The sequence below is a fragment of the Canis aureus genome, chromosome 11 (assembly GCF_053574225.1).
Source record: "Canis aureus isolate CA01 chromosome 11, VMU_Caureus_v.1.0, whole genome shotgun sequence".
In the NCBI taxonomy this organism is placed as follows: Eukaryota; Metazoa; Chordata; class Mammalia; order Carnivora; family Canidae; genus Canis; species Canis aureus.
Window position 1 is genome coordinate 28,823,206 of NC_135621.1, and position 451,054 is coordinate 29,274,259.

General features: G+C 48.5%; 13 protein-coding genes, 5 long non-coding RNA genes and 3 pseudogenes across 73 annotated transcripts; 11 read left to right on the forward strand and 10 right to left on the reverse strand.

Moving 5' to 3' along the window:
* The first annotated feature begins 6,766 nt into the window (after positions 1-6,766).
* SUN2 (Sad1 and UNC84 domain containing 2) lies at positions 6,767-26,197 on the forward strand. Of its 2 annotated transcripts, none has more exons than XM_077914494.1 (18): positions 6,767-6,924; positions 9,905-10,063; positions 10,855-11,045; positions 11,405-11,542; positions 12,285-12,380; positions 12,780-12,873; positions 13,817-13,887; positions 16,117-16,241; positions 19,001-19,255; positions 19,655-19,732; positions 20,150-20,193; positions 20,778-20,943; positions 21,295-21,516; positions 21,828-21,912; positions 22,303-22,418; positions 22,563-22,730; positions 23,021-23,113; positions 24,550-26,197. In XM_077914494.1, the coding sequence occupies exons 2-18, from the start codon at positions 9,942-9,944 to the stop codon at positions 24,661-24,663; spliced, it is 2,178 nt and encodes a 725-aa protein (XP_077770620.1). In that variant the 5' UTR covers positions 6,767-6,924; positions 9,905-9,941; the 3' UTR covers positions 24,664-26,197. The 2 variants fall into 2 exon arrangements, with proteins under 2 accessions (XP_077770620.1, XP_077770621.1); XM_077914495.1 differs by having other exon boundaries at positions 21,831-21,912.
* On the reverse strand, positions 9,444-16,609 carry LOC144323723 (uncharacterized). 4 transcript variants are annotated; one of them, XR_013389094.1, is made up of 3 exons: positions 15,708-16,609; positions 9,936-10,040; positions 9,444-9,670 (listed from the first exon to the last, which is right to left on the reverse strand). It is a non-coding gene; the product is annotated as an uncharacterized LOC144323723 (long non-coding RNA). The 4 variants fall into 4 exon arrangements; XR_013389095.1 differs by lacking the exon at positions 15,708-16,609 and adding an exon at positions 11,926-15,697; XR_013389096.1 differs by lacking the exon at positions 15,708-16,609 and adding an exon at positions 10,765-11,918.
* Positions 24,547-54,783, reverse strand: GTPBP1 (GTP binding protein 1). Of its 8 annotated transcripts, none has more exons than XM_077914497.1 (12): positions 51,461-52,654; positions 48,325-48,436; positions 41,437-41,617; positions 40,496-40,844; positions 37,188-37,311; positions 35,956-36,070; positions 34,302-34,446; positions 33,989-34,171; positions 33,094-33,229; positions 32,299-32,477; positions 30,969-31,169; positions 24,547-26,600 (listed from the first exon to the last, which is right to left on the reverse strand). In XM_077914497.1, exons 1-12 carry the CDS (start codon positions 51,650-51,652, stop codon positions 26,526-26,528), a joined length of 1,992 nt encoding a protein of 663 aa, XP_077770623.1. In that variant the 5' UTR covers positions 51,653-52,654; the 3' UTR covers positions 24,547-26,525. The 8 variants fall into 8 exon arrangements, with proteins under 8 accessions (XP_077770623.1, XP_077770628.1, XP_077770622.1 ...); XM_077914502.1 differs by lacking the exons at positions 24,547-26,600; positions 51,461-52,654 and adding exons at positions 27,323-30,085; positions 54,551-54,783; XM_077914496.1 differs by lacking the exon at positions 24,547-26,600 and adding an exon at positions 27,323-30,085 and having other exon boundaries at positions 51,461-52,653.
* Positions 54,784-55,112: 329 nt separating this feature from the next.
* Positions 55,113-67,009, forward strand: JOSD1 (Josephin domain containing 1). Its single transcript, XM_077914532.1, has 5 exons — positions 55,113-55,242; positions 55,539-56,358; positions 63,890-64,018; positions 64,118-64,312; positions 64,919-67,009. Exons 2-5 carry the CDS (start codon positions 56,174-56,176, stop codon positions 65,016-65,018), a joined length of 609 nt encoding a protein of 202 aa, XP_077770658.1. The 5' UTR covers positions 55,113-55,242; positions 55,539-56,173; the 3' UTR covers positions 65,019-67,009.
* Positions 67,010-67,933: 924 nt separating this feature from the next.
* TOMM22 (translocase of outer mitochondrial membrane 22) lies at positions 67,934-69,985 on the reverse strand. Its single transcript, XM_077914531.1, has 4 exons — positions 69,826-69,985; positions 69,459-69,577; positions 68,875-68,992; positions 67,934-68,640 (listed from the first exon to the last, which is right to left on the reverse strand). The coding sequence occupies exons 1-4, from the start codon at positions 69,940-69,942 to the stop codon at positions 68,566-68,568; spliced, it is 429 nt and encodes a 142-aa protein (XP_077770657.1). The 5' UTR covers positions 69,943-69,985; the 3' UTR covers positions 67,934-68,565.
* A 6,389-nt stretch (positions 69,986-76,374) lies between these two features.
* On the reverse strand, positions 76,375-86,013 carry CBY1 (chibby 1, beta catenin antagonist). 4 transcript variants are annotated; one of them, XM_077914534.1, is made up of 6 exons: positions 85,871-86,013; positions 85,239-85,420; positions 79,517-79,632; positions 78,409-78,514; positions 78,200-78,318; positions 76,375-77,043 (listed from the first exon to the last, which is right to left on the reverse strand). In XM_077914534.1, exons 3-6 carry the CDS (start codon positions 79,592-79,594, stop codon positions 76,963-76,965), a joined length of 384 nt encoding a protein of 127 aa, XP_077770660.1. In that variant the 5' UTR covers positions 79,595-79,632; positions 85,239-85,420; positions 85,871-86,013; the 3' UTR covers positions 76,375-76,962. The 4 variants fall into 4 exon arrangements, with proteins under 4 accessions (XP_077770660.1, XP_077770661.1, XP_077770659.1 ...); XM_077914535.1 differs by having other exon boundaries at positions 85,863-85,995; XM_077914533.1 differs by lacking the exon at positions 85,239-85,420 and having other exon boundaries at positions 85,871-85,968.
* Positions 86,004-183,120, forward strand: FAM227A (family with sequence similarity 227 member A). Of its 18 annotated transcripts, XM_077914508.1 has the most exons (19): positions 86,326-86,464; positions 89,084-89,186; positions 90,757-90,969; positions 92,715-92,785; positions 98,287-98,356; positions 98,939-99,015; positions 100,882-101,028; positions 111,098-111,199; positions 111,706-111,810; positions 113,995-114,118; positions 116,774-116,878; positions 119,025-119,104; positions 128,242-128,329; positions 136,999-137,093; positions 149,898-150,054; positions 152,155-152,308; positions 165,801-165,941; positions 166,922-166,969; positions 174,511-175,870. In XM_077914508.1, the coding sequence occupies exons 3-19, from the start codon at positions 90,828-90,830 to the stop codon at positions 174,575-174,577; spliced, it is 1,773 nt and encodes a 590-aa protein (XP_077770634.1). In that variant the 5' UTR covers positions 86,326-86,464; positions 89,084-89,186; positions 90,757-90,827; the 3' UTR covers positions 174,578-175,870. The 18 variants fall into 18 exon arrangements, 14 of the variants coding, with proteins under 14 accessions (XP_077770640.1, XP_077770645.1, XP_077770646.1 ...); XR_013389087.1 differs by lacking the exons at positions 89,084-89,186; positions 174,511-175,870 and adding an exon at positions 178,034-179,296 and having other exon boundaries at positions 166,830-166,969; XR_013389086.1 differs by lacking the exon at positions 89,084-89,186 and having other exon boundaries at positions 166,830-166,969.
* LOC144323713 (non-POU domain-containing octamer-binding protein pseudogene) lies at positions 152,341-155,296 on the forward strand (annotated as a pseudogene).
* Positions 163,012-163,840, reverse strand: LOC144323717 (ATP synthase peripheral stalk subunit OSCP, mitochondrial pseudogene; annotated as a pseudogene).
* Positions 164,009-164,590, forward strand: LOC144323721 (large ribosomal subunit protein eL37-like; annotated as a pseudogene).
* On the forward strand, positions 181,132-217,801 carry DMC1 (DNA meiotic recombinase 1). Its single transcript, XM_077914526.1, has 14 exons — positions 181,132-181,292; positions 183,065-183,148; positions 183,963-184,007; positions 184,936-185,082; positions 187,234-187,316; positions 192,130-192,182; positions 193,513-193,554; positions 194,630-194,702; positions 199,422-199,513; positions 199,928-200,001; positions 200,131-200,245; positions 200,603-200,663; positions 210,314-210,430; positions 217,156-217,801. The coding sequence occupies exons 2-14, from the start codon at positions 183,098-183,100 to the stop codon at positions 217,223-217,225; spliced, it is 1,023 nt and encodes a 340-aa protein (XP_077770652.1). The 5' UTR covers positions 181,132-181,292; positions 183,065-183,097; the 3' UTR covers positions 217,226-217,801.
* On the reverse strand, positions 217,783-235,377 carry LOC144323722 (uncharacterized). Of its 3 annotated transcripts, none has more exons than XR_013389090.1 (5): positions 233,420-235,377; positions 227,634-227,706; positions 226,789-226,897; positions 219,910-220,083; positions 217,783-219,745 (listed from the first exon to the last, which is right to left on the reverse strand). It is a non-coding gene; the product is annotated as an uncharacterized LOC144323722 (long non-coding RNA). The 3 variants fall into 3 exon arrangements; XR_013389092.1 differs by having other exon boundaries at positions 233,763-235,376; XR_013389091.1 differs by lacking the exon at positions 233,420-235,377 and adding an exon at positions 233,156-233,366.
* Positions 234,902-253,280, forward strand: DDX17 (DEAD-box helicase 17). Of its 2 annotated transcripts, none has more exons than XM_077914505.1 (13): positions 234,902-235,452; positions 240,270-240,420; positions 241,078-241,177; positions 241,721-241,854; positions 242,509-242,574; positions 243,894-244,035; positions 244,766-244,926; positions 245,014-245,186; positions 245,531-245,641; positions 245,894-245,955; positions 247,293-247,352; positions 251,324-251,566; positions 252,541-253,280. In XM_077914505.1, exons 1-13 carry the CDS (start codon positions 235,403-235,405, stop codon positions 253,044-253,046), a joined length of 1,959 nt encoding a protein of 652 aa, XP_077770631.1. In that variant the 5' UTR covers positions 234,902-235,402; the 3' UTR covers positions 253,047-253,280. The 2 variants fall into 2 exon arrangements, with proteins under 2 accessions (XP_077770631.1, XP_077770632.1); XM_077914506.1 differs by having other exon boundaries at positions 234,918-235,452; positions 251,324-251,560.
* Positions 253,198-274,461, reverse strand: KDELR3 (KDEL endoplasmic reticulum protein retention receptor 3). Of its 3 annotated transcripts, XM_077914527.1 has the most exons (8): positions 274,063-274,461; positions 273,067-273,755; positions 268,908-269,052; positions 267,370-267,851; positions 266,769-266,914; positions 266,268-266,357; positions 263,604-263,704; positions 258,570-258,595 (listed from the first exon to the last, which is right to left on the reverse strand). In XM_077914527.1, exons 3-7 carry the CDS (start codon positions 269,000-269,002, stop codon positions 263,606-263,608), a joined length of 912 nt encoding a protein of 303 aa, XP_077770653.1. In that variant the 5' UTR covers positions 269,003-269,052; positions 273,067-273,755; positions 274,063-274,461; the 3' UTR covers positions 258,570-258,595; positions 263,604-263,605. The 3 variants fall into 3 exon arrangements, with proteins under 3 accessions (XP_077770655.1, XP_077770654.1, XP_077770653.1); XM_077914529.1 differs by lacking the exons at positions 266,268-266,357; positions 266,769-266,914; positions 267,370-267,851; positions 274,063-274,461 and adding exons at positions 253,198-256,549; positions 257,327-257,579 and having other exon boundaries at positions 258,437-258,595; positions 263,604-263,655; positions 268,996-269,052; positions 273,067-273,212; XM_077914528.1 differs by lacking the exons at positions 266,268-266,357; positions 266,769-266,914; positions 267,370-267,851; ... (1 more) ...; positions 273,067-273,755; positions 274,063-274,461 and adding exons at positions 253,198-256,549; positions 257,327-257,579; positions 268,329-268,526 and having other exon boundaries at positions 258,437-258,595.
* On the forward strand, positions 273,987-301,522 carry KCNJ4 (potassium inwardly rectifying channel subfamily J member 4). Of its 3 annotated transcripts, XM_077914524.1 has the most exons (3): positions 278,955-279,291; positions 299,085-299,368; positions 299,671-301,522. In XM_077914524.1, exon 3 carries the CDS (start codon positions 299,710-299,712, stop codon positions 301,054-301,056), a length of 1,347 nt encoding a protein of 448 aa, XP_077770650.1. In that variant the 5' UTR covers positions 278,955-279,291; positions 299,085-299,368; positions 299,671-299,709; the 3' UTR covers positions 301,057-301,522. The 3 variants fall into 3 exon arrangements, with proteins under 3 accessions (XP_077770651.1, XP_077770650.1, XP_077770649.1); XM_077914525.1 differs by lacking the exons at positions 278,955-279,291; positions 299,085-299,368 and adding an exon at positions 273,987-274,209; XM_077914523.1 differs by lacking the exon at positions 299,085-299,368.
* A 2,543-nt stretch (positions 301,523-304,065) lies between these two features.
* Positions 304,066-314,124, forward strand: LOC144323725 (uncharacterized). The gene is made up of 2 exons (XR_013389099.1): positions 304,066-309,756; positions 310,424-314,124. It is a non-coding gene; the product is annotated as an uncharacterized LOC144323725 (long non-coding RNA).
* On the reverse strand, positions 305,922-307,430 carry LOC144323724 (uncharacterized). 2 transcript variants are annotated; one of them, XR_013389097.1, is made up of 3 exons: positions 307,247-307,430; positions 306,807-307,065; positions 305,922-306,066 (listed from the first exon to the last, which is right to left on the reverse strand). It is a non-coding gene; the product is annotated as an uncharacterized LOC144323724 (long non-coding RNA). The 2 variants fall into 2 exon arrangements; XR_013389098.1 differs by having other exon boundaries at positions 306,807-307,068.
* Positions 314,125-331,685: 17,561 nt separating the features above from the next.
* CSNK1E (casein kinase 1 epsilon) lies at positions 331,686-365,550 on the forward strand. Of its 10 annotated transcripts, XM_077914539.1 has the most exons (13): positions 331,686-331,786; positions 334,245-334,339; positions 345,688-345,775; positions 353,263-353,373; positions 353,506-353,654; positions 355,370-355,598; positions 356,197-356,367; positions 357,833-357,981; positions 361,186-361,246; positions 362,026-362,218; positions 362,315-362,454; positions 363,195-363,260; positions 364,238-365,550. In XM_077914539.1, exons 3-12 carry the CDS (start codon positions 345,700-345,702, stop codon positions 363,209-363,211), a joined length of 1,296 nt encoding a protein of 431 aa, XP_077770665.1. In that variant the 5' UTR covers positions 331,686-331,786; positions 334,245-334,339; positions 345,688-345,699; the 3' UTR covers positions 363,212-363,260; positions 364,238-365,550. The 10 variants fall into 10 exon arrangements, with proteins under 10 accessions (XP_077770665.1, XP_077770667.1, XP_077770670.1 ...); XM_077914541.1 differs by lacking the exon at positions 334,245-334,339 and having other exon boundaries at positions 331,740-331,786; XM_077914544.1 differs by lacking the exons at positions 331,686-331,786; positions 334,245-334,339 and adding an exon at positions 339,274-339,292.
* Positions 365,551-368,916: 3,366 nt separating this feature from the next.
* On the reverse strand, positions 368,917-369,890 carry LOC144323002 (uncharacterized). Its single transcript, XR_013388554.1, has 2 exons — positions 369,767-369,890; positions 368,917-369,684 (listed from the first exon to the last, which is right to left on the reverse strand). It is a non-coding gene; the product is annotated as an uncharacterized LOC144323002 (long non-coding RNA).
* Positions 369,891-376,597: 6,707 nt separating this feature from the next.
* TMEM184B (transmembrane protein 184B) lies at positions 376,598-426,378 on the forward strand. 2 transcript variants are annotated; one of them, XM_077914548.1, is made up of 10 exons: positions 376,598-376,726; positions 401,079-401,327; positions 402,819-402,984; positions 415,267-415,357; positions 415,829-415,904; positions 419,455-419,546; positions 420,484-420,653; positions 421,010-421,204; positions 423,253-423,273; positions 423,898-426,378. In XM_077914548.1, the coding sequence occupies exons 2-10, from the start codon at positions 401,136-401,138 to the stop codon at positions 424,137-424,139; spliced, it is 1,245 nt and encodes a 414-aa protein (XP_077770674.1). In that variant the 5' UTR covers positions 376,598-376,726; positions 401,079-401,135; the 3' UTR covers positions 424,140-426,378. The 2 variants fall into 2 exon arrangements, with proteins under 2 accessions (XP_077770674.1, XP_077770675.1); XM_077914549.1 differs by lacking the exon at positions 423,253-423,273.
* Positions 426,379-427,990: 1,612 nt separating this feature from the next.
* MAFF (MAF bZIP transcription factor F) lies at positions 427,991-438,720 on the reverse strand. Of its 7 annotated transcripts, none has more exons than XM_077914551.1 (4): positions 438,373-438,572; positions 437,377-437,518; positions 430,368-430,433; positions 427,991-429,822 (listed from the first exon to the last, which is right to left on the reverse strand). In XM_077914551.1, exons 3-4 carry the CDS (start codon positions 430,401-430,403, stop codon positions 429,367-429,369), a joined length of 492 nt encoding a protein of 163 aa, XP_077770677.1. In that variant the 5' UTR covers positions 430,404-430,433; positions 437,377-437,518; positions 438,373-438,572; the 3' UTR covers positions 427,991-429,366. The 7 variants fall into 7 exon arrangements, with proteins under 7 accessions (XP_077770677.1, XP_077770679.1, XP_077770676.1 ...); XM_077914553.1 differs by lacking the exons at positions 437,377-437,518; positions 438,373-438,572 and adding exons at positions 433,358-433,420; positions 433,854-437,334; XM_077914550.1 differs by lacking the exons at positions 437,377-437,518; positions 438,373-438,572 and adding an exon at positions 438,583-438,720.
* Positions 438,721-451,054: the final 12,334 nt, after the last annotated feature.

A 451,054-nucleotide genomic window follows, 5' to 3' on the forward strand; every position in this document is an offset into this window, starting at 1 on the left:
GGATTTCAAACAACCACAGACCCCTTGGCCCAAGAGGAAAGCTGTCCAAATTCCAACCCAGGAGGATGGAGTAACAGAGAAGAGAAGTGGGACGGGGTGTGGGACAGGAAGGCAGGGGAGAAAGCAGGCGAGTTTGGAGCATTCCACACAAAAAGCAGAAAGAGATGTGACCTGTAGGACCCTCGGAGCCCGTGTGGCAAGAGCCCGGGTAGCCAGCCTCTGAGAGAGAGAGGAGGGGCGCTCCCACCCCCACCACACACCCCGCCTGAGCGGTCCCCGTGTGGCAGGCACTGGACCGGGTGCCAGTCCTGGGGGCTGGACGGGTTCGGGCAGGGTGGCAGCTGCCAGCCAGGAGGGGTGAGCCGAAGATGGAGTCTGGAAGGGACGCCTGCTGTGACCACAGGAGCACACGGAGGCTTGCCTGAGGCCATGTCATTCCCAAGTGGCAGCCCAAGACTACTGTCCATGCCGTGTACACACACACACACACACACACACACACACACACACAAGGGCATGTGCACATGCACTCCACACACACTTGCCCCCAGCTGCTAGAGGCAAATCTTCTCTGGGATCCTATCCCTCTCTCTTCCCTCCACCATTCTTCAGCATTAAGAAGCCAGACTTCCTGAGCCCACGCTCCTGAGCACCAGGGAACCGTGGCAGGCGGCGCCTCTGAGCGCAGGTGCCCTGGGCCCAGGCTGCAGGCTGGGCTGGATACGGAGCCCCTGGAGGTGCTGGCGGAGGAGCTCCCTGGCTGGCAGGACTGAACCGGGCAGAGGCCTGCATTTGGCCTCTGCAGTCCTGCCCCGCTGCGCCTGCATGCCACCAAAGCCAGCTAGCCAGCACCCCCCCACACACACACCCTGGGCAAGTACAGACCTCCAGGAAACAGGCACCATGGGGGAGCTGGAGGGGCACAGGAGAGCTGAACCGACTGGGGTCCCCAGACTGCACCGTGGACAGAGGCTCCCAAGTCCCGCACCCTCTCTGGGAAACACCGAGTGACTCACGATGGAATGTTCCTCCCCATGCAGGCTGCTGTGCTGACAGGGTGCCGAGAGAGGAGGGCCCCTCTGAAGTCTGTCCCTATGTGGGAAAGGTATGCTGGCCACCCCAACAATAGCACTGCTGTGAGGACGGCTGCCTCTGTGGTCCCATGGAGGGCAGGGCTGGGCTGCAAGCCCTGCCCAGTGGAGCAGGAGCAGGAGCAGGAGCAGGCAGGCCAGTGCTGCAGCCCTGGAGGACAGCCTGGCCAGTGGCAGAGGATTTGTTGGTGTTGGAGAGGGGCTGGGGTGGTGCTGAGGCATCTCAGGCTAGCCTGGGGGACAAGGATGAAGAGCCAGTGATTGGGTTGGGACAGGCAGTGGCTGTGCCCGTACAACATGCCTGGAGGGTCTGGCCATGTCCCCTGAATTGAGTGCTGTCCCCTCTGTCCCCTGGCTACTCCTCTCGCCCTGTTGCCCTGCTTCAAGGCACTGTCTCTGGCAGCTTCCTGACTCCTCAAATCTGGGTGAGGGGAATCACACCCAGTCCCTTATACATGGCAGGCACAGTGCCAGGCCCCACAACAATTTAGGGCCCACATAAATGTCTTAGTTTTTCAATCAGAAGGGGGGAAAATGAATACAATCCAGCATGGATTATGTTCCCCTTTATACCAACATAGCTACAAAATCAAATTTTTAATATTTTTATAGAGGAAGGGGCACATGAAAATGATACTGAGGCCTTGATCATGGGGGCCCCTGAAGGCCTGTGTCCCTCCTGGGGCCTCACTGTGTGATCTGCTTACTCACCTCCTTCTCCAGCAGGGCCAGGTCCTACTCGCTGGCAAAGCAGGCACACAGTAGGCATTGGGTGAATAAATAAATGCTTGTAAATTAAAATGTAGTTGACATTGATCGAATACTTACTCTGTGCCAGGCACTGGGCTAGGCTTCTATGAAGCAGAGGCATCAATGTTATCCCCATTTTATGGCTGAGGACATTGAGAAAGCCTCAATGATTGGCCTATGTTGTTCACCTGGAGTGTCTGAGTATCAAGCCTATGCTTGGAACCACTGGCCCAACAATACCCCCACAGCAGGTGGAGCAGCCAGTGGGGGCATCAAGGGGCTGAGAGTTTCTAGGAGATACAGCCTCACAATATATTGGGATATTGGGAAAGTCCCTCTACACTTGATCTTAGTCAAAAGACTGAGAAAGCAACTGCACAAGTCCCTCTAGATGAGGCCATGAGTAAGGACTCATAGGCCAGTGCCCTTGGAGGCCCCAGCACCACCCCTGACTTTCCTTCTGACTGCACAGGCCCTGGCAAGCCATTCCTCCATATGTCCAGGTGTTATGGGGAGGGGGGGCAACGAGTGATCACCAAAACTTACACTGAGGGGCATGAGCCCTACTAATGTTCATGCTATCCCTGGGGGGCTTTGGGTGACTGTTATTCCCGTTCCAGAACACAGCATGGAAAGTGCCTGGACAGAGGGGAGGAGGAATGTGGCACCATGCAGTAGCCATCCCTTCTGACTTGGGAACTTGGAAGCAGGGAAACAAGCCTCCATGGGTGAAGTGATATTTGAGCCCATCCTTGAAAGCTTAGTAGAATCTCATCAGGCATTGCAAAGGGCCTTCTAGGCCAGCACACTGCCTGAGCAAAGGTGTGGGAGTGGGAGGGGCCCTGGGTGAGGCCAAGGAGGGCTCAGCTCCCGAGAGTGCAAGTGGGTGCTCAGGGGTCTGCAGCTGCCACATCAGGGAGTGAGGTGTTTGAAGATCGGGAAGCTGCAGTCAGGCAGTTAGCTGATGCATGTTTATTGAGCAGTTATTAGGAGCCTGGTCCTGTAGTAGGCGTAAGGGGACAGAGATGACTAAGGCACAGTCACCCATAAGAGCCGAGCTGGGAATGTCCATCTCAGCCAGGGACCTAAGTTCAGTCCCTGGCGCCTGACTATTCCACTTAGTAACCTGGATCCAGCACCTTTCCTTCCTCGGACTGGCCTTCCTCTTCCATAAAACACCCTTTACTGCGCTTGCCACCAGGTGACAGAGCTCTTTGAGGTCTTGGGATGAAAGATCCCGTAAATATGGAGCCCTGATGCCAGTCAGGGCAGGGTGGAGTAGGGAGCCCACATAAGATCCCCAAGAAGATAGACAAACAACCCCTGAGGGGTGGGAAGACACCAAGATCCTCTGAGGTTATCCCCCTCCATAGCTGCCAAACGTGTTCCTGCTGCCAGGAAGCCTGACATTAAAGTCCTCCCCACCCCGCCCCCAGCAAGTACACTCTGCTTGGGGTGATTAAATGACAGACGCTGACATCGTGGTTGCTGACCCATGCTGACAGCAGGGAGGAAGAGTGGAGGTGGCCTTGGCAGCAGCGAGGTGGCTAGAGGCTTTACTGTCACTCGTATGTTCCTCTGACACCAGTATACTGAGTATTGACTATGGACCAGTGCTTGGCACACAAGTCTGGAGTCGTGGAGAACGCAGACAGGTTCACAGATCATTTCACCTCCATGTGAGAGCCTGGGTCTCTGGAAGCACAGAGAAGCTCCCCGACTTGATTACAAGCCCAGGACAGACCAGCAGCCAACTTCCTCATCTTCCCAAAGATCTCCAGCCTTTGTGTTGAGAAGTTTCTCTCCTCACTTGACCTCACACCTGAGGAAACAAAGGCCAGGGGGCCTTGCTAACTTGTACAAACTCACACAGGACAGTTGTTATTATTCACATGAAGAAAATGACTCATGATATGAAAATAGCCACCCTAGGATCACAAAGCAAGCAAGTGGGCCATCTGCTCTGGAGTCATGGCTACAGGTCCGTGTCTTCTTTGCTTCCTATCACCCCAACACCCATGCGAGACTGCCTATGGCTGCTCTAGGTGAGAGCGGAAGTGTTGTATGGCCCAGGAACCCTAGGTGGGCCCTGTGGCAGGCCGAGGCTGGGACAGAAGCATATTTTGGCTCCCCTGGCTGAGCTATTCCTTAGCATCTCTAGTGTGGGACCAACTTTTCTATTAAGCAGAGCAGCCACAGCACCCAGAGCCCACAGAAATGGTTTCCTTTTTATCCTTTTAACATCAGAAGAAAAATTCCATATAATAATAATAAATATTTACAAGCGAATTAAGCCTAGCTTGCAGTCATCTTTCTGCCAATGTGATTATAATATATAATTTAAGGTTAAGGTGTTTTTGTTCTTTTTTTTTTTTTTTTTTTTTTTTTGAAGGAAAGGGCCACCAAGGCAAAAGTGCCTAATGAAAAGGAAAAGCTTTACGTGGCCCCCACTGCAGTGGTTGCATTGTCAGCCACTGAGACCTTGTTCCAGTGGGTGAAGCTGTCCACCTCCCACCCTGTGACTGTGTGTGAAATGATGAGAAAAGAAAGGAGGAGCAAGAATGAGGCAGAGAACAAGAGAGGAGAACTGGGGGAAGGCTGGCCACATGGATGGCAGCTGAGAAGGGAAAAGCCCCAAACGGCTGAGAGTTGCTAAATGAGCAGACAGCAGACAGCAGACAGACAAGGGGCCCAGAGGGGGAGACGGGTCTGCATGTGATCTTACAAGTCTGATGGGTGGCACTAGTGACTACAGGACAGGTAGTAGGGGCACAGCACAAACATGGGAGACCCCAACAGTAAAGCCAAGAATTCCGCAAGGGCTCTTATTACTTTCCCGTGTCTGCTATAACAAGTCAGCACAAATTTAGTGACTTATAAGCAACAGGAATGCATTCTCTCACAGTTCAGAAGACCAGAAGTCCAAAATCAAAATCACTGGACCAAAATAAAGGTGTCAGCAAAGTCATGCTCCTTCCTGAGGCTCTAGAGGAGAAAGGAGGGTTCCTTGCCTCTTCCAGCTTCCGGGAGCTGCCAGCATTCCTTGTCTTTTGGCAACATCTTCCAATCTCTGCCTCCAGGGTCATGCTGCCTTCTCCTCTCCTCCTCTGCCTCTCTTTTAAAGAACACTTGTAATTACATTTAGGGCCACCTTAATAATGCAAGATACCTATCTCAAAATCCTTCATTTAATGGCGTCTGCAAAGACTTTCCACTTTCGCTAATATTCACAGTCTCTGGGGATTAGGACCTACTCTCCTTGGGGCCATTATTCGCCTCCTGCTGGCCCACGGAGGCAGCAGAGTTTAAGAGGGCCCTGTCTCCAGTGGGCCTGTGGGCATGGCCCCTGCCTGAGATCAGCAGAAGTCAGGGAAAGGGTCCTTCTGCCCGGATCCTGGGAAAGTGAAACAGGCCTGCAGGGGAGGTGGTGAGATGTGGACACTCCACTGCAACTGAATAGGTCAGGATTGGGGTTTTAAGCTCCCAGGTGAGTAGGTGTCAAGAGAGGCCCCTGGAAGCTGGCCCTACGTCTGATTTGAGTTCTCATTTCACTCATTCCATGATCAGCAGATATTCAGCCATGAGCCAGGCGCCCTGAGAGGTCCTGGAGAGCCAGCCTGGTCCTCAGGGGGTTTGCCGCCTAACCCTTCAGGATGCTGGAAGTACAGGTGAGGCTCTTCTTTTCAAAAGGGAGGAAGAAGAGGCCCAGGAAGGGAGGGTTATTTTTGTCTGGAGTCAACTTAGCACAAGGGTTTCGTTCTTCCTCACTCTACCCCCAGCACCTTCCTGTCCTGTCTCAGTGATTTTGTAATTTCTTGTGTCTTCCTCTTGGTGCTTTAAGAGCGAAATAACCACAGTTACCCTTAGAACACCTTACACAGGAAATGACTTCTCCCGAGCTGAGCACTTGCTGCATCTGTAAAGTTGGCCTGCGGCAGGGCTGCTGGTGTCAGGCACCATTTGACTCACTATCTGTCCATCGCACAGATCTGAGTGAGGAAGAGGTAACCAGCCCTGCCTTCTCTCTCCTTAAAGTGGCGAAAAACGTTTGCAGTGAAACTTGGAGGCCCTGGGGGCAGACGGGGAAGTGACAGGCCCTCCTGCCGCGTCTGGAATCCCCCAAATCAACCCTAAAGCGGAAAAATCAGACTCGGCTGTGAAGAGAATCTCCTAATCTCAATTTTGCCTCTTTCTAAGCTGCGACTTTAAGCAGATCACTTAACACCTCTATGAACCTGTTTCCTTATCTCTGAAATGGGCGTAGGAACGCCGGGCTAACCGGACAAAGACGCCGGCGCCAGCAGGCGGTCACGAGCCTTCCCCATCGCCGCCGGGGAGTCCGAGGGCGGACTACTCCCTGCCCCTCCAGCTGGGCCTGAGGCCAGGGGGCTTCGACTCCCCTCGCGCCCCACTTCCCTGGGCCATCGTCAGACGGGCTGTGGCGCCCCAGCCGCCCGCGGCGTTTCAGGCCTCGGGCCCGCGGCTCGCAGTCGGCTCGCGGGGCGCTGGGGCGCCGCGGCCGCAGGGCCACGGGCGGGGCGAGGCGCAGCAGGCAGCGCTCGGAGCCGGATCGGGTGTCCCGAGCCACCAGGCCGAGTCAAGTGCGCAGCCGGCCCGGCCCAGACCCCTCCCGCCGCCGCCGCCGCCGCCGCCGCCGCCGCCCCCGCGCCTCCCACGCGCGGACTCCAGGGAGGCACACCGGGCCCCCCGGGCCCACGCGGCGGGCGGAGCGAACCGGGCCTTTGTGTTCAAACCGCCCAATGGGCGGGGGCGGGGGGCGGTGACGCGGGCGGGGCCCGGCCAATGGGCTGCGGCCTGTCAGCGTTGATTGGCAGGCGCACACATACACACTCGGCCACGCGCGCGCCGGCCGGCCCCACTCGCGCAGCGCGGTTGTGCGCGGGTCGCATTGTCTGCCGCGCCGTCCCGCCCGCTGGCCTCGCCCCGCTCCGCCGCTCCCCGCGCGCCCCGGGCCCCTCGCCGAGCGCGGCTCGCGGGATTCCGACGCGGGAAGGGGGCGCGCCCGGGCGGCGCAGCGGGCCTCGGACGCCCACGGCCCCGCACGGAGCAGCCGCGGCAGCAGGTAACCGCCGGCCGTGGGCCTCTGGCGGGCGGGCGAGCGGGGCAAAGGGTGGTGGGCCGGCCGCGCCCGCCTCTCCGCGGCGCCCGGGCCCAGCCCGACCCCGGGGTCATCGTCGGGCCGCTCCGGCCAGGGCCCAGCTGCCCAGGCCTGGTCCTTCCTCCCCGGGCCAAGCTGGGCCGCGCTCCAGCCCCACCCGGCGCACGCCCCTGGGCCGGTGGGGAAGGGCCAGCGCGGGCCGGGCCGGCCGCCCTGACTCATCCCCGCAGCCCGCCCCCTGGCCGGCCCGCAGGGCGGATGTCTCCAGGCGGGACTTCCCCGGGCACAGCCTCCCGAGAGGAGGGGAGCAGAAGCGGGCTCCCTCCGACCGGCCCAGGGCAGTGCCTGTGTTTTCGTGCCAGGCAGGCGGTTTCCAGGGACAGGCAGTTCTCTGCCTCTGCCCGTCAGACTCTGGGAATAGGAGGAAGGCCCATTTTGTTCCGTTCTTAAAAAAAGAAACCAAACAAATAGGAGGCGGGAGTGTGACTTAGAGCAGAATCGCAGGGAAGGCGCGTGGTTGCTTAAAAAAAAAAAAAAAATCAAAAGTCCCATCTCTGCAGGTTCAGCCCGTTAGGGAAGATGGAGAAGGGAGTTAGCACCTGCAGCGTTTTACAGGCCCCATGAGGGAAAGTAGTGTGAAAACGCCCCGTGGAAGACGCCCAAGATCTGGGTTAAGTCTGAAGACTGGCTGGGTACTGCCGTAGAAGTTTGTGGAGAGGGTGTGGGGAAAGGTGGAGTTGAGAAACGGAAGTGGTTCACCTCAGAAGTGAGGAGGGATACTTAAAGGGTTTCTGAACTGAGTGTGAGTGTGTTGGTGAGGGTGGAGTCTTCTGATATGCAAAAGATCTGAGCTCCCAGAGGCTCTTGTTTTGTTTTGGAGGATTCAGACTTTGACCTTTCTCATCTTCTGAAACCCAGACTCGGTTGCAAACTGTTTCATGATGCGGGGACTACAGGAGAGACTGGGAGGGTGGAGAAGGGTGCCGACTGCTGACAGTTTCCTACCACGCCCCACCCCCCAGACCCCCACCCCATACACCTCCCTCTGAATATTTATATTCTTGCCAACAGCAGCTTGAGTTGGCAGAAACATTGCTTTGTTTCTGCCCCAGGGTGAAGGCTTGCTTCATCCACTTCTGCAGGCAGGGGCAAAGAGGAGGAGCCTATATGGGCATCTGGAGCTTTCAGGTGGGGAGGGCAGTCATGAGGGTGGAATTGCCTTATAAGGAGTGGGATATAGAAAAGGACCCAGGCTAACTTCCTGCTTTGATGACGACCAGTTGGTCCCTTTACCAACACCCGCTAAAAACCACAGGGGGATGCCAGGTGGGCATCTTAGCTGGGAAAACACCAATAAGACCAGGACATGAGGCTGCTTGTTTTTCATAAGAGGACCTTCTAGAATTCTCCAGCTGGACTAACCAGACCTTCTGGTTTCCACAGTCTTGAGTTGTGAAATATTCGAGTCCTTGCCCTCTGCACTACCTAGGGAACTAACAATTTAAATATCCACCAGGAATATTAGACGTGATAAGTCACAAATACTGGGGACTCTTGAGCAGGCCTGAGTATAACAAAGACTTTGTGACCTGGGCAGCAAAGGCACCACGTTGAGACTCCTTACATTGGTAATCTGAGATTCTGAATTTGGGTTTCTTTCTTTCTTTTCTTTCTTTCCTTTCTCTCTCTCTCTTTCTTTCTTTCTTTCTTTCTTTCTTTCTTTCTTTCTTTCTTTCTTTCTTTCTTTCTTTCTTTCTCTTTCTTTCGTTTCTATATCTGAAAGGCTTATTAATCCTCCTCTGGTTGTAGAATGAACGCTGCCTTTGGCCTGGTCTCCTCACCTTGACCTCCTTTGAGTCCTAGATACCAATTCCAGAGCCTTGATTTCTCACCCCACGTGGTGACTTGTTCCCTCCTGCAGAGATTGACTGTAACCCCACACTGCTGCTCCACCTCCCAGTTTTGTTAATTTGTTAACAAGTATCTGTCATGTGACAACTCTGTCTACAGCCTGTTCTGAGCATATTTGAGGCTATTAAAGACTCTCCTTGGGGACATACAACACATTCCTTAAGCAACTTGAAAACTTTATGGTAAAGGGGAAAGACCCAGGCTGTGCCACCTGTCCCATCTGAGCTCAAACCCTGCCTCTGTCATTCATAGGCTGGGTGACTATGGGCATGGTCACCGATCATCTCCGTGTCCCAGGTTCCTCCCTTGCACAATGACAGTAATGGACCTCTTGTGTTCACAAAGATCAGAAATGGGTATAAGGAGCCAGGTACCTAGGAGGCATTTCACACACTATTTTGTCCTCCCTGTCACCATCCTGTCAGGATGCACTGATGTTGCAGTACAGTAACCACTCGGGGGACACAGCCTACACACCTTCAGGATGTATAGGGGGAGCTTACCAAGAGAAGGTTTTTCCCAGTCCGAGTTGGGTTCGTGCCCTGAATCAATGAGTACAAATACAAGGAAAAGAAAGTGTGTCTCCTTTAAGATAAATGACTGGAAAGAGTGCACACAGTTCTAGGGGGAGGGCAGCATGGTAGGATGGCTGGACCGGAGGGTCTGTGCACGGCAGCAGCGATCAAAGGCATTTGGTTAGCATCTATTGCATGCCTATCATGTTCTATGTGCTCTGCTATGTGCCAAAGTTTGCAGAAGGTCGGGTTCTGCGTTTCATGCAGTTCAGCAGTCAGGTAAACTAAAAATTAGAAAAGCTTGTGGGAAGCACCATGAGAGGCCACCCAGGTACTAACTGAGCCCGAGGCAGAGCGGGAGGGTGGGTGCCAGGGGATGCTTAATAAATACTCCATGTCCCCTCCTCTCAGGCTGTTTGGGTTGAATGCACAGGGACCGACTGTTCCCTGGGAAGCAGGTCCCCAGTGGGGAGCTGAGAACAAACTCAGGCCTCACATGTCCTCCTTTCTCTCCTAAGACTCTCTTCAGGGGGAAGGTCCCCATCCTACCTTGTCATGTCTCGCCGAAGCCAGCGCCTCACGCGCTACTCCCAGGGTGATGATGATGGCGGCAGCAGCAGTGGAGGAAGCTCAGTGATGGGGAGCCAGAGCACCCTGTTTAAAGACAGTCCTCTCAGGTAGGGCATTGCCGTCCCCCCACCACCGTGGATCACGCTGACCTGCACAGCATCTCCCTGTTACCACCTCATTAAGTAGAGATCAGATGCCCATGTCTGGTTGAGGGGGAACACTCACACCCTTGAGGATGCCAGGATCCAGCACTGCTGATTTTTCTCCCCTTATTGTAAGCCAGGCTATTGCCCTCACATTCAGAGAACAGGAAGTGGGGAGCTTCAAGAATAAACCAGGCCAGAAACCCCCAAATTGCAAGTGGGGTTCACAGGAACCCGTTCTGCTATGGATGGCTGTGCCCTTCTGACCATCCTCCCCAGACCCATGCTTCAGCAGGGCCAGCGAAGCAACTGGGGAGAGGACCCAGTCTGAGGGGCATGGTAAATGAGCTAAAGCCTGCGTCCGCCTCATCCTGCCCGGCTTGCAGATATGAGGCCCAGATAACAGCTCATGAGGCTGTCGCTAGCCCTCGGAGGCCAGGTTGGGTTGGTCTGGGTTTTTAGCGGGTGGTAGAAGTTGCTAATGCATCAAGAAACATGAGAAGAAACTTCGGCTTTGAAGTTAGAGACCTGGATTTGAATCCTGACTTCATCCCTTAACTGCTGGTGAGATTTAGAGGAAATGGTGAGCAGAGAAAGCCCCTGTGGTTAGCACAGTCAGGAGCTGGGAGCTGCTAGTTGCCTAGCAACAAGGGTGACCCACTCACCAGAAGCAGGCCCAGCGACTTGCTCTCCTGTTCCTGGCTGGGCTCACCTGCCTGTTCCCTGCCTCTCCCCTCCTGGCTGAACTCCCACAGGACCTTGAAGAGGAAATCCAGCAACATGAAGCGCCTCTCCCCAGCGCCACAGCTGGGCCCCTCCTCCGACGCACACACCTCCTACTACAGTGAATCAGTGGTCAGGGAGTCCTACTTTGGCAGTCCCAGGGCCGCCTCCCTTGCCAGGAGTTCCATCCTAGACGATCACCTGCATGGTGACCCCTACTGGAGTGAGTATCGGAAACCTTCCTCCTAGGGCTTTTGCTTCCTTTGCTTCTAGTGGAAACTCAAGGTGGAAAATCTTCCCCTGAGTGGTGTCCTAACTGCTGCTGGGCCGGAGGAGGGGCTCCCTGTCTTCAGAAACCCTTGGAAAGAGGAGCCTGGTACCTGACCTGCTCGGGCTGCTTCAGACAGCAAGGCAGCCATGGAGCTGCTCTGAGCCTGGAGACCCAGGGAACTCGGGAGCAGCTCAGGGCACTTCCGACTGTCCATCACAGATGCTCCTCAGGGTGACCCACGAGGCCCTCCAGAATAGCCCCCTGGGAGCATCCCTCTGCCCCAGGAGAACCCTGCGTTCTTCCCTCCGCAGGTGAGGATTTGCGGGTGAGAAGGAGGAGGGGTACAGGTGGCACGGAGAGTAGCAAACTCAACGGGCTTGCTGAGGACAAGAGCTCTGAGGACTTCCTGGGCTCTTCCTCGGGCTACTCCTCTGAGGATGACTTTGCAGGTAGGTGACGCCTGGGAACCAACACTCCAGCAGGCCCTGGGGACCCTGGGGAGGGGGACTCCTGACAGCCCGAGAGAGCACACAGTATCTGGGCGGCCTCTCCACAGACCAGCTGGGCCTCCCCTCCATGGCACCGTGGCACCCTGAAACTCAGGCCCAGGGTGGCCCTTGACACACTGTGATTGCCCTGTCCCCAGGGTCAGAGCAGCCTACTGTCATCTCCACTTCCAGCAAGTACTTAACATGGGGCTTGACCCCTTTAGTCCAGTTCTGAACGATGGTTTGGAGGATTACAGATGAGGAGAGGGACATAGACAAGAAGCTCAGGGGAAATTATGTGTCAGAAACCTATCACTCTGTTCCTCTGACAGACATTTACTGACCTGCTAGGTGCCAGGCCTGTGCAACACTCGGGGGATGCGAAGGAGAATGATGTGTGGTCTTAGCTCACAGTCTCTAGGAGAAGACAAATAGGATAGTCTCCCTATCCTTGGGCTCTTAAGAGTGAAGACAGGGCAGCCCGGGTGGCTCAGCGGTTTAACGCTGCCTTCAGCCCAGGGCCTGATCCTGGAGACCCGGGATCGAGTCCCACATTGGGCTCCTGCATGGAGCCTGCTTCTCCCTCTGCGTCTCTGCCTCTCTCTCTTTCTCTCTCTGTCATGAATAAATAAATTTTAAAAATCTAAAAAAAAAAAAAAAAAAAAAAGGGACAGACTGAGCTGTGGCCTGTCCATCCCTGCAGGGTACTCGGAGACTGATCATCGTAGTTCGGGTTCACGGTTAAGGAACGCCATCTCTTGGGCAGCCTCTTGTTTCTGGATGGTTGTCACTTCTCCAGGTGGGTGCTGGCTATTCTGTGCATGATTATTTCCATTCTCTATGGCAGTCCCTCCTCCCCCCTTCTCCCTGTGGTTGGGCATTCCACCAAGAGACCATAGGACTGTCAGGGAAAGCTCATTCTGGAATAATCACTGGAAATCAGAAGCCATAGTAACAGTCTAGCGTTCTCTAGTGGAAGGGCAGGAGCAGCCGTGGAGCAGGACGGAGGGTGTTGGCAGACCAGGCAGGTGGAATTGGAGGAGTGGGGTAGCCTCAGACAGGACAGAGGAGCCCTGGCACATCAGTGTGGGGGGAGGGGCATAGAGGGCTGCAGGTGGAGAGACCAGTGCTCTGAAACCATGGACCTGCAGGCCACTGGCTCAGGGTGACACTCAGGCCTTGCTGGTCCCTCTCCTAGGCCGGCTCTTTGGACTCCTCTACTGGTGGGTTGGCACCACTTGGTATCGCCTGACGACAGCCGCCTCTCTTCTCGATGTCTTCGTTTTAACCAGGTAAGCAAGACCCCCACTTTGACAATGAATCCAGAAGCCCTGGGACAGAAGGGACCAAAAAAGCTTCTAAACCCATATATGTCCTTTCCCCGAAGGTCTTTGTCCCAGTCTACTTGAGCATGCATTAGGCTTCCCGGAGCCCCTCTTTGCCTGACAGATGATGGGACTGAGTCAGGTGTTTTCCAAACCAGGAGCTCTTCAGGAAGTATTCTGGAATTACGGTTCCTGTTCTTGGGTACTTCCTGCTAAATGCCAGCCCCATCCCACCACTTCTGAGTTTGGCCTGCCTCCTGCCAGTCAGGTTTTAGGCTCTGGCCAAGAAGTGGTGTTTCCATGGAGGTTCAGCTTCTTTCGTGGCCTCGTGCCAGTCTAGAACCCAGAGTCTCTGCTGTGCGTTCAGAAGTCAGGAATAGGTGCTGCATGAGGATGCTGTGGGTTTATTTCCCAAGTCCCTGACCCAGCAGAGCCAGGAAAGAAAACTAAGCCAGGAAGTCAGGGTCCTTTGGCCGTTAATCCTGGCTGGATGGTTGGCCAGCTGTGCTGAGAAGAGGATCTGTGCCACCAAAAGAAGGTTCCTCATTTTTCTAAAATAGTGTTTAAGGAGTTGTATTTTTTTTTTCTAGAATTGCTTGCTTGGAGGACCTCTATATATGAAAATTTCAGGTTTTTCAAAGACCCCACTCTTTTGTTTTAATAACATCAATAAAATTCACAGTCATAATTCTCCCCATTATTCCAAGACCTGAAGGGAAATCTCCAAAGTGTCCAATCCGGCCCTGGCAAGATGAGACACTCCAAGGCATCCCCCTCCAACTCCAGTTAAGCACTCAGGAAAAGCCTCTGCAGACTCCCTATGGGGCTGCAGAGGCCCAAATGCCCTCTTGACCACCACCCTCATCCTCCCCCACCCCCGCTTTCCCTGCCATCCCCTCCTGTGGTCTAGGCGCTTCTCATCTGTGAAGACATTCCTGTGGTTCCTGTTGCTGTTGCTGCTCATGACTGGCCTGACCTATGGTGAGCTTCCCCAGCATTGCAGGGGAGGGGTAGGATGAGCATGCCAGGCCGAAATGGTGCTGGCTGAGCCCGAGGGGTAGGGCGGGGTGGGTGGGGGCTGGCGCTGAGCAGAGATGGGAAAACCAGAGCGACAGTGATCGCCTACAAGAAAGGGAACGAGGCAAGATGAGTGGGATCAGACTGAGCTGGGGCAGCTCCCAGGCCTTCGGCTCTCCTGGGTCCTCACTGACCCATGCTGCATTCTGAGGGTGTCCCGGGGTGAAAGGGGTATGCCCCAATCCACCACTGATCTTGTCCTGTTTGAGTGGCTGCACTGGATTGCCTGGCCTGTCTAGAGCATTCTTGGAGCCACCTGGGTCAGAACATGCCCTAGTACATGTTTTTACCCCTTTTATTGGGGTAAAAAGCAGAGATCTTGACACTGTTATTAGTAGTCTTTTCCCCTCCATTCCAAATCAGGATGTAGTCTAGGTGAGTGAATTCTTGTTACAATGTCAAATTCAATCTTTATCTTCAGGACCAAAACAAAGTAGTAAAGAGAAGAATGCCTTTTTATAACTAACATAGCTCATTTACAAGTTGCTTGACATTGTTCCAAACTCTATCCTAGGACTTTCATGTGTCTTACGTAGTTGTATTGTTTATATATTTTGTGTTCAGCTTGTAATTCGACATGTCTGTTTCACAGGAGTCTCACAGTTCTGTAGGAGTTGCCTCTATTGCCCCCAGGGTTTTAATGATTTTATCAATCTACAATTTATAGAGACCATAGTTTCTTTTATTTTTTGAGTTGGTTTTATAGGTTTAGCATCTACTCAACTTGTATTTATTAAATAGCAAGGTAGAAACATTTTCCAAGTGTTGATTTCATTTCCTTTTTGTTTCCTGTTACAAGAACAGCTTGTTCATTTCCAGTGGAAACTGGGCATCACTCTAAAAATAATAATGATGCTCTAGGATTGTATAGTGTTTTGTTCATGAGTTACCTCTGTTAATTTGCATTTCACTGTGGGTTTGATGGAGCTGATGTCCTGGCAGCAACATGCTGAGTGTGTGGAGGGTCTGAAAGGCTGGTGGAATGGCCTGCTCAGGGAGTGCATTTAGTGAGGCATGTCCAGAGGGACTGACTAAAAGCCCAATGAGAGGGGGTGCTTCCTGTTGCACTTGCTCACAGTCAATGATCGTGTGACGAGTGTGGTCTTACCGGGATGGAGACCCACTGGCTAATATGGCTTTTTAGGGGCCCTCATTCCTTCTCACACACGCATGTGCATAGCTCAGGAGTGAATACATCACGAGCAGACAGATGACCCCTAAAGCAAGATGCAAGTGTCACTGTGGCTGTAGCCTTGTGCTGGGTCTTGGATCAAAAGCACCTTTTTTTTTTTTTTTTTTTTTTTTCAAAAGCATCCTCTTATTGTCTTGTTTGATTCTCAAGCATTGCAGCCCATTAGAGTTACCTGGGGAGGTGTTTTATTTTTTTTCCCATAGGGTCCACTTTAGTTGGGCTTGAACTCATGGCCCTGACACCAATAGGCAGGCACTTAACCAACTGAGCCACCCAGTGCCCGTCCTGGGGAGCTTTTAAGACTCACCTACAGGAACACTGGGGTGGCTCAGTTGGTTGGGCATCCAACTCTTGGTTTTGGCTTAGGTCATGATTCGGGCTTATGGGATCAAGCCTCACATAGGGCTCTGTGCTTCAGCATGGAGTTTGCTTCTTCCTCTCTCCCCCTCCCCCTACTTGCTCTCTCACAAAATCTTTAAAAAAAAAAAACAAACAAAAAAACAAAAACAAACAAACAAAAGAAACCCCTCACCTAGAGAGGGATTCGTCAGTCCAGTGAATTCAGTGGGGCCAGATATTGGGTATTTTAAAAGTTTCCTGGGTGATTCTAATGGACATTTGGGGCTGAGAACCACCATCAGGGCCTCTGGTTCTACCTCAGGATCATCCCTAGCTTATTATAGCCACATTCTCCAAGTTTTGCTGTCTACAGAAAAATGAGGATTCCTGAGGGATGTGCGAATGCATATACTCTGGGACTGTCAGGTGGATGTTGCTGCCTCAGAGAATCATGGGAACTTCCATCCCCCGTACTGCCTTCCAGCAGCACAGCTCACAGAAATGAGACAAGCTGCTAATAACTTGTGTTCATTAGGCCATCTTCAGCAGCTGTGCCTTCCTGCCTGGCCCGTGGCCTGGATGACCCCCTGTCCTCTGTACAGGTGCTTGGTATTTCTACCCCTATGGGCTGCAGACATTCCACCCGGCTCTGGTTTCCTGGTGGGCAGCAAAGGGCAGCAGCAGGCAGCATGATGTGTGGGAGTCCAGAGATGCATCCCATTTCCAGGTGAGTATCTTACAGCTGTGGGTCTTCACTCTGCCCATTTATAATTCATTTCCCTGCCCTTACACCTTATATATGGGGCTGAGAAGAGGCACGGTCCTTGCTGGTAAACTGTCTTGTCTCCCAGGATACCCCTTTCTCTACTGTTTGTGGTGGAGGTACAGGAGAGTAGTTTGCTTGTGCTTAAATAGGGCTTCAAACTGACCCAAAGTTAGTTGCCATCTTAAGCACAGAAAACAGAAGAGGGATGAGACAAATCATTTTGTCTACTTTGTTCCTTTTCAGTAGTTTCATAAACATTTACTAAGCATCTTCTATGAATAATGTGCTGTTTGGTCAGTTGCCAGTTACAAGTAAATCACCCCTAAAATCAGCACCTTAAAACTACAAGCATTTGATTAGCTCACGGGTCTGGATCATCTGGGTGGCTAGGCTGGGCTCCCCTGCATGTCTGCAGTTGGTTGATGGGTCAGTGGGGGTGGGTTGGGTTAGGCCTGACCCAGCAGGCTGTGTGCCACACGTGTTTTTCTCGTCCAGCAGGATAGCCTGGTCTTGTTCTCATGGCAGCTGACCATGGTTCCATGAGAGCAAAATAAGGCCTAGATTCAGAACTGTCCTTTCCACCACATTCTAAGCCAAAGTTAATCTCAGAGCCAGTCTAGATTCCAAGAGGGGGACATAGACTCCAGCTCTTGATGGGAGTACCTGCAAAGCCACAGGGAGGAAGATAGAACAAGGGCCACTTTTGCAGCCCAGGCTGTGTCCTCAGGGAGCCTGCAGTCCAGTGGGGGTAACAGGTACACAGACAATTTGAATGTGTGCGGGGAAAAATGAAAATTTAATTCTTTACTCCCTAAATATATTTGAATTTTGCTTGTATCTTGCTGAATAGTTAGTTGAATAACACATTTTTCATCATTTATTTTGGTGGATATTACTTTCCTGACCCTCATGTGTTACCATTTCATTAAAATGACCTGTTTTGGCATTATAACTTTCCCTTTTTTATTTTATTTATTTTTTATTTTTATTTATTTTTAATTTTTTTTAAATTTTTATTTATTTATGATAGTCACAGAGAGAGAGAGAGAGAGGCAGAGACATAGGCAGAGGGAGAAGCAGGCTCCATGCACTGGGAGCCTGATGTGGGATTCGATCCCAGGTCTCCAGGATCGCGCCCTGGGCCAAAGGCAGGCGCCAAACCACTGCGCCACCCAGGGATCCCTCCCTTTTTTAATCATTAGTAAAAATGTTAAATACAATTTCGGGACCACCTTTTCTTTTTTTTTTTTTAATTTTTTTTTAATTTATGATAGTCACAGAGAGAGAGAGAGAGAGAGAGAGAGAGAGAGAGAGAGGCAGAGACACAGGCAGAGGGAGAAGCAGGCTCCATGCACCGGGAGCCTGATGTGGGATTCGATCCCAGGTCTCCAGGATCGCGCCCTGGGCCAAAGGCAGGCGCCAAACCGCTGCGCCACCCAGGGATCCCGGGACCACCTTTTCTGAGAAAAGGGAGAGTATATCTTTGTACTCGCTTACACTGACATAAAGACACCAATGAAAATCGTTGTTTGGTTTGGTGGTTGAGGGCACCAGGTAGATAGGGACACAAATTAGGAGAGTGACTTTTTAAAAGATTTTTAGAAGATTTTATTTACGTATGTATGTATGACACAAAGACCTAGGGAGAGGGAGAAGCAGGCTCCCCGCAGGGAGCCTTGATGTGGGATTAGATTCTGGGACCTCGGGATCATGCCCTAAGCCAAAGGCAGATGTTCAACCACTGAGCCACTCGGGTGTCTTTTTTTTTTTTTTTTTTTTCTTTTAAGATTTTATTTATTTGAGAGAAAGAGATAAAGCACAAGCAGGGGGAGCAGCAGAGGCATAGGGAGAAGCAGGCTCCCTGCTGAGCAGGGAGCACAACACAGGCCTCAATCTCAGGACCCCAGGATCATGACCTGAACCAAAGGCAGACATTTAATCAGCTAAGCCATCCAGAGTGACTTCTTAACACTTTGCTTTTTGAGTCCTGCAAATACACAGTCTACTTAAAAAGATTTAAAAAATCAGAAGCAGCTTCTGCACCCAGGAAGTCCCTGTCTCTAATGGACAGTTGACAGATTAGTTTTTCTCTTGGCAAAGATTTTTGTTCTTAAGCTAGCAAGTTTCTCAAACTTCATGGCATGCTGTTAGGAGCAACCCTCAAGTCCAAATGACTTATATTCTCTTTACTCGGTGGGCCCTCCAATTAAAGAGAAGAAAGCAAGCCTTTTCAAACATTTCTGTCTATTAGCCATAGTTCTTTTGGACAAAGTGGGAGCTGCTGAGGTCAGCAGCTGAACCCCCTGACCCCCTGCTTTCCAGCATGTGCACACATGTAGGAGGGGAGAGGGCTGGGGTTAGCTCAGCAGGCCACGCAGCCCCCTGCAGCTCCTTCTGATTCTCTGCTTGGACCTGTCCCTCCATTTGGAGTGTCTCTGGGGAGGGATGTGTGTGCACACACCTGGCCCACACACACTCCTCCTTGGGGATCAAACCCTCCCAGACCACATGTGTCTAGCGTCCTGTACTGCATTGTCGTGTCAGCAGACTTACGGCACCCTACCTTCTGGTGTACTCACCTACCTGCAGGGCACAGACTGTCCTCAGAGCCAGCGTGTGTCACATTTGGGTGTTTCTGGGATTCTCTTCCCTTTCTGTTCAGGAAGCATTGTCGTCCTAGATCACTCACCTTCATGGCTTTTCCCTCCCTACCCCGCCAGACTGAGCAGCGCATCTTGTCCCGGATACACTCCCTGGAGCGGCGCCTGGAAGCTCTCGCTGCTGAATTTTCCTCCAACTGGCAGAAGGAGGCTATGCGGCTGGAACGTCTGGAACTGCGGCAAGGGGCCACTGGTGGAGGAGGCCACGTAGGCCTGAGCCAGGAGGACACCCTGGCACTTCTGGAGGGGTTGGTGAGCCGCCGTGAGGCTGCCCTGAAGGAGGACTTCCGCAGGGACACAGCTGCTCGGATCCAGGTCTCTGAGCGTGAGCGAAGTGGCGTGTGGGTGACACTGTGGGTGTATAGGGGGAGGGAGGAGCCCCTACACACCCTGACATGAAGACAGCAGTGCGTCACTTGGGAGTTACCTCCTTTAAGCCTTAGTTCCCTCATGTAAAATGGAGGCTATGGTGTTTACCCTCGCTCCCCCACCCGATTGTGAGAGCATGAGACTGTAGAGTGCCTGGCACAACAGGTGTGCAGTAGATATCAAAGGAGTCTTGCGTGTTTCCAAGAAGCACTGGAGCATAAAGGCCAGGACCTGAAGTTTACAGTCAGGCCTGGTTCAGATTCCAATCCCACCACTTACTGGTGGTTAAGTTTCTTCTGCCTATAATTCAGTAAAAAACCTCAGACACTCGCCTATGTCTGACAGGAAGAACTGGTCACCCTGAGAGCAGAGCATCAACAAGACTTGGAAGACCTCTTTAAGAAAATTGTCCAGGCCTCCCAGGTTGGTGGGGCCCTGATCCAGTTCAACATCTGCTCTTGGGCTGAGACAGCTTGGCTCTCCCAAAGTGCCTGCTTAGACACCAGATGGGGTGGGGGTATAATCTCCTGACTTCTGCAGGAGCTGAACCCTAGGGCTCTGGAATGCTTTGCAGGGATGCGTTGGAGCATGCTTGATGAAGGGTTGCTTTCAAGAGGTCTGTTGTGTTGGGTATAACATGCCAAATAAATGAGTGAATGAATGAATGTGTAAGTGTGGCAGCAGGGTGGCTCTCCCTAAGGACATTGACTAGGAGGTGTTTAAGGTTTTCCAAGGTGGGGCTGTGATTAAACAGACTCCAAAGGGAACAGATCCTGCTCTGGGAGACCAATTGCTCCGAGTCTGGCATTTATTGTATTTGTCCCTTTTTCCGGCTTACAGGAGTCAGAGGCTCGACTCCAGCAACTGAAGTCTGAGTGGCAAAGGTAATGGGCACTGCCATCTGGCCTAGGCCTGCTCCTCCCCCTGCTCTCCCCGCTGCCAACAGCGAGGCAGGCCTGGGGTGCAGAGCCCCAGAGCAGAGTTCAGATAGTGTTCTAAGCAGAGGGGATGGCCAAAACCTAGCTCAGAAACACCTGCCTAGAGCCTGTCCTTGAAGTAAAAGAGAGGTTGGGAAGGGGGCCACCACAAGAGAATTGGGATTTGTGGGTTCATGTATAGATACACCATCTTTTGTGCACAGGCTCATGCAGACAGCCTTCCCATGCCCCAGACAGCGGTATGTGGGGGTGGGGGTGGGGTGGGAGAGGCCAAGGCAGAGTGAACTATGGATCTGGGTTTAGAAAGGTAACAGGATAAGAATTCATTCTTCAGGATCAGACCAATTGTAGACACTGAGGCTATGTTCTACAGCCAGAGTCCCCAGGTGTAGGGCCTTGCATTCACCTGTCCATGATGGGCACACACTTCTATCAGGAGCCAATTAGGGGATTCTTTTGTGTTCCTCAGCATGGCCTTACCCCTCACCAGAGATCCAAGGCTTACTGTTTTCTCCTCTCTTTGGGAGTAGGATGACCCAAGAATCCTTCCGAGAGAACTCTATGAAGGAGCTGGGGCGGCTGGAGGGTCAGCTGACAGGCCTGCGGCAGGAACTGGCAGCCCTGAGCCTGAAGCAGAGCTCGGTGGCAGACCAAGTGGGCCTCCTGCCCCAGCAGCTGCAGGCTGTGAGGGATGATGTAAGTTGGGACCATCCAAGTCCCCTGCTGAACACCCTGTCCTCTAAGAGTATCTGCCCTAAAAGCCTATGTGGCAAAGAGCCTCTTGCCCCGGTGGCCAGTTAGTCCCCCAGGTCCCTGCTTGGCATTTGGCACAGATGTTGGCTTTCTTTGACAAGAGTTCTTCCTGTTTTGTTTTCAGTAACCTGGAGGGTTGTTCACAACTCTTTCCTCCATGTGGGCTAGCAGGATCTGCTGGCGTGCTCCCTCCTACCTCCTCCACTCAAGCCAGGCACTACCCTGCCCTGGGCCACCACAGCAACACTGTCCCTGTGAGCCTCTCAGAGACCTTTTTTTTTTTTTGGTCCCTAGGTGGAGTCTCAGTTTCCTGCCTGGGTCAGTCAGTTCCTTCTCCGAGGTGGGGGAACCCGCACTGGGCTCCTTCAACGAGAAGAGATGCAAGCTCAGCTGCAGGAGCTGGAGAACAAGATCCTTGCCCACGTGGCCGAGATGCAGGGCAAGTCAGCAAGGGAGGCTGCCGCCAGCCTGGGGCTAACGCTGCAGAAGGAAGGCGTGATTGGGGTGACAGAGGAGGTGAGGACTGTATGGCCCCTGGAACATACCCACCCTGACATAGTGTTCTCCCTGGGAGCCATAGACCTGCACAGTCCCACACTGCCAGCTTCATGGTATGTTATAAGGCCTAAGTGACATGCGAGAGGCTCTGATGTTTGCTTTGGGGCTGGTAGGGGTGGGGTACACCTAGGTATGTGGCCCGTATGGCTGAACACCAGTGTGTGGTACAGGATAGGAGGGGCCTGTTCATGGGTCCCTGGCCCTCAGTAGTAGGGGGCTCAAGGGTGGAAGAGTGTTTCTCATGGCAGCCGCATGGATGCCTGTTTTAGCAGGTGCAGCGCATTGTAAACCAGGCCCTGAAGCGCTACAGTGAGGACCGCATCGGGATGGTGGACTACGCTCTGGAATCAGGAGGTGTGTGTGCACTCTACCCTTTGCCCAGTCCCCATGCTGGCTGGCCCTCTAGCATCTGCCGGGGCGGCCATGGTGCTAGGCCAGTGGGGCTTGAGATCAGCACAAAACACAACAAAGGCAAGTGAATAAGCTTGGAGAAGTCTGGATGAACTGAACACCATTCTTGCCCAGGGAGAAGCTGACATTTACAGTTATTTTGTAGTTGGGTACAGTTGAGGGATACAGACTAGGCCTGGGGCATCTGCCCTCCAGCCTCAGAGAGGACATGACAATAGTCATCCCGCCTAGGTTCCTTGAGCTGGTGAGATGCCCTGGTGTATGGGTCTCTCCCCCTACCCCCCGCTAGGGTTCAGTTCCAGGTGCCCACACTGCCTTGCTTTCCTGACTTAGGGGCTAGTGTTATCAGCACTCGGTGTTCTGAGACCTACGAGACCAAGACGGCCCTCCTCAGCCTCTTCGGCATCCCTCTGTGGTATCACTCCCAGTCGCCCCGAGTCATCCTCCAGGTAGGCACCCAAAGAGGGCAGCAGCAGGGGCCCCAAGCAGAGTCACCTACATAGCTGGGAACTCTCATCCTGGGTCAGCAAAAGCTGTGCCTAGCGTAAGCTTTGTCACCAGCCTTATGCTGACCCAGCTTCCTTCCTCTCCAGCCAGATGTGCATCCAGGCAACTGCTGGGCCTTCCAGGGGCCCCAGGGCTTTGCCGTGGTTCGCCTCTCTGCCCGCATCCGCCCCACTGCTGTCACCTTAGAGCATGTCCCCAAGTCCTTGTCGCCTAACAGCACCATCTCCAGTGCCCCCAAGGACTTCTCCATCTTTGTGAGTCTCTACCAAGGATAAAGCTGGGATTGGTCTTTGGGAGGGAGTACATTAGGAAGAGAGTGCGGCAAGGTGGGAAATGGTTCTCAGTCCCAGTTATCTTAGGCTGTGCTGGAAGAAACTGGGCACAGGGCTTGGGCCCCCCTGCAGTCCTGCCAAGGCTCCTGCCTGACCTGCTCGTGTGGGAGGGAACCAGTGTGGGAGCAGGAAGGGGAAGTGTTCCTCCCTGGGGGACTAGGGCACTTGTTCTAAGAGCAAGATCTTCTCTCCATCCCTTGTTCTCTTCTCAGGGGTTTGATGAAGATCTGCAGCAAGAGGGGACACTTCTTGGCCAGTTCACCTATGACCAGGATGGGGAGCCCATTCAGACCTTCTATTTTCAGGTATGGGACGCTGCTATGCTAACAGAGGTGACATTCACTTTCCCATCCACTCAACGGTTTCTGAACACTTACCCTGGGCCAGGCACCGGGGGCTCAGGGCAAGAAAAAGTATAGCTCCTGCCTTCCCAGAGCTCAAGGTAGGGAACAGACTCCCATGCTCAAGGGGCATGGGAGAGGTACCACATAGATATATGCACAGGGGAGGGCCCATCCCGGTTAGAGCAGTTGTCTGAGGGTGGCCCAGTTGGGCTTCAGGCAGTGCAGCATGGCTAGGGGGCAGAGGGAGGCTGACTGCCTCAGTTTGAGTGGGCATCAGTCTCCCAGGCCCTTGTTAGAAATGGAGATTCCCAGTCTCTACCCCGGGAGATAGGCTCCTAGGTTTTAGGAGCCCTAAGGAATCAATGTTCTAATAAGCAGCCCAGATGTATGCTGAGCAGGGGGCTTAAGCAGTATACCAGGGGTGAAGAATTGGGTGAGATGGTTAAGGGACAGTGGTAGGAAGGGAGGCTATAGAGAGGCAGGCCTAGCCATCAGGCCAAACACTTTTGGCCCTTAGGGCTGGGCACTGCCAGGTTTTAGATAAGTGACAAGGCATTGTAGGAAGATTGCTATGACCGTGTAGAAATGGAAAAGACCAGTCAGGAAGTGGTTGCAGAAAGAGAGTGTGAGGAGGTGGGAGGCCAAGGATCAGGTTGGACAAAAGAGGGGAGGGGGAAGGTGAGGATGGCTCCCAGGTGCCAAGAGGCAGGCTAATGCAGGAGGGGGTTTGGCCACCAAGTCTGAGGCAACTGTGGGACAGTCTAGTGGAGCCATCAGGGGACCCAGATATCACCCTGGAGCTGACAGCTGTCTATATAACTGAGCCAGTGGAGTGCTTGCGACTTCTCACAGCATGTGTGTAGACTGAGCCTTTAGGAGAAGGCAGAGGACAAGAGGCTGTGTGGAAGGCCAGAGGGAGACAGGAAGAATAGGAAAACGCTGTGCCTATTGGCATCAAACCCGGGGAACTTTGCTCCAAAGCTTACTTAAAAAATGTGAGTTTTTGAGCAAAGAGGACAGAGGCCTACTGAGCACTTGAGAAAGAAAAATTCTATTTCAGAGTAAAAGGAAATTCTGTCCACTGACAGTGATAACTCCTGTGAATCTGTCAGTATGGGATGAATCTAGCTGGTCCTCAACTACAAGGCCATTTTTATGTGGCTGTGGGTCAGTGGCCCCTAGAGGACCTCTGAAGCTCCTGGGGCTCCTTGGCTCAGAGGGTGGAAATTCTGCTCCATGGTCTGAAGATAGGGGCTTTGAAGTCTACTTCTCTGTGGAGGCCTATGGGTGGGGGGAGTGCATCTGGCCCTGGGCATGGCTGTCCTCCTTCCTGCCCTCCTGTCAGTGAGGTCTGAGGACTTGGACACTCACTCCTAATCCCTTCTTTCTCTACCCAGGACACTAAAATGGCCACATACCAGGTGGTGGAGCTTCGGATCTTGACTAACTGGGGCCACCCTGAATACACCTGCATCTACCGCTTCCGGGTGCATGGGGAACCCACCTACTAGGCCTTCTCTGCTGTGGCCAGCCAGCTGGGAGGCCAGCCCCTCTCAGCATGTGCCCCCTTCTCTGGGAGTGGGAGAGCAGCACCCTTGCCACTTCCCCACATGCTTGACCAGTGCACTGACTTCCAGGAGCAAGAATCGCTGGCCCAATGGAGCTGAGAAAGAACATGCAGGGCTTTCCTAGCAGCAGGACAGCTCGAGGTGGACAGCAAGTTCCAGCATCCCTTTTCTCTGTCCTCCTTGTGCCAGGCACTGGGTGTCTACTTCCCCTTCTTGGGAGGATGTATATATGTAGCATATTGTGGGGGATTGAGACAGGGAAAGAAGCAATGAGTGGACATGTTCCAGCAAAGGTGGGTGAAACCTGTCTGCCCCTTAACCAAGATGGGGGGCTGGCACCCAGGGAGCTGCTGTTGGTAGGCCTGTGAATGAATCAGGTGCCAAAGCTGGGGATGGGATGAGTGAGGGCCTGGGGCAAGTGAGCTGCCCCCATCCACAGGCAGGGAAATAAGGTCCTCTGGGAAGAAAGTGTTCACGGTACAGGCTGGGATTGAGCCCCTGGCAGGAAACTCCTTGTACAGGACAGCCGGGCTCTTTCAGAAGTCTAGTGCCATCAACTTAAGGGAGCTTGACCTGTGAGGTCCCCAAAAAGCCTCTATACACTGTATTTGTTCTGGGTCAAAGTGGGCCATTGGGCTTCCCATACTCTTGAGGCTCTGGCTCCTGTGAGCGTCTGAGGGGCCAAGGGCCAGCCTGTAGGATTCCCTGTCTGCTGGGACTAGTTGCTTTCTCTCTCCCGATGCTGGGACCTGGGTCCACTTTGCTCCTCATTCCTGCTAGGGCCTGCCTATGCCCCAGAGCAAGCTTGCCATATTCCCCCAGGGTGCAGGGAGCCTAGACTGGTCTTTTGAGGCTATAAGCAGCTAGGGTAAGCTTAAAAGGGTGGGGAGTAGGGTACTCCCCAAGCTCTTGGTAACATTTAAGGTGTCGTGGTAGGAAGAGGTCTGTCTGTACTAGGGGCCCCATCCCAAACAGGTGCCTAACTCTAAGGGCCCTGATCCTCAGCTACCCCCTTGGACTCTTTCAGCTCTTTCTCAGATGGTTTCCTTTCTGGCTCATCTCCTAGGGGGTGCGGCCTTCAGGGGTGGTAGGCTGGGGAAGAGACGGCTTTTAGACCCAGCAGGCCCTGCTGTATTATGTATATATTTTTTCAAGGTCTGTTTTTTTACTGAAAAGCTTTGGGCTTGATTCCTAGCCCCGTTCTGTGGGGGCACTGGCTGATTTCAGTTCCTTGTAACCCGGCTGCTGAGAGGGGCTACTGTGGAGGCTGATCCCCAGATGGGCTCCTAGGGGAGGGAGCTGGAAGGAAGATGAGGCCCAAGGCTACCTGTGGTCCTTGGGCACCAGCCCCAGCCCAGACAACCAGGTTTTGTTTTGCGCTCTCCTGTCACAAATGCTGCACTATTGGTTCTGAATTTTTTATCTCCAGATTCTAATTTATGCCTATGCAAAAAAAATAAATAAATTATGCCCAGGATTCAGGGAATGTGTAGTTTTTATCTGGCATGGCAAGGGAGACGGACTCTGCTCTTAGGAAAACAAGAAAATGAACTCTGCACCAAAACAATGCCTCAAAGACTTATTCCTAAACTTTAGAAACCCAGGCTTCTCCACTATAACCCAGCTGGGATGGGGGACAGGATGGGCTTGAGGCTGGCCCTGCTCTTTGATTCTGGGCTCAGGGGCTAGCAGAAGAAGGGAGGTGGCTTTATTAGCCCTCACGGACATCCCAGTATGAAATGGGTAGCTTTTCCTGCATCTCTTGGTGCCACTTGAGCAGAAGGTAGAAGAATTTACCTGTTTCACTACTGACCACGTCTGCCTTCAGTACGGAACTGGACTCCACCGCGGGAACTGGACATTTGTCCCTTGTACCTGTGCTGGGATGGTACAAGGAGACGGGTTCCCTGAAGAGCCAGAACCTGTCAGCTCAGGGGAACAGGTCCTGGCCCTTCCTGCAAATATGTCCCCAGATTCACTGCCTCTAGTGAGCTGTTTAAAGGGCCAGGGGTGGTTTCACAACCATACTTCCCAACATATTCTGCTCCTGACTATGGCACCTGACCCAGGGCTGGTCCCCATCACAGCTGAGAAAACAGAGGTGGGGACAGGCCAGTAAGGAGGGGTTAAGGATAAACTGCCACAGAAGGGTACCAGGTGTGGTATAAATCCAGCCCTGAGGCCTTGGGCCAGTTAACTTCTCAGCTGTATGTGCCAGGAAAGAGCTGGTCCTATGGCTCACCCCCAGTGACTTCATTTTTCCTACTTCACTCAACACTTGCTCTACATCTAAAACTGCTTCTCAACAAAGGAGATACCCCCAGCTTCACCACTAAACAAGTGCCTGGAATATGGCTGTGCCCTCTGGGCCAGACATGTACCCTCTTCACACCTGCACATGTTCAAATTCTACTGAACCCTCCAGGCACAGCTCTCACACCATTTTCTCCACAGTATGTCCCATGAACCCAAACCTGCACTGTGGCATATTCCTGTGACCTTATTCTGCAACAGGGAGGCCAATAAAACAGAACAGGGGTCCTAACTGAACTAAAGACGCCACAAATGCTAGCTGTACACACAGAAAGGTCAGGATTGGCTATTCGAGATAATCAATTAACAACTTTATTATTAGCTACAAAAGGGCTGGTGTTTTGTTCCAAAGTGAGAGTTGGTGGGGCTGAGACCCGTAGAGGACCTTGGAGTCCCTGTTAATGACAGTAAAACACTGTATTCAGTCAGCCCCTGCTAGCAGGTGTAGGCCTGGTGACCAGAGAGATCAGACCAACCTCCTGTGTGTCTGAGGGCAGAGGCCAGGGGAGATGCCAGAGCTTCCAAATGTAAAAAAAAAAAGGGGTTATTATGCTCTTAGGAGCAAAAGAGTTCAAACCAAACAAGGTCTCACCCTGGTGAAGTCCTGTGGAAACATGCACCCCACAGCACCTGCCACAGGGACAGAGCAGAGGGGTACTCAATGCTGGAGCCTTCCTCTTATGAAGGCACCAGTGTGCAACAATCCCTATAAGCAGAACCAGAGTAAAAAAGCAAGAAGTAAATAGCACACAAAGGAGCAGACGGGGGCCAAAGGACACAGGGCGGAGCGGCTGCCTACCAATGGCTGATGCAGGAACAGACATGCCTACTAGTGGCACTGCTCCTCTGAGATTCTGTTTCCTAACCTAGAAAAATGGAACACCATCTCTCTCCTAGATGGTAGCTTCAAAATCAAAGCACATGAGTGAGGGAGACATCCAGCACAGCATAGCCACAGCAGAGAGACAGGTCAACATATTTCTCCCTTCAAGCCTGCCCACTGCCCCATGGACTCAGGAGCTGGCGCAGCGGGAAGCCACAAGGCACCTCCCACATGCAGGTCACATCAGAGCCTTACCACACAGTTTCTCACTGACCCTCACAACCACCACGACACAGGCATTTGTTTACCTCTCGATCTAGAGGAGGAAACAAGTTCAGGGAAGACTGGCAACTTGTCCTTTGTCACATCTGCCAGAGAGCCTGCATATGCCTGAGAAAAGCTGGGCTCCTCCCAACCCTGCCCTGCTCCGCAGGTGGGGGCTCTAGGGCAGGCACAGCCAGCGCTCCCCACAGCAGCACCTCCACCTGGAGGGCCTGGGCAGGGAACATCACACCATCAACTTGGAACAAACTTTTATTTTTTGTGCTGGTCTGGTCAGTCCATGGCCATGGGTCAGTGGTAACTGGAAATAGGTGGAAGGAGGGGAGGGGAGGGAACCAGCAGTCAAGAAGCAGGAATAATGGAGAAGGGACAGGGATGGGAGGGAGGCAAGGCTGAGGAAGGACCCAGCCAGCTGGGTGTCTGCCCTGGCTAGAAAGAACACATCTCCACCCACCAGTCTACCCTAAACCGAGGGCTTCTGGCCACAGCTCAGGCCAGTCTGGTTTGGACCCCACATTGCCATCTCTGGCCTGAGTGACTCTGACCCCACCCCCACCCCAGGCAGTGAATATTCTAGAGGGCTGAATGATGGTCTGTGCTGGACCTGAAAGAATCTTTCACTACTCCTACCTGCCCTGCCCACACCCCAAATGGGGCTTCCCAAACTGGGGCTCAGGCCCTGCCCTGTTGTGCTCCTATAGCAGCCATGCTGGGTCAACATAGTGGGGCTATAGTGAGGAAGGAGGTGTTCCAGTCCTGGCCTGGCTCAAAGGAACACCTCGCACCCCCACCAATAGGAGGTGCTGGTGAGTGTGACCCAGAGCAAGCCAATCCTAGTCTAGGTCAGCAGTGCCCCAAAACCCAGCAAGATTCGTAGAAAGTTCAAGGGCCAGAGCCTCCAGCTCAGAATCAGCAAAGCAGGAGTTTCCCTGGCCTGGCCAGGCAAACACAGGATTGTCTCCAAGGGGAAAGAAAACCATAAGCTGTCTTTGGGTCAGTGGCAAGGGTCAGAGTTAAGGGCAGGGAGGAGGGTCCTACAATCCAAGTGCCACTCCCCTCCACACATGTACAGGTTACAGCTTAAGAGCTTTTGGCATTACCTGTTTTTGGGCTTAAGGGTGGAAAAAAGGAAGAGAGAGGGGGAAAAAAGGAGGCCACTACTCTCCATTCTGTTGAAAGCCCCCCTAGTCCCAGAAGGCATGCTCCCTGCTCTGGTAGCAGCACTTATGAAGCCCCTAAGCCCCGAGTCCGGCTCTGTGGAGGGCTCTGGGCGCAGAGGAGTGAGCACAGGGGAGGATGGCAAGCACAGGAGACATGGGTGCTCTTTAGCTCCTGAAAGCCCCTAAAAGTTGTCAGACACACAGACAGATGGACAGATGGGCAGGCAGCCAGCTCCTGGAGGCTGGTGGCCAGCTCATAGAGGAAAAAAGGAGAAAGACTGCCAGGGCCCTGACCGGCTGCACTTCTATACCACACACGCGCACACACACACACACACACACACACACGCACACACATGCACGCACGTGCACACACACACTAGAGAGAGAGAGAGAGAAAGAGATAATAAAAAGAATAAAAACTAAGGGCCCAGATGTACAAAAAATGTGAGTAAGGAAGAAGGCAGGGAAGAAGGTGGATGATGGTCAGTCCTCCAGAAGTCTGGCCACCTTCCTCAGCTTATAAATTACAACCCCTCTGGAAAATGGGGGTGGTGGAGGAGTGGGGAATGATGAGGCTCCAGCTGTGGCCTGGGGGAGGGCGGGTGGTGGTCAGAGCTGCTTTGGCTCATCTGGTGAAACAGTGGCCAGAGTACAAGGATCCCTTGGGTGGTGGGGGTGGGCCAGGGGAGATTCAGCAGCCGCTGGCAGGAGTCACGCAGGCCCCCTGGGACTTCACTTTGTGACGCTGGCCCCCCCGTCGCCGGCCCCCGCTGCTGGGCTTGGGCTGAAAGGGAGAAAGAAGGAGCTTGAGAAGTAGTAGCCCACTGGGAGCAGGGCAGGACAGCAGAGGGGCAGGAGAAAAGCGAGCAGGTAGGACGGTCTCAGCTACGCTGAGCAGTAATCTACTACATGACTTGGAGCATGGCACTCCCCCTCTATCAGATGGAGCCGGCACCCAGCCTGCCTTCCTAGCAAGGAAGGCACATGGGACAATGGTTGTGAGATGGAGTCATTCAGAGAAACACAAAGTGAGCAGGAACCAACACCTGCTCCCCCCCATAGGTGCAAAGAGAAAGGCTCAATGTGGGAGAACAGAAAGAACAGGTCCAGACAGAAGTTTCCCTCTCCAAAGAGGGATCAGATGGAGAAGACCCTGGAAGGAGCAATATGAAGGGGTGCCAGGACAGAACCAGGGGATAGAGCTAACAGGAGACGTTGAGTGAGAACCACACTGACATGGGGCCTAAGGCCACCTACCCCCACCCAGAAGGACCCCCTAAGGCAGTGCCTTTCCAACAACCTTCTGGACCACCACACACACATCCCACTCCACACACAGACTGCACACACCCTTATTTGGGGGACAGAAATCCTGGCATTTTCCTATTGTTTCATTAATACCAAATCGTAATCAGGACCAACTAAATCAACTTTATGTAGGCCACATTGCCAAACTGGAAAATACTGCCCTAAAAGATAAATAGTGCACACTTAGCACTTAGGTGCCAAGAGTTGGGGGAGACGCTGTCTATGAACGGCAGACATGGGAGCTAGACACAGGCTGCCTGAAACACTCCTGTTACCTCCACCAACTACAGTAACAGCCACCCTCCCACACCCACCCTGAAGTGGTCAGGGGACCAGACTGGCCCGAGGAGCATACTCACCTGTGGCTGGAGACTGCTGGACAAGGTTGGCTGCACAGCCCCTAGAGAGCAAGCTTCGTCTCCAGGAGGGGGCGCCCCTACTGCTGGCCCTCCAGATGGGCCTCCTTCTTCTCGCTTGGTCGGGGGACCTTTTTTTGTTGACTGCATTTTAATTTGCTGGGGCTTTGAGTTCATCGGGGAGTTGTTGGTGGTCTGGAGGAGCTGGAGGAGCCAAGGAGTTGAGGATGAGGCTGGAGCTGCAGGTAGTGACAATGGCAGGGCAGTCCAGGCCCTACACCCTCCCCAGGACTTCCCACTCCTTGGCCTGGCTGGTCCTGAGCAAGGTGGATAGCAAGGGGGCTAAGACAGGGACAGTGGGATGGACAGATGTTCTCATCCCTGTTCAGTGTCTCAGGGCTGCCTACTGCAGCTGACTCACCTGCCTCAGCCTGGCTCCATCCTAGTCCCTGCTGCAGCTGCTCTTCCCACAGACCACTTGTGCATGTTGGCTATCTCCTACCTAGTCTAGCTCCTAGGCTGGAGTCTAGCCTGCCCAGAACCCTGTAACGAACTTGAGGCTTTCTTGCTATGCTGGCTGAAACTCCTCAGAGTATCAACTGCATCTCTCCTACTGCCCCTAAAATAAGAGTCTGGGGCAAGTTTTAACTTCAGCCCTCCCAAAGAGACCAAATGAATGTTCAGCATCTGGAAACATTTAGAGTGTGGCTATCAGGGATCTTAAGAGCTATCACCCAGGAGGGACTGATTTAGATCATTCCCTTGCAGCCCCAGTTCAATCTCAAAGCAGGGGGAAGGACTGCCGTACCCCCAAGGGTACTACAGCATGTGCCGGCAGCTTCTGCCACTGTCAGCCAGTCTCAGAGGCAAGTGGTCTTCAAGGATGTGATCCACCCACCATACAGCCCTCAGGTCTGCATGAATGGGCCTGAGGAAGACGGTTCTAGAGGCAAGGCCACCCTGAGGCTGATCCTAAAATCTCACACTGGCTGTTTGGAGTATTGGAGTAAGAGTCAAACCATTCTACCAAAAGCCCCCCCGCCCCCCAAGGCTATGGGTGAAGTCTTCAGAGGACATGAAGTGGGCTCCAGGATATAGAAACAGCTCAAGCCCCAAGGGAACCCAAGCCTAAGCCCCCTAGCTATCCCAACATTCAAGGGTGGTACCGAGACCACCCTTCAGCACTCTTCTAGTTCTCGCAAGGCAGAACTAGTGCCTCGGTTCCTGGCAATTAGGGGGATTCTGCAGGCTTCTCCTGTTGTGCTCATAGTCTGAAACTGGAGCGGCCCCCAGTGCTTCCTGGAGCTTGGCAAGGAGGGCTGCCTGGCCGTACCTTGGTGATGGTGCCCACCGCTTTGGTGCGGCCTTCCCGGAACACCAGACGCTGGTCTATGTGCAGGTACTCAGGAGTCTTGATGAAGCGGAAGTGCACAGTGGCCTTGTCCCCGGTGCGCAGACAGTCCTTGTCCATGCTCAGAATGGTAGCCGTCTGCCTGATGCTCCCACAGTGCACTGCCAAAAGAGCCAGGGGATCACAATAGGACTGAGCTGCTCAGTGACCTCCGGGCAGGAGACAGGAGTAAGAGCATAAAATATGCTTGAGCTATGGACAGCTAAAGGCCTCAGGGGGCTACATGTGGCCAAGTGAGTTGGAGGTCTGCTCTGAGGTCTGACCCTGCTGCATACACTCAGTTAGATCCCACCTGTCCCTGGACCCACGGTCCTGGTTCTTTAACACAGGGCACTCTGTTTGCATGTGTGCCTTCTCTAGACTGTTGGCTTCTTAATGGCAAAGCCCTCGCCAAGCATTGTGTCTGTCCCCAGCACCTTGGCAATACCACCTGGCACACAGCAGCATTCAGAGGACATTTGCTGAAGGAAGGTGTGTGAGGTTCTTGAGGGCAAGTCTGGCTCTCCAGAGCCCAGCACAGAGCAAGCATTCAGTTAACATTTGCAGGACTGAATTAACACTGTAGCTTATGGGGAGAACAGAACGGGCATCACTAAACAGGATGGAGACACAACTCTTAGCTGCTGCTAAAACCTTGGGGTTTGGGTAGCTGGAGCACTTTGTTGGGGGAGCGAGAGCAGAGGACTGGCTAGGCTGGCAGCGCTCTCAGACACCTACCCATGGCCTGGTAGCGTGGGCTAATTGTGGTGGGGTGGTGGAGGACAAGGATCTCAGCCTCAAACTCCCAGGAGGCTTGGGGATTCAAGCGTGGGGAAACCATCACCATGCCTTTGCGGATGGATGAGCGCTTGATCTGAAAGAAGAAAGGAATCCCAGATGTCAGGGATAATAATACCCAGGAGTTCTCTTCCCTGGTCTCAGAGGACCAGGAGTTCCTTCTGCGAATGAAGACCACTCCCACTCAGCCTTGCCCTCCCACTGCACTAGACACAGGCCTTCTAGGATGGACAACACAAGGCCGACTTGAGTGCTATCTGGGAAGCCTAAACACTGCTACTAGGGGGCAGGAATTGGCATGGGTAAGAATTAAGTGGTGGAGAAGGCAGGGGTAGGCAAGCTTTCAGGTGGAAGGGACAAGGCAAGCATAATATGACTACTGGAGGGAATTAGGAAAGTCCCACTCTGCCAGTTAATGTGGTTGGGAGGGAAGGTAGGTGTCCTCAGAGTTAGCACTTACCCAAATCCCCCAGGGATAGAAGGCTGACTAGGAGGAGGATTTGGTATGGACCCTAAGGATCCTACATGGACGGACCATCTGCACGAGAGAGAGGTGTATTTCTACCCTTACCACTGAGCTTAGGGCACCCACCTCAGACACTAGGAGGAGGATAAGAGCTTAGGAGGCAGGCACGCCCAGGTTCAAGGTCTGGCTCTAGAACTTACTAGCTGTGGGTTTCTGGCCAAGTCACTTGGACTCTTAGAGCCTGAGTTTTCTCACCTATAAAAGTGAGGTCGGTAATTCATGCCTTACAGAGCAGCCAGGACAACTGGAGATGGTCCAGAGCCTAGTGTAATGAACCCAAGGGGAGTTCTTTTTAGTCTCGGCACTCACCTTCTTCAGTGCAAAGGAGGCTGTCTGGCCACCCCGCACCTCTTTGACAGGCATGCGCTTGCGGTGGATTGATTTGACAGCAATGGACAGGAAGTTACCCAAGGGATCTGGGCCGAGCAGCAGTGTGTCATTCAGCTTGATCAGGCCTCTCAGTGTTGTCCCTGACACCACTGTCCCCACACCCTGCAGAGAAGGCCAGGGTCCAGTAAGTCTATCCCACTCAAGTCCTCCCCACCATATACTTGCTCGGATGCCCCTGCAGGAAGTACCCACCCAGCCTCCCACCCTGTTCAGTCCACCAGAAGCCACTCACTGGCACAGAGTAGGTGTCATCAATCTGAAACTCCGCAGGCTCTTCCTCCCGGTAGCTGGTGCGGGGGGAAAGGAGGTTGAGGAACATCTTCAGCAGATCTAGGTTCTCACCTGTAACGTTGGAAATCTGGAATATCGGGCACATCCTAAGTGGAGGGTGGAGAAAGACAAAGGAGCTCATGTGGCCACCTCCTGTGTGACAGGGTGCGAGCAAGAGAGCTCCTGAGACATGTGCTGCTGCTACAGGCCCTGCTGCCCCCTCACCAGCCTCTATGCCTCTGCCTAGGCCTTCCAACTGCTGCCCAGATCTGCTCCGAGGCTTTCTTTTTTCATTCTGTTTTCTCTATGAAATCTGTCCCCTCATCTCTGGTCCCTCCACCACTGCCCCATTCTGGGCTCTGCCTCTTCCTAAAGCACACTCATCCTTGTTGAAAATTCTTAACCTGCCTTTCCACTGCAGAGAATACAGATGGAATTCCTTCTCCCAACATCTCTGCAGGTTTATTTCTCTCAAATTCTTATCTGCCAGCCAGAGCAGACAACCTGCTTTTCTCCTAAAAGCTTAGTACTTTTTTGCTCCCCATTTATTTCTTCACTCTGATCCTCCTGACTGAACTCTTTCCCTCTTACGACACTAACAAATCCTCTCCTCCTTCAGAGCCCACTTCCAATGCAGATTTTTCCAGGAAACCCTTCCCAAATAGGCACTCCTGACACCTCCCAGCTCTAGAGAGCACTTCTCATGTCTGTTACATGTAGCTAACATCTGATTTTCCCTCAGTCATCACAACAGCCTTTATATTGCCTCTCCAGGGTTAATCACACTCTTCAAGAACAGGAATTATATATTCTCCATAGGTCCTAGAATAGGACTTGCATAGAACAGGCAGGTGGGATGAATGGAAACAGGGCCGGCTGAAACGTACCCCCTCTGGTGGCCACCTAGTGGTACTGAGGACAGCATTAGGACAAAGCCATAGGCCAAAATGCCAGGCTGCTTTTGGGCTGTATACAGACCAAGCCAGGGTCAGATGGCTCCCAAGCAGCCCAAGACTCTGGGAAAAGGACAAACTTAACAGAGTTCACTATTATCAAGAGGGTATCTCTGACCAAGGAAGTGATCACCCTAAGAACAAGGGTTATACTTGTGTCAACTCTGAATCCTCAATGCCTAGATGAAGAGCCTGCTACAGAACATCCAATAAATATTTATGGAATCAAAGTATACATTAATGAGTAAATGCCAAATGCTAATACATGATTGGAGTTTTTGAGAGACAGTAGTATAAAAACTTACTAATAACAGTTATAAAAATGGCTGTGTATGTATCACACAGCAGCCAGACACAGGCAGAGCTGTTGTCCCTGACACCACTGAGAGGCCTGATCAAGAGCTAAGTTCTTTTACATACATCATTTCTAACACTTATGGGGACCCTGTGAGGAAGGGAATATTATTCCCACTTCACAGGTAAGGACACTGATGCCTCAGCTGGGATTCCAACCTCAACAAGTCCTGCACTTCAGAATCTAGGTTGCTTGATACAGCTCCTGGGCAACACAGCCAGCCTGAAAGAGCTTGTACTGAGACCAGAATCTTCTATTCCATCCAATCTCTGTCCCAGCCCAGCAGTGACTGCTCCCTACGCCATTACCTCTCAGAGCTGAAGTTGGAGGCCGTAACGATCACATCATCCTTGCTCTGTACCAACACAGGGATCTTCCGGCAGCCTGGAGACTTCAGCAGGCGCTGTAACAGCTTCAGGGTTTCTTAAAGGTTGAAATGGAACACAATTAGGGGGACACAGCTTTCTCTCTGGCCAGGCTTCCAGGGCAAGACTGGTCCACTCCTTACTGAGAGAAGCAGGAGACAGACGGACGGACCAGTGTTAAATGCCATGCCTGGAGAAGCAAAAGGAGGATCAAAACTTGGGGTGGGTATGTGCTTACTAGAGTAGAAGGAACACAGATAAAGCCTGTCGGGTAAGGTTATGAGTCTGAAACTTGTTGGATTTCTCTAGAGTCTCTAAAAGACTCACATCCTGTGAGCAAGTGACTTGGGCGCCCGTGGGAATGTGGGAAAGGCAATGTTCTTCTTAGAATATTCTGCTTCCTGGATAAAAAAAGTTCATCTGACAAAGGATCTCTAAGACATTTACACATCTGCAGAAGCATTCATGAGGCATTCCAAAAGGACACCTCTCCATTTCTCTTCTACCATCTGCAACCAATGAGGGAGAAATGCAAAGCTATTTTGAAACCTTTGGTAGAAGGCAATCGGACCCTCCAAATGCCTCCATATATATCCATATATATCCTGTTCAGATGGTAAAACCCAAGGCAATCGGACCCTCCAAATGCCTCCATATATATCCATATATATCCTGTTCAGATGGTAAAACCCAACCCCCTGGCCCTGGGGGCATCTGAAAAAAGGTGCCAGATTGGGGATCTCAAGGATCCTATATTTGGAAACAGAAGGAACAATGAGCAGGAGATAATTTTAGGGTGAGCTTAGACCAAGAGCTAAACAAAGGAGGAAGCAGAAGATTTTGGTTTATTTATTTATTTTTTTTTAAGATTTTATTTATTTATTCATGAGAGACACAGAGAGAGAGCGAGAGGCAGAGACACAGGCAGAGGGAGAAGCAGGCTCCATGCAGGGAGCCCGATGTGGGACTCAATCCCGGGACTCCAGGATCACACCCTGGGCCAAAGGCAGGCACTAAACCGCTGAGCCACCCAGGGATCCCCAAGATTTTGGTTTAATGGAAATCCAGACAAAAAAAGCAGAAGGTTCTAGGCTGAAGCTCTGGCAGCACCAAGGAGCCACAGTGGGTGATAGTCCCAAACACAGAGACTGCTACTAGCTGCAGGCTTTACTTACCTTGCAGAATGTTGGCAGGACACATGTCAATCTTGGTGACCACCACAAAGACAGGAACATTGAGTGCCAATGCCAAGCCCAAATGTTCCTTGGTCATCCCCACGATGCCAGCATTGCTGCCCACCTGCCCCAAAAAAGAAAGGACGATCAGGACAAGAGAGACAGAAGTTGCTGCTGGGTGGGCACAGGGGTTCAAAGAAGACTGGGTTAAGAGAGAGTTTTCATCTCTAAGTCCCCCCTCGGAACAGGACACATGGGGCAGAAGTCTTAGGCCAGAAACAAAACAGCTGTAGATGAGGGCGGCCTGGGTGGTTCAGCGGTTTAGCGCCACCTTCAGCCCAGGGCATGATCCTGGAGACGGGGGATCGAGTCCCATGTCGGGCTCCCTGCATGGAGCCTGCTTCTCCCTCTGCCTATGTCTCTGCCTCTCTCTCTCTGTGCCTCTCACGAATAAATAAAGTCTTTCAAAAGAAAGAAAAAAAAATAATAGCTGTGGGGCTGGACACAGATGGCTTTTACCTCTGATTTGATGATGTGGGCTGCCAAAATCTGAGGAGACTTGGAAACAATAAAAAAGACAAATCCAGATAGTCCAGGGAAACAATGGTCTAGTGTCATCAAGATAGATTCAGTTTAACATCATTGGCCCCCAGTTTCCTCATCTATAAAATACCATCCCCTTTAGAGGGTCTCTTGAGGTTTAACTATAATGTATGTCAAAGCTCCCATATACAACTAGCATGAATTAGGTGTTTAGGCAATAGCAGTTCTTGTTACTGTTACTATTCCTTCCTGTAACAATAAATGTTTTAAATTATCACAAGGGCTGGCTAAATAAATGAAGGCACATGTACAAGTGTACAGAACAAAATGTACCAAATGTGCTATAGACAAGAGAAAACTATTATCTACTGATATGGGATAATCTCTAAGGTATGTTTTTAAGAACAGGAAAAAAGCAAGGTGTATACAGCATGCTACCATTACATGGGTGTAGAATGGATCATTGAAAAAAGCAGCTGTCAGAGTTGTTAAGACATTTGGGGAACATCTGAGATCATATAAACTCTTACAGCCTAGGTATTAGAGTGTATTAGCGAGCTTTTGTTCATCTTTCTGGCTGCTGTCACAGCAGGAGACAGTTCTTACTTTTAGGAGCTGTGTGCTGAAGTATTTGGGGGTCAAGAGTCACAATGCCTATAATCTACTTTCAAATGATTCAGCCAAAACAACAAAAATACACATATGCATCCAACACATATACAGATGAACATGGCAAAATGTCATTGACTGTTGAATCTGAGTGGTGGGTTTATGGTATTCATTGTGCTATTCTTTCAAATTTTCTGTTTTGAAACTGGAAGGAAAGAATATATCCACATTTGCTGTTATGATTACAAAATATCTCTGGAGAATACTTAAGAAACTGGAAATACTGGTTGCCCCTGAGACGAAACTGGACAGAAGAGGAAGGGAGACTTTTCACTGTAAGCCCTTTGGTATCTTCTTGTTTTTGTATCACACGAATGAGTGATTTGCTAAAACAAAATTATATTAAAATTGCCACAACACGTTCCAGAAGGGTTTCAAGCAATGCTCTCATTTGATCCCAGTTTGTAGGTGAGCCGCCATCCCGACACAGATGTCCCCTTCTGCCCACACCAAGATACCACCTCTCTCTTCCTTCTAATTCTTCCCATTTCTTCCAATCACCTTTCCTATCCAACACAGACTTGCTTTTGTTCTTCCCAACTGGGATAAGAGAATATTCTATCACTCTGTGGTCTATATATTTTAAAGATTTTTTTTCCTGGAAATTGTCATGGAGTAATAATAATTTCAGTGTTTTCTTTTTTTTTAATTTTTAATTTTTATTTTTTTATTTATGATAGGCACACAGTGAGAGAGAGAGAGAGGCAGAGACATAGGCAGAGGGAGAAGCAGGGAGCCCGACGTGGGATTCGATCCCAGGTCTCCAGGATCGGGCCCTGGGCCAAAGGCAGGCGCTAAACTGCTGCGCCACCCAGGGATCCCTGATTTCAGGGTTTTCTACAGAAAAATTTTAATATCTGGATTATAGCCTAAAAGTCAGGTAATATATAACATTTCATCTAGGGTGAAGGTATTTTCTTTAATTGGCCTTGTTCACTATATAGCTTAGTTTGAAAAATGCTCATTTTAGACTGGTGTTTCTGTACCTTTCTTAATATAAACCCAACTCCCCCAGATATACCCTACAGCTCCTCCTCTGAAATCCCTTCTTGTCAAAAAGCTTTTTTCTTAGCCCAGTAAAGTTGGTAGTGGCCCCTTGAAATGCTGAAAGATATGGGAGCTGAAATCATGCTGAGATCCCAAGAACCTTGGGCAGAGAGCCGATTAGAGTGTTCACACATATGCTCTGCCTCTTTACTCTCCAGTTTGGGGAGAATTTGCCTGAGAACCTGCGTTTGTGGGGCAACTTGATCAATTATGATCTCAACAGATGTCTGTGTTTACTATACTTATTAATACAGGCAGCTGGAGGAACTAGGAAATGGCGAAGGGCTAGAAGAAGGGCTTGCCAAAGGAAAACTTGCTCACTTGTGCTCTCTCTGAAAGCTGTGACGCTGTGTGCAAGGCTGTGGGCTTCAGAGACTCCCACTCTCTGTCCAGGGAACATCAGTGGGACCCAAATGGAAGCTCTGCAACATGATCCAACACAGAAGCCTCTGCTCCCTTTCCTTCTCAGGTGATCTACATGATTTGCTGCTGAAAAATCTCCACTGGTTACACCATAAACTCTATAAGAGCCCAGGGTGGCCCTGCTCACTGCTGTATTTTCAGGTCTAGCACGAGGCCAGACACATAGCAGCCTCTCCACAAGTACCTTGGACTGGCTGACACTCCTCTCAGGCTTTGAAAGAGGCCACCTCTCAGGCCCCTCTCGATTGTTGTCTGCATTCTCCTCCAATTCTTCCCAGCCCTACCCTTGTTTGAGGGTGCCGCCTGGTATCAACTTCACAGAGTAGCCTAACCCCAGGAGAAACATTTCTGAAGGTAGTTAAGTAAGCCCCGGGAGAAACTCTCCTCTGTGCCTCTGAAAAATAAGAGGTCCGCAAATGGCACCAGGAGAGAGATTGAGGTACACACCTTGAGAAGGACATAGTGCTCAAAGGACTAGGCACCCCTGTAAAATTGGTCATCTTACCCAGTGCCAAAGACCCAAACTAACAGGCCTCTGTTGCAGAACGATTTCTAACACTTGCATATAAGCACCCCTCAAATAGCCCAGCTGAAGCCTCCCCTACTCACAAGGGCCTCACACTTACCATGAGCATGCAGAAGTCAGGCAAATGACCTGTCATGCCAAAGACAGTGGTCTTCAGGTATTTCTCATGGCCAGCCAAGTCGATGAAGGTAATCACCTTAGTGGATTTCTCACAAATCTTTGTCCATTCCAGGCTGCCACCATGGCTGTCTGGCTTGTTCACCACATTACCTTCACTGTCAAAGCCCAGAATGTCGTTGCCCACGCTGCTGGTGCGACCAGATTCAATCTCGTGTTTGTGGCGGAAGAGCTTCTGGCGGGCAAAGCCTCGGCCATTGTCCAGCTCCCCGTGTGTCAGAACCCCCAGGAGTGTGCTTTTGCCAGCATCCACGTTGCCTACTACTGCTACCCTGTGTGTACACAAACCCAAACATCCTTGTCAGAGTCAGTGGGGGAGCAAAGTAAACCCCAGTAACTTGATCAGTAAGGACAGACTTGCCCGTGAGCCTCTCTAGCTCACTGCTCCTACCATTCACGGCTGAGCACACTGGGAATGTCCCTGGAGGTACACCCAGAGTAGAAAGAATCATTCAGGAGCAACTCGGCTTCTGTCATGAGGGCCTTCTCTCTTAACTTCCACTAGGCCTCTTCAAAGGTGCCAGACAGGATCCCAAAAGCCAAGAGAAGCACAAAATGTTCTCCAAGACCTTGGGTTTTTTAGCCCCATAGGCCGATAGGCAAGAAAACACAGCCCACACACAATGACCACAAGTGTATGGCTAGCCACCCACTCTTACCAAATGGAAATATTCAGGGATGGGAAAGTACAGAAATAAAAAATGGGGCTATCATGACTCTGGATACTCTTTCTATGCCTCAGAAGGGGAAGGAGCAAAGTTGACATGCCAGGTGCTAACGGCTCAATCACCATTCCCTGCGCAAAACCTCAGACGATAAGGTCATGCTGCAGAGAGCCCCTGAACTGTTCTGAGGCCTCCTCACCTGACCTCCAGGAAGTCATTGTCTCCTACTCGTTTTCGGACCAGGTAATCACGCACACGGCCCCCAGCTTCTTGACGTTCCCGCAGGAGGATGACATCAGCCTCTATCTGTTCGGCCATGCTCTTCACTGTGGCGTAGGAGGCCTCCATGTCAGCTTCACTTAGCCCATACTCAGTTCCATCTGGTGACAAGAGCCCAGACATCAGCCTGCCAACAAGCCAGCCAGTCAACAACCCCTACCCAAAGGCCCCACCCCAGGCACTGGAGAAGAACATGGCTCTCTCTACCTGACGCTTTTCAAAAACTTGGACACACACAGAGTTAATAAACAATAGTTCCATGGGCTTCCCCTTTCAGCAGGGTATTCATTAATTCATTCAACAGTAATCACTAAAACTCTCCAAGGTTTTATGTCAAGTCTCATGCTGGGTACTGGGAACACAGGTGCCCTTGGTGAGCTCATAGCCCAGCGGGAGAGAGAGAAAATTAATTAATTGTAATACAGCTTGAGTGCTTTACTATAGAACTGGACAAAAAGAATGTAAAGCGTGAGCAACTGGCATTGCTTGGGGAAGCTGAGGACAGCTTTGCAGGGCGCTGACTCCAAGTAGGGTCACCAAGTATAAAAAACAGGCCTATAGAGAAAGGAGTAAAAACATCCTAGGCAGAGGAACAAAGCATGGAACATAGCAGATCATAGACATTCAGGGTCCAGTAAGCAGCTCAGTGTGTTGGACAGAAGGATGTCAAGTGGTGAGAGACCATACAAGAAAGAGGTGGGAGCCATTAAGCAGAGTCATCAGAGAGCAGCAAAAACACAATATGTACCAGACAGTAGGAAGCCTGGAGGGGTTTAGGTAGGAGAGTAGCAGGATCAGAACGCTGTGGGTTAGAAAGATGTCTTGAGCAGCAATATAAAGTGTGCACTGCCAAGCGAGAGACCACAAAGGGGGAGCTCGGTTAGAAAATAATTCTAGTAATCCAGGCAACAAATAATGAGGACAGGAATCAAAGGAAAATGGGGAGCAAATTTAAGAATTATTTTAGGGATAGATTCTTTTTTTTTTTTTTAACTGAGGTGGCTCAGATGAAATATCCAGCGAGCAGCTGAAAAACAGCAGCAACAAACCACAAGTCTGAGCTCAGGATAAGGAAAGCGAGTCCAAAGGAAAGACAACAGAACAGTCACCAATCACTAAGTGCCTACTGTAAGGCAATACCCGTAAGGTGCTTTCCACGTGGTGTCACTCAATTCCCACAGCAGCTCCCTCAGCTTTTCCTCCAGCCTCTGGGTCTCACAGAGCACCTCTGCTCCTTCCATAGGATGATCTCCTACCATGCTCCCAGCTCTCTCTTTTGCAGACTCTCAAAGACCTTGCAGTACCTTTTATCACTTTCTCTTCCCTCCCTCCATGCTTCCCCTTACAAATGAGCTCATTCTTAAACCACAAAAAAGGAAACGCACCCCCTCTTGCCATGCCCCTGCATACTAAGCTATCTATCTCCCGTTCCTCCTTTTACCAAGCATCTCAAAAAAGTGATTGCACCTGCTGACTATATTTCTGACGACTCTAGAAGAAATTAGTTTTCAAGATGTTAATGGACTTCAACCACTCATCTAATAATGCTCTTTTCTTGACCCCTACAGCATTTGACACTGTTGGCTGTCCTACCTTTGCTTCTTGAAGCACCTTCCTCCCACTCTGCTTACGTATTGCTTGAACTCTCTTGATTCATCTCTACCCTCTGTCTGGTTTCTTCTTCTCTGTTTCCTCTGCTGGCTCTTCCTGCTTCTGCTTCCTAAATGCCAGTCTTTTCCAATAGTCAATCAGTGGCCCTTTCTTCTAGTTTCCAAACATTCCTCTTGGCCATCTCATTCTATAGCTCTAACTGTCATTTTGTAAACTACAAAAATATTCATTTCTAGCACTGCCCTCTTTGCAGAGCTCCAGACCGAATTTCCAACTGCCTGGATGATAACTCTCAGAAGTCTGACATCTAAATTCAACCACTCTACTGCCCTTTTAAACAACAACACAGGGATGCCTGGGTCTCTCAGTGGTTAAGCGTCTGCCTTCGGCTCAGGGAGTGATCCTGGAGTCCAGGATGGAGTCCCCCATCCCTGCATGGAGCCTGCTTTTTCCTCTGCCTGTGTCTCTGGCCTTTCTCTGTGTCTCTCATGAATAAGTAAATAAAATCATTAAAAAAAAAAAAAAACTCACAAAAACTAACACCACTAACAAAGCATTTTAGGCCTCCCTGCAATCCTAAGGAGTAAGCATTACTGTTCCCATTTAGCAGTGGGATAAACAGAATTTAGAGAGGGCTCAGAGTCAATAGAGGATCAAGGGGCTGTGTGAGCTTGGGTCTTCTGATTCCAAACCTAGAGCCTTTTCCTCTGGCAAGGGCTCCTCTTTGTAACCCACCAGTTCTTCCCTTCCCTTCCCTACTTTTGATGATACCACCATCCTCCCAGTCCCAAGCTTAACACTCATCCCTCCAGTCCTGCTGATTCTAGTTTTAGGCCTCACCCTTCTGTCCTTGTCCCTGCTCTCTTGTTGCCAATTTGGTGCCGCCAGCCTGATTCAGGCCTTGTCCCGGCTCAATCACTCCAAGACCCCTGGCTGGTCTCAGTGTACCCAGGCTCTATTCCCTGCAGCCCATCCTGCATACAAACAAGCTTACGCTCCTAATCCAGGCATAGTTCTGACGTTTTCACTTCCAACCCAAAGCTTTGGAAAGGATCCCCCAGCCCAGCAGCATCCAGTTCCAATTAGTTAAAGGCCTCTTCCATTTATCCCACACCCCCTTCTTTAGTATTGTCCCAGTGCAAGTGACCCAGTCACAATCCCCCATGTTCCCTGCACTTCCTCTACACCTTTGCTTATGTATTTCCTACCCTAGAAAGCCCATCAGCACCACATACTATCCCTTGTGGAACAATGTTTTGGATGCATATATTCCTCCACTATACATAAACATCTTGAGGACAGGGTACAGCTCAAACATTCCCTAGGTGCCCCATGACGGTGGTTTTCCTCCATCAAGTCCTCAAATATTTGCGAAATGCAAAACAAATGAACAAAGAGGGAGCAGTTTGGCTGAAGAGTTTCCAAATGCATGGCCAACTGAGCTCTGGAAATCTTCTAGTTAGAGAAGGGCTTGTGGAAAGTGTTCCTAAGAGACAGTCTGCTCATCTTGCCATTCTTGCCAGACCCCCAAGTTCTAGCCAACTTTCCCTGTTTCTGTTACAACAAAAGGCTTTCAGGTCCTGTTCCAAACAAGGGGGCAATCACGAATGTTGTCTATCCAGAGCTCCTAGAAAATGCTCCCAGTCCTATTACCCTTCTCCAGCAGGCACGGCATTCCTCACTCTGTAGGAGTGGAGACAAAGGCCAAGGAGAAAAGCTGCAGAGGCCCAATTACCTAAGGCCACATATTCAGCCATGTCCAAAGCTAATCAGATTTCTGTCCTGCCATTTGATTTACCTTTTCTGTACATACTCTCCTGCTCAACATGCTTTTAGGATAAAAGTCTTAACTCTTTGATAGGGTATTCAAAAACCATCAAGATCTGGGCTCTGTGATCTGTCCAGCCTACCCTCTTGACACTCCCAACCTCACATTCTATACTCCCACTTTACAGAATCACTTTTAGGGGCACATGGGTGGTTCAGTCAGTTAAGTGTCTGTCCAATTCTTGATTTCAGATCAGGTCATGACCTTGGGGTTGTGAGATCGAGCCCCTGGGTCAGGCTTCACATTCAGCAGCAGTATAATCTTTGAGATTCTCTATCTCCTCTCTCTCCACCTCACCCCTACGTGAACATGCACTCATTCTCTAAGATAAACAACTGTTAAACAATTTGTTAAATCTGTTAAAGACTTAAATAGAACCCCTCTTGGTCCACCAAATATCCCATAATAACCAATGCCTCTGTGCCTTTGTGCATGTGGCTTTCTCTGCTCACTCGTTACCGCCTCCATTTACCTGGAAAACTATTAACCCTTTAGTATCAATTCAAGGGGCACCTCCTTTTTGATGCCCTTCCTGACTCCCCCACAATGATCTAACATACTTCCTATGTTCTCTGAATCTTTAATACAGTAGCTGGCTCTCAGAAAGCCATGACTTAATATGAAAAATGAACAAGGTGGTTCTTGAAAGAAACCTCATGGTAAATCAACTATAACCTGGAATCCTTAAAAAATTATTACTGCAATTACTAACACTAGGTAACGTTTATATGGTTACCGTATATAAAGCATTAATCTTCACCATGACATCATGGGATAAATTCTATTACCTTTTTTTTTTTTAATTTATTTATGATAGTCACAGAGAGAGAGAGAGAGAAAGAGAGAGAGAGAGAGAGGCAGAGACACAGGCAGAGGGAGAAACAGGCTCCATGCAGGAAGCCTGAGGTGGGACTCGAACCCGAGTCTCCAGGATCACGCCCCGGGCTGAAGGCGGCGCTAAACCACTGAGCCACCGGGCTGCCCAGATTCTATTATTAACCCCATTTTAAAACAACAAAAAGAGCCAAGAGGCAAATGCAGACCCACCAGGCTCCAGACCCTGAACTATCAGACCAGACTGCCTTCTTTTAAAATTAGGAATGTATACTTGTTTTTTTTTTTTTTAAAGATTTTATTTATTTATTCATGAGAGACCCACCGAGAGAGAGGCAGAGACACAGGCAGAGGGAGGAGCAGGCTCCATGCAGGGAGCGCGATGCAGGACTTGATCCTGAGACCCCAGGATCACACCCTGAGCCGAAGGCAGATGCTCAACCACTGAGCTACCCAGGCGTCCCTGGAATGTATACTTAATACTCTGCTTAGAATTTTTTTTTTTTTTTTGTGCTTAGAATTTTTTAACACGTAACTTATCCATACAAATCTCTCTGAGGTAAGGTGGGGAAGTAATTATCCCCATTTTACAGATGAAGGAAGTGACAAAGAGGTGAAGCACCTATACAGGAAGTCAGTAATTAAGCTGACCCCTGGGGGCCTTGTGTCTGGTTTAGTCCCTTATTTGATGTTCAACTTGTTTAACTAGTTATGATCTCTTTCTCCCTCTCAAGAATTCCAGCAGGAAGGAGTCACTACGAACGTAATAGTGCCCAATTGGTAGATGCAAAGATAATGCCTGGGTGTGTAGGAAATGTAATAATGAATATATGACATTTTCCTATGCTTTGCCATTGGAGGATTAATTAGTTGTGGGTTGCCAAGGCATGGTAAAATTCGCTAAGAGTCCACATTAAAGAATGAGGGGGAAGAGGTGGGGTCTTAAGAATCTAGATCATCAAAGAACAGTCCCAACACTTGTCAAAACTGATCTAGATATGGTTTCTTCAATTCTACAAGCAAGAAGTGGCCTTGGGGTGGTTCATCCTATTACAGCAGGCCAGATGTGCACCTGAACACAAGCTTTCAAAAGGCTACCAACAATCTTCTAGTCACGTTTTTTTCTGAACCTGACTCTCTTTGCTATCTCTAGCACTTGACTATGCTGACCAATTTCCTCCCTTTCTTGGCAAGGCAACCTCTCAGTTTGCCTATCTCTCTGACCAAGCTTTCTTTAAAGTGATAAGACCCGAAATGGGAAGGTGACAGCAAGGATGGAATGGAAGGGATAGATAGGAGAAGCATTTCAAAGGAAGACATAGCAGTATTTGGACATCAAGCCCTTCTATGTGCCAGTCTTGCAGCATTTCCAAATACTGTTTTCTACTGAAGTTATCTATGTATATGCTATCTTTCTTTCTGGGGCAGAGAATAGATTATAAGTATCCAGAAGTACCTTGCAACAGTATCAAGCCCATAGAAGATAATTTTTTTTTCCCATAGAAGATACTTAATAGATATATGTCAACAGTTAAAGAATGATTTCCAGATTTTCTCCATTTTAGACTAAAAAGAATTATTACCTGCCTTTACAAAACCTATGTTCAGCAAAGAACTATTCCTTTAAAGATGCATCAAGGCCTACCAGGGCTTCCTACAAAGATGACAGAAACAAGTTCTGTTGGTAGCTGAATTCAAAATTGTTAACAAGCCCAGCTGCCATTTCAGCAAAGGTAATGTTATAATGAAGCAAGAGTAAGTAGGCCTTGTATTGAGGACATAAACTAGGAACAACAACAACAACAGCAGCAACAACAACAAAAAACCCAAACCCCCAAAACAAAAGCTCAAGATACAATCTACAGTGAGGACTGCCTTCCTCTAAAACAGTGGGCCCCATTACAACGGAATAAGCATGTTGGAGGACATTAATCAGCCCCTTCCAGAATGATAACAAGGCTACACGTCTGAAAGGATCTCAGAGAGAGAAAAAGAGGACTTCTGTTATCACAGCTATACACATTGAATGGTCACTGTGGTCTAAGGCAAGGTAGCCTTGCTGAAGACAGAAATTTTGTGTGTCCTTTTCCTGTAGACATAAAGAAGAATCACAAAGGTTCTTTGCGAAACAGGCAATATGTAGCAAAGGAATCTGTAAATCAGGCCTAGAGAGGGAAAATTTAGAGCTGTCCAAGGAAGGCTTAATTGTAGACCTAACTGTGACTTGCTCTATTACCTGAGTTAAGAAATTTCCTTGTTCTGTGCAAATGTCCCTTTATGCAAATTCAGACTACTGGAGATAGAAAAGAAGCATCTGTAAAACCGCCTGGAAAGTGAATCTTTGAAGTCAAGCATATCATGACCACTAAGGTGGGAATTAGCATTATCATTTTGTACTTTTATGTCCTCCCAAACAGTTCTGCAGAAACTAAATAATCACTGCAACTGAGACACATGAACAGGAAGTCAATAAAAGAGGGAAAATGTGCTCTAAATAGTTTTTTAAAAATAAAGTGAAAGGAAAACTATGCTCACCTGATCCCTGCCCAATGACATATATGGTCTCTCCGCATCCCTCGTCCATCCTCTCCCACATCTGCCGAAGTAGGCTGTCATACTGCTCTGATGTAGGGCTCACTAGAACCAGCTAGAAGAGAAACCAAAAGCCTTAAGACCACACTTACTAGAAGAGCACCACAGTAGATCCAAAGTAGATCAATAGCCTGACCAAAGACCCTGACCGAATCCCACCACACCTTGATCTAAACTAGCTACACAGCCCCCTCATGCCCTCTCTGCCCCTCCAGAAATAGACTTTGAGCCTAAGCCTTCTATAATTTGAGTTATATGATGTATTAAAATGAGTATGTCTGAACCGCAACCCACAGAAAAGAGGGTGTGAGGAGCCTGCTTCCTGCTGCTTAACATGAGGCACAGGACCCATAATGACTGGGAATCTGGACTGTGGGCAGAAACTGATGAGCACTGCTTTATTACCTACATGTAAAAGTCTTCCACTTTCAGCTTGCAGTTCACAGGACAGAGATCTTATACACTGCCATGCCCTCCCCCTGTGGCCAATTGTTCTTATCATAACCAAAGAATTCTGTTCCATGTTGCCTTCGCTAACTTGATTACTTAGGAATTGGCAGTTAAAGCTGCTGCAAGACTCATTTTCATCAACAAAACACCATTACCGCTAAGATGGGTATTAGCACCATCATTTTGCAAATTTCTGCCAATAATATTAAAATGTGAACTACTTCTTTGGGGAAGCCATTTACTGATAGGTGTGTCATATTCCATCCTCTGACTACTTGTGTGGAGCCTTGGACAAAGAACTTAACCTGAGTCTCAATTTTTCAATCTACAAATAGAGCTTATACTACTTGCGTCCTAAAGACATTGTCCAGGCCAAGTAAGATAACCTGCAATGCGTCTAGTCCACAGCTCAATAAGTGGAAATTAGTTTCCTTCACCCAATCATTCCTAGAAAAACCTTCTTGGATGAAACTAGCCACTAGAGACCACTAATTGTTTCTCCCTTTGAAAGCTCTCAGAACTTTCGGTCTCCATAGCTAATTATAGCAAGTGTATAAACTTACAGCTTCTAGTCTTTTTTTACTCAGGAAGCAATCTATTCAACACACCCCTTCTCCCCCTCCACATCGTCAGTTCTTCTTTTTAATATCATCAAAATTTATATACATATAGCTTCTCAACTTTAAAACCATGAGGAGGACTTCCCCAACTATGTGATGAAGTAACATTTCTCTATCCTGGAACATTAAATAAGTTGGTCAGGAAATGAAGGTACTAATCTCTTTGCATCTCTGCCTTGCAATTTCCCACTGTGTTTTCAGGATTCTTCAGCACCTTGACCATGAATTGACATCCAATTCATTTGCTCTTGAATCAAGTGTGTTTCTTACAGTTTCCTGAGTTGACTCATTAGGGCTTGTACTTGTAACCTAGGTGCTGTCTGTCTGGGTCTTTTGCATCATGTCACATCACCTCACACATTTCCTCTGATCATGCCTCTCTTTGAGGTTGGCCATTCTCATTGTGGCAGTAGAGTTGTCAGACAGGAAAACTGTAATAATGCAGACAGCTGGTTTCTAAGTAGGCAAATGACACTAGAGGGAAAGAAGAGTCAAAACTTGGCCACTCAGGTTGCAAGGCAAGTTCTCTCGTTTGGGTTAAGTTTCTTAAGGCAGTTTTGCCACCAGAGGTGTTGAAAAATCACAAATGTTTTCAATGCTTCACAAACATCTTTTACTGTAACTATCCAACAACAGGTAGGAGGTACCTGTTGGTGTTCTATCTTCTTCCATCAGCTGCTATTTAATCTGCACAGGGAATTATCAGTTATTCAGTTCATTTCAAACATTCACTGAGTAGTATGTATCAGAGCACTGTACTACATGTCTGTTAGAAAACAAAATTCAAGTGGGTACATTTTAGCATCTAATTGGCTTTATTCTAAATTCATCAATCAGGTAGCATCTTATTGAGCAAGGAAAAGGAGTTCCAAGTAGCTATACAAAAATGAAAGACTTTATAGGCAAAAAGGGGGTGAGACAAGGTTATTAGCAAAAGAAAAAAAAAAAGGATAATTTCAGGCAAGGTTACCTTCCCTTTGTGAAAGACAGGAGGGCTTATCCGGCAGACTATCTTACTAGTGCTGACCAAAAACCTTCACTCCTGGGAGAGGGGGAAGCTACGAGGCCTGGTTTGTAATCTAAGGGGCAAATGACCCCATCTTGGGCCTGTTTGGGTTTTGTTTTTCTAAACACGTCATATACATTTAAAAAAAAAAAAAGTTTATCTGTACTTTAAAAATGTTGGAGTTGGGGAACTAAGAGGTTAAGAAACTTTGCCAAGGTCACAGAGCCTTTTTAAGTTTTTAAGTGGCAGGTTAGGGAACCCAGCCCTGTCGGACTCCCAAGTTGGCATTCTTTCCTTTCGCGACGCTTAAGCACCTTCAAGACACCAGCCACATCTTACACTTACTTTGCCATCCTTACAGCGCCAAGCAGAAGCCGAGCCCTTGCTTCCCGCCTACCTTCTCACAAGCTCGGCGGCCCCGATTAAGAGGTCCTTCATTATTTCATTCATACAACATGAGGTTCCACTCCTGCTGTGACGAGATTCTGCGTCCTGCTCGTCTTTCAGTTTTGGTTTGGGAAGGGATTCCTCAGACCCCCTCTCCGGGACTGGCCAACTACTTTCCGGCTCCTCGCCGACACCAGGAAGAGCCCCGCCGCCTTCCTGCTCCCGCCCAGCCTCCTGAGCCGCCGCGGCCAGCGCCGGGAGAGGACCACCCAGGTCTCGGCGCAGGCGGCACGGCCGAGGGCCGGCAGCCGAGCAGGGCGCCGCGGGCGTCGGCGTCGGGCGCCCCGGTTCCACGTGGCGGAGCCGGGGGGCTGTGATCTCGGCGGGAGGCGGACGGCGGGAGGCCGGGTCGGCGCCGCCGGGGGAGGACGCCGGGGCTCGGCCTTCGGGGGCCGCCCCTCGCCGGGAGCCCGGACGCGTCCCGCCACCGGCAGGTGGGCGGGCTCGGCCCCTCCCGCCCCCGCCGGCGCCGTCGCTCTGGAGACGGCTCGGCCCGCCGCCCTGTCCCCTCAGCGCCCGCCCGGTCCCCTCAGCCGCCGGCGGCGGCCGGGCCTACCTTGCTGGTGAGGTCCAGCTCCGGCTCGCCGTTGAGCGCCTCCCCGTCTTCACTGCAGTCCGAGTCGAAGGCGCCGTGGAGCCGGGCAGCAGCCGCCGCGGCCCTGGCCGCCCCCGGGGAGCTGGGCTCGGGGGCGAACATAGAGGCCGGGACCGGCGAGTCCATCGGGGAGCGACTCCGCTCCGCCGCCATCTTTAATAACTTAGGCTAATTCGTAGCCGGCCTCCCCTCCCTCCTCGGCGCATTTGCCTAATCTATGCGCGGCCCCGCCCCGGCCCTCTTCGGATAATTTACGCGAAACTTCTCCAGCCGCGTAGACGATGACACGTATTTCTAGGTAAGAAACAATCGACCAGGCCTCTCAGCCACCAATCACTGCGGCCCTTTCAAGTACCTAATGAATAATTAATGAGGCCCAAACCCCAACAACAAATCTCTGAGACGTCACACGCCTCGTTCTCGCAGCTCGGGAGGGGGCAGCACCGCGGCCACGCTACCTGCCCGGAGCCTTCCAGCCAACGAGAGCTGGGCAGGGTTTGACTGACACGGCAGCCATCCAATGAGTGGGGAAATACACACAACGTTTACCCTCACCGCCCCTTACTTCCCTCCTTTCCATAGGCAGTGTTCAGTTTCCAAATCTTACTGCAAAACAGTCCGCACGGACAGCCTTCCGATGATGGACAGGGGCAAGGCCCAATCTAGTCAGCACACAGGGCCCGCGCCTCGGGCCACCGCCCACCCAGATAGTAAACCGCACAAGGCCCCTCCCACCTCCCTACTCGGTGACTCCCGGCAGTCCCTGGAAGACCGAGGTCCAAAGCGCTGGCAACCTCCACGCAATCTTAATAGAAGGATCGATGCCTGGAGTACTATAGCAGCCAGAGCGAGGGAAATTAAACGCTGACCTTAGGGAGAATTCTCCATTCACTGCCTCTGCAGTGAGAGCAATTACAAGTCCAAAAAGAGGCAACCAGCTAAAATACAAGCCAAAAGTACCTCATCACATTTGTGAACTGCGAAGCTAAGATCTGGGTCTGTTAGGAGAGTTTCCTATGGATGATTTTTACAGAGTATCATCAGTTGTATTAGTCCCAGTCCACAATACCATCAGCACGTTTTAGGTGTCTCTCCCTGTCTCAAAAGTCTGAAAAGCTTGATAAAATGAGGGATTAGGGCAGTCTCGGTGGCTCAGCGGTTTAGCGCCGCCTTCAACCCAGGGCATGACCTTGGAGACCCGGGATCGAGTCCCATATCGGGCTCCCTGCATGGAGCCTGCTTCTCCCTCTGCCTGTGTCTCTGCCTCTCTCTCTGTATCTCTCATGAATAAGTAAATAAAATCTTAAAAATAGTAATAAAAAATAAAAATGAGGGATTAGCAAAAAGTCACATAATGCCGGCCTTGGGCACTCGTCCCAAGCAGCAATCAAGAAAAAGCAGCCATTGGGGCAACCGGGTGGTTCAGTGGTTTAGCGTCTACCTTTGGCTCAGGTCCTGATCTCCAGGTCCTGGGATCAAGTCCAGCTTCCGGCTCCCCGCAGGGAGCCTGCTTCTCCCTCTGCCTATGTCTGTGCTTCTCGCTATCGCTCATGAATAAATGAATTAAATCATTTTTTTTTTTAAAGAGCAGCCATTGAGATGGTAACATATCCAAGAATTAGAGTTTGGAACACAGGATTTGATAAGAGTTAGAGTTCAAAATGGCCTTCAGTTTCAGGGATCCACCTGAAAAAAAAAAAAAAAAAAACTCTGCTTGCTCCTGTTAACAACTACAAATCTCTCTCTCTTTTTTATGATCAAGTCTTATGTACACCAGCACAGCTGGGAATCTGGGACAAAAAGTCATTCAACTCCAAAGGTCTTGATAAGATCTCCTCGAATGCATTTTTTCCCTTTCCTTTTTTTTTTTAAGATTTTATTTATTTATTCATAGAGACACAGAGAGAGAGAGAGAGAGAGAGAGGCAGAGACACAGGCAGAGGGAGAAGCAGGCTCCATGCAGGGAGCCCGACATGGGACTCGATTCCAGGTCTCCAGGATCACACCCTGGGCCGAAGGCGGCGCTAAACCGCTGAGCCACTGGGTCTGCCCCCTTTTCTGACTAAATCGCTCACCACTATCCTATATATCCCTCTATGAGATACTTAAAAAACATTAAAATCTTGATTTGGCAGAAAAGCCAAATATCAAGCTTTAGTCCTCTAGAATAATTGGTATTTACCATATGACCAACTGGCTCTTCCAGAAAGAGCTCAAGTACAGTATGTGCTGACACCTATCGGTAGACTAAAAAACATGTCCTCACTATAGGACTAGTTCACAAAACATACTCTCAAGAGTAGGTACTTCTTGAACAGAGAAATCTTAAAATTACATTTTGAGAAAGAAATTCCCTTCCCATTTTTACAACCTCTTTCCGAAGACAAGTTAGATCTCAGGTTCAAATCCTGAGTCTACTACTTCGTAGCTGTGTGACCTCAAACAAGATAATTAACCACTCTGAGCTTCAGTTGTCTCCTCTGGGGGAAAAAAAAAAGGCAGCAGCTATCTCAAGGCAGTTAGCAGGAAATGAACAGTGTTTGCAAGCCTCCATTAACTAATCTTAGGAAAATATAACCGCAACCTTAGGTGGCTTACAAATTACAAAACTTTAAGATAATTCTAAAGTCTGGATTAGGGCAGGACTCCCAAGCGTGTGGTAAGCACTCAAGAGTGTGTTAAAGTGGTAACTGCGGTAAGTGTAATGGTCTTAGAGTCGAGTCCTAGCAAGGTTAGAGAAATGCCTGAATTATGTAATCTTACTGTTTTTCCTGAACAAAAAATCCCAAAGAAGGGCACCTAGGGTGGATGATGCCTCCCATGTGACCTAGAGGTAGGTAAAAGGGGGGGAAAGTCCCCGCGGGACCGGGTGTTTACCTTCCTGACACCCAAGATACCTTGAGAAAATCCAGAGTAAAGTTCTAAGTCAGCCACCGTGAGACCAGGGCGAGAGGACAGTGGTCTGTGGGTAGTGCACCGAAATTCGACACCAAGGCACTGAGACAGGACTCTCCACTCCGCCTGAAATGTGACTCCAGGCGAGGCACTTACCCTCAGCGCTCCCAGGGAAGTGCGAGGCGGCCGGGCCCGCTAACCAAGGCAGCTTACGCCCGACCGCACCAGTAAGTTTCTCTGAAATCACCTGGTGAACAGCGCGTTAGACAAACATAAAACGGCCAACGCAGGAGTAGCTAGTCCGGGTTCTGCAAAGCGCTCGGCTCGAGAAGCCCGGCCCACAGAAGGGAAAGGGTGGGGAGCCCGGCGAGGGCAGCCGCAGGCCGGGTCGCCGCCCCGGAACGGCGCCGACGCCCGGGGAAGGGTGGGGAGCGGCGGGCGGCGAGGCGAGACTCCCGCAGGCCGCCCCGCCCTACTCACACCCGGAAAGAACCGAACCCAGGAGCCAGGCACCAGCGCCATGGCCGGCTGCCGCCGCTGCGCCTCACGGCCCCACGGCCCCACGGCCGCACGCTCTCTCCGACCCCCGCCCACCAGGCCACCCAGCACCGCCCACACCCACTCAACGGACCCGCGGCAGCCCCGGCCTTAAAGCCGGCGCCGCCTGACGACAGGCTGACGTCATACGTGACGCCGCGGCGGGCGGGAGCGGAGACGGCACGGGAGGGCGTTTCCGGAGCACGCGCCCGGCGAGGGCCGCTGACGTCGGGCTCAGGTGCGCGCGCTTGCCCGCCCGCCCGAGCGCGGCCCAGGTGGCGGCCCGCAGCGCCAGGTGGCGGCCTGCAGAGGTGAGGGGCGACCCGCGGGGCGGGCGCGGGCGCGGGCGCGGGCGCGGGCGCGGCCGGGGGCGGCGGCGGGAGGGCGTGTCGCCTTGCACTCACGTGACGGGCGGGAAGGTTGGGGTGTGGGCGGTGAGGCGAGCGGGGTGGGCCCGACCCCACCCCCGAGGGCCTGCCCGCCGCTGCGGAGGACCTTCCCTCGGGCTGGGGCCGGACCCGCCCCGCCCCGCCACCTACCCCGCCGCCTGGTTGTCCGCGGCGGCCCGCGCGACCGCCGGAGCTGACCGCGGTTGTCTCCTCCGCAGGGCCGCGGCGAGAGGGTGAGAGTCCGCGCGTTCCGAGGGAGCCGTCCCCGCCTTGGCCCGCGCCCCGCGGGGCCCCGCCGCCCCCGAGGGGATGGAGAGCGGTCCCCGAGGCCCCAGCGCTGCCCGCGATCCCACGCTGGCCGGCTCTCGCTAGCTGCTCGAATTGTGCGTTTTCCCACAACCTAGGCCTTGTCTCCTGAGTCAGTGGCGTTGCGATTCGAAAGAAATGGAAGAAAAGGAGCGATGTGAACAATTCTGCTCGGTCCTCCTGCATTGAGGCCTGGTTGGCATTTGCAGAGAGGAAGATACGGGAAGAAAATCGTGGGGTTTTTTTTTTGGCGGGGAGAGTGGGAGAAAGGAAACAAGGTCTTAGATTTTCTATGATTTTTTTTAAAATTCTGCACTTTGACAGTGGTGGCGAAATACACTAATCCAAAAGTGATCTTTCTATTGATGGAGGTGGATTTTTTTTTCCCTTTTGATTCCAACCTTTCTCCCCGTGACAAAGCATAAATCATGGACACCAAAAAATAAGGTGGACCTCAGGAATCCCGAAAGGACTGAGCAGCTTACATTCTTCCTCTGGAGGGAAGGGTGGTGTGTTTTTAGCCATCTCTGGAACCTAAAACGAAAACATGAGTTGCGTGCCATGGAAAGGAGACAAGGCCAAATCTGAATCTTTGGAGCTGCCCCAGGCAGCACCCCCACAAATCTACCATGAGAAACAGCGCAGGGAGCTTTGTGCCCTGCATGCCCTCAATAACGTCTTCCAGGACAGCAATGCCTTCACCCGGGAAACGCTGCAAGAGATTTTCCAGAGGTAGGGGACCCCTTATCCTTGGCATTTTTACACTTTTTGCTATTTCTGAATTCCGGGGGGAGGGGCAATGTCTCCGCTATATAAACCTTTAAACCAACAGGTATTATTAGGTAACTGTTGTTAGCAGGTACAGGGGATACAGAGATGAGAAAAATAATAATCAGTATCGTTGACTGAGCACTTACTATAGGCAAGGCACAGTGCTAAAAACCCTCAGTCGTGTCATCTGGTGTGATCCCCCAACAGTCCCATGGAATATGTGTTGCTTCTTTTCCATTTTATGGACATAGACTTCAGAGAAGCTCAGCAACTTGCTGGAGGCGACATAACAAGAGATAGAGCCAAGTTTTATTTCAGACTTGTATCTGTGCTGTTGACCAGGATGCTGTAATGCCTCTCAAGTCCTACCCCCAAGAGGTTATAGTCTAGAAGGGGAACAAGATCTGTGTACACTGGGTCATCTGTCGTCAGAGGTGGTTTGTTGCAGGTTTTATAAGGAAGGTGTTCAGCTATACATAGTGCTCAGCTTTTCCATAAGGCCATACTCTGGCCTTGGTGCATTTTATACATTATGCTTTGCTTTGTATAGCTTTTTCCAGCAGTTATTTTACCATCTCTATTTTACGGATGGAGCAACAGGCAGAAAAGCCAGATAGTTTGCCCAAATAGCTTTCAAGTAGCCAAGCTATGACTTGAAGCTGACTCTAGACCTCTTTCCCTTTCTACTTCATTCTGGATGGCTTTTTTTTTTTTTTTTTTTTAAACCAACACTTTACTAAATGCTGCCTGACAGGTTAACAGAAGTTCAGTTTTTTCTCTCTCTACTTTGATGTTCTAAAATTCTTTTATCACAGGGTTTAAGAATTAGTTCTTTGGTGTCTGGATGGACATAGCAGCATGAGTGCTACTTCCTGAGTATCAGAAAGGCATGTCAGAGCAATTCTATCATCAGTACCCATTCAGCCTGCTAGTGAGTTGGGCCTGGATCTAAAGATACAGACTGTGGTTATAAGCTGTTTGTGGATAATTGCAAGATTCTTTCAGTTGTGTTTTTCCTGAATGAAAGAATGCTAAATATTTGCTAAACTCTCACATGGAACCAAAGTTCTATTCCTGGCTACTAAAGCTCTAGCAAATTTGTACTACGCTCTCCAGTTTCCTGTCAGCGCAAGGTAAAGGTTCATCTCAAAGTAATAGCAAACCAGTGCATAAGAAAATATCCTCTATTCTCACTCCAGAGGCTGAATTCTATGTATTTTGTATGGAAAGATTCAGCGTGGATAAATGGAAACAAAGAAGTATGAAAGGGATCAGAGGAAAGAGGAAAGGGAGAAGAGGTGAGGAAGAGAAGATGGAATTTTATAAACAAACATTTGCTAGCAGCCTGCTGTGTGCCAAGCCCTGCTAGGCACTGTAGAGAAAACAAGTTGAACAGGACTCAGCCGCTAAGTACATCCCAGAGCTCTACATTGACCAGACCTTGAGAATAAACTTAAGTGAAGTTAGAACCTTAGAATTTAGAGCTGTTTGAAAGGGAAAAGATGATCTCTTTGGATCATAATGGGAAGAATAGTAATGATGGCAGGTTAAACTAGATAATTTTAAATTCTCAGATACAAAGTTTTATGCTTTTTTGAAGATGAGGCTGATGAATGGTAGAAATGGGAGAAAAATTTTGATGAATGCTGTTTGTTGAAAGGAAGCTCATCCTAGCAGTCGAATTTTAGCCAGATTAAAAAGGAGAAATACAAAAGCAGGGTGGAGTTTTCAGTACAGTTGTGGATATGAGATGACTCATGTTTGGAATAGAAATGAGTAGGGATTTAGAAAAAACTAAAACCAATGGCCGGCAGCATGGGGACGGGGAAGAGAGGAATCAAGGTGGCAGAGTCTCAGTCCAAGAGTTGAACATAGTGATAACAACCATAGTGATGGCAGAAGAGGTCACTGGTTTGGAAAGGATCAGTTTTCAACATGTGAAATTGGAGAAAAGCTCAGAATCTGGGCAGGTGTCTTCGTGCACATTATACAGACTCGGATGTCTGATCTCGTACATCTCATCATATAGGAGTCAAATGATGTAGTAGTAGTTTTGCTGAGTTGTTTGGAAAATCCTCAGGCCTCAATCTATTTTCATAGACTCAACTCAATTGTTCAGTGATTAGATGTTCTTGCAGCAAGTATGCATCCCTCCTTCTCCAAAAAATAGCTGTTAAAATCTAAATAGATGAAAAGTAGGTTGGTCCCACTTGAAAAATCTAATGCAAGCTGGAAGAGACAAAGAGATTTTAGATTTTGGTGAACAACCAGCATTCTCTACCACAAAGAAGTCCAGCCTTCCCATTAAAAAGTCCCTGAGCAAGTGGAAGGTGGTGGTAAATTGCTCAAAGAGATGGAGTACTAACCTCTAGAGATTTAAATCATTTTGTCAAGGGCCAGGCAAACACAGCATCATCATTGCCAACACCTACAGAGTACATTGATGTGCCTGACTCTATGATCTGTGCTTTATATATATATATAATATATATATATAATATATATATTAAATATGTATATTATATATATATTTATTTAAAGGTTTTATGTATTTATTCATGAGAGACAGAGAGAGGCAGAGACACAGGCAGAGAGAGAAGCAGGCTCTGTGCAGGGAGCCCGATGTGGGACTCGATCCTGGGACTCCAGGATCACGCCCTGGGCCAAAGGCAGGCGCTCAACCACTGAGCCACCCAGGCATCCCTGTGCTTTATATATTTAATAATATAATGACACATCATGAAGTTCTGAGACATATTTTCTAATGTCATATTTCTTAAGAGCTGATAAAAAGGAAAATAATAATTATGAGAGAAAAGGAACCTTGATGAATGTCCACATCTTCTTTTTGTTAAAATCTGAAATCATCACCTTAGCTAGACCCAGGAATAACCATGAGGGAGGACCAGGAACTCCCCTGAGCGCATTGGCATTAGACCTGGCTAGAGCCCATCTTCTCACCTGGAGATCACTTCAGACCACATGGCTCTAACCTGCAGCCATAGCAACAGAAGGGAGAGGCATGCTTCATAGTTCAGAACTTCTGTCCAAATCATGAAGACCATCTTGAACAGGAGTTTGCCAAGGAGTCCCAAGAAAAGAATCACAGAAGGGGATGGCATGGAATTCGATGTGACCAGTGTGTCCCAACTATAGGGAAGACCATTGAGTTTATTAGGTGTAGGGTTTAGAGCCTACTCTATCATTCACCAGCTGCATAGGACCGTGCAAGTCGCTGTAGCCACAATAAGCTTGCTTATTTACATTGCAGGATTAAGCTCTGTCTCAAGGCGGTTGGAAGGATTAAGAAAGAGAGCTCAAAAGAGTAGCTAACATGGGATCCCTGGGTGGCTCAGTAGTTTGGCGCCTGCTTTCAGCCCAGGGCATAATCCTGGAGACCTGGGATCAAGTCCCGCGTCCAGCTCCTTGCGTGGAGCCTGCTTCTCCCTTTGCCTGTGTCCCTGCACGCCCCCCCCACCTTTCTCATGAATAAATTAATAAAATCTTAAAAAAAGTAGCTAACATGGTAGGCACCTGGTTATTGTTAAGGCAGAAACAAGTACTGGTATCATGGCACACTGGGTAGACTCCACTTACTCAAATGGCCTTTCTAGGAATGAGATGGAGGCCATTCTCTGCATTCCCTAGAGTGGTATCATCTAGGACAACATGTTTATTCAGTTGCCACTGCTTCACTGTGAGGGCAACAGAGTAGAAGAGCCATCCCTTGTGCCTCAGGAGTTTGCTCTCTGGTTGGACACATATAATGGAATTCCTTAATGGTTCTGGAAGATGGGAGTTTTTACCATTGTTAAAGATAAGCCAACAGTCACAGAAATTAAATCTCACAGTTAGCATTGGTGCTGCTTGCTAGGATAACGGGTGGTCCTTCCCATCTCCCTATGTTTTCTACACAGAAGCCAGGAAAGATTCCATGAAAGAGGTAGTATGTGACATTGACCTTAAGGAGCTTTAGGATTGGGCTTGGAACAGGAAACAGGATTGGAGAATAGAGGTGTCTGAAGTACACTAAAAGCCCAAGGAGAGGGGAACGGCAGACCCCAGAGAGCCAGAGGGTTGGTGTTAGCCAGTGGGCAGGTGGCTCTAGTGGCAGTTCTTACAAGAGAGAGTGAAATGATAACTTGGTAAATGTGGCAGGAACTTCTGGGTGACTTGGCGGAAGGAGAGTTTGGAAGCAAGGAGATCAATTTAGAAACCTGTTTGAAAAGCCCATATATGGAGCAAGGAGGCTCCAGTTTGTGGAGGGTGAATGGGATTAGACAGGAGAGGGCTGGAAACTGAGATAAAAAATATGAGACATGGAGAAGAGACCCTAGGAACACTCCTGTAAGGCGTACCTCAAAAAAAATGTCAGATATGTTTGGGAACTGAAAAGTACCCCTCTTCTCAAGCTCGAGGTGAATATTATTAGCATCTTAAGGGGACACCTGGGTAGCTCAGCAGTTGAGCTTCTGCCTTGATACTGGGGTCTGCAATCGAGTCCCACATCCGGCTCTGTGCAGGGGACCTGCCTCTCTCTCAGTCTCTCTCATAAATGAATAAATAAAATCTTTAAAAAAAATTAACATCTTAGGCACTCCACGAATTCCTGCAGGAAACCTTTTTACTTGGTTCATTCAGCCATTAATGTATTGAACACCTGTGATCGTCTGGGAACGCATTTGTGAAAGCGTGGCTCTAAGTTTTGTGCTTGGTGGAGAGTTAAATGGTGAACAAGGTAGAAGACCCAGAAGTTTCTTTGTGGGAGCCTTCATGCATTTCCCAGCTAGAGACCTTACTGGAAGTAAGGAGAAGCTATTGAAAAATTGGTGACAGGGAAGGAACTTGATCTACCTTGAGCTAGGCTTTCCATATGCTTTCTTTTTTTTTTTTTTTTTTAAGAGTTTACATTCAAATGCAACTCTTCCTGACTGACTCCAGAGACTCAACCTTTATTTATTAGTTTTTAAAGATACAGAGAGAGAGAGAGAGAGGCAGAGGGAGAAGCAGGCTCCATGCAGGGAGCCTGATGTGGGACTCGATTCTGGGTCTCCAGGATCACGCCCTGGGCTGAAGGCGGCGCTAAACCGCTGAGCCACTGGGGCTGCCCTCTATATTCTTATTTAATATGCTTATTAAATGCTTTCTTATTTAATACAAGAGCCCACTGAGAGCCTTTGTCCTTTGAAACTCCACTTTAGGCACAGACCCCAGGGAGTCTGCTGGCCTTTCTTCTTCTCACCCCACTACCACCACCCACTCTAGTTCTTGGACCCTGCCATTGAGCACAACATTGGAGTCAGATAAACCTAATATAAATCCTAGTTCTGTCACTTGTGATCATAGGCAAGTTACCATTTTAAATCACCAAACTTCAGTTTGGCCTGTAGCCTCATAGGTTTATTATGGAAACTAAATGAGATATGCATGAAAGCATCTTGCATTGGGTGTAGCATGGGATTTTTCAATAAATAGTTTGTTTCAGTAAAATACATTTTGGTTGCAGAGTGAATAGTGTCCTCAGATCCCATTCTTTGCTAGCTATGGAGACAAGATCACAAGCTCTCTTTATGGGTCTGCTTACCAATGTTTACACAAAGAAAGAGTAACAAAATAAACATGGTGAACATGTTAAATATTTCTTGAGCACCTGTCATGTGCCAGGCACTCTTTACGTCCTGGTGATATAGCTCTGACTGGATGGAGAAGGCCCCTGCTATCATTCTAGTGTGGAAAAACAGACGTGTCAGTTAGTAACAAGGGCTGTAATTAAAGCAGGTGGATTGGGCAGCCTGGGTGGCTCAGTGGTTTAGCGCCACCAGACCGAGGATCAAGTCCCATGTCCATCCCTGCATGGAGCCTGCCTCTCTCTCAGTCTGTGTCTCTCACGAATAAATAAATAAATCTTTAAAAAAATAAATAAAGCAGGTGGATTAAGAGCTGGTGCCTGGAAGAAACCGAAGATTGGGTGGTCAGAAAAGGTCTCTAAGGCACTATCAGTTGAGACCTAAATAAGGAACAAAACAAGTGTACATCTAGAGGAAGGGCATTCCAGACTGCTATAACAGTGCATGCAAAGGCCCTCAGGTGAGAAGGAGTTTTGTGTGTTAAAAGACGTAGGGATTAGGTCAGCAGTGTCCTGAGGGCCTTGGAAGGAGAGGAGGTAATTTAGACTGCATTTAAGTGTTTTGGGAGCCATTGGAGGATTTAAGCAGTGGAAGAAATGTTTTATGTTTGAAAAATATCAGTATGGTTGCTGTGTGTAGAGAAGTTTGAAAAAAACTTTTTATAAGATTTCTTGAGTGTTTAGAGTTGACCTAAAGTCATGATTCTCTTCTGGAGAGGGCCCTTAGCAGCCTTCTGGACGTCCACTCTCTGCTTTTATTCCTGAGAAAACTCACCTCATTTCCCTCTCTCCTCTTCACACCAAGGTGGAAGCAATCTACCCCTTCCTCCACGGGCCTAACAAGCCTGTGAAAGCAAAATCATAGGATTGGAAATGCCTTTAGAGCTACTGCCCTTGTGTTGTGATGGAGTGGCTAATGAGACCTGGCCAAAAATGACTTAAAGCTGGGTGGGCAAGTTGAGTTTTGTTTGGCACAGACATTTTTTTTTTCCCCAGTTGATTCTTTTTTTTTTTAGATTTTATTTATTTATTCATGAGACACAGAGAGAGAGAGAGAGAGAGAGAGAGAGAGAGAGAGAGAGAGAGAGAGAGAGGCAAAGACACAGGCAGAGGGAGAAGCAGGCTTCATGCAGGGAACCCTATGTGAGACTCCATCCCGGGTCTTCAGGATCAGGCCCTGGGCTGAAGGCGGTGCTAAACTGCTGAGCCACCCAGGCTGCCCCAGTTGATTGTTTTTAAAGTATTTTACACATACACACACTTTGGAAGTAACTTTTGCTGGTTTATGCATTTTGTTTCAATATAGGCCTTACTACTTATTGCTTTACATTTGGCCCCAGTTCATACATTTATGTTACCTGCTGGGGCCCCTGGAGGCCTTGGAGTATTTAAGGATTAATGATTACCAAGTGTGCAAGCCTTAAAAAGAAAGCATTTAAACTGTAAAAAAAAAAAAAAGAAAAAGCAACAAATACTACCTATGCAAATGAAATTATCAATTACTATTTTCTAACATTTAAAAAAATGGCTGTATTAAGGCAGGAAGATTAGAGAAGAATGCAGAAATGGATAGGCTGGGGGTTTCATAAATGAGACTCTTTCGTGGCACATGGTTTTTGTCTATTGACTTTCTGAATGACAGCAGATAGGCCCCACCACTACTGAATTAATGTTTTGCATAAAAAGAGAGGTAATCCCTAGGGCAGTAGGATCGCAGACTAAAAAGTACTTCGGTAAAAGTGGTCACCTTGCACTGAATGGGGGAAACGAGCTTCCAGAGGCAGTGGTGGAAGGTGTCTATGGAGTACGGGTCAGGAGGGGTTGGACAGCCCACAAGTCTCAGCCCTCCTCCTTTCACATTTGTAGGTTGTCTCCAAACACCATGGTGACCCCCCATAAGAAGAGCATGCTAGGAAATGGGAACTACGATGTGAACGTCATAATGGCAGCACTTCAAACCAAAGGCTACGAAGCTGTCTGGTGGGACAAGCGCAGGTAATCTGAACCAGGCCTGACTTGAGAAGTGGCACGAGTGGGGAGGTGTTCCCAGCAGGGGACCTTGGGGAGTTGGCTGATGCCGTTCCTCTTCTGCAGGGATGTCAGTGCCATTGCTCTCACTAACGTCATGGGCTTCATCATGAATCTGCCCTCCAGCCTGTGCTGGGGTCCACTGAAGTTGCCTCTCAAAAGGCAGCACTGGATCTGTGTTCGAGAGGTGGGAGGTGCCTACTACAACCTCGACTCCAAACTGAAGATGCCCGAGTGGATTGGAGGCGAGAGCGAGCTCAGGTACCTGTTGTGAATGTGCCAGGCTCCTTCCTTGCATGTGTTGGGCAAGTTGAACCTACCTTTAGTAACTTGACAAAGGAGATGAAATCTCTAGCTCCTCGGATCCTCTCTCTGCCTTGTTTAGAATTAGGGTCTTGGACTAGAAAGAGCTGAATCTTAGATGGCCTGTAAGGATGTGAAGTCCCTTTGATAGAGAAGTTCCAGCACCCAGAATGCTGGCCTTCTGGTCTGGTAGGACTGGCATCGTAACATTCTCAATGCTTAGATAACCGGGATGGTATAGCTGCCAGTTCAGAAGAAAGACCTTTAGACCAGATGAAACAAAAAACTTTAAAAAAAAAAAAAAAAAAAAAGATAAATCCCTTACTTGAGTACTTTGGGCCGGCTGTTCCTCACAGAACTAGATGGTGTTGAGTGAAAATTAACTGGGCAGGTGGAGGGGGTAGCCAGATGTGGAACCCTCCAAGAACAGATCCTTTCTCCAGTGTCTTTAGGACTGCTAAGGGTGTAAATGATGAGGTCAGTGGTGACACACAGCCCTGAGACTGGAATTTGTAGTTTTACCAGCATTTCATTTTCTTTTTCATCTACCTTTTGTTCCCATAGGAAATTTCTCAAGCATCACTTGCGAGGAAAGAACTGTGAACTCCTGCTGGTGGTGCCAGAAGAGGTGGAGGCCCGTCAGAGCTGGAGGGCTGATGTGTAATGCAGTTCTGCCCAACCTTCCCTCACCTCGGCCCCCCAAGTCCTCTGTCATGTGCTGTGGCCTATACAGTGGGTCTGCCCTTGCCACTTCCCCAAACATCTCATTGGGTTTCCCCTCAGATTTGACAGTGCAATAGGACAGATGTGTGGACTGTTACAAGAACCAGCCACCCAGCATTACTCATTCCTGGGACAGGAAGGTAGGAGCTCTGTGTGCTTAGGGCAAGCTATGAAGACCCTTGTTTTATTTAAGAGAGGAGGAAGGAAGGTGGGTCCTGGTTTATTTTCCTCATTCCTACGAGAACTTGACAGAGGCTCTGCTGGAGTACACTGCTGCTGTGACTCACCTGGAGATGCTGCCTCCACTTCCCCTTTCCTGGCTACCAGTGGGTCTGAAGACCGAGTACATGCAAAGCCCATGTAACTGGCTTGACGGACCCAGAACATAAGGGCCTCTCAGGAAACCATCTCCAAAACCCCAGCAGTGGTACAGTATGCCATCTCCAACCCTCAACGCCACCCATTACCCATTACCCATTTTTATGGCCATCCTTGGAGTTTTCTAATGAAAAGTTCTCTAGTATTCCATGCCGGGTGGTTGAATCCTGCAATATCCTAGTGAAACAGGGTGAGCTAGATACCTAAGAGGACTTGACGGCAGCCAGACTGGGGCAGGCATGGATGGCCTGTTGGCCCCACTCCAGCATTGTCCCTACCACTTCACTACATGGATTTAGGAGGCTCTGGGGCAAAGGTCAGTCTTCCCAGCTGACACACTCCGGCAAAATCAGGAAATAAGTCTGCTTTCGATGTCTAATTCCACTAGTTTGAGACACAGTTGGGTGAGGAAAGTATCATGAAGATAAGCTTCTCAGAGATTAACAGCAGCTAGAATTGGTACATGTCCTAGGCTCAGAGTCACTATAGTGACAACAATCAGAATCCTCAAGTTGGGTATTAACTTGCATTGCTAGAGGACCTGGATTTGTCATCTTTTAGTTTCCTTTACAAATCAATGAAAATTGATCCACCCCCTACCTCTTTAAATAGTTGTAGGCCACTTTTCTCCTGTAACTTTGGAAAACAAAAGAGAAGAAGGGGAAGTATCTTACCACACTGTGTGTCACCTAAGTGGTTGTGGTTGCCTTGAGGCAGGTGGGCAGGCAGGGATGGTCTGTCTACCCTTTACAGATCCATGGTCTTGGCAGGTCTGAGAGCCGCCCCACTGGCCAGATGTCTCCAGCAGCAAAGCCAGCCTGGGGCTTGCATGTCAAGCCTGAGCAAGCTTAACAGGATGAAGCTGAGGCTTTCTCCCCACTGTGACTGGAGTGCATGTTTACACCAGCACTTTTTCTGCACATGTATCTTCAATCCAACAAGGCCGTTTTTTTATGCTGAGTAACAGAGGCCACCAAGCAGCTATTGCATCACACCCTCGGCAACTGGCTGCAGTCTCTTCTGCACCATTTTCCACACCAGACCTGCTTGGCACCACAGGGAGCTCTTTACCCCTGCACAATGACATTCCAACCACCACCAGCCAGAAGTTACAGCCAACCTGATTGTCACAAGCAGGACCTTGGGTCCATGGGCACTGTCCGTGATAGTAAGCCATTTACTGGGAGGAGAGGAAAGTCCTCTCCACCAATCTGCTTGGGCCTGTGCAAATGGCACTTCAGAGGAGTCCCTGTGCACTTGGAGTCCATGAGCCAATGGGATATGCAAAGACGCTTAAACATTTCAGGGCTGGTTTCTCTGTTCATATCCAATTCTGGTGCTTAGGAACAGGGACCCATGCTGATGCCCAAGGGCAAAAAGCCCCACTTCCTTTAAGGAAGGGGGCAGGCCTGACCCTGATGCCCAAAAAGGGGCAACCCTAGGCTTTTTGTTTTTCTTGCTTTTATTCCTTTTTTTGTTGGCCTTGTGCTGGGTTTGTTTACAAAAGATGTATTTTGTTTAACCAAATATTAAAAATGGAAAACTGTACATAAATCTCCTTCCTGTCTGTCTGAATTCTGTAATTACGTATGGAAGAGGAAGAAAGTAAACTTTAGTGTGATGAGACTTTAGAAGAAAAACTCCCCATCATAAGCCATCTTTTAGAGCTATATGGTGCTTTGGTCAAACCTCTCACCTCAAAAATCCAGACAAAATATTCACTGAATAGGATTTGGTCCAAAAGCCTGAGGCATTTTTCAGTTTAGAAAAAACTAGGCTCAACGATCAAATCCTAATGTAAGGACAGTTTTCTAGCACTGAGATGTGACCAGTGTTTTTCTCTGCTTGACAAGGTCAAGATCACAGAGCAGAGGGCCTACTAGATTTGAATTCAGATCCAGCATTTCCTATGCAGTCTGGTAGATTAACCTTTCTGTGACTGATTCCTCTTTATAATAGAAATAGTACTATACCCTAAATAGTATTATTCTGATAAAATACACACCAAAGGCTCGGTATTGTTAATAGCACAGTGCTAATGAAACTTTCCATTATGTTAAATGGAAAAACTGCAAGGTTCAAAGACAGGACTATAGTTGGATTCATAGTCAGCTTGTCATTTTTAAAAGACCAAACCAAAGAAGTTCTGTTTGCCACCCCCTCCCTAGATGAGAAATTAGTACTATGTCATTCCCTAGAATTCTTTATGACTGTATGTCACTGTAAACTGTACAAGTACATGGACCGACTCCTTTGTTGGCAGATCTGAAAAGGATTAGCCTGAATTCAGGGCAAAGATTGCTATTAAGAGGTTCTTAGCCAAAAATGACCTTTTTCACTTTTGGAAGTTTAACTAACTTGGACCTAAGGAGTCAAATAGTGTTAAATGCTAGCGCTAGCTTAGTGAGAAAAAAATGTGAGGAGCAGTCTAAATAAATGATTTCAAGATGTATATCACAAGTACATAGTAGATGACACTTTCCATTGGAATAATTTTTAATATTTAAATACAAAAAGTGAGCACTTACTTTTTTTCTTTTTTAGACAGGTCTCTCATAGCCAAAACGGGCAGAGGAAATGAGCTGCTGCTCTGTCCTCCACAGTCCCCATCCTGTGGTTGAAGCTGCTGCCCGGCCCTCCCTCCTTTCCAACACAGAAATTCACAGTGGCTGCTTTACACTACGGCTGTAATGCATTGTGTTTCATATTGTGTGCATGTCCCTCCCCAACATCTCCATGCTTAAAAATAAAAATGGTGAGGGGTACCTCCTTCCCAGTGGCATCAGTTCCTATGCCACAATGGGATAGTGAGATCCTCCGGTCATAAGTGATTTAGTGAGAAAGGGGATAGAAGGCCAGAGCTGGAGTAACCGTCTGCATTGCTGCACTCTTGCTATCAGAGTGAGAACAGAAGAAATGGGACAGCGTGGAGGGCACAGTTGCAAGTTGGGAGTCTCCGTGAGACACTGGGGAGAATTCTCCCCACCAGGTTTAGATAGAGCAATGTGCCAAAGTTTAAAATTAAAAAAAAGGGAATCCAAATAATCAGCAGTTCAAACACTATTGAATTTTCAAACTTGTCCCAAGACAAGTCATGTAGCAGTAGCAATCTAGATTTTTCCAGGAAGTGAAGGTAGAGCTCCTGGCATTCCTCCTGAGAGCCCTGTGTTAGGCCCTAAAAGTATCTGAAAAAGAAAAGGAGGAGTATAAGGATCATACAAGCCTAGGGATTGCATTTTCACTACACCTGACAAGGCAGACCAGGTCTACACAAACTGCTGAGCAGAGTCAGGCAGCACCTAGAAGCACATGGGCGGGACCCCAATCTCTACCCACACATAACTGCTGGTCTACCCGGTGCAAGGAAATCAACAACTTGCATCTCCACCACTGACAACAAGCCCAGGGGCTGGGCTCACCTGCCTCTGCTGCAGTTGTTGCTGCTGCTCCATTTGCAACTTCTCAGTCTCAAAGACAACAGGAAGAACCAGGATCATGAAGGAAGTGGTCCCAATCCACAAGGCTGCCCTGGAAAACCTGCAGAGGGAGTGTGATTATGACAGAGACACACAAAAACAGATCACTCCACCAAGAAGGACCCAGTAACCAAACCTCTCCCTCTCCCATGTCTTCCATTGGTGTGTTCTACCCCAAACTTGCACCGCACTCCCACCAGAAACAGGACGAGCAGTTTTTCCGGCCGTTCATCCAGTGATGGCACTTCTAAGATTCTGAGTACTTACAAAGCTACTCATTCAGCACATTAATTACCTCACGTGATGTGAACCGATCTCCCAATGACCCTGCCCCATAAGAACTGCCACTTTAGGAAAGAGGAAATTGGGACCAAGAAAGGTTAAGGTACCCACCCGCCCAAGGTCACTCAGGGATCTAGGTAGCAGGCTGGCCTCCAACCCCGGTCTGCTACTTGCGAAGCCCAGGTTCGTTCACGGAACTTCAGTCACCCCAGGCACACCCCAACGTCTCTAACTTCGTCCCTTACCTGTACATTTTTTGAGCCACAAAGAGAGAGAGATCAAAAGTGGCTCCAGCCGCGGACCGGACCCTCTCTGGGAACATCTCCGTCAGACCCCACAGTCTCTCCGACAGGGTCTCATCTAGCTGTGGTGGAGGCGACGCGGGTCTTGATCCAAGCAACGGCAACAACCCCCTGAGGCGAGGGCACCCCCCCCCCAAGCCCGGTGGGGGCCCTAACCCCGCCTCCTGGTGAAGACACCTCCCCCCGGACCTCTCCGGGCCCCGCGACGCGCCTCCGTCCGAAGCCCGCAGCACGCGGGGCTCACACCCCCGGGTGGGCCGCTCCCCGCCCGCAACCTCGCGCCCCGTCCCACACCGCAGGGCCCCAGTACCTCCTCGTCGTCTTCCTCCTCCAGCTCCTCTTCGGTCTTCTCGGCATCGCCTTTCGGAAGCAATTCGTCCGGGGACAGGGGCACCCCAGGGCCGCCAGCGGCGGCGGCGGCGGCCATGGCTGCGGGGGAACACCGGAAGCGGAAGAGAGGAGACGAGTGAGCGCCCCTGGCGGGCAGAGCGGCTCTTCCGGGAGCCGGAGGCCGAGGTGCTGGGGAGAGCGACACCTTCTGGCCGGCCGACCTCGGCTTTCGGTCAAGAAAGAAACACCTAGGAAACTGCTTCCGCGGTAGTTCTCTTCGGTTTAGGATGGACCCAGAAACCTGCATCTTAATAAGCTCCCAGGGGTCACACTGAGACAAACATAACCCAGTCTCATTTTCCCGAGGGGTGTGTTACTTGGTAGGAGTTAGATATTTGGAGGTTTATTGGTCTTTCGGGAAAACGTCAAGTGAACAGTACCTATGTACTAAGACAGGCAAGAGTAAGTAAGCACTTAAGTACTCACATTGTGTGTGTGTGTGTGTGTGTGTGTGTGTGTGTGTGTACTCAATCATCACAGCAGCCCACTGAGCTATGTACTATCATCCCTCGTTTAGAAATGAGGAAGTTGAGGCACAGTACTGGGGTGCTGCAAGTCTTCCTGGAGGATAGATTTCTACAAGTGTTTGCTGGCCAAAAAGCACGAACATTTAGTATTTTGCTAGATATTAGATAATTACCCTCAAAATTATATCATATACTTTCATAATTGTAAATGGAAGTGTTCTTTTCCCCCACACCATCCCCAGCCTTAGGCATTATCTATATTTTGATTTTTTGCCTTGATGGGTTAAATGCTTCTTTTTATAAGGGGCCACACAAGTTCTTAATGCAAGGGTGATTTGATAGACACTTTGACCAGCTGACTGTGAGATCAGGGAATCTCAGGACTGAACAGTCATCTCTATCTGAGGCATGATGATGTCCTTTGTCCTGTGCCCACATAACAAGGAGCAGGTAGGTTTGCACTTCCTCCTGTAATAATCCTTGGTCCTTTTCAGCTCTGAACAGGGAAGCCCTGACAATAAAAGGGTACCTACTTTATTTTTCCATTACAAAAAGTTAAAAAAAAAAAAACAAAAAAAAAACGGCAAACCCAATCTATGATCAGGATTAGTGATTCCCTTTGAATACCTTGGAGGGGATATTTGGTAAGGGGCAGGACAGCGGCTTCTGGGGTGCTGGTAAAGTTCTATTTCTTGACTTAGGTGGTGTTTACCTGGGTGCGTTCATTTTAGACAATCTATCAGATTGTACACTTATGAATTATGCTCTTTTGCATTTGTTAAAATTGCTTAAGTTGGCTAGCACTACATAAATGTAAGGGTAGCTTAAGAGCCCAGTACCAATGGTTTTCAGTTCTCTTGTAGGCTCTTTTAGGGAATGCTGGAAGACCAACACTCTTGAAGGTAAAGAAGGCTATCTTTTTTTTCTTTTTAAGATTTTATTTATTTGTGAAAGACAGACAGAGAGAGAGAGAGAGAGAGAGAGAGAGGCAAAGACACAGGCAGAGGGAGAAGCAGGCTCCATGCAGGGAGGGAGATCCAGGACTCCAGGATCAGGCCCCAGGCTGAAGGCGGCACTAAACCGCTGAGCCACTGGGGCTGCCCCTCTTTCTCTTTTTTAAAGTAGGCTCCACACCCAACCTGGGGCATGAACTCACAACCCTAAGATCAAGAGCTGCAAGCTCTACCAACTGAGCCAGCCAGGCACCCCTAGAGAAGGCAATCTTAGATGCAAGGTACAGGGATTAATGCCTCTAAGTGGAAAGTCATGATACTAATGTGGAGAGGTTTTAGGAAAACTTTAACCAACTAATTTTGTTTATATTCACAAGAGCAATATATGATTAAAAAAAAAACAAAACAAAAATAAAACACCTGGGTGGCTCAGTTAGTTGGGCATCTGCCTTTGGCTCAGGTCATGATCTCAGAGTCCTGGGATCCAGTTCAATGTCTGGCTCCCTGCTCAGCGGGGAGCTACTTCTCCCTCTGCCCCTCCTTCCTGCTTATTCTATTAAATACATAAATCTTTAGAAAAAATAAATGTTTAAGAATAAAAAAACTTTCAATATTTAGATCACTGCAAAGAGATAAGAAAAAAGGGAATCATGCAGTACAGAGTATTGAAAGCCTTGGGAGAGGTGTGTTGGCCTAGAGAAGGCAAAGTGAGAAAGGAAGCCAAAGGCTGGGACCCTGTGGAATCAGACATTTCAAGGTCAGCGAGTACTTAGTGGCAATCATAGACAGTAGACAGGCAGTTGCCAGGGCCTGGAGGAGAGGAAAACTGAAATGGCCAACCAAAGAGTTCACAGGTTGGCCAAGGCAGCTGGGACTTCTCAGAGAATATTCAAAATTCTGCTGGTTTTCAGAATACTGTCTGCCACCATGTTTCCAGAAGATACTATTTATGCATGACACCATAATAATTCAGTGTTAATTCAATGTTTTGCAGAACTCAAGGTTTCATCACAAAGCCAGCTGGAACCAGTCAGGGCACTGACCTCCCCTTAGAGCCCAACAAAATGCAGTTAACCCTCCCTTACTTCATAACTTCCTTTGTCTGATTTTGAGTCACGTAGTTTCTCTCCCCCTTACTCAGACCCTTTTCCACTAGATTTGAAAAACCCCTGGCCCTAAAAAAAACAAACAAACAAACAAAAAGACCTGGCCCTCCTGCTTCAGGGGGGTGGACTTGAGGCTTGTCTTCTCATCTGGCTGCCTTGAGAATAGACTCTTGCTTTACTGTACACTCAAGCTCTCAGCGATCAGTTTTACCTTGCATGGGGCACATGAATTTGGGTTCAGTTACAAAATGGGGAATTAGGGCAGCCCGGGTGGCTCAGTGATTTAGCGCCACCTTCAGCCCAGGGCGTGATCCTGGAGTCCTGGGATCGAGTCCCACATCGGGCTCCCTGCATGGGGCCTGCTTCTCCCTCTGCCTGTGTCTCTGCCTCTCTGTGTGTGTTCTCATGAATAAATAAAATATTAAAAAAAAAAAAGGGAAATTACTGTCTGATAGATATAGTTTCAGCTTTACAACATGAAGTGTCTAGAGATGGATGGTAGTGATGGGTATATGACATTATGAATGTATTCAGTAGCAATGAAATATCTAATTAGGGCAGCCCAGGTGGCTCAGTGGTTTGGCAGTACCTTCGGCCCAGGGCATGATCCTGGAGACCCAGGATCGAGTCCCATGTCAGGCTCCCTGCATGGAGCCTGCTTCTCCCTCTGCCTTGTGTCTCTGCCTCTCTCATGAATAAATAAATAAAATCTTAAAAAAAAAAAAATGTCTAACTAAAAATGGTTAAAATGGGGGCGCATGGGTGGCTCAGTCGGTTAAATATCTGTCTTCAGTCAGGTCATAATCCCAGAGTCCTGGGGTCAAGCCTTGCATAGGGCTCCTCGCTAAGCAGAGAGCCTGCTTCTCCTTCTCCCTCTGTCTCCCACATTATGCTCTTTTTCTCTCTCTCTCAAAAATAAATAAAATCTTTTTTAAAAAATGGTTAAGATGGTAAATTTTACATTATATGTATTTTGCCTTGATAGAAAAAAATTAAAAAACAAAAAGAAAGGGGACGCCTGGGTGGCTCAGCCATTGGGTGTCTGCCTTTGTCTCAGGGCGTGATCCTGGAGCCCTGGGATCGAGTTCCGCATTGGGCTCCCCCGCATTGGGCTCCCTGCACGGAGCCTGCTTCTCTCTCTACCTGTGTCTCTCATGAATAAATAAAACCTTAAATAAATAAATAAAATCTTTAAAAAACAAACAAATAGAAGGGATGCCTGGATGGCTTCATGGTTAAACGTCTGTCATTGGCTCAGGTTGTGATCCCAGCATCCTGGGATCCAGTCCCACATAGGGCTCCCAGCGAGGAGCCTGCTTCTCCCTCTGCCTGTGTCTCTGCCTCTCTCTGTCTATCATGAATAAATAAGTACAATCTTTAAAAATAAATAAAAAACAAATAGAAATTTAGAACTACCAAAAAAGAGAGAAAAAGAAAGATGGGGGGAAGGGGAGCCTTCTTTCCCCACCTAAAGAGGTTCAAGGAGGAGCTGCTGGAGAGGAAGAGGGGAAATCGGAGTGGCTTCACTAAAGGTTTCAGGGAAAAATGCTGAAAGGCAGCAAAGACCATGTAAGACACGACTGATGCCAGGCCAGGGGACACGGTGGGAGAGTAAGGAGACCAGCAGAGGTGCTAAGGAAGGAGTGTGGATGCCTCTTGAGGGCGCACAGCTGATTCTTCCATCTGGATGGACATGGAGATGGGGTGTTCTGGAACCCTGGCCAGGAACTCCTTTCCTACCCCATCCCTCAAGTCCATGATTTTGCCTTTCCTGCTTCTGTCCTGCCAGAACTTGAAATTGGTGATACAGCAGTTCTTGCTGTGGGTCTGTGGGGAGGCAGAGATCCTGCTGAGAATCTCAGGGAAGCTTTAAGGCCCTCCCATAAGGAACACACACGAGCAGGTATCTGTACTCTTGTGCAGATGGACCCCTTGTGAGGCCTCAAACTGTTCGACTCTGCCTGCCTAAGCCTGCACCCACTCCCTGACACGCCCAGAGCTTTGGTGTAGCTCCTCCATAACTGCTCCCCCTGACATGCAGCACAGCAATTTGCAAAATTGTTGGTAGTATCACAAGAGATAACGTCAAGGAGATAATAGCACAATTTCCTTGCATGGCCTCTAAGTAACAGATTTGGTTAATAAAGGCTTTGAAGGAGGAAGAACTTAACCGGAACCTGAAGGATGTTTCTGACTAGAAAAGTAAGAACCTGAACATAGATAGCATCTCAGCGGGGGAAAAAACACAAGGGTTGGGGTGGTGAGAAACGGCGACCTTCCTCTTTTCGCCTAGAGACCCCACATCCATCAGTAAACACTGGTGGGCTCCACCTTCACTTCAGTCCAGAATCCGACCACTTCACCTCCTCTCCTGCCACCTGCCTAGTCCCAGCCTGGCCCCTTTCACTCTCTTCTTTTCACACAGAAGCCAGAGGATCCTTTCTAAAAATTGATTGGGGCACCTGGGTGGCTCAGTCAGTTTGAGTGTCCGATTCTTGATTTCAGCTCAAGTCATGATCTCAAGAGTTCTAAGACTGAGCCCTGTGTTGGGCTCTGTGCTCTGCAGGGAGTCTGGTGAAAGTTCTCTCTCTTCTCCCTCTGCCCCTTCCTGCTGCACATTCTCTCTCTAAAATAAATACATCTTTAAAAAAATAAATAAAAGTCCTTCTGGATGCAGAACTGTCCCACATAATGGCTCAGCCCTCTCAGATGGCGGGGCGATGTGGAGACCCACATCATTTTGACAACGAAATCCACCCCTGATTCCCAAGGTCTTGGTCCGGGCTCCATTCCCTCCAGCTGTGTCACCTTGAGGGGGTTCATTATTCATCTAAAAGCAAGGAACGAGGGATCCCTGGGTGGCTCAGCAGTTGAGCATCTGCCTTAGGCCCAGGGAGTGATCCTGGAGTCCTGGGATCAAGTCCCACATCGGGCTCCCCACATGGAGCCTGCTTCTCTCTCTGCCTATATCTCTGGCCTCTCTGTGTGTCTCTCATGAATAAATAAAAAAAATAAAATCTTTAAAAAAATAAATAAAAGCAAGGGACAATAACCAACCTGAATTCTATGAGATTTAGCAATAGGTGTCCGGCATCAAGGGCACTCAATAAATGGTTGCCAACAATACCAGACTGAGAATAAGCCAACTTTCAACTGCTCCCATTATTTGTACCTGGAGATTTACATCCTGCTTACATTTGTAGCCTCCAATTGCTTCTGAGTTATCCTCTCCTGTATCAGAAAGTGAAGTTAAGGGCTGGAGCTTTTCTCTATCTCCCCTTGAGCTGGCCCATTAGAGGCCGTCCCCCACCAGCCCCTCCCTTTCACCAGAAGCTGGCAATCAGTAAACTCTCACACTTCTGCTGTAGGATTCTGGACCAGTTTCTGAACCTCCAGGAATCTGGTTCCTGACCTGCAAGGACACCTGCTGTCAGTCCCCGCTTTACAGGGCTGAGCAGAGGAAGACAACAGGAGGATGGCAAGGTGCTGAGTCATGTCCTATGCAATTAACAGGCTTTCAGAAACCGCTGACCCCAGGCTAAAGCCCTGGGGTCTCTGTCCCCATCTCCGTGCCTTCCCCCCCTAACTTTGGGAGCTGAGTTCTCTCTTATTGACTCTCTCCTCCAGCCACAGCAGCTTGGCTCACACTGACTTAGGCACAAATTCCCTCTCTAGGAATGAGCCCCCCACCTAACCACTCGGTCCCTGCCAGGTCGGAGCTAGTCCCAAACCTCTGAATGACTTCAGAGGAATTTGGGCAAAGAGATTCTGTTCCAGTCAGCCTCTGCCAATGCCCAGGAAGCTGGAATGCTTCTGCGATGGTGACATTTCCCCACAACTTACAAATTCTGTCCCTGGACAGCCAAACAGAGGTTTAGACTCCAGGCTCCATTTACTTCTTCGAGAACTGCTGCTGCCATTTCTCAGTCTCTTGGGCCACAGATCAATTGCATATCATCATTTAATTCTTAGAAAGTAGTGTGAACAGGAAAGTAGCACAAAAATATAGTGTTTGCCAAGGGAAGCTGGTGCCTGCCACTGAGAGGCTGAAGCCAGAAGAGGTTGTAAATTTGTAGAATGAGTATTCTTTAAAGGACAGAGTAGCCTGGGAGGCAGAGAACTGGGAGGGCCATTCATCCTAGGCCCCTAATACAGGGCTCTTTAGAACGACTGGTGCCATAGCCCCAACACCAGCATGAGGGGTGAGACAGTGAACTCCAGTGGCTTCGGCAAACAGCATCAGTCCAGGGAGAGGGAGCCCGGGATGGCCCATTCGTACGTGAAGTAACCCCTGGACAGCACCCCAGGGCTCGTTCCTGCTTACCGCCCTGGACTGGAGTCCTGGTTTCTGCCAATATGCTGTACCTTCCCGCTGCCAACCCGATGTGGCCGGTGCCTTTGGGCCCCACTATATGACACTCTCTCCCAGGACCTGATCCAGTAGTTCAGCTACAAAAAACTCTCAGCCACATCCCCCTCCTCTGGTCGATGGGCTTCTCCCTTTCCTCCTGACAAATGTCTTCAGGGTGATTCATTTCCTCCTGTGACTGATGCTCTTCAGCTCCTCCAATTCCTTCTCCATTAAGTGGGACTCGGCAGTGGTCTCAGACAGCTGAAATTAGGGCAGCAGACCATTAGAAAGAAGGATCCAGCAGAAAGAAGGACCCCTCTGGGCTGTGATCTGCCAGCAAGGGCAGCTGCATGCACCGGGAAAAGGCCCCCATGGCCTCTCTCTCACACTACCCTGACCTTTCCCACAGGAATTCCTTTGACTTGGGCAGAATCAACCACCTGGCAACCCGGGCCGCCAGTACAAAAAGAACAGTCACAACCCACTGTCTCCACACTGACATTTTGGTCACCTACAATTGATCGCAGGGCATTCACTGCCTTAAAGACAGCAGCCCTCAGGGCATGAAAAAGGCAGATAATGGGCCATTTTAAGGATAAAGAATTAGCGTCTGAGTTGTTTCTGAGCTATAGCTCACATAATGGTGATTAGGGGGGAAAATGTTTGAAAAAGAATGCCATTTCCCTCACTAGGATGGTTCAGTGGACTTTAGAGTAGAAGATGGAAGATATTTAGGACAGGGACAGAAACTTTACTCTCCAAATCAGAGGTCAGCTTACTGCGGGGGAAAAAAAGAGCTACGCTTCTGGGCAATTCTCTATTCCAAGTGCTTTATGTAGATTATTAACTCAGCACAAGGCAGATCCTGTTATTGTGCCTACTGTATTGATTGAAACTAAGTTTCTACACAGGAGCATTGAAACCATTTGCTAAAGTTACAAAGCCAGTGGTGGAGCCACACGAGGAACCAGGAGGGTTAGCTCCAGGACCTGTGACGGCACAGGCTCTCCTGCCCCGGTCAGGTACGGGGCACCGCCAAGCCTTTCTGCCTGGAATGCCTTCATCCCACCCTCTGTGCCTCGCTTTATTCTTCCACATTCAGCTCAGACATCCCTTCCTCTGCGACCCTCCTGACTCAGCAGAAGGACCTGCTCTCTCCCACGTGCTGATGCCACAGCTGCAGAGACTCCAAGTGTTGCTCTTACCCAGAGAGCACTGTCACTGTGTCTATTGTCCATCTCCCTGCTAGACTTGTGAGGCCTGGCAAGTAGGGACTCTGGCTAACTTCCATCTTTGGATTCCAAGCAACTTACCAGGGGGCAAATGGGCATTTAGGGGTATCGGCTGGATGGAATGGCCCCTCGGTGGGGCCTCCCTGAAAGGAAAGCCTAGGGATCCCTTCCATTGCCCTCCTCACCATGTCCAGCAGGATGTCCACCTTTAGCCTCAAGAGATTGTTTTCTTCCTCCAACTGCTGGTTCCGCCTGCGGAGCCGCTGAGCCTCCCTCCGGTCCACATCTTCGCTAATCCCCGTCTCTGGTGGAAGGACAGAATCAAAGGTTACACGGGGGCTTTCCTCCCACAGTCTTGTTGGAAACGATGGCAGGACGCAGGACGTCAGCCCACCTGCTATCCACTGGCCATTTTCAAACTTCAGGCTTTGGCCCGCCAGGTTCATGGTGGGGGTTCCATAGTCCAGGCCCAGCTCGACCTCCCTGGTTGATCGATCCAGCTGTGGACAAGACATTGGCTGGGAGCCCAGAGATGCCAGTCCCAGCACCTCTCCCGCTAACTGTACGACCTCAGCAACTCATTTCTTTTCTCAAATCATCATCAGGCACATTTCATAACTTTTGTTCAAAGTCAGAAAACCAAAGAAGGTACAATAAACACTTTTAAAACGGAAGAAACACCCCACTTTATTATACATGTTTTCCGGAAAAACTATATATGCCGAAATTTGAATTATTTGACGTGGGCTGGGCACTTAATAGTTAAGAAATCCTACTATAAAGTTTAATAAAGTAGAAAATCCTTTTTAGAGGTGGTGAGCTCCTAAAATATCCCTCGCTTACCATGGAGCGATAAGGTCACACAAAAGGTGTGAAATGCTAACACCCAATCTGTAATTGTAGCTGGTCTGTAATGTGGTTTTCAGTTTCTACAACTCACTTAGGAACCAGGCTGTGGCAGGACTGGGACTGGGGGATTCTGGGATGAATGCAACCAGCCCTGCCCTTGAGGAGCTGCATCTAGAACTTCAACACACCTTGAATGCCATTAATGGTAGCAAAACATCATCCTTTGAGAATGAATTTGATTCTTAGACATGATTAAAATCAATTCCTGGCCAAGTCTTGGTAATAAAGTGAAGCAAGTTGGCTAATACCATTTAGAGGCAAATCATGCTGAGATTGACTGTCTTACTAGGGTCTTGAACACACTCTGACAATGATTTCCAAACAGGAGTTAAAAAAATTTTTTTTAAGTTTATTTGTTTAAGTAATCTCTACACCCAACACAGGGCTCAAACTCATGACCCCAAGATAAGAGTTGCATGCTCTCCTAACTGAGCCATCCCAGGAGTTAAAAATATTTTTAGCAATAGCAATCATGTGATTCAGAAGGATGTCCTCCTTACAGGGATGCCTCTGTAGGACCACACTTTCCATCAGAGGCCAGGCTTGATGCTCCAGTCACTGCACACTGGGATTGGCCCAGTAGTGATACTCACATTATGCAGGTTGGAGAGAGAAGCGGACTTCCGAGGGGGCGTTTTCTTAGGACTGAACGTATTCCCAAAGAGAGGCATCTTTGGCCCGATGAAGGAAAGGTCGATGCTCCCTTCTCCTACCATCAGAAAATGTCACGGATACAAACATGGGTCAGTGACCTTACACCATCTTTAAGTCATGAAAACATACATCTTATCATGTGGCTCTTTTTTTAAAATTTATTTTTATTTTTATTTTGTTTTTATGATAGTCATACAGAGAGAGAGAGAGAGAGAGAGGCAGAGACACAGGCAGAGGGAGAAGCAGGCTCCATGCACCGGGAGCCTGACGTGGGATTTGATCCCAGGTCTCCAGATCGCACCCTAGGCCAAACCGCTGCGCCACCCAGGGATCCCATTATCATGTGGCTCTTAACAATCCTGATGATGGCACCCATGTGCCAAGAGCTCACTATGGGCCAGGGAGGATGCTAAATGAACCCTTTGCATGAAACACCTCAATTCTCACAGCCACCCTTTGTTTACTTCTCTTATTATCCCATTGAACAGATGAGGTTTAGAAAGAGTAAGGTCCTAAGTGGGAGCTAGCATTTCAGTGCAGGTCTGTGTGGCTCTACAGCTTACTCACCAGGGGCAAGGGCCTAACTTGCCTATTTTAAGTTTTATCACAAGTTGACATCACAAGTTGACATCATCAGGGCACCTGGGTGGCTCATCAGTTTAGTGTCTGCCTTCAGCCCAGATCATGATCTCAGGGTCCTGACATCGAGCCCCACATCGGGCTCCCTGCTCAGTGGGGAACCTGCTTCTCCCTCTCCCCCCTCCACCCCATTTGTGCTCTCTCAAATAAATTTAAAAAAAAAAAAGTTGACATCACCAGATTTACAGTTTAGAGCAAGGAAGGCAATCCTGCTCATTCTTGTATGCTGGTAAGAATCACACCTAGGGGCAAGAGGTCCTGCATAGATTCCATTGTGAAGAAACGAAGCTGTATTTATACTTCAGTTTCAGAGTGATAATGGTGCCCCTTTACTCAGTCCTATGTCAGAAGGTCACGTGTCCTGTGTGGTAGGCAAGGCATCCAGTGGAAGGAGGAGGCCCACCCACAACATGGCAGAGCTGACACTGCCAACCGTTTGCCTTCAGCAGATTGCAACCTATGCAATTCATACAGGCCCAGTGAAGTTGATTTACTGACACTGCCCGTTTCGGGGGTGGGAAGGTGGGGTAAATATTTTTGTATATTTATGTGTAACATAGAAAAGTATACACATCATAAATGTATGGCTTCATGAATTTCAACTACACATAAGCCCCTCCCAGCCACCCCAGTCCTGTGTAGCCAGCCTCCAGATCAGGATACAGAACATTTCATCACCCTGCAAGCCTCGCCTAGTAGCTTTGTATCCATGGATTTATGCAGGATGTCTTCTTCTGTTTTTTTTTTTTTTTTTCATTTGAGGTCATGTTTGTGAGACTTGTCTCTGTTCTGTGTAGTTATAGTTTGTCCATTCACATTGCAGTAAGATAGTCTACTGAGTAAGTGGACATTTGGATTGTTTTCAGTTTTTATCAATTAGAAACAAATGCTAAGAACATGTTTGGACATGTACTTCTGTACATGTAAGTCTACTTCTCTGATCCTACACCCTGGGGGTGGAATTGTGAAGTTCTAGAGCATTCATATATTCAGCTGTAGGAGATACTGCCAAATCATTTTCCAAAGTGTTTGAGCCAATTTATATGTCTTATGAAGAGTGTATTTACTTTGAACTTTGGCATTTCCTATCTTTATCATTTTATCTATCCTGGTAGGTATGCAGTGGTACTGCATCCTGTGCTTAAACTGCTTTCCCCAATAAGTTATGTTTTTAAAAAAAGAATTTATTTATTTATTCATGAGAGACACAGAGAAACAGAGACATAGGCAGAGGAAGAAGCAGGTTCCCTATGGGGAGCCTGATACAGGACTCAATGCCAGGACCCTGGGATCACGACCTGAGCCAAAGGCAAATGCTCAATCACTGACCCACCCAGGCGCCCCCCCAATTAGTAATTAAATTGAGCACCTTTTCATATAGTCATCAGACATTTGGATATCCTCTTTTGTGACATGCTTGTTTAAGTCTTTTGCCACTTTTCTATTGGGTTTTCTATCATTTTCTTACTGATTTGTAAGGGCTTTTTTTTTTTTTTTTTTAAGATTTTTTAAATTTATTTATTCTTAGGCACAGAGAGAGAGGGGCAGAGACACAGACAGAGGGAGAAGCAGGCTCCATGCAGAGAGCCCGATGTGGGACTCGATCCCGGGTCTCCAGGATCACACCCCAGGCTGCAGGCGGCGCCAAACCACTGTGCCACCGGGGCTGCCCTATATGGCTTTTTATATATATTCTAAATATAAGTCCTTTGTTGTAGAGAGAGAATACTGAAAATATCTTCTTCCAATCCGGAACCCTGTCTTCTTGCTTTCTTATTGGCTTCTTTTTGATTAAAGAAGTTCTTAATTTTAATAGAATCTATCAATTTTATTTAATATTTAGTGTTTTATATCCTATTTAAGAAATTTTTGCCTACTCCAAAGTCATATTTTCATATATTCCACAAATTCTATTGTTTTCGCTTTCACATTTAAGACTATGATTATCTGGAATTAGTTTTTGTATAAGGTGTGAAACAGAGGTCAAGGTTCATTTCTTCCCAGGTATTACCCAGTTTTAACTTATAATACACAACTGGCTTAAAAAGATTCCTTCTAAGAAACTGTAGACTAAAGATAACCATAATAAAAGCATTAATGAACAGAAAGAAAGAAACAGAGCTCTCCATTTTCCTACTCCTGGGTATAAACTCTTCCTCTACCACATTATGAAATAAAAACAGTAATGAATTAATCACATGTGACAAGAAGGTGGCCAAAAAAAGAGGGAACTTCTCAAGACCATTTGAAACAAAGTTTTCTATCAACTATCATTGAAACAGAACTCATTGTATGAATCCATCAGAATTAGGAAGACATGCACTCAACGAGAACACAACAATAAAACCATGCTATTTTCAGTGATGTAGAAATTAACATCACTAAGATTAATGATAAAAGTCTAGAAGCTTCTTTGGAGGTTTTACAATATATAATGCAGAAGATCATGTCTCTATGACTTTGTAAATAAATAAAAATAAAGATATTTGGAGCAGGTGTGCTCATGAGAGTTTCATTGGTAGGTGTGTATGTGTAATTAAAAACAGCAGTAGAGGGATGCCTGGGTGGCTCAGCGGTTTAGTGCCTGCCTTCGGCTCAGGCCTGATCCTGGAGTCCCAAGATCCAGTCCCACGTCAGGCTCCCTGCATGGAGCCTGCTTCTCCCTCTGCCTCTCTCGCGCATGCTCTCTCTCTGTCTCTCATGAATAAATAAAAAAACAAAACAAAACAAAAACAGTAGACCCACAGCCTAGGGGATGTCATCTGGGCCTGGGCACAACACGAGGACCCAGACAAAGCTTGGTGGTGGATGGGACAGCAGTGAGGACTAAGATGCTGGGGGAGATTTGAAGTTGTGCTACCATGTCATCCTAAACAGTGCAAGGCCCTGGCATTGTTTCTCCTGGAGAAAAGTAAAAGGGTGGTAGAGGGAAGACAATCTGACGTCTGTAGAGGGCAGAGCAAAAATGAAACAGGAATATCTGGGAAGAAAGAGTTTAACTCCAAAAAGAAAAGAAACAAAAACTAGTATTGCTTTCTGCAGAACCACCATGGGTTGAACCCAATGCTGAGCACACTTCAGAGATTTCTTTTATTCCTTGCAGCAATCCCATTAGGTGGGTATTTTCCTATCCATATCAGAGAGGAGAAGATGGGGGCGTGGAGAAGTCAGCCAATTTTCTCAAGGTCCACAACCATGGTCAGTTGGCCAAAAGTCTATATCAAATTACCCTTGTATTAATAACAAGTGGATACATCATAAAAGGAAGCATTTTCATCCACTATACTGGCAAAACTGAAAAGATGAATAATATCCAATGCTGGTGAGGGCGTGGGGAAAAAAGACACTTTCATTTTCTCTAGATGGAAACATAAGATGTTATAATTTTCCCAGTTAGGCAAAACCTAGCAAAATTTTAAATGTGCATATTTTTTGGCCAGCAAATCTACTTCTAAAAATTTATCCTCCAAAAAGAATTGGACATGTACACACAAATGTTCTTTACCATTGATAACAGTGAAAAATAAGAAACAATCCAAAATGTCTACCAATGGTTGGTATAGCCAAATACATTGCAGGACATTCTTTTTTTTTTTTTTTTTTTTTTCAGCACATTCTTATAACAGAATGCTACAGGGCGAGTAAAAACAATGAGGCAGCTGTGTATGGACTGACCTGGAAATAACTCCAACACATTGTAACACTAAGAAAGCAAGTTGCAGGGGATCCCTGAGTGGCTCAGTGGTTTGGCGCCTGCCTTAGGCCCAGGGCGCGATCCTGGAGTCCCAGGATTGAGTCCCGCGTCAGGCTCCTCACAAGGAGCCTGCTGCTCCCTCTGCCTGTGTCTCTGCCTCTCTCTCTCTCTCTCTATGTCTATCATGAATAAATAAATAAAATCTTTAAAAAAAAAAAAAAGCAAGTTGCAGAACAATGTGTATACTATAATGCCATAGAGAAGACAGAAAAAAAAAAGGGCAAGAATATAGGTGCATATGTTAAAAAACAGAAAAAAATCTGGAAAGATACACCAAACTGCTCATTGTGGTTAAATGTGAGAAGGGGAGTAGGATGACTGGCTTAAGTGAAATCGTCATTTTAAGGCACCTGGGTGGCTCAGTGGTTGAGTATCTGCCTTTGGCTCAGGTCATGATCCTGGGGTACTGGGATCAAGTCCCATCTATTTCTCCCTCTGCCTATGTCTCTGCCTCTCTCTGTGTGTCTCTCATGAATAAATAAAATCTTTATTTAAAAAAAAGAAATCGTCATTTTATAGGTACAAAGTGGTCAAGTGGCAGCAATTTCATACATTTCAATACCAAATTACATTAAACAAATATACTTCTAGATTTAATAAATTACAATATATTAATTATGAAAAAAACAAAACAAATGAATCTAAAAGAACTAAAAAAGCAGTGCCTGTCCTTCCAAGCACCTGGAAACATCTGAAGAAGGAAAAATGCATAGCCAAGTTGTTCTCACAAACACGGCAACTGTGCTAAGAATACTACCCCTGAGCATATCCCTTGGACACAACAGACCAAGTTCCAGGTCTGGCTCTGCTCTTCAACTGCATGCTAATCCCCCAAGTTACTTTCTTCCTCAGGGTTTTAACGGGGGGCACTTCCCTCAGGACCTCATTAATTCTCATAACCCTTAGGCAGAGAACTATCAATATATTACAGACAAGGAAAAGGAAGTGCCTGGACGAGATGCCTTTTAAGTCATATCCAATATTCCACAAACAACTTTGGCTGAGACCCTAAGATCCTGGAACATCAGTGTGGCCCCAGAGGTCCCAGCTGACCCCCTTGGCCCAAGGCAGCTGTCTTGCTAGTGAAATTCCCCGGGGGAGAGAGGGCTCGGTTCTAAGAAAGTGAATGGAGAGCATCTGGGTTCCAACCACAGCTCTGACGCTCAGCCCCCCTGGGACCCTAAGACTTAATCTTCTCTGGGCCTCGGGCTTCTTTATTTATAATCAGGGATAACAATGTATAAAAAGCCACCGCATTTGATACTCACAGCCACCCTGAGAAATATAGATCAAAGTAACTATATCCCAGACACCAGATCGGACAATTGAAGCTTAGAGAAGTAACTTCTCCCCAATCACGCGGTGGAGAAATGGTGGAAGAAGGCTTCCAAGAAGGTCTGCTCCTCTGCGCTGGGGATAATCACGTCATCGCTGTGCAATGCTTTACAGTCTGCAATGGGCCATAACATACATCATCCTATTTTAATCTAACAAGAAGGTGAGGGAGCAGTTTTTGGCTTTCATCGGATTCTCGAAGAGTTCAGAACTAAGCCAAGTACGTGCCGCGCAGATATCTGCCATCCGGGGCCGCGGGGCTCAACTAACGGTACAGAACCAACGTTCACACGCACGCCCTTTAATTCCCTTTGCAGCCGATTTACGGGGAGGAATTACCACCGCAGTGTATAAACGGGGAAACCCACTTGGAGAAGGGCGGTGGGGGCCTGGGGTGAACCCGCCTCTGCCCCGGGTCCCGCGCCCTCGGGCCGCCCCAGCGGCGGGGAAAGCCCTGGCTCCCCGGGGAGACGCCCGGGCGTCCCACCCCTCCTCCGGCCCTGGGGCGACGCTGGGCTCACACCCTGCGCATGCCAGGAGCCCGGCTCCAAACGCACCCCGATACCTGCGGGAAACTGCCGGCAGGGGTTCGCGTCACCCACGGCGACCACGGCTCCGGCGCCGCTCCGCCCCCCCGCCTGTGTGCGCACGCGCATCCCCGCCCCGGACTCTTCCACCGCGGAAGGTAGGGGTGCCCGGCGCGGGGGGGTGCACAACGGGAGCCTACGCGAGGCACCAGAAACGCTTCAGGACCTCCTCCTGTGTATTAGAGCGACTTCGGAGGCGATCTCCTGGAGTCACTTACATTCCTCATGCCATAGACTGGGGAGAAGAACTACACTCGCCCTCCCCACAAGCCCATTGGTCTGGTCCCAGCCCCCGGGGCCGTCACCGTGGTAACGGCGTCTAGCGGACGCGGAGGTGGCTCGCCGCCGTTCATTGTTGTGGGACAGGTGGAAGCGGTGACTGCGCCTGGCGTTGCCTTGAGAACGCCAGGACTCACCGTAGCAAAATGGGCCTCTCCCCGAAGTCCCTCCTCTTCCTCTTCCTCCTCCCCGTCCACAAAGCAAAGGGCACCCCTTTCTGGTGGACGTGGGGGCATCCAGAACTTTTCGGGGGAACCGGCCCCAAGTTCGTCGGATTCCGCGGATGTTTCCAGGTAAGACGTACAGACGGACGATGACCTGCCCTGCTCTCTGCGCAGACTGCCACCTCCCCACATCCCGACTCTTCAGCTTTTACAAGCAGGGGGAACTGAGTCCCAGGGACCACTTCAAGGTGACACAGCGAGCAAGGGCAGAGAACTACTCAAGAATCAACGCCAGATCTCCCGAAGTCCTAACAGTGTATATTATTGGTTCCATTTGAAAAATAAACCCAGAGCCATTCAAGGGATATTTATTGGGTGCCCGGTGAGTGCACCAGGTCATCCATCCAGTGAAAGCCAGATCCCGTGGGCTTCTGGCTCCAAGTGCAATTATCTTCCAACTACACCCCAGTGCATTGAAAACGTAGAGTTCTATGCCCTAGAACCAAACTCTGCGATTTAATCCAGCACTATCCAATGGAAATATAATGTGAGCCATATGTGTCATTTAGAATTTTCTAGTAGCCATATTTTAAATATTTTTAAAAATCAGATTATATTGAGTATTTTATTTAATTCGTGTGTCTCAAATATTATCATTTCATCTTATCAACATTGTTTTTTATTTATTTTTTGTTTATTTGAGAGAGGACAAGCAGGAGTTAGGGGAAGGGCAGAAGGAGAGGTAGAGAGAGAATTCCAAGCACACTCACTGCTGAGCACAGAGCCTAACAGGGGCTGGGGCTGGATCTCAGAATCCTGAAATCATGACCTGATCAGAAATTAAGAGTCCAACTGGCTGAGCCACCCAGGTGCCCCCATATAATCAATGTTTTTAAATTTATACTGCTTCAGTTTTTAAGTTTCAATTAATTAAAATTTCAGTTCTGGGAATTCCTGAGTAGCTCAGTGGTTTAGAGCCTGCCTTTGGCTCAGGGCGTGATCCTGAAGTTCCAGGATCAACTCCCACATCTGGCTCCCTGCATGGAGCCTGCTTCTCCTTCTGCCGTGTCTCTCTGTGTGTGTGTGTGTGTGTGTCTCACGAATAAAGAAATAAAAATCTTTTAAAAATAATAAATAAATAGGGATCCCTGGGTGGCGCAGCGGTTTGTCGCCTGCCTTTGGCCCAGGGCGCGGTCCTGGAGACCCGGGATCGAGTCCCACATCAGGCTCCCGGTGCATGGAGCCTGCTTCTCCCTCTGCCTGTCTCTCTTTCTCTCCCTCTCTCTGTGACTATCATAAATAAATTTAAAAAAAAAAATTAAAAAAAAAATAATAATAAATAAATAAATAAATAAATAAATAAAATTTCAGTTCTTCAGTGACACTAACCAGATTCCAAGGGCTCAATTGTCACATATGTTTGGTGGCTACTGTAACACATAGATCTAGCCTTTTCCTACCTTTCTACACTTGCTCTTGTCTGCTTGAATGGTATCCTTCCCCTTTATCTAATTAACTCCTATTCTTCTTCCTTCAAGCCTTGACTACATCCATACCTAATATCAGCTCATCTCATAGCACTACATTCTCCCTTCAAAGCAATGGTCACAGGATACTAATAATAATTCACAATTATTTATATAATCATTTGATTATTGCATGTCTCCCTTAGTAGGCATAAGCTCCACTAGGGCAGGGATCAAGTCTGGCTTAGCGCACTACCAGGTCCCTAGTAAAAGCACACTGCTGGCTTCTCACGGGTACTCAGTAAATTGTCATTGAGCGGCTGAAGTTTTTGTTTGTTTGTTTGTTTTTGTTTTTGTTTTTGTTTTTGTTTTTAAGATTATTTATGGGCAGCCAGGGTGGCTCAGCAGTTTAGTGCCACCTTCAGCCCAGGGCGTGATCCTGGAGACTCAGGATCGAGTCCCACATGGGACTCCCTACATGGAGCCTGCTTCTCCGTCTGCCTGTGTCTCTGCCTCTCTCTCTCTGTGTTTCTCATGAATAAATAAATAAAATATATTAAAAAAAAAGAGCAAACGTCTGATTCCAAAGTCAGCAGTGTTTTAACTTGTTTAATATGCTTAAATTTCAGCTGCCAGAATCTGTGCCACACGAGGGCAGAGTGTTACTCTTCCACTCATCTGCCCCCAGAACTGCACAGTGAGAGACATGGGCTAGATATTCAGCAAATTGTACATGAGCTAGATATTCAGCAAATTGTTTTCTCCCCCAACCTTTCTTTCTTCCCCAAGGAGAGACAGTAAAAACTTATCATGTTTCAGAGAATACCTAAAAAGGTATGATGAAAAATTCAGAGGAGAACAGAGTATGTATTTTAAGCATTTCTTTTAAGAACCATAATAATAGCCAATTCTTCCATTAAGGCATGAGTAAGAATGTCAAGCTAAAGCAAGAGGCTTCTTTTTTTTTTTTTTTTTAATTTTTATTTATTTATGATAGTCACAGAGAGAGAGAGAAGCAGAGGGAGAAGCAGGCTCCATGCACCGGGAGCCCAACGTGGGATTCGATCCCGGGTCTCCAGGATCGCGCCCTGGGCCAAAGGCAGGCGCCAAACCGCTGCGCCACCCAGGGATCCCGCAAGAGGCTTCTTGATAGAGTCACCCTAAGGCTGCTTCTCAGAGAACATGCTATAATTTTGCAATCATGCTGTGGAGTAGGTAGGAGGAAAGTGAGAAGCCCTGCGATGCACCTGCTGCCTCCTTACCCTCTCCCCTTTGCCTATAGAGCAAAAGGAGGAAATAATAGTGACCTGGGCCTGGGACAGCCTTTCTTGCAATCTAACTGACTTGGGACAGCGCCAAGCTTCTTTGGACTAGAAAGAAGTATGGTGAGTGAGTCTAAAATGGAATCAAATATTGAGAGTACCTAATCTATGGGGATTAATAATTTGCATAATGGAGAAAGTTATGGAAGCAAATAATTCCGGTTCAGAATTGTAAGTGCTGTAATGGAGAGATGGAAGCAGGATTCTGAACTTCCCAGAGGAGGGGTGGTAACTAATGGCCTGGAGTATTTCAAGGTTTTCCAAAAGAGGGGCACCTGGACGGCTCAGTCAGTTAAGTATCGGACACTTTATCTCAGCTCAGGACTTTTTTTTTTTTTTTTTAAGATTTTATTTATTTATGAGAGACACAGAGAGACAGAGAAGGCAGAGGGAGAAGCAGGCTCCATGCAGGGAGCCCAACGTGGAATTCGATCCCAGGTCTCCAGGATTAGGCCCTGGGCTGAAGGCTGCGCTAAACTGCTAAGCCACTGGGCTGCCCATCAGCTCAGGTCTGGATCTCAGCTCAGGTCTTGATCTCAGGGTCATGAGGCATGGAGCCTACTTAAAAAGAAACAAACAAACACATTGTTTAGAAGAGAAGGTTTTCCAAAAGATAGATCTCGGGATGAGCGTGGAATAGAGGGAACAGCATGTGAAAAGGCTTAGAGGTGCTGGGAGCATAGCAGAGCAGGGACCAGGAGGAAGGACAGAGGGGTAGGCATACAGGGTGCACGGCTGGGGAAAAGAGGCGGAGCAGAAGGCGAGAAAAAGAGAATGTGGTGAAAGAGCCCCTGGGGCGATTTTCCCACTAAACTACATTTTCTCTGTCCTTCCATTACATATGAGCTTCCTGAAGGCCCATCTGAGTCTTTTACTTCATTAGAACCAGGCCTGTGCCACCAGCTCTGGCCATGGAAGAGCCAGGAATGGTAGTCCGAACTCCTGGCCAATAGACCCAGGAAAGCAGTCCGGCTGGAGTGTTCTGAAGCCAGGAGGAAAAGTAGTGATGGGGTTGGTTTCCTGGGAGGGAGCAGGAAGCCTCAGGTAGGTCGGGAGCCTCAGGCCGAGGAGATGGACTGACCCAGTGTCATAGCATCTGAGAGCTGAAAAGGGTCTTAGGGAATCTAAGCCAAATCTCTGACTTAGCAGAAGAGTCTCAGAGAGATGGGACTTTGGTGTCTTTTCTAGTTTGGTTACTGGTTTGCTAGGCGGCCCGGAGCTCTGGCCTTTTCAGCACTCTAGTCTCCTGATTTTAAATGCTAAAACAGTTTTCATGGGAACGGGGTGGGTGGGGTATCAACAGGAAGAGTGTATGTCTGAAATCCTCAGAAGGGCTTGGCAAAAGGATTGCCTCCATTCCCCACGTTGCCTGCAGCATGTGCCTCGCCATCAGCCCAGCTTGCCAGATTGTGTTTTCTTTTTTTTTAAGATTTTATTTATTTATTCATGAGAGACACACACAGAAAGAGAGAGAGAGAAAAGCAGGCTCCATGCAGGGAGCCTGATGTGGGGCTCAATCCCAGGACTCCAGGATCATGCCCCAGGCTGAAGGCAGGCGCTAAACCACTGAACCACCCAGGGATCCCTGTGGTTGTGTTTTCTAAGATGGTTCTATGCTGTTTGTGATTTCCAGGAGGCTGGTTGAACATAAAACAAGATTGGGGTAGGAAATGAGAGGCTCTTAAGTTTACAAGAAACTGGACAATGGCTTATTTCAGTAACATGGATGTCATCAATGTCACTGCCTTGCCAATGGTACCAGTGGATGAGTACCTGACTGTATCTCTCAATGCACAGAACAAGGTGAAGAATGCTGTGAGGAAGACCCTGGAGGACAATCCACCCTGTATCCTTCTATGGTGCTGTCTACAACTCAGACCAAATACACCTGCCACAGATGTGTAACTAGTGTCTGCATCTGTGACCCAAGTTATCGGCCCTCTCCTTATCTGCTTGTTAATTTGTTTTCAATTAGTTAAGCCCTACCAATCCTCCAAAAGAATCTGAGACCATGACAGATGGTTTGAGTTTATTTTACTAAGATCATCAGGAAGGGACCCAAAGAAGAAGTGTGGAAATATTTGTTGAAAGAACAGGGAAGAAGAAGGGGGGAAAGCTCATTTTCTTCATTGTCTCATTCTTTCTCTTCTGTTTTCCTAAGAATTATACATAGCAACCAAGAAGTCTTGGTGCAGCGCTCTGCCCCTCAGACAAATGAGCTTAAGACCCAACTTTGTTGATCTCACTAGCTTGACCTTGCCTCTTCTCACCTGCCAGCCCTTCTACCTGGGCTCGAGTTTGCCCTTTCCGGCATCCTCCCTCCCCCACTCCACCCCCACCCCCACCCGGGCCTCTTCCAGCATCTGACTTCTCTAGCCCTGCCTTTGTTGATCTCCTCTCCCTTCTGACTCTGAGCTCTATGCCAGGGACCCTCAGAAGCCCATCTCTGGAGGACCTTAGAGCTCATCTGGCAAATAACCCTCTCAGGTTATAAATAACCCCATGTCTTCTGGTCTCATCAAGAGCTCATTGACCTTCAAGTCCTGCTGCTGCCAGCCAAGCTGCAGGTGTCCCCTCTGCATCCCCTTGTCTTCTGCGCCTCTCAGAAACCCTTCTGGAGATGAGCACAAGTGATCCCATCAGGGTCTGCTTCTCAGACTCACTTTCCTGGGTCTTTTTCTAATGTCCCCTCTTTCTTCTTAATCCCTCACTCATCTCAACCTAACTAACCCATTTCACTTCCTATGCTTTATCATGTCCTTTCTTGGCATCTTCATCTGTCAAGTATCCTCCGATCTGTAAGAACCCTTGAGAGTAATAGAAAAAGGAGTGAACTCTGCTTTATATGAAGGCAGTGAGGAGTGATAGGATTATGGGGCTTCTACGAGGATATTTCCTAGACCAATTGAGTCTAAGACAGAAAAAAATGCAAACGTAAAGAGGATAACAAGAGCAGCCCTTGAACTGAGCAGAGATTTCAATAGTGATAAACAAGGTTGAGATACTTCTGACCCAGTCATCCCTCACCTGAAAGTCTCCCTTAAAGGAACAATCCCAAACATGGAAACAGCTCTCTATGTGCATCACGACATTATTTATCATAAAAAAATTATGAACAACTTAAATATTCAATAGCCATGGGACAGTTAAATGTATTAAGGCGCATTCTCTAAATGGATTCATATAATGCCGTTTAAAATATTATGAGGATTATTTAGCTCTATAGAGAATGATCATAATAATGAGTGGAAGAGAAGTCGAGTCCTGAAATAGACATTCGCTGAGATTGTAATCATGTAAAATGTATGTTATAAAAAATACTGGAAGAAAATTTCCCCAAATCCTAACAGAAGTTGTTAGCATGGTAGCATAATGGATGATTCTTTTTATATTTTCCAAGGTGTCTAGGATATGGTTAATTTTCATTTAGACTTTATAAAGCAACTCATTTAAAACGACAAAAGTGTGAATGTTTGTAAAGAAAATTGTTAAGTGAAGAGACAGCTCAGAGAGTGAGCCAGGCTAGCTAGCCCTGTCCTTTTCCTGTGTGATCAGTACCCAGAGAATTTCCTTAGCCGACTCACCTCTCAGCCTGCCTTATTGGCTCCATACACCAGGTGAATCAAACGATTGGCGAGCTAGATCTGAGTCCCAACAGCCTGGTGAGTTACGGGTCCCAATACAAGGCTTCCTCCACTTATCTGAAAGCACATTTGCACAATGGAGATCTGAAAGATATATTTTATTAGTAAACTTTATTTTTTGGAGCAGTTTTGGGTTCAAAACAAAAGTGAGGAGAAAGGACAGAGTTCCCACATACCCCTATCTCCACACCTGGACAAGCTCCCCATCACCACAGTGGTACATTTGTTACAGTCGATGAACCTGCATTGACACATCATTATCACCCCAAATTCGTTGTTTACATTAGGGTTCTCTCTTTGTGCTGTGCATTCTGTGAGTTTCGACAAATGTGCAATTACATATATCCACCTTTGTAGCATCATACAGAAGAGTTTCACTGCCCTAAGAATCCTCTGTGCCTCTCCTATTCAGCCCAGCCAACTCCTGGCCACCCCTGAACTTTCTGCTGTCTTCATAGTTTTACCTTTTGCAGAATGACATAGAGTTAGAACCATACAGTATGCGGCCTTTTTCAGACTGGCTTCTTTTACTTAGTAATATGCATTTAAATTTCCTTCATGTCTTTCCATGGCTCAATAGTTGTTTCTTCTTGGCACTGAAGAAGGTCCCTTTGTCTGAATGCACCACAGTTTATTTACCTGTTCACCTACAGAAAGACCTCTTGGTGTTTCCAAGTTTTGGCAATTATACATAAGGCTGCTGTGAACATCTTTGTGCAGGGTTTTGTGTGGACATATATTTTCAGTTCTTTTGGGTAAATAGTGAGGAGTGCGATTCCTGGACCAGATGGCAAGAGTATGTTTAGTTTTCTAAGAAACCGCCAAACTGTCTCCCAAAGTGGCTGCACCATTTTGCATTCCCACCAGCCATGAATGAGAGCTCCTGTTGCTCCCCATCCTCACCAGCATTTGGTGTTGTCAGCATGCTGGATCTTGGCCATTCTGATCAGTATATAGCAATGTCTCCTTGTCGTTTGAATTTACAATTCTCTAATGACATGTGGAATTGAACATCTTTTCATGTGCCTGCTTGCCATCTGTTGATCTTCTTAACTGGGGTGTCTGTTACAGTCTTCGCCCCATTCTTTGAGTTGTTTTCTTACCGTTGGGTTTTAAGAATTCATTGTGTATTTTGGGTAACAGTCTTCTACCAGATGTGTTTTTTGCAAATATTTTCTGCTGCTTCACTCTGACTAAATCTCCTGACCCCATCCCCTTGGCAGCTTACTCTCCAGCAAGTTCCTCCAGCCCCAGGGCCCTGAGCTGGTCATTGCCTCCATAGTTTTCAGTTTTACCCTCTCCCCTCAACTTTTCTAGTGCTAACTTTTTGGGGCCAGTTCATCTTTTGAGTCTGTCTTTTTGTTTTTGTTTTTTAAAATTTTAAATGGCAAGGTAATGCATACTTATTCTAAAATATTCAAATGGAGGCACCTGGTGGCTCTGTCGGTTGAGAATCCGACTCTTGCTTTCAGTTTCACTCATGATCTCAGGCTCATGAAATGGAGCCCCACATTGGGCTCTGCTTGGTGTGGAGTCTACTTGGGATTCTCTCTCTCTCCCTCTCCCTGCACCCCTCCTCCTTGCTTACACAGTCTCTCTCTCTAAAATATAAAGTACTCAAACCATTGACAAGTATATTAAGTAAACTCTGAAAGTCACTTCACTCCCAGCCCAATTTACTCCTTAGAAGTAACCATCAATAATTGGTGTGTATCCTTCTAGAACTTTTTATATGCATTTAGAAATCAGGATGCCTGGGTGGCTCAGTCAGTTAGGCATCTGCCTTTGGCTTAGGTCATGATCCCGGGGTCCTGGGATCAAGCCCTGAATCAGGCTCCCTGCTCCATGGAGAGTCTGCTTCTCCCTCTGCCTGCCACTCCCCCTGCTTGTGCTCTCTCTCTCTGTCAAATAAATAAAATCTAAAAAAAAGAAATAGAGAACACATATATTTAGGGTTATTGTAGGGTTATTGTTTTCTTTTCTTTAGATTTTATTTATTCATGAGACACACAGAGAGAGAGAGAGAAAGAGAAGCAGGCTCCATGCTGGGAGCCCGACGTGGGACTCCATCCCGGGACTCCAGGATCGCACCCTGGGCCAAAGGCAGGTGCTAAACCGCCGAGCCACCCAGGGATCCCCTCAAATTGCTTTTCACAGAGATTAAACTGTTGTTTAGTCATGCAGCAATGAGACCACTAGTTTCAATTGCCCCTACACTACCAATCGAATTGTGAGTAAAGGCAAAACAGACACACTCTATTTGGTGTGATTGCCTGTAAGTTAAGAAACCTTGTATCTGTGTTTGTGCACATATCCATGGGAGAGGTTATAGCACTAGAGGCATATGCTCTGGAGTAAGACTGTCTAACTTTAAATTCCTGGTCTATTATTTTCTCACATTGTGACATTAGGCAAATCATTTAATCTCTGTGAATCTCTTTTTTTTTTTTTTAAAGATTTTATTTATTTATTCACGAGAGACACAGAGAAAGAGATAGAGGCAGAGACACAGGCAGAGGGAGAAGCAGGCTCCATGCAGGGAGCCCGACGTGGGACTCGATCCCGGGTCTCCAGGATCACACCCTGGGCTGAAGGCGGCCCTAAACCGCTGAGCCACCAGGGCTGCCCTCCATCTTCTAGAAAATGATAACAGTAATAAAGTATCATTCATAGGGCTGCTGCAAGAATTAGTTAAAACCGACAAAGAAAAAAAAATAATTATTAAAAACAAACAAAAGAAACCCACAAAGACCCTTAAATCAGGGCAGAGAAGAGTGCCGGCTCATAGGAGAGACATTCCATACATACCAATGTGTAGGAGAAGAGTCTGGAAGGATACACACCAGTCAGTAGGGTCAGTTCTGGAAAGAGGGTAAAGAGGAAGGCAAGTAAAGCATCTTTTACTGTATATATTTCTGTAATGTTTAGGTATTTTACAATAGGAATGTTATTTATGTGTCAGTTCTGTGGCTTTTTTTAAATGATAATTTTAAAAACAGGAAAAAGGATGTTTTCCTCCTAGAAGCAGGATCCAGTGGCTTTTCAAGATTACCTAGCATTGGCGTATCCCCTCAGGTGGTCTTCATCACCAGTCAGTTCCAGGAAGGGGCTGGCAGGAGCAACCCAGGGCCCTCACATGACCTGGAGGAAGGGACCCTTCGCCTGTCCTACCTGTCCTCTGCCCAAGCAGCCGGCCAGATCTGTCAGAGCTGCCTTCTGCCACCAGAGCCCATCTCCAGGCTACCCTGCCGGCCTCTCTTGGCTGCGGGTTGCCCTGTTCTATGTTCACCAGGCCTTGACTGTGTGGCTGCTTCTCCTGAGTCAGCACCTTAGCCAGACTAGTTTCTCCTGCGTCCCTGATGGCTGGCATCTAGCACAGCGCCTGGCGTGTTCAGAAGTGCTTAATAGATGTGTACTAATGAAGGAGTGAGCCCCAGGTCCTCCTCCCTGCGTCCCATGTAGCCAAGTCCTATTTCTATTCCCTCTTCCATGCCCTGAGTGTGGGTTTCCCTCATCTCTGGCCATGAACCTCACCTAGGTCCCCTTTCCAGTCTCCCTCCCCTCGAGATCTCCCCCACTCCACATCACAGCTCCACCATCCACACAGCCACAGCAGGCTCCTCTTCCTGCAGCTCATCACTCTGGAAAGGCCTTCCCGTGTCCTCTACCCCAGGACTAGTGTAGATGCCCCTTCTGGGCACACTTCTGGCATCCTGTCCCTCCCCATGGCAGCACTGATCACTTCATAATCACTGGCTGCTCCCCACTAACCTGTGAACCTTTGGAGGGCAGGGATGGTGTTCACTGCTCTCTGCTGCATCCTTGATGGGCTTTGATGGGTGCTCAGGAAATATTTATGGAAGGAATGATAGGGTTGCAAATTCTCGCTTTTCTGCTGTACTTCAGCCTCATATTCTCAGCTACCTGAAGCAGTGCCACCAAAACCTAAGTGATCATCAGAATCCCTTGCAACATTTTAAAAAACTAAAAGTGTAAAGAGCATCACACAGGATGCAATCCTTGTTGGTACAGGATTTCTCTGGAAGGCTAGGCAAGAACTAAGGATGTGGGCGGTGGGTAGGAAGACTTGTGACTAGACTATTAGATTTTGTACCTTGTAAAATATTTACTAGTTTTTACAATTTAAAATCTATTCAAGAGCCACAGTAAATAAACAATTCATGACCCAAGGCAGATGTCAGGAATGAGCTTCTCTAATGAATTGGTATATCTGAATAATTCCCCAACAATGCTGGTCACTTGCCAGGTTTAGGAGTTGACTTGCCCCTTGTCCATACTGCTCTCATCCCAAAGGCAAACAGCCCAGCATTGGTGTCACATTTTCCCCTGAAATTTGTTTTTATTCCAATGTTCATCTATCCTTTCTGCTCTCTCTGTATACAAATTTTGTCCATCCTTCCAAGGCCCAGATAATATTGGCTACAATGGCACCCTGATAAGGCTCAGAGATGCTGCTGTTTTGCAACATTGGCATATACCCGTTCAATTCATTAATCATGCTACTTTTTCTTGGGCTACTTTTTTGGAGCAACAGTGTCGACAGACTTACCAACGTGACCCCTTTCCCCATCTACATACACCTACATACATGCCGATTTAGGATAAGGTGATGGGAGGCTAGAGGGGCATTTCACAGTTTATGGAGGGCAACAGACAGCTGCCTCATCATGCCCCCCAACACTCATGTCCTACCTCTCTGGGCATTCCTCTGTGACTGCTCCAACTCACGCTGCTCTCATTTGTTTGAATCCCAAACATAGCAGTTTAGGACTTAATTGGCCCATGTATGCTGATATGACTATCCAAACAGATTGTAAATTCCTAGGGCAAGAGCACAGAATCATAATTCTTCGTTAACTCTTATTATCCAAGAACAGTGCTGGGTTCATGGTTGACAATCAGTACAACTTGTTGGATCACTGACATTAATTTTTCTTTTCTTTCCTCAACAAAGGGTGGGGAAGTCAGATCAAGAGAAATCTCTTGAGCAATCGAGGGTATGGTGATTAATAATAATAATTTCCCTTTATTGAGCAGCTCCTGCCTGATAGTAACCTCTGTGCTAGTGTTTTAAGATGCATTCAATACTTTATATGTGATCCTTACAAGGATCCTAGAAGGTAGGTATCATTGCCCCCCTCAGAGGGTTTAACCAATAGCTTTTAACCCATGGAGCTTGATTGGAACCCCATTCCAAATCCTGTACCCCTCAGAGGTGTAGACAAGAGGAGGCATAGCCAGGAGGAGGAGCAGTGTGAGAGAGGGAGAGGTGGGGGAATGTATTGGTGGTGACACTTGAGGTGGGGCAGGGATGAGGTCAGTGACACTAATGGCCACCAAGGGCCTAGCACCTAGGGGGAAGACAGTGAGGCACTGCCACCAACTTTGCTCCAGGACTTTTGCACACCAACAGGAGAAGTGGCCTGACCTCTGACCCTACCCCTGTCAGAGATCTGCATGAACCGCCCTAATGCCCCTTTTCTTTTTGATTTTTAAAGGCAATTGAGAGATTTGAGCTGGAAAAGAAGGCTTTGAGAGAGAAAAGTCGCGGCGGCTTGAGAGACAGAGGCAAAAATCCTTTCTCATAGCCTTGCTGGTATTTTTGTGGGGTTCGGCTTTTGTTAATATCTCAAATGCAGTTAAGCGGGAATCCAGCATTTCAGCTGAGGATATTTCTGTCCTCTTCTGAAGGAGCCTCACATCTGAGTTGCTGGCATTGGGCAAATTAGGAGGGGAAGGACTGCACACTTAGAGACGGCCTGCTATGTGGCTCACTGCACCACTGCTTTCATGCGGATTCCCTCGTTAAATCTTCATAATGTCCCCACCTGTGGGGTAGATGCCAGTGAACATAGTTTATAGATGAGGAAACCAGCTTGGAGCAAGGGAATGGCTTGTCTGCAGCAGGTCCTGAATTCAGGTCCCAGCCTGCCTTCACAGCCCATGCTGTGTGCTCCTGGGGCAAGGAGTCTAACCCATCAGGAAGGGAATCTTAGTGAGTCAGCAGCGCAAGTGGGGTCCAATGAGACTAAGAGTGTAACTGGCAGCCGGCAGCTCAGGCTGAGTGAAAAATCGCAGCTGTAATTACTGCACAGTGGTGAACAGACCCCATGGTTACTCACATCCTGTTTCTCTTCCATTCTTCTGCAGACAAGACTCAAAGCAGATCACAGTATACATGCAGAGGCTCACAATCCAGGAATGTCAAATCTTTCGTTAGTAGAAGGGTAAGGGATCTATTGCTGGGTCTCTTTCTGACTGATTTCTGCTGGGCATGAAATAGAGTTTAGTCCTGGGGAGGGGACACTTGGCACCTGGCTGGCAATGGTACAGGAAAACCACAGAGTGCCCTTTTTAGAGGATCTTAAAGCACCTTGATAACACTAGAATTTCTCATGCCACCCTTGAAGGGCTAGAATGAAGAGTGTTCCAGAGGTCATTTGTCTGTTTATTTTTAGAACTTCCAAGGTGTGTCCTCTTAGAAACAGTCAGTTTAGAGTGAGCTCACACGGAGCCGCCTGTTGCCCTGCTCCAAGAGGCCCATTCGCGCAGCGGAGCAAGTTGTGTCCGTCACTTGGACGCCACAGGAAGCTGATAGGAGTAGGTCAGCAACCTGTCCAGCATCATGCATCTGGCTCATGGCAGAGTGCCTGTCACCCGCCCATGGCCAGGCTGCCCGCTGCCTCCGCAGCCGCCATCAGGCCCCACTCCAGTGAAGATTCTCCCAACTTGCTCATTTAGCTACCCAGGTCATATGTGTTCAAACTTTCTTTTTTGGGGGGTACAGTATACTTTATTGATGGTACATGAAAAGGTAGGGCTCCCCAAGCTCCTGTGTTCAAACTTTTAAAGGTCAGAGTACACGAAACCATCTGTTATTGTTACCCTGTTTCCACCTTTTAGCCCAGGAAATTCCCACACAGCACAAAGCCTGATGGTCGAGAGAGTGGGTCGAAACTGGCATCCTGCCTATGATGGTGGCCAAATGGATGTGAATGTCCTGGCCAAAGTGGCACAGCTAGTAAATGGTGGAGCTGACCTCTGGCCCGGGTTGTGTGAGTCGGGGTCAGAGCAGTTCATCAGTTGAGTTTGGCCAATGCCAGAGCCCAGTTAGAAAGCAGCTCAGTCCCTGAGAATGTTTCCAGTAGGTGCCATGGGTGATGGTAATCTGTCTCTTCTTTCCAATTTTCTATATTTTCACACTTTTTGTAGTTATTATATTGTCTCTTTAAGAAATTCTTTCTAGGGCGCCTGGGTGGCTCAGCGGTTGAGCGTCTGCCTTCAGTTCAGGGCATGATCCCACAGTCCTGGGATCGAGTCCCCCATCTGGCTCTCTGCATGGAGCCTCCTGCTTCTCCCTCTGCCTGTGTCTCTGCCTCTCTCTCTGTGTCTCTCGTGAATAAATAAATAAAATCTTAAAAAAAAAAAAGAAATTCTTTCTAAATGAAGAAACCCAAAAGGGAGGAAACTTACATGCTCCAAATTATCAAAGACTATAATATTAATTGGAGGTAATCAGAGAGTATAGTTAATTAAATGATGGGATGTCTTCAGTGATAGTTTTTTTTAAAGGTTTTATTTATTTATTCATGAGAGACACGCAGAGAGAGGCAGAGACACAGGTAGAGGGAGGAGCAGGCTCCCTGCAGGGAGACTGATACAGGATTTGATCCCAGAACCCCGTAAATCATGCCCTGAGCCAAAGGCAAATGCTCAACCACTGAGCCACCCAGGCTCCCCAGTGATAAATTTGAAGACAGTGTAACAGTGTGGAAAATCTAAAGTGGACAAACGAGGACATAAAGTGTGTGTGTGTGTGTGTGTGTGTGTGTTTATGTTTCTGTGTTGTAAAGTGAGTGAAGTTACACATACATATTTGTATATAGGTGCTCAAAGCCTGAAAGGGAAAAATCAGAAATAACATCAATAGGAGTTTGGCTAGAGGTGCTGGGATCATGAATGCACCCCTATTTTTTCCAGTGTTCTATAAACTGGTTATATTGTCTTCATGAGGAAAAGGGGAAGCTCTCCTGTTATTAGTTTTAAACTGTCAAATGATGGACCTTATTTCTATATTCTGCTTTTTGTTTCAGAAAATAGCCCATAAAAACATGCTGGTGGAGCTGTACCAGTACCCACAATTTAACAGCGCTGTGCCAAACAGGCTTCCAAACGGGGTGAACTTCTGTGACATGGTGGGCAATGTGGTCCGGGCTGAGAGAAACCGCCTGAGTGGCAAGGTAAGGAAAGACAGTGGGCAGTTCACCAGTGTGACTTCAGCTCTCTGAGGCCCAGCTGTACCCCAGCTTTGCAGCAAGCTGTGTTCCTGGCAGATGCAGCTTTCCCTGATTTATACCCCAAGAAACAGAGTCAAGGTCACTAAGTAAGTCATTCAGGGCCACGCAGTTTGCAAGTGACTGAGCTGAGATTAGAACCCAAGCCTACACGTTCCCTCCAAAATCTAGATTCTTCCTCCCAGAGCACTGGTTTCCAGACTGTTTTGATCACATATCCTATCAGCAAAAACTTCTGAGCGTGTGCCCTCATGATGTATTGTTTCTTTATAAATGATATGCTTGCTCTGTTGTCAACAGCTACATTGTTTATTAGTAATCTTAATTTCTTGTTTTTCTTTTAAAAAAAAAAAGATTTTTATTTATTTATTCATGAGAAACAGAGAGAGAGAGAGGCAGAGGCAGAGGGATAAGTAGGCTCCATGCAGGGAGCCTGACGTGGGACTCAATCCAGGGCCTCCAGGACCATGCCCTGGGCTGAAGGCAGAGCTAAACCACTGAGCCACCCAGGCTGCCCTAATTTCTTGTTTTTCTTAATTAGACATTAGTTAGAACATTTTCCTCCTACACCCCTTGGTACCACTTGGGGTGAATTAGCACTTGGGGTACTGGAGGGTGCTAGGTTCCTTGGGAAGCAGGGTGGGGGCACTCTGAGGCCCAGAACCTGTGTGAGACAGCACTGGTCACTCAGGACTTGGGGACCAGTTTAAGGAGGGGTGGGGAGTGAGGGAAGCCTAGAATATGGTAGCTATAGCTCTATAGCTGTGCCTCAGTGCCCTTCACGACTGTTCACTAACCACCCTGTCCCCAGAACAGCTCCAATCCTTGTCCCCTTGGCTCCTAACTAGTCACCCCACCATTCCCGGGGCCCAGCTTCTTAGTCTTATCTATCCGCACTTCCCACTGCTGCTTCAAACCACTCACTCCTCCATCTCTCTCTCTCTTCTCTCCTTCCCTCCGTCCCTGTCTCTCTTTCTCTCTCTCCTTCTCTCTCCCCTCCCCCCACAGGCCTTCCTTTACTCCCTTCTCTCTTCTCCCTACTGCCTTCTCTCCGGCCCTACCTCCACATCAGTTCCATATGTCTCGTTCCTCCGCATCTTGCATTAGGACTCTCTAAGAGTGATGATCTGTTCGGGCTAGGTACTGCCCAGTATGATGGTGGTGTTTGCCGGAGTTCCAATACCTAGTTCCAGTGTGCTCCAGCTGCAGCCAGCCTTTGACCAGACAGTGGTCACTCTGAGGTCAGGTACCTGATCCCCTGCTGTCCTCAGCATAGAGATGGAGGAGTGATGGTACTCAGAGCATCAGATTTACCCCAGGACAATGTAAAAAGATGTTCCCTGCATTGTTATTTATGATAGCAAGGAACTGGAAGGTAGTACATGCTGGTGGCTAGGGAGCTCTCTGGGCTCTAGTTTCTTCTGTAAAATATGGTTAAGGGCAGTCTCTGTGTAGAGGTGTTATTGTAAAATTAAATAGGAGAAGGATCTTATTTAAGTGTATAAAAAGCACTTAGGGGGTGCCAGGGGGGCTCAGTTGGTTAAGCATCCGACACTTGGTTTCTGCTCAGGTCTTGATCTCAGGGTCCTGGGAGTTGGGCTCCACACTCGGGAGTCTGCTCATCCCTCTCCCTCTCCCTCTCCCTCTTCACCTGCTTATGCACGTGCACACATTCACTCCCTCTCTAAAATAAATAAATCTTTTTTAAAAATGAAAAGTACTAAAAAAAAAAAAAAAAAGGAAAGAAAGAACGAAAAAGAAAAGTACTTGGTCCAGTGCTTAGTAATGAATTCTCAAAAAAATGGTAATTTCTATCATCAGCATTATTAGAAACAGTTTAAGGATGATTAATAAAAGGCCAGCACAGTCATTTTGAGTACATCTATTGTGGACTACTTAGCCATTGAACTGAGTGTTTATAAAGAGTGTATTTTGGTATGCAGTGATGTTAAATTAAAAAAATATATCAGGGATCCCTGGGTGGCGCAGCGGTTTAGCGCCTGCCTTTGGCCCAGGGCGCGATCCTGGAGACCCGGGATCGAATCTCACGTCGGGCTCCCAGTGCATGGAGCCTGCTTCTCCCTCTGCCTGTGTCTCTGCCTCCCTCTCTCTCTCTCTGTGTGTGTGTGACTATCATAAATAAATAAAAATTAAAAAATATATATATATCAGTATATAAAACTCTATAATACGGTGTTAAATAAGCACACATAGAGGAAAATCTGGGAATGAGACCATAGATATTACCAGTGTTCCCTGAGTGATAAGGTTATAGCTTTTCTTTTCTCCTTTTTCTGTACTTTAAAAAGAAGAAAGCAGCACCTGACTGGCTCAGTCAGAAAAGCATACGAGTCTTGATCTTGGGGTCATGAGTTCAAATCCCACATGGGGAATAGAGATTACTTAAATAAATAAAAAACTTCAGGGCACCTAGGTGGCTCAGTGGTTGAGCGTCTGTCTTTGGCTCAGGTCGTAATCCCGGGGTCCTGGGATCGAGTCTCACATCGGGCTCCCCACAGGGAGCCTGCTTCTCCCTCTGCCTGTGTCTCTGCCTCTCTGTCTCTCAGAAATAAATTTTAAAAATCTTTAAAAAAATAAAATAAAATAAACTTTAAAAATAAATAGAAGAGGGATCCCTGGGTGGCGCAGCGGTTTGGCGCCTGCCTTTGGCCCAGGGCATGATCCTGGAGACCCGGGATCGAATCCCACGTCGGGCTCCCGGTGCATGGAGCCTGCTTCTCCCTCTGCCTGTGTCTCTGCCTCCCTCTCTCTCTCTGTGTGTGACTATCATAAATAAATAAAAATTAAAAATATATATATATCAGTATATAAAACTCTATAGTACGGTGTTAAATAAGCACACATAGAGGAAAATCTGGGGATGAGACCATAGATATTACCAGTGTTCCCTGAGTGATAAGGTTATAGCTTTTCTTTTCATCTTTTTCTGTACTTTAAAAAGAAGAAAGCAGCACCTGACTGGCTCAGTCAGAAAAGCATACGAGTCTTGATCTTGGGGTCATGAGTTCAAATCCCACATGGGGAATAGAGATTACTTAAATAAATAAAAAACTTCAGGGCACCTAGGTGGCTCAGTGGTTGAGCGTCTGTCTTTGGCTCAGGTCGTAATCCCGGGGTCCTGGGATCGAGTCTCACATCGGGCTCCCCACAGGGAGCCTGCTTCTCCCTCTGCCTGTGTCTCTGCCTCTCTGTCTCTCAGAAATAAATTTTAAAAATCTTTAAAAAAATAAAATAAAATAAACTTTAAAAATAAATAGAAGAGGGATCCCTGGGTGGCGCAGCGGTTTGGCGCCTGCCTTTGGCCCAGGGCATGATCCTGGATATCCGGGATCGAATCCCACGTCGGGCTCCCGGTGCATGGAGCCTACTTCTCCCTCTGCCTGTGTCTCTGCCTCTCTCTCTCTCTCTGTGACTATCATAAATAAATTAAAAAATTAAAAAAAAGGGATCCCTGGGTGGCGCAGCGGTTTGGCGCCTGCCTTTGGCCCAGGGCGTGATCCTGGAGACCCGGGATCGAATCCCACATCGGGCTCCTGGTGCGTGGAGCCTGCTTCTCCCTCTGCCTGTGTCTCTGCCTCTCTCTCTTTCTCTCTGTGTGACTATCATAAATAAATAAAAATTTAAAAAAAAAAATTAAAAAAAAAATAAAAATAAATAGAAGAAAGACTTGAGAATAATTAGATTGTATGTTTCATGGATCGGCCGTCCCTATGTGACCTTTGTGCCCACTGGCACAGCCGCACACTCATATTCCATTTGCAATGTGGGTAGCCCCAAGGACAGTGACCACTGTCTTATTTTGGAGGTCCCATGGGGAATGTTCTCTTTAGGCCTTAATCCCCAGAAAAACTGTGTATCTCCTGGCATGCCTTTAGTCGTATAACTGATGCTTATAACTAATATTTTTCTTCAGCCCCCAGGAAACTCAAGGCAAATTTGTGTCTTATCTTTAGTTTTATTTTATTTTATTTTACTTTATTTTAAGATTTTATTTATTTATTCATAAGAGACACACACACAGAGGCAGAGACACAGGCAGAGGGAGAAGCAGGCTCCATGCAGGGAGCCCGACATGGGACTCGATCCCAGGACTCCAGGATCAGGCCCTGGGCCAAAGGCAGGCGCTAAACCACTGAGCCACCTGGGCTGCCCTTATTTTTTTAAGCTCTTATTTTATTGTATTATTTCTTTAAAGTTCTATTTATTGAAAGAATCTCCATACCCGATGTAGGGGCCCCAACTCATGACCCTAATACCAAGAGTCTCAACGCTCCACTGACCGAGCCAGCTGTGCGCTCCCATGTCTTACCTTTAAAAGGTCCCTCTTCCATCCTGCTCAGGGGCCATCGCAAACCCTTCTCTGCCTCCTCACACCCTCTCCTCCATCACCCCTCTGGGCAGGCAGCCCACGTTGCCTCTGGTTCAGAGACTCTGGAGGGCATTCCTGACTGTGAGCTCCACGCGGAGGAAAGGCCTGCTTCCCTCTTTGGACGCTGGCCCCAGCCTGGTACTGAGCCTCACCTGGGACTCGAAGAGTTGGGGGTGCCGGCTGCCCTCACTGCTCATCCGCTCTCTTTCTGTCACTGCAGCCTGTCCCTGTTTCTGTCCCTGACTGTGGCCCAAGTCACTCTACCCTCTGCTCTCAGAAGGTCAAGTCCAGAGGATGTGGTTTTTTGTTTGTTTTTTAAAAGATTTTATTTATTTATTCATGAGAGACACAGAAAGAGAAGCAGAGACACAGGCAGAGGGAGAAGCAAGCTCCATGCGGGAAGCCCAATGTGGGACTCGATCCCAAGACCCTGGGATCACACCCTGAGCCAAAGGCAGACGCTCACCCACTGAGCCACCCAGGCGTCCCCAGAGGATGTGTTCTGTTATCACTTTAGATGACCCCTCCGTGAAACTGACCCCCTCCATGGAACTGACCTCCCTGCACTCGGAAGTTCTGTCCTTCCTTGGTTTCTGTGCTGGCTTCTCCGTCTATTCAGGCAGCACACTTGGGCTTCTGAGCCCATGTTCTTGGGGACCCCTACCTCCATTCCATCTTCTCCCTCTGCACGGACGCATGGGCACAGTGGAGGGTGGACATGAGGCATCTTCTCCCGGCACAAGGCTCCCCACTGTGTCATATCTCCAAACCCCATGCTGTGCGCCCCACTCCCATATTCCCTGCCTCCTGCTCTGCTGACCCTCAGACCTGTTTCTCTCCCTGTCTTGTCAAAAACCACAGCCTTCCACCAGCCAGTCTCCTCCCTGGCCCTCGCCACTCTGGCCCAGCAGTCATGTCTTGACCGTACTTCCTCTTACCCCCTGCCACTGCCAGATTCAGGCCCACGCCTTCTTGTCTGGGTCACCACACCTGCTGCTCAGCATACCATCTGCCTTACCATCTCAGTCCCCTCTAATGCACCTTCTATGCTGCCTCGAGGGATCTTTCCAGAACAATAATTTTCATGGTGTTCGTGCCCTGTTGAAAATTCTCTGGTGCCAGCTGCCAGAACAACCCTCAGTCCCAGCACCCAGGTGCCTCATAGTCTGACTCCTGCTTGGCCTCTTAGCACCCACACCCAGTACCTTCCACTGCACAGAGACCCCTTGAAGTTCTCCAGATGTGTGTCCTGCTGTTTCCCCACCTCAGCACATGCTTCCCCCTGTCTGTGGAGCTCTCAGCTCTCTCTTCTTCATCCAGCTGTTTTTATTCTCAAAGCCTCCCCTGGCACCCCGAGCACAGGTTAGCTGCCCCTCTGGGCTCCATATCCCCCTGGATTCCTTCTCTCAGGGCACCCATCACACTAGATTACAAATGTCTGCTTACCTGGGAACACCTCGAGGGCAGGGACTCTCCATCACCACCCAAGCACCTAGCAGGTGACCAGTAAATAGCCATTGAAGGGCTGAAATGAAATCCTTTTTGAAAGGAAACTGGGGAATGAATGAATGAGAAGTAGCACACCCTTAGCGAGTGTTTCCTAAGTGCCTGGCACTATTCTAAGCATTTTGTAGGTCTTGCTTGCTAATCATCATAGCAGTCCTGGAGGTGGGAACTATCGCTGTCACCTCCATTCTTTTTTTTTTTTTAATATTTTATTTACTTTTTATTTTTTTAATTGTTTATTTTTATTTTTATTTATTTATGATAGTCACGCAGAGAGAGAGAGTGAGAGAGAGGCAGAGACACAGGCAGAGGGAGAAGCAGGCTCCATGCACCGGGAGCCCGACGTGGGATTCGATCCCGGGTCTCCAGGATCGCGCCCTGGGCCAAAGGCAGGCGCCAAACCGCTGCGCCACCCAGGGATCCCTGTCACCTCCATTCTTTGTGATGCCAGCAGGCTGTGTCCCAGGACCTGGTGGGGGAGGGGGGCGTCCCATGGGACCAGCCAAGAGGGGCCCTGGCTATTCACAGGACAGAAAGCAAACACAAGCCAGCAGGAGGTAAAAGCAGAGTTTATTGAAGATGTCAGGAAAGTGCAGGTAGAGACAGTGTCTGGGAGACTCAGGAAAGGGATGTGAGTCTTGTCTATGTTTGTGGCTTGGGGTGTTTGTTGAGGGTGGTGGTCTGGTGTATGTGTCCTCGCAGGCAGCCAGGAACTGGTTTGAACAAAGACAAAGGCCCAAGTGTTATCCCTTGGAGCCAGGGGTTCTTGGTGTCAATGCCTAGTACCAGGGGGTCTGGAAGACACATATGATGGCTTCTCTAGTCATTGTCACCTGGTCCTTCCTCAGATGTCATCTCTTCCAGAGAAATCATCCACTCCTTGTTCTTTACAAGAAGGATGCACTATCTGCATTAGGAGGTTTGTGTAAAGTGGGGATGCAAGTCCTGGCAAGAAGAGAAACAGGGAAAGGAGTGAAAAGATTTTTATGGAGTCCTTCAGTTTCCCTGTCCTCTAGATGAGGAACCCGAGTACACACAGGTTCAAGAATGTTGCTCAAGGTCACACAGCTTGTAAGTGTAAAAGCTGGATTTGAATCCAGGCAGTCTGGTACCAAATTGTTGCTCTTAACTGCTCCGACTATACTTTTTCTCTAAGGAAACAGGAGGAATGGTGAAAAAGAAAGTGAAGAGCAGGGATCAGAGAGCTCCCTGCTCATAAGAGGGTTGCTTATCAATGCACCATGTCCTCAGCTTCCGTGGGCCTGAAGGGAGAGCCAGGGGGTCTCTCCCTTTGCATCTAGGAGAGAGGTAAAAGTGGGATTGATGTAGTTTGGACATATAGGTGAGGTTTGCTAGGGTGAGGTCTGGAGCCGATGACCAAGAAAGAGTTCTTGAGATGTCTTTGGTGCAAAATGGTGGTTCTATGAAAGCATGGGGACAGGACCCATGGGCAGAAAGAGCTGCTGCACTGGGGTTGTGAGGGGTGCTGATTATATACTTGGGGGTTGGGAGAGGTAAGGAAAAGGGAGGTTTCCAAAAGAACTTTCATATGCTAAAGAGTACCTACAGGATACTGGAGGCCTTCCCACTGCCAAGTTAAGGTTGTTTTTTTCCCTCTAGTAATGCATTAACATTAAGATAGTTGGGAGCTTCCTGGAGGAATATTACACTCTTCCCACTTCAAGTCTCTGTCAATGGGCTACAGGTTATTATTATTTTTTAAAGATTTATTTATTTATTCATGAGAGAAACAGAGAGAGCGGTAGAGACACAGGCAGAAGGAGAAGCAGGCTCCATGCAGGGAGCCTGATGTGGAACTTGATTCCAGGACTCCGGTATCACTCTCTGAGCCAAAGGCAGATGCTCAACCACTGAGCTGCTCAGGCATCCTTGGGCTACAGGTTATAAGGACATTTAATTGTATGTACATTTCTTTTTTTTTTTTTTCTTTTAAAGATTTTATTTATTCATTCATGAGAGACACAGAGAGAGAGAGAGAGAGGCAGAGACACAGGCAGAGGGAGAAGCAGGCTCTGTGCAGGGAGCCCGACGTGGGACTTGATCCCGGGTCTCCAGGATCACACCCTGGGCTGAAGGTGGCGCTAAAGCGCTGAGCCCCCCAGCTGCCCTGTATGTCCATTTCCTTCTGGAAGCTAGGTGATTGATAAAAATTCTTTGTTCTTGTAAATCACTAAGACATTTGTAAGCTGAGGGAGCCCCCTGTCTTGCTGGACTGTGCTCTTTCTAAATTAACTACTTGTTTTTCCTTTCCTTAGCTTTAGGGCAGCCAGGAGTGCCTGAGGAATGTCACACTCATCCCACCTGGTGGGGGTGGGGGGGTGGAGTTGCAGGGTGTCAGCTTGTGTTGTGTCCTCAGCTAGCCCTCATCAGAATTTCTTTGCTCTTCACTCTTCATAATGCTAAGAGGCAGCCTGTTTGGTGTTTCCGGGGTCAAGCGGCCTGCTTCCAGAGCCTTCCGGGCCATATGAATTTAGGCAGGAATCCTAACCTTTCAATCCACACTTTCCTCTTCTATAAATCAGGGATACCTATGGTATCTACCACATAGATTGTGAAAAACGAAGTGAGATAAGGAGTGAATGTGCATAGCCCAGGGCCTGACACGGGGTAAGCATTCAACAAATAGGATACAATATTATATTATTTAGGTAGTAGCTTTGCAATCAGAGTAAGGTTCGAGACCATATGGCATCGCAATGAAATCTGAATTTTCTGCCCCTCTTGATGGGGAACAGAGGGCTAGCTGAGGACAAAGCACAAACTGACACCCCACAAACAACTCTCTCACCCACGGTGGGAGACCTGTGACATTCCTCAGGAAGTTCCCAACTGTCTTAATGTTAATGCCTTGTTAGAAGAAAACACAACCTTTAACTTGACAATGGCAAGGCTTCCAGTAGCTTGTAGGTACTCTTTAGCTTATGCAAATCCTTTTGAAAACTCCCTTTTCCTTACCTCCCCCCACACTGCAGGCATCTAATCAGTCATCCCTCACAAGCCTGGGGCAGCAGCTCTTTCTGCCCAAGGGTTCTGTCCCCGTGCTTTCATAGAACCACCGTTTTGCACCAAAGACGTCTCAAAAACTCTTTTTTGGTCATTGGCTCCAGACCTCACCTACCAAAACCACATCACTCCAAGTTCCCTGATATTCTATTCTAAGTTTTAGAATTCCATAGGCTTACTAGGAACCCGGCAGAATCTTCTGGTCCAGTGATTTGCATTTGTGTAGTATCTGTGTTTGTTGATTGTAGCTAATTGAAGTAGGTGAGAACTTGGAGCAGGGGCCTGGAGTTAAAGGGTTCAGTCCCTGCTCTGCCACTCGCTGGCTTATTACTTTGGACAAGTAACCTTAGCTCTTTGGTCCTTGGTATCCTCATCTGTAAAACGTAAACTGTAAACAAACTATAAAACAAAACATTGTAATGGTTAAATGAGAGCATGTAAAAACACCTGGAAAGACAAATAGTTGACACCTACTTTAAAGGTTTAAAGTGTTGGGACGCCTGGGTGGCTCAGTGGTTGAGCGTCTTACCTTCAGCTCAGGTTGTGATCTCAGGGTCCTGGGATCAAGTCCCACATTGGAGTCCCTGTGGGAAGTCTGCTTCTCCCTCTGCCTACATCTCTGCCTCCCTCTCTGTGTGTCTCGTGAATAAATAAATAAAATCTTAAAAAAAGGGGGGGGGGTAAATGTGGGGCACCTGGGTGGCTCAGTTGATTGTCTGCCTTCTGCTCAGGTCATGATCCTGTTGGGTTGGGATCGAGCCCTGCATCAGGCTCTTTGCTCAGCAGCGAGTCTGCTTCTCTCTCTGTGATCTCTCCGGCTCTCACTCTCTCAAATAAATAAATAAAATCTTAAAAAAATAATAATAATGAAAGGTAAGTGTTGTTTTTAAGGTGACGCCCAAGTATGTTAACTCTACAGATGACTGGCGGGAAGATGGTATGATTAGTAACAGCCTCAAGCTGTGGAATGAAGGGGAAAGGTGGGTCTTGGATGGAGAGGATTATGAATCTGCCTGTGGCTCCAGGTGAAAAATGAGTGTTCAAAAACAACAGGAATAATAATTTGAATTTTGTTGTTTGTTTGTTTGTTTCAAGTCTTTCTGTTCAGATAAAGAATTAGAGAAATTCCTCTCTTCTCCTTCTCCAAGAGCCATGTGGCTGGACAGCTTCTGGTGGATCTTTCATGAGAGGTACCAGGTAACACAAATCTGATTGCTTCTCTCCCTTGCTTATTTTTCTCTGGAACAAACCCAGCCTCTTTCACATGGGCTGTAAACCTCTGATTTTGTGGAGCACTCCTGCAGCCTCATCTGCCACCTTGACCACCCCCCCCCGTGCCCCCACCCTCCCCAGTGCCTCACCTACCCAGACACCCCATGCCTCAGCCACTGCACAATGTCTTGTAGCTCCCTGAGTGTCAGGAACCAGTCTGTGTCACATGGCTGGTCAAGTATAGGGCCGGAAGCAGAGTCAGGACCTCCCAGCCCAGAGTTTGGGTGCTTTCTTCAACAATCTGTCTCTATGTATATATCTATTTTATAAATCCTATGAAAATTAGTGTACTATTTCATTAATAACATGAGGTTAAATATCTCAAGAATGAGGTTCCTAAACATGAGAAAAGTACATATTTCAGAATCTCAGCTGTTGGCCATTTAAACCAGGGGCTCTAGTAATTCCTTCTCCACTTTTATTCCTGGTAGCCAAACAAGGAGGTCCAGAATAAGCTGTTTGACCGGATATCCCAAAACTACGCCTCTCTCTTGCTGCATGAATTCAAGTCCCACTATGAAGAGGCTCTCTTAAAAGTGAGCATCAAGCACTGTTTGGAGAAAAAAAAAATCACACTAGATATCTCTTCACTTCTATTGCCAATAGAATGCCCATAACATTCTGTGAGGGAGTAAGCAGTGAGTTGTGCTATATTCATACACTGACTTGTAATGCAGCAGTTAAAATAAATAAGGCAAATTTATATATGGTATATTTTAAGTAAAAAGCAAAGCAATTTATAGAACTCTGTGTTTAAAAATGTGTATGTGTGTGTGTATATATATATGTATGTGTGCCTCTGAATAGAAAAAAAAGATCTAGAAAAATACTTACCAAACTCAGCAATGGTTATCACTGCGGAATGAGGCTGTAAGAGACTTCCTTTCCCATTTTATATATTTCTGTAGTATTTAAATAAGCGTGTAATTTTAAAAGTATAAATATACATATATTCACAAAGACTGATTTAACTACATAAATTATTTAAAGTACCACAGTCAGAGTTAAAAGGCAAAGGAGAAACGGCAGAAATCACATAGCACATACATCACACAGTGTAATGAACGCTTACAAATCGGGGTGCCTGGCTGGCTCAGTCAGAGGCACATTTGACTCTTGATCTTGGTGTTGTGAGTTCAAGCCCCACTTTGGGTGTGGAGATTACTTAAATAAAAACTTTTTAAAAAGAACTCTTACAGGGATCCCTGGGTGGCTCAGCAGTTTAGCACCTGCCTTTGGCCCAGGGTATGATTCTGGGGTCCCGGGATTGAGTCCCAGCTTGGCCTCCCTGCATGGAGCCTGCTTCTCCCTCTGTCTTTGTCTCTGCCTCTCTCTCTGTAGGTCTCTCATGAATAAATAAAATCTTAAAAAAAAAAAAGAAACTCTTACAAATTGATAAGATGAGGGGCGCCTGGGTAGCTCAGTGGTTGAGCATCTGTCTTCGGCTCAGGTCGTGATTCCGGGGTCCTGGGATGGAGTCCTACATTGGGCTTCCCGCAGGGAGCCTGCTTCTCCCTCTGCCTGTGTCTCTGCCTCTCTCTCTCTGTGTCTCTCATGAATAAATAAATAAAATCTTTTTTAAAAAGATTAAAAACATAAAACAATAATCATTTGATACTCCTTTTTACCTGCTAGATGCATTGATTAAAAAGAATGATTCCCAGGGTTGTGAAGCATCTAGGGAAATGGTGCTCTAAGAGTCTAAGAAGTAAATTAATACATTTTTGCTACAAGGCAGTTATACTAGTTAAGTGTCCACCTACCAAATCACTTCGATGTTCTGTGCCCCAGTTTCGATATATAAAATATATCTATAAAATGGATATCTATAACTAGCTCACTGAGTTATCCTAAGGATTAATTAAATAAGATGATGTTTGTAAGGCATCTGACATATCGCCCAGCGCCCCAAGTGCATCATAACTGCTGTAATTGCTATCATGATTCTATCTTCTGGAGGTCATAATCGAATACTCAGGAAAAGCTGCCTTCCCTCATGCATGCAACAGATTTTTGCCTGCGATGTGCCAGACAGAGAAATACTTAACAAAATAATTATTCCACATAATTAGTAATGTAAAGGGATAGTATCCATTGATGGGGATGTTGAATGATTTTGATATGACTACTCAGCACAATATTATGAAGATCACTCCTGGCAAAAAAAAAGAAAATTCCAAAAAGTTGATAAGAACCCAAGGAAGTGCTTATGCTTATATATAGTGTTATATATATATAACAATATATTGTTAAATGAACTAAGCCAGATACAAATGTGTAATTTAAGATCAACTCAAGTTGAGAAGGAACAGCAGTACCACCTATGCGTAGGGAAAAAAACCCAGTAGTAGTACTTCCTGCTATCTCCCAGAGGTAGCAAGATGGGCAGGTCAAGGGTATGTCCATATCTGGGATACTCTTGCAGGTGGCAGAAGGCTGAGCCGCAGACCACCTGCAGAGGAGCTGGGGGAGGGGGAGGCTGCTGGACAAGCAAGGCAAGCAGCAGGTTTGAGGTGTGGCCCCCAGGTAGGGTCAGGGGTCTGCCAAGACATGGGCCTGCAGCAGAGGGAAATTGCCACCCCCATCTCCTCCATGAGTGGAAGGCCGTGTGGTGTCAGGTAAAGAGTTTAATCATGGATCCTTTTGGCAGTCAGGGGCTCTTTTCTGGTTGCGGAAATGTCCAGAATGTTGCCTGAGCTCTGCTTCCCGCCCCCCACCAGAGGTTGCCGTCGCTTCTAAGTAAAGCCGTGTACACCAGCTTCTGTTGCTGTTTCCCGCAGTCCTGGTTCAACACACATGAATTCAAATCGGACATCTGTAACACAATGAGCCTGTGGATTTCAGGTAAGGAGGCCTGCTCTGTCCTGGGGGCAGCAATTCTGGAAACACTTTTCTGCCTGGGCCTCAGTGTGTTGTTGCCATCACACCTCTCAGGCAGTTGTCCTTTGCTCCTGTTGACGTTAAAGAAGGTAAGGTGTGCGGTCAGAGCCCCCAGGAGTACTGATTGCCCTGTTTCCACAAAATAGTGCGGAGACATTCCTCGTCGCCTTATCGTGTCCCTCGATCTGCAGGAAGCAGGTTTTAGCAGAGGTTAGTTGGCCATGTGCTACGGGTCAATGGACCCAGAGCTCAGGAGAAATTTCTCAGACAGAGAAATACTTAACAAAATAATTATTCCACATAATTAGTAATGTAAAGGGATAGTATCCATTGCTGATTGAATGATCCCACTCTTCAACTCCGGGGTGACCCCGTGTGGCCCAATTGTAGTCCCCTCATCCCTGCCGTGCACATAGTGCCAGGCTGATGTTTGCTTTTAACTACTTTTCACTCCCCTTCCTACTCCTTTCTTCTGGACCTAGGTATTTTCTAAGGTCATTAACATCTGCCTATTGAGACGTTCCTGTGTACTAAGTACTGCACTAAGTAAGCACTTTTTTTTTTTTACATTTCCTATTGTCCTGGGGGTCTCCCAAGTTCACTTCCACATTGGGATATTTGCTCAGAGAACTCACAGTCTCAGCATGTAGTTACGTTCACGGCTAAGATTATGGCAATGAAGTGAGGATACACAGCCAGGGGAATACTCTTTTTCTTAAAAAAAAAAAAAAATTTATTCGTTCATTCATGAGAGACACAGGCAGAAGGAGAAGCAGGCTTCATGCATGGAGCCCGATGTGGGACTCTATCCCAGGACCCCAGAACCCCAGTATCACAACCTGAGCCTAAAGCAGACGCTCAACCACTGAGCCACCTAGGTGCCCCCAGCCAAGGAATACTCTTAAGGGAAAAAACAGGCAGAGTCTGGAGGAATTGGTGTGGGCTTCCTTTTGCTCTCTTCCTTCTATGAGGAGTTAGGCAGGGCGCTCTCATCCCTCTGCAACAAAAATGTAGCAACATGTTTGATGTTTCTGCCTGGGGAAGCCTACAGGAGACACAGCACCTGCAGCTTATACTGGGGGCTGGTCACATAGACACCTCTGTCTATCAGGTACCAACATTCCAGGAAGCAGGTGTTCAGCAGAAGCCACATTGTTTTATAGATTGTTTAGGCACATTAAGCCTCTTTTGACAGGGAAAAAACATTTTCTCCAGCTATATTCTTTTTTTTTTTCCCAGCTATATTCTTATAATTGATGTACAACATTCTGTAAACTTAAAATACACAAAGTAATGATTTGATGCATGCATCTATTGGGGAATGTTAACCATGATAAGGTTAGTTAACACATCCTTCACCAAATAATTACCATTTTGTTGTTATGGCGAGAAGACTTAAGGTCTACTCTCAAAGCAATGCTCAAATATACAACACACTGTTATTAACTATAGTCATCATGCTTGTACATTAGATGCCTGGAACTGGTTCCTCATATAACTGGAAGTTTATACCCTTTGACCAACATTTCTTCCTTTTCTCCATCCCCAGCCCTGGCAACCATCATTGTACTCTCTGCTTCTATGAGCTTGGCTTTTTCGATTACATGTATAAGTGAGATTATATGGTATTTGTCTCTCTGTCTGCTTTATTTCACTTAGCATAATGCCCTCAGGGTTCATCCATGCTGTTGCAGTGTCTGATTTTCCTTCCTTGTCTGTGACTGGATAATATTCCATCATGTGTATATACCACATTTTCTTTATCCATTCATCATCCATGCATGGACTGTCAGGTTGTTTCTATGTCTTGGCTGTGGTGAATAATGCTGCAGTCAATATGGGAGTGCAGGCATCTTTCTGAGACAGAGATTTCTTTTTTTTCTTTTTCTTTTTTTTTAAGATTTTATTTACTTATTCACAGAAAGAGAGGCAGAGACACAGGCAGAGGGAGAAGCACGCTCCCTGTAGAGAGCCCGATGCAGGACTCAGTCCCAGGACTCTGGGCTCATGACCTGAGTCAAAGGCAGATGCTCAACCCCTGCGCCACCCAGGTGCCCCCACATGGTTTTCTTACAAGAAGAGCATTAACCCCATAAACATCACCATCAGATATTTAGGGAGAACCCGTTTCTGGTTAGCTAAGTATGATAATATGTTGAACAAATACTTACTAATCTCCTATTTATCATGTGCTAGGTCCAGTGCTAAGCCCTGGAGATGCACAGGTGAATAAGATCCAGGTCTTGTGCTCGGGAGCTCATAGTCCAACAGGAAGAGAGGAGATAATCACTCCAGGAAAAGGAGTGATTACAATGCCTTCACATCTGGATAGCACAGGATCACGTGTCCTGGTGTGATCCAGTTGTCATACCCACGCTGTCTGGAGGTGCCAGGCAAACCTCTCCATCTCTTTTCCAGAGGAAGCCACCAAAGCTTCCTATAGATGCAGAGATGCAGGAAGTGGCTTCCCCAAGGCCACAGGCCCAGTGTAGGATGGGGCTAAGGCTTGAACCCCCTTCCCCAGGACCAGTGGGGGAGGGAGGGAAGGGGCTCTGTCTTGTTTTCTGCCTCCTTTCTCTTCTATGGAAGTTTTCATGATCACTCTTCACTCCCTGTTAGGTATCTACCCTTGCCTGCAGAGCTATAACAGCTGGGACTATTCAGAACTGGATCCAGAGAGATTCCGGAGAGAAAAAATAATTCTTCAGAGAAGATTGTTAAAGAGTAAGGTACCCCTTGTGGATTTGGGCCCCCTTTATTCCTGCCACACACCAGCCACCATCCAGTTGGGGCAGGGCAGGGCCTGGCAGGCTAGGGCCTTAGTATTGGCTGGTTCCCTCTCACATTCCCCCAAACTAGCCACCAACATGACTGAAATGCTTTCACTTAGGAATTCTAGAGTCAGCATGACATAATAGCTGGGAAACAGAGGTGGAACTTTATGTTAATTATACTGAGGGATGCCAGTGACTGGGTGTCTACTCTGGGTGAGGTTCCATGCTGGGTCTTTATCCATGTACTTAATCTCACAACAACCAGCTTGAGTATACACTAAATCCATTTCACAGATAAGGAAAGTAGAGTCCAGAGAAGCAAGTTGCCCAAGGCCTACTTTCTTATGGCACACAACAGGTGCATAAAGGGCCCTGTGTGCCAGACACGCATGCCCCGGCAGTGCAGTCTAGTGGAAAATTTAGGTTCCACAGTCACACTGCCATGGATTAGGCACTGCGGTGGCACAGGGAGAGATACCCAGTCTAGCCCTGAGATGGTCAGTCAGTGGCATGCAAGCTGAGATTTGAAGGATGTGTATTTTAGATAAGTGAAGGGGACAATTACTGTTCCAGATGGAGGGAACAGCATGTGAGAAGACCAGAGGCATTCCTCATGGCAGCCGTGAGAGGACTCTTAACGGGTAACCAGCCCGTGGGTGACGAGGCCAGAATCCAAACTCAGGACTGCAAAGCCAGAGAGACACATGCTGAGTTTGGCAGATATTTCCTCCAGCAAGGGCATATCGACCCATTTCATGGGTGCACCCCAGAGTCGCAGCGAAGCCCTATCTTTCATGGGTCAATAGGACCCAGGGGGCAGACAACATCCCACTAATAAAGTCCCTTAACCACACACAGGACTTTTTGGAAGTGGAAGATAGGAGTGAGAAAATTATTTTTGTCTTAAATATAGTGCAAACAGTTTGTGCTGTAGAGAACGAGTCTGACCACAAAGCGGTACTCTGATTAACAATAAAAATAATGCTATTGCACACTGGCTGCATTCTTTGCACCAGCCACTGTTTGGGTTCTTTTGTGTCATCCCTACCTGAACCTCACGAGTGAGCCTGTCAGCCTAATCTTACAGCAGGATTTGAGGTGCAGAGAGGTTCCTGCACCCAGGGCTTCCTGGCACAACTGGGGGCCAGGATTTTGCTCAGACGGCTAATCAGCCTCCTGCTCTTGTCAGCCGGTGGCCTCTGTGGCCAAGGACATGGTTCTCCCCTCTCAGCCTACCTCCCTTAGGGAAACTGAGGTCACTCAGCAGGACTGGGGGGCCTCCTGAGAAGCATATTGTCCCTGGAGGGGCTCTGGCAAGGCCTGTCACATGCTGCCTATAAGGACGAGCGGCATCAGCATCTCTAGAAGGGCTGAAGCGGACTCTGCGGTGACACCCCCCACCAGGATCTCTGAATGTTGTCCAGTTTGCGAGACACTGGCGCAGGGCCCAGGGAAGGCAGTGCTCAGAGAAGAGCATGGCTGCACTTACTGAGTGGAAATGATAGCTTCGCTACTCCTCCTGAGCCTGGCACTTTCATTGCCACTTTTCTCAGCATTTACATTTACTGACACACTTTATATGTTCCCTTTCCCAGCAATTACCATGGACACACAGAAATTTCAAAGTGAAAAAAAAAAAAAAAAATGTAACCTGTAAAGGGTCTTCAAATTTAATGACACTCCCTGGGGATGATTGTTACTTTTCTAAGGGATTAGTCCAACATTTATTCATTTCAGTGTTTCGAGGTTTTGAGTTTTTTGTTTTTCTTTGAAGCCAGTACTTGTTTTTTTTTTCTTCATGTGGGTTGAGTGCTTGCCCTGTGTACTAGACTCTGTATACATGATTTACTCTAATTTTTTCACCAGCCCCACAAAGGTAGGTAGTGTTCAGACCTCCAGCAGGATCAGAGAGGTTAGGTAACTTGCCCAAGGTCACTCAGCAGAGGGAATGACAGGGGCTCTGAATGACAGTTTGCCTGAGGTCCATTGTCCTGCTGTGGCTGTTGCCTCCAGGGAGGGGGCTGTGTCAGAACTCCTGGTCTGCAGTGTCAGCTCCCAGACAAGAAGGGACTGAAGCACATTTTTCTCTTCTCTAGAAAGAGAGTTCTCTTTGTTCACTTCTAAGAGATGTATCTCCCAGATGTCTATCCAGAACAAGAAAATCCATTGCCTTAAGGTGAGTAGAGGGGCACAAACCCAGACCCCTTGCATCCCCAAAAGCTGCAATAACTTCTAGTTGGTTCCACATCTCTGCACTCCCTGTCCATCATCTCAGGGAGGGATCCGGGTCACTCTAGGTCTGTGTGAGTGAGTAGAGCACTGCAGGGTCACCCCACAGAAGTGCAGTGATTGGGGGATGAGAGGAACAGAAGCAGTTTCTAAGTGTAGGCTCAGCTCAAAGTGTTTTCGTATTTTTTCCTATCACTCCTCATCATAAACCTGTACTTGGCTCTCCTATCTGATATACGAAAGATGTTTAGGGTTCAAAGCTGGTGGCCAAGAAAGAATTCTTGAGATGTCTTTGATGCAAAAAGGTGGTTTTATTAAAGCACAGGAACAGGACCCATGGGCAGAAAGAGCTGCACTGGGGTGTGATGAGTGGCTGGGCCGTTATATACTTCCGTGTGGGGAAGGGGTTAGGGAGAACCTGAGTCTAAGGAATTTTGGAAGCAAGGTTTCCAGGACCTTGAGGGAGCTAGCTATTGTTGGGATAAGGTCATTTCATTGTCTGATAAACCCTTAGTCACGAGACCCTTCAGATGTCTGTCGGTGGGTCATATGCTTGCAGGATGATTGCCAACACATATCTTGGGGGGTTTAGAGATAAAGGAAGTTTCCAAAGGAATGTTTATATGTTAAAGTAGATTCACAGGATTGTGGGGGTCGGGCTAGGATTGCCTTTTGCCCTTTGCCAAGTATTAACATCGAGGCAGCTGAGCTCCTAGAAGAAGGTCACTCTGCCTGTTTCAAGGACTTGTCAGTGGGCTGTAGGGAGTAAGGAAACTTGATTTGTCTTCTGCCTTTGTTTCCCACATCATGCTTGACACCACCTTGCCCCTCTCTGCCCTGTGATGTTCCCTCCTAGGTAGCTCCAGCACCACCTCTCCCCTCTATTTTGCCCCTCTCCTGTCCCCAAATTCAGTTTGAGCTCCTCCACTGTTGTCGTAGGATCCTGGATACCTGCAATCTTTTCAATTTTAGTATATGTGCTACCAAAGCGAGCACCCTGCAATCTTTTCAAAATGCAGATCTAATTATGTTATACTGTCACCCCCTGGTCCCACCCTACTCACCCTACCAGAAACACCCTCCCCCAGCCCAAATGAAAAATACCTCCCAAACTTCAGAAGGCTTCCTCTTGCCTTGGGGTAGACTGACCTGTGTGGCCCCGCCATGACCTGTCAGCCCTATCCCCACCCTCCTCTGCTCTTGGGGTCCCACTGCAGGGTTGTTCTCTCAGTTCCTTGTAGACATCATATCCCCTACCAACACCTGGCCTTTGTACCTACCAACACTCCCTCCCCCACTGCCTCCAGCATCATCAGCATCTCCTCCCATTGGTAACATGAAACCTGCCAAATGCTACCTAGCAAGGCATACTTTTTTCCAGAGAGCTGGAAAAAAAATGCCTGGGAAAACTATGAATGAGGCCTTTTGCTGCCCCCCCCCCCCTTTTCTTTAAAGATGTTATTTATTTTGGAGAGAAATAGATAGCAAGAGATTGAGCATGAGTAGCAGGGAGAGGGAGAAGCACACTCCCTGTTGAGCAGGGAGCCCAACATGAGCCTTGATCCCAGGATCATGACCTGAGCCGAAGGCACATACACCTAACAGTCTGAGCCACCCAGGCGCCCCATTGCTGCCCGTTTTTGTAAGTAATACACTTACTGGCACACAGCTGAGGTCACTGGTTGTCTGCTGTCTTCGACGATCTTTGCTCTCCAATGACAGAGTTGAGTACTTGTCATACAGACCTTATGGACTGCAAAGCTGTAGACATTCACTCTCTGGCTGTTTGCAGGAGTGTGCAGGGGACAAGCACTCATCCTATCCCAGCTGAAGCCTCGGGGCCAGCGGTCTCCACCCTGCTCCACATTCTGTCCCTTGTTCTGCGCGCTCAGAGCCCTCTCCTTCCAAACTATGGAATTATTCAGTCATTGCTCTGATGGCTGTGTCTCCCACTAATCTTTAAGCTGTAGACCCACATCCTTGTTTCTAATACCTTTGTTCTTAATAAGTAGGATAGGAGGTATGAGGCTTGACTCATCATTAGACCAGCCTTTCCCCTTTGCTTGGAGCTGGGTGGGCGGTGTTTCCACCCTGGAACATTCACCAGGTATTTGAAATGAATGGGTGAAGGGTGTGCCTTTCTGTTGTAAAATGGGATAAAGGCCCACTGCCAACTCCCGCGTGTTCTCAGGACAATCGCTTTTCGAAAACAGGATGTGAGGACATTTGGGGATCTGGCAATGGACATCCTTCTAACTGGCAATCCCAGTATTCCTTGGAAAGTCTTCATGTCACCATAGGGGTTGAAGGTCTCTGGTTAAAGCCTGCTCTCTGTTCTGAAAAAAAGATTCACGGCAGCCATACTCTTCAGTTTTAAGGGGCAAAAAACCACTTTATTGATATTATAAAAATCTAACAGAAACAAAAATAAGGGAAATCTGCACATACATGAGGGATATAGTAAGCAGGAAAAGAGAATAAGGCAAAGTTATATCAAATCTGGTACTTACGACATCCAACCTCATCATTGGGGGGAGCCCCCTGGAGACAGCCAGGCTGGAGTCCTGATGGAGAGGTCTGGGCCGAGCATCCTCCTCTCCAGTGAGACTTCAACTGACCCTATTCAACTGACCCTAATAAGGGCCCTATTTATAGGGCAAATAAGTATTTGTAGGGCAAATGACTGGGGTCTGAAGTGAAACATTTGTTTGCCTATGGCAGTTTGGAGCAAGCTGCATTTCTATGTTATCATGTCTTTACATCTTCAAGGAGCCTGGGCTAGGTGTGCTTGGCTCCCCTCTGGGATTCTGGGGCAGCCAGCCCAGCCTGGAGCCTGCAAGGCAAATTTTATAGCTCTTGGCGTCCAGACCAGAAGGGCCAGTTCTGACCTAGTAGGTCAACTAATGTCAACTAACCAGGCTCCTGAGGTCACTTACACAGCACGAGTCTCACAAACAACAATCTTTAGCCTACCTGCATCCATGTGGGACACATCACGGAAACCATCCATACAATACATTCCCCCAATTCAGACTGCAGTTGTGCAGCCTCCATGGCCCTGAGACTAATGTTACCACTTTAAGTCCCTGTCATGTGGTTGGCTGCTCCCACCTTCTTGAGATGCTCTTTTCTCTTGGCTTCTATGTTGCCAGACTTTTGTGAGTGCCTTCCTTCCTGGCTGGCTCCCTGTCCTGTCAGTCGGTCTGACATGGCCCCTTCCCCTCTACCTACGTATTCTCCCCATGTGGGTCTCATCTGGTCCTCTAGCTTTATTTATTTATTTATTTATTTATTTTAAGATTTTATTTATTTATTCATGAGAGACACAGAGAGAAGCAGAGATACAGGCAGAGGGAGAAGCAGACTCCATGCAGGGAGCCCGATGTGGGACTTGATCCCCGGACTCCAGGATCATGCCCTGGGCCAAAGGCAGGTGCTAAACAGCTGAGCCACCCAGGGATCCCTGGTCCTCTAGCTTTAAATGTCACCCATATGCCAGTAACACCCAAATCTGCCTCCCCACCCTGGCGTACCCAGTCACCCCCTGGGCCTCACCAGGGAGGATCTCAATGTGCAAGGCGGGAGGAGGTTTCCAGGAGGTTGCTAGCATCCAGCATCAGTTGTCTCCCGGAAAAGGGCAGCAGCCTCTTCCCGGGCTCCTCTCTTTCACCCTTGCCCAGCCTGGTCTCCACACAGTGACCAGAGTGACCTTTTCAAAGACATACACTAGATGAGGTTGTTCTCCACTTAAAACCTCCAGTGGCGGGCAGCCCAGGTGGCTCAGTGGTTTGGCACCGCCTTCAGCCCAGGGCGTGATCCTGGAGACCCGGGATTGAGTTCCATGTCAGGCTCCGTGCATGGAGCCTGCTTCTCCCACTGTCTGTGTCTCTGCCTCTTTCTCTCCCTCTCTCTCCCTCTGTCTCTCATGAATAAATAAATAAAATCTTTAAAAAATATACAGATAAAAATAACAAGGTTTAAAAAAAAAAAAAAAAAAAACCTTCAGTGGCTTCTCCAGTGCACTGGAATCAAATCCAGATTCCTTAGCCTGATTTGGACTACCCTGCAGAATCTGACCATCGCCTCCCTCTCCAGCCTCTTCACATCCTTTCACTCCCTTGGTGCCAGACATCAGCCTGCCAGACTTCCTTCTGCCTCTTGGACACTGCAGGCCTGTGTCCAGTTGGGCCCTTGTATTGTGACCTTTGCCTCAACGTGCTTTCCTCAGAATTCCAAGGGAATGGTTGGCTCTTCCTTGTCCTTCAGAGTCTAATTTCACTGACATTGCCCTAACAACAGCGATCCTGACCTCCCAGCTACTCTCATCACATGGCTGATTTAGTGCCCTGTATAGGGCTGCTCACAGACTGGTGCTCTTGCTGGGGGATTTATGTATTGTTTATGTCTAGGCTCTATTAGAATGTAAACTCCATGAGGACAGGGCCCCTTTACTCACTGTTCTATCTCCAGTTCCTAGAACTGACCCTAGCACAAAGGAGGCACTCAATGAATACTTCTTGACTTTATGAATGGGGTCATTCATCTGTGTGAAATCTTTTTTTTTTTTAATATTTAATTTATTTATTTGACAGAGAGAGAGTACAAGCAGGGGGAGCAGCAGGCAGAGGGAGAGGGAGAAGCAGACTCCCCCCTGAGCAAGGAGCCTGATGCAGAGCTTGATCCCAGGACCTTGGGATCATGACCCACACTGAAGGCAGATGCTTGGCCAACTGAGCCACCCAGGCTCCCTGTGTAAGGTCTTGGTCCTGTGCTTAGTTTATAATGGTGCTTTCTCTATAAGTGTCCTCCCTGAAGATGTATAGACAAAGCAGGCACTGCAGAGGGATAGCTGTCACTCAGAGACCAAAGTCAAAATATTATTTAATGTTTTTGCACTGCCTGTCACAACTGTGTAAAACAAAATGTATTTCCTTTGTACTGAAATGCATAAAATCTGACGATTATTTCAGAAACCCAACTAAAAATCCAGTTTTCTGCCCCAGAAATAGAAATAATCAAAAGCTTTCCAGCCTTGAAAGCAGCTAAAGTTTTACTGGGTGAACCAGGATGAACTAGTGGAATTCCGGGGTGAGGACAGAGCTTCTCACTTGTTTATAGCAGACCGGCTTTCCCATCTGCTCACAGAAATAGCTGTGTTCAAAATGTTTTTCAATGGCAACAATCTTTCTAAGAGTCCACAGTTGAGTTGCTTTAAGTCTGACCTGTGATTTGCCCTTCCCTTGCTTAGATTTGGGGTTGGCCCAGTGGGAATGAAAAAGCCTCTAACTGCATAGGGTTTTCACTCTGAGGCTTGGCTATAAATAAGGGCTCCTACCTTTTAAAGGTGGGGTCATTCATTCATTTAACAAATATTAGAGAAGATCATCAAGGAAGGTCTTTATAAAGAGGCATCATCAGAATTCTTACCTGCAAACAATGGAATCTCCTCAGGAAGAAATGTATTAAAGGAAAACAGTTGTGCACCGCTCCCCTGGGAGGGCCAGTGGGTTAGTTTCAGAGGCCATGCCACCAAGAATGATGCCCAAACCGTCCCACTCCTGAAGGGTACGCTGCTATGCCCTGACCAGTGTTCCTGGATGCTCAAAGCTCCGCTCTGCTTCCTGTCAGCAGTCTTCCCCAAACTGGAGTCTGCATGGTGCCACTTCATCATGTTGGTCATTTATACTTTGAAGTGTCAGGCAGGTGTAGTGCATCTAAAGGACAGACCGTAGGTGAAATGTCTGCATGACAGCCACAAAAGAAGTTGAGGGGAGTACCTTAAGTCTTTCACCTTGGGGCATGGGTCTTGTGTATGTGGAGAAGGAAGGGTGCACATGTGACAGATAACACTGCCAGGAAGAGCCATTTGAGCTGAGAACCAAAGGATGAGAACGCAGCCATTAAAAGAGTGAACGGAGGGGCACCTGGGTGGCTCAGTGGTTGGGCATCTGCCTTTAGCTCAGGTCATGATCCTGGGGTCCCGCATTGGGCTCCCTGCAGGGAGCCTGCTTCTCCCTCTTCCTATGTGCCTGCCTCTCTCTCTGTGTTTCTCATGAATAAATAAATAAAATCTTAAAAAAAAAAAAAAAGTGAATGGAAGAACCTTCCAGAAAAAGGGAACAGTATGTGCAAAGGCCCTGAGGCAGAAAAAAAAAGAGCTTGAGATAGTCAAGGAACAGAGAGAAGGCCAATGATACTGTCACCAGCACAAGTGGGAAAGAGGTGTAGGGGTCAAGGCTGGAGAGGTAGCAGGGGCCAGGTCCTATCCAGTTTGGAGGGTCATAGTAAGGAATATGGATATAATTTAAGTGCTATGGGAATCCATGAAATAGAGAAATGACACCATCTAATTTATATTTTTTATAAGATCACATTGTCTTCTGAATAAGAGGAATGTAACAGTAGGGGACACAAGACTAGTAAGGAGGCTTTTGTAGTTGTCTCAGGAAGAGACAGTGACAGCAGGTGGTAAAAAGCAAAGACCTGAAATGTGTTTTGTAGCCAGGTCTTTCAACATGGGCTAACCCATTTGCTTTGGGAATGGGGAGGAGGCATAGGGAAGGAAAGGAAGGAGCCAAGGATGCTTCCCCTGTGAGTGGCTTAAGCATCTGAATGGTCCCGTTCACCAAGAGGGAGAGTGGAGCCATTTGGGGTAGGGGCAAGCTACCGAGTTGAACTTGTTTACCTTTAAGATGACTGTGAGAAGCGTGGATGCAGATGATACCTAAGTGGTTCAATCTGCAAGACCAAGCTTTGGAGGAGAGGTCTGGATTAAAGGAAGAATAAGTCTTACCGAAGTTGCCTGTATCTGTGACAAAATATGGGAGCTAGGAGTGAAGGACCACCCTGGAGCCATAGGTAAAGGCAGGAAAACACACGAGCTTGGTTCCAGAAGATCGAAAATTCCCTCTATGTGATGCCACCTCTAAGTTGTACAGCTTTCAACAAAACTGAGCCTCTATGTTCTTACCTGCAAAATGGACATCACAACTGACATTCGTTCTTGCAGATTCAGTCCAGGGATAGGAAATGCTTCAGAGATTGCTCAGTCAAATCCTACCAGAATGTCTACTTATTTTACCAGAGTTTTCCCAAGTTCCAGAGCATGGGTACAGTAAGGGTATTAACAGTCATGACCCCGACTCCTCCAGCTCATGTCCATACCTGCTAATACCAGATCTGCGAAGTCACTGCCCTCCAGACACTTCTGGGCAGCCCCAGATTGAATCTCACATTGGCCCAAAACAGACTCCCTGGGGGCATGTGGGTGGCTCAGCCAGGTAAGCATCTGCCTTCGGCTCGGGTTCTCGGGGTCCTGGGATTGAGCCCCATGTCAGGCTCCCTGTTCAGCAGGGAGCCTGCCCCCCCCCGCCCCTTCCCCTCCTACTTGTGCACTCTCTATCAATAAATAAATAAAATCTTTAAACAACAACAACAACAAAAATAGGCTCCCTGGCTGCCCTGTCCCATCACAGCTGAGGCCTCAGCACATGAAATGTGAACAGCAGGGTGACCACATGGGGCAGAAGGGGGTTCCATCTCCTCTGGGCCTTGGTGAGGAGGGTTCCCAGAGCCGTCTTAGCTCACCCCCCACCTGCATAACAGACGCCTTGCCTCACACTGATCAAAGCCCAAGAGAATAAATGGGGAAGTGTTCTCTCCAGGCCTTACAACACCCTTCAAGGCAGGTAATTATTGTCTTTATTTGACAAAGGGAGCAAGAGACTCGAAGTAGTGAACACCTGCCCCCAGCCCACGCAGCTGACTTCAGCAGACAGCTTACTGAGCTCCTTCTGCATTGCCATGCTGCCTCTCCAACAAATAGACATAATCCCAGGATTTAAATCTATTTAAGTGCATTTGTTCTCTGCTGGACTCCTGATCTCTCTGAGGCCTGTTAACAAGGAGCGTGAAGCTTCATCGAGCCAGGAGCGTTTTCTCTCTAACACATCCCAGCACCCATTTTAACACTATAAAAATCAGTAGCTGTTGGACAGCTGGCTGCATGGTACACAGGAAGCCCTTGCAGCGCTCTCCACATTCAAATATCGTATTTATATACAAGCAAAGTGGTTGTTGAGGCTGGTGGACTGCTTGTCTGCCGCTTGGTGGGCCATCTGTTTAACGTTGCCAAACTCCTCCTCATCCTTAAAGACAGAGCAAAAGTGTCTTCTCTCCTTGGAAGCCCTCCAGCTCTCCCCCAGATGGAATCGAGTGTTCCCCACTCTGGCTTCCGATGAGACTCTGCTCCTACCGCTAGTGGCAGACTGTTAGTTGTTCCCCGATACCTGAGATCCTCTTGAACCCTAGGAACAGGACTCCTATCTTAGGAAAGTTGTAACCATGAGCTGGAAGAAATCAGAGCCCCTTGGGACTTATACAGCAGAAACACCGAACAAGCCCGGATCGCCCACCTTCAGGCTGTTTTGTGGCAGAAATTTCTACCTAGTTTGAACCATTGTCATTTTGAGTCTCTGACACTCACCTGACCCCAACTTACATTACCTCTCTAAGGACTATGTGATACTTTCTACCCCTTAATGTAACTGTCTATTTTCTGTTCTCTCCTCTGCTAGCCTGGGAGCCCCTCTGGGCAGGGACGAGGTTCCAGGGTGTGCCCAGTGGCAGACATAGTAGCAGTTGCTCAGTAAAATGTCCCCTGATGGAGGTGCCAGGATTGATTGTGTGAACGATGGCAGCAATGCTCACAGAGCATTTCCCATGAGCCACTCGTGCTTTGCTTACATGAACTCACTTAATCCTCCTAAGAACCTAGGGGGAAACCAAGACAACCAAGAGGTTCAGGGACTTGTCCAAGATTACCAGCTGTTTTGGGGGACAGGCCTGGGACTGGCACCCCAGCCTGCTCCATCCCCAGCACCTGCATTTTCCGTATCAGCCACCTCTTGGCCTTGCTCCTGGGTTGGAGGGCTGAGTGCTCAGGCCATACTGAACAGTCTCCCTTCACATGTTCTGTCACCAAGAACAATGAGAAATGTGTAGGAAATGTCATTCACACTATATTCCTCTCACAACCATTTTACTAAATCTATTCTTTTTTTTTTTTTTTTTCCTCCCCTGGAGTCTCCTGGTATAAGTTCAACCACTGAGAAAGACTCTTTGGCCAAGAAGAGTTTACCAGATAGCTCACAAACGCAGAATGTCACCAAAGGTACATTAACTACCTAAAAGGGAAATGTAGGCATTTGGGTTATGATTTCCCAAGCCCCGGTTTCTTGGGTTTATTCAAACATAACTTGCCACCCTCGTTTACCCTTGTAGGGCTAGCCTGGGCCTTGGCACCAAGTAATATCTTAAGAAAGGACAGAATTAAATTTTCAGTTCAGTAAGCCCTGATGAAGTTCCACCTTATGATGATGAGTTCAGCATGGTGCTAATATCTGTGAGGAAGATAGGTTGTTAGCCATGGAAGAAAAAACCCTAAGACATGATTGCTCCCCACCCCTCCATTAGAAACCAGCATTTATTGAGGTAGGAACTGATTTGTGTCCAGGCGTTAATTTATGAAGGAGACTGAGTGACTACACAGAGAGGCCAGTGCCTTCGAAATAAAAGTTTGGTACTCACAGCTCTAGAAACAGAGGCCCAGCACGCCACACAGAGCCACAGGAGGAAGCATCAGGGTCCATCAGGAGGCAGAACAGAGCAAAGGGAAGGCATAGGCCACAGGCATAGGCCTGGGATTTCTTTACAAAAGATTAGGCATGAAAGTGTAAACAGGTTAAGGTTAGTTAGAGTGATTCTGGTGGGCTTTGGGGCATAGGGCCTATCCCTAGTTGTCTGGCACTTGGCCCTGGGGTGACTTAGTGCAGGGAAAAAAACTGCCTTAGTGTGCAAGAGTTAGAGAAGTCAGTGGTTCAGAGCACTCTGGGTTACGGGGGAGACGTGAACAACTCTGGCCATTAATTTTGCCTTAGATGCCAAATGAACAAATAGAGAACCTAAGAAAACATAGAACAGAAACCCTTAAGTATCATTCTAGACACTTTTATGCATGTTATCATTATTCCAGAAAATTAAACAATCCTTTGTCTTGGTGAAGAAATGAAGGCTCAGAGTATATGAATTATGGCTCAATCAATCTGTTATTAAAACAAAATAAAACAAAACTTGAGAACCACCATTGAGAGATATAGCCTGATTCTAAACAGGGGTAAATATTTGTAGGAGACTTTGCAAGTCCTCAACATGTAAGCATACAGTTGACTCTTGAACAATACAGGGGTTAGGGACACAGATCGTACCTCTCACCTCAAAAATCCATGTATAACTTTTGACTGCCCCCCGCAAAACTTAACTACTAATGGCCTACTGTTGACTGGAAGCCTTATAGCCACACAAACAGTTGATTAAACAAGTTTTGTATGTTATATGTATTCTATGCTGTGTTCTTACAATAATGTCACCTAGAAAAAAGAAATTACTGGGATGCCTGGGTGGCTCAGTGGATGAGCGTCTGCCTTTGGCTCAGGGTGTGATCCTGGGGTCTGGGATCAAGTCCTACATTGGGCTTCCTGCATGGAACCTGCTTCTCCCTCTGCCTATGTCTCTGCCTCTCTCTCTGTGTCTCTCATGAATAAATAAATAAAATCTTTTAAAAAATAAAAAAGAAATTACTATTAAGAAAATCATAAGGGGATCCCTGGGTGGCGCAGCGGTTTGGCGCCTGCCTTTGGCCCAGGGCGCGATCCTGGAGACCCGGGATCGAATCCCACATCGGGCTCCCGGTGCATGGAGCCTGCTTCTCCCTCTGCCTGTGTCTCTGCCTCTCTCTCTCTCACTGTGTGCCTATCATAAATAAATAAAAATTAAAAAAAAAAAAAAAAAAGGAAAATCATAAGGAGGGGCACCTGGGAGACTCAGTAAGTTAAGCAACCCACTCTCAATCTAAGCTCAGGTCTTGATCTCAGGGTCGTGAGTTCAAGCCCCATGTCCAGCGTGGAGACTACTTAAGAAAAAAAAACAAACCCAAAGGCCAATTATATATTCAATTCATGAAGACACATGAGTCAAAGAGGAAGTATTCAAAGGGACTTAGAAAATATTTTGAACTGAATGAAAATGAGACCTTTTTTCCTAACATGAGCATTTAAGGCTATAGATTTCCCTCTGCACACTGAGGTGTTTCACAAATGTTTGGATATGGTCTCTTAATTTTTATTCAGTTCAGATTGTGTTTCCATTTGTAGCTGTTATGAAGAATGTTGCTATGGGCATCCATGTATAAGATTTTGTGTGCTATATGTTTTTATTTCTCTTGAGTATATGTAAACCAACAATTTGGGTTGTTGGTACAATTGCAAGTTGCACCAGGGTACAATTGCCAGGTGATTATGGTGACTTTTTTCTTTTTTTTTTTTTTTTTTTTTATTTGATTGATTGATTGAGTTAGAAATATAAGCAGAAGGAGAAGCAGGCTCCCTGCAGGGAGTCCCATGTGGGACTCCATCCCAGGACCCTGGGATCACAACCTGAGCCAAAGGCAGACAGATGCTCAACCACTGAGCCACCCAGGTGTCCTCATTATGGTGACATTTTGAGGAACTGTACTCTAAAGTGATCATCAGGGCAGCCCGGGTGGCTCAGCGGTTTAGCGCCGCCTTCAGCCCAGGGTGTGATCCTGGAGACCCGGGATCAAGTCCCGTGTCAGGCTCTCTGCATGGAGCCTGCTTCTCCCTCTGCCTGTGTCTCTGTCTCTTTCTCTCTCCCTCTCTGTCTCTCATGAATAAATAAATAAAATCTTTTAAAAATAAATAAAGTGATCATCATATACAGTTTGAATAATTAAGAGGAGAAAAATAGTCTTATATTTACTATATATAACCACATGTTTACTATTTATATTATATATATATATATTTTTTTTTTTTTTTTAATTTTTATTTACCCATGATAGTCACACAGAGAGAGAGAGAGGCAGAGACACAGGCAGAGGGAGAAGCAGGCTCCATGCACCGGGAGCCCGACGTGGGATTCGATCCTGGGTCTCCAGGATCGCGCCCTGGGCCAAAGGCAGGCGCCAAACCGCTGCGCCACCCAGGGATCCCTATATTATATATTTATTATGTATATTATATACCGTATGCAACCAAAAATTTATAATTTCTATTTTTTCCCATCTTTCTTTTTTTAAGATTTTTATTTTTAAGTAATCCCTATATCCAACATGGGGCTTGAACTTACAACCTTGAGATCAGGAGTCACAGGCTCTACCAACTGAGCCAGCCAGGCACCCATATTGTTTTTCCATTATTCTTGAAGTTCCAGGCTTCCCTTTGGTACCATTTTCTTTCTACTTGAAACAAAAACAAAAACAAATCAAAATAAAAACTCTTCCTTTAGTATCTGATTTACAATAGGTTTGCTGGCAGTGAATCTCCTTCATTTTCTTTCATCTGAGAATGTCTTTATTTCACCTTCATTCTGGAAGGGTATTTTTCCTGAATATTCTGGGTTGGCAGTTCTTTTCTTTCAGCCCTATAAAATGTTCTACAGCCATCTGGCCTCAATGGTCCCATGAGAAAATCCAGGCATTTACATAGTAGTTCCCCTTTTGTGTAATGCATTTTTCTTTCTCTGCCCTCAAGATATTTTTCTTTGTCTTGATCTTTCAGCTGGTTGATTAGAATGTGCTTGGGCATGGGTTTCTTTGGATTCAACTTGTTTGGGGTTTGTAGAGCTTCTTGAACCTGTGAGTTAATGTGTTTTGACAAATTTGGGAAGTCTTCAGAGATTATTTCTTTGAATAATTTTTTTTGTACTTCACTCTCTCCTTTTTTTTTTTTTTATAAAGATTTTATTTATTTATTCATGAGAGACACAGAAAGAGAGGCAGAGACACAGGCAGAGGGAGGAGAAATAGGTTCCATGCAAGGAGCCCGATGTGGGACTTGATCACGGGAATCTGGGATCAGGCCCTGAGCCCAAAGCAGATGCTCAACCGCTGAGCCACCCAAGTGTCCCTCTTTCTCCTTTCTTTATGGGACTTTGATGACACGGATGTTGGACCTGTTGGTATTGTTCCCTAGGTCCTTGAGGCCCTGTTCATTTTTTCCAATGAACATTTTCAATGTCTCCACATTGTTCAGATTGTGTGGTATAATAAAAATATAGATTTGGTCTTTGTCCCCAGTTCCTAACACAGAGTTCCTAAAACCCTTAGAGTTTCCCAAGTGATGGGAGTGTCTTTTGTTATTCATAATGAACATCTTTCAACCACACCTGAGGATGTGCTAATAGAATGACTCAGGTTGGGGCTCCAGATGGCTGCAGGATGGACTCTCATTACCAGGAAGACCAAACATGAGTAGAGGATGGGAACTTTCAGCCTCACCCTCTCCAATCTCCAGGGAAGAGAGAAGGACTGGAGATTAAGTTATAAAAGCTGTGTGGTTTGGTGAGCTTCCAGGTTGCTGGGCACATTATGTGTTGTGAATGTGGTATGCCTGAAGAGGGCATGGACCTTCCTCCCCCGTGCCTTGCCCTGTTTATCTCTTCCATCTTTCTGAGCTGCATCTTTTATAATAAATCTGTAGTAGTAAATAAGGTACTTTGCTGACTTCTGTGAGTCATCCTAATGAATTATCAAACCTGATAGTTGGTCATTGGAACCTCCAAATTTGTTAAAAGCTAGATAAAAATATGCATAACTGGGCACCCCATTTGAGACTGGTACCTGAAGTGGAGATAGTTTTGTCAGACTGAGTTCTTGTGGAATCTGACACTAACTGCAGGTAGATCTGGAACTCAATTGAATTGCCGAATACTCAGTTTACATCAGAGAATTGGTGTAGAAGAACCACACATGTGGTATCAGAAAATACCACACAAACTGGATAACTTCTATTGATCTATCTTCAAGTTCATTGTCTCTTTTCCTCTGTTACCTCAGTTCTGCTATTGATCCCATCTAGTGAATCAATCTATCTTTCTTTCTTTCTTTCTTTCTTTCTTTCTTTCTTTCTTTCTTTCTTTCTTTCTTTCTTTCTTTCTTTCTTTCGATTTTACTTATTTGACAGAGAGAGAGAGAGCACAAGCAAGGGGAGCAACAGAGGGAGAGGGAGAAGCAGACGCCCTACTGAGCGAGGAGCCCAGCGCAGGGCTCAATCCCAGGACCCTGGGATCATGACCTGACCTAAATGCAGATGCTTAACTAACTGAGCCACTCCAGTGCCCCAGGGGGAATTTGTTTTCAACTGCATTTTTCAGTTGTAAAATTTCTATTTGGTTTCCTGTCATAGCTTCTTTTTCCCTACTGAGACTCACTATTTTTTCATTGGTTTCAAAGTGTTCGCCCTTACTTTGTACAGGATTGTTATAATGAATGATTTACAGTCTTTATTTGATTGTTTCAACAGCTGAGTCATTTTAGGGCAGGTGATACTGATTGTCTTTTTCCCTTGAGAATTCAAACTTTCCTCATTCTTTGTATGTTGAATAATTTTTTTTGAATATTTTATTTATTTATGATAGTCATACAGAGAGAGAGAGAGGCAGAGACACAGGCAGAGGGAGAAGCAAGCTCCATGCACCGGGAGCCCGACATGGGATTCGATCCCGGGTCTCCAGGATCACGCCCTGGGCCAAAGGCAGGCGCCAAACCGCTGCGCCACCCAGGGATCCCTGTTGAATAATTTTGGATTGTATTCTGGGCATTTTAAATATAAGATTTGAGGCTGGTTTAGATGTATTGAGAAGGTTGGAGTGTTTTGTTCTGTTTTTAGCATGAAATTCACCAGATTAGGTTCAGGTCACAAGTTCTGCCTTCTGTAGATTGTGCTTTCAATGCTAGTTCAGTTTTCAAAACTTTTGCAATGCCATTTGGATCCATCCTACACCTGTGCCATCCAGGAACCACATCTGAGACCTGAGCAGTGATCTACCTTGCAGTTCAGTTCTGAAAGCCTTTGGTGTGCTGTTTAGGGTCAGATGCACATATGTATGTGCAGCTCAAGTGAACATGACTTCCACACACAATTTGATGGGATTCTTTCCTTGACCTCTCTCTTCTTACCCATGCTCGGCTCCAAAGGTACCTCCTGTCTGGTCTTCTGCTGGAAGGTTGAAACTTCATTCTCTCCGCTCTTCTGCATACTTCCTGTGACTGGGTCTGCCTCCATGGCCAACTGGGAGGAAGACAGAGAGAGGGCAAAAGTGACAGAGATTCCCTCCACACTCTGTATCACACAAGTCCTCCCTCAGAGTTTTAGATGCCTATCCAGCTGCCATTTCTGCTGCTGTCACTACCATATAGGGTTGCAGCTTCAGGAAGATGGTTTGCTGAGATGTATGGGTGAATACAAGAGAATACTTGCTGTATTAAGCGAGTATTAAGCATCTGCATTTGGCTCAGGTCATGATCCCAGGGTCCTGGGACTGAGCTCTAAGCTGGGCTCCCTGCTCAGTAGGGAGTCTGCTTCTCCCTCTTCCTCTGCTGCTCCCCTTGCTTGTGCTCTCTCTTTCTCTCTGTCAAATAAGTAAAATCTTAGGGAAAAAAAGATAAGAAGAAAATTCACTAGATGGGATCAAGAGAATACACTCTTGCTGTCCCTTAAGACTTCTTACTTCTTAGATCACAAATAGAGGGCTTCTGTTAGATCTCTTTCTGTCTTCACCTGGTTCTCAGTTCTGGGATTCATGTTGCCTTTGAGCCAGGACATTCAAGAGGTAAAAATAAATCCAGGAAACTCATTGCCATATGGTTCTTATTTTGAGTTCTGGTTTCCTTTTCTAAGTCACTTGCTATCATCTACTTTTCAGAGTCCTCAGATAGCCACCCCATGCATTATGTCCAGGACTTTTAGTTGCATTTAAAGGGAGTTGGGGTAGGATGTGCTTACTCTACCCTAACCAGAACTAAAATCCTGATAGAGTTCTTTTGGTTCTTTTTATTTTTTTTACTCTATATTATTCTAATTTTTTTGGAAATTATATATTCTGTCTATATTCTTTATTGCAGATTTTTCTTTATTGCATTGAATTTTATTTTCTTTTTTAAAAATATTTTTATTTATTTATTCATGATAGACATAGAGAGAGAGAGGCAGAGACACAGGCAGAGGGAGAGAAGCAGGCTCCATGCAGGAAGCCCGATGCGGGACTCGATACCAGGACTCCAGGATCATGCCCTGGGCCAAAGGCAGGCACCAAACCACTGAGCCACCCAGGGATCCCCTGCATTGAATTTTAAACAGGAACAATCCTCCTCCTCATCCCCAAGGAACATTTAGCAATGCCTAGAGACATTTTTGGCTATAAATGTCTCAGGGAGAGGTTGCCACTAACATCTAGTGGGTAGAGGTCAGGGATACTGCCAAATATCCTACAACACACAAGACATCCCCCACAACAAAGAATCATCCAGCCAAAATGTCCACAGTATCAAGATTGTGAAACCTTGCTTTATTACATGCATTTGAATTTCTTTCATTCATATTTAATTTTATCTAAAGTTAATTAATAACTTAACCTACCTTTCCTGAACAAATCGAGAGCTTGGACTAATTTAACTCCAAGCTCTTATCTCCATATTTAAATGCTATTTTTTCTAGTGTTTTTAGCTCTTATTTAAAAACCTTATGAATTACATATTATACTTATTATTGTAGATAATTTTTGTTTGGTCTTAAACTATCATGTTATTTGCTTACTTCTTGATGCTCAGACTATCTTTGTGTGATCATTTTTCCTGGAAAAAAAATATTAGGTAGATAAATAGATATTGAGAAAGAAAGAATAAGAAAGAGAATCTTAGCAGTTCCTTCACAAGTGTCTTCCCTTAGTTTTTGTTTTTAAATATTTTATTTATTTATTTATTTATTTATTTATTTATTTATTTATTTATTTAAGAGAGAGAGAAGAGAGCACAGGCAGGGGGACTGGCAGAGGGAGAGGGAAAAGCAGGGTTCCTGCTGAGCAGGGAGCCCAAGCAGGGCTCAGTCCCAGGATCCTGGGATCCTGACCTGAGCCAAAGGCAGATGCTTAACTAACTGAACCACCCAGGTGCCCCAAGTTTTTGTTTTTCTATGAATGTCTTTGTTTCACCTTTGTTCTTAAAGATAGTTTGTTGGGTACATAAGTCTACCTCAATGCTTTGATTATTTCATTCCATTGTCTTCTGTCTTCTGTTGTTACTGTTGAGAACTCTACAGTCATTCTCATTGTTATCCTTTTATAGATGATCTGTTGTTTCTCTTGGCCCATCTTTAAGGTAGTCTGTGTTAACCTTCTCCCACAGAAAAGCTATAATTTTGTGCAAGAACTGGATCTTTTATTCTCAGCACTGTTTCTGATTCTGCATAGTTTATTTGTTTGTTTATTTTTAAGTAATTTCTACACCCAATGTGGGGCTTATTCACAACCCCGAGTTCAAGAGTCACATGCTCTACTGACTAAGCCAGCTAGATGTACCTCTGCTTAGCATTTTTGAAGGCATCAAGCCTCTCTTTTCTTATTCTGTGGCTATAGTGTAACTTGTAGAGAATTCTATATGTGGCATTGAGTTGGTGTTACACTTATTATCGCATGTCTTTTTTTTCTCACTAAACTGAGTTCCTTGAAGATAATCTACCTCCAGCACTGAGCATAGGCTTAACACATAGTAGACACTCAGTAGATGTTTGCTGGATGGGTAGAAGGGACAAATGTGTGGCTGCAGGTAAATGTATGAATTTACCTGAGCTTCTTCCTCTAGCATCGTCCAATGATCTGAATACACCCAGCCATTTTCACATTAATAGGAAGCTGAGATCTACAGTACATGTTTCCTCATCACAGCTGACAAGCTGCAGTGATCCTTTTTTTGTTAACGTTGCATTGCAGAGTATCACGGTCAGACTCTGGTCTTCAGGAAAGCTGCAAAACAAGTCAAGAGGATATCACAAGCAAGAGAATATGAGAATATGCTTCCCAAGCAGGTGAGCACATGATTGGAAATTTCATAGTAGAGATGATTTAAGAGGGGCTAGGAGATCTGGTAAGAAAAGCCAGCATGGTGAAGCTGTCAGGGTAGAAACTGGGGTATTTCCGATTACAGACTCAGCTGATACACTCAGGAAATTTCCTAAGGGTAATTCCCGGCTAAAGTAGGCACCAGTTGAGTGGACATTTTATCTGGATTTCTCCAGGGCTTTAAGTTATCTGCTTGAAATTCAGGAGCCTTGATGTAATGGAAAGAGAGCACTGAGCCTCAGATTCCTACTCTAAAATAGGGATGATAATTCCTAGATCATGGTGTTCTTACGAGGTTTACCTGAGGTAGTGATGATAATTAACATGTAATGAACACTTACTATATGTCAGACATTAAATTAAACCTGTACCTGCAGTATATTTTATTTTACAGTCATAGTCCTCTGCTCTTTGGTTTAATAGTGAGGGAAGTGGTGCTCAGAGCATTGTCCAAATTCACAAAGTAAGTAAGTGATAAAGCCAAGACTTGCGTGCAGATCTGATTCTGAGCCTGAGCTTTCAATCTCTGAGCTTTGCCACTAGCAAAGTCCTCAGAACTTGAAAGGCCCTGGATTGGTATGTGTTCTGTCCTCTTTTCCCCTCCCCTAACTCTTCCCCACAAACCTCTGAGGATGGTAGTTTACATCAATGGCACCTTCAGAGTTCTTGAACCTTCTTCATTTCTCCATGTTTTACTGCTGCCTATTTCCCCTCATTATTTAGGAGTGAAATTTTGAGAAGTAACAGGACATGATGGAAAACACAGACAAATAAATCTCAGTCCTATATCTCATCAACTGTGTTACTTAAGCAGGTTGTTTAAAAACAATTTTTTTTCTTTTAAAGATTTTATTTATTTATTCATGAGAGACACGAGAGCGAGAGAGGCAGAGACACAGGTAGAGGGAGAAGCAAGCTCCATGCAGAGAGCCTGACACGGGACTCGATCCTGTGACCCCCAAGATCACACCCTGAGTCAAAGGCAGATGCTCAACCGCTGAGCCACCCAGGCATCCCTGTTTAAAATTTTCTGATCTTATTCTATAAAATGGAATAAATAGGGACACCTGGATGGCTCAGTCAGTTAAGTGTCTGCCTTTGGCTCAGGTAATGATCTCAGGATCCTGGGATCGAGCCCTGAGTTGGGCTCCCTGCTCAGTAGTAGTTTGCTTCTCTCCCACCCCCAACTCATGCCCTCTCTTTCTCTCTCTTAAATAAATAAATAAATAAATAAATAAATAAATAAATAAATAAATAAAATTTTATTTTAAAAGTATAAAATAAGGAAAATATAAAATAATTAAAATCCAGTTATGGCCTTTCCTGCTGACAGAGCTAGTGATAGGTGATGAGCAGTTGTGTCCTACTCTGTGACCCATCTTGGTGAGGAGAGGAAGCCGAGCAGTTAGAGTGGATGGTGGCAGATTTTAATAGGAATGGAATGTAGCTGAGAGCCAATGGCCTGGCAGAGACAAGCAGAAGGGAATTGCCAGAGGAAAGTTGGCTCAGCGAGCTATTTATGGGGGCCCACTGGCCACTCTTGACTGAGGAGCTAACATGTGATTCCACCCCTTGAAGAGGTACAGCATTGATGTAATCAGTTGCCCATTCTATTTTTTTTTAATACCATAGTTTTTATTGAGAAGATAATCTGTGCCCATGGTAAAATCAAACAATATTAAAGGATATGTAATAAAAAGTAAATTTCTCTTCCATGCCAGGCCCTATGCCCTGTACCAACAGGCCAACACTGTTTTCCCATACATCCTTCTAGAAATGTCTGATGGATATCAAGGAATATAAACCTTTTAAATGTTTTTTTTTTTTTTTTTTTTTTATTGGGATCCCTGGGTGGCGCAGCAGTTTGGCGCCTGCCTTTGGCCCAGGGCACGATCCTGGAGACCCGGGATCGAATCCCACGTCGGGCTCCCGGTGCATGGAGCCTGCTTCTCCCTCTGCCTGTGTCTCTGCCTCTCTCTCTCTCTCTGTGACTATCATAAATAAATAATTTTAATTAATTAAGTAAATAATAAATAAACAAATAAATAATTTTTAATAAAATAAATAAATAATAATAATAATAAATAAATAAATAAATAATTTTTATTTATTTATGATAGTCACAGAGAGAGAGAGAGAGAGGCAGAGACACAGGAAGAGGGAGAAGCAGGCTCCCTGTGGGGAACCCGATGTGGGACTCTATCCTAGGACCCCGGGATCATGACCTGAGCCAAAGGCAAACGCTCAACCACTGAGCCACCCAGGTGCCCCTACATTGACTCATTCAATCTTCTTTTATTATCCTCATTTTATAGATAAGGAAACTAAGGCTCAGGAATATTATCTTGCTTAAAGCCAAATAACTAGTAGGTGGCAGAGCCAAGATTTTTAAGACACAATTTGCATACCATAAAATTCTTCATTTTAATGTACAATTTAGTCATTTTTCATTTTTTCACAAGGCTTTGCAATCATCACCACTATCTAATTCCAGAACATTTGTATTGCCCCCCAAAAGAAACTGCATACTCATTAGTAGTCACTCCACGGTCCCCTCTCCCCAAGCCTCTGCAAGCCACCAATCTACTTCTCTGTCTGTATGGATTTGCCTATTCTGGACATTTCATATAAATAGAATCATACAATATGTGGCCTTCTATAACTGATTTCTTTCACTTAGCATAATGTTTTCAAGGTTTATCCATGTAGTGGCATCTGTTGGTATTTCATTTCTTTTTATGGCTGAATAACATTCCATATATGAATAGATCACATTTTGTTTATCCATTCACCAGTTGATGGACATTTGGGTTGTTTCCATCTTTTGGCTATTATGAATAATGCTGTTTCCATGAGCATTCATGTACAAGTTTGTGTGGGCACATATGTTTTCTGTCCTCTTAGATATACAGCCAGGAGTGGCATTATTGGGTCCTATGGTAACTCTGTGTCACACTTTTTGAGGAAATGCCAAATTTTCCCACAGCAACTGCACCATTTTACATTCTCACCAACATGTGAGGGTTTCAATTTCTCCATACCCTTGCCAATACTTCTTTTCTTTTCCATTCTCTCATGATAGTTATCCTCGTTGGCGTCCAGAACTACTTCATTGTGATGTTGACTTCTATTTCTCTAATGACTAGTGATATTGAGTATCTTTTCATGTGTTCATTGGCCATTGTGTACTTCTTTGGAGAAATGTTTATTCAAATCTGTTGCCCATTTTTAGACTGAGTTGTTTTTATTTTTGTTGTTGAGTTGTCATCATAGAGCCAGGATTTTTGACTTGAGCAGTTTGAGTCCAGGTTCTATGCTCTAAATTAGACTCTATACTGACATCAGTATATCTTGTGTAATGTTCCGTATGAGAGCACCTGGAGAGCCATCACACTCTGTTCTCATGTTTACTTATGCCTGTGTTTTCATAGTTCGTTAACCATTTTCCCATCAGTAGGCATGTAAGTGCTTCCAGTCTTTGCTATTACAAATACTGCTGCCTTGGGCAGCCCGGGTGCTCAGCAGTTAGCGCCGCCTTTGGCCCAGGGTGTGATCCTGGAGACCCGTGATCGAGTCCCGTGTTGGGCTCCCTGTATGGAGCCTGCTTCTCCCTTTGCCTGTATCTCTGCCTCCCTCTCTCTCTCTCTCTCTGTGTCTCTCGTAAATAAATAAATAAATAGATAAATAGATAAATAAATAAATAAATAAATAAATAAATAAATAAAATCCTTCAAAAAACAAATACTGCTGCCTTGAACATCTTAGTGTTTATGTGTTTCTGGGCTCAAGTGCACATGTAGAAACACTCCTGGAAGTGGAATTACTAAATCATAGTACATCTTAAATTGCTCTGCAATGAAGTTGTGCCAATTTATATTCCCACCAGCAACCTACAAGAGACCTTCCAGGTACCTTTGCCAATGTCGTGCATCATCAAATTGTTTGTTGCTGTTCTCATGAAGGGGAAATGGTACTTTTTAATTGTTTCGGTATTAATGCTTTAATTATGAGTGAAGTGGCCTAATTTTGTTTATTTTTTTATTTTTAAGATTTTATTTATTTATTTATGAGAGACAGAGAGAGAGAGAGAGGCACAGACACAGGCAGAGGGAGAAGCAGGCTCTATGCAGGGAGCCTGACATGGGACTCGATCCTGGGTCTCCAGGATCAGGCCCTGAGCTGAAGGCGGCGCTAAACCGCTGAGCCACCCGGGCTGCCCCCTAATTTTGTTTAAAGATTTTATTTATTTAAGGGAGAGAGAGTGAGCACAAGTAGAGGGGAAGGGCAGAGGGAGAAGGAAAACTGAGCAGGGACCCCATTGGGGCCTGGGGCTAGATCCCAGAACCCTGATATCACAACCAGAGCCAAAGGCAGGCAGAGGTTTAACTGACTGAGCTATCCAAGCACCCCTGTTTTTCTATATTTGTAATCCTTTGGACGTTCTATTTCTGTGAAATGCCTGAGTCTTTTGGGGTTTTTTTCTAAGTAGAAATATTTCTACTTCTGAGATTAAGGTTCTCAGTCTTTGGCTTATTATTCATTTGTAGATGCTCAATTCTTCGTCATATGTTTGGCAAAAGCGTTTACTATTTTTTTAAAGATTTTATTTATTTATTCACGAGAGACACAGAGAGAGAGAGAGAGAGAGAGAGAGCCAGAGACACAGGCAGAGGGAGAAGCAGGCTCTATGCAGGGAGCCCGATGCGGGACTTGATCCCAGGATCACACTCTGAGCCAAAGGCTCAAACACTGAGCCCCCAGGCATGGCCAAAAACATTTACTGTTTAATCTTTTTACTTTAATTATGGTGTTTTATGTGAGAAAATTGTAATCTTCTATAGTCATTCTTATTGGTCTTCTCTTTTACGGCTTCTTGATTTCATTTCTTACTATGAAAGATCTTTACCACTCTAAGATGTATGAAATATTCCCCCAATTTTTTTTTTAAAGATTTTATTTATTTATTCATGAAAGACACAGAGAGGCAGAAAGACAAGCAGGCTCCTCCCCATCAGGGAGCCTGATGTGGGACTCTATCCCTGAACTGGGATCACACCCTGAGCCAAAGGCATACACTTAACTGCTGAGCTACCCAGGCGTCCCTATTCTCCCAATTTTTTCCACAATATTTTTATATCATCACCTATTCACAATGCAAAAACTTTACTCACATAATCAGATATCACCAGGAGTCACTCTGCTCCTTTGAATTTATTTATTTATTTTAAAGTTTTATTTTTTTTATTCTTATTTTTTTAAGATTTATTTATTTATTCATGATAGACAGAGAGAGAGAGAGAGGCAGAGACAGGCTCCACACAGGGAGCCCGACGCGGGACTCAATCCCGGGACTCCAGGATTGCGCCCTGGGCCAAAGGCAGGCACCAAACCCCTGAGCCACCCAGGGATCCCTGCTCCTTTGAATTTAGCTTGAGATTGCTCAGGCATTTGCTATATGATTTGTTTGAAGCCCAATCCTCTCCCCATTTGTCTGTGAACTCTGGGGGCTTATGTTTTTTCTGGCACTGAGCTCCCCTTTTGTCTTGGATATGCTCTTCGCATACAACATCAGCCCAAATATGGAACTCACCTCTTCCCCTCATTTTTGAGGGGAAAAAATTGTCCACACAGGCCTGTTATGTGTGTTGTGTCGATAGAAGGTATTACTTTGTTGATAGAGGTAGGAAGAGGGGAAACCCTATCACAGTGGCACTGAGAACAGTGATGTGAGTTACTCTTCTTTTTTTGTATGTGTGAATTACCCTTCTTACAAGTTATAAGTTATCTTATCTATAGTTATCCACCAGTTAGACCCCCTCCCAAGCCCTCTCCACTTTACTCTCTTCTCTTTCTCCCATCCCCAACTCCTGCTCATTTCTGAGGCAAAGCAGTATAGCCCTCACTCTGCCTTTGACACTAAGCTTCTCACCAAGTGCTAATTGCTGTGTGTTCCTGAGCAAGGACAGTCCCCTTGATGTGGGAAACCAAGGCAAAAGAACAAAACTAAATTTCCCTACTGCCTTTAGCCCACTGACAAGTCCTTTAGACAGAGAGACCTTCCTCTGGGAGTTCAGCTACCTCAACATTGACACTTTGCTAACGGCAAAAGGCAATCTTGGTCTGACCCCCAGGATCCCGTAAGACTACTTTAACATATAAAAATTTATTTGAAAACTTCCTTTTTCTCTACCCCCTAAAATACATGTTGGCAATCATACTGCAAACATTACTGGGATACATTTGAAGGATCTCATGACTTGGGTTTTACTATATATGTTAGGAATCATCCCCCAAGCATATGACCCACTGATATACATCTGAAGGGTCTCATGACTAAGGGTTTATTAGACAGCAATTAATGATCTTTCCCCAACAATAGTTAGCTCCCTCAAGGTCCTGGAAATCTTGCTTCCAAAATTCCTTAGAGACTTACGCTCTCCCTAACCCTCTTACAACTTGAAAGTATGTAATGGGCCGCTCCTCACAACCCCAGTGCAGCTCTTTCTGCTCACAGGTCCTGTCCCCATGCTTTAATAAAACTACCTTTTTGCCCCGAAGATGTCTCAAGAATTCATTCTTGGCTGTAGGCTCCGAAACCCAACATTTTCTACATCACCCTCCCCATGGTAAATTCTGGTATCAGCTAAGACCATTTTATTACATCCACTACACCAGGAATGGAAGAGGACCTTGGGAACTAGATAGAGACATTAGTATCAAAAGCCTGCAGAACAGTGAACAGTAGAGCCTTTGGCTTAACACCAGGAACAAGGAAAGAACTCTCATTTCACCTTCCTTTGAAGTTGTTCTTAATCTGGACATCCAACTTCAGCACTCCCTCAGTTCCCTAGACCTCAAAGGATTTTCCTTACTTTCTTGCAAGCTCCTCCATTCATTGAGAAGAATTTAAAATATATTTACTAGCAGGGTGCTGGGTGGCTACTCTGTTATACATCTGCCTTCGGCTCAAGTTATGATCCCAGGATCCTGGGTTGGAGCCCTGCCTTGGGCTCCCTGCTCAGCGAAGAGCCTGCTTCTCCCTCTCCCTCTGCCCCTTCCCTTGTTCTTGCTCTTGCTCTTGCTTTCTCTCTCTCTCAAACAAAAAATTTTATTTTATTTTTTAAAGATTTTATTTATTTATTAATGAGATATACAGAGAGAGAGAGACAGAGACACAGGCAGAGAGAGAGGCAGAGAGAGAGAAGCAGGCTCCATGCAGGGAGTCCGACGTGGGACTCCAGGATCACACCCTGGGCCGAAGGCAGGTGCCAAACTGCTGAGCTACCCAGGCTGCCCTCAAATAAAAAATTTTTTTAAAATCTTAAAAAATATATTTACTAGTACTTTTTAGATGTTTTATCATGATTTAGAGTGTCCCCTTAAAACATTTAAACATATACACCTATGACCCAACAATTCCATTTCGGATAATCTATCCTGTAGAAAGGTTCATACATGACCATCCTTTACATTAATCTGGACTGGAAAAAAAGGGAAGAAAACTTAAATTTCTGTAGATCAGAAGGTAAATTGTGAAATGCCTATAATATGGATATTGCTGCTATTAAAAACAATGAGAGGTTTCTTTGTTTTATTTTTTTATTTTATTTTTTTAAGGTGCACTTTTATTATAGCATGGGCACAGAATCTGTGGGCAGAAGGAGCTGAACTGCGATTGTGAAGAGTGACTCATATACTTTTAAGTTTTGTGGGGGAGATGGTAGAAGTAACAGAAGTCTCTAAAAGGGGTTTCTGCATGTTAAAGAAGACTTAGAGAATCCTAGAGGTCTTTGATTTTTAGTCTCTTACAAAACATCAACATTAAGGTGAGTTCCTTGAGGAATGTCACACACTGCTTTTCTCAGGTATTTTATCAGGGGGCTGCAAGTGATAAGGAAATTGAATTTTATCTACATTTCTCTTCCCATTGTTCTCCTCATCATTTTCCCCCCTGAACAATGTTGACCTTTGGGGATCCCTGGATGGCTCAGTGGTTTAGTGCCTGCCTTCAGCCCGGGGCATGATCCTGGAGGCCGGGGATTAAGTCCCACATCAGGCTCCCTGCATGGAGCCTGCTTCTCTCTCTGCCCGTGTCTCTGCCTCTCTCTCTCTCTCTGTGCCTCTCATGAATAAATAAATAAAATCTTAAAAAAAAAAAATGTTGACCTTTAAATCTTTTAAGTTGCCGAGGGTAGAAGTTCTCATCTTCTATAACTTCTGTTGAATAAGGGCATAGAGATGTCCCTACCCATGGGTCAACATTATTCAGTTGGGGAATTTATGTTTATATAGGAGTTACAAAGGGTAGAGGCAGCCAAATCCAAGGTAGACAACATATATGGTTCCAGTGAGACAGATTTATAACTTTTATAAGAAGTTAGTTGACAAGGTTTATAGTTCATAAATCAAGAGAATGTTACAGGTAATGCATTTAGATACTGGTGAGTGGAAAAGTAATAAGACATTGTATAGAGTATGATTCCATTTTTATTTTTGAAATATATTTCTGGTATAAGATTGGTATGTGCCTACCAGAAGGTTTGGAAGGATACCCAGAAAAGTGTTAATAGTATTTATTCTTAGGGATACAAATGGGAATGAGGGAGACTTTTAGCTCTTACTTTATGCCTTTTTAAAATATTATATGAAATTTTCACAGTGAACATGAATTTATTTTGTAAAAAAAAAGTAATAATAGAGGCTTTCATCCTCAGAGATAGCAGAAAAATGTTCTCTAAGTGTCAAAAAACAAACAAAAAAACCAACTTCTAAAAAAGGAAGTTCTGTTGGCCCAGAATGAGAAAGAGGACAGTCCCAGTTCAGAACATTTCATTTAACGTACATGCAGAGGGAGGGAGCTGGTTGGAGTCTGTGCAGGAGTTATTAAAAGCACTAAGGATGTTTAGATTGGAGAAGACAAGACATAGAGGAGATCAAGAGCTCTCCTCCAATATTTTAAGGACTAGTCTGTTACACATGGTTCTGGAAGAAGATGGGTTGGAATTACAGAGTCAGATTTTTATCTAAGGTAAGAAAGAACTTCTAAGGGTCCAAGTTGTCATTTAAAACTAGCTTTACCCTCTGTCTCTGCGGCACACTGTCTCTTGGTCTTGTTCCAGCACTGGCTCTCAAACCAACTCATTCCTCTTGCCAGGTCTCTGATGCCAATGCTTCACTCTAGTTCCTACTCTGCTTTCCTCCTGCCCCTTGGATCTGATGCTTCAGAACTTCTCATCTTGCATACTGCCCAGCCTTTGCCCAGTGCTGTGGCTAGGAGCCAGCCCTTCCCACAACTATCCCCAGGTCCCTGTATCCAAGAGCCTTCCTCTCCCTCCCACCTGTGAGGAGAAATCCGATGCTTACCAACATGCTGAAGGTAGTGTGTTCCTTGTTTCCAAAGTTAGGGAACCAAAAATGGACAGTTACCTGTTGAGAGTGTTATTGAAAGGAGGTATATTAGTTGGAATTATTTGCTTCTAAGTAACAAAAACCTGTCCTTGGCCAACTTGAGCAAAAACTGGAAGAATATTGAGTAGCTAGAAAGTCTGAAATTGAGTCCAAGGACCAGTCCAACTACCAATCATGATAGTTTCAACCCTTGAACTATCTCTTCAAGGTGACGTGTCTGAAATGGGTGAACCCGGGCAGCCTGGATGGCTCAATGGTTTAGTGCCGCCTTCGGCCCAGGGCCTGATTCCGGAGATCCGGGATCAAGTTCTGCGTCGGGCTCCCTGCTTGGAGCCTGCTTCTCCCTCTGCCTGTGTCTCTGCCTCTCTTTCTCTGTGTCTCTATGAATAAATAAATAAAATCTTTAAAAAAAAATATATGGGTGAACTCCCATATTTTTCAATCTATGTTTTACCTCACTCAAGACTCAAAATCCCAGGAGCAGGAGCTTTGACTGACCAAGCTTTGACTGTGCCCTGGCTCTAACTGGATAGGTGAGAGGCAGGCTCTGGCAGAGCTGTGAAGGCCTTTGAGGACCCTTCCAGTGGCCCTCACGGAAGAGCAAGACTTTTGACTTCAAGTCCCCTTAAACACAAATGCAGTAGAGGACAGGCACAAGAATTGGGACCTGTCAGGAAAGGAGGATGGATCTTGGATTCACTTTAGAATTCTCTGGACTTTGAAAAAAAAAGTTTTTTAACTAAATAATTTCATTAAAGCAAAATAACTGCTATCTACCATCACCGTGATTTCATAGAAGAAAAGTCATTAATACAAAAAAGTAGAAAAGATAATCCCAGAATAAAAGAAAGATCTTAAAGTAAATAAGCTTACTTTATGTCAGATTTATTGCAATATTTTTTTTTCCTCGTTGCCCTCATTTTGCTGGGAGACCAGTAAACACAGATGAGTCCCTGATTTGGCAGTAGGTTTTTAGGGTTTTAGGAATCGTTGGGCCAAATGATCTGTTGGTTCCTTACTAGTCTCAGGTTTCTGTGATCACAGTGGGATCTTGCTGTCAAATAGTAATTCGCCACTGGGGACAGGTTTGCCCCGTAGGAGACTTGGCTATGCCTGGACACCTTTCAGGTCATCACAACTGAAGAAGAAGTTAGAGTCCTACCAGCTTCTAGAGACCAGAGATGCCGCTCAGCATCCTACTATATACAGGACAGCTCCCATCACAAAGTATTATCTGGCCTAACGTGTCAAAGTGATGACATTAGGAGACCATACTATAAATAGAAAAAAAACAAACTCATGAAGCAATTAAAATGGAAAGTACTAGAGAATAGTGCGCTCAGATGTTGTCACAGCTCTTATTCACGAGGCTGACTTTTTGAGTTAAATTATATATGCTTCTTTAAAATAAAATGTATTGGGACGCCTGGGTGGCTCAGCGGTTTAGTGCCGCCTTCAGCCCAGGGCGTGATCCTGGAGACCTGGGATCGAGTCCAATGTTGGGCTCCCTGCATGGAGCCTGCTCCTCCCTCTGCCTGTGTCTCTGCCTCTCTCTCTCTCTCTGTGTCTCCCATGAATAAATAAATAAATAATCTTTTAAAAAATCAATAAATAAATAAATTAATTAAAATGTATTATTTCTTTAAATGCAAAGATAGTACATAATCATTATTCACATTTTTGGGAAAAGGCAGAGGAATATAAGCAAGGAAAACAAATCACTCTTGGCCCCAGCCCATTCTTTCCTGAGATACTTCCTCTCAAATATAGCGTGTCCAAACCAGAGTTTTTTTTAGATTTTATTTATTTATTCATGAGAGACAGAGAAAGAGAGATAGAGAGAGAAACACAGGCAGAGGGAGAAGCAGGCTTCCTGAGGGGAGCCCAATGCAGGAGTTGATCCCAGGATCCTGGGATCATGACATGAGCCAAAGGCAGACATTCAATCACTGAGCCACCCAGGTGCCCTACAGCAGACTTTTTTTTTTTTTTTTTACAGCAGACTTTTTGATTTTCCCACCCCACTAACCTGTCCCTCCCCCGATCCTCCCACCTGAAGCTACTAATACCTACACTTTAGAGTCATCCTTGACTTCTCTTCTCCAGCAAATCCTGCCAATTCTGCTTTCACAGCATATTGCAAATGCCATCCTTCTCACCCCTCTCTGCAACTATTTGGCTCAGTCCCAGCCCAATACACGTCATCCCCAACAGAGACCCCTTAACCACTCCTCTCAGCAGCTTTCACCCACAGCAGGGCTTTCTTTACACCTCAGTCAAAGGGAGCAGTAGAAAAATTAATCCAATTATGTTGAACCCCAGCTCAAACCTTCCAGTGGCTTCCATCACACTTAGAAAAGATCCTCATTCCTATCTCCTCAGGGCCCTCCCTGACCACCTTATGGAAAAGATTCCTCTCCTCTCCAGTCTCTCTTCCCACCATCCTCTACCCCTTGTCCTGTTTGATTCTTATCTAAAGCACCTATTTTCCATAATGTCAAGTTATTCCTTTATTTATTATTATTCCTTTATTGTCTGTGTCTCAATTGTAATGCAAGCTCCATGGGGGCTGGAATTTGTCATTTTCTCAGCTCAATCTCTAGCAACCAGAACAGTATATATCCATGGTAATGACCCAATAAATATTTGCTGAATGAATCATTAACATTTTGGTAACTAATTAAAAAGAAAAAAACATTTTGGTAACTAAGCTCCCAGTCTCCTATCTTTTTTTTAAAACTGGTTTATTTCATAGAAAGTATATAATGCTCTCTACCCGATTTCACATCTCAATTTTTTAATCCATTATATCTGAAGCAGTTTCTTAAGACCAATTCTTTATAAACATTTTAATAGCGGCATAACTATTCCTTGGGACAGAAATATCAATATTTTCTTGAACACTCAGGTTATTCTAACCTTTTGCTATATATATATATATATATATATATATATATATATATATATATATATATCTGTTGCAAGCATCTTAGTACTTAAATCATTTTTGTTTGATTTGGGTAATTTCAGGACACCTGGGTGGCTCAGCGGTTGAGCATCTGCCTTTGGCTCAGGGTGTGATCCTGGAGTCCTGGGATCGAGTCCCACATCTGGCTTCCTGCATGGAGCCTGCGTCTCCCTCTGCCTATGTCTCTGCCTCGGTGTGTGTGTGTGTGTGTGTGTGTGTGTGTGTGTCTCATGAATAAATAAATAAAATCTTTTTAAAAAATAATTTGGGGAATTTCCTTAGGATAGCATCCTAAAATTGTAGTTATTGGACAAAGAACATTGGTACCTTTACATTTCTTAACACGTGCAGTAAAAATGACAATATATCATTTTTTTCACTCTTTCCTACTCAGTCTTACCCAGCCTGCAAAAGCCCTGAGCTGACTTCAAACTTCTTCAACATTTATGGGAAGAGCCCTCTGATTGTGCACTTCCTCCAGAACTACGCCAGTCTACAGCAGCATGGCAAAGACGTGTTGATAGTCAGGAGGGAAAAAACCAAGAGCATCCCATATCCTTTCCACCACGGGCAGGGCACATATTGCTCCAGAGTTCTGTTTCCTCCTTCCAGAAGCAAGGGTGTAGAGAGGCACCCAGCCTTTAGCACAAGTGCCTGGCACATAGTATATGCCCATAAAGGGTAGCCATTGATATGAGCCTAAGGATCAGAATCTTGCTCATTTTAGTTCCAAGTCTGCCTCATGAACTGGCCACATTGAACCTTGAGCAAGTCAGATTTCCCTGGGTGCACAACCTCTTCCTATGTACCAGGGTGAAGGCTAAGTAGGTACTTGAACATGCTTTGCAGCTCAGTAATGCTTCCCAGATGTTCCCTGACCCCAGAATATGTATCAATCAGGATTTGAGTTCTAGGTGTGTGTTTCTTCTAACATTCTCTTCACACACATATATACCCCTCCTCTAGACCCTCCAGCAAATCTCTGGCCCTGTTGTCATTTATCTTAAAGATTTGGTAACCAACTCAGATCTTAAGAAAATAGATGTGACATGTTGGTGTCCTGAGTCCTAGCACTTTACTGTAGGGGGTCAAAATGTGGAATCAAGTCAACCTGAACTCAAGAACCAACTCAATTGTTGACCAGCTAAGTAATCTTGGACAAGTTTCAGCCTCTCTCTGAGCCTCATTTTTTTAATCTATAAAATGGGATAACAACACCTGCCTTCTAGGGCTGTTATGCAGAGTACAGGCACAATAGCAATAAAGGCTTGGGATAGAGCCCAACAGGTAACAAGTGCTTGAAACATTACCTGTCTGCACATAGCTCCCCATCAGGAGGAGCTTTCAGAATGAGCTAGGTAGCACTTGCCCTGTAGAGCTCATATCCCCAAGTTATTTATAAGTCTATATGCAGAGAATAATAGCTTTATTATCTATAGATAATATCTATATAGATATTAATATCTATAGATAATAAAGATAACTTTATTATCTATAAAGCACTTTCTCATGGATCACCTCACTGCTCTGTGGACAGTGTAGTGTAGTAGAAGGAGCCTGGGTTGGGGATATACAGCCCAGCTCCATAATCCACTGGCCTTAAGATCTGTGCACAGCTTAACCTCTGAGCTCTATATCTTTTATTTCCTTCCTAAAGTAAGGAGAATTAGGGGCACCTGTGTGGTGCAGTTGGTTAAAGTGTCCAACTCTTGGTTTTGGCTCAGGTCATGATCTCAGGGTCATGGGATTGAGCCTCACTTCAGGCTCCATGCTCAGTGTGGATTCTATTTATCCTTCTCCCCCCTGCTCTCTCTCTCTTCCTCTCTCTCTCTCAAATAAATAAATAAATAGAATCTTGAAATAAAATAGAATAAGGGTAAGTATACCAAACCAATAGCATTACAGCCAGGATTAAATAGCATATGGCTGGTTCTAAATAAATAATAACTCATAATTATTATTAACATCATCTAAGGCAGGAATTACTATTCCTATTTTACAGAGAAGAAAATAGAAATGTAGAGGATGACATATCTTGACTGAAATCCCACTCCTGAGATTCTGACCCATCCCGAAGGGGTAGAGAGGGTGGGGAAGGCACAGAAGATTTTTTAACATACAAACATAATATTGGGAATGAGGTCTTGGGACTGAAAGTTGGAATCCCTTCCTCTTCACCACAGTGATAATTAATAGAGTAAGAACTGTGTTTATTCATTTTGTTTTTTACTGAAGTATAGTTGACTTATATTAGTTTCAGGTGTACGGCACAGTGATATGACAATTCTATACATTATGAACTGTTTCCCACACTAAGTATTTCCCACCTGTTACCATACAGAGTGAGAACTTTAGGCAGTCTGAAAAAAGCATTTCCTAGCCCTTCCATCAGCCGGAGGAGAGAAGGGCTTTGTCAAAAGACCAAGAATGGCCTGGCCATAGGGGAGGATAGCTCCTTGCCTTCCCGAGTAGGCCATGGTCAGAGAGCAGGAGTCATTTCCTGCTCAGATTTCAGTGATCCGGTGGAGAAACAGGTCATTTCCCCCACTCTGGCATCTCACCCCCCTCTCCATGTAGGACACCATCCTGCTGGTAATGCTCAGAGTCAATACCAACTGACAGTGTGGGGTCTTCCTTGACGGCAGATGCCACTGAATCTGTCCTGACCTATGCCGAGGTCATCGACCTGACCCTGAGTAACATGAAGAAGCGGAAGGAAAACTTCCACCAACTGAACCGACTCCACTGGAATGAATGGAAATATTTTGATGAGTACCTAAAGGGACTGCAAGAAAACTTCCTCAGGTACTTAAGGGTTTTAGGGAAGGGGCATTGTTTGAGCATCTGTCTTGTTGCATGTGATGATTAAAAGACAATTTTTTTTCAAGAGAATATTAAATCGTTTATTGATTACACATGATAATGGATGATACACAAGCTTTAATCCCATCTATAATTTTATCTGATACCATAATTCAATTTAGATATATTGCATAGGATGTGCCAACAATCATAATAACCAAATAAACTCCAGGACTTTGCTTGGGTGACCCTTTTAATGGTGAACTCCAGGTCACAACACATTAACTGTCAGTTCAACCACACCAAGGTTTGTGGAGACAATGGCTTCTGTGCCCAAGCAGGTTGCAAATAAATTTCGAATGGAACCTGGCATCACCCTGAAGGAATTCTAACTTCACACTGTTGGGGTAGTTTACCAAGATGGCTTCAGAGTAGACTAACTTTACACAGCATATTTTAAAAAAGACACATTTATTCAGTGTAAAAGACAATTTTTAAAAAAGATTTTATTTTTAAGTAATCTGTATACCTCAAACTCACAACCCCAGGAACAAGAGTTGTATATTCCACTGACCAAGCCAGCCAAGCACCTCTGCACAAGACAATTTCTTTTTTAAATGCATTTTAAAGATGTATTTATTTTATTTTGAGAAAGAGCAGGAGTAAGAATGGGAGGTACAGAGGGAGAGGGCGAGAATCTGGAGCAGACTCCCTGCTGAGCGTGGAGCCCAACCTGGAGCTCAATCTCACAACCTGAGCAAAACCAAGAAGTAGACACTTAACTGACTGTGCCACCCAGGCGCCCCTGCATGTGACAATTTTTAATTGGAGGCCTAGCCCTGGGACTATCTCAAGCACATTCAGCTTTCTTGTGGTCAGAATGTAAATTCCAGAATAACAGAGAATAGATCTTTCTTTTAAAAATCCTATAAATCCTTCCAGTCTTTTCTCCTGGGCCCATAAAGGAGTATCTGGGTTTTAGACTTTAATCTGGTTTTTAGACTTTGTTTTCCTACTTAGCAGCATATTATGGATATTTTCCTATGCCTTCTGACTTTTTCAATATTTTTATTTTATTTAGAAAATTTTCAGACCTGCCAGAAATGTTGAAAGGATAGTGCAGTGAACACCATATGACCTCACTGTGTTTACCAATTATTTACATTTTGCCATTTCTCTCTCTGGTAATTAGGTCAAATTCAAATTTCCCCATTTTTCCCCAAAATATCTTTTTTTGGTTTTCCTTGCTGCTGCTCCAGGATCCAATCAAAGATTGGGAATTCTAAGTCGCCATTACTCTGAGGAGAGAACAGTTGGTAGTGGGGTGCAAAAATGCAGAGCAATAAAACCTTTAACTTGGAGAAGCAAAACCATACTCCAAGGAAGCAGCAGCAGCAGCACCAACAGCAGCAGCCACCACCGCCACCAATACCTGCAAATGGGCAACAAGTCAGCAGCCAAAATGAAGGCTTGACTATTGACCTGAAGAATTTTAGAAAACCAGGAGAGAAGACCTTCACCCAACGTAGCTGGCTCTTTGTGGGCAATCTTCCTCCTGATATCACTGCCGAGGAGATGAGGAAACTATTTGAGAAATATGGGAAAGCAGGCAAAGTCTTCATTCATAAGGATAAAGGCTTTGGTTTTATCCACTTGGAAACATGAACCTTAGCGGAAATTGCCAAAGTAGAATTGGGCAACATGCCACTTTGTGGAAAGCAGCTGCGTGTGTGCTTTGCCTGCATCCCTCACGGTCCAAAACCTTCCTCAGTATGTTTCCAATGAACTGCTGGAGGAAGCCTTTTCCATGTTTGGCCAGGTGGAGAGGGTTGTAGTCATCGTGGATGATCGAGGAAGGCCCTCAGGAAAAGGCATTGTTGAATTCTCAGGGAAGCCGGCTGCTTGGAAAGCTCTGGACAGGTGCAGTGAAGGCTCCTTCCTGCTAACCACATTTCCTCGGCCTGTGACTGTGGAGCCCATGGACCAGATGGATGATGAAGAGGGACTTCCAGAGCGGATATAGTTTTTCTTTCCAGAGAAACTGGTTATAAAGAACCAGCAATTTCACAATTAGCAAGAGCAACCACCCAGATTTGCACAGCCTGGCTCCTTGGAGTATGAGTATGCCATGCGCTGGAAGGCACTGATTTGAGATGGAGAAGCAGCAGCAGGACCAAGTGGACCACAACATCAAGGAAGCTCTTGAGAAGCTGGAGATGGAGATGGAGGCTGCTTGCCATGAGCACCAGGTCATGCTAATGAGACAGGATTTGATGAGGCGTCAAGAAGAACTTAGGAGGATGGAAAAGCTGCACAACCAAGAAGTGCAAAAACGAAAGCAACTGCAGCTCAGGCAGGAGGAGTCATGCAGGCGCTGAAGGGAAGAGATGCGGCGGCAACAGGAAGAAATGATGCAGCGACAGCAGGAAGGATTCAAGGGAACATTCCCTGATGCGAGAGAACAGGAGATACGGATGGGCCAGATGGCTATGGAAGGTGCTATGGGCATAAACAACAGAGGTGCCATGCCCCCTGCTCCAGTGCCAGCTGGTAGCCCAGCTCCTCCAGGACCTGCCACTACAATGCCAGATGGAACCTTGGGATTGACCCCACCAACAACTGAACGCTTTGGCCAGGCTGCTACAATGGAAGAAATTGGGGCAATTGGTAGAACCCCTCCTGCATTCAACCGTGCAGCTTCTGGAGCTGAATTTGCTCCAAACAAACGTCGCCGATACTAATAAAAATTTGAATGTCTAGTTTCCCAAAAACCCTTAAAAGAAGGACCCTTTTTGGACTACCCAGAATTCTGGCCTGGAAAAGTGTTAGGGATTCCTCCCAATAGTTAAGTCGTCCTTGCCTGTACTACTCTGAGGGAGTTTACTGGAGGCTGAGGGCAAGGAAGGGGCAACAGTTAACAAATTAGGTCTGTGTGGTATATTGTTTAACTAATTGATTCTGTGTGGTGCATTCCTGAAGCCTCATGTGATTGTTGAGGGTCTTGGGGGGGGTGGAACCATGGCAAAATGGATACAGTTAGAGCCCCATTAATCTTGATCATTCCATTCTTGTCCATCCTGTTCTTTTTGCTTTCTCATTCTTTTTTTTTTTTTTTTTAAGATTTTATTTATTTATTCATGAGAGACATAGAGGGAGCGAGAGCAGAGGGAAAAGCAGGCTCCACGCAGGGAGCCTGACTCGGGACTCGATCCTGGGACTCCAGAATCACGTCCTGGGCCAAAGGCAGGCGATAAACCGCTGAGCCACCCAGGGATCCCATGCTTTCTCATTCTTAAATCCTCCAACCCCATAGACACTGCCACATACATCACAAAAACAAACATCCCCCAATTACTTTAACCCCATTCCATTCACTCACAGGTGGGAATTCAGGCAAATGTCCACAGAGGCCACAGACAACATACATATGATTCTGTTATATCCCGTATATTAACCCCTTCAGGTCCTTTTTTTTTTAAGATTTATTTATTTATGATAGACATAGAGAGAGAGAGAGAGGCAGAGACACAGGAGGAGGGAGAAGCAGGCTCCATGCTGGGAGCCCGACACGGGACTCGATCCTGGGACTCCAGGATCGCACCCTGGGCCAAAGGCAGGCGCTAAACCACTGAGCCACCCAGGGATCCCCCCCACTTCATGTCCTAAGGAAGACCTTTCTCTTAGAGATTTTCATTTTAGTGTATCTTTAAAAAATCTTGTGTTAAGTTGCCTCCATCTTTTAGGGACCTGGTAAGGACAACCCAGGAATGGCCCTTTTATGTCTATGATGCTGTTCACAGCTTTTCTTTTCTGTTTTTTGTTTTTGTTTTTGTTTTTTTTTTTGTTCACAGCTTTTCTTGATAGGCCTAGTACAATCTTGGGAACAGGGCTGCTGTATGCTGAAGGCCAGGCAGTAGCTCTTAGCCTTGCCAATCTTAGGTAGTTATGCTGTGCATTTTTTTTTATTGCTGTACCATGTTGGATTTGTCCCTGATATCCTTGGAGTTTTTCTGAGAAATGGAGCAGTAATGCAGCATCAACTTATTAAAATACGTTTTAAGCCTTTAAAAAAAAAGGATTGGGAATTCTATTTTGTATAGAAAATGTTGTTGTATCTCTTTGGTGCCTTTTCATCTATACCAGTGCCCTGCCCCCACCTTTCTTGTTATTCCCTGAATCAATTATTACATTATTAATTTTTTTATGACAGACTTTTTTGAAAAGCTCAAGCCACATTCTGGATTTTTCTGATTATTTCTTCAGAGTATCATTTAACTTATTCCAAAATGCCCTGTATTTCTTTTAAACTGGACATTGGGGATATACTAGATGCTTGAGAGGATTCAGGGAAGATCTTTTCACTGAGAATACCTCATAGATGATGTTGTATATGCTCACCACACTGCATCAGGAGATGCTCAGTGTCCGGTCAGCCAGCTCAGCCAGATAGATGGTTTCTTCCAGACCTCTCCACTGTAAGATTCCTGTTTTACATAGTTAGTCTGTAATAAGTGGTATGACTCTTTCTTTTCTTTCTTTTTTTTTTTTTTTTTTTAAGATTTTATTTATTCATGAGAGAGGCAGAGACTCAGGCAGAGGAAGAAGCAAGCTCCATGCAGGAAGCCCAATGTGGGACTCGATCCCGGAGTCTCCGGGATCATGCCCTGAGCCAAAGGCAGATGCTCAACTGCTGAGCCACCCAGTGTCCCAAGTGCTGTGATTCTTTGAGACTGAACGACCTGCTCTCCCCAAACCTTCACCCAGTGGTTTTAGCATCATTGATGGTCTTTGCCTGAATCAATTATTTTATTCAGGGTTGTACCTGACTTTCTACTTCCACCATCCCTTCTGCATTTATCAGCTGACACTTTTCTCTATAAAGAAGAACTTGCCTTCTTTTGCTCCTTATCTCCCCCTCATGTCTTCTCTGCTTGATAATATTCTCATGTGGATATCCTGGCTGCAAAAGAAGCTTAGGAAATATTTGGCAAAGAAAAATGAGATTTCCATGCCTAGACCAGAGTGGAATTTCATTACCCAAAATAACACTGGATTTGGTTATCAATGGAAAAAGGGGGGATTGCTGGGGGTTTTTTGTTTTTTGTTTTTTTGGTCCAATATCTGCCATCATAGGAGAGAAAGAAAACAATAAGCACATAGGTAACTTTGTTTTACAAAGTGATACAGCTGAGTTATTCCCAAATTATGATACACACATAAAAGCCTGTTGAGCAGCAGTACCACAAAAATGCATTTCAGCCTAAATGTTCATCAAAAGGTGATTGGTTAACAAGGTATCATATGTGCAAACTCTGCAGTGAAGAAAAATGGTCATGTTGATCTAGTAGTCTTTTTTTTTTTTAGTAGTCTTCTTTTATAAGGAAGAATGGTCATGACATATTATCGGACAAAAAAAAATCAGGATATGAAATAGTGTGTGTAAGAGGCACAGCTGTTTATCCCCATTTTACAGAAGCCAAGGTCAAGGACAGAACCTTAGAGAGCCACCACATATGTATGGAGGGCAAAATATGGGGCTGAGGAGAGGAGTGGCCACAGGGAAAGAAGAGCCTGTATGTAAAGGTGCACCAATCCTGATGCTGAGGGAAGAAAGGGCTTGGGGAAGCAGTGATTAGCAGTTGGGGTGCCAGATGCAGACTCATGGGGCTGAGACAGATTTGGTGATTTGGTAGAGAGCGGTCTTCACAGGCCTGAAGTCACACACTGGAGCCTGGAGCATTAGGGAGAAGGTATGGCTCCCCATGGTGACTGAGATTGCTAGGAAGCAGAAGGAGCAAAATTTGGCACCAAAAAAGGCAAGATTGGATGGTGAGTAACAAGGCTGTTTCAGTGTAAAGTGGGAGACCCAAGCCTGTGTGAAGGGGGAAGGATTGGAGAGATGCAGGTGATGGTCAGGACTGGGGAAGGGGGAGGACCCATTCTTTTTTTTTTTTTTTTTTTAATTTTTATTTACTTGAGAGGGAGAGAGAACACGAGTGAGGGGAGGGGCTGGGCTAGGGGAGAAGCAGACTCTCCACTGAGCAGGGAGCTTGACACAGGGCTCTATCCCAGGACCCTGAGATCATGACCTGAGCTGAAGGTAGATGCTTAACCAACTGAGCCACCCAGGTGCCCCCATAGGAACTGCTCTTTAGGGTTCTGTGTTTTTGTATCTGTTTCTATAGTTCATTATGCTTTGTTTCTTCTATATTTCACTCATTGTTCCAACAAATATTTTCAGCGACTTCTATGCACCAGGTGTTACCTGTTGCATATATTTTGTGATGTCTGTCTCTCCCAATAGTTGTTAACAGTCCTTGAAGGTGGGATCCTTGGAATGGTGGAGGCTTAGGATTTTTTACTTACTAGCTCTGTGACATGGGACCAGTAACATATATGGCGGAGCTTCCATTCCTTTGTTGGTTAAATGAAGATAGATAGTATTTCCTACTTTGGAGAATTGTTCTGATCAAGTAAAATAAGGCACATAAAGTCTATTTATAGGATCAAGCCCATAGTAAGTAATTCTATCACTTAGAATTAGGTTTAGCTTCAAGTGACAGAACTCAAAATAGTAGCTAAAACAAGATGCAAGGGCACCTGGGTGGCTCAGTGGTTGAGCGTCTGTCTTTGGCTCAGGTCGTGATCCCAGGGTCCTGGGATCAAGTCCCACATTAGGCTCCCCACCGGGGAGCCTCTCCCTCTCCCTATGTCTCTGCCTCTCTATGTCTCTCATGAATAAATAAATAAAAATCTTAAAAAAATAGAATAAGCAAATCTATTTTTTATTTAAAAAGTTGTTCAGGAGATATGGCAGGTCACAGTCTCAGGGACCCAAGCCCCTTTTGTCTTATTTCTCCATAATCCTTTGCCCATGATTTAGCCTCTTAGTGCTCAGGCTCCAGCCATCAGGTCTATATTCCAGCCAATAGAAGGGAAGATGAGTCCAAAGAAATGCATTCCTCCTGTTAGTCACAAATAAACCTTCCATTTTTCATTCCATTGGCGAGAACTTAGCCCCCATAGTTATACATAGCTATGGCATTAGCAAGGCAAAAATAATTTAGGGCTAATATTAAATTTATTCAAGATTAAGTCTACAGCATATGTGCTTCAGAAATATATAAGGATATCCTTGTTTAATACAGGCATCCTTATTAGGTGAATTATAGTATAGGTATTATAGGTCAGTAAAAACTTTGTAATTATGTGTTAGCAATCTCATTGCTAAATATTTTCTTTTTTTTTTAAGATATATTTATTCAGTCAGAGAGAGCGAGAGAGAGGCAGAGACATAGGCAGAGGGAGAAGCAGGCTCCATGCAGGAAGCCCGATGCAGGACTCGATTCCGGGTCTCCAGGATCACACCCTGGGCTGCAGGTGGCGCTAAACCGCTGTGCCACCAGGGCTGCCCCGATATTTTCACTTTTTGTTGGATAAGGCATAATCAAGAAGCTCAGCATGCCTTCTGTTAATAAATTGATTCTCAGAATTTTGTTTACAAAAGAAAATGGTGGCCTTAAAACACATCTGTGTTATTAGGGGCACCTGGGTAGCTCAGTCAGTTAAGTTGACTCTTGTTTTTGGCTCAGCTCATGATCTAAGTATACTGGGATGGGGCCTTATGTTGGGCTCCACCCTCAGTGGGGAGTCTGCTTGAGATTCTCTCTCTCTCTCTCTCTCTCTCTCTCTCTCTCTCTCTGCCTCTCCTCTGACCCCCTGCATATGCTCACACGTACTCTCTTTCTCAAATATATCTTAAAAAAAGAACACACATCTGTGCTATTAGACATCAGGGCAGGACTACCCTCGGGGTATGATTGAGTAGGGTTTGGATGAGGGGGCTCCTGGGTAGCTGGCAGTATTCTGTTTCTTAATCTGGTGCTGGTTACATGAGTGTGCTCAGTACACGAAAACTCATTGAGCTGTGCATTTAGAGTATGAACTCTTTGGTATCTGTGTTCCAAAGGAACATATTAAGGAACTCACTATATTGGGGCATTGTTTTTCTTTGTAGATGTTATAATGGTTTTGTAGTTACCTTATTTTTTAAGAGTCATGTCTGAGTTATCTAATGAAGTGTTTATGGATGAAATGACATGGTATCTAGGATTTGCTTTTAAAAATCACCCATTTGGGCAGCTCGGGTGGCTCAGCGGGTGGCTCAGCGGTTTTGGGCCGCCTTCAGCCCAGGGCCTGATCTGGAATCCTGGGATCGAGTCCCACACCGGGCTCCCTTCATTGAGCCTCCTTCTCCCTCTGCCTGTGTCTCTGCCTCTCTCTCTCTCTCTGTCTCTCATGAATAAATAAATAAAATCTTAAAAAAAATAAAATAAAATCACCCATTTGGGGTGGGGATGGTAGGGGTGCAAAAGGAGTAGTGGATAATTCAAGATTAGCCTTGTGTTGGTAACTATTGAAGCTAGGTAATGGGTAAATGGTGTTGATTATGCAGTTTTCTTTAGTTCTGTATATTTTTTGAAGCTTTGGCCATAACAAAAACAAAAGGTGCAAATGCCCTATAGAATATTACTTTTAGGAGGGTTAGAACTCTTTTGGGACCTCAGTTACCACTTATTTCCCAAATAGAGCCTATCAGTTAGGAGCACTGGCTTTGAAATTAGACTGACGTTCCGTTCATGAATCACTTAGTGTGTGTGAGGCTTGGATACCAGCACAGGACTCAGAGTTGAAAGTCTGCAGCTGGGGAGACCTGGAGCAGTCCCCCTTAGAAAAGGCAATCCAGGGGGCATCCCGGGTAGCTCAGCGGTTTAGCACCATCTTTGGCCCAGGGTGTGATCCTGGGTACCCCGGATCGAGTCCCATGTCAGGCTCCCTACATGGAGCCTGCTTCTCCCTCTGCCTCTGCGCCTCTCTCTCTCTCTCTCTCATGAATAAATAAAAATATATTAAAAAAAAAAAAAGTGCACTTGGGTGGCTCAGTTCGTTAAGTATCTACCTTCTTCAGCTCAGGTCATGATCCCAGGACCATGATTGAGTCCTGCATTAGGCACCCTGCTCAGCCTGGAGCCTGCTTCTCCCTCTCCCTCTGCCTGCTGCTTTGCCTACTTGTTCTCTCTCTCTCTGTGTGTGTGTCAAATAATTAATTAAGTAATTAAGTAATTAAAAGAAAAGAAAAAGAATGAAAAGGCAATCCAGAGTCTCGGCTGTAGATAGAGAAAGAGCCTAGCTTGCACGTTGCAGGTGGATCATGCATTGAGTGAGATGGCCCGGGGCCATAAACACCTAATAAGTTCTGGCTGCTGGAGAACTTCATTTACATGCGAGTCTAAAGCCCTGATCCTCAAACTTATCTGGGGGCAGAGCACTCCCAATTCAGAATCCTCTTTGCAGAACTCTATGAGATATTTCAAAATATGATTCTGTCACAAACTAAAGATGCTTTTTCTAGTGGAAAATATGAGTCTAAGGCATGTGCAGACTTCAATATCTCAAGAAATAACAATATAGAAAATAAGTTACATCAGTGTTTTTTCTGTTAGAAAATGTGATCATTGGAGGGCACCTGGGTGGCTCAGTGGGTGAGTGTCTGCCTTTGGCTCAGGTCGTGATCCCGGGGTCCTGGGATCGAGTCCCACATCGGGCTCCCCACAGGGAGCCTGCTTCTCCCTCTGCCTGTGTCTCTGCCTCTCTCTCTCTCTGTGTCTCTCATGAATAAATAAAATTTAAAAAAAAAGAAGAAAATGTGATCACTGGGGTGCCTGGGTGGCTCAGTGGATGAAGCATCTGCCTTCAGCTCAGGTCATGATCCCAGGGACCAGGGATGGAACCCAGTGTCAAGGTCTCTGCTCAGCTGAGAGTCTTCTTCTCTCTCTCCCTCTGACTCTCCCCATGCTTGTGTTCTCTCTTGCTCATTCTCTCTCTCAAATAAATAAATAAGATCTTTAAAAAAGAAAAGAAAGAAGAAAAGAAAAGAAAAAAGAAAAGAAAAGAAAAGAAAAGAAAAGAAAAGAAAAGAAAAGAAAGAAAATGCGACCATAACAAGGACAAATGCAATTTGCTGCTCTTCTTTGCCTCTTCGTCGCAACCACAAGCAGGCTCCCCAGGGGTAAGAAAAAGTTGTGGCAGAAGATCCCAAAAGTAAGAATGTTGTGTCAACCGAATTTCTTCCTTTGACTTGGGAAAAATGCCCATTGTTGGAATAGCCATTGGTTTTGATACAGGCAGGTTGAGTCTAAGGACCGAGGAGAGTCCCCCAACACGGCCAAGAGGGTCCTTGGCTTCACACAGGATAGAAATCAAATGTAAGCCAGAGAAAGTGAAAACAGAATTAATTGAATAGTATAAATGATGGGTCGAGAATAGTAGACAGAACGTTTGGGAGACTTGGAAAGCAAAGGAGAATGAGTCTTGTCAGTGCCTGGGGTTAGGGAGTTTACACTGGAAAGGGGTCTAGGGTACTTGTTTCTTTAGGAGTCGAAAGTAGGGCCCAACCAGAGGTAAGTGCCAGGTGAGCAACAGGCATTTTTTTTAAAGATTTTATTTATTTATTCATGAGAGACAGAGATAGAGAGAGAGGCAGACACACAGGCAGAGGGAGAAGCAGGCTCCATGCAAGGAGTCTGATGTGGGACTCGATCCTGGGTCTCCAGGATCAGGCCCTGGGGCTGAAGGCGGCGCTAAACCGCTGAGCCACCTGGGCTGCCCAACAGGCATTATTCCATCAATTACCGAAAGTAGGGGTATTTTTTTTTTTTTTTCTGTTCAGGAAGCATTTTATTGTTGCTCCAAGTTTTAGGAGTTTTCACTGACAGATAATCAATACTTTCAGAAAACCTCCCGCATGGCCCTGCTCAGCTTCTGAATCTTGGTTCCTGCAGACATATCAGCATATTTCTCTCCAATACGGACAATCATTCCCCCCATGATTGATGGATCAACCTTAACTTCCAATTTTAATACTTGGCCTTTGCTTAGGAAGCTCTTCAGGACCGTTTTTAGTTCAGTAAGAGTGGCTTCATCCAAAGGAGACGCGGTGGTCACTGTGCATGGCACTTCTCCACGGTGCACACTCATCATGGTGGAAAAGGCAGAAATGACTCCAGGGGTATTGTTCAAGCGACCGTTCTCAGCAAGCAAATTGATCAGGTTGGATGTGATAGGAGAGAACCTCTCTTTTGCTGTCATGTCATTTAGGCTTTTCACTTTCACGGAACGCTTTATGTAGGGATTCATAATGGAAGCAGCCATTTTAGGTTCCTTCAAGATTTGTGCTACTCTCAACAATTCCTTTTCTACTTGTTCCAGTTTATTCTGTTTCGATGCAGCAGAATAAAGAGCAGTGGCATAGCGACCTTCGATACCATGTATCTGAACAGGTGGCCTCACAAGCTTGGAAAACGGCCTGACCACAGACGTGCTAAAGCACCGCACCTGCCGGGACAGCCCGGACACCGCTGGGGCGGCCATCTTCTCCGGGGGGCTGTAGGTCAAACCCCAGGTAGGGGTATTGATGCCAGTGTCAGCCTGGAACTTGTTTGAAATCTGGTTCTTAGACATTATTAGGTGTTTGCAGCCCCTGGGCAAAATTTAGAGAAGGATTAACTTTCTTGCTTCCCCCTCAAAGTGGGAACATAGCTTTTTTGACTTATTCTGAAATGGGGCCTAGTAGAAAAACAGCAGAGATAGAGCCTTTCTAAAATGGAGTCCCTTCAGGGGCACCTGGGTGGTGAGTCGGTTGAGTGTCCATCAGATTGTGATCTCAGGTTGTAGGATCAAGGTCTGTGTTGGGCTCTGCCCTCAGCACGGAGTCTGCTTGTCTCTATCTCTCTCTACTCCTCCCCCTACTTGTATGCATGCTTACTCTGTCTCTCTCTTTCACTCTCCAATCAATCAATTAACTTTTAAAATCTTAAAAGTAGGGGACCCTGGGGGGTCTGCCGTGGAAACAAGATGACGAAGGGGACGTCATCGTTTGGAAAGCGTCACAATAAGACGCACACATTGTGCCGCCGCTGTGGCTCTAAGGCCTACCACCTTCAGAAGTCCACCTGCAAAAAAAAAAAAAAAAAGAAGTCCACCTGCAGCAAGTGTGGCTACCCTGCCAAGCGGAAGAGAAAGTATAATTGGAGTGCCAAGGCTAAAAGACGGAATACCACTGGGACAGTCGAATGAGGCACCTAAAAATTGTATACCACAGGTTCAGGCATGGATTCTGTGAAGGAACGACACCTAAGCCCAAGAGGGCAGCTGTTGCAGCATCCAGTTCATCTTAAGGATTTCAACGATTAGTCAAAATAAACGTTCTGGTTTAAAAAAAAAAAATAGGGGAGCCTGGGTGGCTCAGTCAGTTGAGCATGTGACTTCAGTTTAGGTCATGGTCTCAGGGTCCTAGGATGGAGCTAATGTTAGACCCCATGCTCAGTGGGGAGTCTGTCTCTTCTTCTGCCCCTCCCCCCACTCATGCTCTTTCTCTCTCTGAAATAAATAAATAAAATCTTTAAAATAAATAAAATAGTCCCTTCAGCTTCCCTACCTCAGTTTAGGCCAAGATCAATGCTATTTTTTAATATCAGTCTTTCAACATCTATCCTCCATAAATAGAGAAGTCTATGACAGAATCTTAATTCACACAAATACATTTTTATTGTTATTTTGCCTACCTTGAGTGCCCATAACCTGCTTCTTCATCAAATGTCTACTCACATTTCAAAAGTCAGCCAGTGTATCACCCAATTTGGCATTTCCGTTGTGTACCCCATGCTTATCTGAACACACTCCAGTGAAAACCATCTAGAACACCAGCAACAGCAGCTGGCATCTCTCAAGCACTTCCTTTGTTTATTGTGTACCAGACGCTGAGCTAAGCACTTGACCTATGGTAACCCAGACCTCACTACAACCCTAGGTTCTATTTTTTAAAATATTTTTTTAACAAAGGTTTGTAATTAATTTGACAGAAAGAGAGAGAGAGGGAGAAAGCACGAGCAGAGGGAGGGGCAGAGGGAGAAGCAGACTCCCCACTGAGCATGGAGCCCACTGCAAGGTTCCATCCCAGGACCCCAGGATCATGATCTGAGCTGAAGGCAGATGCTTAACCGACTGTGCCACCCAGGCACCCCTACACTAGATTCTATTATCTTCTCTCCACACTGGCGGGGAGAAGTTAAGTAATTTGCCTAAAGGCACACAGTAAGCAACAGATCCCCAACTTGAAATCAGCTTGCCTTCCAATTCAGCTTTCTTTTAGATTGTTGATTTCTTCTCCTGTCCTCCTAATTTGAATATATGTTCCCTGAATTCAGGGACCATGTCCTCTTCCTCTCTGTGTCCCCAAGGACTGATATGACCCCTAGCACACAACACAGGCTCCAGACTGTTTCTGCTATGTAGTCATCTCTCTGTTTTAGTCAGTTGCTCTTGAATGAATCAGTTTGTAAATATTTGTTTCTCTTTACATATGAAAAAAAGGAGTGAAAAGGTCATGCTGACTCTTAAGTATTTTTCTGTATGTGCCCTTGTGATTTCCCCACAGGGATGTGAAGAACATTGATCAAAGAGCATTAGAAAAAAAGAAGGCAAACCACATGTTCATCCAACCTTCAAGCTTCCTTGAGGAATCCTTTGACAAGAAACGTAGAGGAAGTCATGAGAGGGAAACTGCGTTTCTTTCAAGGTTTGTTCTAACAAAAACCATGGAAAAGTGGAAATACAAACACTGTTTTTTTTTTTTAAAGTAAACTTCACACACAGTATGGAGCTCAACATGGGGCTTGAACTCACAACCCTGAGATCAAGACCTGAGCTGAGACCAAGAGTCAGATGCTTAACTAATTGAGCCACCTAGGCACCCCTGTCAGAATTTTTTTTTAAGATTTTATTTATTTATTTGAGAGAGAGAGAGAGAAAGCCCAAGCAGGAGGAGGATGGGAGGAGAGAGACCAGCAAACTTCCCATTGAGTGAGATGCCCAACACAGGGTTCAGTCCTAGGACCCTGAGATCATGACCTGAGATGAAGTCAGATGCCTAACCAGCTGAGCCACCCAGGTGCCCCTAGAATTCTTAATACATGGAAAAGGGCACATAAAGGTTTACTCACTTTTATGTGTTATTCACCCAACTCTCATTTTTATTATAATTAATGGTGGTAGTAAGAGCTACCAGTGATTTTGTACTTCTTCTTTGCTAAGCATTTGTACTTTATGAACTGTATGTCAGAACTCTTTTGCTGCAAGTGCCAGGAGACCAGCTCAAACTAGCTTGAGGAGGAAAATCTAGTAGCTTCAATAACTGGGAAGGCCACAGACGGGCCAGCTGCAGGCATGTTGGACCTAAGAGCTCAATGCCATATTTAGGTTTTTGCTCTCTCTCTTTGTCTCTTATTCCCTCCCGCCCTCCTTTCCTCTATGTGCTGGCTTGTTTTCCAAGCTGCCTTTGGCCACAGAAAAAGAGGGCCACAGACAGCACCAAGCCTGTGTATCTATCAAGATTCCAGTGACATCTTTGAAGAAATTACACTGAATTTTTGATCCGATTTTGTTGTGTTTTTTATTTCCCCCACAGGAAGGGAAAGGAGGAGAGGGAAAGAGAAGCAAGACAGAAGTTGGACTGGTCTCCCCTGTCACTCTCAGGCACTAACTAATTCTCTCCCCTAGGACTGGGAAGCTCCTGCAGGAGCCCAGGAGCTTTGATATTTCTACCAGGTAAGGCAAAACAACAGGAGAAAAAGGACACTGTGGCCAGAGACTAAGAAACAGAAATAGCAATTCCTAGGATAAGGGAAATATACCATCATAGTTTTTTCTAAGCTGAATGAGGAGTTTTTTTTTGTTTTGGTCACTACATTTATTCATGCATTTACTCTTTTATCCATTATTTTATTTAAAATATTACAGGGCAGCCCAGGTGGCTCAGCAGTTTAGCACCGCCTTCAGCCCAGGGCATGATCCTGGAGACCCAGGATCAAGTCCCATGTCAGGTTCCCTGCATGGAGCCTGCTTCTTCCTCTGCCTGTGTCTCTGCCTCTGTGTGTGTGTGTGTCCTGTTTCTCCCTCTGCCTGTGTCTCTGCCTCTCTCTCTCTCTCTCTGTCTCTCGTAAATAAATAAATAAAATCTTAAAAAAAAATAAAATAAAATATTACAAATAATAATATTAAATTACAATATAATAATGGCTTTAGATATAGACTAAAAAAGTAAGGTAAAGACCTGACAAATGGGCAGCCCTGGTGGTGCAGCGGTTTAGCGCCGCCTGCAGCCAAGGGCGTGATCCTGGAGACCCTGGATGGAGACCCACGTCAGGCTCTCTGTGTGGGGCCTGCTTCTCCCTCTGCCTGTGTCTCTGCCTCTCTGTCTCTCTGCATCTCTATAAATAAATAAAATCTTAAAACAAAAAAAAAAGACCTGACAAATGTCACCTCATTTTGATCTTCATAACAGCCATATGAGGTAGACATTAGCCACTGAGTTTTGCACAGCAGCAAGCCTAGGTTAGAAGGGGTTTTAGGGGCACCTGGATGGCTCAGTCGGTTAAGCATCCAACTCTTGATTTTGACTCAGGTCATGATCTTAAGGTCATGAGATAGAGCCCTGTGTCAGGCTCCATGCTTAGTATGGAGTCCACTTGAGATTCTCTTTCACTCTTCCTCTGCCCCTAAATAAATAAATAAATTAATTAATTAATTAATTAATTAAATAAAATCTTTTAAAAAAAGAAGAAGAAGAGACTTCAGAAGTTCCCTGCACTAGATGCTGGGTTAAATAACAGTAGTTAACACAGTCCCCATTTTCAAGGAGCTCACAGCCTGGTAGAGAGAAGGCAGTTGTCTCAACAAATAAACCCCCTAAGCTCTGGAGGTACTGTTAGACAGAGGTCACCCTAGGAGCCATGCAGAAACACTTTAGTTTAAAAAAAAAAAAAATTATATATATATATATAATATATTATTTTATAAATATTTATAATATTTTACTTATGATATTATAAATATTTATTTATAAATATATAATATTTTATATATTATAATATATATTTTATTATATAAAATATATATATTTAAATAATCTCTACACCTAACGTGGGACTCAAACTCACAACCCCAAGATCAGGAAGTCACATGTTTTTCCAACTGAGGCAGCCAGGTGCCCCCAGAAACGCTTTATAGAAGTGGTATTCCTTGACCTGAATTTGGAAAAGATAAGGTATTTGTCAGGCAGAAGGAGGGGGATGAGGCAAGAGGATGGCATTCTTGGTGGACAGAGCAACAAAGGCAAAGGCTCAGAGGCAGGAATTAGCATGGCAGGGGATCAAGAAAGTGTGTGAGGGGTTCCAGGAGAGGTGAACATGGAGATCCCTGGACAAATCAGAAAGGGATGCCTATGAAGCACTTTATTTTCTAAGTCTTGAGGAGTTGTGGATTTTAAAAATCTGAACATTTTATTTATTTATTTATTTTTTAACTTTTATTTATTTATGATAGGCACACAGTGAGAGAGAGAGAGAGGCAGAGACACAGGCAGAGGGAGAAGCAGGCTCCATGCACCGGGAGCCCGACGTGGGATTCGATCCCGGATATCCAGGACTGCGCCCTGGGCCAAAGGCAGGCACCAAACCGCTGCGCCACCCAGGGATCCCAAATCTGAATATTTTAAAAATCCTGATGGCAGATGAAGCAGTAAAAGGAGATTTGACTCTAAAAAGATCTGGGGTTTTGAATCTTTGCCCTGCTCCTTCTGTGACTCTAGGTCAAATACCTTCATTCTCTGGGCCCGTTTCCTTGGCCCTAAGAGATGTGGATGGTTGTTATATGTGAAAAGTTAACTCATATAACTTATATAACTCATAGTTAACTCATAACTCATATAAAGAGCCTGGCATAGAACCTGTAAGTAATTAATAGTCACTTTATTTATTATTGTTTCATAAAGCTTCTTACATTCATTTATCCAGAATACCTTTGAGCATGCCTGTTTGAGACCACTGCCCTAGCCCAGCCCAGAAGGACTCCTGGGTTTTCTGGGCCCTGGACTGGCTGAGTTCTTACCTCTTAGGGCAGTTCTTACCCTACTTATCCACCACCAGGCACTGAAATGGTGAAACTCCAGAAAACACACAAATTCCTACCTGCAAGGAAGAGGCTCTAAACTCCAAGAGTTTCACATTAAGAGAGGGCACAACCAGGTCCAAAAATGTCTCCTCAGACACTTCTTTCAGAAGTCACTGAGGACTGGCGACTCTAGACTTTTCAGGGCCCAAAGAAGAGCAAACCTGCTCCTACTATTGCAAATACTGAAGGGGGAATTGAGGGAAGTAGTCTTTGCCCTGTGCTAGGCATATTCCATTGTCCCATTCAAGTCTAGGAACAGTTCTGTGAAGTAAATTTTATTTTTCCTGTTTTTCAAAGGAGGCAGCTGAGGCTTGCTTAAGTCAAGGCCTGGGCTCCTCCTGGGTCATCTGTACGTTGGACCATTCTGGATTGGGAGGTTTGGAGAAGATCCATTTTGGAGAAGACATCTAGTCATTAGTTTTACAGGATTACTGCTCTAGGGTGGAGGAGGAGGCGGGCTTCAGGTGCAGATGGACTAGCAGGTGAAGATCAGATGCTGACATACTCAGGGTGTTTTCCTGAGCTCAGAGCCCTGATTCTCCCATGTTCTGGGGACAGGACAGCAGAAGTTGTCTTGCTCTTTGCAGAAGCCCATAAAAATATCACTGCTTTAAATTCTGTCACCCAAATAAAGGACTATTTGTAGCATAAAATATGGATCTTCAGTATATCTGCAAACTTTGGTATTTTAAAGTAACACATAACATGTTAAGAAATTACAACTTGCCGGATCCCTGGGTGGCGCAGCGGTTTGGCGCCTGCCTTTGGCCCAGGGCGCGATCCTGGAGACCCGGGATTGAATCCCACATCAGGCTCCTGGTGCATGGAGCCTGCTTTTCCCTCTGCCTATGTCTCTGCCTCTCTCTCTCTCTCTGTGACTATCATAATATAAAAAAAAAAAAAAAGAAATTACAACTTGATTACAGATTAATTTTTTTCTTAATTATAACTTTTACTTATTCATTTTATCACCTTGAGCAAGGACACCCAACAGAGTCGTGCTTGCCAGGTCCCTACTCCATTCTAAACATGGTCTGTGTATTCTTTAATCCCCACAGCACTCCTGTAAGATATGGGGTGTCGTTATCCTCATTTGATAGCTGGGGCAGCTGAGGCCCAGAAAGGTTTAGTGACGACTATTGCCCAGGATCTGGCCTTTGGTAGACAGATGAGCCAGGATTTGAAACCAGCAGCCAGACTCTAGGGCCTGTGCTACAGCCTTTTTTTTTTTTTTTTAAAGATTTTATTTATTTGAGAGAGAGAGAAAGATAGCACAAGCAAGGGGAGCAGGCAGAGGGAGAGGGAGAAGCAGGCTTCCCGCTAAGCAGAGAGGCTGACGTGGGGCTCATCCCAGGACCCTGGGACCATGACCTGAGCCAAAGGTAGATGCTTAACCAGCTGAACCACCCAGGTAAGAGAAGGTTTAAGAAGCAAACTTAAGGGACGCCTGGGTGGCTCAGTGGTTGAGTGTCTGCCTTTGGCTCAGGGTGTGATCCTGGGGCTGGGGATTGAGTTCTACATCAGGCTCCCTGCAGGGGGCCCTGCTTCTCTCTCTTCCCAAGTCTTTGCCTCTCTCTCTCTCATGAATAAAGAAATAGATCTTTTTTTAAAAAGAAGTAACTTAATATGAAGAAAAGTTATCAATTTATTTTTTTTCTTTGATTAGAGAAACAGCCACTGATTATAACAGCATGGTTTGCACCCACTGGTTTGAGCTACAGAATCTCTTGAGTTAAGAGAGATTTATAAATGCTATTGTTTCTGACATTCTAATATTTCAGAATGGAAGAAGAAAGCAATCATTTCAGTTCATTTTAACAAGTATTCATTGCTCTGTCCTCTTCCTTAAACAGGCTTTACTCACTTTTTCATCTGACAAACTCCTACCTGACCCTTAAAGCCCAGCATGGGCTCCTCCTTCAGAAAGTCTCCCCAAACTGCCCTAGTGACTGCCTACTTTGAGCTGTGCTTTTCCAAGCTTGCTCCACTGAATATGATCTGCTTTAGTGATGGAATTGTCTGTCTCCCTTTCTGTTCTGTAAGTCTCCCAAGTTCAAGGACCTTGTCTTATTCAGCATTGAATCTTTTGTACCTGCTCCTATGGCTCACTTGTAGTAAGGATTCAGTGAATGTTTGGTGAAGGAATTAATGATTAATGTGTGTTTAGCATTTTGCTTCAGTTCCTTGCTTATACACAAAATTGGTCACATTTTAGAACTTTGCCTCTCTATATCCATAAAGTTAGGAATAAATCCTCCTAAAAGATCACACTGACTTAAATTTTTTTGTTCTTATTTGAATTAAAACAATACATACTCATCCTTTAAAAATTAAATAGAGAGGCAGCTCTGGGGTCAGATCACCTGGGTTTTAATCCCAGTTCCTCCACCTATTACCAGCTCTGTGACCTTAAGCCACTTAATTTCTCTGTATCTCAAGTTTCTTCTTTGGAAAATGGGGATGATAATAGTATGTACAGCATAAGGTTGTTATGAGAATTCAATTGGTTAACATTTGTAAAACACCCAGAACAGTGCCTGACACAAAGTAATACATAAGTGCCCATTAGATTAAGCAATTAATGGGGCACCAGGGTGGCTCAGTTGGTTAGGCATCTGACTTGATTTCAGCTCAGGTCATAATCTCAGGGTCATGAGACCCAGCCCTGGTGGGCTCCACACTCAGCGGTGTGTCTGCTCTCCCTCTGCCCTTCCCCACTGTGTGCACTCTCTCTCAAATAAATAAATAAATAAATCTTTAAAAAAATTAACTGATTAACTATGAAAAGCATAAGTGCTTATTAAATTAATCAGCTAATAGTTTAGTTAACATTTTAACAAAACTTGTTAAAAAAATTGCATTTCTCTGGAACCCTTTTCCATTCCCCAGCAACACATTTCCCACTTTCTTTCTTTTGGAGGTTGGGAGGGGTAGAGATTTTATTTATTTATTTGAGAGAGCAAGTGAGCATGAGCAGGGGGGAGAAGCAGACTCCCCACTGAGCAGGGAGCCTGACACAGGGCCTGAGCTGAAAGCAGATGCTTAACCAACTGAGTCCCCCAAGAACCCCTCCATTTTCTTTTCTGGTTGTTTTGGTATTTGTTTTCCTATTCCTGTTGAAATACCATGGTGCTCTGGGTCCTTGATTTTTCAGTGTTAGGCATTATGCATTGAGTTCTCACCAGATTAGGCAAGGAGGACTGAGCTTTCTTGAATCTGCACACACTTCTGGGCAGCCCTGGTGGCTCAGCGGTTTAGCGCTGCCTTCAGCCTGGGTTGTGATCCTGGAGACACGGGATCGAGTTCCACATTGGGCTCCCTGCATGAAGCCTGCTTCTCCCTCTGCCTGTGTCTCTGCCTCTCTCTCTTGTGCTCTGTGTCTCTCATGAATAAATAAATAAATAAATAAATAAATAAATAAATAAATAATCTTTAAAAAAAATCTGCACACACTTTTTTTTTTAAGATTTTATTTATTTATTCATGAGACAGAGAGAGAGAGAGAGAAGCAGAGATACAGGCAGAGGGAGAAGCAGGCTCCATGCAGGGGGCCCGATGTGGGACTCCATCCCAGGACCCTGAGATCATGCCCTGAGCCAAAGGCAGATGCTCAACCGCTGATCCACCCAGGCATCCCTGCACACACTTCCTATCTCATCTTCTCAGTGTGTTTTTGTGGTGATTTGGTTTGGATCACTAATCAGGACTGTTATGCCATCAATACACTTGCTGTGAGCCATAGAGTATGCTATGGTTACTTTTGTTTTCTTGTAGAACTTTTTGTTATCCCTATAATTAAATCTCTCTCGTTTTAATCTATTTCCTTGCCTTTTTATATCCCTCATGTGCTTATCACAATTTATCTCCAAATTCCCCCTTGGTTATACAAATCTCCCCCCTTTACATAGTCTATCTATTTCACCTTCATTTCCCAGTCTTCTCACTGGTTTCACTCTGGGTGGTTGATTTCTAGGTTGTTTACATAACCCTGTGGACTCAATTCTTCATTCTCTTCATCACACTGGCTTTTTAATCTGTTTCTGTTTGTGTCTTTATGATTCATCCACAGAGAGGACACCAAGAAGTCAAAACCAACGCAGAAATAGGAAGCCAGCTTCCTTAATCCCTCACCTTCTAGCTCACCTGGATGAATCCTTGTCCAAGAATTGGGAGAACTTTTGGCTGAAGCCTGCTCATGTTGTTAGGTTTTATCTAAAACAAAAACAATAAAACAAACAAAATAACAATACCACAACACATTTAGTCATTCCCAGTCCACAGGACAAAGAATATTAAAGTTCACCTCTACCCTTGGCCAAAGTCAGGATTTAAATTGAAGTTAAATGACTTCATTCGCTCATGCATTAATTTACTAATTCGTTCATTCACTTGTTAGTCGTAATACTATGGAATATATAAAATTATTATATAACACACTAACATAATCATAGGAGATGTTTACTGAGTACTTAACAATGTGCTGAGTACTCTGTTAAGTCCTGCTTAGTCATTATCTTGGTTAACCCCCCTCATGGCTCCCCACGAGGTGAGTATTACTACCTCCATTTCTCCTGGGAGGATTGCGGGGCTTGGAGGGGTTGAGCAAGCCCTCCAGATGTCTATTCTCTACCATGAATCTCTGCCCTGACTCATAGTAGATGTATAACTTTAGGCCTAGTAGTTGTGTGGTTTGATCTTTTCTGAACTTGTTTTCTTGCGTGCAAAAAGAGAATGCCTGCCTAGCAGTAGTGTTGTGATCATTAAATGAGATAATTTATTAAAAGTTCCTGGCACAGGATACTTCACTTGGTCATTGCTACCAGCTATTGTTGTCATTGCTGTTAATAAATATGTACTTTTCCTGAAACCTGGACATATGGAGCACTTGCCATGTACAAGGCGGCATAGAAGATAACCAAAACTTTCTCACACCTTCCTTCTCACTACTCAAATTACAGTTAGCCCTTTATTTACAGTTTATCTAAGGAGCCATACTCTCTCCTATTTCTGGGCCTTTTGCCTGTTGCTGCTTCTGTACCTGAAAATCCCTTCTCCCTCTTCACTATTAAGTCCCAACATCACTCATTCCTGCTTCTCTTCAGGACCCCACATAGATATCCTCTTCTTTCCCTGAACAGCAGGAGCAAAGTTGGCACATGGACCCCTCCTACGCATTCCACAGCCTCTCATACCCCTCCATGGTAGCAGTTACCATAGTGGATATAATCGCCTGTCAACCTGTCTGTCTCTACTAGCCCCCACCCAGATGAAGATCTCCTGGTTTTCTGGACCCAGGCCAAACTACATTGCTGTCTTTCAGGACACTCCTTTGTATATCTTGAGGCCAAGATCATCTCTGCACAGACCCCTTCCAGAAATTAATGAGGACTCCTAACCAAAGGCCTCTCAGGAAGTTCAAGATGAAAAGACCTGTCTCTGTTCTTTGTAAATATTAGAAGGAAAAATTATGGTGAAGAATTCTTCACCCTTCATAAGGGGAAGGGGTAGAGCATTGCAGGGAACTAACATTTAAGAAGCATTTACTGTAATGAATAAAACAAATGAGTAATTGTGTAATACTCCAATTCTGTCATTCCCAGTGTTGCTGAGAACCAGTATTCTCAGCATCAGAGAAGGGAAATTCAGATGTTAAACTAGAAGAGATTTTGAACTGATAATGAATTAAGGTTGTATCTTATGTTTAAAAACAGTTGCCTGAATAACTGAGAGGACGGGTATTTACAGAGGGGAGGGGAGAGATAATAGAAGGGATTACAAAGAAGCCTGAAGAAACTTTTGGGGTGATGGATATGTTCACTCTCTTCATTGTGGTGAAAGGTTCTCAGGTGTAGACACATTTTAAATATGTGCACTAGTATGTCACTTATACCTCAAGCTATTTAAAACAGAAACAAAAAACCTATTTCCTAATTCTTTCCATCGAAATGACCTAGAAATAAAGTCTGCAGTGGCAATACCCCAGAATTGTGGTTTTGGAATACTCTTTGCCCTAAAGGGATCCAGGGATCCTTGAAGAAATGTCTAGTTCCTGGTCTAGGGCAGGGAAATCATGAGATGAACACACAACATCTTGTTACACTAGACAACAAAGAAGCTACCAAAGATGAAGAGTCTTGTCAGAAAAAGTCAGGAACCAACTTAGGATCTCATTGGCTAAAGATGGGATAATTGGGGATTCCTGGGTGGCTCAGCAGTTTAGTGCCTGCCTTTGGTCCAGGGTGTGGTCCTGGAGTCCCGGGATGGAGTCCCACATCGGGCTCCCTGCATAGAGCCTGCTTCTCCCTCTGCTTATGTCTCTGCCTCTCTCTCTCTGTGCCTCTCATGAATAAATAAATAAAATCTTTTAAAAAAAATAAACCCCACATTGGGCATGGAGCCTACCTGAAAAAAAAAAAGTTGGGACAATTTAAGCACTGTAGTAATAAAAATTGCCATGGATCAAAGCACATCAAATACATTTTCACTTAGATATTCATATTGTTGCTTTAAAAAGATTAATTGGTCACCATTGAAAAATACTAGATAGGGTGCCTGGGTGGCTCAGTGGTTGAGCATCTGCCTTCGGCTCAGGTCGTGATCCCGGATTCTGGGATCTAGTCCCACATCGGGCTCCTCTTGGGGAGCCTACTTCTCCGTCTGTCTATGTCTCTGCCTCTCTCTCTGTGTCTCTCATTAATAAATAAATAAAATCTTAAAAAAAAAAAGATACTAGATAACCAGTTTCTTATTCTGAAAATTGGTAAATAAAGGGGTAAAATATAAGCATTTATCATGCCATTTCCATCCAAACTGTATTACCAGGTAACCAAACAGTAGATGAGGGGAAGTTTCTTTTTTAGAAGTATTCCACTTAATAAAATAGGGATCCCTGGGTGGCGCAGCGGTTTAGCGCCTGCCTTTGGCCCAGGGCACGATCCTGGAGACCCGGGATGGAATCCCACATCGGGCTCCCGGTGCATGGAGCCTGCTTCTCCCTCTGCCTATGTCTCTGCCTCTCTCTCTCTCGCTGTGTGCCTATCATAAATAAATAAAATTTTTTTTTAAAAATGTAGGTTTTAAAAATAAATAAATAAAATAAAATAAAAAGCAACAATAGAATTTAAAAATTACCATTTTGTGACCCCTAATGAATTAACAATCTAGGTTGATCATCAACAACAGCTGCTAACATCCCCAAAAGATAAAAAGCCATTAAACGCCTCTTAATAGTAGACCACCTACAAAATAGTCATTACCAAATAACCGAACCTGGATCTGATCTACACTTTACATCCAACTACTGTAATAGTAGCTGTCCTCTGAAATACAGAGGACAGAGGAGCATATGACATCAGGGGAATGCAATCAGCAAAATTCAGGCTCTGGAAAACTCCATTTAAAAAAATTACTCTTTAAAAAAAGTCACAAAGGAAAAAGAAGGAAATCTATAGATTTTTCAAAAGAAGGTCATTAATGTGAGTTGCTGTGTGTTGACATTTTTTCATCCTGGTTGAAACAAACTTTAATAAATATATGGCATTGATGAGAATTTAATATTTGAATGTTACCTATATATTTGATATTAAAAGTTACTAATTTTTAGGTGTGCTAAGGACATTATGGTTATGTTTTTTTTAAGTCCTGATCTTTTAGAGATACATATTGAAATATTCATAGATGAAATGATATGATGTATGGAATTCACTTCAAAATAATATGAGAGGGAGTAAGCAAATAGAGGCTTAAGTGAAATAAGATTGACCATGTGTTGAAAGTTGTTGAAGCTAAGTGGTGGAAATATTATATTATTTTACCTTTGTATATATTAGAAATTATCCATAATAAAATAATTCAAAATATTTACTATGAACCAAATACTTTTTTAAAGATTTTATTTTATTTTGTTTTTTTAAAGATTTTATTTATTCATGAGAGACAGAGACACAGGCAGAGGGAGAAGCAGGCTCCATGCAGGGAGCCCGATGTAGAACTCGATCCTGGGGGATCCATGGGTGGTGCAGCGGTTTAGTGCCTGCCTTTGGCCCAGGGCGCGATCCTGGAGACCCGGGATCGAGTCCCACGTCGGGCTCCCGGTGCATGGAGCCTGCTTCTTCCTCTGCCTGTGTCTCTGCCTCTCTCTCTCTGTGTGACTATCATAAATAAATAAAAATTAAAAAAAAAAAAAACCTCGATCCTGGAATTCCAGGATCACATCCTGAGCCCAAAGCAGACGCTTAACGGCTGAGCCACCCCAGTGTCCCTAAGAGTTTATTTTTAAGTAATCTCTACACCCAATGTGGAGCTCAAACTCACAACCCTGAGATCAAATGTTGCCCGCTCCACCAACTGAGCCAGCCAGGCAGGCACCCTGAACTAAACACTAAACACTTAAGCATATTTCCACATTATTTTATTGCCTTCTCACTATAACTCTGTGAGTGAGGTACAATTTTCCCCGTTTTCAAGAGGCCTTTCTTGGCTGAAGCCACCCCTAGCTTTGACTTACATAGTTTTCTCCCTGGCCTCTCTCTTGCCTCCTTCAACCCATTTTTCACACAGCAGCCCAAATACTTCCAAGTGTATGAACCCATTTAATTCTCACAACTCAGTATTATTATTATTATTATTATTATTATTATTATTATTATTATTGGTTTTCAGATGAAGAAATTGACGCACAGATGTTAAATAAATTTCTCCCAAGACGACACAGCTAATAACTGGCTGATCTGTACTATATAAGCCTGGTTTAGTTGCTACTCATGCATGCTGAAACCATACTTCTACAAACAGAAAATAAAATCATATATGAATATACAGAGCCTGCCATGTACTGGTTTAGTATATTGGTTAAGAGCATGGATGCTGAAGCCAGACTGTGAATCTTGAGCAAGTTACTTAACCTTGTGGTGCCTCAGTTACCTCATCTGAAAATAGGGGAAATAATAGTTCCTACTTCAAGACGTCCTTGTAACAAGTGATTATGTTAATCTGTGGAAAGGAGGAAGTGCTGTAAATGTTGGTTGTCCTCAGATGTTGCCTTTAGCTTCTCCCCTTTGCTTCTGAGAGCTGCTTTCTCTCTAGCACCTTCCACCCCAGCAGAACCACTCACAGTTACCTAAATAAGCCTCTCTGTTGCCTCTGCCTTTCTGGCAAATCCTCACTTGCTCTCCCAGCCCCACATTAAGGGTCACCATCTCCATGAGGGTCCCACAGTGAGAGGTCTACCTGTTACTTAACTGCATGCATAAGAAGCCTTACCTTACCCTGTGTGGGATTATCTGTTTCAATATCTATCTCCTCTACTAGACTCTTGGCTCCTGAAGGGCAGAGAACTGTCTTCATCTTATCCAGCAGAGAGCTGGGATCAGGCCGTGTTTAATAAATGTTGGCTAAATAACCTGTCAGGGACATGCCTCAGGGCAGTTATGTGCTGAAGTTGGAGGTCTTTCAAATTTGGAAAGCTTAGTTCTAAATCATTTCTCGTATTTGAGTTCTTGAAACTCCAAGAATATATATTCACAGGCACCAATTTGAAGAAACCCAACTGCAGACAGTGGGATCATAGGCCTTTATTTGATTATAAGTCAGTTGTCCACAGAGGGGCAGTAAAGTGTAATGATTTAAAATTCAGGTAATCCCACTGCCTGGTTTCGTTGTTGTTTTTTGAATACCATAAAATGACACAGATTTTTAAAATTTTGTAGAGAATTGTGGACTCACTGAAGGATTTGAAAAATTGGGAAAGCTACTTGACATAATTACTATTTAGTTACTAATTGATACAAAACTCTGGCTCCCCATACTCTATATCTAAAATAGGAAAATAGGTTTTACAACGCAACTTTTTAAAATGTAGTCGTTTTAATAAGTCTTTTATGGCTTCTGAGTTTTATGTCATATTTTAAAATATTTTTTTATTCTAGGATAATAAAAGATTGTCTCATTTTCTTCTAGCACTTGTATTATTACATTTAGATTTAATTCCTTGATCCATCTGGAATTTATCTTGGTATAAGGTGTGAAATATTGGTTCCAATTTTATTTTTCTTCCAGATGGCTACTAGTTGCTCCAACACCATTCACTGAATTCATCATTTCCCCACTGATTTGAAATATCTCTGTCATCATATTCAGAATTTTTATATGATAAAAAAACCTACTCCTTTTTTTTTTTTTTTGGTCCTGATTTGAGTGGAAACGTCTGCAAATATACTTTTTAACTACCCCCAGTTTTTGGTTAAAAAACTGTTTTTAAGTTGTATATGACCATCAATATCATATCCAAACAGGATTTTTATCCTCATTTTATGAATTTGTCATTACCAAGCTCATTTCTGTTTCTTTCTTTTAAGTGTAGTGCACACAACCTTCAAATATTATGAACATTTCTCTCTCCCAGCTGTCACTACACCAAACTACATATGTTATATTTCCCTAAATCATCTTGCTGTGCTCTTTGCAGCTCTTCCATACACTTGATGTCCTCACCTAACAAGTTGCTCAGAAGTCACTACAATTATATTAAATGAGGTTTTAACGTGAAAGTCTATCATCTCTATCCAGTTCATCCCCGGACTGGGCCCTGATTTCCGTTTAACACGAAGGACAGGCTATGTTTCTGGAAAATAAGATTTGAAGGAGCTACAGTAGTTATTTGTTGGCACTTTAAACAATCCACTCTGAAGGGGAAAAAATGTCCTACAAAATGCCAAATGTTATTGTGGGAATTTTTTTTTTCTATTTATTCCAGCATTCTGAAATGATTCAGACACTGAAGAAAAAGGGTCGTCCTGTACTAGGTCTTGAACTCAAAGAACTGTTTGCACAGATACTCATCATAGCCTCCACCTCAACAGATGCTCTTTCAAATGTTTCATGACTCTTGTCAACAGACAGTCTCCATTTAAGGGGAGCAAGATGATGCTGCCAGAGCCGGCTGTGCTGGCAAGAAGGCGGGCCCAAAATTTCTATTTAAAAGCTGGACCAAAATATGTTTGGCTTCTGTTGTCTATTTAAAATTTCAAGTTAAGACGCAGAAAAATTACTCTCCATCCTGAATGGGCCCGGGGTGCCTCACAGACTAGACAGCTGCTGACGGCATGAGAGAGAAATTAGGAACGCTGAGGTATCCGTGAAGACCCCATATTCGACCTCCTGACCCGAGGGTCTCCCCACCTCAACAAGATAAGCATCTTGGGCGGCACCTGCCGCCACGTCAGCCACCTCCACCGGGCGCCCGCTCCACCTTGGTTTTCCACCTCATGACCCTTTCCTAGCGGCCTCTGTCCATTTCGGAACAACCCCCACCTCAGGACCTTCATTCTCACAGCAGCCCGGGTTCACCTCAGTGCCCACCTCCGTGCCCCCGAATTCCCACGCGTCTCCGTGCGCCCACTTTGGAGTCTTCTCCCTGACTTCAGCGTCTCCCTCAGCTCAAGGGAGGCCTCCCCCCTCCCTCCTCATCAGAGCCCCTCTCCTCAGCCGGTGTCCTCCGCCTAAGAGTCTCTCCCTGACCCCACGGAGCCGCCCCAGAGGCTCCCGGAGACCGGCTCCCAGCTCTTCCTCCCCCACTCTGGGCCCCGCCCTCCGTGGCCCGCCCCTCCTGCTCTCTGCCCACGGCCGGCCCGCCCCCTCGTTCGCCCCAGCGGTCCCGCGCCGGCGGTGGACACGCCCCTTCGCTCTCCGCCCCGCCCCCGGCCCGGCCCCTCCCACCGTGGCCCCGCCCCCTGGCCCTCGCCCGGCCCCGCCCACGCTGGACAGGAGCTGAAGCTCTCGTCGGTTGGCGCCAGACCTCCCGGTCAGTGTCCCCTGGGCTTCCAGTCTCCGCGTTCTGGTTCCGAGTCAGAATCCCTGAGGACCGGGAATCCCGGGCAGGGGACAGAAGGGAGTCACCTTGAAAACCTCGGGGAGAGTGTGGGTACGAGCGGGGTTTGTGGCAAAAAAGAGCAAGCGTGTGAAGAGCGTGAGGGGAAACCGAAGGGTTCCTTTCTCTGGTGGTGCTTCGCGGTCGTCGCAGGGCCCTGGGCTCGTGGCTGTGCGTCCCGCGCCCACCCCCGAGAGGAAATCTCCGTCATCTCCGGGGATTTCTAGCAGCATTGTTCTAAAGCAGGTCTGACCTAAGTCTTCACGTGGCCTCCTCTGCCTCGTTGGAGGGAGCCTGGTGACGGGAAGATGCCAATGGCGGCGCGGGGGGACGTGGACCAACGCTCCGCAGCGGTGACGCCTGAGACCGTGGTGTCGGGGAGCCCTTGCGTCCATCGCGGCTACTTGAGAAAGAGAACTATCTTTTCGTTTTATCAAGGCGAGGGAAACGAACGATTTTTTTTTTTTTTTTTTTTTTAGTGAGGACGGTCAATGTGGAATTTGGGGTAGTCCTATTTATGATTACCTATGTGGGGGACAGTATCCCCGAAGACCCCATTCCATTATCTCCTCTTTACCTCAGATATTTGCCGTTTAATGATATTAGGTGGTAGCAATCATATCTCTACCTTAGTATTTTTTTGCACTTCTGCCGGGCCCCAATCGCGACTTTGGTAGGAAGAAAGACAATGCGATAAACAATATTCTACAATCATGCCTTGTAGATTCCTGAGATCTTAACAACAACTAGTACGGTGTTAAAGACTCCATTTATCTGCTTCTAGGTTCTCACGTTATCCTAATATTGGGTATCTATCATAATTTTCAATCTTAAAAAAATTCTTGAGGCCAGTAAATACTATAAAACAAAATAGATCAGTGTTTTATGAAACAAAGAGATATGTTGCAAGGGAGCCGGTTCATAATTAGGAGGCAGGAAGACATTCATCATATATGACAAAAATAAAATATATTGATTGAGGGTAGATTAAGTTCTAGGAGCCAGGGAAGATACAGGAAGAATGACATGAGGTCAAAGTTCGTCCGGCATTGTTAACATAAACGTGAAAGGTGAAACAGCAATAAGCAATACTAAATAGCATTCCAAGGGATCCCTGGGTGGCGCAGCGGTTTGGCGCCTGCCTTTGGCCCAGGGCGCGATCCTGGAGACCCGGGATCGAATCCCACGTCAGGCTCCCGGTGCATGGAGCCTGCTTCTCCCTCTGCCTGTGTCTCTGCCTCATTCTCACTCTCTCTCTCTGTGACTATCACAAATAAATAAAAATTAAAAAAAAATATTTTAAAAAAAATAAATAAATAGCATTCCAAGACAACAAAAAAGATATTATCAGACAGTCATATTTGTGCTGTAGAAAATCAAAAGCTGAGGGACGCCTCGGTGGCTCAGTGGTTGAGTGTCGCCTTTGGCTCAGAGTGTGATCCCTGAGTACCGGGATGGATTCCCCCATTGGGCTCTCTGCATAGAGCCTGCTTCTCCCTCTTTCTGTGTCTCCAGTGAATAAATTAAAAAATCTTAAAAAAAAAAAAAAAAGAAAGAAAGAAAATCAAAAGTTGAGAAAAGGTGACCAATTTTCAGAAAAGGGAGTAGAAACTAAGCGCCCTACCTTCACATACATATACCCACAAAAGAAAAAATGTCAGGTGCCCAGCAAAAAGAAGATACTAAATCATTCTAAACTAAATATATCTCTTATAGCTCTTTTGGTCTTTGGTGACTTTGAAATGAAATCAAGATCTCTGGGCAAAGGATTTTTGTACTATATGATCTATGACTACTTTTTAGATAATATTTCTTATTTTCCCCAGAACTGATTGTTTTTCTGCTGCTCACCTTTCAAGATGAAGGAGGATCAAGTTGTGCTGGAAGAACCAGGATTCCAAGATGAAGAAGTATGGCTAGAATTTTGAAACATGGGTAGACATTCAGTCATTCCACAAAAATGAAGTTCCTTCTCTGCTAGCTATTATTTTTAGAAACAGAGATGGAAAGAAAGCATAGTTCTAAAGAGAGGCAATATTACAAATATGTAACAACTTGTTTGGCAAAGGGTGCTAAGATTAGCTACTTAGCAACTAAGCGTGAAAGTATTTTAATAACCTAACAACTGGTACCACCATGATGGTAACTCTGCAGGCTGGTACCAAATAGCAGAGGAAGGAGTTCAAGGTCTGGTGGGGCAGAAAGTTGAGAAAACATATTTTAAAATAGGGGCGTCTGGGTGGTGTAGTCAGTTAAACATTCGACTCTTGTTTTTGGCTTAGATCTGATCTCAGGTTAGTGAGATCAAGTCTCACATCAGGTTCCAGACTCAACATAGAGTCTGGTGGAGTTTCTCTCTCCCTCTTCCTCTGCCTCTGCCTGCCTCTCTCTCTCTCTCTCTCTCCAATAAATAAATAAATCTTTAAAAAAATAAAATAAGTTAAATGTTGTTCCACTCCTTTGGGTTAAGGTCTTAAAAATCTGGACAGGACGTGACAAAAATATTGGGCTTCCCAGCCCTTTCAGTGCTGGTGCATCTTCTAAATATATAATAATGTGTTTGAAAAACACATTATTGATCCTACCTCGATCTATCTAGAGAAGTGGAATTTGAGGCATTTTGGAGTAACTCATAATATTGAATCAACCCTTTAAAAGATATGATACAATTGGATAATGAAGAATCAAAGCTCCACTTTTTATTTTCTGTTGCATCCCCTTCAGGAATCTTTGTTTCAAGACATTGACCTGTTACAAAAACATGGAATCGTAAGTATTTTTTCAATTTTCAATGTAAGTTTTCAGTGTGAAATTGTTCAATTCAGGGTTTCTCATCCTTGACCCTATTGACATTTGGGACTGGGCAATTCTTAGTTGTGTGTGTGTGGGGGGGGGGGGTGCATTTGTAAGGTATTTAGTAGCATCCCTGGCTCCTGACCACTCACTTTATGCTGATAGCACCCCTTTTAGTTATGACAACCAAAAATTTCTCTAGACATTGTCATATGACCCAAGGGGGCAAAACTGCCCCCAGTTGAGAACCACTGGTCCGACTGGAGGTGTTCAGGGCTACCTACCACGGTCTTCAACAGAAAATTCAGTTCCTTGGCAGGTGATTAGAGTAAATGATGTTGACCAAAATCAGACTTTGAGTAACAAGATGAATTCAACAGCAGTTCATTGATAGTAAAACTTCTCTGACATTATCTTTTGAAGCCCTCACATTTAATTTCTTTCAGTTGGATTTAGAAAATAGGAGCAAGAGAAAATCCTGGCCCTTTGGTAATGTAGTTATTTGCATTTCCCAAGGGTAGAAGAAAAAAAATTAATTAAAAAAACCATATTCATAATGAAGTTCTCTAGAAGGAAAGAGCTGAACCGAGGGGGCGAATGTGTGATAAATTTGCTAGCTTTTCTACCAACAGACTTTTCTTTTGAATTCCTTGTTACATTGCCATGGTCTCACTAACATTCTTGGGAAATCAGGGCACAGCCAGAACATTTGGCAGCATGCTGGGTATGTTCTACTCAGATATTTCCAGAACATTTGGCTACATGGTGGGTGGGTTCCACCTGGCTGCTTGTATAAAATTGGCATCATGGTAGAAGGAGATGGACACAAAAGCACATGACATAGTATGGGAGCCTTGCAGGCTGGCATTTTATCAATCTGCTGCACCCATTCTTTTATTTACAGAATGTGGCTGACATTAAGAAACTGAAGTCAGTAGGAATCTGTACCATCAAAGGGATACAAATGACAACAAGAAGAGCACTATGCAATGTCAAAGGGCTCTCAGAAGCAAAAGTGGACAAGATTAAAGAGGCAGCCAACAAACTTATTGTAAGCAAGATCAATTCTTTGTTGTTTTAGCTTAGAAGGGCCCTGGGAGTCTCTGTAGCCTTTCTCATTGAACACCAGAAACTCCTCACAAATACTAGAAACTACTGAGGGAACCCTGAATTTCTATGGATCACAATCTATTATATCCTCGTGTTAACTTTTGATCACTTCAGTTTCAAAGCAACAGCAATTAATCTTTGACAGATTGAGACAAGAGTTAAAGAGACTTGAATACTATAATCATTTCTACCAAGCCTTTTTTTTGGATCTCCTTTTATATTAATTTTTCTCTCTTTATGTTTCTATGCCTTAACTCCTTATTTTTGCTTTGTCTTCTCAAATATTGTATCTTTGGTTGTTGCAAAGCACTCAGCACCAAAGAAGTTGTACTCTCATGGTATAGGTCAATTGGTAAGGGAACGTTGGGTTAGAAAAAGACTAACAGTGTGGTCTACACGTATACAGTCGAGATAGATATGACCAAGAATATGCTCACTGAGGCAGATGAACTGCAGCTGAGCTAAACTCACACCTTGGAGCTGGCCCACAGACTATGAGAGGCCCATGCAGCTAAGAGGCTCCAAGCAAAAACATATGCCTTTGACCCTAGCTTTTGTGTTGAATTTTTGGAGGCCAGTGGAGGCACTAGCACTGATAACAAGAATGTGCGGAAAGAAAGTCACCAAGTCTCTCCTTTTGCAGAACAAGGCTTTCCATATTTACACAGGTGTGTGAGGGTCTTATTCCCAGCAACTCCTAGAAGCGTTCTTCATGGACAGCCATTTGGTTTCCTTCCTCAGAGGCAGTTGAAGTGTGACAGTGATGACAGTGGCTGTGTGGTCCTGAACTTGGAGACAACCTAACTGAACTCTTCTGAACCCAGCTCAGTTGCCCTAACTTCTGAGTAAACTCAGGCGGTATATTCATAGGTCAATTCTACAACTGCCCTAGAGCAGTACCCAGAGTTTTTAAAACTGCCACTTTAGAGTTCATAAGCATTACTCTTATTTTCCTTGTAAACTAAATCCCATTATCAAAGAAAAGAATCCCTCTCCTTCTCAAGCATATACTAGTGAACCCAGAATCTGCATCCTTTCTTAACTAAAGCTGTTTATTCTTAGAAAGAGATTGAGAGATAGAAGGAGGGAGGGAGGGAAGGAGGGAAGGGGTGGAGTGAGGGAGAGAGAGACAGAGAGAGAAAGGAAGTTAATTTAGTAATATAGTGGTTCCAAACAGTGCGTATCAATGACCTGGAGCGGCTAATAATGAAGACATACGCCCAGACTTGTTGAAATAGGATAGGGCCTGGGTGTTTTTTTTTTTTTTTTAAAGAGTTGTGAGTTTAAACATTTTATTTACTTATTTTACAGGGTGGGGGAGGGGCAGAGGGCGAGGGAGAGAGAGAACCCCAAGTAGGCTCCACACTCAGCACACAGCCCTACATGGGGCTTGATCTCATGACCTGAACTGAAATCACGAGTCAGAGACTCAACTGACTGAGCCACCCAGGTACCCCGGTTTGGGCTTTTTAAACCTCCTGTCAAGTTCTCCAAAGTTTGAGAACCACTGTCCTATGAAACAAGAACAGAAATACATTAGACCATATCATTAGAGCACATCAAGCCCTGTTCTCACTAGTTACACTACTGCATCGCTACAGCTCATTGATTTGGCAAATAAGTAGCATTTCTACTGCTGACAGATATTGTCTCATGAATAGTGAATTTCTGTGCTCCTTGAAATTTCCAGAGCTAGGGGGAAATGATGCTGGTCAATGGAATCATTTAGTAAAATACCATTCTGCTTTGTGCAATAAATATACCTCATTTAAATTTTATAGCTACCCTATGAGAGAGACACTGTTCTTATCCTGATTTGACCCCAAAAATAAGTTGGAGTACAGCAAGATTAAGTAGTTTACCCTAAATTACACAACTAGTAAGTATTAGAGACATATTTTGAACCTACATAGGGCAGTTCCAGCACCTGTTTTTTTAACCATGATCTTGTGCTGCTTTCAAAGATAAATAAATGAATTGTAGCTCATATCAAATGATGACCCTGATAATCAAGTAGAGAGTTTTGGGCAGCATTTGAAGTTAACATCATCATCTTATACCCTTTTGAACCTTTCCTTTTGTCTTTCTGTAGGAACCAGGATTCTTGACTGCCTTTGAGTATAGTGAGAAGAGAAAGATGGTTTTCCATATCACCACTGGGAGCCAGGAATTTGAGTGTGTATCTTGTATCTTTTACAACCACTAGACACAATCTTTGGAATGTTGTATCTTTTTTCTTGAGTTTGTTAGAAATAGCTTCTTTTTCTGAAGTAGCTTTTTTTTCCTGAAAGACTACTACTAAAGCAAACAAATTCCAGATGATTTGTAGAAGCAAGATTAAATTTCTTATAAGAAATTCAGACCCAAAATATAAGTAGTTTTCTGAATCAGCCTGTATTTTTAAAACCATCTTGAAAATCAGTTTAACTTTTCATTTCCTTTTCTTCTTGTTGATAAAGGAAATTCCATTTCACTTTTGGTTTTACTTAAAAATCAGTTGTTAGATTGAATATTTTAGAAGAAATAAATTCAGTGGGTTTTTTTTTTTTGCTCTTTAGCATCAGAAGCTCTTACTCATTAACAAATTCTGTCTGCTCTACCTTCAACAACAAATCACCCTATTCATTTCTTCAACAAATAAATTACAAGGAATCAAAAAAGATGAAGTCAGGGAGAAGACGTAGAGATTAAAAGAGATTTAAAAGACATTTTACCTAATCCCCAATATATGGATTTTATTTGGATCCTGATTCAAATACACTATAAAAAATAAGATGTATATGAGACAATTGGAAGATTGAACACTTACCTTTTTTAAGATTATTTATTCATTTAAGAGAGAGAAAGGGAGTACAAACAGAAAGAGGCAGAGAGAAGAGAAGCAGACTCCCCACTGAGCTATGAGCCTGATGTAAGGCAGATAGATGCTCAACCATCTGAGCCACCCAGGTACCCCAGAATTACTACTTTTTTAGGTAATAATGATAATATGATTATGTTTAAAATAAGAGTATTCATTTTTTTAGAGATAACTACTGAAATATTTAGGATAAAATGATATATTGTCCAGTCTCTGCTTAAAATAGTATGAAAGGGGAGGGAAGTAATTAGAGGTTTATATGAAAAAAGATTGACCATGAGTTCATAGTTGGTAATTGTTGAAGCTAAGTGATAGGTACATGATGGCTCGTTAGTATACTGTTTTTTGTCCACTTTAGTTTATGTTTGAAACTTTCCATTATAACATTTATATATTTTTTTCTATGTGTGTGTGTATAGAAAAAAGAATAAATAGGAATTCAATTAATTCTCTACCACCTCCTCCACTGTTACCTCACTGGTTTAAACTATCTATTAATATCTCCTCTGGAGTATTATAATGCTTCTAGCCTCTCTCTTTCAGATCTTGCCTCTACTATTTATTCTTCACACAGTAGCCGGAATGATCCCTTTAAAACTTAGGTCACAGGCGTCTGGGTCATTCAGTCGATTGAGTGTCTGACTCTTGATTTTGGCTCAGGTCATGATCTCAGGGTCACGGGATCTAGCCCTGCATCATGGGGTTCCATACTCAGTGGGGAGTCTGCTTGGGATCCTCTCCCTCTGCCCCTCCCGCTCTGCCCCCCACTCTCTCTTAAAAACAAAAACAAAAATCAACAAATTTAGGTCAAATCATGACATTCTCTGCCCAAAACTACTCTAATGACTCCTCATCTCAGAGCAAAAGCCAAAATCCTCTTTAATCAACTCTCATCTTTTTATTCTTTTTTCAGTTTGCTATACACCAACCACACCAACTTCTTTGCTATTCCTAGAACATGCCAGATACACTCCATCCTCAGGGTCTTTGCACTTACCATTTCCTCTGCTTGGAATACTTTTTCCTTCTACATGTGCATGGCATACTGTCATCTCTTTCAGATTTTTGCTAAAATGTCCACTTCTCAATGAGGCTGCTTTAATCACTTTATTTAAATACTTAAACTCCCTGCCTTCATCCTCTGCATTTCTTTTTTTTTTTTTTTTTAAAGATTTTATTTATTCATAGGGACACAGAGAGAGAATGAGAGGCAGAGACACAGGCAGAGGGAGAAGCAGGCTCCATGCAGGGAGGGAGCCTGACGTGGGACTTGATCCAGGGTCTCCAGGATCACTTCCTGGGCTGCAGGCAGCACTAAACTGCTGCGCCACCGGGGCTGCCCATCCTCTGCATTTCTTATTTTCTTTCTGGATCTAATTTTTATTCATACCATTTAATAACATCTGACATACCACATATTTCACTCATTTACTTATTATTGTTTATTGTCTATTCTCTCACTAGAATGTAGTAAGCTCCACAAAGTGAAGGATTTTTGTCTTTTGTTCACTGCTTTACTCCAAGTGCATAGAACAATCTCTAGTGTAAACTAGGTGTAGAAGTTGTTTTTACAAATAGGCTTGAGTGATGGAATATATAAAGGGCCCACAGTGACACCCTGGCTGAATCCAGTCAGGCCTATCAGGCAATGCACCTCAAAGTATCTACAGGCCCTAATAACCAATGGGCTACTTACAACCAGGCACAGTTTACCAAAAAAAGCAGAATTTCATTCGTTGCCATGTTTCCTCATCTGTCCCTTTTAAAAACAGCCCCCCCCCTCAAATAAATAAAAAATAAATAATAATAAAATAAAATAAAAACAGATCCCACTTACTGCTTCATAGCAGACAGCCTTTCCCTTGCTCTCTTGCCTGCCCCTCCGTTGCAGTGTATTCAGTACGCTATCTCCTCTGTCCTGCCTCTGGTGAATCCTTCACTGCCAGGACTGCTGGCTACCACCTGATCATCACCCCACATTAGGGGGCCCCCATCCGATTAGGACAGACTCTATCTATCTATCTATCTATCTATCTATCTATCTATCTATTTATTTATGAGAGACACAGAGAGAGAGGCAGAGGGAGAAATAGGCCCCATGCCAGACATGGGACTTGATCCTGGGTCTCCAGGATCATGCCCTGGGCTAAAGGTGGCACTAAATCACTAAGCTACCAGGGCTGCCCAGGACAGACTCCATTTAAACACCACACTAGGTTCTCAGTAAGTATTAGGTGACTGCATGAATAAAGAAATAGTAAATGAAGTAAGTTGGTGAAGTGTAGTATACTATATATTCCTCTTTTGGAGATTCACAGTATACACCAGCCTACTAAAGGATCTAAAATCCTGTCATGAAATACAACACCTCTTTAACCTAGCATTACCCCAAATTTTAAAAATCAGAACCCTTCTTTCACGTAACAGCTAAGGAAGAGTCTTTGGGAAATCCTACCCCAAGGCATATTGGTCAAAACCAGGTTGATCAACAAAACAATTTAAGTGACAGCTTGATATTCTCCAGTCATTCTTCCACATCCTGGTTTAAGCAACATTGGGTTAAAGGAATTCTTACTGTTGTAGTGAGTTTTCTGGTGTCCTCGGTTTTGAGTTTTGGGCACAGAAAATACTATTCAAGAACTAGGTTTTTTAAATTTTATTTATTTATTCATGAGAGACACACAGAGAGAGGTAGAGACATAGGCAGAGAGAGAAGCAGGCTCCCAGCAAGTAGCCTGATGTGGCACTCAATCCCAGGACTCAGGATCCCATGTCCCAAAAGTCATGCTAATAGAAATAAGAAAGATTTTAAGAGTCTTCTTCCAGGTCTTAGTACAGTTAACACAATTAATATTTGTTGTATTTAATGAATGAGTGACATAATGACCTAACCTTAAGTCTTTTCACATCAAGAATATTAAATACACTGAAACACTGAGTTGCCAATTAAATGTATGCTGTCAAAATCTGACAGTTATTCTTCTAACTGCTAGCATTACCTATAATACTTTTGAATATTTCCTATCCTGACATGTTCTTCATTGAGTTCTATTTGTGTAAGACAGACCAATCATGGTGACAATCACCAGATTCTCCTAATATCTATTTTTCATACATTTCTCAGTATATTTAAACACTGGATATTCAGGGGATCCTAGGTGGCTCAGTCTCGTAAGCCGTTTGACTCTTGGTTTTGGCTCAGGTCATGATCTCAGGCTCCTGAGATGGAGCCCTATGTCAGACTTGTGGCTCAGTGGGGAGCCTGATTCTCTCCTCCCTCTGCCCCTCCCCCTGCTCATGCTCACTTTCTCTCTCTTTCTCTCTCTCTCTCAAATAAATAAAATTTTTTTTAAAAAGATATTTATTCATGAGAGACACACACAGAGAGAGAGGCAGAGACACAGGCAGAGGGAGAAGCAGGCAGGGAGCCTGACATGTGACTTGATCCTGGGTCTCTAGTCAGGCCCTGGGCTGAAGGCAGTGCTAAACCGTTGAGCCATCGGGGCTGCCCCAATAAATTTTTTTAATTTAAAAAATAGGGGCGCCGGGGTGGCTCATTTGGTTAAGCATCTGCCTTCAGCTCAGGTCATGATCTGGGTCTTGAGATGGAGCCCCACTCAACAGGCAGACTAGTTCTCCCTCTAACTCTCCCCCTGCTTGTGTGTTTTCTCTCTGTGTGTCAAATAAATAAAATCTTAAAAAAATAACAAAAATAAATTAAAGAAAACCACTAAATATTCAGTTGACTTTTAGAAACATAGTCCCAAGCACAATATGAACAATCCAGTTAATAGCTAAGACCATTTATTCAAGCTGCAATTCAGTCCTAAAGAATACTGAATCTTAAACCTATATAGCCCATTTCCTATTGATACTCAGAAGTAAGAGCAAGAACAACAGGACTTATATGTTTGTTTGTTTGTTTGATCCACCTTGCCAATATACAGCAGAACCTATGATCTAAAGAGGTAGAGTGCCATTTGTCCTGCCAAGAATTCCCGTTTGTGATGGTGGATAGATAGATAGATAGATAGATAGATAGATAGATAGATATGACACAAATGGTACACTTTCTTCTTTCTTGATCTATTTCTGTTCGTTTTACTAATGCTTACTTTCTATTTCCAGTAAGTTGCTAGGAGGTGGAATTGAAAGCATGGCAATCACAGAAGCTTTTGGAGGTAGGTAGAACCTTAATATTTTGTTAAATGAAAAAACTTATGTACACACATACATATATAATTAAACAGACAACCAATAGTACATTGTATCTACTTTGAAATGTATGTTGAAATCTTAATTATAATAGAGGGCCGTTCTGGGCTGGAATTAAAATACATTCTAATATTAACGGAGAAGTCTTGTTGGCATTTGTCATCTTTTTGTCTCTGACTTCCATAGAAGAGAATAGACTTTTTTTTTCTCTCGTTACTTCAAAAGGTAATTGGATAATGAGACCAATCTTATTTCTAGGATATGCATGCTCCATGAACATAGAGAGTAGATTTTTTCTTCTCAGATTATATATCTTCTATTTTTCTTCAAAATAATTCATGCTAAACTATTTTATATGCTGTGTCTTACAATTCCAGTATCTGCAATCCTTGGAGAACTAAGTCTGTTTTTATGTTGTTGATGTTCCTGTCAACATAGAGAAATTAATCTGGTTTTTATTATTTCTGTTGACTATCAGTCTTAGTGGCTTACTCTCTTGTGTATTTTTTTATATTTGTGAGCTTACTGCCTGATTTTTGATCTATGGGATTTCACTGGACCTAAAATGGTGAGTGGGGAAGCAGAGAGAATTTGCTTTTATTGGGAGGTAGGGCATACCACCAGTCTGAGACTCCTTCAGCTTTCCCTTGAGGATCTCAATGCAGTGTAAGAACCCTAGGCCCTCCTTCCTTGTAGTAGGGTCTTAAACTTTCATTTATATGACTAAAATGAAAAAACTCAGTATTTTTTTCCCTTAATAGGGAAAACCCAGTTCTCTCCTACTGTATATTTTTTCCTGGAAGTCTCTTACATAGACACTTACATAAACACTTCACTTCTGACACTTCTGGTCACCAAATATATGGATTATTTTCCCCCACAACAAGCAATTATCCAAGAATTCAAGTCATTTCTGACACTGTCTACCCAGAGATAGCATCAGATTCCACAGCTTAGGGGCACCTGAGTATCTCAGTGGTTGAGCATCTGCCTTTGGCTCAGGTCGTGATCCCGGGTTCCTGGGATCGAGTCCCACGTTGGGCTCCCCACAGGAAGCCTGCTCCTCCCTCTGCCTATCTCTCTGTGTCTTTCATGAATAAATAAATAAAATCTTTAAAACAAACCTTTAAAAACTTATTTTTACTACTGGTATTCATATTGCAGGATCTTTCCATGACACAGTGGTACTTTATATGTAAGATTTGACAAAGAAAATACTCTAAGACTGTTTTTCATTCTTTATGAAAATAGCTAAAAATTAACTATGTAGTTTTTGTTTTTTTCTATATTTCACAGAATTTCGTACTGGAAAAACCCAGCTGTCTCATACCCTCTGTGGTAAGGATATATAACAGCCACAATAATGATAATAATCATAGCTTTTGCTTACTAATTTATTTTGTGCCTGGAACTTTATATAATCTCATGTAATCTGAAATTTGCAAGGAAATTAAAGCTCAGAGAAGCTAAGTAAACTGCCCATGGTTACACAAATACTAGAACTGGTCTTTGAACGTGTGATGCTTGAGGTAATGTTATATGTGCTGCACTCTGAACACCACCTGAATGGTAACAGGGAGGAATTGAATGGGTATATGAGGATAGTGTTGGTAGTGGGGAGAGGCCCTCATTGTCTCCATTTTACCCATTCCATCTTTTCTATATCCTATTGACAAGAATATTACAAAATTAGTTGAGACCTAGAATCTCCAACTTTCCATGGAGTGAAGTTGGCCTTAAAAAGAATAAATTTTTCTAAATTTTTCTAAAACAAAATAAACAAAAACACCTTCTTTTGTACAAAGATGTTACTCTGTATTTCTTTGACCTAAACAGAAGGTTTAGGCTCCAGTCTTGGCTCTACCATTAATAACTGTGTAACCTCAGGCAAGTTACTTCACCTTTCTAATTTTTCCCATCAGTAAAATAGGAATAATGATAGTGCCAAATTTAAGGTTGTTTTGAAAAATAAAGGAAATAATACGTGAACCCAATATAAAGAAATTCCTTAGTGTCAACTACTAATACCTATAAAGAAAATGCATTTTAAAACTTGACATGCATTAATTGGACGGTTACTTAAATGAGTTATATAGCATAAATTATGTTTGTGATTGTTTCTTATAGGAAGAAAGTAATACTTAAAATCTATTCTTTAGGAGAATTTTCATGAATATCTCCCATTGTGAGAGATATTGACATTCTTTGTTGAACTACCATGTTGATGGAATATTTAACAGTTTTACCACTGGTTAGTAATAACATGCTGTTTAGAAACTAAAGGGTCATGATTTTTTGTCAGATTGTTGAAACAGTAGCAACCAACATAAATCCTATGTTAATTTGTATTTTTACTTGTACAAAGTTTATTCAATTCTATTAATATTATTTCTTTTTTTAAATTGCTTCCTAGTGACAGCTCAACTTCCAGGAGCAGGTGGCTATTCAGGAGGAAAGATTATCTTCATTGATACAGAAAATACTTTGTAACCTTTTTATTTAAACAAGTTGCTAGCATAATAGTGTGATGTAATAATGTTACTATAAAACAAAGTTTGAAATATATCATTCCTATAATCATCCCCTAAACCAGCAAAACTGAGAAAAGCCACAGGGAAAGCAGTTGTTGGTAGGGTTTTCAAATCACCTTTTATTTAAAAAGTTTCACTTTTCTAGATGGGTTTGGTGTAAAATTCACAAAATGGATACATGAGACGAATTTATATTTTATTTGTTTTTAATCCTCTTCTCCAATTAAAAAGAAGATTGTTGACTCACTGAAAGTCATGGTTCAACATATAGGGAAAGGAAAGAAGAGAACAAAAGCACAGAAGGGAAAAAAGCAGAACCTGTTTGGGTCACAGAAAGAATTGTAGTTTAATTGAAATGTAAGATATTTCAGAATTAAGGCTGGAAAAGTGATTTGGGTCTTAGATATGAAGGGCTTTAAAACGAGATGATGGGTGTAAATTGATACTTTTGCAATATTCTAGGCAAGTAATGAGAGCTTGATCTAGGTTGGAAGCAGGAAGAATAAAAAGAAAAGGACAAGGGGTGCCTGGCTAGTCAATCAGTGGAGCATGCGATTCTTGACCTCACGGTTGTAGGTTCGAGCCCCATGTTGGGTATAAAGATTATTTAAAAATAAGAATCTTGGGCAGCCCGGGTGGCTTCGCGGCTTAGCGTTGCCTTCAGCCTGCGGCGTGATCCTGGAATCCCGGGATCGAGTCCCACATCGGGCTCCCTGCATGGAGCGTGCTTCTCCCTCTGCCTGTGTCTCTTCCCCTCTCTCTGTGTTTCTCATGAATAAATAAGTAAATATTTTTAAAAAAATAAGAATCTTAGAAAGAAAAAAGGAACAAGAAATATTAGGGAGGAAAATTAATAGGACTTGATGACTATATTTAGACATCAAGTCTAAATCTTGATCAAGTCTCCTTTAGACAAAGGAGAGGTTTGAGAAACTACTAGATACTGGAAGAATAGATACTGGAAGAATCTATTTTTGTCTAGATACTGGAAGAATAATGACACTGAAGACAGAATTGGGAAAATCATGTTTCAGACAAAGGGTGTATTTCATTTTGGTGTGTTAAATATGAGGAACAGGAGGACATCCACATGGCAGTTGGAAATGTTGGACTCGGTCTGAGAAGGGGCAGGGCCAGAGATATAGATGGAATAAACAAAAAGGGCAAGAGAACTTAGAAGAGAGGAGAACTGAGAACATAACTTCCGAATGTGCCTGAGTTTAGGAAGAGGGACTAAAAAAGAGGATGCCATAGAGACAGAGGAAGTAGGAGGAAATCTGGTTGTAGAAGCTGAACAAAAGGAAAGTTTCAAGAAGAAAAGGGCAGTCAGCACTGTTCCATGAAGAGAGAGAGAGAGAGGTAAGGCACAAACTGGGAAAGATCACTGAGGTTTGAAATTAGGAATCCAAGAGAGCATTTGCAGTAAAGGAAGATGGCGGAAGCTTATTGCAAATAAATTACAAAGAATGGAGACAGTGTGTTATTAGCCAACAAATAGAAGAAGAAATACAGTAAGTAATTTGAGGTATCAGGTTCAGAGGAAATTGTTTTTAACAATAGAAAAGACTTGCACAAGTTTGTTAGGCTGTTCACAATGAAGCCCCAGCCTAGCTCTCCAAGCTCATTACTCACTATTACCACTATTAGAGGCAAAAGGATCCAGTCTGTTCTAGTCTAACATTATTGTCTCTAAAACATGAATACATTGTACATCAGCAATTAGTTAGATTTAACTATAAAGGTATTCATTATATTTGTTCATTATGGTTTCTTGAATCCTTAATTTTCTTTCCTGTAGCCTGTTTTATCAAAATACCTACTCAAGTCATTCTTATAGAAAAGTAATCTAGGTGGTAAGCTTTGAGCCCTAGCATGTCTGAAAATGCTTTTATTTTGCTCTCACTCTTAAATGTGAATCTGGCCATAGAGAAATTTGTATGGTGTATTTCTATCCTCCCTGAATATTTGAACTGTCTATCCCTACCTCAGAGCCTTTCTGAATCATACAAATCCATTAAAGGTGCTCCTTTGAAGGCCTGCTTTTTCTAATCTTCTCTAATTACCCAAAATTAAGAACCGTGTCTTTCTTATTTTGCTATAGAATATACTATCTAAAATACTCTCTTAGAAGGAAATAAAAACAAACCCAGAACCAAGTGCAGAAGACTTGATTTGGAAATAATGGGCATGAGAAGACCTGAAGGAGACTCCAAACTTGGAGAAGAGGGTGGAATGCCATGTAGCATTCCAGTAATGCAGCTAGAGTTCAGCTAGTTTCAGAAATAATTGATTAAGAATGGTTCTTGAAGAGGGAGGAATGGTTCTTGCAGATGAACAGCCACTGTTTGGACAATCTGGATTTTATCAAGAATGGTAGAGAGGAACAGTTAGGAACCAAGTCATATGCAAGAAGGAGTAGGGAGGACAGCTGAGGGGGAACAAGGACATTCAAGAGCGCCAATGGAATGTTCTCATTCCTTTAGTATTTTTGCTTTTAAGATTTTATTATTTAGAGAGAGAGTGAGACCATGAGCAGAGGGAGCGGGAGAAAGAATCTCAAGCAGTCTCCGCACTGAACACAGAGCCCATGGCTCACAATTCTGAGATCATGACCTGAGCCAAAACCAAAAGTTGGCTACTTAACTAACTGCACCACCCAGGTGCCCATCTTTTAGTTTATCTTACATGTACACTGCTTTGTCTTAATATTTTCCTTTTTATGTGTTTATATTTTGTCTTCTTATGTTTTACATTTACCTATAATATGGATTGTTTTACCACTCCTTATATTTTCCACAATTAATTGGTTAACAATTAAAATGGTAATCAATTCCATATGGTGATTGGTTAACAAATTTTTATAGATTGATTTGAACTTCCCTTCAGCATAAGCCCAACTTTTACACTTTTCTTTTTTTTTTTATTTTTATTTATTTATGATAGTCACAGAGAGAGAGAGAGAGAGAGAGGCAGAGACACAGGCAGAGGGAGAAGCAGGCTCCATGCACCGGGAGCCCGATGTGGGATTAGATCCTGGGTCTCCAGGATCGCGCCCTGGGCCAAAGGCAGGCGCCAAACCGCTGCGCCACCCAGGGATCCCCCAACTTTTACACTTTTCAATCACATAGTAACCAGGTTCTGTAAAAAGTGATGTAGTGAAAAGCATTTTTACTGTTTTCTAGTTTTCCTTGCCCTCTTTCACCTATCCACCAAAAACATCTATTGGGTACACTCAGTAGCAATGGAAGATTTTAATGATTGTCACTGAAGCTCTGAAGAAAAAACACAATGTTGTACATTAGGATATAGATGGCTGGGAAAGCATAAAGACAAACCAATTATACATATATGGAACTAGTTGTAAACGTCACAAGTAAAATTGTAAATTGTCCTCATTTTATAGTTATGGTATGATCAGTACTATACAAACACTGTAAACAAAGTGAAATGAGAACACAGACGTGGATTTTATTTTAGCTCACTTTACTTCAGAGAATACTGTAGACATATTTGGGATCACCAAAGACCTTAAAAAATGTTGGTTATTCCTTTATAAATTAGATAGATATAAATGATTATTAGCATCTTCCTTTTTAGAATACCTTTGCAGGTGCACTGAATTTGCCTCCCTATGAATTTACTAATTTCAGAAAGCTAACACACAAGTCCTTTAGAAGAAGGTAGATTTTAAACCCTAAACAAACCCAAAACCATAGATTGGTAATTTCCTTCTGATCCTTGAAATTATGTTTTTTTTAAAAAGATTTTATTTTTGGGTGGCTCATTGGTTGAGCATCTGCCTTCAGCTCAAGGCATGATCCTGGAATCCTGGGATCAAGTCCTGCATCAGGCTTGCACAAGGAGCCTGCTTCTCCCTCTGCCTATGTCTCTGCCTCTCTCTCTCTCTCTCTCTCTCTCTGTGCCTCTCATGAATAAATAAATAAAATCTTTTTAAAAAATAGATTTTATTTTTAAATAATCTCTACACACAATGCGGGCCTTGAACTCATAACACTAACATCAAGAGGCATGCTTGAATGACTGAGCCAGGCACCCCATGATCCTTGAAATTTCTTTTTGATCCTTTGCTTCATATAGTCAAATTTATCATTTGTTGGCAACTGGTGGTTAACAGTATATGAAATTATTTCATATTGAACAAGTGAGGAGTTTAAAGAGAGTGAATTAATTCACTTTGAAGTGACTTGAATTATAATTCAGTGATATTATCTTCCTAGAATAGATCTATTTTTATAGAACTGAGATCAAATGAGAGTCACAAATCTTAGTTTCTACTTTTTCCTCTTGTAACTGATTTGCTACATAATCCTGAGTCATTTGCCTAACCTGTTTGTGAGTGTCTTCATCTGTAAAATGTAATATAGGCCATAACAAATAGCTTCCAAAGTTATGGTAAGGATTCGAGTATTTGATATTAAATTCATCACTGCCTCATCATTTCTATCACAGTTCTCACTAAGTTATTTATTAATTGGGCACTTAGGAAAAAGAAAATCTGATATAGATTTTAAGTGATTATTGGCATCCTCCAGAGTACCTTTGCAGGTACGACGTTTGCCTGTTAGTTTACTTACTTAAAGTATTATTTTTTGTAGTTGTTCTAAACTTTTTTTGGGATTGATTTATTGGATCCTTAATCTTGGCATACTCCAGCCGTCCGGATCGCCTTCGAGACATTGCTGACCGCTTCAATGTAGACCATGATGCAGTACTGGACAATGTACTTTATGCACGTGCTTATACGAGTAAGAGTCCCATGTAATTGGATGCTTGGGCTGTTTTCAGGTTGGCAGCACTGATTTACTATTTGAGTGATACTTATAACATTTTGACACTGTTCTATTCTCTTTTCATTTTACTTTCTTCCAAATTTATTTAGTGAGTCCACAGATTTTTTCATCTGGCAAGCCCTGAGATAGTAAAATGCCCTCAAATGATTTCTTTTTCCTCTCTTTGAAATGGAGAGTAACATTCTTTTTGGATAATGTAGCATTTGGCATGCATGCTAAGGTAGAATGTAGAAATCATATTTAATAAATGCATGAATAATTAAGAAAATCCTTTCAGGACTCTCTTTTGCCTGACTCCAGGAACATAAATGAACCTAGTCTCTGCCTCTTCTAGCTTTTATAAAATTTTCTCACTGCATTTCCCACCAGGTGAACATCAGATGGAGCTACTTGATTATGTAGCAGCAAAGTTCCATGAAGAAGCTGGCATCTTCAAGCTATTGGTACAAGCTTTTAAATACTGCTGCCTCAAAGAGCTATTTAGTGTATTGTTTTTCTTCTATTGATTCCAATCCAAATTTACATCTTTCCATTTTCAAATGCTTATTTATTTTTACTTTAATCCTGTGCAGATCATTGATTCAATAATGGCACTTTTTCGAGTGGATTTCAGCGGTCGCGGGGAGTTGGCTGAACGGCAACAAAAATTGGCCCAGATGTTGTCACGACTCCAAAAAATCTCAGAAGGTAGATTTTTAAAATAAGTGGCGCTATCAGAATAGCATCTGTGACTGTTGAGTGGGCTTTGCAGAGAAGCTTAGAATAATGTTGGGAGGCAATACATATTTAAAAAATAAAATTACCTTGATGGGAATGCAACTGTTTTTTTTAAACCAAAATACTGATTCTAATACAATAAGTACCTAAATAGTAATAACAGTAGTAACTTTAAATAAATTAACTTATGTTATGAATGAGAAAATAGGAATGTAATATTGTTTATAAAATAACTTCATAGTACAGTGTTCATAAACTTTGAAATCTAAGCAATGAACTTTTTATATTGCTATTCTCTTAGTTTCTTAATTTTATTTCTTGATGCAGAATATAATGTGGCTGTGTTTGTGACCAATCAAATGACTGCTGATCCAGGAGCAACTATGACGTAAGCCTCAATAGTCTGCTTTTGTATTTCACAAAGGTTAACACCAAAAGGGTTAGAGTGGAGAATAGAAAATAATTCCAAAATGATCAAGTCCCGATGTGGGCACAAATATATCACAAATCACTCTATTACACAGTGCATATTACTTCATAATTACAAATATTGCTTGTTATCTAGTGTCTATTTTTCTCTAGTTCTTTATAGAATAAAGCAATTCTTTAACCATTTTCAGAGATACTTTGGGCTCCTCTTTTGTCTAGGACTAAAAGGATATTGGAGGACAATGAGAAAAAGATAAAAATTTATATTTCATATACATGAATGGCTTCTATTGTACTGATAAGTTGTCAGCCTAAAAACCAAAAAAAATGGAGGCTCTCTGCAGAATATACAAGAGATACGTTTATAAGAGGTCCTATGAGAGATGTCTCCTGTTAGAAGAAACAGAATTTCAGTTCACACTTAGGCATGTTCAGAATCTGTTGAGGTGTTTGTGCACATTATATACTTATTGATGGCTCTGCTTGACAGATGGCAGTGAACAGAAAGGCAAGGAGAGCTAAATAAAGTAGGATGATGAAAACAGAAAATTCAAAGAAAGATTAGTTGCCACCATCAAACATTTTGAGCATGATGTATCTGAATAAGCAATCAAAATTACCCTGAATTCGTGATGTCAATCTTTCCAATAAGTTTTTATTTAGAAAATTGTTTAACCACAGAAAAGTTGCAAGACTAGTACAAGTGAAGACACATACATCATTCACCTAGGCTCATCTATTGTAAACATTTGCCACATTTTTTTCTCTCTCATGTTTTGTGTATGTATGTGTATAAGCTCTCTTTCTCCATACATACACACATATTCTCAAATATAATATTTTGGTGAACCATTTGAGAGGTCTTCCACCTGAATTGTTGAGAATTATTTACAGACATTATGACACTTCCCCTCTTATAATCCAGCATGTTTCTTGTAAGAACAAGAACATTCTCCTACATAACCACAATACAACTATCAGAGTCAGGAAATTTAACATTGGCACATTAGTGTTATCTAACATAAATTTATATTCCAGGGCCTCCAATTGTCTCAATAATGTCCATTATAGGGGCTCCTGGGTGGCTCAGTCAGTTAACCACCTGCCTTCGGCTCAGCACATGATCCCAGGGGCCTGGGATCCAGCCCCACATTGGGCTCCCTGCTCAGCAGGAAATCTACTTCTACCTCTCCCTGCCCCCTGCTTCTGCTTTCTCTCTCTCTCTCTCTCTCTCTCTCTCTCAAATAAATAAGTAAAATCTTTTTTTTTTAACATCCATTATAGTTGTTGCGGTTTTTAAATTTTATTTTTGATTCAGGACTAATTGAGGATCATGCACTGCTTGGAGTTAGTTGTCTTGTCTCTTTAGTCTCCTTTAATCAGAATGGCTCTTTAGCGTTTGTGTTAGGCTTTTATGACTTTGACAGTTTTGAAGAGCACAGGCCAACTGTTTTTCAGAATGTCTCTCAATTTGTAGGGTATTTTTCCTCATTATTTAAAATATTAAACACTTTGGGCAGGAAAATTACATAGGCAATATTATGGCCTTCTCCATAGATCATCAGGAGGCATATGATGGCAGTCTGTCCCATTATTAGTGATGTGAACTTTGATCATGTAATTAAGATGGTGTTCGCAAGATTTCTCCATTATAAAAGACCTTTTCGCCTTTATAATGAATAAGTAACTTATGGCGTGTGTAATAGCAATCTGAGACGTGTAAATATCGTATTCTGCAATAAGCTCTCACCAGTTGGTTTAGCATCCATTGAAGATTCTTGCTTAAATCAATTATTACTCTGATGATTACAATATAGCTTTATTTAAAATGAAGGCAGTACATAATAACTTAGTAGCAGATAAATGGGTCATTGACATATGTGTTTGAAGATATTTGATATTTGCAAATTGTACTGAAACAAATGTTTCTCTCTTTAGGCATTTTCTTTGTTTTTTTATTATTTTTTAAAGATTTTATTTTATTATTATTTTTAAAGATTTTATTTATTTATTCATGAGAGACACAGAAAGAGAGAGAGAGGCAGAGACACAGGCAGAGGGAGAAGCAGGCTCCGTTCAGGGAGCCTGATGTGGGATTCGATCAGGGGTCTCCAGGATCACACCCTGGGCTGAAGGCAGCACTAAACTGCTGAGGCACCCAGGCTGCCCAAGATTTTATTTTTAAGTAATCTCCACAGCCAGTGTGGGGCTCAAACCCCAATCCTGAGATCAAGAGTTTGCATGCTCAACTGACTGAGCCAGTGAGGTGTCCCTATCTTTTTATTTCTTAAAAGATTTTATTTTTAAGTAACCTCTACCTAGTGTGGGGCACAAACACACAACCCTGGGACTGAGAGTTACATAATCCACCAACCAAACCAGCCAGGTGCCCCTCTTCAGGCATTTTCTACACTAACCCTAAGAGTATTGCTGCATCTTCTGCAATTTGTATCTCTTACTTTTCAATATGCTTTTATGAGTATTTTCTACTTAATCACAGGAAATTCCAATGTGAAAACATATTAACTACATGCATGGTATTAAGCAAGATAAAAAGATTGAGGAGGGGGGAATCAATCATTTATTCATTCAACAAATACTTATTGAAAATCTATTATGTATCAAAATTCTGGGAATTCACTAGTGCACAAAAAAGACTATGTGCCTTGTCTCCATAAAGAAGAAAATAAATGATGTCCATTTAACTCAGAATTGTTAAAACTTGGTAGGTCATGTGTTGTCTGTAGCCCTTGAGTGGTTAAGGCAATCTTCTCCATTTTATAGGGTGTCTTTCATACACAGGACATGAAGTACTTCACAAAGAGAATAATTTTAAACTGAAGAGAAATGGAAGATTTTCAGGGCTCACTTTAAAAAGAGAAAATGACTCATTGGCTCAGAGGGAGGAAGTGGGTTGCATTCAAATAAAACAGTACAAGTTAAAGAGCAATGTTCTTTCTTCAGGTGTGGGGAGGGAACACTGCATAGGCCAGAATTGTCTATCTGGGGTTAAAAGGCAAAGGAAATCTGTTGAAATTAGGTCAGACAGGGGTTCTTTTTCTTGTATTTGTAGAACGTTTCAAAAAGAGTAAAACCATTTTGAATTGACTCCAATAAGACAATGAAAGGAGAAATAGAGAGATGACAGAAAGAAACAATTGTAGGACCTAGGGAGGGGAGATTTATAGTGAAGTGAATTGAGACCCAGAGAAGGTAGTAAAGACTAGTATTTTTGCTGGGTGACTCTGCTTTGTAACCTCATCTCCTCCATGGAGCCAACTTGTGAGGAATCAGGGTTCACTATAATTAGTATATTCTAGGGCAGCCTGGGTGGCTCAGCGGTTTAGCGCTGCCTTCAGCCCAGGGCGTGATCCTGGAGACCCGGGATCGAGTCTCGCATTGGGTTCCCTGCATAGCCTGCTTCTCCCTCTGCCTGTGTCTCTGCCTCTCTGTCTCTCTCATGAATAAATAAATAAAATCTTTACAAAAAAAAAAGTCTTAAAAAATAATCAGCATATTCTAAAGTATATTAAATTTTAACAATTTTAAATTAATTGTATGTCTTTATATAAAACACATAGATTGCCACAACTAAATGAAAAAGAAATAAAAAACAGTACAGTTTTAAACTAGAAGATCTCAAATGCTATCAGAAAACCTCCCAGAAAGAAAATCTTTGTTTCTCAGTGTTGAAAAACTCCACGCTGAGCTTGCCTAGGACCTGTCAGAGAAATATCACTATAATTGGTATGAGTCCCCAAGTATGCTGACAATAATTGAGGCTTATATCCCATGCATTATACTTGATGGCACATCGTATTAAAAAGGAACAAAATTATAGAGGCGAGGAGCTGCTGTATGATACAGCAAAGCATTAGCTCCTAGATGAGATTTACAGATACAGATTTTAGAACTAGAATGATCCAGGTGATGAAGGCCTGGAGATAAAAAGTGAAAGTATCAGCCTACAAAGCTCCACACCAGGGCAGATAATATGAGCAACAAATAAGACCATGATGTTGCCACCTACTTCGTTTGTGTATTTGTTTTGCTAAAACAAAAAGTCATCTTAGAACATTTGCAGTCTTGTAAAAGTGCAGCTTATTCTCTAAGGGTGTCACCGACCGATCCAACATTATTTGTATGAGTTAAGAGGCAGTATGGTTAAAGAAAAAACATTAAGCCAAGTTCACTAGCATAGTGACCTTGAGCAAGTCATTTAAACTATTTGAACTGCAGGGGCGCCTGGCTAGCTCAGTCAGAAGAGCATGCAGATCTTGATCTTGAGGTTGTGAGTTCAAGGCCTACTTAAATAAAATTAAAACTTTGCCCTGGTGGCGCAGCGGTTTAGCGCCGCCTGCAGCCCGGGGTGTGATCCTGGAGACCTGGGATCGAGTCCCACATCGGGCTTCCTGCATGGAGCCTGCTTCTCCCTCTGCCTGTGTCTCTGCCTCTCTCTCGCTCTCTCTGAATGAATAAATAAATAAATCTTAAAAAAAAAATAAATAAAATAAAAATAAAAATAAATAAATAAAAATAAACTATATGAACTTCATTAAGAGATTAAGAGGACTTATATTTATTGATTGCTTACCATGTGCCAGGTGCTTTTATGCATTATCATACATAAAACGATAGCCTCCTTGAGCCTCCCTGTTCTTTGTATGAAGTCAGTCTCAGATTGTTTTCTGTGCCCCCCTCCCAAACCCCAGAATTCCATCTTCAAACTTTTGAAAAAAAAGTGTAGTTTTTATGCGTATTTTATGAGAAAATGGCAGGAGGGGGACATTACTTAACAAAACTTCTTAAACATACCCCTATTATTATTATTATTTTTTCCTTTAAGTAGACTCTGTGCTCAGTGTGGAGCCCAGTGCAGGGCTTGAATTCTCAGGGCTTGACCTCATGACCCTGAGATCAAGAACTGAACTGAGATCAAGATTCAGACACTTAACTGACTGAGCCACCCAAGTGCCCCTAAAAATAAAATCTTAAAAATCTTCTCTTTCCCCCCAAATTTTTCTCCCTCTGCCTGTATCTCTGCCTCTCTCTCCCTGTGTCTCTCATGAATAAATAAATAAAATCTTAAAAAAAAACACAAAAAACAAAACACAAAAGCTTCCCCTTTAGCAGGTCCAAAGTATCAGGAGTTCCAGCTGTCCCTTAGGGACAGTACCAACTTGCCCTTGTGCAGTCCCCTGAAGGTCCCCACTCCAACCAGCATTTGAGGTAGATACTATTATTATTCCTAATTTTTTTTTTTTTTTTTTTTTTTATTTATGATAGGCACACAGTGAGAGAGAGAGAGGCAGAGACACAGGCAGAGGGAGAAGCAGGCTCCATGCACCGGGAGCCCGATGTGGGACTCGATCCCGGGTCTCCAGGATCGCGCCCTGGGCCAAAGGCAGGCGCCAAACCGCTGCGCCACCCAGGGATCCCATTATTCCTAATTTTTAAAGGAGGAAACAGAGGCCCAGAGTATCTACTTGCTCAAGCATCCAGTTTAAAAACGGGAGCCAAGATTTGAACCCAGGTATCTTTGATTTCAAAGTTGATGCTCTTTTAGCCTCTCTGTGCTACCCTCCCTATCCCACTCCTAGGAAAATATCAGCTGCCCTACTGTCACCATAATCTTGTACTTCATGACTAGAGCTCCCTGATTTGACATTGGGAGGTCAGGCTGTTCTGGGTCTTACCCTCAACGATGTCATACACTCTGTCCTGTTCAACCAGCAGAGGGTAAATGACACAATCTCTCTTGGCCTCTCTTTATTCCTAATATCCACCCCCTCTTCCTCCTCCTCATCATACTCTCCCATCCCCTGAGAAAAGGAGGAAAGAAGAAAAGAAAATATGAAAGAAGGGGAAATAAGAATAGGCTGAAGGAGGAATGTGGGTGGTTTTCTGAAGCTGTTTTTACTAGGTCAGAAATAGAAGTAAATTAAAGCCCTCTAAAAGGATGCTGAATGCTGCATCTTCTTGTACTTTACCCCGAGCCTTGGTTATAACAACTAAAATACTCGGGAAGTTCAAAGAAACTTTAAGAAAGTCATGGTCTACATGTCACTGAAAGAGTGGCTATTTTAGCTGAATCATTTAATTAAATAATTAAATAATCATAGCTACCATTTATTGAGTATCTCTTATGTGCCGAGATCAGGGTAAGGGTAGAACTAATGTACATAAATGACCTGACACAGTTCAAATGTAGGGGCACCTGACTGGTTCAGTTGGTGAAGCATGTGACACTTGATATCAGGGTTGTGAGTTTAAGTCCCACATTAGATGTGGAGTCTACTTAATGAAAAAAAAATTACAGTGTAGAATGCTTTAAAAGAGGAATATACTGTAATATGAGAACACAGACTAGAGGCTCTACTCTGTTTCAGAAGATCAGGCAAGGTTTGCAAGAAGGGATGACATTAGATGTGTGAGTAGGAGCTAAGTGAACAAACACAGTGGGGAAAGGGGCTTTTGTTGCAAGGAATTGTGTGTGTAGAGGCACTGAAGTATAAGAAGGCTTGTTGGAATAAGGAAACAGCAAAGTTTGAGAGGGAAGAAGGAAGGATGACTACAACCATAGCTAAGTATGGATGGAAAGCTGAGGAAGCAGATGGAAAGAAGAGGATCTTCCTCTTAAAAACACTCATTTCTTTTTTACAAAGAAGCAAGCTTTGTCATCCACGATGAAAGGACGAGAATGGAAAGGGTGCTTACGGAGACTAACCACGCTCAAATAGGAGAATTACTAAGCAGTACCAAGAGACCATCTGTGAGAACTAGTAACATAGCTGTTGAAACTTCTCTCCACCCATTTAGCTGACTATGTTTGTCTCCTCTTGGTAGAAATTTCTAACTGGTCTACTTTCTGTGGAAGCATCAATCTTTCTACAGTCCAATATTCTCCTTGATATTTATATAATTTCTGTATCTTACATTTTTGAGCACCCACTGTGTAGCTGGTTGCTACAAAGTTTTCTTTTTTTAAAGATTTTATTTATTTATTCATGAGACACACAGGGAGTGAGGCAGAGGGAAAAGCAGGATCCATGCAGGGTGCCCGCTGTGAGACTCGATCCCCGGACTGCGGGATCATGCCCTGAGCTGAAGGCAGGTGCTCAACCCCTGAGCTACCCAGGCATCCCACTGCAAGGTCAAATACAGTAAGTATTGTCTGCCTTTAAGGAGCTTAGTGACAGGTGATAGAAGAGAGATTGAGAGTAAATATAATAGGTGAATAATAATAATAGCACTAAAGGCACAATATGAAAAGTGCATTAGTCTTTTAAGACCTTTAAGAAGCACTGATAATGTAGGATGACCTGGAAAATTTAGAACCATTCCATTAAAAAGAGTGGCATTGATCTGTAAGCATTATATAGACAACTCAACTCTAGATATTTCATCCAACTGAGATCACATTAGCTTTACTACCCCTCAGCTGCCCGCAGAAAGCAACCTAGCCTAAAAACTTCTGAAGTTTTTATTTATATTCCACTTAGTTAACATATTGTGTAATACTAGTTTCTGGTATATAATTTAGTGATTCAGCACATCCATACATCACCCTGTGCTCATCACAAGTGGTCTCCTTAATCCCAATCACCTATTTAAGCCATTCCCTACCTCTCCACTCTGGTAACCATTAGTTTGTTCTCTATAGTTAAGAGTCTATTTCTTGATTTGCCTCTCTTTTCCCCCCTATGATCAATTGTTCTGTTTATTAAATTCCACATATGAGTGAAATCATATGGTATTTGTCTTTCTCTGACTGACTTATCTTGCTTAGCATAATACTTTCTAGCTCCATCCATGTTATTGCAAATGGCACTATTAGGTATCTACCCAAAGGATACAAAAATACTAATTTGAAGGGATTCATGCACCCTGATGTTTATAGCAGCATTATGAACAATAGCCAAATTATAGAAAGAGCACAAATGTCCATTGACTGATAAATGGATAAAGATGTGATATATAGCCTTCTGACTTAACTGCTGTCAGGGACAACTGCCTGGCTGCTACTTTCTTGATAGTGGTTTACTCCAAAACTAACTTTCTGTGTTTGTTCCAACATTGGACTTACTGAATCTTAACCAATCCTCTCGAGCCCCAACCAAGGATCTTCTGGTCCTAACTCCTGAGCCATTTAACCAAGCAGCAGTTTATAAGCAGACTCTTGATGTTATGAGCAGACTCCTTTACCAGAGAGCTTCTTATCCCTACTGCCCTACAGTCTATTTAACCTCATGCCAATCAGCTATACATCCTTACTATATCATGCCTCGTGCTTAGAGTAACCAGGATTCTGAACACCTTCATGGAACAAACATAATTTCAGTTGATTTGTAACCATATTCTCCCAGAGCTGAGGTTATTAGGCTATGTCACAGTTTATTTTCATCAAGTATAATCTGTTAGTTTATATTCAGTTCCCTTTATTGATGATTTCAAAGCCTAGGTTTTCTTCTACATCAACTGGGATGATTATGCGGATTTTTTCCCCTCTATTATGTTGATCTGGTATATTACACTGATGATTTTCCTGTGCTGAACCACTCTTGCATTTCTGAAATAAATCTTACTTGGTCATGGTGTATAATCCTTTTAATATGCTTCTGGATTTGGTTTGCTAGTATTTCATTGAGGATTTTTACTTCTAAGCTTTTTTTTTTTTTTTTTTTTAATTCATGAAAGACACACAGAGAGAGAGGCAGAGACATAGGTAGAGGGAGAAGCAGGCCCCATACAGGGAGCCTGATGTGGAACTCCATCCCAGGACTTAAGGATCACGCCCTGAGCCAAAGGCAGGCACTTAACTGCTGAGCCACTCAGGCATCCCTACATCTAAGCTTTTTAAAAGGGTTCACTATTAGGGTTATTCAGAACCTTCACTTCTTGCCAAGTGAATGTTAGTTCCGTAGTGTGTATATCTCCTAAGATGAGTGTCAATAATATTTGTAACTACCTTGCAATCATAATATATTTTTTGAATTCAGACATAGCAAAAACTTATCTTTTCTGTATCCTCTTTTGGAGGAGTAAACTTTGAGCATCAGTGATAAAGACAAGGATATTTCCAAGATTATTCTCACTGCAAATTCGTAACCAATATGATGTTGAAGGCTTCCAACATACAGTTAATGAACAAGAAGGAGGTTCTCAATCTGCTGTCATTTATACCATGACCTCATAGGGATAATTGGATATTTCTTATTCATTAGACTAGAATAGTGCTTGGCACGTGGCAGGCCATTAAAAAACATTTTTGATAAATGAATGAATGAATAAATAAGTTTACTCTTTGTATTTTAAGAAAAATTGCTTACCTCCAAGAGTTATCCTAAGACAGTGAATAACATCTTATTTGCGTTTTTTCCTTTTAAAAAAATCAATCAAAACATGAACTGTACCTCATTGGACTCTTGGAAGCCTGAACTGGATAGCAGCTTCAAACCATACCCTACTCCATAGTTAACAAACGAGCCTCTGTTTGCTTAGAACACGTCCCATGCTGTCCTCCACAGAATAGTTGCCTTTTAATTGCAAATTTTACTATATATAGTCCATATGATAAAACTTGAAAAAAAAAGTGTTTTATTAATTCAGTTTTCAGGCAGACCCCAAAAAACCCATTGGGGGACACATTCTGGCTCATGCTTCAACAACAAGAGTAAGCTTGAGAAAAGGAAGAGGAGAACTGAGAATTGCCAAGATTTATGACAGGTAAATATTTTCTCGTTTTTAATCAGATTCTTGGGCATATGGCACTAAATAGAATTGCCTCTCCTGAGAGCCTGTAATTATACCACTGGCAGATCCTACAGGGATGTATTCTTCTCCTTTCTTCTGCCAAGTTTGGTTTTTTTGGGGGGAGGGGGTTAGGTTTCAGTTTAAACATCACTTCAATAGGGAACCTGTCCATAACCTTTCAGTCTAGGCTGTACTCTATGATTTACATTCTTTCATGGTACTTTACTTATTTAATTAAGAATTATAAACAATAGGAACGCCTGGGTGGCTCAGTGGTTTAGCTCCTGCCTTCAGCCCAGGGTGTGATCCTGGAGACCCAGGATCGAGTCACATCAGGCTTCCTGTGTGCTTGCTTCTCCCTCTGCCTATGTCTCTGCCCCTCTCTCTGTGTGTCTCTCATGAAGAAATAAATAAAATCTTTAAAAAAATTATAAACAATAAATGTTTACAGAGAGACCTACTACACAAAAGCTGTTCTAGGTTCTGGGGGTAGAACAGTAACTAAAACAAAAAGACAAGTCCCAGAACATAAAGACTGCTAACTCTGCGAAACGAACTAGGGGTGGTAGAAGGGGAGGAGGGCGGGGGGTGGGAGTGAATGGGTGACGGGCACTGGGTGTTATTCTGTATGTTAGTAAATTGAACACCAATAAAAAAAAAAAAAAAAAAAGACAAGTCCCTGCCCTCACAGAGCTTATATTTCACTGGTAATGATTTATATCATGCATGTCGTCCATGCTAGACAGCAAATACCCCAAGGACAGGGACACTATTCTCTTGCTCACTGCTATATTCCCAATACCTGAGATGTAATAGATACAAAATATTTGTGACTGACTGACCAGCTAACCTTGAACAACAAGGCAGAGATATATAATAACTACTCAAGGGAGGAAAAAATCAACCAAAAAGAAATCCCATGAGCTTCTAATCTGGTTTTTACTATGAATCACAGTACTTATTATGGGCTGTCACTGAATAAGTAGTAAATAATCAGTTCTCTCGTTTATCTGATCATTATTTAAACCATTTTGCTTTTCATGACCTGTCTCTATAGACTATAATATACAAATGCTGTGTTTTATGGAGCTTCAGCAATCCCTAGAAATCTGCTACGAATGTTCTTTGTTGAATTAAATGGGTAGTAGGGATTGCTCCATTTTTTTACTAAAATGTCTTAGTCTGTATCTTAGATTGCTGTGTTTAGAACTTTCCTAGGAGCACCTGGGTGGCTCAGTTGGTTAAGTGTCCAACTATTGGCTTCTGCGCAGGTCATGATCTCCAGGTGGGGAGATCAGACCCCAGAGTCAGACTCCCTGCTTAGCAGGGATTCTGCTTCCCCTCTCTCTCCTGCTCTGCTCCTCCCTCCCATTCATGCACTCTCTCTCTCTCTCTCTCAGAAATAAATTAATTAATTAATTTAAAAACTTTCCTAAACACTTTCCACTCTGAATTGCATCAGCTGATCACACGTACATCTCCCTCACAAATGTCCCCAGCACTTAACATGATACTTGGCACATAGTAAGAACTCCATAACTATTTGTTGAATTAACAAATGAACTCCATCTACGTGTTCAATCATTTGCATATTTTATCAAATACTCCATATCTGCAGGACCAAGTAACTCCTGCAGTTCTTACAGCCTTGAGGCCATATTGGTTCTGTAGACTCAATAAAGGATAATTAAAGTTATTATAGAGGTTAGAAATGTCAAATTTCCATAAATTTGAATAAAAACAGCAAAACTAGATCAGAGCTAAAAATGTCAAAATGTAGTTTGCTGTGCAGCATGTCCTCCCTTCTTTCTGGTCCCTAAAGATTTCCTACAAAAAATTCTTGACTTTAGAGAAAACTTTTTAGTTGAGAAGATGATGATGCTAATAATGATAGCTAATACTTATTGAGTGGCTGCTATGTACTAAACCTTGCACCAAGTGCTTCATATATATGTTTCATTGTTTATAACAACAACCCTAAGAGATGGAGGTCATTATCCCTATTTTCACCATGAGCAAACCAAGGGCTCAAGCAGTTAGGTAGCCATTGCCCCTCTAACAGTCTATTTTAAACACAGATACCAGAGTGATCCCTTGTAAAATTAAGTCAGATCATATCTGTCCTCTTCTTAAAACTCTCCAATGGCTCCCCATCTTAACTCAGAATAATAGCTCAATCTCTAGGGTGGTTTACATACCACTACATGCATGCATTGCCCCTGCTCTCCTCTTCTCACAGTTCTGCAACCTCAGTGGGCACTTTGATGTTCTATAAACATGCCAGGCACAGTTCTACCTTAGGTGCTTTGTACTTGCTTAGAATCATCTTTCCCTACATAGCCCTCATTCTGGCTGTCAATCTTACCTCTTCCAATCTTTGATCAAATGTTACCCTCTCCACAATACCTATCTAGATCTCCCTATTTAAAATTGCAACTCCTCCCAGTTTCCACACTTGTACTGTCCCTCACCCAGCTCTATTTCTCTTTCCCCATAACACTTGCTGTGTTTCTAACATATTACATAACATATTTATTATGTTCATTATTTATTATCTGTTTCTTCCTTTCTCCAAATATAAGTTCCATACGGGCAAGGATCTTTGTCTATTTTTTTCACTTCCAGATTTCTTTTTTTTTTTTAAACAAATTCTTTTTTTTTTTTAAGATGTTATTTATTTATTCAGAGACACAGAGAGAGAGAGGGGCAGAGGCACAGGCAGAGGGAGAAGCAGGCTCCATGCAGGGAGCCCAACGTGGGACTCGATCCAGGGTCCCCAGGATCACACCCCGGGCTGCAGGCGGCACTAAACCGCTGCGCCACTGGGGCTGCCCTCACTTCCAGATTTCAAGTGCCTACAGCAAGGATTCAGCAGGTGCTCAATAAATACTTTCTTAGTGAGTGAGTGAATGGCCTTGCCCAAATCACACAATCAATAAAGGATGGAACCAGGATTAGAATCTGTACTGTCCGAATCTAGGGTTGACACTTTTAATCATTACACTGTTTCTTAGTTTGTTAAAGATACTCTTTTTTTTTTTTTTTTTTTTTTTTTTTTTTTTTTTTTTTAAGATACTCTTTTTCAGACAGTCAGAACTAGTCTGCTGCATCGGGCTCCCTGCATGGAGCCTGCTTCTCCCTCTGCCTGTGTCTCTGCCTCTCTCTCTCTCTCTCTCTCTCTCTGTATCTCTCATGAATAAATAAATAAAATCTTAAAAAGAAACTAGTCTGCTGTAGCTACTCCCATGGCTTCAACTACTAACATACAGATGTAAGAGAAAGACATTTCTTATTCAAAGAAAACACAGAGTTCTCAAGGAATTGAATAGAAAAAGATTATCAGGGATCCCTGGGTGGCGCAGCGGTTTGGCGCCTACCTTTGGCCCAGGGTGCATTCCTGGAGACAATCAAATCCCATGTCGGGCTCCCAGTGTATGGAGCCTGCTTCTTCCTCTGCCTATGTCTCTGCCTCTCTCTCTCTCTCTCTGTGTGACTATCATAAATAAATTTTAAAAATTTTAAAAATAAATAATTACCCCAAACTGAAGAGGCACTCAAATGGTCAAGTTTCTGAAGTAATTGTGTTTTATTCTGTTTCTAGAACCAAAAAAGCAAACAAATCCCAGTTCAACTTTGCAGATATCTTGCTTGGTTCCCCTCTTTCTCATGTCCTTAGCATCTTGCCATTTGTAAATGGCCAACTGAGTATTTACCATCAAGGCCAAAAGGTTATTTTCTGATTTGGTCAGGCCTTCTTACCCTGCTCTAGTTTTAGTTTAGCAAGACTGGCCTTGCATACAACCCATTTGCTATCCTCAGGGGAGGCCCCCCTGCTATTTCCTAAGAGAAGTAACCTAACTCATAGTGTGCTCAGAATATAGTGCTTAATCTCTACCTCTCTAACAAAACAAAACAAAATCAAAAAATAAAAACCAGTTTTGAGGGGCAATATAGTCTAGTGGTTAGGAACATGAGCTTTGGAGTCAAATAACTTCGTTTCTAATCTGACATCTTCATTTACCAGCAATTGTGACCTTGGGCAAATTACTCAAATTACTTCTCTCTGAACCTTGATCTTCTCATCTGCAAATTGTGGATAATAATATATACCCAAGAGTTCTCATAAAGTTAAAACAAAATAATAAAAAGGAAACCGACAGGTAAACTAGTAAATAATAAGTGGAAGCTATTAATATTACTAAACAGTCATCATAACCTGTATATATAACAATACAAAGTAGCAGTAGACTTTCTCTTATGATCAGTGCTTTTTTTTTTTTTTTAAGATTTTATTATTTACTTTTTCATGAAAGACACAGAAAGACAGAGAGAGCCAGAGATACAGGCAGAGAGAGAAGCAGGCTCCCCACAGGAAGCCTGATGTGGAACTCAATCCCAGGACCCTGGGATCACACCCTGGGCTGAAGGCAGATACTCAACCACTGAGCCACCCAGGCGTCCCGATTAGTGATTTACAAATTTTTATTTCTTGTTTAGCCTTTTACTTGAGTTTTAGATATGTTTCCAACTGCTTGCAGAACTCCTCTACAAGAGTATCACACAGGTACTTCAAACACAACATACCTAAACCTAACTTCTTACTTTCTTATCTATAAAACAAGTATCTCTATTCCTGTGTTTTTGCTCATACTACTCCCTCTGCCTGAGATGTCCCCATTTCTGCCTCAAAAGCCACTTCAAATATGATCTCTGAGGCCTTTCCTAATCAACCTCACTGGTACAATGTCTCCTTTCTTTAGAGTTCTGTAACATGTATATTGCCTTTATAAAATTTAACTTACTTTACATATTGGACACACGTCATAGTTCACCTGTTAGACTTCTTGAGACTAGAGGTTCTGTCTCACCTTTGTGAAATCTGTTGGTCTAGTACATATACTAACGTATGATTTTCAGAAGTTGAAAACATAACTTTCTTGCAAATACATGTAAAATAAATGTGTCAAAGACTTGATTCAGCTCCTTAAGGAATGAAGAAACTGATTCAAAGGATAATTTGACAAACAGATTTATGTAGTCAAAGGAATGCTGAAATAAATTTGTTAATAGATGAAAATCTGATTATTATCTTACAAGGCGGGCAGCTCCGGTGGCTCCATGGTTTAGCGCCGCCTTCAGCCCAGGGCGTGATCCTGGAGACCCCGGATCAAGTCCCACATCAAATTCCCTGACTGGAGCCTACTTCTCCCTCTGCCTGCATCTCTGACTCTCTCTCTGTGTCTCTCATGAATAAATAAATTCTTTAAAAAAATATATCTTAGGGGATCCCTGGGTGGCGCAGCGGTTTGGCGCCTGCCTTTGGCCCAGGGCGCGATCCTGGAGACCCGGGATCGAATCCCACATCGGGCTCCCGGTGCATGGAGCCTGCTTCTCCCTCTGCCTGTGTCTCTGCCTCTCTCTCTCTCTCTGTGACTGTCATGAATAAATAAAATAAAATCTTTAATAAAAAAAAAAAAATATATATCTTACAAGGCAATAGATTTTAACATTTGAACTTGTCTTTTCTATTGGAGGGAAATCAATTGCTTCTCTACACAATGAAATTCATTTCCAGGGGCATCTGGGGGGCTCAGTCCGTTAAGCATCTGCCTTCAGTTCGGGTCATGAGCCCAGGGTCCTGGGGTTGAGCCCCACATCAGCTTTCTGCTAAGTGGAAAGACCGCTCCTCCCTCTCCCTCTCCCTGCCACACCCCCTGGTTGTGCAAATAAATGAATAAAATCTTTAAAAAAAAGAAATTCATTTCCAGTGCTATAGACTGGAATCATCTGCATCACCCTCAGACAAGAATCATCTGCATTGCTATCAGTTTTCCACAAATTAACCTTGGCTCCTACGGTGTTGTAGAATATAGTAAAAGGTAAAATCTAAAAGATCATATAATCACGTACAAATATAAAGTGTCAAAGATTTTATTGAAGTCATCAATTAATGCAGGAACTAATAAGATTTTATAACCAGATCAAAGAAAAAATCAAATTAACACACATATGGAGCCAAATAAGGAATGCTAACATGAATTAGAAATTGATCAAAAACAGGGCAATATCCATAAGACAAGAATGAATTGCATTCCTCCTCATACAATTTACATTTCTACAGGCAAGAATGATTTGTATTACTTATGATTACCTATAACTTCCAGAGTAGTCAAGTAGCTCAAAGACAATGAAAGGCAGAGTTCTCACAGAATTGAGGAACCTGGAAGGATGTGCTGGGCAACCTATTTTTCCACTGAAGGTATTTGGCAATCTTTTAGTTTACTTCAAAGCCTATCACAAAAAAAATAAAAAAATAAAAAAAAAAATCCTGTCACAATCTTGCCCTGCATTGGTCTAGTTAATAGAAACATGCATACCCTCTGTGATCCAGGACCCTGTAGGTCTGCCACAAAGTGCTGAGGATATACTGAAAGTATACCCAGTTACTCCTTCTGCGTATTTCCAAGTTTCGGGTAATTTTTCTTGACATTCAGAACCTTACAAATGGAAGTTGTTCAATAAGCATTTGTGAGGGTTGACAATACTTGTAGGTAAATTCTGTAGTCCACATTTAGCTACAGCATCTCTGAAATGTCTCTGGAGACTCAGACTGATAGGAGTGTGATGCCTGTGACATGACTATGGTATTTATAGAAATAGAGCTTTTTATAAACTTCTGTTCCCTTGTATTCTGTTAGCCCTGAGATGCCTGAAAATGAAGCCACCTTCGCAATAACTGCTGGAGGAATTGGGGATGCCAAGGAGTAGGTGGTGAATTGATGCAAATTGCTTCTTAGTGCTTATTAGGAGCTGAAGAAATGGAAAAGCAGTCTCAAATTTCAGGCCTTGAAGTAAGAGTTTGTTTTTTTCACATATTATTAGAGGAAAGTCAGCAAAAGAAATTTAAATCTTATGTTTATCCTAAAACTCACTGATGTACAATAACTATACATTGTATGTCAGCTCAGGAATACATATATATGTATGAAACCCATTGTTTCAATGGTATGAAACCATTGTATGTCAGTTCAGGAATACATATATATATATATAAAACCTATTGAAAACTAGTTGGGAAGGGGTACCTGTTCCTCTCATTTTAGCTGTCCAAAGTGAGCCACTAAACAGATGGAAATATCTAAGAGCTCAGAAATGCTCCATTCTCCTACCATTTCCCCTTGAATGCTTACAGAGGTGGACACATATCCAAAGGAGGGAGCTATTTAAGGAAGGAATGTTTACAGGACACACAAAAAAGCTTTTTTTAAATTTGCAGCATCAAACAATACATTCACTTCTATAGCAACAGAAAAGAAATATTAAACTAAATTTTAAACCATTTGACTTTTTGACAAGTTGAAATTACTTTTAAAAAATTATTTCTTTTTTTTTTTAGTTATTTCTGATACAAACATTTTATTGGGGTGATCAAGAGAAAGGTAACTAGGAATGTTACAGCTTGGGGTAATCAATGTAACATGAGTTTTATATTTTAAACGGGGTACAGAATTAAAAATATTTAAAAAAATGTTTTAAAGTTAGTTAACATGTAAAATTTTTGAATACTAAGTTTAGAGATGTGCAAAAGAATATTGCTTTTCCTAACTGTTAAACAAAAATAAAAGCTAGTTTTCAAAGTGAATGTATGATGAAATATTTAAAAATTAAAATACTAATAATATTTATAATGACAATCTTTATAGACCTCAAAAAGATTTCATGTCTTTTGTTGCATCACCTTGTATAAAAATGGAAGTATTGAAAGTACCATTTGTTACAAAAGGTATTTGATTATCCATTCTCATTCACTCAGCAATGCTTGGAGCTAAAGAATATATAAGGAAAGTATGGTTCCTGCCCTCAAAGAACGTGTACACTAGTTAAGAGAAAATACTAATATTTATAAAAGAGAGCAAATGATTATATAATTAATTAATCAGTAGTGTGGGCTTGGATTAGAGGATTCCAAAAATGGGAGAGGAAAGGTTAAGCAGTGGGACAGCATGTGCAAAGGCAGAGAAGCTGAATTTGGAAACAAGAGACCAGCCTGACAAGTAGAAATTGTTCAGTGTTGGGTACTGGGAAATAAGAGCTTTTTTTTTTTCTTTTTACTTATTTTATACCACAGAAGTTGCTTTTTTTGAATAACCATAGATAAAGTCATCTAGGATCAGATTTTCTGTATTCAACAAAGTCATCTAAATGACTTCTTCTGGTATCCAAATAAAAATGCATGCTTTTGTCCTTCCTAAGGGAAGATTTTACTTGATAGAAACTGAGCAACAACTAAAGATTCCCTGGTATGTGGAATACTAGGAGCCCAGAGCCTTTGGGTAGGAAAGGAAATAGAAGTCCCAAGATTTGAGATTCAGAAAAATTTTCTGGATTAAACTGAGTAACCTCCTCACCAATGAGAATTTACCAAGAGGTGGGCAGTAGGTTTGGATGTCAGGGCCTGATACAAGGGCCTACAGTTCCGTGAGGCTAGTTGTAATATGGCATGTAGCTGAAGCCAGAAACTTCTCTGGGTCCAGCTACTCTGTGTGTTCTGCTTTGGAGAACAGTAGCTGAGAACTGAAGATGGTGAACTAAGAAGCTGTAACCTTGGGGCCCAACTTCGGGATAGCACAGCAGATTGTGCAGTGCCAGTGGAACTCTGCTAGGCCAGGGTTCACTTTGCTGGGGTTTTCCAGTCCTCCCTCTCCACCTGACTATAGAAACTGCTCTCACTTCTTATCTAAAGGGGACAGAAGAGCTCAAAAAAGAGCTTTTATTGGTCTGGACTCTTGGTTACAAGCCACAGAAACTCAAAGTAGCACATGGAAGATAGGAATTTATTGGCTCATGAAATTCAAAGTCCAAAAGTAGTGCTGACTTTAGCCACAGATGGAGCCAAGATCTCAAACAGCATCATCAGGACTTGCTCTCCCTGCCTCCTTTTTCCTTTTCTGATCATTTCCATGCTGCTATTGTTCTCAGACAGGCTTTCCCCACATAGTAACCAAAATGCTGCTTACAGCTCCAGGCTTACATCCCACTAAGTTAGAAAACCCACTAGAAAAAGCATGCCTTTTCCTCCATAGATTATTCATTTTGTGGGAAAAAACAAAATGAGAACAGAGGCTATTTATTCAGATTTTGCTACAGCAAGAGAGTCAGTGACCTTTATTTGCTTTTTGAGACTCAAAGGCAGGCAGAGGAATGGGAAAGCTTTATAGTAGAAAAAAGGAAAGACTGTAGGTGTGCTCTGATCAGAAGTTGTTGGCATGGGGAAGCTGAAGGATTAACCTGATGGAGACACAGAAAAAAAATAAAGGAAATAACATTGGCATCACAGAGACAAATTAGGAAATAGTTACAATAATTGTGAGATGATAAGGAATTGGACTGGAGTAGCAGTGAAATAGATATTTCAAAAAGGCAGTTAAGAATTGGTGTGAGGAGTGGGATACCTGGGTGGCTCAGCAGTTGAGCATCTGCCTTTGGCTCAGGTCATGATCCTAGGGTCCTGAGATTGAGCCACACGTCGGGCTCCCTGCTCAGTGGGGAGCCTGGTTCTCCATCTCCCCTTGCCCATCCCACTGCTTGTGTTGGCTCTCAATCTCTCTCTCTCAAATAAATAAAATCTGTAAAAAAAACAAAAAAAGAATTGGTATGAGATTGAATGAAAACAAGAGTCACAGGTGACTATTGACAAAGTTCTCTAACCTATGAGGGGAGATTATGTTTGTATCATGATTAGGAATAAGGAAGTGTCAAATAGAGATTAGGCCTTTGACCTGGAGAGGTTAGTGTATTAGTTTGTTAGGACTGCCATAATCAAGTACCATAAATTGGATGGCTTAAATAATAGAATTTTATTGCCTCACAGTTCTGGAGGCTAGAAGTCCAAGGTCAAGATTGGTTCCTCCTGAGGTCTACGAGGGAGAATCTGTTCCATGCCACTTCCCTAGCTTCTGCTGGTTTTCTGGTGACCTTCATTCAGTATTCCTTGACTTGTAGAAGAATCACCCTGTTTCTGCCTTCATCTTCACACGATATTTTTACTGTATGTACGTGTGTTCAAATTTCACCTTTTTATAAGGATACCAGTCATGTTGGATTAGATGTTTACCCTATTCTAGTATGACCTCAATTTAACTAATTATATCTATAATTACTTTATTCCCACATAAGGTCACATTCTGAGATATTAGGGTTTGGGACTTCAGTGTATGCATTTTAGTGGGGACAGGAACCCACAGCAGTTAGTAAGAATCAGGTACAGCCAAGGGTCAATCACTGTTGGCCCATAACCTCCTCAGGAGCTTTCCAGGGATAGTCTGAAATCAGCCCCCATAGATGGAGGGCAGAGAGAGACTGAAGAAAGAGGCAGGCCACTCTCTTGGTGGGTGGCCATTTTGCTCAGCAAAGGGAACTTACATATGAGGCTTGTCTTGGGCAGCAGCAGTAGATCTCTGCACCCACCCACCAAATTTTAAAAGTATATGTAGAGGCCTTAACTGCACTGAGTCATGTATACTGTGCAGGTATTTTTCAATACCACACCACTATCTCAAGGCTATGTCCTTGGAAAAATGGGAAAGACAAGCAAAACCCATACTCCAAGGAAAGGGGAGGGGGCAAGGAGCTCCAATTGTCTGAGCCTACCTCACAGGTCAACAGGAATTCATGTCTTCTGATGACATCCCCTAACAAGCATCACAATGCAGAAGATACAATCTGTACTCAATACTGGCTATAGTCAGAAACATGTAAATCAAGGTCTAAGGAAATCTAGTATCTTTTTAGAAAATGAAGAGGTTGAAATAGAATATCTCTACCATCCCTTTCTACCTTTCCTGTTCAATCATTCCTTAAAGATCAAAGAAAAAACAAGAATAGAAAGCCAGGAGATCAGAATAGGGTTGCCAGGCCAAAAATAGGGAATACAATAACTTAGACACCTGAGAAAGGATATCTTTCAGGGCATAAAGAGGGATTAGGACCTTGGACACCAAGCCACACCCAGTCACGTTGTCTTCACCTGACTCTGGCTTGGATATAGTGAATGTTTATAATTTTTTTATTGTGAAGTTTCCATTTCTCTGTTATAATAACATCCTGGTTTTCTTTTAAAGAGTTCTCTCTCAAGACACCTGGGTAGCTCAGTCAGTTAAGTATCTGCCTTTGGCTCAGGTCATGATTGCAGGGTTCTGGAGCCCATATCGGGCTCCTTGCTCAGTGGGGAGTCTGCTTCTCCCTTTACCCCTCTGCTCTCTCATCTCTCTCTCACTCACTCACTCTCTCAAATAAATAAATAAAATCTTTAAAATAATTAAAAAGCTATAACTTCCCAATTCATGTAGCCTATTCTGAGACGTTGGATACTGAGTGACAGTTGCAAAGATTAAAACATGAATTAGAAGCCACTCATTTGTGCAGTGACAGCAGGGCAGCAGGGCCAGCAGCAGCGGCGGTGACCTGGCAGTCTGTTCCTGCTGTTAGACTGCAGGTTTCTGATTTCTTAACTGCAGTGTTGCTCAAACTCCTGTCCATTTCCTGGGTGGTTTTCCAGCCTCCTGTCAATTCAGTGACTCCTAATGTCCTTCTGACAGATTTTCCTTTGTTTCAGTTAGCCAGAGTTGTACTATACTACTTGCAATCTAGAACTCCAAACAAGGCACAGAGAAAGTGATTCCCAAATGCTGTTTCAGGGAAATGGAGAAAAAGGAAGCCAGGGAGAGCTTGCTTAACACTCAAATGAGAGATTCCTTATTATTCATACTCTTCATATACTCTATCCCAGTAGAGGCCAATGTGGAGCTTGAACTCATGACCTTGAGATCAAGACCTGAGCTGAGAGCAGACACTTAACTGACTGAGCCACCTAGGTGTCTCAGTCTTTAATATTTTAGAAGAAAGTTGGGATTTTACTTGACTGAATATAAAAAAAAAAACAACAACCTGAAAATAGCAGTGTCTTAAACAAAATCAAGGTATATATCTCTCGTTGACAAGCCATCTGAAGCCAGGCAGTCCAGAGATTCTATGGGACCCTACTTTGTCATCAGGTTTCTGTCTTGACCATCCTAGCTTGGCTTCCATGCTCAAGGTCACTTTATGCCCTAAGATAGTGCTTGGAACTCTTGTTAGAGAAACCAAGCTGGAGGAAGAAAGATGAAAGGCAGAAGGGCAGAAAAAAAAAGGGTTCCTTCCAGCTGAGTCAGCCCCTGTGAAGCAGCCCTCCCACACACTTCTGCTTGTATCTCATCGGCTTGAACTCAGTTATACAGCCATATCTACACACAAAGAAGTAGGGAACTAGTCTTTTGTTCTAGACAGCAATATGCCCAGCTAGAATTTTGAGTTCTATAATTAAGGGGAAAAGGGAGAACAGTTGTTGGGTAAGCAACTAGCAGTCTACCGTAAAGTCTTTTACTTCCTCAGCAAAGACAAACTCATTGAAGGTCTGTTAAAGACAATGCAGAGCATTTCAGGGGTTTTCTATTTGTCCCAGTAGAGCTGATTAAGGAGTATATCAGTTAGAATGCCTTCAGCTGCAGAACACCTGGCTGGTTCAGTGGGTAGAGTATTCGACCCTTGACCTCAAGGTGGTAAGTTTGAGCCCCACATTGGATGTAGAGATTACTTTAAAAAGAAAGAAAGAAAAAAAAAAAAAAAAGAATGCCTTCAGCTGCAAGGAACAGAAAACCCAACTCAAAGAACTTAAACAATGAGGAAATAAGCCATCTCATATAATAAAAAAGTCCAGAAGTTGACCTTAATCAATTAACTAATTAACTAGTTGGTTCATTAATATAATTTATATAATAGTTAAGTTAATAGCAACTATATAATGTCATAAAGGGCCCAGGTTCTTTCTATTTTTTCACTTTCCCATCCTCACTGCTGATTTGTTCTCCAAAAGCTCCCTCATGGTCAAAAGATGGCTACAGCAATTTTCCTTCACATCCTAACATGACAACATCTAGATAAAAGAGCAAAGAATCAACCCACACAGCTGCCTTCAGCTCATGGGTTGGCTGGAGGGTCTAAGATGGCCTCACCCATATGTCTGGGGTCTTCTCAGGATAGATAAAAGGGCGGGACTTCTCTCTGTTATCATTCAGTAGTCTAGCCTGAGCTTCTACATGGTAGCTGGGTTCCAGGAAGGCAAGCACTTATCAAGCCTCTACTTATCTCATGCTTGCTAATGTCCCATTGGCCGAAGCAAGTCGTGTGCCAAGCCCAGATTCATTGTGAGGGGACTACATAGGAGCTTGTTAGCCAGAAGCTATGGTTACTTGGAAGTCATCAATGTAATAATACTCTACAGGATACTATGTTGGGCCTTTGTAGGTAGGGAGAATTCATCTTCAAGAGGTTACAATATGACCAGGGACATGAAACACAAGCTATTATAAAGTTCAATAACAACACATGATTTAAATATTTAAATAACATTTTTAAGACTATGTAAGTCTAAAGGCAGACACAGAGAAAGGGGTTTCAACCTGGGAAAGCTAGTTGGAACTTTCCCAAGAGGTTTCATACAGTAGTGAATGTTCCATGCCTCAGGGTCAGGCCTTCTGCCTTCATCTTCAATGTGTTTAGTTCTTCCAGCATTGACTAATTTCTAGAGAAATGGCTCTGTCTGAATAAGCACACAAACTGCCAAGTGGAGTATACCAGAATGCTAGTGATATTGAAGAATGGACTATAATGGCAAGCTGATCAGATATAAAGATTGACCTGAACTACCCATTGCCTCAGTGAGCAAGTTCAAATGAAGCTAAGGTTGCTTGATAAACATGGAATCAGAATAAGGTTGCTTGATGTCCACAATAGCCAAACTATGGAAAGAGCTCGATGTCCATTGACAAATGAATGGATAAAGAGGAGGTAGGACATATACATGCAGACACATAATGGAATACTATTCAACTATCAAAAAGAATGAAATCTTGCCATTTGCAACAATGTGGATGGAACTAGAGGGTATTATGCTAAGCGAAATAAGTCAGAGAATGACAAATATATGACTTCACTCATGTAGAATTTAAGAAACAACATAGATGAACATAGGGGAAGGGAAGGAAAAATAAAATAAGACAAAAATAGATAGGGAGACAAACCATAAGAGACTCTTAACTCTAGGGAACAAATTGAAGGTTGCTGGAGAGGATATGGGTGGGGGGAATAGGACAACTGGGTGATGGGCATTATGGAAACATTTGATATAATGAGCACTGGGTATTATATGCAACTGATGAATCACTAAATTCTACCCCTAAAATTAATAATACAATATATGTTAATTAAATTGAATTTAAATTAAAAAAAAATTTAAGGGCAGCCTGGGTGGCTCAGTGGTTTAGCGCCGCCTTCAGCCCAGGGCGTGATCCTGGAGACCCGGGATCGAGTCCCACATCGGGCTCCCTGCATGGAGCCTGCTTCTCCCTCTGCCTGTGTCTCCGCCTCTGCCTCTCTCTCTCGTGTATCTATCATGAATAAATAAATAAAATCTTAAAAAAAAAAAAAAAGAAGATTTAAAAAAAATTTTTAAAAAGAAGCTGTATCTCAGAACAAAAAAAAAGAATAAGGTTGTTTGAATATAAACTTGAATTATTAATGGCTGCTGACAGCACACTACATTCATCCTCATTCATTCACTCATATGTATATTTTAAATAAAGAGTATTTAAGACAAAAAGGTATAAAAATAATGCAGTTGATAATCATGAAATGAAACATTACCAATACAATTGAAGACCCCTGAGTATCCTCTAGGATTGAATCTCTTTCCTCCTCTACAGAATTAATCATTTTTCTGAATTTGTTGTCAAACACTCCTATACATTTCTTTTTTCTTACATTACATATATGTGCATCTCTAAGTTATAAAGCATACTGCCTTGTGGGCAGCCTGGGTGGCTCAGCGGTTTAGGGCCGCCTTCAGCCCAGGGTGTGATCCTGGAGACCTGGAATTGAGTCCCACATTGGGCTTCCTGCTTGGAGCCTGCTTCTTCCTCTGCCTGTGTCTCTGCCTTTCTCTGTTTCTCATGAATAAATAAATAAAATATTAAAAAAAAATAAAGCATACTGCCTTGTATTCCACCAATACTGAGACACCAGTTAGTTGCCAAGTATAGCAGATACAGGAATGATTAATTAAGACAGTTCCTGGGATCCCTGGGTGGCGCAGCGGTTTGGCGCCTGCCTTTGGCCCCGGGGCGCGATCCTGGAGACCCGGGATCGAGTCCCATGTCGGGCTCCCGGTGCATGGAGCCTGCTTCTCACTCTGTCTGTGCCTCTGCCTCTCTGTGTGTGTGTGTGTGTGTGTGTGTGTGTGTGACTATCATAAATAAATAAAAAATTAAAAAAAATTAAAAAAAAAATAAGACAGTTCCTGATGTGTAGACTTGTAGGGAAAATCATCCAAATAACTATAAATGTGGCTAAGAGCTACAAAGCAAAAGTACAGGTAACTATGAGAGTACTGACTAAGGGAACTGGCTTGTCTGGGATTAACCTGACCAGGTTTGGGGCACGTACTAAGACCTGCCAGGCAGCCTGGAGATTCACATTGTTTTGACAAAGCACCCTCTACCTTGGGTAGCTCTTGGATGGCTGCTTTGCCACCCTTCCTACTACCCCCTTCCTCAAGCAGTTTCACTCTTTGGCAGAGAGCAAAAAGCCTGTCCAGAACACTATGACCTCAATTCAATTCACAAGTACTGTCAAGGGAGTCAACTCCCACATTTCTGAATCTAAGAACTGGTCTTTACAACAATTCCAGTAAAGGAGGTAATGTCATGTGAATCTATTTACACTGACTTATTTACTTTGTGCAGGAGTCCATTTAGGTGGACACAACAAGCCTGCAGTACTCCTGTAAATTTTCAAACATATATGCCTAGATTTAGATATTTATACAAAAGTCCCTTTTGACTCCAGTACCAATCTGAACCACCCCCAGATCAGGTAGCATGTGTTTGTGTGTGTGTGTGTGTGTGTGTGTTTAGACTTGGTGTCCTTATTTGACATAGTCCTTCCTAAGTGATAACCCTGATGTGAAGTTGATTTTCCTCCAAGTGTGTGCAAACTATATTTTGCCTCTGTGATCAAAATTATGTAAACACCAGAGCTTTCTTTCTCATTATATAATACCTTTGAGACACCAGTTGGTGTTTAACTGACCCATCGATGTTTTCACTGTCTTTGTCCTTATGTTCTCATTTTTGGTGCCAGCCTGTTTTTCTTCACATTATTAAGTCTGTATTTCTAAAGTACAATTGTATTTCTAAAATGCAATTTTAAATATATAATTAAAGAACATAATTGTATACTTTCTGGTCAATTCTCCTCCTTTCCATTCTGTTGCTCAGCAGGATGTTGCCAACTCTCCTCTCAGAGTCTCCAATGAGCTCCATACCTGATCAACATCCCTGTATCTGTCTGGAGAACACAGAGGGCAGAAAAAAAGGGAGCCTTTTTTGAGGAATCTGTTTGAAAACATGAACTGGCCCCTCTACCTTCTGCTCAACTGCCTTAGCATATACCTACACCCTTCCTTTCGGCCTATGAAGGCTGACTTTTCCTCTCTCGGATTTGTCAAAAGTAAACCAAGATTGCCAACCACCTTTTCCTCAGATTTGTATTTCCCAGGAAAATCGAGGCCCTGCTGTGGTTCTAGAGACTGTCAGGGCCTCCCAAGCACCAGCGGTGCCAGTCACACAACTCTGGCAGGTCTGATCTTTAACCTTTGAGCCACACCCAGGAGAGCTCAGAGATTGGGGTCCAGCACGTAACATGGTAGATGGTCCTTGACCACAGGAACCCAAAAGTTTGCTTGGGTCAGTTTTTTTTTTTTTTTAATTTTTATTTATTTATGATAGTAACAGAGAGAGAGAGAGAGAGGCAGAGACACAGGCAGAGGGAGAAGCAGGCTCCATGCACCGGAAGCCCGACGTGGGATTCGATCCTGGGTCTCCAGGATCACGCCCTGGGCCAAAGGCAGGTGCCAAACCGCTGCACCACCCAGGGATCCCACTTGGGTCAGTTTTATGCTTCTCCAGAACTAAAAAGCTACCACGGGAATGGACTTGGTCAGTCAGTCTGTGGTCAGTCCAAGCCTGTGATAGTCTTTTTCTATTGCTAGCATGCAAAGAGGAGCCCATAATGTCAGCCTTACCTGGACTTCAATTGCTGAAAAGCCTGGGATTGGCTGCAACCTTTGCAACAGTGGGCATGGTGGAGAACAGAGACTGTGGGAGTAAAGAGTAACAGAGAATTTGGGGAACCAGGAATCTAAAGAAAATCACATCCCTGTGCCTTACAATCTATTAGAACATCTCAGAATTTTCTCTGGACTGGGAATCAGTTACCTCCCATGTGGCTGCATCCATCCTGATGGTGTCTATTCTCAACCATTATCCATCTTGAAGAGGAATTCAGTAGTCTGCGGCATCTTAATGGCACCTCCGTTACAAACACCCTCTACTGAGCACTAGAGAACATTACTGATTTCTTCTGAAGGTAAAACATTGCCTTATTGCCTCCTCCTCCTCTTCCCCCATGTAAAACATGTTTACTTTCTCTGGCTTCTCAGATTTTGCACTCCATACACATCATTTAACACTGTCTTTAAATTCATTTATATTCAACAAACCAAAGAGCCTTCAGCTACTAGGATCCCTTGACTTGGAAGGCTGCTAGGGAATTATAACAATTTTTTCTGTCACCAAAAGAATTTTTCTTGTCCCACCCTAATTAGGAAGGTAAATTTGCTGAGGCAAAGGGCAGGGTGGATGTATCATCCTGTGCATTTGTGTATGCAAGTGTAGTATTCGTCACACCTTGTTAATTATAATCCCCCCTTTCTCATTTAGAGTCTTTAAGATGCAGTAACACTGTTAATCTCTATGCTTGTGAGTCATTCTCTTTAATTCTTGACTATGTCACCCCTAGTGAGCTGAGTGTATAGTCTCAACTCTCTTCCTCCTCAGCTTGCTTGCATGCTGTGCTAAAGGGAGGAACCAAACAGCTGCCCCCATTATCTATCAAGAGAACAGAAAAAATATTGTTTCCAGGTGGTGATTAATGCCTCCAAATGCCAAAGGACAGACAGGAGATCACGTCTCTAAGTTTCCAAGCAAGGAGAGGACAGAAGTAGACCTTGAGTTTTTCTATTCATATGTATGAATAGGGGTTAACAAAAAAATCACAAAAGTTGGCATAAATAAATATTTTAAATGTAGGTAAAGACTAGAGATTTGCTGAAGCAGGGAGGTAGTGAGATGTTGGACATTTTATATGATTCTGTTTTCTCTTTGAATTATTTTCTTTCCAGAATTTTATCCCATATTTTTATATTGAATGTCTTATTTGTCATTTAATTTTATTTCTGTCACACAGAATTGTGACACAAATATTAAAATATTTTATCTCATTTCCTATGATCATAAGGCTCTACATATTAAAATTTCTGGATTAGGGACACCAGGGTGGCTCAGCAGTTGGGTGTCTGCCTTCAGCCCAGGGTGTGATCCTGGAGACCCATGATCGAGTCCCACATCGGGCTCCCTGCATGGAGCCTGCTTCTCCCTCTGCCTATGTCTCTGCCTCTCTCTCTGTATGTCTCTCATGAATAAATAAATAAAATCTTTAAAAAATAAATAAAAATAAAATTTCTGGATTAAGTTATCATTATAATTATTTTTAGAACACAAGCAAAGTAACATAAATATATTAAAACTTAAAAACTGTGCAGCTTGGGTGGCTCAGCGGTTTAGCACTGCCTTCAGCCCAGGGCGTGATCCTAGAGACCAAGGATCGAGTCCCACATCGGGCTTCCTGCATGGAATCTGCTTTCCCTCTGCCTCTCTCTCTTTCTCTGTTTCTCATGAATAAGTAAATAAAATCTTTTAAAAAAATAAAAAAGTAAAACTTAATAACTATTAGACATAGACATTTTTTATTGGGAATATCTTTTTATTTTTTTAAAGTTTACTTATTTATTTAAGGAATCTCTAGAGACAAACACCCTTGAACACACAACCTCAAGACCAAGAGTCACATGCTTTTCCTACTGAGCCAGCCAGATACCCTGGGAATGTATCTTTTAATAAGATAGATGTAGATTAAGAAATAGATCCTGTATCCATGGAATAATATTACTTTCGACTATTCTTTTTTCCCCCCTCCTTTTTTATAGCTGTAAGTGCTGAGAAACTTTAATCACATAATTTAGTAGGTGGGAATAGAAAAGAGCTTTGTTACAGTAATGTCATTCAATTCTTTAATCTCCTTCCAAGTTATATGCCAAAAATCTCATGATCTATCTCAAGTTATTTTTAATGATTTACTGACTGAAAATTCCACATGGTTCTCTTTCCATTTTGTTGAAAGCAAATAACTGGAATTCTCCTAATTTGCAAAAAGGTGTTACCAATTCATTAGAATCATTTCCTTTTCTCACTTCTAGATCATTTCTAATTGTCCCTGTATTCAGCACCTCTGAGATTTGAACATACATGGCAAAGTCCATAGTAAGATTTTAGATAGAAGAGAAATATTCTTTGTTTGTAAAATAGGTGACATCTTAAATTTATCCATTTTATGAATTTTAGAAAAGAGTATATATGAAAGTTTATGTTTTGAAAATAGATTTCCTAAAAGCTCTGTTCCAATGTGTCCCTCATATACCATAGTTTGAAGGCAACTTCTTTAGGTTACCTTGTTGACTTAAGAATGTCAGTATTCTCAACCTCTTAAACCTAAACTACAATGAACCATGCTATCAAAAAACTAATCTTAGTCCTACCAAAGCAGAAAGCAGAGGCAACTATATTTCACATTTGGGGAGTTTAAGAACTATGAAATTGCAGAGTTGTAACACTGAGATGAGAGAATGTATGTACAGAACTTAGCATAGGTGGTTGACAGCAAAATAGCTTAAAAACAAAAACCTATGGTTTTAAAATCTAAACAAAAGAAATAATTCTCTTAATAATTCTCTTAATGGTTGGAAATTGAGTCTTGAATATAAATTTTACTGCAATAATAGAACAGATAAAATGAAAAACAGCATTGATACTGTTGGCAGATAGAAGGTAAACCAAATTTGCAGAAAAACTTGACAGTTGAAAGAGAATGATAATCGTCCTGTGATCCCATGGGGAGGTAGTATAGCATAGGGTTTCTTGAGCAGCAGTTCTCAATTAGAGTCATCTCAATGTTCCCTCTGAGATGTCTTGTGACATTTTGTTGTCACAACTAGGAGGAAGAGATTCCATTGGCATGTAGTTGGTAGAGTCCAGAATGCTACAAAACATCTTACAATGCATAAGATAATCTTCACAACAAATTATCTGGCCCAAAATGTCAATAGTACCATGTGAAAACATTGCTAGCACATCTAGTTTTGAGTCCCAGCTCGGCCAATTGCTGTGTCACCCTGGGTGAGTGATGTAGCCTTTCTAAGCCTCAGCTTTCTCATCCAAGAGAGTGGAGAGATAATAACAGGTAATATTCATTTAGTGCTATGTGCCAGGCACCGCTCTTGAGTAGTATTTTCATTCGTTCCTTCTAAAATCTTATGAAGTACTGTTACCTCACTTACAGATGAGAATAGGATACAGTAAGCATGAGTATTCATTTTTTTTTTTTTTTTTTATGATAGTCGCACAGAGAGAGAGAGAGAGGCAGAGACACAGGCAGAGGGAGAAGCAGGCTCCATGCACCGGGAGCCTGACGTGGGATTCGATCCCAGGTCTCCAGGATCGCGCCCTGGGCCAAAGGCAGGCGCCAAACCGCTGCGCCACCCAGGGATCCCAGCATGAGTATTCAATAGCCATCAGTCTTAGTGGTAAGGCTTTATTTATTTATTTTTTTTAGAGAAGTTTTAGGTTTACAAAAAAATTGAAAAGTACAGAGATTTCCTATATAACTCCTGCCCCTCACATGCATGATATAGGAAAGATGTTGGGGTTTGGAGCCAATGGCTAAGAAAGAATTCTTGAGATGTTTTTGATGCAAAATGGTAGTTTTATTAAAGCACAAGGACAGGACCCATGGGCTCTGCACTAGGGTTGTGAGGAGTGGCCCATGATATACTTTCAAGTTGGGAGGGGGTTAGGGAGAGCGTAAGTCTCTAAGGAATTTCAGAAGCAAGGTTTCCAGGATTTTGAGGGAGCCAGCTATTGTTAGGAAAAGGTGATTTATTACTAATAAAACCTTAGTCATGAGACCCTTCAGATGTATATCAGTGGGCCATATGCTTGGGGGATGATTGCCAACATACCTTGGGGGGGTTTAGAGATCAAGGAAGTTTCAAAGAAATTTTTATATGTTAAATAGACTTACAGGATCCTGAAGATTGGGCTAAGATTGCCTTTTGCCCTTAGCAAAGTATTAACATCGAGGCAGCTGAGTTCCTAGAGGAATGTCACTCTGCCTGTTTCAAGGACTTGTCAGTGGGCTGTACGCAGTAAGAAAACCTAATCTTTCTTTTGCCTTTGTTTCCCACATCAATGCAGAGCCATTATCAACACTCTCCACATTTATTACAATTGATGAACCTACACTGGCATATCATTATCACCTGAAGTCCATAGTTTACATTATGGTTCCTTCTCTGGGTTTGGATACATGTATAACGATATGTATTCACCATCATGGTACCATACAGAATAGTTTCACTGTCCTAAAAAATCCTCTGTACTCCATCTATTCATCACTCCCTCCCTGCTAACCTCCCTGGCAATCATGGATCAATTTATTGTCCCCATAGTTTTGCCTTTTCCAAAATGTTATGTAGTTAGAATCATACAGTATGTAGCCTTTTTTAGATTGACTTCTTTCACTTAGTAATACACAGTTAAGATTCCTCAGTGTCTTTTTAAAGCTTGATAGCTCATTTCTTTTTAGTGCTGAATAGTATTTCCCTTCCCTTGATGTACCATAGTTTATCTGTTCACCTATTGAAGAATATCTTGGTGCCTTCCAAGTTTAGGTAATTATGAGTAAAGCTACTATAAACACCCATGTGCCGGTTTTTGTCTGTATGTAAGTTTTCAAATCTTACATTAAATACTAAGGAGCACAATTGCTGGATCATATGGTAAGTGCTTAGGTTTTCAGAAAAAAGATGAAGTGAGCAAAGCATAGTTCCTTTTTCCCAACAGTCTTGCCTGTTACTAACAAAATTCCTAGGTTCTCTGACAGCTCTATTTAATGAAAATCTTTCCCTGTATTTTGAAAAAATGTAATAAGCTTCAACCATCTTTGGTGAGAAAACATATATCAAGAATGAGAAATGCATACTGTGGATTCACGTTATTAAAAAAAAAAAAAAAAAAAAGCCTGCCATAGGAAAACTAAAAGTTCACCTTTTTGGGGAGGTGTTATTAACCTGATAATGATACAAATATATAATTACATACTGTGAAAAGCCTTATGAAGACAAAGGAGCTATGAGATGCTATAGATAGGGACCTGATCTAGTAGCAAAATATGATTTTTCCTCGACAAAACAGAGGGAGGGTTTCAGTGGACCTAACTTAATTTATAAATTATTTATAAAGAGAGCCTCAGATTTAATTAGCCTATCTGCTAAATAGGCAAAACAGTCTGAATTATTCCTTAAGTGCCTGTACAGTCTAAATCACAGGAGCTTGTTTTGTCACTCCTACAAGGTTTATCTTTGAGACTTACCTTCATATCCCACCCATTAGCAAATCATTAGCTACATTTTCAATTAGACCATGTCTCCGTTACCCCTTGCTATTAGTCTGCACCGAACCCCATCATCTCTTGCCTAAACTAGTGCACTAGCTTCCTAATTAGTCTACCTGCTTTTGCCCCAACTCGCTCTCAATTTATTCTCTATTCTGTAGTCATAGGGGCCCTTTTATTATGTCACTCTAAAAACTTTATAGAGATTTCCATTTTACAGAAAGGAAAAAACAAAGTCCTTACAGCAGCCTACAAATCCTTCAAATCTCTCCCGTCTTTCCTCATTACAGCCCGCCACGGCCTTTGCATGTGTTCCTTCCTCTGCCAGCAAAGCTAACTCCCTCCCTTTAGGTGGCTGCTCAGATGTCACTGAATTAGAGAGGCCTTCCCCCAGGTCACCCCATGTAACACCGTGACATCCATACACTCCCCTCCCCCACAGACACAGAAACACTATCCCCTTTCCTCGCTTTTTCTATTTTAATCAGCAATCTTTATTTTTTAGTTAGCAATCTTTAAATAACATAAAGATTCATTGTTTTATTCCCCCCATTGTGGTATAAAGCCCATGAGGGCAGGAACTCACGTGTCCAGTGCCCTCTGCCCCAGTGCCTAGCACAGTGCTGGGCTGATGCAGTGTTCAGCACAGGTCCAGTGATTCCAATTGTCCATCTGCGCTACGGCCCCAAGGACCTCTGAACGGCTTGTCACCAAGCTCCTTTCCTTGAGCTCCTTTTGTCATAATTTGGGAAACATTTACAACCAAGAGACAACAGCCCCCACAATGAAGGACCTCGAATCCCGCGCCCCCGCCCCCCCCCCCCATCTGTAGAAATAAACAAAAGAGACATCAGATGAGCTGCTCGCGAGGGCCTTAGCAGCTCAACAATTCTGTGACGCTGTCTGGCCAGGTTTGTGAGACCGTCAAGCTCAGTCTGAGGGAGGAGGCAGGAAGTTGGAAACCAGCGTGGAAGGAACTGAGAGGAACATGCTCCGGCCTGGTTAAAAACACGTGCTCAGGCCTTCACCTTCTCTGTGTCGAAAGGCCACGGCTTTTAACCGTCCTCGCCCGGGGAGGGCGCTGAGGGCCTGCCAGGACCTCCCGAGGCAGCGCCGACGAACGGAGACCATGGGACCCGGGAGCCTTCCTCAACAGGGGCTCCACCTGCGTGTTGGTTCTTTGTTAGCCAACTGCGCTCAGCCCCCGACCGTGAATATTCTGCTCAGAAAACGCACTTCAGTGTGAACCAAGCGTAGCAGGGAGTGCTTTAACCTGACTGGGACCTCGTCCGCCGACCACCTCCCGAGAGAACCGACAAGGAGCATCCATCATGGCTGCCGGCAACAGCGCAGCGAGAGGCAACCGAAAGAAAATGGCGCCGGGGCGCGCGGCCGGTGACGGCAGGCCCAGGCCGGCGGAGCGACCCAGGGGCGCCATCCAGGGACCCTGAAGACCCGCCTGGACCCAAGGCGCCGGGAAACCCTGACACTTCACGACTGCAATATGGAGGACGGTTATTGTGTCTGCAAACCAACTTGCACAAGGAGGCCCGTGTTCCGTCCCGCGTTCGGAACCCGGCAAAATCTTCTATTCTCCAAACAGAATGCGTTACGCACACTGCGCATCTTCGCAATAGTGGGCCGGGTAACGACGCAAAGAATGTTACGTCGCACCGGAGGCTCTTCCCCTCACCCCACCCCACGTTCTAGTTCAGGTGGCGCGAGCACTCTACGCCCGCTTCGTACTTTATTTTTCTTCTACGGACTGCAACATGTGCCGGTCTGCGCAACTGACGTAAATGGCTTCCAAGAATGCCCTTAGTACTCCGCCAAGCCCTCGGGCTATTCCAAGACGCTGTTTACGTATCGTCTCCGACGTACGTAGCGTTAAGCTGGAGCAGTCTCAGCGCCGGCCGCCATTTTGTGCAGTCGCTGGGAAGGAAGGAGACGCCTAAACCGCGGCACTGCCGGGTTTGAGCGTAGCCAAACCTACCCACAGTTTTTATAACCCCGATTCTCTGTGTTTTGCTCCCGTCTCCGACGAGAGAGGCGGCGACGGTGGCGTCTGCGACGGGAGACAGCGCGTCGGAGCGAGAGAGCGCCGCGCCTGCCGCCGCCCCAACAGCGGAGGCGCCGCCGCCATCGGTCGTCACCAGACCGGAGCCGCAGGCCCTCCCGAGCCCGGCCATCCGTGCCCCGCTCCCAGATCTCTATCCGTTTGGGACCATGCGCGGAGGCGGCTTTGGGGACCGGGACCGGGATCGTGACCGTGGAGGGTAAGGGGGGAGGGGGAGAGGGAAGGCCTCGCGTGTGCGTGGGCCGGGGGGAGGGGGAAGGTTGTTTCCTGAGGAGACCGCAGCCTGCCGCCGAGCGGGAGACCTGGAGCGGACTGCAGGCCTGGGAGCGACGCCCCCGACTCCGGGAGGCGAGGCGACCTGGGACATAATAGCGGTTTGGTGAGCGGGCCTGCGGGTGGGCCTGCGCCCCGGGATCACGGGAGACCCGGCGTGGGGGGGCGGCCTGGCGACGCCCCAGCCCCTCCTTTCGGACCGCAGTCGTGGCGGGGAGCCGGAGCGGCGGCCCGAGCGCCGCAGACCCAGCCTGGCCTCGCCTCGCCGCCCGGCTGCCGGGCCCGGCCGATTTGGGCAAGTCATTTGATCTCTCCAGGCCTCAGCGCTCATCTGTAAAACACGGATGTTCTTGCTGAGAAGAGGAGGAGGTCTCCGAGTTCGGCCTGGGAAAATCTTGACGCCAAATGGCTTCCCTTATCTTATCTGTCGCCAGAGATAACTGCTAAAGGAACTGGAAATCGAGTTGGAAACTAGACGCCAAATGGCTGATTTCTAGTTTTAAATGTATCTTAAAATCCCCTTTAGTGGTATTTCAGATAATTCGAAGGAAGCACTTTGGACAGTAAAGCAGTGGAATTGTTTGCCATCTAAATGATCTTATTTGAGGAGGGGAGGGAGGGTTTTTTGTGGGGTTTTTTTGTTTTGTTTTGTTTTTTTTTTGGTTACTGTAGGGTTCCCTCCCACCCTGTGTTCTGTTCTTCTCCAGTTGGACTGGAGTATTAGTTGCTCGGCCTGGTTAGAAAGTTTCGATGCGATAATGCCACGGCTGAAAGTTAACAAGATTAAAGTTCTTCCCAGATACTGAGATTCAGATCTTAACATAAGTTAAAGGGAAAAGTTGCCTAAGAGATGCGAATGTTCGTGCTGTTAACTTTTTGTAATAAAGGTCTTATCTCTGGATAAATAATAATGGAACGCCAGTTATTAATATATATACATATGTGACCTTGGGCAAGATCCTGGACCTTTTTGTGAGCCTATTTTCTCAACTGAAAATGGGCATAATAATTGCCTTTACTTTGCATTGTTTTCGGGAATTGAGATCTATGTAAAATTGTGTCTTTGTGATAGGTGTTCTGTTGATATTTTCTCCAAACATTTTTGTCTTTTGCGGTTCAAATACAGAAGTCCCAGACCTCTAGTCATAAGCACCTCAATTCACTTGAATTGCCGAATAAAAAGGATTATTTTGTTTATACCTTGTTAGAAAAGAAAATATTTGATCTTAGTGTTAAATTTGGAGGGCTAGAAGTGGAATGTTTGCTTAGAGTTTCACAGTATAGCTCAATTTAGAAGTGAATTTCAGTGCAACCACTTGAGACAAAGAATTTTTGACATTACCTAGTAGAAAATGACCCAATAATTCCTTTCTTAAGCTTTGTACCCTAGACACAAGCCTAGAGAAATCATTGTACGTGTTCCCCAGCATTCATGTACAAAAAATGTTCATACCAGCACTGTTCATGAAAATATTGGGAACCACTCTTCTGTCTAGATAAAGGGTGGGTATTCATTACAGTAGAATGTAACACAACCGTGGAAGAAAAAAAAAAAAAACTTGCATCAAAATGGATGACCAGCAAACATTGAAAAAGCAAGTTGTGGTAAAAGGATACGTATATGACCAGACTCCAAAAAGCAAAAATCAAGATGGTAGTTGTAGTGGGTTTGTAAACTTGAAATAGGCACAGAGGGCTACCAAGGTACTGATCATGTTCTGTTTCTTTACCATACCATAGGTGTTTGGTTTAATACTTAATTTCACCATATACATGTTTTAACAAATTATTTGAAAAGAAGAAAAAGTAAATTACTGATCCATATTTCTACCCCATATTGACTATCAGATGACATTTTTTTTAAAGCTTTAAACTTTTCACACAAAATGGCACTTTTTCATGATGTCTGTGTCCTAATTCTACATTTACCATGAAATTGCATTTATGATTTTGAGTTACTATATTCTTAACAATTACAGAGCCGAAATAGATTATTTTGAAGAGAATAAAAGTGAGGTTAGTGTATATGTGTACATGTAAAATCCAAAAGTGATGTGCCTTGTACATTTAAACTAGCATGATATTGCACATTAATATAAATCTTCAGAGTTGTGTTTATTGCAAAGCAAAATTAAACTTAATGAGTGTAAGTATAGTATGCTAGGGATTAGGTTATGTGCATCTTTGAAGGATGGCAAGAATGCTCAAAAATTCTACAAGAGTAGGAAAAAAGGCTATCTTGAGTTTTGAGGTAAGCTTTAATTATAAAGGTGGAAGACAGCATATTTTTAAAGAATTAGGTGTTTCAAATTATATGTATAGTGTAGAATGGTATGTCTTAGATAAATAGTCAAGGCCATAGGGAGATAGGAAAAAACCTCTCCTTTTGAATAAGTCTCAAAAGGAATGTTAATTTCCAAAGTTCTGTTTTCTTGTAGATCATTAGCTTAAGGTCTGGGTAGCATTGGAATGCAGCAGCAGCATTCGAACAACATCTAGAAACCACATAAATTAGTATGAACTGGGCTGACAAACTCTAAAAATTGACTTTACAATTCTTTGTAAGCCTGACAATCTAAAGACTTGGCTGATCTCTATAGATATGTGTTAGTTGCTTCATTTATAAGGAGGGATGTTGATGCAGGTGGTCTTTGTTCAGTATTGAGGTTTGGGCCTGATATCATTGATGCTATCATGTGTGTGTATATCTTTTGATTCCTGGTTTCTCATAACAAGTAGTATAAATGGAATCCACCAAGTTCTGCCCTTTGAGTGTAGATACTCAGTAGTCCCAAGAAAATTTTCCACTATCAGTCTTTGTATGTTTGTATTTAGAGAAATGTCTAGCTGGGTAAGTAAGTTTTAGGAACACTTTGAATTCCAGGAAATTGAGGCCCTTTGAAATATTACAGCTACTGCCTGTCGATTATAAAGTGGAACCATCTGCAAGATGATGATATGAGTGGGTTAGAGTGGGAAAAGGAAGTTAAATTGAAATTCACAGTGTGTTCAGGAGTAAGGAAACGGAATGAAAACATCGTGTAAGTGTATACTATTTGTATACAAAGCAATGCCCCACACTTTGCTAGGTTGAAATACAGAAATGAAAACCATCTTCATGTTTTAGGAAAAGTAAGATGTTACAAGTTCGCCTAGTGGAAGATAGGCTTTAAATCTGTTTTGAATTTTTAAAACCTAATTAATACAAGAGGTGCCTGGCAGACTCCATTGGAGCATGTGACTCGATCTTGGGTGGTGAGTTTGAACCCTATGTTGGATTTAGATTAATAAAAAGAATAAACTTAGAATAAGTAAAACCTTGAAGATTTCCTTTTTTTTTTTTTTTTTTGGTAAATTTGTAGTCACATTAATAGTACTATTTTCCCTGGGAACAAAAAGAAAGTAAAGGTGGAGATAAAAAGGAAGGACAGGTCATAAATCAGTTCTGGCTATTCATTAGCCTAAACTAAATGTGAAGAGTAGCCTGCTAGTCTTGGGGAGGGGGTCTAGTAGTTTTCCTTAAATTAGCAGACAATAGGAGTGCTTATCACAATTAGTGATAAAGAGTTTTAAAGAAACTTCCTGTATGGGACAGCTTGGCTTGAAGTATATTCTTTCCCTGCCCACAATGTTGCCTTTAATTTAAACATAAACTAATGCCTTCCCTTGCCTACCTGTCTGAATGTTAAGTAAGAATATTCGATTTGATATCTCCAGCACCTGGTACAGTAACTATTTGTTGAATGAATACAGTTATGCTAACTTGTACTGAGTGCTTACTATGCCAGATACTTTTTTTCTTTAAGATTTTTTATTCATTTATTCATGAGAGACACAGAGAGAGGCAGAGACACAGGCAGAGGGAGAAGCAGGCTCCATGCAGGGAGCCCGACATGGGACTTGATCCCGGGACCCCAGGATAACACCCTGGGCCAAAGGCAGGCGCCAAACCACTGAGCCACCCAGGGATCCCCCAGATACTTTTTTTTTTTTTAAGATTTTATTTATTCATGAAAGATACACAGAGGCAGAGAAGCAGGCACCTCACAGGGAGCCCGATGTGGGACTCGATCCCTGGACTCTGGGATCACGCTGTGGTAATCAGATGCTCAGTGCCACCCTGGCACCCCTGCCAGATACTTTTTTGAGCACTTTATATTAGTCACTTCAGGGATCCCTGGGTGGCGCAGCGGTTTAGCGCCTGCCTTTGGCCCAGGGCGCGATCCTGGGGACCCGAGATTGAATCCCACGTCAGGCTCCCGGTGCATGGAGCCTGCGTCTCCCTCTGCCTATGTCTCTGCCTCTCTCTCTCTCTCTCTCTCTCTGTGACTATCATAAATAAATAAAAATTAAAAAAAAAGATTTTATTAGTCACTTCATTTTCACAACAATCTCTGAAATAAGTGGTTGTGTTGTTTCTACTTTACAGAGGAAACTGGAGTATAAAGAATTTAAATTGTTCAAATTGTACCATAAGAGGCAGAATCAAAATTCAAACCTTTGCAGTGATTTCTAAACTTAGAGTTGTTAATTTTTTATCTGTTGTAATCATACCTGTAACAATGTTACTGGATTGTGAAGGAAGTTTTACAGACTTTTTCTCCATACTTTTGAGTAAGAATAAAAAAATATTCTTTGGAGGGGGCTTGATAGTATCCTAGGAAGCAGTCTTTTTGCTTGTTCTTATGCCACCCAAGGTATATTGCTTTTAAGATACTAATAAAAAGTTTTTGGTGTTTCTAGATTTGGTGCAAGAGGTGGTGGTGGCCTTCCCCCAAAGAAATTTGGTAATCCTGGGGAGCGTTTACGTAAAAAGAAGTGGGATTTGAGTGAGCTCCCCAAGTTTGAGAAGAATTTTTATGTAGAACATCCAGAAGTGGCAAGACTGACTCCGGTAAGTTTGGGGGATTTACCTTTTTTCTATACGCAGTAATGAACCAAGTTAACATTAGGCAGACTTCACTGCTGTTAGATGTTTATTCTAGTGTAGTAGTTCCCTTAGATTCTTACTAAGACTACTGGTACTTGCATGAGGAAACAGTTTAAATATTTACCTAATCTATTGTTTGGTTCTCGTTTATTGGCTATGCTTCCCAATTTGTCGTATATGAGATTTTAACTATATGAGGTATCTTGTCCTTCCACCTACATTAAAACATTGACATAATGTACTTCTGTTTTTTTAACCTTGTTGTGATTGTTTTGGACTCCACTCATTGAAATGTTCAAAAAAAGATAATGATGGAAAAAGCACTTGGTCCAAGTTCCACTGTTTATCCCTCATCCTAGTTCTGACCCTTGGGCAAATTTCTTTTAATATTTCTAAGTGTCTGTTTTCTCATGGGGAAAATAGAACTCTTCTCACATGCTTCATTAACTCAAAGTTGGGAGGATCTTTGCAAATTAATGAAGTTGAATGTATATGAAAGCAGTATTAGAAGTGTTAGATATTTTCCAGTGTAACTGTATAGTTAATTGTTCATCTTGATTGGAACATAAAGTGTTATATGTTTAGAGTAACTTATTTTTCTTACTTCGTTTTCTTCCATAGTATGAGGTTGATGAACTACGCCGAAAGAAAGAAATTACAGTGAGAGGGGGAGATGTTTGTCCTAAACCTGTGTTTGCCTTCCATCATGCTAACTTCCCACGTAAGTGTTCTTCAGTCCAGGATTGTAATTGTTAATTTTATTGAATGGTAAACATGGATAATGGGTTATTTAAAGGTTTTGATTCAGGCTTAGGATTTTATTGAAAGAGGCAAGTTGAAACCCTTCATAAAGGTAATAATATACTTTTTTAAAAATTTCAAGACTTATTTTTAAGCTTTTTTTGAGTTTTTCATCTTCCCCCTAGAAGTTTTGCCTCTACCTTTTAGAAAACAATGAAATTGCTTTCTAGCTGGATATAACTTGGCAAGTAATACGTGACCAACAACCATGTGCCCATGCTGTATTAGAGACTTTAGGGCAATAGTTTTTAAGTATTGAAGGGAAGAGTAGATAACTAGGGCAATAGTCCTCTGAGATAGCCAGCAGGTCAGAGATTCAGTAACTAAAGAAAAAAACAGCACTTCTCTTGGAGATATGAAGCTGGGTAAATCTTTCCTTTGATGAGCTGAATGGATTTTTTTTAGAATTCTATTGGCTGTGTCCTTGTTTTACCTGAAAGCACTGACATTTGTTCTCTTACAGAATATGTAATGGATGTGTTGATGGATCAACACTTTACAGAACCAACTCCGATTCAGTGCCAGGGATTTCCTTTGGCTCTCAGTGGTCGAGATATGGTGGGCATTGCTCAGACTGGCTCTGGGAAGACTCTGGCGGTATGTACCGGCAAGGGAATGTTAACATTATGGTAACTTATTTTGCAGATTATCCCATTAATTTTTTTTTTTTTAAGATTTTATTTATTCATGAGAGAGAGTGAGGCAGACACACAGGCAGAGGGAGAAGCAAGCTTCCTGCAGGAACCTGATGTGGGTCTCTGATCCCAGGACCCCAGGATCATGACCTGAGCCCAAGGCTCAACTGCTGAGTCACCATTCATTCTTTAAAAATTCTAATTCAGCAGCTCCTGGGTGGCTCAGTCAGTTAAGTGTCTGCCTTTAGCTCAGGTCATGATCTCAGGGTCCTGGGATCAAGCTCCACATCAGGCTTGCTGCTCAGTGGGGAGCCTCCTTCTCCCTCGGCCCCTCCCCCTTCCATTCATGCTTTCTTGCTCACTCTCCCCCTCTCTCTCAAAATAAGTAAATAAAATATTTTTTAAAAATTCTAATTCAGATAGTGTAGGTAGTTTCAGCTTTCTTAGGTATGGGGAATGTGTGAGTACGTTGTGTTCAAATTTACATTGCACATATGTGTAACAGTTGAGAGTTCTGTTTTCATTTTTGTGGTTAGGCATTATCAATTAACTATGGTAACTTAAAATAATGGCTTACTTTTGGAATAAGACTGTCATTGTTTTCCCCCCTCCCTAGTATTTGCTGCCTGCAATTGTTCATATTAACCACCAGCCCTACTTGGAAAGAGGAGATGGCCCAATTGTAAGTGTATTTATAATTCTAAAAATAATCACAGTTTAATGGTAACTGTGTTTCAGGCATTGTGCTTTACATGTGTTTTAGATTTTATTCTCAAACCCACCCTCTTTTTCTGGAAGTGATGTCTCCATCTTACTGATAAATTTTGACACAGTGCTATTAAATGATTAGTCCACAAAGTCATAATAGCTGTTAAATGGCTGAGTTTGATTTTAAATAGTCTTACTCTTTTTTTTTTTTTTTTTTAAATAGTCTTACTCTTAACTGCTATGTGTGCTGCCTTCATCTATAGGCATTTACTCTGCAGTAAAGTCAGAATTCTTAATTATTCAATGATGGTGTGAGGGATAAGGAAGTATGAAAATGATATCCCTGCCATTTGTATGTAAGTCACATTTAGGATATGTATTCTTTGTGGTTAAGTAATACTTTTAAAATTTTTATAGGGCAGTATGATTTTCTGGTTTATTTTCACTTTTGCTATTTCCTGTAAAATGTGTGGAGTGGTTATCAAACATTTTTAATACATTCTTACCTGTTTTTTAAAAATTGAGGGGTGCCTGACTGCCTCAGTCAGTAGAATATGCAGCTCTTGATCTTGGGCTGTGAGTTGGGAGCCCCACGTTGGGTGTAGAGATTACTTTTAAAAAAATCTTAAAAAAAAAATAATCGAGCTTGCAGCTTGGATTTGATAAGTCTTTACAAATAGGTACATTATTACTGTCTCAAAATAGTCACAAAAAACTTTGCACACATAACTTTGCAATGTGTGATATATTCCACATTGCTAGTTGAATTAGCTAATTGAATTAGTAATATTTCATGGGTCTACACAGAACAGGATCTGTTGTTAATATTGTATATAATAACCTATTTCAACGAGTCTTCTAATTTTGTATTGTTTTGATTATAAGTCACTGTTTTTAACCTAATGTGTCTGGCTGAAAGCTTACACTAGAAGTCAGAAAAATGTCTACTTTGCTCTTTCCTTATTCATCTAGTTTTCTACTAATATTTAATTTAATTAATTTAATCCTTGGCTAATGTCACTTGTTCATTTTGTGAGAGTTGTTTACCTAGTTAAAACTAGGTAATACAATCTGTAAATCCACTTAAAAAGCACAAACTATAATGAATCCTATATCAAAAGTAAACCATCATTTCACATGCTAAATGTTTTCTATCACACTCCCATATGCTGTCTTAAACTGTCTTCCCCTACCCCCTCACATAATTTTTAAAGTACCAGATTAGACAATACAAAAAGAATTTAAATGACCTTTTTAATTTGATGGTGACTTAAACACGTGTGTTTGTTTCAGTGTCTAGTTCTGGCTCCTACCAGAGAGCTTGCCCAGCAAGTACAGCAGGTGGCTGATGACTATGGCAAATGTTCTAGATTGAAGAGTACTTGCATTTATGGAGGTGCTCCCAAAGGTCCCCAAATTCGAGACTTGGAGAGAGGTAATTTAAAATATATATATATCATGTAAGAATTAACAATTTTTCTCATCTTACCAATTTTTATGAATGAAGTTGGAGAGGAAAATAGTGGATTATTTTTGGAAAAAATCCATAATTCAGCAGCTTAAAAATTCCCAGGTACAGTTAAACTGCTAATAAGGGAAAAGTTTTTACAGAGACAAACTTTGTGGAGATTTGATGATTATAAATAAATCTCTATATCTTGCTTTCCCAAGTATTGTGTTAAAATTTAACTAGTGTGCGGTGCCTGGGTGGCTCAGTCTATTAAGCATCTGCCTTCAGCTCAGGTCATGATCCCAGGATCCTGGGATGGAGCCCCACTTCTGGCTTCCTGCTTAGCAGGACGCCTGCTTTTCCCCTCTCTCTCTGCTTGTGCACATGCTTTGTCTCTCTCAAATAACTAAAATCTTTTTTTTTTTAATTTATTTTAAAAGATTTTGTTTATTTACTCATGAGAGACAGAGAGAGAGGCAGAGACACAGGCAGAGGGAAAAGCAGGCTCCAGGTCTCCAGGATCAGACCCCGGGCCAAAGGCGACACTAAACCGCTGAGTCACCTGGGCTGCCCAACTGAAATCTTTTTAAAAAATTTTAGTTAGTGCTCTCCAGTATTGAATGCAACCATCAGAGCTGGTGCTTCTTAGTTTGCTGAGGCTTGGACACTGTATAAGGAATTCTTAGTTGGCTATATCTTTGGTTTTGTTTTACAGGTGTTGAGATCTGTATAGCTACTCCTGGGCGCCTGATAGATTTCCTGGAGTCAGGAAAGACAAATCTTCGCCGTTGTACTTACCTTGTACTGGATGAGGCTGACAGGATGCTTGATATGGGCTTTGAACCTCAGATCCGTAAAATTGTTGACCAAATCAGGGTGTGTAAAACTGATGATACACTGTCTTTATTCCCATTTCCTGTCACAGTTCCTTAGCCTAAAAGAAAGCCTTTCTTCTCCTGGTAGCCTGATAGGCAGACATTGATGTGGAGCGCAACCTGGCCAAAAGAAGTAAGACAGCTTGCAGAGGATTTCCTTCGTGATTACACCCAGATCAACGTGGGCAATCTGGAGTTGAGTGCCAACCACAACATCCTCCAGATTGTGGATGTCTGCATGGAAAGTGAAAAAGACCACAAGTAAGAGGGATTTTACTGTTTTGATAATGCTGTTAAACTTTTCCTGATAATCCTCCCAAAATTAAAGCATTGAAGAAGCCTGAAATTTTTTGAGGGCCAAAAAATGTTAAAAGCATTACTAGCTTACCAGCTATCCATTCTTTATCTCATTCTCCAGAATATTGTAGTTATAAGCGAGGTACTGGATTCTTAGAATTAAATCCCAGTTCAGATAGTTAACAGCTGTATAGAAGATAATGTGAAAAGAGTACTGTAGTTTTGAGGAATTAATATTGTATACATAGCTTTTACATAATGTGTGGGGAGATTTTATCTGAATGCATTTTTGCTGGTCTTGTTTTCAGGTTGATCCAGCTCATGGAGGAAATAATGGCTGAGAAAGAAAATAAGACAATAATATTTGTAGAGACAAAGAGACGCTGTGATGACCTCACTCGAAGGATGCGCAGAGATGGGTGAGTGCAGCACTGAGGTAATTAGCTTCAGGTTTTATATTTATAGTTTAGTAGGAATTTCTAAATTGGTATTATATATATTGTATATTTCATAATGCCCGTCATGCACCTTACTCTTTGGATGGACACAGTCATCTATTCATGTAGCCTAATAAACCTTCACAATTCTGTGTGATAGTTCTTCTTTTTAAAGTTTAGTTTCTCTTTTTTTTTTAAAGATTTCTGAAATATTGGTCATTTTTCTTCTGACAGTTGGCCAGCTATGTGTATCCATGGAGACAAGAGTCAACCTGAAAGAGATTGGGTACTTAATGGTGAGTTAAGAACTAAATATTGTCCATACTCTATTTTAGGGATGGGCAAACTTTCTGTAAAGGATCAAGAAGTAAATATTTTCTGCTTTACAGACGATAACGGTGTATCGTCACAGTCACAGAATTTCTGTCAGTCATTTGGCTCTCATTATGGCAAAAAAGAATGGACATAGGCAATATGTGAAGATCAGCTTGGTTGTATTGCAATAAAATAGTAAAAATAGTATTTCTAGATTTGATGCATAGGCCAGAGTTTGCCTAGCTCTGCTCTAGTTAATTGACTAGTAGGGACATTTTTTAGCATATCTCTACTGTCTTTGAAAGTCACTAATGCTGGCTCTTTACACTTTTTTTATAATTTAGACTACCTTTTATTTAATAAGGTCTTGTCTTTATAGACTGTTCATCAGCCTAGAGAGTTCCCCAAACCCTATACTTCTGGGATTTTTTTTTTTAAAGGTTTATTTGAGAGCAAGCGTGCACGTGAGTTAGGGGGGAGAGGGCAAGAGAATCTCAAGCTGACTGCGCTACGCGTGGAGTCCTATGCAGGCTTCATTCATAGTATAGGCCTGATTGATTATTAATTCAATCTCTAGTCCTCTCCCGTTCTCCAAGGGTAGGGCGTAGGGCTGAAAGTTCCAAGCTCATATAATCATGGCTTGGTCTCTGTGATAACCCATCCTGAAGTTCTCCGGGATTCCACCAAGCAATGCCTCAGCACAAAAGACACTCTAATCATTCAGGAAATTCTGAGGGACTTGGGGTCTCTGTGTCAGGAACCAGGCAAGGTCAAAGACTAAGAATAAAAGGCTCTCCTAGCATCTCTGTGTACAAGGGTTTTAGGAACTCACGGCCAGGACCTGGGGGCAAAGATTAATACATATTGCCTGTTACTTCACAGAAGAAAGTAGGGTTTCTCCTTTCATTCCACATCTTTTAAACTTGTTTCCTCTCCTGCTACTTTTGGTTTTATTTCATTAGGAAAGTAAATTTATTTCATTTCACGGTTATGCATAATTTAAGGGGAAAAAATTCTAGCTCGTTTTAATTTTGTTTCAAATTGTTATACAATTTTAATAGTACTTGATTATTAGGGGTAGCTTCTTGTCTGTTGTTCATATGCTAAAGTGAGTATAATAAAGATTTTCATAGAAGAACTATTTCCCTTGAATTTAATCTTTTAAGAACTTGTTATGTTCTGGCACCATTATTTGAAGTTGAACATGGTAGAGTAAAAGGCCAGATAGCTAGGAATGTTTGCATGGTTATTTTATAAAGATAATACTTTATCCTTGATTGGGTAACTTGACTTTTGTGGTACTATGCTTGTTTTACAGAGTTCCGTTCAGGAAAGGCTCCCATCCTCATTGCCACAGATGTAGCCTCCCGTGGGCTAGGTTTGTATAGATAGGTGTCTCTGTCAATGGTATATGTATCTTTTGGTTTAAAGATTTGTTTGTCATTTCAAATTAGAGTTGTATATATGTGTGTTTAGATAAATATTCAAAAGAGAAGAATATAAAGCGTGATTCCCCCCCCCCACAACTGTTTATTTTTTTATTTATTTATTTTTTTTGTGGTTTTCTTTTTTTTTTTTTTTTTCTTTTTTTTTTTTCCTTTTATTTTCAAAGTCTCTTCCTGCTCCTGACAAACAGGCTTTGGTCTTCAGCAAGGCCTAGGCATGACTGTTCATTTAGAGGGGACAGGAGACATTCAGTTGAACAGCTCAGCTGCTTCTTGGTTTTATTCTATTTTCTGGCTGTAGAATGAGCCTAATTGAACCTAAGCTATTAGAAACTGGTTTCCACAATTGTTCTTCTCCCTATAGCATCTATTTGTGCTAGATGTGTATGTGAGGTCCAATTCTGTGAATGCTAACATAATGTATTCTTGGGATTTAATAAGTCTATAAGTATGTTATCATTCAGCAATTAAATCTACATTGCCCAATTTTATTTACTGATGTAAAATTATTATGGACACTCAGTTACCCCTCTTCCCACCCGTGTTCCTATTATCGGTGTGCTGTCTTCCAATTTAAGAACTTAATTTGAAGCTCGTGTTCTTTTGGAGTTTTCCACCCATTATAATTTAAGAGTTATATAGAACTATCTTGGGGTACTTTATCCCATTATTCTGAGGTAAACAGGTATAACTCAAAACTTTAAATTAAAAAAAGATGACATTTCTATCAAAATTGACATATTTAATTTCTTGCCTAGTAAGGTGAGAAGTACCATATTCCCTTGTAATACTTAACATAAAGAGGATAAATGTTCAACTGGAATACAAAGGAGTGAAAGCTTTTTATACATTGCACTCATCATTCCCTCCTTCAGAGGTGGTGACCTGCAGCCATGACTGAAAATTGTCTCTGCCCTCTGAGGTCATGTCTGGATCTGTGCGGTTAGAACTCTGGGCCTGTTGGGAGAAGAGGCTGAGGCCTGAAAGCAGTTTACACAAAAGCTTTCAGTAATGGTGGTTTTTAAACAGGCTTGCTATGTGCTGGTAGCTTCTTTGTGCATCTTGCCTAGACAATTAAAAATATTTGTTCCTTTCCCCCTTGCATTTCTAAACCAAATCAATTGGCTACCATTAGAATGACTTAGACTCTTCATCCCACCCCCACTCATGCAAGTGCGGGGAGAGGGAAGGTACCTGAGTCTGTTTCTTGTTACTCAGCATCAGTGCTTGTTTTGGGCCCCTTTGTTTGCTGCCTCATAAAAATCAAAAGGAGGGGGAAAACCCACCAAAATGGCAGAATGCTGACCAAGGTCCTACAAGATCCTGGAAAGTGAAGGCTTCTACCTCACAGACAGGGGTGCAATTTTCAGCTGAGTCACCAGGCCTTTTTTCACTTCCTGTCGAGCGATGGCCTCTTAAATGTTCCCTTCAGGTAAGTTCTTCACTTCCCATAGTTTTATGATAGTCATCCTCAGGAAGCCACTATTCCCTTTCCACTGGGATAGTTTTAATTTTTCCTTTTTTTTTTTGTTGAAACTACACACTGTGAAACTAAAAAGTATTGAAATTTATTTTGTTTTGTTTTTTAACAGAAGCTTTGATATCAGCTGCAGCTCACTCAGTACATGGCCGAGGCAAATCTACATCGGCCCGAAGCAGCTCTAGATGAGCCTATTGGCTAGTTTCAGTCCCTCCCAGTTAGCGATTGGATATCCAGGCCATGTCATAGGGCTTGTCACTCAAAAAGTTGTTATCCTAGGCAGCTAGCCCAAACATGAACTTTTCAGTTTCTTACCCTGCTACGGCATCTTCTCTAAAGGCAACAAGATAATATTGTGGCAGTGCACAAATAACATCAGGGCAGGCTTGACTGGAGAAAACCAAATTCTGCGCTTGCTCCTATGTGTCCTCAGCCAGCTCTATGTGTATACACACAGGACACCCTTTCTAGTATGAAGAACTGGCACCATGTCTGTCCCTTATTGAACCCCTCCAGAGATACTCCCAAGTCTTAGTTTCTGAACTGCCGACTCCAGTCTTCCATGCTTTCTGCAAGGAAAGCACACAGCTGTGCATTCACTGCAGTCCTTCAACTTGCTCTACTGCTCGTGGTCAGACACCATGGGACTAAGGAGCATTATCCTAGCTCTGAAGATGTGGCTGTGGAGCATAATTTCCCATCCCCCCATCTTCCGTCCATCCTGGCCCCGTACCTTTTTGTTTTTCCTTTGTTGCATCAACGACTCTAGCCGGAGACTCACGCTGCCCCCTGTGATAACTGCCTTCTCGTCTTTCTGGTGTGATTTCAGGACTTTAGGGGTCAGTAAAGACTGAGGAGCCTTTATTGTAATAAGAAACAGACATAATGCCCCTTTCTTCACAGGCCCTTTAACAACAGCTGAATTTTTTTTTTTTTTTTTAATCATCTCCCCTTTCCCCTGAAATTAATCCAGTCTGGGCAATAGATGCAGTCTGACCCTTTGGATGTAACTTACATTTTTTTATTAATTATTTTTTTCTACAATCACCCCAATTATCCTTGGGGGAGGCGTTGGAGGACCTGAAATTTTTACCCGAACCCAGGTTCTCCGGCGCTTGGCAACCAAATGGGGCTACAGAGAAGCATCTAAGCCAGTTCACAGAGCGAGCGTGTGTGGGGACTTCTCACTGCCACGGACCCTTGATGCATGCTCCCCGCGCTCCAGTGGTCCCGTGTCAGAAGGCGGAGTTTTCGAAAGGAGGCCGCCAAAAATAAAAGGCAAAGAGACGGGATCGGCTGCAGCGGTTTCCCAAAGGAGGAGGGAGTGTGCATCGGTCTGGTAACAAACAGAGAATGTTTTTTAATTATTTATATCACAAAAATCTGTGTTTTATCTAGGATATTTTCTGAATATTCTTTGTAAAATGCAGATTTTTTTCCACAAAACATTAGGATTCTTTGTTATAATAGATTTGTTTGTTTAAGTAGGTAAAAATAAACATTTAGCTGAAAGCATTACACTAACATTTACATACTTTAAGCATTAGGAGGTTATTCAACCCAATTCCCAGCAGTGGATAGAACATTAAAGTGTCTCAAGGTTTCATGGTTTTTCCCACCCTCTTTGGCTATTTAATTTCCCAGGTTATGTAGACCATCTTTGATAATTGAAGCAAGTACTGAGTTGAAATAACCTTGAGTTGAGAAAAAAAAAAAAAACAAACCTTATTTGGCAGAGCTGGGCTTGGTAGTACAGTGAAATTTTAGTGTAATGTGCTCTTGCGGTAATTAAAAGGGGAAAGATAATTTGGATAATTTTGCAAAGGAAAATAGGTGTGTACTTAACTTTGCCTCTGATCAGTTTTTTAAAATACAAGAGCAAAACATTTTTTAATCTAAATATTTCAATTAAATCTCCTTGAAAATGTAGTAATAAAGTATATGAAGTTTCTTTTTTCATTTTGCTCTGTGACTGGTTTAAAGGTAAGTTTGTTATATTACTGGTAGATTTTGCCAGGCTTCTCCCAACAGAGTAGAAGTAATTTGACCTTGTACCTTATCGGTGGTAACCACTTTGCTTCTACATTTCCAGTTTGGAAAAGGAGCTGGAATTGGATACGATTCCTGCCGGTCTATTGGTTAAAATAAAGAAGAGGCAGGAGTTTGGATGGTTGGATGGGATTCCCTTAGGATTTTACAGTTGATAAAGATGCCACTTCCTGTGCATGTCCCAAGAATCATTCATCCTCTTTTACTCTGTTGGGATGAGTCTTTTTTTGTTCATGTTCAGTGTGGTTACTAACTTAGTCTTCTTTCCTCTTGCTGTCATCTGCATTCGTGCTTCCCACCTGTTGTTGGCATGTCCTTTACCTTCTCTTTCCCTGCTACATCAACCTGCACACTGACTCATCGTTGGCTTTGAAGATGTGGAAGATGTCAAGTTTGTGATCAACTATGACTATCCAAACAGCTCAGAGGATTATGTGCACCGTATTGGCCGAACAGCCCGTAGCACCAACAAGGGCACCGCCTACACCTTCTTCACCCCAGGGAACCTAAAGCAGGCCAGAGAGCTGATCAAAGTGCTGGAAGAGGCTAACCAGGCTATCAACCCAAAACTGATGCAGTTGGTGGACCACAGAGGAGGCGGCGGAGGAGGGGGTAAGGGTAAGTCCTGGAGTTTTCCAGGTACTACCAAGGTATCTTTTTGTTTTTTAAGTCCTGTTGAAAGCTTTTGAGTATGTTGCTTAATAACAAAGGACAGTGATGACTAGTTTTTCATAGTCTCTCTTAAGTAAGCCCATATTGAAGGTTGCGAGGTGGGGGCTGTGGAGATTGTCCAGTATTTCCATAGGCAGTATTATAAAACTGGCCTTTGTGTTTTGAAGTACATGGTACATGTTCAGAATTAAGCTGAATTCTGATTGCTTTTAATACCTTCAAAAGCCTTAGTGTAGTATATTAGGTTTTCAGTTTTTAAGGTGAAGAGATGAGTAATTTTACACCATTTTATGGTAGTAGAAACAGGCATAATTAATGGATCTGAAAATTGGATAGTTGCAAATATACTTGGATCAGGGCTTGACTACCATACCAGTTTGGAATTATTTTGTCCCAAACTTATTGCATGCTGAAGCCATTAAAATCACCCAAGAAGTTTTTAAAATAACAAGTTTTTTGGTTTTTAAGTGGGTTTGGAATTGAACCTAGGATCCTAAAGCTTGTGAGGTAATTCTGATGCATTTAGGTCCACAAAACAACATAGAGAACCCACTAGTAGAGGGTCCTGGTAGGGTAATCTGAACTTAGCTGCTTGTCTTTGTTCTTTAACTTGTGGTAAGTCACCTAAACTTTTCTACCATTGTTCCTGCATTTTGAAGATTGTATTTCTCAGTAAATCCTCAAAGGGAAAAAGGACCTAAAACGGTGACAAGTTGAATGACCTTTAATATTCACCATTTTTTCTGAATATGTGCTATTAAAGAATCAGATTATGGGTATAGTTTTAAAGTAATTTGGAGGCTGGCCTAGTTAAAAGATCAACAAAGAGCATTGAATACTTTTGTGTTGTAGAGTTTTTACATCTGGTTGCATTTGGATTGTGTATCTGGCATTAAAGATACCTCGTGTCTTCCCCTTAGGAGGTCGTTCTCGATACCGGACCACTTCTTCAGCCAACAATCCCAATCTGATGTATCAGGATGAGTGTGACCGGAGGCTTCGAGGAGTCAAGGATGGTGGCCGGAGAGACTCTGCGAGCTATCGGGATCGTAGTGAAACCGATAGAGCCGGTTATGCTAACGGCAGTGGCTATGGAAGTCCAAATTCTGCCTTTGGAGCACAAGCAGGCCAATACACCTATGGTCAAGGCACCTATGGGGCAGCTGCTTATGGCACCAGTGGCTATACAGCCCAAGAATATGGCGCTGGCACTTATGGGGCTAGTAGCACCACCTCAACTGGGAGAAGTTCACAGAGCTCTAGCCAGCAGTTTAGTGGGATAGGCCGGTCTGGGCAGCAGCCACAGCCACTGATGTCACAACAGTTTGCACAGCCTCCAGGAGCTACCAATATGATAGGTTACATGGGGCAGACTGCCTACCAATACCCCCCTCCTCCTCCTCCCCCTCCTCCTTCACGTAAATGAAACCACTCAAGTGGTAGTGACTTGTGCAGACTTACTACATTTAAAGGAACGCTGTCTTTCCCCTTTTTTTTCTCTTCCCCTTTTCTTTCTTTTTCTTTTTTATTTTTTTTCCCAACCATTGTGATTTGTCTTTCATGCAGATTAGTTAGAATTCACTGCCAGGTTTCTTCTGTCCGCCAAAATGATCCAGTCTGTAATAACAGATTTTGTAAAAAAACATATATATATAGCCGACTGGAAGAGATTTTTTTTTTTTTCCCCAACTTCTTGCATGTTGAGGATACTTGAGCTATTTTTCATCTTAAAAGAAAAAGTAAGGTATTAGGCCCTTTTGTGGGAGCCCATTTTTTTGTTGTTGTCCTGAGTTGGGGTAGGGGGGAGGGTAGAGGGTTGAATTCTGCAGAAGAAGATGGCATCTGTGCTTTAGATTGCTCTCATTACTGGGTTAGAAAACCAAGAGGGAATTCCCTGCACATTTTCTGTAATGCTTTTTAATGTTCCTCAGGCCTGATGAGTTTCTAAGACAATGCTTTGCCATTGTCATTTTGGCTGATTGCTTGTTTAAGTGCATTTGACAGTTTAAAAAAATTCCTAATTGGTTTTGTCTCCCTTATATTCCACCTTGCCCCTTCCCAGTTACTGAAAAATAACCATTTTAGTCAGGTTAGACATTGAATTGCTGAGTCTGAGTTTCTTAAGTGTATCTTTTAAATTAAAAACCCCAAGTGTTTATTGCAATGGTTAAATGTAGCCTCTCAGCATCTAGGTGGAAGCTGCCTATTTTTCTTCCCCACATAACCAGGGACCATCTGTGAAATTCATTTTCCAACTAGATAGCTGCTCTGAGCAGAATGAACATAAATGCTCACTGAAAATTTATTAACCAGTTAGTTAAATAACCAGTTAAGTATGCATCCACCTACAGTGTAAAAACCACCTTTAATTATAAACCGAATATACTCAGTGGCAAATTTTCTTTATATCTCAGTTGTAGAGCTAGAATACAAAAGCACCTCTTTGCTAGCTACTCAGCCCTTTTGGCCAAATTATCTTGAATAAAGAACCTTTGGGGTCTGTTAAGAAAGCTCTTAATTCTCTTCATACTCTTCTCTGCAGTGCTTTGTAACAGCTCTTGGATGCAAATTTTCTTCAGCATCCTTTTGCACTCAGCTTTTTACAGGTAGGTAGTGCTTAAGAAAAGTTACAGAGGACTAAGCCCACGTCCTCACTTTTCTTCCTCCTGAAGGTAGGTGAGTTCGTCCCCTTCCAGTAGTGATACTGTTTTACTGAGACTTCCTATAGCACATGAGCCTAGAAAGGATTTTCTGCTCTTGTGTGTTCACTGTAACAGGACAGGACAAGGAGATCAGACGACCCCAGAACCCTCTTCCATATCCAGTGTTGGACTATTAATTTTTTATGCTGTTACTGGTATTGTTGGTTAACAATGTAGTTAAAGGGGGAAGGCTCCACTGCATCCTTTGGCTAAGGACTGAGGGTGCTTGCTGGTTTGTAATATCTAAATACTTGAGGTTTTTTTTGTTTTGTTTTGTTGTTTTTAAAAAATTCTTCAGGGAGAGAAAAGGGATGGTTTCTGAGGGGTTCTGAAAAGTATGGTTGAATGTGCAACATACAGGTAGGTTGTCAGCATAAGCTGAAATGTACGCATGTGAGAACTTGTTGTCCCCCATCCCCCCACACACACTTTTTCTTTAACTATACTCTTTTTTTCCCCCTTCGAGAAGTTGAGGCTGAGGGAGGATGGTAGGCACAGGAAAATTTGGCAAAACTGCTCTGTGCTTTCGAACCAAAGTGCCCCCTCACCCCTGAAAAAGAAAAAAAAAATTATTATTTTTTTTTTGGTCTAAGCATTGACCAGTCCATTGTAGACATTTCTTTGTACACCAGAATTCTGATTATTTTTAAACAGAGGTGCCACCACAAGGGTTGTCCTTCTTACTCTCTTGCAGGTCTTAATGCAGCTTTGTGGGAAAGGTCTCTGGGTAGGCAAGAGGTATTTGGTCTGCTGCTTGCCAACCCTTTTCCCCCCAGGGATGCTGTGGTCATAAAGTCAGAATAACAGCATATTCCAAATCTCAAAAGCTATTGTGGCCTGAGCACAGCTGAAATCTAGCAGAGTCTTTCATATATAGCTTTAGAGTAACTCTTCTGCTTCTTTGTCACTCGTAATTCACGTTCTGCCTTTGCTTCAGAACATGAGCAGAAGAGTCCTCATGTGACGCTAGTTATTATTGCAGTCATGGTTGAAAGTCATTTAGGGAAAGGATTTCAATATAAAGCTGTGGGGCTGCTTCTCCCCAATTCCTCCCTAACAATTCATTGTGTGGACTTCTCTCATCTAAAAGGTTGGTGGCTTTTTGCTTGGGATCAGTGCTCTATTCATGTGTTGCTGGTCTCTGAACACATTCCTGTTGCGTTAAGACTTGAAAGATTTGTAGATGTGTGATGTTCAGGCACAGGATGCTAAGAGCTATGTTACTATTCTTAGTTTGTAAATTGTCCTTTTGATACCATCTTGTTTTCTTTTGTAGGTATAAATAAAACACTGTTGACAATAAGGCGTGAACTTTTTATTGCTTGAAAATTATCTGACTATAGTCCAGTGGTAGTTTTATTAACAGTTTTTATTTACTTCAAGTTTGGGGACGTCAGATTGAGTAATCCCCTTAGCACCTAAAAATGTGAAAGGGAGGTGGGACCGATTGATTTTAATGGAAGAATTTGAGTCACAAAGCAAGGCTGGGCACCTAGCTGGGCATCTAGTAGGTAAAGGCTTGGGCATTTGTTTCCTTATTGGTAAATGGTGGTCATGGTAGCGGTACCCACCTAGGTGGGATCAAAGTACTGTGTGGAGCTGCTGTGAGCTATAGCAAGACCCAAGTCCATTGTAAAAGTGAGGAAGGAAACTACTTAGGTCTAACCAAAGCTAATGAATTTGGCTTTCACTTATGGCCTGAAGGCAGGTTGAAAGTAAAATGACATTTCACTCCCATTAAGACTAGATCACCTCTGTATCACTCCCTAAACTTAGTCTTCTATCTGGAAAGTGAAAATCACAACAACATGCTAATACTTGAAGTCTGATCTTTGGGGACATTTGCCTTATACACAGACTTCTTTCCGGATGGGATTGACTGTTAGCGTGAGGGTCATGCTAAGACTTTAGGGAGCAATGGTTTATTTGACCCATCCATGGATTAAGCACCTAATATTTCTTTATACACAGTTGATGTGAGGCACCATGCTTGTGTTAATTGGCCTAAACTTTTTATTGGTGCTATAATTTAAGGGACGGGAGAACGTCTTCTAGATAGATCAGTGCTTTGCTGAAATCCACACTAAGCATTTTTCTCATTTTAACACTTGGCCCAAGTCATCCAGGAGAACATTTCAAATAGCTTGCTCTGTGTCCTTGTTAAGGTGTAGAATCATCTCAGGCCCTCAAATGGGCATTGGAAGACTTAACTTCTTTCCTTTAAGGACTAGAAAAAAATGGAATGAAATTAGAATTTATCACACTGCAGACTCCCTTGTAACTGCAGTGTCTCTAATCTCTGGTTCATAATAGGTGTTTGGCTGTTGAAGCCAAGGGGGAAGCTTCATTCCAGGTTAAACTACAGGCTTAGTGACACGCCCGCCCCAACCCATCTTGGTTACTGATCCCCCTTTCCCTTAGGTCATAAACAGTTGGCCTCCATTTCTGATTCACTTGAGATCTGCCCACAAACTGGTGACCAATTGAACAACTGCAACTGCCCCATCCCTAGTCTTCCTACTTTAGTTGCCTTTTATTCTACACAGCAGCCTCTGGGCTGGTTCTTCAGACCCTCTGGTGGCTGCACTTGGCCATCTGTGCAATGCAAACCTGTAACCTCCTGCCCATCCCCACCTCCAGCTTTGCTTGATCTCTGAGCTCTTCAGCTTTATAGATGGACCACACTAGCCTCTTTGTCCTTTGTCACACCAACCTGGTTCCAATCTCAGGGCTCCTTCATAAGCTATTCTGTGGAATGTCTCATGTTTTCCTAACAAAATATGTCAAATGTCCTCATAGTTACCTCCTTTATACACATGCACAGTACATATATCTTAACTGCATTGTGTTTTCCATGGTGTTTGTTTCCTGAAAATACTTGTTCATCTTCCCTCATTAAAAGCACCACGAGGGGCATAATCCATTCACTTCCAGATCCCCTCATATATTGAATAGGTAACTCCTTGTGCCAGTGCCAGCAACCCTGCTCCGTTCTAGCACCTACCTTTGGTCACATACAAGTAGAAGAAATCGCAGTAGAAGATGGTTTGTACTACTCCAGACACGACTGCAATTTGGTCATAGAAGTTTTCAGTCTGGTACCGCCTGATCCAGTTAGCTAAGTAGAGTGCCCGGTACAGCCCAAGAAAGAACAAGTAGTGAGTAGTAATGGTTTCAGCCTCTCCAGTTTTACTGATCATGAAGAGCTGGGGCAGGATGGCCACTGATTCCAGGTAGATAGAGAAAGTCCAGAGGATCTGAACCAAAGAGATAAAGTGGGCAGAGGAGAGTGATCAAGACCATGAAGGGGCCCATCTTTTTATAAAAATGTAATTAGTGGGATGCTTGGGTGGCTTGGCGGTTTAGCGCCTGCCTTTGGCCCAGGGCATGATCCTGGGGTTCCAGGATCAAGTCCCACATCGGGCTCCCTGCATGGAGCCTGCTTCTCCCTCTGCCTGTGTCTCTGCCTCTCTCATGAATAAATAAAATCTTTAAAAATAATAAAAATAAAAATGTAATTACTAAAATAGTATGTCTACTGAAATAATATAGTGAGGGGAAAAAAAGTTCCGGAAATAATCAGTATATCATTTCACCTCTGTCTCTCTGAATAAAAATATTTTTAGAATATTAAAGCAAACTTTTTTACAACATCACATGAACATTTAGAACATAACTGTTGCAAAACCTTATTGTCTAACCTCGCCGTAACTGAAGCCATAGTTTCTCAAAATGCAGTCCATAAACACTTGCATCAAAACTTCCAGATGTTTGCTACCTCAGATTCTTGGGTCACAGCCCAGACCTACTGATTTGAAATCTCAACCTGGACTGTGCCCTAGTATCCACCTGTGGGACACAAGGTCCCAGTAGCTGTAAGTGGTGCTGTAATGCCTGCTTTGTTTACTAACAGGACTATTTGGATGTGCCCATTTTCTAATGGAGCATGTGAATTAGCTTATTACCAATTTTTAATCTTACAATGACAATATATATGAATAATAGTCCCAGCTGTACCAGAACACAATCCCAGATACTACAAAGGATCCAGAAGGAAGGATGTTAGGGAACATGTTTACCTTTAAGAATTCACATTCCAGGTCCCTTCCCTTACCTCCAGGGGAGTGAAACTGTAGTTCTCAAGGAAGGAGAGGCCAATGACAGGGACCAGAAGAAACTCCAGGCGGAACGTATCATTCTCGCTGTCAAAGGTCTTCCGAAACTTCCCATAGATCATGTACACTGTGACATAGGCACAGAGGAGAAAAACCACCTGACAAGGGAAAGAGACACACGGGGATCAATGAAGTCATCTAGCCTATTTGCTGAGCTTCCAAGCCACTCCGAGTTGGGATCTGGCTAGTGCCCTGCCCCAAGGGGGACAAAGTGAAATGTGTTGGCTATTTCTTTTGAGTCCTTGGCCTAGATTCTGAAGCTAATGACCCTTTTTTTTTTTTTTAATTTTTATTTATTTATGATAGTCACAGAGAGAGAGAGAGAGAGGCAGAGACACAGGCAGAGGGAGAAGCAGACTCCATGCACCGGGAGCCTGACGTGGGATTCGATCCCGGGTCTCCAGGATCGCGCCCTGGGCCAAAGGCAGGCGCTAAACCACTGCGCCACCCAGGGATCCCTAATGACCCTTTTGTTAAGTAACTCCATGCTTCCGATGAGGACCAACGGCACTAACCATGAAGACTTAAAAGTGCCCAGGCCTCTCCTTACTGCACAGCGTCTGGTAGAAGACCACACCTGACCTCTGTCCAGGGTTTTAGCAGTGGCCAGCCTTCCAGAGCTCTTAAAAACTCAAATTTCCAGATCTGCCTCAGTGACTTGTAAGCATTCTTGCACCAGGACTGACAACCTTTGAATGAGCTGATCCTTACTCCTTCAGGAAAGCTCTCTTTTTTTAGTCTTGGTAGCTGCCCTCCAGCATGAGGTGGTTTTATGGTTTGGCCTCTGACCTTCTAGGCCAGAGGTTCTCAAATTTGTATGCGCATCAGAATCACATAAATGGCCACCTTTTCTCCTCCTGCCCCTAGAGTGGCTGATTTAGTAGGTCCAAGTAGGCCTAAAGATTTGCATTTCTAGCAAGTTCCTATGTGATGCTGTTGCCGCTGGTCTGGGAACTCACTGGCCTAGAGAACTCCTATTTGTACTTCAAAACTCAGATTAGTTTCTTTTTTCTTTTTTTTCTTTTTTTTTTTTTTTTCAGATTAGTTTCTTACCAGAATGAAGCAAATCTTTGTGTCACCATAGCCCCACGGGAACACATTTACTGCCACCCATGACCGCCAGGTTCTGCAAATGTCTGTGTACCAGTCTCTTTTCCCTATGGAAGGGGATTTCAAGGATGACTTCATGTCCACCTCCGAATCCCCAACCCCTAAAACTCAGGGCCTGGCACAAAACATGCTGGAATGAATGAATGAATCAATGAAGTAGTGATCACTTCCTCACGTCACAAATGGGGAAACTGGCCTCCCTGAAGTTCCTACAACTCATTCAGCCATGCCAAGGGCTGGGTCTGCAGTCCCTCCCAGGGCTGGCCAACTCACACCCGGGGGCAGAGGGATGAACTAGGTAGGTGGTGCTTTGCTATTTCTGGGTTGACTTTAAGACCGCGACTTCAGGACCTCAGACTGAAGTTCACACAGTTCAACACCCCACAGAGAGAACATCTTCCATTCCAACAAGGCGCCTAGAGTCCCAAAGGCACGTCTGATAGGGAGGGGAAAGAGAACTTGCCTTGGAGGATATATCTACGCCTTTACATACATTCTCTCATAGAGTCCTCACAATAGCCCTGCAACATAGGTAGAATCCTCCTATGGATTCCTCCTTAAAAGTGGAACTATTAGGGCAGCACTGGTAGCTCAGTGGTTTGGTGCCACCTTCAGCCTAGGGCATGATCCTGGAGACAGGAGATCGAGTCCCATGTTGGGCTTCCTGCATGGAGCCTGCTTCTCCCTCTCTCTCTCTCTCTCTCTCTCTCTCTCTCTCAGTGTGTGTGTGTGTGTGTGTGTGTGTGTATGTGTGTGTATCTCATGAATAAATAAATAAAATCTTTAAAAAAAAAAAGTGGAACTATTAGATGACGTGCTCAACTAAAAACTACATCCCCCAGCCTCCTCTGCAGATAAGGCTGGTCAGTAAGGTGCGGGGGAAAGTCACTGCGCACAGTTTGGAGAAAGCTCTTGACAAAAGGCTAACCCCAGTTGGCAGACACCCTACTGCTTTCTCCCCTTCTTCCTCCTTCCTGCCCAGAATGTGATGTGATGCTTAAGGAGTCCTAGCAACCATTTTGTGACCCTGAGGCAACCTTGAGGGTAGATGTCACATTTGGACTCCGTATAATTTGCAGGCCCTCCTAAAGAACTGAATTTCAAGATGGCAACAGCAAAGTCTTAAGCCAAGTGTGGGGCTCTTCGAGCAACTGCATGAGTCACACATCCTGGAGTCCTGGTCACACTAAAGATGATGGAGCAGAAAGTTAAAAGGAGCTGCAATCCCAGACCCGGACTGCCCACCCCCAGATTCCATGTTATGAGTAAAGTAAAAATAAACCTTTATATTATTAGAATAACTCCTTTTGAAAAAAGAAAGAAAAGATCTATTTATTTTAGAGAAATAGCACGAGCGGCTGGGATACCTGGGTGGCTTAGTGGTTGAGCATCTGCCTTTGACTCAGGGTGTGATCCTGCTCCCAGGATCGAGTCCCACATGCGGCTTCCTGCGAGGAGCCTGTTTCTCCCTCTGTCTCTGTCTCTGTCCCTCTGTCTCTCGTGAATAAATAAATAAAATCTTAAAAAAAAAAAAAAAGGGCAGTCCGGGTTGCCTAACCTTTTTTTGCCTAAACCTCAGCGGTTTAGCGCTGCCTTCCTCAGGGTGTAATCCTGGAGACCTGGGATGGAGTCCCATGTCTGGCTCCCTGAATGGAGCCTGCTTCTCCCTCTGCCTGTGTCTCTGCCTCTCTCTTTCTCTCTCTGTGTCTCTCATGAATGAATAAATAAAATCTTTTAAAAATAAATAAATAAAAATTAAAAACGAAACAAAACAAAAAACAGAGCACGAGTGGGAGAAACAGAAGGAGAGAGAATTTCAAGCAGACTCCACCTGAGCCTGGAGACTGATACAGGGTTCGATCTCACACCCCTGAGATCATGACCTGAGCGGAAGCCAAGAGTCATGATGCTTAGGCACCCGTAAAATAACTTTTTTTAAAAAGATTTTATTCATTTATTTATTCGTGAGAGACACAGAGAGAGAGAGAGAGAGAGGCAGAGACACAGGCAGAGGGAGAAGCAGGCTCCGTGCAGGGAACCAGATGTGGGACTCGATCCCAGGTCTCTAGGATTACGCCCTGGGCCAAAAAGGGCGCCAAACTACTGAGCCACCCAGGGATTCCCCGTAAAATAACTTTTTTATTTTTTCCCGTAAAATAACTTTTATTTTAAGTCTCTGTTACCGACATCCAAGCAGTAACATTCCACTTCACTGACTGAAACCTGTGCTCCTTTCACTAACCAATGTGGCCTTAAAGAGTTACAATGGCTGAGGGGATCCTGGGGAGCTCAGTGGATGGAGCATGTGACTCTTGATCTTGGGGTCATGAGTTTAAGCCCCACAGTGTCTTAGAGCTTCAAAAAAAAAAAAAAAAAAAAAAAAGCTAGAAGGGCTGATTAAAAGCTCAGAAAATGCCTCATCCCAGTATAACCTCTAATGGCTGTGGCCCAGATCCTGAGACATCAGAGTGGAACCAAGAGATACTCAGTTTATCCTATAAAACAGGGCCATGCTTCAAAGCAACAGCTTCCCATCACAAAATTTAAGTCCAAACTGTTAACCCGCGCCACCTGCCCTCCCCCAGCCCTCTGATGGCAGACCTCTTGCCTGCTGGACTCCCCGGCTTGTTCCTTAAATTCACCAAGCTTGTTCCCATCTTGGGGGGTATTTACACAGGCTATTCCTTCTTGTTGGAATGCTCTTCCTCTGATCATCCCATGGCTGGTTCCGTCTGTCACAGAGACCTTGACATATATGTCACCTCTTCAGACAGGCCCTTCCTGGTAGCTCCCTAAACAGCTTCCTATCTGTTCTCTATCACATCACCCGGCTTTTTTTTTTTTTTTTTTTCATTTACTTATGATAGTCACACAGAGAGAGAGAGAGAGGCAGAGACACAGGCAGAGGGAGAAGCAGGCTCCATGCACCGGGAGCCTGACGTGGGATTCGATCCCGGGTCTCCAGGATCGCGCCCTGGGCCAAAGGCAGGCGCTAAACCGCTGCGCCACCCAGGGATCCCATCACCCGGCTTTTAAATCCATTTCTTAATGGGGTGTCTGCCTGGGTGGCTTAGTTGGTTTAGCATCTGACTCTTGATTTTAGTTCAGGTCTTGAGCTCAGGGTCAGGAGTTCAAATGCCAGGCTCCATGCTCAGTATGGAGCCTACTTAAAATAAATAAATAAAACTTTTTTTTTTTAAATAATCAAAGGAAATGTCACCCTATTTTAGTTATTTGCATAGGCTCATCCCAAACCAAAGATTTTCTTGCTTGTTATAATATTTGTCACCCCACTTAAAATACTTACAATATAGGTTCCATGAGAATAGGAGCCTCCAATGTCTTCAAGTACCTGGCTCGTAGTTAGGTGCTCAATAAATACTTGTTAAATGGATATTGGATGAATAATCTCTCTGAAAGCTCAGGGTTCATGTTTGACTTTTTGCTTATTTTTTAACGATTATACTAGCTAAACTTTACTGACTGTTTAGTATATGATGGCTATTGGGACACCTGGGTAGCTCAGTCAATTAAGCATCTGATTCTTAGTTTTGGCTCAGTCATGATCTCAGGGTCATGAGATCAAGCCCAAGCCCTGTACAGGGCTCTGCGCTCAGCGAGGAGTCTGCCTTCTGCTTGAGATTCTCTCCCTCTACCCCTTCTTAACCTCCCTCGCCCCAGCCATATTCTGTCTCAAAATAAATAAATCCTTAAAAAATATATATGTGATGGCTATTGTATATTTGCATTTATTACCTCAGTTAATTTTAATTAAACCCTCTGAGGAAAGTACTAGTATTATCTTCATTTTGTGGAGGAGGGGAAGGAGATCCACGGAGGCCAGAGGGCTTGCCTGAGCCCAGGTCCCACAGTAGCTCACAACACAGTCAAGATTCACCTCTGGGTCTGCCTGCCTCCACTGCCTGAGTTCCCAAGGGCACTGTCTCGGCTGGTTGGGCTCGGCAGGCCCCGCCACCATGGCCACCACCCCCTCACCTTCATGACTGTGTTGTAGATGGAGATGAAGTTGGTGAACAGGTCCAGGTACCTGGTGGTGAAGACGAGAGCAAAAAGGATCTGGCTCTTCCCAGAGATCCCTGTGGCCAAAGGGGGATGGAAGACAGTGAGAACACAGACACCTAGGCCCACTGACCCTCAAGAAGCCCAGAGCCTGAGCTGAAAAGGTCTAATAGGGTGTCCAGCTCCACTTACTGACAGCCCCCTGTCCCTGCACCATCCCTCTCTGAGGGTCAGGAAATACCCCTGCCCACTAGATCGCTTGAGTCCCTCTCAATAGCACAAACACTGAGTTCCCAGTACCCCTGCACATGTCTGCCCAGGTTCCGGGCTCTACGGAGGCTGTGGGGTGGTGGGGAGGCTTCTCTTTAACTCACAGACTTTATAAGGTGTCTATTCATCAGGGAGACTAGAGGGGGTGGAGGAAAGAGCAAGGCCAGAGGAGCATTCTGTTTTATTTTCCAAATTTTAAAAGTTAAAAATGCTTTTTTTTAGTTATAAAAGTTATAACATTTTTTGCCCTTTGTAAACAAACAAAAAAAATCATACATAGATATAAATTAAAAAGCAGCAGTCACCTGAATCCCAAAGACTCACTGTGTGTCCTCCCAGATCTTTATTGGCACACACGTGCACATACATGGCACACACGTGCACATACATGGCACACACGTGCACACACGTGACACACATGGCCCCATCAGGTTGATAGCACTGGGGCCATCCTTTCCATGCTATCTCCTCACCCGCTTTGGTCTCTTTCTTTTTTAACTTTTTGTTTTGAATTAATCTTAGATTGGCAGAATTGTAGAGCTAGCACAGAGAGTTCCCTTGTACCCTTCACCCAGCTTCCCCTAACGTTGACATCTTGCTGAATCACAGAACATTTACCAAAACCAAGACATTCGCATTGACATAGCATTGCTGACCCAAACTCTGGGCATTATCCAGATTTCTCCCACTTCCCCACGGACACCCACAAGCCAATCCAGGAAGCAGTGCTGCCACACTCCTGGATCTCCCTTTGGCCACTCTTGCTTCGTCACGGTGGGCCCAAGGCCAGGCAAGCCCTGCCCTACCTCCCTTTCCCCTCGCTTGACTGACAAGCCCACACCAGCCTGGACACCTCACCAAGCCACTCCCATCAATGATGCCTGCATTTCCCATCCAAAGGTCAACTCTGTCCTCACTTGCCCAACCTCCTCAGAGCCCATGGAGGGCGGTGTTTATTCAGAACCACCTCCTTCCCCTGGCTTCTGCGACTGACCTCCACACGGCCAGGCACACCTCTGGCCACACCACTTGATCGTTGCAGGGCTACCCTGGCTTCGCCCTGTCCCCATGCCCTCTCGTCCCATACCCCAGGGATGCCCCAGCTCTGGACTCTCCTCTAAGTTCTGACTTACAGATTCCTACCTCACCAAACTCATCATCTCCCCCCAAAACCCTCCTTTTGTCTCCCCTCCTTGAAAAATGCCACTAGGGTCCCCTCGAGGTCCCCTCCATGCTCGAGCCAGGAAACTAGGGGCCATCCTTGAGTCTCTTCCCCGTGTTCCTCCTTCTCCGTATTCCCAGCACTACTACCCCCCACTTCCCTGCCCCTCGTCCCCCCAGCACCCTACCCCAGGGATCCCACTGGTCTCCCCAAGTCCTTCCTGCTGCCAATCCCCTGCCCTGCATTCTACTCACCAACCAACAGGTTATTTTCAAAATAAAATTCCACTGCAAGCCCTTAACTGGCTCCCAAATGCCCTTAAAATAAAGACTCGAGGGCAGCCCAGGTGGCTCACTGCTGCCTTCGGCCCAGGACCTGATCCTGGAGTCCGGGGATCCAGTCTCACATCAGGCTCCCTGCATGGAGCCTGCTTCTCCCTCTGCCTGTGTCTCTGTCTCTCTGTGTCTCTCATGAATAAATAAATAAAATCTTTAAAAAATAAAAAAATAAAGACTCGAATCTTTATCATGGTTCACGAGGTCCTGCACAGGCCTCCCTGGCCCCACCGCTCATCACTGTCCCCCTGCCCCTCTCCCTCCAGTCCCAGTGATCTGTCTGAATTTTACTCTCAATGTCATGGACCAACTGGGGACTTTGGCACCGGGAGATGACACAACCTGATTAAGGGTCTGGTTCCTTTATTTGTCTGAACTGTGCCTTATGTATTCCTCTGGTGCTGGACCTTGGGGAGGGGGGGACCACTTTAAAGACTGAGGATGAAGCCCGCTGAAGCCTCCAGCATTCTAGAGGGTGCTGGGTCCCATGCTCGCCTTCGGCCTTCCCACCAGCAGGGCGAGCCTGAGCCTCCCACTCCTCGCTGTAAACCAAGCAGCCTCACACAGGTGGGACAGGGTGGACATGAGTGCCTCCTTGGGGGTCTGGGACTTGGACTTGCAGCAGCAGGGCCAGCTGTGGGTGAAGGAGCCCGCCCCCAGGATAGGGCCTGGAGTCTAGGAGGCCAGCACTGGGCTATGCCTGCTGCGACCCCGCCTCACAGAGGCCTCACAGAGACGTCCTCAGCACCACTTAGGAGGGTCCAGGAGGTGACTCTGGTCAGGGACACTTGGCTACTCCCCGCCCCCCACGGCCTTCCCCCACCCCTCCCCTCTCTGCATCCTCAGCCTGCCAGGTTCCTGGGCTTCACTCACATTTTCCTTAGTGCTCAGGAGCCCTGGAAATCTTGACCAAAGGTTTTCATACTCTTTTGAAAGCAGTGAAAAATTTCCACCCAAAGCAAGCTATGCTCAGAGATCCGGGACACAGAAGAGAACATGAGCCAGTACCTGGCCACAGCCCCTTAAGAGGTCCACGGAGCACATAGGGGACCCGCTGCAGCCCTCCCTCCATGGCACAGACGGGGAAACTGAGGTCTGAGGTCACACGGTGAGTCAGTGGCTGAGGGAAAACTAAGCCCCAGTCTCCAACCTCTGTGAGGGGGTAGGGGGTAGTCAGAGAGGGTCACACCAGGCTCCGCATCTCGGGGCGGACAGGACTGGCATCCAGGCTCTTCACCTCCTCAGATCCCAACCAGGCCTGTACCAGCCCCTCTACACACACACACACACACACACACACACACAGAGGCTCCCCCCACCCCCAGCTGCCCTTCCCCGTAGCACTCAGCGCCTCTAACAAACCGTATCATTTACTTGGTTGCTCTGACTGCTGCTTGGTGGCAGTGTCCCACCTCTAGGAAGTCCGCTGCTCCCCCAGGCCCGGGGCTCTGAGGTTCCGGTTCTGTCAGGGGGTCCTAGGGCGCTGCTGGGGGAGTGGGCTGGGGAAACAGTGCCCCCTCCTGGCCATGGTTGCCCATCCCGCTCAGGGCCCTCCCTGGAAGGGCAGGGACTGACCCAAGCTAGATTCCTCCCCTCCCGCGGCTCCTGCCTCACTTCCCCGAGCGGGGTCTGCGGGGCCTGAGGGGCCGTGTGTGCCTCTCTCCAGGGATGGGGAAAACCAGAATGGGCTGCAGGTCCAGAACCACTCTCCGGCCAGCACCCACCCCTGACCCCCTGCAAGCCTCCCAGGCTGGCAGCCTCCCCACTGCTCTCTGCCTCCTCTCTTGGTGGGTCTACACAGCTTTCAGGGCCACCGCTTCAGCTCCCTCCAGGCCCCCTCTCCTGCTCTCCAAACTTCCATCACTCCCCAGACCTGACTCCCTAGCCTGACAGACAAGGCCTTTCACCTTAGACCACTCGGCCTCCTGCCACTCATCTCCCTTCCAGACCACCCCCAAATCGGCTGCCCACTCACCCTGGGACATGCCCTGTCTTCTGTGACCTGTGGGCCACAGGACACTCTTCTCGGGGACACCTTGCCCAGCCTCCAGGATCAGCACAGAGCCACTCCCTCCACGAAGCCTTGGGGGGGGGGGGGCGTCTGCTTTCTGCCTCCTGGGCCCCCCGCCCAGCCTGCTCTTGGCTCTGTCTCCCCTCACCCCAGGGCCCAGCAGAGGGTGGGCGCCTCCAGAATACCAGCGGACAAAGATGGCTGCAAGAGGCCTAACGCACAGTCCCATCCGGAAACTTCTCCAGACCCCCAGCAGGGCATCCAGACTGCTGAGCCAAAGGAGGACTTTCCTACCATCCCTGGGCCTCCGCTCAGGGGCAGCTCCGTGCTCATCGGGGCGGGCCTGGTGTCCCTCCTGCCACATCACAGCTGCCCCTACCACCCGCAGGCAGGGGAGGGAGGGGGGCCCAGCCTGAGGGGCTGTCTGGAAGGGGCAGGGGAGGCTGCTGGGGGAGGGAAAGAGAAGACCCTGAGACCTGGAGGCCGCTTCCTGTGTACATACTTCTTCCCCCAATCTCCAAATTCCACCCGGGGCCTGAGGGAGGCCACAGACAACAGCAGGCCTCCAGCTCCCGCGGAGCCCAGCGAGTGGGTGGCGGGAGCAAGAGGGTGTCCCCTCCTTCTCATCTCCCTCCTCTTCCCGCTGACAGTGGCAATGCCAAGGTAGGGAGGGCCGGGGTGACTGGAGGCACAAGCCCACGCCTGTGCATAACCTCCACGGCTCCTCCTTCTTTGATTCGGTACAACTTTAAATTTTCTTTGGAAGGTGAGCTGTGCAAAAAGAGCTTCAAGCACCCCCAAGCCAAGTCCCCACCCTAAACGGAAATTCGGGTGCCCCCCACCCCAGCCTTGCAGGCAGGGGGCCCAGGCGGCCCAGGCGCACCCCCCAACCCCCCAGCCCCGCCGCCCGGGGCGACCCTCACCGGAGCAGCACTTGGACCTCCAGATCTTCCCCAGGAGCAAGATCATGGCCAGGAGGTGGCTCAGGTCGCCGAGGATCCGGAACACGTTCATGGTGCCGCCGCCGCGGCCCCGCACCGCGCGCGGCCAACTCCCGGCAAACTTCCCGGCGGCCGAGGCGCTGCCACGTCCCCGCCCGCCCGTGCGTCCCGCGCCCCGCGCTCCCGCCGCTCGGCCAGCGCTGTCCCGCCGGGCGGTGACGTGGCCGGGCGGCCGCCGAGCCCCGGGAGCCAGGAAGCGCCGCCGCCCCAGAGCCCGCCTCCCGCCCGTCCCAGCGCCTGGGCCCAGGGCGGGGCGGCCGGGGAGGGGGGTGACCGGGGCTGCGGCGGCGGCCGCCCCTCCGCAGTCCCTGGGGGGCCTCCCGCACGCCCCTCAGGCCCCCCTTCCGTACCCCGGGTTAGTACAGCGGGGTCCAGGTTGGAGGGGGTTCGCGGGCCAGCGCTGGGCAGAAGCCTGGGGGGGCGGGGGGCTGGAAGCAGCCCATCAAAGTGACCCACTGCCCCTGTCATCACCCCCCTGGGGACCAACACCCGCCCTCTCACCTGTTCACTGCGACAGCCGCCTTGTCCTGCTCCCACCAGTTGGAGTGAAGGTGGTAAGCTGGGCCTTCAAGTTTGGAGTCAGGCCCACCTGGCATCCAGCCTCCTCCGGCGGGGCATCTTCCCCTCTCAGCCTCAGTTGATTCATCTGTAAAATGAGGTTAGTGTATGAAAGACCTCTCTCAGGGAGATCCAGGGCTAAGTGCTTTCCTCTTCTTGGTAGGACAAGATGTTCGAAGAGAACACAGGCCAGGAGACTCCAGAGAGCCGCAGACTGTTGGCCACCAAGGTGGGAGGCAGGAAGGGTGAAGGGCGAAGAACCACCGGTGGGAGTGCTGTGTGGCCTGAGCAGGGCAGCTCTCTGGGCCTTGGTCTCTGCATCTGTAAGAGTGGACCGCATGAGCTAAGGACCCTTATGACCACCCTCCTTTTGACCCCGGTAAGCCCTTGGCCCAACCAGGACCTCCATCTCTCCCTAAACACTCGCCTCCTCCCACCCCCATCCCCACCACAGCCGGAGAGGCTCTACTATGATGGATCCTGTCCCTCCCTTACTCATCACCCTTCCATGGCTCTGTCACCATGACTCCCAGGGCAAGTCAGTCCTTTGAGACTCAGAATGTGGTCCAAGGGCCAGCAGCATCTGTATCGCCTGCTGGAAGTGCAGTATCTCAAGCCCCACCTCAGATCCATTGAATCTGAATCTGTGGTTAAACAAGATCCCCGGCTGACTCGGCTGACTCGTGTGCTCATGGAAGTTTGAGAGACACCGATCCAAACAACATTATGAGGGAAGTACTGCTATTATTCCTATCTTACACTGGGGAAACTGAGGCACAGAGAGGTTAAGTCATTTCCTTAAAGTCACACAGACACTTAGTGTCTAGATTCCAACACATAGTCTGACTCTGGGGTTTATGCAATAAGTGTGTGTGTGTGCTTTTAAAGATTTTGTTTTTAAGTAATCTTTAATTGGGTATAGACCTAATATGGGACTCAAACTCACGACCCAAAGATCAAGAGTTGCATGCTCCTCCAACTGAGCCAGCCAGGCACCCCCAGGGTTTATGCAAATAAATTTTTTTTAAGATTTTATTTATTCATTCATGGGAGACACACACCGAGAGAGGCAAAGACATAGGCAGAGGGAGGAGATGCAGGCTCCATGCAAGGAGCCTGATGCTGGACTCAATCCTGGGACTCCAGGATTACACCCTGAGCTGAAGGCAGATGCTCAACCACTGAACCACCCAGGCGTCCCTTGCAAATAAATTAATACATCACACTGTGGGTCATCTTGGGGGGGGGGGGCGTTGATGACACCCTTTGTCACCAGAGGTGGGAGAGCAGGGAATTGGCCCATTTGCCAAAGATGCTGCAGCAGGGACTCCTGCCCTGGCAGGGAGGCTGGGATGACAACAGCCATCAAGCATTGAGCATTGACTGGGTGCCAAGCATGGGTCAGGCACTTCGTTAGTTCTCTCCGTTCAGCCTCAACAGGCACCCTCCAAAGTCAGCTTTAAGTCCTCACTTTTCAGGTGACAGCTCTGAGGTCCAGGGAGGTGAGATGCATGGGCCAAGTCTTTCTGGGAGGAGGAGCCAGGCACTCATCTCAGGGCTGTGACAGGTTCTGAATGGGCTGCTCTGTTCCCGCTCCAGTCCTGCCCAGATGCCTCTCTTCCAGCATCTCCTAGAGAAGGCGGTGGCTATTTAAACCCCTCAGGTGTGGCTACGGTTCTGGGCCCTACCAGCTGGCATCTCCTTCTCAGCGCCCACCTTCTCCCCAAGCCAGGGAAAAGCACGTGCATTTGCCATTTGGTGAAACATCTGTCCTCCTGAGAAGCAGCCCCAACTGCCAGCGGGGGCTGGAACAAGGCTAGAATTCTCTTCCCTCTCTTTCTCCAGCCATTCCCCCACCCCACCCCAACCAGGGGAACTGAACACGGCCAGGGAAGGTCTGAGAACCACGGAGGTGGAAGGGAGAGAACCCAGGTTGGGTGGCCTTAGGACTGAGATCTTGTCCTGGACCTGCCACAGTGCCCTTGAGCCTGCCATGTCCTCTCCTTTGGCCTCACCTTTCCCATCTGTTAATGGGGATAATGTAGGGAAAAGCATTGTGACTGGTGATTTGGTTCTCCTCACATCTAGTCTTTCCAGTCTCCCCAGGGAACTGATACTCCCTATGTCCCAAGACAGGGAGCTCATCACCCACATTTTTTAAAAAATTAATTATTTATTTTAAAGAGAGAGAGAGCACACAAGCAGGGGGAGGGGCAGAGAGAGATGGAGAGAGACTCTCAGGTAGGCTCCACGCTGACCGCAAAGCCAGCACTTTGGCCACCTGCAACATCAGACACTATGATGCGTGGTTCTGGGCACATCCCAGTCTTGTAAGCCTCACTTTCCTGACACCCAAAATGTGTCTGCTGTAGGCTTGCAGCTGGGGGGAAGCCAAGGGCAAGGGTTCTTTTTCCCTCACTCACAAAGCAAATTGTATATTCAAAGTCAAAGGAGGGAGAATGGGGGAGTAACTCGATGATAGAAAAAAAATGTGTATAATAATCTCTTTTCCTTCCTGGTCCTAGCTCTTTATTACACTTCACCACCCTATTGAAGATCCTGCCAATTGCCTCAAATGCTGTGTGGAAGGAATGTGTGGATGTAAAGTGAAAAACCACTATCCTGAAGATACTCCACCACTGAATTGGCTGCCTTTCACTGGGCAGGGCCCTGGAAAGAATGGGGAGCTATGGGCCCCAGCTCCTGGGACTCCCCACAGGTCACTAGGGGCCGCTATGACATCCTTTGGCATTCTGGCCCGTGGAAGGAAAGAACTCTTCCCTGGGCACCCTGAGGTCCATTCCGAAGGCAAGGTCAAGTCCATTCCCTAACCTAGGCTGAGGGCAGGCTTTCTCTTCCTGTGGTTCTGCCTCAGGTGTTCCAGAAGCATCACCCTCCCCAATATCTTTTGTGACACGCAGCATAGCAAGTGCAGTCCAATTTTTGCACAGCAGGAAACCAACATTCCAAAACCACTCCTCCACTTTCAGTTCCAAGCCCATTTGCTGAAGACCAGCTGTGTGCTGGTGCCTTACAGGTTGAACATAGAGGCAGCCTCACTGAGCCCTTGGGGCACTGTGGGGGGCATGTCTGTACATGGGTTAAATATGGCACAGATGGAGAGTAATTACCCTGGGTTGGCGGGGAGTTAAGAGGAGGATTCCTGTTAAGAAGGCTTCAGTGATGCCCCAGTGGGTTTTGCAGGATGAGTAGGAGCTTGCCTGAAAGACAAAATCTGGGAGAAGAGGCTAGGAGTCCCAAGTAGAAGCAACTACATGTGTCAAGGCACAGAAATATGATATGACCCCCTCTCCCAGCACATTTTATTTGTGCAGCTCTTTAAAAAGAGACCAATAGGGGTGCCTGGGTGGCTCAGTCGGTTAAGTGTCTGAACCTTTGGCTCAGGTCATGGTCCCAGGGTCCTGGGATCGAGCCCCAAATTGCGCTCCCTGCTCAGTGGGGAGCCTGCTCCTCCCTCTCCCTCTGCCTACTGCTCCCCCTGCTTGTGCTCTTTCATTGTCTCTGTCAAACAAATAAAATCATTAAAAAATAAAAAATAAGAGGCCAATAAGCAGGAAAAGGGGAGGAAGAATGAATGCCAAGGCTAGACAGATGTTTGTTCAAGTCTCAAGTGTCACCACTTACTGATGGGCTGTAGGAATTTGGGCAAACTTTCATCTTTCCCATGGGTAACCTGGGTATAAACCAAATACTGACTTGATAGGAGTCAAAGTTAGCTAGGTACCTAAAGCGCTTTGCAAGGAGTAAACCACTCAACAAATGCCAGTCCCCTGCTCCCCTTTATGGGACACCCAGGCCCAAAGAGGATCCGCAAAGCAGAGCCAGGAGAAAACACATTCTGTGTTCTCAGAAGCCGATCACTCCCTCGCCGGTTTATTCCAGAAGTGCAAAAAAGACAATTAAAAATAACCTCGGGGCCCGAGGAAACCTTCTGGGGCGTTAGAAGTGTTCTGTATCTTGATCCGAGTGGTGATTACACGGGTTTTTTGCATATGTAAAAATCCATCGAGCTGTGCTCTTAAGATGTATTACAGTTTGTAAGTCACACCTCAATTAAAAGAAAAAGAAAAGCATAACAAACCTTGCGACGCCGCCTCCCTTCGCCGCTGGCGACAGGTGTCTGTCTGAGACGCCAAAGACCCCTCGGCGCTCGCGGGGCAGGCCCGGCCCCCGGGCTCCGAGTCGTGCGCCGCGCCGGGGCCGCCGCGGGGTTCCCACGGCAACCGCAAGCCGCTCTCCGCGTCTCCCGAGTGACGAGGCGTCAGCGAAGACCCGGAGCCCGGATCGCCGAACCGGAGCCACGGAACCAACGGTGCGCGGGAGGTGGGGGGGGCGGTTGGGGAGAGGTGGCTGGAGAGAGACGGTGGCTGGCCGAGGGCAGAGGGGAGCGACGGGTGCCCTTCGTCCTTGCGCTGGCATTCTCGGGGGGGGGGGGGGCATCTGGCACCACCCCCTAGCCCGGTGCCCGCCAACTGCAGGATGAATACACCCCTGGGGTTCACTCTCGGTTTTCCAGGTGGGGAGGTGGACCGCTTGGCTGCTCCCCAATATCACAGAGCGAGCGAATCAGGGGCAAAGGCAAGCCCTGCACCCTGGTGGCCTGCTTTCTAGCTTGTGCGGTCCAGCCGAGTGAAGGGTGCATAGAGCTGGGTGCTGGCACCTCCTTGGGCTCTGGTACCAGCTCTGCCAGTAAGCCGCTGTGCGGTCTTCAAGTCCGTTCTCCTGCCTTTGCCGCAGAGATGGGACAGCACCACCGATATCTCAGGGCAGCTGTTACCAAGTGTGTGAAATAACGGGTGTAAAAGTGGCTTATAAACTGTAAAGTGTTGTGCACCTGTTAAGGACCATCACTGCTGCCACTCTATTGTCTTCTTGTCCTCATCATCATTCTGGCCTCAGCTGCAGGCTTGGTGACAACCAGGTGCCCAGTGAACATGGGGCTCCCAACTCCCCCCATGCCCATGGGTTTGCAGTCTCTAGGGTGAGATTTCCTTCCCGGAACATCCCCTTTCCCAAGCAATGGACCCAGCGTAGCTCTCCCAGGCACCAGGGATCCTTTGGTCCCCAGACCACCTACCGGAGGGATTCACAGAGACGGCAGCCTCCACCACCCTCCTGGACACCGCCTCCTAGTCTGCTACCCTGTAGCTGGATCGCAGAAGTGCCCCCACTAAGTGAGGATGTCTGGAGAGCCCAGGACGTGGCTCCTGCACAGAACCCGATGGTAACACCACTTAATGCTCTTTGAATGCCACATGCTGGGCATGTGTTGTTACAGTTGTGTGTTCGTGTGCTGTGAGACCGTATTTACATTGCGGTGCGTGTGTGGGGGTACATGTGCCAGGCGTGCATGCATACATTGGTATTTGTGTGTGCTTGCGATTCATATTTGAGTATGTGTGTGTAAATGTGTGTATTTATGGCTGCGTGGTATGTGCTTGCAGGTGTGTGTTGTGTATTTGAGGCATATGTATTTACCCGTGCATCTATTTGTGTCTGTGGTGGTGAATATGCATATCAAGGAGGGCATTTGTGGGTCTGTACTTGTGGTGTGCACAAGTGGATGTGTAAAACTGTGAGGTCTGTAATCGTGCATGTGTAGGAGTGTGCTGAGGGTTTCGGGTGGGGGGGGCTCTCTTCCCCCCCATCTCCCCTCATCTGGGTGACCTTCCTCCAGCTGAGGACTGTGCCCAGGCTAGCTCTTGCCCCCTCTGCAGACCTGTGGCTGCTCTGGTCATTGGCTTGCCCCATCTTGGGGCATGTGGGCAGCAGGAGCAAGGGCGGATGGGTGAACCTGGGTCCAGGGCTCACATGCCACCCCCTCCCCTTCTGGCCTCCTCCCCTCCCCACAGCAGGAGCAGCAGCGGGAAAGGTTGGCGGAGGGGGGCTATTTTGGGAGCGTCTCCTTAGCAACAGCTGCCACGGCCGTCTGTGGCGGTTTTTCTATAGGTGCTAAAATATTCCACCCTGGTGACTACTGAGTGCTGGGGGGTGGGCGAGGGGGGGAGTGGAGGGCGGGAGAGACCCCTGCAATCCTCCATTCCCAGGGCATAGCCGCTGGGATGGGTCTTGGCCCTGTGGGCTCCCATTACCCCTTTCCCCACCATCCATCCTCACCCCTCAGGGCTGCTGGGACTTCAGAGTTCCGAGGCTGGCCAGCTGTGTCCTGGTCTGATTCCTAATCTAAGCAGCTGGGCTCCCTCTGTTTGCCCCATCTGTAGAATGGGCTGGCCAGACTTTCAGGAACTCTCTAAGTCCCAAACCCCTGGACTCTGTGACTCTGGCATCTGGAAGTGGCCCCTGGTGGCCCACCTCCCCCACTCCTCTCCCAGCTTGGCTCAGGCCCTCCCACCTGCAGTCCTCCGGGCCTTCTGTGCCTGCTCTCAAGGCCTCTATGGGACCAGGGAGGCCTGACTGGTCTCCTAGAGTGAGCCAGTTCACGAGTGCTCTGCTGGCCTCAAACGACCTCTCCCCAGAAACTAGGAATGGATTCCAAATGTGGCTGAGACATTTGCTTACTCCCTGAGTGACCATGGGCAAGGCACTTCCTCTCTCTGTGTCTCAGGTCGGTTTCCTCACCTGTGAATGAGGGATAGTCCTAGAGGCTCCCTCATGAAGACACTGGGAGGATCATCTCTGAAAATGGAAAATGGGCCAAGAAGCTTTGGCAAAATGTTCAGTTGGATGAACGTTTTACCATCACTACCTATCAAACTTCAGAGCAAGTCTTGCCCTTCCACAGAGTTGTCCCTGGCCATGTACCAACATGGCCCATGCCTCAGTTTCCCCATGGGTAACAAGCGCCTGCATCATAGAGTTCTGGTAAGGATTAAATGAGACAATGCCTGTGCAAGCCTAGAATAGTGCTGGGCTAATGGTATCACCCCCAGGGGCGTCTGCTCCCTTCACTCTTCCCAGGGGGCGCTTTGGTGTTGGATGACCACAAAGCCTACTTGCCTTTTGGGGACCCAGTCCAGACTGTCCCATTACAGATGAGGCTCCTGAGGTCCAGAGAGGATAAGCAACTTGCCCAGGGTCGCCCAGGTTCTGACAGCCAAGCCTCTACCCGCTGCCCCTGTGAGCCCCTGCACACCTGTCTCACATCCCTCCTTGCCTCCACCTCCCCACCCCTGCCCTTCTCAAATATGGGCTGGACAATAGGGAATTCCGCCCCTAAGCTCCCATCATCTCAACTGTGGGGCTATTATCCTATGACACAATAGGCTGTCATACAGATGAGGACACTGAGGCACGGAGACAAGTGAGCTGTCCAGAGTCACATCAGGCTTGGGGCAGAGCGGGGTGGGGGGGGAGGTGAAGGGACTCTTTTTCCTGGGGTCCCTGAACCTCTCTCTGGCTGGAGCTGCCTTTTCTGCCTCTTCCCACCTCCTCCCAGTCACTCCCAGCCTCCACCAGACCCTCCTTGCAGGAGGATCCCAGGCTACAGCCCCAGGAGGAGGGGACCATTACCAAATGTTTCCTCTCAGGCCTATGATGTCACAGCCACCAGGCTTCCCCCTTCCATCTTCCAGAAGTCTCTGTCCCTGAGCTCCTACCTTTCCCTTGAACTTGTGCCCAGTGACCCAGCATCAGGACTGACCCCACAGGAGCAGAGGCTCTAGGTCTACAGACCCCTCAGTCTCCATTCCCCGCCCCCTTTGCCCCTCCCTCCTTGCCCTGCACCCCACATTTCCAGGGCAGCCAGCAGGCAGACCTCTGGCTAGGTGAAGAGACCACGGGTCATTTGCTTCTCCTGCACCCTCCCAATTTCCACGGAAAGTTGTGACAGTGACCAGGCACTTACCTGCCACTGACCGAGGATTCAGATTGCCTAAGTTCATGCGCATCAAAGATTCATGTGAAGGAACACAGTCCTGGCTGCCTGCCTGTGAGGACACCGCAGAGTTAATGAGGGAGACGGGCACGGAATGGGTCATCTGCTATGGGGCTCCCCGCGCGCGGTTGAAGGGAGAAAGGATGGTCATGTTATTGACTGCCTACTGTGGGCTGTGCATTTCTTGTGCATCTATCTCTCCTAATCCGTCCCTGTGATGGGGAGGGACTGTTAAGGACCCCATTTTGCAAACAGGTTGGATAAGAACTTGGAGTATGAGGGCCAGATGAATGAATGAGTGGGTAATGAATGACTTCTGCTGGGGGCATCAGGAGGCCGCCCCAGGGGCTGAGAGAGCACTAGGAATTCTCTGGGCAGAGGAGGAGGAAGGGCACTTCAGGCAGGAAGAACAGCACCGGCAAAGGCAGAGAGGTGCAGAAGCATCTGGTATGTTCTGGAATCTGTGGGAATCAGGGTGTATGTGTGGGTATATAGGGTGCTGGATGAGGTGGGGCCTGACTGTACATCATGCTGAGGAGTTGGGACTGGATCCCAACTGGAGGTGGGGAGGATCCACGGGGAAGGGAGACAGTCATGGTGGTTAATGTGCTGGACACATGCTTGGGGACCCACTGGGAGAAAAAGCTGGAGGTTTCATCCTCAAAAAATTCTCAATCCGGCTTTGGGGTGCCTTAGTCTCTCCTGAGACTAGCCACAGATGGGCAGGATACCAGGGAAGTTCTTCTGGCTGTCTAGCTATAGGTGTTTTCTCATCCTCCATCCTAGTGAAGGAGCACTTTCCCTCCTCAGAGAGTCGGGGTGAGGTGGCAGGGTGGCCAGGGAGGCGGCTCGCTGTCCTTGGGGGGCTCTGAGGTGGTGGAGTCAGCTCCCCACAGCCCAGAGCGCGCAGCCCAGACCTGGAGCTCACTCAGACCGGGATCCTCCCCTGTAAAGACAGTCTGGAGTAATGCGGCTGCAGAGAGTAAGAGTCTGGGGTTTGGTCCAGCTCCGCCACCTCCGGGTGACCTTGGACAAGCTCACGACCCTCTCTGGCACTCAGTCTCTCAGTCTGTAAAATGAGGCGGTGCTGTCTAGGTGACTGTGAGGGTCCCCTGCAGCCATGCACGCCAGCCCCCGGCTCCCGGAGCACAGTACGTGGGGTCATTAAGTGCCGGTACTGCAGGAGGGGAAGGGGACCGCGGAGCAAAGTGGCCCGGAGCCTCCGAACCCAGTACAGACCCTCTCCCACGCACCCCCTTCCCGGCCCGGAGGAACCCTACCGACCTGCCCCCGGGGGTTGCAAAACCCGGAGCGGATTCTCGGAATGGGTTCTGGGAGGAGCGCTCCCGGAGGGAGGAGGAAAACCCGGGCAGGATCCGCGGCAGGAGCGGGGCCCCACGGCCCCTCGGCCCCCAGCCCTGCCCCGCGCGGCCGGCGGCCCCAGGGGGTTTGAAGCCCCGCTGCGCCGCGGGGAAGGAGCCGGGCCGGGCCCCGCGGGCCGCCCGGGGCCCGGGGCTCGGGGGCCGGGGGGGGGGCGCGCGGCCTCCGCACTGGGGCGCGGGTCACGTGTGAGGAGGGGCGAAAGTCTCGCAAAGCGGGGCGGCGTGCCGCGAGTTGGGAGTTCTCGGCGCGCCGCGGGCGGCGGGAGCTCGGGCTCCCGGGCGAGCCGGGGACGCGGCGGAGGCGCGGGCCTGGGTCCGAGACAGCGGGGGCCGCACCGAGAGTGGGAGGGAGGGAGAGACACGCAGAAGGACAGACGGCGCCCGGGAGGAGGACAGAGAGAGACGCGCAGGGGAGACCGAGACAGGGCAGAGGCGGAGGGAGGCAGGGGAGGCTCTGGGAGGGCGGCGGGCAGCAGACCGAGCCCCCGCCGGGAGACACGGGAGGCGGGCTCGGGGACCGAGGGGCGGACGGACAGACGCACGGAGACCCCGGGGGCAGCCCGGCGGGCGGCGGCGGGTCCCGGGCCGGCCGGCCGGCCGAGGGCTTCCCGGGGCCGGGGCGGGGAGCGGGGAGCGGGGAGCGGGGAGCGGAGCGCGGGGCGGGGAGCGGCGCGGAGAGACAGCGCGACGGCAGCGGGGGGGCGGCGGAGGGCCGGCGGCTGCGGCGGGGGCGGGGGGCGCGAGCGCGGGCGGCCGAGGCCATGGGCCCCCGGATCCCCGCGCCCTGAGCCGGGCCCGGCCCGACGATGCTGACGCCCAGGCGGCGCCGGGGGCGCGGCGCGGGGCAGCGCTGAAAGTTGAGCGGCCCGCGGGGAGCGGCGCGGGACGGCCCCGAGGCGCGGAGACCCGGACACCGACGGACAGACCCACCGGCAGCCGGGGAGGGGGGCGGGGCCGGCCGGCCGAGTGCGCGGGGAGGGGGCGCCGGGACTCCCCTCTCCCCGCCCGGGACGCCGCCCGCCCGCCCGCGCCGTGGGATGTAGAGCCCGCTCGCCGCCTTCTGGACCTTCGTCGGACCCTCCGCCCCGCGGTAAGCCGGGCGCACGCCCACCGCCGGCGCTGTCCGTCTGTCTGTCCAGCCGCGTGCGTGTCTGTCTGTCCCGTCCCGGGTGGGGGGGGCCGTGGGCCCCGCCCGCCCAGCACCTTATCCCTGCGGGTCTCGGCTGCGGGGCCCGCGTTCAGCGCGGTCCAGTGACTCCCAGGGAGCTGGCAAGCGCTGTCGCTCTGTCCGTCGGTCCCTTCGGGAGCGTGAAGGTCTGGGTTGTGGCCAGAAAGGTGGAGAGGGGTGGGTGGAAGAGGCCTTGACCTCCTGCCCCAGCCTCGACCTTTCCCTGCCTCCACCCACCCCCAGTTGTCAGCCTGTTCTGAGGAGCTTCAAGGCAGGTGACTCCTGGCAAACGTGTGTGTGTGTGTGTGTGTGTGTGTGTGTGTGTGTGTAGGGGTCCCCTTTCCACTTCCCCAGCTGCAACCTGTTTGCAAATAGCCCTCTGATCTCACGGAAAATAACATCCCACTTCTCATGTTTGAGCACCTACTTTGGGCCAGGTGACCCCCAAGGAGGGTGGACAGGGATCCAGCAAAGAAGGTATTTCATATTCATAGTGGAGAGAGGCACAGACTGCTCTTCTCTCCCTACAGGAGAACCCCAAGGGAAGAGAGGTCTGAATGAGCCCCTGAGCAGGGAAACTTCTCTGGCTCCCCAACCAGCATCAACATCACACTTCTGCCTCCAGCCGAGGCTCTAAGATGGGGAGAGAATGCAGGGAGATGGTAGGTGGGAGTGTGGTGGAGAGGCAGGGCAGCCTGGCTAAGTTGGCAAGCCAGGGCCTCAAGACCAGCAGGATGCTGAGCAGCAGGTTGAGGGAATGGAGGAGCTGAGGAATGGAGGTCCCAGGGCCACGCTTGTGAGACCCAGGGAGGAGCCAGACCTGTGTGCATGTGTGTGTGTGTGTGTATGTGTGTATGTGAAATGCCTGTTCTGCTTCTCCCCACATCCAGTCCTGTGACCTCCAGGGCTTCCGGAGTTTGGGGAGCTGTTGTCAGGACTTTTTGGGCCCTGAGAGCCACGATGTGGCCCTGCCTTGGCCTGGGAGGAGAGGAACAAAAGACAGAGGAGAGCAGTGGGATAAGGTCTGGGTTGCAACATGGCAGGAGCAAAGGCTGTTGGCCATTGAGCTGACCCGTATCCAAGTTGGAGCCGGGAGGGCTGAGCCTAGAACATTCGACTGTTCTCCACAGGGAGGAGGGCTCTTTCTGGGGCTTTCCACACTGAGAAGTGGGCTTCGCATACCCTATATTCAGGCTCCTGGAAATCAGTTCACCGGCTGAGGGGCCAGCATCCGGAGCAAGTTACCCTCCTCCATGACCCTCAACTTCCATATCTGTGGAATGAGGACACAGCTCTCTGCCCCACTGACCTCCAAGGGCTCAAATGAGCTGGGGGCTGTTCACAGGCTGGGGACGGTGCTGGGCAGATGGCAGTAAGGACTCATTTTACCTTTGGGAAGGTGCACAGCTAATGGGGAGAGAGGATGTGGCCTCAAATAGAGGATTGACCAAGGAGGGGTCCAGGAATTAGAGGGGGATCTGGAGTTGAGAGCAATTCCTCGGGAACCTTTGGTTACCCTTGAAAAGGAAGCTCCTCTCCCAGAAAAAAGCCTCTGGAGTGAGTGGGAACAGTCAGAGCTGGCCTTGAGTATCTGCTGGGTGACCTTGGGCTGCTGGCTTGACCTCTCTGGACCTCAGTGTCTTCGACTGGAGAATGGGGATGTCGGTACTGACTTCACTGGGTTGCCAAGTGATTTACAGACTGTGTCACGTCTCTGAAAGCAGCTTGCAAAAGCCTGGAGCGTAGTAGGTTCTTAGACATTTGCAGAAAACAGAATGAAGTGGCTCTAGGAGATGCTGTGGAAAGATTTCTTAGCTTAGGATAAGAGGGAAGGGGAGGAGGAACAGTGTAGGCTTATAGGGCGGGTTGGTTCTTAATGTGGATCTGGGGGAGGCGGGGGCGAGTGCTGAGGGGGGTGTGAGGAGGAGGGGGCCCCTCTGCGGGGACCACTGAGTCACGAGGACATGTAAGCAACATGACAACCAGCAACATGGTAACCAAGAGACTAGTGGCGGTGGGAAACGGAGCTGGAGCGGTGTGTTGGGGGGGCAGGACTGGCAGTCCTGGGGCGGGAGGGTCCGGGAAAGAGCCAGGCTGGACTCTCAGAGTGAGGAGGAGACCCTGAGGCCAGGTGGGCTGGGGCGGAGGGGTCCAGGGTGGAAGGAAAGGAGGTGACTCTGGGGTCTGCCGGGCAGGGGGGCTTCTCCCGCACCTCCCCAGGCTCCTCGCTCCTCTCCTCCACATCTCCACTTTTCATGCCTCTCCCCCTAGGATGCCAAATTTGGCTCACGCAATCTGTCGTCTCTCTTCTGAGATTGGCACCGGGACCAAAGCCGAGTGCATTACATGCATTACATCACCGCCGCTCCCCCTGCACGAGGAGAGGGAGGGACAGAGGGCCGGGGGGCAAGCGGCCAACCCTCAACTTTCATTCCCGTCTTCCTGCTCACTCTTGCCGCCTCAGTCCCAGGCGTTGGGGGCTTCCGGGGAGCAGCCGAGCTGGGCCTGGAGGCAGGATGGGGGCCAATCTCGGAGCGATCCCAGGGCCAGGGCAGGAGGTCAGATCATGTCGCTGTCCCTCTGGCTAGGTAGTACCTGGGAGGCGTGGAGCCTCGGTTCAGTGCAATTTGTCATTGCCTTGCTGGGTGACCTTGGGCAGATCCCCCCATCCCCTACCCTGTGCAGTGTCTACATCTGTGTGGAGAACAGTTGGCCACTCAAGATCTTGGTGAGTCTCCTGGAAAAAGATGCCCTTGAGCCCTGCTGCTTTCCTGGGCATAGACTGAGGAGTCCGGAATTTTGAGTGGCTCTCTGTGACTTTCAGCAAGTGCCTCTACCTGTGCCTCCATCTCCTCACCTGTCCAGTGGGAATGATAGAACCCTCAAAGGCACAGCATGTGACAGAGATAGTAGACGTAAAAGCTGAGAGACAGGGGAAGAGCCAGGGTCTCTGGCCCTGAAACCACAGACCCCCGGGGGGCCCAGAGGCTCCTTGCGTGCTGGGCGGCGGGGGCGGGGGCGAGGGGGCAGTGGAACAGTGTCTCAGTACAGACAGGAAGGTCGGAGCTTAAGTTGCTGGTCTGATGTCCTCGTTTTACAATAGTGGAAACCGAGGCCCAGAGGGAGAAGTGGACTCCCACCTCAAGGTCACAGTGGTGGTTTGGCGGTAGACGAAGTAGAGCTGGGGCCTGAACCCAGGGCCCTGGTTCCCAGCCCTGTGTGGAAGTGAGTAGGCAGGCAGGCACATGCACACCCTGTGCACCCAGGAGTACGGAAGGCCCGGTTCTCGCTTTGGCCTCCTCTCTTCTCCCTTCCTGCTCCCCTGTTCCCTTCAGCTCCACCATCCCTGAGCGTTAATCTCATCTTTCATTTGGTCTACACTGAAGAGCTCCCTTTCAGGCTCATTTTGAAGCAAGTTTTAAGCAGTCCCAGGCAGGGAGAGGCTAGATTTGGGGTTAAGTTAGAAGGTGATAGCCGCTTCTAGAAGATTCCCAGAGCTAGAGGTGGAGAAAGATGGGGAGCCTCTGTGGATGTTTTGTGAAATAGTGAGCTTCTCATTCCCAGAGCTATTTAAGCAGAAACAGATGAGTACCTGCCAAGAATCCTGTCCCCGTGAGTCCTGCCTTATGGGTGAGGGAGAATGACATCCCCACGTCCCAAATCCCAGGAGCCTTTCATATCTCAGGAGAGACTGGGGAGCAGCACCCAGCTTCCCAGCAAAGAAACTTACATTGTTAGGCCAGGAATTGGGCTAGGAGTTTTTGCAAATGGCTTTCTCTTGTAATCCTCCTCACAACCCTGCGATGTCGATGTGGTGTCCCTGTGTTACAGATGGGGGAGCCACGGCTCAGAGAGTCTATGTGATTTGCCCAAGGTCACGCAGCAGGAAAGTGGATGAGTCTGGATTGGAGTCTGGGCCAGTCTGATTCTCGGGGGCAGTCCCTGGGACTTCCTTGAGAAAAGAATGGAAAAAGTCCCTCCCCTGGGCTGGGGTTTGGCAGGAGATGATGTGTCGCCCCCACAGCATGACACCCCCTCAAGGATCCTCTGGGGGCTCCATTCTGAAGACATGGGTATAGACATGCACCCAAGGAAGAACTGCCTTTACAAATGGGAAGACTAAGGCACAGAAACAGAGAATGTCCTGCTCAAAGGTGCCCAGCAAGTCAGATTTGAGTCAGGGGCCTCGTTCCCTGCACTGGTGGGTCAGGAGGGTCCTTTGGGCCCACGATTGTGTGAAGTCTGGGATTGGAGGTGCCAATCGCTCCAGGGTTTGGCAGAGCTGAGAGAGTGCTGGCTCAAGGCTAGGGCTGTGGGTCGGGGTAGGGGAGTCGGCCTCGGGAATGTGAAGGGAGCAGGAAGAGACACCAGCAGGGGCGGCAGGTCCGCTTCTGTCCTCCTTGGTCCTGCCCCAGGGCCACCCACGGATGTCAGTGCCATACACTCTGGGAGGTCCTGGGATCCTGTGGGTGGGACCTGCCTGGCAAGAGAGGAGGAGCTTGGCGCCAGCAGTCTTGGGTGTGGCTCCCAGTGCGACCTTAGGTCAGCTCCCCACCCTCTCTGAGCTTGATGTGCTGGTCTGTGTGACCAATGATCTATTTCCACAGCATCACTGCTCCTGGGCTGTCATCTCAAAGTGCTCCTCCCATGCCCACGAGGACCCTGGGCCCTGGGCATGGGGCGGGCAGGAATCTTGGAGGTTGGCATAACCTTTAAGCCTCCTGGGCGACTCAGCCTTCCTTGGGGTGTGGGGGGAATCTCCGGGCGCAGCCCTTCTTCTCCTTTTCATCTTTATTTTTCTCCTGCTCCCTCTTCCCCTCGCTACGTGGGCTGATCGCTGCTCAAACTTTTAATTCAGATGGTAATTGAAATAATAATACGGGCTGAGGCCCCTCTGCTTGTGACGCTGCAGCTGGTGGAGCTCAGCTATGAATAGACCTTGAGTCACACACGCACGCGCGCTCCTGCCGGCGCGCACCCGGGGCTCTCAGGGTGGTGGGTGGGGTGCAGCTTGGGGGGCAGGGTGGGCTCACGCTCCAGCAGCCTCTGGGTCTCGGCCCCTTGCTCTCCAAGAACAGGGATGCTTCTGCCCCTGCGGCCCACTATCTGGTCCCTGGGCCGTGATGAAGCTGCAGAGACTTGGGACGGCCCGGCTCTGTTTACAGCAGGGGACACTGAGGTCCAGCAAGGGGGAGTGGCTGGCGGGACAAAATAGAAAGTGACTGGGCCGAGGATTGAGCGGGCGGGTTTTGCTTGATTCTGAGACCACGGTTCGGTTCGTTCTAGGACATGCAGGTGGGTGAATGGGGCAGGGGAGTGCTGGGGTGTGGCCCTACCCCCCTTTTGTCTCCCCTCTCCCTGCCTTTCCCCCCCTGTCCTCCCTGCAGGCTCTCTTGCACTCTAGCACACACTCACACAACTCTCTCACACGCTCCCTCACGCACAGCACACTCAGACGCCCCACCTGGCCGCTTGGAGAGGTGGTGCTGTCGCTGGGGGGGGGGAGGGGGGCTGGGCTGACAGGGAGGTTTTCTTGGGGGTCCTGCTGCAGGAAGGGGGACAAGCTCCCATGTGCCAGGCTCTAGGCAGGCTTTGTATTCGTGGTTTTATTTAAGTCTCCTTGCCACCCTGTGAGGGCCATCACTCTCACTTTCCAATTGAGGAAACTGAGGCTCAGCTAGCAGCCAGAGTTTACCCCAAGGTCCAGCGGGTAGAAACAGCCGTATACCTCTGTCCTGCTGGGATACTCCCAGTTCCAGCCATTCTGGGACCCTCTGTTTGGCTTGCTGAAAGAGGAAACGTGTGTCCCTTGCAGTTCAGGGCTCCCCTTTATCTGTGCCAGTTCCCCCATTCCTCCCTGTGACCACCTGGGCCACAGTTATTGGCTAGCTCTAGTGCCAGCGGCCAGAACATCTGGTTTTGGTGGACAGGGGGTGGTGAGGTGTCCATGAGGGGCACTGGCAGCTCAAGGAGAGAGGCCACCAAGACAGGTGCTCCTTAGTGTTCTGGGCCCCAGCTGAGCGGTGCAGGGAGAAGGTGTGGGCAAGGTCCCCTAGCCACTGGGAGCTTTGGTCTCCACCTCCTCAGGTGGACTCAATGGCCTCTAGAAGGGCAGAGGGGAGTTGGGGCTGGACAGGGGGCGTGTGCTTGAGCAGAGGCACCCCTGGGCCTGAGAAGTTGCAGAAAACTCTCCCCAGCATTTTCTTATGGCTCCACCTAATCCTGTACTGTCCCCATACTCTGTTGGGACGGGGAGCATCTGAGCCCAGAGACCACAGTGAATTGCCCAAGGTCACACAGCAATGGTGGCAAGAGGTGGGGCTAGACTGGCCCTCCTGACTCCTCAGCCTCCCAGCCCTGGGACTGTCAACACCCACCCTTCTCTCTCTCTCTCTCTCTCTCTTCCTCTTTCTCAGATGCTCCCTATCTTGGGGGGGCTACAGGAGGGAGGGAGAACTGGGTCTCCTCCAGCCTCTCTCTGAGCCAATCCTAGCCTGGAAGGAGGGAAAAGGACAGCAGCCCCCCCCCCCCCCCCCCCCCCCCCCCCCCCCCCCCCCGGCACATCTGGTGCAGCTGCCCAAGTCATCCAGGCCTGGGATTGAATCCTGGCTGCACTCCCCTCACTTAGCCCTTGTGACCTTGACTGGATCACTGTCTCCCTGAAAACCTCTCTGCTCCTCTGTGACACAGGGACAACCTGTGGCAATGGGGGGAGGTACTTGGCTTTTCCCTTTTGTTGCCCTGTCTGCTGTCAAAGCACCCCCCAGGTCAACCTAGGCTGCAAGACGGGAGGGGAGCTGAGCTAGGCCAGGAAGGAAGGGGTAGGTGACTGGAGGGATTGATCCCATTTTACTGACCCAGGTGAAGCCTCTCCCCTACCCCACCCTGCAGCTTCCCTCCCAGCCTCTACCCCAGACTCCCATTGTGGGCCTGAGAAGAAGTCCAAGCCCTCTGCCCTGTGACAAAGTGCCACTCAGCCCAGGGAATGGATGGAACGGGGGCCAGCAATTTGGAAACTCCATGGGACCATATAGGGACGGTGGCAGGTACAGAGCTGGAGGTGCCCTGGCTGTGGGCAACAGGGTGCAAGAGGGCAGAAGGAGCTCAGCCACCCTGACACATGGGCATCAGAGCCCCCAAACCCCTCTTCACAGGGAGCTTGCTATCTCCTGGGGCAGCCCACTGTGTCTGGAAGGTTCTGCTAAGGGATATGGGCCTCCCACTTTGGCTTTTGCTCTGAGGGAACCAGCCTCTTCCCTACAGGAGGGATGGCTGGCTGCCCCCTGCTCCCCCAAGGTTTCTCTCCTCTGGCTGCAGTAGTTCCAGCTGAACCATGTGGATGGGAAACAGATCTGGGTTCAAGTCCAACTCCACCCCTGAGAGGCTGTGTGGCCTTGGGCAGTCTATTCACCTCTCTGAGCCTCCATCCCTTGACCTGTGGGGTGGGCTTGTTTCACTGCCTCTGTGGGTTGCTGGGAAGATCCATGTACTTTGAGTGTAACGTGGCCCATCGTTGACGTGAGCCGCTGTGTGGCCCAACCAGTCAGTGGCGACTGGTGGCGGTGGCCAGGCCCCAGCCCCCGCACTCACTGGCCATCACCTTCAGATATCTCTTCTCTAGTTATCTTGTGTGTCAGCGCCCAAACTCTCTGCTGAGCCCTCCAGACCTGCTCGGGTGGGGGTAGGGCTGGCTGAGCACCAGCGCCAGGACGTGCAGCTGCAGATCCTCAGGCCACCTGACCTTGGAAAGAGCCTCTCTGGCTGGGTTTCAGAGCCATCCCCCAGACACTGGGCAAGAGCTGGGCAACAGGGAGGAGAAGGAATCAGGTGGGGCAGAGAGCGGGCATGACCTCATGCTGGAGCTGGCCTGGGTCCCTAGGGTGACAGGCCATGAGATAGGAGAGCAGACTGCCAGCCGTGGGAGGGAGTTACGGTTATCAGCTGTATTAATAGCGCACAGCAAAGCCTCACTCCACACACTCTGGTGAGCTGCCTGAGGAGGGGTGAGCTCCCTGTCATGGGAGGTATGCAAGCAGCTGCTGAATAACATCTGTTAGGGGGACAGCGGCAGGTTCTAATATAGGACCAGAGGAAGGAATTAGACCCAGAACCCGGAGTCCTTACTGTCTGGGCCACGAGGCAGAGGTCCCGTGACCCTAAGGGTCTAACAGACTGTTCCAAGTAGTCCCTCATGAACTCCAACAATTCTCCCCACAGCTGTGCCCTCCAAAAGCCCATGGCCCTGGCATGGGCAGTCTTACCTTCCAGACAGGCCCTGGGCTTGTGCCCACCCAGGGACACTGGAAAAGAACATAAACAAGCCCTAGATCCCATCTCAGCCAGGTCAGGACTCCTGAGCACCCGGCAGTTCGGCAGGTCAGTGCTCTTCAGATTACACGCGGGTCCTGATCCATCAGTGGTCGTGAAACTGATTTAGTGAGCTCACTACTTGATTTTTTTAATGACAGAGAAACTTTCAAGTGCTTTGTATGCAGTGAGGGCATTATTTTGTAACACTCTCGTTATAGGTCTTAAAATATATATGTTGTATAATGAATAGCAACGTATAGTGTGTTTGTTTTTAACCTGGGTGTCGGTCAGAAAGTTTAAAAGCCACTGCCCTGTATGGAAATCCTGGCGGCAGCACTGACAGAGGCTGGGGTGTACAGATTCCTTTTTTTCCAGGATGCTCAGTCCCTAAGGATATAAGTGCCGACAATTCCAGGGTGCCACTATTCTGTCTTTAGACCTCCTTGCCGCGGCCCAGCAGCCCACTTACCTCAGAGCTCTGGAGCCCCAAAGCCAGCCCAGGGCCCACTCTGCCCAGCCCAGCCCTGGCCCAACCTCGCTCCCTCGTCCCACTCCCGGCTTGCCCCACATCTTCCCCAGGACCCCTCTAGAAGCCCTCTGCCCTTGCAGACCCTTCATGTTTCCACGTGGAGCTCAGCAAGGCAGGCTTGTGCTTACTCACTCCTCTTCCCCCAGCACATGGTAGGTGCTCAATAAACGTTCATTCATTCCACGGTGATTTATAGAGCAACCCCCGAGGAAGGCACCGAGCTGCGGCGCAGACACACCAGGCAGGAGGGCAGATGCCACTCCAGCTCAGCATAGGCTTAGGGTGACGAATGAATGAATGAATGAATGAATGAGTGGAGTCCCAGAGTCTCTGGCCTTAGGAGCCAGCGGGGCCGAGGGCCAGAATGGTGAGCACGCAGCCCTCTGCAGGGTATAGCAGGCATCCCGACAGGGACAGTCGCTCAGGTCTGTGGATGAGCAGGAGTGTGGGGTGGAAGCAGAGGTGAGTGTTCCTACCGCGGCCTCCGGCCCTTCTGAGAGCTGCCTGCCGCCCCCAGCATCCCCGCCCGCCCTCCGGTCCTTGGAACTTCTCTTAGGGGCCTAGAGCCCTCGGTGTGAATCAGGGATGCCCTGCTCGCTCCCCCGGGGACTCTTGGGGGACACCTTCAGAGAAGCTCTGCGGGCGAGTGCCACCGAGGCCTGAGGCTGCCGCTGTCCCGCATTCACTGCCACCCCACAGGACTCAGGCCAGGGCAGGCCTCCTTCTGGCCTCCACTCAGGGCCCGCCTCCGCCGGGAGGTTCTCCCTGACTGCGGTGCCAGAAATAGCTCCTCCTTGGTCACATTCTGTCATAGCCCCTGTTAGGTCCTTCCCGGGGATTATGACAAGCCAAAATTATCTTGTTTCTTTGTCACTCATCGGATGCTTGCTAAGGGTCCACTGTGTGCCAGGCCCTGGGGCCCCGGGGGTGAAGCGGAGATTCAAGATCCCTGCACTGAAGCCGATCGCAAATGAAATCGGTTTGGAGCCGATACAGGCCCTGAGGATCAGGACACAGGCAGCGAGCACGGGGGAGGGGGCGGAGGGGGGAGGCTCTGGGAGGAGGCAGCCTCTGACTCAGACCTGAAGGGTGGCAAGGTGCGAGCAGAAGCAGTGGAGGGACAACGTGGGACCCCAGCCCGTGTGGAGGTGGGATGGCAGGGGGAGAGGCCGTGGAGTTGCGCAGTGGTGATGCTGGGAGCAGGGGGCGCTCTGCAGGCTGCGTGGACACGTCCCACTGCTACGGGGATGGCTGGCTCTGGGAGGCCTGGAGGGTGATGTGCAGGTGTTAGTTAAGGACCCCCTGGGAGGTCGCAGACTGTGATGGGGAAGGCAGGAGGGGGGCCACTGTCTGTCTTGGCGATGCTGGGTTTGCCCTGCCCCTCAGACGGTTAGCAGACGCCCAGTCCTCCCGCGGCTGCTCCGGAGGACAATGGGGGCGGTCAGGGTCCGTGGTATCTTCGGCCAGGCCAGCCTGGGCCCTGCCAGCCGTGTGCATATAGAGGCCGTAGGCCGAGAGTGGCCGTCGGGATTGGGGCCCCCAGGGCCAGCAGGACCCAAGGACCAAGGCAGGGGTGAGAAGTCAGGGTGCCCTTCAGGGCTGCTGAGCCCAGGAGAGGAGCCCCGGAGGGGGCCGTGGAGAGAGTGGGGGAGGACGCTAAGCCATCCCCTTCAAGAAGCGCTTCTGCCCTTTACAGTTTATAAACTCTTACCGTCCACCGCCGCTGCTCATCTTCCCAGCATGCCGACGCAGTGGGCGTTATTCCTCCCCATCTTATGGATGTGACTCAGAGAAGTTAAGGCGTCTTCCCATGGCCACACAGCACAGAAGTCAAGCGTTCTCAGGCTTTCTGGGATCACAGGCCCTTTTGAGGAGGACCTGATGAATGCTCTGTAAGCCTCAGAAAAATACACATATGTATGCACTAATTTTAAAGCTTTCTATGTGTCTTTTTTTCTGTAGGTAATACATTCATATGGTTCTAAAATTAAAAAGACACAAACAGGAATACAGTGAGAATTCTTCCTCCCACCCCATCCCCAGACACCTGCTTCCCCTCCCCGGAGGCAGCCAGTGTCACCAGTTTCCTGGGTCTCCATCCACAGACAAGCAAATATGTGTGTCTATAAATTTCTTTCCTTTTTTACACAACTGGCAGATACTATACTCAATGTTCATCACTGTTGCCTTTTTTTTTGGCTTAAAAACACATCTTGAAGACCCACATTGCTCCTTCTGGGGCTCTTTTCCCCCCCGGCTGTGTGAGGTGTCGTTCGTGGATGGGCATCAGGCTGCTCCCAGGCCAGGCTGGGCAGACAAGGGGCCTGGCTCCCCTCGTGTGTGACTGTCTGCAGGCTGAGGCCCCAGGAGGGCACCCAAGTGTCACAGGCAGTCCCGTGGCTCCCGAAGCCACCCAGGGCCTCACAGGGCAAGGCAGAAAGTAAGCCTGGGACATGGCTCAGACGTCCCCTACTCCTTCCTTTTCCCATACCTCTTCTTAGGTGTGGCCTGTGGGGGCCCATCAGAAAATCCAGGGAACCTGGTGCCAGTGTGTGTGGCTCAGGGAGACCCTCTCCCCCGCCCGCCGTCAGCCCCAGCTCCTACAGTCTCGTTCACTGAGAGACCAAGGTTGGGGTGGTGATCTCTGCACCTGCCTCCCCTTCCCCTGTTGGGGCGCTTGCCCTGGGCTTGGGCTGTGCTGAGGCCACCTCTGCTCCTGCCCCCTGACCCACCACAGCTTCCGTCCCCAGCACCTTGCCTTCTCCTGCACAAATGTCCTCACTTTGCCCTTTGTGGCTGAGGAGGGACAGCATCCCAGTGAAAAGAGGATGTGGGGCCGCTGGCCTCATGTGGTCTGGACTGGCCAGGGCTAACTGGGCAGCTGTGTTAAAACTCCTCTTCTCTTGGCTTCGGTCCTGCTGTCCTGCTGCTCTTTCTCCATCGTCCATGTGCAGGAGATGCTCAGAGGCTCTCCTCCCCAGCATTCCTGCCCCAGGCGGCTACACCCACTTCCACAACTTAAAACACCGCCACAGGTGGTCAGCGTCACATGTCTCCGCCCAGACCTCAGGGTCTGAGATGCTGTGGACTTCTCCACCTGAACATCCCATGGCCACCACATGATGGGAACCATCACTCCCTAAATCTGGTCCTCTTTCAGTGTCCCATTGTTATCTGTCCCCAGCACCCCTCCTCCCAACTGCCCCCTGCAACCCGCTGCTACTGCACCCCACATGCTCATCCCTTGGAGCCTGCTTCAAAGCCTCTGGCTTGTAGGGGGTACCACACCTGGGGCCCCAGCACCTCTCATTCCGTGGGTGCACTAGGCTCGGTCAGTAGAGGCCTCAGGATCCACAGGAGCCAAATCGAGGAGGATTTTGTTTTTTCAAAGTAGGCTCCACGCCCAGCATGGGGCCCAATGTGGGGCTTGAACTCAGGACCCTGAGATCTAGACGTGAGCTGATGTCAAGAGTCGGATGCTTAACCGACTGAGCCCCCCCAGGCACCGTGAGGAGGTTTTATTTTATTTTATTTTTTTATTGATTTATGATAGTCACACAGAGAGAGAGAGAGAGAGAGAGAGAGAGAGAGGCAGAGACATAGGCAGAGGGAGAAGCAGGCTCCATGCACCGGGAGCCCAATGTGGGATTCGATCCCGGGTCTCCAGGATCGCGCCCTGGGCCAAAGGCAGGCGCCAAACCGCTGCGCCACCCAGGGATCCCGAGGAGGTTTTATTTCTTAAGCCTGGTGCTGAATACACAGGGATTATTGTATTATTCTTTATTCCTATTTGTCTTAAAGATTTCACATGACAATTGAAAAGATCAAACTAGGCAAAACCCAACTGCCTGCCCCCCTGTTTCCTGTGGCCTAGAGGGCAAAATCCATAATCCTTCCCACCCCCTACCTCTGAGGCCTCCTCCTGAGCAAGTTTGCTCTCCATCTTCTTGCTCACGTCACTCTCACTAACTGGACTTGCTGCACTTGACATGCGAAACTCCTTCTGGAATGTTCTACACCCCAGCTTTTACACAGACACACAATTCTCCTCACTGACTCGACTCCCAGTCACTACTCAGGGCTCAGTTTAAATGTCACTTTCTCAAAGAGGCCGTAGGGGACCCCCACCAAACCAGAGCCCCGTGTCCTTTCCCTTACATCATGCCAAACTTTTCCTTCAAGCAGCTTACCACAATTTCTGACTGCCCAGCTATGCAGATGCTATTACGTGTACACTGTCTCTCCCCAGCTGATCCGTAAGTTGGGTGAGTCTATAGCCTGGGTCTGACCCACAGCAAGGGTGCCATGCATAGTAAGTGACCAAGTGACTCTGGAGGAAGAATGAGCAGCAGACCAGGCCCCGAGAAGCCACAGTGAGGCCCTTGGGGATTGAATCCCACCACCAATGAGAGAGCTGAGGTTGTTCTGGAAAATAGAAGCCTCCAGGGATCTGCTCTCACCTTCTAATCCCTGTGTAGAAGAAGGGCACAGGTGTTTGGGGAACAGTCCCTTTGGTGGGACTGTCGGGCCAAGAGAGGTGGCTCCTATGGGGGTGGTGAGCTCTCCGTCAGGGCAGGAGCCAGGTGCTGGCAATGCAGTAAAAGGCACGTCTGCAGGTTGGAGCAGTGACCCTTAGGTCCTGTGGCTACCAGTTCTTGCCATTTGGCCACGACCAGCAGCCTCTCTGGACATTCTGGGGGAACTTGCTTTCTAAGCCTGTTCACCTGCTGGCTGAGTGGCTGGGAGGGAAAGTTGAGAGCTAGGGTGCAAAGCTGGAAGCATGAGCCAGTCCACCCCACATTGCTCCGGGCCTCTCTGGGAACCCAGTCTTCTGTGTGTCTGGCTCTAGAATCAGGGACCATGTCCTGGCTCCAGGTTGCCCTATGACAACTGCCCTATGCCCAGCTTCTCCTTTCCCCAAAGGTCTGATTTGACAGCCTGGCACATAGTAGGGCTTGATAAATGTTTACTAAGTGGAAGAAACATGCAACGTGACAGTGTTTCTTCAGGGCAGGAGAGTAGAGTGTCTACTGAACGTGCTCTGGCATTGACTGCCTGCGTCTAAATCCTGGCTCTGCCACTAATGGGCTGTGTGACCTTGGACAAGTTGCTGAACTTCTCTATGCCTTAGTCTTCTGACTTCTAAAGTAGTGATAATAATGGTAACTTCCTCTGAGGTCACGGTGAGCATGGCAAGAATTGATCAGTGTAAAGCACTCGGAAGAGCGCCGGCACAGAGGAAGGACACGCTAAATGCTCTGAGTGGATTTTGCAATGTCACACCGGTGGCCAGTGGGGGAGGGCCTATGGCGGGGAGGGGGGCGCAGTGGGATTTCATGGTCCAGAAAAGTGTGAGGGAGGAACAGGGTTCATTGAGCCCCCACTATGTGGCCTGCATGTCTGTGACAACTGGCAATCTGCATCAGGCCCTCACGACTACCCTGCAAGGTAGGCATTACCATGTTCCTTTGCAAAGGAAGACACTAAGGCTCACAGAGGTCAGGGGATCTGCTGGAGCGAGGCGGGACCCATCCCACTTCTGGCCCAGTCCTGGAATGGGATGTTGTGGCCACTGCCCTCACTCAGCTGCTCCCAGGACTGGTGTTGGAAAACAACCCGGGTGGGGCCATGTGATGGGTGCAGGGCGGGCTCTGGGGAGCTGCCGCTGAAAATCAGAGGGAGGAGGAGGGCAAGGAAGGACTGGTCAGCCCTGGGAGTGATTTGTACCACTTAGCAATCACTTACTCTGCACTTGGGCATGTGATGTGCATGATCCCATTTTTTCCTCATTACAGTTTTATGAGGTAAGGGCTATTGTGAGCCCCACCTAGAGATGATGAGGATAGGGACCAGAGAGGCTAAGTAATGCGCCCAAGGTCACACAGGCAGAAAATGGTACAGAGTCCAGGGTTGAAGCCTCTGCAGCAGGAAGATGGGGGTTCTTGAGACTCATGAAGACCTGGGGTCTGAGGAGCAGGACAGGGGCCTCCAGAGGGCTGTGGGCAATGTCCCCCATGGCTAGATCCATCTTCAGGTCCCTTTTACTCTTTGAGGAGCACAGCTCAGCTGCCAGGCCTTGAGTCCTTTCTCACCCCATGCAAAGCCCTGTGCGTGCGAGCTGAGTGAACACTCACCCAAACCAGGCCCCAGACAGAGTTGGAGGAGTGGCCGGCCCCGGGGTCCTCAGGGGACTGAGGAAGGGAACAATGGTGCTAATTCCTTCCTGGGTACACTGAGTCAGCCCCTCGGCCCCACCTCATCTCTATTGCCCTGTGCGTGCTCCTTCTGGTAGAGGAAGGGTCAGCCTCCCTGTGCAAGCCCCAGGGGCTTCAGAGATGAAAGGGACTAATCAGACTCAGGAACACCCACCCACAGCTCCTCTGTGCTGGGCACCTTGTTTCATTACATCTTCCTGCTCTCCTGCCAGGGAGCAAATCTGGTCCCCCATTTTGCAGATGGAGAGAAGGAGCACCTGGCTGGAGCAGTTAGTGGTGAAGCCAGGACTTGACGCTGGGTTTCCCAGACCCCATCCCCCGTCCTGTGTCGCCATCATCATCATCATCACCACGACCACCACCACCATCATCTGCATTCCACCTGCAAAGCCCAGTGAAGCCCTCAGCCCGGGGTTTCTGTTCCTACTGGTTATCACACTTGCCTCAACAGGGGTCTGGTGATGTAGGTACTATCACCATCGTGTCCACTTTGCAGATGAGGAAACTGAGGTCCAAAACTGTCACTAGGAGGTGACAGAGCTGAGATCAAGAGCCACGTCTTGCCACCCAAACACAAGGGCTTCGCCAGTGTGTTCTTTTCCCACAGTTGAGAAGGAGCCGAGTGGTGCAGACAGGCGGTGAGAGCCTAGGGGCTCAGAGGAGGCAGGGCTGTGGCTGGCGGTGCAGCCGGGGAAGATTCAGAGACCGGAGGGGCTGGGGCTGGGCCTGGGGGGCTGCGGACAGACATGGGGGGATCTGGATCCGAGTTGAGCAAAGGGAGCCCAAAGCCAGAGGCTGGGGACCAGGGTGAGCCGGGGACCTGGAGCCAACCGGACCTGAGTGGGAGCCGCTTCTGCTGTGTGACCCCCATTTTCATCCCCACTCCCCAACCCCCAGCCTGTGATTTTTCAGCTGAGAAGAGAAATAATAACCCTGTTTGTTGCTGTGGTTGGTGCTTAATAAATACTTGTTAAATAAACAAAGGGTTGCAGTGACGCTTCAGTGAGACAGACCAGGCGGTGCCTGGCAGGGAGCTGACACTTCCAGAGGGTTCCTTCCCCGAGAGCAGCCACAGAGCAGGACAACAGGTTCAGCTGGCCCCAGGGCTGAGCAGTGTGACCTCGGGCAAGTCACTTCACCTCCCCTATTGTCCCATCCAGTGACCATGACATGCATCAAGGCCCTACAGTCTGACTTGGTGTCCCTACATGTGGCCTTCTGCCCCTTTTCCTGCCTTCTAGAAAGCCTGCATGGCCCCGGTCTTAGGAAGGGCTGCCCCTGTGGGCTAGAGGCCAGGGTGACATGCCCCTGCAGCCACTAGTGATTTTCCCATGAGTGGGGCAGGTGCACCCAGGGAGATTTGACCTCACAGCCTGCCAGGGTTGCTGGAGTCCACTGGGGCTGCTGTCACTTTATCAGCTTTTCTTGTATGAAGGGTGTTATGGGCAAGGAGGGGGCATTTGGTGTCACCAAATCAGAAGGAAAACATAGTGACAGGCGTGGGGTCTTTTCCTGCCTCCTCTGGACCCCTGGCAGGCAGGGCCTCCAGCCCCACTCAGGGAGGAGCAGGTTAGCAATGGTGCCAGCAAGTTGACAGCCCTGCTGGTCACATTCACTATCTCCTTGAGGCCGGAATGTCCTTGGCTAGCTGCTGCCTCCCTGTGCCACAGCCCTGCTCTTGGCCTCAGTTTCTCTAGTTATCCAGTGAAGTCTGGACTAGGGGCTCCAGATTTTGGACATTTACAGCACCGTAAAATTAAAGGAAAAAAGAAAAAAGCTTGGTAACTGGCACAGCATTGCCAATCCTTCACTTTGCCAAGAAAGGACATTAAGTTTTTAAAGGCAGCCAGCATCTCCCATCCGTATCATTTCCCCAAAGAAAGAATGTTTACCATGAAAGGAGTCTCAGGATGCGCTCAGAATCCCGGATAGTCCCGCAGAGGAAGCTGGCCAGGAAGGGGAAGGTCTCGTCCAAGGTCACCCCGAGAGGCAGTGAGAGGGGCCGGGCCTCCCAGAGCCCCTGCCGGAGGAAGTGTGCCGAAACCGTGTTCTTCTATGTGTTCGTTTCATGGCACACTTGTTGCAAGAGGATGAGACCGGCTCCCTGCCTTCCAGAAAAGTATGGTTTCATTGTAGACATGATCCAGGCACCAGTACAACCAGGGAATGCGCTCTCTCCGACAGAATATCTATATTCAGAGGAGGTGATACCCATCTTCTACGGTCTGTGCCCCATCTTTCTACACTTTGCCCTTGAGCCCTTGGGCCTTTGCCAGGAAGCCCCGCGTGACAAACAAGGGAAAGAAATCCTGGCTGTCTCCCGGTGGTTGTCACATGAAAGCACGATGCCAAGCTTCATACTTTTCACTTTCTGGTCGGGCATTGTGTGGGTCAGCCCACGCGCTGAGGGGTGAGCCTCTCATTCCTGCCGAAGGAGCGAGCAGTGACAGGATTGCTCACTTATTTGGACAGGGCCCCCACCAACCGAGGGTCTTCAGGGGGACAAGCTCCATGCAGGCTCCTCCATGGCGGAGGGTGATGGGTCGGGGGGCAGCTTTCCCAAAGGCCCAGGAGTGAGCATTTGGGACCGTGGCTGAGCAGAGCAATGGGCAGAGGGCCCGGAATATCGCAGGGGCTTGAGAACACCGCTGTGACCAGGAGAGGAGACGCATGGGTGCAGGACAAGCTGTGCCCTGCTGGGCTGAGATGTGAGGCTGGAGGGGATGGGGTGATGGGAAGGGAGGGTTGGGGGTGAGGGTGGAAGCTGGGATGGGGGGTGTTGTGTGGGGACATGTGGAGCATCGGGCTCAATTTGGAGCCTGGGGCTGGGCTCATTCTGCCACTTGCCCTCAGGAACGGGAGAAGTAGGCAGTGCCGGTGAGGGAGGACCAGCAGCCCAGAGTATGCGGGGACCATCTCTCTTATGCTCACCTCCTGGAGAGCCCTGTAAAGAGCCTTCTATGGCATGGGATGAACCCCCCAGGTCAGGGCCAGTCCCTGTGGGCAGACCCTGGGTTCACAGCTGGCCTTGGGTGAGGCCCTCATACTCTCTGGGCCTCAGTGTCATTTGTCAAAGGCCAGGTCACCACACTTTGTCACTCTGTCCTTCTCCCTGGAGCCTGCGGGGGCCAAGCAGGTAGCCTCTCTTCTCTAGCCCCAGGCCCTATCCCGGGACTCCAGGGAAGAGGCTCCTCCTTCCAGGAGTACCTTAACTTCCCAGGAGCCCCGGCTCAGGGCTGGCCCACCCTGCCTCGTTCGGGGACCCTTAGCAAACCCATCCCAGGTCTGTGCTTCCTGGGCCTCAGATACAAGCTGAGGGTCTTGAAATTGGTGATCTCTGGTTCCTCCCGGCTCTCGTTCCTTCTGTGGGGCTACTGGAGGCATCTGAGACCGTGGGGCAGAGCAGAGAGGGAGATGTTTAGTGAAGGAAGACCTCCCTAAACACCAGAAGGGGCCCCTGACCCCCAATTCCTTAGAGCTACCACCTGGAGCCCTGGCTGTGAGGCCTTGGGCCCAGAGGGGTGGTGGCAGACAGGGTCTGGGACTCCCGGCCAAACTGAGGACCCCTTAAGGGCCAGCACTGCACACCCCTAGTTTGTCTGTTAGATCTTCAGACCGACGGGTCTCACTGGTCCTATTTTCCGGATGAAGAAGCCGAGGCTCACGGCAGCCAAGTGACTTGCCCACGTTACGCGGTGGATGAAGGACTGCAGTGCAGGACTCCGGGGCCCAGGGAGCACAAGCCGGAGGGGGGGAGGAAGGAGCCGGGAGGGGGGCGGGGGAGGCGGGGGGCAGGGCTCACCCCCCAGGCCTGGCCCAGGGAGGGAGTCTCTCCCGGGAAGAGGGGAAGAGGCGCAGGCAGGCACCAGGCTGTTGATCTCTAAATTACAGCGTTGGCGCGCACCGGTTGCTGCGGCAACGGAGTTGTCCTGAACGGGGAAGTGTATAAACATTGCCACAGATGCACAATTAGATCAGGAAGAAGAATAGAACAGAAAATAGAAACTTCCAGCCTTATATAATTCTGGGCCAAAACGTTACCGGGCGCCCAGGCCCCGGCCCAGCCCCGCCAGCGGCTGGGGCCCTGGGCAGCACCGAGGGCCTCTCCCTCCCGGGCCGTGGAGGGGAGGGGGTGCGGGGAGGGCTGCCCCCCGTGGGCCCAGCTGGTGCTCCCACCGCCCCCACTGAAACACAGCTGAGGAGGCTGACAGGCAAACCCTGCCTCTCGCCAGCTCCCTCCTGCTCTGGAGCCGCGCGAAGGAAGGCAGGGGGGTGACTGGCTTTGACCAAGCACCTACTACCTCCTGGGTCCTGCGAGGTAGGCTTTGAGCCCCCGATTTTACAGGTGAGGGGAAGTGAGTCTTCTCAGGTGTCACAGCCAGGCAGCGGGTGTGCCTGCCTCCCGGCCTCCGCACGTGGGCCCACGGATGTTGACAGCACCTGGGGGCAGGGGGCACCGAAGGTTAGACACACCTGAGTTTGGATTCGCTCAACAGCTAGCTGTGTGGCCTTGGGCAGGTCACTTCCCCTCTCTGAGCCCTGCTCCCTCACCTGTGACGTGGGACTAGCGATGCCTCCATTGGAGCCAAAGTGTGGGGGCTCCCCCTTCCTCCATCTCAACCACTTCCATTGGCGTCTTCACCCACTTCTGTTCCCAACAGGACCGGGGACAGGACGGGAACCCACATGGGGCTACGGGGCCCAGCACAGTCTCGTAGGACTTTCCACAATGATGGAAATGTTCTGTATCAACTCCGTCGGAGATGGGAGCCATTAGCCACAAGTGGCTACTGAGCGCTTGAAATGGGGAGAACTGAAGTTAAAATTGTATTTAATTTTAAGTAAACGCACAAAGCCGCAGGTGGCCGTTGGCCGCTCTGTCGACAGCACGGGAGGACGGCCAGCCCCAGAGACAGCCAAGAGGGCAGCGGCTGAACCCAGGGAGGTGAGCAGGGGCCAGAGCGGTCACGGCTCCCTCCGCTCAGGGCAGGTGGGGCAGGTGGTGGAGCCGAGACGGGTACCGGGAGGCTCCCCAAACAGGGTGGGGGCCATGGAGGCTCAGAGGGGACAGCCGGTGGCCTCGGCTTCTGGCCCTTGGAGGCGCGGCTCGGGCCCCCACGCTCCGTCCCGCGGTGGGAAGCACCCCGCCGGCCACATTCTGTCCCCGGGCCCAGGAGGTCCTGCGGCTTAGGCCCGGCCCTTCCCTTTCTGAGCCGGCATCTCACCTGTCGGGCTTCTCCTCCCCAGGCCCTGCGTCTTCCCAGGTGACCACGCCGGCCTCAGGACATGCACGGACACAGCCGCAACGGGCAGGCCCACGTGCCCCGGCGGAAACGCCGCAACCGCTTCGTCAAGAAGAACGGCCAATGCAACGTCTACTTCGCCAACCTGAGCAACAAGTCGCAGCGCTACATGGCGGACATCTTCACCACCTGCGTGGACACGCGCTGGCGCTACATGCTCATGATCTTCTCCGCGGCCTTCCTCGTCTCCTGGCTCTTCTTTGGCCTCCTCTTCTGGTGTATCGCCTTCTTCCACGGCGACCTGGAGGCCGGCCCGGCGGCGGCGGCGGCGGCGGCGGCGGCGGGGGCCCCGACGGGCAGTGGCGCGGCGGCCCCGACGGCCCCCAAGCCCTGCATCATGCACGTGAACGGCTTCCTGGGCGCCTTCCTGTTCTCGGTGGAGACGCAGACGACCATCGGCTACGGGTTCCGGTGCGTGACGGAGGAGTGCCCGCTGGCGGTCATCGCCGTGGTGGTCCAGTCCATCGTGGGCTGCGTCATCGACTCCTTCATGATCGGCACCATAATGGCCAAGATGGCCCGGCCCAAGAAGCGGGCGCAGACGCTGCTGTTCAGCCACCACGCGGTCATCTCGGTGCGCGACGGCAAGCTCTGCCTGATGTGGCGCGTGGGCAACCTGCGCAAGAGCCACATCGTGGAGGCCCACGTGCGGGCCCAGCTCATCAAGCCCTACATGACCCAGGAGGGCGAGTACCTGCCGCTGGACCAGCGGGACCTCAACGTGGGCTACGACATCGGCCTGGACCGCATCTTCCTGGTGTCGCCCATCATCATCGTCCACGAGATCGACGAGGACAGCCCGCTCTATGGCATGGGCAAGGAGGAGCTGGAGTCGGAGGACTTTGAGATCGTGGTCATCCTCGAGGGCATGGTGGAGGCCACCGCCATGACCACCCAGGCCCGCAGCTCCTACCTGGCCAGCGAGATCCTGTGGGGCCACCGCTTCGAGCCCGTGGTCTTCGAGGAGAAGAGCCACTACAAGGTGGACTACTCGCGCTTCCACAAGACCTACGAGGTGGCCGGCACGCCCTGCTGCTCCGCCCGGGAGCTTCAGGAGAGCAAGATCACCGTGCTGCCTGCCCCGCCGCCCCCGCCCAGTGCCTTCTGCTACGAGAATGAGCTGGCCCTCATGAGCCAGGAGGAAGAGGAGATGGAGGAGGAGGCGGCAGCCGCTGCTGCCGTGGCCGCAGGCCTGGGCCTGGAGGCGGGCTCCAAGGAGGAGGCGGGCATCATCCGAATGCTGGAGTTTGGCAGCCACCTGGATCTGGAGCGCATGCAAGCCACCCTCCCTCTGGACAACATCTCCTACCGCAGGGAGTCTGCCATCTGACCTCCAGGCCCCGCCCTCGTCACTTCCCACAAGAGCCTCTGCCGGGGGGTGGGATGCCAGGACACCCCCTCCACACTCAGGACAGAGCTGACCCTGGCCCCATGGACCTCCTGGAGGGAGGTGGGGGCTTCAAAGACTGGGGAACCCCTTCCTATTGACTCCAGAGCCCAGGCCTGGGAAGGGCCCAGGATCCCCTCTGCCCTGTCAGCCTACCTACTGGCATCTCGGGGACCCCAGACCCACCACCCTTTTCCCACTGACACTTCAAGGACGTGCCCCCTTTACTCTCAGAACCTTGGGGAAGGCGGCTGGACTGCTGGGGGGTGGGCATCATGGGGTTCTGGGGTGGGCAGGGGTTAGTGTGGGGGGAGGGAGGGCGGGGGTGCGTTTCTTTTGCATGACTGTGACCTGTTGCTCTTGACTTTCTTTTGTAAATATCTATAAATGGAGAGATGGAGGCACCAAATCCACCTTCTGCCATTTGTACCTGCAGGATGAGGAGGTGCGGTCCCTCTCTGTGAACCCCTCCCCCTCCCGGCCCAGTGAGCCTAGCCCCTTCCCCCCCCCCCCCCCCCCCCCCGCCCAGCTGGCTGGTCCCCAAAGCCAGCCATCCTGGCCCCTGGATGGTGTTGGGTTTGGGTGCAGAGGTGGGGCCCCAAGGGGCAGGACGAGGACCATCCCCTCCCTGTGGTCCCTCCGGATCCCCGGGGTCCAGCCCAGATTGACAATGGAGTTTGTAACTATATATTTTTAATAAAGTATATGGTCCATTAGGGGTAGGCTGATTGAAGATGACAAGCGGAAGAGAAGAGATAGAGTGAGAGAGAGAGACCAACATGATGTGAGTGTGTCTGTGTGTGGTACGTATGTGTCCCTTTCTGAGACACTGACCCTTGGAGGGGACTTTACCGCCTGCCATTCTCCTTCCTGGGATCCAATGGGAGAGATCCCCAGCAGGCTTCAGAGGACCTGGGCTTTGCTACTTAACAGCTGTATGGCTGCCAGCAAGTTGCCCATCTGCTCTTGGCCTCAGTTTCACCATCCGTAGAATGGGATGAGCCACTGCTCCCTCCTGAGAGATGATGGGCAGGAAAGCCCTGTGTGGATGTCAGCTAACCCTCTGTAACCAGGGGGAAGTGGGGAAGGCCTGCCTGGTTACATCTACACACAGGCACACACTCCAGGCTGGGCTGATGAATTTGCCCTCAGGACACTGGTGGGACGCTGGGAAACCTGGTCCTAGTCAGACTTGGTCTCCATTTCACTGTAGGTGGGACTTGGGGTGAGTCCCTCCATTTCTCTGGGCTTCAGTTAGCCTGTGCTGTGCAACAAGCCACTCTGAAACCTAGACCACAGTGCCATATTCTTTCTGGAGCTTCTGTGGGTGGATTTGCCTGGTTTCTCTGGGCTCCCTCCAACAGCCATGGAATGTCAGGTAGGCTGTACCATCCAAGATGGCCCCACCCATCAGGTAGTTGGTCTGGCTGTCAGCCCGGGCCTCCCTTCTTCCAAATTCCTTCATGGCATCTCAGGGCAGCAACCTAAGAGGCACGAAGGCAGAAGCTACAAGGTCTCTTGAGCCAGGCTTCGAACTTGACATCATCTCCACTGCATTCTATTGGCCAATGAGGTCACGAAGGCAGCCCAGATTCAAAGGGTGGGAAATCTCCAGCCTTTGGAAGCATGGTAGAGCCACATGGCAAAGGGTGTCCACACTGGGGCGGCATGTGGCCATACTTGGTAGTCGATCACAGAACATTTCAATTTTGAGAGCTACTCCAGCTCTACCTGTAGTCTAGGTGCCAGCTGTGTACCCAACAGTCAAGGTGTAAGGAAGCAGAGGGAACCCTCGCTGTTCCCAGGAATCTTCTAGGTAAAAGGTGCCACTACCTCAGGAAACACAGGCAACTAGCAGGCAAGCTCACCTACTGTGAAGTGCTGTGAGCTGCTTTGTGCATTCACCACTTCACCAGCATTGGCAACGTGGCTGCCATTCAGGTAAAACATTGTGCATCCAACGTGCTTTAACAGTTTTTTTTTTTTAAAGATTTTATCAATCTATTCATGTGAAACACAAAGAGGGAGGCAGAGACATAGGCAGAGACAGAAGCCAGTTCCCCACAGGGAGCCCGATGGAGGACTCGATCCCAGGACCCCGGGGCCATGACCTGAACCAAAGGCAGACAGACGCTCAACCACAGAGCCACCCAGGTGCCCCTGCTTTAACAGTTTAACAAGAGAACCTGAGGCCTCTGTCCTGGAGAAAGAAGCTAGCCTGGGGTCCAAATCCCTCAACAAATAACTTGTCCTAATGCCTCCCTTCACATAACACCCTTCACATCCCTTTATTCACTGAACTCGTACCAAATGCCAAGAAACAGGTAGACAAGGATTGTGATCTCCATCTTCCTGGAGACCTGGGAACTAAGGGGCTGACTTGAACCAAGGTGGAGCCTGGCAGAGGCTAGGAGGCCTGCTTCCCTTTCAATCACGCTCTCCCAGGCAGGGGCTATGTGAGAGGCAGGGCTGCCCCCACCCAGACTCCCCAGAGTGCACCTGTGGCCTTCAGGGGCCCCTGAAGGGCCTTCGGGAACCACTCGGCAAGATAAAACTCAGTTTCCTAGCTGCCCAAGCTCTCAGAGGGGCCTTTGGTGCCCTTGGGCCAGGCGAGAGCACCCCGGGTCTCACGTCCCACACAACTGGTCAGAGATGTCCCACCATCCAGTCCTCCCCACCTTCATCGCCTCTGGCCAACCTCATTCCCAGTGATGCTTTGTTTGGCGCCTGGGTGACCAGCAGTAACTAGAGACCTCAGACTCAGGCACCCTTGGACTCAGAATCTTTGACCAGGAATGCATCTTAGAGGTTAACCCGAGGGTATGACCTGGAGGAGACAGGATAGGCAAGTTCTGACAAGGGCTGGAAAAGCAAGGACTTTCTGGGGTGCCAGGGAGGAGTGCAGGCCTGGGCACTGGAGGGCGGGCGGGAGGGGCCACAGGTGCAGGAGCCCAGAGGCAGGGGGGGCAGGTGGGCGGGTCCGGGGGAGGGGCCGCAGGCTCGGAGCCCAGAGGCAGCACCAAGCTGCAGGGAGGCTCCGGGGCCACGCCGGCTGCCTGCAAACCCTTGCTCGCTCTGCTCTGTGCTGACTCACCTTCCCTCTCCCACCTGTTCCCCTTTCTCAGCCCTCCCACCTGCCTTCCCCCCTGCTCGCTGGCTGGCAGCTCCTCTGATCTCTTTCAGGGGCTCCTTGGCAGCGCTGAAATGGGTGAGGGTGTCCGCTGTATCTGAGGTGGAGGAGCCTCAGGTATCACGGAGCCTGGAATCACGGAAGCAGGCTGGCTGAAGGGGAGCTGCTGGCCCTCCCTCACCGCACCCCATCTTCCCAGCCGCAGCTTCCCTCCCCTCCCCTGCACTCCCCACGTCCCCCCTTCAGTCACAGCCTGGGGGAGTGGTGGGCGGCAGGGAGGGAAGGAAGGAAGGAGGGGGTATCAAGTGGGAGAAAGGAAGAGAAGTGGGGGCAGGGGGGTTCGGAGGGTGTGGTCTAATGAAGCTGAAAACCTCCCCCTCATCTTGCCTCCAGTCCCACCCTTCAGGCATCATTCCTGTAGGATCCTCTTTGCTTCCTTCCCGCCAGCTCCTGGGAAACCTGTTCCTTACCTACTGGCTCAGCTGTTTCACCTGGTCAGACTCCCACCTTATCCTTGCTGGTCCATAGTTAGATCACCGGCTGTGACGGGGGTGGGGGCCCTTCTGCCTGCGTCTGGCTTTTCTCACCGCACCTTTTTATGGGGACTGACTTTTCTTAGTATTGATGGAGTCTCCATATTTTCCATTTTTAATGACTACATGATGTTCCTAAAAATCCTAGAACTCAGAAGGGCCTAGGCCTAGGGGCCTAGGCCTGGGGGCTCAGTCGGCTAAGCATCCCACTCTTGGTTTCGGCTCAGGTTATGATCTCATGGTCGTGAGGTCAAGCCCTTCACCGGGCTCCATGCTCAGCATAGAGTCTGCTTCTCCCACTCCCTCCCCCTCTGCCTCCCTCCCTGCTCCCACACATGACCTCTCTCTCTCTCTTTCAAATAAATGAATAAAATCTTAAAAAAAAAAAAAAAAAGTCCTAGACCTCAGCAGGACAAACCCTCACAGGTAGGCCTAGAGGGGAGTAACCCTGAGCCCCATTGTCCTGGACCCCAGCCCGGTGGCTTCCCACTACTGCACAGAAGACCAGCTACATAGCTTGTGGGATCTGCTGCAAAATGAAAATAGGTGTCCCTTGTTCCGAAGTTGGGGAAACCCAAAATATAAAGATTTTTCCTTTCTTCAGATTACCTCCTCTGCTGAGTGTGCCCCAGTGTCCTGTTGGACTTCACTTAACAAAACACAAGCTCAAAGATAAAATTAAGAATTTTAAGACAGAGCCTACAGGGCATTAAACCCAGCCTTGGTCCCTCCGGTGAAGCCAGCCCTCTGACAGCTCTGCCAGCGGCCCCTTCCCCTGCAGCGCCAGGATGAATGCAGCTCTTCCCCACCATACACGATGCTGCGATCCACATCTTTGTATGGTTTGTTTTGTTGTTTTACTTGCTTTTCTCCTTGTGGCTGTTTGCTCAGACGAAGGGCTAACAGAATTCTGGGCCATGTTTGCCAGACCGTCTCCAAATGCCACCCGGCATCCACAAGGACAACATAAAGCCAAGTTCTAGGCAAAGGGGAGAGGTTTCAAAACCAAGCCCCCCTTCCACAGCTGCTGAGGGAAGAAGCTTCCACAGCTTCCATAGCTCCTGCGATGGAGAGGGGGAGCGCAGACGAGGAGCGATGGTGGTCGTGGGGTACGGCAATGGCACCAGGGCAGGAGCCAAGAGCAGAGAGAGACACGCATGTGCATATTTATTGAGAGGAAAGAGCGCAGGTATGAGAGACAGAGGGTCTTAGGTTTGAATTCTGCCTCCACCACGGACAAGCTGTGTGACTTTGGGCAAGTTGATGATGTCTCTGAACCTGTGTCCTGATCTGTAAAAAAAAAGGGGGGGGGCATGTATATTTCTCTCACATGCTGCATGGACTAAATGAGATCCCATGTGTGACCTGGCCTGGCATTATGTTGGGCACATCAGTGGACCAAAATAAATGTGAGTTCCCTTCCAAGGAGAGCTTTCATGGGTTTACCATATGAGACACAGACAGTTTGAAAACTGACCTCTGAGCTTCCCGGCAGCCTTGCAAAAAGGGAAATCAGATCACCTAGCACTCAGTATATGAAGAGCAGGAAGCCAGAGAAAGACCGTGGGTTCTGACTTACTGTGTGTCCTTGGTAATCTCTTCCCTTCTCTGAACCTCATTTTCCGCATCTTCGAAGTTAAAGAGTTGGACCTAATGACCTCCAGGGCCTGACATGTCTGACAACCCAGGATTTTACTCCCAAGCCCTTCACTAAATGGCCTTGGGGAAAGGGTGGGGAAGGACAGAACTGGTACTTGGCAAACTGGTCCAGTCTTTGTCCCCTCCTGCACCTGCTGGCCACCTCCAGGATCCACCCCTAACTCCACCCACTGGCTGCCTCACCTGTGGTATAAAAGCCCCTCAACCAGCCCCAGTGGGAACTCCCCAAGCAGAGGCAGTTGCCCGCACCCTGGCCATCAGCTCAAATGTCAGCATTACTGTTACACATTCCAAAGGGCTTCATTCATTCAACAAATACTTGTTGAGCACCTACTATGACCATGGTCTGGGAGCGGGGATTCAGCGCTGACCTGAACAAGTGCAGATGGAGCTGGGGCATGAGCCCCCAGCCCTTCAACCCCAGACTGTGGCGCTGGGAAAGAGCCCCAGGCTGGCAGCCCTGAGGCCTCTGGCTTGGGTTGTGCTGCCAACACCAGGTGGGACCATGGGCCACATCTGCCCTTCCCTGCTTAGGCTTGAGACATCGAGCAGACCTCCTGGGTTTCAGTTGTCATAACTGTGCTCCACGGCCATACGTGCCAGGGCAGCATGGCAGGTAGGCCAGAGTCCCTGCTGGACAGAGACCACTGTCAGCACACACACAGTGCCCACAGTGGGAGGGAGACATGAGGGGACCCCCAGGTACCTCATGGATGGGGGAGAGACAGGCTCAGGGAGACATCACAGAGGGACAGGTGCAGAGCCCAATCCAGAACCAGGTTCCTGACCCCCCACCTGTCCCTAGGATCACCTCCACTGGAAGTGCCACTTAGAAGGAGGGTCCAGAGGCCAGCACCTGCCCCTCATGCTTCTGGGGCCTTCCCTGCCAAGCAGAGCAGAGCTCAGACAACTGTCTTTCTTTCTCAGCTCCAGGACATTTCCAGGCCTGTCCGAGCCTCCTCCATCCTCCCTTCCTCCTGGGCCTCCCTGCCAACACCTGGTCAGGGGCTAAGGGTGAGGTCACAGAGGGGGGAGAGGGCTCAGGAGGTGGTGCCCATGCTGTGGCATATTACACACCATGGGTGTGGGAGCAGGTGGCAGGGACAGGGCAGCTGCAACAGAGTCGGAGGAGGCCAAGAGACAGAAAGAAGCAAAGAGACTGAGACCTTGAGAGAGCCAGAGACAGAAAGACGAGAGACAAAGGCAGAGAGAGAGGCCCACAGAAGAACAGAGCGAGAGCCGGCCAGAGGGAGAGTTTGAGAAAGAGGGAGACACGGGCTCAGGGAGTCAGGAGGGTGGAGAGAAGAGGTGTGTTGGGTTGGGGGATGTGGATGTGGCCGTCCAGCCCTGTGTTTGTAGCCTCATGGGGTGGAGACAGGTGGCACTCACCCCCACCCTGTCACACACACATTCCTGCCAGCCTCCCGTGAACCTCCACACTCCAGAGTGCCAGGTTAACCTCAACAATCCTTCTGGGACAACCAGAACAATGGAGTGTCTGCACTTCACAGGTTACAGAGCCTTAACTCTTGATCTCTCATTTGATACTCACAGCCCTGGGAGGGAGATTCTTTTTATTTTGTTTTAAAGATTTTATTTATTCATGAGAGACGCAGAGAGAGGCAAAGACATAGGCAGAGGGAGAAGCAGGCTCCCTGCGGGTGGATCCTGCAGGGAGCCTGATGCGGGACTCGATCCCAGGACCCCGCGGATCATGACCTGAGCCAAAGGCAGACACTCAAACACTGAGCCACCCAGGTGCCCCTATGAGGGGGAGTCTGTTACCATCCTCACTTCCCAGGGGAAGGCTCTGAGGTTCCATGCCTCTTACCAAGTTCTCGCAGCAACGCAGTGCTCCACCTGGGCAGACAGGTGAAGGCCTCTCAGCCCCTGAGCCACAGCAGAAGCTGGCTGACGGCAGAGTGGGGCTGGTAAGGGGGTGTGTGAGGGGAAGACAGTTGCCAGGAGAGGAGGTGAAGATCTGGGGCCTTTTCTTGCTGGCAGTGGGGAGCCCTGGGAGGTCTTGGAGCAAGGGAGAGAGTGACGGACAGAGGAAGCAGTCGGGAAGCTGGGGAAGCTGCGTGTGGCAGCTGAATGGGCCTGAACCTGAACAGGGAAGTCTGCAGGATGGAAGCTGATTGACCAGAGGGGCCGAGCGGCAGTCCTGACGGGGGTCTGGCCTCTATGCAGCCTTTGAGCCTCCTCTGGGGCCTCTGGAGGATGCTGGATGGGGCAGCAGGAACAGGAGGGGAGGTTTCTGGGCTCAGGAATGAAACAGGCAGGATTGGGATGCAGCCAGAGGAGCCGCAGCAGGGGTGGGTGGCAGGACAGATTAATGACGGGGAAATGCAAGGAGTGGAATGATTCTCGTGTTCTCTGTGACAGGTGAGGGGAGGAAGGACACGGGCAATTGAGCCCGCTGAACAGCAAAGGTGGAAACCTATGGAGAGGATGGACAGGGCTATTTAGGGCCCAGTCCCTGCAGGAAAGGGGTGGGTGAGGAGGAGGCCGCAGGTGACCTTGCCGCCCCCCAGGCAGCCAAGAACCAGGCCCAGGGAAAAAGAAATCAGGCTTTCGGCTACTTGGAAGGCCCAGGCTGACTAGTTGCTTCAGGAAGGGAGCAGAAAGGGCAGGGTTCTTGAGCCCACAGCCTCCCTGAGCGAGGCGTCCCTTCCTCTCCAAATCGTCTTGTGCAATTTGTTTCCCTTTCTGGGCTTCATCTGTGAGAACAACATGGTAATAACAACTGCTCTGTCCCAGGGGCGAGGACGCGCAGTGTAAGCAGCTCCGTGTCAGGCAGGATCCGAGGGAGCAAAGGAGCGGTCCCTCTCTTCCCTCAGGGATGGTTGGGCCTCAGTGGAGAATGGGATTGCTGGAGGCCGGCTGGAACACACTGCCTGCCCTCCTGGCCGCTCCCCACCCCCAGCCCTCTGCCAGTCTCCCGGGGACAGGTCACAGAGCCTCTGGGACCTGATCCCATCTCTTTGAATTACAGATGGGGAGACAGAGGCCCAGGATGGGAGGGGACATGGCTGTGGGTGTGTGCTAATCTGGATGTCCAACAGAGGTGAAGATCCTGGCCCTTCTTGGCCTTGGGCCTATCTATGAAATGGGGGTCTTGGTGGCTTCCTGCCTCTGGGGCCTGGGCTCCCAGAGCTGACATGTGCAGAGGGTCCTGCATACCTGCGGTGCTCAGGAAACCCAGGAGCCTTCTGCTTATGGAGGTCGTGCTCACACGGGCACAGCCACGGTTGGAATTGCCGCCTCGGGCATCACCCAGGCTCAATGCCTGGCTCTGCCACTGCTGCTGAGTGACCTTGGGTGAGTGACTAGGTGTCTCCGAACCTGGGCTGTTCTGTAAAACAGGGAAAGCCTGGCTCCCACCACAAGAGTAACGAAGGTGGCAGCAGGCCACCAGCCCCCTTGGCAGCTGTGGTCCTCAACCACTGGCCAGCCTGTGCCCCTCAGCCTCACTCCCTGCCATCAGTGTCTACGCCTTGCCACTCCCGCATGGGGAGAGCCTGGCCTTGAAGACACGGAGGCAAGGAAGTGACTCCAGCTCCCCTCAGGCCCCAAAACAGAGTCCAGTTTATCTGCCAGCTGCTCCACGGAGAGGCCAGGGCACGGTGGGAGGGTGCCTGGCAGCTGAGGGCCCACCCCCGCCCACCCCACCCTGCCAGGCACTGCCACGCTGCGCCCTTGTGCCTCTCCTGCATCCTGGTGACTGCTCCCCGGTCCTGGGCACCCTGGGGCCTCCACCACGGTGGCAGTGCTTCCTGCTCTTCTCAGCTCCACCTGGACACTGTCCCTCCCGTAGAGCAGGACCATCATGCTCACAGGGGTCCCCCACCCTCCGCTGCATTATTCAGATGAGGCCCCCTGAGTGTTTCCACAGCCCCATCCCAGACAGAGCAGAAGTTCTCCGGGGCAGAGAAGGAAGGAGTCAGGGCTGCTAGATTAGGGGGCAGCATGCACCTTATTCATTCAGCCCACAGAACCTTCTGCCCAGGGCAAGGCACCGTTTTCTACCGCGGAGGCCTGGCACCTGTAGATCTCCTGCCTGGAACTCCCTTCTCCGTCGTCCCCAGCTGGGGCTGGACACCAGGCTGCCAAGGACCGCGCTCCGCACCACTGGCGACCATTCTGGAAGAACATCCAAGCAGAGGGGTGGCACCGCATAGCACAGCCTTAGGAAAGAAGGCTCAGCTATCATCCAGCAGAATATTTTTGGTTTCTGGAGACACTAGGAGACTTCCTCTTTCCCCTCTTTTACAGGCACAGAGGTGCAGTAACTTGCCAAGGTTATGCATTAGTGAGTGAAAAATCTGGAATTTGAGCCCTGTCTCCAGAGCCCGCCCCCTGCACCCTTCTAGCTGGTCTCTGGGCCGGGGCCCGGAAGAGGTTTGCTAGGTGAGGAAATGAGAGAAGCCACTGATGCGATTCTAGCCTGAGGGCCCGCTGCTCGCCAATTGTGCGTCTTTGGACAAATCGCCTCCTGGCCTCATCTGTCAAAGTGGAGCTGAGAACTCCTTTCCTGGTGGAGGCAGAGCCTGGAAGGAACCCACATCTTGGGGCCCTTGAATCCTCAGATCTGGTGAATCAGCAACAGGGAGGGGAGGGGGTGGAGATGGGTGGGAGATGGACTGCGTGGGCAGTGGGGGCAGGTGGAAGGCTGAGTGGGCTCCGGCTGCAACCCGGACCTCAGCCCTGGGCGTCGGTCAGCTCCTCTCAGTTAGAGGCTCAAACTACATCCTCAGAAGCCCTCCGATCCCACATGGGCTCCAGGCTCACCCCTGTTCAGCTTCAGGGCAGGCAGGAGTCTCTCTCCACTGTTCCAACAGAGGGCCCCAGGTTCCTGCCTCCTTGGCCAGACCTGAGCCCACCCTGAGCCCACCGCTGTGCCAGGGCCATGGACCCCTCTGATGGGCCAGGCCTGAGTCGTGGACGGAAGAGGCACTTGTCTCAATGGGGGAAGGACCGCCTGAGGGTGGGGAGGGTGAGCAGCGAGGCTGCGGAGAAGGAAGAAGGGAGGAAGGAAGCCAGGACGCAGGGATGGGAGAGGGAAATGGGGCAGGAGAAGATCCACCCTGGCCCCTCTCAGCCAGCTTCTAGGCAGAGGCCGGCACAGAACCCGGGGACCAGGAGACAGGCTTTGCAGGGCTGCGTGACCCCGAGCAAGCCGCACCGCCTTGCTGAGGCTCAGCTTTCTCATCTGCAAAGCGGAGGCAAGAGTGGCAGCAGCCTGACCCCGTTTTCCAGGTGAGAACACAGGCCCGCAGCCGCTCAGAGCCCGGGTTCCCTCCATCACAGCAGCTGTTGGTGGAATCGGATAAAGATGAGGGAGGGAACGGCTCCCCGCCTCAGTTTCCCCTCCTGCCGCGGGAGAAACCAGAAGGACCCCATTCTTCCGTCCCCGGGGAAGTCCCCGCCAGGTGAACGGCAACAACTAGTCCTCACACCTCGCCCCCGCGGGACCCCTGCTTCCCGGGGTCCCTGTCCCACACCGCCGCCCCGTGGCGGCCTCGGGGACCGCAGGCGGCGGGCGCCCAGCCGAGGCCCCCCCAGCCGCCGCCCTCCCCGCCGAGCGCCTGCACCCCGAGCGCCCGCCAGCTCCGTGTCCAGGCCCGAGGCCCGAGGCCCGCGCCGCCCTCCCTGCGCCCCAAGGCTTCCCACGGCGGTCACGCTCCCCTCCACCAACGCCCCCAGCGGGCGCCTGCACAGGGTGTCAGGTGCTCCGCCGCCACCGCGGGGCAGGACTCGGCCGCGGAGACCTGGCCGGAAGGTGAGGGCGCCCCCAAGGTCACGCAGCCAGGGGCCGGCCGTTGGGACGGAGGTGGGATCTGAGCCCAGGGGTGACTTCGTCCCCATATTTTCTGGCGGGGGCGGGTACCAGAGTTTGCAAAGCGCTTTTCGCAGACATCCCCGAGCCCCGCGTGGCTCCCGCCGCGGCCGGCCCGGGGCCACCGGACCAGACTCCGGGCGCCGCTGGCCAGCGACAGCAGCCACGACCCAGGAGCACTGGACACGTGGCTTGTCCGTGTCGGGCTGGCTGTAAACGCAAAACACACACCTGATTTCAAAGACTCGGTGTGTAAAAAAAAAGTGCATACAGAGGGTGCCTGGCTGGCTCCTAGGTAGAACAGGGGACTCTTGATCTTGAAGTCTTGAGTTCAAGGCCTACCCTGGGTGTAAAGCATCCTTTAAAAATAAAATTAAAAAGGGGCACCTGGGTGGTTCAGTGCCTGAGCGTCTGCCTTCCACTCAGGTCATGATCCTGGGGTCCTGGGATGGAGTCCGCATAGGGCTCCTCGCAGGGAGACTCTTCTCCCTCTGCCTGTGTCTCTGTGTCTCTCATGAATAAAGTCTTTTAAAAAGATCAAAATAAATAAATAAAAAGCATGTGTCTTGGAAAGGGTCTCATTCTTTTTTTAAAAAAGCAAAATATTGGGCAGCCCCGGTGGCCCAGCGTTTTAGCACCGCCTGCAGCTCCGGGGTATGATCCTGGATACCTGGGATCAAGTCCCATATCGGGCTCCCTGCATGGAGCCTGCTTCTCCCTCTGCCTGTGTCTCTGCCTCTCTCTCTCTGAATAAATAAATAAAAAATCTTAAAAAAAGAAAAAAGAAAAATATCTCTAATTTTTTAAATTATTGATTACATGTTAAAAATGATATTTTGGGCATGTCAGGTTAAATAAATAGATGACTGAAATAATTTATATACTAAATATATGCATTAAATATGTTTTAATTTTAGATCTTAAATATAGAATTTAAATACAGAATTAACATTTTCTGTAAGGAAATTTTCACCTGTTTCTGTTTACTTTTTTAATTTAATTACTAGAAAATTTAGAGACACCTGGGTGGCTCAGGGGTTGAGCATCTGCCTTTGGCTCAGGGTGTGATCCCAGGATCTGGGATTGAGTCCCACATCGGGTTCCTTGCAGGAAGCCTGCTTCTCCTTCTGCCTATGTCTCTGTGTCTCTCTCCCTCTCTGTGTCTCTCATGAATAAATAAATAAATAAGATCTTTAAAAACAATTTTTAAAAGAAGAAAATTTAAATAGCCAAACTTGGTTCCTGTTTGCAAAGAAAATAAAGGTAATAGAGTGGGAACCTCTAGGTCGAGACTTAGTTGACCAATTACACACCCTGATGGGCTTTTAGATTGTGACTCAAACAAAGTGAAAAAAAAAATGATATTTGATGATGTTAGAGAATTGTTGTTATCGGATGTTGTGATGGGATTTTTTTTTTTAAGTTCTTTTCTTTTGGGACACCTGGGTGGCTCAGTGGTTGCCCGACTGCCTTTGGCTCAGGGCATGATCCCGGGATCATACCCCATATCCGGCTTTCTGCATGGAGCCTGCTTCTCCCCCTGCCTATGTCTCTACCTCTCTCTGTGTGTCTCTCGTGAATAAATAAATAAAATCTTTAAAAAAATAAAAGTTCTTTTCTTTTATAGATACATCGTCAAATGTTTAAAGATTATATGTATATGGGATTTGCCTCAAAATAATATGGGATGATTGAGCTAAGGGGGTTATTTAGTTTGATTTAGTATGTGTCTAAACAGGTCGCTGGGTACATGGGTGTTCATTGTATATGATTATGTACTTCTGTATGTGCTGAAAATTTTCTGTAATATAAATACTTATAAAATAAAAAATCAAGTCATTTCTCACTAAGGTCAACTAGTAATAGTTTGTTTGGAGGCAAATAAATTGTCCTTCTTTGGAAAAAGATCAAAATCAAAAGGCTTTTCACTATATTAATAACAAACAAGGCTACAAGGCAAAAGCATTATTAGGTACAAGGAAGGAATAGATAACTCTAAGAAGATATAACAGTTCTAGACTCACACACCTGATAACATAACTTCAAAATAGACAAAAAAAAAAAAAAGAGAAACTAGCAAGTCTATTATTATAATGAGTGATTTTATCACAACTCCTTCAATGACCGGTATATCAAGAAGATAAAATCATTAAGGGTATAGAAGATATCAATAAGACAGATATTCAATATCATTAGCAATCAGGGAAGTATAAATGAAAACCATACTGAGTTGGAATTCTACTCCCACTAGCTTGGCGAAAATTATAAAGTTTCACGTTCGGCAAAGATAGGGCTCAGTGAGAACTCTCACCAACTTTGGGTAGGAGTAAAAACTGGCTCAATCTCCTTGGAAAATAGTTTAGCCTTGTCTCATAAAGTAAAGTTGACCACAACACACAGGATGAGTTAGCTTTCCTCATCCTAAATTTATTAAGAATACACATATATGTGGTCAATCCACAAGGAGAATCAGAGGAGGAGTAGGGGCGCAGGTGCAGAGGGGCACAGGGGTGTGCTCCTGAGAAGTGTTGGCAATTTTTACGGGCTTCTAGATTGCTCTTTAAATTGTTTACCTTTTGCATGCCTGTATATTTGTACATATCATGTCTGTATGTGAATGTATAAGTGGAAGGACACCCCAGACAGTTTGCAGTGGCTCTGCCTAGAGAGTGTTATTGGGGGAGGGAGGAGAGGGCAAGGAGAGAATTCATATTATGTTTGTATATTTCTGGATTGTTTGCATGTTTTTACAGTAAGTAACTTTAAAGATCCAATTAAAGCAAATGAAGCAAAACAAAACCCAAACATTAACCCTGGCTGGGAGAAAATGCCACAAGGGCATTTTAGGAGGCTGATTGGTGGGATGAAAAGAGCCTTCATGGTCTGGTGAATTACGTGATTACCCGAAGGCTCAGTTTCCTCATCTGTAAAATGGGCCTCATGGGGTTTCTGGTCTCATGGGGTCTCCAGTGGCCCAGAGTGGTCAGTACAGGAGACGCTCCTAAGTGGGGCAGGAGTGTTTGGGAGGCTAGGGGAGGGGATGGAGGGCAGGACTGGAGACAGACTTTCAGCTGGGAGGTGTGGAAGGCTTCCAGGGGAGGAGATGTGTGTGTGCCAGGCCCTGGGGAACCAGGAGAATGGGGAGACGGGGTCCAAGAATGGTGTATCTAGCTGGAGGACTCAGGTGGGGAGGAGGGGGCTTACACAGGTCTGGGGATGGGGCGGTGCTGCGGGAGGAGGTGGGAGGGGAGAGGCTTTCCTGAGGACCTGGCAGAAAGGAGGACAAGGCTACCGGAGGCCTCCTTTGGAACCAGAGAAATCATGCAAAAATATGCAAAAGACCATGCAAATGAGCCCGGCTGGTGGCTGGTGGGAAGAGGGCCCAGCTGGTGATTTTTGTTCCCGGAGTGTGGTCCAGGGCCACCTGTGACAGAATCACCTGGGGAACTCATCCTGGTCCCCTGCCACCCCCAGCCCTACTGCTTCCATCCTCCAGGGCTGCAGCCCAGGAGTCCACGTGTTCCAGGAGCCCTCCCAGGTGATTATTTACTTCTGTGCTCGTTTATTGAGCAGCCACATGGTAATGCCTTATAATTATAACACATTCGAATATATGCACCTTGTAATGTATAATATAAACATTCAAACAGAAGAGTAAGTCTCCTTCTTCCCTCATTCTCCACCCCCATGCCAGAGGCAACCACCAGTGCTGTTCCCGTGGGTCCTTCTGGAAGCTACTCTGCACATCCCCAGGTGATCCCCTGCCCGTTCAGGTCCACAGCATCTTGGAGTCCTAGGGTGATGTCTCTGGGTCCCCCACAGATCAAACGTCACTCATTTGTCTTTGTTCACTCACTCAAAATCCACTCAGAGCCTGCTGAATGCCAGGCTCATGCCAGGCACAGGGGAGACCTCAGTCCTGTCCCCAGAAACTCATGAAAAGGGGAGCCAGTTGCACAAGGCAGCACTGTCCCGTGGTTAGCGCCCACCTGTGCAGTCAAGATGCCTCTTTCAGCAAGAATCCCTCTCCCTGGGATCCCTGGGTGGCGCAGCGGTTTGGCGCCTGCCTTTGGCCCAGGGCGCGATCCTGGAGACCCGGGATCGAATCCCACGTCGGGCTCCCGGTGCATGGAGCCTGCTTCTCCCTCTGCCTATGTCTCTGCCTCTCTCTCTCTGTGTGTGTGACTATCATAAATAAATTAATTAATTAATTAAAAAAAAAAAAGAATCCCTCTCCCTGACCGCCCATTTCCTCATCTGTATCAGGTAGTAATGGTACTTGGCTCCCGGGGTGGCAATGCCGGGGGTCAAGGGTCTCATGGAATAAGGGGAGCAGAGCACACTCTTCAATGAACACTGGTTTCCTTCCAGAAAACAAGGCCTTATCCGGAGCAGAGCAGATGGGAACAGAGAGATTTTTCCAACAGAGGCTGACCAGGTTTGGGGGCCAATGGGTGTGCGCTAAGGGTGGGAAGAGAGTCTTATTATCTCTCCCTGCTCTTGGGCAGAGATATCCCCATGCTGGAGTTTTGGGTGCTCTGGGATCTGGGAGGGCAGCTGTGACCACAGCAAAGGGCCACATCCCTTGGCACTCAGGGCCCCTGGGGTGATAGGGGAGCCCAGCAACATCTCCACGTTCACTCTGGGTCTCTCTGAATCAGCCCTTACTTTCAAGTCCCGCCTCCTCCAGGCAGCCTTCCTGACTGTACCAGCCAGTATAGGGAGGGGAAGGAATGATCATTACATGCCAGGCTTACTAGGTGCCCACTGCTGGGTCTGGCACGGTCACACTTTTCAAAAATCTAACTTACTCCTCCAATTCCCCTGGAGGAAGGTATTTCATACCATTTTACAGGTGAGACAAATGAGGCAGAGAGAGACGAAGTGACTTACCCAAGACCACACAGGGATCAGTGGTGGGGATTTATCTCTATGAGGACTCTGAACCTCCTTTGTTTTCACCTTAGGACTCTCTCTGAGGGCCCAATTCCCCCATAGCAGAGTTCCTGCTGCTCAGACACTCAGTGCAGGGTGACCCTGGCTCACCTGGCCTGCTCTTCTTGTCTCTCTGGGCCTCACTGACCTCATCTGTGAAATGGATGGATTCTCACCCGTGGCAGTAAGGACGTGAGGGCATCCCGGGTGTGAGGGCATCTGCAGCTTCAGTCCTCCAGGACCCCTCCGCCTGGCCTCCCCAGCCAGACCCCTCCAGCTCAGAAGGCCCCACACAAGCTCAGCATCCTCTGTCTGCTCCTCTTTCCAGGTACTGTCCAGCCCCATGACCCCATCACCTTGGCCGGAAGCCTGAGCTCTCCCAGCTGTCACTGGTCCTCCCACCCCCGCCCTCACAGGCACTAAGTCTGAAGCTTCTCCCAGCAAAGTGCTCAGCTGGCTTCTGCTCCCACAAAGCTTCAAGCTCCCCAAGGGGAGCCCACCTCAGTGTCTGAGTTTGGATTATAACAAGAATACCATGGACTGGGTGGTTTGAACATCAAATATTTATTTCTCACAGTTCTGGAGGCTGAGAATCCAAGATCAAGGTGCCAGCAGATTCGGGATCTGGTGAGGCCTGCTTCCTAGTTCACATCTCCTCCCGGTGTCCTCGCACAGCAGCATAGCAAACGGAGGAGGGAGCTCTCTGGGGTGTCCTTTATAAGGGCGCTAATCCTATGCGTGGTGGTTCCACCCTCATGACTTAATCACTTCCAACCACTCCCCCGCCCAGTACCATCACTGGGGTTAGGATTTCAACATATGAGTTTGGGGGGATGCAAACATTCAATTCACTAGAGTCAAGTCCACTCAGAAAACAGCAGGAGAACAAGTGAACATCCCAATAGCAGGTGCTGACGAGACCGTCCTGGTTCTGTCCGGGACACGCAGGGGTCTTGGAAGATCTCTTCTCATTTGGGACAAGGTGCTGGTGGAACAGACTACCCGCTGGGGCCCCACCTTCCTGTCCCCAACTCTGCCCACATCCAACATGCTCAGGAGGGTGGGTGTACATCCAGCCTGGTGGGGACCCCGCGTGGGCTGGGAGGGCTCATCTCTGTACCAAAGAGGAGATGGACTCCAGCACATGGGGCGTGCAGGGCTGAATGTCTGTAGTGAGTCCACAGAACAAGAGGCTTCAGCCTCACACACAAGCCGAGGGAGGGAGGTGAGAGAGTTCCCAGTCCCACCGGGCACTTCCTCCGGGCCCTCGTCACTTTGGCTGTCACAGCTGTGAGCCTCTGCACTAGGTTGATTTTCAAACATAATATATTTTCAAATCAACTCACTTTTGTGTCTAAACAAATTTATTTTAAAAGGAAACATTCTAGGGGCACTTGGGTAGCTCAGTGGTTGAGCGTCTGACTTCAGCTCAGGTCACAAACCCAGGGTCCTGGGATCAAGTTCCCATCAGGTCCCGGGCAGGGAGCCTGCTTCTCCCTCTGCCTCTCTCTATGTCTCTCATGAATAAATAAATAAAATCTTTTTTAAAAGGGGGGGAGGGGATCCCTGGGTGGCTCACCGGTTTAGCGCCTGCGGATGGCCCAGGGTGTGATCCTGGAGTCCCAGGATGGAATCCCACGTCGGGCTCCCTGCGTGGAGCCTGCTTCTCCCTCTGCCTGTGTCTCTGCCTCTCTCTCTCTCTCTCTCTCTCTCATGAATAAATAAATAAAATCTTTAAAAAGAGGGGGGGGGGGAACGTTCTCTCCCCTTTTACAATGGATGGAAATCAGTCTTCACTTGCCAGAGACAGAAGGCAAAGGTGGACATCAGTGCAATGAAGTCAGCCAGGGTGATTCTGTGGCTGCCAGGTGCTCCTGCCTTGCTGCTCCGGGGGCTGAGCCCCAGGCCCGCTTTAGGGAGAAGGAGGTTAGAAAGTGGGGTTCCTCCCCAGGGCTGCATGGAGACCATGCCCAGCACCCCATCTAAGGGGTGGGGAAAGCACTGAAGGAAACTCCCTGCAGGCAGGGGAGGGATGGGGGAGGCTGAGCACCCCGTCAGTGGGACCAGGGCCTGTGCTGGAGGCCTTAGATGCCACCTCCGGGCAGCCCGGGAGAGGTGCGCGCGCGCCACCCGCTCCCAGAGTGAAAGGACGCACAGAGAGGGTTGGGGCAGCTGCCGGGCCTGGAACTCTGCCGTCGGGTCCCACGGCCTCTACTGCAGCCTTGGCCAGGACTCCCCCAGGCAGGGTGCTCGCCCATGCTCAGGGCCACCTGCTCAAGGGCCACTGCGTCCCAGAAGCGTCCCCGGTTTCCCTATTACAAGTGAACCCGTCCAGGGCCCTTCTAGGGGCTGAGGCTCAGGCCCCCGCGTCCCCGGAGACTGGGCACCGGGGAGTGCGCTCCCCCCACCGCAGGGACCCGGACCGGGAGGCACCGCCGCGACCCGGCTGCAGCGCCCGCAGCGGCCACACGGGGGCAGCAGGCGAGCGCCCTCCGCGCCGCCCCCGCCTGAGTTCTAGCCCCCCCGCCGGTCCGCTTGTCGCTGGCTGAGCTGGGACCTTTAGCAAGCAGGTCGTCGTCTCAAACGGCGGCCTCAGTTTCCCCATCTATCAAATGGACTAGGCTGCCTGCAAGGGACTCTTTTGACCGTGACCGGGAGTGAACTTTAGTAATAAGAGGAGAGGGGCTCTTGTGCTCACAAAGTGGGGTCCCGCCTGGGTCTGACAGACGCCTCTCATCCCCGGGGAGGCGGGAGGGCGGGGGGGGGGGGGGGGGGGAGGGGGGGGGAGTAGTGAAGCTGAGAGAGGGAGGTGCGTCCCCTGCGGTCACACCTGATTCCACCCCAGCACCCGCCTGGGAGACCCCTGTGTAGACCTGGAACCTGAGCCCCAAAGGGGAAGGGACTTGCTGTGCTCACACTGAGGTCGAGGGCAGAGTGTGCCTCCTTCGACTGCTCTGCCTAGTGCCTCCCTAGACGGTTAAGGACCTAGCAACTTCACCCTCCTACCTTAATTTGGAAAATTAGGGACACCTGGGTGGCTCAGTGGTTGAGCATCTGCCTTGGGCTCAGGTCATGATCCCAGGGTCCTGGGATCGAGTCCCGCATTGGGCTCCCTGCAGGGAGCCTGCTTCTCCCTGTGTCTCTGCCTCTCTCTGTCTCTCATGAATAAATAAATAAAATCTTAAAAGAAAGAAAAATTACACAGAACAAGAATTGGCAGTCCATTCTGCACACAGAGCAAGAAGGGAGAGGCTCCTTCTAGGGGCTCAGGCTCCCGAGGGCCCTGGGAGTCCCGGGCTCAGGGAGCAGACCCCCTACACAACCCCTGGAGTGTCTGTCACAGGACCTGCCGCCCAGGCCCTGCCTCCCACCCGGCCCCATTCCAAGGGTCTCCTGCGGGCAGCCAAACACAAGCCCCTTCCATCTCCCTCAAGAGGAGGGACAAGGCTTGGGGTGGGGGTTCGAACCCCTGAGCACAGCACAGCAGCTGTGGGAGGAAGAGGAAGATGCTAAGGTTCATGGTAGCCCGGAGGCAGGCCAGCACTTGACCTGCCTCCCTCGGGCCATGTCTACACCACTGAGCTGGCCCCTTCATACCTCAGGGCAGGAGAAAACGGCAGAGGGGATATTTGCAGAGCCCCTCGCACAAGCCTGGCCCCGACTTGGAGTGCTTGCCTACTGGGTGCTCCAGCCCCTGTGAGAGGCGACACCGTCCCCTGTCCCACCTACAGACGAGGACTGAGCCACAGCCACCAGAAGGAGTGAGCAGAGTGAGATACGAACCCAGGGCAGACTGGCTCCCACACCTGCCACAGAGCCTGGGGTCTGCCCTGCATCCTGGGCAGGGGTCCAGCAGGTGGCTTCCCCATGTGGCCTCAGAGCCTGGAGAGCAGTAGGGGAGCAGGTTTCTAGAGCGGTCGGGGCAGGTCAGAACGCCACCCCGTGCCTCAGTTTCCCCAGTCCTACCCACTCACGGTGCAAAAAAGTACTGAAGAGACCTGCCGGCTGACCAGAGTAGGGTGTTCCAGACAGTGCTAGTGTGGGGGAGAGCCTGGGCCAGCCTTCCAGGACCCCCGGTGGGTGGGTGGGACACAGGACGACCAGGGCCACCAGGGCCAGCATCAAGGACCATGGGGAGAGGTGCAGAGGATGAGGGGTTGGAGTCATTGTGGCAGCAGAGCTGTGGTCCTCCCCACCCCTACCCTGCACCCAGACCCAGGGACTGCTCTGATCAGAGACGTGTGGCAGCAGGAAGGCCAGAAATTCCTCCCCTTCGTCATCATCATCATCATCATGGACTTCCAAGAAGTTCAAAGAATTTCCTCCCCTGACCCCAGTGAAGGCCTGTGGATGGAAGCAGGAGGCTGGGGTAGAAGCCCTCTGGGGCCCCCCCTGCTGGGGTACGTGGAGCAGGCCTGGGAGTCAGGGAGACTTCCCAGAGGAGTTGGCTGGTCCTCTGAGCTTTATGAAACGGTTCCACTCCCATGTGATATCCAGGGGAGTCAAATTTGGAGACAGAAAGAAGGGTGGTTGCTCCGGGCTGGGGGGCGGGGGTTAGTGTTCAGAGGGCACAGAGTCGCAGTTTGGGGAGATGGTGGTGATCGTGGTTGCACAACACAGCCAACGAATGTATTCAGTGCCGCTTAAAAAATGCCTGATGTGGTAACTTGCAACTTATGTATATTTTAGCCCCATTTTAAAAATTGTTTCCATTTTTTAAAAAAGATTTAAGATTTAATGAATTTATTCATAAGAGACACACAGAGAAAGGGTAGACACAGGTAGAGGGAGAAGCAGGCTCCCTGCGGGGAGTCCAATGCGGGACTCGATACCAGGACCCCGGGCTCTCAACCTGAGCCGAAGGCAGACGCTCAACCACTGAGTCACCCAGGCATCCCAGATTGTTTTTATTTTTAAAAAATAAACAAATAAGCAGGAATGGGGAGAAGAGCAGGGGAGAAGGAGTCTCCCAAAGATGTGGAACAGGAGGGAGAGTGTGTCCCCAAGAGGCAAGGGCACTGAAATGGAGCATCGAGTGCAAATGGGGAAGGAAGTGTGGGGGCCGCAGGCAGGGCATAGCGCACACTCACGACTCCCTTGTCACGGTCATCTGGTGTCCCAACGCCTTCCACCTGCCCGAGACCCCATCCTCTACACACAGAGTCCCACTGGGCAAGACACTCCATGCTCCCGAGACCTCTTGGTCACTGTGACTCCGGGAGACTTAGAGCCTTCCCCCCCCCACCGTCCTGGCTGTCACGCACACCCCTGAATTCTGGGAAGAACCCCCACCCCGCCCTGCTCTGTCCTCTATGAAAAACCTCCCGGGACCCCTATGGCCTGCCAGATATAACCCAGAGGCCTCGGTCTGGCATCCAAGGCCCCTGGCCCTGGCCCCAGCTGACCTCTCTCATCACTCCTCGAGGTTACTGGGCCCCACCACGCGCACAGCCCTGCACTGGCCCCGTGGGCACCCACGCCCACCTCGGGGAGCAGCCTCCCAGGAACCCACGCCCTGCCCGGTCCTTCCCTCCCTCCTTCACCTTTGTCCTCTCGGGATGCCCCTTCCCACCCTCCGAGCCTGATCTTGTCTCCTCTTCTGCGGGCATCCTGGATCTTCTCCCTGTGACCTTCCCCTGGTCAGGGCCGCCAGGGCACAGGAGGGACTCAGACAGGATCTGCCGGGAGGTGCGTCTAACGCGGGCTCCTGTCCACCTCCCTGTCACTCAGCAGGAGCACGTGGGGCTGGCAGAGAGCTAAGTGTCCCAAACCCTGGCTTTCTGCCGGGTCCAGATGTGCTGTGTGACCTCAGGCAAGGGTCTCCCTTCTCTGGGCTTTGGTCACAACCTTCTAGGAAATGCGGCCTCCTGAGCAGTTGGTCCCACGGAATATGCTGTGTCAGAGAGTAGTCAAGGTGGGGCCGAGGGAGTCATCAAAGCCATGATCTGAGGGTGGGGCCCAGAAGGCAAGAGGACCAATGTCACCACCGCCACTGTGGAGATTTCTGGGTGCTCACCCCCACCCCCACCCCAGAGCTATGTTTGGCACTTAGCTGAGGCTGCCCGGGTCTGCTGGTATGTCAGGGAGGGGCCAGAGCTTTGTCACTACCGCCAGCACCACCAGCATCCTCTTTATCACCACGTCATCATCTCCAACGCCATCATCGTCAAGAAGTTCAAAGAATTTCCTTCTCTGGAGGGCACCTCTGGCCAGAGGCAAGCCAGCTCTGTGTATACCTAGTGGGAGGGACAAGAAGACCCTTCTAGGCCCCTGGAAGAGGGGCTAGAGGGAAGCTCCCATGCCCCTGACCTCCTCAGGGGTGCAAGGCAGGGAAGGGACCCCACTTTACTGAGCAGGTGCTGGGCATTCTCTCCCTAAGCTTCCAGGCTGGGTTCCTTGTCCATCTTACAGATGGGACTACTAAGGCTCGGAGAGGTCAAGCTTTCACAGTTGTGAGGTCATGAGGAGGGGCTTAAACCCAAGCCCTCTGCCTTCTGTTTGCTCCTCCCTATGCCTCTGGTCACATGGCAAAAAGCAAAGTACATCTGCCTCTGACTGTGGCCCCTTTCATAGCCCCAAGCATCTGTCCCCCCTGCTGGTGACTCTGTGCACCCCCCGCCCCCCCCCACCCCCCCCACCCCCCCCCCCCCCCCGTGACTCTGTGCACCGTGAGGTCTTTGCAGTGCAGGTAAGAGCCAGGCTCTGGAACCTTCCTGCCCAGGGTTCAAATCCAGTTCTGCCTCTTACCAGCCGTGTGACCTTGAGCCCCAGCTCCCAGGCTGGCAGCAGGGCTAACAGGGTCGGTATGTGGAGAGCAATTAGAAGAGAGCCAGGCGCACAGCATCACCCAAGAAGCATTGGCTAGCAGAATTCTCATTTCCCTGCCAGGCAAACACCTCCTCCTCCTTTGGTACCTTCCTGACCACCGCCCTGGGCCTCCTCCCACCTCCAGAGATTTTCTCATCCTGCAAGGGGGGGCCCAGTTACCCCCTGCACCTCCTCACTCCAGAGCACGCGCCTCCTGAGCGTGGTGGTCTAGAGTGTCCTGCCAACCCCTCCCTGCATCCGGGGCCCAGCCCAGGACTAGCCCTAGCACGCACTCAGGTGTGCTGATGATTGAATAGGTGAGTGTACATCCATTTCCTCCTCCCACTACTGCCAGCCACCTCCTCACCTCTCAGGATTTTGTAGAATCTTCCCTGACCTTCTGCTGCCCCATCTCAGCTCAGGCTAAGCCCTGTGAACCTAAATTCTCCCCAGGCCTCATCCCTCTACCTTTCAAGCACAGGTTGAGGCTTCTCCTATGATTTCTCCCACCCTGCACACCTCCTGGCCTCAGTCTGGGAGCCTGTTGTCCCGACATCCCCTACCCACTGGCTGTGTGTGGTTGGGCAAGAGCCTGCCTCTCTCTGAGCTCTGGGGATGTCAGCTGTAAAAGGGAGAGGAGAACTCACCCCTCAGTGGATTGCTCCGAGTATCAGGGCAGGTGGGGAACTCTGTAAACTGGAGAGGCTGATGCACTTTGGAGATCTGTATTAGTGGGTGTCAGATGCTGGCTGGAATGGGAGTGGAGTGGGGGGCATGTTGGGATATAACTCTGCCATGGGCTGGTTAGAACCCCCCTCCCCTCTCTCAGAAGAATTAAACCAAAGGGCCCAGCTGTGTGGGAGGGAAGCTTGTGCCCTGTAGCCTGGGAATCAGAAGGTGTGGGGCAGATTCATTCCTCCCCTGGCCTGAGCCCCAACTCTGGGCCAAAACATGTGCCAAGCTTTATGGGGAAACAGTTCTGGAAACCCTTCACTACCACCCAGTGTGAACCAGGAAGCCAGGCCAGGGAGGCACGACTGCTGTGAGGGCAGAGAGGGCAGGGGTCCTGGAGGGCTTCCCAGAGGAAGTGGCCCCAGGACCAGACTTGGCAGGAAGCCACTGCCACAAGGAGTGAAGCTGAGTGGTAGGAGCCCCCGTGGACCCCAGCACTCCCTGGTAAGGTCTAGAAAAGAAGGAGGCAAATTAAGTCTTGAAAGAAACTGCCATTAATTCAATCAGAAAATAATCCCGTTAATTTAGTCAAAGAACCACTTAATTGAATTTCTTTCCAAATCCATGCCTATTCAAAAAGCCAGTGAATCCAGGGCCTGCTACATTTAAAGCAAACTCCCAAATAGTCCGATGAATGGGCTAGTTGAGTCAAGTCCCTGGTAAATCTAGCCCGGAATCATTCCAGTCCTATAACTGCTCAATCAACTTATCCCTTTTTTCCCCTTTTCTTTCTATTGTTTTAAAAAATAAAGTGAAAAAAAATAAAAAATAAAAAATAAAGTGTAATTCAGGCAAACAATAGTACACTTTGGTCAAATAACCAGGAAGAATGGCCAGCGCCAGTGAAATGAGAAATGTCACGTCTGCCGGCCAGCTGGGGGTAGCATTGTGTGGTGACAGCCGGCTGGAGGGCCAGGAGCCGTGAATGTGAAAGGGATGTTGGCTCCCCGCTGCACCCCAGCTTCGTAAGCTCAGGTGTCATTCTCCAGCTCTGAGTCTCAATGTCCACATCCAAAAAATGGGGAGATTGCTGTGAAGTTTAAATCAGGAGAGCAGGGGCACCTACCTGGGTGGCTCAGTCGGTGAAGCATCTGCCTTTGGCTCAGGTCATGACCCTGGGGTCCTGGGATCGAACCCTGAATCGAATCAAGGAACCTGCTTTTCCCTCTCCCCCACTCCCCACTCATCCCCCTGCTTGTGCTCTCTCTTTCACTCCCTTTCTCTTGAACAAATAAATAAAATATTTTATTGTTTTAAAAATCAGGAAACCAAAGGGAGTGCCCTTCCAGAGGACACCCTGTCTCCTGCCCTCCTCCACCCTGGCCCTCGTGGGGGAGACTCCTACAAACTGCACACCCACAGAACCCCCTCTGTATAAAATTGACCGCTAAACTTTTAATTTCATGTAATGTTTGAAATGGAAAATATTTTCACGTGGATGAACTCTGAAAGTTAGCACAGGGGGTACAGTACAAGTCTCCCTCCGGTGCCTCGCTCGCAGCCATTCACTTCCTCTCTTGGGGGAGGTCAGCACCTCACTGGCTTGTTACCCCGCTGACCAGACATCCGGGTATAGCATACACAGAAGAGAACAGATGCACGATCTTTCTCCTCTCTGCCTTTTTTCCATAACGAGACACGGATAGAACACAACACTACTTTGGGGAGACCTTTCCCCATTTATACATAAAGAGCCTCACTTATATGGCTTCATTATGGTCCTCCATTGGATGAATGTTCTAGAATTTCTCAGCCCTTTACTGATAGACAGAAAGTATTTTTTTTTTTTGACAGAAGGTATTTGCAACACACCCGCACACACATACACACTGCTATGAATAACCCATTTCCCTCCTACGCAGTTATACCTGTGAGATAAATACCTGCATTTGCAATTCTGAGGGCAAAGGAAATGTGCGGTTGTCAGTTTGACATGTTACCACTGCCCTCCTTGGGGGCTTTACTTATTTACTCTCCCACAGATGAAGGCATCTGCTCCCCCAGAGACGTGCCGTCAGTGTGTTCTCAAATGTCATGACTTTCCTCACCTGCTGAGGGTGAGGGTGGAATTTCAGTATAATTTTATTTTGCATTTTTCTTCTTTTGAAGAAGGTTGCAGTCTTGACCTGAGTTTCAGAGACCTTTGTATTTCCTTTTCTATGAACAGCCTGTTCACATCCTTATTTTCTTATTGATTTCTAGGTGTTCTTTGTATATTCAGGAAAGCATGATTTGCAAATTGTTTTCTTCTGGACCTTTCCAGAGATGTCTTGAAAAGGACACATAAAAGCAAATACATATATGGCACAGCAGGCACTCGATGGTGCAGTTTGCTGGAGGTTTTTTTCACTCGATGGTCCAGATATGTGAGGTAGGATCCCTCCAGAATATTGGAGCTGGAGCTGAGGACTGGGATGGGACTGAATGACCTTTCCCCTTTCCAGGGCAAGAGCTAATGATGCCCCGGTCTATCTCCCTCCATTTTCCTTAGGCAATTGAGGGCAGGGACTGTACCTGGGTACAGCATCCGGGCCTCACAGCCCACTGAACACTCATCTCCAGACTCCTAGGCCAGTGCTCCTTGCCCTCCTCACTCTGCGATAAGTCTGCATATTCTGAGTATGTGTGGGGTCAAACCACACCCTCTCTCTTCCTCCTTCTCAAAGGCAGACATTTGTAAGAATATGTTCATCGTATGGAATGGAGTCTTCGACCACAGCCTAAATCACACCTCAGGCCTTATTCATATGGTGAACTCATTCCTCTGCCTCTACGCCCCACGGCAAACTCCTACACATACTTGAAGGCCCAGCTCTAGCGATGCTTCCTCTGGGAAGACTTCCATGACTCCCGTCTCTTTCTCTCTTAAAATTCTGTTCACCTTGCCTATGTCTATATTTAGCAGAGCAAGAACTGTGTTTTCCTATTTCTCTGTCATCTGGAACCTCCTGACAAGAATTACCAAATGACTCATTAAAGAAAGGCAGGTTTCTTCAACATATGGGGCCTTAGTTTCCTCATTTGAAAAGGAAGATGGTAATACAGAGCCAGCCACGGTGTTGAGAGGATTAAATGTGTCAGTTCATGCAAAGTGTTTAGTGCAGCACCAGGCATAGTTCATTATTCATAGTTCATTATTACTAACCCTGTGACCTTAGGCAAGTCACTTCTCTTTTCTTTGCCTCAGTTTCCTTTTCTATAAACTGAAGAGTGAAAGAGCAGACTTAGGTCATGACCATCAATGGATGCTAACATCAGGGGATCGAATGTCGATGGGTAACTTTATAACAGACAATGAGGCTAACAACACCTAAAGGGGCCAATCAACCTTACCATCCCTAAAAGATGGAAGAGCCTGACATACTGCAGCTCCTGCTCTGAAGCACCAGGAAAGAACACAACATCATCTGTGGAATATTCTAGATAAAATCACTGAGTCCAAATCAAATCAAGCCTCCAGCCTCCAAAGTCTACATTTCAATTACCAGTTGGTAGGAAACATGGAGTGGAGCATGTTCAAGACACCACAGGGATGCATGCAGTCAACCAACTCCAGACTCTCGGCAACAAAGTCTGGAATATCATTCAACCATAAAAAGGAATGACGTAGTGACACCTGCCACAGTATGGTTGAACCTTGAAAACATTACGCAAAGGGAAGCCAGACATAAAAGGTCACATAATGTGCGATCACCTTTCTACAAAATACCTCCAATAGGGCCAAAGACAAAAGTAGATGAGAAGTCCCCAGGGACTAGCGGAGGGCAGGAGTGGGGAGTGACTGCTAGTGGATATAGGATTTCCTTTTCCCTAACAAAATTTCTAATTCTCTAACAAAAGTGTTAGAGAATTAGGTGGTGGTAATGGTTGCAAATCTTGTAAATCTAAAAAAAGCCACCAAACTATACACTTTAAGTTTTGGCTAATTTTGTACAAATTTTGTGGGGCTTAGTTGGTTAAGCCTCCAACTCTTGATTTCAGCTCAGGTCTGATCACAGGGTCATGGAATGGAGCCTGGTGTAGGTGTCGGGTTTCACGTAGGGTAGGTAGGTAGCGAGGAGTCTGCTTGAGATTCTCTCTCCCTCTGCCCCTCCCTCCTGCTATCTCTCAAATAATAAACCTTTTAAAAATGATTAATTTTATGGTGTGTAATATCAGCCAGATACAATAGGAGGGCCTTCTGTGGATCCTCATTCAAAGAAATCAACTGGAAAAGACATTTTGGAAACAAATTAGGGAAATTTGAATATCAATTGCCTATGAAATAATCAAATGAAAAAATAAGTGTCACTATTGCAAGGTGTAATAATGTTATTGTGTATGTATCGTTGTTGTTATTCCACAAAGTCTTTATCTGTGAGAGATAATTACTGAAATATTTATAGATGAAATAATATGATATCTGGAACTTCCTTTAACAAAATGTAGGTGGGGGATGGATGAAGCAAGAATGGAAAAAGCTGATGTTTGTTGAAACTTAGTGATGGGTATATGGGTTCATTATACCATAGTCCCTCTACTTTTTTAGTGTTATTTAAAATATCTAGAGGCACCTGGTGGGCTCAGTTGGTGGAACAGGAGACTCTTGATCTTGGGGTCATGAGTTTGAGCCTCATGTTGGGTATAGAGATTACTTAAAAATAAATAAAAAAAACTAATAAAATAAAATTAAACATCTATAATAAAAGGTAAAGCAATAATGGGATTGACTTCTGTTTCCTTCTTTATATTTTATTGACCTCCAATTTTCTATAATAAATATATATTACTTTTATAATCAGAAAACATATTAAGGTTACAAAACTGACCGACAAGGTTGAGCTAGTTGACCTCTCAGCCTTGGAGGTTGGTCTCTGGGAAGGTCCCACCAGGGAGGAGTCAGCCTCAAAGCCTCCCTAGCAAGAGGGAAGGACTCACCCACAGGGAGGAGGGCTTGCTGAGACTCTGTGGCTTCCTTGCCCACTGCCCCACCTCGTGAAGCCCAAGGGCGGACAAACCCCATCCCTGACTCCTTACCTGAAGTTGGTGGCCCTTGTAGCCTGGTGGCTAACAAGAGGGTGTTGTTTTTTTTTATTTTTATTTTTTTTAAATTTATTTATCAGAGACACAGAGACAGAGAGAGAGAGGCAGAGCACAGGCAGAGAGCAAAGCAGGCTCCATGGAGAGAGCCCGACGCGGGACTCGATTCTGGGTCTCCAGGATCACGCCCTGGGCTGAAGGCAGGCGCCAAACCGCTGAGCCACCCGGGCTGCCCCCAGAGGATGTTTTAAAGTGTTCCTTGGCCTTGAAAGAGAGAAAGGATCTCTGAGCCTTTCTATCCATGTGACCTGGGGAAACAACCTCTCAGACCTTGGTTTCCTCATCTGTAACCTGAGGAAAAGAATAATTCCTACCTCAGGGCTATTGCACAGATTACATGAAAGGGGCTTATCCTAGATCATAGGAAGTGCTCAGTTAATGTGAACATTTTATGAAATAAAGGAGCTCTATAAAAGTGATATAAGCCCATTAGGAGAAAATACAGCAAAACAGAAGGATTAAAAAAAAAAACAAAACAAGCTTCATAAGTGCCCAGAAAGTGCTCAGAAAGAACCACAGCAAGCATTTTCTTTCCAGGCTCTTTCCTGTGTACACAAGTGTGTTCTGCTTTTAAGTACAACTGTAATCCTGCTGTCAACACACATTCACATCCTGCTTTTCTTCTTGTAATATTGTAGCACATTTCCTCATATTATTATAAGCTGTTTGTAAACATGACTTTTAATGGTTGTGTAATATTCCATGTGTGTTTGTGCTGGTCACCCCTGCCCCGGGTGTTGGACACCTAGACTAGTTCCAATTTTCACCATTATAAAGAATGCCACAATTTGAAAAAAGCCGGGCGAATGCCACAATGAATGTGTATTCTGAATGACCTCCTTGGGTAGATTTTCAGAAATGCAATTGCTGGGTCCCAGGACAAGCACGTTTTTAAAGCTTTTGGATAGGTGAAGCCTGATTGCCTTTTCAACGAAGTGGTGCCCTTTATTTTTGCCATCGCCAGAAGGGAGCTGGCGTTTCCAACAGGGAACTTTGCCGAATATAAGCAATCTCCGATGATATAAAAGTAGGTGAAGGGCAGTCCGGGTGGCTCAGCGGTTTAGCGCCGCCTTCAGCCCAGGGCCTGATCCTGGAGATCTGGGATCGAGTCCCACGTCGGGCTCCCTGCACGGAGCCTGCTTCTCCCTCTGCCTGTGTCTATGCCTCTCTCTCTGTGTCTCTCATGAATGAATAAAAATAAATAAATAAATAAATAAATAAATAAATAAATAAATAAATAAATAAATAAATAAATAAATAAATAAATAAAGTAGGTGAAGACAGTTGTCTGACTACAGGCATCAGAGGCCAGATCCCCTTTTCCCAACCCCCAAGGGCTGGAATCACACTTCTAGGTCACTCCGCTCTCCCCCGATTCCTGGCTCCTTAGCAGAAGGCGTCGGAGGAAGGGTCCTAGGGAAGCACAGAGTGGGGTACCGAGAGAAGACATTCGGGGGAATCAGAGGCTCCCTCCGTCCCCCGGACGCCATTCCTTACCCAGGTTATTTGAACCTGGGATCTGCGGCCCCAACAGTTCTCCGTAAAGCAGGGGTGGAGGCGGAGTCAGGGGGTCGTGGGGGACCCCGGCTCTTCCCAGGCTCCTCAAAGGGGCCCTCGTCTGCGAAGAGTAGGACCTCCCCTTCCAGCCCGCCCTCCCCGGGGGCGCGCCTGGAGGTTCCCTCCGGCAGGTGCTGCCGCCGGCCCCGGCCCGCCCACGGGGGCGCGCGGGTCCGGACGAGTGTCGCCAGCGGCTCACCCCGCAAGCATGACAGTCACGAGCGCCCGGGGCCGAGAAGCCGGGGCGTGGCCGGGAGCCGGGGGCGGGGCTGGAGGGTGGCGTCACGGCCCCGCCCCCGGCCGGCTCCCTCCTTCCTGCGCGCGGCGCCCGGGCCGAGTCCTCACCTGGAGGGACAGGTGTGCTCATCTCGCATCTCCGAGAGGCCGGCCTGCGAGTGGCAGGTGAGCGTTAGCAGGAGCTCGGGCGGGGGGCTGGGAGGAGGGGCCGGGTTGGGGGGGCCCTCCCTGGACGCTGGGGACGGTCTGGTCAAAGCAGGCAGCAGGGAGGCGGAGCTGGGCGTGGGTCTGCAGGGTCCGATTGCTCTCCAAACTCCTGCGACGTCTCTTGGGTATAGTCACGTTGTACTGAAATGTAGGCACTGGAGGGATTTGAAGGAGAGCAAGTTGAAGAGGAAACAGCAGGTTTCCAACCACAAATCTATCATTTTTTTGTACATGATATCTTTTCCTTGTTGTAAAAGTAATGTGCAGGGATTGACTGACATGGGGAAAAGTAGGAAAGAAATCGCCCGTGGTGCTCTCTCTCTCACACACACACACACACACACACACACACACACACAACAACTGCGGATATTCTGGTGTTTTCTTTCCCAGTCTTGTTTCTGTGCACAATCACTTTGATATCATTTTATCATACTGTATTTACAATTTTTGTGTCTTGCTTTTCTTCTCTTAACATCGTGTCATAAGCATTTTCTTGTGTTGTTATTAGTCATCCGTGTATGTGTAATCATTATTTTTAATGGCTGCATAATGTTACATTTGAGGGAGGGGCCAGAGTTGGGAGCCACTCTGAACACTTGGAGGCAGGATTTGAGGGGGAGACGGGAAGGTGTCATAGGAAAACTTGGGGTCTGGGTCAGACAGGCCAAGACCTCCACCTCCAACACTGGGCTTCAAGAAGGATCTTTGCATCGGTTTCCACATGAGGAAAATAGGTCCATAGAGCTAACTTCTCAGATCATTGTGAGGCTCAAGTGAGCTAATTTATGTAGAAAGCCTCCCCCCCTCTATCTCCATGGCCCTGGCAGAAAAAGGGTCCATGTGTTTGTGAGTTTGGAGGAGGGATTTGGGCCAGCTGAAGCTGCTGAGGGAGTAGAGGAAAAGCTGGGGACAAGGGGCAGGCTCCCCAGCATGGAGATGTCTCTGGGTCTGGGGCAGACGGGCTCACATCCACTCTGCGGTCACTAAGGCCCCTAGAAGAGTTTAATCCCTTGAGATAAGCTTCTGGAAGGGCTTCGAAGTGAGAGAATTGGAAGAAAAGTAGGAGAGGAGGGCAAAAGTGGAGCTTAGTAATCAACCTCTTGGACAGATAAGAATGCTGAGGTTCAGAAAACAGAGGATTTGTTCAGGATGCACACAGGGAGCAGTAACAGCATAGGTTTAGACACCAGGGCTCCTAATTCCCACAGGGATCTCAAAGCCAGAGACTACTGATTTCTAGGGGGAGGAGGAGGAGGTCAGGGGTGAGTCATCAGCTGCAATTGTACCAGGCTAAGGTATCCTGAGAAAAAACAAATGTTTCTGTTTTTTAAGCTTCCACTTCCTCATCTGTGAAATGGGATAGTAAGTCCCCACCTACCTACTTAGTCCCCACTGCCAAGCCTATCCATCTCCAGGTAGCTAGGGCCTCCTTCCATTTTTAGGGCCTGTTCAATCTCTGCTCATATACCCTCACCATGACTCCTTCATCTTTATGGTCCCCTGGCCATCTTCACAGGGAGGTCTGGGTACCTGTCAGCTGAATCAGGTGATTACCTGTGGCCACATCTCAGTTAGGATGGGAAATTCCATACTCTCATGAGCCATCTGCTTCTAGACCTGAGAGATACTGTTCTTTCTAATTTGCCCTACAGCATGCTACTGCTAGATAAGAAAGGGCTTCGTGCCCTGGGAAGAGTTCCTAAGTGCTAAAAACATCTTGTCGTGAGGGTACACGACCCTCTGAGGCCATCTCTTTCTGCCTGGCCTGTCACTCCAGGACAGTAATAAGGATGTCAGCCTCCCCTAGCAATTTTAGCGATCTCTGTCTTAATCCTGGTAACGCTGATGTGTAATGACTTATTCTGGGTCGTATGCCTCCATAGTAGATGCAGTTCTCAAGGGCTTGACCCACCACAAGGCCCAGGCCAGGCCCAGCCCTCCTCCCTGTGACTGAAGTAATAATAACTGTGTCTATCATTCAGGTGCCAGACTCTGGGCTGTAGGCTTTAATCCATTGGAGGTGGGTGCTGTAGCCATCCCAGTTCTGAATGAGGGAACAGAAGTTTAGGAAAGTTCTATAAACTCACCCAGCCCCACAGCCCAGAAATAGCTGATGAAGGATCTGAACCCAGCTGGTTCAGGGTTTCTACCGCCACTGCCTCTCAAGTGAGAACTCAATCGCTGGGGTCCTCCAATGCTAATGTGAACTCTTGTTGCATACCCCTTTCTGTAAAAATATTTTTGAGCATGCGTTTTGTATTCAAATGCAAATGTATTTGTTAAAACTTGGGTATAAATGTTCTACTGTGCTAATGTGTGCATTATAAAACATCCATCGAAATGGAACATTTAGAAAGTTAAGATTAAAGACTAAATAAGAATACAAATTCTGATCTTTCTTCCCATACCCCAGTGGATCACTTTGTGAACTTCCTGGGGTGGCCAACATCTACTTTGGAGACAGTCACTTTGGTGGTCACCAGAATCCCCTGGATGCTTTGGAAGTGGGTGAGTGGATTCATGATGTCCTGAGGAACAAGGGGTACCCTTCAGTGGGGGCCCAGGTATGTAGCCAGGTTCCCGTTGGCACTGAGGGAGACAAAGCTGATTGGGCTGCAGTCTATAAGGCAGGGTGAGGCCCCAGGGTGGGTCTGGAAGGGTAAATTGGAGTCCTTCATAACCTTTATGAACATTAGATCATATTCACTCTCTTAGCCTCAGGTTCCTACCTGTAAAACAGGTGGGATGATCTCTGGCTCATGAGATTGTTGTAGAACTAAACCAGAACAGGTGAGAGGTGTCTATTGTGGTGCCACATTGTACAATAAATGAGAATTTGCTCATTCTCTCCCTCTTCTTCCCTTCTGCATGCAAAATTCCAAGCTGTTCTGAGCAAAACCAGTGGATAAATCCAATATTTACCTGCTTGAGATTAAAGACCCTGCCTGCATCCCACCTTCCTCATCAGCTTTCTCCCCACCAAGGAGGGGGATCCTGGGTGCCCTTTGACCCATCTCCCCACAGGGCCCCCCCCTTCAAATGTCTGAGGTTCCTACCATAGTGTTGGCTGAGGCTGTTCCTTCCCACCCTCCAAATCTACATGCAAGCCCCTCCTCCTTCCACCTTCCCCAGGGGCACCTCCCCAGTTTCTCCATGGAAGGGGCCTAGTGGGCAGTCTGCTTCGAAGGAGCCTCAGAGTCTTATCTGGATGCTGTATCCTTGCAACACTCTGCATCAAGTTAAGAACTCCCCAGTGGTAAAAAAAAAAAAAAAAAAAAAAAAAAAAAAAACTCCCCAGCGGTGCATTTCACAGAACACCTGGCTGGAGGGCGAGGGGCAGCTCATCACTGCTTGGTGTCCCCAGTGATGCCAGGCCACGTAGACCTGTCCTGTGGCTCTCACCATCTAGCAGTTTCTCTCTGGTCCATGGACTCTCTCTTAGTCCATATTTTTTTCTGGTGTACACCCAACTGGCTGAGGCGGACTGTCAGCTTGAGGCGGGCAGGGCTCAGTGCGGACCTCTCAGGACCCGTGAGGAGTAGGCATCAGGAAGTGTTTGTGGACAGACGTGTGACAGGGTGAGATGATGAATCGCACCAACTATGCTGACTTGGGAAGTGTTGCTGTGGGAATTGGGATTATTAGCCAGGGCAATCATCGTAATTCCCGCGGCCCAGTTAATGAGTGGTTGTGTGTCCTAGAGATGGGATTCCTTGGATTCCCAGAGGATGGAAGGAGCGCATTGTAGAGAGAGTTGGCAGCAGTGCAAACAGTGTGGTTTGTTGAATGGAGGGGCAGTGGGGTGACAGGCCAGGTTGAAGGAAGGATGCAGACGGGTGGGGGAGTAGGGGTGGGCAGAGGTGAAGGCAGAGACCCTTGGGTGATGCTGGGTGTTTTCATTGTTCCTGTAACTGTGCCTTTAGTGACAACTCCTCTGGGAGTTGATTCCTCAACGGAGATTGGCAGCATGGGGAATACTGAGAGGGGTTTGCCGGGGCGGAGCGGGGAGGGCCAAGGGCCCACCATGAGCAGGGGTGGAGGGGGTGGGGAGACACCACAGGGTAAGTGAGGCCTTATGTGAGGGAAGGCTGTCAGGTACCATCTGGCCCAGAGATGGAAAGTGCCAGGCCCTTGCCTCCACCCCTATGACCACACACCCACAGCAGAATTCGCTCATTGCACAAGTATTTACAGGGCACCCATTACCAACTGGACACCCACAGGAGCACCTATAGGAGGATTTTTCCCTCTTGGAGCTTATGTTTAAGGGCATTAAAAATAAACAAGTTAATGTTTCTTGCCTGTAGGAAGTGCTGTAAAGAAAAGGCCAGGGTGGGGGATCCCTGGGTGGCGTAGCGGTTTGGCGCCTGCCTTTGGCCCAGGGTGCGATCCTGGAGACCCAGGATCAAATCCCACAACGGGCTCCCAGTGCATGGAGCCTGCTTCTCCCTCTGCCTGTGTCTCTGCCTCTCTCTCTCTCTGTGTGACTATCATAAATAAATAAAAAATTAAAAAAAAAAAAACTTCAAAAAAAAAGAAAAGGCCGGGTGATCCAGTAGAAAGAGGCAGAGGGGATCTCTCTCTCTGTGACTATCATAAATAAATAAAAAAATTAAAAAAAAAAAAAAAAAAGAAAGAGGCAGAGGGGAAGGGGGCCTGCTTAGGATTGTGCGGTCAGGGCACCTGGCTGGCTCAGTCATGGGACTCTTGATCTCGAGTTGTGAGTGCAAGCCCCATGTTGGGCATGGAGCTTACATTAAAATAATAATAATAATAATAATAATAATAATAATAATAATAATAATAATAAAGATTGTGTGGTCAAAGAAGGCCTCTCTGAGGAGGTGACTTTTGGGTTGTGACTTGAATGCAAGTCATTGTGTTCAAGACATTGAAGGCAGACATTGAAGACTGAGGATCTGGGGGGCAGGCAGAGATCATTCTAGGTAGAAGGAACGTCAAGTGCAAAGGCCCTGAGATTTGATGAAATGAAAGTAAAAATGAAAAAAGATAGTTCCAGGTGAGGTCTGAGAGGCAGGTAGGGACCAGATCATAGCAGGCCTGGGAAAGAACATGGATTTCACACTAAGGACAGAGAGAGCATTTGATGTATTTTCAGTAGTCAAGGGATGTGATCTCACAGGTAACAAACTACGGTAGTATCCAAGTATGCCCACCGTGAGAGGTGGCTGGGTTCAGAATATAGTTGGGAGGGGGAGCTGATGGGATGTGCACAAGGTTTTGAATGGGAGGGGCAGAGAAAACCCTTTCCCACTGAGCCCAGATGTGTGTGACCTCAGGGTCTTTCTCAACAGAGCGCCCCAGATGTGGAGTGTACAGGACCTTCCCCATCCAGTCCAGCCCTTATGGATGGGGAGACTGAAGACAGGGCCTTAGAGGTCTCCTTGTCTGGGCCCCCGGAGAGGAGGCAGTGGATTCCCTCAGTTCCTGCTGAAATTCACTGGCTGAGCTGGGACTCAGATGTGGGCTTCCTGGCCCCTGGTCCCGGCCTCTTGCTACCCAACCCAGCTCCGTCTCCACTGAAGATGGAGGAGGGAGGAAGTACTGCCGGAGAACAACCAGGCATGGTGATGTGGTGAGATCACCAGGAGAAGCGTCTAAAGGCAGCGGAGTCTGGAGAGGCCTAGGCCAAGGCCCTCATTGGAGACAGGGCACTGCCCTGGGAGCAGTCAGAGGTGGGTGGAACATCATGGAAGGGTCCAGGGGCAAGCTGCCAAGGTCTTGCTGGGCAGCATTTTCAGGCTGGCAGGCTTGAGGAGGGCCTCTTGGAGCAGAGCGTGTGGTGAGCCATCCACCCTTGGGGGTCTTGGGAGAGAGGCATAAGTAGCAGCTAAGAATAGGAAGACTGAGAGACTTCCTGCAGGAGCATCCTAGAGCCGATGCTGTGGGTGAAGACGGAGGGTGGGCAAGGCCAGTGGCTCACCTGGGCCCACCTGGGTTTGCCCACCTCCAACCCAAAGGGGAAGGAGAAGGCAAGGAAAGAAGCCAGAGACCCAGCCTGAGGTTCTAAAAGAAGTCCAATCAGGTGGCCTGGATTCCACTCCATGCCGGCTCCTTGGCACGTTATCAACATCTTCCTCTTACTCAGGACTAAGTTGTTTTTGTACATGATCATCTGCATTATCCCCATTTTATGAATGAGACTCAGAGACTTTAAGGAACTTTGCTAGGGTCACAGTTAAAAAGAGGCAAAGTCAGCATTTGAAGCCAGCTTCTTAACCACATGGGGCTCCCGTCTTGGGCTCTCTTTGTGACTTTGAGCAAGCAAGGCTCCCTGAGTCTCAGACTCTACCTGTAAAATGATGGGGCCTACATAAATGAACCCCTCAGGCCACTGTGGCGCTTGATGGGGGCCCCAATATTGCTTCTCTTGGACTGGGGCTCAGGACCCTGAAAGAGGGGCTGCAGACTCGTTCTGGAACTGTGTTCTCCCCCAGCCTGGGAGAGTGGTTAGGGGTGCGGGCTCAGCTAGGCCACTCCTCTCCGCTGCCTCTGCTGAGGGTGGATGTGAGGGTAGGATGAGTCAGTGCAGATAACGTGCCTTGTAGAGGGCCTGCACACAGTAGGCACTCAATAAATGTAGCTCTTGATGTTTTGTCAGAGAGAGCGAAGGCCGTCTCTTCACAGACCATTCATTCACTCATTCAGCAAATATTCATTAACCCCTCCTATGTGCCAGACATGGTTCTTGACTCTGGTGACCAGTGGTGTCCCCCAAATAGTACCTCCCCAAAATAGCAGTGCCCCTCAAATAGCAGTGGTATCCCCAGAATAGCAGCTTATATTCTAGTAGGGGGCTCAGACAAAAAAAAATTCAAATAAATACCATGTAGAATATGTTATATAGAGATAAGTGCCAGGAAAAAATGAAGCAGTGAGGGTGGGTTGAGGTGAGGGGGAGGCAGTGCCCTAGTCGGGTTAGGATCTTAAATCAGGAAGACCAGAAGGCCTCCCTGTGAAGGGGATAAGAGCCAAGACCTCAGAGAGGGGAGGGAATGAGCCATGCAGATATCTGAGGGAAAAGCATCCCAGGCAACAGGGACTGCCAGGGCTAAGACCTCAGAACAGATTGTGTAGGGCCATTTGAAGGACCATCCTGATATTTAGTAAATCCAGGGTGGGGTGCCCACAGTCAAGACTCAGACTGCAGATCCCTTTGGGAGGATCAAAAGCTTCCTTCCCATTGCTGATTGCTTCTGCATTATCATCCTGTGGGCTGGCAGTTGCAGGGCTGTCCTTGAGATCCCCAGCCCAGTGCTCCGGGGGTAGGGGAGGGGGGAGAGGGAGTGGTGTGCCAAGAAACAAAAACAAAGTGTTAGATTGGAAGGGTGCCGGGGAGTCTCTTCTGACCTAGTGCAGAGCAGCTAAACTCTGGGGTGGGACCCATGTGAGCTGGGACTCCACTGACACCTAATGTTCCAGGCTGATTGCATCTTCAGGGTGAGTGAGTGGGTGTGCAGGGAGCGGAACTGGGATGAGCTCAAGCTGGCCACACCCTTGGGCCTTAAAGTTGAGAGTTAAGTCCTGGGAGGAATCCTTGAGAACCTAGAATGAAGAGAGCAGTCAGGCCCAGAGGCTGCTAGAACCCCATAAGATTTCTTTCCCTTTGGAATCACCTCTATTCCTCTGTTGGGTTTTGTGTCATGTCTCAGTTTCTTGTAAGAGCTGAGCTGCAAAGCTTTTTAGAAGTCCCTGGTTGCGAGGTGGGGTGGGGGAGAACATTGGTCTTCTAGGGGAGTAGGAAAGAGAACTAGGCCCACAGTAGAGGTAATCAGGGGAAGGATGTGGGGAAGGATGTCACTCTATGTTCAGTGTAGGGGCTGGGGTGGGAGTGTGACAAGATTGGGGCAAGGAAGCTGGGACTTTGTGATGGTTAATGTGTGTCCTTAGGCAAGCACTGTTGAGAGCCTCAGATGCCCTCTCTGTAAACCAGGGAAAGAATAGAGTAGGATTTAATCTGTTGTTGTTTCAGAGGTTAACCACCTCCCCCAGGGCCAGGTGCTTAGTAGATGCCTGAGCAGTGCCAGTCCCTTCCTGGAGAGGGAGGCCATAATTGGGCAGCAGGGCTCAGGTTGGAGGGTGGAGTGGTGAGGATGGAGGACCCAGGGGTACATTCCACACCTGCTCAGTAATGCCAGGGTCCCTCTGTCTGGGGCCCCAGGCTTGGGCACCTTGTTTCACCTTAGCCCAAGTGGGGTTGGTGACAATGCAAGCAGAGCCTCGGGATTCAGGGTTGGTAAGATTGGGATGAAAACAGGTAACAGGGAACCCTGGGTGGCGCAGCGGTTTAGCGCCTGCCTTTGGCCCAGGGCGCGATCCTGGAGACCCGGGATCGAATCCCACGTCGGGCTCCCAGTGCATGGAGCCTGCTTCTCCCTCTGCCTGTGTCTCTCTGCCTCTCTCTCTCTCTCTGTGGGGCTATCATAAATAAATAAAAAATTAAAAAAAAAAAAAAAGAAAAGAAAACAGGTAACAAAGGGCAGGGCATTGGGGGTGGCTGACTTCTAGGACTGGGGCATACTTGGGGGCCTCAAGGGGATGAAGGAAATCATAAAAATGGGTACAACAAGCTCAAGGAACAAAGTAGGTAGCTACTGCCCAGGCCAGCTGAGTGTGGGAGGAACCCAGTGTGAGTTTGGACTCAGAGTTACCCTCTCTCCCAGGGCTTCAAGAGAAGTAGGGAATATGGACCTGTAATAGGAAATCAGCACATTTATTTATTTAAAGATTTTATTTATTCATTCATGAAAGACACAAAGAGAGAGGCAGAGGGAGAAGCAGGCTTCATGCAGGGAGCCTGATGGGGGACTCGATCCCGGAACCTCAGGATTACACCCTGAGTCAAAGGCAGACGCTCAACCGCTGAGCCACCCGGGCCCCTGGAAATCGGCACATTTAAAACAGTGGTTATCAATTAACAAAACAATATAAATAACAAAAAAAAATCACTATGCAGGTCCAGCAAAGCCAACCACCTTGCCTGGTGACCCCCTGTTCTGGCAAAGGGGGCATGTTGGCCATGTCTTGGCCCAGGCCAGCTCTGTATCTTGCTGTGCTGTGTGGTCCTGGGCAAACTCCTCCCTTCCTTGGACCACAGATTCCTGGTCTGGGATAGAAGAACCTGATTTGTGGGGCTCCCACCAGTTTGGACAGTGTGTGACTAAGTCCCTCAGGCTCGAGGGAAGATGTGGTTATTATGGAAGCGACTCTTCCCGGGAACCATGCTTCCGGGATTGGATGCAGTGCACTCTGGTGTTTTGTGGGTTCACAATCACAACTGTGTGTGTGTGTGAAGGGATGTGTGTCATCATTTGGAGCTTTGCATGGTGCAGTGTCAATATCATCGTTTTAATAACTTTGCCCTGGAACCTTTCATTGGCTACCCTGGAAGCTGGTGAGAAGCCTTAATTAATTCTCCCAGTGACCTGGGGAGCAAGGGGTCTTCTTCCTAATTGTGGAAACCCAAGCCTAGAGGTGGGAGGTGCCTCAGGCATCCGGGCACCACTGGGAACCCTGACCCAAGTGCTAGTTTCAGGGCGGGGGGCGGGGGGGGGGGCGGGGCGGGGAGGGTGGTGTTTCCTCATTAAACCCCTGAGACCAGGATCAGGGTTGGTGCCCATTAGTCTGAGCTGCTGGAAGAGCTGGGAGGGTCCTTTGCACCGGGGTAGGGTAGTGGTGAGGGTAGCTGAGCTCTGGCCACCCCCCTGGGTCTTTTGTCAACGTCACTCTATCTCCTGCTGTCCTGTCAAATCATTGACCCCTGAACCAACCTGGCCTGTGTTCTCTGCAGTATTCAGAGCCCTCCCCCCCAACATTCTCCTTTTGCAGTGGCCTGGCGGTGGGGTGGTTGAGAGGAGAGAGAACGGCGGAAGAGGAGGCTTTGGGTCTAGAAAACCCCAGCTATGTGTGCACCCGCCTCCTCCCCACCCCCACCCGGCTTTTTTCCACCTGTGCCCCAGACTGGATGGGGTGTGGGTGGCTGTGTGTTTCCCGGCCCCACACGTAAGACCGCGTTCCTGCCACGCGCTCCTCGCCAGGCTTGGGGGACTGTGTTTCCCGGCTGCGCCCCCCCCCGCCCCCCCAGCGTCCCCGGGAGCCGAAGGCGCGGGCCCTTTAAATCCTCCGGGGCGGCGGCGGCGGGCCGGGGATGACATCAGCGGTCGGGCCCGGGGCTCAATGGGAGCCGGCGGGCGCGCGCCGGGCGGGAGCGCGCGAGCCGGCGGCGGGGGCGGGCGGGCAGGAGGGCCCGGAGGAGGGTGGCGGCGGCGGCGGCGGCGGCGAGAACCCAGAGCCAGAGCCCGGCCGGGGCCGAGCGGAGCGGAGCGCGGCGGCGGCGGCGGCGGCGGCGGCGGCGGCGGCGGCGGCGGCTGGGCCGGGAGAGGCTGGCGCGCCGGGCGGCTCCGCGAATCCTCCGGCATCCGCCCCGGCGGGCCGCCCCCGCCCGCGGCAGCCCCCCGAGCAGCGGCCCGGCACCGGCGCCTTCCCGGCGGGGTAAATATTGGGGGGCCGCGGGCCCGCGGAGGGGCGCAAACCCGGGGGGAAATGGGGCTCCCTCCGCCTCTTTGTTTTTGCGCGAGAGAGAGGGAGGGGAGGGGACGGGAGGGGAGGGGGGGCGGACACACGCGCGTTCGCACTCGGGGACGGGGGTGGGGGGCGGCCCGGGCGCCGCCCGCTCGGCCCGGCGAGGACAAAGGCGCGGCTGGGGACGAGGAGGAGGAGGGTGACTATTATTTCGCTGGCGTACCCGGGGGAGCCCCCCACCCCAGCCCGGCCCGCCTCCCCCTCCCCCGGCTCGACCCTTCCAGGCCCCAGCCGGCCGCGAGGCCCTCCGCCCCCCGGGGCCGTCACTGGGGGACGCTGGGGGAGGGGGCTCCGGGGCTGGGGCGCTGGGGGCCCGAGACTGTGGATACTGTTGATTCCGGCTTCTCGGCGGAACCCTCGCCGGACCATCGGCAGCGCCAACCCCCCTTCTCTCTCCCGGCTCGGGGCTCCCGACCTGGGGGTCAGCGCGGCTGCCCCCGCGTGTGGGATGGGGGCGCTCGGGGGCGCGTGGGGGCCCCGCGGTGACGGGGTGTGTGGTCACCCAGCCGCCGAATCTGTTTTCCTTTGTGGAGAGAAAGAAAGGGGTGGGGGTTATTTATCAGATCGGATTCTCCCGTTTCTGCCCGTGAGAAATCCGTGTTTTGCAAGTCTCTGTGGAACCTGAAACTCTGTGTCCGGGTTATCGCTGGAGAGAGGATTCCCGAGCTCCTCTGCACGCCCCAACTCAGAGTGGGGTGAGCCCCCTCCCCGACTTCGCCCTCAGTTCTCTTGCATAGGCGCTTCCCAGCACAATCTCCGCGAGAAGAAAGATTTGGGGCGAAGGGAAGACCTAGTGTGTATGAAGTTGCCTGGGTTTGGGGCTCCCTTGCCTTCCCCATCTAGAAGGTGCCTCCAATTTTTATTTTAATGGTCCACTGACAGGGGCCCCGGCTGTGGGGTGGGGGGTGTCAGAGAGTAAGAAAACTGCCCATGTGCTCTGTTGCTTGGTAGTTTGTGTAATTTTTTTAACCAGCTGAAACTCCGGATTTGCGTCTTCCTTTTTTTTTTTTTTTCTACTTCGTTTATTCCACCCTCACCCCACCCCCCATGGGAGAAGCGGCAAAGGACTGGGAAGCTTCTCCTTACTTGATCCTTTCTCCTCTCCTCTGGGAGGCTTTTTAGGGGACAGTGCTGGGACAGTGGAGGCACTCCCTGGGGCCCTGGCCCCCGGGGGCTGGTGGCTAGCGCCCAGCAGTGGTTTCCGGTGGGGCTGGTTGCTTGCACCCTCTTCTCCCCTTCCCTGCCCACAGCCCGGTGAGTGGGGAGGGGCTGGGGGGTCATGTGCGGTGTATTTATGTAAGACACCCAGACGGAGGGCGCGGGTATTTATATAACCCGGCGTGGGTATTTATGTAATATAGGATGCGGGTATATTTATGTTCCTTTCCTAACCTGCGGCTTCCCCGGCTGCCATGTGTGGTCTCTGGATTGGCGTTGGCGGAACACGGGCTGAGGGGGGAGGCAGTGTTTGTGTATGTGCACACCCGTGACACCCCCCTCTTCCCCCCTCCTGCTGTGGGGCTCATGGCGTGTGTCTGCTTTACTGTCTTCCTTGGAAGTGTACACACAGGTCGGTGGATATGTGAAATGTGTGGCATGTGAGTTTTCTGCAGATGTGGAGTGTGTTCTGCTGACAGCCACAGCCGAGGCACCTGGGCCGGGGCGGCCAGGCGTGTGGGCAGAGGCCCTTGGTTGAGAGCCAGAGTCGGGCTGGCACGGGGCGGGGAGGCTACTTCCTCGTGGCCCACAGCGAAGGGCTGGTGGTAGCTCTCTGGGACGTAGGTGCTGGGGGTTCCATGTGTCTCCTGGGCTGGAGCTGTTGGCTTCTCGCCTCTGCTGGGGCAGAGAGCACCAGCCTGGCCATCTGTGAGCTCCTCTCCCATCTCCCCTCCCAGGTGGGTCCGGCTTTGGGGATGGCATTTGGCATGGGGATGGGGCAGGGTGCTGTGCCCAGCACATCTGCTTTTCCATCTTCCCGCTTAGCTTCCCAGCCCTGGCAGGAAATAAGTCCTGTTTGTGTCAGGTGGGACCGCAGGAACGCTGTCTGGGTCCTAGATGAGGACACTCTGCCACCAACGTGCTGTCAGGGAGTGTGGGGCAGGTGATCTTGGGACCTCGCTAGGCCTGAGTTCCCGGTCTACAGAGGGAGGTCCCTCTTGTAAACACTCTGAGATCTTAGGGGTCCCCCATCTTTCTCCGTTTCATGGTCCACCGTCCCCCATCCTCTAACTGTAGAAACCACCTCCTGGCCTTTGAGTTTCCTTTTCTGCTGACCAGGACCTCAGAGGGCAGAGGGTCTCTACCAGTGTGGCCCCTGATGTCACATGAGCTTGGGCACCCAGGGTGAGGCACAGGAAGGAGGGAAGCCGCGGAGATCAGCACCCCTTCCTCAGACCTCTCCTCGCACCCCAGAGGCTGGTGACTGAAAACCTGGCCTTGGTCCCTTTGCTTGCTCTGTGGGGCCCTCTCAGGAGATCCTCCTTCTAGTCGTGAAGGAAGCCAACCCCAAACTGTTCAGAGAGGCCTTTGTGGGGTGCTTGGTGTCGTGAGGTCAAGAGAGGGAGCCGACTGAATGTTTTGGGGGCCCCCTTTCCTGCCTGCCCCTTGAGTTGAGAGGAGGCCTGTCTCCTGCAGGGCACACTGCAAGCTGGCAACTTCTAGCCTCTGGAAAGACGGGACCAGGCTGTGGAGGCCTGGTGTCCAATTCTTGTTATTAGAAGTATGGGGGTTTGGGGTGGTGGCGGGGGACTCTGTCATTGCCGAGTCCTAAAGGAGCTGAGGAACTCCTTTGGGACCCTCCATTCAATATGTCCTCCTATCCCTGGAGGCTTAGAACCTGCTGGTGGTTGCCATGGTAGCACCCCCAGAAAGATGAACTCCTGCATCCCTCTCCCTCCCCATCACCTCCTTTGTCTGATTTTCCTGGCCCATTGTGCCTGGCCCACCCCTGAGGGGCTTCTGTTGGTGGGTCCCCAAACAAGTGTCCCCCAAGGAGATGCTCCCTGGGCTCTTTCCTCTAGGGCTTAAGATCCAATTCCACCTTCTGCCTGGCTACACTGACACATTCTCAGCCTTGCCTCCCTATATCTCACCTGTGGAGGCCATCGGGCCACCTGGCACCTGGATGCCCTCGGGGAAATGTTGGCCTCCCAAGTTCCTTGCCTCTTTCCCTGGCCTTTGGGGGGAGTCCACTGGGCCAGGCTCCCTTCCCTGCTCCCCGCTTCCCTGACCCCTGTGTCTGCTTCTCTCTGCAGTGAGAGTGAGTCATGGAGCTGCGTGTGGGAAACAAGTACCGCCTGGGACGGAAGATCGGGAGTGGGTCTTTTGGAGACATCTACCTGGGTAAGTATCCCTGACTCCAGCCTAGTGTCTCTGGGGCCCCCGGGGCGGTGCCAGGGACAAGGAGGGGTAAATGTGTCAGGACTTCTGGCTCTGAAACCAGAACTTGGCTCCAGGCCTCCAGTGGCACGGTTTGGTCATTTTGTCCCCAGGGCCATCCTAGGTCGGGAGAGAAGCAGCAGGTTGGGGGTGAGGCAGGCTGGGGGTAGGGAGGTTCCCCACTGGCTGCAGGCTGGACAGACGAGAGTATTTATAGCTCTGGTTTCCAGCTGATGATGACCTGGGTCTCCAGCTGGGCGTGGGAAAGCCCAGGCTGGAGTAGCACCCCTGTTTCTTGCCTCTGGGGGGAAGGATTGTGGTAGACAGAAGAGGCTTGGGCCACCACTCGCTCCCAGCTGGGCGCCCTCCCTCTGCTCTGGCCCCCTGGAATTCAGCCCAGGCAGGCTTCGGAATGACGATGACGCAGGCTCTCCCACTAACCTCTGGGTAGGGGTGGGGGCAGGGGTCTGGTCGGCGTTTTCAGGATCTTTCTTTCCGGATGTGCTTCCTGTTGAAAGTCTGAATTTGCTCTTGTGTTGTCATTTTAAACAAAACGCTGACTTCTCACCCTGTCCCTCGACCTGACAGAAAAGAGGCCTCCTGCCTTCAAATGCTGCCTTCTCAGCTGCCCAAGGGCATATGCTTGGTCAGGAGTCAGCCCTTCCCTCGCAGTTGTCGGTCTGGGAGGAGCTGCTGTGTGGGTAATCATGAATGGAAGCTGTTAGAGCAGGGTATCCAGTCCCTGGGGTTTATCCTCATTCCCATCTCTTTGCCTCTTTTTCCCTTCTTGGAAAAGCAAAGTAAATCATTTCTGTCCGGGGCACAGAAAGGCAACAAAGCAGTGTGCTGTGTTCATTGGTTCTGGACTTGGGGGTGGGGGGCGGTTTCTCTTACCTAGTGGTCGGGGCCTCTACCCACTTGGGGTATGAACTCTGCTTCTCAGTGAGCTACCCCTTCCCCATCAGAGGCGACAGGTAAGGGACATTCTCTGAGCACGCAGTGGGTGCTGGGCAGGGTCCTTTTCGAATGTGGTCGCTCTGCAGAGCAGCCTATAGAGATGGAGCCGTTACTGTCCTTCCTGCGCACAATCAAGAAGCAGGTGTGTGTGGTCAAGTTGGCTGCCCATTGTCTTTCTCTTGAACATTAGAAAAGGCAGCCTGTATACTCACGAGTGAGAGGGTGTGATAGAACATGGGAGGGAGACGTCAGACACAGCTGGGTTCCAGACCTGGTTTTGTGCCGCTGTGGGAAAGTCATGTGACTGCTCTGTGCCTCAGTGTCCCCACATGGAAAGTTTGTGTGATGATGAGGCCTGGCTGACCAAGGGCAAAAGTCACGGAGAAGCAGCTTTTGGCACAAATACACATCTGCTTGTAGGGACCATCCAATCTAGGGCCTTCATTTTGCAGAAGGGAACAGAGGCCCCGAGAGGGGAGGGGAGGCTAACGTCATTGAGAAAGCTGGTGTCCCTGGTCCATGTGGTGGGACCTCCCTGGGGCCTTCCATGGAGGTCCTGGGGGACTTCCTGTTTATCTAGTTCATTAAAAAAAAAAAAAACCCGTCTAGATTTACTACTCTTTGTGCAGGCTTTGGAGTAAGTTCTACCAAGATTCGGGTGTCGGCATTTCTTCCATTAGCTGTATTATGCCTAAAGGTGATGACCTCCACCAGTCTTGGCTTCCCCATCAGTAAAATGGGGTCATGAGGCCTGCAAGGTGGTGAGAAGTAATGAGATCACAGTGTGCACAACACCTGCACATGCTTGGCCCAGCTGTGGTGCTTTTCTGTTGTGTCCTCCGCCAACCCTCAGTGTTTTGGGATTTGCTATTGTCGGAGGATTTGGGTTTTTTGGGCCTGAGTGGGGGAGGGAGCTGGTTCTGCCCTGAAAGCAGGTGCCCTGTCCAGCCTTTGCTGGGCGCTCAGGCCAAGTGTGTGTGTGTGTGTCCCCGTGATGCTGTGTCCTGCCAGCTCCTTCCTGGGCTCCCTTCTTACCGCTGTGGGGACAGCAGTGATTGTAGGGCCTCCCCAGCTGGCCTCGCTGGCTCCCTTTGTTCAAAGCTCTGGCCACATTCTTGTCACTGACGCCAGTGCCAGGGCCCAACTCCAGATGGCCTCTGCAGGTGGGGCTGGGCACGGCCTCCAGGCCCTGCTTTCCAGGATCAACCAAGGCAAGCCCTCTGTGGATGTGGCTGCAAGGCCCACAGCTTTTCTGGAGGTCCCGCCTCCTCTCCTCTTAGCGTCCTAAGGGGACAACCAGGAGAGTGGGGCCAGCTTTGTGAGGGCCTCGGGTCAGCAGCACAGGGTCTAGAAATGGCCAAGACCGTGTCCACTCTACCCCCACTGGCCCTGTGCCCCTGAGAGCTCCCTATTCTTAGTCTCCATTTCTCAGTCTAAATGGCAGGGGGTTGGAGGGGTGCTGTGTTCTGCACCTCCAGTCCAGCCAGGTCCCTGATTACATGTGTCTGTGTTGGTGTCTAAATGAGCCCCCATGTGACGGTGGTCACCCCTCTCCCCACCCAGGACTTCCCCAGGCCCCAGATCCCAGGCTGGCTCTCTCCAGGCCCTGTGCCGTGTCCCAGTTTGTTTTCCAGACTGCCCTCTCCTCCCACCCTGGGAGCCATTGTACCCTACCTGCTGGGTTACCTCTACTGCCCCTGCTCTGGTACTTTGCACTTAGGGTCACCCTTTGTTGCCCCCACAGAGGGTGCGCTGATCTCATCCAGGGCAGGGCTGGTTCAGCCGCTCTGGGCCCTAGTATGTGTCTGTTGATTGAATGAATGAGATGCTAGACAAATCCCAGCTCTGCCCCTGCAGACCTGTGACCTTGGGCCAGTTATTAACCTTTTCTGAGCCTTAGTAGTGGGAGTTAAGGGAGATCAGAGGGGAAGGCTGGTGGCTTTCTGACAGAACTTAGAGGCAGCGGAGGGGCCTTGTGGTGGTGGGAGCCTGTGGGGGCAGCCAGCCGTGGGCCACCCAGCCGTGGCAGCTTTCCAGCACTCTGCAGAGACCCGAAGGCTTTACCTAAGAGCGAGGCTCCTGCCCTGGGGAAGTTAGCGCAGAATATAGTCTCTGACCTTTGGTGTTTCAGTTTCTATATGTGTCAACTAGAGATATAAACAGTAGTCCTTGCAGGATGGCGGGGGAGTGCCAGGGGATAAAGGGCTCCCAACACCCTGCCCCTCCTCATCTCAGGGAAGATGTTCTCTTGGGCACCTCTCCTCTCTGCGTGCATCCTCCGAATCATAAGTGCTGGAGGTCCTGTTTTCAGAGGGGTCACCATCAATCAGCTCTTCTCCGGACAGTACTCCTGGGTCTCCCTCGCCCCTCACGTCCTCTCCAGTCCTCTCCTAATGCCAGTGGGTCTGTACAAGGGCAGGGGTTGGGGGCAGGTTTGTCCCACAGGAGACATTCGATGAGGTCTGGGAACATTGTTGATCGTTTAAACTCAGGGAAGAGGGAGCTACCATTGGCAGCTAGTGGGTAGAAGTCAGAGATGCTGCTAAACATCCTACAACACACAGGACGGGCTCCGGATTCCAGTAGTGCAGAGGCTGAGGATCCCTGCAACAAGGCATCCATACCCAGCCCATGGAGTCTCAGGCTCACAGCCAAGACCTCAGCTTGGTATTTGAGACCCTTCTGAGCTCTCCTTTGCTCCCCTCTTGTGCCATCTTCTTCAGCTCCTTCCAGCTCTAGCTGCACCAAACCACTCAGGGTTCACTGCACCCCACTCCCGTTGGACCTTTTCGTGTGCTGTGACCTCTCTCTGGTACAGTGCTGCTCACACATCTGGAGCCTGTGCAGCCTTTTCTCCCACTGACCTGCGCGTGGTTAGGACACGGGCTCATGTCTGAAGCCCAGGGCCCACTACTTACTGAGCCCAACTTTCGTTGAGCACTGATTATGTGCCAGGCCCTCTGCTCAGCCTGGTGACACCTCAGAACAACCTCTCCCATACCACGTCCCACTGCCCCTCAGAAATGTGTGTGGCTCTCCCCACTGATGAGTGTCAACGTACCAGAACATTTTACAGTTGGCAAAGTACTTTTTCTCCAGTTGCTCACTGGAGTTGGTAATCTCTTTTCTTTGTAATTTTAATTTTATTTTACGGGGTTCAAAAATGAAAACACAAAACGAGAAACAAAACACAAAAACACACTGAGTGGAAGAAATCAGTCACAAAAAGACCACATATTGTATGATTTCCATCTAAGTGAAATGTCTGGAATAGACAGACCCATCGAGATGGTAGATGAGTGGATGTTGAACGAATCCTGAGGGGTACTAGGGTTTGGAGGTGGTGAGAATAGTCTAAAATTGGTGGTGGTATCGGTTACACAGCCTTGTGAATGAATATACTAAAAACCACTGAACTATATACACTTTAAAGAAGTAATTGTGTGCCATGTGAATTATATCCCAGCAAAGGTGTTGGGAAAAGTGGCAGTTGTATAACCTGGAGTCTAGTAAATGGTCCTCCCCTCTAGGGTTAGGGGTCTGAGTAGCCCTGCCTGGCCCTTACTGGTTTCTAGTGCTTCTTTCCAGTGTTTTCTTATGTAGATACAACTAAACACAGATCTGTATTATTTCCCCATCTTTTCATTTTTTTTTAAGCTAGAAAGAGCATAGAATACATACTGTTCTGTACTTTGCTTTTTCACTTCCTGTATCTTTGAGATCTTTCCACTTCTGCACAGAGAGAGTTTCCTCATTCTTTTTCCATTGTATTCTATGTTATTGATGGGCCATTCTTTATTTAACCAGGCCCCAGAATGATGGACATCTGGGCTGTGTCCAAGTTTTGTTGTTGCAAACAGCCCACAGTCAACAGCCAACAGCCTCATCCAGGCCCATTTTGCAAACACCAGGGTGCTGAGTGCACCCCTGAAGTCGGAGCTGGGTTCTCCAGTTCGGGGTGCCCCCTGTGCCGCAACCCTGCCACCAGACAGCACAGGTGTCTTACGGCAGAACATCTGCCAGTTATAGATGGGAGTGTACTTTGAGGACCATTTGTGTTTCTCTTACCAGAAGATTGAGCATCTTTTCATATGAGTACACCATTTTTATATTAGTGATTTCTTCTCTCCAGGTATCTATTCAAATCCTTTACCCTGTTTGCTTTGAGCCTTTGGTCCTTTTCCTAACAGATTAGCACTCTCAGCTCCTTGCTGCTGATAAGTTACAGGTATATTTCTTAGGACTTTGCTGCTGGTGTTTTTGTCAGGGAGAAGGGATTCCCTTTTTGGGTGGGACGGAGCCTTTTTTTTTTTTTTTTTTTTTTTTTTTTTTTTTTTTTTTATAGCCTGTGGATTTTAAATCAGGGATAAAAAGCCTTGCCTATCCCAAAGTTTGTAAGGCAGTTCTCTCTTCTTTCTTCTAATATCTCACTGTTTTCTTTTCATTAAGTGTTTTTCATTTTTGTTTTTTAAAGATTTATTTATTTATTCATGAGAGACACAGAGAAGGAGAGAGGCAGAGACATAGGCAGAGGGAGAAGCAGGCTTCTCGCAGGAGCCCAATGCAGGACTCGATCCCTGATCCTGGGATCATGACCTGAGCCAGCAGCCCAACAGCTGAGCCACCCAGGCGTCCCTTCTTTTTATTAAGTGTTGAGAAGATACAAAAGAATACATGTAACAGATACGCATGCTATTAGGTACCTTCTGCTGGAGGAGGACCTGCCTGTCACCTTGTAGGCCCCTGCTACCCCATTGCACTCCTCGTCAGCTTTCCCCTCCCAGAGAGAACCACCATCTGACAGTTGAAAATTGTTCCCTTCTGTTGAAGAGGTTTTACTGTTTGGACTTAATCCTATTCAGTGGAGGTGAATTTCACATAACAAAATTAACCATTTTTAAAATACACAGTTACATGGCCTTTGATACATTCCTATTGTTGTGCAACCACCATTCATACCTAGTTCCAAAACATTTTTCATCACCCCAAAAGAAAGCCCCTTGTGCATTAAGCAGGCACGCCCTCTTTCCCCTTCCCAGCAGTCTACTTCCGGACTCCACAGAGTTACCTATTTGGGACATTTCCTGTAATGGAATCATACAGGATTTGTGCTTTTGTGGGTCTGGCTTATTCATGTAGCACATTTGTAAGGTTCATCAATGTAACATGTGTGGTGGGTCCTTCATTCCTTCCAGTGGCTGAATAACATCCCGCTGTGGAGAGATGCATTCAGTTTGGCCACATGTCCTATTGCTGCACACTGGGTTGTCCTCACCTTGGGTCCTTAGGAATGGTGCTGCTCCTCGCTCTCTCGTACCAAGCTTTAAGATGCTGGGAGCCACCTAGCAGCCGCATGGAGTTGGTATCCATTACTTTGCACTGCCCTATGGCCTTCTTCTCTCTGACTGCATTGCAGCTTAGCCATTCTGATGCTGGACATTTGGGTGGTTGGGGGTTGTGCTCCTTCTTGTACTCCTGGGGCTCACATGTTTCTGAAGGATACTTTACTCGGGAGTGGACTTGCTTGGGCAAGGCTATGTGTGTATTCAGTTCCACTAGGTAAATGCCAGCCTGGTTTTCAGAGTGGCTGCTAAGGTGCCTTGGCTCTTGATCTGGGGTTTTGAGTTTGAGCCCCACGTTGGATGTAGAGATTGCTTTAAAAAAAAAAAAAAAAAAGGGAAAGTGGCTGTGCTAACTTATGCCCCACCTTTTCTTTTTTCCACACAAGTTTTTGCTTCACTTGGGATTTCTCTTGGTGTGTGGTGTGAACTGTGGTGTCTTTTCTCAGCTGGCTAGCCCGTTGTTCCAAGGACGTTTATGGCAGAGGCTCATCTTTTCCATCCTTTCTCCTATCCTAAATTCTTCCAATGCTGGTGTTCTCTGGACCTGCTGTGTGTGTATGTGCTAAGGCTCCGCTGTTTGAGTTATTGCCACTATAGTTAGACCTGGGCCCTGTCTCATTCTAGCCCCCAGGCTTCTATCTCAGCCCCCTCGGTATTAGAGATGGGGAAACTGAGGCTAGGCACAGTTTGGATTTGGGTCTTCCTTGGGACTTCCTGAGACAGAGCCTTGCTCTGCCCCCTTCTCTCCTCCTCAGCCTGATATCCCACTGACCTCACTCCTCTCCAGCTCAGCAGCTCCCGCCCTCCAGGATAAAATTCTTTTTCCCCCGGATCTGTGGGCCTCCTGCAGCCCATCCCATCTCCCTTCACACCCGGCCTTCTTGCTGCATCATCCTGTGGCTCTGTGAAACGTCTGCAGATCCTCCGTCCTTCCCCTCCGCACTCCCACCCAAGAGGAGCTGGGTGCCTGCTCTGTGCCGGCAGCTGCTCCACTTCCCTTGGATATGGTGCTGGGCCCTTTGCTGCCTTTCCAGCCTTCCCCAAGGGGTGCTGAGCTGCTTAGGGGCAGACACTGAGTTAGCCGTGGCTTGGGGCCACCTGCCTGGCCGAGCATGACCCAGGTCTCTTGTGTCCCTCCTCCATCCCTGGTAGGTGCCAACATTGCCTCTGGTGAAGAAGTTGCCATCAAGCTCGAGTGTGTGAAAACGAAGCACCCGCAGCTGCACATCGAGAGCAAGTTCTACAAGATGATGCAGGGAGGAGGTGAGGGCTGGGTGGGGCCTGGGGGTGGAGCCTGAATAGCACTGGGTGGGGGTGGGTTGTGCACAAGGGTGTGTATGCGTGCATGGGGGTGGTGGGGGGCGGCCAACCTGACCCCTCATCTCTGGCCGTCAGTGGGAATCCCGTCCATCAAGTGGTGCGGAGCCGAGGGGGACTACAATGTGATGGTCATGGAGCTGCTGGGGCCCAGCCTCGAGGACCTCTTCAACTTCTGCTCCCGCAAGTTCAGCCTCAAGACGGTGCTGCTCCTGGCCGACCAGATGGTGAGTCCCTACCGTACCATTGGGCACAGGATACCAGCCCTGCCTCCTGCGACTGGAGGATGCCCCAGCAGGAGGCAGTGACAGGGACATAGGACAGGCTTGGTTCCTAGACCAGGACCAGGGACCTTGACCATTGGCTGTAGAATTGGGGGTAGGGGGGTCTTTTTTTTTTTTTTTTAAGATTTTATTTTATTTATTCATGAGAGACATACAGAGGGAGAGGGAGAGACACAGGCAGAGGGAGAAGCAGGCCTCATATAGGGAGCCCCACGTGGGACTCAATCCCAGGTCTCCAGGATCAGGCTCTGGACTAAAGGCGGTGCTAAACTGCTGAGCCACTGTGGCTGCCCCATATAGCAGGGCTTTAAATGCAGATCTCTAGGCCTCCTGGGTCGGGCTCCTAGGGTAGGACCTGGGACCCTGCCCTCAGGTGATTCTAAAGCCAATGATCACACAATCTGGGCTGCACCCCAGTGTGTGACTGACTGTAGGTAATTGCTAAGCCTCTCTGAGCATCAGTTGTCTCATGTGGGAGTCTCTCCTTTGTTGTGGGGTCAAGAGGGACACTACACAGTGCCTGGACCAGAGCAGATACACGGCCCACTGATAAGCGGTCCTTGGGCCCTAAAGCCCTTTACAAACTCAGAGGAGGAAACCTTTTTAAAAATATAACATAGATGGGATCCCTGGGTGGCGCAGTGGTTCGGTGCCTGCCTTTGGCCCAGGGTGCAATCCTGGAGACCCTGGATCGAATCCCACGTCGGGCTCCCGGTGCATGGAGCCTGCTTCTCCCTCTGTCTGTGTCTCTGCCTCTCTCTCTCTCTCTCTGTGACTATCATAAATAAAAAAATGTATATATATAATATAGAATTTTGGACTCAGAATGATACGTGGAGCTCTTGTTAGGCAGGGGTCTGGGTCTGCAGCTGGCCTGCAGAGTCTACAAACACTTGCAATTTGGGACTAAATGTGTGTGTGCAGAGGAGAGTTTGTCAGATTCTCACAGGATGTGACACTCAGTAAAGGTTTAGGAAATACTCTGCCAAGCCAGACGAAGCTGTTGACTTCCAGAAGCCTAAAACCCAGAGACAGGACTCGCTTGCCAGAGGACGTATTGTGTATACCCACATTCATTCAAGTTTCTGACATAATATTTAAAGGAAGGGTCTGTATGGTCCCCCTGACTCTGGTGTCTTTTGCAAGCTAGGAGACAAATCCTGTCTTTTGTCCCCTAGATCTGTCACCCCTGAGTTTAGGCTTCATGGTCCTTCACCCTTTCCTCCCTTCCCCCACAATTTTGGTTGCCAGAACAGTCTTTGAAATGCCTCTCTAACTCTAGCTCCTCAAGTCTGGTGATGGTGTAGAGCCAGGCAGCAGTCTCTCCTGGCCAGGCCCAGATGCCTTACCAGGCTTCATCTCTAGATCTTGCCGTTAGCTTTCCAACCTTGCTGTCTGTCCCTGTTGCACAGCAGCCTCGGTGCGCTCCTTTCAGAATTCCTCTCTACGTCACTTCCTCCAGGAAGCCTTTTCTGACCTGCCCCTCAAAATCATCTTATGCAGTTGCAGAGACAGATCTTTCTCCCCTCCCCAGGGCAGGGACCACAGATGCCTCTTTTCTATTCCTACCACCCCTGCCCTCAGGCCCCAGTGCAGGGCCTGGCCCAGGGTGCCCTCCATGGACCACTTACTGAGTGACTTGCTGCTCCCTCCCCCAGATCAGCCGCATCGAGTACATCCACTCCAAGAACTTCATACACCGGGATGTCAAGCCTGACAACTTCCTCATGGGGCTGGGGAAGAAGGGCAACCTGGTGTACATCATCGACTTCGGCCTGGCCAAGAAGTATCGGGACGCCCGCACGCACCAGCACATCCCCTATCGGGAAAACAAGAACTTAACCGGCACTGCCCGCTACGCCTCCATCAACACCCACCTGGGCATCGGTGAGTGTGCAAGGCCCGGGAAGCCATGTGTGTGCACTCGTGGGCTTGCTGGCCAGGCTGCTCCCCCTCAGTTGTTGCCCCAAAGTTGGGTCTTTCAGGAGAAGAGCTATGGCATGGCAAGCACCTTAACATGCCTTGCTTTGCCCCCACAGCAGCCACATAGAGTGGGGGGGTGGGGGGCGGGGGCCGCACGCAGGCTCACAGGTGCAACAGAGGCCGCTCTGCATTGCACAGCTTAGAGAGGACCAGAGTCAGGTTTGAGCCTGGCCCTGTCTGTTGCCACACTTGTACCCTGTCCACAATGTGGGCTGGCGAGGAGGCAACAGGGTGCTTATTACATAGTTGTTGAATAAATAAGTACCTGCACTAGAGAAACTAGACCCAGATGGAGTAGGGAAAGCTTGGCCCCAGGCCTTTTTCTGTAGGAGGGATGATAACCCGTGTCTATTTGGGAGTTGCGGCTAGCCAGTGTGAGGGCTGGCGGGAGTCGGGGCAGTGCCTTTCAGTTGAGCATGTCCTGGAGGGAGAGGGTCCTAGTCCCCATTGGCGTGGAGCCCCAGTGGACCCTGCCCCTCACCCTGTCCTCGACTCCATGCAGAGCAAAGCCGTCGAGATGACCTGGAGAGTCTGGGCTACGTGCTCATGTACTTCAACCTAGGGTCCCTGCCCTGGCAGGGCCTCAAAGCAGCCACCAAGCGCCAGAAGTACGAGCGCATCAGTGAGAAGAAGATGTCGACACCGATTGAGGTCCTCTGCAAAGGCTACCCCTGTGAGTAGCCCAATGAGGGAAGCAGCCAGCTGGGGACCCGGACCCCCTGCAGGGGAAAACAAGGGGAAGACAAGGCCGCCCAGCTCACACTGGACCCCACTGCCCCGGTGCCAGAACGTTAGTCAGAGACTAGCTGTCCCTGCTCAGGCCCCTCTCCTGCCTCATCTCACAAGGGCTACATTTTAGGAAAGCTAGTTCTTCCTCGCCCTGCGAGCCTCCTTTACCACCCACACAGAACATGCCCGTTCTGACACTTTAGCTCACCACACATGGGGGAGGTTCCCTCCACCAAGCAAGTCTCCGTGACATCCATTGGGTGTCCTCTAGCTTAACTCAGTTCTGACATAGTCTGCCTGGAGGCGGCAGCAGATCACACAGGTTTTGGGGGCTCGATCTCACAAGACCACTCCCTCCCACCCCGCCAGATGGCCGGTCACAAGTCTGACTTGCTACCTGTGCTCTGAGTCTGACATTCCCAGCCTCTCTCCTTGGCTGAGATGAATTTGCTAGAGTGGCTCACAGGACTCGGGGGAACTTACTTGGTGTTCCACTTTATTAAAGGCTATGATACAGGATGTGGATGAACAGCCAGATGAAGAGATACATAGGGTGAGGTCTGGGAGGGACCCGAGCACAGGGGCTTCTGTCCCCATGGAGTTGGGGTGTGTCACCCTCCTGAATGGGGACGTGTTCACCAACCTGGAAGCTGTCCAAACCCCATCCTGTTGGGATTTTTATGGAGGCTTCTTCATGTAAACATAAGCGATTACTACATTTCCAGCCCTCTCCCTTCTAGAGAAGTGTGTGGGGGTGGGGCGGTGAAAATTCGAAGCTTCTAGTCATGGCTCGCTCTTGTGCGCAGCCCACCCTTCCAGGAGCCATTAGGAGCCCACCCAGAGTCGCCTTTTCAGAACAAAAGACGCTCCTAGTGCTCTTAGCGTTTGGAGATTTACAAGGGTTTTCGGAGCTCTGTGCAGGAATGGGGGCTGAGACCAGTATATATTTTTTACTAGCTCACAAGGGCTCTCCCCACCCCTGCTTTCTGGAGGAGGAAGTTTGCCTCCTGTGGCTAACGTCATGTTGGGAGTTCCCACTGTGCTCTTTACTGTCCTTTGGGTTTTGTGATCCCTCCTGATCTGCCCTGTGCACGTGGTCCCCAGAATGATTGGCAAGAGCAGATAGAGCTGTGGCCTAAGACTGCGGTGCCAGCCAACTGCAAGGGAGCACTTGCTCATAATTCATGGCTCTTTGGTTCTAGTCAGGTCTTCCCAGGCTCTCCCCACCGACGTGCGAGGGTTTTAGCACTGTTAGAGGGACCGTAGTTCAGCTCTGTCATCATCTTGTTCCCTCTTAGATTGAAAGTATTTGTAGGGATAGTGGGTGAGTGGGTAGGACGACCTGGGCTACGGGGGCCCTGGGAGCCTAGGCTGGGCCTCACCTCGGCCTTTTCTGTGACCCCTGCCAGCTGAGTTCTCAACATACCTCAACTTCTGCCGCTCCCTGCGGTTCGACGACAAGCCTGACTACTCGTACCTGCGCCAGCTCTTCCGCAACCTCTTCCACCGGCAGGGCTTCTCCTATGACTACGTCTTCGACTGGAACATGCTCAAATTCGTGAGTCACCTGGAGGCCAAGGCGGGCTTGGGGGACTGGACGGGGAAAGCCCTGACTCATAAGGCCAAAGTGACCCTGTGGGGGGTGGGGCTCCCGAAAAATGGGAGTTATGACCTGGACAGTGCCAGCGACGTCGCTGGGGTCCCGGAGTCCCCACGATCTCCCCTCTGCAGCCTCATCTGTGCTGACAGCACGTGCTGCTGTGGTCAGCAGGGCCTGGGCAGGGCACCACCTCCCGCCAGGCCCAAGAGGACCTGGCTGGGCCTCGAGTCCCTCCTCGGTGCCCTCGGCGGGGCGTGGATGGCGCTGGCGGGCCCCCCGGCTGTCCTGATCGTTGCCTACACCACCCTGCTCTGGTTGTTCTGCACATCCCAGGCGGCTGCCTTCAGCGTGGCTTCTCTGGCCAGCCTCGACCCGTTCATTGTGGTTTCTTTCTTCCTGGTCATGGGACCCTGGGTCTTGTTAGGCGGTTGCTCTGTCTCCCTCTTTTAAAGGTCTTGGGGGGGGTGGGGGGTGGGGAGGAGCGTTCGTCAGCTGTGCCCGGAGCTCCGGAATCTGTGAAATTGTGTGTCTCGTTTCACATCTCTTCTGGAAAAGGGGGCTTCCTCGAGTCAGGCTCAGCCCCGTGACAACGAAGCCATTGCGCTGCCCTGCCCCCGCCCCCGTCCCTGGGCCGGGCCCACGTACTCACCCTCCTACTGGTAAGGACCCACCAAGGCCTGGCCTTTCCGAGATTTACCGCTTGGCCGGGCAAGCACAAGAGGCTGAGCCTCTGCTGTGCTCTCTGTCCCTTCCAGGTGCCCGGCGCCCCTGGGCACCCAGGGCCCTCCAGATAGGCCTGTGGAGGAGGTGGAGGAGCTGCCCCCCCAAAACTACTGGCCTGTGGTCTGGACTCCGGGGCCCCAGTTCTGACGTCACCAGGTGTGTCTGCGCCCATCGGGGCCAGGCCTGAGGAGGTGTCCCTTGGCGTTGGTGGGGTGCGGTGGAGAGGGAGTGGTGGAGAAGGCCCTCCCGTGAGATTCTTGGGGACGAATCAGCTGCCTGATGAACAGAGCCTGAAGGAGGGATGACGTTCACTGCCCTGGAGGGCCTGGTGGGAACGGGCACTGGGAGCAGCCTCAGCAAGACCCCGACGGTGGCCTCTCTGTTGCACCTGAACTCATTAAACGCCCCCAGCCTGTATCGCACTTCATGCTGGTGTGCCTCTCCTTTTGTGGTGGATGCCAGATGCTCAGGACCCGAGGGCTTATCCTCTTGGACACTGGGGTCGGCACTTGGTCTGGCGCCCCTCTTCTCTCTCGGCTTGGGGCAGTACTGTTCCCTGAGGAGTTTGACAGGTCAGGCAGAGAACATCAGTCCCACGGGCCAAGGGACCTGAGGGGTGGGGGTGGGCAAAGGGCAGTGGGGCACCTTTCACCCCAGACCTTCCAGCTGGGAGTGTGGCCAGGGGCCAGGGGCCAGCTCTTCTCACCAAAGGGCGTTCACTGCTCAAGGCATCTGGACATCTGTGTAGAAAATTTTTCCCGGGCCTGCTGTGGGGATGGGCTTGGCCCTTCCTCTCAGTGTAGCTCCAAGAAACGGGTGTTATGTTGTCTAGGCTTGCACCATGCAGTATGGTAGCCACTGGCTACGTGTAGCTAATTTTAATTAAAAGGAATCAAAGCTGAAAATGTAGTTGCTCACTTGCATTTGCTACATTTCAAGTTGTCAGGAGCCACATGTGTTTGCTTAATGGCTACCACGTCCAATAAGGCAGACGTGAACATTTCCATCATCACGGAAAGTTCTGTGGGACAGTGGTACTCTAGATGGGTTCTCACAGAACCTCTCATGGGACCATCCAGCTGACAAGATCTCATCTCAACCCAGGCCAAGAGCACCCCCCACCCACCCATGGCTGGTACTCTGACCCCTTCCTGGGGTTCCCTCTGAAGCAGGCTCTAGAGTCAGAAGCTGAGCAGAGGTGCCACCAGCCTTATTCTGCATCTCTGACTTGAGGGTCCTGGATGGGATCCCTGGGCGCCTTTGACCCCATCACCACCATGGTGAACTCCACCGTCTCTACCTGCCTGTTGGCGGAAGCATCTGACATGTGATATGGGGACCGTCCATGCCTTCACCCCAAGGCCAGGCCCCTGGTGCCATTACCAGCACCGCCCTACAGACGGGACCCCACGCCAGGCACCAAGGGCTACGGACTCCTGCCAGAAGGATTGCACCCTTGACAGAGCTTCTCTCCGTGAAGTGGCCATCCCATTCGGTGTCAGGGCCCTGGAGCCCCCGGATCCCTGGAGCTCGGGACATTGCTGTCGGCACCCACAACCCCTGTATTCCGAGGTCCACCCAGCAGGCCAGCAGGAGACTCAGTGTAGCCAAGGACAGGGGTCCGCACGACAGAGGTGGATTCTTGTGTGACTTTGATGTTGATCTTTTGTGTTTTCTGTGGGCAAATAAAAGCCAAGAAACCTCCCCGGTGTGCATTTCTTGAGGCGTTACTGGTTGGATGGAAACGTGCGTGGAGAGTAGTTCCTGCTCTGGGCTGGCCTTGACCTGAGCCTGCTGGGGTCACAGGGGCAGGGGCTCCAGCTGTCTGCTTCAGTGGCTTACCCCAGGGCTGCAGCCCTCAGAGTGGACCACTTGGCTCACCAGCCTCAGTTGGCCCAGGCCAGGGATGAGCCCTGCCCACAGTGCTCTTAGCACAGGCTTGCTCTGGTCCTGCCTGGCTGAGTGGCTCGCTGCCATCCTATCAGGGCTGAGTGGAGCCTGGGGTGGCGGGGGTGGGGGGATGCGGGGACGGGGACTGGAGTCAGAGGCAGAGCCCTGGTGGTCAGGCCTGCCTGGACAGGCTTGTGGGTGGAAGGGCCAGGGGTGTGCTTCTCAACTAACTCTTCTGGGGCTGCAGAGTAGGACTGGGCAGCAGAGGCCCGGATTCAAGCCCTGGCTCTGCCCTGAGCTGTGTGACCCCACATAGGTCATGAGAGCTCTTGGGGCCTTGATTCCTCACTAGGATTCAGGGATCATTCTGATCCCTAGCTGCCCATCTCTGGAGTTGCTTAAAGGCAAGGGTCACCTCCAGCCCTCATTTCCCAAGGACAGCAGAGCCTTCTCAGCCAGTTCCCTGGGCGAGGCACAGGGTTGCAGGAGCCTGTACCCCCTGGCCCGTGAACAGGCCCCCCACTCAGCCTGCAGCTCTCTCCTCCACAGATGCGGCCCCCCTCATGCCAGCCCCCCGCCCTTCCCTGTGGACGACCCCAGGACCAACTAGGTAATGCGGCTAGGTGCCGCTCCCGTGCCATGCTCCTCTCTCTGAGCCTTTCTCCTTTCCTCCTTCACTGGGGTGGCAGCGGCTGGAGGGCAGGCCTGGGGGGCTCACGGAACCCTTCCACCCCAGCCTGCCCATCAGGCCTCTTTTTTCTCCACGGGGCATCTGGCCATTCTTCCTTGAGCTTCCCCTGAGCTCTCTTGTCTCAGGGCCACCCCTGCCTGCCCCCCAGCACCTGCCAGATGTCATTGCCAGGTCCAGGGACAGGAGAAGAACAGCCTTTGATGAGGTCCTCCAGCTGTCGCTCTGGTTCAAGTCCTGGCCCTGCCTCTAGCTGTCCTTGTTACTCCTTCCCTGGGTCTCTGAACACCTGCCCTGCTTGTTTGGAAACTCGGAGGAGCTGAGGGCTTCTGAACACAGTAGGGGCCCAGGTTGGGAGCGTCAGGGAGTGCCCTTGCACACTCTGGGGCTTTGTTCCTCCCAGCTCTGCCTTAGCCCCTTGAGACCAGGGCAGAGTGACCTTGCTCTGCTTCTCAGACCCAGCTACCTCCTTCCTCTGGGCGGTTGTGTGGCTCTGTTTCTCTGTCCTGTGTGATCGTGGGTCATTTCTAGGCCTCGGGCTCCTTGCCTTGTGGGGAGGAGGTTGGGCCAGAGGGTTTCTGAGCCGTGTCTTCCCCAGGTGCCCACTCGGCCTCCCTCCCCATGCTCTGCCTGGCGGGAGTGCTGGATCTCAGAGCCCCCTGAGCTCTCAGGGCTGACCAGGTCTTCTCTCACCCCAACAGGGCGCGGCCCGGAACCCCGAGGATGTGGACCGGGAGCGGCGAGAACACGAGCGCGAGGAGAGGATGGGGCAGCTCCGGGGTTCCGCAACCCGGGCCCTGCCCCCTGGGCCACCCACGGGGGCCACCGCCAACCGGCTCCGCAGTGCTGCCGAGCCCACAGCTTCCACCCCAGCCTCCCGCATCCAGCAAGCTGGTGAGCAGGGACCTTGGGCGGTGGCTGGGCCTGGGAATGGGGGCGGCCGGGGACCTGGGCGCTGAGGGTGGCCTCCCCCTGCCTCCCACCCTCTAGGCAACACTTCTCCCAGGGCGATCTCACGAGTCGACAGAGAGAGGAAGGTGAGCATGAGACTACACAGGGGTGCGCCCGCCAACGTCTCATCCTCCGACCTCACTGGGCGGCAAGAGGTCTCCCGGATTTCAGCCTCACAGGTGAGCTGCACCCATGCCAGCCCCACTGTACCTCACCGCTGCACTGGAGGGCTGTAGTCTGGAGGGAATCGGGCTCGAGCTTCTGTTCTTACCTCCCCGATGACTTTGGAGCAGCCCCCTTTGTTGAGCAGAAACTTGGCTTCATTTAATCTTCTGAGTGGGTTTAGCCCCACTGAGCAAAGAGGAAACTGAGGCTCAGAGAAGTAGCTTGCCCCCCAGCAGATGGTGATCTGGGATCCCCCCTTTACTACCAAGGCCCAGCCCGGGTGGGCCGCAGGGAGCTCACAGAGGAGGGCCTGATGGTCCCTGCCATTGGGAAACCCCCTTCCCCTCAGGTCCTGCTCAGCACAGGATTTGAGGGATGGTCAGATTCTGCTGGTGGCCCCACTTGGGGCCCTGTTTGGACTAGGAAAGTCAGGAAGGAGGAGTCTGTGGTTGCCCAGGGATGGTGTCTTGGCAGAGGTGGGCAGGAGACCTGCTTTGGTCCTTCTGCCTGAGGTGGGTGAGCCTCAGGACGGGCCACAAGCTGCGAGTCTGATGGCCCCGACTTGCGGTGGGTCTAGAGCTGGCTGCTTTGCCTCTGGGCAGCGTGCTTGTCTACACAGCAGCCACGTCCTAGGGTCATTGAGATCACATACCCCTTACCTTGGCTCCAGGGGCGGTGGGGGGGGGGCATGGAGTTTCACACTGCCATCATTAGCTCCTTATCCCTCTCCACCTCTGTGCCTCTCCTCCCAAAGACAAGCGTGCCATTTGACCATCTCGGGAAGTGAGGAGGAGCCACCATCGGACCAGTATTTGCTTAGGTGAGTCAATATCTGCTGCAGAGGCAGCCCAGCCAGGCCTAGAAACACCCATGGCCCCAGGAGGGAGATGAGTATATGTAATGGAGTGGTGGGGGGGAGTGGCAGGGATCCCCCAAATGCAAAGCTCCCAAAAGAATTTACCTTGGAGCTACCTGACTCAGGCTCTGAGTAGGCCCAGCCCACACCAGCTAATTTCTGCTGGAGAACCCTTCCTCTGCCCTCACTCAGGTCAGTTCTCCATCCTGCCCCACCTTGCCTTAAAACAATCTGCAAAGTTAGTTCTTAGCGGAGACAGCCCTGGGGCCCACACCCTGACAAGCTCCCCCAGGGTTTCAGTCCTTCCTCCCCTGGGCTGTTAAACTCGTCATTCACACAAAGCGCTTAGAATGGGGTCATAGATTTAGGAGTTTCTCTGCTATAAGAGAAGGCCCTTGGTGGCCACCATGAGCCCTCTGGCCAGTGTGAACCTTGATGAGATTTCCATGGCCACATGCGGGCTTGAGGTGCTGAACAGCAGGTCTCTGCTCTGGGGCCCAGCTTGGGGAAGCAGAGGTTCTGTGGGGGTCGGTGGAGGGGACATGCTGATGAGCTCCCTGGGGAATCTGTACATTTTAGGGGGCTTCACCAGCTTGGCCTCAAACCAGGACATCCTGAGCATGATTTACTTTGCAGAAATTCATTCCACAGGTAGAGCTGGGATATAAGTAGGGCTTACCTATGCCAACTCTCAGGTCCAAGAACCAGTCCTTCTATTCTTTCCATGGGGTGGGGGTGAGGGGCCGAGGTGTGTCTGCTTACCAGGAGGACAGAGGAGGGAGAGAGATTGTGTTCTTCTGATGAACATGGAGCACCTGCTCTGTCCCCGGAGAGGGACCGGCTCAAAGCCTGGGGACAAGAGAGTGGGAACTGCATGTGGTCTTGTGGATGGGTGGCCAGAGGCAGACGTGCACCTCATCTGTTTTCTCTCCCCCTTCTAGTGTCTTCACTGTATTTTCTTTTAAAAAACAACAACAAAAAGATGGGGAAAAAAACCACTCAAAAGAACAAAAAGAAAAAAACCCAGCATAAAACCGACGATGGATTTTGTTTCTTTTATTTTTTTCCTCTTTTTTTTTCTTTTCTTTCTTTTTCCTTTTTCCTTTTTCCTTTTTTTTTTTTTTTTTTTTTTGCCAATGACAAGAAGATGGGATGCTTTCAGCACAGAGGATTCTTGTCCCTATGCATTTCCCACTGTCCACAACCTTCAGGCTGCCAAATGCTCCCCAGACACTGGGCTACAGGAGCCAGACGCCATGGCCCCGCCCCAGCCAACACAGACACCGGCTGGAAGGGGCTGTCTCTCTGCTGGAGATGCAGCTGGTCCTCACGGGCCGGGCCATCAAGAGGTGGCCCGAGGAACTGGGGGAAAGGTTTGGTTGGTGGGAGGCAGATCCCACTGGGTGCTCTTGAGCCTCAGGACCCCAGGAGACATGCACAGCCCCAATTGCCCTGAAATGACTGTGGCTGAATTCCTGCGTTGGGCTTTTTCCAATGTCCCCTGAGCGTTTGGGTCTCTTCTTTGCCTCTCCAAGAAGACTTTGAGGAATGGGTGGCGAGGTGCTGGGGGCTGCGATTCCTCGTGTGCGTGTGTGTCTGTGTCTGTAGCTCCCGGGACAGCGGGTGCCCCGCTCCACCTGCCAGGCCGAATTTCTATTCTTCTAACAAGGACATGGGGGTAGGCAGTGACTCCCATGTCCCTCAAGGGCAGAGGGCCCTTGCCACTCCCGACCCCCAACTGTCATCAGCCTGTGGCAGCCCCCACCTCCCCTTCTGGGTCTTAGGGCAGAATCCATGGAGACTACTTCCAGAAAGCATCCGGCTCCTGGGTTATAAATTAATTCTCCAGTCCCGAGGCACCTGGGGCCCCACCCTCCCTGGGTTCTGCCTCTTGAGGAGCAGCCTGGGGTCAGGGCTGGGCCCTGGATTTATCCACTCCTCCTAGGTAACACCCATTTTTACTTTATTTTTGTTTGTTTTTCTCCGTGTGTGTGTGTGTGTGTGTGTGTGTGTGTGTGTGTGTATTTCCTAATTTATTTACCTCTTTTCCCCCTTTTTTTTCTTTTTCTTTTTTTTTTTTTTTTTTAATTAAAGAGCAAAGCTTTTTATTACTTTGTAATTTAAAAAACTGAAAAAAAAATACTGAAGAACTTTGGGGGGAATTTTGTACTTTTTTCCTGTGTAAATATTGGACTTTTTTGAGCTTTATTGTGGTTGTTAATTTGAAGTAATAAAGTAGAAAAGGATAAAGTGACATGGGCAGCCCTTGGTCCACCTCTTTGCACTGGGGGCTTCTCCCCAGCAGGCCTGGGGGGTGTGTAGCAGAGGTGACTCCCCCTGGGCATTGATCAGCACCTCCCTCGGGTTATTTTAAACCAGTGTTTGACAACAGCTGGTGCCTCATTCAAGAGCAGATTCTGACTCCAGAGGGGACTGAGGTTTCTCATCCTCACAGGATCCAGGTGACCACTGGCCCAGGACCACACTGCATAGGAAGTCTCAAAGCACTCTTCACAAGGTGATCTTATTCACATAGGAATTGTGAGTGCGGCCCTATTTATCTCCCCACCTTCAGATGCAGAAATGGTGCATAAGTAAAATAACCTGCCCAAGGTCACACAGCCAGCTCTCCAGCAGTGAAACCAGGATTCGAACCCTGCCGCTGGCCAGGGAGCCCTATGAGTGAGGGAGGGTCCCTGAGGCCGGTTCTGGTGCTGACTCTGCACCAGTGCCCATGGGCAATGCTTCCTTTGGGCTAGCCTTGATAAAGGAGCAGCCCTCGGCCTTGCATTCCTGTGTCTCACTGGCTTCAAGAAGAATCTGTCAGTTTACCTTTATCCAACACTTTACTTTCCAACTTCTCATTAACCCAAGAGCCAGTATTGCCATAATCAACCTGCAAGGCAAGAGCAAAGCCAGCTGACGGCCCAGTCAGTCTGGGGAGAGGGTGAGGCCTCTGAGAGGTTGGTTCCCCAGGAGTGTTCTGAAGTCCTCGGCATAGCTCATATCCCCAGAATTAAGGTCCCTTCAGGGCTAGCATTTGAAGACCCTGGGACCCCATAGCCTGGCTCGGGCCTGGGGAAGGGTCTCCTGCTGCCCCTCCATGGAAGGCTTAGGCAAAGCTGGGTTCTAATTCACAACCATCAGAGAGGGGAGTGTGTTACTCAAAGCCAAGGAATACCAGAAGGCCTGAAAGTATGGGCAGTGCCCCAGAGCCAAGCACAGGAAAGCCTGTCTGGGAGAGTTAGTGACCCCACCCCCCAGCTCTCCATGTGCTCCCCTCAGGACCTTTCAGGGAGCAAATCTGACCTCAAAACAGTAAGTGGCATAACCGACTACAGGCTCTGAGGGAAAATAGAAGGAGCTCATCTTTTTTGAAAGTCTTATATACATACTTCTGCAGCGAAAATCTTAGTGCCTAGTAACACTAATGTATTAAAATTACAATTTTAATATTACTAGTAAACATACCTATGGGGTAAAGAGGTGTTTTTACAGTTTGGGGGGTTTTCTTGTCCTTGGAATATATCTAACTAAGGGTGCACTGTCCGAGTACAGTGCCCAGAAGTAATGCGAAATCATTCTTTTCTCTGTGGTTATTGTATTGATTTTAATAATGAGTGAGTACTCCCCCACCCCATCCCAGTGTTTTCATTTACTTTTTTGGAGATGTTACATATCTGAAAGTCAAACTATATGAAACATTATAATCAGAGACTCACTCCTGTTCCTGGCCCGCCACCCTTTCTCCTCCTACCCATGATCCTCACTGGTCTCTCGTTCATTCTTCCTCTGTTTCTTACTTGGCGAGCTAATGTACATGGGAGTGGGTGGTGGCTGACAGTCTCTGAGGAAGTGACATTTAGCTGAGGCTAGAGGTGACCAGGATGTGTCAACCATGCAAACAGTTTATTAAGTACACCAAATAATCACCCAGAAACTTTGCCAACATGCCACTTGATGAATCATTTTCATTCATGCAACAAACAAACATTGACTAGGCTTGTATGGGTGCCAGGGATGCCAGGTGCTGGGCTGAGGAAGAGTGGATTGCAGGGGTGAGGGTAGGGAAGATGGGGCTGGAGTCCAGAGGGCCAGCTTGGCTCCTCTGTGACCTTGGGTGTTGTCTGGGTCCTGGCTTTCTCCTCTGTAAAATGGGGGTGATAATACCTGCTTCAGAGGGTGGCGGGATTAAATAAGACCACAGAAGAATGAAAGGGCTGAGATAATTGAGGGCTTTCCATGCCACGCCTGGTTCCCAACCCTTTGCTCATAATAATCTATGAGGTTGGTATATAATGATGCCCATTTTATAGGTGAGGACATTGAAGCACAGAGAAACCTGCTTGGCTCCGTGGCCGATGCCTTTAGCCTCCATGATAGGCACTGTGTAAGTGCTTAGTAACGGTAACTATACATTTCATTTTTTAAAAATTATTTATTTATTCCTGAGAGACACAGAGAGAAAGAGAGGCAGAGACACAGGCAGAGGGAGAAGCAGCCTCCATGCAGGGAGCCTGACGTGGGACTCGATCCCCGGTCTCCAGGATCACACCCTGGGCTGAAGGCGGCGCCAAACCGCTAAGCCACCAGGGCTGCCCAACTATACATTTCAAACATGAGATGTGACCTTGGCTTCCAGGGACTCAGCCTAGTGGGTGGGGGGAGAGACCCACTAGCAAATGGTTCATCCCAATACAGCATCCGGTGTGAGATGCTCAATATGAACTAGAGACAATGGAGGGAGGGAATGTGTCTGGTGTCCTCAAGAAAGGTGTTTCAGAGATACTTAACCTGAGCCTTGAAATGTGAGTAGCAGTTTACTGGAGACAAGTGGGGCGGGGGTGGGGTGGGGTGGGGGGGTGGAGTCATTCCCAGCAGAGGAAATAGCATGTGCAAAGGCCCAGAAGTAGAAACTAGCTTGATATTCCAAGCACAGAGGGGGAAGGAGAAGATCCAGGCAGCGGACGCTAGTGGAGGCAGAGGTGATTCTGTAGACGTGGGGATGCAGAAGGCTGTTCTTAGCTGAAGCAGCTCATTCTTGAGCCCTGGTTTTCTTATCTGTAAGATGGGAATCACCATGCTATGCAGAAGCAGTAATTCCCCACTAGTCCCACAACTTCAGTGCCTACTCGCCTGCCTGACTTCCATCTGCCAGCACCTACAATGCTAGAAATGACTGATTAGGGAGGAGGGCCTAATGGGTGTGAACTTGAGGAATGTGAATCTGGCAACAGTGGGCAGGGACCCTGGAGGACAGAGAAAGGAGACAGGGAGTTTTAGGGAGTTGTGGTCACAACCCGGGTGGGAGGCTTCCAGAAGGCAAGGATGACTAAACCATGTCAGAACAGTCTGTTCTGAGCCGTCTGAGAGAGAGAGAGGGGTCGAGACTCTGAGGTTACCCAGGTGCCTGGGCGCACCGCAGAACCACCGACAGAAAGCTAGAAAGCAGGTGGCAGACAGGTGCATTCTGGGCTCCAAAGCAAGGGGGGTGGCCCCAGGGGAGAGGAGCAGAGCTGGGGGCAGGGCACCAGGAAGGAGGGCGTGGTCCGCCGGCTCCAAAGAGCAGTGGCGGGGTGAGGTTGCCAAAAAAAAAAAAAAAAGAGGTTCTGGTTGACCATTTCACCCTAGTTCTTTTTTTTATTTGGAATATAATTTAGGGGAAAAGCGCATATATTAAGTGTACAGCTCCATAGCTCTCTACCTGTTTCTATACACCTGTGTAACCTCCACCTGATGAGAACATAGGCGACTGGCGGCACCCCAGCAAGCTCCCTCAAGCCCCTTCCCATTCAACATTCCCCCACACCCATAACTGCCCATAATGACGACGCAGGACACCACTCTTCTAGATTGTCTCAACAAGTGACCTTCTGACTCTGGGGGACAGAGTCAAAGCAGGGAGTGGGAGGAGGCCGTGCACCCAGGAGGCTGACAGGAGGAGGAAGGCCCAGGCCAGTACCTACTTGGGTGGGCAGGTGGGAAGAAGTGGTTTTTGAGGGTCGAACCGGTGTGCAAGTATTTGGAGGCCAAAGAGCCCCTGAGGAGGGGGACAGATGACTGGCTGCAGCAGGTTGGGAAGGGAGGGGAAGAGGCACAAGGAGAACCTGGTCTGGGACAAAAGGAGGGGCAGGGCTTCCACCCAACTCATTTCCCCTGCAAAAAGCCCAGCTCCTCATACCACTGCGCTGCTCCCTCCTGGGCAGTGGCACACTGGCTCCATTCCTTCCTATTGTCCGCTGTCCCCCCAACCTCAGGCCTCCCAAAAGGAGTGGATGGGGGGGACCCCTGCAGCCTGCTGGGGGGGGCAGGCTCCAGCAGCGCTTGAGCAAAGGGGAAAGCCTTCTACTCCAATATCCTCTCCGTCTGCTGCTCCCCCATCTGTGCCCTAGTTGAGAGACAGATATGGGCATAGTTAGAGCTGAGAACGCCGCCAAGCCCTGCGTCACATCCTCCTTCCCAGAGCCTACCGCACAGGCGCCCACAGGAACGAGTCAGTCAGTCCAAGGGATAAACACCTTCCAAGCCCTGGCTTGTGTGCCTCTGGCTCAAGCCACAGTCCTCTGGGGACCTGTGGTCAGTGAGGGAGAAGGGTTCCAGGATGCAGGATCCACGTTGCCATGGTGACACCAGTCCCCTTCTCCCTTCCTCCCTGCCACCTCTTCTTTCACCCTAGCCTCTCTCCAACAGCATCTCTGTCCTCCCGACTGGGTGAGGCTGCATCCCGCAGCCTGAGAGGTTCAGGGAGCTGCCCAGCCCGGCTCGGCCTCACCGAGGCTGGGCTGCCCCCCGAGGGAGAGGCTGCGGGGCTGGGGGAGCAGCCCCGCCAGCTGCGCGGGTGAGCAGAGTGGAGAGCCGGCCCTGGGGCTCGGGGAGGCAGCCCGGAGACCCCTGCAGGCCCCTGGGGGAACAGCATGGCAAGTAATGACACCTCTGAGGCTTTTCATCCCAGCCTCTTCAAAGCACCTATGATTAAGGTGAGGCCCCTTTGAAGTGGTCCCATCCGGGTTTACCAGTCACTGTAGCTCCGAGGCTGACAGCCAGGCCTCTTGTTTCCTCTTCACCTCCCTCTCATTAAAGCCTCTCTGAGAAAGCCCTGGACCCCGCTTCCCTAGCTACCTGCCCCCCCCCCCCTCCGCTCCCACCTGCAGAGGACCTCCCCTGCCGGGTGGCAGCGCTCCAAAATAGTTGACTGCAACCTGGGATTTTGTAGAGAATCTGAAACACATTCCTAGGAACTCCAAGGAAATTGGCAGTAAATCCTCTTTGGCCTGTTTTCATTTGCTTGTTTTTGTTCGTTTTGACTAGGTAAATTAGAAGTGGGACTTGGCCCCGCCTACATCAGAAAGACAGGTGTGTGCATGTGTATGTGTGCGTGACTGAGAGACAGAAAAAGAAGCTTCTCTCCTGTGTCTCCAACTCAGGCTTTTCCCAAAGCAGCCTGCAAATCATCAACAGCCACATTCCCGATTTAGACACACACACAATCCCAGGTGGCGTCTCCAAGAAATGGCCTCGTTCTGCTTACTGATGGTCAATGATGGCCTGAACGTCACCACCACTAAGGCAGAGGCTGTGTGAAATCAGAAGCATTTTCTCTTGCTGTCTGATTTTCCTAATTCCTGTGGGGGCTGGAATGGGTCCTGGGTTCATGTCACCGACATCTCATCTGCTAAATGGTGGTCACTGCTGCTTGATGAGATAATAAGAGCTTGGTACATGGCCTGCACATAGTATATGGTCAATAAATAGTAGTCGTGCTACAGGTGAGGAAGAGCACACCAATGCCAGCCCGTGTGTGTCAAGTTCTGGGAATGCAAAGATGATTAAGATCTAGTCCTTCTTTGCCTTCCATTTATAGGACCACTATTCTCCTGACTTCCAGAAATTTTCTATGTATTTTAAATCATACACACACATGCAGGCACACCCCGCACAAATACACACGCACATATATATTTGCATAAATGAGACATCCAGTATTTAGATCCTCCCCCCCCCCTTAATGACATATGCAGGGGAACTGATGTTTTATCAGGGACCCCAAAGAAGGGAAAGAACGGAAATGTGGTGAAGGTAGGAGTGAGGAGTGTATTCTAGGTCATGTGAACAGCAGGACCAAGATCCAGGCAGCGGACGAAGATGGCTGCTGGAAATGGACTCTCGGGTGACCGTGTTTGAATCAGGTTTGCTTAATCAAAATCATCCCATTTGAGCCTGTTTAGGTTTTCAATCCCGAACAGGAATTTCAGAAAGGGTCTTCTGTGTTTGTATTTGAGGACATTAAAAACAACACACACTGAGTGCTTATAACGTGCCAGGCTCTGTGCTAACAGCCTTACTTGTGTTACCTCAGTTAATCCTCACATCAGCCCTGAAAGGAGGGTACTCGTATCATCCTCATTTTACAGATGAGGAAACTGAGTCTCGGAGAAGCTAAGTGATTTACCCAAAGTCTCACAGCCTGTCAGTGGTGGAGCTGAGAATTGAACCAAGTGGTTTGCACTGCACAGGGTAAAGTCCTGTGGGGTGGGGGATGACTCCACCCCCTGGCTTGGGGCAGTCTAGGCCTGGCCAATTGGAGCATTGAATTTCCTGGCTACAAGGATTGGCTCAGAAAAGGGAACATGACTCAAGATGCGCCAATCAGAGGCAATCCTGAGACAAAACTTTGAGAATTCTTGAGAAAGAGGTGCTTTGCTCTTGTTGGGGCGGGGGAAGCCCACCTGAGAATGAGTCAATGTGTTTGTGTACCAATACACATATGACAGAGAGACATAGTGTCCCAATGACTCTGTGTGAGGCCTCCAATCCAGCTCTGCTTTTCACTTCCTAATTGAGCCCATAAATTCACTTTCTTTGTTTAACTTGAATTGGATTTCAATCAGTTTGCAACCCAAAGGGTTCAATTCAGGTAAAAAGCTAGTTGAGTATTCAGCAGTCCCGTTCTGTAGACCAGAGCACAATCATCAGCTGTGTGCATATAGTGTGCTGACATTTTCATTCATATATATATATATATCTTTTTGAAAGATTTTATTTTTTATTCATGAGAGACAGAGAGAGAGAGGCAGAGACACAGGCAGAGAGAGAAGCAGGCTCCCTGTGGGGAGCCCGATGCAGGACTCGATCCCAGGACCCCAGGATCACGACCTGAGCCCAAGGCAGATGCTCAACCACTGAGCCACCAGGCTTCCTCATATATATATTTTTAGGACAATCCTGCCAGATGGGTTGTTCTTACTCTCTACCTGCTTACTGATGGGGAACAGGCTCAGAGAGGCAAAGCCACATGCCTAAGATTCACTGCTAGGAAGTAATGGAGCTAGAGCTGTGCTCTGCCTGCCACACCATGCTGCCTCTCCAGGGCTCCAGGCCAGGTCTCCCACTGCATCCTTGGGGACAGGTAGGAGACATAGAGGCTACAGGTAAATGGATCTGGAGAGTTCTGGGCTCTGGGCCACTCATCAGCTTTCACTCCTGAGGCTTTGGCTCTTCTCTCTGCACTCTCTTACTAAATGCTAGGAGTGGATTTTGAATGCAGAGATAATCTGATCTGGTCTTTACCATTGAGAAGTTCTCTGTCTGATGGGGGAGACAGATGCATTCAAATGAATTCATGATGCACAGTGAGAATAAAACAGAAGGGAACAATAAATCATTTTTTGAATAACCTTTTTCTTATTTTGAAGATATTACAGGCTATTTTGCCAACAAATTTTGGAAAATACAGAGAAACAAGATGGTGGGGGAGGGGGAAGGTAACCAAACTAACACGAATAATCCTGCCACTTAGAAGGACCCACGGTTGACATTTTGTCATATTTCTTTCAGTCTCTCTTCTGACATTTTTTTTTTTTTTTGCAGAGTTCAGACCAAGTGGTCATGCAAATCTATTACTTCCTTTTTATTCAATATTGTTCCTAATCATTTCCTCATGTTATTAGAAATGTATAAAGAGGCTATTTGAATATCTACATAAGTATGCTGTTGTACGGATATACCAGAATTTACTTAAGTATTCCTTGGTGACTTTCAGATTATTTCTAACTTTTTGTTAAGGAGAAGCTAATTAAAACAGCATGGAGAAAATGAAGGAGGTGGGGATCAAGAAGGAATCAAAAGATGACCTCGAATGTGGTCTTGAAGGAAAGAATAGCTATTTGCTGGAGGCGGAGAAAGACATTCAGCTTTCTATAGCCACTGGGCAGGTATAGGGTGACAGGTGGGCTGGGGAACTGTTATAATTGTCCAGAGGTAAGGGGACCTGAATCGGGGCAGTGGCCCCACGGGTGGAGGGAGGAAGGGACTGATAAGAGCAGCATCTTTGAGCCTAGATGGATGATGGGCAATTGCATGGAGCAGGGAGGGGACAACAAGTGGGATACATTTTGATCTTTGTTTTGGAAAGCCTGAGGGAGAGGATGAGGAAAGGCAGGGAGCAAACAACCAGGGCTTCCAGTGCTACCTGCTGATCTGCCATGTCACTCAGGCCAGGTGACCTTCTGTCTTTAAACCCTTTCTGGCAATCCAAGCCTAAAAATACCCACCACTTGTCTCTGCCCCCACCAGTCTAGGGCCTCTGTAAGCTGAGACCCAAGAGTTAGTACCCTTGAGGAGGAGGGGCTGAGAACCTGAATTTGGGTGTGGTTTGGCCTGAACACTCAGCAGATGTTGAATTGTGTCCGGTTTGTAAGCTTTCTATGCTAAGTATGAGAGATAGTGATGCTGGGACAAGGACTTTGCCCTGGAGAGCTGGGAAGTCATAAACAGGTGATCATAATGCAGCTGGTAGGCTTGTTCTTTGTGTTGGGATAGCCTTGAGGAACTTCTTACCTGAGGCTGGGAAAGAAGTTTTCTATAGGACTCTTTCTAGAAGGTATTCATTAAAGCTATAAATAATCTTTGAGTGTGTTCTCTGTGTCAGCCCTGTATTAAGTACTGGATTACATCAGGAAACAAAAAGAGTAAACATCTTTGTCCTTAGAGGGCTGATGGAAGACAAAAAACAGGCAGATTATATATTATGATAGTAATTAAGTGATAATGGGAAAAAAATAGAGCATGATAAGAGGGGAATCAGGAGCACATGTAGGGGCTTAGCAATTTTACTAGGGTGGCTAGGGAAGGCCTCATGGAGTGAGGGACATTTGAACAAGTCCTTGAAGAAGGTGAGGGAAGGACCATTTGGATATATGAGGAAACAGTCATCCTGGCAAATGGAACAGCTTGTGCAAAGGATTTGAGGCAGAGGGTGCTCCACTAGTTCTAGGAACAGCAAGAGGTCAATGTGGAGGGAAAGAAGAGGTGGAGATGAGGTCAGACATGTCTGGATGGATAGAATGCTAAATGGAGCCAGGCTTTGTAGGGATTTGTAAGGACTTTGACTTTTACTCCCAGTGAAATGGGGGAATGCTAGTGGTTTTCGAGCGAAGAACTGACATGTTCTGATTTACCTAAGTGGGGCACCTGGGTGGCTCAGTGGGTTAAGCAACTGACTTTGGCTCAGGTCATGATCTCAGGGTCCTGGGGTCAAGCCCTGCAACTGTCTCTGGGTTGAACAGGGAGTCTGCTTGTACTCCCTCTGCCCCTCCCCTCCCCAGGTGCTCATGCTCTCTTGTGTGGTCACAAGCTCTCTCTCTCTCTCTCTCTCTCTCTCTCTCCCTCTCTCTCAAGAGCATGAGCAGGGGGCAGGGCAGAGGAAGAAGGACAAGCAGATTCCCCTGCTGAGCAGAGAGCCAGACACAGGGCTCTGTCCTGGGACCCCAGGATCATGACCTGAGCGGAAGGCAGACATTTAACCGACTGAGCCACTCAGGTGTCCCAATAAATAAAAATCTATTAAAAAAATTAAAAATAGAGTGTAAGAATCCCTCTGGTCCTATACTGACACAGTCTGGGGCAAGGCTGGGAAAAGGAAACCAAATTAGGAGAACGTTGTGATAATCTTGGTCAGTTTGGGCTGTGATAACAGATTTACCATAGACTGGGTGGTTTATCAGCAACAGAAATTTATTTCTCACAGTTTTGGAGGCTGTAAGTCTGAGATCAGGATGCCAGCCAGCGTGACTGGGTTCTGGTGAGAACCCTCCCCTGGGTTACAGATTGCCAACCTCTATCCCCACGAGGCAGAAAGGCTAGGGGGCTCCCTGGGACCCTTTTTATAAGAGCACTAATCCCATTCCTGAGGGCTTCACCCTCATGACCCAATGACCTCCCGAAGTCCCCACCTCCAATACCATCATATTGAGTTAGGATTTCAGCATGTGAATTTTGGGCAGTGGAGTTCAGTCTATAATAAGGATCTTGCAGTGACCCTCAGCAGACACTGGATGAGGGTGTTAGCAGAGAAGAGGTGGAAAAGGTCAGAGTCTAGATATATTTCGCAGGTAGAGCCAAGGATTTTCCGCCCCAGTGGGTAAGGGGGTGAGAGGAAGGATTCAGGGATGACTCCAGGAGTTCTGGCCTGGGCACCGAAAAGCCAGAGTTGCCAAGGGCTGTTGGGGAGGCTGTAAGGGTGCAGGCTTGTATGTGTTTGGGAGGCACGCAGACTTGGAGATGCCCCTGGACCTCAAGCTGGGGGTGTTAAGTAGAGAGTATGGGGTAGGAGTCTGGGCAGGGGATAGAAATACATCTGGGGATCTGGAACACACCAATGCCAGAACTTGGCTGGATTCTGTTTTTCAGTTAACCTGGATAAGGGGTGGACCTGGCGAACAGCAACGGGGTAGGCAGCTTCAATGGCATCTGAAAAATGTTGCTAGTTAGGCCGCCCGGAGGCAGGCGGGGCACGAATGAAGCGCCGCGAAGTGGAAGCGGAAGAAAACGTCTTTCTCCGCTCTGCAGTTCCACCTCCCGCGATTGCAGACAGGTCTTCAGCACGCATTAATTGCACAATTCCACGCGCACCTTTCATTGGACGATTAGCCATTATATATTGTTCCATCTTCAAAACAGGCCCCGACGGAGGAGGAAATTACAGTTAAGAAAAGTGAAGTGCCAGAGAGCCCGCGAGTGTCGGGGGCCGAGCTTGGAGCCCAGGACTTTGTCCGTGCAGCCCCAGAAGCTCTGTGGTGGGCAGGGTTGGGGGCTCGAACTGCGGTGGGGGCGACGACTCTCGGCCGGGTTGGGTGCGAGCCGAGGACCGAGGTCGCTCCCACCTCCGCGCGGCGAGCGGCGGGTTTCGGGCGCGGCCCCTTTAAGGCCGGGCGGGTGATCTCAGCGGCGCGCTCGCCGCCCCGCCCCTCCCCGAGGCGTGCTCAGTGCGCAGGCGCGCCGCGGCGGCACTCCGCTGGGCCCCGGACCCGCCGGCGGCGGCGAGACACCGGGGTTGCGGCGCCGCCCGCCCGCCCGCCTGCCCCGCCCGCAGAGTCGCCGCCGCGCGCGGTCCGCACCCGCCTCCGCCGCCGGCGCCGCCATGGGCTCCTGAGGTACCTGGCCCGGCCGGGCTCGCGCCGGAGCCGTGAGGGGGGCGGCTGCGGCTCCCGGGGGCGGGGGCTGCTCGGGGTTGGAGAGGCCTGCGCGGGGGGCGCCCCGCGGGGCGCGTTGGCCCCAGGTCGCCGGGCCGGGAAGGCCCGAGGGGAGCCGGCCAGGCCGAGGAGGCAGGGGGCGTCCGTCGTCCGGCCCAGCCCGTCCCGCCCCGCGCCCCCTCCCCGCCCTGCGGGTCGCGGGACCGCCCGTGGGTGTGCCTTGGCCCCCTCCTGGCCAGCGTGGCAGGCCCTCGCCCGGCGTGTAATCGGACCTGCCTGTGGGGGTGGCCGGGGGAGAGGGGAGGCGGGTGGACAGGCCCTCTGCAAGTGGGATTGTGCGAGCCCGGTGGGTGTGCTGGCGCCTGGCACCACCGGGTGGGGGAGGCATCCGTGCCCTGTGCGGGTGGCTGTGATCCGGAGGATGGTTGGCCTGGCCGGGCCTTTGGGGATGCACCGTGCACTCATGGTGTAAGTCTTGCATACTAGTCAGCAGCTCGGAGGGGCACCGAGGATGACCGGGGGCTCCAAGGATATTTGTTGGGAAAGGGACCAAGGAGGCCGGTTTAGGGTGTGAGTATCCATCCCGTGGGTGTACATTTCCTCTCTGGGCACACCGCTTAGGTCTGGTGCTAGTTGACTCCGGGCCATGGCAAGGCAGATTTGGGGGGTGGGCATATTCTCTCTGGGTCCTGTAAGGCCGGATATCTTATACACATACGCATGGGTGTGCCTGCACACCCCAGGCACTGTGGTGCAAAGCAAGTGTTTGCACGCCTGATACCTGTGTGTGTGGTGAAGGCCATGTATTATTTATCTGACTGCTGGGAGCTTTATGTAAGGAAAGAAGCAGCAATCTGTGCCCTGGAGGCCTGTGCACTGCAGTCAGCCCGGCAAACAAGCTCACCTGCGCCTGCAGAGGAGACGCAGGTCTCAGAGGTGTGACTTCCTTCACAGGTCATGTCTGCAGCGTCCCTTCCTGTCTGTTCCTTTTCAGCATGCTTGGTGGGCCCCCTCGGCTCTGCACATCGGGACATGTCGTCAGAGGGTGCCCTGTGTATCAGTGCCGGCACCGTGGGTTGGGGAGGGCCCGCAGCCTGACCTGTGTGTGTCCATGTTGTCAGACCTCAGACACAAACTCACAATGCTCCTGGCTTCCAGGTACTCTCAGGTCGGTGGAGGAATCAAACTTAGAAACAAGCAATCACAACGATGTGAAAAATATAAAACAATAGAGGGAGTGCAGTGTGGGTTCATTGCTGGAAGAGGGGGAACGTGGCCAGCAGCAAAGATTCCAACACATGGGGACAGCTGGGCTGAAGCTTGAAGGATGATGAACATTTGTCTTTGGTGCTTACCACATATTTTCCCAGTTAATTTTCTCAGTGGCTGTGTGAGTACAGAACTGTTGTCATTCCCCGTGTGCAACTGAGGAAACTGAGACCCAGGGGGAGTACATGACTCACTTGTCTGTGGTCCATGGCAGGCCTAGATAGAGTCTTCCTCGAGCCAGGACCTCTCTTGCTGCCAGATTTTGCTGCCTCGTAACTGATTGAACATCTACATGACAGGCCCCATGCCAGGGGCACAGGTATCTGAAGATGAATGGATCTTGGTGCCCTAGGCCTCCCAGTCTGCTTGGGAGAAGGGTGGAGATGGATGTAGATAGTGATCTCCATTCAGACACGAGGGCCCAATAGCTATGAGGGTAGAGAAGGCACTGTGAATTCCCACCTCCTCCCTTTTGCCCCCTAGACCATAGGCAACCTGGGGTGCCTTTGTGCAACCCTTGGGATTCTGGATGTGTTGTAAATTGCTCCCACATGATGGTGGGTTAAGGAGCCCCTTCAAAGCTCTCCAAGTGGGCCAGAAGGAGACCTTCAAGGCAGAATGGGTGTGAGTGATCTCCTTGTCCTACTTCACTCCTGTTGGCCAAGTTCTATGGAGCTTGGGCTTCTGTCTGGAGGCCATTTGCTCCCCCTCTGCCTTTGAGGTTTTGTTCCTGGTTTCTGGAGAGCCAGCCCAGCTCTCTCCCCGAGAGGGACTCAGCGCTATTTCCAGTCCCCTCTGTGCTTATTTCTCCCTGTAAATTCCCTGGAGTGGAAACAGCCTCAGTAAGGCGGAGAGTACAGCCCTTTATTGTTTTGAAACCGAGTGCCCTTCTCACTCTGTGGGGCATTTCACCTGGGGAATTGGTGTGTGAGTTGTGGAGGGCCAGCGGCTGGGCCCTGGGAGAGCTCTGTGTGAGGCCTGCCATGGGCCTTCACTGGGGCAGTGAGCACTTGCTGAAGTCCTACTGTGTGTCGGGCTCCATGCTAGGCCACCTTGGGGGACAGGGTCCTGAATGGTGGGTGGTGCCTTCTAAAAGGCTGTGGTTGGCTGAGGAAGTCCAGTGTGTAACAACTGTGTGCAAGACAGTGCTCTACTTGTGGTTGAAACAGAAGCCCTAAAAGGGTGCTGAGGACAATAGGAACAACAGCTTGTTTATTAAGCACTTACTGTGTGCCAGGCACAGTTCAGAGTGCTTTGATGAATGACTGTATTTATTCCCCCACCACCTGGTGAGGTGGGAATACTTACTTACCTTCCTACTGTGCAACCAGCCAGCCTTGCAGTTTCAAGCCCATGTGGTTGGCTGAGCTGAGCTCTGACCCAGCGAGTCTGACCTCAGAGCCCATGCTCTTCCTCCGCTCATCCCAGGATGTGCCAGATGTATTCCTAGAAGCCAAGTGCCCTGCACCCCGGAGGATGAGGAACCCCAGGGCGGAGTATGGAGGCCTGGGATACCTCGCCTCCCAGACCTGGCTACAGTGAGCCCCGGGCATGAGGATCTTTGAAGGCCTCACTAAGGAGTTTGAACTTGACCCGGGTGTGGCCAACAGGGAGCCCCTGAAGGTTTCACAAAGGGACTGAGTTCCTCAGTCACATGTTACACACATGTGGGACAGCATTACCATGTGTCCTCCTCCTTCCCTTATTCCTACAGAGAACCCCGAGAACACCTGGCGTCCCCTCTCTCATTTTCGTTTTTCCTCAGCACGCTTTTCCCACAGGCATCCATTTTAGGCCTTGCTGCCTTTCCCACTTCTTCTTCCAGCAGCTTCTGGTTTTGACACCCTGTGTGATCCAGGACAGGCCCCTGGAGTCCACTGTTGTCATAGTGTCTGCCCTCAAACTGACTTCTGGGGCCGGCTGTGAAGGGGCCCCACTGAATGGGAACCCAGGTTGCTCTTGGCTCTTGCGAGACCTCACTGACTTCTCACGCCTTAGATCTGGAATGAGTGTGGGCAGCTCCCTTTCCCTATTGAGAGCTATGGTGGCTATGCATCCTCCACATGCCCCCACGCCCAGCAGTGCCATAAATACAAGCAGATGGGAGTAGGGACGGAGCAGGAATTGGAGCCTGGGAATCTGGGTTTAACTGCAGATCCCATGTGCGAGTTCACTGGGGAGATGCCTGCTCTCCCTGCCTGCTCTGCTGGGTGTCCAGGGACCAGCATTCATGCAGCTGCTCTAGTTGCTGGGCCTCGGGGCTGAAAGACTAGGGGTTATCGCGCAAGACGTCCACATTGGGTGGGAGCTCGGGGTGCAGGACATGAGGGGAGGAGTCAGAAGATTTCTGAATTGGTTGTCTCGGGAGAGGAGGCTGAGAATCCAGGAAGGGGACGAATGGTTCCTGGCAGGAGAAAGAAACGCCCCTTTGGGCCCTGGGGAGAATGGAAGATAAAGAGCCAAGTGGCCCTGGTGGCCTGGCGAGAGAATTGGGAGACGTTTAAGTCTAGCTCTCTTATGAGCCCTGTGGCCTTGGGCAAGTTGCTTACCAGGTTCTAATTTCGATTCTTTAAAAATGGGGGGAAATGATGCAATTTCCTACATCTGTAAAATGGGAATAATTATAGTGCAGCCGACATGCAGCTGTTGTGACCTCATGTCTGCATGGAGTTCCATACAGCACTTGGCACATAGTACATGCTCAGCAAACACTGGCTTTTGTTGTCACTGGCTTATTTAAGAAAGAAGTATTGCTGGGACACCTGGCTGGCTCCGTTGGTAGGGCTTATGCCTCTTGATCTCAGGGTCATAGTTCAAGACTCACATTTGGTATGGAGCCTACTTTAGAAAAAAAGGTCTTTTTTTTTTTTTTTTTTGAGATTTTATTTATTTATTCATCAGAGACACAGAGGCAGAGACACAGGCAGAGGGAGAAGCAGGCGTCCCACAGGGAACATGATATGGGACTCGATCCTGGAACTCCGGGATCACGCCCTGAGCTGAAGGCAGACACTCAACCACTGAGCCACCCAGGCGTCCCAAGAAAAAAAACATATCTTAAGAAAAAGGAATATTCCATGTCTGTGTGTTGTATGTTGGGCAGTGCAGGGAGCTCCCCTCACAGAGCTGAGTCCCGCTGGGAAGAGAGACAGCAAACACAGGAGCAGTGACTATTGTTGTGAGCACGCTGAGGGAACATCAGGGCATTCCTGTTTGGGCAGGCGCTTTTCTGATAAGGTGACATTTAAGCTGTTACTGAGTGTAAGGAGAGGAAGCAGGTTCCAGGCAGAGGGAACAACATGTGCAAAGCCAGGGTCAGAGTTCTTGTCTCTAAAATCATTTGGCATCTGGTCTTAGCATCTAGTGAACTCTTAATAAATATTAATTGAATGTGATCTTCTCAGCCTCAAAGAGGGCAGGAAGGGGAAGAAGTAAAGTGGGAGGGGGCTGTTGAGAGAATTGGATGGTCTCACAGTTTGGGATTTTCTTGGTTTCCCTCCCTTTGCCTCCACCGCTTGCCAAGTGGGATGCAGTATAGGTGCCTGGTGCCTAAGCCCCTAGCATTCTCTGCAGGGTCTTGTTCCTGGACCCCACTTTGCCTCAGGACTGGGCAAGGGGAGGATAGGGAGGGAGCACTACAGCAGAGGGTGTCGAGGTGCTGGAATTCAGCTGCACATATATCCAGGCAGCTGTTGTTCACCTTTCTGCTGCTACCGTTTTGGCTCAGCTGAAACCCTGTGCTAGGGCAGAACTTAGAAGGATGATGTGTAGCCTCTGGTTGGTCATTTCCAGACTTGGGTTACCAGTGGCTCATTGTCTGGCACAATGCCTTGTACAAAGTTGGTGCTGAAATAGTTGTTTTTTTTTTTTTTTTTTTTTTGAAATAGTTGTTGACTACACAAATGAATGGCTGGGTAAGTTAATGTCATTGCCACTCGGGATAAAGCTGGAATTATTCTTGAGAAGTGATGGATATTAAAGGCAGGATTAATCAGAACAGGATTGTGGATCAGAGCCGAGCTTCCATCAGGAGCCAATGGGACACATGGGACAGCCCGGGGTCTGGGAGGTCTCGGACTTTTGCGGAGAGGCAGGAAGCCCCACAGTCACTCCTTTTCCTTCTCCGCTAGGGTTGAAGCCAGAGGGGGAAGATCCCACCCAGAAAACCTTTGTGCCTGACCTGCGTCACTTCCAGCTCTACTATATTTTAAAAAGTCACATGTAAATAATTGAGTATTTAATGGAAAGTTGCAGGGTTAATCTTAGTGTTTTAGCCTTTGAAAAACAATAGGCTTCTCTGGTTTTGAAAGAAGTACTTGTGGATTGTAGTGAACTTGTAACACAGGAGGTTGGTGTGTAAGACTAAAAATCCCCCCCAATTTCATAATCAAGAAATAATCACTGTTGACTTGGGTATATTTCCTTTATAGGTATAATCCTGCATTATCTCATTGTTCACATAACACCAGGTCATAAGCATTTACCGGCGAAATTATTAAGTTAGTCATAGAGTTGAAAGAGTCACAGAAGTTAAAAACCAGAACCCCTGGTGCTGTATTTCAAGTATCTGTGGGAAAGATGACGTCCCCAGCCTTTTTGCTAGATGGCATTATGGCCATGAGTGGCAAGCAGAGAACTACATGGAAGTCAGAATTGGAGTGATGACCTTGGGCAAGTACCTGCCCTTTTGTGGAGCTACTTGTAACCCCCCTGCTCACCTCCTGGGTGCCACAAGGCTCAGGTGAGGTCCCTGGTTTTGAGCCAGACCAGGTCATGTGAAGATGGATGGAGAAGGGATTTGTGCGTGCGTGCGTGTGTGGCTTCTTTTCCAACCTGAAATTTTTTCGGTGATCTTCCTGAAGGACTCAGGTCTCCTTGCTGGATCTCCTCCCATGATCTGTGGACCCTTGTGGCTGAGACCGTGGCTGGTCCCAGGACAGCTGTCCCTGCTAGCTCACCTCAAGAAAATGAGTGGGGGGATCCCTGGGTGACTCAGTGGTTTGGCAACTGTCTTTGGCCCAGGGCGCGATCCTGGAGTCCTGGGATCTAGTCCCATGTCAGGCTCCCAGCATGGAGCCTGCTTCTCCCTCCTCCTGTGTCTCTGTTTCTCTCTCTCTCTCTATGTCTATCATAATCAATCAATCAATCAATCTTTAAAAAAGAAAAAAAACAAAATGAGTAGGATGAAACCTCTAGAAGTTGCTGTATCTGTCACCCTGAAAGGATTTTCAGATCAGACAGCCTGCCCACTCTAGAGGACATTGTGAAGTTTACTAACTTTATTTTTCTCCTGCTACAACTGTAGATAGCCTGCCCCCAGAGAAGCCCTGTCCTGCTGGGAGGTGGCTGAGAACCTCTGCTTTGCTGGGCAGTGCTGTTCCCCAAAGCCTTCTGGGTCACAATTTACAGGAAAGCTCTGAGGGAAAAGGAGCTAACCCCATGGCTACTGGTACTGTAGCCACTGGCATAGCCTCCTGCTCTTTGCCTGTAGCACCTGTGTTTTTATTCTGTCTAGAACAAACGGAATCTGGGATTCCATCAACAGTCATATTGGAAAAAAAAAAAAAAACAGTCATATTGGGTGCCTGCAAGGCACAACAATGGGTACTGGTGAAGAGATGTGTATGAGGATATTACTGCTTAACTAATATTAATATATTAATACCAACATTACTAATCCTCACCAGAATTCGCATAGGCCTTTGTGTTTGCAAATTACATTTCACATAAACTATTTCATTTAATCCTCCCAATGACCCTGGAGCCTCGGAAGAATTATTGTGCCTATTTTGTAGCTGGATAGAGTAAGGCTCAGGAGGGTGAATTTGCCTGAGATCGTGTGGAAGGAAGCTTGCAGGTCTTTGGGTTTTGAATCCTTTGCTGCTCTGAGTGGCCCCCCAGGCACAGCTGGGCCCTTGGAGCCTGCAGTCCCACCTCCAGATGCCCAGCAGATGGATTTGCCAGCTAGACTTGGGAGGTGGGCTAACAGAGGATCAGATTGAAGCTCCCAGGGTGGAGTGAGGGGCTTCTGGGGACTTAGGGGCCAAGGCTCTCTGGTGGAAGGGCAGCTTGACCTGGGAGCTCTGCTGGTCAGTGGAGGTTGGCGGGTGGAGCAGTAGGGGAAGGCTCTCTAAGTCTTGAATACACACACACACACACACACACACACACACACGCACACACACACGGGTGGACATACAGGCAGGTGAGTCGAGGAGGGGAGGCTGAGTGAGCTTTCCCAGGGCGTTCCCCGCCTTGCCTCCAGGAAGAGGAAGTACATCTCTACATGAGTTTGTGGATTTTAACATATAACATATGTGAGCATCTAGATTTACCAAAACAAAGAAAAATTTATGTACTGTGCTTTTGTTAGAAAAATTTTAGTAGCAATAACCTCAGTGCATTTAAGTGTGGTTTGATTTGTAGGTGTTCCCGGCCCTCCAGTCATGTTGGAGCAAAGCATTGGCTGGAAACAGGAAGGTTGGTGAAGGATCCTCCTCTCCAAAGCTGTCTTTGTTTTGCCAAGAGGCACTCCTGCTCTGTTGGGGGCATAAGATCCGTTTCATTCCCAGTTTTCCATAGTGGAGCTGGATTTATGGAGGTGGGAGGAAGTCCTGCCCTGGCTGCTGTGTTTACCCAGCTGTCCTCACAGGGAGGACACTAGGGATCCAGAGGCCTGCCTCCATCCTCCACCAGCTGCCCACATGAAGAGTGAGGTATAGGTGGCCCCTGCGGTCAGGCATATGTTATGTAACAGGACCATGGTAGGCACGGCAGTGTTACAGAGTGTGAGCGTGTCTTTGTGTGGCTGTGGTGTCCCTGCAGCCTTTGCAGGGAAAATAGCAAAAGGTGCTTATCACTCATTTGGGATGGCCAGGCTGGAAACACTGGATCCTCTCAGGCTCTCCATTCCCATCTGCTCCTGCCAGGCCTGCCTCTGGGGTAAACTCTGTGGCCTATTCCCCCCTGAGCCCTGGCACTTATGCCCAGGGAGACCAATTATGGCTGGGTGTCCTGGCGACTCTAGTCACCGTCCACCTGTCCTGGGATCAGGGCATCTGAGCCTGTCTACGCTGGGAAAGGCTGAGGGACTGAGCAGGTCTGGCCCTTCACTCAGATGAAGTACAAGTGGACCAGGGCATTGGCTGAGTAGGGGCTGATTCAGGTCCAGAACCATCTCCTGACCCAGTGCTCTGTTGAATGGGGCTTTGTTCTACTCTTTCTTCATCTGGGCACTCTTAAAAACTATACACTCTAAGTATTTTTCCTATTAATCAGGCTTGTTTCTTAGATGGGGATTTATTTTTTTTTTTTAAGATTTTATTTAAGAGTGAAAGAGAACACAAGTGAGGTGGAGGGTCAGAGGGAGAGGGAAAAGCAGACTCCCCGCTGAGCAGGAAGCCTGATGTGGGGCTCTATCCCAGGACCCCGGGATCATGAGCAGAGCCAAAGGCAGATGCTTAACCAACTGAGCCACCCAGGTACTCCTTAGATAAAAATTTAAATGTATCCTGTCTTTCTAGCAACATTTTCAAAATTAGGGAACGTTGTACATTTTAACCCAGCAGTTGGACTTCTAGGAATTCATCCTACAGATGTTTTAATTTCTGTGCAAGATAATTTATTTGAAGATTAGTCTTTGCTGCCTTATCTGTACTAGGAAAAGATTGGAAAGAATCTAATGTCTGTCTGCAGGGGGCCAGGAACAAATAATGCTCTGTTGGAATCATGGAATACTGTGCAGCTATGGAAAATAAGGTGGAAGTTCCATGCATGGATACGGAGCAGTCACCAAGATAGATTGCTGTGAGAGAAGGAGGTGGAGGGTGATGTGTCTGGTATGCCTCTGTCCATGTAAAAATAAAGTGCATTTGCTTATGTGTGTACATAGGGTCTCTGGGGTCTGCAAGAAGACAGTGGTTTTGGTGTCTGTGGGATGGGGCTGGTGCTGGGAGGCTATTCACTAGAGATCCTTTGAGCCATTTGAGTGCTGAATCATGGGAATATATGACTTTTTCAAAAAATAAATAAAATTAAGCGACAAGAACTATAAGACTGTATCCTTATATCTCAGCCAGTGCAAGAAGGTCAAGTCTCCAGCCATTCCTTCAAGGTCCTGCCAGGCTCACTCAGGCTCCTGCCACCATCTAATCAAAAATACATACTTGGGGGCACCTGGCTGGCTCAGTCTGTAGAGCATATGACTCTTGACCTCTGGGTCCTGAGTTTGAGCCCCTCACTGCACATAGAGTTTACGCATGTTTGGGTCGCCAGAGGGGACCAGGTATGAAGGTTTGGATGTTTCTTGGTAAACTGACCCCCTAACCCCAGCCTTGGAGAAAGTAGTTACCTCCTTCTTCCAAAACACTGCTTGCTGTTGGCTGGCTTGTCATTTTAAATCCTTGCTTGGATATGCTCACTTCCTGACCTCCAAAACTGGCAAGGCTTTCCCACTGACAGCAAAAATAAAGTCGAACTCAGCCCTGGGCATTGTAGGCCTTCTTTCCTGGGCCCCTTTTTCTTTTTCTTCTTCTTCTTCTTTTTTTTTTTTAAGGTTTTATTTATTTATTAGAGACACAGAGACAGAGAGAGGCAGAGACACAGGCAGAGGGAGAAGCAGGCTCCATGCAGGGAGCCTGACGTGGGACTCAATCCCAGGTCTCCAGGATCACGCCCTGGGCCAAAGGCAGTCGCAAAACCGCTGAACCACCCAGGGATCCCCCAAGATTATATTTTTTAAATAATGTCTACACACCCAACATGGGGCTCAAATACAAGAGTCGCGTGCTCTTCTGACTGAGCCAGCCAGCTACTGCTGGGCCCCTTCCTGAGTCACTCTTGACTCTTTGCTTTATCTTCACTCACCTTGATTTCCCACCTCCATGCCTTTGCTCACACAGGTCCCCGTCCCTACCTGCCCCCACACACATCAGCAGGCTCTTCTCCACGTGCTGAATCCTGTTTGCCTTGCACCCTGCAGGACCCTTTGATCCCCATGGCCTCTTTATCTGCTCCTCTACGTTCATGTTGTGTCCTAGGTATCTGATTCCCAGCTTCAGGCTCCTTTAAGAGCCAAGTCCATGAGGGACTGGAAGCTATTGGGGGCAGAGCCTAGGGCATATCTGCAAACCCTGGGGCTCAGGCAGTGGGTAGGCCCAACCTTGGGGCAGGAGTAACACCAGTCTCAGACCTGAGCGCACCACACCTCTCGAGTTCTTTCCACGAATCCTCCAGAGAACCCATGAGGTGTGGCTACTATGATTCTCCCTTAGAGAAGAGAAAGTGGGGCCAAAGTCTTGGACAGCAAGACGTTGGATCTGGATACCAGACCAGCCACCTCCAAGTCCTATGTTGAATCAGTTCTTTTCTGTCTCCTCCCCCAAATCACGAGTAATGCTGATACCCATGGCTGACCCTCACTACCAGTCTCTCTGGCCCCAGACAGCCCTGTAGTATTTGAGTGTATTTTCTTCCCCACCAGGCTGTAAGCTCTTAAAGGATCAGCATCTAGTCTGAGATACCCTTTGGACTTAGCATATAGAGGGTGCTCAAAGGTAAATATTTATACTTTTAAAGGTTTTAAGGAGGTTAACTTACTTTACCTATAGTAAAGTACACTAGTCTTAGGCCTACAGCACTATTTACAGGCCTATTTCCATTTATAAATACCTGTATAAATCACATTCAGATCAAGCTGCAGAACACCCTCGGAACCCAGAAGGCTCCCTGGGGCCTCCTCCCAAGGTAACCACTACTCAATACCTCATCACCAGTGACTAGTTTTGCCTGGTTTTGACCTTTGTGGAAATGGAAGCCTATAGAAAAGACTGTGAGATTTGTCCAGACTGTGACTAGCAGTGCTGTGTTCTTCCCTGCTGTGGGGGAGTCCACCATTTGAATGTATCCCCATTTATGTATCCACGCTCCTGAGCATGGGCAGTGGGGCTGTGTCCAGCCTTTTGCCACATACACAGGGCTGCTATGAAGGCTCTTGTCTGTGGGACATGTGCACCCACTGGGTGTATATACGCCTAGGGAGGAATGCTGGCTCACCCCACTCAGAATGTATTTGTGTGAGTGAAATCCAGGTTGGATTTCTTACCCAGGCACCTGGGGTGAGGAGCTGGGTTCCTTCCTCAAGGGGCACCAGAGGTTGGGGCAGGTTCAGGGGGGTCTCATTTAGACAGCTTGCTCCCACGGGGCAGTAGGACAGTTGAGGTTCAAGGTTCTGCATCTGAAGGGCATCCATGTGTGCAGTGCTGAATGGGGTGTAGGTGGCTGGGGAGGTGGTCATACTTAAAGGGACGCAGAATCCGGCTAAAGAGGCATTGGCCCATCTGTTCACAGTTTGGGAGAAAACTAGGGTGATCAAGATTTGGTCTCGCATGTATTTAAGAAAAAAAAAAAAAGCTTAATTACAAGGCTGAATTAAGTCAGCCTTTGCTGAAGAATTTTGGATAACTTTTTGTTCCCTTATATTTGTGCCCCTACCCCTAAGTGAAGGATAGCTACATGATTGGAGGATTTTTCTTTCGTGGTTGGGAGGTTCATGGGAACTTGGCCCTGGGAGAAGGGAGAGAGATGAAGAGCCACTGGAGTGGCCTGGCTTGTGGGTGTTGATTGGAGTGGGGCTGAGAGAGATGCTGCCTTTCGGGAGGACACGTGATCCTCTTCCCAGAGGCTACCCAGACAGAACTGCCCAGCCTCCGGTGCTCTGTCCCTCTAATCCCATCTGGAGAAGGGCCAGGCTGTGGGCTGCTGACCTGCTCCGATGTGGGTCAGCCTCCCCCTAGAAGGCAGCCCCCACCCTTCTGAAGTTCACCGAGCCAAATGGCCCCTGGAGGCAGGATGGCTGCTGTCACTTCCCGATGCCAGGGTGGGGGCAGAGTGGCAGTGCCAATTAGCAACTCCTGAGTCGGTTTTTACGTAGTAAGCTATGTTAAGATGGAAGATTATCCATATATATATATATATATAGAGAGAGAGAGAGAGAGAGAGAGAGAGAATAAATGGATTCTCCATATATATATGTGTGTGCGTGTGTATATATATATATAAATACATTCAACAAAAATCTCTTCTAGGCTGCGTTAATATTCTGGAGACGTGCACGCAAACAGGTTGCCAGCTTTGCTTGGGCTGTGAGTGTGTGACAACTGCCTGAGTGAGCACTTCATGGCCATGGCTCAAAAGGGCTTGGATCTGAGACTAATGAATGAAAATATGACCTCAGAAGGTATAAAAAAGAGCGAACAAGCAGAGACAGGACAGGCCTGGGTCTCGGAGACTGCCGGGCCTGTGTACTGTTAGCCTGACTGAAGATGAAGTGGCTCTAAAATAGGAGAGTAAAATAAAGTAAAATAAAATAAATAAAAAATAAAAAAAATAGGAGAGTAATTGTGATAGCTCACCTCACACAGGGCCATGCCTGGTACTTAGGGCTTTCCCGTATCACCCTGTTCACTCCTCACAGCTCTGTCCCAGACAGGAGTGACACCCCATTTCACAGGTGGGGAAGCTGAAGCAAGGAGTGTTTGTATAACCTACCCTGGGGTGCAGAGCTAGTAAGTAGTGGGGCCGGGAGTCAAGGCCAGGCTGTCCCCCTGCTTAATCCATGGCTGGCTGATGGCGCCCAGAAATCTGTGGACCTGATGGGTCAGAGAGGGCAGTGTCTGGAGCAAATGACGTTACCCTCCCCGCCCCCGCCCAGCCTCTGTTTCCTCATCTGTAAGCTACATGCGTTACTTTCCTACAGTTTCTGTGACAAATTGCCAGAAACTTAGTGACTTAATGACACAAATTTATCATCCTACAGTTTTGAGGTCAGAAGTCCAAAATGGTAATTCATGAGCCAAAATTAAGGTGTTGGCAGGGCTATACTCCTTCGGGAGAATCTGTTTCCTTGCCTTTTCAAGCTTCCAGAGGCCACTTGCATTCTTTGGCTCAGGGCCCCTTCCTCCATCCTCAGAGCCAGCAGCCTGGCATCTTCATGTCTCCTGGCTGCTCCCGTTTTCACACTGCCTCCTTCAGATGCTCAGCCCCCTGCCTCCCTCTCATGAAGGCCCCTGTGATTATATCCTGCCTACCCAAATAAGCCAAGATCCTCTTGGTGGCCTTTATGTAGTCACACCTACAGTGTCCTTTTGCCATGTCAAGCAAAATATTCATGGGTTCAGGGGTTTGGGATGTGATGTCTTTCAGGAGGTGTATTACTCCGTCTTTGACACAGGAAATCTAGGGTAGCAGCAAGGTATCCCTCAACATGAAGTGGAAAGGACTTTGAGATGGCAAGGTGTTCTTTGAAACCCCTAACTTCCAAACCACATGACTGAGCTTACCAAGAGCTTTGTGACTTTTCTGGAAGACGAGGGTATCTTCAGGAGGGAGTTAGCCAGAATACGTCTTGCTTAGAGAAGGATGGGATAGGTGCTGTCTTAGGGAAGTGAGCATTCACGGTACTCTGGGTGCTTTTTTAGGGCTTGGCTTTATCATTAGGCCTTACCAAGCCTGCCTAGATTTTACTCAAGACCCCTCACTTCTCTATATTCTAGTTCTGTGCTCTCAAGCACTCTTCTAGCAACGGTTCAGCTTGCCTAGGCCCCTGATAGGAGATGAAGATGACGTTCATAAATTGTCACTCCTCCCTTTGCTTTATGGACTGGGTCTGCCCAACACTGTTCCCCTGATCTTCTGAAGCCTGGCTTTCTGACCCACAGGGTGAGTTCATCCAGCCCTGTGCTCTGGTGACTCAACGGGGCTCTGCATTCTGATGCTCCCTGTGGCCTCTCAGGGGCCTGGATGCTCCAGCCTGGATGCTCCAACTGCAACAAGACCCACCTCACCCAGCTGGCAGGAGGGCCTTGTCAATCTAGAGAGTGGCAGGTGCTCTGTCAATCAGGCTGTACCACCCACGCCCCATCCCCCATCTTTAACAGGGACCGGATGCAGAAATTCTGCTCTGGCACATTCCACATGCCCACATATTGTCTCCATGCCTCTGTTCATGTTTTTCCCTCTGTCCCCTAAGCAGTCATTCAGTAAATAATTTTCTCCCATGGCCCAACTCCCCGGGCCTTAGGGGAACAGATCTAATCACAATGGTAAAAGCTCTGGAAGACCGGGGAGGATGTGGTTTGGGATGTCAGGGGTTTGGGATGTGATGTCTTTCAGGAGGTGTATTACTCCGTCTTTGACACAGGAAATCTAGGGTAGCAGCAAGGTATCCCTCAACATGAAGTGGAAAGGACTTTGAGATGGCAAGGTGTTCTTTGAAACCCCTAACTTCCAAACCACATGACTGAGCTGTCTGTAATGGGGTCAAAGAAGGTGAGATCTGTCAAGACTGATGGGGACAACAATCTGTGGGTGGGAGTGAGAGAACGTTCCACTCGTTGGAGTTGGTGTGGTGGTGGATGGAGGGCACCACAGACATTCCGAGTTGGAAGGAACTACAAAGGCAAACACTCATCCAGTTCCTCCCCTTATCCAGTCAAAGCATATTGCGGGTGAACTGTGCCCAGGCCTTGAGACTGGTGCTGGGATATGAGATGTGACCTCTGACCTCCAGGAAGTTGCAGGCTAGTTGGGGAGAAGATAGGTAAGAGCAAACTACCCAGCAGAGGTTCCTCAGTCAGTGTTCCTGCCCCAGGGGACCTCAAGCTTCGTTTGATTGGGAGCTTCCTTATTCTAGAAGCTACAGAATATTGCTAGATTGTTCTAGTTGTAAAAACCTCTCCATCTTCACAGACTCATCTTCCTGTTGCTGCCACAAGGTGGACTGGGTTATATCCTGTTGGAGCTCATTGACCAAGTCCCTTTGCCCTCCTTGATGTGGCCTCTCCACTTTGGAAGATGTGTGTGAGACCATGTGATGCAGCCCCCATCCTCTGCCCTCACCCAGCCCATCCCTCTCTCCAACCAAAGGTCCAGGTCCTTCAGCCACGCTCTGGAAAGTGCCTATGGTAGGGGAGGGGACCAAGTGATGGAAAGCTTATGGTATGCAGCAGGTGGCTTCATGCCAGATAATCAGCTGATTGATGGATTCTTTTCTTCCAAATCCCTACTATGTGTCTGACACTGTACCAGGCTAGAGACAGATGACTCAGGTGTGGGGAGACAAGAACAATGTCCCAGCTGACCTTTTAGTGCTGTGGAGTGAGCACAGTATGGCTGAGTGGGAGTAGGCTGGCCCTCAGGTGAGGCCGTGATGCTTACTTAGGGTGACTTGTGAGTGAAGAGTTGGCTTTCCCCATAAGGACCAGGGCAGAAGGGAAGGCTTACTGGCACAAGCAGGGGCCACAGTGTGTAGGGACCCTCTGGGAGGAGGCAGGGCGTGGGGTGGGGTGAGGGTGAGGCTGGGACTCAAGGGCCCTGGCATCTCTGCGGAGGGGTTAGAACTACTCCATTGGCCATCAGATCCTGAGACGTTCTTAAAGGATCTTAGGTCAGGAGGAGAGACATAGTTCTGCCTGAAAATAAGGTAAGAAGTAGACCATGCTGGATTCCTGCTGCTTTGAGCATCAGCTTCCCTGCAGCTCTGGAGGGCAGCCCGGGCCCCCACCTTTCTGGAATCCAGAACGCTCGAAATCCCAAAGGTTCTTTTAAGCCTACAGCAAACTAATTTTGTGGCAAAACTCTGACCTGAATTGATGTGAGACTAATTATGTTCTTTAAAAATATCTCATGTTTCTCTATGGAAATACTATGTATTTGATTTTTGGGTGCTGCCCGTTCCCCTTGGGGGAGTCACTCTGCATACCATATACAGCACTATAATCCTTTCTAAATCCAGAAGAACCCTGAATTCCTTAACTCATTGGGCTGAAGGGCCTTGGCCACAACATGGTGCACCCAGGAAACAAGTTCAGAGACACCCAGGCACCTGCCCAGTCACAGCTGGGTGGCAGCGCCAGGATTCCAGCTCAGTTTCCCTGACTCAGAGTCTAGGACAAAGTACGGACTGTGGCCTGGCTTCTTCACAGCCTCCGGTTGGCGTGCAAGTGAGGACACAGGTGTGGAGCTACCTGGTCAGCAGGTGGGCCACTGGGAGAGAGGTGGATCAAGCCTTGACTGTGCTTTGTGTCTGCGTCAGCCTGGGATGGAAGGAGCCGGGCCGGACAGCAAGGGGAGGCGTAAGGACCCAGGGGCAGAGGATCAGGGGAGAAGAGGGAGCCCTGTCAGCGACTAGCTGTACCCTTCACACTTTTCTTTACTCACGCATCCCCCTCAGTAAAAAAAACGTTTTGGGTATGTATCCCCAATACCTGCATATTGCTCTATATGTGTATTACCTTATTGTTTGACCTTATGTTGTATTATATCATAAAACCTATGTCAAAGATAGAAATCAAGATGAGCTAAAAGATGTAATCCTTAACTTTTTTTGTTTTCTTGGTGATACAAAAAACCTTCTGGCTTCATATGCTTGATTATTTTCAGAAAGTGTGCTTTAATGCTCTGTGAGAGAGTGGTTGGGGGGGCTGGCTCTGTGTTCAGTCTGTTTAGCTCTCTGGTTTTAGTGGCTGCCTTCTCTGAAAAAGATCCCTGCCTAAGACACGTAGCTGCACATGGAGGAAACGCATCACTGGCTTTCTTTCTAAATTGGGTTACTCATTTTTCCATCCTGTCCACTGTGTATGCAGAGGATTTGTTGAAATTTGGCTAGTACATTTCCATCCTTCCTGATGCCAATCAGATGTTTTTGTCAACTAAATGGAAGGTATTTTATTTTAAAGTTCTTAACGCATGAGTCCAAAACCTACTCAAATGCTTTGGAAATTTTTGAGCAGATTAGAAAATTCTGTTACGTAGGTTTTTAGGAGTTCAGACATGAGAGTTTTTGTAAGTCACAGACTTAATATTGTTTTTGGTGACAAAATCCTATGACAGTAGAAACATTTCCAATGTTTCCGAATATGCTTTTCCAGAACAAATGCCCCGCCAGCCTCAGTCTCTTCTAAAAGAGCAGTTCCTTTCTCATTTGTTGTGATAACATGCCTTTCCCACAAAGGGACATTTTAAATGTATTTAAAGATGTTTCAGAAACTTAACTGGGAACTGTATCCCTGACAGCCAGTGGTGATAGAAAAACGTGGACAGATGCAGAAGTTTTTTTGTGAAAGAAAGATGTGTTGAACTAAGTTGTTAGGTTTGACAGGTCTTTCTGATTGCTTTTCTACAGGATAACTAGTAAATCTCTGAAACAGACGATTTCCTGAGTCACTGCCCATCTCAGTACAAATTTTGTGGAAAATTCTGTTCTACCATCTAAAGCTTTTTACTGTGGAAAATTTCAAACATACAGAAGAAGAGCAAATAATAGAATGGATTTCTGCCTTTCGGTCACTCAGCTTCAACAGCAAGGAATGTCCTGCAGTCTTGCTGCCCTGTCCCTTTCCACCTTTTAAACAGTGAATCCCAGAAGTCATGTTATTTTCACCCTTATATAATTCAGTATGCATCTCTTATTTGATAAGGACCTTTAAAAAATAACTTTTTTTTTTTAAGATTTTATTTATTCATTCATGAGAGACAGAGAGGCAGAGATACAGGCAGGTAGCCGAACGCAGGACTCAATCCCAGGTCTCCAGGATCTGGCCCTGGGCTAAAGGTGGCGCTAAACTGCTGAGCTACCCAGGCTGCCCAAAAAATAACTTCTTATGGGGCACCTGTGTGATTCAGTTGGTTATGCTTCTGACTTTGGCTGAGGTCATGATCCCAGGGTCTTGGGATTGAACCCCACAGTGGGCTCCCTGCTCAGTGGGGAGCCTGCTTCTCCCTCTCCTTCTCACCCCCCCCATTCTCTATCTCTCTCTTAAATAAATAAAATCTTAATAAAATAAAAAACTTGTTTTATTTTGAAATAATTATAGGTTCACGGGAAGTTGCAAAAATAGTACTCCAAGTCCCATATGCCCTGCTCTCAGTAGTGACATCTTGAATTGCTGTAGGACAATTATCAAAACCAGAAGTAGACTTGAGCACAATACTATTAACTAGACTACAGACCTTACTCAATTTTCACTGTTTGTGTGTGTGTATGTGTTTGTGCATATGTATGTGACTGTATACAGTTTTATCACCTATAGACTCTTGTAGCCACCACTATCAAGATATAAGGGATCTCATCACCTGGAGAGAAGTCCCTGTACTACCCTCTACCTGTGTACACACCTTCCTTGCTGTCCTCTGCCAACCACAAATCTGTTCGGCATCTTTATAGATTTGCCATTTTGAGAAAGTTATATATAAACAGAACAAGACAGTATGTGACCTTTAGGGATTGGTTCTTCTCAGTAAATGGAATGCCCTTGAACTCCTTCCAGATTTCTGCCTGTATCAATAAGTTTGTTGCTTTTTATTGCTGAGTAGTATTCCATGATCTAGATGTACTGGAATTTAACCTTTCTTTGCCCGTTGAAGGACATTTCGATTGTTTCCAGGTTTTGTCAATTATACATACAACTGCTTTGGACATAAGCATATAGGGTTTTGTGTGGGCATGCATTTTCATTTCTGTAGGATAAATGTCTAAGAGTGATTACTGGTAAATGATCAGTGATTACTGGTAAATTACATGGTAAATGGCATGTTAATTTTGTAAGAAACTACCAAACTGTTTTCCATAGTGGTTCTACCATTTTATATTCCTACCAGGAATGTATGTAAGAGCTGGTTTCTCTGCACCCTTGCCAGCTTTTTATGTTGTCTCTATTGTATTAACATGTGTATAGTGATGGCTTGTGGTTTAGTTTGCATTTCGCTAATAGCTAACAACGTTGAACAGCTGTTTATGTGTTTCTTGTCCATGTATCCTTCTTGAATGGAATGTCCTTTCATATCTTCTGCCCATTTACTTTCTCTCTTTTTTTTTTTTTTAGGATTTTCTTTATTTATTCATGAGACACAGAGAGAGAGAGGCAGAGACAGAGGGAGGAGCAGGCCCTTCGCAGAGAGCCCAATATGAGACTCGATCCCCGGACCCAGGATCACACCCTGAACTGAAGGCAGACACTCAACCGCTGAGCCACCCCAGCGTCCCCTCTGCCCATTTTTTTATTGTTTTCGTTTGTTTGTTTGTTTGTTTGTTTTACTGTTGAGCTTGAGCATTCTTGCTATATTCTAGATGCTTGCCGTTTGTTAGATATGTGTCTTCAGGGGCGCCTGGATGATGCAGTCAGTTGGGTGCCTGCCTTTGGCTCAGGTCATGATATCAGGGTCCTGGGATAGAGCCTCACATTGGGCTCCCTGCTCAGTGGGGAGTCTGTGTCTCCTCCCTCTTCCACTGCCCCCCTGCCCTGCTGTCTCTTGCTCTCTCTCAAATAAATAATAAAATCTTAAAAAAAAAAAAGATATGTATCTTCTAAAACTTTATAGTCTTGCATTTTACCTTTAAATCTGTGATCCATTTTGAATTACCTTTTGGGGATGCCTGGGTGGCTCAACGGTTGAGCACCTGCCTTTGGCTCAGGGCATGATCCCCCCCGGTCCTGGGATCAAGTCCCACATTGGGCTTCCTGCATGAAGCCTGCTTCTCCCTCTGCCTGTGTTTCTGCCTCTCTTTCTCTCTGTGTCTCCCATGAATGAATAAATAAAATTTTAAAAAAAGAATTACTTTTTATATATGGTATAAAGTTTTAGGTTAAGGTTTGTTCTTTTCTGCCTCTGGATGTCCAGTTGTTCAGTACTGTTTATTGAAAAGATGATTCTTCCTTCGTTGATAAGGATTTTTATATCCACCATGCCATGATCATGCCTAATGCCTAATGTAACTGACAAGAATTCCTGTGTGTTACCTATTTCAAAGATGTCTTTTCATCACTGGTTTGTTAGCATTAGGATCCAGTAAGGTCCACATGTTGCATTTAGTTATGTCTCTTGAGTATTCTTATAACAGCCCTCAAGCACCTTTGTTTATAAGCCACTGATTTTTTGGTGAAATCGAGTTATTTGTCCTGTAGACTATCCTGTACTCTAGATTTGGCTGCTGCTTCCTCATGATATCATTTTTTTAGATGTGTTTTTTTTTTTTTATGATATCATTTAGTGTGTTCCACTACCCTGTGTATTTCCTGGATACTAGTAGTAGCTCTGGAGGCTTGTTTTGGTCCCATTTCACTTTGGGGCAAAGGTCCTTCTTAGGTGGTGCCGTATGTTCCCCATGCATCCCATCAGAGGCTGGAAACTTCTCTCAGCCCCATGTTGGTGATGTTGATCTTGACTGTGGGGTCAGAGTTTGACTTGCCCAGACTGCTTGTTAGCTAGGGGGTTTTATCATCCATCGAGGATCCATATCTATGTCCAGTATGTCCAGTATTTGCATTAGGAGTTGCAAAATGGTCATTCTGTTTCTATTAATAGGACCTCTGTAAAGTACTGTATGCCCTCAGCCATTCTGAGGTTACCCTGAAATATTATAGATGGGAAACCCAGGTTCTCAGAGATGAAGTCACTTGTCCAAGTTCGACATGGTGGAGTCTGGAGGAATCCTGTTGGGTGGCCTCAAAGCTGAAGCTTGGTTATGCTACTTAATTAAACACTCTGCCCCAAAGTCCCTGCCACTTTGAAGCCTTCCCTGGCCCTCCCCCCAGCCTTGGCCATTGCTGTTGATGTCACTCGAGTGTGAGAGGACAGGACCCCAGTGACTGTCCCCCATCCCCAGCACACACACTGTGAACAGCTTGTGCGGTCTAGCATTGTGTGCTGCCTCAGGCCCTGGGGGCAAGTGAGCCCCCAGGGATCAACACCCTCAGAGGAACTGTCCTTACCTGTTTCTTGGTGCCAGGGACCTTGTGTCTGTGAGTCAGAATATTAATTCATGTGTTTTGGGGGGATATCATGAAAATCCTGGAATCCTTTGGTGTTACCCAGGGGCTGTAAAACCAATTTCCACATCATTTTCCTCTTTTCTTAGATGTAGTTAATATTACTTACTTCAAAGTTGCTAGGGAAAAAAAAAAATCATGAGACGATGCTAGGGAAAACAATTTGTAAATCATGAGTACTGCCTGGAGTCAAGTAAAGAGCTAGTGAACAAACCCAGAAGCACGGTGAGCTCGGTAGGGCCCCAGAGCCCTTCCAGCTTCAGCTGCCCCTCCCTGCAGAGGACCTCCCTCCCCTTTCTGCAAAGAGGGTCTCGGGCCTGCTAGACAGGACTGCATCCGGGAAGGAGGCTCTGGAGTGGGAGGGGCTGCTTTCATGGGGGCGCCCACTTGGTAGGTGCGGGGGTGACAATGTGTTTATAGGACTGAGTTTGAATTCTCGCCCTGGTTTTGGGGCAAGTCGTCCACCCTCTCTGAGTAGACTTCTGCCTGTGAGCCAGCTGACCTACATGGGGGATGCCAGGGTCTCTCTGGGGTTGGAAAGGGGCACTTGAGTGGCAGACACGCAAAGCTCCAGGAAGAAGCTGGGCCTAGAGCCTTCACCCAGCTTCCACAGCCGAATAGCCTCCCTGGCGCAGGTCCCCTCCCCGTGGGCAGGGTCAGCTCAGCAGTGCCCCTGTGTGGGCCTCCCAGCACTGCTTCTGTGGTGGACAAAACAGCTTTTGACACACCAGCCTGCCTTTGCTTGGAAGCTGGAGATTTAGGAGTATTTGTACTTCCTCTAGGCATCCCCCTCCCCCCTAATTCCCAGTGTTTATTCATTTAATTTGGGATGATAGACAAAGATGATGATTTACAACCCAGATCTTCTTTTTTAAAGAAGTATTTCTGTCACTGGTTTCCAATTTTGCAACCATACTTACAGGAGCTATTCTTAGACTTGTCGCTGTTTCTTTTTCAGAGCTCGCCACCAGTCTTTATATAGACACCTTCTCCAGTTTTGAGTTTCTTTATATAGATGCCTTCTCCATTTTTTATTTTAAATCAGATTCATCTCTTGGTCAGTATGTTAGAGATCACTTATTTTCACGGGAAAACAGAAATGCAAAGGGCTCTCCTAGGGTAAAAATTTAGAGCTAAGAGCGGATGTGGTGCAGGTGGGGGCAGGGGATGCTGGAGACATATGGGGGGGACCAGGGGCAAAGCCAGGAGTGTGGGGACACAGTAGGCAAAGAGCCTTTTCATCTAGGATCAGGCTGTGGGCCTGGGTGGACCTCGGAAGTCTCTGTTGGTGCCAAGATGCTCTGGCTGAGAATACCAGCAGGGGCTTGGAAGGGTCCATGAGAGGTCATCTCGGCTGACCTTGGGGCTCAGGCTGACATGGTCAAGCTTGGGGCTTGGCTGTTTTCTGGGTCAGGCTGCAGAGACCCCCCTCCCAGGGCCCCAGCAAAGCTGTGTGGGGACACATGGCTGGTTGTAGGTGGGGCTGGGACCTGAGCTGCAGCCAGAGCTCTCTCCCCAGTGTCCATGCTCTCTGCTTCACAGTCAGTGGATCCTCTGGTCGCCCTGCAGGTTAGTCTCCCAGGGCTTCTGCCACAGACTCAGTGGCTCCAGGATGGCACTGACCAGCCCATTGGCAGCTGGCAAAACTGAAAGGGATGCCTGTCAAGGCCATAGGACTCAGATGCCCCTGGGTACAGCACCATCCAGCCTCTCAAGAGTGGCTTTACTCCGTGACAGCAGCTCTTCCTTGGGGGCATCTGGGTTAATTTTTAATGTAAAATTGTTAGCTTGTTACCATGGGTCTTGAAGTTGCCATTGGGAAGAGCAGCCGGCAGAGAATCCACATGGGATAACTGGATAGGACCCTAGAAGGCCAGCCCCTGTCCCATCCACTCCCATCTTTATTTTCCCACCCAGAATCTCCCTTTATACTAATTTCTTCATCTCTGTGTGCTTCTCCATGAAATAGCTCAAATTCTTAAAATAAAGACTGAAAATCAATAGATAATAAGGTAAATGTAATAAATGGCTCTGGTGCTGAACTTGGTGCTGGGGACTAAAAGACAGAAATATGGTCTTGCCTCAAAGAGTGGGCAGCCTCAGGAGCATTAACACAGGAGCCAGTGACAGAGTCGCATGTTACATAGAAGCACAAAGGCATGTGACATAGAGGTCTCTGATTGGGGGAAGCTGGAAGGCAGGCTTTTAGAAAGAGTGATATGGAAAACTGAATTAAAAGAGCTGTTTGAAGGTTCACAGGGTGGGCCACAAAGGCTCCAAAATGGCTAGATGGATGGATGACAGAGGGATGATGAAGAATGAGGGTCAGCCGTTAGGGAAGTTGGGGAGAAGTGGCCAAGAAAAGGTCAGGTCTCTGAAGAGATAAAGTGGCAAAGTGACCTTGCTGGATTGGCAAGTGTGAAGATGCACAGATCCAGCAGGTTTTTGCTGAGCCCCTGCCATGTGACTGGGCTGTGCTGGGTGCTGCCGATCCTGCTGTGAGCAGAACAGAGCCCTTGCCCTCTGTATGCTTATTATGTTCTGGTGAAGGAGGCAGCTAATAAGTATATGAGTAAATGTACGCTTTGTCAGAGGGAGTCAGGCGGGAAGGAGTGCTCTGGAGAAAAATAAAGGGGTGGAGAGTGCCTGGGGTGGGGGAGGCATGGCCACGTGTGAGCAGGTAGTCAGGGCAGGGATCTAAAGGAAGTGCAGAAGTGAGCTGTGTGGCAGACCAGGGTGGCAGCCAGTGCAGAGGGCCTGTGGCAGGAGCAGGCTTGCCATAGTGGAGGAGCAGCAGGAGGCCAGTGTGGTTGGAGAGGAGGATCAAGGTGGGAATTGTAGGAGGTGAGAGCCACGGGGAGCCACTGGGCAGTCTTGTGAGCCATGGTACAGACAGCAGCTAACACTTCGAAGGAGCTGGGAGCTACTGGGAGCTTTTGAGCAGAGGGGTGGCTCAGTCTGGCTAATGTCTTAGAAGCCTCATGTGGCTTCTCTGTGGGGACTGGACAGTAGGGGCAAAGGCAGAAGCAGAGAGTCTGCTCAGGAGCCTGTTTCACGAATCCAGGGGAGACACAGCAGGGGCTGGGACCATCATAGCGATTGGGAGACACGTGGTCAGAGTCCAGTTACAATCTGAAGGTGGACGTAGAGACCTGGAAGATTGTTTACCATGCTGCCACTCACCCGGGGAGGAGGCTAACACTGCGGTGTCCTCTCTTTAGGGCAGGTCATCACTTACTGCAAGGGATTATCTCCGGGACCCCCTGCTGCCAAGCACCATGACAGTGAGGGGGGCCGCACTGGCCCCCGATCCAGCGTCACCCACGACCATGGCAGCCTCGCCCAGCATGTCTGTGATCCCCGAGGGCAGCCCCACGGCCATGGAGCAGCCCGTGTTCCTGATGACAACTGCTGCTCAGGCCATCTCCGGTTTCTTCGTTTGGACAGCCCTGCTCATCACCTGTCACCAGGTACCCAGACCACTCAGGGGCCCTTGAGCCAGAGAGCCACTGAGGGCATCTGGAAGGATCCTGAGAGGTTTTCTAGTCCCAACAGAGTACTAGGCCGGCCAGGCTCTGCTGCAGTGGTAAATAATCTGAATCTGGGGGCTCCACCTGGTCGAGTTGATTCTTGCTCTTGTCCCAGGCCCGCATGGGTCAGGCTCTGCTGTGTGGCTCCCACATCCTGCAGCTTCAGGGTGCCATCCGTCCTGCTTCTGGGAGGAGGGAGGTGTGCGGAAGCCACTCGGGATACTTAACCATCTCAGTCCAGAAATGACACTCGTCACTTCTGTTCACCTTCCATGGGTCAGAATAGGTGACATGTGCAGCCTTAGCTATAGGAAGACCTGCAAGAGCATCTGGACAGCAGTGACTCCCTTTTCAGATGAAAAAATTGAGACGTAGAGGTGGTTGGGTGCTGGCCTAGTCACCTACAAGCTGGCGGCAGAGCCAGGAGAGAGGTCAGGTCTCCTGTCCCCCTGTCCTCACGGTCCCAGAGGAGGCAGGTGTGGGCTAGACCTGCCTTGGCTGCCCAAGGAAGAAGGTTTGAAGAAGGGCAGCTGAGCTAACTCAGATCCCTGTCAGCTCCTCGCCTGCTGTCCCGTGTCCTTGTCCCTCTGCAAACCTAATCGCTTCCAAGGCAGTTGACTCATAACAGCTGGGGAATATTTTATGTTCTTCCTCGTGAGCCCAGGACTCGGCGGGGCCGAGTGTGAAGTCACGAGAGCTGGGACAGGACTCTGGCTGCTGGGACTGAGGAGTGTGGCCAGAGCAGGTGTTGGCATTCATGTGTGGCTGCCATCCCCTCCCCTCCACCAGCTTTCTAAAAACTGCATTTCACTCTCCCACCTTCCCAGGGAGGCAGGCAGTGCTGCCTCTGTTTGACAGATGGGAAAGTGAGATGCAAGATGATGTCACTGCAGCCACTCAGCCAGGACGCTTTTCCAACTTCTGTGGAAGAGAGGATCTCTCCTGTCCCCCACACAGGGTAGATGCTGCTGCCATAAAACCCCAGGGACCAGGCGTTAGGAAGCCCGGGGTGGTGGCAAGGAGATATAAATATCCATCGAGCGCCTCCTCTGTGCCACTTGCCCAAGGTTCCCCAACTGGCTGTGCACATGGGTCCCTGGGAAGCGTGTTGCAACTCTAGATCCCCGGCCATTCTTGACTCTGAGCTGTATAGTCTTGGGTGTGGTCTCACGGCCTCTGGGTCTGTGGCACTGGCCCGAGCACCCTACAAGCTTTATGCTGCCTCTGGTTTGATGTTCAGAACAGCTTTATAATGGGAGTTTTGTCATCAAGGAGGAGCTAAGGCTCAGGGTTGAGTAACAGTCACAGAACAAGTGAGCAGCAGAGCTGGACAGCAGAGCACATCTGTCCCATCAGCCACAGAGCAGAAGGGGGGCAGGTGTGTGGCTACAGTTGGGTCCCCGGCTGAGCCTGCCCCCATTCTGCCCCCAGATCTACATGCACCTGCGCTGCTATAGCTGCCCCAACGAGCAGCGCTACATCGTCCGCATCCTCTTCATCGTGCCCATCTACGCCTTCGACTCCTGGCTCAGCCTTCTCTTCTTCACCAATGACCAGTACTACGTGTACTTCGGCACCGTGCGGGACTGCTACGAGGGTGAGGAGGGCGTGAGGGCTGGGGTGGGGCGCACACCCCTTCTGGCTGGGTCTGGGAGCCAGAAGCCCCTCGCCCTGGGTTCCTTCAGAGGGGCTGCCCTCGCTTCTCTACCCACTTCAGGGGCCCCAGGTGACAGGTGACAGCACATGTGTAGCACTTTGCCACATGGCTCCCACAACACCTTTACAGATACCTGCAAGCAGGGACCCTCCCCCGTGTCTCATTTCTCATTCTGGTGTCCCTGATGGGGGTGAGCAGCAAAGAAGTTGTCCGTTTTAGATAGAAACCCCAGGTACAGGTGGGTCAGGTTTATCCAGGGGCCCATGGCAAAGCAGTGGCAGGGGTGAGCCTCCCTCCCCATGTACCTTAATTCTGAGGGCTTTGTCCCAAAAGCAGACTCTGCATTACCACCCAAGAAGGTGACTTGCTGCCTTTGACGGGTGTCGGGTCCCATGTTTGGTGTAGAGGCATCAGCTGTTCTGGGACTGAGCTCCTAGCATGGACCAGGCCCTCTGCTGGGCACGGGGTGGCAAGGAGAAAAGCCATCTCACACCTGCCTGCCTGACTGGTCACCATGAGACGGGGTAGCTCTCCATGGAGCTAGCCGCAAACACAAGGAGCAGAGACCTAGAGCATGAAGCTGCTGGGGTGAGCATCCCAGGCAGAAAGGGGAGCTGATGAACAGGGCGAGAGGAGAGTCCCTGCCCTGCTGGCCAGGAGGTGTGGGGAGCTGGGCTGGGAGCTGACAACAGCCAAAGGAGAGGCCAGCGGCTGGAGGGAGAATGGCACTGTCCAGGCACAGGGAAGTAAGAACAGGATGTGAGCAGCCTTGCAGGGTACACAGAAATTTAGAGTTTCTCTTTTACTGTCATACAAAAGTATGACACAACTGGAAATTGCAGGTTAGGACATCTCTCTGTGGAGGGTGGGTGAAGGAAGGAGAGGCCAGAGACCTTAAGACAGGTCACAAGCCCACAGTCTCTGGGCGTGCACAGGCCAGCAGAGCTGAAAGGAGGGGTCCTTGAGTTCGAGATCCCTGCTTTGACACCCCCAGGCCTCTGAGGTCGTGCATTTTCCTGTTTCCTCCCTGTCTGCCCTGCTGGTTTCAGGTAGAGTGGCCAGCTGTCGGGATTCCTTATGTGCAGGCAGGGTAGCCCTGACCACAACCAGTTGTCCACTTCCCTGACTCTAGGAAGGCTTTGCCTTGTGGATATTGGGGTGCAGCATGCTTATCCCCACAGAAACTGGAGTCTCTCTTCCTGTCCCACTTTGAACCCGTGTATCCTTAAGGCCTAGCAGAGCACAGGAAATGCCTTAGGCCTTGGTCAGGAAATGCAGGCGCCTGACAGGAGCACACTGGGCTCCCCCCACTGCCCCTCCAGCCATGGGCCTGCCCTCACCCGCCCCTCCAGCCACACTGGCCTCTTCTCCAGCGGGACCATCAGGTATTTCCCTACTGTCTGGAAAGCTCTTCTCAGCCGCTTCTCTCTTGTCCTTACTCCTCTCCCAGCACCCTGCGTGCATCCTCAAAGCCTGACCATGGTAGCAGCTGAGCATGCAAGTACAGCATGTGTGCCTGGTCGGCTCTCGTCTCCCTGAGTAGGCTTAGCTCTGGGAGAGCAGGAACAAGCAGAGAGCCCATGCCAGTAGAGCCAGGCACTTGGTAGGTGCTCACTCAGTCCATAATTTCTGAATGAATAAGGGACTTGACCAAACAGTCCTGTGTGCCTTCCCTTCGCATGGGGCCCCATCAAATCCCCAGGCTGGTGAGAATACTGAGGCTCTGCCAGGTGAGAATACTGAGGCCGGGTGGAGACCTGCTGTGGGCATAACTAGCGCTCTAATGCCTAATGTCCCTGGAAGCAGCAGGATCCAGGGAAGCCTCTAGGTCCCTGGGGAGCTGCAAAGGCTGGTGTTGAGAATCCTTTTCCAATCATGTGCCAATCTCAAATGGGTGCTCAGGAGCGACCTCTGCCCACTGGTTCCCTCAGAAGTAAAGAGCTGTTCCCTGCCGCCAATGGGGATCCTCTCCTGTGTGGTCCAGGGGGCAGGTGTAGTCTCCCTTCTCTATGGGACTCTAAAGATTGGGGCACCTGGCAGAAGCAAAGCACTGCCAGGGAGATGTCTGTACCACTCTCACTCTGCCCCAGAGGTGGAAGCAGATGGTCCCCTGGGTCCCCCCACTCCAGAAGCCTCTTTGTTCAGGCCCTGCCTGCCCCAACCTTCCTCTTGGTCCCCTTAAAGGTCCTAGTAAGAAGTCTGCCTCCCTGCTAGGCATGTCTCCTAGCAACACTATTATCCCCCAGCCTGTGGGCCAGCCTGTCCGCCTCTCCCAGGGAGTTTACAAACAGCACAGCAGCTGCGGGGAAGTGCAGGCTGCCCCAGAGTTCACCAGCTTTTAGCGTCTGAGTTGGTGGGCTTGGCCCTCCCTTGCCCTTTCCTGCCACTCTGCTCCGAATCAGACCTCCTCCCTCCCCGCATCAGACTGCCTCCCTCCCCATATCCTTTCATCTACAGAACCTGCCCCTGCAGAGGTAGGGATGGAGGGCTTCCCTTAAAATTCAAAAAGAGGCCCCCATTCGTACCCCTCCCCACCCCAGCCTGCCTTCTCAGTGCCCCCAGATCCCAGCAGGGGGAGAAGGGGGAACAGTAGTCGGGCTGTGCTGGAGGACCCCGGTTTCAGAGCCCGGCAGTGGGCTCTTGCTGGGCACTGCAGACATTTGTTCTTCTTTTTAACAAAATTACAACAACTCAACAAATTTTTTTTTAAAGATTTTATGTATTTATTCATGAGAATACACAGAGAGGAGAGAGAGAGAGAGGCAGAGACACAGGCAGAGGGAGAAGGAGGCTCCATGCAGGGAGCCTAACGTGGGACTCGATCCCGGGTCTCCAGGATCAGGCCCTGGGCTGGAGGCAGCGCTAAACCGCTGAGCCACCCAGGCTGCCCTCAACAAATTTTTCTCTCATAAGTTACTAGTGCACAATTAAAACACAAAAAATTACCCTGACTCTTCACTCCCAAGTTCACTGCATTTTCAACTCTTTTCAACTTTGTTTTTTTCCTAGACTAACCTAAGAATATGCTTATACTATTGTTTCTTGATATTTCAATTTCAGATAACATTACACAGTGACCTATTGTAGGAAGCTTTGACTTCAGTATCTTACTCCCACCCCCTTATGCACATGCACACATGTGTGCGTGCACACACACACATAGAGTTCTCCATCTTTTTTCTCTTCATCTTTTCATTGTGACTAGATACAGTTTTTTCTCAGTTTCATTATTCAGTGTTTGCATTATTACCTGTCCATAAATATTTTTTTAAGATTTTATTTATTCATGAGAGACACACAGAGAGAGGCAGAGATATAAGCAGAGGTAGAAGGAGGCTCCCAGTGGGGAGCCTGATGTTGGGACTCGTTCCCAGTACCCCAGGATCACGACCTGAGCTAATAAAGGCAGATGCTCAACTGCGGAGCCACACAGGCATTCCCACCTGTCCATAAATTTGATCAAAGCTGAGCCTTATAGGGGATCCCTGGGTGGCTCAGCAGTTTCGCTCCTGCCTTTGGCCCAGGGTGCGATCCTGGAGTCCTGGGATCGAGTCCCGCGTCGGGCTCCCAGCATGGAGCCTCTTTCTCCCTCTGCCTGTATCTCTGCCTCTCTCTCTCTATCATAAATAAATAAAAATAAATCTTTAAAAAAAAAAAAGCTGAGCCTTATAGTGTCCCAAGCCTACATTCCCTGTATAACTTCTCATTTTCCTCTGGTTATTGCTTACCTTGGTTTTTGCTCTGCTTTCTGTGTATCTATCATTAATTTATCCCCAAACACTTCTGTTGGTCAGAAAAGAGAAACCCATCTCTGTGTAGTTAGATGTGCCAGGTCCTGTGTTAGCTCCGGGTCTCCCTTGCAGGCAATCCCCCGAGCCCTGCTCTTCTTGCTCTGGTCTCAACGGGCTGCTTTCTGGCATCTTCCATTTGGGCTCTTGTCCTGAGTCTTCTCCACACCACCATCCCTGGACTCCCACTCACCTCTCCTGTGCTGAATCACTTGTTCCCCGGATGCCATCTTTCCCTCATTTGTGGTTTGCTCTCCCTTTCTGGTCAATCCGTATCTTCCAGGAGCTTCCTGGCAAAAAGTGTACATGTGCGTGCTGAGTTTTTTTAATCTGAAAATTATCTGCAAATATTTTTACTCTATTATCCTATCTGGAGTTTGATAAGAATCCAGTTCTAAGTTGGAAATCATGCTCACTCTGAATTTTGAAGACGTGTTTCCCTGTCTTTTAGCTTCCAGTGTTGTTACAGGAAAGTCTGCTGGATTCTGATCCTTTTTTTTTTTTTAAGATTATATTTATTTATTCATGAGAGACAGAGACAGAGAGAGAGAGAGGCAGAGATACAGGCAGAGGGAGAAGCAGGCTCCATGTAGAGAGCCCAATGTGGGACTCGATTCTGGGTCTCCAGGATCACGCCCTGGGCCGAAGGTAGCGCTAAACCGCTGAGCCACCCGGGCTGCCCCTTATGTGTTTCTTTGATAATTTTTTCCCCTCCACTTTGTCCTCCCATTCTGGAATTCCTGTTGTAGGATGTTGAACTTGTGAATTGAACCTCCCATTTTCCTTATAATTTTCAGCTCTTTTTTCGTTCTGCTTCCCATGAGTGAGCAAGCTTGGTTGTTTGCTTGCTTGCTTGCTCTATATTTATTTGTTTGTTTGTTTGTTTGTTTGTTTTACCCTTCAGCTTTTCTATTGAGGGTGGGGTTTTTTTGTTTGTTTTGTTCTTGTTTTTTTATCATGTTGTAAAATGTCAGGAGCTCTTCCCTGTCCTTTTTTCTTTTTAGAGCCCCTGTTTCTTGGTATTGGATATAGAGTATCTATTCTTCTCTCTCTGGAGATGCTAATTACAGTTTTCTTTTGCTCCCTGTGTTATCTCTGCCTCCTGAGTTCCTTTCATCTGTTAGCTTGGGTCTTTGACCTTTGTGTTGGAAGCTCTCCTCAAATGCCTAGTGTCCTTGGCTATTTTTGTGTTTATGAATGGGTCTTAAAACTGCTGGGCCTCCCATTTAAGTGACAGGATACATGGTATGTCCTCTACCATCTTTATGCCTGTGGTAGGGGCAGACACTGAGTGAATACCTTTTCATACTGGGTCTCTTTCCCCAGAGAATAACATTCTCATCTCCAGCCTGGGAGGCAAAAACCAGGCAGGCTGAGCTGAGGGTGCAAGAGACCCGACATCTCGCCCCTTGTCTTCAGGCCTCATCCACTTTCTGCACATCTCCTCGTTGCCCTCTGCTGAGCCATGTTCTCTGAGGACAGAACTGTCTCAACCTGTCTTGAGAGTTAAAAGCCCAGTAGCTCTACTGGCCGACTTGGAGCTCACATTCCTTATGCCCTCAGGACTGCCCAGTGCATCCAGTTTTCGGGCTTCCTGGGGCTCTCATTGGCTCCTTCCCCAAGGCAGTGACCACACTGTGTCTTCCAGAGCTGTACTCAGCATTTCTGCTCTGCTGTCCCTGGCACTGTGCACATACCCCGCCATCAGTTTGCCTTTCAGCAGGGAAGAGGGGAGCGAGTAGTACTAACCCCCACATATCGGCAGGATTGCTGTCTTCTAAGGAGGGGTCTGAGCCTTAGAGAAGTATGTGGCTCACCCAGGACCACGTTTCCACCATCTGGCAGGGGCTGTAATTCACGTGGTGCCAGGACGAGCCATCAGGGCAGGTAGACCAAGGAGGGTGGAATGAGCCTCCTTTGTACATGTAGTGTTTGTGCTCAGGGCAAGGGGTAGCTCCTAAAGACGTCTCTGAGACAGTCCTGGGGACCTCTGTGATCAGAGGGGTGCAGAGGGCCAGAGTTGAGGGAGGGAGACCTGCTGCCACTGTTGCTTTATGCAGGCACTGAGTTGTGATTATTGTTTGTGTGGTATTTGTGTTGCCACATATTTCATTACTGTTAGTTCATTCTCAACTCCCAGTTACCTGGTAGATGTATGATCATCCCCACTTTGTGCTCATGAGAAAAAGAATTCGAGTGGGCTAAGAAGCTTACAACTACCTAGAGACTAATTGCCAGAGGCCAGGTGCAGCCCTGGGTCTCTGGGTCCCCAGAATGGCTCCATGTCCAGCTCCATAGAGGAGTGCAGGACAGCTTTCTCCCATGGAAAGCATGGCCTCTGGTTAGGAGGGGAGATTTTACATGAAATAGTCAAAGAATGATGCTGCCTTCACCTCGCTTCAGATTGTGGACAAACCTCACTTCCTGGACTCTGGCCCAAAGTAAAACGTCTTCCTGGGCAGAGAGAGAGTACAGCCAGGATAAATGGAACCCAGCCAAGGGCCACAAGAGACCCAGAGGCCAGTGTGCTAGCAGCACTGGCTGTAGTGATCCTCGCTGGCGCCCCTGCTGATAGAGCTGGCCATTACAAGAGCTCAGTCAATCAGAATGAAGAAAGGTATTGAGAGGAAACCAATCAGAAGAGGCATCGGAAACAGCAATCTAGGTGGCAGGAAGCAGCAATAAGCAGGATCAAGAGGGCAGAAAAAACGCAAGGGAGGAGAGGAATGCTACCACTGGAGCAGCTCCAGGCAGACCCCAGCCCACTAGGGCAGTAGCACACTGCATCCATTACTGTCCATGACAATCCCTGGAAAGGGGGGGAAGCATTTTCTGAGGCCCCTATTTCTGAGCACCGAAGATTTTGTCCAAAGTGGTCAGAATTAAGTTTTCTGTGCTCCTCCTCAAGTTACCTGCCATGTGGAACGCCCCCACATCTTTCCAGATAACCAAATTCTCTGTGTGCATCTAAGGCCTAGGGGTCAGCGGTAGGTGCTGAAGGTATGTGGAGGAAGTGAGCTTGGAATGGCCAGGTGCACCTAGGGTCACTGAGGTTCTGCACCCAGAGGGTGGCACACTGTAGACGTCCAGTTGTCCAGTGAGTGGTTAGTGAAGGAACAGACAAATGTGCCCATCTGACCTGTAGCAGGGAACTTGTGAGGACTACTGACCCCAGGAACTGCTGCCAGGGGCAGCAAGAGTGCATATCTTGGTGGATCCTCTCTGAAGCCCTGGGGGCTCCTTGGGAATATGTTGTTGCAGGTGCCTGTTCTGGGTGCACAGGTGGGAGGCCAAGTGGAGAGCAGCCTCTTGAATTACAGCCCCCTGTCCAGGCAGCTATGGGTTAGAGATGCTGCCAGTGAGGAAAGAAGGCCTCAAGTCTCAGGGTCAGAAGGGACCTGTAAAGACTCAGTCTCTAAGAACCCCTGTATAATGTCTGCTGAGAGGCTTGCCAGCCTCTGATTGCATGCTTCCACCAGCACAGAGCTCACTACCTTTCATCTCCAAAGATGGCCTGTTGGCAGTTGTTTCTTATATTACGCTGAAGGCCTGGCTCTGCCTCCGGGACCAGGTGGGTCCTGTCTGACCCCTTATATTGAAGAGAGTGACCCTGATCTCTTTTCTCCAGGCCTCAAGGCTCCAATATGATGCTCATTTTATCTCCCATCTTGGTCCTTTGCTCCTGATTTTGTGCATTTGTTTCTAGTCCATTTAAGATTTGGTATCTAGGGGGAGCCTAGGCGACTCAGTCAGCTAAGCATCCGACTCTTGGTCTTGGCTCAGGTCATGATCTCAGGGTCATGGGATCAAGTCCCAGGTTGGGTTCAGTGCTCAGTGGGGAGTCTGCTTGAGATTCTCTCTGCCTCTCCTCTGCCTGTGCCCCACCCCCCTTGTCAAATTAAATCAATCAGTCTTTAAGATTTGGTATTTAGAATGGAACAGAAAGGGGCACCTGGGTGGCTCAGTGATTGAACATCTGCCTTTGGCTTAGGTTGTGATCCCAGGTCCTGGGATGGAGTCCCACATCAGGCTCCCTGCAAGGAGCCTGCTTCTCCCTCTGCCTGTGTCTCTGCCTCTCTCATGAGTAAATAAATAAAATCTTAAAAAAAAAAAAATAGAATGGAACAGAAAGTTCCATTCTCCAGGACAGGAGAGAGAGAAGGACCATCCCTTCCCTCCTGCTAGATGCTCCTCTCCAGACTGGAGGGCCTGATTTGTGGGTCCCTTGGTCACTCTTGTGTCTGCAGGACCTAGCACAGAGCCTGGAACGCAGGCTGTGATTAGTACGTAGGGAGGCATAGAGTCATTTTGTGTCTCTGGGGCCTCTCCAGGGAGCAGAACTGGAGCTGGGGTCAGAGGAGCAGTCAAGCAGCAAGCCTGCTGGCCAAGCACTACACCCACACTGCTGGCCTCCGGCCCAGCGTTCTTACTCTTCTCATGCCCAGGGCTGTGTATCGTTGAGCTTGTTCCTGGGGTGTGTATGGAGTTGCCCACTGTAAACATCCTTGCTGGAATGGGGATAGTGTTTTGCCTGGCTTTATAATCCTAAGAGGGGATTGATCTGTCCAGATGGTCAGTGTGTGCTGATGTGGGCTGTTTGAGTCATCTCGAGGAGATTCCATCTTGTCTCCCTTCTCTGAGAACCATTATTGATTCCCTAGTGATTCTTTAAAGGAAACCATCAGTGTATTGGTGTCTGATGGATCCGCTGGCCCTGGAGCGCTGGGAGGACGTCAAGAGCCTCGAACTGAGAGAGGTGGATACATTTGATGATTCTGGCCAGTTGAATGCAGAGCCGGATAGGGATAGACGGCTCAACCACGTGACTCAGGAGGGTGCTGACATCTGTGATGACACAGGAAAGGACATGTGCTCAGGTGCCAAGCTCCTCTCAACAGTGGCTTGTGAGATAGCCTGGCTTGGGAGGGCGGTTATGGACAAAGGGGCTGATGAACCTTGGCCTTGGTGTCTTCTCTTGAGAGTTCTGTCTGGGGACCGAGTCTGATTGCTTTAGAAGGTGCATCTGTGCAGGAAGGGTAGGCTCTGCAGGCAAGAAGAGTGTGGACCATGTGCCTGGCCCGCCTCTCTGAGCCTTACCCCGAGTTAAGGCCCATGTCTGTCTGTTCATTCTTTCTGTGTTGATTGTAAGTGCCAAGCCCTCTGGTAGTCAGAGTAGGTTTCAGTTCCTACCTGCGAGGAGTTTATAGTCTGGGAAGAACAATAGGACACATGCTGTGGACGGTGAAGTATGAGCTCAGCCTTAGCAAAGGAGTCACACTTCTTTCCTCGAGGAAGTTGCTGCTGTTAGCCCTGGCTTAAAGGTGAGGAAACCGTGGCACAGTGCACTTAAGAAACTTGCCTGAGGTCACCAGCTTAGTGGTGGAGCTGTCCTCTGTACCCTGGCAGTCTGCCTTCAGGCCTGTGGTTCCCCTGCTTCATTATGCCGCCCCTGTACTGAAAGGATTGGGTGGATCAATGGTGAGAGTGTGGTGTGTGGAGAGAGCCTGGCCGTGGACAGAGGGTTGGCGAGTGAGAGGTGGCATCTCAGCAGGACCTGCCCCTGGAAGTCAGCAGAGGCACCAGAATGTGAAAGCTCATGGCACATTCTGGGGACTCTCGGAGTGGTTTTATATCATGTATGTACACGTAGATACATTGTGTGTATATATGTACACAATACATACACTTATGTACATACACATACATGTGCACACATATACACAAACACACATTGTATATACACACATTTACATATATACACATATATATGCATTATATACACAGACATACTATACATACACATATACATACACACTATATAGGTACACACACAAACATATGTGTGTATATGTATACATTTACTCTGGCTGCATGAATAATCATCCCAGATGGACTAGCATAAACCATTTCTTTTGTTCATGGATAGTGCAGCTCAGGAATTTGGACAGGGCACAGTATGGATAGTCTGTCCCTGTGCCCTGCTCTCTGAGCCTCCACTAAGGGACCCTCAGCTGGAGGGTGGGGTCTGAAGTCTGGTTCACTCATGTGTCTGGCAGTTGCTGGCATCGCCTGGGGCCTCAGTGCCTCCCACAGGAGCCACCTCTGGGTAGTCTCTCCATGTGGGCTGGGCTGAGCTTCCCTGAAGCATGGTGGCTACATCCAAGGGGAGGCATTTCTTGAGAACCTCTCGAGAGGTTCTCAAGAAAGAACCAGGGAAAGAGGCCTTCTCTAAGCCCAGCGTCAGATGTCTTGAAGCAACCCTTCTGCTTTAGTCTCCCCGGTCCCCACAGATGCAAAGAGAGGGAAGAAGACCCTATCTCCTCGCAGAGAGGAGGTGGTGTCCCAGGGTGTGGCCATCTTTGGAAAGTACCATTGGCCACAAAGTAGCTGGACCCAGCTTGGAATGGGCACATCCATTCTACCTGGCATCCTGCGGCCTTGATCAAAGGTCATTAGCAGACTGACATCAGATTTGGCTTGATGCCCACCCCCACCCCTACCACATTGCCCCAGAGTTCTTGTCACTGAAGAGTGCTTTGGAGCTCAGTGGAGATGACTGTAGTCCCACATATCCTGAGCTGCTTCCATGCCAGGCAGGCAGCCTTACAGGGTCCTCAGCCCCAGCAAGGGACACTGGCCCCTGAGGAAGACAAGCAGATAGATAGTAATGGCCACCTAGCAAGCACTGCTAAGTGCCAACCACTCTTCTGAGTAGTTTGCGTGCTCAGACTTCAAACCACCTGGCAGGGTAAGTAGGTATCTCTATTGTCCCCATAGAACAGATGAGGAGACTGAGGCACAGAGAGACTCACAGCTAATCAGGGGCAAATCTTCATCACAAACCCTCTGCTCTGTTTCTATAAAGGGACAGTCACAGCTCAGTGGTGGGTGCCTCCTGGGACCCCCACCCTAGCTGTGGGTGTGAGCCTTTAATAGCTTAGGTATATAGCACCTCAAAAATACTCCTTATCAAATTGCTGAAGGCCAGCATTTGCCTGGAGCTCTGCCACCAGGACCGCATATGCCCTAGCTCGAGGTAGTGCCACGTTAGTGGTGTGCTTGCTACGTGCCAAGTGCTGTGTCCGTGCTCTGGGGAAGAAGTGGGCTGCAGTCCCATGAGAGCAATCGGGGTCATGCCAGCCATGCTGCAGGGCAGGAAGTACTGCACAGTGTCTGCAGCCGGCGGTTCCATGGATGAGAACATACCAGCCGCTGTGGTAGGGCCAGAGACCTCTCCGGGAGTCTGATGGACACATGGGTGCCAGGAACACAGAGGGAAGGGCACCCCAGGCAATGGGAGCACAAAGGGAAGAGGATGGACGTCATGGTAACCTGCGGGAAAGAGGGGCATCTAGTTGCTGGCAAGGCCATGTGTGGGGTGGGCGGGGCCAAGTCACTGTGGGAAGACTTGGCATTTGAATGCCAAGCTCAGGGCTGGGAGCCTTGCAGGGCAGCAGGATCAGATGAGGAGCCCCCTGTGTGCAGGGCTGCCGGTGCTTCCCTTGCTTTCCTGTCCCCTTACCCCATTTGGACCCACACTCTTTGCTCTAGATCCCCTGCTCTTGGCCTGATCTTCCTCCTGCGGCCTTTCCTTCTGGTGGCCTCTGTGCTCCTGCTCCTCTCCACTCTCCCCATCCTTGCTCCTGGCACGTCCTGGTGCTCCCAGCACCCTGCAGGCCGCAGCCTTCAGCCTGTTGACCCCGTAGGAATCCTCTAACCGGAAGACCGCTTGCACATGTTGACTTATCTCTAGCATTGACAATATGCTTCTATGCCGCTGGTCTGTCACAGCCTTGTATCTTTGTGGAGATCCCGAGCTGCACCCAGAGCAAGCTGGCCCAGTTTCTCAGCACATTTGTGCTGTTTCGCGCCCCTTAGTACATCCCCCTGGAGCTTCTGGTGGCCTGCAGAAGCCACCTCTCATCATGGGTTGGTGAATGGATAGAGGTTCTCCTGTCTCATTCCTGCTTAAAATTTCTCCTGAGAAATTTTAAATCCCCCTAGAGAATGCTTTAGCGTTTTGTGGTAGAACTCCGATCCCTAACACACGCATACAGAAAAGTGTGTGAAACGGATAAGTAGTTACAAAGCGGCGCCTGTTGAGTCCCACAGTGGATGTGCTCCTTGCCAGATCCCCCAGCGAGCCCACCCCCGTCTCCGCCTCCTCCGGCCTCCCCACACAATCCGGAACTTCATGCTAACCACTCCCTCATGTTTCTTTATGGCATGACCAGCCGTGTGTGTACATAGCCCTAAACAGCTTGACCTCGCTCTGCCCGACTTCAATTATAAATGGAACATTCATGGTGCGGGTCCTTAAGGCCCTGCTGCTGCCCATGACCACGGTGCTTTCACTCCTGTTGCTGTTCAGGATTCCATCATCTGTTTACCCGTCCTATTGACTCGAGTGATTTTCTCTGAATATTTTTCACAGCCCTGGTCATCTATAATTTCCTGAGCCTATGCTATGAATACCTCGGGGGAGAAAGTTCCATCATGTCGGAGATCAGAGGGAAGCCCATCGAGTGAGTCTGAAGTCTCCCTGGAGCCCCCCCACCACCCGGTTTCCCGGGCCTGATGTTCTTCGAGCCGTCCTGGTATCAGCTGGACACACAGACTGGCTATGCCCGTGACCTAGTCCTGTCGTGCTTCTCCTCGCTTCCTGAGCAACACTGTTCCTGGGGACTCTGGGGACAACCTGGCTGGCTCTTGTTTCTTCTTTCTCTTTCTCTTCTTGTCCCTTCCTGTCTGCCTGTTTTCTCCTCTTGCAGTCTTTACATACAGTACTTTTCAAGTCTGTTTGTTGCCCCCACCCCAGGCCAGTGCAGTGCTTGGCCTCCACTTCAAGGCTGCCTGGGATCTATGCCCCGTTTCCAGCCCTGTCCTCTCTGCCAAGGGGCTCCTGTGGATGTGAGGGAGGGTGGCCTTCCCCAGCCCCACCTTTCCCAAATCCTGGCTGTCTGCCTGCCAACTGCTTCTCCACTTGTCTCTTCCAGGTCCAGCTGTATGTACGGCACGTGCTGTCTCTGGGGAAAGACTTACTCCATTGGATTCCTGCGATTCTGCAAGCAGGTGTGTGCCCTAGCATCTGCCCTGGTCCGGGGCTGCAGGCCAGGGCCCAGGAGCCTGCGGGCTGCCCCTGGTCATCCAACAGCAGAGGCGGGTGTTGGGCCCAGAGGACCCCACTGTAGGCTGTCCCGGTCCCCACTTGTGGGCTCTCCATACCCCCGTGAAGTGCCCCAGGCCCCAGCATCCATCCCCTAAGCTGTTAGGAATGCACCTGCTCCAAGGGGTAGTGACAGGTGTCCTGAAGGGGTCTGTGGTGGCCCTGGGGAGGAAGTGGACCTGTCCTTCCTCTCACTCCAACCAAGCAGGTCTTAGTGTATGTGAGAGAATCAGGAAGTGCGTGGGGATTCTGAAATCTCAGTTCGAAACTCCTCATCAGCTTGTAGCTAGAGGCCAGCAGGGCTTCTACATGAAAGCTACGTGCCAGGACAGGCCTGCGAGTGTCTGGGCTCTTCCCCGTTCCCCAGCTGGCAGGCCACCAGCTTCCGGTTTCCTCGGCTGCCTTCCCTGTGGTCTGAAGTAGCCTGGGCGGAGGCCGTGTGGTATTGTGGTGGAGCACATGGGCCTGGGTGTCTGACCATCTGAGTTTGATTCTCAGCTTTTCCTCTTGCCTGTGTGACCTTGGCTAAGTGCTGTAACTTCTGTGAGCCCGACTTAGTTTCCTTATCTGTAAAGTAGGCATATGGATATTTATCTCGAGGGATGGTTGAATGCATGGGTGTGGTGATGGATGGAAAGCCGTCAGCACAGACTGGCACGGAACCCACTGCCTCTTGTCTGGGGAGAGAGAGTCTGAGGTGCCTCGCCTTGCTGGTGTGCAATCTCCTGGGGTGCCAAGACCTCTCTTGGCTCCTCTGGCATTGCCAGAGTAGTCTCAAGGGGAAATGAACACCACAGTTGATCACCGCGGCCACCGGAGGGCTGGCCTTTCTATTCCCTCTGTGCAGGGCCCCTGCGTGCACTCTGAACACACCCACAAAGCACCTACCTGGACGGACGCGCTAGGTCTACCCTCAGGTCTGCCCAGCCACTGCCAGCTCTGCCTTCCATTGGGCATTGCTGGATTCAGTCTTTTGGGCATTGCTGGATTGGCCTGGAGGCAAAGAGTTAAAAGTGTCCTGGGGTCATGGTGGGTGGGGCCTTCCAGAGCCATTGTTTACCAGCCTTTCAGCCTCCCTGGGCCCAGCTGTGACTCACTGCCTTCTTTGATGAGTATATTGTGTACAAAGTTTTGATCCCATGATCACTAGCTTGCATAGCCTTGTTATAAATGATTCCCTGGCCCTGTGGGTTCGGATGTCTTGCTGCTGTTCTGGAAGTGGCAGGGAGAGGTAGTAAGAGGACAGAGGATAAAAACAGCTTTTGTACCCCTTTCCCTAGGGAGAGAGCACTCTGCTGCTTTCTCCTGAGAAAACCAGGGCCGGGGCTTTCTCCTGAGAAAACCAGGGCCGGGGCTTTCTCTAGGATCCGAATCTCCTGGAGAGCTGGTTCACAGTAGACATTCTCTGGTCAGCCCCCTCTCAATCCCCCCTCCAAACCGCAGCCTGATGAAGACAGTCTGGCGTGGAGCTCTGGGCCTCAGGTGGTGTTTGCAGCTCGAGGGTGATTCTTGTGTCCAGCCTGACTTGGGAACCACTGCCTGATTTTGGATCTGACTCAGGGATGTGGTTGAGACAGGGGCTCTGCTGACTCTTCTGCGACTTTAGCTTCTCTGTGCCTCAGTTTCCTCACCTGTAACAGTGCTTTGTCGTGGGGGTTCTTGTGCACTCCATGGATAAGGATGCAGCAGCTTGTTGGCAGGCATACCTATGGGTGCAAAGTGCGGCTCCTGCCTTTTCCGCAGATACCGGTCCTGCTCCCTCAAGGTGGGTGGTGGGGCCAGGGAATTTGGGGAGGGGTTGCTGATGGCAGCATTACAGGTGCTTTCTCGCAGTTCAGGCCTCCTGGGACTCCCCACAAACTGTGCTCTGGTCCCCAGTTGGGCAAAAGCTTTTGGGTTCACCAGGTTACTTTCTCTGCCCCAGGGTCCTTGCCTGACTTGGAGTCACGCTGGTTTAGCCTTATTTTATTTTATTTTTTTTAAGATTTTATTTATTTACTCATGAGGAACAGAGAGAGAGGCAGAGACACAGGCAGAGGGAGAAGCAGGCTCCATGCAGGGAGCCTGACGTGGGACTCGATCCCGGGTCCCCAGGATCACGCCCTGGGCTGAAGGCGGTGCTAAACCACTGCACTACTGGGGCTGCCCATGGTTTAGCCTTATTTTTTTTTAAATTAATTTATTTATTTATGATAGTCATCAGAGAGAGAGAGAGAGAGACAGGCAGAGACACAGGCAGAGGGAGAAGCAGGCTCCATGCACCGGGAGCCCAATGTGGGATTCGACCCCGGGTCTCCAGGATCACGCCCTGGGCCAAAGGCAGGCGCTAAACCGCTGCGCCACCCAGGGATCCCCGGTTTAGCCTTATTTTAAAGCTGCTCCCACTTCCAGAGAAGGAGCCTTATTATGGCTTAGATTTACTGATTTCAAGAGGATGGTGATTCTGGTGGTTTTTTGTTTTTAAGATTTTATTTATTCATTCATTCATTCATTCATTCATTCATTCATTCATTCATTCATTCATGAGAGAGGCAGAGACAGAGGCAGAGGGAGAAGCAGGCTCCCTTAGGGGAGCCCGATGCAGGACTTAGGGGAGCCCGATGCAGGACTCAATCCTAGGACCCCAGGATCACACCCTGAGCTGAAGGCTCAACTGCTGAGCTCCCCAGGTGCCCCGATTCTGGTGGTTTTATGGGCACTGTGGGTTGCCCTTGAATTTGCGGGAGCCTCCGTAGGGGCTGCAACAGCCTGGTTCCAGAATTCCTCCAGTGGCCGAGCAGGCCAGTGGAGGCTTTATTGAACACATAGAGGTGGGAGAGCTTCCAGAAAACATTCCCCTGTCTGTCAGCCCTGTGATGAGCTGGTTACGTCCATTTATCAGTGAGGTGGCTGCTCAGTGGAGCTTTCTCAGGTGGTAGCTGGTGAGGCCAGGATTCAAACTCAGATTCGGGATCCCAGGACTTGTGCTTTGGGCTGCCCCCTTTGCTGTGCTCCTGGAGGCCCCCTTCAGCTGCAGTGAGATGCAGGGGTGGACAAGGAGGACAGGAGGAGGCTTCAGGCAAGGCCCTGTGTCTATACTCCCTGGCTCACGTCTGCTGTTGGCCTCTCAGGTCTTGGTAGAAGCTGCTCCCTCAGCTTGTCCCTTGGGCCTGTGGCACGTTCCTGCTGACCCCTTCTCTGAGACCCCTCTGACAGGCTCTCCTGTCCTGAGCCCCTTCACCCCTCCGGCGGCCATCCCTCCTTCCTTCCCTCCTCCTTCCGTCTGCTCACACAGCTGCATCACACTGATCTCCTGTCAGATTCTGCTCCCTCTCCAGATGGCAGTCCCTTCAGGGCAGGACACTGGACCCCCACACCCAACCTGTTGGCCTCCAGCACAGGCCCAGCTGGCCAGAGGAGGGGCTTGTCACACAGTTTCTTTGCTTGTCCTCGACTCTTAACCTTTTCCCCCAACAGGCCACCCTGCAGTTCTGCGTGGTGAAGCCACTCATGGCTGTCAGCACCGTGGTCCTCCAGGCCTTCGGCAAGTACCGGGATGGTGACTTTGAGTAAGCAGTGGGTCCCCCTGAGAGGCATGAGGGGAGGAGTTTCAGTGCAGGAGTAGGGTGCCCTGCCCAGAGGCCGATGCCCTGCCTTAGGGAAGAGGGTGGCAGCAGACTGGCCACACACCTTCCTCTGAGGGGAGGCCAGGCCCGGCATGGCCCTCCTCATGCCTCCTTGCTCCCCTGAGTGGCAAGACCCAAGCCTGGCAGTGACAACTGTGACACTTGGCCCCACCTCCAGCACAAGTCACTTTCACAGACAGCCTATAGACTGGTGCCCCAGGGGAGGGCCAAGAAGGGATAGTGACACCCCCATGTCAGAGAGCAAGAAGGTCAGAGCCCTGAGAGGCCTGTGTTGAGTCCCCGAGTAGAAGGTTTCTCCCATGTAGATGTCCTTTCATCTTGGGAATTAGTGAAGGTGACCGTGTACCCAGGCCCTGTGCCTGCAGACAGTTTACATGTACCACCTGTACCCCTCATGATAGCACCACCAGGGCAGGGGAACAAACTGAGGCTCAGAGGGGGGGACATGGCCTGGCTCAAGAGAAGAGAGCAAAGCCCAGCTCTAATGTCACTCTCACACCTGTTGCCCGAGCATCGGGCTGAGCTCCCTACCTGGTGCTGTTGGCTTCCATGTCTGTGTCCCCACCAGGAGCCTGGGCACCAGAGTTGCAGGTGGGCAGCTCAGACACCCGGGAGCAAAGCAGAGGCAACGGGGGCCTGGCCTTCCCCGCTGCCGCCAGTGCACCCCTTGCACACCTCCCCACCACCCCCTGCCGTTTTGGCCACTTTGATCCCTTTCTTCAGTGGCTCCCAGAGCACCACCTGGGGCGCACTGCTGAGAGCCATGGAGGTTGGCATACTGGCCGGGTAGTCGAGGGTGGGAGGCCTCTTGTCCCTCAGAAGGCCCTGTCCAAGCCAGAGAACACTGCCCGTTCCACAGTGTCAGCAGCGGCTACCTCTATGTGACCATCATCTACAACATCTCCGTCAGCCTGGCCCTCTACGCGCTCTTCCTCTTCTACTTTGCCACCCGGGACCTGCTTAGCCCCTACAGCCCCGTCCTCAAGTTCTTCATGGTCAAGTCCGTCATTTTTCTCTCCTTCTGGCAAGGTGAGGCCTGCCCCCATGGGGCCCATGCTGCCCCTCTATCCACCAGGCACCTCCTAGGTGTGGAGTTTGGGCCCTCAGGGGCCTTTCATAGCCATGGGAGACTGTCAGTGGGGCTACTTCATGGACGGGGGTCCAGGGGACCCCCAGTGCTGACAGCCAGCAAGGAGCTAGTGGAGTGGGTTTTCCCAGAGGCCTCAGCTTGGTGTTGGCATCCCAGCCCTACAGGAGCAACCACAGACTTTGCTGCCATCCTTTCCAGCAGGCGTGGCACCTTGGGGGAGGAGGGCTGCATGGTGGAGAGGGGGATCAGAGTGGGGGTCCAGTGTCGGGCCACATGCCCCTGTCCTCCCTTCCAGGCATGCTCTTGGCCATCCTGGAGAAGTGTGGGGCCATCCCCAAGATCCACTCGGCCCGCGTTTCTGTGGGCGAGGGCACTGTGGCCGCCGGCTACCAGGACTTCATCATCTGTGTGGAGATGTTCTTCGCAGCTCTGGCCCTGCGGCACGCCTTCACCTACAAAGTCTATGCTGACAAGAGGCTGGATGCGCAAGGTAGGAGCTAGGGTCCTGAAGACGACCCCCTGGGCGGGCGAAGCCCTCCCTGGTCCAGCCCCAGGGCCCTTCTGCCACCCAGTGTCCGACAGGTTGTAATGGGTCAGGCATTTCCAGTTCACTGTGGGAAAGGGGCCACAGAGGTCGGGGCTCTCCTGCCCTCTGTCCTCAGCGCAAGGTTGTGGCAGGGAGGTCGTGGAAGCCGAGCCCACCTGCCTCTTATAGCAGGCCTGGAGCGCCCTGAGATGCTCTAGCACAATGTCCCCACAGGAAGATCAGGACAGAGACCCCAGAATAAACAGGCTCCTGGGGCTCCTAACACCAGCACAGCTGTCCATTCTGTCCTGTAATTCCCTGTGTTCTAAAGTTCTCCTTCTTTTTGAACCTGATTACTTCTAAGAAACAGACTCAGATGGTAATAGTTTTTAACAGCTTGCTTTTTACACTGGCTCATTTTCCTCTTTGTTAGGAGAAGTTGGCAACCCCAGCTGTACATTAGGGTGCCCTGGAGAGTCTTTCAGGTCCCATGTCTGGGCCTCACCCTCCGAGATTCTACAATAAGTGGTCTGGGCTTGGGCAACGTGTGCTTTCATAGCTCCCCCGGGCCTGGGGTGGGAGAGCTGCCTCTGACTGCTGCCTCTGGCTGGTTGTCAAGGGGGTGGGAAAAGGAGGCTGGGGAGGGGTGGCTCCTGCTCTGACAGGTCCCCCAGGAGTTGGGCTGCTGCCAGTGCCCTCCATGCAGCCGGAGGTGAGAACCCCACTTCCATAGGCCTAGCGCCTCGGCCCACCAGAGGCCCCGGGGACTGGGTGCTGCAGCAGCTCCTCAGCCCCATCCCCTTCGTACATAAGCGTTCTCTCCCTGGCCCAGAAAGAGACCTGCCCGATGCTTGTGGACGGGCTGGCTCTCCGGGCCATTCCACTCTTTTTTTTTTTTTTTTTTAAGATTGTATTTATTTATTCATGATGACAGAGAGAGGGGGAGGGAGGCAGAGACACAGGCAGAGGGAGAAGCAGGCTCCATGCAAGGAGCCTGACGTGGGACTTGATCCTGGGACTCCAGGATCATGCCCTGGGCACTTAAACCGCTGAGCCACCCAGGCTGCCCAAGGGCCACCCCACTCTTACACACCCATCTGCATTCTCCCAAACCTGCTGGCTGAGGGCTGTAGGCACACCTTCCGTTTTTGATTGCACACCTACCTAATGCCTAATGCCTTACTGGCTCGGCCTTACTGCTGCCCCCTGGTGTCCCACCTGTTGCCCGATGTGGCAAACACGCAGCCAGTGGTGAGGGCAGTGGCCCTTGGACCTGGTCCTGACAGAGCCTGTGCCCTTAGGACAGCCACCCTTGTCCCTGGAGCCTGGGCTGTAGCACAGAACCGTTTCTAACCCCTTGAGGTTTAAAATGTCATGTGTCATGGCTCTGCAGAGGCCCACCGGACACCTGAGCTCTGTCCTCCCACCCACTGCTCCCAGACAACCACCCCAGCAAAGAATAGCACAGCCAGAAATACAGCTCTAGCGAAGACCCCAGCCCAGCCCTCCCGGGGGAAGGCAGGGCCCCACTTCTGTGGGTCAGTTGCCTGCACACTAACCCCTCAGCCCTCCCATCGGGCTTGTGTCTGGGCTGCTGCTACTGTGGGATCTGGGTAGGGAACCAGTCCCTCTTGCCCCCCTTCCCAACCTTGATTTCCTCATCTGTGAAACGTCGTGAGGTTTATAAAGTATATGGCACATTGCTTAGCAATTCTAGCCAGGCCTAGAGAAGTGGGGGTGGCAGGTCCTGACTTAAACGTACAGGTGGAACCCCAGCCAGCATTCTGGGTATCTGCTGTTTGTTCCCCTGGGAGAAAGCGTGAGCCCCATGAGAGGAGTCACCCCTGGGTGGATGCGCCCCACTGGGTGCCGGGCAGGGGCGGGGAGGGGTGCGGTGCGGTGTGCAGACCGCGGTCACTCAGGGGTCACTCAGCTGTCTCTTGTCTTCTCTATTTCTCTGGCTTCTCTGCCCCCCCCCGCCCTGCTTTTGCCCGGGGTTTGGCCGCGGGCAGTGCCGACGTATGGCCCTTACGGTAGGTTCTGCTCTGTCTGCACGTCTGTCCTGCACGTCAGCCGTGGTCGCTGTCACCAGCATGCGTCTCCCCCTCGCCCCTCCTCTGTGTTCCTGTCTCCTCAGAGCACCTGCCTGCCGGGGGCTGCCCTCTGTAGTTTGCCTCCTTGTGTGCTGGTCTTTCGCTGTTCTGGAAGACGTCATGCTGGGTTCTGGGGGCTCGGTGCCCCTTAGCGGGGAAAGCCGGGACATTTAGTGGGAAATCTGTGGCAGGAGCGTGAAGGTGGAGAGAGCATGCCAGATCTGAATTTGAAGACCTGGGCTCCCGCCTTACCTCTCGGTTTTGTGGCCTGGGCCACTTCTGCCCTCTCGGAGGGCAGCTGCTCAAGATTCACGTGTCGGCCCCACTGTGGGTCCAGGCCCCGGCAGCCTGTCCTGGCGGAGCTGGTCTGCAGACTCCGGTGCACTCCTCAGAGGGGGACCAGAGGGGCCATATCTCTGCGCCTCCTGTGTCCGCCCCCCTGCCCATTCTCTGTCACAGGAAGGGGTCAGTGGGTAACCCAGCCTTGGGGTGGGGGTCTGTCCCGGGCCTAGGGGTTTCCCCACCCCCGGCCCCTCACCTCTGCCTCTGGGCTCCCCCCTGCAGGCCGCTGCGCCCCCATGAAGAGCATCTCCAGCAGCCTCAAGGAGACCATGAACCCACATGACATCGTGCAGGACGCCATCCACAACTTCTCGCCCGCCTACCAGCAGTACACGCAGCAGTCCACGCTGGAGCCCGGGCCCGCCTGGCGCGGTGGCGCCCACAGCCTCTCGCGCTCCCACAGCCTCAGTGGCGCCCGCGACAATGAGAAGACTCTCCTGCTCAGCTCTGATGACGAGTTCTAGGTGCGGCTGCTGGTGGGGAGGACGGGCGCCTGGGCCTGGAGCAGGGTGTGCCCCCCTCCAGCTCCACGCGTGGGCCAGGAGGCGGACTGGCGCAGCTTTGGCATTGCCCGTTAATTTATTGGACCAGAAACACTCACATATCGCTTCCAGAGGAACAGCCAGGGGCTGTCGGCCCCAGGGGATGGCCCAGGCTAACTCCCCGCGAGCCTTCAGGAAAATATTTATACATGGCCACCCCTGCACTGCTGGGCAGGAGATGGAGGACGCCGGGAGCCACTCCTGTGCCCCTGTGGCGGCGGCACATTGGGACCAGCTGTGGCCGTGGTGGGCCAGTGGCCGCAGCCCTCCCAGCCCCCATGCGGGTCACCCCCTCCCCCACGAGATTTACAGCCCTGCCCCCAACACCGTGCAATACTTTGACCTGGGCTCTTTCCTGCCTGCTCCCTCCCTTGTGCCCTCTGTCCACACTAGATTAGCCTCACCCTGGGCAAGACGGGGAGGAGGGGACCCAGACGTTCCCTGTGGCCCCTCCTGACCCAGGCCTGCCCAGCATGCTGCAAGGACCAGAGCGACACCAAGAGCCACGTGTCCCACATTGGAAGGGCACTCAGGTGCATCTGGGCCCCTCTTCTGTTAACAAGGCCCCTCCAAGCAGGTGTCTCTGGGCCCCTGGCTGTCCTCTCCATGGCTGCCCTTCCTGCCTGCCTCACACCCCTTCCTCCTGGCCTGCTGAGGGCAGCCAGCAGCCCACACTGCCCTATCACTTGGGGTCTTTCTTCTCGAGAGCATTTTGGGCAGAGCTCTTGCTTCCCAGCTGCTGAAAGGGTTGGCGGCTCCCAACCCTCCTTCCCAGGCTGAGCAATGAGAACCTCCACAGGGTCCTGGTCTCTCCCTAGGGTTTCTCCTTCCCATTGCAGGGGATGGGTCTGAGTCTCCACATTTCAGACCAGCTTCTGGAGGAACAGTCTTATGGGAGGGAGGACGGAAGGATGGGGCATGCAGCAGGGAGCTGAGGAGTGGGAGGGTGACCCCAGACTCCTCTCCCTGGCGCCGTATCCACACAGGGCCTGGTGTCCTGCTTCGGCTGGCCCCTCGGCCCATCTCTTCTGTGCCTTAGTCACATATGAAAGCTCCCCCTTCCTAGGCCCTCAGTCTGGCCACACATACTCCCTGGGGGCTTCGTGTCAAGCTGCTGGCACTCAGAGGATCCTGCAGTGCTGGGCCACGCACCCTTGGACAGGCCTTGGGGGTGGCCAGGATCACCTGTCCCCTCTCCTCGCTCACCTCCACACCTGTATACCTGGAGCCTCCTAGGGCCAGCCCCCAGGCAGGCTGGGCTTAGACCGGCCACTGTCTTAGGAAGAGCCTTCGAGCAACTCTTGACAGTAACGATGTTATGTTCGTAGAGGCAGAGGTTCTGTCCTTTGAAAGCCAGATGGCACCTGGGTTTGGGCTGTAACAGCCTGGAGAAGGTTGGTGAGGAGGGCCCTGCCCTGTGGCACCAGAACTGCACCGTGGAGTCTTTTCCTTTTGGTTCATTCCTGGAACGAAGAGTGCCAAGGGTCCAGTGGGGATTCCACCCCAGTAGTCTTCCCAGGCTGCCTTTGGCCTGTGTGACCAGGCCAGCTCTCTGGGTCCCAGAGGCCTGCTTGCAGGGTCCCAGAGGCCAGCTCTTGGGCCCCTTCTGGTGGGCCTGGCCAGCCAGTTCCAAGCTGCCCAGGAAGGCAGCAGCGGGGGCAGGCTGTCCGAGGAGATCCTCTGCCCCACTCCCACCCCTGCTCTTACAAATCTCTTTGATCCTCCTTCCAGGCCAAAGTGTGCCGCCAACTCCCTGCCCCCAGTCTTTGCCCGCCTGACACCTGCTGGCTAGCGAGGTTCATGGGGGGACCTGGGGGGGCTCGGTGGCAGGGAGCGAGCGGCCCTGGGGAGTCGAGGGGCCAGGAATGCGCGCCCGCCCACTCTACCCTTCCTTCCTAGGATGCATAACCTACCTTTCTTTTTTTTTTAATTTTTTCTCCCAATAGAGTAGCTCTTTGTACATAAAAAATACTTGAAAAATTAATTGTATGATGTATGAGAGGACAGAGTCCCCTAGTTTTGTATCTCGTGTATGACTGCCATGAGTTCCACCAGAAAGCCGCTCTATTTTGGTCTCTGTGACATTTTAAATGCGTGACAGAAGTGAGCAAATAAAGTGAGAAATATATATATGAGATAATATAGATTGTATTGAAATCTCCTCTGCCTGTGGGTGAGGTTTTTTCCTTCCTCTTCCAGCCTCCCGTGGGTTTGGGGGTGGGTTTGGTGCTGTGGGCAGGGGTAGCCTAGGAAACCGTCTTCCATCCAGGCTGTGACGTGGAGGGTGATGGGGGACTTCTCATTGCCAGACACTGACCCTGGGGCCCGGGTCCCCTGTGTCCCTCACCTCTGGCCGGTGGGGCCCAGCGGTCACGGGGGCCCACCCTGCAGTGCTGGTGTATGCGGTGGCTTGATGCCCTGTTGCCCCTTCTGCCAGCCAGCCAGAGGGCCCCGAGCACTGGCAGCCCCTTCCTACAGGTATCTCCCAGGGCCTCCTTACTCCCTGCAGGCTGTCTTCCTGCCTCCCTGAGCCCCCCTCCACCATGGGACCCTAGGTCCCTGCTCCTAGGGGTAAGGAGGCCTGGGCGGGGGCGGGGGGGGGGGGGGCGGGCTTGGGGTACCAGGCCAGGTGCCTGGCCACACACCCTTGGGGAGGAGGGCTGGCCTGCTGACAGGAGCGCTCAGGAATGTGGCGTGGGCGGGGGAGTGGGGGGGGGACTTCCCAGCCTGCCACCAACCTCCACTTATCCCCATCTGTGGCTTCCTGCTGCCCTTTGGCAAGCCTGAGCTCAGCATCCCAGGATCAGGGTTCAGGCGCCCGGGTCTCAACCTGAGAGGGGGGAGAAAGGCCAGTGGACCAAGCCAATCCGTGTGGTTTGGCCCTTCCCCAACTTGCAAAGCCCGGCAGCTTCCACAGGAGCTTCCATAAACGTGGCCTGCCCTCCCCCCAGCCCTGCCACCCCTCTGGACAGAAATCCTCCTGGCTGGGTACTGAGTGCTGGTGTAAGTGTTTGCACCACGTGTTAAAGCCTGCAGCCCCTCGGTCCGATGCCTGTCACACCTATGCCCTTGGAGCACCTTCACCTTCATCCTACACAAGAGCCAACTGAGGCTGCGAGAAGCTGAATAAGTCATCAAAGGTCACACAGCAGGAAAAGGCACACCTGGATTCAAAGCCCGATTTCCCTGACCCACAGACCACCGCACACTCCAAGCCTTTTCAGGGAGTCCCCGAGGGGCTGGCCGATTGGGTTGAAATTATATCGAGTGTGGAACCTAAGATGAGACACAGGGTTGCCTTTTAGGCCTGCAGGCTGTAACTGAAGAAGCCACTTTTCTCTCGGCCTCCCTGGGCCTTCTGGAACATGGGGAAAATATTTTCTCCTTGGCTGTAGAAAATCAGGCCTCGGTGGGAAAGTGCTGGAAAGATTACTCTTAAATCCGAGAATTTTCCTCTGGGCGGGACTGTTTATTCACTGAAGGGATGCCAGGGATTTAACCCTACATTTCATGGTCCTGGCTTTGTCTTCCCCTGGAAGGCTCCAGGCAACCAGATGGAGGAAGAACGGAGGTTTTAGCACCACCCCACCATCCAAACACCACCACCCCCGCCCCAGTAAGAGCTAGTGAGGGCCAATGGCACAGTTTCTTCATTTGCAAATTGGGGCTAGCCCTCCCCTCCGGCAGGGGGTCCTGCCTGGAGTTGAAAGCGGGTCTCCTCATTCAGAACCTATCCCACCCCCCAAAAAAACCACAGCCCAGGGACTTAACACTTATTCACTGTGGAAAAAGAGAACTTGACTTTATTCAGAAAGTCTACAAAATACAGAAGGCGGATAACTCGCTTACTGTAAGTCAGAAAATAAATAAAATCTGGGGGCCGGGCAAATATTTTTTTCAACATTTTTTTGGTTGTTGCCATCCGGCTTTCCCTAAATATAAGATAAAATGTGATTTATTTGCAGATATAAAATATAAAGTCCAGCACAGGGCCATACACCACTTCTCCCAGGGAGTGGGTGCTAGGTTTCTGGCTGGGGAGAATAACTTAGATTCGGTGCAATAAATAAACAGCTGTATACAGGGTGGGGGAAGAGGCCAGGGCTGGGCTTCCCAGGAGAATGGCAATCAGTGGCGGTGGCCAGCCCCCAAGCCACAGTGGACACTCCCAGGGGGAGGGGTGGGATCCTTCCTTTCTGGTGGGACCCCCACCCCTGGCTGCAAGACCTCAGGACCTATATCTTCTCATCTTCCCACCTGCCACAGTGGATGGTCACCTCCTTGGTCCCCTTTCTCTTTGGCTGGCCAGCTCCTTCCATCTCTTCCATCTGGATCACCTTCTCAGGCCCTCTACTTCTCTTCCCCTAACTCACAGAAGCGGCTCCTGGGCCAGGGAGGCCCTCCCATCATCCTTTCCAGTCCATGTCCATAATCCCCCTGGCAACCCTAGCTGGATCCTCCTGCTGGATCCCCTGGAATCTCGGGGCTGGGTCATCCGGTTGGAATCTCTCAGGGCAGGGTAAGGAGACCGGACTTTTCCAGCCCAACCACTAACCATAGAAGGCCTTGGGCACTGGCATGTCTGCTGGAGACCTGTTTCCACTTCTGTTAACTGGCTTTCACTAGGTGATTTCTGATACTTCTCCCAGCTTTGGAAGGCCAGGCACCCCCGGGCCCAAAGCAGAGATGGGAGCATTAGCTTCCTAGCCCCAGGAGACACACGTAGAGCCAAATTTGGTCCTGAATCTGGGAAGATGCGGAGGGGCTATGGCGCGATCTGAGCAAACAGTTTACAAAATGAGGGGTGGCCCTCCTCCCGGACAGCCCTTCTCTAATCCGCTCTGTATCCCATCCTCCCATCCTCCCAGTCTAAGACTGCTGGACTTCCAGCCAAAAGAAACCCCAGACTCCAACCCCACCCTACCATTCTCATCAAAGTTGTCCCACCCCAGGGCCACCTAGTAGGTCCCAGTTATAGGGGCCACAACGAGGAAGACAGCAGGTTCGGGAGGGAACAGGTGCTCAACACAGGGGCCGGTGGCTGCAGAGAAATGACACCTGGGGAACAGAGACCACGCTTAGGCACTTTGGGAAGGAAGCGGGGGTTCGGAGGGGCGTGGCTTGGAGACGGGGCGGGGCCGGGCGGGCACTAGGAGCAGGCGGCGGGGGCGGGGCCGGGCCCGGGGGCGGGGGCGGGGCCCGACCCGGGCCCGGGGGCCGACTTGACGATGGTGATGACGCTCGCGGGCGCCACGAGGGCTGCGGGCCCGCGGGCGGCCACGGAGCGCGCGAAGCCCTGCAGCGCCTCGCACTTGCCGCGCAGCGCGTCGAGCTCCAGGCGCATGGCTGCGTTCTCGCGCGCCAGCTTGTCCACCTCGCGCTCCAGCTCCGACTTCTGCTTCTGCAGCTCCTCCTTCTGGCACACGCGCTTCACGCGGCAGCTGGCCGCGTAGCCGCGGTTCTTGAGCGTGCGGCGCCGCTGCTTGAGCCGCGTCACCTCCTCGGCCGAGAGCCCGCGCAGGTGCCGGTTCAGCTCGCGCACCGACAGCCCCATCAGCGCCTCGTCCGACAGGTGCGGCGTGTTCTCGCTCAGCTCACGCTTGATCTGGGGGCAGCATGGCGGGCGCATGGGGACGACAGCTCCCCCTCCACCCCCATCACCACCACAGGCCTTTGGCGTGGTGGCTGGATTGGCTCCAAGACCCCAAACGGGGGCAAGGAATCCAGAAAGGGGAAACTGGGCCAAACCAGGATACAAACACAAAAGGAACCACCACTCCAGGGCTGGGTCCAAATTCTCACCCAGTGTCCCAGCCTGGACTCAGCCAGAGAAACCCGGCCCAGAAAGCACTTTGAAGTCCTGCAGCCCAGTGAGCACTGTTCCAATGGGGAAACCGGCCCAGAGAGGGAAGTGACCTGCCCCCTCCCCCCGGGGTGGGGACAGAGGGGGAAGGAACAGAGCCTGTGACCAGAGCCCAGGCCGCTTGGTTTCCAGCCCAGGGGCCTTCCTGGGGCTCATGAACACCTGCAGCTTGCTGAGCCACGCTTGAGGATTCCAGGAACTGAAGGGTAAGCTGGGATGCCCGTTGGCCCAGGCAGGCAGGGAGGGAGGGAGGGGGAGGACAGGGACAACAGAGGCAGCCTCCTCACCTTCAGGGCTTTGCTGGATAAGGGATCCACGGACATATTTGCAGAAGGTGCCCTCTGGGCTGAGACCTAGGAGAGAGAGGAGACAAAGGTCACTTTCTTTTTACTTAGAATAAAACCCAAATTTGCTACTGAAGCATTCAAGGCCTCTGCTGCTATGAAACTCCCAACATACCACCTTTCTCTGTCCCAGTGGTCCAGCCACAGTGGTCCCCTTGAAGGGTTCATTCCAGCCTCGGGGCCTTTGCACTTGCTGCTGTCTTTACTGTTCTCTTCCTTTTCATCTCCCCACCATGACTCTTCATCCTTTAGGGCTTTGCCCAAAGTCATCTCTTCAAAGTGGTCTAACTGTCCTGGCTAAACACCTCCTGTGTCATATCACATCATCCTGTTTGCTAACCCTCGTAACAGTCAGCCCTTCTGTAATTATTTTGTTTGGTTACCTGGTTATCTGCCTCCATCCCACCTCTCCTCCACCAAAATGCAAACTCCTGAGGGCTGAGGCCTTGCCTATTCTACTACAGCATCAGTGTGCCTAAATCAGTGCCTGGCACACAGGAGATGCTCAATAAGTATCCATCAAAGGAACAGATGCCCCCTCCCCAGCCATTCTTCCACATGGGGTGCAGAGATGCCTATTTGATTTTTTTTAGCTTTTCACTAAAGTATAGCCTATGTACAGCAAAGTATGCAAACCATATTTGGGGCAACTGGCTGGCTCAGTTGATAGAGTGTGCGACTCTAGATCTCAGGGTCATGATTGAGCCTCATGCTGGGTGTAGAGCTAGCCAATGACTTTTCAGAGTCCAACCTACACCCCATCAAAATAAAACATAACCAGTCCCCTCCAAGCCTTCCTCACCCAAATCTGTCTTGGGAAAGCTTCCCCTGCCCAGCACTAATTCCCCACTGCCCTGGGCAGACAGGGCTGCCCTGCCTAAACTGATGAGGGGCCCAGTGGCCCTCAGGGTCTCCCTACAGTCCTGAAAGTTCCATGTCCTTTCAACAAGTATTTATTGAGCATTTACTATATGCCAGACCTTGGCACTGGGGAGACATGGAGGGTGCATTCTAGAGGCCAGTGGCCATAGCTTGGGGCTGGGGAGGGGACTGTCCCCCAAGCCCCCTTTAAAGCAGCAGTCCTGTCTGTACCCAGCAGATCTGATCTTCTCCCCCATTCATTGTTAGCCTGGGTTTCCTGATCTGATAGCCCCCATGGGGAGGTGTGGTGGTGAGGAGCAAAGGGGACAGGGCGGGAAGATGCCCTGTGGCCTGAGATGCAGCATCCTCTCCATCTCATTAGCAATACCTGGTTTGATAGAGCGCAGCTGGGGCAAATGGGGTCCAAACCCTGGTTTCTTGAGCTTTCTGCGGGGCCTCACAGCCTCAGCTCAGCCTCTGACACATTCCCGCAGGCCCCAGTATCCCTGGAACTCACTGTGGGACTCCCCTCCCCAGGGCCTTTGCACTGGCTGTTCCCTGGGCCTGGCTTTCTCTTTCCCTAGATGGCTACAAAGCTTCTTTCCTCACCTTTTCAAATCTCATGTTCTCACTCAGTTTAGGATTCTAAGCCCCTGGTACACATACACACACTCTCTCTCTCCCCCCATCTCCCTTCCCTACCTCATGTTTCTCTATAGTACTTTCCACTGAACGTATTCTTAATTATCCATTGCACATACTCATTCAGTGCCAGCTCCATGGCAGCAGAGATTTGGCCTCGTCCTCTGAAGCATCCCTAGTGCCCACAGCCCGGCCCACAGCAGATGCTCAGGTAATGGTTGTTGAATTCTCAGTGTGACTCAGGCGGAGATGCAGACAGCCCCAGGCTTCTCTGGAGTCCCCCAGCGCCTCCGGGCCCCCACAGCCAGGGGGTCTGACACCCCAGAGGGAAGCAAGGAGAGGGACAGGAGGGGGACAGTGGCACTTGAAGGGATCCCGATAGAGGCAGCCACTATGGCCCCTGGGCTGGGAAGGTCTTCAGAGCCACCCAAGCTTGTGGTATCACCTTTGTGGTGTCACTGAGGCCCAGAAAATCCTAAGTCAGGACCCTGGCCTTTCACAGACGCTACGTGGAGACCCTCATACACCACCCCCACCAATCCTACCCTTCAATACAGTCCTCTTAAAAGGTCACCTTCCTCTCCCCCACACACACCCAGGGAGGGCCTAGAATGTTCCCCTGCTGGCCTCCATTCCTCCACTCAGCAGCCGGAGGGTCTTTTCACCATGTGACTCTCACCATGTCACCACCAGATGAAAACCTTCCATGGCTCCTTACTTGCCCTGGGACAGAATCCAGGCCCACCGTGCGTCACCTCAGGCTCCTTTGCTGTCACTACCCACCTCCCCACCTCCCTTTGGCACCTCTGCTGCACAGAATTTCACTTCCTCTCTCCCACACTGTATTGCCTTTGGGCAACTCCACACCCTGTGACACTTCTCCCCTGACTTTATCTGGCAGATTGCTAATTCATCCTCCTGCCCTGGGCATACAAAACTCCTCTTCCAGGAAGCCCTCCCTGAGCCAGAGAATTTCTTAGGTGCCGCCCACCTTGGCACTTCTCCCCTGTCCTGTAATGGCCTGTTTCCTTGTTGTCTCCCCCCAAGACAGGGAGCTCTGCAGCAGGAGCCAGGCCGAGGCAGTTGTGGGTGCTGAGGACACCAGCACAGGGCCGTGCAGGGAGCAGGCACTGTGGTGAGATGGGGGTGGTCTCTTGACACCATGACCCTGCTCATCAGGGTCTGAACTGAGTGCCAAGCCCAAGCCCAGATGAATACCGTCAAGGAGAAAACCCTCCGGCCCCTCTCTGGTGCTTCCTCCTTTCCATCTGCTCCCTCGCTCCTGCATGGCAATGCTAGGACACAGACACCGGGAACATGGGAAGGGAGCACAGGGGGTTCCATCCTCCAATGCTTGCCCCCGCCCCCCCCCCCCCCCCCCCCCCCCCCCCCGTGGGGTATGAGAAGCAAGGAAAGCCTGGGCTTGTGACCTTGGGCAAGGCGCTCCGCCTCTCTGGCTCTCTACTCTTCCAGCTGCAGGATCAGAACACCACCTGCCAAGCGGGGTTTGGGAGGAAACAAGTGGGGCCAACTGTAGAGGCCAGTGAGCACCTGGGGGTTCTTAGAATTGCTGAGCCTGTCCAGGAGGGGTCAGGCCTGGGGCGCTCGCTGGGACCTGGCTCTGACTCAGCATCTCCTGGCTGGCTGGGGTAACACAGGAAAGGCCCCTGGAGAGCAGCTGGCCCTGCCTCCTCACTTAGCCAAGGAGGAAGTGGAGACCACAGAGGGGCATCCTTCGCCTGAGGTCACACATCAGGGAAACGGCAGGCTGCCTCTCCCCAAATCGGGAGGAATTGTGAATGCCTATAAAGGACCCGGGGCTGCATCCGGCCCCCCTTCCCACCAGTGTCACCCTGGTCCTTTTGACAGCCCTAAGAGGTAACGCCCAAAGAGGTCAACAGGGGAGTCCAGAGTCACGCCACTCACCTGGGAAGCAGCCCAGGACGGAGGCCACACTAAGCCACATGCCTCCTCTCAGTTCCTGGAGGCCCTGTTTCCCCACCTCTGTGCAGAGGAGGCTGGACTTATCAGCTCCGATACGCCCAGGGTGTGTGTCAGGTCTGCCTGAGACATAAATATGCCACACAAATACTCAGGCCCCCGTGCCTGCTGTCAGGGAGCTGGGGCGTTAGGTGACCCACAGAGGCAGACTGGGCCACACAGAGGGGCCTGATAGGAAAGAGGTAGCAGGTTAACTGAGCCTATCGGGTGCTGGGTGCTGAGTACAGGGTGCTGTGCCCAACACAGAACCTCCGAGGCATGGCCTCACTCTCAGCCAGGTCCTTCTCCCTCTCCTGAGACCTTGGTTTCTTTGCTTGTAAAGTGGGGACGATCATAATAGTGTAAATATGTAAAACACAAGAGACTCAGACAAGGGCAGGAGTGGCAGGTGGCTGGCTTACTGCCCCATCCCTGCAGGCCCCATCTCTGCAGGCCTGCTCTCTGCAGGCATCACTAATCAATCACAGCACTGCCCTGAGCGCTGAGCACGCAGCCTTGGACTCCACACAACCCTGCACAGTCGGCCCTAGAGGCCGAAGCTGTTGGACATCCCCTATTCTACGTAAGGGCCGAAGTTCCCATCCACTCAGCTGACTGGGATTCTAAGTATTTTCGGTTCCTAGGGATGCTTTGATCCTGTTCTTCCCTCTTCTCCTCCTCCTGTTGTAGCCTCAGCCTTCAAGCAAATGCTGAATGTCAGCCAAAGCACCCCTGTTTGCTCATGGGTGGTCCAACCCCTTTGTTCTATAACTGAGGCAACCAAGCAACTGTTTTGTGGCAGTGATGGGCTGGAACCCCAGGGTCCTGACCCCCAGCTCCGGGACCTTTCTTCAGCGGCAGCCCCCTCCCCCACACATGCCCCAATTTCTTCTCTTCTTCCCTTTGAGGTCAGCAGACTTGACCTCCAAGGTCTGCAGGTTCCCTATATTCTTTGGGATGCCCGGGGAATGAGCTTGCTCTCAGGGACTGACAGCTGCCTAGGCCAGTGAGCGCCACCAGCCCTTCTGCCAGCCCCTCCCTGGCCCCTCGTCCACTCCAGAGACATCCTGCAGACGGCCCACCCACTGGCATGGGCTCCTCTCTGGCTGCTGAGCCATTCTGCTTCCTCTGTGAGGACAGAGGGAAAAAATGTGTTTTCCTGGGCCTTGGCAGCCAGCACTGGTGGAGCCTCCTCCCTGCTGGAAGGGGAGCAAAGCTGGGAGAACCCAGCGCCGCAGGGAAGCAGGGGCCTTGCATTCTAGCTCTGGGTCTGCCACCCACTCGCACCACGCGACTTCCCATCTGTCAGTCCCCTCTGGGTCTCAGTTTCCCAACATGCCAAACCTCCACTGAGCCCATAGTACCCTCCAGCACTGGTTACTTTGGAGTTCTGAGTGTCAGATTCTGGTCCAGAATGGAGCTCTGAGACCACCAACAGAGTGGAGGCTTCCCGGAGGCAGGGAAACGGCTGCCTCCCCCCAAATCGGGAGGAATTGTGAATGCCCATACAGGACTCAGGGCTGCATCCGGCCCCCCTTTCCACCAACATCACCCTGGTCCTCTTGACAGCCCTAGGAGGTAACGCCCGGATTGATCAACAGGGGAGTCCAGAGTCACGCCACTCACCTGGGAAGCAGCCCAGGACGGAGGCCACACTAAGCCACATGCCTCCTCCCAGTTCCTGGGAGCACAAACTCTGAGACTGTCAGCTTTGACCATCCCTCTGCGCCACCTGCACAGCCAGGGACCACTTCCCCCTTCGGCTGAACTATGACCACAGCCAGCTCCTCACTGGCCTCCAGCCTTGCCAGCCTCCACCACCGGCCCTGCCATCTGTCCTCTCCTAAGAGCTGTCAGAGGGAGCACTGCTGACAGCTGACACAAACCTACACACCTGCTCATGCTCCGCGCATTTCAAAACCCTGCAATGCCAGCCCCCACTCCAGCCCACGCTGTGGGTCCCCCAGGTCTCCACTGTATTGTCTCCCCACTCTCTCCCAGGAGCCTCATGCTAACAATGAAGGAACAGACAGGAAACACTACCATCCTAGTACATTTCCCACAAGGAGTGTGTGTGTGTGTGAGAGAGAGAGAGAGAGAGAGAGGATGGCACGTGGGTTCTGAAGGATCTGCTCACTTTTGAGAGATTGCTTCAAGAAATCCTATAGCCTGTTCGGACTTTCTGCTTCCCTGGGGGTTCCCAGGCCTTTTTCTCCAAGTGCTGTGGAATTTTTCCAGGACATGGATCTGGTGCTCATTCATTCATTTAATCAGCAAACTTCCAAGAGGCACCTACTCTGCCCAGACTTGTTGCTGGGTCCCAAAGGCCAAAAGAGGAATCACAACCCCTGCCTGTAGGGGCTCCATAGATGACCATCCCTCCATCTGGCAACCCAACTCACTGGTCACCTCCTCAGAGAAGCCTCCCTTGATGGTCCTGGCTAAGTTAGAGCCCCGTGACATACTTCAAATCAATGTCTTCTCCTCATACTACCCATCTCAGCTGTGGTTTTGCTTTTAGTTTGGTAGCTCTTCTTCAACTTTGTTTCCCTGCTCCCAGAGGGCAGGCTCTGGACCTGGTTTCTTCACCATCTCATCCCCAGCACCTGACCCACAGCAGATGGCAACGCAGGCCAGAAGTGTCAGGACTGAGGAAGGCTGTCCCATGCTGGGTCCCAGACCCAGGGAAGGCCCAGAGGTGATTCAATGGAAGGTCAAAACTTTCAGTGCTAGCTTTCCAGCCAACCAGCCACTTCCCCTTGTCCCCTGACCCCCTGCCCTACTGGGGGACATTTCCTGTCCAGCCCTGAAGGATGGGCCTGCCTGGTTCCTGTGCTCCTGGCTGCCACCTCCCTTACTCAAACGCTATACTCCAGGACATCCCTGGCTCCAGCCTGGGGCTGTTGGCTCCTCTTTCTCTCACACAGGTCCCCTGGAAAATAGCTGGTGTGCAGAGGCTGCCATACCTCTCCATTCTACACCCATCCTGCCACCCCAAATATTGTCTAGTTCCTGCTGCAGATGGCGACACTGATTCCCAGCTGTGGTACCAGAGCTCACCAGGGCTCAAAGGCTTGAGGTTAAAAGATCGTCTGGTTCCTCCCCCCAGCAAACTCAATTACTGCCCCCCACCAAGCTCTGAGGGTGGGAGGAGGGCAGAAGAGGACCAAGGAACCCCAACCCTGAATGTCAGTGGGCTCTTGGGGAGAGGGGCTAGGTCAGGGCCCTGCCTCTCACATCTTAACCCTTCATGGACCAAGACCACCTGTTGCCACCTGCCTGTGGACCATGCCCAGCCCAGGGTGAGGACTCTGGGTCCTAGGGCTGGCCCAGGCCTTCAACTAGCTCCTCAGGTCCAACCATCAATAGGTCTGACTAATCCCACCTGTGAACTGAAACTACCAGGAGAGCAGAAACCAGCTCCACCCCAACCTCCCGGTCTCACCCTCCCCAACCCAGCAGGTACAACCTCCAGAACCAGGACCAGCCAGAGTGGCCACCAGAGAGAGGAGGCCAGGGATTCCTTCTGACTTGCCACCTTTGCGTTGGGTTTTCTGGTCCTTCTTCCTCCTGAGAGGGAGGGGATGGACCCCCACCCCGTGCTGGAAAACCTGGGGACCAGGACAGAGGCACCAGCCTATTTTGTTGCCAGCCCGATGGATCGGGGTGCTGAGGCCAGGGCCGGCCCTCTCTCACCCCTCAGTCCAGCCGGGTGGGGCCTTTGATACTTTGCCCCACCCTGTGGCTGCAGGCGCCCGCTCTGGGCCAGGGACAAGCACGGCAGTCACATGGCCGTGTCCCTGGGAAACTCCGTAGACCGAAGGGCCCGGCTGCGGACTGGTCGGAAGGGGACAGCCCAAGGGAGAGTTCCCGTCCCCCCGTGTGACCAGGGAGCTGGCCACTTCCGTCGATCGAGTCCCTGTTCTGCGTTTATTCATGTGGGGACACTCTTTCCGAGGGGCACAGCACACGGCTGGCACGCAGGCCGCAGGGGGGTCTTCGGCCCCGGGAGCGCGTGGGCGGGCGGACACACACGCACACGCACGCCCCCCCGCCTGTCTCACTCACGCACCCGGTAAGATACGAGGGCCCCCGGCCGGGAACAGACGCACACGCCCGCGCCCGCCCCCGCCCCCGCCCTCGGAGGTAAACAAACCGCGCACGCACGGCCCGCGGGCGCGCGTCCAGGGACTGCTCTCGCCGAGTCACGTACGTGCACACGCCGCCCCCGGCCCCGCCTGGGCGGACGCCGCCGCTCGCCGGCCTGCGCTGCCCCGTCCCGTCCCGTCCCGCCGCGCCCCGCCCAGCTCGGTGCCCCCGACCTCCGGGCCCCGCTCCCCCGCCACCCGGCGTCCGGGCGAGGGCACCCCGCGGGCCCCGGGCACGATCCCGGGCACGATCCCGGGCACCCGGCCCTGCGCCCCGGCTTCCGCGCGCCCGTCCCCGCCTCGGAGCCTTCCCTCACCCGCCTCTCGGCCCGCTCCGCCTGGCCCCGCCGCCGCCGTCCGGGCTGGCTGTCCCGGCCCGGCGCCCTGGTCCTGGCTCCCTCCGGTCCCGACCGCGGGTCGCTCCGAGCCGGGCTCCCGAGAGCGCCGCGCCGAGTTTTGTTGTGGGGCGGGCGGCGCGGGGGGCGGCGCGGAGTTGTAAGGCGAGCTTCCCGGAATTACTCACTCACAGGATTCCTTTCATTCATAAAAACCCAGTCATGCGGTGACGTCACCGCCCGGCGGTCCCTCCGGCCCCCGAGCGGCCTCCCGGCCCTCGGCCCCGCCCCCAGCCGGCCCCGCCCACATAGGGCCCCCACCCCGGGCCTCCGCGCGGCCGGGCCGGGCTCCTCCACCCGCGTGAGAGCCCCGGCGCGGTGCGTTCACGTGACGCCTCGCGAGAGCCGCGTGGGCGGAGGTGTCGTTTGTCTCATTTTGCAGTCGCCAGCCCCGCGCCTCTTCTCCTTTCAACCTACACCCTCCGCCTCGATCTCATGCAGTCCCGTGGTTTTAAATGCCACCCATGATCTCCAGGGAGCGCTGAGTCCTGGACTGCCCACTCTGCACCTCCACCTGGGTGCCAGATGAGGACGGCAAACATCCAGCTCTCGACCCACCACCCTGCCCCAGCTCCCGGTACCCGCAGACTCCCCACTTTCAGTTGTTCAAGCCCATTGCTCTTTCTGCCTTCATCCCCATCGGTCAGGCTGGCTCCACCTCCAACGCGGTCCAGCGTCTGACCCTCCTTCCCACCCCCCAATCCTGGCCCCTGGGCCAGGCACCATCAATTCACCTGGAGAACAGCAGCAAGCCTCCTGACAGCTTCCCCACTTTGCCCCTAAAGGCTTTCATCACACACCCAACAAGGTTCTTAAAACAAGGATCAGACCGTTTCACACACTCACACCCTCTGGCTTAACACCCTCAATAGCTTCCATTTGCATTGAGAATATAGACTATACTCCTCCTCCTGGTCTATAGGGCCCTAAGCCATCTGGCCTCTACCCAGTTCTGCAGCCTCACCTCCTTCCATTCTCCCCTCACCCACTACCCTTCAGCCACACTGCCCTTCCTACTGTTTTTCAAGCACACCTAGCTTTTTCCTACCACAGGTCCTTTGCACTAGCTATGTCCTCTGTTCACTGCCAGGTTTTCTCATCTCTCGAGTCAGCTTAGAGGTCGTTACCTCAGAGAGGCCTTTCCTGGCTGCTCTGGCCAAAAGAGCCCCCACTTCTGAAATATGTTTTTATATTACCTTACTATCTCCATAAGGTGTTACCTTGCTTATATATTTGCTTACTATTTTTTTAAGATTTGATTTATTCATGAGAGACAGAGAGAGAGAGGCAGAGACATAGGCAAAGGGAGAAGCCAGCTCCCTGCAGGGACCGTGATGTGGGATTGGATCTCAGGACCCCAGGATCATGACCTGAGCTGAAGGTAAGAGGCTCAACCACTGAACCACCCAGGCGTCCGTCCCTATCTAATGTCTGTCTTACCCAATCAGAATGTAAGTTTCTCGTCTGCTTTGTTCACCACGGCGTGTTCTGTGCCCAGGACAGTGCTCAGCCCCAAATGAGCCCTCACTGAGTGCATGTTGAGGAAATACATGAGTGGAGGCTCAGAGAGGTCAAGTGACTTTCCAAAGTCACCCAGCTGGGAAGTACAAGAACTAGAATTTGAATCCAGACCCAAATGATTCCTGGTCCAGATGTTTGGGGCTGTGCCCAAGGTAGGGGCTTCCAGCATAAATGTGAGGGTTACATTCGGTGCCTGGAGATCCACTCAAAAGGAGCAGCTTTGAGGGCAAGACGGGTGAGTATTGCATCCTCCCTTGTTCACGCTGTTTTCATCGTCTGAAGTGTCTGTTACTCCAGCAGCCATATCTTCTGTGAAACTGATATTCTAGTACCTACTTTATTTTACTGGGTAGGGCATAGGACCCCTCAACTAGGAGGTCTTCGTGTGGAGCCGTGGTCACTGGCAAGGCACCCCCATCCCTCGATATAATAGAATTTTATTTCAGAGCCCTTGTTATACCTTCCTGCCTCTGGACCTAGGTCTACCTGGGATTGTGGTGACACCTCTCTCTTACCTCCTGAAGGCCTTGGGTTTCATCTGCAGATTGGCCCGCTAGCTTCCCAAGTGACTGAACTTGCAAATTAGTCTGACACTCAAACAACCCCCCTCCCCACAACTGATTGCCCACTTGCCCTACAGTTATACATCTCTCACAGAGCCACTTATAAGTACCTCTTGGGTTACAGAAGTTCTTGATTTTAGAAACTACACAATTGTGATTGTTGGTCTTTCTACTCGTCCCCCCTTCCCCATCATTTTCTATGAGCTTCCTAAGAGCCCAAATCATAGTAGGTGCTCAACTAGTGAATGAATCCCCAGTGACCTGCACAACACCTCTGGACACCATGCTGCCTAAATCCTTTCTCTCATCCCCACCCTGCCCACGCCAGGGCGTCAGCACTTCAGTACCCACTCAGCAGAGACTGCTTGCCCTCAGACATGGCTTCCTTTCTGGTCAAGGTCAAGGGACATAGTGCAATGTCATATTTAAAAGTGGCAGCTCCGGGGCGTGATCCTGGAGACCCGGGATCGAGTCCCACATCGGGCTCCCTGCATGGAGCCTACTTCTCCCTCTGCCTGTGTCTCTGCCTCTCTCTCTGTGTGCGTCTCTCACAAATAAATAAATAAAATCTTTAAAAAACATAAAAGTGGCAGCTCTGTGGCATGAGAGGGGGTTCCCATTGGACAAATCTAGGACAATTTGAATATCAAAGTAAATGACAGTAATGATGGATCGTAACTCATTCAATAAAAGAAGAATCAATGGGTCCATACTAATATTAATGAATGAATGAAGAAAACAAAGCTCCTCCTTGTAGTAGAAGGAATGACAGAGTAAGAAAGTGACCATTAGGCAAACATTCTAGTAACAATGGATTCCAAGAATCATCAATGGATATGAAAATGTGATGAGAAATGTGAAATTTGATAGTTTCAAAGTATTGCCCTAAATATAATTATTAATTAGAAGTGGAAAGATAGGGACGCCTGAGTGGCTCAGCGGTTGAGCGTCTGCCTTCGGCTCAGGGAGTGATCCTGGAGTCCCAGGATCGAGTCCCACATCGGGCTCCCTGCATGGAGCCTGCTTCTCCCTCTGCCTCTGTCTCTGCCTCTCTCTGTGTATCTCTCATGAATAAATAAATAAAACCTTAAAAAAAAAAAAGTGAAAGATAAGGGGGTGCCTGGGTGGCTCAGTCAGTTGAGCATCTACCTTTGGCTCAGGTCCTGATCGCAGGGTTCTGAAATCGAGCCCTGGGCTCCCTGCTCAGTGCAGAGTCTGGTTCTCCTTCTGCCCCTTCCCCTGCTTGTGCCCTTTCTTTCTCTCTCTTTCAAATAAATGAATAAGATCTTTAAAAATAAATAAATAAATAAATACAAGATCTTGAAAAACTCAGGAGACTGTTCCAGATTAGAGGAGACACGACCACTGAATGAAGGTAATTGGTGAAGCCCCAATGAGGCCTGTAGACCAGCTAACACCAGCTAATTAATTAATGTTAATTTTCTGGTTTGGGTAGTTTTCCTGTGGCCAGGTAAGAGAGTGTCCTTGATTTTAGGTAGCACATGTTGGAATATGTAAAGGTAAAGGGGCATCATGTCTGCAATTTACTTTCAAATGGTTCGGAACAAGAGAGAAAGGAAATTATAAAGATAATGTGATTAAGTGTTAACAATTGGGGAGTCTGGGTGAAGAACATACAGAAATTCTGTCATTCCTGCAATTTTTAAAAAAGATTTTATGTATTTATTCCTGAGAGACACACAGAGACAGAGGCAGAGGGAGAAGCAGGCTTTGTGCAGTGAGCCCTATGCGGGACTCGATCCCAGGAGCCTGAGATCACAACCTGAACCAAAGGCAGATGCTCAACCACTGAGCCACCCAGGTGCCCCCAGTTTTGATCTTAATACAAGTTATTTTCCTCTGTTCTGTTTTGCCTAAATAGGGGCTCTCAGGGTATTCTGAGGGTTCAGATCCTGGCCTCCACCCCTCCCCAGCAGTGACTTAACCACTCCCAGTCTCACTCTTCTCCTTTGTAAACTGGGCTTACTAATAGTGCCAATTTCCTGGATTGTGAAACAATTTAATGTGTTCACACTTAAAAGCCTGTGGCACAGTGCCTAGTGTGGGATAACAGATCGATAGATAGATATTGGGTGAGAGAGATGATGAGTCCTCTGGAGTCCTCTAGAGAAACCTGCTTCTTCCCTGGGCGAGTGACAAAGCCAGGGCTGCCCCCGCCCAGCCAGAGACCCCACCTCCTGCCCACGGGGCGGGGCCTTGTTGGCACTTTCCAGGGAGGGAGTGCCTCTGCCAGCTAAGTCCCGCACAACTCTGACTGGTCCAGCTCATCCTCTGCTCATCTGGCCAGGGGTCCAAAAAACCAGATAGCACCCAAGCGTATGCCTGCAGGACCCCAGTCCCCCAGTAGGTGCCTTGCCCAATAGTGGGTGCTCAGGAACAGCCACAAGCTTGACTCAAGCCTAAATCTGCAGCTCATTCACACCCCTGGCTGATCCCAGCGTGGGGCATTCCTCGCTCCCAGCCTCAGTTTCCCCATCTGCAGTGAAAGCCTAGGATTAGGTCTCAAACCACAATAAACTTTCTTCAAAGGAAAGCTGACTCTGCTGTGTGTCCCTCATTGTAAAATAGCTAGTGACCGGCTGCTTAGGAGGGGACCAGCGTTGGCTTTGAGATTTCGGGCCAAGTGTTCTCTGGAGGCCCTTCCTGCCCTGAGATTTGATTTCCAGACACCTCCACTCCTACTCCCCGGTTCCCATCCCTGGACACTGGGGCCTTCCCAGCCCCCCTTAGCGGAACAGCACTCCACTGACTGAATCAGGTGGTTTCCTGCGCTGGGTGGGAGTGATGGCACGGGATCCTTTCTGGCACCTTGTCTTGTCCACACTTGTTCACACCTCCCATGGGTCTTCCCAGCTTATTACTGCGTAGTACTTATCACTATGTTTCTGAGTTGCTTCCTAGGCACCAGGCACCGTGCTAAGTACCTAAGATCTGCCTGCAGGCTGTATGTTTCCCCAGCTCTTGCCTCCTACTGCTAAATAAACCAACCATCTCCCCAAATGACCTGTACTTTCATCACATTTTGGTGTCTTTATGATTTAACTTTTCCTTCTCACGAAAGCCCTCCCTGTTGCAGGAGGGCAGTGGTGGCACAAATGATCAGCTGAGGAAACAGACCCATGTATGGATTCACCAGCTGTCCAGAGAGAGCACCCCATTGCTGGTGCTGATTGCTGTTAATCTTTGCCACCACTTAGGGAGTTAGGTGTTATCATCGCTGTGCTGTGGACAAGAAATCAGAACTTTGAGAGGTGAGACTACCAGCCCAACACCACACAGCCAGTCCCTGGCACAGGAGCATTTGAACCAGGTTGGTCTGATGGGAGCACTGAGCTGTCTCCTGCTGTCCTGGCTAAGCCTCACCCCTGGGCTTTGTTGGGGAGCCATCTGAGCGGCTCATGGGTGCAAGACACTCCAGCATTCCCTGTGGGCAGCCAGGATCCTGTACAGGAATCCTGCCCCTCTTCTTCCCTCTTTTTTTTTTTTTTTTAAGATTTTATTTATTTATTCATGAGACACAGAGAGAGAGAGGCAGAGACACAGGCAGAGGGAGAAGCAGGCTCCATGCAGGGAGCCCGACATGGGACTCGATCCCGGGTCTCCAGGATCAGGCCCTGGACTGAAGGCGGCGCTAAACTGCTGAGCCACCCAGGCTGCCCCTCTTCTTCCCTCTTAGAAGATGTGCCTGCACTAGGGTCCTAGGGTCCCTAGGGTCCTGGGTCCAGTGGGGAGAAAACGGGCACTGCTTTGTCCTTGCTTCCACTTGAGGATAGGGCGGCTGTCTGAGAGGCCTGGCCTCAATACCTCCCTTCCTCTGCCCCTGCAGAAGCTGTCCCAAAGCCACCTCTCCTCTTCCCAGACTCTCAAGCCCACCCTCCAGCTCTCATCTTCTCTCTCAGCACCAGCATTTCCCCAAGTGGCTGCCATCCCCAACCTCCCCTACCCTCGGCCTGCACGTGTCACTCTTCATCACTCCAGCCCCCAGCCTCCCCTTTTCTTTTGCAGCCCCAGTCTGCCTCACCACCTCTGAGCTCTCCTGCCCCCTCACCTCCCTGTCCTGTAGTCTGGCTCTGACCCCACAATCCCCTGAAGGGACCTCTTTGCTGCTGAATCCAGGGTCCACTTCCCCTTCCAATCTATCCTGTCCTTTGACAGTACTTGACCTTATGGCTCTCTCCTCTCAGCTTCAAAGGCTTGGGCTTCCCTCCTACCTTTTCAGTCTCCATCTGATGCTTCCCCTGGAGCTCAGGGATTAGTGAAGCTCAAAGCCATGGCCTTTGCCCCCTCTTCCTCTCCCTGGGGGACCTCAGTTCCCCTCAAGATCTCAGGTGCCACCCAGTGCTAACAACTCCCAGGTCTCTCTCACCAGCTCCCCGTCTGCATGTCATGTCTGTGGGCCAGATCTGCTTGAGCACCTGCCCAGCTGGCAAGGACTTCCCTCTGTGCTTCCTCTGGCTTGTCCAACCCAGCATGGTCATGAGGGTCACAAGCAACCTGAGGCCACCTCCCCTCATTTCCCTAATAGGCTGGAGAGGCCACCTTCCGCTCAGTCACCCCAGGGAGATGCGGGGCTGCCATCCTTGCCTCATCCCTCTGCCTCATTCCTTCAGCTGGGCAGTCACCAAGTCTCTGTGCCCCAGCTCCTTGACTTATTTTAATTCTCTCTTCCCTATTGTCCGTTTCAGCCACTGCACGTCTCTCCTGGACAGCTGCCTTGGCCTCCAACCTCTCATCCAACCTCTAATCCAACCTCTCATCCAAAACCTAAATTATTTTATTTTATTTTTTTCAAAACCTAATTTTTTTAAAAAAAAGATTTTATTTATTTATTCATGAGAGAGAGAGAGAAAGAGGCAGAGGCACAGGCAGAGGGAGAAGCAGGCTCCATGCAGGGAACCTGACATGGGACTCAATCCTGGGTCTCCAGGATCACACCCTGGGCTGAAGGTGGCGCTAAACCGCTGAGCCACCCGGGCTGCCCCCCAAAACCTAAATTTGAGGGACACCTGGGTGGCTCAGTGGTTGAGGGTCTGCCTTTGGCTCAATCGTGATCCTGGGGTCCTGGGTTTGAGTCCCACATCGGGCTCCCCGCAGGGAGTCTGCTTATCCCACTGCCTATGTCTCTGCCTCTCTCTGTGTGTCTCTCATAAATAAATAAATAAAATCTTTAAAACAAACAAACAACCCTAAATTTCACAAGATGCCTCTAGTGACTTTGATAAACAGACCCCCTCCCCTTCCCCATGCTGGACATATAGTGTGAGCAAAAACATAAGCTTGTGTTAGGCCAATGCAATTGTGGGGTTTTCTGTTACTAAGGCATTCCCTAGTCTATCCTGCCTGGTGGTCTGCAACACGATCCCCTGTAATTTTCTCATTCCTCTGGGAAAACCCTATTTGCCTCTTGTCCCGTGCTTCTTCCCAATAAACAATCACCTATGTATTTGAGGCAAGTTTGCGTTAAACTGTGAATCCTCAGGACAGGAGCAGACATATCTTTTGTGTCCCTTCCCAACCGAGAGTGAGGCTGTGCACCTAGTGGGTGCTCCAGTGGTACTGGCTGAGAAACTGAAGTGAGGATGAGAGGCCCAGGAGAAAGGGATGAAGACCTAACGCACTCTGACCCCCCAAGAACCCTGCATTAGACTCCATCCTAAGAGGCTAGACTCTGCATGGCTGCGGGCACATGTCCCCCACCTTTGCCTGAAGTGCCCTCTGCTCAGCCTCTGCAAACCCTCACCACCCTTCAGAATCCAGGTTCAGGCTTACTCCTCCTCCTCCTCCTCCTCCTCCTCCTCCTCCTCCTCCTCCTTCTCCTTCTTCTTCTACAGATTTTATTTATTTATTCATGAGAGGCACACAGAAAGAGGCAGAGTCCTGGCTGATGCAGGACTTGATCCCAGGACCCTGGGATCACGCCCTGAGCCAAAGGCAGATGCTCAACCACTGAGCCACCCAGGTGCCCTTCAGGCTAGCTTCTTGGCAAAGCTTCCCTGGCCTCCAGGCCCTGAGAACCAGCCTCTCCTCAGGACACAGTCTGTCCTGTGAGCCCCTGAGCTGGGCTGAGGGGCCCCCAGAGTGGGCAAGTCCTGCTTTTGCTGGCCAGGCCTGGCTTTCCTCCTTGGGATGGGAACACATGTGGCTGCTGCCTCACAGCCCAAGGTCACCTGTACTCATTTCCTTCCAGAGGGCACAAGCCTCTATGGCTTCCCCCCATCAAGTCAGAAGCCGTATAATCAGTGTAATCATTACACAGCTACCACACATTATGGTGGCCTCTGTGCCTCCACTCATGTCTCTACAGCAGCAGGGGGATTTTTCCCCACCTCAGCTCCCTGCTCCTCGCCCTGCGGGGCTCCCACCGGCTGCAGAATGAGTTCTACATCCTCGGCCTGGCACTCGAGAACATTCATGCTCGGCCTCTGTGGCTCACTGCCCAGTCACCTGCTCACACACTGGATTCTAGCAGGGTTCAAACTCTTGCAGCTCCCCAGACGATCCACACTATCTTGTGATGTTGACTTTTGCCCTTACGGTTCTTTCCACCTGGGATGTTTTTACTTTCCTAATCCAGGTGGCTAACTTCTATTCAACCTTTGAAACTCAACTTATGAATGGGAGTTGGTATATTTTTTTCTGTAAAGAACCAGATAGAAATAGATCAGGCATTGTAGGCCATGTAGTTTATGTCCCAATTACTCGATTCTGTTACTGTAGACAACATAGGCATGTGAACAAATGCTGTGGCTGTGTTCCAATAAAACTTGGTTTATAGGGACACCTGGGTGGCTCAGCGGTTAAGCATCTGTCTTCGGCTCAGGTCGTGAATCCAGGGTCCTGGGATCGAAACCCACATTGGGCTCCCCGCAGGGAGCCTGCTTCTCCCTCTGCCTATGTCTCTGCATCTCTCTGTCTCTCATGAATAAATAAAAAATATATATAAAAAAATCAAAGAACAAAAAAACTTCGTTTATAGGAACACATGATGGGGGGGGGGGGGTTTAGTGTGCCCACCCCTGTTCAGGAGCCATCCCATAAGCTTCCCACAGGACAGAGTTCAACAATACCTTCTTGCAATGTCTTCTATACTGTACACGTTTTCTCATGACACAATGCCCAGCTGTAATGATTCTACAGTTGTGATGATTAGATGGGATAATGCATCCTACCATTGTCTCTCATCCCGCTTTCTAGAACAGCTTCCTCACCGGCCTCCCAGCCTCTGCCTCGCCCTTACAGTCTCTTCTCACCCAACAGATATGATCTGTTAACATGTAAACCCAATCAGGTCCCTCTGTTCAAAAACCTCCCATGGCTCCCCATTTCCCTCAGAATGAAAGCCAAAGTTTAAAAATAATCTGCAATGTGCATCAGGTCCTGATATTCCGTTGACCTCATCACCTACCATGCTCCTGCTCTCTCACACTACTCCCGGTGTACCAGTCTCCTTGCTTGTCCCGACACAAGCCATGGAGACTCCTGACTCAGGGCTTTTGCTCATAGCATTCCTTCCATCAGGAACTCTCTTTCCCAGGTTCACTCCCCGGTCTCCCTCAGACCTTTATTTAAATATCTCCCTTCCCAGTGAGGCCTTTCCCTGGCCCCTTTGTTTAAAACTGTACCCCTCCCTCCTCTTTCCCTCCTGCTCTTATTCCACAGCACTTATCACCCTCTATCATCCTGTATACTTTCCCCTCAATTTTTTAATTATAAAAGTGTTCAAACACACAAAACATAAGGATTAGTGCGCCTCACATATACAACCCCAGATTCCCCACTCAAGGTTTTCTGAAAGACAGATGCTAACATCATGACACTTCACCCAAAGACTTTAGAAAAACACACTCTGTTTGACTTGATCTTGTTTGTCATCTGTCTTTCCTCCACAAGGCTGTAAATGCCAGGCGGGCATGGATTTTTGTCTTATTCACCGTAGTTTGCTCAGCACCAAGAACGTTGCTTGGCATATAGTGGGTCCTTCTATGGAGAGGGAAAGAAAAGACAAGATAGGTCCTAATCCTGGTTCTGCCATTTATTTATTTATTTATTTATTTATTTATTTATTTATTTATTTATTTATTTAATATTTTTAAGGATTTTTTAAAAAAGATTTTATTTATTCATGAGAGACACACACAGAGAGAGAGGCAGAGACACAGGCAGAGGGAGAAGCAGGCTCCCCTTGTGTGGATCCCAGGATCCTGGGATCATGACCTGAGCCAAAGGCAGACACTGAGTCACCCAGGTGTCCCTATTTTTAAAGATTTTATTTATTTGAGACAAAGAGAGCTAGAGCACCAGCAGGGGGAGATGGGGAGAGACAGAGGGAGAAGGAGAAGCAGGCTCCCTGCTGAACTGGAAGCCCAAGGAGGGCCTCACTCCCAGGACCCCTGTGACCATGACCTGAGCTGAAAGCAGACGCTTAACCAGCTGAGCCACCCAGGCACCCTGGTTCTGCCTTTTATTGATATGTGACTCTGGGGATTATTTTCCTTTGCAGAACCTATAGGTTTATTTTCTTTTTTAAAGATTTATTTTTTTATTCATGAGAGACACAGGCAGAGGGAGAAGCAGGCCCCATGCAGGGAGCCTGACGTAGGACTCATGGGACTCGATCCTCCGACCCTGGGATCATGACCTGAGCCAAAGGCAGGCGCTCAACCGCTGAGCCACCCAGGCATCCCCCTATAGGTTTCTTCAACAATAAAGTGGAAGGCAAGAGTACTACTTCTCAGCATTGTTGTGAGGCTCCAACAAGGTAAGAGTGTAAAACCATGCCATTAGTATGTCGGCTAGTTAAATTTCCTTTTTTTTTTTAAGATTTATTTATTTATTTGAGAGAGAGAGAGTGGGGGCAGGGGAGGGGCAGAGGGAGAGAGAATCTGAAGCAGATGCCCAGCTGGCTGAGTGCCGGGCCAACACTGGGCTGTGTTTCATGACCCTGAGATCATGACCTGAGTCAAAACCAAGAGTCAGACAGTTACTGACTGAGCCACCCAGGTGCCCCAGTTAGCCACATTTCTATCCAACTCTGAGGGAGGGGACGTGGTCTAGTCTAACTCTCCAGATTCTGGGCTCCTAGAAAGCAGACATTTTGCTCTGAGGTGTTTGTAGCTGCAAGCCCCTCTGAGATGTTCTTGGCACAGCCCCTCAAGAGAAGCTCTTTAACTCAAACTGCTCCAATGCAGAAATCCAACAGAAACCCAACAGAGTGTATCTCATTTTGCTTATTTGCCCCTCCCTTCCCATTGCTTGCTCATTCAGTGCTTCCTAAGAATCCCCTATATCTCATTTCTTGCTTTATCCATTCATTTCACAGTTTCACCAGAAATACCTGGGGTGGGGGGGGGGGGGCAGGCACTCAACTTCATTAGGCCCTGAGATTAAATTTCTTTCATGGATCTTTGAGGGTTTTTAACAATTGGTCCAGCCTCCCTCGGCCTTTTCTACTTTTCAGATTCAGTTGTGTGTCTGCGTTGCCAAACTTGTCTTGCAGACCCACTTTGAATACCAGGGTGTTTGCTGAAAAATGAGACTCAGCCCGCTGAACCTACGCGTCTTCTTGGGTCAGATTACTCTGTAGAGGCAGGAATGCCTGGCCTTTTGCAAGCTCCCTGATAACCATCGTCCTAACTTCACTTATTTGGGGTGTGGAGGGCAAAATATTTTCAGTGAGAAGTCTGAGTTTTTACCTAGTTCTCTCAACTCAAAGCTGAAACTCTTGAGCAAAATTCAAATCTCAGTTTAAGGAACAGTTTCCTCATCTGTAAAATGCAGACAAGAGTGGACACTCCAGAGATGATGGATGTGAAGTCAAACTACTTTGTAATCGGCGAAGCTCTGTACAAATAGGAGTTGACACGATCTGCTCAGAAGCACATCTGTCACTACAACCCAGGCAGTCACCAGTGTGCCTTTCTCAGCATTACTAATCATAACAACGACCATTTGCTGCAATCCCTCCATGTGCAGGTAGGGAGAGGAACTTAGCTGTAGGTCACAACGTCCTTATTAAGGAGGAGTTCACAGAGACCAAGTCATTTGCCCACATTTCTACTAAAAGTGCTAAGATACTTCCTGAGGTCAGCTTGGTGTAGGGCTGCCGGATAACAATGAACACTTTCTTAGCACAACTGTACTTAGTGATTTTTAAAAAATATTCATTCATTCATTCGACACAGAGAGGCAGAGACAGAGGCAGAGGGGATAGGCAGGCTCCCTGCGGAGCCCAGCTGTAATGATTCTACAGCTGTGGGGCTTGATCCCAGGACCCCGATACCACGCCCCAAGCCAAAGGCAGACGCTCAACCACTGAGCCACCCAGGCGTCCCCTCAGTGATTTTTATTTGAACTAAAAGATGATCTGTGGGCAGCCCGGGTGGCGCAGCGGTCTAGCGCCGCCTTCAGCCCAGGGCGTGACCCTGGAGACCCGGGGTCGAGTCCCACGTCGGGCTCCCTGCGTGGGGCCTGCTTCTCCCTCTGCCTGTGTCTCTGCCTCT

Excerpts from the sequence above, each read along its gene's own strand:
- SUN2 (XM_077914494.1), top strand. The coding sequence starts at position 9,942 with ATGTCTCGCCGAAGCCAGCGCCTCACGCGCTACTCCCAGGGTGATGAT. Across the intron at positions 11,543-12,284 it reads CTCTGAGGATGACTTTGCAG|GGTACTCGGAGACTGATCAT; the intron begins GTAGGTGACGCC and ends CCATCCCTGCAG. Across the intron at positions 20,944-21,294 it reads TGCAGGCTGTGAGGGATGAT|GTGGAGTCTCAGTTTCCTGC; the intron begins GTAAGTTGGGAC and ends TTTGGTCCCTAG.
- GTPBP1 (XM_077914496.1), bottom strand. The coding sequence starts at position 51,652 with ATGGCGGCGGAGCGGAGTCGCTCCCCGATGGACTCGCCGGTCCCGGCC. Across the intron at positions 48,437-51,460 it reads AGCTGGACCTCACCAGCAAG|CTGGTTCTAGTGAGCCCTAC; the intron begins GTAGGCCCGGCC and ends TTTCTCTTCTAG. Across the intron at positions 30,086-30,968 it reads CCAGCAGTCTCCAGCCACAG|CCCAAGCCCAGCAGCGGGGG; the intron begins GTGAGTATGCTC and ends TCTCCCTTTCAG.
- JOSD1 (XM_077914532.1), top strand. The coding sequence starts at position 56,174 with ATGAGTTGCGTGCCATGGAAAGGAGACAAGGCCAAATCTGAATCTTTG. Across the intron at positions 64,019-64,117 it reads GTCTGGTGGGACAAGCGCAG|GGATGTCAGTGCCATTGCTC; the intron begins GTAATCTGAACC and ends CCTCTTCTGCAG. Across the intron at positions 64,313-64,918 it reads GGAGGCGAGAGCGAGCTCAG|GAAATTTCTCAAGCATCACT; the intron begins GTACCTGTTGTG and ends TTGTTCCCATAG.
- TOMM22 (XM_077914531.1), bottom strand. The coding sequence starts at position 69,942 with ATGGCCGCCGCCGCCGCCGCTGGCGGCCCTGGGGTGCCCCTGTCCCCG. Across the intron at positions 69,578-69,825 it reads AGGAGGAAGACGACGAGGAG|CTAGATGAGACCCTGTCGGA; the intron begins GTACTGGGGCCC and ends CCTCCACCACAG. Across the intron at positions 68,641-68,874 it reads AACAACTGCAGCAGAGGCAG|ATACTTTTAGGGCCTAACAC; the intron begins GTGAGCCCAGCC and ends TTTCTTTTTCAG.
- CBY1 (XM_077914533.1), bottom strand. The coding sequence starts at position 85,961 with ATGCGCGTGCGCACACAGGCGGGGGGGCGGAGCGGCGCCGGAGCCGTG. Across the intron at positions 79,633-85,870 it reads CTGCCGGCAGTTTCCCGCAG|GAGAAGGGAGCATCGACCTT; the intron begins GTATCGGGGTGC and ends TTCTGATGGTAG. Across the intron at positions 78,515-79,516 it reads CTCTCTCCAACCTGCATAAT|CTGGATCGATCAACCAGGGA; the intron begins GTGAGTATCACT and ends TCTTGTCCACAG.
- FAM227A (XM_077914508.1), top strand. The coding sequence starts at position 90,828 with ATGGCTTATTTCAGTAACATGGATGTCATCAATGTCACTGCCTTGCCA. Across the intron at positions 90,970-92,714 it reads CCTGGAGGACAATCCACCCT|CCTGCCTTATTGGCTCCATA; the intron begins GTATCCTTCTAT and ends CTCACCTCTCAG. Across the intron at positions 119,105-128,241 it reads AGAAAATCCATTGCCTTAAG|TCTCCTGGTATAAGTTCAAC; the intron begins GTGAGTAGAGGG and ends CCTCCCCTGGAG.
- DMC1 (XM_077914526.1), top strand. The coding sequence starts at position 183,098 with ATGAAGGAGGATCAAGTTGTGCTGGAAGAACCAGGATTCCAAGATGAA. Across the intron at positions 187,317-192,129 it reads ACTGGGAGCCAGGAATTTGA|TAAGTTGCTAGGAGGTGGAA; the intron begins GTGTGTATCTTG and ends TTCTATTTCCAG. Across the intron at positions 194,703-199,421 it reads ATTGATACAGAAAATACTTT|CCGTCCGGATCGCCTTCGAG; the intron begins GTAACCTTTTTA and ends GGCATACTCCAG.
- DDX17 (XM_077914505.1), top strand. The coding sequence starts at position 235,403 with ATGCGCGGAGGCGGCTTTGGGGACCGGGACCGGGATCGTGACCGTGGA. Across the intron at positions 241,855-242,508 it reads GCTCTGGGAAGACTCTGGCG|TATTTGCTGCCTGCAATTGT; the intron begins GTATGTACCGGC and ends CCCCCTCCCTAG. Across the intron at positions 251,567-252,540 it reads CGGCGGAGGAGGGGGTAAGG|GAGGTCGTTCTCGATACCGG; the intron begins GTAAGTCCTGGA and ends TCTTCCCCTTAG.
- KDELR3 (XM_077914527.1), bottom strand. The coding sequence starts at position 269,002 with ATGCCAGGTGGGCCTGACTCCAAACTTGAAGGCCCAGCTTACCACCTT. Across the intron at positions 266,358-266,768 it reads GCAGCAGTCAGAGCAACCAA|CTTGCTTTGGGTGGAAATTT; the intron begins GTAAATGATACG and ends CTCTGAGCATAG. Across the intron at positions 263,705-266,267 it reads TCCTGAGCACTAAGGAAAAT|GGATCTCTGGGAAGAGCCAG; the intron begins GTGAGTGAAGCC and ends CTTTGGCCACAG.
- KCNJ4 (XM_077914525.1), top strand. The coding sequence starts at position 299,710 with ATGCACGGACACAGCCGCAACGGGCAGGCCCACGTGCCCCGGCGGAAA.
- CSNK1E (XM_077914539.1), top strand. The coding sequence starts at position 345,700 with ATGGAGCTGCGTGTGGGAAACAAGTACCGCCTGGGACGGAAGATCGGG. Across the intron at positions 353,374-353,505 it reads CAAGATGATGCAGGGAGGAG|TGGGAATCCCGTCCATCAAG; the intron begins GTGAGGGCTGGG and ends TCTGGCCGTCAG. Across the intron at positions 353,655-355,369 it reads TGCTCCTGGCCGACCAGATG|ATCAGCCGCATCGAGTACAT; the intron begins GTGAGTCCCTAC and ends TCCCTCCCCCAG.
- TMEM184B (XM_077914548.1), top strand. The coding sequence starts at position 401,136 with ATGACAGTGAGGGGGGCCGCACTGGCCCCCGATCCAGCGTCACCCACG. Across the intron at positions 415,358-415,828 it reads ATCAGAGGGAAGCCCATCGA|GTCCAGCTGTATGTACGGCA; the intron begins GTGAGTCTGAAG and ends TGTCTCTTCCAG. Across the intron at positions 423,274-423,897 it reads GCCGACGTATGGCCCTTACG|GCCGCTGCGCCCCCATGAAG; the intron begins GTAGGTTCTGCT and ends TCCCCCCTGCAG.
- MAFF (XM_077914550.1), bottom strand. Across the intron at positions 429,823-430,367 it reads TATCCAGCAAAGCCCTGAAG|ATCAAGCGTGAGCTGAGCGA; the intron begins GTGAGGAGGCTG and ends TGCTGCCCCCAG.